This window comes from Pholcus phalangioides, unplaced genomic scaffold (assembly GCF_987345545.1).
Source record: "Pholcus phalangioides strain wild (caught in Gottingen) unplaced genomic scaffold, Ppha-v1.0 ptg000013l_1, whole genome shotgun sequence".
NCBI classification, from domain to species: domain Eukaryota; kingdom Metazoa; phylum Arthropoda; class Arachnida; order Araneae; family Pholcidae; genus Pholcus; species Pholcus phalangioides.
The window spans coordinates 7399437-7859553 of record NW_028301606.1 but is presented as its reverse complement, the minus strand read 5'-3'; the positions used below and the strand labels follow the sequence as shown (position 1 = coordinate 7859553).

Genomic DNA, 460117 nt, shown 5'->3' with positions numbered 1-460117 from the left:
AAGTAACATAAAATATCAACGAAACAAACAAAGACGAATATCACCACACAATATGAACAAAGATACAAATATTAGATGCAGAAATAAATTATATAACCCGAAAATTGCTGACCAATAATTACATCTTAGCGTTAGGAGATCTTGTGACGAAGATCTCCTATCTCCTTACAGCTTGTGAGGCAGGCTTGTTCCTCACAAGATGGAGCATAAAGCTAAGGGTTGCTTAAATCTTCCATCTTTATTATATTATCTATCACACTATATATTCCAGCTGCCTTTGGCGCTGATAATGGTTTGATATTTTAACTTGTAAATTGGTTCTAATTCACTCAAAACGTGGTTATATTTCTACTCATACGTGTATATATATATATACAGTATATATATCTCACTCAACTTGGTTATATTTCTAATATGTACATACATATATGTGTGTGTGTATTATATCTTTCAAGATTGCATCAATAAAGGGTGTTGTAGTGTTACCCTAGTGCAGGTGGAGATAGCCATTGACACTGGCTCGTAGGAACATTCTTTTTAGCGCACGTTGCTTTTATATACACGTTGCCGACATAACACACATACAACATACACTAAATGTTGTGGGTGGAATATTAGCAACACGTTCCTCATATTGAAACTCCTTCCAGAGAGAGACTAAGAGAGGAAAAATTGCATGCCTATAAGTGGTGGTTTATTTATTCCATACTGTGTTGACATCAGGGCTAAATGACAATTTTTTTAATGTTCCAACAGCCATCTTTTGCAAAACGCAACACTATGCTATGGTAAAGTTTCTGAGTGTTTTCGAGACGCATGGAATTTTTGCAAGCGTATATAGTGCAATATTTCAATCTAACATACTTACAGAGCGTTCGTGAGATTTTACGTTTCTGCTCTATGGTGAGTATGATCGCAAGATTTTTTTCAAGTTAGGGCTATTTTCGTAGCAATAACGTCATCAAGAGAGCGTGCAAATTTCGGAAATAGGAATCTGGTAGTGAAAAGGCTAAAAAAAAGGAAAGGCAAAAACAATATCTTAACACACAAAGTGGTGCATTTGTAAAATTTCGGCAGCCTGCAATTCAGCTAATTTCATTTCTGGTAGAGAGAAAAGAGAAGTGGATGATATTTTACAAGAAATGAAGCCTCAGCCATCAAAAATATGACTGAGAGTACGCATATTTTTTGGGAGTAGAATCTTTTGACCATAGGCGGAGATAGGCATAAAGTCTGGGGGGAGGCAGGATGATGATGATATCACTTCATATATACGCATGTACATTAGATCTGTAGCCCCCGCCCCATGCACCCCGTATCTCCGCCCACATGCTTTCGACGTCAAAATGCTTCGCGAGTTATTAACAGATGATATTCATTCTGTTTTAGAGTTCATGAACAAGATCCAAAATCCTTTTCCGAATGCTTTCATAGCATTTAGGATACTGCTTACTGTTCCAGTAACAGTGGCAAGTGTGCGGAAAGAAGTTTCCACGCTTAAAATTAATAAAATCTTATTTAAGATACGCAATCAATCAAGAAAGACAGTCATCTTTAGCGACATTATCAATCGAGAGAAACAGACGTAGTGGATAAAATAAATGTTGATGTAATAGAAGACTTTTATTTTGTGTCAAATCAGACAATTAAGTTGTGAAGTTTCGTTGAAGAGCATTTAAAAATAAGCAGTAGTGAGTTGTATTAAATATTAATTAGTAAATTATTTTTATTAAAATTAGAAAATTAAATATATTTTTTATTCATTTATTTGCTATACTGCTTTTTACTTACTCATGTATCAACATTTTTACACAAATTTTTTAATACTGAATAAAATTTTTTGGAGGGGGAAGAGGGAACCGACAGCATCTAATTTCCCTCTTTAGGCTCGGTTGACAAAAAATTCTTGTAGTGCTCACAGGGCCCGCATCTGGTAAGGGTGGCCATGACTTAGACTTGCGACATTTCATAAATAAAAATTGCAGCAAAGTAGCGGAACACCCGATTTGTATATGAGTGTGGACGTACCCGAAGAGTTCCGCTCCCGAAACACAGACTCCCTTTTTTTAATGCATTTTCTATCAGCTGAATCTTTCATTTTACGTAAAATGGTTCAAAATTTTCAGAAAGAGAAGTGGAGATAGCTTACATGAGGAAAAAAGATTCCGTATTGGACTTTAGTTAATCGGGCTCAAGTGATAGTAATTCCGATGTGATGATTGGTGCAAAAATTCAGCTCACGCACGATGTGACTGTGTTAGGTTAGCTTATGCATCAACAAAATGTTCATTAGGTCTGGATTATCCAATAAAATTTCTACAAATGTTCATTTATAAAACTTTAAAAATGCAGTCAATAAGTTTTTTTATCAAACTTTTTTTCACAATATAATACCGGCCTAACACATTTTACCAGACAAGTGACTAGGCTTAGCACTCCAGCTTTTAAACATTTCGTTTATGGGGCCATTCAAGTATTACGTAAGCAGATTTTCAGCCACTTTTGCCCCCCCCCCCCCGTCAGCAGCTTAGAATATTTCATATCTGCAAAAAGGGGTGGTTGATGACGTAAGCAACCTTCGAAAACCCCCTTCCCCTCCCTTGTCATCAAAAGTCAGCAAATCCGAACCCCCCCCCCTCGATGCTGACGTAATACTTTAATGACCCCTATGGGAAAAGAGTGATCAATTACCGTACACACACAAAGTTTCGTATTTACCGAGTAGCACCATTTTCATTTTCAAACATTGGCGGGTGCTGATGAACTCATCCTAGATCCAGTAAAACACACAGAAAAGTAAAAGCCAGTGTGTGTGTGTGTGTGTGTGTGTGTTGGACTTTTAACGAGAAAGCATTGCTTTTTACTTGCAGCCACAAAGAAAAAATATCAGATTTGGTTAATTTTAATTTTCTAATGTTTTCATTTAAAAAAGACCAGAAACCGGGAAATAAAATCCTTTAGTCAGCTAGAAATTCAGAGAAAAGATAAATTTTGCAAATGGCGTACCTGAATTAAACTCAAAAAACACAACACAAGTAGTAACTTTAAATTGAAATAGGAAACTCGAGGCGAATTCCTGATATCTGAATTATCCAAAACTTCGAATTAACTCAGTTCACCTGTATATACGAGAAAAATACAAAAATCAGATTTTCATTCACGGTACCAAGAAATGGAACAAACAATAAAATCACAGTAATTGGCCAACTTCAATTTCTTCGCATTTGAATTCAACCGATGTTGTGCAGGTTTGTAAGATTTTAGTGCTACATATACACAGAAATTGTGGAAATTAACTCTTTATGTTTCTAAGTTGAAGATTTTTTCAGAACGAGTGAAATGATAACGGAAAGGCTATCACAATTTCCAAAATTGGTCTTTCTTGCTCCGGAAACCGAGATAAAGATAAAAAAAATGGTATATTTTTCCGAATAAATGAATAACAATATTCGATTCACGCTTCAATTCCAATTAGGATTATAGAACTTTCCTTGTTTACGGTACTTATGATATGCATTGAATTTCACTTTTGTGTAATCTTGTGCACTTTTGTGTAATCTGCAAGGAAATATTTACTTAAGAAAGTAATCATTTAAGAAGTAGAAAAAAAAGTGGAATGCACAGCTTTTTTTCCCCTTAGGAAAAGGAATGATCATGTTTTACCAGGGCCATAGTGTACCTTCTCGGAGTCCCGGGGCAAACTTTGTTCTTGGGAGCCCTTGAAAGGGTTATGCTCAGAAAAAAGATGCTTGGGGGGGGGGACCTCCCATTCGGATCGGAGCCCCGGTTGCTCCAGCCTAGTTAAGGGCCTTGTTCTTTATCAACATCAATTCTTTTATCAAACTTTTTCGCCGTAAAGAATAAATCTTTAAGTTCGGCTACAAGACCGTCGCCGTCGGAATATTCGATCGAATATCAATTCTCATTTTGAACGGTTATTCTTTTGCGATCCTATGTCGAGATGGACTTGACAAAGTACCGCATCAGGAAACAACGATACTTCATTTTTATAACGGGCCCCTTACGATGATAGAAGGCCCCCGTGAATTCGGCTTCTCAGCAGAACTCATAAGTTATACAAAAATTACAAAAGAACAAACATCCAAGAGCTTTCTTCATTGCGGGGGTGGCACTGTGAAGTACGAACTGCCGAAAAAACCTTTGGACCGCTAAGGGTTATTATTTTCAAAGAGACGTACAGCAGCCAAACTCGGTTGTAACGACATCAAAGATTCCGTGAAATCTTGTCGTTATAACCGAGAGTGACGTTTGCACGACATTTAAGGTGTGAAAAATATAATCAGATGAAATCGAATATTATGCTCAAGGTTTAAATTTAACTTCGATTAGGGAGCGACCAGATTTGATCGAGCAAAATGTGGGAAATAGGAATCATCAACACGCACATTCCCGCATTTACCGATTCGTTGGGGGGGTTCCGCGGGGGGGGGGTGCATGTGTGGTGTAGCAGTAGTAGGTAGGGGCTCGGGGATCCATGATGTTCTTAAGTCAGCCACCTCGTTGGGCAATTTGCCTGTTGTGGCGTTGTATTTGTATTTGTATATTTGAATCAGTGACATCAATACTCGCCAAAAATGTTGCGAATAAGCCAGTTATTGCTTATAAACAGCCCTTGACAGGAAATAAGGAAAAACAGCAAGTCTGTAGTGAATTAAAATGCGTTCACATGTGTTGAACATGGTACATATGTGGGATGAGTATTTGTATTTGCTGTACATAAAGCATTCATACATACATGGTGCATAGGTAACAGCACGCATTGCATTACACTGGAGAACCGTTAATCATAGATGCATACTTGCAATTAAGAAAAGTATCCAAATACCATGTAGAACTCAGATTCGTCGTTCATGTAGCAAGGGACTGTATAGTTATTAAAATAAAAAAACGTTAACTTTCTATACGGACACTCCGTGCTCAAGAACTCAATTACAAAATTGCTGTCCTGTCTCGCCTGAAGCCAACAAAAAAAATTCACGTTTCTAAGTGCAATATTCGCCGAGATATGTATTCGAATTCGAAAAACGGAGGACAGTTGCGAAAAACAGCATTAAATGCGGTAAAACGTTTTATTGAGGTTAATGATCGGCTGAAGTTGATTTTCTGCGGTTCCTAACTTCAAGCAGTGGCGGATTACCGCACAGGCGCATGAGGCGCGCGCCTGGGGCCTCGGCAGAGCGGGGGGCCTCCAAATAGTTGTATGCTTCATCCTACATATGAATTTACATGCGCATCAACAAATCTCTTGAACTAAGTACAGTATCTGCTCTCCCTTTCTTTTTTTTAACCGCAATTTTTTTTTTTTTTTTAATGTATACTGTACGTATAAGAGTTATGGAAGAAAAACGGGAACTGAAAGAAAAGAACAATTTACAAGACGCAGCTCTCAAGGGCCAGTTCTTCCCCGACAAAGAAAGAAGAGACATTGTAAAGCGATCATTCAGGGAGGGTCATTTTCAAACAGTATTTCCCTAAGGGCACAAGCAGGAGGAGGGGTGAGAACAGTAGGTCCTAATGTCTGCCCGAAATGAAAATTGGAGTGAAGGCATAAACAGATGTCTCATTCCACAGTATTAAATGCTTTTATGGGCGCCAATAATACGACAGCTTTGGTGTAAGCTTTTGTATACAGTATAATGGATGGCAAGATGGCTATCGGTAAGCGGCGACATCGACAGGAAGAGACACTCGTACTAATTAAAATGAATGTAGTAGAGCTCTTATTGTGATTTTGTCTCCCACTTGTTTGAATGAAATACTATAAGCTGGTTCAAACAACATATAAATTTGCAATCTATGACTGGAACCATAGGACCATATGACAAAAAAAAAGTGGGGTTTGAAATGAATGCTGAATGACATGCATTCTGAATCACGTGATTTTTCTGTTTCTCTTTTAACACTCCCTCCCCGGCTGAAAAAAATCAAGGGGGTTTCTTTTCCTTCTTTCTAAAAAAAAGAGCTACATTTTTGGATTGATCAAGGAGGCTTGGGTAGACAACATCTTTGTGTCAGACCGAAAAGTGTTTATTGTTAATGTAATTGTAATGAAAAAAAATTTCATGCCGATCCTCAAGATTTCCTTTAGGATTTAGATGGCAGAATCTCCAAAAATAACGGTGAGCAAAACTAAAAATATATAAATTATCTGATAAATTTTTATTTGAGCATTTCAACTACAGTAGTCTCTCGAGAATTCGGTCGTGCTCTAATCCAGCACGTCCAGTAGTCCAGGATATTTAGGTGGTGTGGTGTCACTTTTCTCCTGATGCCCTAACCCCTTAACACGTTCTAATATTTCTTAATTGCCGATCAAGTCCTGACTATGTCTTTGCACGAAATTTCATATATTATTTCAATGGGTTTCTTCAAAGTTAATCCAGCAATTTCGGTAAAATCTGGCACACCGTGGTCTAATACGTACCGGATTAGCGAGAGTCTACTGCAGGGGTCTTCAACCTTTGAGGCATAGCAGGCCATATTGAAACATTTTATAAAGTACGCGGGCCACAATGTTATACTGTGGCATTTTTCGTTATTAAACGAAACGGGGGGGGGGGCATAATATAGAAGATTTTTATTCACTCTGAATACAAATAATACAAAGGCAAAGGCCACAACAGGCAGAGTGCCCAACGAGGTGGCTGAAAGAGAAAATAATAATAATATAATAATAGTAAAAATAAAATAGAATAAACAAATAAAAAATAATAATTTCTAAAAAAAATTTTTTAAATAATTTCTTTCATTGACAATAATTGTAATTCATTCTGAACTAATTTCTTCCATTAAAAATATAATTCTTATATTTACTCTGATATAATTTCTTCCCTCTATTCCCTCTATTGAAGAAATGTTTTTCTATTAAATATTATCAGTATCTTTATATCAAATCAAATATATTATATTTGAGATATTATCAAATCTTTATTAATCAGTAATATTAAATTACTAAAACTATGACAGATCTCCATTTTTGCCGTGTGGCTGAAGGCACCAGGACGGACATCTTAGATTACTAAAAATCTGATGCAGAATTTTACTGTGACTTTTTTTTTTTAATGGGAGTGTGATTATTTTTCATCTAGTACCAGAGAATATCATTATATTTCCTTATCTTATTTTTGTGTTTATGGTTTTGGTGATGCAAAAATAAAAAAGAAGTTATGATTTTCATAATATTGTTCATTTTAGTGAACCATCTCGTTCTTATTAGGGCCAAAAGGGTGCAGTGGTGGATAAACGCAAATTTGTGGGTGGGGGCCGTGGTTGTGACCATGTGTTCAATTTTTCAGGACGGTTCTGATTTTTTTTGGAAAAAATTCTGAATTTTCCCCCTTTTTTAAGCAAATTTATTTTCTTGGTTTGTTATTCAGTCAAAAACGTAGAAAACATTTTTTTTTCCATTTAATTTTTCTGCTCTCGGGGGGGGAAGGGGGGGGGTTGACAGCCCCTACCTTTAATCTGCCCCTGATAGGGGGGCCTCCAGATCAGGTTGCGCCTGGGGCCTCCCAAAATCATGATCCGCCACTGACTTCAAGGCGCGAATGCGAGAGCCGACCTCCCCGTTAAGAAGTCTCGCCGCAGAGAGCAACAGTCCTATACCGGTATAATTATTCATTAATTACACTTCACTATGATTCTAGAAAAAACTCAGTTAAAAAAATTGATTGCAGGTGGCAGCACTACACATAACAAGCATTACACAGAAACAAACTTCACGGAAGGTTCACTATACGTACACGCATATTCCAACATGTACCAATTCGTTAGAAATTCCACAGAGGAACATGGACGAGATGCATGTCTGGTTTAGTAGTAGCTGGTAACACTGGATTAACATTATAACAAGCATTACACAGAAACAAACTTCACGTTAGGTCCACAACACTACATTCCAACATGTACCAATTCATTAGTAGTTCCGCAGAGGAATATGGATGAAGTGAACGAGTGGTTTAGTAGTAGTATACAGGGAAAACACGGGCAGCGCCTGTGTATTTTTGCTAGTAAAAACTAAAGTTTGTTTTTCAATTTCCTTTCCCCCCCCCCTCCCTGTTGCCATAAAATTCACTGAATTTGAATACAACAGCAAAGAAAATAATAAAAAGATAAATAAAAAAATGACAATAATTGAAGAAAATATTAAAAAACACACTAACACATTGAAACTATATAACACCAAATTACGTTTATTATTTTATAATATTTTTTAAGACTATTACATAAACATTTTATAGTGAATAAAAACTAGTGAAAAAAAATTATACATATGTGAATTGCCATAAATGCATTTTAAATACATATTCAAACAACTACAGACATCAAAACACTGGATAAATGAGATAAATAGAGATAAATACAAAAAGGAAGGATAACTAGAATCACATCATTCATCACAATAGTTAATTTAAAAAATTCTTTCACAGAATCTGGCGCCAACCACTCAAATATCATCTTGCACAAATTTCGATATTGAAAAAAAAAAAATTATGTGCATATTTAAAATTGTCAAACTGTGCATTTGGCACTTCTACTTAAATGATATACACTCTGCTAGTAATAGAATATGTATCACTGTTATAATCACTTCACTTTTTCGATATGAGTATAAATTGATCGCGATTCGAGTTTAATACCATGTTTTGATACAAAAATCTGATAGAAGGAACCAAAACAAAAAGGAATAGTTAACTGGAAAAAAAGTTGTATCCATTCTATTATAATAATAAATAAACTGTTTTTAAACAGCTGTTTTCAAATCCACTGTCAATCAAATAACATGAAATTTTATTCGAAAATATTTTTCAACAGAACTGAATTCACAAAAAAATCATAAATTTTTTTTTCTTCCCGTCTTAATCCAGATATTGATATCCTCCTTGACCTTCGGTAATTTTTGATTGACTAATGACAGCTTGTCTGTTGAAAAATGTTTTTTTACTTATGTTTTTTTTTGAGCGATTTATCACCAGAATTTTCAAATTTTTTTCTTCAGGAAACGATATCACATGAACACATGAACTACAGTCAAATCCCGTTATAACAAAACTCTCATTGGAACAAAAACTTTTCTAGTCCTGAAATAAGTTTATGTTGGAACAATGTATTGCGAATTCTAATAAATCTGTTATAACGAACTCAAAAACAAGTTTCCAAAAATCAACAAAAGAGTATGTATAGAACGTTCTAAAAATGATTCCTTAAAATCAGTTTCACAGAATTAACTAGCTGAACTGTTGGGGAAGAAGTTTGTCTATGGCTTGTGGGGGTGCATGAACAAGAAATAAAGTCTGCGGTAAGTGAGTGCTACGCTATAGGAATGTTTTATATTTCTTCTGTTTCAAAATGAGTGGCTTTGAAAGGAAGTTTTCAATTAAAGAAAAACTTAAAAAATCATTTCTGAAGTTGATGCTGGAGTAAATAAATACAATGTGGCATTAAAATCTGTCATATCTATAATATCATCTATATAATCTTTCAATATTTTTTAAAAATCTGACTAACTTGGAATTTCAAATTAGCAGTTATAGGATCCCATGGAAAAAAAGACTAGATTTTCTCTCAAATTTTCAAGATGTGGATGTAGCTGCATTCACAGGACATTTGTTGAAGACATTTTCGAAAAGCGTACATGGTTTCAGGACACTCACTCCCAGTGTGGCAGTTACCAGCCCACTCATATGAGAAAAGACTGAAATTTGCATGTACTTTTGGATGTGAAATCTTTCTAGCATATATTTCAAACATTGCACATGTTTGATCATGCATATACTTTAGAACAGTGGTTCTCAACCTTTGGAATTCTTTAAATTTAACTTTTCTTTTTTGCTATCCAGAACACACATAAGTAATTTTTCTCTTAGAATCAAATTTCTATTAGAATCAAATTCTGCTACAACAAAAAATTTTCAAATGAATATTAAAATTCGTAAAATATAAAATTCCTTTATAATAAAGCGATTTCTTCAGTCTCTTGGAGTTCGTCATAACAGGATTTGACTGTAAAAGCTATTTAGTACAATCAAAATTAGAAACATAACATTGATGAAAATGTGACATTTTTTCTTGGTAGAAAAGATTATGATCGGCAAAACTGTTCGATAATTTTTTTTTCCAATAGAACCCTATTATGCTGTCGGCATTGGGGGACACAGTTTCATTTGATAATTTTTGTTGTATCACTGTCATGTTATGGTCACAAGACCTAATTAAATCGGAAGCTACAGTTTATATCTGATTGCAAACAACTTTTCTTCTATGCCTTTGACTGAAAGATTGATAAGCTCATCATTCTGTGCTAATTAACCTCATGAAGTAACAATGAGCTGTACAAAAATCTATGAATTCCTTCTTGAAATTTTCGTAACCATATTCACTGTAGGATCACTGGCCTCCAATCTCCCCACAGTGGTGATATCCTGAAATGTGTACTCCTTGTTCATGTAGCCTGCTTGTAATGCATTCGCGAAGGCTCAATTACACAGCATGTCGGTGTGAATTCATCCCCTGAATTCTTCACTTAAGTCATGGCCTGGATATCTTGCAGGGTGGGCTTGATAGCATTTCCAAGCAAAATTTCTCTAAATTATAAGTATATTTATATCTAATTATAAGTATATTTTTGATGTAATCATTTAGTTCTGCATGCAAATGGTACCTGTTTGTTAATAACAATATCAAGCCTCTGGAAATAGCAGTCATTCAGACGAATTCCTTATTCGGGAAGTACAGTAAACATTCATACGACCCTAAATCGTTCTGCTAAAAATTTATATAATATTGGGTGGCTGTTACATAGAAAGAAAAGCATATAGGATAGTCGTTATATGAAAACATTTGGTATCGTTATAATGGAATGGTCACTGTGACATGGTCATTATAACGAGCATCAACTGTATTTGCCTGTCAAACAAAAGTTGTCATTTTGGGTACTTACAAGTACTAAACAATTTGTATTATCATTTACTTTAAACCATTGACAGCGTCATTTATTTCAGAAAAAAGCACCAAAAATGGAAATTTTTTTTCATTGTTGTTGTGCATTATATCAAAAAAACCTCAATTCAGGCTTAATGGAAAAGAAAACACTATTTTTTTGTCATGAATATAATCTCAAAAGCATAAGTTTTCCTGTGGCCCGAACTGGATTCGGGCATCACTGTCAAGGGGTTAGGTATAAAAAAACTGACCCAATAAATACTCGCTTAAAGTACCAAAGAATGTTTAGGTGTCCTGAGTTTTATACCAGGTTGATACTTGTCAGAAACTTTCCTGAAGCAGAGGTACAATAAAAACTGTGACAACATGACCACAGAAAGATTGCTATTGCAGGGAGTCTCACACCAAGGGATTAGAGCACCAATCTCTCTATAATTATAAAAAAAGGCTGCCATTTGGAATCGGCAATAAATTGTAGGTCTCAGTCTAATTAGCCCTTGTGTGCAGAAAATTAGTGGTGGTGTAACAAAAAGGATTAATGATCAATTTAAGTATAAATATAAAAAATATTATTACAAATTAATATTATTATTTTGTAATTCAATACACAGATTGTGTACAGCAAAGAATGTATGAAATGTATTTGTCTTGCTGATGATTTTAACTGAGACAAATTTTTGGGGCAGGGCTTATATATTGCAAGCATTCTAAAAAAAATCAAGCAAGAACTTATTTTTGGGGAAACACTATAAAACACATTGAGAACAAATAAGTTCTTTTAATTTAATAAAACATTAGAGAGGTGTTGTGATGCCCGTAGTATATCCAGTCCTGCGCTATAACGGGTTCCAAAGTTTATTGCATAATACTTTATAGTTTATATACCTTATTTGAGGCAATATATGTAATTGGTAGAAAACATCGATTTTCTTACTCAAATTTTCTTATTAATTTTATATAACAAATATTTTCAATTTTATAAAATATAAAATAATTTGTGAGTCGATATTGTTAATGAAATTTTTCATGTATCGTACAAGGGTTAATGCTGTATCGACTGTGCATCCTCATAGTCAATGACTATCAGCGAAATACAGGTCAGTTACAGCATGAGATGAGAGTTACAAGACAAGACCTCTACCGTCCAAGAATTATTAATTCATCAGATTGAAAGCAATTTCAAACCAACAAATTTCATTCACCATTCTCGCCAATGACAACAAAGGGTTTGTTATCACGTCTCTAAGCATTTTTACAACTAAATCTAATAGACCATACAATAAATTACTACCACTGATCTACAATTAGATATGAATAAAATACATAATCAAATATAAAACTGCAAATAACAGCAGACTAGCATATTCATACACATATAATTACAATGCAAATATATATCTATGAAGTAACCATATACGCGCATTCATTTCAGTCATATCATCATAACAGGAATACTCACAAAACACAATGAAAAGGTGATCACAAATATACATATAAATACACAAATATTGGTCAATTAAGTAACTCGACAAAAGCTTTGAATGATATAAAACAAATAAAAAACCGCACTGGATAATATTCTCAAATAGCAAATATGTAATAGGAAATGAATATTGGCTGCTGCAGTGATATAACTTGAGTTTTTTAAATGCACTGCTTTACTAATAGAAAAAAAACTGAAAGACTAAATTATACTTTGCACAATTGCTTTAAAAAAAAGTGACAAATAAAAAATTTGAATACAAAAAAAAGCACGTTAAATCCTATTGGCGGAATGCTGAGAAATGGAAACAAAAGACTCTCTCTCTCTCTCTCTCTCTCTCTCTTCTTCCCCACAGATGTTCTTCTCCACCTAAATAGATAATGAATATATTAATAAAATTAGGTTTCCCAAAATTTCACATCAACATACCAACTCTTTGCGTTAGGATGTCATAGATAAGACAACATCTAAAACTTGGTAAAACCCAATCCTCCTATGTGTTAAAATACGACCATACTACAGCTTCCTGCTTAAACAGAAACAGTTGCAAACAGCAAGGTGAACCCATGAAATTCTAGCTGGTGGTGGTTATAGTGCACCGCTCGTGAGAGCATCTGTCTGCATGATTAGTTGGCATAATGGAGACACTGGCATAAAAGAATGACAAACATTCATGAAATGAATAGGATTCCCCTTACTTTACTTTACTTACCTCAACTCAAAAAGCTCATTCGAGAAATTTTAAGAATATTTCCCAAATGGATAAACAGACATTCGACAGCATCTTGAACAAAATTGAATACCGGATAAAAAAAAAGATGGTGTAACTTTTATCAAAATAAAATTCTTCCTGAAGAGCAGAAGATAATAACAAACTCACCTGGTGTACTAAGCTGTGAATAGTTCAAGTGGGAAAAAGAATTAATAATTCATTCTGGTTAAAACAGTTTGATCAGGTAACCAGGTGCACTATGACAGCTCCAATGAGTTTTTGCTGATTTTTTCCCTCCCGCTTATCCGCCGCGATTGAACCCAACAAATATTGCCCAAAAACTTATTTCCCTGAATAGAAAACAGATTTGACAGGTTATTATACAGATCATCACTGGTTGTGATAACCTAGCGAAACACCTACAAAACTGTGGCTATGCAGATTCACCTTTTTGAGAGGAAGACGAAACTCCACTTCACTATGTACGACGATGCCCCAACTTCTCTATCCTGAGAAGGAACTACTTTGGTGATCATCAGGTGACACTAAGTGAAGTAGTAAATGCATCCAGAGCATTAACAACTTGATAAATTTTCTTAATTATACTAAACACCTGAACTCATGTTGAGTATCAATTCTCTGCTCTAACTTGAACTGTTATGTATTATTTTCCAATAACTTCATGTTCAGTTCTCGGCCATATCCCTAGGAGACCTCCTCTGCTCCTTTTCTTTAAAAAGGGTATCACAGACAGGAGTAGCATCCTCATTTATTTAGATATGGCCTTTATCTGTTTCAGTTATACTATTAATATCCCATATAGGGGAAATTAATATATATACAGGGGTTCAGTAAAATGGTCATTCTCAACTTTTTGGCTGTTGGTTTTGCTGTTGCAAAACCTCTGGGAAATCTCCACAGTATGCTCTTACTTTGCTCTAACATGATTCACAATTCATGTTATACTACTTGGTGTCAGAGCATTGGGCAAAATTGCCTAAGCTCTTCCACAGAATGATGATAATGAGATTCCCACAGCGAAAAAGTGAGAATCTGTGAACTATGGACGTACCCTTAGAATATTGGCAAACTTTCACTGCGGTAATTTGAAATCTTACAAGTCATCATTCCTACCAGTAACTTAGGAATAAAAAATTTGATATTTTTCCTGTTAGCTTCAGAGCTCAACTTAAAAGCATACACCCATAAGTTGAAAAAATTCGTCTCAGAGGGAGTTACAAATATTGGAATATGCACATGAAACTCATACTCATTTTTGTTGCAAAAGAGTAAAATAGTTTAACCGAGGGGTGCAGTAGTCGTGCCCCTGCCTCCCAAGCTGACCATAAATTATTTAAAAAAATTTAATATTTCTATGAAAACGTTAAAATATAAAAGGAAAATACATTTTATATAGCATTTTAACCAATTTCTGTTAATTTCTATGCTTTTTGAAGTGTGATGATTCTGAATTTCTCTGAAAGAAAATTTTTGTACCACCTCCAAAGGTGGATCCTGTGAAAGCCCCAGCAGGGGGTGCACAACTTTCTCAGTCTAGAGGACAAATATGTGAGACAGCTATCACTTGTCATGGTGCATGGATTGATGCCTTTTTGTTAGAAAGACCTTTTGTGGGCCAGATGGAACCTCTTGACAGCCTGCATTTTGCTGGAGGGCCGAAAGTTGTGTACCCTAATCCAATATAACCTATACTCCGCTATTTGACTTTAACATTCAATGACATTTACATTCAATAGTACTAGATTGACCATAAAAGAACACAGGACATTGCCAATTGTCACCAAAAGATGCTTACTGTGAATGAATAGCTAATTTATTGGAAAAATTGGCAATGGGCAACGAATAAAAGGTAACTCCAAATCACAGTGAATTGCATTTTTCATGAAGGAAACATTGAACATAATGACAAATATGTCAGATGGATATTTACGTAAATAAATATAAAAGGAATGTTCGAAAAACAGTGTTGAGATTTTTCATTAACAAAAGTACAACTGTAGAGATTTTTACCTTTTGCAAAAACAAGACATCTTGCAAGCCAATGCAGATGAGTGCTAAGTCGTCAATCATCACCAACCAGTAGGTTGAATTACCTGTCAATTACTACTTTCTAATCAAATCATGCCAACAAAAAAAATCTCCATATATTGTGCCCAAAACGAAAGATAGACTTAACAGGACATATGGTCAAGGAATATATAAGTCATCTCACCGAATTCGGATGTTGACTGTGTGCAGTGGATTTTGTCTCCCCCTCCTACAAATTAGATTTTTTTGTGATTTCGCACAATGGCCACAATTTACATCTTGCTTGTAAGGTCATTTCTGGGGTAAAAACAAAGAAACTGCCTACTTTTTAGGGTAAATTCTTTGGGAATATTTTTTTTTCATCAAAAAAGTATTTTTTTCAATCATGGTTGAAATTCGAGAGATAAAATAAATTTTCAGGAGTCTGCAAGATGGAGTAGAAATTCGGGAGCCAACAGAAAAATCTGGGAGACTTGGCAGTGATGAGAAATGAAAATTATCTTCATTCATGATTTCAGTCAAGATTGCAAATTCAAAAAAGTCAAGACAGCTAAAAGAAGAAGAATAAAATATGGATGTTGTGGTCACCCTAAATATAATGCCAAAATCATTGTAGGAAAAGGATTCTGCGAAACAAAAATGGCAGCATTATTAACTACTTAATTAAGTAGTTTTTAATTTAATCCACAAAGCAAGAACTAATAACATAATTTTTTTTAAATATGTATATGTATGGACCACACTAAAAATAATCCACTTCGCTGGCTTCTCTTATGTGAAAGGTATTTATTGAGATGTACCTACAGTTAATGCTTGTTTTTACAAACCTTGTGTGGACCTGAAAAATCAGTTTGTAAAGGGGGATGATTTTAAACAAATAGTGTAAATTGAGACCAGAGAAAATTAGTTCATTAAATCGAGTGTCAACTGTATACAGTGGGTCCCTCTCATAGCATTTTTTTAGCAACTGTCACAAAAAAATGTTGTAAGCAGGAAAATGCATTAAAAGAGATATCTTAATGAGTATTAGTAAGAATTGGGACCATGAAAACAAGCCGTACTAAGCAGCAAAACATTCTATAAGTGGGAACATTATTATAAATAAGAGATTTATTCAGGGCAGTAGGGCAACAGCATGTTGCCTCCACGTTTCTGGTAATAAAAAATAAAAAAAACTAATTTTTGTTAAAATTCCAATAATAAAACAAGGTTGCTGCATTTTGACAAAGAAAATGGTAGAAAAATACATACAAGTACAACATACACTAACCGTCATGTTGTCGGTGGGTGGAATATTACCAACACGTTCCTCTTATTGAAGCTCTGGGAAAACTCTCTTCTCAGGGAAGAGACTAAGAGAGGAAAAATTGCATGCCTATAAGTGGTGGAGGTTTATTTATTGCATACGGTGTTGACATCCGGGCTAAATGAATTTTTTTTTTTTAAAAGGCTTAAAAAAAGGAAAAGCAAGAAACAATATCTTAACACACAACGTGGAGCATTTGAAAAATTTCTGCGGCCTGCAATTCAGCTATCTGGTAAAGAGAAAAGAGAAGTGGATGATATTTCACAAAAAATTGAGCCTCAGCCAAGAATTTTTGCCATCAACAATATAACTGATAGTACGCATATTTTTTTTTGGGCGTAGAATCCTTCGACATCAAAGGGGTTCGCGAGTTATTAACAGATGATATTCAATGCATTTTAAAGTTCATGAACACGATCCAAAATCCTTTTCTTAATGCTTCCATAGCATACTGCTTACTGTTTCAGTAACAGTGGCAAGTGCGGAAAGAAGTTTTTCATGCTTAAAATTAATAAAATCTTATTTAAGATATGCAATCAATCAAGAAAGACTGTCATCTTTAGCGGCATTATCAGTCGAAACAGACGTAGTGGATAAAATAAATGTTGATGATATGATAGAGGACTTCGCAGGTGTGAAAGCAAGAAAAATGAATTTTTTATAAGGTGAGTCTATTCAGGCAATTAAGCTGTGAAGTTTTGTTGAAAAAAATTTGAAAATAAGCAATAGTGAGTCATATTATTAAATATTAATTAGTAAATTATTTTTATTAAAATTAAAAAACTAAATATATTAATTTTTTTTGCTTTTTACTAACTCATGTTTCAACATTTTTACACAATTTTTTTATTACTGAGTAAGATTCTTTTCTTTGGAGGGGGGGGGGGGGGAAAGGGAACCGACATCATCAAATTTTCTTCTTTGGGTTTGGTTCACAAAAAATGTTTGTGGTGCTCGCAGGGCCTCGCGATTATTTTTGCACTGGGCCCTGCATCTGGTAAGGGCGGCCCTGGATCTACTGTATACATTCTTGTTAATCTTAGATCAATAACAGTGAACATGCCATGTAAAAAAACACAATTTCATAAACTTAGAAATTATCCAACACACACTCTTTGATAATTGAAATATGTGTACAAGCGAATGATTTACCGTCATATAACTATTTCTTTTTGCTTGCTTCAATGGCCCTGTCATTTGTATCGATAGCACCAACATTAATGCAGGCAATTGCCATCTGGAGTAAGCTGACCACAGTCTTCAGAAAGCATATGGGAAAAGAGATGTACACTAACAGGCGGATCATGCCCATGCCACCAAAAACTGAAATAAACAAATGAAGCCATGTATCCATCCTAGAAAACATTTTCTGATTAACGTGATAACTGATTAGCATAAAAACATAACAATATAACATTGTCTGAGATGAAATTTTTTACGTCATCTTTAAGTCTTTTTTTTTTTTTCTTTTCAAAACAAGTCAAACTGTGACAACATGACCACAGAAAGATTGCAGGGAGTCTCACACCAAGGGATTAGAGCACCAATCTCTCTATAATTATAAAAAAAGGCTGCCATTTGGAATCGGCAATAAATTGTAGGTCTCAGTCTAATTAGCCCTTGTGTGCAGAAAATTAGTGGTGGTGTAACAAAAAGGATTAATGATCAATTTAAGTATAAATATAAAAAATATTATTACAAATTAATATTATTACTTTGTAATTCAATACACACATTGTGTACAGCAAAGAATGTATGAAATTTATTTGTCTGGCTGATGATTTTAACTGAGACGAATGTTTGGGGCAGGGCTTATACATTGCAAGCATTCTAAAAAAAATCAAGCAAGAGCTTATTTTTGGGGAAACACTATAAAACACATTGAGAACAAATAAGTTCTTTTAATTCAATAAAACATTAGAGAGGTGTTGTGATGCCGGTAGTATATCCAGTCCTGCACTATAACGGGTTTCAAAGTTCTTACACTTCTGGACCACCTTGTAATTTTTGCTGTGCTCACTCATACATAATCAAAAAGCTAAAACATTAAGCAAAAATGTTTAGGTAAAGGTAACGGGGGGAAAAAATGGAATAGAGTGTAACTTTGAATTAGCTGCATCAGCTAAAAATGTACTTTTAAAACTGTATAAGCTGTATTTATTCAAGAAATTATGGTAATTTTTGTCCCTATCACTAATTACGGTGAAATATGTATGAAATAAAATATCAAGAGACTAAAGTAATATTTTGTATTAGAGAGATTTCTATTTTACGAAGGTGCAGATCAAAACACTAATGATTCAACAGGCTATATTTTTTGATTCTGCTGAAGACAGGTTCCCATCTCATACAGTGTCTGCCTTAAACAGGTTTCACTGTACTTGCAAACAATCAATATTGATAAAATTCCTATTAACCATAAAACCTAAAAAAAAAAGAAGCTGCACAACAATTTTTTTCCAATAATATTCAGCTTTGCAGTCAACTAAAAGTCAGAGCTGGACAAATCGAAGAAATATTTAGGCACCAGGCCAATTTCTTTGGAGCCAAGCATTGGAATTTTTCTCAAGAAAAACAGTCTTAAAATATGTTAATAATGTTTTCTTTTACTTTCCCTATGTTAAAAGATGAAGCGTAATGATATCAGAAAATTTTGTGTCACCCTCAGACTCCAATTTAACAACCACATTTAGAGGATTTCAGGCATCAATACTGATTTTCTAATCACCATGGTGACCTGACGCCTGGGATTTGTCCCACCCTGCTAAAAAAATGGACATAAATAAAATACATACTGATTGGTCCCTCAGTGAAATGAAGTAAATACAGCATGCTGTAAAACAGTTCATTCCCAGCACACATGATGAACAGCACTGGCTGCAGAAGAGAAAAACAGGAAAAAACAATCTCATGAGAAAATATATATCTCAATGAAAAAAAAAACTAGTGCAGTACAGTGATATCTTGGTTAACTAATTAAAGTTAACCCATGGGTTATAATCCCATTCATTAGCAGCAGAAATGTGATTTCTGTTCTACGTGCTTCTTCTAAACTGAGCAAAACTCCAATTATTGCCATTGGCCAGTTTACTACCGTTTTATCCATAGGCAGAGAAAGACTTGAAAGTCTAGGGGGGGGGGGGTCCACAATGATGATGATGTCAATTCACATATATGCATATAAAGTAGATCCGTCAGCTCTGCCATTGATGCTAGGGGTGGCTGAATGCCCCCCATATCTCTGCGCATGGTTTTATTCTACTTTCAGGAGTAAGTGAGTTGTGTCAGAAGTTTGTGTGTGTCTGGACCTAAAAGCCTGTGTGTGTGGTGTATTCAGAGTAATGTGTGCAGATATTGCCATCATCTACATTTCAAATTGTGAGTGAAATATAATAACTGAACAGTTGTACTGTTGTATGTCCGTTCTGGGTACAGTCAAGTGTCCATACTTGGGACAATTTAAAATTTTCTGTTTTAATATGTTGGTAGCCTAGACGATTGTTGTCTTGCTCTTTGTTCGTTCATTTCAGTCAATGCAAAACATTAAAATTTTTTGAGTTTGTTCAAATTTTTTCTCATAGTTAAAGTTTTCTACTTCCTACGTTCATTTTTCATTTTTTGAATTTGTGTTATGATAATATATTTTTTTTATCAGAGAACTTATTCTGTGATTTTGTCATAAAGGTTGTGACACTATTTTTGGTGAATAAAATTATTTCTGAACTGTTTTTAGTCTGGTGTTGTCTCAGGACATTTTTTTTTTAAATTTAGCTGACCCCAAGTTAACCCTTTAACCGGTTTGCCCGTATAGTGTACGGGCTACCCAAACTTGTCCCTATCTGGTTTGCCCGTACAGCGTACGGGCATCAATATTTTCTCCTTTCATTTTCTGGTTTGCCCGTATTTTTAATTCTTGTAAAGATTATTTAGTATCAATATTTTGCAACAGATGGCACAACTTGTCCATGAAACTAAAATGTTTTTCATCCGGGTTTTTCCGAAAATATATATTTACATGTGCAGGTGCCAGGCCATTCAATAAAAAGCGTTTTTCTCTACGGAAGCAAGTTTTGTTCTAGTGTGTATGCAGCACTTTTTTTTGTGAATTGTTATATAAACTGTTGTAATATTTTTGGATATTATGGATGAAGCGAACGAAGAAGATACTTTCCTGTTAGATGATTCTAATACAGATTCAGAACTTTCTTCCAATGATCTGGATTATTCGTCTGATGACTCATCTGATGACACGTGTAGTGAGCTCAGCTATGAAGAAGAATTGAAATCTGCCAGAACTTTTACCAAGGTAAATGTGAAAAATCCACCTCCTCCTTGTCCTCGTTTCAAATTTACAGGTATTCCTTCTGTGCATGTGCAACTTGATGACAATTCTAATGTTCTTTCATTTTACGAAACATTCATAGATTCTGCTCTCATAAATACAATCGTGGAAGAGACAAATAAATATGCTAAACAGTGCATCGAATCGGGTGTCAAAAGAAAGTTCTCAAAGAGTAAATTTTGGGAAGAAACAACTCTGGAAGAGCTGCATGTGTTTTTCGCTCTAAATATACTTCAAGGAATTGTAAAGAAACCTGGAATTGATCAATATTGGAGCAAAAGGCATTCAACTTGCACACCTTTTTTCGCTCAAATAATGTCTCATCGTCGATTCCTTCTTTTGCAACGATATTTGCATTTTTCTGATAATGCAGCATTTGACCCACAAAATCATGAATGCCCTAAACTAGTAAAATTTTGGCCAGTTCTGAAACATCTCAATAAGAAATTTAGCGAAGCGGTGACACCAGAGCGAGATGTAACAATAGACGAGAGCCTTATGCTATTCAAAGGGCGACTAGGATGGAAACAATTTATTCCCCTCAAAAGAGCAAGATTTGGAGTAAAATGTTTTATGCTGTGCGAATCAATTTCTGGTTATGTGTGGTCAATAATAATATACACAGGTAAAGACACAATTCTGAAACCTGAGTATTCTCAACTCTGCGTTTCATCTCAAGTTGTCTTGACAATGCTGGAGCCCTTGCTTCATAAAGGATACTGTCTTACGATAGACAATTATTATTCTTCGCCAGAATTAGCAGACAAATTGGTTTCATGCCGAACAGACACATACGGCACACTAAACCTCAAGAGAAAAGAAGTCCCAAGGGAAATGCAGGAAAGAAAATTGAAAAAAGGGGAAATTATAGCTTTTCAGAGAGGAAAAGTTACTGTGATGAAGTGGATGGATAAAAAAAACGTTTCATTACTTTCCACAATTCATAATACTGAAATGGAACAAATTCAAGTCCGCTCTGAGACAAAAGAGAAACCAAAAATCGTTATGGACTATAATAATACAATGGGAGGAGTAGATCGCATGGATCAAAATTTGAAAAATTTTGAAATTATCAAAAAAAGGGGGAAAAAATATTACAGAAAGATTTTTTTCCACCTTTTGGACATTGCTATATGGAACTCGTATGTAGTCTATTGTAAGAAAGGAGGGAAAAACACACAACTAGAGTTTAGACTTGAACTCATTGACAGCATTATTGAAAAATATCATTCAGGAATCAATTTCAGGCGTGGACGACCAGGTTCTGAGCCTAATCCTCTGAGACTGACAGAGAGGCATTTTATAGAAATCATTGCTCCCACAGATAAGAAACTGAGGCCTGCAAGACAATGTGCAGTTTGCTGTTCGAAAAGAAATGAAAATGGGAAGAGAATCCGCAAAGAAACACGATATTTCTGCCCTGATTGTGACGTAGGACTTTGCCTTTCACCATGCTTCAAATTGTACCACACAAAAAAAGACTTCTGAACAGTTTGGAAAAGTGTAAACTTCAAAATGTATAGTAAGTCAGAGAGAAATTTTGTAACATATGTAAAATATTCCTCATACCATGAAGAATGTACTTTCAAAAAGCAAACATTTAGGGGTTTTTGCATTTCAAAATCATGAAATAAAAGATGGTATAAAAGTAATAAAATTGAAAATAAAAAAGAAATTCTCCCATTTTCTTATTCTATTAAGTATTGTGTTTAATTATATGCAGTAAAAAAATATGACTTTTTGGTGAACATTTCTGGTTAAAAAATTGACCGGTTAAAGGGTTAAAACTAAGGCACTTAAACATGAAACCAACACATAAAACTATACTGTCCCAAGTTAGGGTACCCATGCCTAACTTGAGGCAAACACATTTCATTTTTTTTTAAGATATTAAATTTGCACCTAAAATTTTCAAATTATCAGTACAAGCAGCCTAGACACCCTCCAGAGAATATGTGGGTATTTATTTTTTTTTCAATTTTAAACGTTTCATTGAGAGGTTGATTTTTCAGTGCAAAGTTCAAAATGATATTAAGTATGGACACTTGGCTGTACTTGACAAAATTGGTAAGTTTTACAAAACACTAAGAACTATAAAAAAGAACATAGAAACTGACCAAAGATTGAGATGAACAACTTCACAATTGGATAAAGAAGAATTTACAGAGAGATGAGAAACTGGACATTTTTTACAGTATGAATGCACCTTAGTTGGGTTCATAGACATTGTTTCCCCCCACCCAATGTGAAGTGGTCAGCTCATTTCTCTGCTTCAATGTCCTGGAACAAAGTATGAAAAAATCATGTTTTTTTTTAATTCCAAAAAAAATCAGTTTTTTATTGAAATCAGATTTTTTTAAAATTTACATTAACTGACTGCTTATTAATTAAAACAAATCTTGTTAATTACACAAAAAATTATATTTTTTCACCTAATCTTTTAAAATTTAATACAGCATTAATGAATAAACTGACAAACGAACAATAAACAAACAAACTACAAACAAGAAATATGAATTGCCACGTGACCTAGATGTATTGCCAAAGTAGGTTTTAAAACCTCAACAAAAAATTTATTTTTCTATCAATATTATTTTAGTATTGATAATTGAGGAGCTTATTTTCAAAAGGGAAACATTTCCAATTCTGCTAAATTTACAGTAGAAGTAAAAAAACTTATTTTGGAAGAATATGTTTGATTTAAAAAGTAGAAAATAGCCCAACATGTAGTATGTAGGAATGGGTAGAATAATATTTAAATACTATGTTCCTTGATCAACATTTAAAGGAGCCATTTGCATTTGAATTTTGGAAATGTTCCATTTTGGAAGAAAACTAGTGGAAATGTTATCTTTTGATTAAAATTGAAGATAGTGAAGTCTGAAAAATTGGAAATTCCTACATCACATGTTAATTCCAGAAGATTTTTACTAGCCCAGGAAGGTAACCTTACTGCCCTCTTGTCATTACCATAAGAAACACGATCATTCTACAGTGGAACCCTCAGTAACGGACACTCCCATTATTGGACACCTCCACAGATGGACGCAATTTTGAATCACATAGACCAAACTAGATGTATTTTACTATTCATTAACAGACACCCCTTGTTAGTGGGCAAAGTTTTGGTTTCCCATGGGTTTCTTTTATCGAGAGGTCCATTATCAAGACAAGAAAAAGTCTGAAGTGTATGAGAAAGGTGGATAAGTTCCCTTTTGATAGAAGCGACTAACTTTACATAGTAATTTCTATCAAAAATATTCCCATTTGAATAACCCTGGTTACATAATCTGATAAAGATATTATGTCCGAAAAATTCATAAGACGTTAAAAAGGGCATTTTGAAAAAAAGTGGAAATATGCTGCCTTTTGAAAATAAACTTCTCAATTGTTGTTACGTATTTTTATTCTACTATTACATGTTCATGCTTTAAGAGCTTGATGTAATTATAATTGTGAAGGCCTGCGGTAATGAGGAAGTAGGACATTTTTTTCTTGGTATATATTCACTCATTTTAAATGAAATGAATCAAAAGATTTCTGTAAGAAAAATGGAGGTATATCTTGAAAATGATTCCAAGGTGGATATAAATTTAGAGCCCAATTGATAGTGATTCATAAGATGCTTTTACATATCGTCACCTTATAATGAAAAAAGAAAAACCTTGTACATCAATGTTTTGCTAAAATGACGTTTTGATGGTTTTAGATTGAGAACATATCTCATCTATTGCCGCTTTTGAAAAGGAAAAAAAAGCTGCAACAACCTTCTCTCTATAGAGAAAAAAAATTAACCCCTTTTGTGTGTTATTCAATAGGATGTCCCATCTCCTCTTTTTGCTCTTTCTGTAAAGTTGGGAATTTTCGATATACCAAGTTTTCATTATAAGGTGACGATGTACATACTCAGGTTTTTTTCAAGGGGTAATATATAGATAAATATGCCTGATTTAACTCAGCTAGAAAAAAGCAGAACTTCAAATAATTAAGATTACCTTAGACGTGTAATAAATCTTCATGATAGGATTTTCAGCAGCATCAATAAGCTTATGACTTGTCTTTCCTCGCATCATGGACCTCAAATCATAAAAAAAATTCACAGTTAAAATCACAAACTAAAAAGCAAAAGTATGACTGCTGTTCGTACACTAGGCAGTCAGTGCTCAATGAAAGAAAAAATGTATGCAATTGGGTATAAACCATCCAATCAGCTCCTTCCATGCGTATATACAAGTACAACGCCACAACAGGCAAAATGCCCAACGAGGTGGCTGAGAAAAGGATGCCCATAATAAATATGGATGTCATATATTTCAAAAATACAGCAACCCAATTAAAAACAGAATCACAAAAATTATAAACAATACATACACATGATAGAATGCCCATAAAGAATATTATGGTTGTCTAATTCTAAGTATGGATAGGTTCTCGATTTACCCCAACATGTTTATTGTATTTCTTTTTAAACGTGTCAATTGTGTTACAATTTACTATCTCCGGGGGTAAGCTATTTCATTTATTAACAACCCTATCAGAGAAAAATTCCCTGCGACACCATAATCTCGCATTGTCCCTTACCAATCGATACTGGTGTTCCCTTGTAAAAGCAGTCGATTGGCGGTGTACTAAAAGTTCATGGTCCATCCTATCCATCCCTTTGAAAATTTCGAACACTTCGATCATATCTCTCCGACACCTACGCTCATCCAATGTAAACATATTTAAAAAATGAAGTCTCTCTTCATAACTCAATCCCTGTGTGCCAATAAGGACACACATAGCTCTTCCCTGCACTCCTTCAACCAAGTCTATGTCCCTCTGTAGGTATAGTCCCCAAAACCTTACAGCATCCAGGACGAACTAAGCCTCAAAAAAGCGGAAGAATGACTTTAGGAGAACGCGAAGAGACCTTTTTGAAAATCAACAATCAATCGTATAACAATGGTGGTGCCACAAAGAATATTCAAATCGGAAAATGAAGTGCAAAACTTTTTTTTTATTATTGCAAAACAGCACATGAATACATGAATACAAATAATATACAAAATAAATAAATAAATTTATTTATTTTTATTTTAAGAAGTAAATTTTGGTTGAATAAAATCATGCTCAGAGAAATACGTAAAACAGTAAAACCTCTCTTTTGCAGACACTTGGAGAGACAAAAAAAATATAATATATTATCTAGCCATAAAAGAGGGGTGCCCATTAACAGGAGTTTCACTATACATACATAACTTACATAACATACTTTATGAATGCACAAGATTAATACTCACACCTGTTGATGCATCCAATGGCTGGCAATGTCGATAGTCATGCTCAACTGGAACAGTATCATCCACTGGGGATAGAAATAGGACAATATCACTAACAAGCACATTGTGGCACACCTATCAGTCAGCTGGTCAAGCATTGCTCCGAATTTGGTACCTGTAAGAAAAAAATACATATCTACTGAAAAACGGATAAAATATATAAAAATACAACTATATTAAACATTATTTCATATTATAAACTCATCTTCATTTCATATGATTGGTTCAATTTCAGTCAAATCACAGTACTGTCATAACCTACAATCTGATATCATTTTCCTGGTTTTTTTCTAAAGCACATTTGACAGGGTGGCCATAATAAACTTCTACCGATACTTTTAAACCTTCGCCTATGTGTTCAACTGCTTAAATAAATGGAAGCCTTCCTCATTAACTACAGCCAGTTGTCTCATTCAAGGGCCAGAACTCCCCATTTCTTCATGTTAAGTCTGGCATGCCCCAGGGTTCGGTCCTCTCGCAATTACTTTTTATTTATATTATAATGATCTACCTAACTCCATTAACTGCAGTATCAGCCTCTTCGCAGACGATTGTCTCATATACTAATGTGCGATGAGTGATATTTCAGTTGGCATTCAGTGAGAGATAGAAACAATGATAAACTCAGGAGCAGTTTCTGAAGTTCAAATTTAAGTTCTGGTGACGTTGACACAGAGCTGGCCACTTCGGTTTGAAGCTTGAGTTTCTAGAGTTTGAACTGCATCTCCAACTTGCAGATTTTGATTTCGTCTTGACGTTTAGACTCTGAAACTCTTTCATAAAATCCTCATAATAATCATCGTTGTTTACAGTGGCAGATTTTAACTGAGCAACTGTCATGTCGGTTGACAAAGTTAACCCTAGCTCTTGAGCTAATACGATGAGATTGTGCATTTTACCTTTAGCTAAGTAAGCCATACTTCAAATATATATACAGTAAAACCTCGTTAAGTCGTCATTTTTCTTCAGGCCTTTCCACCTCTCATAGACAACAATGTTATTAAACCCTCGTTTACTCGTCGCTAATTTTGGTTAAGTCGTCAGTATGAAAAAGTTTGAGAAAGAGGAACAGACTATTTTTATGGCTCCCATTAAAAAAAAGAGCTTGTTAACAACATTGCCATATGCTTAAAAGTCCCCATAAAGTCCTATATATCCAAACGGAGCAGTTTAAGTAATGAAAGTTACGGTGGGGAAGTTCATTTGCCGACTAATGTTTTTGGAACGTTAAGGACTGTTCAAGCTTGATCTCATTTCTGCATGGGCTCTACTGGATAAACCGTGAGACGCCCAAGCTCTGTCGCCAGAAGCAACGTAAGCACTTCGCCCCCCCCCCCGGGGGGGGGGGGAGCCAGGGCATCTACGGCAAAACCAAAGTTTATTCATATGTCAATGATTACACATAGTGCAAGGCAATAAAAAATTATGTAAATCAAAGAATCAAATTAATCAAGTCAAAGTGCAATGGCAGTAATAAATACAGTAATCATAGAAAGTATGGGCTCTACTAATTTAGGGGTTGAAATTTAAACAAAATATCTTTGTTGAAAAAAATTAAGACATTCTTTCCCAAGTTGAGGTCTTCTGTTTACTTTTCCCTGCCCAGGGCCCCCCTACCAAGTCAAAAGTGTTCAAGGTTACTTTGTAGTTGCATCATGAACTATTGATGAAGAATCCAAACACAAACTGAATTTGATGTCTATGTAAAATTAATGTGCAACAAAGAGTTCTATTATGCAGAAAAGCTACTTCTAGCTTTAGACTAACAGTTGCTCTGTTAGTCTAAATTAAAAATTACTAGTATAAATCAAAGTATACAATACAATTTACCACAATAATTTAAGTAATAAGAGATAAAAAATTTAAAAAATTGTGCTATTATTTTTTTCTTTTGTGATCTATACATTTTATTAATATTATTTTGATTCATACTTTAATAAATGTCATATTACTTTAAATTTATACGATTTTCACAATATTGCATATTGAAAATGACGTCACTCCGCTTAAGCCATCATAATTTTTCGATAACTTGGGGTGACGACTTATCCAGGTTTTACTGTATATACATATATATAAATCAAAGTTTTAATAACAATAAAAAAAATTATGCTTTTCAGGCGTACAAAGTGGCATTAAAAAAAAGCATCCAAAGTACATTTTTACAATCTAAACAAAACACTCGTGATCGAACAAGAGAAACACTCGTGATCGAACAAAAAAAACACTTGTAATCAAACAAAATGAAACACTTTCCACTTAGGAAAATGCTTTAGCAAATGAAATACTAAATACTTAAGGAATGAAACATTTTAAAAATTTACAAATATTTTCAAACTCAATGAAACACTTTTGCGATTGTCGAAACATTTTCACACTTCACAAAACATTTTTGAGATTTACGAAACACTTCTTGATTTAGGAAACCTCTTCAAGTTTCATGAAAACACTTCTGCAATTTATGAAACCACATCCGCAATTCACGAAACTGCTTCCACGAAGCTCAGATGTTAACACTGCATATTCACATTAAACTGTGATAAAAAAGGCCTCATGATCTACTCAGGTTGAATGTTGACAATTTTTTTCACTGGATGTGATGAATTATTTTCAGGGTGAAAAAAACATGGGTGAAGAAACTTTCACGCGCCAATTTGTAGATGCATTCAGGTTGAGCGTCGATGATACTTTTCAGGTTGAGAAAAAAAGTCATCTTTTACATTGGGCACCTATTTGTAGCTTCGTACGGTTGAATCTACTAAATTTATTTACAAAGGACTAGAAATTTACATCATGGGGGTAAAATCCTACCTACAACAAAAACATGCACCATGAGGATGACATCGTAACAACTTTCTCATTCGAACAACTCTGGAACACTACTGCCACAAGAGCGGATCTTTGGTGCACCACCTACATTCACGGAGACCAGTGCTGTCTTAATGCATGGCCCGGGGGCCTCAAGAGAAAAGGGGCCTCACAAAAATGAAATGTGGTTGGAATTTCCGAGAATTCACCACGTAGGGCCTCAGAAAAATCATTTGGCCTGGGGCCCATGATGCTCTCAAGATGGCCCTGATGGAGACGGAAAGTCTTGATTGTTACACCATACAATTTCTGCTTTGGCAGAATCATTAATTGCAATCTACTACATTCACATTATTTGACATTATATTGATGATTCCTTCCTCAATTAAAATCAATTTAACAAATTTTGTTGATAATTTTTGTGGAAAAGTTGGACAAAAACTAGAAAGTAGGACATTTTACCAAAAAATGGGATGAGTGGGAGTCCTGTAGAATACTAATGATTGATGAATGGATATCTACTCATTTCGTACATCCTGTAGGCCTACGCATTTTTACAAAAGTGCCTAGTGCTTCTTTCACATTCTATGATTTTCTTTTGCATTTTGCAAAAAATGTGACCGTAACTCCAACCTTGACGCATGGCTTTCAACGATGGGCAGTTATGATAAATTTTCAGAAACAGTTTATAATGCAGTGATGATAACGTCATACCCCTGACAATTCCAGGCTTTCCCAGTTTTCCCTGACATGTATGAACTTTGTACAGTGTAACTTTGACATTGTGAAGTATTTCCAGAAACCGATAAAGGTTTAAAAATTATGCAAGGGGGATTTCAAAATAAAAATATAGGCGAAACGTAAAGCAAGCAACGATTTCACAAATATAATATTCATGCTTGCTATATCCTCTACTGCAGTGGTTCTCAACCTTTGGAGGCTCGCAGACTGTGTGGTTGATTTTATTTATTTATTTTTTTTTTTGTGAGTAGAAGAACATAAATGAGGAAAAATGAAACAGTGAATCAGTTGCAGCCCGGTTTGACTGATGGAAAAGCCCAGCAGTGGAGAAACATTGCTCTAGTGTAGGGGACTTTAATGTATGGCCCTCAGAGTCTTTCATTGTGGTTCTTTCGATCATTTTCAGAAAATTTTTAAAAATATTGAAAAACAGTTTATTTATTTATTTATACAATATTGTTTGGCCAAGGCCTACACAAGAGGATGCGGAATTATAAACGGCAAAAGTGTCGATTGATGGTACGAGAAAATTCAGAAATCGCAGTGCAATCTACAATATTTGATGGTAGGTTGTTCCAGTCGATAATAGTTCTTGGGAAAAAGCTAAATTTGTGACAATCTGAAGAGGCAAAGATGGGCTGTAATTTTTTGGAATGATTGAGTCTAACAGAGAAATGTGAAGGTTGGATTAGAATATTGGATGTCAATATTAAAAACCCCATGGAGGAGTTTGTAAAGAAAAGTTAAACGAGAGATAAGTCGAAGAGAGGAGAGCGGTTGGATATTGAGTTGTCGCTTGAGTTCCGTTATAGAGACATGTGAAGACCAACAGTTGAAAATGAAACGAGTGGACTTATTTTGGATGGATTCTAATTTGTCCATGTTGGTTTGGGTGTGGGGGTCCCAGGCTTCACAGGCATAGGAGAGGGCAGGGAGAATATATGTTTGGTAGCACAAGTGACGAACATGACGAGTGGAGTATTTTAGGTTACGGCGAAGGAAAAACAGTTTTTGGAGACATTTATTAAAGATATAATCAACGTGAAGGTTCCAGCGGAGATCGGAAGAGATTATAATGCCCAGGTATTTATATTGGGAAATCTCAGAGATCAAAGAGTCGTTTATAGAATAGGGGAATTCGTGAGGAATTCTTTTACGGGTCACTTTCATAAAAACAGTTTTTGAGAAATTGAGGGGTAATTCCCAGGTTGAGCACCATTTGGAAATAATATTAAGGTTGTGTTGGAGAGATTCTTGGTCAGAAAGATTGGACACTGTTTTATAGATGACACAGTCATCAGCGAAGAGTCTAATGCGGCAGTTTATGGAGTCGGGTAGATCATTTATTTAAATTAAAAAAAATAATTTCAGAATTGAAAAAAGGAAATAGCTATAGAATGAAAAAAGGAAATAATTCTTGAATCATAGGCGGGGGTAGACTTGAATGTCTGGGGGGGGGGACAACTATGATTGCTGGGGAAAGGAGGGCATGATGATAATGATGATGTCAGTTCATATGTACGCATATACAAAGGATCAGTCCTCCCATATTTCCTCCACCTATGTCTAGAATTAGAATACATAAAAGGAATAATTTCTTAGAATAAGAAATGAAAGAAATAATTCCGTAACAAACTGATGAAAACTTAGAACTAATGAAAGAAATAATTTTAAAATATTTGACAGAAATAATTTCATAATTAGTCAAAAAATAACTTGGTGGCCCGCAGGCTTTGTGGGAAGTTTCAATTTGGCCCACCATGTTTGAAAGGTTGAAGAACCCTGCTCTAGTGCATTTACATCCCATTTCCAGTCTATGCAAATTGCGGCAAAAATGATTGCAAGTATAGGTTCTGCCATCTTTTAGAAATTTACCTTTTTATTTCCTAGATTTGATAGAGTAAGACTTATATTTTTCACACCAATCGTGCAACTCACTTTGATTCAACCATCTTGCCGCATAACCATCAAAAGCATCAAGAAAACCACTCAGCAAATAACAGGAAGATCCAATCACGTAATCAAACGGCATGTAGTAAAATGCTATAAATGCAAGGGCTATCCTCACATAACCTGGAAATAAAAAATTAATGTTAATTACATGCTTAAAAATGAACTAAAATCAATCCTAATAGCAAAATTGAATGCTTGTAATATTTTTCCACTTTGATAGCCCTGCGATTTGAAGTTTGTACGTTTGTGATTTTTTTTAAAATTTTGAACTCAAAGTAGTTATTATATGCAATGAGACAATTTGAAGCATCATGAATGCCCATTACTGGAATTAAATAAGCACTTTATAATCTGGCCTGTCAAGTAATCTAAGCCCTTTAGATGGGCTTTGATCAAGCATAAAAGTTATAAGATAAATATTAATATACCACTTAAATATTTAAGTGTGGTGTATATATGTGGTGTTAAGGTTTTAAGGTGTATATATCGTATAAATAGTCATTAGCCGTGAACAATGTTATACAAATACAAATACAACGCCACAACAGGCAAAATGCCCAACGAGGTGGCTGAGAAAAAGATGCCCATAAAAATATGGATGTCATATATTTAAAAAATACAGCAACCCAATTAAAAATGCAATTAACAAAAATTATAAACAATATATACACGTGATAAATATCATACAATGCCCATATAGAATACTTATGGTTGTCTTATTCTAAGTATGGATAGCTTCTCGATTTACCCCAACATGTTTATCGTATTTCTTTTTAAACGTGTCAATTGTGTTACAATTTACTATCTCCGGGGGTAAGCTATTCCATTTATTAACAACCCTATTAGAGAAAAATTCCCTGCGACACCATAACCTTGCATTGTTCCTCACCAATCGATACTGGTGTCCCCTTGTAAAAGCAGTTGATTGGCGGTGTACTAAAAGTTCATGGTCCATCCTATACATCCCATTGAAAATTTTGAACACTTCGATCATATCTCTCTGACACCTGCATTCATCCAATGTAAACATATTCAAAAAATGAAGTCTCTCTTCATAACTCAAGCCCTGTGTGCCAATAAGGACACGCGTAGCTCTTCTCTGCACCCCTTCAACCAAGTCTATGTCCCTCTGTAGGTATGGTCTCCAAAACCTTACAGCATACTCCAGTCCAGGACGAACTAAGCCTCGAAAAAGCAGAAGAATGACTTCAGGAGAACGCGAAGAGACTTTTTTGAAAATGAGACCAAGCATTCTATTCGATTTTTTGACCACCGCTGAACAATATTCAGAAAACCTAAGCTGCTCGTCAATGAGAATTCCCAAATCGGTGACCCTAGTTGCATCCGGGATAGTGACACCATTCTACTCATAAGAGAACCGTGGGTTGTTCGAACCAATATGAGCGACCATGCACTTATCAACGCTAAACGTCATGCTCCATTCATTTGCCCATGCCGCAATCCTGTTTAAGTTGGTCTGGAGCAACTCCCTATCGCTTTCATTCCCGATTACCCCCATTAGCTTCACATCATCTGCGAATTTAGCCTTGTCATCTTTGCACAAGCCAGTTGTCTAAAACCTTGTATGAATAGCAACTTCATCACCATGCAGATCGCCATCTAGTGGCCAATGCCAGTATACAGTCAAACCTCATTAATAAGTCACTCTTGAGAGACCAAAATATAACCTCATAAGAGGAATGACTCGTTAAATGGAGTAAGGTTTGGCTGAGATGATTCCTGCCTTCCTACTGATGAATTCATGCAGAAAAAAAGCCAAATTTTAGTTATTCAAATGAGTTTGGTCATGAAAACTGATTACTCAAGTTTACTCATGTTTATTTGTGGCATAATTATGCATTTGAATAACACAAAATATTACCTTTTTTGATTTTTAAAAATTCACAAATTTTCCACATGTTCATGGAAGCCAAAGTATTTATTGTCGTCTTATATGGCAGCTTTTGGAACATCATAAATGAAAATAAAATATTACTTTTATGGGTTCAAAAAAAATTATTATTTCTCACAAAAAAAAACAAAAAAAAAAAACACTGGAGAGTTTTGTTTGTGTGAACGTTGAAGAAGCGATCTTTTTTTCCAAAGAAATTTGAAATCTCTGTCAGTTGTGCTTCCCAGTCCTGATACAAATTTTCTTAATACGTCAATTTTTCATATTCCTCCACTACATAATGCTGCTTTTTCTTTAAAGGTGAACAAACTTTATTTAAATTCGGAGAACATTCTGACAGTAGGGTGAACATAGGGTTACAGATGCTTGACAATCATCCAGCTAAGATTTGATTAAAACATCAAAAAGGCAACAAAAATATTGAGTGGCTTAAACTTGAAATCAACAGGTAAATCAATCAACTTGAAATCAAATCAATCACAACTGTACAATTATTCACACACACAATCATTACACTTTGTAATTACATTATACTATTTTAATCATTACACTGTCTTGGCAATTGCTATCACTTTTCTCTCATCCCTCTCTGTGGTACTACGAGGGTGACCACATTGAGGCAAAATTTCCTACATAGCCAGTCCTCCGATATTTCATACAAATGCAGCACACCGTACTTTGAGCACAGCTGAAGATTCTTGCAACCTCCCATTTAGGAAACGTCATCTTTGAGCATGGAAACTATCCGTTTTTAAAATCATTAGCAACTTATCTTCTGGAAGCCATCTCTTATACCTTGAGAAAAAATTGTGATGATAAAAACCCCACTTTTTATACACTGTCTGGTAACTTTGCACTTGCGCGAACAGTTTAATTTGCATAATTCTAGTCAACACAGTGGACGGCTTGAAACAGTAATCGATCACTTTTTTCCTCAAAACTGAGGTGATCCATCATTTTTTTCTCGGGGTGTTACAAGTTTATCATGGTTAAATTGTAATAAATTTATGATTTTTGTCATTTATTCTGAATGATAGATTTTAACAAAAATTTCCACTCGAAAAAATTATTTTTAATTTTTTTTGCGTTTTAAACATAGCATTGCTAGTGTTTTCGTGGGTGAACGAACACTTTCTGCCAGGGCAGTAACATAGCCAGGTTTTGGTCCATGGGGGAGCGAAATTGTGGAAGGCACCATTTTTTTGTTCGTGCTTAAGGCGCAAACTTAAAATTATGCATTAGTGGGGGTGGGGGGGGGGGTGGGGAAGAACTTTAAATTTCCTAATATAAAAAAAAATTTATTTTGTTTTCAGTTGATGTCATTTTTAAAATCAAATTACCTTTCAATTGATTAATGTATTTTAATTTTTTAATTAATTAAAAAAAAATGCAAATTCTATTTTATGTTTTGTGTACTTATACAAATGCAAACACCAAAAACAAGTGGGAAGTCACCCTAAAAGGTAGCTTGAAAAAAGTTTAAATTAAAATATAAAAAGTGATAGGGGAATAAAATAAAAAGGGAAATTTTTTTTTTTTCTCTCTCTCTCTAAAATTATTCCAAGATATGAAAGTGCAGAGAAATCTTCATGCTTCCATTTAATCACTTTTATCATGTTACACTCTTATCGTAAGCACGTGTATGCATGTGTATTGCACGTACACTACTTCTACTCAATTGTGCATGTACTTCCAAGACATTTCTCTTATGGAATTTCTAACTAATTAATGCATGCCGGAAAGTTCTTTCTTATATTATGCATGGCCATAAGATATATATATGATGTCATAGTTATGCATGGTTTCAGTTCGAGAAGTTTTGCCACCTGTCTTCCATATTAGAAGTAAAACTGGCAGATGCCTGAAGTTTCATGTTATGCAAATACCATGGTGAAAGTCTGCCTGCTTTCTGCGGGAAGGCTTTACAAACGAAAGACCAGTTAGCACATTCGAACCTAGAAATGGGGGGGGGGGGGAAAGACTCGCTTCAGTCAACCGCCACTGTGCCACTAGTGGGGTTCAAACCGGGATGAATCCATCATGATGCCCACACGATCGCAGTGTTTATCACATACTACTAGATTGAAGACGCACAAGCGGAGGGTGGCCTGAATCCAAAAAAAGTTTAGGAACCACAGCTTCAAACGAATTAGTGTGCGCCAGAAATTGTCGTATGTGTCCGTAATCTATTTAAGTATCTCTGAGGCATGTTTGTAATGCCACTGCTCATCTTCTGAATCCAAGTAAAAGTGGCAGGTGTAGGAATCGATTGAAATATTTCTTATGTTTCATTATCTACCGGCTTCCTTTGGAGATACTATTTAAAGGGGAGTTCAGCTTGAAGTTGAACAACTTAAAAAGGCATTGTGCATAATACAGTATATGTATCGTAGGGGGGGGGAAGCAATCGCTCCCTCTGCTCCCCCCCCCCCGCCTACACCACTGGTGATGTGTTATTTGGATGATCCATTAACGAGGTTTGACCGTATATAAGCTATTAGCCAAGTTAGACTGTCCACTGTACGGTCTTGTTCAGCATATATACATTGAATCATGCGTATAATGTTCCCACTTAGAATGTTTTTCTGCTTGATACAACTTATTTTTGTGGTCCCGACTTATACTAATAGCTTGTCAAGCTTTCCTGTTTAAAGTGTTTTCCCCTTTCAGTACTTCTTATGACAGAAATGTCCCGAAATTTTTCCCATTTTAAAATGTCCTCTCTGTTACGGTCATTCGGGAAATATATTTTCATTCCAGATTAAATCCGATATTTTTTTGAGCTCACTGAAAGGTTCACTTTTAATGCTCGATCAATAATTTTGGATTTGACTTTTGCAAGATGACTATTGAATTGAAATGATTAATGAATATTCACGTCGTGTCTTTGGTGCCAGTTTTTTCTCTGTTGGATGTCTACTCTGTTACGTCATCATCATAAATAGTTAAGATATTTCTTTTATCTATATCAACATCAAGTGATAGTAGATAGAGATATGCTTCAAAATATAAAAAAAAATTCATCAATCATTTAAATCTATAATGAAAAAATAATAATTTGAACTAATTTGTTTGCTCTGTTACGTCTCCCGAAAACTCAAGAAACGCAACAGAATCGAAACTATGATTTAAAGTAAATTTTTCATAGTTAAGAGGTTTTGAAGGGTTAAGTTAAATTTAATAAGTTATCTGTTCATTTTGAACCCTTTAAAACATTCTCCATGATGTTATTTTTTCAGTAAAATATGAAAGTAAAGTAGTACAGATCCTTAAAATCACGTCCACACACAGATCCAGGGAGATGTGTCATAAGGTGCATTTTAGTATGATTGAAGGTCGTTATATGGCAATACATTCTGTATTTTACGGGACAGAACTATTACCTCCCTATTTTTTTTAAGGTCCAATCCCCCCCTCCCCCCCGCAAGTCTACTCTGGATCACTAATGTGAGAGTCATAAGCACAAGATTTATACCAACATCAAATTACTATTCAATTTCAACAAAAAAAGTTGAAATAAAAGAAAAATAATCCTGATGATATAATATACAGTTGAGAAAGTCCAGTGTCCACTTTGACCAGATTTTAATAATTTTACCAGACGAAAATTCAAACTGTGAGGAGGGGGGGAGGGAAATGTGTATTTTTTGAATTTGGTCATGGGGTGGACGTTTTTCAAAGGTTATAGAGAGGTTTATGGGTCACCTATCACCTTTTGTATATAATTTTTGAGAAAATAAAAGTGTATTTACGTGGCCTATTTAGAATATTTGAAATATCTTTCTCTCAGTTGAACATTTCTGTACATTCTGTTACAATAGTGTATCATTACAATAGTCCATTCTGTTGCAGGAAGCATTTTTGCAGTTCACAGGCAAAAAAATTTAAGAACACTTCAAACTAAGATGTTAAATTATAAATTATCAACCCATTGTCTGTCAAAAATAAAGTTTTGATTTTAAGTACTTAAATATATGTAAGAAATTAACTTTTCCACGTGCTTCGAAAAAATCATGGAAAACCATCAAAACAGGAAAAAAAAGTAAATTTCTTTAAAACTCTTTTTTTTTTTCCAGCATATGTATAAGAAATAGGCTGATTTCGTTATTTTAAGAGATAAAAACTGCAAAAGTAATAATAAGAGTAGCCAGTATACGATTTAACAAACGAACGATTAAGAATTAGTAGAACAATTAGTAAAGCAAACGCAGATCAACAAAATGACACCGGGCCTGACAAACCAGAAGAATATTTTGGCGCCAGCCCAATTTCTTAGGAGCCAAGCATGTAATTCCACTTTAGGCGGCAATACCAATTTTCTAGTTGCCATGGCGACCTGGGATATGTTACTGACATAACATGAAAATTCAAGCATTTTCACTTCAAAATATATAAGACATGGCAGCACCAGTAAGAATACAAACAAGCACAATTCTGACAACATAAATATGGTAGCGGCCAAGCATATATGCACGCATGACACCAGGGCCGTAGTAAGAGCATCATAGGGTCCCGGGCCAAGTGATTTTTCTGAGGCCCTACCTGGTAAATCCTAAAAATAACCCCCGAGCCATGTCAATGCGTTAAGACAGCACTGCATAACACATTGTGACATGCAAAGCTTGATTCGTTAGAAATTCCACAGAGGAATGTGTACGAGGTGCATGTCGGTTAAATAAATAATAGTAGTTGCTCCTGATGTCTCAACCTTAATGGGAACGGCAAATTTAAGCGGAAAAAGCAACAAAACAGTTATAAAATCATCAGCTTTTACTAGGGGGGGGGGGGCAACGAAATGGTATTTTCCTTCGCAGCTGACAAAAATGACCCTGACTTTTTTAATTACAGCCTGCATGAAGCTCCACCAATGATCCAGCACCGAGGGGCACATATGACCGAGTCATAATTCTTATGAAGAGAAAACTATCGCAGAGATAGGTGCTAAATCATGAAAAAACCTCGAACGCTTCGTGATTTTAGTTGCAAAAATGTTGATCAATTTTATCAAGGAATAATTAATTTGGTTAAGTAATTATTAGTTCTTAACCTATGGATCCCAGAGTCTTCCGAGACCTCCCCAGCATGACCCAACCCACACGGGCAAAGGGCTTATATCCCAGAAGGGACAGAGCCCGGGTGTTGTCTGGCCTGAGAGGGTCTTCTGAGATGTCTCCTTCAAATCCACTAACAGTCAGGGCTCTTGAGCTGTGGGTCACGATTCCAAGCCCGATTCGCAGGTTTTTCTTCCGAACAAGCCCGAACCCGGGGAGGGGGGGGGGGGGTAGGAGGACGATCGCCCCATCCCAAGAGCCGAATATACGGGAAAATTTGTCTGTCCCGTTAAATACGGGACGATCAAACTAAATAGCACAATTTCCCCCTCCCGTCACATTAACCTGGATTTCGCGCCCGCTTCTGACATGGTTCGTTCAAATCCACCTCTAACAGTCAGGGCGCTCTTGAGCTATGGGTCACGAGCCCCCAAACTTGATTGGAAGGGGCCTCCGATATGGGTCGCACAACTGCACTCAGTCCCGTTATAAACGCACTTACTGGTTTCTAACATCGATAAACAAACAGCTCTATTGGTCGCTGGCTCTCGGTGTTGATTTTGGGTCGCGGCTGAGAAGGGTCAAGAACCCCTGGTTATTTATTCACAAGCATGCATCGAAACCTCACAAGTGCAAGTAATGAAATAAATTAGATACCTATAAGATTAGGAACGAAAAGAAATATATTCTCCTCCATTATGGTGTGGATATATGTATATATTTTACAAAAGAAGTGAATCCACGTGGATTTCAATCCGAATAATGATTAATCAGCGTATGGTTATCAGTCATTTAAAATAAAAAAAAACGCTGAGAACTGATCCAGGGATTCCCCGCGATTACAACAGCGCATAAAGCAAGAGAATGTAAACAAGAGTCAGACTTGACTTGACTAACTTGATTTTCGAGATCCTTGAAATTTCATCATTCCCTCTCAAAAGTACATGTGCTGCTATCTATGAAACAGCATCCTAACTTACAAAGTCTGATGATGACCGTCAGACTTTGTAGTTTGCGTGTTGTTTCCTAGATAGCAGCACAATTCTGAATATTTCAGGAGACTACCTTTAGGTATGGTTACCATATTCAAAAACAGGAAAGGAGGACACATGGCCGTGCGTCCTTGATGACGTAATTTCCCTCAATTTGCACAAAAGATGGCGCTACTTTTCTGCCAAAAAAAAAAAGAAACCCATCACTACAATGGGACCGCTATATGTTCCGGAAATGTGATAGAACCGGTTATTATGCATAATCACCGGCTATTACGCATATTTACCAACCATTTTTATGAGTTTAATAAATTTTACTTTCACATTATTGGTGACTATGTGTAATATCCAGCTCGTATTGATAAATATGATAAATCGCCAATAAATTATCTAAATTTACCCGAAATTTTGCTCAAATTTCAGTTTAGGATTCGATCAGTGATGAAGCTTATATTTGAAAATGTTGATAAATGGGATGAAAGCTAACATTACAATGCTGATAATAATTTATACTTTTTTATTCTCATAACACTTATTTTCATTTCATTTAGTTTTTAATGATGAAATATTGCGTAGTGCTAGATCCCATCAAGTGCTGGAGAAACTGATAAGTAGTTGAATTTAAGTGGCATTTCCGCATGATTTCTTCTATACTTATAATACTTCATATACACTGAAATATACACTTCATCATCACACTAAAAGATTCACCTGTATACGATTTACGACCTTCTGCCATGTTTTAGTGCCGGGCTTGCACTTCGAATTCCGTTTTTCGATCAGCAGAAATTGCAGCTTTCATTGTTTTATCGTCTCAACTTTGTCTTTCAGCTCCAATTCATCACATGAACTCTCGACACAAACTCGGCTCCTCAATAAGAGTTCAGAAGTTCCTATCAACATCCATTCTAATCGTTCTCTTTCGTACCACCACGCCCCCCCCCTCACCAAGGCCGTCTTAAAAGCATCATGGGCCCCCGGGCAAAGTAGTTTTTCTGAGGCCCTATCAGGTAGATTCTAGAAATTTTTTATCAGATCTCATTTTTGTGAGGCCTCTTTTCTCTTGAGCCCCCGGGCTGTGCCCGGGTGGGCCCATGCGTTGAGATGGCACTGCCTCCCCACTATATAGCGCCAAAAATCCAACTTTGAGCAACTGCGAGATATTTTTTTGGTCCCAAACAATTTACTATTCTTCAAACGTTTTTCCCAGTTACGAACTGGGAGCTACTCATTTTACGCCTGTACGAGTTCGTAAAGCGAGTATCAACTAGAGTAGAATCTGAATCTGAGATTCAAAAATTATAAAGCAAGTAAACGTAGTAGGTTGTCTGCCGTAAAATATCCAACTGTTGGGTTTCAGTTATTTCATATCCTCCATACCAACGGAAAGAAATGCTCAAATTCTTCGGCGAATTGAAAACATAATCGATGTTCAAAAAAATATTCAAAAAGATGAGAAAATAAATACTATATCTTGAATAAAAGTATTGAGCCCTCAAAACTACTAAGCTTTTGGGCATGTGCCCCGTTTGCGATTGCAAGAAAAGGGCACTGATGTTATCAATTCTTTGCCCCCAGAATTGAACGTACAGTATCAGTGCCCCACTACAATCTCTAATAAAACAGCTGAGGGGGCATTGGCACCAGATCCCGTTTCCTACTCGTACAGCAATCGATGATGTGTGTGTGCTGCGTCCGTCGTCTTCCTGTTTTCAAGCTACTCATTTGTTTGGCTAGAAATCAACATTTCAAATGGTTTTCTATCGATCACAGTTTACGCGACTTTATTTTAATAATTTTCTCCTTTGAATATACAAATATTACGTTGTTATTATTATTATTATTTTGGACAGAACACGTAGCAAAATACATAAGACAGATAACAAGACAAAAATGCACAAAAAATAAACAAAAATGGGTATGTACTTTGTGATCTTCAAGGGACTCCTCGTCCTTCCAGAAGGTCAATAATTTATAATAAAAAATTTCCATTTCCGTTGAAGCAACCTCTCATAACATTCTATTTACATGTACAGTACAATCGCTTATCCACCATAACTCGAAAACGGTTTGAGATAGGACAGGGTTGGTGGGGTGTTTCATGATCCACTTGGGGTCGTCTATCACCCCCTTTCTTTTGGCAGAATAGGTCGGATTCACCCTGTATTTATACACGTATGCAGACACAATAAATTTTATAATGTCACAAAAAATATGTCATTAAAAATTACAAATTAATACAATTACATACTGTTCATGGATATGATGTCTTCACTCTTTGATGATTAATAGATATACAAATTATTGTTAAATATAAATATTTTTGAAAAATATGCATGTGCATTGTGAAATGAAAAATGTTCTTTTTAATCCAAATGTTTTTTAAATGAATTCCTTTAAATAGGCAAATTCATTTCCCTATATAAAAAAAAGGGGTAAACTAAATTGTTCTAGTTATATGATTATTCTTCTGGAAGTAGTGTCACGTGCACAGTAAATGCAAAGAGTTATGATAATGTCGTATGAATAATCCGCTTATGCGTATTGCACTACGTTGTGGGGGGGGGGGGAATCCTATAATCTGCTACTAGTGAGGAGCAGGCGGGTCTCGTGCCCCGAGCGCTGGACCAGAGGAGGGTGCAAATTTTATTCTCAAACCTATCCTTCAACTTTACAAGGGGGCGCCAAAATGCGCACTTGCCCCGGGTGACTAAACATCTAGTTGCGGCCCTGTCCACATGTACAAATTTTGTTCACTAATTATGAAATATTGAAAAATAGAAGGAGTTTTCGGTCAGGATTTTTTTTTTTTTTTTGTAACGTACTTAAACATGTGTAACGTGTGCATGAACACATGATAGTTTTACATACATGCACTATGTTAGGTTCCGTAAAAACACAATTCCAGCACAGCCAGAGGAGGATATACGATTTTGCTGCTTCTGGGCTATATGGATTTTGTCACCTTTCTCCATGGGCGGAGATACGAGGGGGCGGGGGGGGGCAATGCCACCCCCTCATCGTCAAAGGTGGAGTCGATTGATCTAATGCATATATGTATATATGAAGTGACATCATCATCATGCCCCCCCCCCCCTCAGCAATAATGACCACACATTCCGCGAATTCGCCGCCCTGTGCTATACGCGTACGCAACGTAGTTTCCCCCCTCCTGTAAATATGCTTGTGTCTCTAAGTCACTATTTTCGCTACTCACATGGTTGCGTACACTTTTGGTCACTTCAATGCTCACACACACTCTCTAGGTGATTTTGGTTATTCACATGCGTGTACACACTCTGGGTCACTCTTTTGGTCATCATCGTTCTTGTACACGCTGAGGGTCACGCGCTTTTGATCCTTCGCTGACCTGGTCCCTTGCTATCTAGGTCACTCTTTTCGTGACTCCCCCGCACGCGCACACACGCACTAAGTCACTCTTCAGGTCAATCACATGAATGCAAATGCTTCACGTGCCTCTCTTGGCAGGTCCCATGTTCACACACTCTTTATGTCACTCACTGACCTAGTCCCTCGCTTTCTTGGTAACTTTTTTGATCGTTTATATGCTTCACACGCTCTAGGCCACTCTTTCCTCATTCACATACTTGCACACTCTTTTGTTCACTCACATCATGTGAGTCACATGATTACAAACTCCCTAGGTCACTTGTTTGGTCACTCACTGATCTCGTTTCGTGCTCTTTGGGCAAAAACGGATTTATGGTAAACTATACCAATTTTGGCCTCCCATTCTTCTATTCTACTCATTTTCTTGGACGTTCATTTTTCTAATTTGCCACCTTTCGAACTTTCCATCCTGGGCTATAGCTCGTTAAGGGGCCTCCCCCCCACCTAAATATGTCACTGTATTTGAGAGAGAGAGATAATAATGCATAACTTTTTTCATTGTCTTCATTTTTTTTCATTTATGATTTTTAAACATTTTGAGCATGGATTTGTTTCAAAAAATATATTTTTGTGAGAGTTCTCTGAAATCGAGGGTCTTGGTAACAATCGGTTCATTCTAACAGCTAAAGCCATTGGTAGCGGTAACATTTCAAAATTCTCTTCTCAGCTAGTTGATTACCATCGATAAGTTTTCGTCTCAGCCCGTCCAATCGAATTCTTCAGGCTTCAACTAACTTTCGGATCACAGTTTCAACTGATCATGTCGGACAGCGAAGAAGACAACATCAGATTCAACACCAGCCTGACTGCGGTGTTGAAGAACCTAGTGAGTAAGTGCGAGACCTTGCAGTTGGCGGCGAAGGCGTTCACCAGCTTCTGGTTGAAGTTCTCAAAATGAACGCTCGGAGGCTCCTCGCGACCATAATCGAGAACTTCAACCAGAAGCTGGTGAACGCCTTCGCCGCCAACTGCAAGGTCTCGCACTTACTCACTAGGTCACTCAGTCTATCACTACTACTTCTAAACCACACATGTACCTCGTCCATATTCCTCTGCGGAACCTCTAACGAATTGGTACATGGGGGAATGTGTGTGTACGTGTAGTGAAACCTGACGTAAAGTTTGTCTCTGTGTAATGCTGCCATCTGCCACCAGTTTTTCTAACTATGAGTGAAGTGTAATGATTGAATAATTAATCGTTGTAGGCTCTCTGTGGCGAGACTTTTTAATGGGGAGATCGGCTCGCATTTGTGCCTCGAATTTGGGAACCACAGGAAACCAACTTCAGCCGACCACCACTATGGCGACGATGGGGTTCGAACCCGGATCCTCGCGATGCGAGTCCGTCATTATCACCACTCGACCACCACAGCGGCTCAGTCTATCACTTTATCGCTCACTCACTAGGTCTCCCACTCACACCCAGGTCATTCATTTTGTCCCTCGTTCACTCACTAGTTTGGTCACTCACTAACTCTAACCACTCTGTTACTCACTCACTGACTACTGCAACATTTACTGACTGACTCACTCGGTCATTTCTTACTCGATGACTCGTGTCGAACCGTTGTCGGTGGAATTTCCCAGCGGTGAATCTTCCGTCGATGAATTGTTTGTCGGTGTATTTTCTTAGCTGTGAATTTTCCGTAAACAGTTTTATTTGCAGCTGAAAGATAAGGCACAAAAGAATGGTCTGATTTCTGACGCAGTCACGTGACCGCATGCTCCATCGGCTGGAACAACGCTATTCCTCTCGTTTGTGTCATTTTTTCTCGTAGTACATTTTATAGCCGTATAGAATGACTGGCCGGAATAGGATAGCCGTGTTTTTCGGTTACCCGTGACCACTTTCCACAAAGTTAGCCCGGATAATCGAGGCTCTACTGTAGTTGAATTATTATCTGTCTATAGCAAGGGTGCTCAACCTTTAAGAGAATGCGGGATACTTCATTTGAAAACGTGCTGTGGACTACTTAATAATATAATTGGAAACAGAACTGCACTTCGGGTCACTTAAGTGATCTGGCAATGTTCATCTTACAAGAAAAGGGCCCCCAATGTATCGTCTTCAAAAAATTATGAAAAAATTCAAGTACTTTCATCTCATCCAGAAACACATAAAATCAAGAAAAAAAAAATATCGGCGGAATGAAATTATTAAATCCGGAAAAAAGTATTAAATGTGATAACAGTTGGCTACTCATTGCTTCTTGCGCTTCTTGGCGATATCTATAAAGGAAAAAAACAGCTTTTCACTTCCTTTTCCTTTCTTTCCTCCAGAGAGAAAGAGAGAGAGATTCTGGGTTCTCGAAACTAGTTTAATTTCTTTCACTTTGTTGGTCCGTAATATAGCCACTACAATAGGCCTATCCAGTCCGTACATAATCATGCGTTTATTTGAATGAAGTCACTCTAGGTTGCAGAATTTTTGCAGAATTAATATTTAATTGTTTTATTTTTGAGTGATCTATAACAATTCCGATTGATGATTCTTTTTATATTTTTGTGCATATTTAAATGAGTAGAATCAGTGGTAATTTCTTCAAAACTTTTTGAAAATGTTTGTCAGTCACTTTTACAAAATTAGGTTTGAGGTCGCTGAAAAAAAGCGTAAGTTATAAGAAGTAACTAAATTCTGGATTTATTTTCTTCTTCAACCTCATAAGTGTGTGAAAAGAAGGAATATGTTGGAGGCATTGTCTTTTCTGTGGAAAATCCATGCAGAACTTTCCGTTGACCGAAATCCCCATGTAGGAAATGTTTTTTCCTTAGAAAGTTGTGGCTCTACGTATTTTGCATCCATGGCATGGAAAACTGAGGAGCTTATTTTCAAAAGGGAACATTTCCACTTTTTTTCCCGTAATGCACTTTTAAACGGTTTACGAATCTTTGGGATAAGTTCTGTCAGATTACTTTACCGTGATTATTCAAACGGGAATATTTTTGGTAGAAATTGCAATGTGAAGTTTATCAAAAAGGGAACATATCCACTTTTTTTCGTGCACTTCGGTATTTGTCATGTCTCGGTAACTGATACCCATGGGATCGGAAAGTTTGTCCGCTAACGAGGAGTGTCCGTTAATAAACAGTAAGATACATTGAGTCCTGTTGATGTAATTCAAAATTGTGTCCGTCAGTGGGGGTGTCCACTAACGGGAGTGTACGTTATAGGAGGTTCCGCTGTAGACTGATCGTGTTTCTTATGTTAATGAAGAAAGAGCAGTAAGGTGCCCTGTTAAAACCCTCTGAAATCAACAGATGACGTAGAAATTTTCAATTTTTCACACTTGATCAGCTCCAATTTCAATCAAAAACTAGCATTTTCACTAATTTTCTTTCAAAACGGAACATTTCCAAAATTCAAATGTAGATCCCTTGAATGTTGATCAAGAAGCATAGTGTTTAAATATTCTTCTAATATTCCTACATGCTACCTGTTGGGCTATTTTCCACTTTTGTGAATCAAACATATTCTGGTGGAATACGGTTTTTTTTTACCTCTACTGTAAATTTATCAAAAGTGAAAATGCTCTCGTTTGAAAATAAGCTCCTCAGCTTATATTCAGTTGAATTTTACGCATATCACGAAAACCTTGCAAAGCGAGGACCTGATGAAGTTCGCAGCCTTTATCGGATGAAAATTCAACAGATGACCCTTCGGTGAAAGAGCTACATGTCTTCAGCGACACATGTGGCTGCTCGAATCGGAATAATACTTTGGTTTGGTTCGTTTTCTGCTAGGTTTAGCATCAACTGGTTCGCTCTCAGAAAATACACCAGTACTTTTTCCCGTTCGTGGCCATTCGTTCTAGCATTGCAGTGTGACAGGAACTTTGACACAACAAAAATAAAAGTAAATAAGGAGGGACAAGGGCGTAGCGAGGGGGGGGGGCGGGACTTGGGGGTCTGGTCCCCCCCCCCCCCCGAAATGTGGGAAAATGACCGAACGAAATTTCTGTTTCTGGCTACGCCCCTGAGGAGGGACACCTGAGGAATACAATGAGGTGATCAGAACAGCGGAAAATGTCGGTTACTCTGTGACAAACATTTTGCCCGCAAAACCAGTGGCGTATTTACTGGGGGGGGCGGTGCTAACAGGCTATTGTCAGCCCGTCGTTCGTGCTGACTTTTACTTAATTATCTAAGTATTTAATCAATTATTAAGTCTCAAGATTCGATCGTATAGTTGTTTACATACATTGCGTTGTGTTATAGACATATAAAAACAAATTATCGTAACCCAGTTATTAGACGCACGAAGGCAAGTTAAAGTATAAAAAAATTTATTGAATTTATAAATATTAATTACAATCATTAACATTAAGAAAGATGTATCCTATATCAATTTACGAATAATATATATATTACCACACTCGACAGGTGAGTCAAGGGATTGCCTTATGCATCTGAGAACATGTAACATCCTTAATAAATTTCGCCCCTTTCTAAATAATCAGAATGCCTACGTGCACCTGTCACCTTCATATCAATACCTAAGGCGACCCCCCATGTTACAAGCAGAGCACAAGAGCTCTAATTGGCGATGCCGCTTTGTATTTATATTTCCTCTCTTACATCCATTTCTAAAAGCGAGCAATATCCTTCCTATTCATTAATTTCACCATTTCATTATTCTCGCTCTCCCCAACTTCTCCGCACCTACGCCTCAGGAATTGAATCTCATTCCGTAACAGCTCCTATTCACGTATTTTAGAAAAACACCTTTCTCCTGTCACCAAGCCTTGAGCATGCCAGGTGACGGTTATACACCCGTGTGAAAGTCGTACCGACAGTTTGCTTAAGGGTAACCTATACATGACGATTCGATCTCTTTCTAATATCCTCATTCTTCAATACCCTCTCTCTTTTCAAGTTGCGTTCAAATTGCATCTTCTTTTCAGTGAAGGTCCCGAATCTATTGACATCCACTATTCAGGTATTCTTCATCCTACATTCTATTTCATAGCTTCATACCTTGCCAGATGAATTGCGCTTCATCGGCAGTTGGCCTAAAGCACGTTCTTCCTTTCTTGCATAATCTTATATCACTCGTGGCCGCCCTGCACGTGTTCTTTACAACTACCCAAAGCCAAGTTACCAAACACAAAGTCTCAATACCACACCTGTTACCTAGTCACCTTCCAAATAGTCTTTTAAATACAAAATAATCCTTAAACAATTAACCATTTAAATAAATTAACAATTTTAACTAATTACCTTTATATTCAAATAATTAACGAATAATTATGAGCGGAACGGCCCCGCTCATACTATAGCCTAGGGTGGCAAGTCTAGAGGAGGGGAAAATTGCGAAGAAAATTAGTAGAATCGGAGAAGGTTCTCTAGGTCGAAGAGGTTTGATACGTCTCAGCAAATACAGTGCACATAAGAAAAAACTATCTAGAAAATGAGAATTGAATAATGTAAAATTCTCCATGAAATATCTTACAATATAAATGCTTTTTTCGCCCTCTCATATTAGCAAAATAATTGATAATGTTATCAAAATCTAATTTTTGAGTTATATATATATATATATACTTATATCTCAGCTTCAATACCCAATAAAGCTAAAGATGACAGTTTTATTTGTGAAAGACTTGAACGAACTGATGATTTGATTATTTTTAATAATAAAAATGATCTTTCTCTAGAACAGTTTGATATTGGTGATGAAGATCAAAGTGATGATTCAATGATGTCTCAACATTTTGGAAACGTCTCTTTTAAACCTCTATCATTATTTAACATTTTTGTGGCATTGTGTCACCAACTTGCTTGAACCTAGGATGAAAATTATTGCAGTTCGTGTGAAAAAGTATTTATAAGATCAAATGCGTAAAGTTTTGCATTGCAAATTGGCAGAATCTTCATGAAGATTTGGGAATTTCATGTTGATCAAACATGCAAACTTTCTTGTCATCGTTTCATAACATTTTATGGTTAAAAAGATGTCAAATTGAGGAATCGAACAGAAGATTGTGACACTTTGAAACATATCGAGTTAAACCTGCAACACGTGCATTGTACACACCGTGTATAGTCTATTGCTGATTGGTATAATATTAAAATTGATATGTAATGGGTAATGCTCATAATGGGCACTTTGGAAATTAGATTATGTGATTTAGAGAAATTCTTTTATTTTCCAAAATATTACCAAATAAAATTAATAAAAATTTGACTAAAACATATACTACTACGTATAAAAATTTTGGGGACCCCCTTAAAACATGGAGCTCTGGGCAAATGCCCATGTTTCCCAATCGGAAATCGGGACCAGCTGACGATTAAATTATTACCACGATAACCTGAATATCTGAACACTGCATACTGACTTTCTATACTAATGAGACGGCTGTGGTTATCTCAAACAACGCATTCGTACACCACATAAATTTTCACTCAGTTATTTATGAACGGTGTGAAATCTCATCAAAGGGATTGCGTGTTGAGGGAATTGCGAGGGATTGCGTGTTTGAAGTGTTTTAATCCGTCAGTTGTATTTGCATTTAAACCTTTACAATCATCTAATTATATCCTAGTTCAACATCTCTTGAAGGATTAATTTTTATCTATAAAGTATACCGAAGTAAGTTTGGATGCAAATGCAATGCAATGACGTCAACTTGTGATAAGGGATCATAAATAATAGTAAAAAATTACATCATCTAAGTTTTTCTCTCCCCTTGACCTTATGAACACGTATTGTCAGCATTTCAATACCAGAATTCCCTTTAAAATTGCCCAACACACATTACATGAACTGCCTCGACTGTTGAAGTTTCAGATGTGCTCTGGGTAAAGAATAAGGATTTTGCATACACTTCCATATTAGCTGATTGGCCATGGAGGTGAGTTTTGTCCCTTTGATATAGGAGTTTTTATTAGTCATGTTTAGGGTGGCCAGATGTCCCGGTTTTTCCTTGCGCAATCAAAGATCTTATGAAATAGAACTATCGCATTCGGGATTTTCAAACTGTAAGCGTGCTTTTTTAATTTAGAGCGGTCTTGTGTAATTATAGTGACTAACCAAAACCCCTCCATCAAAACGGGCGCTACATACGTTGGAGTAGTGTCAATTTATTTATAATCACCCTGTATATAAGAGATTTTTGTCTCCGAATTAATTCTCAGGATGCTCGGACCAGTGCCACAAATTACTGTTAGTGCTCGAGCATCACCAGCTCTGACACCACTAAACGTAGATGTTGCTCAAATTTTTCAAAACACGTGAAGTTTTTGAATCTTATGATTGAGTTGACGAGTACTATTTAAAATTGTGCGCGTTCAATCCTTTATTTGGCAGTGTTGCTCACGCATAACACGAGTTTCTTAAATAAAGGCATTGCATATTTTGAGCTCGTTTCCGCATTGATGCTTCTAAGCGACTCCTAAACATTCATTTTTTACTTGTGAGCTTTTCATGAAGTTTCTATAATTACTAGCAGAATGGCTCAAAGGTGCCTGCTATTTTTTGATAAGCCAAGCAAGAACGATTTTTGACGATTGTATTTCGGAGAGAAATACCATGTGTGGAGAAGATATATTCTTGTGCGTCCTTTCAACAAGTCGGCAAACAATAAAAATCCGATTTTTAAAATATTCAAATCTACGTAAATCATATAAATACAGTGTGTTCCCTGAAGTGTAACATCCCTTTTATTTTTAAATATTCTCAATAATTTTTTTTTTGTCATGTAATAGCATTCAGGGTACCTCAATTTGCCTAAATGATCTCCTACCTTTTAATATGGTAAAAAACTTTCTTATGTAGAAATATTATTGGAAATATTGTTTATCCAGTCATTTATTTCAAATTTTTACCACATATATTGATTGTCATCTTATGCTAGTACAAAATTTTACATATCTTTAATACTCAATTTTTTACGAATTTTCAAAAAAGACATTAAAAACAGCTTGCGTGCATGATGAATCAAAAAATGTAATTGATTGTAATCAATGAAATTGAATAAAAAATGATTCAAAATAAAGAAAACTGTTCAGTTCATAAAATGATAATCTTATTCAAAATTAAATTCTAAATTTTAAAAATTAAAAAAAAATTTTTTTAATGATCTCAAACCTTTTTCCCTCATTTTATGAGCTGAACGATTTCCTTTATTTTGAATCAATTTTTATTCAATTTCATTAATGTCATGTTATTTCATCATCATGCGCGCAAACTGTTTTTAATGCTCTTTTTTTTAAATTTGTGAAAAATTAAGTATTAGAGATATGTAAAATTTCATACTAGCATAGGACAGCCTACACAATCAAATATATGTGGTAAAAATTTGAAATGAAGCAAAGTATTAAATAATATTTTTAATAATATTTCTACGTAAGAGAACTTTTTACCATGTTAAAATATTATACCGTTAAAAGGTAAAAAGAGACCCCCTCCCCCTTAATAACCTTCCTTAAAATTTTTTTCCTCTGGAATATTCCAATGCTTACCAATTACAGAGTTAATGAAAGTAATGAATTCAAATCCATTAAAAATTTGAAGATATCTTAAGTTGTTTTTGAGAAAAAGTCAAATATCACGAAATACATTGAAGTTCCAAGTAACAAGGAGATTAAAATACGCAAATTATTTATTAACTTCTTATTGATGAATTAAAGAAGTTATATTTAGGGAAAACTAGGTTATAACTCAATATGAAATCATCGCAGGCAAGGAAGGAAGAAAACACTTGAAGAGTAAATAATATTTACGATGATCACTATGTATATGTATTTTCTAATATGAAACTTGTTTTTCTCTATGGCGGAGATGATGATTGATCTCTTATTTTTTAAAGCTAAAGAAGATTTCGGCACTGTTGCTAAGTCACCCTATTTTTTCGAGATGTTTCTGAAAAGATAAGAAATAAAAAGAAAAGAAGAAAAAATGGGGAGATGTGATACACGGATAATAACCAACGAATGAAATTCTGACGGAATTACATCATACTCAAGAGCGAGGTGGGATGCACGTGTAAGATAACGGGACAGAATTGATAACAAAAATATTAAGACGATGACGATACTGATAATACCTCTTCAGCTGATGTCAAGAGCGTAAGATGTTGAGCTCCAGTTACGATTTTATGTGTTATCGAGGTTTTCTCTGTGATAAGATATATATTTTTTAATATTACGAGATTAATATCGTTCAGAAAAATAAAATAAAAAAAACCACAAAAATCCTCTCCCTCTTGTTAAAGAGTTTATCGATAACGTGGGTTGTCAGTTGATAACAGTCGGATTCCCGAATCGTGTTATCTTGTCCCAGCTGCAAGAATGAAACACGCGCGGTGATTATCAAATAACACTCTTGATTGGCTGGGAACTTACTCTCACGTAAATACACTGAATAATGACGTCATTAGGTGAAACAGGAGATGTTTTCGACTATTTCAGAGATATCAAAATTGCCTACTGGATCGCTGATTCTCTAAAAATATACAACCGTTAAAATAATCAAACTACTGTATATGATATCTCATTTGAAATTTTAGACCTGTTCTGCGTCGTTGTTTTCTTGTGAAAGAAGATACGGTTTATTTTTATGTGCCTAAAAATCAAACAATGATTCCTTTCCCTCATAAACATATCCCTAATAGGAAAAATAGACCGGATAGTCGATAGAATAGACTTTGCATTTCAGCCCCGTGAAATATAATTTGATCAAAACAGAACCATACACTCTAGTAAACATTTCTAAAGCACTTTGATCGACGTATCATTGTTGTCTCGCCATCCATCACCGGACCTATAAATACAGTCTCGACGCCGCTTATTAGAATCATGGGATGATGTTATCATTTGAGTACTGTTATCACTTTTGCAAGGAACCGGAAGGACCAATACCATTAACAAGGGGGAAAATTCGTTAAAAGGTATCGGGACTTCGGATAATGCTAGGTATCAAACTTTTTTTCGTGGAAAGTTTTTTTGCGCATTCCAAGAGGAACAAGATTTTAACCAAACTTAATTTTTTCCTGTAAGTTATCGTTATCAGGCTACAAGATTATGTGAGAGGCTAGAACATAGTTTCCCAAACTTTTTTGTGCCATCACCCCATTCTTCAGAAATTTTTTTCTCTAATCGCCCCCGAGAGACACAAGTGAACCCATGTGAAATGTTATATTTGTAGCTTCTATCGCCCCCTGGACCATTCCCTCACCCACCAGGGGGCGATATTGCCCACTTTGGGAAACACTGGGCTAGAAGGTGTTCTCTCCACCCTCCCTTGTTGACACATATTTCTATTACTGCCGTAATTAGTCCGTAGTATTAGCTGTGACCCATATATATGTTGAGGTGCTTTTGTCATTTCCTTCCTAAAGTGAAGGCAAATGTATGACGGAAAAAAATTCCTATTCCTTCAGTTCTTGTTCAGTTTCTTTCAGTTGACAATATTCAAATTTCTTTTCCAGAGAGACTTTCCCAAGGGATCTTATAATGAGACTGCATATGACAAAATGCAATGTTTTTTAATGTATCTATGGTGATGCTAGTGCTGGTGGATGTGTCTGGTTATTATTTCGGACATACAGTCATGACTCCTTTACTTTTTTAGTTATTTAATAGAAGAGAGAGAGACTTTTACGACATGTTCGATCGACAGTTGGAGCCAGACTGAACTCCAATACAAGAACACACTAGATAATGCCTAGCTAGTGAGTGGCATAAAAAATATAATAAAAATATAAAAATTGTACAAGACAAGTAGCGCCACATATCCAATACGTTTCACAGATCCCTTGAGAAAGTTTCTCGGGAAAAGAAAACACAAGCTGTTTCCTCAACTGAACTACCTTTCCAAAAATTAATTTAATTGGCCAACGACTGGTAACACGGATGAATATTAAATCCTCTGCATGAAGAATGTTATGCGTTAGCTGTGTACTTTTGCGCGGTCGTCATAGCGCCATCTATCTTCTATAAGGTGAAATAGTGCACGTGGTCGGAAAAGATTTAGACATGAACCGAGCCAGTAAATAACTCTCAAAACCTTTTCAACAAAGGACTCTCAACTTGGCAACTTGGTTTAGTATACCATTCAGCTGATGCATTATTTTTAAAAATGATTATTTGAATTAGAGTAAAATAAAGCTGAAACTAATTATACAGCACAAAAATATAGCACTGTTGGAGAAGTTGTTGTTGCACTCTTATCTTTATTTTTTGATTGAATTGTCTTGACAAAATTTCTGGGGAAAAAAATTAGTGGCATTTTCTTTTTGGCAATAATTTTGTTTATTTTATTGAAGAGCATTGTCGTGAAATGACGTTAGGTGTTAATTAATCGTAAGGTTTGACATCAAACACCAAGTTCATTAGTGGCCGTTTTCTAAAAGCTTTTGCATGATTAAGGGATTTTGCATGCTCGATCGATATAATTTTCGAACGTTTTCCACAAAACCGACGAAAATCTAGAATTGTTCGTCTCGAGGCAAGAACAGGCTTATGAAACTTGATTTCTTGCCGAGTCTTAAGAAAAATCCAGGTCACCAGTTCCATTAAATGCGACTTTTTTCTCTTTTTCTCGCTCAAAATATATTACACACCCTTATTTGCCCTCTATAATTTTGGTAACCTCACACAGTTATATATTGAACCTATTTTCATACTTTCTCTTTCGTACAAAGTTCTAATTGCGTATAGAAAACCTATAAGAGTGTACAGGATTTAAAAGAAGATAAAGTATATCTTTAATCAGCAACAACTTCAGTAACTGACGCAGTTTATGGCTCAGAAAAATTGAGTTGCACTCGATTGATTGCACTAGTGATTGTCAAAATAACGAAACTGCGGAATAAACATGGGTAGCATTGGTAAACTCATAATTTCTACTTCCTTGGAAGTAAGTGTCATTTCCTTGTTTCATTTAAAAACATTCGTTATTTTGAGGAGTATTATTTGAAAAAGTTGTTATTCAGAGCTTTGTTTAGAGCCACTTTCATTTAAATCATTTCGAACTTTATTTAAAACCATTGTTATTCGGAGCTTTGTTAGAATCATCGTTTTTTGAGAGTTTCATAGTTTTATTAAAATCACAATCCGTTTAAGAACTATCTACTTTGAGTTTTGCTACTGGGAGTGTTATCAGAAATTTTGTTGAAAACTATCGAGTAAAAATATCTCGTAATCTGTGTTCTGTCGAAAACCTTTGTTACCTAGAGTATTGTTTAGAACTATCACATTATCTTGATTTTTTTTTTTCAAAAACCATCGTTTTTCTTAAAACATTTTGGAAAACTATCTTTTTTCCATAGTATTGTTGAAAACCATCGTTTTCCAGAGCATTGTTTAAAACCATCATTTTCCAGAGCATTGTTTAACACCATCGTTTCCTAGAGCATTCTTTAAAACAATTGTATCCCAGAACATTTTTAAAACCCGCTTTTTAAAAATGCTTAAAAATTTGTTTGACTAAACCGGTTAAATGCCTTAAACTATGTTCCTATACATAACATATAAGATAAGTGACCGTATTTAAAAATATTTGAATCCATATTGAATCGATATTTCGATCAAATTGTTCGGCATGAGGAAACACAAGTCGATTCAACGAAAACTAGTGATGATTTCTGAAACTACTTGATTTAAAAAAAATACAAGATTCAATTTAAGAAATGTTGTTCCCCTTATGCCAGAGACATAAATGTGCAAATTTTTACTTTTGGGTTTGTCAGCTAGTTGGATCACTTATTTTGCTAATTTTGCCAAAAAGCGCAAATGTGTATTCCCTATTTAAACACATTTTGCAAAACATTTGGAGAGAACCATTTCCATAGAGTAACATGGGAAGAGTAAACATTCAAAAGTCATTTTCCACGTTCTAGAAATTTGCACATTCATGTTTTTGGCAAAGTGGGGCAATACTAAATGGCTTCAAGCGGGCGGCCTTTATTTGTTAATCTATTTCGATATTTATTTATTTATTTACATCCATTCAGTGGATAGATGCGTGAAATGAATAGAACATGTTTTTATAGCAACAATTAATAATACATAATTATCAACACTACGTTTGCTATGAGTGACTAGCATTTGAAAATACTCGATTAAAATTCGATTAATCGATTTAATTTTTTTTGATTAACCAGTTAAAAATTTTAATCGATTCCCAGCCCTATTTAAAACCCATCGCGTTATCCTTAGCTTTGTTAAAAATCTTTATTATGGGAAACTCTGTTGAAAACCATCGTTTCCCAGTGCATTGTTTAAACTCTTTCAGTAATCGCTTTAACTTTGTCATCGATTCCTAGAACAATATTTTCCATCTTGGGGTACGTGAGTACTTTGTAAGGGGTCCACAAGATCATTTTAATTTACTACCATTGCAATTAATGTCACATTTTGTGCTATGAAGTTGTAATTTATTCAATTTTTATAATATGCTAATTATAAAAAAATTCACTTTACATTTTATCGGAGGATGGTGTCGAAATTAGTCTTCTGACGCTGCAGGGAGGGGGGGGGGGTCCGCGGAGCATTGACCTTCACTGTGTGATATCAAAAAGGTTGAGAAACAATGGCCTAGAAGCATTCTTTAAAACTATCGTTTCCCAGAACATTGTTTGAAACCATTAGCCCAGTGAATCATTTAAAACTTGTTATTGTTAACTGATGGGCGGGATACATACAATATGTCACACATTTATAGGAAGGATTATTTGGTCACTACACATTCTTTTGAGATGCAAACACTTTTCAACAGCAAAAAGACCGTCATTTAGCAACAATAGACATTCCTATGCTACAACAAAGGTTCAGGCTACGGATTTTGCGTTTGTTATACAAATATTGAAGTGAGGGATTTATATTTGAAATAAGTCTCTATTTCAATATTTGTACATTTTAGCTCCAAAAACCCATTGTATTGAGTTTTATTTTCCTCAAAACGTATGTTTCGTATACAACGTACGTTTAAACGTATATCTTTTTATCAGCCACCTCGTTGGGCATTTTGCCTGTTGTGGCGTTGTATTTGTATTTGTATTAACCCTTTATCTACTAACGGTACTTTCGGTGTGCGAGGTTAGATAATTTGTCATGTAACCAACTAATTGTTTGAAACCAATATTTTTCATATTCTTTTGTCTTTAATTAGAACTATAATGACCTACCAAACAATTTACGTAATACAGTATTCTATTTTGTAAATTGTATTTATTATTTATCATTATATTCATATATTTTTTATGTTTATCATAATTTTCTTCTTATTCATCTTTTCATAACGTCATAAATAAAGGGTTAATACACTGAAGAAAAGTAATATCATAGAAAAAGTACAAGTGCCGGAAAAGAAATAATTCGAAGCTCCATCTCCCAAAAATACTGCCTGTACAAGTATCACCTTTTTACATCGATAGTGTTTATCCACTACCAGGAAATAATCGATTAAAGCTATTCGAGCGAATCCTTCTCGTAGTTCGTGATCGAATCACTTTTTATTTCGTACATTGCATCGTAAAAAAACTGAACTACATCGGTTTCAGTTTCGTTCAGTGGCAACCAAAAGCAAAATAATACAGTATTCGAGAAGAAGAAAAAAAAGACACTATTCTCTCTCGTAAAGTATTTTCTATATCTTGTGATGAAGTGTAATGGGAATCTTTGTTACTTTTATGTTGCCTAGCACCTGACCATTCAAAGTGAATGAAGAAAGTCACTCACACACACACACATTTCGCGATATATTGGATGAAGTATACTAACCTACGAGTGCTTAGAAAATTTTTATCAGTGGATGGTTGCTGTGTAATCAAATATTTTCACCCGATGATAGCATTCCCGTCCCAAAAGTGTCTGTAATCAATCGATTGAGCGGATTATTCCGGTATGATTTGCTTCCATATCGGCTCGTATCAGCCATTTACTTCACCGGAATGTTACAACAAAAAAATAGAAAAAAAAACCGGAATGATGCAAATAAGTATGAAGATAATGATAAGACTGTCATGTTATCTCTTAGAAAAAAAAATGACGGAAACTCTCTCACGATAGTCTAGCCGGTTTTTGAAGTGCATCGTGTTTCCACGTCTGAATCAATAATTATGGGCTGTGTGGATGTTATCATTAATCATAATCTTAAATATTTTATGAATATTGATTTTCTATAATTTTTTTGGACGTTTTCTGATTCTGGTTTCATTATCTTGGTTGATATCGAGTCATTGACTTGAGGGCTGTAACTATACAGTCGATTGAAACTTTGAAAACTTGCAAGGACTAGGATTATAATAGTCCTGTACGGCATTTTGTCTTGAATGTATTGGAATGAGGGGATGCTAGTCGGCCAGTGCCGTCTTAACGCATGAGCCCTACCGGGCACGGCCTCATGAAAATGAGATTTGATAAAAACATACGAAAAAAAAATATCAGGTAGAGGGCCTCAGAAAAATCATTTTGCCTCGGGGGGAAGGGCTCTTAAAACGGCCGTTAAAAACGGCAAACCCGTTAAAACAGAGTCTAATCCCATGAAATTAATCTGGAAAACGATGATTTTAAACAATGTTCTGGTCATTTGATCATTTTTGTCGCACCACGGTCATTTTCTGCACACGAGGGCTAATTAGACCGGGACCTACAATTTATCGCCGATTCCGAACGGCAGGCTTGTTTTTGTTTTTTTCATACTCATCGAGAGGTTGGTGCGCTAACCTCTCGATGGGGGACTCCCTGCGGTAGCAATTTTTTGCTGCGGTCAAGTCGCCGTTTTTTTGTTGTACCCCTGTGTCAGGAAAGTTTTCTGACAAGGACGAACCGGGTATCGAACTCGCGACACCTCTAAACATCCTTTGGTACTTTAGGCGAGCATCTTATCGACCGGGCTACCGCGCCCAACAATGTTCTGGAAAACGATGATTTTAAGCAATGCACGGAAAAACGATGTTTTTTTAAGCAATGCACAGAAAAACGATGTTTTTTAAGCAATGCACAGAAAAACGATGGTTTTTAAGCAATGCACAGAAAAACGATGTTTTTTAAGCAATGCACAGAAAAACGATGTTTTTTTAAGCAATGCACAGAAAAACGATGGTTTTTAAGCAATACACAGAAAAACGATGGTTTTAAACAATGTTTTAAGAAGGTTTTTTCAAGCAATGTCTAAAAACTGTGGTTTTCTAAAATGCATTTAACAATAGCGGTTTTAAAAATGCTCTGGGATACAATAATTTTAAAGAATGCTCTGGGATACAATAATTTTAAAGAATGCTCTGGGATACAATAATTTTAAAGAATGCTCTGGGATACAATAATTTTAAAGAATGCACTGGTTTTCAAGAATGCTCTAGGAAACAATAGTTTCAAAGAAAATGCTCTAGGAAACGATGGTTTTAAACAATGCTCTAGAAAATGAAGGTTTTAAACATTGCTCTGGAAAATGACGGTTTTCTAAAATGCATTTACCAATAGTGGGTTTTAAAAATTCTCTGGGATACAATGGTTTTCAAGAATACTCTAGGAAACGATAGTTTTAAAGAATGCTCTAGGAAACCATAGTTTTAAAGAATGCTCTAAAAAAATGATTGTTTTCAAGGAAAATGCTCTAGGAAACCATAGTTTTAAAGAATGCTCTAAAAAAATTATTGTTTTCAAGGAAAATGCTCTAGGAAACTATGAGTTCTCTCATTCAGAATGCTCTGTAACTGTGCCGCTGGTCACTTAATTAATCTGGAAATGAGCCGCTGGTCCCTCAAGTGATCTGGAAACATTCCACGAGCTATTTAAGCGATGTGGAACTGCACCGCCGGTCACTTAGATGATGTGGAACTGTACCTTGGGTCACTAAAGTGATGTGGATATGCACTGCGGGACATTTAAGTGACGTGGAACTGCACCGCGGGTCACTTCAGTGAGGTGGACTTGTACCACGGGCAATTTAAGTGATGTAGAACTGCACCGCGGGTCACTTAAATGATGTAGAACTGCACCGCGGGCCACTCAAGTTATGCAGATCTTACCGCTGTCTATTTAAGTGATGTGGATCTGCAACACGGGTCACTTAAGGGATCTGGTAATATGCTGCTTAGTTCATTTTCGCAAAATTAGGTTTGGGGTCTCGAGCCGCTTCGGACGACTCCGAGAGCCACATTTTGCCCGCGGACCATTGATTGAGTCCTTAAGACTAACGTTTGAGGAATCAGCTGTCGGACAACGATAACAGTGGACATTCAGACATCCTGTATATCCCCTAGAACTCAATAAAAATTGTAATACGTAGTACTTATGAAGCATAAAAATTAAGTGCACATCTATCAAGATCTAATCACTAAAAAGATACAGAGTAATATGACACAGCCATTTTTTATTCCGCGAATTATTAACCCAGATGAGAAAATTTCCCGTGGGAAAATGATGTTTCATAATACTTGAATTAATCGTATATAAACAGTCAGGACGAGGGAATGGCAGGGGGTTGTCTCTTCCTTAAAAATCTTATTTTTCTTATTTTACGAAGCTGTCCTCTTTATCGAAGCTCCAAAATCTTGAGTAAAATGAAGAATAATTAATAGCACAATATTATGGCACAGGCCGTTTTTTCTCTCAAGTTTTCCTCAAGATCAGAGCGGTTATCATTTTTTGTACATACTGTATAGGTATGTATTTAATGTGCATGCGTGAGTTGGTTGTTAATTATTCCGTACAACAGACATGAAAAAAAATTCTTTCCTCCTTCCTTCCGAATTATTGCAAGGAAAATATAATCTAATAAGTGTTTATCATGGCAGTCATTTTCCAAAAATAAGGAAAAAATACAACAAACTCAGTTGTACTGAGTTTCGCAATGACTTGAAGCGTTAAGAATCAGTGATGTGTTAGATGTTTACAAAAAATCTTCAAAATACACCACATTTCCGAGTCTTGATGTTCAAGTAGGCGTGGTAGCCCAGGTCGGTAAGATACTTCGCTTAAAGCAACACCTTCTAAAGCACCTTCTGCTTTAGAAGGTGTTACGTAAAGGATGTTTAGAGGTGTCGCGAGTTCGATACCAGGTTCGTCCTTGTCAGAAACTTTCCTGACACAGGGGTACAACAGAAACGGTGACATGACCATAGAAAAGATTATTACCGCAAGGAGTCCCACATCGAGGGGTTTGTGCACCAACCAGTGAGTTTAAAAAATAAAACAGGCTGCTTTTCGGAATCGGCAATAAATTGTAGGCCCCAGTCTAATTAGCCCGCCCTCGTGTGCAGAAAATGAGCGTGGTGCTACAGAAATGATCAAATGATGATGGCGTATCAACGTTGTTTCGTAAGTGAAATCGCTCTATTAAAATGCTCCACCACTCTCAGTTTTTCACACAATCGACCCTTCAGAGTGTGACGATCCAATGTGTGACCTAAAAACCTCTCGCAATCTCAGTGCGGTGACAACCCGAATATTCCGAGTTTCTGGAATCTCGCAATAGTGTGGCATTATTGGCATAACTCTAGATTCTAGAATGTAATCGATCGATATATTTTTGCCCGCATGTCTTTGAATGTGCGCAGAGGCGTATTTATGATTTTGCCGCCTGTGGGCTATACAAATTTTGCCGTCCCTGCTCCGTGACCCTCTTGGCCCCCCGCCCCTGTAAATACACCTCTGTCTCTTGGACACTCAAATGCTCACACGCTGTTTTGGTCACTTTAGATGCTGACACTTTTTCAGTCATTTCACATGTTCGCACACTTTCTTGGTCACTCTTCTGGTGTCTCACTGTCTTTGTCCCTCGTTCTCTAGGTCACTCTATTGGTTATTCTCATGCTTTCACAACGTTTTGGTGTCTCACTAACTTGGTCCCTTGATCTGTAAGTCAACTCCCATGCTTTTACACGCCCTCGCTCCTATTTTTGTCACTCACTGACATAGTACCTCGCTCTTTAAATCACTCTTTTGATTATTTACACACTGTTTTGGTCCCTAACTGACCTGATCTCCTCGATCTCCAGGAAACTCTCATGCTCAGACATTCTTTAGGTCGCTCTTTTGGTCGGTAACTGACCTCGTCCTAATTTGTTGCTTCCGAATTCGGAAGACAGGTGGCAGTATTACTCGAACTTTTTTTTTTCGATTTCGGCAGTTTTTCTCGATTTTTCTTTTATAGTATTTTTATTCCACCCGGGTTCGAACCCCACCGTCGCCAAAATGGTGGTCAGCTGAATTTGGTTTTCTGTGGTTCTCAACTTCGAGGCGCGAATGTGAGCCGATCTTGTCTCTAAAAAGTCTCAACAGGCCTACAACGGTACGATTATCCAATCATTACTCTTCACTCATAGTTATAAAAACTGATGGCAGATGGCAGCACTGCACATAACAAGCATTACACAGTAACAAATGTAATGTTAACACATTAACTTCACGTTAAGTTCACAATACTTACGAGCACATCCCAACATATACCAATTCGTTAGAAATTCCTCAGAGGAATGTGGACGAGATCCATGTGTGGTTTAGTAGCAGTAGTACTTCTCGAACACGTAACACGCATTACTCAACAATCATCTTTACCGTGTTTATAAATGAACTGGCACTACTCAGACGTATGTAGTGCCCATTCTAATGTGCATTTTCCAAGTGTCACAAAAGACCTTGTGTATCAAACTTTGGTGACACAGTGGTGGTCGGCTAAAGTAGATTTTCTTGGGTTTTCCAGCGCAAAAGGCGATAATGCAAGACGGTCTCCCATTAGTAAAAGTCTGTCTGGCAAAAGAGTAGGCAGACCTATAACACGATGATTACGTAACACGATAACCCAGGGATCTAATATTTTCACTTAAAAATATGATAGGCAGATGGCAGCACCACTACAGCACCCATAACTCTGACAACGCAAATACGTTAGAGCAACACATATATACACATACCGGCTTGTACCAATTCGTTATTAATTCCTCAGGAGTATGTTCACGAGGTGCATGTATGGTTAAGTAGCAGTTATTCATTTTGGCACAGGAGTTGATCTCGTAGCCTGCTTTTCGTTCATCTCCCACTGAATTCGAACTAAATTTATGTATTTCGGACCTCCAGAGTTTCAACGCCCACACTCCATATAATTACCCTTGTTTTTTTTTTCTTTCTTTCTAAAGAAAGAACGGAAATAATCGTGATCTTTTACGAAACCCGAGAATTTTATTGATTGACACCGTTTAGTGTGTTAAAGTGGCATTTCGCACACTACCGCTTCGAGTTGTTCTCGACTGTGTTTGCTCTGTAGTTATCGAGTCAGTCTCTTGCGTCCATCTCTGTTTCTAATGGGCACTACACCAGACCCGTCTGTGAAGAGCTAACAAACAAGAAAGAAAGCAAAAATCCCGTTGGCATTAATAACAGGGTGGAATGTATGGAACAGCCGATCGATTCGGCTGCTTTTATGTAAGTATGTATGTATGTATGTATGCGCCTCCTCTTCACGTTTCATCTTACGTTTGGCATCGCTTCCGTGCCGTTTTTCTGCATGAATCACCCGTCTCATCATAGATGATTGTGCCTATTAGGATAACTAACACTAACTAACTAACTAGTCATCTGGGTATATTTACCATCAGAGCGGAAGGCGATGAAGTTTACGCCACGTGACAGATGGCCGGTCAAATTAGGACCACCCTTGAGAGTGTACGACTTTAATTCGCAGTAATCCAATCCAGAGGCCACAATATTTTTGTGGCCCACTTGAGCCAACACGACACTAAAGATAGTGTGTATTTCCAGTGCAGTATCGCTTGAGCCCGATTTTATAAACTTTGGTGGGGAGGGAAGTTGATAACCAAATAAAAAAAAGTAGGGCTGCACAATATTACATAATACTGGCGTGCGGTGCGTGTATCTAACGTACTTGTGATGTCAGAGTTACACTTGTTTAATTTTCAAAAAAGTGCTGCCATCTGTCTGAAAAATTTCGGAATTAAAAACTCTGCAAAATATTGCCTGTACCTATTACGAGTGATTTCAAAACGTGTTGTCCTGATTGCTCATACAGGGCCGGTTCCTTGCATAGGCAAACGGGCATATATATGCCCATGGCCCACAAGTTATTACAGCCCCAAAACTGTCTGCCTTTTGAATTTTAAACACGAGCACACATGCCCCAATGCCCTACTGCAAAGTATGCCTCTACCTCAAAGAAAACCGTATACAAGGAGGCTGAAAAATTCATATTTTCCCTGAGCCCGATCCACGAGAAACAGGCCCTTCCCACAAATCAAATCTATACAGTAACAGCTGTCTCATCCCTTTGAAGCTACTCTTGCCGCGCCTTGGATCCAGTGGGTGTGGTCTCGAACCAGATGCGTGACGTCACTGCTCTAATACTTTTTAACTAAGATGCCTTCATATACGGGGTGCCTTCATTATATAAAGGGGCTCTATTTTTAACTGAAGTGCGACCTTGAAATACCACGGTAGCCAATGGCAATTAACCTGTTCCGTCAAGGCGATGACGTCAGCCGGCACCGACTCCGGAGTGCCATGAGACAGCCCACATATACTTTAATTGTGGTCCGTCGAATTTTTTCTGATATTTTACTGATCTTAGAGTTCAGAAAGTTTGTGAAACGTTCGCCTAAAGTAGGGGGGTCTTCAACCTATCAGGTACGGTGGGCCAGCCGCTGTGGTGGTCGAATGGTCATAGTGATGGACTCACATTGCGAGGACCCGGATTCAACCCCCACCATCGACACAGTAGTGGTCAGCTGAAGTTGGTTTTCTGTGGTTCCCAACTTCGAGGAGTGAATGCGAGCCGATCTCTTCGTTGAAAAGTCTCACCTCAGAAAGCAACAGGCCCACAGCGGTAAAACTTCAATTATTACACTTCACTCAAAGTTAGAAAAATTGATGGCAGGTGGCAACGCTACACATAATGATCATTACAAAGAGGCAAACTTTACGTTAGGTTCACAACACGGAGCCAACATGTCATTCCAGCATGTGCCAATTCGTCAGAAGTTCCGCATAGGAATATGGACTAAGTGCTAGGGCCGTCTTAAGAGCATCATGAGCCCTCGGGCGAAGTGATTTTTCCGAGGCCCTACATATAGCAAACATTCAAAAAATTCAACTGCTTCTCATTTTTCTGAGGCCCCTCTTCTTTCGAGGCCCGGGTGGGCCCATGCGTAAGACGGCACTGCGAGGTGCATGTCTGGTTTAGCAGTAGTAAACATGGTGGGCCACACTGAAACTTCCACGAAGCCTGCGGTCCACCAACTCATGTAATTTAGTGACATCCTAATAGAAGGATCCAATGGGGCTCATGAATTGAACGGAGACAAGAATAATTGAAGAATTTCATTTGTTCTGAAATTGATTCTTACATTAATTATCCATTTCGATTGGTTCTGAAATAGTTTTTTTCACTAATTCTGAAAAAAGTTTTAGTTTAAATGCTGATTAAATTAATTAATTCTGAGATTAATTTTAATCTGAAATCACTTTAAATCAATCGATCAATTTATGTTTCGGTAATTCTGAAATCTTCTTTCTCAATATATCTTAGAATCATTTCATTGAATAATTACGCAATTATTATTTTACTGATTGCTAATAGAAATGATTTCTATTAGCAAATTATTTCTCTCATTAATTTATATCTTATTTTTTTCACTAATTCTGCAATTATTTGTTTCACAAATTCTAAAATTATTACTTTTTCCAGTATTTCTCAATTTTCATCCATATAGATTCTGGAATTATTTCTTCCGTTAATTCTAGAATATTAATCACTTTTTTTTTTCAATATTTTTAACCATTTTCTGAAATGATCGGCGGGCCACGACAAAAAAGCTTCGATGACCAAATGTGGCACCCGGCAGAGCCTTCTTAAGAGAATCATGAACCCGGGGCCAAGTGAATTTTCTGTGGCCCTACCCTGCATATTCTCGAAAATATCAACCAGTTCTCATTTTTGTGAATTCCCCCGGGCCGTGACCGGGTGGGTCCATGCGTTAAAATGGCACTTTTCCCCGGGCCATACGTTGAAGACCCTCCCTGGCCTAAAGTACAGTCGATTCCTGTTTCAATTAATACCGTTATAGTGAAAATCTCGTTTTAACGAAAACTTCTAATCCCTCAGATAAGCTTATATAGGAACAGTGTAAAAATCTAGAATTCTTTTATAACGAAATTTCATTATTACCAAGTGATTTCTACGGTCTCTTGGAGTTCGTTATAACGGGATTCGACTGTATATTCGTATAAAATGAAAAAAAAAACAACCATGCACAACATATCACACCGGTGTTCGTCTGAACGAGTTCAAGTTCGGAAAAAGACCTCATCAATATTCACCATCTGGTAGAATTTAATTGGTCGAAACTTACTTTTGACCTTGGCAATGGCTTCTATTCCAATACACACTTCTTTTTCAACCAAGGCCTTGGATGAATTTTTTTATTTTATTTTACTTTCAAGATAAACGCGCTTGTATCTGCATCTAACTTTTTCAGTACAGTAAAGATAATCGTATAGATAATTTATGATTATCACAAAATTTTCAAACAACCATCAGAAACTAGGTCAGATATTGCCCCAAAGTAATTCGTCTGAGAAAATAAATTTTGATAACCTTCAATTATCATTTCCTATTCAAAAGCTTGTTTTGTTTTTGTTTCTTCCTAATTTGTTTTTTTTTTTTTTAATTATTTATTTTGTAGTTTTCTGATCGCTATACTTCTGTTTTACCCTGAGCAGTCCCTTGGTAATGATAAATTATGCGCCATGTGATTGCTATGCAGAATGCAGATTCTAATTGCCTAATGAATCCTGTCCTCCAATTGACTGCTGCATATTGCAATTACGTGCAAAAAGTTACAATAGCAAGTTTGGTAAGTCCACTTGTCATCCTGTTGTCACCGTGACCATGATGACAATATCAATGATGGATGAATTATTGAACACGCCATTTAATTTCGCTATAAATAAGGATCACCAGAGTCAGCCTTGGCGGTTGGGAGGGGGGGGGGAGTAATTCTACCTCCTGCCTTATATAAAAAAAGAAGACAAGCGGAGCACACCTTCGATCCTGTGCAGTCGAATCCCATTTTAACGAACACCGTTATAGCAAAAATATCGTTTTAATGAAAACTTTTCCAATTTCCAGATACGTTTACATAGGAACAATACAAAAACCTTAAATTTCTTTATAATGAAATTTCGCTATAACGAAGTGATTTCTCTGGTCTCTTGGAGTTTGTTACAACGGGATTCGACCAGAGTTCATATTATCTGCCACATAACCAATAAGTCAGTGTCGTCTACATTTACATTTCACGTGTGTCATGTCTACATTATTAAGATATTAAGACGTCATCAACAAAATCGAGACAATATTTTGAAGTCATTTCAATGAATGACTAATTCTGAGAGAACTTTTTCCCTTCAGCCCTTTTTTTAATTTCTGAATTACTGAATAAGTCTAATCCCGTTATAACGAACTCTAAAAGACCGGATAAATCACTTCGTTATAACGAAATTTCGTTATAAAGGAATTTGAGGTTGTTTGCATTCTTCCTATGTAAACGTATTTGAGGAATTAGAAAAGTGTTCGTTAAAACGAGATTTTCGTTATGACGATATTCGTCAAAACGGGATTCGACTGTATTTTTTTTTTAATTTGCTTAATTTTGAAATCCTGCCCTTGCTATTTTTTGCTGAATTTCTTCCCTTTTTCTGAACCTTCTCCCCTCTTTTTTAATATTTCTTCCTTTCCTGCCTCTTTTCAGTGTTTCTGCTCACCTACTTGCCTCCTTTGAATTTCTGCCCATCTGTCCATCTACTTGACTACGTACTTTGAATTTCTATTCATCTACTTGCCCAATGTCCCCTATAGATAAGATCTTATCTATAGGGATATAGATAAGATCTTATATATATACATATATATATACATATATATATATAGGGGGTGCTTACTTGCCTCCTCCCAATTTCTATCTCCTTCGCCCTTTCTATATTTCTGCTCATCTACTTGCCTCCCTCCCCAGAGAATTTCTGTCCTTCTACAGTCGAATCCCGTTTTAACGAATATACAAATACAAATACAACGCCACAACAGGCAAATTGCCCAACGAGGTGGCTGACTTAAGAACATCATGGATCCCCGAGCCATTTTTTGGAGGCCCTACCTACTACTGCTACACCACACACTGCACCCCCCCCCCGCGGAACCCCCCCCCCCCAACGAACATCATGGATCCCCGAGCCATTTTTTGGAGGCCCTACCTACTACTGCTACACCACACACTGCACCCCCCCCCGCGGAACCCCCCCCCCAACGAACCCCCAACGAATAGGTACATGCGGGAATGTGCGTGTACGTGTAGTTCAACCTGACGTAAAGTTTGTTTCTGTGTAATGCTTGTTATGTGTAGTACTGTCATCTGCCCCCAGTTTTTCTAACTATGAGTGAAGTGTTATGGTTGAATGATTTACCGTTGTAGGACTGTTGCTCTCTGTGGCGAGACTTTTTAACGAGGAGATCGGCTCGCATTTGCGCCTTGAAGTTGGGAACCACAGAAAACCAACTTCAGCCGACCACCACTGTGGGGTTCGAACCCGGATCCTCGCATCACGAGTCCGGCACTATAACCACTCGACCACCACAGCGGCACTTTTCTAACGAACACTTTTCTAATCCTTCAGATAAGTTTACATAAGAACAATGCAAAAACATGGAATTTCTTTACTTCGTTAAAATGAAATTTCGTTATACTTTCTCCGGTCTCTTGGAGTTCGCTGTAACTGAATTCGACTGTATTTGCCTTTTCTGAAGCAATCTCGTTTCTGCGTTTCCTCACTCTTTTCTGAGTTTCCTGTGCACCCTCACTATTTTCTGAGTTTCCTGTGTTTCATCACGCTATTCTGAATTTCTGCTCTCCTGTTCTTTTCGGCTTCCGACGTTCCTGGCAGTCACGTTTTGTCTAATATCGTCCATTTTTAATACAGTAGTTAGCCAAAGGGAAATACTATAAATATGTAGAGAGAGTTTTTCTAGAAGAGTTTTTAAAGCAGATAAGAGATGACCTCTATACCTACTGAGCGAGGTTGCTCAACACCCTATGCCTATATGTGTGAGCCTGTACCAAGATGGGGTTTTCCACTATTTTTAATCGAGGGTTTCATTCAGACCACAACGCTACAAATCAAGCCTTTGGTAATGATAATGAAAATAATTAATATTGGAAGAAGGAATAATGAGCCTCTGATAACAAGTTCTACGTTCAAATTTTTCACCTTGCAATTTACTTTGCCCTTTAAAAAGGGGACATCAAAACTGATTTTATAAAAATTACGGAAGATCATGCTCGTACTAATCTTACGAATTGTAATGGTACATGTGACGATATTTTTTCGTGGCATATTTACCTATACTGTTGTGGCATACGTATAATTATTCAATTATAATTTTTTTCAATCAGGCATTACTTGTGTAATATGATTACTACAGATGGACGTTATTCCGTTCAGTCGCGACCTTTTCGGTCCCAAGGCCATAAAAGGACATTATTGCGTAGATATTACAGATTTTTTTTTCCCCTTCCCCGAGGACAAAATTGTGTTCGCACATGAAAAAGTAATAACGTATATATAAGAGCGTTCCACACACATCCTAAAAAACTTTCCCCTTGAACGACATGTCCTTCAAGATGACGCATTGCTCTCGCTCTCTCTCTGAAAAATAATATCTGCATGGCCGATCAGCTGATCGATCTCGAAAACTCTCTTTTTTTATTCTCAATGATCGTGAGTGACCAGAAACAATCACGATTGTTGTTGATACCAATGTTTCACAATGCTTCCGGATTTTTTTCAACAATACTTCTGATGTTTTTCCAACAATACTTCTGATGTTTTTCCAACAATGCTTCTGATGTTTTTTCAACAATGCATCTGATGGTTTTTCAACAATGCTTCTAATGCTTTTCCAACAATGCATCTGATGTTTTTCTAACAAAATGGAATTAAAAATAGATAAAATCCAGTATATCAAGTGCCAAAACACATAATAAAAACATTATATAAAAAGAGCTCATATATTTATTTTTCATTTTTTACACAATCGGCTTAGTTATAATGAAAACACAAACCGTATAACTTTTGATTTCGTTAGAAGTACAGATCATGAAAAATTTTGATGAATGCATTGCAAGCAGATATAAAAACAATAATGTACTGTACTAGTATAATATATTCTATTAAGTTCCACAATATGTACAGTCGAATCCCGTTTTAACGAATACCGTTATAGTGAAATTCTCGTTTTAACGAACACTTTCCTAATCCTTCAGATAAAGTTACATAAGAACAATGCAGAAACATGGAATTTATGACGAAATTTCATTTTAACGAAGTAATTTCTCCGGTCTCTTGGAGTTTGTTATAACGGAATTTGATTGTAATAGCTTTGCTCAAACATATTCAATAAATATGTCCTTTAGGCCTGTGGAAGGACTTCACAGTCCCTTGAGGTCACACAATGTTTGTTTATATTATATATGTGTGCATTTGTGTGTATCATATGTTTGAGAATTTGTGTATTATATGGTCGTATTTGTCTCCTAGCTATAATATCTGAAGTTGCCCGGTTTTCTTCAATTACTGGGAGGATTTAAAAAGTGACAAACTATTATAAAGAAATAAATTATTATACGTAATACTGGCACGATTATATATATATAAAGAAGTGACAAACAATTGTAAAAGCATATACATACATGTGTGAAACATATTGTTAGGGAACCACGGTAACCAAAGTAAGCATTCCAAAAGTCATTGCTGAGGCCCAAGGACTATTGTTGCCCGACAGTTTTTGGCTCATTTCTAGCATTTGCCCAGCTCTGACGAAATTTTAAAGCAGCCTATCGTTCAAGTTAGGTGCTGTTTAGTATATATGAAAAATTTAGCGGCGATCGGTCTAAAATTGTAGAATTGTATAGAGAACACATACACACAAAAAAATCAATTATATATATATACTAGCTATAATACCCGGCGCTGCCCGGGTTTTCTTCAATGAGGCTGTTAGAAACACGTGATATCTCCCTCTTTCTTTGAGGGACATGCAAACCGTGTCTAAGTTAACCAATATGGCGACGTCCTGCGCGACTCATGAAAGAAATAAATCTAAATTTAAAGAAACGTAGAAATGAATAGTCCCCCCCTTTTTTTTATGGGTGTTAGGTATTTCAATTCCCTCCCCCTGAACTTCAAGTTATCTATTTCTGCCTGTTTGAGCTTCCAAAAATGCTTGATTAAAGCTGTGGAATTTTTTCGATCCACTTTTTACGGGCTCATAACTAATTTTAAAAACATCCTAAACTATATGAATTTATGCAAATAAATATCAAAAGACAATACGGAGAACTTAATTTTCATGCTTGAGAAGATATAAATAAAAAGTTGAAATCAATGTTATTACATGGATATCCAACTCAAAAGTAGATCCGGCAAATTATTCATATTTTTAATTTTCTGGGCTTCGTATATCTCTAAGCGAACTCAATATTTCAAAAATCGAGAATTCAATTTAATTTTTAAAATTATTGATGTGGCAGGAAACCCCCCCCCCCCACTAAATTTCCGTATTTATGCAGTTAAATCGGCAATTTTAATAGTGATTTCTATGAGGATCACCCTTTTCCTCACCCTCAAAGCGATGATGGTGATGATTATGACGTCTATTCAAAAAGCCTCATTACTGAGAGTATTGAAAATGTGGCACACCATTATAAAGGCATAAACTATTATACATAACTGGCAGCATTAAAGAAGTGACAAACCATTGTAAAGACATAAACGCGTCTGAAACTCATCGCTAGGGAACCACGGTAACCAAAGTAAACGTTCGGAAAGTGATTGTTGAGGCCCAAAAACCATTGTTGCCGGACAGTTTTTCGCCCATTTGGGGCATTGCCCTGGTCTGACGAAATTTTAAAGTAGCCTATCGTTCAAGTCGGGTCCCATTTGGTATATATGCAAAATTTGGCGACGATCGATCTAAAATTGTAGATTTGTATAGAGAACATACACACACACAGACACACAGAAAATCAATTTTATATATATAGATATATATATAGATATAGATATGTTTGTATTTGTGTAGTAAAAAAACAATGCTGCTGATATTTTTCCTACAATGCTTTCGGATTTTTCTCACTCAACAAGGTTCAGGATTTGTTCTCAACAATACTTTCTGATTTTTCCCCAGCAATGATTACAAATTGAACCCCCCCCCCTCCCCCCAGTGATCCCGGAATGTTTCGTTTTTTTTTTAACCGAACAGATTTGTTCCCAACAATGCTTTCGGAAAATAATTCTAACCACTTTTTAACAATGTTTTCAGATTTTTTTCAACAATTTTCCCTTATTTTTTTCAACAATGCTTCCAGATTTTTCTACAATGCTCCCAGAATTTCCCTACAATGCTTCCAGAATTTTCTCCAACATTGCTTCTGGATTTTTTTCAACAGTATATCCAGATTTTGCAGTGGTGTTCCTGGAACTTTTTTTTTTAATTCTTCCTAATTTTTTTCCAACAATGTTTCCAAAAAATTGTTCCTTTCTTCAACAAATCTTCCGGATTTTTTTAACAATGCTACTGAAATTTTTTAAAAAGTGCTTCAAAAATGTTTTCAATAATGCTTCCAGAGGTTTTTTCAGCAATGATCACAGAATTTTTTTGAACGATGCTTAAAAAATTTCCCAACAAGCTTCCGAATTTTTTTAACAATTCCCAACAATGCTTTCGAATTTCTTCGACAATTCCTGTGGATTTCTTCAACAATTCCTGTGGATTTCTTCAACAATTCCTGTGGATTTTTTTTCAACAATGCTTCCGGATTTTTTTTCAACAATGCTTCCGGATTTTTTTAAACAAAGCTTATACGGAATTTTCAATGGCCCTGAAATTTTTCCAAAATACTCGTAACTGTTTTCACTAATAATCACGGAATTATTTTAAACAATAATAACGGATTTTTTTTTCAACAATGCTTACAGATTTTCAAGCTCCCTTCAATCAGGCCTGCAGTGAAATTTTAATTAATGAATAAAAATTTGAGAGTATCGAGAGAGACAGAATGAGTACGACCTTAAAATATTCAGGTCATCGTCCTCTTCCCCCCCTCTCTTTATCCGCTCGAGATTTTTCGGAATAATTCCGCAGTGGGTTTTATCTGGAAGCGCCTTCGAAAGAAAATCGATTTCAACGCTGGAATTGGTGGTGATGGTAGTAATAGTTATGTCCGCAGTGTGTTGTGAATACTTCACTGAAATTTTCCGATTCCGGGCAACTGCAGAGCTAACCGGATCACGGTGGGTTATCTGTTATCTTAACCGGCAGTCTAAACTCCGATATACATATATTGTCATAATCGCGAGTCCGCCATTACCAAACGCAAGGCCTAGTCGACACCTACTATGTAGATAACAAAATTCTCAGGTAGATAATATGTAATTTTTAGATATGAAAATTCTCTAGCAAGTATTAGCCTCGTGCGGAAATATTATGGGGGGACACCTTCAGTGGGGTGAATAATTTTCAATAATTAGTATTACACAGTATTCAGAGAGAATATTCGTAAACATTTTTATAGTTGAAGGCACCGCCACCTTTCCTTATTGCGTAACAAAATTTTATTGTAATATTATTTATTATTCATTTCTACAGCGTATTCTACGTATGTTGCGTATGTAGCCCCCCCCTCCCCCAAGCGGTACCAACAACAACACAGATTACAATGCATAATCACCTGGTGTGTTGTTAAAAATATAACTGTATCCCAGTGCATGGCCCCAACAAGGGTGGGGCTGACAGGGCTGTACCCCTGAGACCCGGGACAGTTACCATTATTTTTTGTTTTTTCATGCTATAAACTCACTATAGAGGGGCCCGTGAAAAGTCTGGCTTGGGGGGCCCCCGCCAAAGATCAAAGCCTGGGGGTCCTGCTCGAGGATGTGGGGGGCATGTCAGTGTCTCTCCGAGACCGTCCATCCCTTTGGGAAAGAGCACAAACCACCCCAAGATGGTCTCTCTGGGCGGTCATGTCGGTCTGTCTGTATCCCAGTGTAGTGGCGTAACAACCGGGAGTGCTGTGAGTGCTCGAGAATCAACAGTATTTTGCAACATAGTCTACAGTAGTGGTTCTCAACCTGGAGAAATATGACCTCCTTTGCGGTCCTCAGATATTATAAGGGGGGGCTACGAGTAAAAGTCAGATGAAGGGTGAGCCACGACAAGTAGTGAAGGGGCCACAGAGAGCTGTGAAGAAAAAATAAAGCTTTGAAGTAAAATATGGTGGGGGGGGGGGGAATGTGGTTACTTTTTCAGGATCCAGCAGAGATGTCCATGGAGCCAGGGCCCTTCTCAACCTATGGGAATGACGTCATATCCATAGGGAGCCTACGTGATTAAGACGCCTTCATATTAAGGAGTGTATTAAGGAGTTCTATACGTGATGAGATCTTTTACTATGGCTTTCAAATGTAAGTTAAAATATTAATGTGTAAGCTGTTACACTTCCAGCCAAGTATGTTCCCCAGAACATTACTATTCCCGGGGACCCATGACGTTGAGAAATCTATGCGTAAAATCCTCACAAGAACAAAGTTCACTGAAATCTAGCACAAGGTGGGCGTAGACAGTGTAAGGCTATATGTCAAGAGGTTCGATTAATTATCTAGGTTCGTTCGATTGCCCTGTATTTTGCACAGATCTATTTTTCCCATATAATTCGTCTCTCGGGAGAGATAATCCTCATTTTCTGGATCCGTGCCTGGACCAGGGTTCCAGAGAGAGAGAGATCTTATATATATTTAAACATTTTTTTTTCATTTTATATATAAATTTCACCACCATCATATTAAATGATTATATAAATTTAGTTTGGATTAAATTCAATCGATGATTAGAAAGGGATCTCGCTCTTGGATGAGGGTAGGGGAGCCCTGGATAAGAAGAAAATATATCCCAAAGGGGGCCATGGGCTGAAAAGAGATTGAGAAATACTGGGCTATAAAGAGCACCCTCAAAATCAAGTCAAAAATCAAAATACCCTACCGAAAATAAAACCGAGCACCCACGACGATGCCCCTATCCGAGTGCATAGCATTCAATTACGATGGAAAAAATACACACTGGCGTAAGCAACGGGTAGCCTTAATAAGAGATTTTAGTCTTTTTTCAGGTTTTTGATCATTTGATCATTTTTGTCTCACCACGGTCATTTTCTGCACACGAGGGCTAATTAGACCGGGACCTACAATTTATTACCGATTCCGAACGATAGGCTTGTTTTCTAAACTCGTCGAGAGGTTGGTGCGCTAACCCCTCGATGGGGGACTCCCTGAGGTAGCAATTTTTTCTGCGGTCATGTCGCCGTTTTTTTGTTGTACCCCTTTTTCTAAGTTTTCTGACAAGGACGAACCGGGTATCGAACTCGCAACACCTCTAAACATCCTTTGGTACTTTAGGCGAGTATCTTATCGACCTGGGCTACCGCGCCTCTTCAGGTTTATGACGGGGGGGGGGGCCCTAAAGCCAACACTTTTAACGTGCCCCCCCTCCCCCCGCATTGATTTCCTAGCTAATGTCCTGCAAAATATAAAAAATTAAAGATTGATCCACCGTGCCTCTACACTTGAGGCCCCTCCAGAAACCTTACCCTTGTAGGGGTCAGATATAGTGGAAGGCCACAAAATTGTTTTCGCACCAGGCCAAAAAAAAAAAATTGCTTAGCCCGGTGCTACGTAAGTACCGTATTAGAAACTAAGATATATATTCTTGGAATCCCTTAAGAGCTTCACGGGAATATATTTTTCATTCCTTGGAAATTCACTCTCCTTCATTTCCGAGGAAGGTAGCTGGAGAGGAAAAGAAGACTTTTGAAAATGGAATGTTCCGCCAGAAGATGAGTCCGGACTGACACTCACATACACACACGCGCGCATACACGTGCTCTTCCCTTAAATTTAACTAATGGTCCGTTGCCAGAAACGGGACATCACAGTTGCCAGGACAAAAAAAGAAGAAAAAGAAAAGGAGGTGACGCAGAACATGGGACTGGAAAAAAAAAGTAAAATGACGCAACTCTTTTATCTCTATCGGTTTTTTTTTTCTTTCCCACTGCTTAGTTTCTGGAAAACTCTGGGAACAGATCAATAGCGAGCTCACCAGTGTGAGCTTTTACCTCGAGCCATTCCGATGTCTGCTGATTCCCTTGAAGCTTTCCGGTGAATCCACTGTTCTCACTTTTCGACGATTAACATCCCAGGGGACTTCACACACTGGAGAGAGAGGCCCCTGGGCGAAGATTTTTCACGGCCTTTCTCTCCTAGTAAATTCAGACTTTATAAAAAATTATAACATTCATGCCTGGACCATAGGCGTAAAGTTATTGGAAATATTGGAAGAGCTCAGAATTATTGGCGGTGGGGGGGGGGGGGCCTCAAACCTAATATATTTCCCATTAGTTAATGGAGATGGGCCGTATACAAGTTTATGCCTATGGACTGGTCCCGTTCCATGTCAGGGCCATTCAGCTAAAATGACAGAGTCGTAGCCCGAAATTTCAATCAGAGGGTGCAACTGGTATTTTGGGGCAGGAAGGCCAAACTCATGGCTAGTAAACATGTGATTCATATAAGTTAAATTGGTCATTTTCTACAATTTTGACAGGATGGACCAGCAGGCCATGCTGGCTACATACGGCCGTGGATTAATGATACGTATTTTTTATTTTTTTTAATGATGTAATCAAATCATTCTTAAACATCTTTAAACTGAGTGGGGTCGGGAGGGGGGAGGGAATGTGAAATGTGTGTGTGTTCAGGCAAATAAGAAGTATTGGCATGACACACGCAGACCCCCCCCCCTCCCGACTAGAATAAGGGTCAGCTCCATCATTGACGCTGGGGCACCTCTTAACAGCATCATAGCCCAGTATCGTCTTAACGCATGAGCCCACCAAGAACGGCCTGGGAACCCTCAATTGTGGAGGTGGGGTCTTAAATTTTTGAGAATGAGCTTTCAAATCGATAGACAGACATTTCTAGAATGTTTGGGGGGGGGGGGGGAGCTCAGATAAACCGTTCAGTCCGGGGGAGGGGCCCTTACTGCTCTTAAGAAGGCCCTGCATATCCCCTTTTTCCAGGGCTCCTCTTACCTGACTGCAAGTACTTGTTTACCACTATTCACGCTTTTCGTCTGGAAAATATTGTAACGAGATCTCATATTATCATGAAGTTCTTTTTCTTCACTTGATGCTCCAGGCCGGGTCGCAAATGGGTCTATCCGTAAGATGATACTGCATGGCTTCACGTCCTGCAGTTGGGCCCTTAGTTTTGAATCTTTGCCCCCCCCCCCTTCCCAAGCTAGATTTTTCACACCCCCTTCAGTTGGCGCCTTCTGCGGCCTCGTAGTTCGCAGGATTCAAGATGCACACAGCCTTCCTAACCGCAGTCACTACCCCTGAACATTGAAGTTCGTTTTAAAAGGGGATTTTCTCGAACTAAATATCTGTTCTTTCGTTTTTTAAAAAAGGTTTTCACAAAAAAAAATCAAATTTAATGAAACGGGCGCCGATTTCACAGGGGCGCCTAAAAAAAGTCTTCAATTCTCTCAAAAGAGGAAAAAAAAAAATCACGTCCTTGTGCCTAAGGTGGCGCCGCTGTTGCCTCCAGCGAAGGGCGAGGGGAAATGTGGCTAGGTTTTCACTACCTCTTATTATTTAGAAAGAGAGAGGACCTTTCAAAATCAAGTCCATTGTGTGTATCCATCCAAATAGACTTTTATCACATCGATCAAATCAATCAATCAATCTATCAACTATCATGATAATTCTATAATTTCCAATATCCAACCGGAATTTTCGTCGAGAATTCTGGCAACAACCGCTCTATTATTGTTATTATTGTCAAACACCTGCTGGAAATGCATTTAAAAGGGACTTTCCTAAATCAACAACAATAACACCGTAAATGAGGCTTTTGAACTCAGCAATAGTACGGTTTGGATTTACGCCAGCCGGTTTTCCCACGCCATCGTTCAAAAATTTGGTAAGATTGGATGATAATTATTTTTCCTTGATAATAATTATCGAATAATAATAATCGATATCTCGGATTTGCTATCCCAAAGATGAAATCATGGAGGAGCACAGATAAGAAATGGTTATCTCTTCGAGTTTCGAAATTAAATCCTTCTACAACACGCAAACTAGGATGGGGTGATCTCAGCGGCGGCCAGTGGTTCGATGATAGGAGGAGACTAGCAAAAAAAAAAGAGAAAGAAAGAAATTGATTTTTCTTTTCTTTCCCACCCATTATGTGAGTGTAGGGTAGAGGTAGTTCCGTTCCGCTGCGGCTATATATATAAAAGTGGACGTTTCGGTTGCTAAGGTTCTCTTTTATTACATTTATAAGCGCCGGGCCGCACACACGACGGGCACGAGAAGCTCCGTTTTTTTTTTCGTCTTTGGGTTGGTTTTAGTTTTACCGTGTTATGGAAGTGATCATGGCTCCACAAGTACGTTCATTTTATATTCATTTTTTTCATTCAATTGTTACGTTTATATTGTTGATTGATTTTTTCTTTTTCTGCATCAACACGTGGTATTGTCGGATTGATCGCGGGTTGGGTCCTCGGAGCGAGATGTTGCAAGGGGCGCCCTTTGCAGTGTTGTAACTGCCACCTATATATCCCTTGGAGTTCTTACCAATTGGCGTGGAATTGTTAGAAGTATTGGGGTTGTGGGAGGGGCCCATGTGCCATATATTTCTATGGGGGGAGGAAATGGTGGTGAAAGTTGGATACAAGCAGGGCTGCAATTAGGGGGGAAGCAGGTGGGTCTCATGCCCTGGACTAGAAGGGGGGGGGGTGCAAATTTCACAAGCCTTACCTTAAACATTATAAGTAGGGGGGGGGCATGGCCCCCACATCCTGTAGCGGGGCCCCTAGGCTGGGATCTTTTGCGGGTCCCTTCTGTAGTTAATTTATAGCGTGAAAAAGTAAAAAAATGATGATAACCATCCCGGGCCCCAGGGCTACAGCCCTGTCAGCCCACCCTATGTGGGGGCCATGAGGGGGGCGTTAAAATGTGCACTTGCTTCAGGTGATCAAGTATCTAGTTGCGGTCCTGGATACAAGTTTATTCCTATGGTTCTTCCTTAGTTCGGATTTGATTACTATAGAGGTCCCCCTGTGCTCCTGAGGTCCCCTTGGCCCATAAGGATGGCACTGACTTTGGGTGATTGTCGATTGTGATGAATATTGTTGTGGAATTTTTCCAGCAACAATGGTTTCTCGACTAACAATGGCTTTTCGGTTTTTGTTACTGTGATCGTCCAACAGGGCCGTCTTAAGAGCATCGGGGGCCCCCGGGCCAAGTGGTTTCTCTGAGGCCCTAACTGGTAAATTCTAGAAATTTTTTACCGGATCTTATTTTTGTGAGGCCCCTTTTCTCTTGAGGCCCCCGGGCCGTGCCCGGGTGGGCCCCATGCGTTAAGACGGCACTGTCGTCCAATAATGTATTTTTTCCAACAATATAAGTTTGAGAGTGTAATGTAAGTTTGAGAGTTTTGAGAGTAATAAGAGTCTGTTAACCAATAATGAGTGTTCTCACCGTCATTGCTCAATAATGTGTATAGATAGGGTTTTTTTTGCACCAACAGTGAGCTTTGAAGTATTATATGTGTTTTCTTTAACAATGTGTGTGATAATGAGTCTGGTGGATAATAATGACCTTTAAAATGCTATTACCATGACTCTCCCAGGTTAGTCTTTCAAGTGGTCGACTGGTGCAGTGGTAAGATGCTCGTCTTCCACTATGAAGGTTTCCATCAAGGTCCACAGATTCAAATCTGGGCAAAAACATCAGCAAGTTTTTTACCTACCGAACCTGGGGCGACCACAGATAGGTGGTACCTTTATTTCCCACCCAACACCATTGGTTGGAAATTGTCATACGGTGATATATGACCGGTATTAGGTAAAGTAGGGTAGAGTATTTCAAATAGGAGTGACTTTCAAGGTATTACCACCATAGAGTTGTTCAATGGTGTACTTTTTTATTTTATTTCTGTAATGAATTTGTTGACAATTAATGACTTACAAAATATTGCTACCTGACTTTTTTGAAAAAATGAAAGTTATGGTTCAGTAATTTAATTCCTTCTCTATAATTTGATCATTTCATCATTTTCACATGGTGTGTCTGAGTCCGATTAATAGCAGGTTGGGCAATAATGTGAAGGTAGCTCTTGGATGGCTGGAATTGATATTGCTCTAAAAAAAATTGTGTTTATGTGACCCTGTTTGCTCTTAAGGCTCCGTGACCAGTGTCTGTATCTCGCATGGACAAACAGGGCCCACAGATTTTGGGGCTCATCAAAACTGGCTGCATTCTGTATTTTAAAAACATTGGTTCACACCCCCCCCCCTCCTGCATATGCCTATCACTATCTATAGCAAAAGGCCTTTGTGTGCATCTTGTAACGTCACTGAAGGTCATCTCACATATAGCCATTGGATATAGCAAGCGCCATCTAGACCCTTTTTGATAGTAAATCCAATGGCTATAGGTGAGATGACCTTCCTCAGTGATGCCATGAGCTTCACGCAGAGGCATTCTGTTATAGATGGCATTAGTATGCCTCTGCCTCAAAGGACATTATATATAAGGGGCCTTAACTTGACCCCCGCCTATTCGTATTGATATGTGATTTTGGATGATTGTCTACTTTAGTTTTTTTTTTTTTTTGTCTTGAATGATTTAACTAGAAATAATACTCTTGCAACAATGGTTTCTTTGACTAACAATGGCTCTCATGATGACATTACTGTGGTTGTCCAATAATATTTTTTATCTAAAAATGTCTGTAGAGAGTTTGTTGTCCAGCAATGACTTGTAGAGTGTTATCATCATTGCTCGACAATGTATTTTTCCAATGATGGGTGTAGTGAGTTTTTTTCACCAACAGTGACTTTGAAACATTGTTACTGTTTGGCAATCATAATGTTAGTTACCAAGAATGTATTTTTTCTAATTCTGTGTGTGCAAAAAGTCTGACTATCAACAATAGCTTTTAAACTAGTATTTCCTTAACTATGAATGACATGTGAAATGTTACCATTGTTTTCTAACAATGTGTTTTTTTTAAAGCCGGCAGGGAGTTTGGTTGACAAATAATAATGCATAGAGTGGTGCCCAACCATTAATTTTTCTAACAATGTGTACCCATAGGCGCCAGAACCTAGGGACTGGGGGCCATTTGAGCCGTCCCGTCCCCAATAAATTTTGTAGGGGGGGGGTGTCGAGTCTTCCAATTTCTGGAAAAGCATTGCAATACACCCACCCTCTCCTGCGTGTGTGCCTCAGTCCCCTATGTACAGAATGACCAGCAACTTTCAGATCCCCCAATGTTTTCTTCATGTCAGCACCTTTTTGATTTGAATGAGTTAATGAATTTCTTGACCAACAGTGACTTCCGAAATAATGTTACCATGGTTGCCTACATGGTTTGTTTTCTGCAATGAGTATTCTGACTGATAATGACATTTAGAATGGTGATTGTCCTCAGCAATGTCTGGAACAATTCTGTCGACTAAGAATGGTTTGACACATCATTACCAGGTCATAGCTATTAGGCATTGTTTTCAGAGGGGGGGGGGAAGGTGCAAACAAAACAAATAGTGCAGTAAAATTAACCATGTCACTGTATATGTAACGTTAAATGTTATAAATGTGGTGGTTTTATATAATTACCAGTTTTTATACATAATTGCAAAGCAGAGTTCATTAAATTTTCCCAAATTAATCGCTTTTACTGGTGATTATGCATAGTATTCAAGTGTCATTGGTAAACACTATCGTGTATTGTCATTATATTGGGGTACGATCGTAAAATTTTGTTGTCATTATATCGGAGTCTGACTGTATTCATCATACATACTAGACTCATTTAGAATTTTTTTTTCATTTTTGGGATATTATGCATAATCACAGATAAAAGCAATGGGTTTCAAGCATTTATCAAATTTACCAACAACGCTGGTTGTTATGCATATTTGCTGGTAAAAAGTGATACATTTATCAAACTTACCAAGCTGATTGATAAGTAGGCATAATACCTGGTTAGTTATGTATAATAACTGATTTATCATAACATTTAAGCCTATATCAGTTATTTTCTCACATTTTGGGGGAAACATATATGAAGAATATTGTCAGGTAATTTGACATTGTTTTGGCACCTGATTAGTGTTAAATTGTAGTGCACCACTGTATTTGTACTGTCAATAGTATAAATCAAAATCATTTGTTGATGCATCTCAATAGCCCGTTTAGCTACTTTGTTGAAGGAGTTGGACATTTTGGCACTGGTTTCAACTTTTCATAACTTCACTGAGAAGGAATTTCTCATGGTTCAGAAAAAAAAAAAAAGGATTTTGTTATTCCTGTGCAACAATACTCAACAGATCAGGGAAAATTAGAATTGAATTTCAAAGTTTTCAGGTTTTTTTGGCTGACGTGAAGTATAGTTTTGTCTTTCGATGTTTTTGTTCACGCGAGTGCAAAAGTGTTAATTTCATTCGCCACTCATGCAAACGAAACATCGAAAGATAAAAACTATACTTCACATTGCCCATAAAAGCCAAAAACTTTGAAATTGAATTCTAATTTACACGATGGCCATGAAACTCTTTTTGTTTCAGATCAGGGAAAATTGTTATAAAACAGGATTTATTGTTTTGGTGGAATATGCTATGCGGTGCACGCTGCTTAATGTGATCACATTGGGGGATTCGAGGGTTTCTAATGACAATAAACAATTAATTACTATATCGGAAAAAAAATCCTGGTTGTAAGTATTATAACGATGTGTCTCTCGTTTGGTCAAACTCGACGACAGTTTTTCTACCCCATTTGAATAGAAAAATCGTGAACAATGTTCGAAACTGGTTCTGATCCCACTCAAAAGGTCTTCTATAAGCAGGATATTCACCACTTGGTAAAAAAAGTGCTGGTGTAGATTTGAGATTACATTATTTGAAATAAACTATGTCATTTCATCCCATCGCGCCTGTTCCATTTTCATTTGATCCATCCTTATAGATGAGGTTGGATTTTCCAGTTGAGCAAAAAATATTACAAATATGTTACTGTCAAAGCCTAAAATTGGCTGATTCGCGATGGGGCCGGCGACTTCACAAATTGACAAATTTCGTTAAATATTGGCCCAGCCAGTTTGCAAAGTGGCCGGTGATCCTTGGCCAAAGTCTGATAACAAAGGGCATGATTCGAGATCATCGTCAAGTTGCCATATTTTTCTGTGATTTTTACGTCCACGTTTGTTCTGGCAACCCATCAAACCACAATCACGATGCGAAAAACATTTTTTCTCTCCAAAATTTAGAAAAAGAAACTACATGTTTATTTAATTAAGTTTTCTCTCAAGTTTCACTTTTTTTTCTTCTCGTCACATGTAGCTAATCTGGTGATTCCTGAGGGGCAATTTGATTTTGGGGGAAGGGGTGCAATATGAGAATCAGTTCTTTTTCTCTTGTGGAAGTTTGCACAACCCGCTATCATTTTTGCATATCAGTTGAAATTTGAACTTTTTAAATAATTTCTTTATCGCTTCTTTCTTTTAATTTTTCAGTGTTTTCTTTGGAAGTGGTTTAACCAAGGGTTGCTTAACTTTTTGTGTTCCAGGGACTCCCTGTGCCAATAAAAAGAAGAAAAATGAAAGCCATGGACTCCTTTAAAAAATAATATTCTGTATGTAGCAATGTAAAAACAATGAGTTGATTGTTATCTCGTCCAAGCTCATCGACCCCTCACCCGAAGTATCTCCGAGGACCCGTGGTTAGGAACCACTGCTTTTAACTGAGTAAATCACTTTTTGGTTCCCGCAACGTGAATAGGACAAATTTTTGGATAATTTGAATAACAAAGATTACTGGTTAGAGGGAAGGGCAAAATCCCTGGATTGTAAAATTTAAGGATGTAAACTTTGTCATGGAGCTATGAATTTTCATGGGGGGGGGGGTGTACTTCTCCTGACAAAAGTCTAAGTTACGGCCCTGATGAAAGAGACTTCAGGATTTGAGAAAGGCTTTGGTGGGGCATGGCCTAAAAACGGTTGGGAAAAACAGAGCTAATCCAATGCAGCTGCAATATATAAACATGTATTTCACTTTGGCTATTAAAAAAATGGATTTGACTCCTACTAAGCCATTTTTACATCAGTACATCAAACTTTGGTGTAGGGATCTCTGGCCACTTCGCAAAATGGCCAGCAAAGTCCAAATCATTTCTTCAATTCAGACTTCGGCCAAAACTTGTGCCTAATTCGTGAAGTGGCCACCCCGTTATGAATTGATTGCACTTCAGACTTTAGCAGTAACTTATGTAACTGTATATCAAACCAATTCCATGTATCCTTTAAAATCAGAACTGTGCATGCAGAAATCTCAATTTTTGTACTTAATATTTGGAATATCTATATAAATGTGACAAAATTATTTTTCTTATAGAGAATGTTTGTAAAACACACGTACGAAGGCTACGTTCCTATGAGTGTGGCAGCCTATGAAGAAAAACAAGCTCGAGCTCTCTGGAGGGTTGCAGACGCGGTGTGCTTTGACGTTGACTCTACTGTATGTGCAGATGAGGCAATCGATGAGCTGGCAAAATTTGCAGGAAAGGAAAAGGAAGTGTCAGAAATGTATGTATAAAAAAAGGATGTTACTTTACCTCTTATGTTTCATTTCAGCGAAGTATTTCTAATTAAAAGAATCGGGGCACTAGTCAAAAGTTTTGCTGTATTTTAGTCATTTGCACCAAAACTTTTTCTCTGGTCATACATGGTACCAACTACACTGGACTATGAGATAATGCTAAGCTCAATAATCTCAGACTGCTGGTCATCGAATTTGGTACTATTGCCACCTTCAAGGCCAGTTTTTGCCTGTTGCTTTTCAGTAAGACAAGTTATCAAAAAAGAGTCAGTGGGATGCTGTGGCATGATTGGACAATTGGCAACTAATTTTGTGTATACAATATAGGTGTGTCTACACAGGGCTGCCCTTATCAGACGTAGGGCCCGGTGCCAAATAGCGGGACAGAGGCATCTTAATAATTTTGGGGTCCTGTTAGTTGCGATTTTATGTATTCGCCTAATTTTAAACTATTAAAGTAATTTTGCACCAAATATTCATGATTTGCTTCTCTTTATTAGTACAATTGAAGATTTGCTTCTCTTTATTAGTACAATTGAAGATTTGCTTCTCTTTATTAGTACAATTGAAGATTTGCTTCTCTTTATTAGTGCAATTGAAGATTTGCTTCTCTTTATTAGTGCAATTGAAGATATGCAGTGTTATTGATTTTGTAGCTTTTACGGATTATCCTTTTATTATTTAAAATATCGGGCAAATTCCTTTTTTCACCTTCCTTTCTTCCCAGAAATTCGGTGATTTAATACTTTCTCTGAATTTACCCTTTTAAGTAAAGGGTAAATTCAGAGAAAGTAGTTTTTTTAATGCATAGCATACATATTTTACATTGATATATTTTATGATTATTGTTTTGGTTGAAATTATTAGGACGCAAAAAGCTATGCGTGGTGGCATGACTTTTCGTGAAGCACTGTCCAGAAGGCTCGAGTTGATACAGCCAACGTGGGAAATGATGAAACAATACATTGATACTCGCAAGCCTAGGTTAACGCCAGGCATTAGGTGTGTATATATTTGATTCGTATTTATTTAAGCAACATAGTTTTTATTGTTCACTACAGCAGTCTCTCAGTATTCACAGGGGTTGCGTTTACCACGAATTTGAAAAATCCACAAATAATGCAAACCACAAGCTTTGTTTTTTAGGCATCTCGTTTATATCTACTTTGGACTGCTGAAGTAGAAATGGGCATCCAGTGATTCTCTGCTGTGTTTTCTGAAAGAACATTATGAACATTAATGCCTGTTAGCTGTTTCTTCTCCATTCCAGTAAATTTGTAAGAATATAGTGACAAGGCTTCCTTTGAAAGGATGACGTCACTCTGCCATACATACGAAGGTTTTTTAACAACTGGCTGTTGCGTAGATGAATTTTGGAAAGGGAGAAAATTCAACTGCCTTTACAGGGAATCGAACCACGTTCTTTCACTTTCTTTGTGAACACCCTAGTCCACTAGACTGAGAAATTCGTTCCCTTTGTAATCTCCTTGGAGCTCATGTGCACTGAAAGGGACCATACGTGACGGAATTCATCGATGACGTAATAATGGGAAACACTGAAGCTAAAAAATTTCAATATTTTGAATTTTTCTTACAAGTTCTTAACTTCCCAAGGAATATCTAAACAAGTCTCCTAGAAACATTTCCAGAAGCATCAAAAAAATGTTTTAGGAGGATTTTTTTAAAACGTTTGACACGTACAATTTATATCTTGTTCTGATACTAGAATTAACACTGAGAGAAAAGTGCTTTCTAGAAAACTGCAAATGCTGAGTGCCAACTGTATTTATTTTACAATACATTCTCTCCTGTGTGATGATCAAAATAATGCATTATGACAACTAGAGTGGTTATCATCGTCTTTTCTTGTATAACTTATATCCTGCAGTATTTCTCTCGAGAAAGAAAACATTCACTAAAACAAAAAGTTTGAAGTTTGGTGAATAGCCCACATTTGCGATAGAGTATATTTTGTTTCTTCGAATCAGAAGCAGGATATATGATTGAAAAATAGGAATGAAATAATGGCGAGATGAAAACAATATCCATTGCTGTTCTCATGTTATGCTTGGATCCATCCTCAGCAGAGATCATAGCATAATGTTTGTGATCTTCTTGGCTGTTTTTTGAGTGCCATTTGATTATATGTTGAGTTCGAGCTGCATCTCACTCGTGTGGATCAGTGAGGTTACAGTTAGACTAATAATCTGGATAGATGGGCCAACTTTTGAAGTCCAGAAATCCGGAGATTCTCGCAGGTGGTGGGGGAGGAGAAAATGGCTCCAGCCGCCATAGCCCCATTGAAAAAATTTAATTCATTTTTGTGAAAAAATTTAAAAATCAATTGATTGAAGAAAAGTGTGCCTCTTCTTTCCCCCCCCCCCCGGTAGGTCCTGCGTACTTCCCTAAGTAGAATATAGTTATGCAAAACACATTTGCCGCTCAATTTTGTTATCTGGAATCTCTCCAGTTTTATTTTCAATACAACCATATTGCTGAAGCTTTTTCCATGCAGTCGGCACAGCACATCAACTGTTCAGAGCTCTCATAGAATAACACAGGTAGCGTCGTCTTAATGCATAGGCCCACACAGGCATGGTCCAGGACCTCAAGTGCATAAGGGGTCTTAAGATTTGGTGCTATGATTTTGGAGAGAAAGCATAGGAGCAGCATAAAAGCATAAAATTAGCTGAAAGTACCTGCTAATGATTATAAGCAGGAGTATTTACTTTGAAAGTATTAGTACTTTCAGCTAATTAGGGCCCCAGAATATCACTTTGTTCAGGGGGCCGTGGTACTGGTAAGATGGCCTTGACCACATTCACTGTAACCTACGGCAATCGTGGTTACTGATGTAAAGCAGAATCCAGACTGACCATGCGGCAAACTAAACACATTCCGATGTGGAAGTGAGACCGAGTACAGCACAGATGATTCTGATGGCTTTACAGAACTAATGAAACAGGGGTGAGGGAAATTTACATATATGCTAAATCTAGCGTTCTCATGAGCGAGAAATTCACATGAGCTGGACTGAACTAGTTTTCCAAAATGCTGCCTATAAAAAAATTTAAAAAATCAGTTAGCCTACTCTTCATTCTGCAAAGCTTATGCCAAAAATGACACACGTACACTTAACCCTTGTAATTTTTCTGCTAAAATCTAAAGAAAATCTCATTTTTGGTAAAAATCGGGAAAAATTTCTGAAAATCCTGGGGAGTGGAAGGATCGATAGAAATTCTGGAGAGTTGGCAGGTTGGGAAAGTGCAATTATTTCAATTTCAGTCGAGTGTTATAGAGGGTGGGAAAACAAGCCAGTCAATGCAAAGGGTTTCTTCCTTATTATTAGAATTTAGATTCATGTCACAGAATTTAGATGTTTATGAATTTTTAAAGATTTGTCTATTTGGATTCATGTTAATTTCCTTGGGAGGTTTATATCGTAGTAAAAAAGTCTGATCAGCAGATTCTGCTCGGTTGGCGAAATGATTTTTTCTCTCAATGTTTGTCATTATGCATTGTTGCACCTTTTTATCATTTCCTGTATGCAGTTTTTAACACCTGCGATTTTATCTTTTCAATCAGAGATTTGGTTTCGATATTACACCAGAAAGAAGTGCCTGTTTACCTAGTGTCCGGTGGATTCGATACTATCATACAGCCAGTTGCGAAAGAACTTGGAATTCCTTATCAGCATATTTTTGCTAACAGAATAAAATATTATTTCGATGGTAAGCATATCTTTTTATTGTTATTATGCATTTAATATTGACATTAGATTTCTAAATTGATGTTGAAAATGTGTTTAATCCAATTGCCAGAAGAAATGGCTACAAAACATGATTTTTCTTTAATGTATGCAAACTATGTTTGATAAAGTGTTGGTAAAGGACGAAGAAATATAAATGACCATCTTGCGTATGAATGCATAACTGGAAACATGATAAACCAGGGGTAATTGTTGCCCTCCTGCCTTTTCTGAATAGCCAGAGAGCAAAGAAAGGGCATTGGAAACTCCTGAGAGGAATGTTACTAGGTTCATATTTGGTTTAGACGTGCTAGTCTATGTTGTTAAATTTCATGGTTGTAAACTTTGAACATGTGTTCTTACATTATTTTGTGTATTTAACATGCACATGAAGCTATTAAATTAGGTCTTACATCTCATTCTAATATTTTCAGACCATGTTTCTTTATGAACATGTTTCATTCACATGTTTTTACCACCCCCTTAAAATTTGCTAATGTAATTTTGAGACATCTTGTGTAAGTATCTGACATTTCTGATAAAAAACAAAAAAGCACCTTCTTTATAAGTGATAAATCATACTTGACTTCATCATACAAAATATTTAAAATTCTTAAATATAAATTTTTTTTTCTAGGTACATATGCAGGTTTTGATGAGAATGAACCAACGTGCGACCAAGATGGCAAAGCTCAGGTAGCCGCTTATTTGAAACATAGGTGTGGTTATCAGAGGCTTGTGATGATAGGAGATGGTGTTACAGATCTCGTGGCATGTCCACCTGCAGTAAGTGACTTTATTTTAGCAGTTTTCATTTTCTCTCAACATTTCCATTGTAAATGAATATACAATGGTGCCTCACACTTGGACACTGATCCATCGCCCAAGTGTAATTATCCACTGATAATTACAAAATCACTGGATCGCAAGATAATACAGGGTGCTTCACCTCAAAGCAGAATATAACTAAAATTGCTATCATGCCTCAAAAAAATCAGCGATTCTGTAGAGCAATTTTAGGAAGAATTTTTTAAAAAGGGGGGGGGGAAGGAACTGTATTTTTATGTAGAAATATTTTTGGTTAGCTGAGGGCTAGTTGCAGAAGAATATAAAACATTCTGCTCTGAAGTGATTCATAATGCAATATACAATTTCCAAATGCTGTGAAACAATAAGTTAACAGTAACAGGTTAATGGCTACAACTATGATTTGTTAGGTAGATATACTCATAAAGTTTGTGTCCCACTATTGAGGGAAGTAATGTAAGTAGGTCATAGCACGTGTGTCTCATGACTAGCCAGTTAAGAGTGAGTTCAGTACATTTCAATGTCAAGGAATGACCCGAAATTTGCTCTTTTCTGGATATGTTAGTCTCTGGTTGATGCCATGGTTGCAGGACTCCAGTAGAAACTTTAATTTTTCAATTGGATTGAAAAGGTCGCTTCACAGCAGTTACTGATTCTGTTTTGCTTGATTCAAGTATACGAAACACCTTCTCCACTGCAGCCATAGACGTTTTAGCTGACTAGCAAGGCTGTCTTAATGCATGGACCCACCCAGACACATGGAATGATTTTCAAGAGAAAGCTTAGAAATTTATAAGCAGGTACTTTCAGTTAATTTGGAGGTTCCCAGAATATATTTGCCTGGTGCTGTGAAGACAACCCTGCTGACTAGTCATGTGGCAAATGCACTTCAGCCTATGACACTTTTCTCAGTGGGGGAGGGAACAAAAACTTGAATGCATCTACCCATCCTTCCCCCCCCCCGCCCCGCAGAGACCGCCCTAGGTTGGGTCTTTTGTGGGGGGCAGGTCAGACAGTTCACTGGCATCTTTATAGTATGAAGAAAAAAAAATGGTCCAGGGCCCCATGCTAGAGCAGTCACCTCCATTCTTGTGGTGGGGGGGCAGGCATACATCCACATAGCACAGGTTTCTTCAACCTTTCAGCCATCACTGGCCAGATTGAAATCACCAGAGAACCTGTGGACCAACAACTCACACTGAGGTATTTATAATTGTAAGAAGATTGCACACACAGATTTACAAAGTTTTACTCGGGTAATTTACAGCAACATATTCATAAAAGAAGCCAATGAAGCCTTGAGTTGTATTGGAGCAAAAATGATAGACTAATTTATTTTGATATAAGTTTTTATTAATTAACAATCAGAGGCGGATGAAAGTCTGTCAAGACCCTGAGGGCAAAGAAAACATCGGGCTCCTTAAATTGAAAAAAAGTGTGAAGTTTTCGGGACCCTTTTTATATATAGAAGCTAGGCCCCGGGCAAGTGCCCAGTGCACCTGCTGTTAAATCCGCCTCTGTTAACAATTTTGATTAGTTCTGAAATCACTTTCTTCACAGATTCTGGGAAAGTTTCTGTTGAATTAAGTTGATTGTGATTTAATTTTAATTTGAAATCGCTTTAAATGGTTCTTTAATTATTTATTTCAATAATTCTGAAATTATTTCCTTCTCAACATAGCATGAGCAAAATCATTTCTTTTCAATAATTATGCAATTAGCCATTTACTAGTGAAGAAATAATTTCTATCACAAATTACAAAATTATTTCTCTTATTGATTTGTAAATTATTTTTCCATTAATTCTAAAATTATTTCTTTCATTAGTTCTGAAATGACTCGTCTTTTTTCAATGTTTTCAACCATTTTTTAAATAGTTGAGTGGGCCACTTCAAACAGCTCCAAGGGTCAAATGTGACCTGCAGGCCATGTGTTGAAGACCCATGACCTAGCGGATCACAGTTGTGGTTTACGCCTTCAATTGCTACTGTTTTACAGCATTTGGATAACTGTATACTTCATTATGAATCACCCTATATTTTCTATGTAAGTCTTCATGGCAATTTCATGCTTTCACAAAATGTCTAGTAATTTGAGCTTGAGAAACTGCCAAATTGTGGGACATCAAATTGAGAGTCACCATTTACCAGCTTTCGGCATGTTAAAAATATACATGACTGAATATAGTTTCGTACATACTTGAAATCTATATGCACAGTTCCTTGACTTTCCACTAATCAGTCATGAACTGGATCTTTTTTGAATAAAAACGTAAAAATATTTCATTGCATTTAAAATCATTTTCTTTCTTTTCTTCCCTCAAAATTTCTAGGACTTATTTATTGGTTTCGGCGGAAATCAGATCAGAGAAAGGGTCAAGAAAGAAGCCAAATGGTTTGTCATGAGCTTCGACGAGTTAACTGAAGAACTACTGACAAAGTATTAATTAGTCAAAGTCACACGAGTCGGTGTGCACGTCGAAACATTGCCGAACTGCAGAGTGAAGCACCACACAACACATCTGTGATTGCTTGTCATTTCATTGGCAGCCTATTTATTAGACTAAAATACTTTTCATGCTTTTAGTTCAACACTGACTCAGGTGTACGATACATTTATTTTCGTTTCCTATACACATGTTGAGGTGAAAGCTAATTTATTCGGTGCTATATCTCCATTTTTTTTCGATTTTTATTTCTTTCTCTCGTACTTCAAAAGTGGTTTTAGTGTTGTTGTAGTAGCCATAGAGTTAGCGGTATCGAACTTCTTTTTTTTTTCATGTCGTGAAAGAAAAACCTGACAAGTCATGGTGCTACTAAGAATGTTTGTCCACGCATCTATTGCTAACACATGGGATTTTTAAAAAGTACGGTAATGACAGCTAAAGTGAGTGTTGTAGAATTCTTCCTTGTTCATCGGAGTAATTTGCTGTGTGTATAATAATCTATACTTTGGTGGATTCAAATCCACTTTTCGCATATGTTTCTCATAGAAATAACTGTATCGTAAGGGATTGAAATAAAATGGCAGTATTTAGCTTGTTCATAAGCTGAATTCGCTGCAGTATGTACATAGGTTATTACAGGACAGGAAGCTATTTCACGAATATTGATTTTGGGTGTTGATTAGGACACCCTCATTAGAAGAAATAAAGGCTCTGCGATTTTCAGTCAGACATTGGGTTACTTTAATTCCAATTTGGTTTTTCGCGCTTACAATTAATTCCCATACTGTGTTCTTTTTTAATAGCATATTGTTAACGTAGCATTTAAAATATGGACGAACATTTTGAAAAACATCCTATTTATATAGGCATGAGGATAAAATGTCTTGGTCACATTTTTCTTATCTACTATGTGTTCATTAGAGGCATTTGACATAGACATTTGATCTGAGGCTTTCAAACTTCTATACGTTCATTTGATACGTATCAAGATAATCATGGCTAGTATTGTTTTAAGCAGCTGTAAAAAGATAAGATTTGAAACAGCTAAAAGTAAAATCGACACACAATAAGAACATCATATCTCTAACGTGAAGAGAATATCGCCTAGCCATTACATGTATTACAACAATAGTCAATTATTTGAATGAGAATTTTTAGCCAACAGTCGCCTTGAAGTAGTCTTATTTTTCATGCCAATTCCCATATTACTCTGAGTGTGATTTTTTTTACCTATTCTCAGATAAATGTTATAATTTCTGTTATAGAAGGGACACTGGTATTTCCCGATTCAGTAGGTGTTTATTTTTTAGGGCAACCGTGGATAATTTTGAATCATTTACTTAATGAAGTTCTTTATCGCTTGCATAAAAGGCTACTATTCGAGCTGTTGTCATTACTTGCTATCAAGCATTGTAGATTTATTGTAGAAAATAGAAATTGTTTTTGTTTTATCAAGTATTATTTTATTCCAATTTCTATTGTGTAATTGAACTTATCGTAATTTCCTGCACATAATCTGCCGATGTGAATTTTGTTACTTCGGGAGGGGCATATACCATAGGGGTAAAGTTTCAGATAAGATACGGCAGTATAAAGTCTGCTCTAAGGAATCCCTATGTTGTCTTAACATATAATTCATGGATTATAGGCAGGAAAATACGGTATGGAATTTATTAAGTCTTCGAGTCATAATAGTATTCGCAACAACTCTCAAATAACGTCTTGGATAGTTGAGTTTCCACTAGATAACTCCTATTCCAATCCTGCCAAAGAATAAAGCTTTAGCAACCTTTTTTTTTACAGTAAATCTTAATCCTGTTCCAGCTTTCAGTATGTTAATTCATGAATGGATCGAAACATTCATTTGTGAAAAAACTATGTGAGAGATTCGTTTGATCTCTAAGCATATAAAGGTGGGCAACAAAGTTCTTGGCAGAAATTTATTGGTTGTAAAAAAAATGATGCAGCAAGAAATATCTTTTCAGAAAGTCTCCATTGTTATGTATAGCATTCAGCCATCTGTTTCAATTTTTAGAAAGCTTGTTTAAAAAAAATCGAGAGTCGAGAAAACTGATGACCACATTTTTTTGGCCTCTTCAGAAGTATTCGGTTTGCATTTGTTCAAGTGATTCTGTAGAGACAGGAATAGGTGGAAGTCAGTGAAGGCAAAGTCGGGAGATTATGGAGGATGGTATGGGAAGTTCCCAACCAAATTCCTGAATCTTTGACTTCATGGCTTTTGCTGTGTGCTGCCTAGCATTATCTTGAAGGCAAAGAACGTCCTTGTAGTTCACAAGCGATGCCCTTTCTCTGTTTCAAAATTTCATGAACATGGTCCAAATAGCTACAATACACTTCGACACTGATTGTCCGTCCACTGGGAAGAAAATCATGGAAGATAATTCCACATTGATCTCACCAGACAGACAGACAAGACGTTCTTGTGGGTTAGTGCTATCTAGACTTTTTTGCCCTCTCACTGGTAAAACAAGCTGGATGGTCGAGGGGAGAATGTCCATAGTAGACCCACTTCTCTCATCGCAGGTGATTATGTGATCGAGAAATAGATCATTTTCCTCCCTTTCCAGCAATGATTGGCAAATCTGAATGTGCTTATTCATCATTGAGTCAACTGCAAACTACTAACAAAATTTTGCATACACTTTAACATTTCCAAAAATGAATATGCAAATTAGACTGTAAATGCAACTACCGCTACTCGACTGGCACCGCCTATCATTTCTGACAAAAACTTTGTTCCCCACCTTATATGATTAAGATTAATTTGCTCCATAGAATCAAACACAAATAAAATAAATGTATCTTTGTAGAGTATGAGATTTTTTGGAATGAAGAGAGTGAAATTTTTTGCAACCTCTTGTGAGTCTGTCACTACAAGAATAATGTTGAGATGATAAAAAATTGAAAAACATGTAGCATTTTTTTAAATTAATTTCTGCAACAACTTTTGACCCAGAGTGGCTAATTTATATGACCACCTTTGAATTTCATAACCCATATGATGCAATATACAGCAAAGTGTATTCAGAAATCATTTTAGAAAAACTGATTAAGATGCGTTGGTAATATGCTGCGCTGTTGCCTTTTCCTGTACATTTTCGATTCCACCCGACTATTCAATGGTTGCTGAAGCCCATACAATGGCCTTGGAGACCTAGTTTTAGGCTAGACCTTTCAAGATTGACAATCCTCAGTCTTGAGCACTTTAAACAACAGTTGCTCTTGAAAGATTGCAATGCAAACGAATGCAGCGGTTTCTTACACTCGCTTAGAATTCCTACAATCGTATTCGAATCGCTTTGCTTACTTATATCTCTACAAATAAATCACTTGTACTACTTTTGCTAGCATTGAGCTTTCCTTTCTTATACTAGCCTTGCCCTGCAGGAGGAGGGGGGGGGTGTAACAGAGTGCCTCTGTAGCTAATTTGCTTTAAAATATCAGTTGGTTGTAATAAATTGACCCAATATACAATAGTCAGAAAATTAAAGCTATGTGCATAATTTGAATTAGAATTTATAACCAGTACTATGATAAATGTTAGCTTTGGTTTCCCCCCCCCCCCCTTTTAGGTTTTTATTAAGGTTCTACGAAAGTGACAACTTTTTTCGGTTTTAGAACTATTGCACGAGTGTTTCACATGAATTACCATTCAACCTTATCCTACGATAGAAAGGTCGTTTTTTTAAAGGGAACATAATCATCATTATGTTTGTTATGGTTTATTTATGCTGTATCATCAAATGAAAAAAATTACTCAAATGTGATATGGACAATTTTTATTAACAATCAGTTTCTAGACCTTTGCTCTTTATACGAGCATATTTTAAATTGGTTTCCTTTTCTCAAATAACTATATAGAATACACAAAAAAAGGATCGCATGTATATGAAGAGTCACAATATTTTTGTAAATCTCCGCAATAATAATAAAAAAGGAAAATTGTATATAAAAGAGTGCCATGTGTATGACATGAATTTGTACATAAGTTTCTTACTTGGGAAAGTTAATTATTTTTGCACAGAGTTCATCTTACAATAGTCATGAGCGCTGGTTCAGAGTTATTTTGTAGCGAATTTCAGATTTTTCTTTTTATTCACTGCTGATAGAATAAAATGCTGCTTGACTGTTTTCTGTTTTATACAGTTGTCGTTCATTATAACTTACTCAAGTCACGCTCAGCTTAAGTTTTGAATAGACTAGATCAATTTGCTCCAGTGAATATAGACACTATGGCTGTACAATTTTTTTTTGACTCGTGGGTAAGAACAAGGATTCTTCATGTGATGTACGTGCAGTCTATGGAGCTTTTTTTGCTGTGGCATGTTAACTATTTAAAACAAAAATAGCCATTTGAAGCACTTCAACCCTTAGGCTGTAGAAATAGAGAAAAGCTCTTAGTGCCACAGAGTAAAATAAAAATTACCTTTTCTTCAGTTGTCTCTTGTGAAAGATAGATGACACTCTCAAACTAAGAGACTTCATAGATCTAGCTGTAGATCTCGAAACTGATGTCTGTTTTACATTTACATGATTTTGATTCTGGCCAGTTCTTGATCTGTGTGGTTTTTTTTTTAGTGATGGCACCAGGTGCCAGAATCTGGCAACCAGATGGTCAATTAATTATGTAATGTGTGAATTATGAGCAGAAATCATTCCGAAGGGTTCATGGTATATGAAGGCATATATATAGTATATAGGCCACCCTTACCAGATGCAGGCAGGCTCAAAATAACCTAATTTTATATATTTTCAGGGCATCTTAAAATTCACATATTATTACAGAATGTAATAATGTTGAATAATTTTCCATTAAAAAATGTAAATACACAATTAAATGGAAATGTCAAATTAAGGAATATTTAGAACCCATAAAAAATTGTAAATTCAAGATGGAATTCCAAAAATAATGAAAAAATTAAAGACCTAATGAAAGAAAAATGACCTTAAGAAAATTCAGAATTGGTGAATTAGAAATAAAAATAATTGTGAAATAAATAATCCCGGCAACTATGAAAATTCAGAATCAATGAAAGAAATTATTCTAAATTCAAGAAGTGAAATCCCTCAATAGTTCAGGGCTTCCCTATCTCATTTGGAGCACTTTGTCTTTTTTTGGCCTACAACTAGAACCAAAACTGCATGTAGTAACCCCTACCAAGAATCTGTTTTCGTGCATTCCTCTATGGTTTTGGGTGAACAAAGGTGTTGCTTTCGCCACAGGACTACAATAATACAATTACTACACAAACTTGATCATAGTCATCACTTCACTCATAGTCAGAAAAATTGAAGGCAGATGGCAACACTGCACATAACAAGTATTACACAAACAGACCACGTTAGAGAAGAGATGGCTTTTTCTTCAGCCCAAGATAATCAAGTAAATTATTATTTTCCGGATATTATGCTGAGGCGAACTCTGAAAGAAAAGCCATCTATCTCTAAACTGTCCCACCCGGGGGACATTCCTGAAGGTAAAGGAGGCTACTAATGTCTACTTCAGTGCATGAAATAAGGAAGACGGTCATGTCTCCAGTGACGTAGATGGTGGCATGCTTGCCTGGTATGCAAGAGGGCCTGGGTTTGTGTCCTGGCGGAGACACAATTTTTCTTTCCGAGTTTGCCTCAACATAATATTTGGAAAATAACTATTTCCTTGAGACCACGTTAAGTTCATAATACATACATGCATAGCTTCCAGCATGGCCCAACTCTTCGATCACCTGCTAAAATATTTTCATTGAGACAGAGCAGCAGGTCATGATCTGGGTAGAAGGTGAACAAAGGTTGAATTTGGTGCCCTGGATACCCGATTTTTTGTTAAAACAATAAAAAGAGAAAAAAACTAAAGCATATATATATTTGTAATGCCATCTATACGTGATTTCTAAAACTTATGTTAAAGAGAAAAAATTCAGATCATGAGGATAATAGAGCATGCTCCTATGCTGATCATCCCTGGATGATGGGAACACTCTGAGGGTTAAAAGGCTATTAACCCTCTCCCCTTATTGATCAGACATCTCGTAAATCATTGTAACCACATAAATGGAAGAAATACACTCGAGCTGTTTCTCCATTCCTTCGAGACTCTTCATCTATAACCTTGTAAAAGACAATTTTTTTCCCTACACCTCAGCATTATAGATGTTACTGCCAAAGCCGGAAGTGCAGCAAATTCACAACGGGGCCGGCCACTTTGTGAATTGACCAAAGTCTTTTTTTTAACCGAGCACAACTCAGGTCTATTGCCATGGGCAATTTACTACCTAGTGAGTTGTGCCGGAAGTGTAACTGTGTATATAGTGTTGTGTTTGACTTTTCAGTGCTGCCATGTATACTGCAGAAGTGAAGTGAGTGATGTGTTATGATTGAATTACATTCGTACTGTTTGTAGGTCTGGTGCTCTCTGTGGCAAGACTTTTTGAAGGGGAGATCGGCATGCATTCATGCCTTGAAGTTGGGAACCACAGAAAACCAACTTCAGCCGACAAAGTCTAAATCGCAGGAAATGATTCAGACTTTGCCAGTTCATAAAGTGGCTGGAGATCCCTGGCCAAAACTCAATGTGCTGATATAAGACTGCCCAGTAGGAGCCAAATCCTTTTTAAATCGCTAACATGTGATACGTATCTATACACTATCTACCAATAAGTATTTGGACACCTGTGATAGAAAAGAAAAACTAACTTTATTCAAAATCAATAGTTGGTAGAGCCTCCACGAGAGGCAATTACAGCGTGAACCCTCCGGGGCATACTTTCCACAAGTCCTTGTGTGACGGCTAGTGGTATTTTCTTCCACTCGGCTTGGAGAAGACGTGTCAGTTCCTTCACCGATTTTGGACGGGTAGGGCACCCCTTAATTCGGCGATCCAACTCGTCCCAGAGGTTCTCGATAGGGTTCAGGTCTGGGCAGGCCAGTCCATTCGATGAACCCCACTGGCACCATACCAAGCCTTGGTTAACCTCGCAGTATGACAGCTGGCATTGTCATCCTGGAAGTAACAGGGGTCCACCCCGTAAAACTGCCACAACGTAGGAAGCACATTGTCATCCAAAATAGTGCAGTAGGCATCGGCGTTGAGCTTACCATGAATGGGGACCAAGGGTCCCAGTCCATACCAGGAGAAACACCCCCAGACCATAATTCCACCTCCGCCGAACTCGACTGTTGGCACAATGTATTCTGGTGCGTTCTCCAGGCAGACCCAGACCCTGCCATCCGAACGGTAGAGGGTGAACCTTGATTCGTCGCTCCAAAGAACCTGTTTCCTCTGATCTACGGTCCAATTTCGATGTGCTTTGCACCACATTAACCGAGCAACGCGGTTGGACTTTCTGATCAAAGGCTTATGGGCAGCAGCATGACCATGAAAACCAATCAGATGTGCTTCCTTACGGATGGTATTCATTGAAACAATACTCCCGGATGCCTGTTGAAACTCCTCGCGGATGAGGGCCATCGGTTGGGTGCGGTTCTTCCGAATTTCTTTGGACAGCACCCGTCGGTCTCTATCTCCCAGTTTCGTTGGTCTGCCGACTCAGGGCAAATTCTAACAATCACAGCTCACCTTCCACTTCTTAATCACATAGGCCACTGTCGATTTTGGGTACTTCAGCTCGCTAGATATGTCCCTTAAGGATCGGTCATTTTTATGATACCAGATAATTATACCTTTCTCGAAATCAGAGAGCTCCGAACTGCGCGGCATCTTGCATGCGACTAATGCTGATGTTGTTTCCTACACGATATATACTGGCGGAGGGCGTGACGTATCTCAGGACCGAAGATATCGTCATTTGCATAGGTGTCCAAATACTTATTGGTAGATAGTGTATATAGCAGCTGTATTGGATTAGCTCAACGTGATGGGAGAAAAAACTAAAAATAATTACAAACATATTTTTCTGCAAAATTTTTGTGAAAAAAAATTACAGTATTGTGTCTGTGGTTTGCCATAACTAACGTGGACTAATAATTATCATGAAAAAATATGCTAACTTGACGATGATCCTAAAAACGAAATTGGCCAATTCACGAATTGCCAAATTTCTGGCTTTGGCTGCAACATATACATATTTTCATCTTTTCTTTCTAGCTAGGGGGGTTTGATGATTAATATATATATATATATATATATATATATAGTATAGCATAGGGAGAAGGTAGCTGAGAGAAAGAATGAAAAGCCCTAGTTTTTCCCATGTGTAAATAATACAACTTTTCTCTCTGCTAGTTCCACTGCAGGTTGTCCAAATTTGTTGTCAAAAACTTGTAAAGGGATTAACACTAGAACCGCGGAGTGGGTCAATTTGACCCAAATCAAACTTTGTTTTCATTTATCTCGAAAACTTACAAGCAGATGTTAAAAAAATTTCGTGACTTTTCATGATATCATATGAATATTAATTCACGAAAATTTTATTATCTTCCCAATTCGTGTTCCAGAGTTATAATCACTTATACCTAAAACCGTGGTTTGGGTCATTTTGACCCAACGTACTATTCTATAAGAAAAAAGAGGTGTATAATTTTCTTGGAAGTGGTTACCCTATCTAAAAAGTATTTGTAAATGAAGATAGTGAAGAATAAAGGTCTTTCAAGGCCAATTCATTGTCAGAGCAGATTATCTTTTTTTCAATGGAGGAATGGCAAGTAGAGCTAAATATTTTTCTTTTCCTTTGTAAACTTGAATACCTGGAATTCTGATGAGACTCAATAAAGGTTTTGGGGGAGTAAAAGTTTAACTCTAGAAAAAACATGTAGTTGAAATTTCTGTAGGCAAACGATGTCACAGAAAAAGAATAAAATTCTGGCCTGCGCCAAATACGTTTTGAATGGATTTCCAAATCTTGGGAAGTATCAGCGTCCAATGAACCTCTCTCTTGCAGAGCACATAGTGATGTAACTGATCAAGCCATTTCAGAACAAGGACAGAAATGCCTCAACTGACACCTTTTTTCACTACACTGAAGCTGACTCAAATGCTAAAAGCCAAAAAATACGAGCTTAGTAGAGACGGTGAGACGAAATCGAAGAGAAATATTATCTGATGCAATAAAGATAGTGAAACTACAGTTGTATAGAACAATGATGCCACAATGACAATTTATCAAGGAAAGAACGATATAAGTTTTCATTACTCAGCATGCTTCATCTGGCAGTCGATATTGGCAGTAGTAGCCCAAAAAAGCTTCCACACACACACACACAAACTATTTCACACTACAATTCAGCAAAGTATAACGATCGTAGTTGTAGCGATCAAATGCCCAGAAAATATTCTGTGAAGGTGGCATCACAGACGTTTACTACAACATCCTGAATCTCACTGTAAAACATTTCTGTATTTTGTAAAGAGCAGTACAGAAGGCCAGAACTATTTTTCGAAAGCAGTTCCCCTCAAATCTTATTGAAGAACTGCGTTCATCATACGTATTGCCCTTGCGTAAAAGGAAATGTTAGTGCGCTCTTGATCATGTAACTGTTCGTGAGCGATCAAAATAATAATAGTAATAAATAAAAATAAACGATCTGATGTGTCAGGTGACATAAAAATGTGGAAACAAAACTGTTAACTTTTGCATGGGATGTGCAACTTCAACATGCAATGAATGTGCAAGAATAATTTAAAAAAAAATTTCCTGAACTGCTCATCATAAATTCCACTTATCAGTAAGAAATCAATACTTATTTGACAGAATCATATTATAGACTTTCTCATATTCAATTTGACACGCTTATTTTACATCTTCGTCCTATTATGAGATTACTGAAAAATGTTTTTGGACTGAATATAGTAAATGTAATTCAGTAAAAAAAATATTTAGTATACATCATTTTTTAGCTAATTCTGAAGCCCATTATATATTCATAAACAAATATAATTTCCCATTATGAATACTCAATTAAACAACATTGAATAAGAGTAAGGAAAAACCCAGGAACAAAAATAAATTCCTGTTTTTTTGCTATGAAAAATTGTTTTTTCACAGTTTGGGTCAATTTGACCCAGGCCGCAGTTCTAGGTATGCCGAAAGTGCCACGGTTCTAGTGTTAAATAAGAGAAATAAATTCAACAAAGCCTATGGGTCGTGCAGTATTACTTTCAATTTTCATAAGTAATGGTGTGCATTTGATATACACAGAGTAGCCAAAAATTATAATTTTGTATTATATCAATTATTTCTGATCAACTTGAAATGTGTTTTAAAATTTGCAGGTGGTTTTATTGGATACTATTCTAATATAATGAACCCATCACATATTGTGATCTTTTTTGTAAATGCTGTTCCAAGAAAACTCAGTTCCAGTTTTGAGGTTAGCTACACAAAGCAGCACTGGATTTTGAATTATTAATTTAAAAATATAATTTGCAGTCCCTAATCCAGCCAAACAGAAATAACTCTTGTGGGTACAAGCTTCAGAGGAAGTGTTGTGATAACAGTTATTTCTGCTGGGCTGGCCTAGGGACTCAGCAACACTACTACTGTAGATCCATGGGACTGGTCCCAACAATTCCTTACCGGATTCCCCGAGGACTCTGTGCAGGCAAAGTACCAGATATCTATCCCATACATTTTTTAGATTTAGCTTTCTTCTAATTTATTAAAAAAAGGGGGAGATTATAAAAGTTCTTACCCCTTTTTTAAATAAAATTCCGACATGGTCCCATCCCTTCACGAGAGCAATAGCTAAAATTGTCAAGAGAAGAGCCTGGGCTGTGAGTGGTTTGAAAGGGTAAAACGTGTGGATCTCTTAGGGACAATTTTAGGTTATGGTGTCAGAGGATTAATTTTCTTTTTTAATAAGGTTGTGAATAAATGGAATAGGTCATCATGAACTCTAGCCAAAGTTCGCATGTTTAAAAAAAAAAAAAAATGTATATTCATATACCACCAAATTGAAAAGCTATCCATTTTTAATTGAGAAATATTAATTGAGCATACCTTTTTTCTCAGCTTCTTTTGGGTTGCAGAAATGGGCTTCCCCAGCCACTGCGTTCGGTAATTTGCCTGTTGAGGTAATCATATTTGAAGAGAACCCCTCAATTTCAAATTTTAAAAAAAATTACTCATTTAACTAAAGCTTAGCTACCACCCCACTTGGGTGCTGTACCCCTTTGACTGGTCGAGTATCCCACACATTGAAATGCTGGTGGCGCAACAAATTAAATACATTGTAAATTTAATAAGATAGTCACTTCTCTTTAAAGAGAAAGTTTGCACAAAGAAGCAAATTTATACAAAATAAGTGGAAAAAGTTTATTCAGAATTAATTGGAAATCACTGTACATAAGAAACCAAGAGTTTTCTTTAATTCCTCCACACACACACAAAAAAAGTAATGCAATCCTTACCGAGAGTTAGTCTTCATATTACAACCATACATGTAAATTATCACAAAAGACTATGCTTGTCATTGAAAAACTTCAATTGGACATAAACACATATATTTCCATATTTACATACTCCTTTTATATTTCCTCACCTATAATTAGGGAATTATCAAGCATCGACATATTAACCACAAGTATAGTTTGTATCTAAAAAAAAAACTATCAATAATAATAACTAAGTTATAAAAATGTTATGGAATAATACATGATCCCTTCCTCTCCATTAAAATGCACATGTCCACACGTGTGGTCATTTTTTTTCTCAAACAAAACTTCCCTGAGGAAAATAAAATTCTTATTCCAAGATGACACATTATATGATGAGACAATGCTATGGCTGTCAGGCATTAATCGAAATCAACCATTTCCTTTTCATCAAACATAAGATGCAGCCATTTATAATTTTCAATTAATTTACACAGTAGAATCTGAATTTAAATTTCCAAGAGCTCACTCAACTGCTGCACCCACACAGCCTCCTTAAATGCAGGCAATAATAAAGGAACAAATGACTGCATTTCGGCCCAACTGTGCACTTGTAAAACAGAAATCATGAAGATTTAACACCTTCCTAGAGAAAAACATCAAGAGTGCTCAAATCAGGTAAAGCCCCTCCCCCAGGGCTTGACAAATCTATTGTTCGGGCATGTATTTGTTTCGGCCAGATGCAGGCATGTAAAAAATCCAAAAAATTGAGGAAAATTTCGACAGTTCAAACAAATGAGAAATGCACAAATATAATATAAATTTTCCAAAAAGTATTTTCATTAACAGATGGCTACCCATGTTTTGAATGTGTATGGAAAATTTTATTAGGCAACACTATAAAAGTTGTATAAATGTTCTTTTATAAAACCTGATTAAAACTCAGTTACATTGGTCAAAGTTAGTGTAATATCAGCCTTAGGCTGGGATTGCATTATGAAAGCTTGATAAAAGTTATTTTGTAACACTTGCAAACTGCAAGCAATAAGCGCATCAGTTGCATTTGATTGAATGTAGCCAATAGGCTTATTGGTGGTTTTTTTTTTTCTAGTTTTGTAAAAAAAACCTTTCATCAAACTTTATAGCGTAATTTTTGTCTTAGATTAGGTGGCCATCACTGATCAAAACTCAGTGAAAAAATTGCCCGAAATCAGTGCATATGGTAAATTTCTTATTACTACATTTTTTTTTTTAATGCAGCACAACGCTCTTATTTTTCTACATTATCTGCATATTTACATCAATGGATAGTAGCACATTCATTTTAAATGTATGGGAAAAATTTTCTCAAAAGGGAAAACTAGCAATCTTTTTCGGGCATGTAAAATATTGATTTGGGCATGTATTTTTTCAAGTTACATGCCCGGTCAAACATGTAAATATTTTTAGATTTGTCGAGCCCTGGTACACCCACCAGCAGAAGCTGATATCTAGAGCTATCTTAGCACATAGGCTCACCCAAGCACACTCCAGGTGGTCTCAAGAACAAAACGGGCCTTGTAGAAATGAGATTTGTATATGCCCATCCATATTTTTTATGGGCATCTTTTTCAGCCACCTCATCTGACATTTTACCTGTTGTAGCCTTTAGTCATCATGCCGTATCATCATGAACGTATATTCTCTTGTAAAAATTATTTCTCACCATCCGAAGACATTTTTTCTAGTTAAAGAAAAACCAACATCATGATCTTATGGATAAAAGAATAGAAAATATAGACAGTTAATGTCAGATGCATGTTCTTTAAAATAATGTTTCTCAAAGTATGTCTCATGGCTCCTGTGGGGGGGGGGGGGGGGGGTGTGAAGTGGCAAGCTGGAGATCAAATCACCAAATCACCAAAAAGGGAGCACTGCTTTAATGGGTCCCAACAACATTATCAATTATTGCAATGCATCACAGTTAGTACTGAATTTTCTGTGAATTTTTCAAATCATAAACAAAATTTTTTTAAAAAGGAAGAAACATCTGCACAAGTGGTTCTAAACCTTTTTTTGACTCGTAGAGCCCATAACTTTTTTTTTTATTCATCAATTTACGACTCGTCTTTTCCCTTGAGAGGCCGCGGAGCTCCATAGATGCTCCACAGCTCACCCATTGAGAACTCTGATCTAAACAAATTCAACCAATTAAAGAAGAGTTGAAACTGTTACAAGAAACTTTACAATCAGCACAACACACACTCCCACTAACTTAATCATATCATTAACACATCCGATTTTCTTAATATAAAACTGTTGTAAGTCCACTCATTTTCATGGGATACAAGCAACTGAATGAATGATCCTTAAATCAACAGTAAATTGACAAGCCCAACATCAATTACTAACATATTCGAATGGCATGAAGCATTAATTATGTTCACACCATTGAACTCTGCCAAAGTATACATCCATCAAAAATTTTTGTGGGGCAAATATGTTATTCCAGTCCCAGTATAATAATAATGAGATATGAAATTTGAGTCACTTTTCTCAATGTTAGCCAGCCAGGGCCTTTCTTTAGAACAGTTTCCTCAAACTTTTTGTTCCATATCACTTTCTGCAGAATTTTTTTTCTCATTGGCTCATCTCAAGTTCACACATAGGATTCTATATTATACCTGCTAACTTCTACTTTCTTTGACCATTCCATCACCCCTGAGGTATATTGCCTACTTTGAGAAGCACTGCTTTAGACTATAGAGGCTTGCCTAGCCAAAACAAATTTCTATTCACTATACCATTCTCCAACGATCACTTGATGATGTGGTATGCGATATGATCTGACTGACAAATCGTTTCTCATAATTAAAAAATAACTAAATTAAGAAAAATTAATATGAAATTCAATAACAAAATTATTAAGTTCTCTCCCTAAATATAAACAATGATTTTTCTCAGAATTATTCATGAGTATATGATATAATAATACGAAACTGAAGAAAGCGATACCTTCAACAAGATATTAATAATGAAAAAAAGTTATTTAGGAAAACAAGCAAAAAATGGAATACATGTACAAGATGAATAATGATAATGAATCAGAAAATAATAACAAAGACAAAAATATAGAGTTGCCAAAATATCAAAACGAAAGTTTCATCTTGAAATTTTTAGTGTTTAAATTCAACAGTTATTTGTTTGATGCCAACTTAATTACCTATGCGCACATGTATATAATCAGCTATTTCTTATAATTAATCTTGAGAAAAAAAAGTACCAGCAAATTAAAAGAAATTTTATGATCAACAAACTAATACTTATATAATATATGAATAATAATGAAACCAAGTTGTTTTTTAATGTAGCATCTTCTCACACAAGACTAACCCTAATGTGCCACAAGTAGACACATTAGGATGCATAGCTTCATATTCCATTCACTTCCATGAAACTGTTATCATTATAAATGATTAAAACAAGCACTAAAACCTTCGATACAAAAAAATATACAACTGACAAAAGATACAAGAACTGGAAAAATTACAGCACAAAATCTACACAAAATTACACACAAGTTTTTTTTTTTGTTCTACTTTTATGAAACAAACAAAGAAAATATTTCCCATATGCAACACAATCACATGCTACATGTTTTGATAAGCAGCAATAAGAATGTGCAAACAAAGTGGTTTTGTTTCCCTATTTCCACCTTAATTGTTCATACCTGTCTAAACAAAAAAAAAGGAAGAATATACCGTTTCCGCCAATACAAATTGCACAAAATATCTACATATGTACATAAACTACACAGGATTGCAGATCAGACAATATTACCTTGAAGATCACTAACGTTTTAAAGCTCAGTAAATTGTCAACAGAAAGGTACATTAAATTAAGATGATCGATCACAGTAATATTAATAAAGACAAACCAGGAAAAAGAAATTACACGTTAAAAAAATGATACCAATCAAAACATTGTGAAACGTTTGAAAAATAAAACAAAACAAATGATTTCTTTATTTTGGGGGGTTTCTCAGTCTCATTGTGTAGGGAGAAGCAGCCTTATTCTGTTGTTGCTGCTGCTGCTGCCTTGCTGCCTGAATTGCAGCCTGCACAACTTGTGCAGTGGCAGAGGCAGGTGATAAAGCAGCGGGCATCGTTATAGGTGATGCTGCCTGTGAATTTGTTGGTGTGACATTTTGCATAACGACATGTGTTGGTTGTTGAAGAGTGGCGGAATCTGCAGGCAATGTTGTGATGCTACCTCCCTGACTCGCAGAAGCTTGAACAGGAACGGCTTGGGCTATATTGATCGTCGTTTGGCCAAGTGGCAACTGTTGGATACGAGCCTGGGTGGATTGAATAGACTGCTGTGTCACCAGAGAACTATGAGATGGCTGAACCTGTATCTGAACCTGCTGCTGCCCTTGTGCCTGGGAAGCTGCGGCACGAACAGCAAGGGTAACAGCATGGTGAGGAGGGAGACCTGAAGCTGATGACGCCGCCACTTGTTGCAGCAAAGCAGCCGTTTGCTGCTGGCCTACAACTACTGTTGATGCACCCTTCAACATACTAGTAGTAGTCAGTGTGCTAGACGGTAAAGAGGTTATCTGTGACTTGACAGTACCAGCAATGCTAGGCTCAGCACGTAACCCTGGTTGCGCCTGTAAAGTTGCCGATAAAGTTGGAGTAGCTGAGACAACCTAAAAAGTAAAGAAAAAATATATAATTTGGAACATAATTAGTAATATAATTTTTTAGCAAAATAAAATAAAGGTTTGCATTGCTATTTAAAAAGTAAAACTCACCTGTATGGCTTGCTTGATAGCTTGAGCTGAAGTTGTACTGACGTTTGCATTAGTAGAGGAGACTGGTATGATTCGAGTGCCTGGAGCAGCAGTTGCTGCTGTTAGTGTCTGCAAAGTAGCTACAGTTGTTGCAATCGTGACAGAAGTTGGATGGGCAGCCAGTGAAACAGTAGTACCAGACTTCATCGAAGCAGCCGCTGCTGCAGCAGCAGAAAGAACAGCATGTTGGGACAAGAGCTGGCTCTGGGTAATAGTAGTTACACCAGATTGGGTAGTCGATGTCTAAGGCAACAAAAATAAAAATGATCAATAATTGTACATGTTTGAGAAGAAATGTAAAATCCTCGAGAATAACCTTTACGAGAATATTCTCCAGTTACTTATAGTAGTACTTCCACAGAATATTCTCAAAAATATTTATAATGATATATATTATAATTGAGAATTCTCGAAAATAGAAAATACAGTAAAACCTCTATAAGTCGTCACCTCAAGTTATCGAAAGATTATGACGGCTTAAGCGGAGTGACAACTTAAGAGGAGTTCTGTCAGTTTTAATGTGCAATGTTATGAAAATCGTATAAATTTAAAATAATATGACATTTATTAAAGTATGAATCAAAACAACAATATTAATAAAATTTATACAGATTGCGAAAGAAAAAATAATAGCACTTTATCTTTTTTATCTCTTATTACTTAAATTATTGTAGTGTAATGTACTGTACACTTCGATTTATACTAGTAATTTTTAATTTATAGACTAACAGAGAGCAACTGTTTGAATAAGTAGCTTTTCTTCATAACAGAATTCTCTATTGCACATTAATTTTACATATACATCAAATTTAATTTTAGTGTTTGAATTCTTCATCAGTAAGTAGTTCATGATGCAACTACAAAGTAATCTCAAGCTAACACTTTTGACTTGGTGGAGGAGCCCTGGGCAGGGAGAAGTAAACAGAAGACCTAAACTTGGGAAAGAATGTCTAATTTTTTTCAACAAAGATATTTCGTTTAAATTTCAAGCCCTAAATTAGTCAAGTCCATGCTTTCTATGATTATTTATTATCTGTGTCCATTGCACTTTCACTTGATTAATTTGATTCTTTGATTTACGTAATTTTTGATTTCTTTTATGTAATCTTTGACATATCAATAAATTTTGATTTTGCCGGAGATGCCCTGGGGGGGGGGGGGCAAAGTGCTTACGTTGCTTCTTGTGACAGAGCTTGGGTGTCTCATGTTTTGTCCAATTTCTCCAATGGCAAGGTGGGAAGTGACTAAGTCCATTTCGGAGCAGCTTTGGAGCAGCAAATTCGGGATTTAGAGCAGCAAAATATGGGATTCGGAGCAGATATTTATAAATTAGAACAGTGAAATTAACAAGAATATTTTCGTTAACCCTCAACCCTTTTCAAAATAAAACTGCACTGTCTTTTGTTATCAAACATCTTTTCGTCAGCTTGATTTTTGTGTTTTAGGCTTTTGACACCTTGTTTAAAAGAGCGGCTATCATAAAATTTTTTGCACCCGTCTATTTAAGATGATTTTTGCTTACTGTGGGCACTATTTGCTGCCTTGAACAGCAGCACTTCAAATGAGCTAAAATTTTTTTATAAGTTTTTAATTTTTTTATACTTGGAAAGAATTTGTTGCCAAATGGGAGAGAATTTCAATACAATCAACTCGATGTTTGGCGATTCAGCACTCATTATCTGGCGAGATTGGCGATCTGACACTCGCTATTTGGCGAGATTGACGATTTAACTCTTGTTATTCGGCAACATTAGCGATTTAACGCTCGTTATTCGGCAAAGTTTCTAAACTAACATTCGTAATTCGGCGGACATGCGCTTTTTACTCCCGGAATGAATTTTTTTTTCACGAAACATCCGGATTTAACACCATGACAATCGACTACAGTAATTTCTGCTGCTTCCAGTGACGACTTTTTTTTTAAACGGAAACACTCGAATTTGCACTTTAAAGCTGAAAGGCATTGCAAGCCATCTTCAGTTCCACGATCACGGACAATATCGGGGTTTCGCGATGGAAAGCCCGATCAGGGGCCAATAGTTTAAGTATCTTATATATAAATGTGAAAGTATGTATGTATGTATGTATGTATGCATGCTCTTTATACAAATCTACAGTTTTAGACCGATCGTCGCCAGATTTTGCATATATACCAAACAGGTCCGGGATTGAACCGTAGGCTACTTTAAAAGTTCGTCAGAGCTGGGCAAATGCCCGAAATGGGCGAAAAACTGTGTGGCAACAATAGTTTTAGGGGCCTCAACAATCACTTTCGGAACGTTTACTTTGGTTACCGTGGTTCCCAACAATGCGTTTCAGACGTGTATATATGCCTTTACAATGGTTTGTCAAATCTTTAATTCTGCCATTATAACAGTTTATTCATTTATAACGGTTTGTCACATTTCCAATCCTCCCAGTAATTGAAGAAAACCCGGGAAGCGCCGGGTATTTTTGCTTGCCTGTATACAGGGTGTCCTGTAAGTGCTAATGCGGCCTTTATCTCATCAACCGCCCATCGTAGAGGTATAGTTTCAATTGAAAAAATGCTTAAAAGGCGTTTGAATAATATTCGCTGCCCAAGCTGGACGTATGACGTCGCTAACAACAGAGAACAACAACTACGACGATAAAACAGGGAATAAAAATGTTCTACGCCAGCTGATGAACTCAATGCTTGCCTCAAATCATCAGCACTCTACTTCACCAAACACCAACTCTGGCCATATCGCTACATTGCAATTTACTGCCATTAGTGAGATGGGTTGGAAGTGAAGGTTCTGTCTATCGGTGGTCGCCTCGAGTTTGTTAGGACATCAACACTCTGGCACGAAGCTAAAAAATTATCATTATCCACCAACATGCGAGTTCAACTGCAAAATGACTCAGCACTGCTATCATTTTCACATCAGTTGATCAAACTTGGCAATGGAAGAATTCCCGTAGATCCAAGCACTGGACTGATAACGTTCCCAAATGGATTTTGCCAGTTATTATATATATAAACTCAGTTCAAGAACTTGCAGACAAAGTCTTCCCAAACATTCAACAAAATCACCGAAACCATGAGTGTCTTTGTGAGAGTGCGATCCTGGCACCGAAAAATGATCAACGGCAAACCAACAAGATCAACGGAAAAATCCTAAAAATTATTCCGGGAGACTCCACATCTTACAAATCGGTTGACACTGTCACAGACACAGCGCAGTCAGTATTAAATTAACCTGCAGAATTTCTGAACTCTTTGGATATTCCGGGTGTGCCACCACACAATTTGACCCTCAAAGTCGGAGCACCTGTAATGCTTTTAAGAAATTTGGAGACACCGATACTCTGCTATGGCAACAGACTCTGCGTGAAGAAATTGCACAATTGCATCATTGAAGCAACGATTCTAACTGGATGTTACAAATAAAAAGAAGTATTCATTCCACGTATCCCAATTATCACCGAAGAAATGCCATTCACTTTCAAGCGATTACAGTTCCCGATTCGTTTAGCTTTTGCCATGACAATCACCAAAGCGCAAGCCCAGTCGTTAGCAGTGGCGGGTATCAACTTACTTGAGCCCTGTTTTTCACACGGACACCTTTTCGTCACCTGTTCGCGTGTTGGTAATAGCAAAAATTTGTACATCTACACACCAGATGGAAAAAGAAAAAATATTGTGTACCCACAAGCAATTGCCTGAAGATTTTAATTAAAATATTTAAATATAAAAGTAATTTTCTCTTACTTGATGCAGAAATTTTTTTGATTAAGAAGTAATTAATAAGCTATACATATATAAATTTTTTACGGGGCGGGCAACGTCGCCGGGTATCAGCTAGTAGTGGAATAAAACACGCTCTTCTCTCTCATAAAGAAACGTTTCGTGGCTAGCAGGAACAAAATTTTTTTGGCGTCCTTTCCGAAATTCCGGGCATAATGAAGCAAAATTCGCTATTTGGCGCAGAAAAATGCGAAAATACGCTATTGGAGCAGGATGGCGCAAGATATTAGTTTTGGCGCAGTGCGCCGCAATTGGTGCAGAGTTCCCACCCCTGCAATGGAGATCAGGCAGAAATGAGGTCTAGCTTGAACAGTTCCCAACGTTCCAAAAACCATAGTCGGCAAATGAACTTCCCCACCGTAACTTTCGTTACTTAAACTGTTCCGTTTGGGTATATAGGATTTTATGGTGACTTTTAAGCATATGGCAATGCTGTTAACAAGCTGTTTTTTTAATGGGAGCCATAAAAATAGTCTGTTCCTCTTTTTCAAACTTTTTCATAGTGACGACTTAATCGAAATTAGCGACGAGTAAATGAGGGTTTAATAACATTGTGGTCTATGAGAGCTGGAAGGGTCTGAAGAAAAATGACGACTTAACCAGAATGACGACTAAACAAGGTTTTACTGTATTTATAATGATACATATTATAATTGAGAATTTTCTCTGTCCCCATCTCTCTCCCCAAGAAGACAAGAAAAATTGAAGTTTTTAGCCCACACTATTAAACTTTAAAAGCAAGAAAATTAAAACAACATGACTGAATTGCACAACTTGCAAAGAAATATGAGTAATACAACATTTAAGTGTATGTACATCAAAGAATATAACAGTTCTGTATTTTAGAATGAAAGTGATTATAAGAATAGCTGCCTTTGTCCATCAACTTTGGTCTAATTTTTTGCTTTGAGCTTATTTTTGAAAATTTAAAGATAAAATTTTTTTTTAAATTAGATAAAGGATTTCAAAATCCTAAAAACAAAAAGTTTTGAAACCTCTCACTATGATTGAGAATATTCTCAAATTAAAAGTTGTGATTATGCCAAAAATTGTTTTGTTTTAAATGCTTCAAGAAATGAAAACTGAATTATATTTCATAAGATAAACAAAATTGTTAATTTTTTTTTTTTCATTATTCAAAAGGAAAATGAATATTCTCGATTATTCTATAATTTTTACATATAATCCAGAATATTCTTCACTCACATCTCTATGTTTGAGTAAAGAAATCTAATAACAAAGTAAAAAAAAATTCCATACCACTGGGATGCTTTGGGGCAGAACCTGCTTCATTGCTTGCTGCAGCTGATGAACAGTCATAGCAGTTTGCAAGCTCTTTGCTTGTTGGCCAGCAGCAGCCTGAGCACCTTGAATAACTTGTATGGTGTTCAATGGACTAGATAATGCAGATGCTCCTAAACCCCCACTTTTACCTTGAACCTGTGAGGGAGAAAAAAAAGACATTTTTTTCATCGTGTACAGAGAACATAGATGAACAACATAATAAACATGCTATAAATTGTAACTGGTAAAAATTTTCTGACCTTTGTTAGCTGTGACAAATTGGTAACCTTTGAACCTTTTCTTGCTTGTAGTAACAATTGCTGTTGCAGCTGTAACTGCCTGAGTTGCTGATTAGTGATTGTTGCCGTTGTTCCCTTAGTCTGCCCACCTACAGATTTTGTCTGTGAAAAGAAGAAAAAAATAAATAGTTATAGTAAGAATAAAAAAGCTTACCACTATGAAGCAGTTACATTATATTCCCACTTCTGGGAAATTACAGAAAATAATTTAAAATTATTTTCAATAACTTACAGGAAGTATCAGAGAACAAAGTCAAAATATCATTCAGGTAAAGAGAGTAGGGATCAAAATACTCAGAAAATAAAATATAAAATAATTAGTTGGATATATCTATGCAATAACATTGATTTCAACTTTATAGTTATATCTTCTCAAGTTTCTCAAGTATGAAAGTTAATGTCCCCTTATTACCTTTTAATATTCAGCTGCATCAACTCATATAGCTCAAGTATTTTTTAAAAATTAATAATGGCTCATAAATTACACTGAAACAATTCTGCAGCGATTGAGATTATTGGACAGGCAGATAGATAACTTAAACTTTAAAAAAATCCAGAATATTTAATGGAAAAATCAATGAAAAAAAAAATCGATTTCATATTTCTACATTTCTTTTTTATATTTCAATTTATATTTGTTCTTTCAATCTTTTATGAGCTGCTGAGAAAGTTACCATGTTGGTTGGGATCACCACGTTTGGGCAGCTGGCTGTGTTAATTGATAATGGATATCTGACTCCACTCTAATATTATAAGGCATGTCAATAGTCACAACATGAATTTATTTGCAGAAATTCACAATACGCGAAACGACAATGACACATAATCACTGGCTCACAACAACTATTTTTCTTCTTTCAGTCCCAGACCTGCCAACCTTGAAAACACAAAAGTCCTGCAAACATACTGTAATTTCCGTGCATAATCCGCGGAGTGGAAGTCAAATAAAGAAGAATTAAATGTAAAATTTGCAAAATATGTGTATACATGTATTTTTATAAGGTAACAGACTATGCATGGATGCAACATTTAGAAGCAGCAACATTTTCTCTGAAAATCACAAACACTCCTCAAATTTCTCAAGATTTCATTAAAGGGGGGAATAAAATTTATTCATGTAGATTACAGGACATTTTTTGTTCTCAAAGCAGCAAAATGCCAATGTGAAACTTATTGCAGTAAAATATGCACTTTTGCATGTTTGAAATATTCATGGGTATAAAATATTTATTATAGAACGTTTATTACATTAAATATGATCAGAAATACCAACTTTTGGAATCCAGAAATACTGATATTTTCCCCACGTACAAGTCTTGCTTAGCCCCTGAGTAGAATATAATCATCTTGGATGCTATTATTGATGGATAATCTTGGGCATACAAAGTCATTGATGTCATGACATCCTGAAAGCTCAGGGAAAATCTAAAAAAATTTAGATCTGAACGAAATCGAAAAAAAAAAACTTTCTTCCATATCTGATTTACTGCTAAAATCCAGAGCTGGAAAAAAGGCAAAATATCCAGAGTCTACGGGCCCAAATCCGGAGAGTTGGCAGGTTTGCAGCCCTGGTGTCGCTTGGCACACATAATCAACATAGCTGCTTTTGATGCCAAAAAAAGCATTGGCAAAACTCCGCCACACCTTGGATATGGTTTGCATGTCCCTCAAAGAAAGAGGGAAATAGCACATGATTCAAAAAACATCATATGCCACTGAGTAGCATATTAATAACCTACTACTTTTTTTTCCGAGGTTAGAATAGAAATATTTTAAACAATTTGCAACAATTATTTCACAAAGATACACAGGTGGCAAAAAGATGCCACAGATGCCAACTTTAGAGAATGAGAATTAGGGAGACATTTGCACGGATCCAAATTCCATACAAAAATAAATACAGACCTGCCAACCTTCAAAAGGTAAAAATCCTACAATGTACTTTAAAATCTGACAAGTATTCTTTTGCATGTAAAAATCCTTATATTTGTCAATATCCATATATTTGTCATTTTATTGCGATAATAAGAACCTACACACAGACGTATACTTTTGGAATCCAGAAATTCTGTGAATCACCCGAGGGCCCCGTGGACCCAATAAAAAAAGTTGTGATAATTTAAAAAAAATTAAAAATTTTATCAATTAAGAAAAAGCGTCCCTCCCCCAGGCAGATCCTGGGTAACTTCTGAGCAGAATATAATCATCTTGAATGCTATCAAAGATGAATAATCATCTTGGGAACATGAAAAAAACAGTTGTATATTTTCTTTTTGAAGACATCTGATCAAAGAAAACAAAAAAAAAAAATCTTCAAAATATAAGGCCGCTGACAAAAAAAGTTCCAATAGTATCACATAGTTACAATCAATCTTTCTGTTATTGTGTTTACCGCATGGTTGTTAATAGAATACAATAAAATTATAAAGGGATGTCGGCAGCCAAGACCATCCCCTGATAAATGCCAAGCAAACAAAGTCATGTAACTGTTTGCTTAAATGTGGTCACCAAGATATTTTTGATGGCTACTCGAACCAAGAAATTTTTTTGATGACTTAACCGAAGTGGCGTCTTCAATGAAGTAGGTAGGTTCCGTAAATTACGGCTGCCCTCTATAGGTGTTTTTCCAAAAATATACCATAGTCATTGATGTCATGGCATCATGAAAGCTAAGAGAAAATATAAATTTCTACCTAAAATAAATTGAAAAATATTTCCAAATCTAATTTTCTGCTAAAATCTGGAGAGCCGGAGGAAAGGCAAAAAATCCAGAGAGTTGGCAGGTCTGTAAATATAAAATTTGATGAACAATGTAGGGAGTTTTGTTTAACAAGAGTAAAACTACAGGGTTTTCCCCTTTTGCAAAAATGCGACATCGTGCAAGCCATTGCCAATCATCTCCAACCAGCAAGCTGAACTACCTGTCATACTACATTCTAATCAAATCGTGCAAACAAAAAAAATCTCCATCGAGCTCGAAATGGGACAGATGGTTAAACCATACACTAAGTCACCTTGCCAATTTTTAATGCCTAAAGGCCGAACTGATACTAACTGTTTGGTGAATTTTATCTTTTCCCTTCCCAAAAACTAAATATTTTTTGTGATTTGACACAATGGCAATCATTTACATCATGCTTGTGACATAAATTTGGGGATTAAAATCGTCTTTTTTTTTCTGCATAAATTCTTTGAAAATAATTTTTTCCCTGCAAAAGTAGGAATTTTTTACAATCATGGTCAAAATTAAAGAGATAAAATTGAGTCGGGGAGATGAAGTAGAAATTTGGGAGACTTGAGATGAGAATAGAAAAATATTGAAAATTTTCTTTAAAAGCATTAAAAAAGCATTACTAATATTCCCTTCCACATTCCTTAATATTTTATTGTTGGAGAATTTCATTCGCATCTGCATATTAAACTGAAGAGCCAAAAAAAACTGGTACAGGCATGCGTATGCAAATAAAGAGATATAGAACCAATCAGAGTACGGCGCTGGGGTCGGCAACGCCTACATAACACAGCAAGTGTCTGGCATAGTTGTTAGATCGGTTACTGCTGCTACAATGGCAGGTTATCGAGATTTAAGTGAGTTTGAACATGGTGTTATAGTCGGCACACGAGGAATGGGCATAGCATCTTCGAGGTAGCGATGAAATTTGGATTTCCATGTACGACCATTTCACAAGTGCACCGTGAATATCGGGAATCCGGTAAAAAATTAAATCTACGACATCGCTGCGGCCGGAAAAAGATCATGCAAGAACGGGACCAATGAGAATCATTAAACGTGACAGACGTGAAACCCTTCCGCAACTTGCTGCAGATTTCAGTGCTGGGCCATCAACAAGTGTCAGCGTGCGAACCCTTCAACGAAACATAATCGATATGGGCTTTCGGAGCCGAAGGCCCACTCGTGTACCCTTGATGACTGCACGACACAAAGGTTTACGCTTCGCCTGGGCCCGACAACACAGACATTGGACTGTTAAGGACTGGAAACACGTTGCCTGGTCTGACGAGTCTCGGTTCCAATTGCTTCGAGCTGATGGACGTGTATGGGTATGGAGACAACCTCATGAATCCATGGACCCTATATGTCAACAGGGGACTGTTCAAGCTGGTGGAGGTTCTGTGATGGTATGTGTGCAGTTGGCGTGATATGGGACCCCTGATACGTCTAGATACGACTCTGACAGGAGACAGCTACATAAGCATCCTGTCTGATCACCTGCACCCATTCATGTCCATTGTGCCTTCCGACGGACTTGGACAATTTCAGTGGGACAATGCGACACCCCACACGTCCAGAATTGTTACAAAGTGGCTCCAGGAACACTCTTCTGACTTTAGACACTTCCGCTGGCCACCTAAATCTCCAGACATGAACATTATTGAACATATCTGGGATGCCTTGCAGTGTGCTAGTCGCCACGTACCAATTTGGTCGTTTCGTACAGTAACGAATGGTGGAAGACGTATTCACGTCAGCCTTGCAGTGAGCATCCTGTCTGATCACCTGCACTTATTCATGTCCACTGTGCCTTCTGACGGACTTGGACAATTTCAGTGGGACAATGCGACACCCCACACGTCCAGAATTGCTACAAAGTGGCTCCAGGAAGTGTGCTGTTCAGAAGAGATCTCCACCCCCCCTCTTACTCCTACGGATTTATGGACAGCCCTGCAGGATTCATGGTGTCAATTACCTCCAGCACTACTTCAGACATTAGTCAAGTCCATGCCACGTAGTGTTGCGCCACTTCTGCGGGCTCGCGTGGCCCCTACACGATATTAGGCAGGTGTACCAGTTTTTTTTGGCTCTTTAATGTATATGCAGAAAATCATGCAAGTAAATGGATTTACCATCACTTGTGGAAGAGTAATGTTGACTCCTCCTGCTGATACAGCAGATACAGGAATAGCAACAGATGATGCACCCCCAAGAGATGGTGCAGACACTGTTTTAACGAGTGTAGCCATTGATGTTTGCAGAGCACTTGTAGCAACAGCAGTCTGTTGTTGCTGTTGTTGTTGCTGCTGCTGTTGAACTTGTTGTAACTGAGCTTGAGCAAGAATCTGCGCAGTAGTAAGCTATTGAAAGGTAGATGAAAACAGAGAAAAAATGACCTAATTATTGGTTTTCACCTAATTCTGATGAAATATGATTTAGATACATAAGAAAGCAATTAGAACATTGTTTACCACTTTATTAACCTTCATTTTTAGCAAAAATAAGTATTTTTAAAACTTAAATTTTAAATCCAATGTAACATTAATTAAACATTCCTCAAAATAACAAGAGAAAACACGTTCTAGTGAGGGATTCTGCCTGTTACCTGAGCATGCTTCTGTTGTTGAATTTGCTGTTGTCGCTTCACGATTTGGGCCATCTCAGCCTCCGTCACAGTGCGACTAACAGCCGGTTTCATGGATGCAGCCTGCTGCTGAGCTATCCTTTGCTGAGCTGCAGCTACGACAGGAATCGTAGCTCCACTTGTAGCAACAGTTCCAGCAACAACTTTTCCAGTGACTCCTGCCTGTTGTGAAACTTGTTGTTGCTGAGCTTGAAGTCGTTTCAGTTGTTGTTGTTTCAGTGTCTGCTCCTAAATAAACAAAAAAAGGGGGGGGGGAAATCAGTCATTTTCTCAGGAGGAGTTTAAGAAAAACAATTATGTCATTAAAATTGTTTTAATAACAATAAGTAATAAAATCAAGTGTTAAGAGAATTGGGTCCCATCCCTATGGGCTCTGCACTACTACTATTAAAAAAATTCTACCAAAGATAATTTGATAAAATAAAAAGTGATTAAAGAAAACTGAAAAGATAATATTATCAGCGCCACACACAGATCTTTACTTACCCTTTGTCTAAGAAGAGCAGTCTGCCTGAATGATTGTATCTGAGCAAGCTGAGTCAAGTTGCGATGCGTAACTTGTGGATTGAGTTGGGTTAATGCTAGAAAACAAATGCAAAGCAAATAAATTTCTTCTAAACATTCTATGAAATGCTCCAAATGTAAATGTCTAATGGTTCTAAGAATTAATGCTTCACCTTAAGAATGAACGGGCATAAATAAACTTACGTGTTGTGCCAGTTGTAGTTGCAAGAGCAGATGCAGTTAACCTTTGATTAGATGTTTGCACATGAACAGCAGTGAGTCCAGCAACAGAAACAACTGCTGGTGCAACTGACGCACTAGTTGTGACAGCTCCAGTTGTGAGGCCTCTGACTTGACCAGCAGCAGCTGCTGCAACCATTTCCTGAACCGTCATTGTAGTGGTGCCACCTCCAGTCGTACTGACGTTAACTCTCTGACTCGCTCGCAAATTTGAAGAAGCCAATGCTGCTATTGCTGCATTCTGTCATTCAGAAAAAAAATTAATTATACAACCACACTTGATGAAACAAATTTGTTATAATGAGAATAACACATATACTCCTACACACATTTGGAAACATCACATATTTACATGCACACATGCATTATATATTCAAAGAAAAAAACTACAATCATATACCAAAACGTCCCACAATTGGGCAATGAAGTTTAGTAGTAACCACCAAAGTGATAAAAATATTTTTTGAGAGATGCATATTTATTATAAATGAAAAATAAACATAGATATGAATTCAATTAATGAAAATTAAATACAAAAAATATGTGTGGGGAATAAAACACCATCTGATTTAGTTTAAAGGCTTTGTGGAATAAAGAAAGTCTCATAAATGCCCAAGTAATTTGCCTAATATTTGTCCCATTAGAAAATGAATTCAACCAAAGGGTATAATAAAAACAATTTAATCGTTGATTGGATGTGAAATACGTTTTTTACATATACTTATCCGTAAATATTTGAAAGATTCTATTCCAATTTCATAATGTAAAATAAAATAAGCCTTTCATGACAGACTTTTCATTAGTGAATTTTAAATTTTTTTTGGTTTTCAGTTGCAGAACGTTCCTGCTTTATCTATATCATACTCTATTCCTCCGCATTAGCTGACATGCCAGGAAACATACCAGCATGCTGAAAAATTCTTAAATATCTTTATTCCAAAAAATCCATCGAATTGTTTAAATGCATATTGTAATCCTTATTAAACCTTGATTTTCCTGGTATGCAGAGAATGAACCAAACCCCAACATTCAAAAAGCTGGTATTCCTTGAGTTGAACGGCACGCTGGCTAATGCAGGAAAAATTGTCTTTTTAGATCATATCCATCTAATTTTGGAGATTGGAAACCAATAACGAAAATGATTAGAAACTCAGGGCAGCAGATTCTCTGAAGTATTTATCCCCTAAACCAGTGGTTCTCAAACTTTTGACACCCACACCTTCCTTGTCCAATTCATGGTTCACTTGCAGCTCCCAGGAGTAATTTGGTGAATATTTTGTTGTACAAGAGAACCATTCAAAGCATAAATAGGCACACAAATGGATATCTGATTTATCGCAATGCCCCTAACAGCAGTGACACACACTCCGAGAAACACTGACCTAAACCATAAAATTTAATATTCTCAAGACAATTTAGCTAACTACCCAAACAAAATCAAATTCTTAATTATAATCTCAATGCTCAGGAGTTGGGTGCTCAATGGGTTTGTTAGCATCTTCTCTTTAATAATTTACAACTGAATAATTAATTTGACACTAAAAGAAACATGCATGATCTATACCACAAAGAAGATTCACATAACATTCATACATAAACACAAACTAAAATGAAGAAAAAAAGCACAGAAACAACTTTTTTGCATAAGCTTCACATTCCAACATAACTTCTTTAATCAGATCAATATGCACTCTATTGTGCAACAGAACAAAGAGTAAGAAAAAAAAAATAAACAGAAGAATAAAAGCTTCTAACTGACAACATCTACTCCACAAGTCCACATAAATTTGATGTTTTGACATGCACTGGACTTCATGGTAATACCTGCAACTGTTGGGCTTGAGCAAAGCTTGCAATTACAGTCTGTTGCTGTTGAATAACATTGGCAGTGCCTGTAACAGCAACAGTCACAGGCTGTTGTTGCTGTTGTGACTGGGATTGTTGGCCATGATGCCTTGACACAATTTGCTGTTGTTCAGCAACCTGAACCACTGTAGTCGTGGTAGAGGCCTGAGAGGGGTTACACATACAATCAATTGTAAATCAAGTGGTCTGATATTTTCCACCAGACAAAAGAGTTCAAAATTCACCATCACTAGTAGACCAAAAATGAATCAGATCTGGTTGAACTACAGTATACTAAAATTGAATATTTACAGTGTAAAAGCTTTTTAAGGTAATAAATACATTTAACATTGTAATGCATTCAATGCAATTTTTTTCATATGAACTTGAAGATGCGTTTTTATGTTCACCAGTATTATTTTCAAGTAGAATACATTAATACTAATCACATGAAAATATGCTCCAGAAGTAATTGCCAGAACAGCTGATAATATACATGTTTTGTTATCAATGTTTTGAAATCAAATTATATATCTAACTTTCAATAAGTGGCAATATGAAACAATAGATTATATAGTGTTTCCCTTGAAGAAACTTCATAATAAGGTTTGAGGCACCAAGAAGTGCCTACTGGCTTCTATATTAAACTTGGTACAATGTTTGAGAAATATGGTAGATTGTGGTTAGCACAGTTATATGTCAAGGCAATTATTACATGCATGGATTTGAATATGAAATTACTAAAATACATAAACTGATCCATATGGTCTAAAAAAAATTATCCCACAAAAAATTAGAAAAACATGGAGGGGTTGGTTATGAAAAAAAGAAGAAATACGTTTAGATAAGCTGTAACATGGAAAACGTAGGTAAGGAAAAATTCCTGGTCATGTTAATAAAAAACTTCAGCTGCAAAAAAGTTTGCAAACTTTTTAAACTTCAACCTATATCATTAAATAACTCTTTGTTCTGCTCCTATTTCTGAATTGCTGTCAACACCCCTCATTGCTTATCTCCCCCCCCCCCCCAGTAAGAAATGGCTGAACTCTGCCTACATTTTTCTCCTATTTTAATTGTCCTTTAAACGACATAATAGGTCTCAGATAAGCAAAATTCAATGTCTGAATGTTTTTTAAGATAAACTGGTCATTCAATATATAAGGCTAGGATTAGTTGAAATGATGAGTTTCATAGCAACTTCAAAAAGTATGTAATGTATATATTTAATATAATCCTTTATTTTTCTTTTCACCTATGTTTCAAAGAAACGAAGTAGAATCGTGATAAAAAATGCAAGTCTCCTCTCACAAGCACGACACATCAAGCAAGTTTTCGCATACGTTTTAGTACAGGCAGAAGTGGTAGTGCAAAATATTAAAGCCTCTTGGAAAATTGAAAACTTTGTGATAAGATTCAACTGCTTATGACAATAACATAGTAAGTTGAGCCCATATTAAAAAAAAACAAGGGGGAGGGGATAAAACAAAATATTTTCAACTATGATACACACAGGTTGAAAAAAAAAGGTAAACAGAGAGAAAAGATGTCTTACACTTTGAGACTTGGGCTTTTCTCTCGCAATACGCTCAGCTCTAATTGCAGCCACTTGAACTGGAGTTAGCGGTTGATCATAGTTAATTCCAGCATCAACCAAGATTGAAGCATGTTTTGCATTCTTTACAGTGGGTGTGAGCCATGGTTTTGCAACAGGGGCCCTGCGTTTTGCAACTGTGGTCAGACAATCAAATCGCACATTGCAAAGAGATGTGAATGAACTATTGTTATCTTGCAGGTATAGTTGGCTGGTTCGCATTGGTCTGTTGTTCTTTGTCTATAAACAAAATAAATTAATGCATAAAATTCAGCATTTATCACAAAGTAACCAAAATGATAATGCTTCTGTTAGAGATGGAAACCAACATATCAATTACCTTATAAATTCCTTTAGTTTTCTTCTGTTTTTTTGGATTTGTGTCATATAGGATTTTTCCTTCTTCTCTAGGAACAATAACACTCTCATATCGGTTTCTGCATTGCTTTGCTGATCTATAGACACGACTTACTGTATTTACAACATCAGCGCAAAGATCCCAATTCGGTATGTGACCTGGCTGAACTACAGTTAAAGTTAACGGCAAGCCTTGTAAATCCTGTATAACCTGTAAAATACGTTGAAAAAATATTTTTCTATAACTATACAAATTAAATATAGCTGATTCATTTACCTGAAAAATAGGACATTGGGAAATAAACCAAATAATGGTAATATGATCAGTGCAGCAGAAAAAAATTCCAAAACTAGTCAAAGAAAAATTTGTGTAGCACCAAATACAATGATATAAGTTGAGAAAATTATTTTCACTGATAATACCCCTCTCTCACCAGCAGGAAGAGGTAAAAGAGTGCATTTTCTTTACTCTTTCTTATCTATGTATCTTCTTGATGTGGCTTGGGGGAAAAAATTTCCATTCAAAGAATTGAAAAGATTTGCTCAAAGTGCATCTAATTAAAAATAAAATTACTTTTAGGATAAGACAATACAAATGAGGTTTGACCAAAGTAGAAGTATTACTGTATTTGATATCTTTGAAATTAAAATAAAATTCAAGGAGTTCCAGAATAAATCAAAAGCATTTATTTGTACAAACTTCCAGAAATAATAATTTTACCAGAATTTGAAAAAGCTAAAAAAATTGTTAAAAATTAGAACCTAAGAGTTTTAAAGTGAAGTTTCAGATCAATTAACTGGATATAATTGCAATCTCAGTGCATATTCAAGGGAAAAAAAAAAAAGAAATAATGGCCAAATTGAATCATAAAAAACTCTTGGAACAATCAAAACAAGCAATAAGTACAATAAAAATGATTGTGCTTATGATTCTAACAATCTTTGGTCATAATCTGAGTAATTGGCAGATTTTACAAGTGCTCAGAGTATTTTGCGCTCATAAATTTATTCATATATGTGGGAAAAAAGTACAGGAATGTGTGTTTAGTGATTTATGCAACATTTGCATTTATTTCTAAAATATATAATTTTTTCGCACACTAGGAAAAGTCTGCATGAAGGGCAGACAACACATTTATACAATAAGATTGAGAAAATCACAAAGAAAAAGGAAGAAATATTTTTTAAAAAATTGTTTCTGCCCACATTTTATACTGAAACTCCACATATCAAGGAAATGGTTTAAAGATTCTCAATCTCTTGAAAGTTGAAGATTCATTCTATTTGAATATTTATACCTACACCAACACCATTGAAGAAAGGATGAGACATAAAATATTAGCTACCTGTAGCAATGCCCAATCTTCATGAACAAGCCATTCTGGATTGTCTTGTTGAGACTCAAAAGCTGGTTTGTTGACAACAATACCTGCAGAGGTTGCAGCTTGTTTTAAACCTAGACTTGGAAGAGTTTTATGAAGACCAACTCCACCAATCAGCCCCCTAACTCTCTGGAGTTTAGCCTCTCGTCTCATCTTAAGAATAGCTGCTGTCGGACGATCAAATAATGATCGTGGTATAGTGATGTCATCTTTGCGAACTTTCTGTTTGCGTGTTGTAACGATTGGCACTGAAAATAAGATTACCAAAAAAAACACATTTCAAATTTTTATTCATCTTGCATGATAATAATTTTTCAAGCAAAAAAAAGTTATGCAAATGTTGTTTAAAATAGGTAAAATAATCAACCTCATATTTCTATACACCAGAGAAACAAATTTCTATTGGCTATCCACTCCCTCCCTTTTACCTAGCCAACATAATAACCTATATGTGAAATCCTAAAAATTTTAACATTTGTGACTTTAGTAGTTCGTTTTTAATAACTGAAAACTTTTATTTTTAGTCATTTTGAGTACCAACTTCTGAAAAAGCTTGATATTCAGAACAGCACTACTAGTGAAGAAACTTCTGAATTTCGTGAGGAAAAAAACACAAAACTTTTGAAATCACAAGAAGCTAATCAAAACATCAAATGTACGGTAGATTCTTGATAATTTGAGGTAAATGGGACAAAGAAATAGCTCTGCAAAAAGGGATCAAAACTCCAAAAGTAACACATCATAAGAAAATTTTCAACTTTTTCTGTGATTTTTAGTCCAACAGCTCAATAAGAGTGTAGAAAAAGTTGAGCTAAAATAAAATAGTATTTTAAAGCCTTGGACTCAGACACGTGAAATGTGTGTCATACTGTTATTACAATTTTCCAAATTAGAAGTAGGGGGCAAGAACTCCTGCACACATGTTAAAAATTAATAATAAATCAACCAATTGATAGAAAAGGTGCAGTTTGCACTAAAGTACTATCATGGCCTAAAACAGTATACCCCTTGCTGGGCACACTGTTCCAGGGGCGATAGAAGCTACAGGTATAGCTTGAGTTAGGAGGGGGGCAATGAGGGAAAAAAATTGCAGAAGAAGGGGATGATAGAACAAAAAGTTTGGAAAACTATGGCCTAAAATTTTCTGATAAATTTAATAAAAAAAGTTCAAAATTCTATACAATGAAAAACTCGCCATAATACATAAAATGCAACACAAACAGTGCATAATTAATGTTTAAGACAGTTGTTTGTGTTACATAAAGCTATCATGTTTCAATTTGAGCACCCTCTTTAGCTTGAGCTACATTTAAGCACGTGAAAGGATGCTCATGTTGATATTCATTAGTTTTATGCATCAAATTGTCATAAACATTAATCATGCTCAATATTTTTTCTTATAAAAGAAATTGTGTTCTTTTGTCTTTTCCAAAAACTCATACAGGGATTGGGAATTTTTTGGGTGAAAAAACCCCACTATTTAAAGCATACAATCATGATTAACCCCTTAACTGCCACAGGAGTCTGTGTGTTAACTAAGACGGGCATATTTATATATCTATACTACTTGTGATAAAAAAAGGGTGGCATTAGGGGAGCAGATTGTATAAGATTTCATCTGCAGTTCAAGGGTTAAGTAAAATGGTATTTTTTTTTGACAATTTTCATCTCATTGACACAGACATATGAAACTTATGCAGACAATTTAGTAATCATGCATGCATGGATATATGAATTAAATTCATAACTTAAATTCTACAATAACTTACAGGAAGTGCCGGGAACTGCTGGGTCTAACTTAATTCTTTTCACTTCTTTTTTAACTGTCACTGGTGGCAAATGAGATTCTGGCATTGGAGTCTGTTCATATAATAAGCCCATGTTATAGTCTATGTATAGATCATTGTCATCCTGGGGTGGTGTAGGGGGAGCCCACATCTGAAACAAAAATAGATAAATGATTTGGAATAAGCCTACTATAACACATTCTTTTAGAAAAACTAATTAGAATAAATTAATTGTGATACATTTTTTTCTAATCACTTTAATCAGCAATGCAGTGACATCTCACTTCTTTAGGCGTCTTGTTTCGGCAATATTAATCTAAGATTTTGTAAATAACGCTTCTGAATCAAATGTGTTTTGATGTGTTTAGGTACCCCCTACCTTGTTAAATATTAAATGCAGAAGTTAAAAACCATTCTTATTAGAGATACATTATTTTCACCATTCATATTGAACTTGTACAATTAAAATTTTTGCTTATTTGACGCAAGACCGATTTCCAGAAGCACTTTGAAATATCTGGATGGCTTTACTGTGTTTTATTTAAAAAATTCCACCATTTCATCTAGTTTTTCATTTGTTGTGGGCTGCTATATTTTTATTACTACCTCAACAGGCTTGATTTCCTATTAAGAAAACAAGGCTAACAACTATGATATAATCATTCATGGATGGTTCTAATATAAATATTGATGCAATCACTAGCAAATTTGCAAGCTGAATTTCACATAATTTATTTGCACAGATATATCAAATTAACATTTTAAATATAATATAGATCAGAGGATAAACAAGCTCTGGTTTGTGTGACCATCCGGTCCAGCAAACAAATTAAAAAATGCCCCCCCCTTTTTTAAATCCTTCACTTTTTGGTCTGGCCATGTGCAAAGCAAGCAGGAGAAAAAGTTTACCACAGGCACGTGCGGTTACATTGGGGGAAGGGGGGGGGGTATGCGAAGAGTCTTTATGCTTATAGCCACATTACTGGATGTGCATGTACCTCTGACTCACCTCAATATCTAGGTCTAATAACTTCATTTGATACATAAAAATAAAGGAAACAGGAAACCAAAACTTACAGGCATCTCTTCAAGACCATTCATAGAAATGAAAACCTACAACAGAAAAAGGAAAAACTATTACTTACACAGAGAAACAAACATTCAAGATAGATGATAAATAAATTTCTCAAATCACACAATACACAATTTTAAACTAAAATTAATCAATAATACTTAAAACATTAACTTCTTAAACATGTAGAAATATTCCATTGTGATAGTCTACATTCAAAATCATGGCACAAAAGGTTCCCTTAGCCATAAAAAAAATCAACCACATTTTTGTGTGTGTGTTTTCATTAAGACAAGCAATTAAGAACAGCTATGCATGGAGAAACTACCAGTTTGAATACGAAAGTAATTTTTTTTGCAATTTTAATACTATGAAACCTTGATATACAGATAGTCTGCGGATGAGAAGAAATACTGTTGTAGATCAATTTATCATTGTAGCAAGGTTTCACTATATTGAAACAATAGAAATTTTCACAAAGCTACTCTGACAGTAAATAAATCTGGTTAATCTCAGGTAATTTAAAATCAAATCTATAATTATTTTCTGATCCTTTTGCTTAAAGCAGTAATCAAATCAAGGCTAGTTTTCAGTGGTTTTCCATTGTTCTGGAATGTTAGTAAGCAGGATTCTCATTGAAAAGGATTGCTCCAGCCATTTGCAAGAGCAAAACATACCCCCCACAAAAAAAAGCTGATACTTAACAAGCATTACTGTTCTTGAAAACAGATAGTGGTAAACACTCAACTGAAATCATGCCTCAGGTCCAGGGGTTCTCAACCTTTGCAGCAGAATTTACAAGACATCTTGATGATTTGTATTTTGGTAATTACAAGATATCTTATACAAATACACCACCACAACAGGCAAAATGCTCAACGAGGTGGCTGAGAAAAAGATGCCCATAAAAATATGGATGTCATATAATTAATAAATACAGCAACCCAATTAAAAACACCATCACAGAAATTATAAACAATATATACACATGATAAAATACAACTATTATACAATGCCCATGAAGAATACTTATAGTTGTCTTATTCTAAGTATGGATAGCTTCTCGATTTACCCCAACATGTTTATCGTATTTCTTTTTAAACGTGTCAATTGTGTTACAATTCACTACCTCCGGGGGTTAGCTATTCCATTTATTAACAACCCTATTAGAGAAAAATTCCCTCACCAATCGATACTGGTGTCCCCTTGTAAAAGCAGTCGATTGGCGGTGTACTAATAATTCCTGGTCCATCATATCCATCCCGCTGAAAATTTTGAACACTCAATCATATCTCCTTGACACCTGCGTTCATCTAATGCAAACATATTAAAAAATGAAGTCTCTCCTTACAACTCAAGCCCCCGTGCGCCAACAAGGACGTGTGTCTGCCCCCCCCCTCCTCAACCAAGTCAATGTCCCTCCACAGGCATGGTCTCCAAAACCCCACAGCACACTCCTGTCCAGGACGAAATAAACCTCGAAAAAGTGGAAGAATGGGAAGAGCCCCCCCCCCCCCGAAAATGAGACCAAGCATTCCATTCAATCCCCCGACCACAGCTGAACAATGTTCAGAAAACCCAAGCCACCCGCCAACGAGAACTACCAAATCGGTGACCCCCAGTCGCATCCAGGACAGTGACACCACTCAACTCGCAAGAGAACCAACTCGTATGAGAAGTCGGGTCCTATTTGGTATGTATGCAAAATTTGGCGACGATCTGTCTAAAATTATTGATTTGTATCAAGAAAAAACATACACACACATAATAAAGTTGTCACGTGTCCCCCAATGCCAACAAAAAAAAATCTTATGCTCATAACAACCCTCTTACTTTGACAATAAGCCACAATTGCAAAAGCTTCATGAATTATACTTCTACTAAGAACATGTTTTCTGACTCCCCCAACCTGTCAGATCAACTACCTGGTTGGAGGAAAAAAAGAGGGTACAATCAGCTTTTGTTAAAATTAATTGGATTGACATAGGGGGTCCATGGACTTCATCTTATTGGCACAAAGAAGCCTCCTGCTCTAGTTCTATGTTTTACAACCAATTTGTATTTCGAAAAGGGTCATTTGCAACTTTATTTTTTCTACAATAGACCAGGACTTAACAACTCCCAGGCCTCAGATCGCCATGGTGACTTAAAAATTAAGATTGGGGACTAAATTTTTGATGCATGATTATCATTGAAAAAAGTCTGAGGGCAGCACAAGGTTTTTTTTTAAATTTATATTAGCATGTCTCTCAACTTGGAAATGGGGTCATCAATCCCTGAAAAAGTTGAAATATAAGTATATTAATTTGTTATGAAAAAAAAAATTCTTAACTCCCAAAAAATTAGGATGGAGCCTAAATTTTTTCATGAATTGTAAATCCACGCAACAGACCCTCTTTATACTGCTCATTAGGATATTCCAGGTATATTATTAGAACTGCAGTTAAAAATTCAACCATGAGATGAAGCCATGTGTTTTAGGTTCCACTTTTTCCAACTTGCGCTTCAAAAAATTGGGGGGGGGGGTTTAATACCATAACAAAACCCTTGTTGGGAAATTGTGCTATAGCACAAATTTTCTTTCAGCAAAATATATAAACAGCTAGATAGTCACAAGGAAAGGAAAATAATATTTTCAATACAGTATTTATCTGTTAATTTTTATGGCTTTACAATTTTAACAGCTTTCATGTGATGTGATAGTGTTCAAAAGGGATAGGATTACACAATTCATATTACATTGTGCTGTAAATATATATTTTTTCCTCAATGCACAGGAGGAGAAACAACGCATACTCAAGTGATCAAAATAATATTATTTTGAATAAAAACTCTTTGCCTTCAACCCATTAACGCTAATTGGTAAGAAAATTTGCCATTCAAAATTTTAAGTTTTTTCTTTGCCAATACGTGGTTCCACTCAGTATTTTTTCCTCTTTCAAAAAATCAAAGTCGTTTTTAATGGGATCAGAAATTTGTGTATAATTTGATAATAGATTATATTGATATTGTATAATTTGATGTGAATAATTTGTATTTAAACCAATAAAGACAAGACTGCTGTCACTAGAGAATGAATCTAAAAAAGTCAACTCCATGGACTTGGTAAGATAGTTGTCCTCAATTATAGAAAATTGACAATGAACATGTAAACATTCCATTTGTTGGAATTTAATAAATTGGACATTTTGTCCAGAAAAACAGTTTTTTTTTAATTTATACAGTATATGACTAGCTGTGGGGTGGGGGGGGGAGAGGAAATGACTTGAGCAATGTTTTTTCACCTGCACCCTAATTTAGAGGACAACAGTCCAGAATTGTTTTATGTATGTACACGTTTTCTATCCCTAACTATATTTACTAGTGTCATTGATTTGCATGTTATGTGTTCAGCTTGAAATTCTTCCATTTATCTTCAAAATTAAAAGTGATTTGGCAGGTGCTTGAATTTTCATAATTAATGTGCTATGAATCTGCATGTTCGCTATGGAGAGACTTTTTGAAGGGGAAGACTGGCTCCCATTCACACCTCAAAATGGAAAAACCACAGAAGACCAACTTTGGTCAACTATTACTGGGCCTGCCTGTAGAAAACAATACCCCACACAACAACAAAGAGTCAACCAGTTTATCACTGCAACTCTCAGTATACCAAAGTGTTTCAAAATTGGGAGATGCTATAAAATATTCAAAATTTTCAAAGGTTTTGGCAAATATGTAAAGTTGAAAATCCCTGCTTTATAACACTGAATTAGTGTAGTAACCTATTACCTAACCTATACTTGAATTAGTAACCTATATACTGTATTCAACCCTAGTCCATGATTTAAAGTTAATTTACTTTTGTTTTACCTTTGAATAGAACTTTCTGTACCAGAACCAAATATTCAATGACGATGAGAAATTGTTTATGCATATATCTATCTATATAAAATTGATTTTCTACTTGTATGTTCCCTATAAAGATCTAAAATTTTTGTTCTGTCGTCGCCAAATTGTACACACACAGTCAAATCCCATTTTAACGAATACCATTATAGCAAAAATCTTGCTTTAACGAAAACTTTTCTAATCCTCCAGATAAGTTTACATAGAAACAATGGTAAAACTTGGAATTCCTTCATAACGAAGTGATTTCTCCAGTCTTCTTGAAGTTTGATAAAACGGAATTTGACTGTATACCAAACGGGACCCGACTTCAACGATAGGCTACTTTAAAAGTTCGTCAGAGCTAGGCAAACATCCCAAATGGGCTAAAAACTGTCAGGCAACAATGGTTTCCGAGCTTCAACAATAACTTTTGGAATGTTTATTTTGGTTTCCATGGTTCCCTAGCAATTCGTTTCAGACATTCATATGCCTTTGCAATGGTCTGTGATTTCTTTAATGCTACCCGTAATATGTATAATAATTTATTCCTTTGTAATGGTTGTCACAATTTCAATCCTCCCAGTAATTGAAAAAAATCCAGGCAGCACTGAGAATTGTAACTAGTATATACAGTCAAACCTGGTTAGTGTGCGTCACTCCGCTTACCGGGTCACTTTTTGGAAGTCCCAATTGTCCTCAGGCAGGAATTGGTACAGCTATGGCTTACTCCGTTTAACAAGTCACTCCGCTTACTAAGTCATATTTTTGCTCTCCCAAGAGTGACTCATTAACGAAGTTTGACTGTATATATACATATATAAACAACATAAAGCATATACTGTCAATTAACTGAGTCCCACTCAAACAAATGCAAGGGACAAATATAACCCTCTAATGATGCAATAACCAAGAATGACTCAAAAGAAATTTCAGAGCAGCAGAAGCATAAAAGAAAAGTTCCAAAAAAAAGCATCCATTAAAATCTACTTTCATAAGACAGCATTAAGCTAGGCCAAGATGAATAATGCAATGGCAAAAAATACTTCAATCAGAATCCAATATTAATATGTTCCAAATGCATCAGAAACTGAATTGAATCACACACAGGTCTATCTCGTGTCAGAAACATTAAGATCGGTTTACGAACTGCACCTGACGAGTGCGAATAAAGAGGCTAGTAGAGGGGAAAAATAAAATTTTTCTTCAAACTGATGAGAGATGGATCTTTTTCAGTTGAGATAGGCTGTGACTGATGTGTGTGAATGGACTTTATATAATCTTCAGTCAAAAAATTAGTAAAATTTGCAATTCTCAATTAGATTAAAAGAAATTTATGAAGTGAAAATATAAGGGAACGAAAATCAGCTGAAACATCAATGATATAGATTTTTGGCCCTCCTAAAAGTCATGAAAATGTTTTTACTGTTAAATTTGATTTTTGCTAAAATAAAATAATTATCACCAGAGCCTGGATCATATGCATTTGCATATTTTGGCCTTTTTTTTTTAACATTAATGCATATAAATGCATAAAATAAAAGAATTTTCAGAATAACTGCATATTTTAAAAAGTTTATTCAAGTGTAATCACATTTTTATAATTTTTCAAATAAATATTGCTAATAATACAGTAAAACCTCTCTTTTGCAGTCACTGGAAAACCAAAAAAATTTGTTCGTAAAAGAGGGGTGACTGTTGAGCAGGGATATGAAATACATACTTCTAATATACAAGGGGAAAATATTTGGCCATAAAAGAAGGGTGACCGCATCTCAGAGGTGTCCGTTAAGAGAGGGAAGGTTTAATGTATTTTTATAACACCAGCTTTTTCTGCCGCAGGTGGAATTTAGTGACTTTATAGAGATGTTCGTATTTTCCAAACATCAAGTGTTCTATTTTTAAGGTTATTTCTAGAAATATGTCAAAAGCATTCAATTTTTTCAGAAATAGTGTCGAAATTCTTTTGTTACTGGTATTTCATTGCTGAGCAGCTACAACAAACTAGAAATTAAAAATGCCTAAGTAAAAAATATGTAGGAAGTTTTTGCATATGCAAGTATATTTTTTGTAAATGAATATGCACTAGAAAATAGAAATATTCATTTTAAAAGCATATTTCTTTTTTTTTGCATGGTAACTTTTTAAGTGCATATTTTGGCATTTTAAGTGCATATTTTGAGAGCATATTTCGCCACTTTTTTAGTGCATATAATCCGGGCTCCAACTATCACTGATATATCTCCCAAAATTTTCATTTCATTCAAACTTTTTTTAAGCATAACAGTGAGGCACAAATTTTATCACTCAAATTTTGATAAGTTAAATGTGCAGTGGCCAACAAAAAACTTTTGAGTTATCATTAGTTCGACTTAGACCTCCTCACACAGGGATACTAAAGTCTGGCAACTGATGAGACACCGTATCCAGCAGATCAATGTGTATACTTTTATAGAGATCCTTATACGAGGATATTGGCGTATTGGCAACAAAATGTCCAACATGACCAAGTCTTTTGGTGACTGGCATGCTAGTCGAAATGAACATTTGTGTGTGTAGCCATGACTCCATAGTATTTCTTTGCGTTTTTGTCGGTCTAGTTTGTATGATGGAATGACCAAGCATCAGATTTGTGGTATTTTTATAAGAAATGCTCCCTGATGCAGCCTCCCCACCCCCATAATTTCACTTCGATTGGAATGCATGTAATAATATAGATATAGGTGTCACACACACGTGTACATGGGAGGATGTATAGTGAGAACTCCATTTCCACCTCAAAGATAGTCATTTTTTTTCGTCTCAATACAGTAACAACATGGTCTGCTCTCGAAATACAGCTCCTCTTCTCCTAGAACTTACCACTACTTACAGAACTCACTAAAAAATAGATATTAACAATATGTGTGTGTGAATTTGACTTATCTTACAGATTAACAATTACTCATGACTCACAAGTAATTGGCTCATTTATTAATTCTTGGTCTCTTTTCTAATTCTGTAGAATGCATACACACACACACACAAAGGAATCTGATTCCAGTTCACCGTAACGAATAATCTATGTTATTTTCAATTGTATGGATGTAACCAGCCACCCCTCCAAGGGTGCGAGCTGACAAAACTCCCAGGACAATTATGATAATTTTTTGTTTTGTTTTTTCATGCTATAAATTTACTGTAGAAGGGCCTGTGAAGTCCCCCTACCTTGATTCATAATGTAAAGGAAGATAAGGAGATGAACTAAACACTACATTATTTAACTCATTTTCTTGGGCTCTGACATTTTTTAGTAGCGCCATGCAAGAGAGAACGAGCAACTCGACTCATTCAAGTTGAGGGTACTCGAGTTGGATTTCAGTATTCCAGTGCAGACCCTTATCAGAAATTTCAAGAGTGGAAAAAAGAAAAAGACGATAAAATAACTTCGCTATTTAAGAATTGTTAATTTTGTATTAGTAAAACATGCCAAACTATAGGGGATAAAAAAAAATCAAAAAGATAAGTTATTTAATCGTATTTCATTATTGAAAATATTTAGAAATAAAATAGACGTACACATTGTATTATGGAAATGAATGCATATAAATTATGATACTTGTATAAAAGAAACAAATTATAAAGAATTATAAATTCATAATGTATTAGGGAAAAGGACACATTTATGATTAGTGCTAGGATTTTAATGCTCTAAAAACTTCTAAAATATGCTCTATAAAAAATGCATTTTATACTCTTAAAAGATGGAATAAGCCCTATAAAACTTGTTTCATTCTTATCTCAAATAACAATATTTTTAACAAAATAATATGACAATTAAAAGTGTGGATGCAGTCTAAACTGTTTTGAACCATTAATTAATGTATCAACAAAAATTCTTCATTTTACTATAATTTCATTCAGCCAAAATTTCCCTTTCGATTAAGTTTTTCCCTACAAATTCAGAATTAATGTGCTGCCATCAATAGGTGAAAATAACAATAATAAGTAAAGTATTTAGCTTTAGAAAAGCATCACACAAAATTAAAATAATTATTTTTATTTGATAAAAACTCAAAATTTCCCACAAATGCTAAAAAATTACCCATTTACCAATTTTAGACAATTTTTCCCACAAGTTACCATGACCGACACCGATTCAGATGATTAATCTATTTACAGCCACATACCAGTGTCCTTGAAGGGCTAGCATTTTTATGCTCCAAAAATTTAATGTCATTGCTGATTGGTTGAAAATCCTGAATTTAAGGATTTTTTACCAATCAGAAACAATGTTCCATTTTTAATGCATAAAAATCCTAGCCCTAGGAGCTCTCGTGAGAGACAGGAACCACAAAAACCAGTCTGAAGTAAAATTCGAATAGCGAGGAAAAAAAATTTTTTTTTAATGAAAATATGCTTTATTCCATAAAAATAACGAAATTTGCAAAAAAAAATAAAAAAAATATGCAAAGACAGAAAACTTAACCCAATTTATGAAGCTTGTATATAATACAGTAAATGTGATAGCTCTGGTTATTATTTTTTATGCATAATTACCAACCATTTTGGTAAATTTTACAAATTCATCAAATTTAGCGGTGATTATGTATAATATAAATCGCTAGCTCATATTGATAAATATGATAGTCAATAACTTAAATTTACCAATAACGAAAATTTTGCTCAAACTTCAGTTTAGGGCAATGATTCCCAAAGTGGGCATTAATGCCCCCAGGGAACGATGAAAAGTTCCGGGGGCGGTATAAGCTACGGATTTAACATAGGATAATATGGGTTAGATTTCGTTGGGGGATGATGGGAGAAAAAATTTCTGAAGGGGGTGATGGGACCAAAAAGGTTAGGAAACTAAGGTCTAGGGCAGTGGTCGGCAAACCACGGCTCACGAGCCACATGCAGCTCTTTGGCCCCTTGAGTGTGGCTCTTCCAGAAAGTACCAAGTGCGGGCACACAAAAATTCCAGGTTTTTGAAAAATCATGTTTAGACACACATTTTGGCCATTTTGTTCTCACTCCCTTCCCCTCCAAGTGAGTCTTCATTCCTTAAAACAGTCGTTGGACACTCATCCAAAAGAGAAGAGTGTCCTCTCAAACATCGCATGGCATCAATGAAGAGAGATCATAGAAGACTATGTTCCTGAACCACCACCACTCATGACGGCTCTCCTCTCTCCATCCAACATCGGTCAACACTGCTAGAAGCGATCCACCAGGGGCCGCACATCTAAAGACGATGCTCCTGGATCACCACCTTACCACCTCTCATGACTCTACTGAGGCCTCCTCTCTCCATCCAACATTGAATGGACACCTCTGAAGATGACGCTCCTGGGCCTCCACTTCTCATGACGACTCTCCTGTGGCCACCTCTCTGCATCCAACATCGGTCATCGCTGCTGAAGCAATTCACCAGGGGAGACCAGCCGATGTTTCTGGGGCTTCTGCCCCACAAGATTGGCTTGGGCACGCCTTGGGCTTTCTTTCATTGACGACGTCCTTCGGCTAACATCTCGTCGGATGAGCTTACAGTGAACCCGTTTTCCGCACATTTTCCAGAGAAGGGAGTCAGATATCCATAAGACAACAAGTGAAATAATAACTTAATAAAAGTAATAAGTAAAGTTTATTAAGTTAGTTTTAGGGAGCGTTGTGGAGTGAAAGAAGATGTAGTGTCGAGGATTGAAAAGGTATGTTGAGATGGTTTGGATATATAGAGAGGATGAACAAAAGGCAATAGACGAAACAAGTATACAAAGACGAGTGGGGATGGGGTCGACCTCAGCAAACGTACCTCAATCAGATCGAGGACATTTTTAGCAAAGGTGAGCTTAATTAAGTTGATAACAATGTACCTACCTATATAGTTTAAGTTTCAAAAATTTGGCTCTCAAAAGAAGTTTCAATCGTTGTGCTGTTGATATTTGCCTCTGTTGACTAATGAGTTTGCCGATCACTGGTCTAGGGTAATAACTCCATCAGTGATGTTGATCATGTTTAACAAAAGAAAGCTAACATTACTAAGCTGATAACAATTTATAAGTTTTATCCTAACTTATTTTCATTTAATTTTTATTCGCAAATTACAGGCAGTGTACCCATCCCATAGCCTACAGAAAAAACTGATAAGTGGTTGAAATTTGAGTGATATTTTCCTATTATTTCTTCCATATATATCATACTTATGTATAACCATTGATAAAAATGATAAATGTAGGAAAATTCAAACTTAAAGGTGATTGGTAATTATGCATACTTTACCGATTTATCACATTTAACATAATATATATATCAAACAAATTATAAAGAGTGTATAAAAAAGTAAAGCTTATATTCTGTCATAATTTTAAATAATGTCAAGATTTAATTACTGTAAAAAAACAGTAATTTTTGTGTGACTGCCTATCTTTTGTCATTCTTTCCAGAGAAAGTCATTGTTTTTTGCAAACCAACACATAAATCTGCAAAAGTATTGCAAAATGCTGAATTCTTTGGCTAAATTCTATTGCAAAATGCAGGAACATTACAAAAAAAAAATAAAAAAAAAATCACGGAAATTAAGAGAACGTTGCTTAAAGAAACAGTACTAAACAAGCTATTTTTTAAATTTCCCTTGTTCCGAGAGAAATTTAAAAACTTTGTTTAAAACTTTTTTACTTCAACTTAAAGGGAAAAATCTTCGAATTGAGGGAAAATGTTAACACTAAAATATTCTGACTCCAACAGATGTTTAACTTATAGCAAATTGACCATATTCAACATTTTTCTTATTGGAAGTTACATAAAACTTTTTAATTTCCCCCAAATAATCACTGGTGGTGGGGGGGGGGGGGGAAAAGACACACAGAACAATTTTTAAATTGTATTTTTATATATATGTATATATAATTCCAATTTCAAAAGTAACAATTTTTATTCTTTCCGAAAACTTTTGGCAAAACACTCCCTACAACTAAAAATTGCCTCGGCTAATTAAAAAATCACTACCTGGGGTTCCTAAAGAAAGTTTCAGGGTTTCTGCATTATCAAAAGCTGTAAAATGATTCATAGATGCTCTCTATATATGAGAAATATTCATGTTTGGGTTCAGCAGAAAAGTCTCGTAAGGATGGTTAAGTTTTGACATGAACTAAAACGTTGAAAACCCTTGCTAAAGCAAAAATGCAATACCTATATTGCATAGCTGCTAACATTGGAGAATGAGAATTAGGAAGATTTACGTATGAACCCAAACTCCATACAAAAACCGCTTACAGATAAATATAAAATGGATTTTAAAAATAAAAGACATTTTAATCAATGGAAGTTATATTTTAAGAATTTTTTCCCTTTAAAAAATGACATTAATTTATAACCATGGCCAATCACCTGTCATTACTACACTCAAACATTAATCATGGCACCAAAAAAATCATCATTGAGCCAAAAATATCATCATTGAACAAATGGGTTAGACGGTTCATATGGTTATTCAGAATGCAAGTCATCTTGTCAAATCCACTGTGGAGAGGCCACACTGACACGCTGTTTGGTGAATTTAGTTTTTTCTTGTTAAAATTAAACATTTCTTTGAGATTTAACACAATGGTGACAGTTTATTTTATGCATGCAGCCCGATTTTAGGGGAAAGACAAAGGGAACTGACTTTTTTGGGGAAAAATTCTTTCTCAGCAAAGTAGATTTTTTTTTTAAAATTACGGTCAAAATTCAGGAGATTTCAACCATGAATTTTTTGGGAGTCTGGAAAAACAAATAAAAATTTGGAAGCCTCCTAAAAAAATCTTACAGACTTGGCAGCTATGATATTGGTTGTATTATATTAGTATTAAAATGCAAGCATCGCAAAATGCATTCTTGAATATACCTCCATAATGGTATATGAAAATTAATTCCTAGTCACTGAAGACAAACTCTTGCGTCATTAGTGTGCCATTTTAGTTGTTGAAAATTGATTCACTAGTCACTGAAGACAAACTCTTGCGTCATTAGTGTGCCATTTTAGTTGTAATGTTACCAGAATTATCACATGCCATATACTTTTTTCTTTACATATAGCTCCTTGGAAGACATGGACATTGTAAATGATGGGAAATATTCTATCAATTTGAATTAATCGCACTGACAAGATGTACCTGTGCAGTAAATTTCTATTGTATCGAAATCTTGTTGGCACACACGGCTTGAGCTATGAAGAAAGATGATTTCTTAAATAAATTAATGTTTAAATTAAAAGAATGCAAGGTGTAGGGAGGGGAAGAGGTAAGATCAAAATGTTTAAAATTTTCAACGGGAAGGATAAGATGGACCACGAGTTGTTAATACACTGTCAATCAAGAACTTCAACAAGGGAACACCAGTATTGTTTTGTAAGAGACACTTCCAGATTGTGGCATCCCCGGGAGTTTTACTCTAATAGGGTTGTTAATAAATAGAAGAAAATTTACGTCCCAGGGTCATGAATTCTAACATTATCGATACGTTTAAACAGTAGTACGATAAACATATTAGTATTAAATCAAGAGCTATCCATACTTAGAATAAGACAACCATAATCTCAAAAAAAAAAAAAACCCTTTTTTTTTTCACGATATATTCTTTTATATTGGGTTGCTGTGATTTAGTTATATATATGAAATCTATTTCTTACGGGCATCCTTTTTCAGCCACCTTGTTAGCCAATTTGCCTGTTAAGGCATTTGTATTAGTGCAACTAGTATACTGTCAACTATTTCACAAATTGCTTGAAAACACTCGTTTTTTTCATGAGATATAAAAAGGTGTGACATTGTGGTGAATGGGAGTTTTTGTGATCTACATTTTTTCAAAATTATACCACACTCACATTAACTGTGAGTGTCAACACTAATGTCAAATGTTTAAGAATTTTATTCCAGAATTACAGACAAGACCACCACTAGTACCATTTTGATTTCAACAAACTTCTATATATTTTTCCAAATATCCCATTTCTGGCTTCAGCCATTAGACTCCAACATTCCCAACTACACTGCTCAAAACAATTAGGGAAGCACATGGTTTTAACAAAGATTCCAAGAAACAGGAAATGTTAGACGTCAACCAGGGAAGGTCGGCCACGCGCCACTACAGCAACTGATGACCGGTTAACAGCCCGTCGAAACAGAACAGAGAATGCTATGCAGCTGCAAAGATGGTTGCTCTTGGCAACAGGACGAAGGGTGTCCAGCCAAACAGTACGTAATCGGCTTCATGAGGGAGGGCTCTACGCACGTAGGCCAATGGTCTGCATTCCGTTGACCCCACGCCACTGTGCGGCCCGAAGAAGATGGGCTGCTGAACATAGAGATTGGGAGCAACATGATTGGAGCCAAGTGCTGTTTACAGACGAGTCCCGATTCAGTCTGGAGTGTGACACCCGACGTGTTCTGATATGGAGGGACAGGGGCACTCGAAATAACCCCGCATTCGTTCGTGAAAGGTCACAATACAGACGAGCTGGTTGGATGGTATGGGGTGGAATCAGCATAGGCGGACGTACGGACCTGCATATCATTCGGAATGGCACTTTGATGGCCCGAAGGTATGCAGACGAGATACTGCGACCTCATGTCATCCCTTATGCTGGAGCCATTGGAGATTCCTTTGTTTTCCAGGATGATAATGCCCGACCGCATAGAGCTCGTCTGGTGGAGAACATGCTTGAAGCTAAAACAATACAGCGTATGGAATGGCCAGCGTGCTCTCCTGACCTGAATCCATCAGCTTGGTCCATCCATCATCTTGGTCGTGCACGACACATCGCTGCACGACCAAGGCTGCCTGTTACTGTCAAAGACTTGCAGATTGCACTTCTTGAGGAGTGGAACAGTATTCCCCAAAGTCTGATCGATAACCTCATCGCATCCATGGCAAACAGGTGTGCAGCAGTCTTAGCTGTTCGAGGAGACCACACGCCCTATTAAAACTCATGCATCATGTCTAAACAGTACTTTTTGTTATCGTTTACATGTAACCAAATTGTTGCCCTAAATCATCTTTTCATGTTTTTTCCATATTTTCAAAGAATTAAAGCTTAATTCCAAATTTTTTTACGTCTTTTTTCTGTATTGCGCATTGATACGCCTGTACTATCCATTGTATGCCAATAAGTGGCTGTCTCGCACGGTTTTCTTCACTTTTTTGCTTGCTCCCCTAATTGTTTTGAGCAGTGTAGATTAAACAGACCCTGATAACTTTCTCTAGAAAGATCAAGGAAAAATATCTATATTATTTGTAGATGATTGACAAACTGAGGACTTTTATCAGATAAAAATGCACTCTTTTGTAGAATTGAGCCCCATTCATGAAATCTTTTCCACGTTGCCTCAAATAGAAATAAGAGGGTATTATCAAGAGAGGTACACCACCTGATGTTTGTAACAGCATATTATATGAAATGTCCATGAGTGTAGTTTTAATTCTATAACCATATAAAGTTACTACTTTACCGCACACCAACTCTGGTTATACATCGCCATACAGCAATTTCCAACCTATGAGGTTGGGTGGGGAATGAAGGCACCATCTATCCGTGGTCACCCCAGGCTCAGTAGGTAAATAACTTTCTTCTGATATTCTATACCCAGATTTGAACCCGTGAACCTTGACAGTAACTTGCATAGTAGAAGAATGAAGAAAATTTTCAGGGTAATACTGTCAATTATAAAGATCTTGCAAATTTTTAAAATAGTTATATGAGGAAAATAATGATGGCCGTTGTATTTCAAGGCACAAAGCAAGTAATTTAAATCAATTTAAATTCATGATGGGCAAAATCTAACTCGATTTAAATATTCAGTGGAGACCATAAACCATTAAACGTATTTCCATTATGAACAAGATAAATGTAAATTTTTAAAATCAGTCCTACTTGTATATACAAGTGTGCACTGCAGTAACCTCCCAAATTAAATATATACTATATCTAAGAGAGGGTCTAGCTTCTAATATGCTTTGGATAGATATTGGCCGTACAATATGAATTATCCATACATGTAAAAGTACCACCACATAACATTAAGAATGTCATTCCCTCTTACGGATTAGAAATATGTTTGTTTCTCACAGAGATGAATGATCAATATTCATGTTCAACGACCCACCCGCGTATAATGCAACTCCTCTTGGTTCCAAATGTGTATTTTTTTCATACCAAAGAGTATCTTTTGTAAAAAAAAATATTTTTAACATACTTAAAAGCTCTTGCTCTAGAAGAAAATACGTCTCATTTCTCTTGGCAGATTGTAACATTGGTTTCAGAGGCACTTCATGCAGAGAGGTTTTGGTGCCAATAGAAAAGGAAAGGGGGGAAAAAAATAAGTTTACTTAAAAAGACTAAAATTAAATTTTCAAGTTTTTTTTTTTTAATAAATAGTTATAGCCACTAGTCTACCAAAAGAAATGACCGCATTTTGAGCAAGAGTTGTTAAACTGAGCAATTTTGATTTCCACGGATTGACACCAAAACACCAATGAAACGAAACTACCAAGAAAAATGAGACAACTTAATTCATAATTCATTTTATTTGCAAGCAATGCTTTTTTCTCTTTTTTGTTTTGTTCACTATGGAAATTAATTTATGTTCAATGCCATAAAACTTCAAACATTAACGGATCAATGCGACTGAACTACACAAATATACAAAATAAATCATAGCATGTAAGTATGTACAAGAAACCATTGGTTCCAATTACTTATTTTGTACACATTGATCTGGTATGACACTTATTCATTCAACACTTGAAAATGCAAGAGAATTAACAATAACTTTTCTCCCTTTTACCTCTTTCCAGCTCTTAAGCTATCACAGGATTTTATATCATACACGATTCATATATATATACATATTTACAAAGATAAGTTACATAAAGGGAAAAGTAATGCGCATTTAATCAGTTTAACTGCAATTGAATTTCCTCAGTTAATTCTTCATCACTCAATTTTTCTTGTTTAATGATCATGTCAGAAGAGTCTAATGAATTTTCTAAGGAATTTCTAGAAGAATTTAACCGAGAGTCTAATGATTTATGACTTGATAAATATGTTTCAAATTCACTATCGCTCCTGCTTCTTTCTTCTGCCTCTATGGCAGAAGCTCTTCTAGTTCTAATCACTAAATTAGGATTGGCAAATGGTTTACAATCTGTAGTACTATGAGAATTCACATATTTTACCTCCATTTTATTGCAAACAGATTTAGATTGTGAAGTATTAATATTGTGTAGTTCCAGCCTACTTTTTTTTGAGGGGCCATTTGCATTGTTGTAATCAAGTTCACTAGTCCTTTTAATCACCCTCCTAATATTGAATTTTCGGGACAAGTTATGGGAATTCATATTTGTTTGTGAGTCATTAGACTCATTATCAGATGAAACTTCTTTCTTTTCTTTTTCGGTAAGGCGTAGGCTGCGACGTTTTGGCTTACTATGAATACGGCCACTTTTCTTGGCCAAGCGTTTTTTTGCAGTTGTATTATTGGACCTAACCTGATTCATCATTGTCTCTCTTGAGTAACAAAGCAGAGGATCATCGTTGGCTAGAAGATTTTCCTGTTTTGAACGCCTCTCATGCTCTTCTTGTAGTGCTTTCAAACGACCAAGTTCCCAATCTTTTTTCTTTGCCTCAATTTCTTCCTGGATAAGTAAAGCAAATTTCATTTTAATTTATTGACACTATCATCACAAAACACAAGTTAATAATAATAGTGAAAAAATATGTGAATGCACATTAAATTTCATATTAACGTATTGCAGGCCAGCAAAACTTTGATTATTTTGTTGTATGGTAGAGGTTTGATAATAGGTGAAAAAGTGTGTGAATGGTATTTGTTGGGAGATTTTTTTACACTATAAATTTACTATAGAGAGGCCTGGAAAAAATTCTGGCTAAGGGGTCTTTAGTAGACCCCAGTCTAAAAATCAAGACGACCCCCCCCCCTCCCCCGAAACTGAAAATATATTAGACGGCTTTGTTTTCAGCCCAAGATGTCTAGTAAACAGATATTTTGTGGGTGAGGTAAGCTCGGAAAGAAAAGTTATCTGGTCTACACTGGAACTCGAACCCAGGCTAGATGGTGGCATGCTTGTCCGGTTTGCAAGAAAGCTTAAGTTTGATTCTTTTGTAATAAAATAAGTGTCTAAACTTTTTGAACAAAGTATGTAGCTGATTTTTGATTCATTTTCTTACATAACTGAGAGGTTGGAGCTCTAACAACTTAGTGTGGAGACCTAGCAGCCATGTCGTTTGTGTGGTTGTCATAGCACTAACACTCACTGTCTACCTCTCTCCCAGTCATTCAAAATGTTACTCTTGAAGCTTATGATAGATTGCAAACATTTCTTTTTCCATAGTGTGTTTTTCATGAATAAAATTAGTCATGATTTCTGATTTGTGGTTTAAAATTCTGAACTGTTAAAAATTTTAAATAATTAGTTTGTAGTTTAATAAGGACATTTTTTATTGCAGATTCATGATCATGAATTGCAAATCACTACATAAGGTTGAAATTAAAATTATTCAGATTTATTGATGGATTACCTCAGCCTGTTTTAGCTGTTCTAAGGATACAGGTTCTTGCAATGATTCACAAAATCGCACAGCATATCTCTCGATTGGTTTCAACTGAAATGATTTAAAATGAATAGGAATGAATGAATACAAAAGTAGTTCAAAATAAATGCATATATAACAAATTTTTAAAAATAAAACAGTCAACAATAATGGGAAGGGGGGTTATCAAGCTTTTTCTAAAATTAGTCTTAATCATACTGTTAGTCATGCATTCAATTTTTAAAGAATATTTACGATCTATATATGAAAGAAGCCACAAAAAAATACCTGATCCATTAGCCGATCTAGTTCTTCTTCTGCAGGAGTCTTCTCTTCATTGTCTCTACTATCATTATCAAAAGGAATGGACTCATCAAATTCTGCCAACTCTGCTGCTGCCTCATCTTTAGCAGTTTTAGCAGCAGCTAAGTCAAGTTCTTCTTCTGCCATCCCAAGTGCCTATGAAAAAAAATTTATTTTGATATATATTTAAATATTATATTCACAGGGGGCCTCAAGTTATGAGCAGGGGAAGTGACTAAGTCCATTTCGGAGCAGCTTTGGAGCAGCAAAATTCAGGATTTGGAGCAGTTGTGGAGCAGCAAATTCGGGATTTGGAGCAATTTTGGAGCAGCAAAATATGGGATTCGGAGCAGATATTTATAAATTGGAGCAGTGAAATTAACAAGAATATTTTTGTTAACCCTCAACCCTTTTCAAAATAAAACTGCACTGTCTTTTGTTATCAAACATCTTTTCGTCAGCTTAATTTTTGTTTTTGGTGTTTTAGGCTTTTGACACCTTGTTTGAAAGAGCGGCTGTCATAAAATGTTTTGCACCAGTCTATTTAAGATGATTTTTGCTTACTGAGGGCACTATTTGCTGCCTTGAACAGCGGCACTTCAAATGAGCTAAAAAATTTTTATAAGTTTTTAATTTTTTTATACTTGGAAAGAAATTGTTGCAAAATGGGAGAGAATTTCGGAAGAATCAACTCGATGTTTGGCGATTCAGCACTCATTATCTGGCAAGATTGGCGATCTGACACTCGTTATTTGGCGAGATTGGCTATTTAACTCTCGTTATTTGGCGATATTGCCGATTTAACTTTCGTTGTTTGGCGATATTGGCGATTTAACGCTCGTTATTCGGCAACATTGGCGATTTAACGCTCGTTATTCGGCAAAGTTTCTAAACTAACATTCGTAATTCGGTGGACATGCACTTTTTACTCCCGGAATAAAAATGTTTTGCACGATACATCGAGATTTAACACATGACAATCGACTACAGTAATTTCTGCTGCTTCCAGTGACGACTTTTTTTTTAAAACGGAAACACTCGAATTTGCACTTTAAAGCTGAAAGGCATTGCAAACCATCTTCAGTTAAACGATCACGGACAATAGCGGGGTTTCGCGATGGAAAGCCCGATCAGGGGCCGATAGTCTAAGGCGATAGTTTAAGTATAGTGGAATAAAACATGCTCTTTCTCGTAAAGAAACGTTTCGTGGCTAGCAGGAACAAAAATTTTTTGGCGTCCTTTCCGAAATTCCGGGCATACTGAAGCAAAATTCGCTATTTGGCGCAGAAAAATGCTAAAATACGCTATTGGAGCAGGATGGCGCAAGATATTAGTTTTGGCGCAGTGCGGCGCAATTGGCGCAGAGTTCCCACCCCTGTATGAGAGTAAAAAAACACCCGTTCTGGCACCAGATTTTTTTGCTCTTTGTCAAGCCGTAACATGCGTACATGGAGAAGATTATTGCCCAGAATGTCCAGATCATTCAAATTGCTGAAGATCAAAAGCTTCACTAAAAAATGACTCAAAAGCTTTCTGAGAAAGGAATAGACCTGGAAAGTGTGTTGTTATTTAGAGGCAGAAATAAATTAATCACGTTCGAATGAAGGCAATTTTCATAATTGTGTGAAAAACAGGTCACAAAGTGCTATGTTTGACCATTTGATCATTTTTGTCGCACCACTGTCATTTTCTGCACACGAGGGCTAATTAGACCGGGGCCTACAATTTATTACCGATTCCAAATGGCAGGCTTATTTTTTATAATCATCGAGAGGTTGGTGCGCTAACCCCTCGATGGGGGACACCCTGCGGTAGCAATTTTTTCTGCGGTCATGTCGCCGTTTTTTTGTTGTACCCGTGTCAGAAAAGTTTTCTGACAAGGACGAACCGGGTATCGAACTCGCAACACCTCTAAACATCCTATGGTACTTTAGGTGAGTATCTCATCAACCGGGCTACACCGTTCTAAGCTGCTGTGTTAGTACATACATCTACATCAACTAAATTGTTCATTAGCAGAAGTAGAAATACCATGAAAAAAACCTTCGTTAAAAGAAAAAAGGCTTACCTGCTCAAGCTGTGCTTCAGAAAATTGTTCCGGTGTATCAATTGGTGCATCAGGCGATTGTTGCATATTTTCGACCAATGCATCATTAAGAAAATTAACTGCCACCTTGACAGATTCTTCTTGGCCATCTAGCCCGAAAATTTCATGAAGGGTGTTCTGAAATTAAAAGAAAAATTTCTAGTATAATTACTGTATTTTATATGAATAAGTGCAGGTGTATTTTTAAAAGCTAGGTCAGAGCATTCAGTGCCTACTACAACTATTCCTACTGGACCAAAATTATCACTACTAATTCTATAACAAGTTTCCACAAGTCATGAAGAATTCTGTGGAAAGAACAAGTTGGTGTTTTTTATGTGTATGTATCAAGTATTATGTCTTAAACCCTGCTTGCAAACAATATTAGTGGGTTACATCATTCATTAATTACCACAGACAAATCAATATGAAAAGACTCACCCGCTTGAAAAATGCCGTAGTAAAATTACCGCCCTCTATAGCCAGGTTGCCTAACAGACGTTTTTGATTTGCTTTTTTCAAAATGTTTTCTTCCACAGTTCGTTCACTAATAAGTCTGAAAAATAAATTCGAATAAAATTCTTTCATTTGTTTATACTTCAAAATTCAGTCATTTTATTAACTGTATAACTATATCAAACGCTAGATGAAGTAAAACATAATAAATGCACAAAACATACCTGTATATATGAACATCTCTTGTCTGACCAATTCTATGGCATCTGTCTTGTGCCTGAGCATCCATAGTTGGATTCCAGTCACTATCATAGAAGATTACAGTATCTGCACCAGTCAGATTTACACCAATACCACCAGAACGAGTAGACAAAATAAAGCAAAATATCTTTTTGTCTGCATTAAATCGTTCCATTAATGCCTAAAAAATATAATAAAGGTGCCTTCTGAATTATAACACACTGACGGATTTTTTATTTTCCCAATCCCAAAATTTTGTGCTACCATATATTTTATGATTTACTACAATTTGTACAATGTTATTGAGGCCAACCTGTCTTTGTTCCACTTTCGTTGTTCCATCTAATCGAAGATATGTATGACCGTGATAACATAAAAACTGCTCCAGTATATCCAGCATACGCGTCATTTGAGTAAAGATGAGCACCCTGTGGCTTCCAGCCTTCAAATTATGTAGTAGTCTGGCAAGATTTTGTAGCTTACCTATGGATCAAAGAAAATTTTAAAACCCCAATGCCAAACTCAAGAAATTATAATTTTCCCATGATTCTCCACAGTAATCACTGTTTTCTGCTCTAAAAATAATGATGATAGTACTATATTCCTCAGAGAAATTAATCTATAAACAAGGTGTTTCAAAATGAATCATCCAATTTAAAAAAAAATCAACTATTCAGCTTTTAATCTGTTTTGATCAAATAATATATAGGTAGGAAGAGGGAAAGCGAGTGTTTTATGCAGTTGCCGACAGGTAGCGCTAACACTCTTCCTTCGGCTGCCGTTTCAGTGATTGTCAAGATTGGCTTTTTCCACAGTTAGAAACCAATTCGGATGACTTCATTTTGTAAAGATGAGTAAAGGAGCCCAAGCTCCACCACACTAGAGCTGGGGCATTCAAGAATTTTTGAACAATCACATTCCTAAACAATGGGTCGACCCAAGGGGACCTGATGATTCAGTTAAACATCACTGGCCTCCAAGATCGCCAGACTTCAGTGTGTGATTTCTCCTTGTGGGGATTTATAAAAAACTATGTTTACGTGCATCCCCTTCCAGCTACATTAACCGAACTGAAGATGCACATAACAGCAGCCGTGAAAGCAGTGGATGCAAACATGCACTCAAAAGTTTGGGACAAATTTGACTACCGTATAGACATGCCATGCATCCCAAGGTGGACATATTGAGCACCTTTAATTTGGTGTCTACGTTCAATATTTTTTGTAATATACACATTTCGAATCAAGTGATTCTTTTTGAAACACCCCGTGTGAGTGCATATATATAATTCGTTTTCTGTGTGTGCATGCTCTCTATAAAAGTCTACAATTTTAGACCAATCGTCAACAAATTTTACATGTATACAAAAAAAGACCCTGATCGAACGATAGACTACTTTAAAAGTTAGTCAGAACAGAGCAAATGCCCAAAATGGGCAAAAAACAGTCAATCAACAATGGTTTATTCCAATTGACTTAAGGATTGTTTACTCTGGTTCCCTAACAATATGTTTCAGACATGCGTATGACTTTACAATGGTTTGTCAGTTCTTTAATGCTGCCAGTATTATGTATAATAGTTTATGCCTTTATAATGGTTTGTCACTTCAATCCTCCCAGTAATTGGAGATAACCCAGGCAGTGCCGGGTATTATAGCCAGTGAAGAATAAAAGTAATATATCATGGTTCGTACTCTTCCAACGAAAAAAAATTCAAGGACTATTCAAGCACTTTTCAAGGAAAAACTTAAAAATTCAAGGACTTTTTTTACAAAAGCATATTTTTAACATGAATAGGCGCATATTTAATTTTGATTAAAACTTTCAGAGATTACATTTCTACCTACTTTATTTCACATCATCTGTAATGAATAAAGGAGGCCACATACACATATATATCATACAAAACATATGACACATTGAATAACACAGTTCGTGCCTGTCAATTTCCTCATTGAAACGTTGTTTAGTCTCTAAATACTGCAATTAATTTCCTTTTAAAGACCTCTTCTAAAGATAGAAAAAGATTAAATTATTTCTTTCATTAATATTGAATTTATTTATTTCATTAATGCTGGAATAATTTCTTTCAACAATTCTGGAATAATTTTTCATAACTTTTGGAATAATTGCTTTCATCAATTCTGGATTTGTTTCTTTTGCTAATGCTGAATTCTTTTATTGATTCTAAAATTATTTCATTAATTCTGGAATTATTGCTTTATTAATTTTGGAATTATATTTCATTAATTCTGTAATTCTTTCATTAATTCTGTAATTCTTTCATTAATTCTGTAATTCTTTCATTAATTCTGTAATTCTTTCATTAATTCTGTAATTCTTTCATTAATTCTGTAATTCTTCCTTTCATTAATTCTGTAATTTTTTCTTTCATTAATTCTGGAACTATCTCTTTCATTAATTTTGGAATCATATCATCGATACTGAAATTATTTCTTTCATTTATTGTTTTAAACTCCTTTAAACAACTATGGATGCCATTAGAAAATAACGGAGATGCGCCGACATTCAACGCGTCACGTGATCTTCCAAGTAATTATATAGACCACTGACATCATACCAGCGCCGGTACTAGAACGCGGGAGGGGGGGGGGGCAACTGCCCCGGGTGGCAATTTTTAGGTGAACACCGTTATAAAATGATCGAATTCCGAATTGGTGGGGGCGGCAAGACAATAGAAATATCCTAGTTATGGCCCTGCATCATACTCCCTCCAGTAATATAAGCTCAATAGATTTCAGCGCCGATTCACCCATTGAAGTACAGCTTGCATTTGGCGACATTTTTGTCCGGCACACTCAGCAACCAATCTTGATAGAAGGGATTTTTCAACCACACAAGTAATTAAAAGTACACACACTTGTTACTCATTTTTTGTTTTCTTTCTTTAAAGAACCTCATACAACCTTAGACAGCATGGGCGGAGATACGGGGGGGGGATGTGAAGTTGACTGATCTAATGTATATATGCATATATGAATTGACATCATCATCGTGTCCCCCCCCCCCCAGACTTCCAAGTCAATCGCCGCCTATAGTTGACAGTAATCAGAGGAAGCTTCGCTCACTTACGGACCGAAAGGCTGAAATTATTTCGGCAAAAATTATGACACTTTTTTATTAAGATATCCAGAAAATCCTCCAGAAAAAAATACCTAGTACAAAAGTTTAATGACTTCCAACGACTCCAAATACGTCTACATACGATCACAGGATACATGCTACCATAAAGCCGGGTTTTCCTAGAAGTGGGTTGTTGCAATACCTTCTAGAGCAGAAGGACTTGTACTCTAGAAATAGGTATTGGTTGGTTGTTGGGGGCCAGAGCGTGCCGACTGAGCTGAAGAAAAAAAACAACGATCGGAAGTTCATTTTGAACTCTAGCTTTTATTCCATAAAAGTTGCAAGGAAAAAAACAAGATCATTTACGATCATAAAAGAAATAAATAAATAAAACGGCCGACAAATAACAACCGGCAATCTCGGAGAAAAAAAAACAATCCCGACATAGACGCGGAAAAAAACCAGCCTACAGTACAAAGCCGAGCTCCCGTGAGCGTGAGCATGCCGCCAGCGATTTACATATTGCGTCGGGCCGAGCGGTTCCACGTGCACAGAGAATAAAAAGAGAAAAAACATTCCAACATAGGTTTTTGGCACCGCATAAACCGAACTGTATCATTTCGCGTCAACAGAAACGTTTTACATAATCACACTACGCGTTTGTGTATTCCTACCGTGGCGCATCAGCTCACGGCCCTGCTATCAGCTACTCTGTCATCTGCATGCTCCGGTTTGAAGGGAAGCATCGAGCTTGATGAAGGGAAGTGAAAGAAAACAAAAATGAAGAGAAGATCGGTAAAACGAGTGGCGCACAACGCATTTGACTCCTCCAGAAACAGTCGGCCAATCACGCCCGACGTAAAACACTGCCGTGTGAGGCTTGTTGCGCTCTCTAGGAAAACAGTCGAACTTGTTTTCTTATTATTGGTGAGTGGACGGCGTGTCACGCTGGGCGATTCACTTTGCACGCGGCACAAAAAACCTCTCCTACGAAACCCCGGCTTTATAATAATGGGGAAAAACGTGCTTTAAATCCAATTATCCAGGGTTATTGGCTACTAAGGCTTTTCCCCTGTGCTTTGCACTTTTTTAAGGACGTCACTTACGAAGTAAAAAAAAAAAAGTGGCGAAAACTATTTCGGAAAACACAAATTTTTCAAGGACTCTCACAGAATTCTTAAAAAAAAATTCTTTTTCAAGGACTCTTATTTATTTTCAAGGACTCTTATTTATTTTCAAGGACTTTCAAGGCCTTGAAAATGAACTTTTTTTTTTCAAGGACTTTTCAAGGTTTTCAAGGACCGTACGAACCATGTATATACACACATTTTTCAATCTTGTATAAAAGCTACTACTACTTAACTGTACATGCAACTCGTAGACATTCCTCTACAGAATATCTAACAAATTGGCACATGCTGGAATGTGTGTGTGCGCATGTTGTGAACCTAACGTGAAGTTATTTTCTGTTTAATGCTTGATATGTGTAGTGTTACCATCAATTTTCCTAACCATGAGTAAAGTGTAATGATTGAATAATTGTATCGTTGTAGACTTGCTCTGTGGTGAGACTTTTAATGGGGGAAATTGGATGCATTTGTGCCTCCCCTCGAAGTTGGGAATATATATACAGTAAAACATCAAATAACTGTCATTTGTTCAACTGTCAGTTTTTGTTAACCATCGTCTAAAAAAAATTTAAAATACGGAAAAAGTAACCCCAGGTTTTAAGGTCCAAAAAGAGTGGAACACTGCTATGGTCTGTGCAAATACAACTGGCAGTCATGGATTGCCCCTGCTTGTAATTGGTAAATCCCAAAAAAAACAGCTTTCAAAAATTTAAATATGAATTCATTGCCTGTGAACTATTATGCCCAAAAAAAGTGCTTGGATGGACTGAAGTTTTTCCAGAATGATTCCACCTTTTCATGTCTCAAAATAGAGCTCATATGGCCGAAAAGCAGTTGCCTCCGGAAGAACTGCCGTTAATAAACAATGACCCGATACACCCTTCTTGTGCACACATGCCTCTTTCTCCTAGCGAATACAACTCCACTTACCCAGACTATGGAGCAGGGCATAATTGAAAATATGAAGCGACATTATAGAAAAGCTTTTATTGAAGGCTTACTTTCATCTGATTATGTTATGACTGTCAAAGAATTTTGGAAGTGATACAACATCCACTATTCGATATTTTCAATCTCGCAACTATTGAGCTGGCCTAGCATTGAAGTTTATATTGATCGTTTGTGTGTGAAATTAAACACAGTATGTACATATTATTCACTTTTAAAGGATTTTGTTTTCGTTCCAAGCCCGCAGTGGAACCATTACTGTACATATGTATTAAGAGATTTTAAGAGATTTCTGTTATCCGTTTACTCGGTTATCCGTCACAGCCCTGGTAAGGATGGTGACGGTTAATCGAAGTTTTACTGTATATAAACATATGGGGAATATATATATTTATTCATTTATATATATATATAATTTGGAAACTTTTAAATTGTTATTTTTAAGCCTTTAAATTTTTTATATTGCACACAGTACTTTGAAATAATTTTCTTGTTTTAAAAATACTAGCCATACCTGATGGCTGTGTTTCTTCTAAGCAGTATGTGTGCAAGCATGGCAGTACAAAGTGAAAATTCTAAAAAAAATGCCTTAATACACCATTAATGAATGTAGTACATTGCCATACTGCACACGGAAAAACAAAAGTCCACACAGATAAAGGAACAAAAGATAATTATAATCTCCAGAGAGTTTTGATAGTAAAATATATGATGCTGCCTTTAAAACTCAATGGGTGAAGACATTGAGATAAAATACCAGAAAAGACGACTGAAAATGTATTTCAGAAAAAAAAGAATACATGACAATGTATATATTTATTCAAGATTGTTCTCAGATGTGCATCATCTACTGATGAAAATAAAAAATAGATAGTGCAAACTTGCACAACACACTTTTGAGTTTATCTCAAGTTAAAATGTGAAGGACTCTTATGGTTTTCATGCAAGAATAATGTCAATAAAAATATTTGGTAAATGACCTTAAGAAGTAGAGACCACCATGAACCATTTATTTTACCCATTAAGCAGTTTTTAAAATTTTCCTCATCCACATAATAACAACTGCCAAATTTAAAATTGTGCAACCTTCATGAATTGCCACCTGTTTTCGAAAATTCCTCAAACAAGAAAATTTGCTCCGCCCATTGCTTTTATTTCCCTCATTATGATACAAAAACACTGTATGTGGCTTTCCAGGAAGAGGAAATAATTTTTTTTTGGAAAAAAATCTTTTTGTATTATTTATACTGAGCATATATTTCTTTACTGTTCTGAAAGAAAGGGGAGAAAAACAGTCTCTCTTTTTCTTATCTAACCTTGAACAACAGCTGACTCCGCCCACTGACAGTTGACTGATTGGAGGAAGAATCAAAAACATTTTTTAGTGTAAGAACAACTTCAAGGCAGTTTTAGAAACCGAGGTATTTTAGGGTGGCTGAAATAAAGCATATCAAGTAATATATAATTGCTGTAATTATCACAATATTTTTTTTTTAGGTAAAACAGCACCAGTACTTTTAAATGTCAAAATCAATGACACTCTACAAATTAAACATTAAAAAATAAAGTTTTGAAATTAGCATCATAATCTTAATAACCTAACATAATCTTACAAAAATCTTATTATCTAACAAGTGGATAAAACACAGAAAATTATGCTAGAGTAGTTCAAATGATACCTAAATTCATTTGAAAAACACAGACAATAAGAAAAAATTGTCTCCTGTTTTCAGTAACTACAATGTCAATTCATATCTATATCAGGGTTCCCAGCAAAATCTGCTTGATCATTTCCCTGACTTTCCCTGACTCTCCCTGACCAAATTCAAAAATTTCCCTGACCAAATGCGCGTACACTGACACATGCATATATAATTCTAAACCATCTAATATCACTAAATCAGTGATTCCCAACGTGGGCGTTAACGCCCCCTTGGGGGTGATGGAATGTTTCGGGGCGCGGTAGAAGCTACAGGTATAACATAGGATCCTATGGGTTGGATTGCGTTGTAGGCGATGGGAGAAAAAAATTTCTGAAGGGAGGCGAGATGGGACAAAAAAGGTTAGGAAACTATGCTCTAAATTATAGTCGACCCCCTCCCCTGTATTTGTGGGGGGTTACATTCTAAGGGTGGGGAAAATATGGGAAATTGCAAATAACTGAAACCATAGATTTTCTGTTTATTGAACATCACGAGAAGAGCAGGGTAACGCAAAATTATAAGGGAATGTAAACGGGGGTGCAGCGATTGATTGTTGGTGATGTTTTCTGAAAGAACATTGTAATTTCTGTTTGCCATTTCTTCTTCATATCATCAAGTATGTTGGAGTATGTTGACAAGACTTCCTCTACCAATTTTTCTACATGTGAAGAACGTACCATAGAGGGATCTATATCATGAAAATCATCTGGTGGTGAGCCAAAGCAGCAACTGACTTACTTTCGCCAATCATAGTCAATATATCTAATTTTTTTTGTAAACTCTTTTTTTTTGTATTTTCGGGGCATTATCAGTAGCACTAGACAAATGAGCTATCCTAAACAGGCACAACTCACATTTTGTAATTAAAACATGTAAATGACGATTGCTCAGGAAAAAATCCAATGAACGAAAAAAACGACAAATACGGGAACCGTGAATACGGGGTGGGGCGACTGTATAGCATTTCACGGTAATATACCATTGAAAAGCACATTACAGACAGATGCTAATATTTTGCCACCAACACCACTCCTTACAAAATCAAACTGTGTATATGATCTTGCACACAACACTAGTTTCCTTGGAAATTTCACAGAGATAATTGAATTCAAATCATTCTTCAACATATAAAGGTTAAGGGCCCTTTCACACGGAGCGGATGTGGACGCAGGTCTGGAAGAAGTTTTAACAATGCTTATATACAGAGCATTTCAGACAATGTGGAATGCGCTCGCACCTTTGAAGTGTTCATGTGGGTCCGGATGGCATCCGCATGTGTCAAAACCTACGTGCGGGCTCCGCATCCGCACATACAAGTTTCGTACATTAGGTTATTTGGAGCTATTCACACGACGCGGGTCGAATTAGTCCACATCTTTGGCTACTTTTTCGAGATGATTTTGCATGGAATTTTTTTAATTATTTGACATAAATATAAAAACACCATATGAAGGTCCCTGTGCATCAATAGGATGTACCCACATATATACATCTATCCCTCCGTTTCCTTAAATAAAGGAGATATAGCAACTTTAACTGCCTTTTGTCCATACTTTACAATTTTATATAATAAAACCTGCCAACAACGAACATTGACGGGACCAAAATTATAAGACGTTCTGTAATTCATTATGAATATAATTGACTGAATACTTTAATAACTTTTAAATTTAATTACAAATTTTTAATTCTTTCTTTTTAAATTTTTAAAATTATTTTAAAAATATAAATATTTAAATTTGTTTAAAATATTTTTTTATTTTTAAAACTAAATACTTTTATTAAACAACATTATCCATGTACGGCATCCACTCAGGGCTGGATTAACACGTTTGAAAGCCCTAAGCACTTGAATAGTTTTGGGGGGAGTGTCCACCCCCCAATACCTACATATATACTTTACATGATATTGAGTCTATAAACTTTAAAAAAAAAAAAATTGAAATTTTGTATTTCAGAAGTGACTAATCTAAGGATGGGATTTCACTCTAAAAGGTTTATGAAAGTTATTTTATAAAACTTGAAAAAAAGCAACCAATAAATTTATCGGTTACATTCGAGAAAATGCAACCGATCAGCTTATTGGTTGCATTTGTAAAATAATTATGAAATTTTTATAGTGTAATCCGGGCTTAACACAGAATTGTGATGTGAATATTTCTAAGCACAGACATTTTGAAAGTCTCCACCCCTCCCCCCTTTTTCTACTTGCAAAGTCTTTGATATCTCCTGATTTTGTTTTTTGGAACATCATTGGATGTGTTTTTGGAATTTTTTTTCATATTTTCCAAAAAGACAGATCTTAGATTTTTTTTCTCGAAACCTTTTGTGTGTGAAAATATTTTGAGATATATTCTTCCATTGACTAATTGTGACGATCAAACTGAAAAGGTGTCTTTATGTTACAATTAAACTATTAAGATTATTTTATGGGGCTCTAGATTAAACCACCAAAGAATATCTCTAGGCTGCCTATGAGCACTGAATCAGGGGTGAAGGAGAAAAATAATTACAAAAATCGGGAAAAAAAAGTTTTTATGCACAAAGATTTTTTAGAACTTCAGTGCTCGTGTGAAAGGGCATGTGGATCTAGGATCTGGATCCACGTCCGCTCAGTGAGAAATGGGCCTAAAGGTTCTCTACCCACAGGCAGGAAAAAAAAACAAGAAAATAAAATGTTTTTTCAGAAGAAATAGAAAAGAAGTTAAGAGCTGGTATTGGCTTTGCTTTCAACAATGGAAAGGAGGGTCTCTCCACTTTAGATCCCTTCATCTATTTACTCAGAGGGCAGATTGTTTCTTGGCCAGCATTGTAAAATCCCACACTTCAACTGATAAGACATCTCTCAGTAGGGGATCTGGAGGAAAATGCTGATAAGGATTTTTTCCCTCTCCCTGGGGATCTGAAAAATAATCTTCCATGGAAAAAAGTGAAGGTAAACCATTTGAATGTAGATTTATCCTCTGATTTTTTCCCCTTTAAATTTTCCCTGAGTTTTCCCAAGTATTTAGAATTTTCCCTGAATTTTGACAAATATTTCATATTTTCCCTGACTTTCCCTGACCGTTTTCCGATTCCCTGACTTTCCCTGATTCTCCCTGACTTTCCAGGTTGCTGGGAACCCTGTATATTCTATTAAAATTCATGTACGACAAGTTCTCAAAATAGAGTATATATTATTACATTGTAATTTAAGGATTTTTTTAATTTCATATGGGAGAAAAATTTAATCAGTTATAATTATTGGATTTTTAAGCAAGAATTTTTTTTAAATGTCATTTTTTACGGCAGTCATTCCAAAGAAAATAAATATCCTTGCACCAAAGTATAACAAGATTCCAGTAAGGTTTTTCAAAGCTTCTTCAGCATATCATCACCAACTTTAACAGAAAAATATGATATGAAAATCTTTATGAAACCTTTATAAATTACAAAAAAAAAATTATATATATATATATATGCATGCTTATACCATTGAAAAAAAAATTCAATAGAAATAGTATGTGAGTGTATTTGTTGCAATATAGTTGTTCAGTTCCAAAATAATTATCTTGGATCTTATCTTCATCATTATTGAAATTGAATTTTTTTTCCCCTTACCACAATCATATTCTATGAGGCGGAGCTCTGGAAATTGTGTAACTGTGTTTCTTCTTATCGGATGAAGGAATAAACAAGGATCTGACAGTTCACTGTTTAATACTTGGATTCTTCTCTTTTCCGAATAAAGTTTAGAGGGATGAGGATGAGAAACATGAAGATCTATAGGAGGTGCCATAGCAGCTGGAGTCACAAACACAAACCTTCAATCAGAAAGAACAGCATTATAGATATCAAACAGTTCTTCAAATAAAAGAAAATACAAGAAAAGTTTTATTTCCTAGATTCAACTAGGCTTTTATAACGAAACGATGAATCTCTACTAATTGTACAAAGTACAATTCATGGGATACTAAGCGAAGAGCAATTTTGAAAAGAAAAGTTGCATTCCTCTCTCTGTGGAGAATCGAACCACCAACTTCACACTGTCTAGTGCTCTACCATTAAGCTAAAGAGAACAGGCATTTCCTCTAACCTCAGAACAATGTCTTTAATTAAGCTAAGTAGGACTGTGCAGTAGGCAGCCTCCTAACTCAACAACAACTAGTAACAATATTAGCTTCCCCCACCCAGATTGCAAAGTAGAGAAAAAAAATTTTTGGCAGATTTTATACTGTTTTTTAATTTTCTCATAGTTTTTTAAATGTGTCTCACAAAATATACCTTTGGTATCATTAAAGAAACTACTGTTTTCATGTCAATACACTTTAGGATTCTGAAGTGTTATTATATATCCATAGATTGAAACAATTTTTCTTTTATGGCAGGGGTTTTTTCCAATATGCAGACGTGACACTTTTTGGAATCCAGAGATTCTCTGGGGATCTCTGGTCTCAATGTTTTTGCAAAAATAATGAATTTTTATGAAAAAATTTTAAAAATCAATTGAGGAAAAGTGTCCCCCCACCCCCCACCAAGGAAGGTCATAGGTTGCCCCTAAGCATAATATAATAATGCAATACAGTGCTTTTCAAGAGGATATGCAAACAACTTTTAATATGAAACCATATGAACAGAGACCATCAGAATTCATGAACTTTCTGACATGAGACCTGGCTCCACTTGTCAGGACTACTGGTTCCTTGTTTTACCATGCTGAGCCTCGTCGCCAAATTGTGATGTTACCCACTCTCATCAAGGTCGGTGAAGTTATGGCCTACGTGATCAGAGTATCATCCTTCTCCTAAAATCGCTTCATCAGTGTGTGTTGTCTCTCCGGACTGTTGCCGTTGGTATGTGATTAGTATTTTTAATGTTTATGTTAATATTATGGCTAGGATTTTTATGACATAAAAACTGGCAGAATATGATACATAAAAAATGCATTTATGCCCTAACAAAACTTAAATATACTGTAAATACCTAAAAATATGCCTTTATAAATAGACTGGACATACTTCCTTCAGGAAATTACGAGAAACTGCCAATCATTGTCCAAAAATAATGCCAAAGGCACAAAAAGGAAATTGCCAATTGTTGCTAATATCACAAAAGGATGCCAAGGGTAAGTAAAATTGTCAATTATTTCTAATATTGTAGAAAAATTGACAGATGTGGGAAAAGAAGCTAGTGAAGAGAATATGGGGGAGAAAAAAATCACTTCATCGTTTTGCTGAAATATACAAAATAATGGTCTATAATATAAAAATCATGAAATATGCCTTAAAATTATTGAAAATCATGATAAAGCGCATTAAAACCCCTGAAATCAATGAAAAATACCTTAAAATTATTTAGCGAAATATGTCAAAAAATAAGAGAAAAATATATGCAGTCATAAAAATCCAAGCCCTATTATTTATTTAATCATAATCTGAATGACTTTGTTAAAAATTGATAATAAATTAATTTCGTTAAATTAAAAATCTATTATTTATTAATCTCTATGGAATTTATTTGTCTATCTTATTGTGTACCTTTGCATCGCTTCTCCGTATTGGAACCTGGGTCATATGCAGGATTATTGCAGTTGCTGTACGATGAAGTTGACGAAATGCACAAGTTGTCAACGAGAGTTATTTTTTACAGATGAACCAGTTTCTTAATTAAAAAAAACTGCCCGCCTGTTATTTGCTGCATGATTTCCATAATCTGCGATCGCCTGGCAGCTCAGTTCATTTTTCATCTCCCAAAGCGAATGCCAAAAATGACACAAGTGCAGTTAATGCTCTTGATTTTTCCCGATAGAATTGATAGGAAAATACAGTTTTTGGCTAAAATCGGGAGAAATTTACGTTCATTTCAGAGAGTGTCTCGAGCAGAGTGCGTCGTCATGTTCTGGTGAAGTGACAGTAACTAGGTTGAATGTAGCGACCTAGGGGTTCTTACTCCTATCAATCCTAGCACAAGGGACATGGAGCACTAGCCTTCACTTCAAGACATCGACTCCTCATCGAGACCTGGGCTTGTGAAGCTCACGTGGGGAAAGCGGATCTCGACTGAAACAACGGAGCGAGCTGATGTTGATACAGAACCTCCTCACACGGGCCACCATGATGTTGATACAGAACCTCCTCACACGGGCCACCATGATGTTGATACAGAACCTCCGCCACATGGGACAGAGCGGGCGCTGCCTCAATTACCTGGGACATAAGCCGGTGATGTCCACACAATTGAAGGAGTCACTGACGCATGAATATAATGAACTCAGACTAACAGATTGGTGAGATAGAGATAATTTGATGTGCAATATTTGTATAAGTTAAAACTCTAAAAAAAAGGTTATATTAATGTTTTAACCCTTTTTAACTGGTTAAAGTTCTAAGAAGTGTAAAAGATTTAATGTTGTAATAAACTTTATTAGTGGAAAGAAAATTGTTTGTTTCATTGTTGTCAGTGGCAAGAGCAAAATTATATTGGGAAGGATAAAAATAGAATCCGGGATGTAACGATGGCCAGTACATTACAGACACTGCACCATTAAAAGAAAATTTATCGTTTTTTTGCAGAAAATTTAGACATTTTGAAGTTACGGGTACCTCTGAAAACACTTAACCAAGTTTTTTTTTAAACCACTAGAGCATTTTAAAGTAGTTATGTTGGTATCATTGAAGAAAACTTGATTGGTTTTATGTCCTATTTGGTCGCTTAAGGATAGTATTTAGACAGGTTTGTGTGTGTGATAGTTGACTTTTTTTTAAATTTGGGAAATAAATTTTTAGAATACTCATTACGAGAAAATCTGTTGGATTACACACATCATATTTTGGTCTTTTCAGGTTTTGGAAGGTAAAATCTGAGGATCTTGTCAAAAACCTGAACCTTAATCAAAATACCAAAATATGACATATAAAAAGCAGTAGCTTCTCTTTCATAATAACAGAGTAAAACTATCCTACTAAAAAAAATATCATTTGCAAGGTACAAAGTACAAAAAAATGTCTAAATCTAAAACCTCAAAGTGACAAAACATGGAATGAAAACTCAGAAGCTTTTCTTTTTCGATACTAATACAGTTGGTGCTCATTATGACCCCACATTATAAAGACCATTCCATTACAACGACTGGTAGGATAAGTCCCAAATGTTTTCCTTTCGATATAACAACCCTCCCAATATAACATCTATTTTTGACGGGACGAACGGAAGGGGGAGGCTTATATCAAGCATTGACTACTTCAAAGAAACCACATTTGTTAGGCTTTTTTGTGAAATTGGTGGTTTGAAATTGACAAAATTTATTTGGTAAATTAATGTTAGTCGTATAACTTTTTAAATACGCTGTTATCTAACAGGGCTGGACAAATTCCAGGTGCCAGGTCGTCATGTCAACTAAAAAATCTGTATTGGCACCTAAAATTATCTATGTATAGTTAGTAAATTACAGACAGGCTGACCCCAAAGCAGAATAAGTTGCAGAACAATCAGTGCTACTGCAGAACAATCTAGAAGAATTTTAAGAAAAATATAGAAAACACTATTAATAGAGGAATTTTTACTAAAGAACATTTCCAGTCTGCCAAGGGTTCGTTATAGAACAATGCAAAACATTCTGCTTTGGGGCAGGCTAAGAGCAACACAAAATGTTTGAAATTTATAGCAGCAAATATCTGCCGATGTAAAAGAATCACTCTGAAAAAGTCAAAAGAAACATTATTTGGACCTTTCTCTACGGGTAAAATTTTTTGGCACCTAGATTTTTTTATGATTTGTCCAGCCATGTTATCAATAATTTAATAATCATTTTTCATGTATGACTTTTAAAGCAGATTTTGAACAGTGCAGTAAAAACCATGGTGAAGTGAAACCTGTCTAAGACAAGACACTGTATGAGATGGAAACCTGTATAAAATGGAATCAAAATATAGTTCTGTTCAATGATTGGTGCTTTGATTTGCATCTTTACGAAACAAAATTCTGTCTAAAACCTAATATTATTTCAGTCTCTTGATGCTCTATTTCCTACAGGTTTCACTGTATTTTTACTATAGTATTCACCGAGTACTATCCAAAACTTTGCCAACCCTGAACCTCAAATATCATAAATATGTTAGGGGCACACATGTATACGGTTTCTGACATGCACTAGTTCATTAAGAATGACTCAAAGGAAAGTTTGAGAGATACATGTGTGAATCTCACCTACTCTTTGTTACTGAAAGTGATCGCATAACCATTTCAGACCTCTTATGCCCCAAGGGGCCATTCAAGTATTACGTCACCATCTATGGGGGTTCCAATTTGCTGACAAAGGGGGAAGGGGGGTTTGGATAATGCTTATGTCATCAACCACCCTTAATGAAAATATGAAATATTCTTGATGGCATCTTACTAGGTGTGCCAAAAACAAGAAAAACTTCTCAATAGTTTGTGGGCAGTTGAAGTAACATTCCTCCCTATTGATGAGTGCCCTACAGTGCCACTTGAATGATCTCTAAATGTTTTGATCCAAGTGATCTGGAAATGTGTCCAGGCCACTTAAGTGCTCTGGAACTGTGCAACATATCACTCAAGTGATTAGGGTTTAAGCTACGGTCGCATTTTTCACAAAATGCAAAAGAAAATCGTAGAATGCGAAACCATCAATCATTACATTAGCATTGCACCATTTTGCTAAAGCCTTCCCCCCCCCCCATTTTCGCTTTTTTGTGAAAGAAATTTTTTATCCAGCTTAAACCCTGCAAGTGATCCATAATTATATGCAACGGATCACTTAAATAATCTGAGAATGGGTCGCGGGTAACCTGAGTGATGTAGAACCGCACTGGTAGCCACTTAAGTGCTCTAAAACTACATCACATGTTACTCAAGGGATCTCTAAATGTGTCACGGGCAGCTACTCTGGAATTAAACCACAGGACACTTAAGCGATCTGTAAATGTGCCTCTTAGCTCATTTTTACAAAATTAGGTTTTGAGGAGGGCAAGTCGCATCAGATAACCCCCAGGGCCATAGTTGGTCTGTGGGCCAAGGGTGTTTATGCGATTTATCATTATATGGCTTAGAGGGTGGGTCACAAAGAGGGGGCTAAGCCCCCCCCCCTCATATGCACGTCTCTGATCCCACCAATATGCTTTAGGATTCAGCTGGACAGAGATGACAAAATTTTGCTGACAAAAGGGGGGGGGATCAAAAATGACGCAAAAATTTGCTTACGTAATACTTGAACGGCCCCCAAATGTATGGCTCGTTTTAATCAAAGTAAATTTTTTCTTTTCTTTTAACCTCAGGGAAAACCAGACTCAAATTTGTGTCAGAAATATGGGGAATATGAAATTTGGGGGGATTTTTTTTTATCAGAGGGCAGCACCTAAAGTTACAGACTTTAAAATGCTTTCCAGGAGAAATTGCTTCCCGGAAAAGTGATTTAATAAATAAAATTTAAGAATAAAATGCTGGAATAAATTGTATGTGAATATTAATATACCCTGCATTATCTTGATTGAAAAAATATGAACGAAGTAAATTATTTCTTCGCACACAAAAATTTTTGGAAAGACAGATTTGCCGACATTATGTATACTTTCAATGTATTATTTTTTTTTTTCGTTTTGAGTATTCAAAATGCATAAACATTTTCAAAATTTAAAAAAATTCATGCTCAAGTCTGAACAGGAAAAATAAGTAGCATGAAGTTCACAATAATAATTGACGAAGGAAAAAAAAGTCCACACTATTAACATTCACGAAACTTAATAATATGAACAAACCTTTTAATGATTTCATTCAAGCTCTCGAGGATCTTTTCTGGTGTCTGAACTATTTCCAGCAGATGCCTGGTGTGCTGGCCAAAACTACAGGGTTTTTCTGCAACATAGGCAGCATTCAAACAGTTCACATGTCCTGCTCGTCTCCAATGAGACTCACCCCTAGACAGATTCTTCATGTCATTGACCATCATTACTGACTGAACTAAGTCTCTTCCATATATAGGACAGGCATCACACCTGAAGGGATTGAACTTGTATATCAGTCTCATTCTTTCTCGTTTTTCTTCTATTCTCTTAGCAGAAACAGACTCCTATCAAGAACGTATACAATTGAAAAGTATGAATATGAGAAAATAAAAATTTGCAAACAGCCCTATGAATAAATAAGGTTAGTGATATTTATAGTACCTTTTTTTTTTTCTTAAATTTAAACAAGGCCACTTGTCTCAGCCTTCTTTTTTTGCCACTTGATCTCATATACATGTAGTATCAAAGGTAATAAGTAGAAAATATGCAAAGAAACATAAATCATATCAATAATAGACCTTCGTAGCCATGGCATTGTATTTTTGTCACCTTAGCCAGCTAGGGTTCCTTGGAGGATGCACAAAACACATTGTAGTTCGCTTGAGAAGTGTAAAAAGACGAACTTCTTAGATAACGAGATAAACTTATCAAAAAATTGACCAGTCATCTTTTTAAATTATACAAGTGAGGACATCAAAAATATTGACACCGTCAGAGAAATCGCTAAATGTGGCTAACTAATAACCCTCAATGCAAAATACAGTACTAAAAAATATAGAGTGATTCAAAATGTATTTCACAGGAGAAAAAATTAACATGGAAAATAAGTGAAATGAATATTTAGTCACATTCATTTTTCTACAATTTAAAATTATGCAAAATATCTACATCTTTTATTCTAGTAAAGATTAAGAATCAAAGTAAACTTTATCCATAAAAAAAACCCCAGGAAAACAGGACAATTTTGTAATGAAATGTTGGTAAGAGCAAAAATATAGGAGAATATAGTAGTGTCCGGTATGCGGTTGATGCTAATTAGGAGTGCATCAGAGTGCCAAACTTCTTCAAAACTTTTTTTTCAGATATCAAATACACAACAAAACAATGAAAAATTTTCTGGAAAATCAGTATATGGCCTCATAAGCGAACTCATCGCATGGGCTTCAGAAAGAAATAACAGACCAGGGTCTAACAGCCTGGCAAGTCCTTAATCTCAATCAAGTAGTAAACAAGGTTCATTAACATGTTTATTGTACTTCTTTTTAAACGTGTCAATTGTGTTACAATTTACTATCTCCGGGGGTAAGCTATTTCATTTATTAACAACCCTATTAGAGAAAAATTCCCTGCGACACCATAACCTTGCATTGTAATCCCATCGACACCCTGATCGAGTTTATCGATAAAATGTGAAAAAAGTATGGGGCCAAGGACACTTCCTTGGGAACTCCACTTGTGAAGTCTGTCCAACCAGAGAATTCCCCGTTCACCATAACTCGTTGCGACCTATCTCTTAACCATGATTCTATCCAATTCAGCAAGTTGCCCCCAATTCCAATCTCGTGTAAACGCTTCAAGAATTTACCATGTTGGACACGATCGAATGCATTCTAGAAATCAAGGTAAACATCATCTATATTTTTGCCATTACCCAAAACCTTCGTCACGTGATCATAGAAGCAAAGTTAGTTAGTTAGTTACACATGACTTTTCCTTCCTATGGATGCAACTGCCCGTCTGAATACTTATTTGCAGACAGAATTTTTCAAATGAAGGAAATATATAAGGCTTTTCAAGTGAAAACAGAATTTTTCTTGATTGTGCAGCACAAGTAAAAAGCGTGTTTGTAATTTTACATGTAAAAACTTTATACTTCGAATATTTTATAACAGGGTACACACTTAGGCACTTCAATGAAGCAATTTCTTCATATTTTCCACAGTGCAATGAATAAAGCCCTTAGTTGGATATTGTGCTTTAAAATTATAAGTTCAACTGTATTCAAATTTGCAACAGAGATGTATTTGCAAATATCAAGTCAAAGGAAACAAAGGAAAAAATAATGAGTGGAAAATTAAACCTAAAACTTACCATATAAAAAGGACCATGTTCTTTTTTCTCCAGAACACGAGACGTAGCTGATACATCAATTTTAGGTTTCGCTGGTGATCTTGCCGAGGAATTGACCAGCGGGCGCGTTTTGACGGTAGGAACTATTTGTGCTGTAGAAAGAAGAATCAACATCAAATTAATTCATATATATAAAAGGCATCTGCTAATATAATAGCAGGAAGAAAAAAGATCCTTCTTACCAGTTGCTGAAGAATTTACATTCAGAGGAGCCACTCTACCAATCGGCTTATTAGAAGTCTGTTGAACAGCTGTGGCTAAGCTAGAAACTGAATTTACACTAGGTGACCTAGTAAATGCAGAAATGACTGGAGGAATCGCAGATGTTTGTGGTTGCCTTTGCATTTGTGGCAAAACTAGAGAAAGTAAAATTTGTTTATGGGTAATCACATTTTTGAAATTGTGATGAATAAAGAAACACAAAATATGGCATTCATAAACTAAAACTTTTTGTACATTGTAATTACATTCAGTTAATTTAATGTGGTTACCCATTAGGAAATTCATGTTTGTTTTTTTTTTTAAATTCTTCAATCAGTGTCCTCCCTCTTGACAATGATGGCACCTATGTGTCTCAATAAATGCAGTTAGTCCGAAAGACAGTTTCGATCAAAGAACTTTTCTTTCTTCACTTTGTTCCTCCGCTGTACATTGAACCTTAGTGTTTTAGAACTTACCAACGTTCTATCTTTTCTGTGATTATCTTAAGTGAATTTTAAGGGCAGATAAAAAGCCAACTTCTTACTTTGTGTGAGAAAGCTGCCTTTTATTCATCAATTATAGAATCTTCAGAAACAAAAATATTTTTTCTGGTTTTCTTCTCCCCCCCCCCAAATGCAAACAATAACTACAATTTTTTTTAAAGAATAAGGGATTTTTCATTCTGAAGGAAAACGAGGAACGGAATGTAACTAATTTTTTAATCAGATTATCTGTTACTATAAGCCTACTTATTTTTTTTCTGAAGGAAAATATGAATCAATGTGCTCAAATAGGTATATTACTTCTTTAAATATGAAAATATGGTAATAAACAAAAGTGGATCTATAATCTGGAATCACCTAGGTCCAGAGTCAAAATTTGGAAGGTCCTACTGTAAATAAAATTCAATATCCCATATTCGACTGAAAACAAGGGAAAAAAATTCAGCACATTTGTTCCACTAGTTATTGCAAAAGATTTACAAGTTGGTTTCATAGTATCAAATGGCAAAGCAACATTTTACTCAAGTCAAAATATTAAGCATCAAATTTGCATGTCACACTAAATTGAATAGAGCATTTGTAACTAAAATACACAATACAAAAAAAAAAAAAAAAAATCAAAAAATTAAAATTGTAGTACAATAGTATGTACCGAATAGTAATTATACATGGGATGAATCTTTCAATCGCCCTGTATTATCAAAATAGAAGCCATCTATATCGATATACTCGTTTCTTTTAACAGGATGGGATAGCACCTAGATAATTGTTCAAGGGTGATATTGCAGGAAGATTGAAGTTAATGATGAACAGCATTTAATCACTTTCATCAAAGCAATGATTGCAGAGAATTAATGTAAATCAAGTACCTAATGGCACATAACCATGCACACTTTATCATGCATTTATGACAACATAGCATTCTTTATGAAGTCTGGAATGTTGCACTTAGTAGATATGTTCTGAAAATAGTAGTTCACATACTTCCTCTACTGAAGATACATAGTAAGAACACTACGGACAGAACTTAGTTCAGCAAATATCCATACTTGCAGATGGCATGATCCCCCCGTCAACACTTCTACCTTGATAATACGGATGCATGAAACTTATTTTCAAGTACCCAATATATTAATAAAAGAAATAATGAGAAATGGCTATCAATTTGGAGGTCTACGTCTAAGTATCAAACAAATCTATTTACCAGTTGCAATATTTTGGGATGTAACTGAAACATTTGGCACTGAATTAGAAATGGAATTTTGGACAGCAGGACTATATGCTACTGCAGTCGACACTGATGATACATCAGCAGATGTTGAAGAAACATTAGCAGGAACAGAAGGTGTTATTATCAGGTGCTGACCACTGGAAGTTTGAACTAAACGCCCAACACCAAGAGGCATCCTAGCTCCAGGAGACAGCTGAACTGCAAATGGTTGAGATGCAACCATTGGAGTCAGTTGTGCAATTGGAGGCCCTGTCAAGATATAATTTTTTTTTTAACATGAACTCCATAGAGAAGGGATATATCAAAGGAAATTCAACAAATATAACATTTGCAAGATTACTGTAAATATGGCACTGATCATGCATTTGAGTGGTGTGTGCATACACACAAAAAATTCACTACTGTCCAAAAAAAGTGGAATGATATTTAATAATACACAAAATGAATTTCATGAGAGAGAATGATAGAGACACTATAGTACTCTTCCCACATAAAATACTAATAAGTATGAAATTGAAAAGCTAAATTCAATTCCAATCTACTATTTATACCTTGACTGAATGCTAAAAATTTCCAAGTGTGGGCTTATACAGTTTGCTTCAATATTTGATTACAATTAAAATTCATGAATTATAATTTCATAACATTTTTTTCTAGCAGATAAAATCCGCTTTTTCCTCTTTTTTTTAGAGACTTTATTCACTACGAAGACACTAATGAACCACAAAAAATCCCCCTTCTTCAAATTCTTTTAATGAAATAAAAGAAATCATTAACTAAAGCTTAACATCATAACATAAAATCAATGATGATTATTAAATAAACAAAGTACCTTGAGATGGCTGTTGAACTACTTGCAAGGTATATTCAGGAGTAGTTTGTCCTACCACTTGCTGTCCGGCTGTTATTGTAGGCACTGGATTCCCCATTCTCTGTCGGACAGCAGATGCTGGGTGCTGTTGATTTGCAACTGCCATATACCTCTGATTGCTTGGAATAGCTGTGTTTGGTGTCATGATGCCACGCGAGATAGCATGACTTGCTTGAGCATGGGAAGGTGAAGTAAACTGCCTTAAATAATGAGAGTTCAGCCCTCCTCCTCCAAGGTTCTGGTGATAACGTGAATAGGGGAAAGAAAAATCATTAGAATTGAAAACTGATTGAAGTAAATTACTGCTTCATTTCGTCTTTCTATTATAAAGTGACAAAGTAATATCATGAAAAAAAATTTCAGAATATTTCTATATTACGATAGATTTTGATATGATAATGTGGGATATTTCATAGAAAGAATTATATGGAAAATCATATGCAAAAAATTAAACTCTTTAGAAGCATTGGACTAAATAAAACGAGTTGTTCAAAATCTCATTCATCTGTGTAGGTCCAACTTAGTAGATTTCAGCTGATTTTTTTATACACTAATGCCATTGGAATCCACAATAACTATCTTTAAAATCTGGACATTTTTGTTTTTACTTAGTTAAACTTTAGAGGAATGTATACTCTAGAAATACAAAGCATGCAGCTACAAAATGCAAATGCTTTCAACAAGTGATTTCACGAGAACAAATAGTATGTTTCCACTCGCATGCATTCTTCACATGACTGGACTCATCCTTTGATACACAAGGCCATTTGTAGCCATCTAGGGCAGGATTTTCAATTAGTGAAATCAAGGAACGCCCCCCCCCCATGCCACACCCGCTTGTTACACTTTCACACATGGGCCAACTTTCAGAATCAAATCAGGAGATTCTCTGAGGAATTAGCTCTGATAAAATAATAAAAAAAGAGCCCCCTCCTCAAGTCCTCCATATGCCTCTGAGTAGAATATATAGTAATGTAAAACATATTTTACCTCTCGTCTTGAGAAAACTTTTGATATGAACAGAGACCATCAGAATTCATCAACTTTCAGATAAGAGGCAACTGTGTGTATTTTGTTTTCAACTTTAATGTTATTTGCAAAGTCTAATTTTATTTTCAATACAACTGTATCATAACAGCTTTCATGTCATGTGGTCAGCATACAACAGTGACCACTTAGAGCTCTCATAGATCACCGTAGCTGCCATAATCTACGACAACTGCAGTAGCTTTCACTAATGTAATGCAGAATCCAGACTGGGCGTATGTTGTCACGCCAACCAAAAATTTGGGGAGTTGGCAGGTCTGCTTTCACAATAAATATATGGTGTTATTTGAGATCAAATCTTCTAGGGCGCTTTCTATAGAATAGGCATTATTTCTCTTATGTTTGTATGTCCAAAAGTGGATGCTGTTCGTAAATCAATGTTTAGAGGTTAGCCTCAATGTTTATCCAACGAGAGGCATTCTGTTCCATGAAAATGAAACTGTTATAGGAGATTTCACTGTACATCAATTTCTCTTTGAGAGAGCTTGTCAGCCATTTCATATTGAATGAATGATTAAGCAAAAAGAAAAACAACTTTTAAAAAAGGGATCCTAGAGTTGGGTGTTATCAGTGCTCACGTTCGTTCAGTGCTAGATTCTTAGCATAAACATTAACGGCCTGGACATTCTTATGTCCAAGCTCTTTAACTGCTCTAGGGAGCCGTGAATAAGCTTTGATTAGGAGAAGAAGCACCATGGGTGGAAAAGGTTTAAGAACCCCTTTCTTAATATGTTGTTATTGTGTGTGCAATCTCCTACAAAGATGTAGGCTATTAAGAGAGGTCTACTGCAACATAACATTCATTAAGGAATTAGATTATATAAATTTTTACCATGCAGCAAACCAACCTGCATTCCAGAGACAGTAATTTTGATTTTCCCTGCGGGCAGTGTCATTGGATCAGCAGAATTATCTATAACCTCAATCATATGAGGCTGCAGTTGAAAACTTTTCATGCGATGAGAACCAAATGCAGTGATATACAATTCAGTATCAGCTAATAGAAAATTCATCGATTGCAAATCAATGTGCTGAAAGAAAATACACATATTTAAAAAAATATATACAATAATTTTACACTCATGTTATTCAACTTGCAAAAAGAATATATGCTCCTCGCCCTACATTAAACACAATGAAGTAAACCACTTTGCTGTTTTTCATTTTGCATGAGGCACCAGGAAAGTTTTAGAATTTGAAAATTAACGAAAATGAAAATAAGTTTTAGTTTCGACAAAAATGACAGCTTTTTAAAACATAATGAAAACAGATGATTTTTGCTATGATCTATTGTTTTTTGGCAGTGAAATTTAAGACCAGAAGATGTTGGGTGTGGACAAAACTGAAGTATTGTGCAAATTTTTGGCTATAACGTCTCATTTGGATCAAGTGCAGATAATTATTTGGCAGGAATGTCTCATCTTAGAAAACCGGTTTTTACATCATTTGCAGATGATAGAGGTAACTTCAACAACTGATTGAAATTTTCAACTGAGAATTCATTACCGACTGGGAAATGACTTCTTGACCCCTTTCACAATTCACTGAAAATAACATTGCTGCTGTGTAGAAAATACTAAACAACAATAGGTATTTGACATACAGGGACTGTAACTACGATTTTTGCCGCCCTCACAATTTTAAAATTCATAAATTTTGTAACAGTGTTTAGTGTTTTGCTCCCACCTAAAACTCACCCCCCCCCCACCCCGTTTATGGCTCTGAAGGAAGGTGGAGTTGTTTTCATAAGCTATACACAGAGTAAAGCCTCTGTTTCGCAGACACCAGCAGGGACAAAAAATTCACCATAAAAGAAAGGGGCGACCATTAATCATCGTTTTGAAATGCATACTTTTATCATATAAGGAAAAATATTTTATTTGGCTGTAAAAGAGGAGTGGCTGCATCTGAAAGGTGTCCGTTAAGAGGGGTTTTACTGTACTATTCTGCAAGACCATCTCCATGTGAAAAAGTTTGTTATGAGTGCTTCATCTTATCTCAGAATAAAAACAGCAATGCAGAAAAAAATGAAGGGAAAAAAATTCTGAAGAGTTTCAAAAATAGTATCTCACAAAATGATTAACTGACGAATCGAAAATTCATTTTGTGAGTACCCAGATCAAAATTAATTTAAAAAATTCCACATTTACTCAATATTTACAAGATGAGAATACTCAAGTACGAGAACTATTTCCTTTATATAGTTACCAGTAAAACATAAAATTATAGAATCTATAACAAAATTTAATCATCGTGGTAATTATTACAGAGCAAAGAACAAACAAAGCAAGCATGTAATTAAGCTTTTCATATACGGTATGTTTATAAATTTATTTTAATTTGGTGTATGGTATTCGTACTCAAACTGGGAGTATGTTTTCCAACATAGCCCTAAACTTGTACTCCTAACCCCACCAATATTTGCCATTTCCTAATACAGGTCTTGACGAATCCTGAATGTCAAGTAGCCATGGAGACTAAAAAATTGGTATTGGGCCAGGGTTGTCAAATTTGCTTCCCGGGTAGATACCCATTTTCCCCCGGGCTGGGGTTTTTAGGCTAAAAAACAAAAATTAATTGCATTACTTCCAATTTTTAGGCTAAAAACCCAGTTTTTTTGGGGGAAATTGTTTGTTTTCAAAGAAAATGTCTTGCTTTCAGGTTAAAATTTTATTTTGAAGTTAGTTTACGCATTCCAAAAATTGCTGCATATCCTTCTTTTATGTAAGCATTTAGATAAGAGATTCACATATATGTTACAAAAAACTGCAAACACTCCTTATCATGGTGCACTACTTATTTTGCTGTATTGCTGTTGGTGGTGCATTGCTCATTGTGTTGCATTGCCAATAGTGGTGCATTATGTTTTGTGCTGTATTTCTCATTGTGATGCACTGCATATAGTGGTGCATTAATTATTGTGCTGCATTGCCAATCGTGGTGTATCACCTATGTATTGTGACGAATCGAGTATTATGCTGTATTTATGATGGCAGTGTATTGCTTAACGAAATCAGAGTGAGAATGGGCAATTGAATGACTATTTTGCAAGCATTAGCAGTGCCTGAGGAATATTTTGCTTTATAATTGAAGATGTGATGAGTAGTTAGGTCCATTGGAAGAGTTGGGAGGGGAGGTTGGATGCCAAAGATGTTAGGTCCCAGGTCCTAGTATAAATAAATTGAAACCTCTGTGACGAATTAAACCAATGTATGTAAACTAATTTTCATTCAAAAAATATTCACGTTTCCATTAATTTTTTTATACATGTACATCAGACTTCCATAACTGAAATATCAAGAGACAAAAATAACATTAGCTCATAATGAAAAAAAATAAAACTTTGTGGGATTCTTGAATTGAACATTGACAACGAACACCTTCAAGTGAAATGGAAAAAAAGGTATAGTTTTTCTCAGAAAATAAGACCTAACTAGAAAATATAAGCCTTAGCTTGATTTTTCAAGATGCTGATAATATAAGCCTGACCCTGAAAATTGGCCTGTTAAAATCATCAGCCAAATGAAGGTATTCAGTAGATCTGTTGCTATACATGACAGATTGTCTTGCATAAAGTGATATTAATATACAATAATGTTATTGGCATTTGTATTTAATGATAATTCAAGTTATTCTGTAGTTTTAAGTCCCCAAAAATGGCTAAGTTGGACAAGTGAAAACACCTCCAGAGTAATGAATCCTCAGAATGACTGCTATCTCGTTTTCTTAACTAGATCATCTTAATTATTACTGCTCCTTTAAAAATATTTCAAATTTAATTTAATAAAGCACGGGATATTCTTGTAAGGAATTCAAGGAAAAGAGAAGCATGCGACTTTAGCTCCTGAAAGTTTGGGTTTGATTTTTTAAAAAAACAGAACATTATGGTTACATAGCTAAAAATTTATTTTTGACGGATCAGGACACTCTTGGATACATTTTCTTTGCAGTTTGAAAAATTTGGAGAAAAAAATTCAGTTACCATCCTGATTTCTCAGAATTTTCATTATCCAAATTCATTCATTTTACCACAATCAATCTTCTTGCTACAGTTCTGCATACAACTCAAGGTGCAGATACACTTATGCAGAAGTGGGTATGTTCGTGTGCGAACAATTATTCCCTTATTTGTATGGTCAATTTTATTAATTAATTCCATAGAGTTTAACATCCAAAAAAATTTATATTTAAACATGATATAAGATGTACACATAAAGGATGTACATATATTTTTAAGTTACATATTTTGAAGTTGTGGAAAAGGAAATTTATGGAACAGATGCAATATGGTCTGCCACAACTTTGACTACTTTTTTCTCGCGATAACTCGCCAAGACCGTCATAATGGGGCTCTGGGTTGCCATATTTTTTAACATCTTTTCAGTTTTCGCTGGGTGATACTAGATGGCGCTGACTTTGCCGAACAGGATTTTTCTTTTGTTCACTGCGTTTTTAAAAAATTCAAAACAGCCGTTGTTCCATTTCCAGCGCGTCTCTCTCTTGGATTATTATTCCTCCCTTCTGTAGCTCAAGTCATTTGGATTATTATCTGGTCAGGTTGTATCATACCGTTTGATTAATTTGTTTTATTTCTTATTCATCCATTGCCATGCCTTCTGTCTTATCGGTTTATTATTGAAAATGAACCTACAGAATTTTTCATGCCCGAACCCGTTTATTATTTAAAAAAAGGGTCCCAGTTTTAGTTTTAATGCATGGATCTGTTTATTATTAAAAAAATGGTTTAGATGTAATTTTTTTTTACTGATATTTTTTTCTATATTTATGCTTGGTGATTTCTATTATGTTTTGCACAAAGAAAATTTTTTTTCTCGGCGTCCGTAGTATCTGCCGGCCTTGGCGACTCGCCGCCAAGGCCGGCAGACATGTTCAGCGCCAAGTGGCGACGGACCATACGACAGCTGTTCCAAATTTATAACAGGAAAGTTATTGACAAGGATATACAGTAACACTTCCATTCACGAGATACTTGAGGTTTAAGTTATATCGAGAGACGAAGACATTCTCAGGGAGTTCGATTTTAACCTTCATAACAAAGGGTTGTCAGTTTCACACATTAGCGTAGAGTTGTTCTGTATTAATGTAGAATAAAGGAAGTTTCCATATTCTCCACTCTGTATACACCACACCAACCGCCAGAAATTCATATTTTCTCCCATTTTGCCCAAAAAACCCACCCGGGTTGTAAGTGAACAATTATTCCCTTATTGTATGGTCAATTTCATTAATCAAATGCATAGTTTAACATGCACCAAAAATTTATATTTAGGCATAATGTAAGATGTACACATAAAGGATGTACATGCATGTTTAAGTTACATAGTTTAAGGTTGTGGAAAAAGGAAATTCAATTTTCCCCCAAAAAACCCGGGATTTCTCCCTAAAAAACATGGGGTTTTTTTTTAGAAAAACCCACCCGGGCTGGGTTTTCTTTAAAATTTTGGCAGCACTTTAAAATTTTGGCAGTAAATAAAATAGTGTTTTTATATACATATATGCAGTGGCATACACAAGATCACTTTTTACTTCAAAAAACCGTGTTATCTAAGCACAGAAGAAGGGGGTGTCCCCCTTCCACAAGCTACAAAATGCATAGATTTCCTCTAAAAGAAATAATTATTTCAATTTTTAAATAAAAAAATTAAGAACTTCTTGATATTTATATTTTTACACATTTTTACAATATCAACAAATGAAAAGCTAACATATGGTATTGCAGATTTTACGTGTATAGGGACTTTTACCATAGAACATTCGCAGTCAGCCGAGGGATGGTCACAGAACAGTGCTAAATATTCTGCTTTGGGGCCCACAGCAAGAAGTTACAAGGGTTAAGGTGCATTCTGTCAAAATGGGTCTTCAGCAGCTGCTTTGCTGGTATTGCAATGTGCATCTTCATAGAAGTTCTATCCACACACTGATGCTGTGGAAATGCCGAAATGATGTGGTTGCACAAAATAGATTATACTGCTGGCCAAGTACAACATCATCTACTTGCACATTTCACACTTTTTTCTTTTGCAAAAGAAACTTCCGTTGCTTCAGGAGTATCCATGCAAATTTTCAAGTCATTCTGATCAGTACTTATTGTATAGTTTTGGAATCAAATCTTAAATTATAATCACCCCGTATATAGCTGATTATTTTTCATGAATCTGTTACTACTATACAGTAGAACCTTGATTAACTGGGCTTAACAGTGTGTGTGAAAGTATAAAAAAACAACTATTGAATATTAAGACTGGGAGATATACAGTAGGAGATGTGCTACTTCTTATGGGAAAGAAAATGAAAATGTATGTGAGGTAATGTAACTACTAGTACACTAGTCTTTGTCCTTTAAGGACAGCTGGTGTCTTTATTGGATTATAGGACCACCTGCCCCTAGCATGATGGTGTCACTACTGTGGCTGCTTCTTTGTGAAGGGAAAAAGAAATCCTGTGAGATGATGCACCACTACATTTAGATGTGAGATGATGCACCACTACATTTAGATGTGAGATGATGCACCACTACATTTAGATGTGAGATGATGCACCACTACATTTAGATGTGAGATGATGCACCACTACATTTAGATGTGAGATGATGCACCACTACATTTAGATGTGAGATGACGCACCACTACATTTAGATGTGTGATGCAATCCTTAATCATGAATTTGCTTAAGATAGAGCATTAAAATGTAGCCAAAGGTTAGAAAATGTGGTAAGAATGGGAAATTTTGGCTTATGTATGTAACTTTAAATAACTTAGATACTTTATATGAAAAATATATATATATTCAGGCTATGAGACTTTTTGAAAAAACCACTTATACCGTCACAGGGGTGGGAAGTGAGTAAGTCCATTTCGGAGCAGCATTGGAGCAGCAAAATCCGGGATTTGGAGCAGTTTTGGAGCAGCAAATTCAGGATTTGGAGCAGCAAATTCGGGATTTGGAGCAGCAAAATATGGGATTCGGAGCAGATATTTATAAATTGGAGCAGTGAAATTAACAAGAATATTTTCGTTAACCCTCAACCCTTTTCAAAATAAAATTGCACTGTCATTTGTTATGAAACATCTTTTCGTCAGCTTGATTTTTGTTTTTGGTGTTTTAGGCTTTTGACACCTTGTTTGAAAGAGCGGCTGTCATAAAATTTTTTGCACCCGTCTATTTAAGATGATTTTTGCTTACTGAGGGCACTATTTGCTGACTTGAACAGCAGCACTTCAAATGAGATAAAAAGAATTTCGCTCTTCTCGTAAAGAAACGTTTCGTGGCTAGCAGGAACAAAAATTTTTTGGCGTCCTTTCTCCAAAATTCCGGGCATACTGAAGCAAAATTCGCTATTTGGCGCAGAAAAATGTGAAAATAAGCTATTGGAGCAGGATGGCGCAAGATATTAGTTTTGGCGCAGTGCGGCGCAATTGGCGCAGAGTTCCCACCCCTGCATCAGAATGTACCCCAAGAATATAAAATGTGGTAAAAATAAAAAATTTTGGCTAATAATGAACCAATATGATATTTTTCTATGAAAAAAATTGATATTTAGGCAACTTTTATTTGATTTTTTGAAAAAAACCAACATGGATTTTTTGAAAAAGCACTTGGTTTAAACCAAACAACCCTGCCACTGGCCTAGAATTTATTATTTATTGAGCTCCCCCAGTAGTCCGAGTTCTATTCAGGACTGTCTCAACATCATGGGACCCCTAGGAAAAGTGATGCTATGGTAGTCCCATACTTAGCTGGAAATAAACAGCCTGCATATTTCCTACTTATTTTCAAAATTTATTGTACTATACAAAATATTATAAAGTGGGATCACTTATGGGCATTACCCCTCACGAGAGTGGGATTGACAGAGCTGCAGTCTGAGGCCTGATATGGTTTTCATCATTTTTTTTGTTTTTCACACTATAAATTTAATATAGAGGAGGGGGCCTGTGAAAAATCTAGCCAAAAACCTAGCCGGGGCCTGCGGAAAAACCCCCATCCTAGGGAACCTGTTGCAAAATGTAGGCGGTGAGGCCCGGGAAGGGTCCTTGCCCTAAGACGGCCATGGTTTTATGGGTGGTGTTGTTGGATTCTGCAATTGTATAGTCACTAATATAAAAGCTTTCATTTCACCACACCTTAATTTTTCTAAGTTTTCTTCAGCCCTCCAAACCACCTGTTGGGGCCCCTTTCTTCATTTTCTTCCGTGACCCCCTTGAAATATCTCAGTACCCCTAGGGGGACATATGGCCCCCGGTTGAGAACCACTGGTCTAGACCATGGTCACGGTTGGTTTCAAAGGAACTAAAAGATATTTCATGTTACTGTTGTGTTTATGTGTTGCCATTTATCTTCCAAATCTTATATATAAATGCAGGGTTCCCAGCAAAATCCGCTTGATCATTTCCTTGACTTTCCCTGACCAAATGCACGTACACTGACACACGCATATATAATTTTAAACCATCTAATATCACTAAATCAGTGATTCCCAATGTGGGCGTTAACGCCCCCCTGGGGGCGATGGAATGTTCCAGGGGGCGGTAGAAGCTACAGGTATAACATAGGATCCTATGGGTTAGATTGCGTTGTAGGCGATGGGAGAAAAAAATTTCTGAAGGGGGGCGAGATGGGACAAAAAAGGTTAGGAAACTATGCTCTAAATTATAGTCGAACCCCTCCCCCGTATTTGTGGGGGTTACATTCTGAGGGTGGGGAAAATATGGGAAATTACAAATAACTGAAACCATAGATTTTTTGTTTATCTTGTTTATTGAACATCACGAGAAGAGCAGGGTAACGCAAAATTATAAGGGAATGTAAACGAGGGTGCAGCGACTGATTGTTGGTGATGTTTTCTGAAAGAACATTGTAATTTCTGTTTGCCGTTTCTTCTTCATATCATCAAGTATGTTGGAGTATGTTGACAAGACTTTCTCTACCAATTTTCTACATGTGAAGAACGTACCATAGAGGGATCTATATCATGAAAATCATCTGGTGGTGAGCCAAAGCAGCAACTGACTTACTTTCGCCAAGCATAGTCAATATATATAATTTTTTTTGTAAACTTTTTTTTTTTGTATTTTCCGAGCATTATTAGTAGCACTAGACAAATGAGCCATCCTAAACAGGCACAACTCAAATTTTTTAATTAAAACATGTAAATAACGATTGCTGAGGAAAAAATCCAATGAAGGAAAAAACGACAAATACGGGAACCGCGAATACGGGGTGGGGCGACTGTATAGCATTTCACAGTAATATACCATTGAAAAGCACTTTACAGACAGATGCTAATATTTTGCCACCAACACCACTCTTTACAAAGTCAAACTGTGTATATGATCTTGCACACAACACTAGTTTCCTTGGAAATTTCACAGAGATAATTGAAATCAAATCATTCTTCAACATATAAAGGTTAAGGGCCCTTTCACACGGAGCGGATGTGGACACAGGTCCAGAAGAAGTTTTAACAACTGGTATATACAGAGCATTTCAGACAATGTGGAATGCGCCCGCACCTTTGAGGTGTTCATGTGGGTCCGGATGGCATCCGCATGTGTCAAAACCTACGTGCGGGCTCCGCATCCGCACATACAAGTTTCGTACATTAGGTTATTTGGAGCTATTCACACGAATGCGGGTCGAATTAGTCCACATCTTTGGCTACTTTTTCAAGATGATTTTGGATGGAATTTTTTTTAATTATTTGACATAAATATAAAAAAAACCATATGAAGGTCCCTGTGTATCAATAGGATGTACCCACATACATGTCTATCCTTCCGTTTCCTTCTGAGATAAAGGAGATATAACAACTTTAACTGCCTTTTGTCCATACTTTACAATTTTATATAATAAAACCTGCCAACAACAAACACTGACGGGACCAAAATTATAAGCTGCTCTGTAATTCATTACAAATATATTTGACTGAATACTTTAATAACTTTTAAATTTAATTACAAATTTTATAATTTTTTCTTTTTAAATTTTTAAAATTATTTTAAAAATATAAATATTTAAAATTGTTTAAAATATATAAATATTTAAAATTGTTTAAAATATTTTTTTATTTTCAAAACTAAATACTTTTATTAAACAACATTATCCATGTACGGCGTTCACTCAGGGCTGGATTAACACGTTTGAAAGCCCTAAGCACTTGAATAGTTTTGGAGTCCCCCCCCCCCCCCAATACCTACATATATACTTTACATGATATTGAGTCTATAAACTTAAAAAAAAAAATTGAAATTTGATATTTCAGAAATGACTAATCTAAGGATGGGATTTCACTCTAAAAGGTTTATGAAAGTTATTTTATAAAACTTGAAAGAAAGCAACCAATAAATTTATCGGTTACATTCGGGAAAATGCAACCGATCAGCTTGTGGGTTGCATTTGTAAAAAAATTATAAAACTTTTATAGTGTAATCCAGGCTTAACACAGAATTGTGATGTGAATATTTCTAAGCACAGTCTGCACCCCTCCCCCCTTTTTCTACTTGCAAAGTCTTTGATATCTCCTAATTTTTTTTTTTTTTTTTGGATCATCATTGGATGTGTTTTTGGAATTTTTTTTTCATATTTTCAAAAAAGACAGATCTTAGATTTTTTTTTTTTTCAAAACCTTTTGTGTGTGAAAATATTTTGAGATATATTCTCCCATTGACTAATTGTGACGATCAAACTGAAAAGGCATCTTTATGTTACGATTAAACTAGATTCAACCACCAAAGAATAGCTCTAGGCTGCCTATGAGCACTGAATCAGGGGTGAAGGAGAAAAATAATTACAAAAATTGGGGAAAAAAGTTTTTATTCACAAATTTCAAACTAAAGATTTTTTAGAACTTTAGTGCTCGTGTGAAAGGGCATGTGGATCTGGGATCTGGATCCACGTCCGCTCAGTGTGAAATGGGCCTAAAGGTTCTCAACCCACAGGCAGGAAAAAAAACAAGAAAATAAAATGTTTTTTCAGAAGAAATAGAAAAGAAGTTAAGAGCTGGTATTGGCTTTGCTTTCAACAATGGAAAGGAGGGTCTCTCCACTTTAGATCCCTTCATCTATTTACTCAGAGGGCAGATTGTCTCTTGGCCAACATTGTAAAATCCCACCCTTCAACTGATAAGACATCTCTCAGTAAGGGATCTGGAGGAAAATGCTGATAAGGATTTTTTTCCTCTCCCCGGGGATCTGAAAAATAATCTTCCATGGAAAAAAGTGAAGGTAAACCAATTGAATGTAGATTTCCTCTGATATTTTCCCCTTCAAATTTTCCCAAGTATTTAAAATTTTCCCTGACTTTTGACAAATATTTCATAGTTTCCCTGACTTTCCCTGACTGTTTTCCGATTCCCTGACTTTTCCTGATTCTCCCTGACTTTCCAGGTTGCTGGGAACCCTGAAATGTGAAAGTATGTATGTTCTTTATACAAATCTACAGTTTTAGACCGATCATCGCCAGATTTTGCATATATACCAAACAGGACCGGGATTGAACCGTAGGCTACTTTAAAAGTTCGTCAGAGCTGGGCAAATGCCCAAAACAGGCGAAAGACTGTCGGCCAACAATGGTTTTGAAACCTCAACAATTACTTTCGGAACGTTTACTTTGGTTACTGTGGTTTCCAACAATACGTTTCAGACTTGTATATATGCCTTTACAATGGTTTGTCTCCCTTTTAATTCTGTTATTATAACAGTTTAGTCCTTTATAACGGTTTGTCACATTTCCAATCCTCCCAGTAATTGAAGAAAACCCGGAAAGCGCTGGGTATTTCTGATAGCCTATATACAGGGTGTCCTGTAAGTGCTAATGCAGCCTTTATCTCATCAATCGCCCATCGTAGAGGTATAGTTTCAGTTTAAAAAATGCTTAAAAGGCGTTTGAATAATATTCGCTGCACAAGCTGGACATATGACGTCACTAACAACAAAGAACAACAACTACGATGACAAAACTCATAATAAAAATGTTCAACGCCAGCTGATGAACTCAATGCTCAGGCACGAACTCAATACTCAGTTCAAGAACTTGCATAGTCTTCCCAAACATTCAACAAAATCACCCAAACCATGAGTGGCTTTGTGAGATAGCGATTCTGGCACCGAAAAATGACAGTGTGAACAAGATCAACGAAAAAATCCTAAAAATTATTCCGGGAGACTCCACATCTTAGAAATCGGTTGACACTGTCACAGACTCAGTGCAGACAGTTCTGTATCCTGCAGAATTTCTGAACTCTGGATATTTTGGGTGCCACTACACAACTTGATTCTCAAAGTTGGAGCACCTATAATGCTTTTAAGAAATTTACAGACACCGAGACTCTGCAATGGCACCAGACTCGGCGTGAAGAAATTGCACAATTACATTATTGAAGCAACGATTCTAATTGGATGTGCCAAAGGAGAAGACATCTTTATTCCACGTATCCCAATTATCACTGAAGAAATTCTATTCACTTTCAAGCATTTCAGTTCACGATTCGTTTAGCTTTTGCCATGGCAATCAACAAAGCGCAAGGCCAGTAATTACCAGTGGCAGTTATCAACCTACTTGAGCCCTGATTTTCACACGGACAGCTTTACATCATGTGTTGGTAATCCCAAAAATTTAGCATCTACACACCAGATGGAAAAACAAAAACTATTGTGTATCCACAAACGATTGCCTGAAGTTGTTAATTAAAATATTAAAAAATAAAAGTAATTTTTTTTTACTTGATGCAGAAATTTTTTTGATTAAGAAATAATTAATAAGCTATACATACATAAATTTTTTATGGATCGGGCAACATCGCCGGGTATCAGCTGGTCAAAAATAAAAATGAAAAAATGTAAGCTAATGAAGTAAGTGAAAATAAAGCCCAGGATAAGAGTTTAATGACTTAACTGCCTATGTTATCTCTCCCCCTATGAATAGGAGACCCCAGGCCATAATACTCATGGCATATACCAATGTTTCTTAACCTTTTTCAGTCCATGGCACTTTTTGGACATGGACATTTCCCACATGGGACCCGTGGATTAAGACGAACCTCGTTTTATGGACAGCTTTGCTTTATTCTGAAAGTAGTAACATTTTCTTGCTTCACACACACATATTTCACTTGAAAGCTCTAATTCTTTATGGGCTCCCTTCACCACTTGTCGTGGATCTTCTTTTTTTATTTTATTTTTACCCCTGTGGTTCCCTTAACATATCCCAGCACAACAAGGGGGCCACATGGCCCCAGGTTGAGAACCACTGGCATCTACAACTCGGATAATTTTACTCATGTGGCTTATAAGCCAGACAGGCACCAAAATGATGTCTTGCACAGGTGAGAATTTTGTCTCAAGCTTTCCATGATCCTTCACATTATATATTGCACAGGGGATATTATATATATTTTTTTAATAAAGGGATCTGTGAAAAATTGTGTGACCTGGGTGTGAATAGAAAATAACGCCTTAGGCAAACCACATTCCCAGATGTGGAAGACCCTATACAGAGGTGGGAAGTGACGAAGTCCATCTCGGAGCAGTTTTGGATCAGCAAATTCACGATTCGGCACAGTTTTGGAGCAGCAAATTCAGGATTCTGAACAGTTTTGGAACAGCAAATTATAGGATTCAGAGCAGTTATTTATAAATTCAAACACAAAATTAACAAAAATATTTTCATTAACCCTCACCCCTTTTCAAAATACAACAACTGCACTGTCTTTTGTTACCAAACATTTTTTCATCAGCTTGTTCTTTGTTTTTGGTGTTTCAGGCTTTTGACCCGTCATAAAATTTTTCGCACCAGTCTATTTAAGATGATGGAAAATATAATACATGGAGCAATAACAAATAAGTGAAAAATAGGGAGTGAAAACAGATGTAAGAATTGATCAGATTGAATTTTTGCATGAAAAGGAATCAAAGAAGTCTACTTTTTTTGGAAAAAATAGCTGGAAACAGCGATTGAATGGTCTTTGTTTTTTTGTTGTTGTCCTGTGGATGAGCTGCAATTCGCATAGTTTGACCCCATTTTATACGTTCTCGGAAGCCTAGGCACCGAATCCTAGGGAGGGGGCTCTCAAGCTAATTCCATTTGCGGCTCCAAGAAATTAAATCATGGGGAGGACAAATAACATCATCGAAGCACCAGCTTCTATTGTGAAATAACTTTTAAGTTTTTCAAGGCAAAATTTTGTTTTGGGTGCAAGATGGTGCAGCATTGTAGAATTTCAATGTTTTTGTAACAGAATGTAGCAAACAAGGAGAAATTGTCAAAATTGTAGCAGAATATAGAATTCCTGAAGGTGTGATTTGATCGAGCACTTTGTTCCACGTGGAGCGCATGGTATTACACGATCTATCATCCGCCTAAACATCGATCTGCATCAGAAGAAAACAGTCCAAATGGAATACACACAAATAAGCCAATTTCTTTACAGACTGCATAATTTTTTCATATGCTGGTAAAATAAAATAAAAAATTAGAGAGAAAGAGCCAAAACCATCATGTGAAAGTGCAAACATGCTGTAAACACGTTTTCCGATTCCAAGAGCCATCACACCATTTACCTGTGCAAGGGATGAACCCAGTAGATAGTGGTAGGCTACACTGCAAGCAATTTTTGGAAACACTCATTTTCATACTCTGATGAGAACAGGCGCAGATTCATCACAATGGGGGATCTATTATGTGTAGGTTCGTCTGATTGTCCTGTATTTTACGGCCAATTTTTTCTATATTATTCGGTTCTTGGGAGGGGGGCCACGGCTGCTGTCAAAATCAGAAAACTTGCCTACACTTTCAAAACCTACATCACACACCGAAATTGGCACAAATGCGCATGAGATTCAGCACACTTTGTAGCAAGAGAACTGTTTTGGCACAGCTCTTGCATTCTATGTACAAATTGCTATAAATGAGTGTCAAATGAGAAGTATCTGAAAAATGAGGATGTTTATTAAATTTAACATAAACAGCAATTTAAAAAGTTTAGATTGACAATCAAGAAATTAACTTTTAAACTATTAGCTGAAAAAATTCATAAAAATTCTGCATGACTCACCCGAAATGGATCATAATCCAATGCTCCCCATACACAGGATGCAGTGTAGTATTTTATATTTGGCAATATGAATGGAGAGACCGTAGGTCTAGGATCAAACATATTGGGATGATTACAAACTTTTCGAAGTTGCATTAGGATGTTGATTACACTCATAAAATTTCCAGTAGCCAAAGTTTCTTTAGTTCTGAAACAGACAATAATTTAGAAAAATTTGTAATGCACTTATAAAATTTTCACTGCATGAGTCAAATTGTATTAAAAATACAGGTTTTGAAAAAAACATGAATCATTTCATTCTCTCATCATTCATCTCCCTCTATCTTTTGCTATGTTTTCATCCCCCCCCCCCATTTCTTATGCCTAAGGAAACATTAATTTATTTTTTGTAAAAGAAAATGAATATATAGTTAAACCTGATAAAAATGAAACCAAACTGATGAAGGAAACACAAAATTATCTTAACATTTCAACTTGACGAGGCAGAATAAAGGATTTACATAGTGATTTATGTTAGGCAGTTTCATAATAACCAGGTTTAACTGTATATAGTCAAATCCCGCTTTAACGAATACCGTTATAGTGAAAATCTCGTTTTAACAAACACTTTTCCAATCCCCCAAATAAGTTTACATAGGAACAATGCTAGGTAACCTGTTCCTAGCATTGTAACCTGTTCCTAGCATTTCATTATAATTCCTTTATAACGAAATTTCGTTTTAACAGTGATTCCACAGGTCTTTTGCCATTCGTTATAACGTGATTCGACTGTATAAGAATGGTATAACATTATAAAGGAGATGATATATATATATAGGAGTCCTCAAACAGATACGTCAGATACCATTTAACAAGTCTCTGATCAAGCAGTTTCCTCATTTTAGAAGTCTTTTTTTTTTTTTTATTCAGAGTCTACATTTTTCCCATACTGAAGGCATTTCAAGTTAATTACGCTTATTTTGTTATCACAATGGCACTCTATTAAAACATGAAACTGTAATAACATACTTATAAGAAGCAAATAACAGAAGAGAAATGCAGACTTACTTTGTCTGGGCCATGAAATCGTCATAAAGATATCTTTGTCTTTTAGACAGACGACACATGATTATGTGTTCATATTTTTTTGGCAATTGTTTCTCCACTTCACTTTTCAAGCGACGCAATAAAAATGGTCTGAGCACCTGAAATATCAAAAATTATTTTTTCAATATAATATATATGACATTTGAAGTACAAGAACTGTTTAGCGAAAATCTGTGCATGAAGATATTCTAAAATACCTACACACCAAAAAGACACCATTACATATCAAATGGCCTTTGTTTTATCTAAAAATTCTTCACAAGCAAAAATTGTTCTTTTTGTAGAAGCATAGCAACTTTTATACAGGACATGTGATTTTGATACAAGTTTTAGACAGCCCAGCCACTTCTACCATGGACTACTCTACTCATCAATACTAGTATACTTATATCTGGATGTACATCGATTTGAGAGTGGGTATTCATTCTGTAGACAAATTAAAAACTATCTTTTGTTAATCTTTGATCGGGCACATCCAGGGCTCGTCGATATACAGGGTGTTCAGTTAATGGACTGAAAAAGTCAGTGTTGTTAGTAGACATCAAGAGGAACAAAAATTGCAATGGAACATGGTGTCGCCAACCACAGTGAGAGGGCGAAAAACTTATGCGGTCTCTAAATCCAGAGGAGATGAAAGGTGGATGCCAGTTGATCGCTGAATGTGTTTGAGGGTTCGCTCACCATATCTGATGTGAGTAGCATCGTGGAACGCATGCACTGGAGTAGGATCACGTGCTGCAGAAGACGTAAATTAGCGCTATTGCAGTAGTACGCGTGTAGTAGTTTTAAGTGGCTGTTTTAATGAGTACCGCGAAGGCTGACTACATGAATGAGAAATATACTGATATACATCTGATTTATGGTCGAGCAGATGGCAATGGGAACATGATGGTGCCCTGCACAGATTTCTCACGAGGTAAATAATCACCTTGATGTTATATAACCAAGGAGGTGGATTAGATGTGCGGGACCTGTTACTTGGCCTAGACATTTGCGGGATTTCAATCTGCGTCACTTTTTCCTATGGGGTCACCTTAAATCACTCGTTTATGCGACGCCTGTAGACACAATGGAGAATCGCGTAGAGTGGATTGTCATCAGTGCGGCAGACGTCAAGAGCATGCCTGGTATCTTCAAGTGCGTCCAAGAATCGTTTTTATGTCGTTGTAGACTGTACAATGACGTAAGCGGCCGCCACTTCCAACAACTCTTGTAATAATTAATCAAATAAATCTTTTTATAGTTATTGTACTTTTTGTCATTCCAGCATGACGTCGATACCCGCATGCGTTTTTCACGATTTTGTTCTTCTCAACATGGTTTGCGACACCATGTTCCATTCAATATTTTTGTTCCTCTTGATACACATTCGATACTTATTTTCAAAACATCATGATATCTAGTATTTTCAATATTTTCAGTTGAAAATACATATTAAATGTATTAATATATATAATTGTATGATATTTTCATGATTTAAATATCAATGAATTTACATGTGAATTCTTCGAATTTTTCAATCAGAAATTGGTTAATCAGTAAATAAATGGATTTGTTCACAAACAGATGTATTCAGTCTGGAATGGTTTGATATTTTCAGTCTCACATTTTCATTTGAGAAAAGTTTGACACACTCATTAAACCATTCTCAACCGAAAATATCAAACCACTCTCAAATGAAAATATCAAACCATGATGAACATGAACAATTTATGACTACAACTTAATGACACCAATTTTTCAATGCGCATACATAGCGAATATCAATTTTTATGCACCAAAGTCTAGATATGAGTGCTGTTTTACCTGGTTGGTCTGTTGCTAAGTATTATGCATTAATGAACAGTGGATGGATCGTATGATACCTCGGGTTAATATCAGAATGTAATGTGTGTTTGTGTATCTGTGTTTGCCTTTATGTGTTAAATAAATTTTAGTTCAAATGAAAATACCATACCATAGCTGCCAACTTTTGAAAATGAAAATTCGGGAGATTTTCGCGCAAACCCGTATTTTATGCTAAAACCACTCCCAAAGAAATACAATAGGGATTTTTCCAAATAAAATAGGGATTTTCCAAACATAAAAGTTAAAGCGTAAGGAATAAAATCCCTACACAAAAACTGAAGTCAAATTGAATAGGGATTTTACACACATGGAAGTTAAACCCTTGGGAATAAAATTACTACGCAAAAAAAAAGTGAAATTGGAGGCCAAAACTTCAATGATGTAAAAATAAATATTGTGTTCAATCAGAAACGCTGTGAGCAAACATTCTGCGCAAATGACCCCAAAATCATCGGAAGATGAAGGAAAACACCGTCAATTTTTGAAGAACACTGACTTTTTGTGACACTTTCTATATGTTTTTTTTTTTATTTCACGAGTGATGATGGCAGTCTTTCCACCATGACCGATGTTTGTGTCCGTAACACAACTTGTACAAAAAGAAAAAGTCGGCCCTCTTCTAGAACGTTTGATGAAAGGAAATTCATCGGGGAATAAGTATCTTTAAAATTGATTGAATATGTTTTTGCTAATCAGTATTCATGCTTTGTTATATCGCACATACGTAACTTCAACAAAAGAAATTTGACCATATGTGCGTGACTATAATCTTCAATTATTATCCAGGACTATTGGCTGCTAAGCCATTTCCCTGCACGATAAGACAAAACTTTCTTGTCACCATCAGAGGGTTTGAAAAACTTCCTTAAAAAAGGAATTTCCCCATTTACGACGTGTGACGTCATTTTGAAAGGGAAAAAAAAAAGAGGCTTCATGCCCCACAAGAAATTCCTTAGGGATTGTTTTCATAAGCAGGGATTTTTTTTTAATGAAGTAGGGAATTTTAAGGAACAATTAGGGATTTTTGTGATTTTCGTAAAAATTTGGGAGATTTAAGAAATTTTCGGGAGGTCGAGGGATGAAGCTAAAATTCGGGAGACTTGGTAGCTATGCCATACCCAGACGTGCCAACTTTTGGAATCCAGAAATCCCTCCCCCCCCCGGCACCCAAACTCGATAAAAAAAACATTTTTTTTAATTAACAAAGAAAAAGTTCCATTCCCCCCCCCCCCACCCCAAGGCAGGGTCTGCATTGCCCCCAAGCAGGATACAGAAATCACATCTATATATACTGTAGCAGAATGCAGTTGGCATCTGAAATTTTAGCAGTTTGGCACAGATGTTCCACCTATGAAATTTTGCAATTGAAAATTAAAAGGAAATATAAAAGTTACTTGAAAATACAAATATAACCTTGTTTGAGTGAAGAGTTTAGTTGGCCTTGACCCATTTGTACAAACTGTACTCATTTGAATACAGCTTAACAAAAATATGTATGTGTTGCAAATTTTTTCGGAAAAAAATGTTCAGGACACAAATGGATTAATTAAGCCAAAGCAAAAAATTTCATTTTTAATCTTACAAATGAGTGGCACCCGAATGTGTTAAGATTTATATTGTGACTAACCAAAGGTTTAAAAAAAAACTATTATCATAATACACAATAAGACCTGGCAATGCCCTTGCTATTCAAGCAAATAGCTTTGTTGAAGGTTAATATTAAAAATCACACACACAGTGGCTAGAAACAACTCTTACAGAAGTCATTCATGTGTGCTTCTTCAGAAAATACAGTAGTTCTTATTACAGCCAGGAAAATGCACAAGAATGTGTATGCACAAGAATGCACTATTATCAAGGGAAATGACAAATAATTGAGTTTGAATTCCTAATGAAAAGTTTGACACAATTAATGTAGTCACAGGAAAGAGATAGCTAAATCGATATGATTTCACTGACCTGGGGGTCTTTGTCAGTACCAGCCTGACACTTTCCTATTATAGGTTACTCGGTTAACAGAATAATAGCATCTAATTAATTCAACTGAGATGCTAAGGTCAAGGTTACCTCTCCATAACACTTTGTATGAAAAATTATTTAACACATTCATCTATTTAAACATAATTCAAAGATTGTTTTACAGAATGGCATTAATGTCACGTTTTTAGCAAAAGGGAAGAAAAAATTGTAAGCACTTTCCTCACTGAACACTGGCATCTGCAAGACAAACCAATAAATTTTGATAAAGACGTATGACATTCATCACTCATCTTCTGACTGAAAATATCATTCTATTCTTGTTGACAGTCAGTAACAAATCAATAATCAGCAAATCAAAAATATTTGGAAAAATGCAAATGAAAATAATGTAGCATGAAAATAATACTGTAGCATGAAAATAATACTGTAGCATGAAAATCACCGGCGGTAGATAGGCTAAAAGTGAGGACAACCAATAAGGACAGAGAAGCAGCATAAAATAAAGCATTTTATTGTGTTTCACAAATTTTCCACATGACCTTGTGGAGGACTAATCCGGCTGGGATCTCAGCCGAAGAAACGGTGTGACGAATGAAACGAACATTAATACTCTGGTGCACGGCAAAGTCCTTCTTACCTTTTCCTTGCCTAGCTCCGGGGATTTTCGTGCTACAGGTGCCATTCCAACGCTATTTAGTGTTTTTCAGTATGGAGATTGCATTCCATTACAAAAAACTTGGTGTTGCCATTTGATATTTTCGAAATTTTCTCACTGTAACCGTAACTGTTAGAGTGACACTATTGTTTTCCATATCATTCTTGAGTGCATACCTCAAAATACCTTATGCCAAAATTTCATTCAGTTTCTGTGAATGGTATGATAGTTAGGGGCCCATATGTCGTGATAGTTTTTTTATAATAATATATATATATATATTGTTACGAAGGGTAGAATTTGAAAAGGCTTGGTTAACGCATGCAAGGTTCGCGTGGCATGCGACTGTGATAATAGAAGAACGAGATTCAAAATGAACTCGGAAAGTAGAACGCGAAGGGAGAAGACGTTCGGAAGGCTGCTCTAGTTTAGCAGTAGTTTTAGCAGCTCATGTAAATAAAAGCGAGTATTTGTTCTCGAATCCTCGTTCGTATGATTGTCTACCCATGTTCAAGTCCTCGGCGAAGAACCCTGGAGAGATCCGCGCGACGGGACGGGTCTGGTGAGAAGAGGTTCGACGAGTGACCCGGCGGAGCGACGTAACAAAACTGGTGTCAGAAGAGCGACGCTGCAAGGACTTGAATGGTCAAGACAAGAGTATGGAGAAGAACGAGATGGGAGAACAGTTCAAGCAGCTGATGGATATGATGGCCCAGATGAAAGTTAGCATGGAGTCCAATATCGCCGCCGTCAACACATCAATCGCTGCTGTCAAGGAGGATATCGTCAATGGTGTGAGGCAAGCCATCGTCGCTGCTTGTGAAGGAAGCGCCTTAAGTCGTGTGTACCATGGCTCACAGCGGCATGGTGGGGCGCGTAGACTGTGCAAGCAAATCGAGTTTCCATGCCAGATGGCCATCGACCCTGGAGCGAACGTCAGACTCGTTTGGAGAGACCTGGATCGAAGATTCCAGCAGCGACTTCTGTACACGCCACCGTCGTTGACCCTACAGACAGTCACGGGAGAGAAGGTGACTGTGCGTGGAAAGTTGGAAGTCTCATCGAGGTTGGTGTCGGTCACCTATCGTCATGCCGTCTTCGCAGCCGACATCCAGGACACGGGCATCCTCGGACTGGACTTCCTGAAGAAGCATGGACTGTCTTTGGACATTCGGAGTGACCAGTTGTCTAAAATGAAAGAACAAAACGTCGTCCTACTTGGAGATTGTCACGACGAAGTGCTTCAGCGGAAAGTGATGGCTGTTTCAGAAGCAGGAATCCCCGACGGGAGCATGGACGATGGTGGAATCGGAGCCGTTCTCTTGAGAAGGCCGGGTAGCCGGAAGAGAAGGATCCAGCATCGTGAAGGAGCATCGCGGAGAGATGTCATTGCCATATCGAGGAAACCATGCCCACGGAACTGCCGTCATTGTCTCAAGGTAGAAAGGAAATACAGGTCTGCAGAACCTATTGTGAGGCAGCTACAGTCTCAGGACTTAAGTGACGATCCTTGGAGTGACGAGAACACTCGAAAGGCACAACTGGAAGATCCGGATGTACGAGTGGTCATACACTGGAAGGAATCCACTGGGAACAGACCAGGGTGGCAAGACGTCGTTTCTTCCAGTCCGACCACAAAGAGATATTGGGCACTCTGGGACTCCTTGGAGATGAGGAACGGCATGCTCTACCGCCGTTGGGAGTCAGAGGCTGGAAAGACTTTCAGACGGCAACTCATCATACCCGAAGGCCATGTGAAAGAAGTTTTGAAAGGGTCGCACGGAAGCGCGACTGATGGACATTGCGACATCACCAGAATGGTACGGAGGATTCGTGTGCGATACTATTGGGACAAGTTCAGGACCGATGTGGAGAAGTGGTGTGAGAACTGTGACACATGTGCCGCCCGAAAAAGACATCCGAAGTGGACTTGCTGCCGACTTCAACGCTACAACGTTGGTTCGCCATTCAAGAGAGTTGCCTTAGACATCTTAGGACCGTTACCTGAAACCCACGATGGTAACAAGTCTATACTTGTGGCGATGGACTGTTTCACCAATTGGACGGAAGCATTTCCTGTTCCCAATGAGGAGGCCGAGACTCTAGCACAAGTGTTGGTGCAGAATTGGGTGTCTCGATTCGGAGTCCCCATGATGATCTATTCCGATCAGGGACGAAACTTTACATCAGCGGTGTTCCTTGAGATGTGCAAACTTCTGGGACTGGAAAAGACGCGCTCTACTCCGCTCCATCCGGAATCCGATGGTGGAGAGATTCAACAGGACCCTTCTGAATCACCTCTCGTTGTTCGTGTCGAAATACGAAAAAGATTGGGACTCGAAGTTACTGCTGCTTTTGCTGACCTATAGGAGTGCCGTCAACGAGGGCAGTGGATTCTCACCGTCACAGATGATCATAGGATGGGATCTTCGGCTGTCAAGTGACCTGCTGTTTGGGCGACCGCAAGATGCTGCTCTTCGTATGGAAGAATACGTCGAGGAATTCCAGGAGCACCTTGAGGATGTGCATCGAATCGCCAGAGAAAGGATCGACATCGGCCCCGAGAAGATGAGAGTTTGCTACGATGCGAAGACCCCATCTCACGACTTCAAGGAGAGAGACCTTGTCTGGCTTTGGAATCCGAAACGCAGGAAAGAAGGATGTCCGAAACGACGGATAGAAAGGCGTCCGAAACGACAGGAAGGGTGGTGCCCGAAGCTCCGGAAAGGGGGGTGTCCAAAACGATGGAAAGGAGGATGTCAGAAACTCCACACTTCATGGAAAGGACATCACCGTGTCAGGAAGAAACGGTCTCCGAAACTTCAGACCTCATGGGAAGGATGCCGTCGTCTTAGGAAGAGACTAGACATCATCGTGATGTGGATTCAAAGGACACTGAAGTTCAAGGTTGTCTATGTCATCAGACTTACTTATTACCATAAGGACTACGGAGGACTCACCGATTTCAGGACTGCATTGCCCGGGACGTGCAACTTTCGAGGAGGGGGGCAATGTTACGAAGGGTAGAATTTGAAAAGGCTTGGTTAACGCATGCAAGGTTCGCGTGGCATGCGATTGTGATAATAGAAGAACGAGATTCAAAATGAACTCGGAAAGTAGAACGCGAAGGGAGAAGACGTTCGGAAGGCTGCTCTAGTTTAGCCGTAGTTTTAGCAGCTCATGTAAATAAAAGCGAGTATTTGTTCTCGAATCCTCGTTCGTATGATTGTCTACCCATGTTCAAGTCCTCGGCGAAGAACCCTGGAGAGATCCGCGCGACGGGACGGGTCTGGTGAGAAGAGGTTCGACGAGTGACCCGGCGGCACGACGTAACAATATATACTATATGTAAATCCCCTTGAACATAGTTATTTTGAGAATCAAATGAACTACGAGTGCATATAAAAACATAGTAACTCAAGGTGTAATTTATATACCGCAAAACTTTATACCTTGTGCAGCCTTTTGATGAGGCTCTCATTGTATTCATGATTTCCTTCAATCATTCCAGTAACTGGATTAACAAACCATTCCCTGAAATCCTTGTGTGACTGGAAGACATTTGGCATAAGAAAATGCATTAGAGACCAGAGCTCCATGAGATTGTTCTGTAATGGTGTTCCAGTTAGCAGAAGCCGGTGCGTGCTTTGAAAATTTAACAGCATTTGCCAGCGTTGCGATTTGAAGTTTTTTATATGCTGGGCCTGTATCAAAATTTTAAAAAAAAATTAAATAAGTTAAATTTAATTAATTTTACGTTTAATAAAAAACAGAAAAAATTACACCATTATACCAACATGCATGTTCACCAATTTTCCTCTAAATAAGAGAAATTTATACTTTGCGGAAGAACTTTTTTCTACAAATTTTCAAGTTCTGAGTCTGTTTATCGTCCCCCTTATGCGAGAGACATCAATGTGCCAATTCTTACTTTTTGGGTTTATCAGCTAGTTGGATTACATATTTTGCTAAGTTTAGAGATCGTGAGTTCAATAGATTAAATTCAAAGCTAGAATCAATTCCCTATTAAAACACATAACAAAACATTTTAGGAAAATAACATCCATAGAGTAACACGAGTAAAGTAAACATACAAATGTCATTTGCGAAGTTTTTGAAATTTGCACATTCATGTTTCCGGCATATAGGGGGACGATACATAAGATTTATCATTTTCCTTTACTTTTACTTTATTGACCTCCACTTAATAAGGTTTATATTATTTAACTGTAGGTTAAATAATAATGATCATCCAGTTCAGCTAAGCAAATTTTCAAGTCAGCTCAGATAGTGAAATTCTGATATATTGAACGTCTTTTCAGCTGTCTTAGATTTCATCATATAAAGGTGAAACTGTAGTAACATATTTCACCCAAAATTTAACTGCAAAATCAAAGGTGATAAAGAACCTACTGATTAAGAAGTGATTAAGCAAATAAATGTGTTTAAACTTTTTCCATACCTCATCTAAAATCAAGTACACCCATTTTTTACGACGAAATGATTGATGGTCTTGAACTACCAGCTTATAAGAAGTTATGCATACATGGAAAGCATTTGGCTTTGTCCAGCCCTGCAGAGAAATAGAATGAGTTCTATCTGAAAAAATCACTTAATTTTTTTTTTAAATGGCAAATCATCAAAGCGTAACAATAAAATTTTGAAATGAAAGCAATATTCACCATTCTTTTCTGCTTCCTTTCTTTTGGCGAACCATAATATGTTAAAATTTTAAAACCAGGACACCACTTCTTAAACTCCATCTCCCAATTCAGCATCACGCTGGTAGGTACTACAATAAGATGTGGGCCCCAATTACCTGTAAGCAAAATCGCTGATATGAACAAACATTTATAACGAACACAACACTGAATAACATAATTTTGGGTAGGCCAGCCTAACATAATTTACAGCACATTTATTAAATACTAGCTACAATACCCGGCGCTGCCCGGGTTTCCTTCAATGAGGCTTTTTGGATCATGCGATATCTCCCTCTTTCTTTGAGGGATATGCAAACCGTGTCTAAGTTAACCAATATGGCGACGTCCTGCGCGACTCATGAAAGAAATAAATCTACATTTAAAGAAACGTAGAAATGAATAGTCCCCCCCCCCCTTTTTTTTATGGGTGTTAGGTATTTCGATTCCCTCCCCCTGAACTTCAAGTTATCTATTTCTGCCTGTTTGAGCTTCCAAAAATGCTTAATTAAAGCTGTGGAATTTTTTCGATGCACTTTACAGGGCCCATAACTAATTTATGGCCCCCTTATTATTTATTAACTAACTATATGAATTTATGCAAATAAATATCAAAAGACAATACGGAGAACTTAATTTTCATGCTTGAGAAGATATAAATAAAAAGTTGAAATCAATGTTATTACATGGATATCAAACTCAAAAGTAGATCCGGCAAATTATTCATATTTTTAATTTTCTGGGCTTCGTATCTCCAAGTGAATTCCATATTTCAAAAATCGAGAATTCAATTTAATTTTTAAAATTATTGATGTGGCAGGGACCCCCCCCCCCCCCACTAAATTTCCGTATTTATGCAGTTAAATCGGCAATTTTAATACTGATTTCTATGAGGATCACCCTTTTCTTGACCCTCAAAGCGATGCTGATTATAACGTCTATTCAAAAAGCCTCATTACCGAGAGTATATTGAAAATGTGGCAAACCATTATAAAGGCATAAACTATTATACATAATTGGCAGCATTAAAGAAGTGACAAACCATTGTAAAGACATATACACGTCTGAAATGCATTGTTGGGAACCACGGTAACCAAAGTGAACGTTCGGAAAGTGATTGTTGAGGCCCAAAAACCATTGTTGCCGGACAGTTTTTTGCCCATTTGGGGCATTTGCCCTGGGCTGACGAAATTTTAAAGTAGCCTATCGTTCAAGTCGGGTCACATTTGGTATATATGCAAAATTTGGCGATGATCGATCTAAAATTGTAGATTTGTATAGAGAACATACACACACACAGACACACAGAAAATCAATTTTATATATATAGATGTACATAACCCTTTTAGACTTGAAGAGATGTGACAAAAAAGTTATAGCAGAAAATAATTTTTTTCCCTCCTGAAATGGATCCTTTTCAAAATGACAGAAGCAATGACAGACTACTTTTTTTCCCGTTCCAATTACAGAACACTGTAGCAGCTGTTTAAAATGACATAGCAACGGCATGTTGGTTTCTGCAAGAACTGACTTTAAGAATGTGTAACGGAAGCTATAAGGAATGTTATTCAGTAAAAAACTGATTTTGCAAAAAAATGTAATACAGACTGTTATTCAACTGGACACTATTTTCAAAATTTGTAGGCAGGGTACCTACTGGCTCTTAAACAATTTAACAAACAGACAAAAAATTGTTGACAAATAGGCGAAAAGGTAAACTGAATCCCCATGCTGTTTTCTTATATCAAATTCACTCAATAGTGAGTGCTAATTTGGTAATCTTTAATTTACTTATAAAATAAAGCACAGCCATGGCAACTTTTGGAATCCAGAAATCTGGAGATTCTCCCAAAAGGGGGTACCCCCCCCCCCTCCTGGGCACATATAGACTCAATGGAAAAAAATTAAAAAGTTCCATTGCCCCCCCCCCCCCAGCAGAATATAATTCCACATCAGTCTTCCCATGCAGAATATAGAAATCACATTTACATATACTGTTCATAAAACATAAGTTTCTTTTCGTGGATGCTATCAGTGATTGATAATCTTGGGTATATGAACTCTTAAAAGCTTTATATTTAGCTTAGTTTTATATTTTCTTCCTTAAGACATATTTAATCAGAAAAAAAACAATTAAAAAAACTTCAAAATACAAAGCTGCTGACGAAAAAACTAGTTACAGGTATAAAACAATTATTTTTCGCCAACCAAAGTCATTCCCCTGATAAATGTTTACACAGCGTTTATCAGCAATCAAAGCCTCGTCTTTTGCCAGTTGCTTAAATGCTGCCACAAAGACTTTTTTATGGCTGCTCAATGGGAATGATCACAGCTATTCTCTATGGGTGTTTTCCCTAACAACGACGGCAGTCATTGACATCATGACTATGTCAAAGCTCATGTAAAATCTAATTTTCTGTGAAAATCTGGAGAAATTTTAATAAATTCCGAGAGCAGGAGGAAGGATGCAAAATCTGGAGAGTTGGCAGGTCTGAAAGCTTTTCATCATGATTTCCAATTCAACTCATGGTTTTACCCTGAATTGGGAAAGCTGTTGAAAAAAAACTACAGCTGATCATAATTGTGTGGATTCAACTCAGGCAATTTCTCCAAGATAATGCACCCAACACAGAAGAATTTGATGAAGAATTTTCTGTGACTGGAAAATATTAACAAAAATAGAACACTTTTATTCTAATGCCTTCAATAAAACATTAAAAGAAAAAAAAAAGATATTTCTATACTCAGAAAAATAAATTAGCAAACTGCTCTTATTTACCTTTCTCACATGCAAGATTGGCAAGTAAAGCAATAGTTTGTATTGTCTTCCCAAGCCCCATCTCATCAGCCAAAATTCCATTCAGCTTTTTCTCGAACATTGCATTCAACCAGTCCAGTCCTATATGTTGATACTCCCGAAGCTGGTGCTTCAACAGAAAAGGAACTTTTGTGCACACCTAAAATGAAGAGTAACTAAATGACTTACTACTTCAAACTAATAAGTATTTGTATTTTTTTTTCTCTTTCAATAAACCTTTACAACACATGTTGATTGAAATATATCAAACATTAGATTTAGATGCCCGTCAAATTGAAAGACACCCAGGCCACATCGCCATATGGAAATTTTGGCTCATTTGACTCACGGACTGGATACCTCTGGCAATTTATTCATAAAAAGCATACATTACAAAATATACATTACAATCACAACTATAAAATCATAATCTAAGTATAAAATCAGTTGCAAGATCACAATCTAAGTATAAAATCAGTTGCAAGATCACTATCTAAGTATAAAATCAGTTGCAAGATCACAATCTAAGTATAAAATTAGTTGCAAGATCACAAAATCTACATATACAATCGGAAATCAAGCATATAATCCTATATTAAATCTTAATTCGAATATAAAATCCTGAATCGCATATTGAAATCAATAATAAATCAGAAAAAATTTATAATCGATTTCATCCTCAATTTAAATCGTTTGATTTCCATGGCAGATTTAGATGACCAGAAATCAACTATGAAATAAAATAGAAATATGCACTAGGCCAGTGGTTCTCAACCGGTACTGGGATACTTCAAGGAGGCCACAGAAGAAAATGGAGAAAGGGGCCATGACAGGTGACTTCGGGGGATGAGAAGAAAAATGAAGGTGTGAAGAAATAAAGCTTTTATATTAGTGACTATACATTACAGAATCAAACACAAAACCACCCATAAAACCAGGGCCGTCTTAGGGCATGGACCCACCCGGGCATCACCGCCTACATTTTGCAGCAGGTTCGCTAGGATGGGGTTTTTCACAGGACCCTCGTCTCTATTAAATCATAGTTCGTACTCTTCCAAAGAAAAAAAATTCAAGGACTTTTTTTTTACAAAAGCATATATTTCACATGAATAGGCGCATATTTAATTTTGATTAAAACTTTCTCAGAGATTACATTTCTACCCACTTTATTTCACATCATCTGTAATGAATAAAGGAGGTCACATACACATATATATCATACAAAACATATGACACATTGAATAACACAGTTCGTGCCTGTCAATTTCCTCATTGAAAAGTAGTTTAGCCTCTAAATATTGCAATTAATTTCCTTTTAAAGACTAAAAAAAAGAACTCTTCTAAAGATAGAAAAAGATTAAATTTTTTCTTTCATTAATTCTGGAACTCTCTCTTTCATCAATTTTGGAATCATATCATCAATACTGAAATTATTTTTTTCATTTATTGTTTTAAACTCCATTAAACAACTATGGATGCCATTAGAAAATAATGGAGATGCGCCGACATTCAACGCATCACGTGATCTTCCAAGTAATGATGTAGACCACTGACGTCATACTAGCACCGGTACTAGAATGCGGGGGGGGGGGGGGCAATTTTTAGGTGAACACCGTTATAAAATTATTGAATTCCAAATTGGTGGGGGCGGCAAGACAATACAAAAATCCTTAGTTATAGCCCTGCGTCATACTCCCTCCAGTAATATAAGCTCAATGGATTTCAGCGCCGATTCACCCATTGAAGTACAGCTTGCATTTGGCGACATTTTTGTCTGGCACACTCAGCAACCAATCTTGATAGAAGGGATTTTTCAGCCACACAAGTAATTAAAAGTACACACACTCGTTACTCATTTTTTGTTTTCTTTCTTTAAAGAACCTTATACAACCTTAGACAGCATGGGCAGAGATACGGGGGGGGGGGGGGGGGGGGATGCGAAGTTGACTGATCTAATGTATATATGCATATATGAATTGACATCCTCGTGTCCCCACCCCCCAGACTTCCAAGTCAATCTCCGCCTATGGTTGACAGTGATCAGAGGCAGAGATACGGGGGGGGGGGGATGCGAAGTTGACTGATCTAATGTATATATGCATATATGAATTGACATCCTCGTGTCCCCACCCCCCAGACTTCCAAGTCAATCTCCGCCTATGGTTGACAGTGATCAGAGGTAGCTTCACTCACTTACGGACCAAAAGGCTGAAATTATTTCGGCAAAAATTATGACACTTTTTTGTCAAGATATTGATTTCTCAAGTCCCCCAGAAAAAATACCTAGTACAAAAGTTTAATGACTTCCAACGACTCCAAATACGTCTACATACGATCACAGGATACATGCTACCATAAAGCCGGGTTTTCCTAGAAGTGGGTTGTTGCAATACCTTCTAGAGCAGAAGGACTTCTACTCTAGAAATAGGTATTGATTGGTTGTTGGGGGCCAGAGCGTGCCGACTGAGCTGAAGAAAAAAAACAATGATCGGAAGTTCATAAAAGTTGCAAGAAAAAAAAACAAGATCATTTACGATCATAAAAGAAATAAATAAAATGGACAACAAATAACAACCGGCAATCTCAGGGAGAAAAAAAACAATCCGACATAGACGCGGAAAAAAACCAGCCTACAGTACAAAGCTGAGCTCCCGCGAGGGTGAGAGCGTGCCGCCAGCGAACTTACATATTGCGTCGGGCCGAGCGGTTCCACGTGCACAGAGAATAAAAAGGGAAAAAACATTCCAACATAGGTTTTTGGCGCCGCATGAACCGAACTGGACCATTTCGCTTCGACAGAAACGTTTTACATAATCACACTACGCGTTTGTGTATTCCTACCATGGCGCATCAGTTCACGGCCCTGCGATCAGCTACTCTGTCATCTGCATGCTCCAGTTTGAAGGGAAGCGAACAAAAATGAAGAGTTTTCTCAGCCACCTCGTTGGCCATTTTGCCTGTTGTGGCGTTGTATTTGTATTTGTATAGAAGATCGGTAAAACGAGCGGCGCACACCGCATTTGACTCCTCCAGAAACAGTCGGCCAATCACGCCCTACGTAAAACACTGCAGTGTCAGGCTTAATGCGCTCTCTAGGAAAACAGTCGAACTTGTTTTCTTATTATTGGTGAGTGGACGGCGTGTCACGCTGAGAAATCCACTTTGCACGCGGCACAAAAAACCTGCTCCTACGAAAACCTTGGTTAATAATAATGGGGGAAAGCGTGCTTTAAATCCAATTATCCAGGGTTATTGGCTGCTAAGGCTTTTTCCCTGTGCTTTGCACTGTTTTAAGGACGTCACTTACGAAGTAAAAAAAAAAAAAGTGGCGAAAACTATTTCGGATGCAATACAAATTTTTCAAGGACTCTCACAGAATTCTTAAAAAAAAATTCTTTTTCAAGGACTCTTATTTATGTCTTTTATTTTAAATATTTTTAATATTATAAAAATTATATATTCTTATGTCTTTATTTTCAAGGACTTTCAAGGCCTTGAAAATAAGGCCTTTAAATCCAATTATCCAGGATTATTGGCTGCTAAGACTTTTTCCCTGTGCTTTGCACTTTTTTAAGGACGTCACTGACGGATTAAAAAAAAAGGGGGCGCAAACTATTTCGGAAAACACTGGGTTTTTTTTTTTTCAAGGACTCTCTCAGAATTCTTAAAAGAAATTTCTTTCAAGGACTTTTCAAGGTTTTCAAGGACCGTACGAACCATGTAAATTTATATGTGAAAAACAAAAATGATGAAAACCATATCAGTCCCCGGGCTACAGCTCTATCAGCCCCTCTCTTGTGAGGTGTCATGGCCTGGGGTCTCATGTCATATTTTGTATAGTACAATAAGTTTTAACAATAAGCAGGAAATATGTAGGCTGTTTATTTCCAGCTAAGTATGGGACTACCATAGCATCACTTTGCTTAAGGGGCTAATGATGTTTAGACGGCCCTGAATAGAACTCGGCCTAGCGGAGAGCTCAATAAATTCTAGGCCAGTGGTCTGGAGGCCAATCTTATTTGCAAAATTTTCGTTCAGAATGAATTCACTGAAAAAAATTGATTCAATACGTATAAAGGATCCTGCTTCTAGATGAGGGTCGAAGACTGGGAGCCAGGAGAAAAAATATGGTTCAAAGGGGGACACGGGTAAAAAAAGGTTAAGAAACACTGCACTAAGCTAAATAGAAATATGCACTAAGTTTCACCTTTGTTGTAGACAGTGTATTGCCTTTAGGCTGGAAACTTTCAGCGGTTGCAGCAATGTCTGTGATTTCTCTAGATGGGCTTTTGTCTGAGTTTTTGAACTGTGAAGAAAGATTGAAAACTTAGAAATAAATATGAATCACACAAATATAAAAAAGGGCACTGAATAATGTTTCAGTACTGTTAAAGATATTTCTTGTATGAATAAGCTGACCCTATCAGACTTTTCCTCATGTTGTTCCACTGATGTTTCAGACTTCACTTCCATTACCATTTCTTCCAGTGATTTCAGACCTGATAAGATATAAAAATTAATAAGAATTAAACATATCATATATAAAAACCAAGCAAGACATTCAAATACACTGGTGAAATAAATTAAGAGAATTTGCATATTTTATCGAATTTCATGAAAAGAACTGAACTGAATGCAAAACCACTGCTTCTAAACAAAAACACAAATCTTGTACGCAAAATACGTAAGCGTACAAGTGTGTGTAGGCGGAGCCAGTGGAGAAACAGGCTTTATAAGCGAGTGTAAGTTAAGACGCATTTCGTTTGCAAGCACATCTCGGCGAATTTCTTGGTGTTATTTTGTAGCAATCAATTAATTTGGTTAAATTCCATGGAATTTCCATAAGTTAACTGTTTCCAGGAAACAGTTCCAGGATACCGGATCCATCGAGAGAAAGCCTGGGCAAGGTCGTCAAAGAGCCACGACGACAACAGAAGATCGCCATTTGTTGATTATAGTGAGGAGTAACAGGAGTGCTACAGCTTCTCAGCTCTCTTGTGACTTGTATGTCGCCACAGGAACCCGTGTATCAAGGGTGACTGTTTCCAAAAGACTTCATGAGACAAGGTTGTTTGCAAGAAGACCTGCTGTTTCCGTCCCACTCACTTCTACGGACAGGAGAATCTGTTTATTATAATGCAGAGAGCATAGAGATTGGAGTATGGATCAATGGGCGACCGTTCTTTTCACTGATGAGTCCCGGTTCAGCCTAAGCACAGATTCTCGCCGTACGTTCATGTGGAAAGAACCAGGGACCCGCTACCTACCCTCCAATGTCTACGAAACTGACCATTATGGCGGAGGAGGTTTAAGGTCTGGGCAGGCATCATGTTGGATGGCCGCACATCTCTCCATGTCTTTGAAAGAGGCACTGTGACTGGTGTGAGGTATAGGGATGAGGTCTTGGAGCCCTATGTTCACCTCTTCAGGGGTGCAGTTGGCCCTGAGTTCATTTTAATGGACGATAATGCGAGGCCACATAGAGCTCTTCTGCTTGATGATTTTCTAGAGAGTGAGGATATTCGCCGGGTGGATTGGCCAGCCAGATCTCCAGACCTTAACCCTACAGAGCATGTCTGGGACGCTCTGGGGAGGGCAATTGCAACTCGCAAGCCACCTCCGGGAACCATCCAGGGAATGAAAACAGCGTTGCTGAACGAGTGGGACCAATTGCCACAGGAAATGATAAACTGCCTTTTTCAAATAAGAAATCACGCTGAGAGACCTGTATATCTGTAAGAGGGGACCATACCCCCTATTAACAAATTTTTTTGTTTATTCTGCAACCGCTGTTTCATACCTTCCGACACCAACGAGTGTTACGCATGATCATGCGTGTGTATTACAATGGTTGAAATCAAGATGCCCATAATAAGTCTGACCTCGAAAATTGACCTATGTCAATGAAGGTATTCTGTAGATCTGTTGCTATACATGACATTGTCTTGTATAAAGTGATATTAATATACAATCAATGAGTGAACACCAGGGCTTCTGCCACCGGACTTATCCCGTTGCAGAGATCTCTTCCAGCCCAGTTTCGTGGCAGAGTCTGGAACAAAGTAAATGCACCTAACAGTATGAGTGTGTAGCTGATGTTGTGTGATATTTCAGTGCTGCCATCTATACTTCGAATTGTGAATAAGTGTAATGATTTAATATTTGTAACGTTGTAGGCCTGTCACTCTCTGTGGCGAGACTTTTTAACGGGGAGATCGGCTCGCATTCGCGCTTTGAAGTTGGGAACCACAGAAAACCAACTTCAGCCGACCACCACTGTGGCGCCGGTGGGGTTTGAATCCAGATCCTCGCGATGCAAGTCCCTCACTATGACTACTCGACCACCACAGCGGCGATATTAATATACAATAATGTTATTGACATTTGTATTTAATGATAATTCAAGTTATTCTGCAGTTTTAAGTTCCCAAAAATGGTTAATTCGGACAAGTGGAAAACACCTCCAGAGTAATGAATCCTCAGAATGACTGCTATCTCCTCCTCTTAACCAGATCATTTTTTAATTATCACTGCTCCTTTAGTTTAACGCGCACCAAAAATGTATATTTAGACATAATGTAAGATGTACACATAAAGGATGCACATGCATGTTTAAATTAGATATTATGAGGTTGTAGAATTCAATTTTTTCCATTTTGCGCAAAACACTCGCCCGGACTGGGATTTTTTGAAATAAAAACCCAGGTTTTTTTACAACCCTCATAACAGGTTTCAGATTTTTGTTTCCAGTCATGTTTGCATCAAGCAGAACTGCTATCCTATCTTTGCTTGTCCTAAGACCTGAGCACTTTTCGGTTTGAAATGTCAACATCTTGTTGGGCAACAAGTGGGAAAACAAACCAGTTTCATCTAAATTAAACACATGATGTGGATCACGATTGTCTAGAACATTTTTGAGAAGAGTCTCTTTCCATTTATCTATGGCAGACATATCAGCAGACGCAGGCTCACCGTTTTGAAGGATAGTGCATCTTTCCTTTAAACGCTCTACTCATCCATTGCTGGCATGAAAATTTTCAACAATGAGTTCACAAGCAATTTCCAATTATTTTTCATTAAGCAAATTTTCTGAAACTGAAACATTGTTCGCCTTAGCTTGCTTGAACCATTCAAGTAGGCATGATTCCATATATTTCAAGGTTGAATCTCGAAATCACTTGCGCTTTGTAACCCCATCATGCGCTGCCGAAAGAATCAATTCCTTAGATGCCATGCTACTGTTCAAACTCGTACTGTGTATTCCCGTCATCTTCATGGTTCGTACTCTTCCAACGAAAAAAAATTCAAGGACTATTCAAGCACTTTTCAAGGTAAAACTTAAAAATTCAAGGACTCTTTTTACAAACACATGTTTTTCACATGAATAATAAGTTCATATTTCATTTTGACAAACTTTCAAAGATTGCATTTCTACATACTTTATTTCACATCATCCGTAATGTATGTATATCATACAGTGAATTCATTGCATACTTATGCATCTTCATTTCAATACATTTGCATGCAATACATTTCTCAGATTGATTTATAGGCCAGTGCATATTATCTACAGCCCCCCCCCTCCTCCCAGATTGTTTATATTGATTTGTATGAATGATGGTTTTTATACATTGTAGTGTCCATATAATTTCTGGATTCACAACTTCACATATTTTTCAATGAAACGTTTATTTTGTTTTCAAGTGTCACTTTCAGGCTTGATGGAATCATTCATGGCAGGAAGTTTCTTGAGTAATAAATTCAAAGACGAAGCCATCTTTTCACCAAATTGCAATGCTTTTTCACTTTTCACACAGGATTTCAGCATTAAGCTTTTATTACTGGAGGGAGCATGGAGCTGCAGTGACGGCAGCAAGGAAAAAAAAAATGACACATTGAATAACACAGTTCGTGCCTGTCAATTTCTTCATTTTTTTCATCAATTCTGGAATTACCTGCTTTATTAACTCTACAATTATTTCTTTCATTACTTCTGGAATAATAATTTTCATCAATTCTGGATTTGTTTATTTCGCTAATGCTGAAATTTTTTCTTTCATTAATGCCGAATAGTTTTATTAATTCTGAAATTATCTTTCATTAATTCTGGAATAATCTTTCATTTATTCTAGAATTATTGCTTTATTAATTTTGGAATCATATCATTGATAGTGAAATTATTTCTTTCATTTATTGCTTTAAACAACTATGGATGCCATAAAAGAAATTACGGAGATCGCGCCGACATTTAACGTGTCATGTGATTTTCCAAGGAATAATGTAGACAGGGCTAATGAGAAAGAGCCTTTCTCGTTAGACCAGTATAAACCTCTGACGTCATACCAGTGCAGAAACTAGAGGGCGGGGGGCAACTGTTGCGGGTGGCAATTTTTAGGTGAACGCCGTTATAAAATTATCGAAATCCGAATTGATGGGGGCAGCAAGACAATACAAAAATCCTAGTTATGGTCCGGCGTCATACTCCCTCCAGTAATATAAGCTCAATGGATTTCAGCGCCGATTCACCCATTGAAGCGATATTGATCATTTTGAAGCACAGCTTGTATTTGGCGGCATTTTTATCTGGCACACTCAGCAACCAATCTTGATAGCAGGGATTTTTCAGGCACAAGTTATTAAACGTGCATACACTTGCCACTCATTTTTTTTTCTTTCTTTAAAGAACCTTGTACAAGCACTTCACATCACTCCTTAATTTTAAAAAAATCAATATTTTGTTGACACTAAACAGAGGGTACCTTCGCTCACTTTCAGACTGAAAGGCTGAAATAATTTCGGAAAAAATTATGAAACTTTTTTTTTTTAAGATATTGTTTTCTCAAGTCCTCCAGAAAAAATACCTAGTACAAACATTTAATGACTTCCAACGTCTACATACGATCACAGGATACATGCTACCATGAAACCGGACTTTTCTAGAAGTGGGTTGTTGGGAGCCAAAGCGTGCCAACTTAGTTGAAGAGAAAAACAACGATCGAAAGTTCATTTTGAACTGTAGCTTTTATTCCATAAAAGTTGCAAGGAAAAAAAGCATTATTCACGATCATAAAAAATAAGTAAATAAAACCGCCGACAAATAACAACCAGCAATCTCAGGGAGAAAGAAAACAATCCGACATACATGCAGAAAAAACTAGCCTACAATATAAAGCTGAACTCACGTGAGGGTAAGTCAATACCTTCTAGATAGCATAGTAGTATCTAGGAAGCATTGGGTGAGTGCACACCGCAGGCAATTTACATATTGTGTTGGGCCAAGCACAGAGAATACAAAGGGCAAAACATAGGTTTTTGGTGCCGTATGAACTGAACTGGACCATTTCGTGTCGACAGAAACGAGTTGCATAATCACACTACACGTTTGTGTTTTCCTACCATGGCGCATCAGCTACTCTGTCGTCTGCATACTCCAGTTTGAAGGGAAGCATTGAGCTCGATGAAGGGAAGTAAAAGAAAACAACAAAAATGAAGAGAAGATCGGTAAAACACGTGGCGCACAACACATTAGAATTCTCCAGAAGCAGTCGGCCAATCAAGCCCGACTTAAAACATTGGTGTTGTGCTCTCTAGGAAAACAGTCAAAGTTATCTTATTATTGATGATTGTGTGGTGTGTCACATTGGGCGATTCACTTTGCACGCGGCACAGACAACCTGCTCCCAAGTAAACCTGGCTTAAGAATAATGGGTAAAAAACGTGCTTTAAATCCAATTATCCAGGATTATTGGCTGCTAAGACTTTTTCCCTGTGCTTTGCACTTTTTTAAGGACGTCACTGACGGATTAAAAAAAAAGGGGGCGCAAACTATTTCGGAAAACACTGGGTTTTTTTTTTTTTCAAGGACTCTCTCAGAATTCTTAAAAGAAATTTCTTTCAAGGACTTTTCAAAGTTTCAAGAACCGTACAAACCATGATGTTTGTGAATACAACTTTTGTCATTGCTGATTTTTCGTATTCAACCACTATAGCTGTTTTGTTTTTAATGGTTAACAAACTTTTTTCTTTTTTTTAATTTTTCAAGAACATTCTGACAGTATGATGAGAGTGGACAGTATTCTAGTGAATGAATACTAGAAAACTACACACTTCGTGATTTTTTTTTTTTTTCTGTGTTAACATCAGGGTTACAGATGCTCGACAATCATCCAGCAAAGATTTGCTTCAAACGTCAAAAAGCAGCCAAAAATATTGAATTCGCCTGATAAACTGAACATTTTTTTCCTCTAAAAAACAAAGACAAAAAACTGATTTTCTGCTATGACACTTGCTTTTCCAGTAAAAGCTGCCCAAAAACCACACCTCTCAGGAGTTTAATAACATTAGAACCCCATAGGGAACAATTTGGATTTCCAAAAAGTCACTCAGTAAAGGGAGTGAATTGTTACATAGATGACGTACTAACAATGTTTGACTGTATATATTCTGGGTATACTTCCTTCATGGGGTTCAAACTTGACCCACGTTTTTTGAAACGCTAGTCAATGATCTGTTTCACTCTTGTGACATTTCCATTTAAAAGATAAATTTCCTATTATAGTAACCTTTAATGGAACACATATTATTAGGAAGTGCTCGTGAATTTTGTGTAACTGATATTTTTCATGGTTTTTCTAGCGATTTTTTTTTTTTTTTTTTTTTTTTTTTTTTTTGTATATCTCAATTTTGCCTTTTTCTCATGTTTTTGACTTCCATAGCTTGTTTCGCAAAAAATGTCAGGGGAAATGGATAGTACAATAATGAATATCTTTGTCTTATCATCAGAAAAGTATTTGCTTTTGGGACAATGTGGGCTTTCTCCTTGAGAAAGACTTCACTGTTTCATTTACTCTTTCAGTTTGTTCTGTTTCGTTTGTCTGTGTTCTAATTTTTCACTTGTGTATATTCGGGCCACTTTTATGAGACTTTTTGAAGGGGAAAAACACATACCATTTAAAGATAAACCATCAGAATGTACTTCAAGAATAGAAAATATGATAAAAATGAAATTTTTTGACTAACAATGAACCAATATAATATTTTTTAAGGAAAAAAAAATTATATTTAGGCCACTTTTATTTGGTTTTTATAAAAAAAAAACCATTTGGTTAAAACCAGCATTGGTTTGAACCAAACAACCCTGAGAGAGTAAAAAAAAAGGAATAAAATAGCAAATACCATCATCATCTTCAGACATGTCTTCAAGCCCAGATATTTCACAATCGCTACCAAAAGCATCCTCATATTTTTTGAAAAGTTCCTCTATTGGCACTTCACCTGTTCAAATCAGATGATTTTTGAGACAGACAATTTAATCAAAATCTCAATCAGAAACTCAGATTTGTGTGAATGAATATATGTATATATATGAATGTTTCTTGACATACAGCAATGGGAGCTACTAATTTGTATTTATTTACACAAAGAAGTTTTTGATAAAACTGAAGGAAAAAATAATGTATAGCTAACAAACTTTTTTAAATCCAAAAATTAAACACATTTTGATCAATTGCAAACTCAGAACAATCTTCACATATCTTAATAACTTACTTTCTTCTTGGAGTTTTTTTATTTCACAAGAATAATCAACGTCTTTTTCTTTTTCTTCTTGCTCTAATAGTGTCTCTTCGTCATCTGGTTCATCAGCTTCACTGCTAGGAACTTTAAATTCCTCATCATCTTCATCCTCTTTTTTCATTCCATTATCCAAATCCTGATTTTCACATTTTAAATATATACAAGTATTATTATAAACAATCTGAATGCTTTACCTCAGAGAGTTAGAATTGTTAAAAGAAAATGCATTTGATTTTTGAATAATACATGTGTGAATCTATATAAAATTAATTTCTTTATCTGTATGTTCTTTATACAAATCTACAACTTTAGACTGATCGTCGCCAAATTTGACATATATACCAAACAAGGCCCGACGTGAACGATAGACTACTTTAACACTAGAACAGCGGAGTGGGTCAATTTGACCCAAATCAAACTTCGTTTTCATTTATCTCGAAAACTTAGGCACAGATGTTAAAAACATTTCGTGACTTTTCATGATATCACATGAATATTAACTCACGAAAATTTTATTATCTTTACATTTCGTGTTCCAGGGCTATAAGCATTTATACCTAGAACTGCGGTTTGGGTCATTTTGACCCAACATAATATTCTATAGGAAAAAAGAGGTGTAGAATTTTTGTGGAAGTGGTTACCCTTTCTAAAAATATTTATAAATGAAGATAGTGAAGAATAAAGGTCTTTTTAAAGTCAATTCATTGTCAAAGCAAATTTTTTTTTTTTTCAATGAAGGGAATGGCACACAAGTGGAGCTAAATAATTTTTTTTCCTATGTAAACTTGAATACCTGAAATTCTGACAGGACTCAAGAAAGATTTCGAGAGGGTAAAATCTTAACTATAAAAAGACATGTAGTTGAAATTTCTGTAGGCAAAATGACGTCATGGAAAAAGAATAAAATTTTGGCTTGCAACCAAATGTTTTGCTCGAATTTTCAAACCTTGGGAAGTATCAGCGTCCAACGAATCTCTTTCAGAGCACATAATGATGCAACTGATCAAGCCATTTGAGAACAAGGGCACAAATGCCTCAACCGACACCTTTTTTCACTACACTGAAGCTGGCTCCAATGCTAAAAGCCAAAAAATATGAGCTTAGTAAAGATGGTAAGACGAAATTGAAGAGCAATATTATCTGACGCAATAAAGATAGTGAAACTGCAGTTTGGATCATAGATGCCACAATGACAATTTATCAAGGAAAGAACGATATAAGTTTTTCATTACTCAGCACACTTCATCTGGCAGTCGATATTGGCAGTAGTAGCCCCAAAAAGCTTCCACACATACACAATTACAGAAATTATTTCACACTATAATTCAACAAAGTGTAACGATTGTAGTTGTAGCGATCAAATGCTCAAAAAATGTTCGGTGAAGGTGGCATCACAGACATTTTTTACAACATCCTGGATCTCACTATAAAAATATTCCTGTATTTTGAACCAAGCTAAGAGGGGGGGGGGGGGGAGGAGGAAATCTGAGAAAAAAAAAACATCTTAAAAATCATTACCCTTTCATCAGTTTCGTCACTAGAACTCTCTTCACTCTCGGAATCATTTGAACAGCTGTCCAGAAGAGGTGCTGGTTTCTCCAATATTTCTTTGGGTAAAGTCTCAAGCAAATCTTCAAGCGGAAGCATGCTCTCCTCTTGCAATAATTTAATTTCTTCTTCTTCATCTTCTACAGCTCCTTCTTTGTCAATTGTTTCTTCATTGTCTTCATCACTGTCTTCAGGGCGGAAATCATCTATGTGAAATAGAAGAGATTTCTGTGAATAAAACGTCTGAAAACAAAAAGAGTACACAGAAACTCACTGGATAAAACCTAATGGTGCACAACAATAACTGTGCAGAACACCAGCTATCAAATTTTTTGTTAAAAAACAATTCTGCATGCAGCTCCCAAAGCTTAGCACCGAAACAGCTAATTTGAAAATTTTTGTTCTTCCACCAAAATTTGCACATCTCACACTTTGAAAACCTCTGTTGTGTAACATAGCTAATCACCAATCACTTTGAATGCAACACAAACTACATGTAACTTTTTAGAACAGCACAAAAAATAAGATTGGCAAATTTTCTCTTATTACTTAATGTAAAAACTTTACATGCATCCTGAACTAGTCACCCCAACTGTCATTCAACCATTTATGTAATATCACAGTCATTTATGTACATTAGCGCTTATTAGACCAGGATATATAATTAGTGTTTCCATATAATGTTCTACAATTTTTATTTCATCCATGTCTCTCATGAAGAAGTTGCACTAATCACTCAGTGTGGTGGACTTCCTATGGTAGCAATCTGGTCATCCTGGTGCCATTTCTGATGTGCCTTTAATTAGGGAAGATTCAGATATGCACTAGCAGGGTTCATACAAAATTTTCAAAATGAAAAATAAGGAGTTTTTAAGGAGTTTCAAGCTGTTTTTAAGGAGTCATGGCAAACTGCCTAACTTACAAGTTTTACAGCAAAAAAAAGGGTGGGGCACATATGCAAATTTATTTTTAATTTGCAAACAAACTTTCCCTCTTCTCAAAAATATAGACGTAGAAGTGGTTCAAAAATTACAAGTTTTGATTTGTTACTATAAATAATATATAATATAAATACAACGCCACAACAGGCCCAATGAGTTGGTTGAGAAAAAGTTGCCCATAACAAATATGGATGTCATCCAGCATCATAAGAATTCATAAACTAATCAATCCACATACATGCTTTCTGTTGTCACTAAAGTGTTCTAAAACCTTCAAGTATTAATCAAAAATATAACTCATAACAGCATCACATAAATTATAAAAATTCTGAAAGTGATATTCATTCCCCCTCCAATTATTCAAAAAACCACAGCCGACAAAGATTTTTCTTACAAAATTATTTATAATTGCAGCAACTCTAGGCACACACTTTCAGCACAACTTCCTAGATAGTAAATTGCCCATAGATGGTAATAGACCTGAGTTGTGCTTGGTTTGAAAGAAAGAAAGCCCCCCTCCCCACGAGCCACTTGAGGCAGGCCACATTTAGGCCTTGTGTTGAACACATGTATGCTTTAAAATAAGTATTACGTCAGGAAATTATAAGCAATTTTTAACTCACCCCTCTTGTCAGAAAAAGTCAGCAAAACTCTCACCCTCCCCCTGTCAGCGCTCTGACCCCTTCCTCCTAACGCTTATTGGTGGAATCTGAATCTGGATTGGGGGCTTCCCCCCCAGATGATCAAAAATTTATTTTTTGAACCCGAAATTGCTCAAGAAATTCATTGCGACCCTACTTCTCTAAGCCCTTGGTAACCCTTGATCCGCGGTAAACATTCGGCCTGTGCGGACCAAATGTGGCCCTGGCATTATGATGTGGCCTGTCCCTAAATCTATTTTTGTAACAATGAACCAAGTGACACATTTACAGATCGCTTAAGTGACTCGCGGCACAATTCCAGACCATTTAAACGATCTGTGGCACATTAAGCGATCCCTTGAGTGACATGTGACAAAGCTTTAGAGCATTGGTCCTGCCACCAGTGCGGTTCTACATCACTCAAGTTACCCGCGGCACATTCCCAGATTAAGTGATCTGCGGCATAATCACGGATCACTTATATGACGCGCGGCACAGCTCCAGAGCATTTGGATCCGCTAAGTATTTGAAGATCACTAGAGTGGCTCTGTACGGGACTCAATAGAGAGAATGTTAGTTCAGGTGCCCACAAACTAGTGAAAAATTTTTCTCGTTTTTCGCGCACAGAGTAAGACGCCATTAAGAATATTTCATATTTTTTATAAAGGGTGGTTGATGACGTACGAATCATCCACCCCCCCCCCCTCCACGTCATCAAGTCGGCAAATCGAAAATCCCCCATCCATACTGACGTAATAACTTGAATGACTGCTAACATAAAGATACCCGAAAGTTATTTTCTGAAGGTTAAAAAAAGTGGGTTCAGCTGTAGCGGCTGATCGACTTGTCCTCCCCTCTCCTGTAAAACCAGACGTGGCTCGGGCTGTCACTTTTAAAAACCGGGATTTACTAGCAGGTTTTCTATGCCGTGCGCAACGTGAATCACCCAGCGCGACATGCAGTCTATTCATCACTATGAAAAGCAGTACGACTGTTTTCCTACAGAGCGCAATACGGCTCACGGCAGCGCTTTACGTCGGGCGTGATTGGCAGACTGCTTCTGGAGGAGTTGAGCATCGTGTGCCGCGCGTTTCACAGCGATCTTCCCTTCATTTTCGTGTTGTGTCTCTTCTCTTTAAACCGGAGCATGCAGCTGATAAAGTATATGACGCCAGGGTCATATACTATATAGCCGTCCTGAGCCGGTGCACCACGCGGGGAAAACGCAAATGTGTAATGTCATTATGTAACTCATTTCTGCCGTCACGAAATGATCCAGTTAGGTTCACGCGGAGCAAACAGCCTACTCTTAGGAGAACTTGGCTTCAGGGATGAACGCTCGTTACGGGATCCCAGGAGAGATAAACCCATTGTCTCTCATAGAATCTCTTGTGTGTGAATAGAGCCTGTTCCTCTTTTTTTTTTGCCTTTTTATTTATGGCAACCAATCTGCGAAACAGATTCGCTTTCCCCACTTATTGCGGCTTCAGTTTTAGCACTTTAAGGCGCGGCGGCGTCATCCCTTACTCCAGTGAAACTGAAATTTTTTCCTTTCTTCTTTTTCAGTAGCGAGTTGTAATGTGAATAAAACAAATAAAACACGTCAAAAAAACTGCAGAAAGCAGTGACATTTTCAGTTTCTCAGAATTTTCGTAGTGAGATATTGGCTGTAAGCAAATGGGAAGAAGGTATAAAATAGGAATAGTAGGAGAGAATTGCGGTTAAAAAAAAGTAAAAGTAGGAAAATAGTAGGAAAAATAGGAAAGCTGCGAGGTCTGCACTCAGCATACTGCATAATATAGGAGGTTCGAGACATCGTTTTGCCGCATAAGTAAAAACTTAAAAAAACTTTCTCACCACTGGGCATGGGGGAATTTTCGGCTACTGGTTCAGCAGAGTGATGTCGTTCTACGGACCATCAAGTTCCAACGCTGACCAGTTTGTGACATAGGCAGGAAAACACGTCAAAACTAGCGATTCGGTAAAAAATCGTATTTTTAGAAGCAAAAGCGTATAATCGTATTAATTTACTAAATACGACAAAATCGTAACGGTTGGCAGGTATGCACAACCATTGGATATTCCAATCCCATCTCCTGCTTTCACATTTCCTATTACAAAGGGAGAGAGTGTTTTTTTTTCTTCTCTTTTCTTCCTCTTTATATTCGGGGGAAAGCTTCCTCTTATTTTTTTAGGCAATGCTATTCATCACCATGGGGAATCGAATGCCTATTCTAAGAAAGATCATCCCTTCAGAGAAAAAAATGACTTTTTCAGGCGTGGCTGCAAAAAGTAAGGAGTTATAAGGACCCTTCCAGAGGGAAATGAAAAGTTACGAGTTTTTAAGGAGTTTGTAAGGATGTGCGAACCCTGACTAGTAAGCATCAAACTCATGACTAATGTTCTCCCCCTCAGCTATACATGCACACAGCCACAAATGCAAAAAAACTAAATTCAAGGGAGACATGTATATCATATTGTTTTACCTTGCACACAAAAAATCCAGACAAGCCGAACACTGCAACTATTGCTATTCTTTCTTTTTTTTTTTGTAATTAAAATAGGCCCTTAAAAACGAAAACCAAGCAACCAATTACGTGTTTGATACTGAAAAATAATAAAAATTCCTTTTTTTGGGGGGGGGGGGGGGGAGGGGGGAGATCAACCACTTTTTCATCATAAATTTGAGATATGCAGATGGCACCACCTATTTTGAACTAGACGGCATACAGATTTTCAGTACAACCTCTCTTGACCAAAATAGGGGGGAGGGGGAACCCTTCAATCGTCGAAGACGTGTTGACGCGTCATGAAAATTCCTTCGAAAACGGGCAAGGACGCGTTGACGCGACCAAAAAATTCTCTCGAAAACGGGCGAGGACGCGTCAACGCGTCCTGGTCAGGCCAGTGCTTTCCCCTAGTTGCTTTGTCTGAGACTTGTCACCCATGCTGTTTGACGAGCTCCTCCCTCTGCTTTCAGTAATGCTGATCTCATTGTAGGATGCTCTTCACTGGCACATAATACAGCAAGCAGACATGAATAAAGGACAGTGTGTTCTGTATTATGTACTATAATAGAGAACACACATAAGAACTTGAATAGCGAAATCTCTGTGCGGGTGTGTGTGGTTATAACTGTGCGTTTAAGAAAACTCTTTTTTTTTTTCTTGTGTGAAGAACACTTTTTCTTAATATTCCCAAAGAACTTCGGAAACATCGTAATATAATTGATTGCACTTGTTAAATACAGCAATAGTTCTGACAAGTTCAAAATTTTAAACTTTTAAAATTAACTTTCTTTAGAAATTAAATATCAAGATTTCTTTCTCTAAAAATTATCATTTCTTGAATAATTGTAATAATATTTTTTGTAATACTTCTTTGATAATATTTCTTAAACGATTCTTGAGAGTTCGAGAATCATTCAAAAATTGAATAAGTAGGTTAATTCAGTCAGGGCTGCAGCCATAAATTCGGCCAGCCCAACAACATCCATTTTGGCACACCTCTGGTCCGTCACACCTTACTTGTTTCATCTTCCCCCCAGGTCCGTAATTAGCATTTCTTTCCGGGAGGTGCACTATAATGATCAATTAGCAAACAAAATGTTTTTTGCATTTACGTTGTGGGAAAAAATATATTTTCTTTTTCAATTTTTAACCTTAAAAATAGTCTCCCTTTTCAACCCCCCCCCCTCGCCCGTTTTACCGGGTGTGTTGAATATTATGACTTTTTAACAGAAAAATGGCTGGTATCATAAAACCCTTGAGATTTAATTTCTAAATCACTGCAAATTTTTCATCTTTATATACTGTAGCCTCCCAGAAATCTATGTAGTTTCATTACATATGGTGTTCTGATCGAAAAAAACAACTCTTCCTTGATTTTTATTTAACATATTCTACTATCTCAGCATTAATACCGTGATTAAGTTTGAATATATCAGAACATGCAACTTTTCATAGAAGATCACGCAACTCGTGGTAGCGTAAGTTGGGGTATTACTGTATCAAAACAATTATAGGATTTACAATTGCATTATAATTTATATTATGATGAGGTAATAAATATAACGGGGGGGGGGGGAATGTTGCAGCTTGTTATAAAAAATATAATAATAGTAATGTATGTTCTCTCTCAAGGAGGAAGTTCAAAGAGGGCCCCGGTCGCCCCAGCCTAGTTACCCATCTGCACGATAAGTTATCTTAGTGTAAACCGCACCTTTTTGATTTGTTATTAATTTGATATTTATTCTTTGGAAGTGCAGTCTTTGTGTGACGTCATTTTATACACGATAGGATAATGGAGAACAAAAGAAGTTTCAAAAACAACCATATTTCCGTAATTTTTCACGATTTCCACAGTAGTTTCATATTTTGTGGTAGAAATCCGTAGAAACTACGTAAATTCCATAGTAGTAGTTGGCAAGTATGCTTATAATTAGGGCTAGGATTTTCAGGACATGAAAACTGATAAAAAATGCTCTATAAAAAATAGCTATGCCCCGAAAGACCGAAAATTTGCCTTATGAAGTAAAAATTGATACAAAAATTTACCTTTTCTATTTACAGTAACATTAATTTTAGCAAAATAATATGAGAATGAGGAATATTGAGATGCAATTAATTAATATTACACAACACTGTATATAAAACGACATTTCATGTACAGTGCTGAAAGAAAATTTCGGATTCCAAGAATAATAGGAATTCTTTTTAAATTGGATAAGGTTTTTTACATCCGTATTTGTATATGACTAGCCGTGTATTGAGAGAGAAAGAAAAAGAAAATGTCAGATAGGTGTGTACCTCTGTAGTAGATAAACTCTTTCACAAAAACCTTTGTAAATAACACCCCCCCCCCCACACAAGTACATACTGAATTCTTCTATTCATTGACTTATCCATAAGTGTCTATACAACATGTATTGAAAAGTAAATGGAATTTTCTTATCAGTTGGTGCGTGTGTTTGTTGTCAGCAGCGAAGAGTAAAAACATTCTTTCATTATTATTATAGACGCATTTTACAATATATTTTAATCTATATATATAAAATTGATTTTCTGTGTGTCTGTGTGTGTATGTTCTCTATACAAATCTACAATTTTAGATTGATCGTCGCCAAATTTTGCATATATACCAAATGGGACCCGACTTGAACGATAGGCTACTTTAAAATTTCGTCAGACCAGGGCAAATGCCCCAAATGGGCAAAAAACTGTCCGGCAACAATGGTTTTTGGGCCTCATCAATCCCCTACCGAACGTTTACTTTGGTTACCGTGGTTCCCTAGCGATGCGTTTCAGACGTGTTTATGTCTTTACAATGGTTTGTCACATTTTCAATACTCTCAGTAATGAGGCTTTTTGAATAGACGTCATAATCATCACCATCATCGCTTTGAGGGTCAGGAAAAGGGTGATCCTCATAGAAATCACTATTGAAATTGCCGATTTAACTGCATAAATACGGAAATTTAGTGGGAGTGGGGGGTTCCCTGCCACATCAATAATTTTAAAAATTAAATTGAATTCTCGATTTTTGAAATATGGAATTCACTTGGAGATACGAAGCCCAAAAAATTAAAAATATGAATAATTTGCCGGATCTACTTTTGAGTTGGATATCCATGTAATAACATTGATTTCAACTTTTTATTTATATCTTCTCAAGCATGAAAATTAAGTTCTCCGTATTGTCTTTTGATATTTATTTGCATAAATTCATATAGTTTAGGATGTTTTTAAAATTAGTTATGGGCCCCATAAAGTGCATCGAAAAAATTCCACAGCTTTAATTAAGCATTTTTGGAAGCTGAAACAGGCAGAGATGGATAACTTGAAGTTCAGGGGGAGGGAATCGAAATACCTAGCACCCATGAAAAAAAGGGGGGGAGGGGACTATTCATTACTACGTTTCTTTAAATTTAGATTTATTTCTTTCATGAGTCGCGCAGCACGTCGCCATATTGGTTAACTTAGACACGGTTTGCATGTCCCTCAAAGAAAGAGGGAGATATTGCATGATCCAAAAAGCATCATTGAAGGAAACGCGGGCAGCGCCGGGTATTGTAGCTAGTGTGCTATAAAATTTTATATATATAATTAAAACAAATAAAATAAGCAGGATTCTAAATATTTTGTGCTTCACGGTTCCTTTGTGATAATAAAGTAAAGGTGACGATGCAATACCGTGAATGATATACAGAGGCCACCAGAACAGTATAAGGCCAATGGCGGGTCTTAGGGCAGTGTGACCTGTGCAATGGCACAGGGCACCAAATAATAAGAGGTGTCGAAACAAGTTGCAATATTTGATATACATCAAATATTTCAACACTGTACATTAGGCGCCGCTCAAGTATTACGTCATCATCGATGGGGGGGGGGGGGTCCGATTTGCTGACTTTTGATGAGAGGGGGGGGGGGGTTTGGATAATGCTTACATCATCAACCACCCTTTATGAAAATATGAAATATTTTTAATGGCATCTTACTCGGTGCCCAAAAACGAGAAAAACCTTTCGATAGTTTGTGGGCAATTGAAGTAACATCCCTCCTATTGATAAGTGCCCTACAGAGCCACTTTAGTGATCTCTAAATGTTTCGCGGATCCAAGTGATCTGGAAATGTGTCCGGGCCGCTTAAGTTCTCTGGAAATGTGTTCGGGCCGCTTAAGTGCTCTGGAACTACGTCACATGTCACTCAAGGGATCTCTAAATGTGTCACGGGTCGCTTAAGTGTTCTGAAAATATGCCACGGGCTGCTTAAATGTTCTGAAAATTGTACCACGGAACACTTAAGCGATCTGTAAATGTGCCGTTTAGTTCATTTTTACAAAATTAGGTTTGAAGAGGGCAGACCGCATCAAGTAACCCCCGGGATTATATTTGGTCCACCGGCCAAGGAACTTTGTGATTTATCATTATATGACTTAGAGGGCGGGGCACGATGAATTTATTAAAGATAAATTTTTCGTTCATAGCCTTCAAATAACATTGAAATTAACAGAAAGTGATTATAATAACATATAAAGGTATTTTCTTCCGAAATTTAAATTAAAAAAAAAATTTTTTTTTTTTGCATTAAAAAAATAAATTTTTGATCGTGGAAAAGGGGCACGAGAGAAACCCCCTATGCCCCCCCCCATGTACGTCTCTGATCCCAGAAATATGCGTTAGGATTCAGAGGGGCAGAGCTGATGACAAAATTTTGCTGACAAGGGGGGGGGGGGGGAGGGGGTCAGCGTTTTGCTTACTTTTGCTGACAAGGGGGGTAGGGGGTCAAAAATGGCTGAAAATTTGCTTACGTAATACTTGAACGGCCCCTTAGAGAGAGAGAGTAAAAAATAACTTTCTTAGGTATTTAAAAAAAATTACCATATAAAATAATGTATACATGTAAAATGACCGAGAGATGGAGAAAAAAATTGAAAGTTTGAATACATTCGATTTTTAGAAAAAGAATCTATAAGCAGTACACCTATATACATGTTACTGCCAAATTCCGAATTGCGACCGATTTGAGACGGGCCGGCCAATTCGCGAATGGGCCAAGAGTTTTGGCCAAAATCCGTCTGAATTTCAGAAATGATTCGGGCTTAGACCGGCTATTTCGCAAAGTGGCTGGAAATCCCTGGCCAATGCTTGATGTGCTGATGTCAGGAACAGGAAATCGTTGAGATCGACATTCACAATTGATCTTGAACATCCATGGAACATTTTGCCCAATTCATATAGTCGATACGTAATTTTCGATTTGATTTTCAATTTAATTTTAAATACAGTACAGAGTATACTACTGCCCCTATATTGGTTTTTATTCTTATTTTACCCGTCAACAGAACTGCAAATTATTTCTTTCATTTAATTTTTGTTCGTCCGAAAAATTATTTTCTTATTCATTTTTGGTCGGGCCACATATTATATCTGCCATTTTTGTTTTCTTTTAGCAAACACAGTATAAAATCGAACTGAGAAAAACGAGACGATACATTTTTAATTGGGTTGCTTTATTTTTGAAATAGATGACATCCATATTTGTTATGGGCATCTTTTTCTCAGCCACCTCGCTGGGCATTTTGCCTGTTGTGGTGTTGTATTTGTATATTCTCACTAATAGACATGTATTGTCCTCATTTACAAACCTACTTTTGATAAGAAAAGAAATATCTTCCCCCTCTTTTTTTTCAAACTATTCACCAATACGTACTCATTTCTATGCTCGCGTCCCCCCTTCCCCTAAATACTTTCATCCGTATTGAACCATCACTCCCAAAATAACCAACCCACCCTCTTCTTTGGGAGGGTTGAATGAGCTCTTGATTCTTGAGTCCTGATAACAGGTAACTTTTGACAATGGCAAAGATAATCCGACACTTTTTTTTCCATACACGCCTTTTAGCGTGAATTCTTCACGTATCTAAACTTTGTACCAAAAATGGGTAAATGGTAATCCCAGCATTGTTCTGTACTAAAGATATTTTGCTCCACAGGTGGAAACGTATATTGGTTTTCTTTGTTAATTTCGGTAATATGCATGGAAGCATCAGATTCGTTTCATTGATTCATTTTCCACCAAATCCTTTCTATTCATTGAATATTAATTCAGTTGGCTCCCATACATCAAGATGTGTTTTGTGTCTTTCTTCTAGAACGTTTTCACTGAGTCACAATTTTTTTTCGATGGCTAACGAATGTATGCCTGGACGAACAATTCGTTGTCAGGGCAGATAAGCGAGATGACTACCTCTCGTGGGCACGACCTCCCCCACCCCTAATCCCACACACACAAACAATGGATGCGTACTCATATAGCATTCTCCGAAGGTTCATCGCGACTCACAGCGGCATAGTGGCGAGCTCAAGATATAGATTTGTGTGCTTATTTACACACTTTGAGGTGGTTCTTCAAAAATCAAAGTACTGTATCAACTAAATTAGTAATGAACATTTTTTTTGTCACTCGCAATTCCCTTGCCCCACTCATGGTTCATCGGTGGCACCCCGGGATATTTTAGTAGGTAATGTGCATTCATAACAGAATCACTTCGAAGCATTAATAGGGTGATATTTATCGATACTTCCATCTTGTCGCGACACACACTTTGAGGAGCACTGCCACAAAGGCCTTTCCATATCATATATAATATTGATTTTTTTGTTTCTGTTTATGGATTTGAATTTTTCCATACAAATGAAAAATATATATATGTTTCATTTCATTATCGAAAATAATGATTTGAATGGGAAAAAGAATCATTTACTATATATTATAATCTTGATTTAAACTTCAGTAAAATGTATTGTAATTTCTTGTAAATATTCAATTCTCTAGAAAGATGACCAGAAAGAAAAAAAAGTTTTCGTATAAACACCGCAACCGACACACAAAAGCTTCGTATCAGCCTACTGAGATAGAAAAATTGAATAATACTCAATTATGAAGAATCAATTTAACTTCTGAATGCACCCCCCCCCCAATCCTGAAGCAGGGCCCTAGGCGCGATCGCCTTAAGGGCATCGTGGGCCGTCTACGTGTTTACTTTCGAAAACTTTAACCTTATTTTATTTTTGCCCCCCTCCCGTCTGCACTCCAGGCCTCTGGGCCGTGACTGGTTGGGCTCGTGGTTCAAGACATCATGCCCTGCGCTCGGGGCCCCTTTCAAAGTGAATTTACGGCATGGAAAAAAATGTTGAGAATCATAAGGGACCCCAAGGTTGGACACTAATCCATATTCTGGGGTGTAAAAATTTTCATAAAAGTTCATTAGAATCATCGAAGCTATAGTACTTAAAAAAATTGTCAAATAGGCCGTGAGACCTAGAATTGGCCGCTGATTGGAGCTAAAAATTGACTAAAATTTAAATGTGACACCTCTCTATTACGGAAAATTATAGTTATTCTTTATACTTTTTTGTATACGAATTCGTATCAGATGTATCCATAGTGATACGTCATTTAATTATTTTTAATCGAATGTATGTGAATATCCAAGTATAGCAGATTTTGATATTGCTGTAATTTTTATAATCACTATAAATGGGAATCATTTTGTGTGAAGTCAAAGAAACAGATGGAAAGAAGAATTTTCACTGACGGAAAACTTATTCCCTCAATTTCATGGACTTTTTACACTCAGTAAGGCTATTATCGTCAACTTACAAAAGACCTATTCATACCTCTGGCTTTATTGTTGCGGTGGGAGGAATCCTATCAGTGAAAATCCGGCACCCTACTGTTGACAACTGGGGGAAGGCATCGTCTTACCTCAAGAGACCCTGCCGTTTTTCAAAGGATTTTGGTAAAATCGTGTGCCCGATTCAGAAGATTTTCTTTGAATATGCGTAACGGTCGAAGGGTTAAGCCCATTTTGGATAGATAGAGAATATTCAGAATATGAGTAAATATTCTAGTAAGCTTTAAAAAAAGCTGAAATAAAGACTTCGAAACTGATAAACAGCTAAAAATTTATAAGTAAAAAGGAATTTTTTTACACATAATTTAACATAAATCAAATTAATTACTTCACAAATTATTTGCACTTTACCCTTGGTCACTGATCTCACATACACCCAACCAGCTTACACATAACGTTCAATGTGCACATGTAAAAAATAATTTGTTTTTCTGGATAAGAGAGATTTTCTACAATATTGGAGGTTTTTACAGGTTTCCTACAATATTGGACTGAAAGATTTCACTATCAGATAATTTTTTCCCAAACCATAAAATAACCAAATATTTTCTAAAAAATCAGATTCATCAGTATTATTTCTCCCAAAAGCTGCATGTAATACTACAATACTAATTTTAAAAAAAACCATCAAGATTTATATTTGATCAGGACAGCAAATATTCTCTCTTTTATACAAAACCATGAATGATAGTATTCTTACACATTGAACAGATGAATTTTGAGATGAAAATTTTTGATTATCTAGCATACCTAAAGAACTACAGATTCAGAGCGATTCTTAAATCTAAAATATTTGGACTCTAAGAATAGACTGAAGTGGCAGACTAGAACCTTGTTTCTATACGTCTTAAGGTCCTATCTGTTTTATCAACTTCATTCAAACAGGTTGAGCTTCAAGGTTTTTTTTCTACACAGCAATCTTGATTTCATATTCATTCTCGTAGCCAGACTATAACTTGTGAATTGAACAGGCGAACACAATTTGAAGAGTTGAATTGAGATATGGATAGAACTGCAGAGTATTTTTTATTCCTCAAACAAGTATGCAAAGTTGAGACACTTAGTCAGCCGTGGCAACCCCGAATTTTGGGGTGCAACAGTGTAGTTAAAGTGTGGATTTGCCCCCTAGTCTAAAACTCTGAGTACTATACACTGCTTATCCCCCCCCCTCCTGGTATTGAGTAGTGACTTTTAAGCATGCAAAAAAATGTTGCGAAATATTTTAAAATGTCAAAAAATCTCGGTATCCATAGTTCCCACACAATCCGCGTGCTGTGTTTTCTTGACGGCTTCAAGTTAACCAAACATTTTGTATTCATCCAGGTGCGCAATGGTGTTGTCCGCCTATCAAGCTCGGACCAAATAGTAACCTTCAAACTCATGCTCAAGCTGAAACATCACAACTCTATATAATGGAATCCAAAAAAGTAGCTGATTTCAATGCTTTCTAAAAAAGGAAACTCTCGGAAAGGGAGTGTCATGGTAATCTTCAATAATTCTATTCCCCTTACTGAAATCCCTTTAAATTCTGAACTAGAAATCGTTAGAGCTGAATGGCACCAACCTAACTGTTTCCCACTGGCCTTATTTTCTACTTATCGCCAGCTTCTGATTTTCACTTATTTGTTCTACTTGAATCAATCCTTGAAAGTTTAATACACATCCCCCTTCTTATCTCTGGAGACTGGAACCTCCCAGGAATCAACTGGAAAAATACGAAATCACTGTCTGGCAACCACCGAATCAAGAGACTATAAGCTTAATCTGGTTCAAACCATTATAGTACCAACAAGAACTACTATTCACTTTAGCTCCACCTCAATCTTATCGCAACCTCTAACTGAATCCAAATTCTTGATACCCACACCTTTTGAACGTCGTTCTCATCACAATATCCCATTCATTGATTTCTCTCTTCAAAACTCTATCCCTTCCCACAAACTAGCTTTCGAATGTAATTTTAACAAAGCCAATTACCATTTAATACAATCTATTATTCATTCCGATTACAATGATTTTCTATCAATATCCCTTCCAATGATATACGTATCCTATGGACAACTTTCAAACTTATTTCTCACAAATGCATAGCTACAGTCCCAACAAAAATAGTTTCAGCTAAGTTTCTTAACAGTCCTTGGATTAAGAGACATCATTCACCTAAAAAGGAAAATCCATCATGCCGCCTCCAAATATAAATCCAACAAATCCATTGCACTCAAATCCTCAATTTCTACTTCCACTCTGAGTCTCAAGAACCTCATCTCCACCCAAAAGTCCAAGTACCTATCCCATTTTTCACCAAATTACCTAAAAACAAATCATACCTAAAAACAAATCATACCAAATTGGAATCAGTTGGCCCCACTTCTCTCAAAATATCAAATAAAGATGGCTTTTTTCCTTCAGATATTGCTACGGAATTCAATTTGGCTTTCTGCTTAGTTTTCTCTCTCTTTCTCTCAGTTTTTTTATCCCACTCTGCCACAATGCTCATTCGTCGATTCTGTCTGTAACTCAAACCCAGTCTTTTTCACTAAAGATGGTATTTTGAAGTTATGGACCTATTGTTCATCTTTCGCCTCCTCTGGACTCAGAGCCTGCATGCGCTTTTTTTTATTTTCCCCCTCTCAACATGGTTTGGAACACCATGTTCCATTGCAATTATTTTTTCAATGCCTACTAACAACCCTCTGAGTTTGTCGGCCCATTAACAGAACACCCTGCATATGAGATCCATATTTGTGATGAACATCCTTTTCTCAGCCACCTCGTTAGACATTTAGTCTACTGTGGACTTGTATTTGTATTATGTAACAGAGATGCCAATGGACTTTAATTTACCTGAGTCCCGGGACCCATGTTATTTGCAAAATCTGGGTCCTTTTTGAGTGAAAATGGGTCCCTCTGAAAAAAAAAAATTTATCTTGAAAAAAATTATGCCCCCCCCCCCATAATTCACTGGTATCCCTATGAATTTTCTTCCAACATGCCCCAGGTCTTTGATCACCTGCTTATATTTCTTCATTGAGACTGAGCGGTGGGTCATGTTCTGGGTAAGAAAAGAAGGTATCTGTGAATCAAGTAATTCATTTCTAAAAACATGTTCTATCCAAAAGTTCATTTACTTTCATTGTCTACTAGTAGGAAACACTTGCAAAGAAGCTCATTAGCACTGAGAATTTAACCTATGGAATTCTGCACATGTAATAAATTTAAAACAAATATACAGTTGATCCCGCTTATAATGTTTCTCCTGTTTAGTATGTTTTTCCACTTAGTAGAACTTATTTACGTGGTCCTAAGAATAAGTAATTCTCAGAGAGATTTCCTGTTTAAAGTGTTTTCCTATTCACAATGTTTTTTATGACAATTTTTGAAAAACGTTATACGCAGGATCCACTTTAATTAACAGTTGAAGGCACACATTAATATATTTACTAATAATCAATGTATAAATTCCCTTCTGATTGATTTTACATTTTGTTAAAATATCTTAGCATTTTCAGTATCTTCTGATCAAATTTAAACCAAATAAGATTCTCTCTCTCAGACACTAATCTTCTCATTCCCTATCCACACTTTGGTTTTCCTGGTAAAATGATTTTATTTTCCTTCCCTGATGGTCCATCATTCTGATCTGTTGCCATTTAACTGCCACATATTTTCACACCTGAATATGGAAGCTGCATCAGATTTGTGTTGGAGAAACTTTAAGTATATTTGTGTGTGTGCCCAGCATTTGGTGTGTTTTGTGTTCAGTAGGTGGGGTGCCATCTATCTAGCGCCGCAACTAGATACTTTCTCAAACAGCGCAAGTACACATTTTGGCACACCCATATAATGTAGAAGCAGTTATAAAGGATGAATTTGGTGCCCCCCCCCCTTCTAGTCCAGAGCCCAGGACACGAGGCCCACCTGTCCCTCCCCTCCCAGCTGCGGCCCTGCATCTATCCTCCAAACTGGTAATGCGTGTATTTGAAGTTCAATGTATGCATATTTGTGTTGTAGGTCTGTGTGATCGCCGTAGCAACCAGAAATTTATTTCAAAGGAATAGCCAACTCAAAATTTTAAATCTTTAGAAAATCACGTTTTTAGCTGATTACCATTGCACAATCGCAAGTTCCAAACACGGATTTTTGCCAAAAGCAAAATTTGGGGGAGGTTATAAGGGGCCTCTTCCTTTCCCCCCCCCCCACCCGGAAATCAAAAATTAAAAATATTTTTGTAGAGAATAAAAAAATATTGGAATAAAATTATTTCTTTTACACTATCTGTGAAGAATTAGATCCTTGTGCCCCTCCAAAAGCAGATTCTGCTTACACACCCATGATTTTAACAATACAAAACGGTGACTACTGCATAGCAGCTAGATGACAAAACTGTATATTCAAGGTCGTGTTTTTACAGATTGTTTTTTTCCACGATATCGGGAAGGTTTTACAACATGGTTCGTACTCTTCCAACGAAAAAAAAATTCAAGGACTATTCAAGCACTTTTCAAGGTAAAACTTAAAAATTCAAGGACTTATTTACAAACTCATATTTTTCACATGAATAGGCACATATTTAATTTTGATTAAAACGTTCAGAGATTACATTTCTATCTACTTTATTTCACATCATCCGTACACATTGAATAACACAGTTCGTGCCAGTCAATTTCCTCATTGAAACGTCTCTAAATATTGCAATAAATTTTCTTTCAAAGACTAAAAAAAAGAACTCTTCTAAAGATAGAAAAAGATTAAATCATTTATTTCATTAATGCTGAAAAAATTTCTTTTGTTAATGCTGAAATAATTTCTTTCATCAATTCTGGAATAATTTGTTTCCTTACTTTTGGAATAATTTGTTTCATTACATTTTGGAATAATTGCTTTCATTAATTCTGGAATTCTCTTTCATCAATGCTGAAATTGTCTTTCATCAATGCTGAAATTGTCTTTCATCAATGCTGAAATTGTCTTTCATCAATGCTGAAATTGTCTTTCATCAATGCTGAAATTGTCTTTCATGAATTTTGAATTTTGGAATTATCTCTCATCAATTTTGGAAACTCATCATTGATACTGAAATTATTTCTTTCATTTATTGTTTTAAACTCCATTAAACAACTATGCACGCCATTACAAAATAACGGAGATGCGCCGACATTCAACGCGTCACGTGATCGTCCAAGTAATGATGTAGACCACTGACGCCATACCAGCGCCGGTACTAGAACGCGGGGGGGGGGGGGGGCAACTGCCTCGGGTGGCAATTTTTAGGTGGACACCGTTATAAAATTATCGAATTCCGAATTGGTGGGGGGCGGCAAGACAATACAAAAATCCTAGTTATGGCCCTGCGTCATACTTTCTCCAGTAATATAAACTCAGTGGATTTCAGCACCGATTCACCCATTGAAGCACAGCTTTCATTTGGCGGCATTTTTGTCCGGCACACTCAGCAACCAATCTTGATAGAAGGGATTTTTCAGCCACAAGTAATTAAAAGTACACACACTTGCTACTCATTTTTTTTCTTTTTTTAAAGAACCTTGTACAAGTGCTTCACATCACTCCTAAATAAATATTTTGTTGACAGCTTGGCCGGAGATACGGGGAAGGGGGGGGGGCAACGTGAAATGTGAAGTTGACTGATCTAATGTATATATGCATATATGAATTGCCATCATCATCGTGCCCCCCCCCCAAGACTTCCAAGTAAATCTCCGCCTATGGTTGACAGTGATCAGAGGTAGCTTCGCTCACTTACGGACCGAAAGGCTGAAATTATTTCGGCAAAAATTATGGACACTTTTTTGTCAAGATATTGATTTCTCAAGTCCTCCAGAAAAAATACCTAGTACAAAAGTTTAATGACTTCCAACGACTCCAAATACATCTACATACGATCACAGGATACATGCTACCATAAAGCCGGGTTTTCCTAGAAGTGGGTTGTTGCAATACCTTCTAGAGCAGAAGGACTTCTACTCTAGAAGGAGGTATCGGTTGTTGGGGGCCAGAGCGTGCCGACCTAGCTGAAGAAAAAAAACAATGATCGGAAGTTCATTTTGAGAACTCTAGCTTTTATTCCATAAAAGTTGCAAGGGAAAAAAAAAAGATCATTTACGACCATAAAAAATAAATAAATAAAACGGCCGACAAATAACAACCAGCAATCTCAGGGAGAAAAAAAAACAATCTCGATATATACACGCGGAAAAAAACTACAGCCTACACTATAAAGCCGAGCTCCCGTAAGGGTGAGAGCATGCCGCCAGCGATTTACATACTGCGTGAGGCCGAGCGGTTCCACGTGCAAAAAAGGGAAAAAACATTCCAATATAGGTTTTTGGAGCAGTATGAACCAAACTGGATCATTTCGCGTCGACGGAAACGTGTTACATAATTACACTAGTGTTTGTGTATTCCTACCGTGGCGCATCAGCTCACGGCCCTCGCATCAGCTACTCTGTCATCTGCATGCTCCGGTTTGAAGGGAAGCATAGAGTTCGATGAAGGGAAGTGAAAGAAAACAATGCAGAGAAGATCGGTAAAACGAGTGGCGCACAACGCATTTGACTCCTCCAGAAGCAGTCGGCCAATCACGCCCGACGTAAAACACTGCTGTGAGGCTTGTTGCGCTCTCTAGGAAAACAGTCGAACTTGTTTTCTTATTATTGGTGAGTGGACGGCATGTCACGCTGGGCGATTCACTTTGCACGCGGCACAGAAAACCTGTTCCTACGAAAACCCGGCTTAAGAATAATGGGGAAAAACTTGCTTTAAATCCAATTATCCAGCGTTATTGGCTGCTAAGGCCTTTTCCCTGCGCTTTGCACTTTTTTAAGGACGTGCCTTACGGAGTAAAAAAAAAAGTGGCAAAAACTATTTCGGAAAGCACAAATTTTTCAAGGACTCTCATGGATTTTCTAGGCCTTGAAAATGAAGTTTTTTTTTTGAAGGGCTTTTCAAGGTTTTCAAGGACCGAACGAACCATGTACAATTTGAATGGGCGTTCCAATCCTCTACGATTTTAAAAAAAACGCATTCACAACATTGTAGGAACAAGACAAATTTACGCCGTATAGATGTGGTCTTCCAATACCTGCCGATAGCCACGAAAGTAACGTAATTTCCCATATATAACTGGAAGGGAGAAAATCTGCAGGGTAATAAAAAATCAGAACTTTGAAACTTCTGTACACGGCCCATCATTCAGGGAAGCAACCAAATATCTCTCATCTTATTTTTCAACAACCTGCCTGTATATCAATACAAGTCTACAAAGTAGTAAAACCAGCTTTTCAAGGTCGCGCGATCATGATATATATGGAAAGAAAAGTCAGGGAGGGATTGGTTGTTGGTTTTTTTTTTTTCTCTCTACCTTTTTCTTTCTTAGAACTAAAAAAGTGTGTGAACAAAATTTTTGCACATCCTTTTCCGAAATTCTGGGTATTTGACATGTTATAACGCATCAATGGCATCTCTGATGAGTAAAGGATGCATATAGGTAACGGGGCATACAGTATTTCACTGGCGAACTGTTGATCCCACATGCATAATTCCAATTAGAAAAAATATTCAAATAACATGTAGTAGTCAGATATAACATTTATTTTGCAAAGGGGTTGTAGTTATTAAAATAAAAATGTTAACTTTTTATAGTACACACTGCACTCAAGAACCCAATTACAAAGTTGTCGCCCTGTCTCGCCTGATGCCAACACAAAACAATTCCCAGTTTTCAAGTGCAATATTCACTGAAACATTTGAATTTCAAAAATGGAGGAAAATTGAGAAAAAACAGTGTTAATATAGGTAAAATGGTTTATTCGTATTGCCTCTAGAATCAACAGTTTGCCATTAAAATAAATACTATGTATCCTGTATATACTCTTTAATGTTTACTGTATTTTCCTCTTTAAAAGTTTACAGCTATTTATGATTTTTTTTTATAGTGCATATGCTGCTACCTCTTCCGCATATCAACTGTATTATACTTCATACCTTGTCAGTGGACTGTCAAGTGAAAATGAAGCAACTAATTACAAGAGCTCAAAGAAGCAAAATCAAAACTCATTTTATGATAAAACACAAGATTTTCAAAAACACTTAAAAAACAATTAAAACACTTTGTCAAAACAAGTCGTCCAAAATCCACAAAAAAATTGATATATATGAACAAGGGTAAATTGTAAAAATAAATGGTAAAAGAAAAATAATTGTTACATTTTTTGTACTGTGGTCAGTCACTTTTGGTAGGTTACATTCTAGGTAGTTAAAATTCCTGTCATTCTAGTGTTAATAAAATAAGAAAAAGATAACCAAGTAAATACTCACCATCGTCATAAGATCTTTTTGAGATAGAAATTTTAGTTTCTGTAGCTGGAGATGAAGCTCTACTAGTACCATTGCTCTCCATGATTGTTCTATTGAGTCCCTGAGTTAACCATGAAGAATATTTCTCTGTCTGATCGACAATAAAATTCAGATGGGAATCAAGCACTTTTTTCTTTTTTGCATCAAGCCATGTTTGTTGTTTGTATTCTACCAACTTGAAAAAAAGAGAAAAAACTTGTCAAGAAAAATTATATTATAACCATAATTAATTTGATAAAATTGCAATTGAATGTCATTTTTGAATTTAATGAATCGGGAGATATTCTACATAACTACATTCCCATTAATTTCACCTAATTGAGTTCAATTACAGTAAAATTTTGGATTACAAGCATTTTGCCAATTTGATGAACTAGCAATATCTTGCGATAAAATTAGTATGTATACGGAGGCTTTTAAATTAGGGCTTCAAAAAAAAATTATTTTTTTTTGTGATTTTGTTTTTACACTCATATAAATACAAATTTTGTCATCATATACTTTTGGTCTAATTTGATAAAAGAAATATCATTTGATCATTTTTGTCACATCAATGTTATTTTCTGCACACGAGACTAATTAGACTGGGACTCACAATTTATTGCCGAATCCGAACAGTACCCCCCTTTTTTTAATACTCATCGAGAGGTTCGTACACTAAACCCTAGAAGAGTGACTCCCTGTCGTAGCAATCTTTTTTGTGGTCATATCGCAATTTCTGACAAGGACGAACCGGGTATCGAACTCGCGACACCTCTATAAACATCCTTTGGTACTTCAGGCAAGTATCTTATCTACCTGGGTTACTGCACCCAAAAGACATATCTATTTGAAATTTTACAGCAGTTGATGTGACAATTTAGAGGTTCTTTTCTACATTCATTGCTCAACATGTTACAAATTCAAGTTTTTATAGAAACATACATCATTTTCATTTTCCCTCACATTTTTCTACAATTCTTTCCCTCTTATTTCTGAGTACAAAAAATATCACATCTCATCGATTCCCATCGGTCTACAAATATTCATGCGATATTAAAAACTAAATTGAACTCAAATAAAATTTTCTTTATCTAAAATTTATAATATTTCATTAATTTCTAGCACTAAGATTATTATCTGAAATGAAATTCAAAAATAAGAGGGCACTTAAAAAACATACTTTTTCAATGTTTGTCCAAAAACTTCTTATTTCTTTTGCCATAGCTGATGCTATGCGTCGTACTCGCATATGCACTTCTTTTTCTGCTTTTTCTACTCTCATTTCTTTTTCTTGGAAATATTTCACTATCATTCTGGAACACTACACAAAATAAAAATATTACTTCATATTTTGTAATATGTACATGTCAATTTTTTTAAAAATCAAAAACCAATTTGATTAGTTTTTACACTAACCGACAGACATAGAAAATCACATTTTATCTGATTAAAGATATAAAATGAATTACAGAACTAAGCTTGAACCAAATTTGCACAAGAACTGATCAGTATAAAAATGTATGAATAAATTCAAGATTAGAGAGAGTGATGAATCCTTGAATGTTGGATACAGAGGATTTTGCCAAATCTAGCCCCCCCCCCCCAATGATATGTGTCAGAACCTCTTTAAGTACATTTATTAATCCCTTTTCTTTAGTAATTGAAAGTCATATTTGAACTTGGTGTATTTTTCTTTTCGAATTTCAATACAGGCACATACAAAAAAAGCAATGAACAAAACCTATCTAGGGATCCATACTGGTAGGCAAAATACACTGAAAGAACATAATCATTATCAGTATATTAAATGAAGAGAAAGAAAAAATTTTATAACTCAAACAGGGTGACTACCAAATATCAAAAGCAAAATTTGGTGACTTTTCTGTGACATTTCCTCATTCGACAGAATGAACCATGCTGGACTTTTTCTTATATTAGTGGTTTCAAACTGTGAGTAGCGACTACCTGAGGGGGGTTTGGGGTTAATAAAATAGGGGGTTTAAGTGAAAGGGAAAAGCGAGTGAATTTACAAAATAAAAACACTTGATAAGAAATCAATAATTTTAATCCTTCGGAACTTTACGCAGAGCATGATGATGTCAATGCATATACACACATAAATACATAGCAACATTGGCATGAAGCCTCTCAGTGCTGAATATTGAGCTTCACCACCATTGGGAGAACCCATCCAACCATGATAAAAAAAAAATCAATTTTTAAAATTTTTCAAAACTTATAAATTTAAAGCTTTAAATACAACACCCCATAGGAACTGGACCCTAAGGACTCAAGCTACATAAGCCGCCCCCACGAGAGCATATGAGGCTACAGGCTGTTTCTCAAATGAGGAGAGGAAGACATGCTCTTCTGCCTATGCCAATAATTTTTTTTAACTATAGCGGGTTTGTCCCTAACGTCCTCCCCCCCCCCATGTCTCCAACCAATTTTGCGATGTCACCTAAGCCCTCAGTAGACCATGAATATCCAATGCAATCGATCACAGCATATGCCCTTGCAAATCGTATGTAGACATTCTGCAACCCTATATCCCCATGTTTATGTCATATAGGAGTATCTACGACGAAACTTTCCAAAACAAACTCCAACAGCGTGCCTGTGCAAGTTCAAAACGCATCCTGTGAATGCAAAACTACTAAACGCATTATTGATCGATAATATTAAGCCGTGTGCACAACAGTTGAGTTGCGCAGCGATGCATAGGAATAGTAGGGTCAAAACAGAGCAAAAGATCCAAACAAGGTTGAACAAATCGAGAAGTAAGTAATTGAGAGAGCAGTTTGTTGGATCAGTTCAACGCCACGATAGGCGTAAGTGTGAAATCAGCAGTTTGCCATCAGAATCAACACACATCAGAATAAAACGCTGTCTAAATAGAATGTGCAGGAATGAGAGCCTTTCCAATTCTGACAGTCAATGCCACATTCACCAGCGAAGGGAAGCACAGTAGGGGGGCTGACAGGATTTCAACCCAGGAACCTGAATAATTCACAATTCCCCCCCCCCCCACACTCAATTCACAATGGAGGAGCACGAAAAATTTCACGACTGAAGATCAGCTTAGGGCCTACTGCAGGATGCAGTTCTCAACCTGTGGAATCTTGTGGCATTGTCAATTTCTTTTTCTTGTTTTGAAGGCCCAGCTATACACACCATTAATAGGAAATAAATAAGTAAAAATGAAATAATAAACCACTCACAGCCCAATTTGACCGATGTCAGGGCCCAGCGGCTGAGAAACACTGCACTAGACTGGGGCCTTCATGATGTTCATTTTTCCACAACAGTCCAGACTAGACTAACCTAGGGGGTTCTTTTGAAGGACGAATTTCACATATTCACTTGTTATTTGCTCTATCATCATGCTTTGCGTCGGTCTAAGCTCACAAGATAGTCACAATATTCCAATGGTTCTCTTTTGCCAGCTGCCTCCCTTGTGTAATTCATGGTTCATCGGCGGCTCCCCAAAAAGTTTGGCAGATATATATTTTCCCATATAAAAGAACCATTTCAAAGCATAAATAGGTGCACAAATTTTCAGCTCGCCACCACGCACACTTTTAGAAACACTGTGGCATTCCTTTAAATTCTGCCTAAATGTTGTGTCACAACACAATTAACGGCGAAGGACATGGGGGTAGGTCATGTACTTTCTAAGGAAAACCAATATTGTTCCTGAAGACTCTCAACTGTTCTGCCAGTCACCCCCCCCCCCCAGGAATAATCATGCAATCCTGAGAACACTGCTTAAAGGAATATTCACAGATGTTGAAAGGTCCCAACAAGCAAAGAAAGAAAAATCTTTTTTTTTGTTCATGCACACAAGCTAAATACCTTTTTTACCCCATCCCATATAATGTCTGCCTCCATGTAAAGTGACTACGCATTGACATCCTTCTTTTCTGTTGCTACTCACACACCCATCCATCCCTCCAGAGCAAAAAACAAAAAACAAAAAAAAAAAAAAGTGCAAAAGAAACCTGAGAGAGAGAGAAAATATTGAATGCTACAGCTTCTCCAGAACATAGATTTTAAAGAAAAAAGTACCAAAAAAAAACCACCTCTGGAGAATAAAAAAAATCAGTGACCTTCACTCAAATTGTGACTTTTTTAGAACTTCGTGACTTTCCTGTGATTGTAGACAGACACCCTGTCAAAGAAGCTGTCTGAAATGAATTCGCTTGACTGAAAATAATATCCACCAATTCTAACATAATGAGAGTTGAAATCAACTGTTTCATTAACACAACCCAAACGGAACAAATCTTGCATATAGAAACGTCCTCTCCACTTGTCAATACAAGATTCATCGAAAGACTGGTTATTTGTGGAGATGAAGATTACAAGGAAGAAAATTTTTGTATGAACAAATCTTATCAGCATTTTTCTTTGCCTTATTTCACCTGCCACAAAAATGAAGATCTGGTAATCCGTGTGATTTAACTTTATATACATATTATTAAGTGGAAAGAATGCCAGTTTAATAAATTTTAAAGGTAGAATTACTTATTAGGTACAAGTTGAAGAGCCAAACATACCACTGAGATCAATTTTTTTTCAGATCAAGTTTTAAAATTACTATATTTTTTATACTTCTTATTTATTTAATTTTATTCATCTATGTACCATGGGCGGAGATATGCGGGCGCGTCAAAGGTAGGGTCGACTGATCTAATATATAAATGTATATATGAATTGACATCATCATGCCCCTAGCAATAATGACCGTGACCCCCCGCCCAACTTTTAAGTCTATCTATGCCTATGCTATGTAATGAAAAAAAACTAATATTTCATAAATAATATTCAGAAATCCATGAATTCTTGGGTGAATCCATGAATTCTAGTCCCCTGTTGACTGCTCGATAAGAGTGCACCAGTATCGATTGATAAGGGACAATGTTTATTATGGTTGTGGTATATCACAGGGAATTTTTCTCTAATAGAGTTGTGAATAAATGGAATAGAATTTGAAATTTCCCGGGGGCAAACTAACTCGATTGATGTTTCAAAAGAAATATGATAAAAATATTGCGATAAATCGATCAGCTATCCATACTTAGTTTAGACAACCGTAATTTTTTTATGGGCAGTGTATCATATTTTATCATAATTAGTGGTTTTCTTATTGGGTTGCTGTATTTTTGATATAAATTAGATACATTTAACATCCATTTTTTTTTTTCCAGCCATCTCGTAAGGCATTTTGCCTGCTATGGTATTTCAGGGTTCCCAGCAAAATCTGCTTGATCATTTCCCTGACCAAAAGCATGTACATTGCCACGCACATATATAACTTTAAACCATCCGATATCACTCTAAATTATAGTCATCGTCCCCAAAATTTTTCTACATGTAAAGAATATTTCCATGATATAGATCCCTTTATGGTACAATCTATTGCTGATTTGAACTTGCAAAGCCCTCCCCGTGTGAAACCATGGTGAACTTGTCTTTTACATCTTTATTTTGATCTTCGTCTGGTACCGCTTGTTTCATGAGCAATCAGCTGCATGAATTCCTCCTCGGTCAATGCCTCTGAATTACTATTAACATGGTTTGTACTCTTCCAACGAAAAAAAATTCAAGGACTATTCAAGCACTTTTCAAGGTAAAACTTAAAAATTCAAGGACTTTTTTTTACAAACGCATATTTTTCACATGAATAGGCGCATATTTAATTTTGATTAAAATTTTCAGAGATTACATTTCTACATACTTTGTTTCATATCATCCATAATGAATAAAGTAGACCACATACACATATATATCATACGAAACATATGACACATCGAATAACACAGCTCGTGCCTGTCAATTTACTCATTGAAACGTTTAGTCTCTAAATATTGCAATTAATTTTCTTTAAAAGACTAAAAAAAACTCTTCTAAAGATAGAAAAAAATTAAATTATTTCTTTCATTAACTCTAAATTTACTTATTTCATTAATGCTGAAAAAATTTCTTTCGTTAATGCAGAAAAAATTTATTTCGTTAGTGCTGGAATAATTGCTTTCATTACTTTTCGAATAATTGCTTTCATCAATTCTGGATTTGTTTCTTTCGCTAATGCTGAAATTCTTTTTCATTAATACTGAATTCTTTTATTGATTCTAAAATTATTTAATTAATTCTGGAATTATTGCTTTATTAATTTTAGAATTATTTAATTAATTCTGGAATTATTGCTTTATTAATTTTAGAATTATTGCTTTATTAATTTTAGAATTATTGCTTCATTAATTTTGGAATTATTGCTTCATTAATTTTGGAATTATTGCTTTATTAATTTTGGAATTATCTCTTATCAATGCTGAAATTGTCTTTCATTAATTCTGGAATTCTCATTAATTTTGGAATTATCTTTCATTAATTCTGGAATTCTCATTAATTTTGGAATAATCTTTCATTAATTCTAGAACTATCTCTTTCATTAATTCTAGAACTATCTCTTTCATTAATTTTGGAATTATCTCTCATTAAATTTGGAAACTCATTATTGATACTGAAATTATTTCTTTCATTTATTGTTTTAAACTCCTTTAAACAACTATGGATGCCATTAGAAAATAACGGAGATGCGCCGACATTCAACGCGTCACGTGATCTTCCAAGGAATGATGTAGACCACTGACGTCATACCAGCGCCGGTACTAGAGAGAGCGCGGGGGGGGGGGGGGGTGGCAACTGCCCCGGGTGCCAATTTTTACATGCAACACCGATATAAAATTATCGAATTCGAATTGGTGGGGGGCAGCAGTGCCATCTTGACACATGGGCCCACCCGGGCACCTCAGAAAAATAAGTAGTTGAATTATTCGAAAATTTGCTAGGTAGGGCCTCGGAAAAATCATTTGGCCCGGGGGCCCCACGATGCTCTTAAGACAGCCCTGGGAGGCGGCAAGTCAATACAAAAATCCTAGTTATGGCCCTGCGTCATACTTTCTCCAGTAATATGAACTCAATGGATTTCAGCGCCGATTCACCCATTGAAGCACAGCTTTCATTTGGCGGCATTTTTGTCCGGCACACTCAGCAACCAATCTTGATAGAAGGGATTTTTCAGCCACAAGTAATTAAAAGTACATACACCGGCTAGTCATTTTTTGTTTTCTTTCTTTAAAGAACTTTGTACAAGCGTTTCACATCACTCCTAAATAAATATTTTGTTGACAGCATGGGTAGAGATACGGGGGGGGGGGGGGGCAGCGTGAAAGGTGAAGTTGACTGATCTAATGCATATATGAATTGACATCATCATCATCATCATCGTGCCCCCGTTATTACAATAGATTCTAGAGCAGAAGGACTTCTTTCTACTTTAGGAGGAGGTATTGGTTGTTGGGGGCCAGAGCGTGCCGACTGAGCTGAAGAAAAAAAACCACCATTGAAAGTTCATTTTGAACTCTAGCTTTTATTCCATAATATTGCGTCGGGCCGAGCAGTTCCACGTGCACAGAGAATAAAAAGGGAAACAACATTCCAACATAGGTTTTTTGTGGCGCATGAACCGAACTGGATCATTTCGCGTTGACAGAAACGTGTTACATAATCACACTACGCGTTTGTGTATTTCTACTGTGGCGCATCTGCAAGGCAAAAAAACACGATAATTCACGATCATAAAAAAAATAAATTTTTTTTTATTAAATAAATTAAGTTTTATTCAATGGCGCTTATCAATATGTGCCTGCTGATTTCTTTGGGGCTTGCTTCGCAGTCGCTTGGTCGGAATTATGAGACGACATTTTAGAACTAGATTTAATTCCTTCAAATACAAAACATGCAAGCAACATACATGTGCGACATGCTACCACGAAGTTTAGAACTTAACTGTTGCCATCTTACAAACAGTAGTAATGAGAATAATCGATAAAAAGGAAAGAAACAAAATAAAACGAACCCCCGATTGTCCATTCAGTATCAAAAGAACTTTGAATGTCATGTCTTCACTCTCAAGGTACTTCCTGACTTTTGGAACGAAACATTTAAACCAATCTAGGAAAAGTGTCTTCATAGTCCAAGCTTTTCTATTATTCATCCAAAATACTGTGCAGGGGCTTTGACTTATCCTTTCTCCTCAATGCGCACAGATTTGTAGATTTGAAAATGACGGTGGGCTTTACAATGTACCCATACCCATTTGCACAAACATAGTAAGTTAACCTTAACTTGCCTTAAACCAGGAGCTTCTCTTCTTAGTTGATAAATGTTCTCGTGAGTCATTTCTTCCAAAGTGCAGTTTCGTCAGCGTTGAACACCTGCTGAGGTGAATATCCCTTCTCTTCAATAATTTTCTGCAGTCTTTGGAAATTTTCTAGCTTTTCTTTCCGTAATGGTGAGCCACCACAGCAATTGTCTTACTTTCACCAAGCATAGCCAATATATTCAATTTTTCTTGTAAAGTTTTCACTTTATTTTGTCTTTTCGGAGCATTATCAGTAACACTAGACAAATGAGCCATCCCAAACACGCACAACTCAAAACATGTGAATGGCGATTGCTGAAAAAATCCAATGAAGGAGAAAAGACTGTGAATACAGGTGGGGGAGAAGCTGTCCCCCTCCCATCATTTCATGGTAATATACCCTTGAAAATTACATTACAGACAGAATGCTAATATTTTGCCACCACCACCCTTTACAAAATCAAATTGTGTATAAAAGGTTAAAGACAAAGCCTCTTGAAAATTAAGCGTATCCACTCAATGTTAAAAAAAGGCAGCGGAATTGATAATAGCACCATCTGAAGTTTGACGTGTGAAACTTGCCGATTGATGGTGTGGCTCCCCCTTTGCTTTTTTGATCGTGTTATTCCGATTTCAACCTTAACTTATTTTTCAAAGTAATTCTACGAAACCTAAAATCGTAATTACCACGAAAGCGTACAATTTTTACTTCTTTATAGGAGACGTATTTGTGCATAAAATATAAATCATTCAGTAAACATAATAATGTTATTGTCAGTTCAACACCGAAATCTATACATGCGAACACCGAAATCTATACATGCGAACACCCATCTTCATGTTCATTTTACACCCATCAAATCTGCAATAAAACTTTGGAGAACTTTAGTTCCTTTAGTTTAGGCCCTCAGAAGGACCGTTTTTATCATTTTAAAGATGAACAATTTGCCAAAATAACCATGATCAATAGCTAACCAACCTAATCCAGAGTCTTCACATGAATAAGTAAACAAAATGCCCCTGCTGGATGCCAGTTTATCAATAGGACTGTTTACGCTTACTCTTAATACAGCTTTGGTTAAAGGTTCTCTACCCACAGGTAGGAAAAAAAAAAATGAAAAGGATAAAATGTTTATTCAGAAAAGATAGAAAATAAGTTAAGAGCTGGTAATGGCTGTATCTTAAAAAATGGAAAGGATGGGTCTCTCCACTTTAGATCTCTTCATCCATTTACTCACAGGGCAGATTGTTCCTTAGCCAACATTGTTTTCCAGTTATATATATATATACTAGCTATAATACCTGGCGCTGCCCGGGTTTTCTTCAATGAACCTTTTTTGCATCAAGTGATATCTCCCTCCCTTTTCCTTGAGGGACATACAAACCGTGTGCAAGTTAACCAATATAGCGACTTCGCGATTCATGAAATAATAAAATCTATATCGATTTACAGAAACGTAGAAATGAATATATATTTTTCCTTTTTTAAGGGGCGCTAGGTATTTCGATAAACCTCCACCCCCTGAACTTCAAGTTACCCATCTGACTATTTCAGCTTTCAAAAAATGCCTAATTAAAGCTGTGGAGTTTTTTCGATCCTCTTTTTACGGGCTCATAATTAATTTTAAAATATCCTAACCTACATGAATTCATGAAAATAAATATCAAAAGACAATACAGAGACATTAATTTTCATGCTTAAGGATATAAATAAAAAGTTGAAATCAATGTTATTGCATGGATATCCAAATCAAAAGTAGGTCTGGCTAATCACTTCATATTTAATCTCCTGGGCTTCGTATATCTCTAAGCGAACTCTATATTTCAAAAATCGGGGATTAAATACAACTTTTAAAATTATTGATGGGGCGGAAAACCCCACCAAATTTCCGCATTTCTACAGTAAAATCGGCAATTTTAACAATGATTTCTATGGGAATCATCCTTTGCCTGACCCTCAAACTGATGCTGATGATGATTATGACATCTATTCGAAAAGCCTCATTACTGGGAGGATTGAAAAAGTGGCAAACCATTATAAAGGCATAAACTATTATACATATACTAACAGAATTAAAGAAGTGACAAACCGTTGTAAAGACATATACACGTCTGAAACGCATTGCTAGGGAACCACGGTAACCAAAGTAAACGTTCCGAAAGTGATTGTTGAGGCCCAAAAACCATTGTTGCCCGACAGTTTTTCACCCATTTGGGACACTTGCCCTGATCTGACGAAATTTTAAAGTAGCCTATCATTCAAGTCGGGTCCCATTTGGTATATATGCGAAATTTGGCTACGATCGATCTAAAATTGTAGATTTGTATAGAGAACATACATACACACACACAGAAAATCAATTTTATATATATAGATGTAAAATCCCACCCTTCAACTGATAAGGCATTTCTCTCAGTAAGGGATCTGGAGGAAAATGCTGATAAGGATTTTATCTCTCCCTGGGATCTGAAAAATAATCTTCCATGGAAAAAAGTGAAGGTAAACCACTTGAATGTCAATTTAGCCTCTTTGATACCCCCCCCCTTCAAATTTTCCCTGACTTTTCCAAAGTATTTAGAATTCCCCTCCCCCCTAACTTTTGACAAATATGCAGGGGTGGGAAGTGATTAAGTCCATTTCGGAGCAGCTTTGGAGCAGCAAAATTCAGGATTCGGAGCAGCAAAATTCAGGATTTGGAGCAGTTGTGGAGCAGCAAATTCAGGATTTGGAGCAGTTTTGGAACAGCAAATTCAGGATTTGGAGCAATTTTGGAGCAGCAAAATATGGGATTCTGAGCAGATATTTATAAATTGGAGCAGTGAAATTAACAAGAATATTTTTGTTAACCCTCAACCCTTTTCAAAATAAAACTGCACTGTCTTTTGTTATGAAACATCTTTTCCTCAGCTTGATTTTTGTTTTTGGTGTTTTAGGCTTTTAACACCTTGTTTGAAAGAGCGGCTGTCATAAAATTTTTTGCACCCGTCTATTTAAGATGATTTTTGCTTACTAAGGTTTACTATTTGCTGCCTTGAACAGCACTTCAAATGAGCTAAAAAATTTTTACAAGTTTTTAATTTTTTTATACTTGGAAAGAAATTGTTGCAAAATGGGAGAGAATTTCGAAAGAATCAACTCGATGTTTGGCGATCTGACACTCGTTATTTGACGAGATTCACGATCTGACACTCGTTATTTGACGAGATTGACGATTTAACGCGCATTATTCGGCACCATTGGCGATTTAACGCTCGTTATTCTGCAACATTGGCAATTTAACGCTCGTTATTCGGCAACATTGGCAATTTAACGCTTGTTATTCGACAAAGTTTCTAAACTAACATTCGTAATTCGGCGGACATGTGCTTTTTACTCCCGGAATGACAATTTTTTTCAAGAAACATTGGGATTTCACACAATGGCAATCGACTACAGTAATTTCTGCTGCCTCCAGTGACGACTTTTTTTTTCAAACGGAAACACTCGAATTTGCACTTTAAAGCTGAAAGGCATTGCAAACCATCTTCAGTTCCACGATCACGGACAATATCGGGGTTTCGCAATGGAAAGCCTGATCAGGGGCCGATAGTTTAAGTATAGTGGAATAAAACACGCTCTTCTCGTAAGGAAATGTTTCGTGGCTAGCAGGAACAAAAAATTTTTGGCGTCCTTTCCGAAATTCTGAGCATACTGAAGTGAAATTCGCTATTTGGTGCAGAAAAATGTGAAAATACGCTATTGGAGCAGGATGGCGCAAGGTATTAGTTTTGGCGCAAAGTTCCCACCCCTGAATATATCATGTTGTCCCCAACTGTTTTTGGATCCCCTGAGTTTCAAGGTCACTGGGAACCCTGAATTTGTATTTGTTAATGTATGTTGTGATAGTTTGTAGACATAATATGGACAAATTTGCTTATAAGACTGTATTAAAGAACTTACTTTTTTTGCTGCAGCCTTCTTCCATTTCCTTTCCTGTGCAAAATCAGTTGCTAACCAAACCATTTCTTCCAATAAGTAATCCCAATGTGCCTTGCTTCGAGGTGTTTCTTGAACCTTCGGAAGTCTTTTCAATGACCACAGACCTTCTTTTCGCAATTCCCCAATTCTTTGCATAACATAGGCTTCCTAACAAATCCAAGATAGGAGAGAATTAACATGATAAATCTGCCAAATACAACATGTAACATATCAATCTTCTTCGTTCATTTAATTTAAAAATCAAAACACAATTATAACTGTCAATATGAATTGTATCATCAAAAATTTGTCAAAGAGAACTATGAAAATTAATCGCATTACAAGGGTGCACAACCTCTGGCCCAACAAAGGTGTTGCACAACACAATAAATACCTAGGCTGACCATACTTCCTTCATAAAAATGAAAAATTGGAACCTGTGCAGAGTATCTCATAAATGATCACAAAAAAAAGATGTCAAAGGTAAGTAAAGGTGTCAATTACAGCCAAAAAAATGAGGAGACGCAAGTCAAGTTGCCAACTATTGCTAAAATTGCTGAAAAATCGGCTGGAAAATGATGGAAAACAGAGCTTTTACAAATCGCAATGGGCCCTAAAGCAGAATATGCCAAAAAACTATCAATGCACGTTTTCAATTTGGATTTAGGAAGAGTGTAAGGATACTAGGAACTTTGACAACTAGTTTGTAATTCGTATTTGCACAGAAGTCGCGTTTTTTGTCGTTCATTGATTTGAACCAGGGTCGTCAGGATCAGTGTCATATTTTATTCACTGGACTGCATAGCACGTCTTAAAACTTAATTCATTAAGTATGTAAGGATATTTGGAATATTCGAGACTAGTTTGAGTTCCGTATTTGTACAGAAGTAGAGTGATGGGTGATTCCAGTTCGTCAGGATAACAGTGAGATATTTTAACTACTGGAATACACAGCACGTTTTCAAACTGGATTTAGGAAGAGTGTAACAACCGCAGAAAAAATTCTAAAGAATGAACAGAAAAGGAAATGTTCACTACAGAACATTTACAGTCAGCTGAGGGCTATTTGCAGAACAATGCAAAACATTTTGCTTTGAAAGCAATGGGTACAAATGTAATCACAACAAAAATGTATATCACTCACAAATATGAGAGATGAATATATTCATGAGTCATAATTATCATAATATAATTCATAAATCATGAAAATCTCAATTTCAAAAGTTCAAGAAAGCCTTGTTGAAAGAAAACATTTTATAAAAAAAAGTTCAAAATTATGTACATTCAAAATTATGAAAATGTCCTGTAAAATATATCATATGGTCACTGCATATACAGGTTTCTGGCCCACAAACTGAAAAAGTTGCGCACCCTTGCTTTGTAACTAATTATCTATAAAATTAAATTTTCATCAGAATGCCTAGGTTTTCATAAATACTATTGAATACAGTGGATGCTCCTTATGGTGGAAAGTAAAATGCACTGGATAATAGTTGTAGAAAACATTAGGAACACTTATCATCCTGGTAAGTGACAGAATGGTTGTTCCATTTGTTTGTCAATGTGCATCAATAGTGATGGTAACCTTGTCAAGCAAAATTCCTCTTTTGACAAAATTTACCCCCTCCCCACATATTCCAAAATTATGCTGCCATCCACCGTTGAAAATATATAGTCAAGTATTTTTACACAAGAAAAAAAAAATATATATATATATTAATGCTAAGAAATTTCCCTCGTAGACAGATTTTGGCCAATATTTCCCACAAATACGGGAAATTTCCCAAGTTAACATCACTGACTGCACTGAACATATGAAAATTTTAATGCATATATAGAATACCTGTTTTGCTCTTTCAACAATCTCTTCCTGAGAGCCAATTGAAGAATCATAGACAGCCGAAAGAGAATTGTGCTTTACAGCAAACCTTGGTGTTACTAATGGTTGCTTTATTGCTTTTGTTACAGTAGTGGAAGCAACTGGCGTAGAGCTGCTGACAACTTTCATACCAGCTAAACCCTGAGGAGTGGGAGGAGCACGTGATGGTGATGAACGGGAGTGACTAGATGCTGTGGTATTCTGATTTGATTTGCTTGGTGAAACTTGACTTTTCGCTGAAACAAATATTGTTCAGAACGTTTCACATAATCATACTTGAATCCTCCATTTTACGAGGATTAATCTGGATAGCAGTCAAAACAAAGCCATGAAAACCAAAATAAAAGAGAAGTCACTAAACTGTTCCAAATAAATGTTTTATTAGTGTCAATATATTCTTGTTTTATAATGCAATCTGGATGATGATTTAAGTTCATCCACATGCATATGGAATCATTTCTTACAGAAATGACATTAAACTTATACATTATCCTTAAAAAAAAAGTCAGAAAAAAATTCAAACTTTCTTTTCTTTTTCTGAAAAGAAATATATTTTTTCATTGTGGTATAAAGTTGGTATTCTGTCCGTCAGGCAAAATATAACTGCTGAATGTGCTATGACGTAGAATCAAATAAACTTTTAATGTTGTCCTGGAACAGCCATTTATAATGATTTCATAATCATAACCATTTCATCAATTCATTTTCAAAGTTCTAGATCCCAAACCAGAATGTGCCAAAATCTGCGATGTACGTCGCAGAACAATTTGGAAGAATTTTAAGAAAAAGTGCAAAAAAATACTATTACATGCATGGGGATTTCTGCCGCAGAACATTTCCCGTCAGCTGAGGGCTCGTCGCAGAACAGTGCTAAACATTCTGCTTTGGGGATTCTAGATAAGATTACAACTGGCCATATAAAATATTAATTACTATTCCACCATAGTCACCACATTTGCTTTTTATATTAGAAAGATACATTATTCAAAGTAGCGGTTGAAGAGAATTTTCATCTCTAAATTTCATTGTAGTGTCAACATTTGAGATGTCTCGCTGAGAAATGTCTATCAATTAACATATTTACTAAGTATAGAAATATGTCTGCCAGTAAATTGCTATTATCAAGCATTTATTATGTTTTAAATTTTTCAATAATTAATTTCCATCACACAAAAAAATCAGATGTTGTATAAGATATTATAAACCAGTTTACTCTTAATTTATTATTAAATTTCTACAAGCTTGAGCTGGGTATCCTAGCATGACCCAACTGAACAAGATATCAGGATTAAATCCCTAATGTGACAGAGCCCAGGCCTTGTCTGCTTTATAAAGGGTATTACATTAAATGCTTTGTTATAAATTCTAACGGGGCTTAACGTTAAGTTCAGCTCAGTTTATTTAATGTTTTAATGGGGGGGGGGGGAAATGATTTTTTTTTTTTTTTTTTTTTTTTTTATGGGGAAAATGATGGAAGAAAAATTGTGGAACCAAAACATGAGTCACCCACTTTTAACCAGAACTAACGTCTGGCTATGACGTTATTGTCATTGTAGTAGAGGTAAATTAATTGGCCAGGTGGCTGTAATGCTTTTTTTAAATGCGTTTTTGGTTTACTCCATGAGATATTTTGGTATAAAAACATAGGCTTGATGAATTCCAGGCAATGGTTAACTAAAAAAGTAAAAAAAAAACTGGCACCTAAAATTTTACAAGCCATTATCAAATTCAAATATTTATAACAATTTTTTTTAGAAATAATGTCAGCATGTCTGCCAATATGGAAAAGTCAGTCCCAGTCCCGCAACCATTTACTATGGACCATAAAATTTTGATGTTTTAATATGATTGAACAAACTGTCAGTCCTAACTAGCACTCAGCGGCTAATCTTTGCATAGGTGTATGAATGCTCCTTGAGCTTCCTAAGATAACTAAGAGGACTAATAAATTATTTTGGAATCCATAACTTGGCAAGCTCTTCTATAAGGTATAATTTACAATTTCATTGTTAGTAAGTTTTGAGTATCAGTGATATGGGCATCAATATCCAGTTAGTCTAGAAAAGTAAGACTAGATAAGTCTCAAAGTGCACCTAAGATGTAAGTTCACTCATCCTGATCTATGTTTGCTATAGTTTTGCTTTGCAAATTCAGTGCTCTTGCTCTCCCTCATTTTTTTTACCCCCCCCCCTGCATACACAACCCAGTTCCAGCTGACTGCAGCTTTGGCTATACAAAATCAAGGAGATGCAACACAACCTTTTTTGTTGAATCCAGTTGCCATTCATATAGTGTTTCTTGGCATGAAATATTTTTGACAGCCATACACATGGATTGAAAATTGCAACAAACCACTCACAGACTATGCGGACAATGCATAGCGAGTGCATGTAGACACACCTTTAGTAAGTAACTAACCAGACTTTGTAAACCAGAGGATCCTTCTGGGTGAATTTGTTCAAAATGTAAATGAACCCTCTATTCTATTGTAATACTGTAGATAGATTTGACGTATCCTATTTATTTTATTTTTGTTTCTTCGGGTGATTTATCATGTCACATATAGTTATCATAGCTTTTGTGATTTGATTAGACATGTCTATCCAAAATTTTAGGGTTCACATAAAAATTATGTAATAATTTTCACAGTTTCATTATCTCAAACTTCCAGGTTATACAGTGATACCTTGGGTAATAAATGCTCGGCATAGATTTTTTCTGCCTCAGCTAGCAAATACAGATTCAGCTAACAAAGTTGTTACTGATATAGATCCACACAATAACATATCATGGCCATGAAAGCTGAGATTTCGCACCAATCGTCAGCATTATTGTAACTAGATCCCAAATAAATTGAGTCAGCCTCTGAATCACTTTTCAGACATCTATCTCTTTTTTCAAAATCTTTTTTTTTTAAGCTTTTGAACTCTTCATGTGAAATGAAAGATTAAACAAAAAAAAAAGAACCTGGAAAATGATCCATTTTCAGCGCAAGACTAAGTATCAAACTGAATGGTCTGGACATTCTAGTGGGGTCATATTTTCTGTTTGCTTGTACGAGACACAGAAATGAGCTGACCATATCACATACGAAGACATCTATGAACGCAACTTGGTTGCGCAAAATAAAAATGTCTTCAATATCTGATCTTGTTTTATTTCATTTATCTAAATTATGAAACTTCATTTCAGCCTTAGCAAATTGTTTTTTCCATGCTTCTCATGTTTTACAGAACTTCCCCAAATTTTGGACAGTTCCCGGAACAAATTAAACTACTCTACATAAAAACAAAGAAACCTATGGGCTAATCTTACATCAACTAAAAGATTTTGATTTACAAATGTGGTTCTGGAAAGAATTATCTTCACTAACTAAGGTATCACTGTAATACGAACATGTGTAATTTTTCATGATGTCTCTGCAATAATGGAAGTTCCTCACAATTCCAGGTTTTTACTACCCTTACCTATACCCGTTTGACAACTGCTAAATTTCAGATATATATAATTGTCATGAATTAAGAAGCAAAAAAAGGCTTAAAACTAATGAATGTGCAAAACAAAAAGAAGCAGTAACATAAAAAGACAAAAACAAACACAGCTTTATTATTAAATAATTCTGGCAAGACATTAAAAAAAAAGAAAAATATGTTCAGACCAAGTTTGACTATCTTTTGCTTGTGCAAGAGGAAATAAAGAAATAAAAGTTCCTACATATAGAAAAAAGGAACTTCTTAATAGTTGCAATCAATAGTTATTCTATTATGAGAGGAAATAACAGTACCTGGGGTGCTTTTTTGTTGTCGCAGAAATGGAGGTACAACTGGCGAAAGTCCTCCTGGGGTTGCAAGAATTTCTTGAAGTTTCTTTAATTCTTGTTCACTATCCCCCGTGTATAAGTTTGACTTCAGGTGTTCTTCGAGTGCTGGAGGTGGATTTTTCATAACTTTGAAGTAATCAAGGTAGCATTTATTTTTTAGACACCACATCTCCGTATGCCTATTATAATAACATCTACGCAATAAATCGTTTTTCTTTGAGAGTGCAAGTAGTATTTTTTGTCTCTTTTGTAAAATCTCTTCAGACACGGGAATCTTTTCCATTTTAATCTTTTTAGGTCTACTTGCTGGAGCAGTGGTCTTGACTTTCGGGTCGCATCCTGCCACATCATCTGGTACCCTGTACAAAACTTTGTTGGCTTTTCGAAGACAAACTATTAATTCAGATACTATACTACTATTTACAGAGGAATTATCACTAGGTGATTGGGGTGTTGCCCTGGGTCGCTTGGGTGCAGTCCTAGGACTGGCAGGTGATGGATGCATACCTGAAGTAACAGTACGCTTTGGTTCACTCTTTTGTGGCGAGCTGGAAGGAGCAGAGGAACATGTAGTAACACTAGCAAGACTGTAAGAATGTACGCTTGTGATGTTATCACATGGCACTGGGCCTGCAATACTGACAGATGCCTGCTGCTGCTTTAACGCATTTACTGTTTCAGGTCCAAGAACAGCTAAAGGAGCATCACTCGAAACAACTACTCTTTGGGGTAATGCTGTAGTTACAGTTGGAATAGTTTGCATTGAACATGTAACAACTACTGATGATGGAGCAGAAACAGACGTCTCAGCCAACAATAACTGTGTCAAGTCACCTGTGACATTGATTCCACGTGAAAGCATTTCTGATGCAGAACCAGATCTTTGAACACCCGGTAATCCCAAAACTGCAGCCAAGCTCTGGAAAGATGCCGAAGAGATATTGTGGACTGTAGTGCTACCTCCTTGTTGGCCTATTTAAATAGAAACATCATACCATGAGGCTGTAGACCTGCATATGCAAAAAAAAACCTAGCCCATATGAACAGGATCACATTCTCTTCTTAAATGTGGCAATTTTAAAACATCTTGTAATAATTTTAAGAAATAAAATTGAATTCCTATTTAAATCATAAAACAATAATTCTTTGTATTAAAAACTTATGTTTCAGTACTTAGCCTTTTCTTACATTGATGGAACTTGCTACAATAAAATTTTCATAAAATTATCCACATTATTAAATGTAGCCGAGGTGAACTCATTCAAGCTGAAAATATGTCAGAATTCACATATTTTTTGGAATAAGTACCACAGTGGAAAAAAAAAAAAAAACCCTGTTAAGAATTAAAATTTTATGAACACATATATGTTGTATTGGCTTATACATAGTGCCTTTCCACAATGAAATTTAACTTTTAAGTAGACAACTTCATTTTTTCAATTTAAAAAATATTTGTTGAATGATCAGCACTATTTATGGATGTTTAAATGGGAAATCGATGAAGAAATGTTTTTTAGTCAATTTGTCTGTGTGAATCTGTTTTTTCAGAGCAAACACTAACATTATGCACCACATGAGCATCGTATGCCAAAAAGTTAAATTTCCAAAGCAAAGAATAACAGTGCTGAAAATGGTTCAACGTTTCGATTCTCAATTCTGTTTGGGCGTTCAGTAAAAATTTAGAATTTTGGATCGATCTCTGATAAATTTTACATACGCTATATACCAAGCAGGATTTTGAAAGTTTTTCAGAGTTAGACATATGTTTGAAATGATCAAATGACTATACAGCAACAATAGTTTGTCAGCTTAATGACTGTCGGAATGTTTACTTTGGTTGTCGTGAAGAATATGTTTTGCGCATTTACAAACATTTGTTCCCGCTTTAATGTGCAACAATATTTGCATACCTGGTATGTTTTCTTGTTTTGCTCCTAGGCTATGGGGAGAGAGAAACCCCAGGCAGCACAGAGTATTATTGCTGTTACTGTTATATAGTTGTTGGTATGAAAACTGATTAAGGAAGTATATATTTTTTATGTCTGAAGTGTAATGAACATAAAATCAATTTCAGCTTAATTGTAATAAAATATTAAAAAATAATTCAATCTCATTAAAAATCTGTGAAGATTTGATGCAAAGGAAAAACCAGGACAAATAAACACCATAAAAGTATTTTTTAGAACAGTGCATCAGGAAAAAACTAGACTATTCCAGAAAACCAGAAATTCTGAACGCCTTATGAATAGCCAAAAAAAATATTAAAAGCTCAAAGCAGGGAGTGACAAATCGAAAAAATATTTAGGCACAAGCGCGAATTCTTAGGAGCCAAGCAAGGTATTGTGCTTAAGAAAAACGTTCCTAAATAATATTTACTTTTCCCATGTTAAAAGATGCAGCGTAATGAAATCAGAATATTTTGTGTCACCCTTAGACTCTAATTTAACAACCACATTTGAACATTTTAGGCATCAATACTGATTTCTAGTCGCCCTGGGATTTATTCAACCCTGGCTCAGAGCAAACTTTTTTTATTAACACACAGTCCTAACACATCAATAACAGAACGACAAGTTGCTACAAATTGTGTCTTTCATATGAAAATGAAATTAAAATAAATTATACATATATATCACACCATTTATAAGTATCCCTGTTACAGTCTGCTAGCATAGTAATCATCACTCATATTCTTGTATAAGAGGTTTTTCCCTATTAATCTTAAACGTTCAGATTACGGTGTAGGTAGATAGTAGTTTCTTGAAGTTCTCTTGAAATTTATTGTTGTGTTTCACTTGACAATCGCAATTAACAAGGCAATTATCAAAATCCTTCAGAAATCAGATACAATCATTTTGTCACAACTTAATAGATTATTAAATAACGTATATATAGCATCAGACCAGCCTTTTAAAGAACCAAACAAAAGTTCACAAATTTCATATTTCCAGGTGAAATTTTGTTAATAAATGTATCTTTTAAACTGATATTTTTAAACAACTGCCAAAAAATAAAAGTTTCTTTTTTTTCACAAGGTTCATTTAATAATTGCTTGACAAGTAATCCACACATTTCCAATGTACATAGCACTTCAAATAATTCACCACTGCAACTATTAAAGCAAATCTCTCAATCTAAGTTTTTTTATTTTCATTGCAGGAAGAGTTCTGAACTTTTTTTCTCACATTAAACAAACAAGTCAATGCATTCCAAAATATTCGTCAACTTTTAGCTGGAACAAATATGCTTCAATTAATAACAAATCCCTTGAAGTTGGGAGGGTATTATTACTATTTCGCATTTCACTGGGAAAATACCCATCTAGATAGGTCAATCATAGATCTCGAATAAGTTACAATGATGCACTCAAAATAGTCGAACAAATTCTTTCTCTAAAACATAGTTTCCAAACCTTTTTTGTCCCATCGCTGCCTTCTTCAGAAAGTTTTTCTCCCCATCACCCCCAACACAATCTAATCCATAGGACCCTACGTTATACCCATAGCTTCTAACGCCACCCCCCCCGAACATTCTATCGCCCATGTTGGGAATCACTGCTCTAAAGCATGGTGTTGTGAACTAACTTGATTCAAGCAGAATAGTTTAGGTCATGAGCAATGGATTATGTTTATTATTTATTACATGAGCTTTAGTGAAACAAAGTTATGGGAAAAGGCCATAAATAGCTGGACATTGAAATGAATATGAAAGCAGTAAAATATAAAAAAAATTCCACTCTAAACTGTTTACCTGCCTAAAACTAGTTTCTACCAATAGATGAGTATGAATATGCCGTAACCAAATGTTTACAAACATCTAAAACTAATTTTAACCCTGTTCACATGTGCAAATATTGCGGTAGTCTTGAAGCGGGTTTTAAACCCGCTTTTTCTATTTCCCATGTGAATGGGGCTTTTGAGGTCTCTGCAAGTATTTTTTTTTAGCTAAGTGGACTTTTTTAAAGTGTTGTTTAATGCCTCCCACAGTGAGGCCACACACATTCCAGCATGTACCCATTTGTAAAAATTCCACAGAGTATACGGGATGCATGTATGATTAAATAACAGTTTACTTTAGAGGATAAACTCATTTCACAGTTTCGTGCCTACCAACCAGGGTTCAAATGCTATTGCTGTCAAGCTGCAAGAAAGTTGGTAAACTGTTTGGCTGACAGAAGGATTTAAATTACTTATATGCAAAAACATTGACAACTAAAAAATAAACCAACATTAGATATATAACCAAGCAGGGTTATGCCCCAGTTAGGCAACCAAAATTTGGGTACATTTTCCAGACCCTTCACAAACAACACACACACTAATGTTTTTAGGACTGCTTTACTTTCCACAAAATTAACAACCATTCGGCAAAAATAAAGGAAATTTCCACAAAATATCACCACCAAAAAAAAAGTCTGGACAGACCCCGGCTCGTTCAATAAGATGAATTAGGTTTTAATTAAAGTCAGAAAACTTCAACTTAAGAAAACTATCTCAAACTTAGTTATCAGCAGGGCTAGACAAACTAAACAATTGATACTTGAACCTAAAATTTTCTTTGTGCAGTTATTAAATCTCAGGACGAGAGCAACACAAAATGTTTGGAATTTATAGCAGCATATCTGACAACGTGAAAGAGGGTCAACATGCCCTGGAAAATCAAAAGAAGCATTATTTTGACCCTTTTTTCAGGTAAAAGAATTTTTGGTACTAAAAATATTTTTTTGGAGCCTAGATTTTTTTGCGTTTTCTCCAGCCCTGGCTGTCCCGGGACACAAAATGATATATTAATTACTTCTATGGCAGCAGACCAGGGATTTTTTTAAGGGAACATATATATTTTAAGGCTTGACAAGCACCAAATCGCCATAGTGACTGTAAAATGATTATTATATATATAGAAAAAACTGAAGCGCTAAAGAAAATTTTAGACGTCAATCTCATTTGAATGGCTAAATTGGAGGCTATGAATAACACATAATTTTTTTTATTTCATGAGATTATCTTTTAACATAAGATAATGATATAGGAAAGTAAAAGTCGAAAAAACATTTTAGGGCCATTTTTCTTGGGATTAAAATCATTCTTGCCTCTCAAGAAATTTCCTAATTTTTTAGGATTTGTCAAGCCCCGTGAGATATATATTCACATGAATATATCACAAACATGTACTAATTAAAAAATATAATTAGCATAGCTTGAAAAATACCAATAATAGCTGGAGGTGGCAAAGACTGTAAAGCACTTCCAACTGTCTTTGGAAGAGTAATATTCCTGAACTGAGGAGGAGATGCATGGTTTTTGACAGATGCTCTGGGGCTGGTTGTGGCCGGCACAACTCCGCCAACAGGAACCCCACTTGGTGAAGCAGTTCGCAGCCTCTTGGCTGGAGGCTGAGTTGGTGACTGTAACAGCACATTTTGCGCACATGAAACTACAGGCGATGTCTGGATTTGGTCTTCGTATTTGGATTCTGGAATTTCCAATATCTTGTCTTTGTTGCCATCTTCAGGGCCTTGGGGCATGACCTAATATCCGAGTTAAAGTGCTGGAAAATTACAAAGATTTGAGATTTACGCTTATGATCATATTAAAAAATAAATAAAATAATTTAAAGTAAAAAAAACCAAAATATCAATCATTTGAAAAATAAAAACAAATGCAATCTGCACTTGCCAAAAGTACAATGTTACATTTATTTTTTAATATTTATTTTTCAAGCTCTTTGAAAAAAACTGTATAAATTCATGGGGGAAGGATTCTATCCTTCAGCTCATGTTTTCTTGTTATGAACAAGAAAGAAAGAAAATCTTTTAATCATATCCTTTATGAATGATAACGCAGGTCATGTGGAAAGGACAACATTTTCTCAATCTGTCAAACTTTAGTGTATATACGTAACACCATTCATAGGCATATGCACAATTTTCTTAAGGGGGGAGGGGGTTTCAGATTTTTCTTCCTTCTGGGGGGTTTTACTTTTTTTCCCTGCAAAATAACACTATAATCTTGTCTCAAGGGTTGGTTGTTTTTTCTAATTTTGTAAAAGATCTTTTACAAAACTTTTATAGTGTAATCCCGACCTGTTTAAAACTGTCATAACGTCATTTTTGGGGGAAAAAAATTATGTAAGAAGTTCTCATTATAAGGGGACGATATCACAGAAACAGGTATTCGTTTGCTATATAGCCCCCCCCCCCCCGCTCCTATTCCAGAGGAAATGTAATACTTGCCATGTCCCATAGTAAAATGTTGCTTCATGAGGCACCCGATTTCACACATGTAATATTATATTACAGTGAAACCTGTCTAAGACACTGTATGAGACGAAAACCTGAATTAAACAGAATCAAAATATAGTCTGTTCAGTGATTATTGCATACAAAAATCTCTCTGAAATGGATTATTTCCATATGTTAACGTTCCGTACATGTTTCACTCTATTTTATTTTTATTAAATTAGTGGGAACTCCCTGGAGATGTGCGTCATAGTGCCTGCCCATATATAATTTGCTACAAACGATGGCCAGCAACGTTTGATAAATCAAAAAAGAATTAAGGTACCAGTAATATATTTTAGGAGCCAACATTACAATATGAAACTAGATGTAGCATTGCAACCACGTAAACGTGTCTTCATTTTTTTTTTTTAATTCTGCTCTGAGAAAACTGTGGGCATTACATTATGGAGCATGATTTTAAAGGGCTAGCTTAGAGGTCTTCAACCTTTTTCTATTCACGAATACTACCTGTACCGATCATAAAGGGAAGAGCACCCTCAAGACAAGTTTGACAGGCAAATGCATGAAATCAGGATTATTTCAGTCCTTGAATGCAATTTATACAAGGTGTTCAAACGGAACTTAGATCAAGTGCTCGCGAGCACCAAATCAGACCGGAGCATCAAGCACTCTGGGTGTATCAGAGAGCACCACGGTGCACGCGAATAACTGGTTGAAGATGCCTGGGCTAGCTCATGAACAGGTACCACCATTTGGCGAAGAGATTGTCCTTTAGGAAAGCCGTGGCCAGGAGTTGAATGAAGACGAACCGATCTATCTCCATTGCACACAACAGTTTATAAACAGTATCTCGTCTGAGGATGAAAGAAGTCCCTCACTTTGAAATGGGATTAGAGATGTATAGATTGTGAAACTGTAAAACTTTGTAGAAAAGAACCCACCAAATAAAGCTGTAGCAAAACAAGTTACGAATCTGTCAGACAATGAAATTTTTCATTTCCGAAAAATCCTAAAAAGGAGGCAAGAGAGCATTTGTCAAGTTCTTTTCAGTCATGTAAAAGAAGTTCACGCACAACAAGTCTGTAAAACATTCTAAATGTGTGTGTGATAATCCCCCAAACCCTAATCATTTAGAGTGTGTTAACTTATTGAAATTTTATTTATAAAGTTATTAATATTTTATATTGAATTATTCATTATATTGTGTTGTATCATTTATTATTCTTTGTATTAGTAATTTTCCAAATAAATGAATAATTGCAAAACTAATTATCCAAGTTTTCATTATTTCCTATGAGAGAAGCTCGATTTAAATAACAAGTGATTTCAATAACTAGCACACATTGGCAAAACAAATTAAGCTCGTTAAATGAGTTCCGCTATACCGTCATAAAATGAAGTCAACAAGTCTAAGAAATGTCTGGGAAAAATGCTCAATTCACAAAAAATTTGTCAGCCATCCAATTTGTTTTTAATTTATCAAGCCATGTTATCCAACGATGTCATTTTCACACTTCAATAAATCAGCACTGGAAATCGCTAGCGCATTGGCGTCTTAGTTTTCTCAGCATTTTCTTTGACACACTCAGGAACGAAGATATCGCATATCGGAAAGAATAATGTCACAACTCAGAGATCCTCATATTTGAGTTAATTCCATATTCAAAATAACGTTTCCCTAGAAGTCAGTAATACAGTCTAATATGGTTATAATAAACTCCAAGAGACCAGAGAAATCACTTTGTAATAATGAAATTTTGTTATGAAGGAGAATTCCAGAATTTCGTACTGTTCTTATGTGAACTTATCTCAGAGATTAGAGAAGTTTTTTTTAAACAAGAGTTTTGCTATAACTGTATTCGTTAAAACAAGACTCAACAGTATTGGCATTCAAGTAGCTGCAAAACTTGCTGCAAACAGAAAAAAATAACTTAAACTAGACAGCCTTTTTGTATTGAAAAACACGAAGTTAATTTTCATTATTCTACAATTTCAGGTTCTACGAGTTGTTACTCTTGTTTGTATGCGATATGTGCTTAACTGATGTGTAATCCGATTCAATATTACAGCATTTAATCACTGCAATATATGTAGTCAGAGATAGACATGTAATCTTTTATGGTTATGTGTTTTCCGACTAGCCCTGCAAATAAACTGTTGTAGTAAAACCTGCTCAAATCATTCATTATAAGAATTGAAGCATGATAACCCTCCAATAAACACACAAAGATTAGTTTGTAATTGTATTCAAGTACTTCACATTTAATAGAAATGTGAATGATAATAGCTGGAATTCATGTGAAGGAGAGGGTGAGTCACATGCCTGACATCAAGTCCACTTCAAACCAATACTGATCATCAATGTCCATTCATCAGTAACATGATAATGTTCAACATGATTATCAACACTGTTCCCATGGCAACCGAGCTTCAACAGTGGCGGTAAAACAGTAGTATGCATACACACAGTCCACGAGATCCTGCACGGCACTTCAAAGATTACAAAAAAAGTTTTTTTTAATTTCTTTCATCAATAAATTCCTTCTCGACGTACCGCATATGAAAGAGAAAAAAGAAATTCCGATGAATTCGAATGTCAACGAGTGGTTTTTGAGCGGATTTCGGGCCCACCGAATGTTACCGGCGAATCCGTATAGTCAACATCACGTGTTAATCAACAATGAGAAGAAAGCTTGCTGCGACCCTCTCAACAAAGATTGCGCAGACGCCATATTTACTTATAATTCAAACCTTCATCCTTACCAGTTTCCAATCACTTCTGCGTAGCCGCAGTTCATACCATCCGAATATTTTATTTGTTTATTTCGTTTGTTTACACATCACTCGACATCAATCCGTTTGTATTAAAAGTTAAAATTCATACAAATAGCAGCAATTACACATTATAAGTTTCATACAAAGCCATACCCTACTTGTACTTTCGTTTAGGAGAAATGGCTGCTCGACCGTTGAATCATGGGAAACGCTATTGCGCGTGACTGAATTACGGAGCTCTCTGATTGGTCGGTTCGTTTCACGTTTGTTTGGTTTTTTTTCTTATTTTATTTATTTGTGATTTTCCGTTTCGCGCTGTGGTCAAAGTCGTCCGTGTTTCTGTCGGATTTTTGCCATGATGGAACTGCATGGCGATTTGGCTTGTGGGGAGATTGTTAAAGAAATTTTCAAAAGCCGGAAAAACTCCAACCTAATATTAAAACTTGAAGAAAGTTTATTGGCAAGTATCAATGCAGTTCTTGATTTAGTTTTTTTTAAATATTTCATCTGTGCAATGTTTAAATAATTAAAGTAATTGATGCACCGCCTTTCAATGATAAAAATTTCATTGAGCCATGTTTATATTGTTAACGCAGAGCGCGGATCCAGAGGGGCGATGGCCCTCCCAAGAGCGAGTAATACGGGAAAAATTAGTCTGCCGTAAAATATAGGGCGTTCCTTTGCTTCATTCGTAGCTGAAGCTATCTTCTTCGGCGCAGTCTCAACTGAAGATGTCTGCATCACCTTCATTCGCTGCTAAAGATATTTGTTTGCCTCAGCTCAATTCACATCTGAAAATATCTGCCCCGGCTTCATTCACTGCTGAAAATGCCGGTCTCTGCTCCATTCGCAGTTGAAGATGTCTGCCTTTGTTCCATTCAAAGCTAAAGGTGCCTTCCTCAGCTTCATTCACAGCTGAGGATGTCTGTCTCCACTTCATTGAAGTTCCAATGGAACTGAAGATGTACAACTTGGACAGGTTTCACTGTCTAAAGCAAGTTTGTTGCACTTCCGGTGTTAAAATGTTCTTAAAAAAATCTTGAAACTATGTTAGTAAATTACATGGAAAATTTGTACTGTAACTGTTCTCTTGAACTATCACTTTCACATTTGGTAAGGGCGACCCCCAAAGCAGAATGTTTTGGATTGTTCTGCAGTTCCCATAATAGTGTTTTCTACATTTTTCTTATAATTCTTCCCGATTGTTCTGCAATAGTACTGATTGTTCTGTGACGTACGTCGCAGACTTCGGCATATTCTGTTTTGGGGAGGGCGACCCTGTTATTTTTTGATTGTTGGCATGGTCAATAAGTGAAATGCAGCGTCATAGAGTGATCTCTCGCCGGTGCAAGGGAACAAGAAAAAAAGACGCATGAGTGAGAGGCATACAAATGAATAGCATTAATATGCAATATTTTTTGACAGTGCAGAAAATTGTCTTATAACTAGAACTGTATAAGTGAGAGATCATTGTATATAAATTTAGGTTATTAATGATTGTATAGAGCGATACCTAGAGTTACACATATATCCCTAGTTCTCCCAATCACTTCTTTTTTTTTTATTTGTGCCCTTGAACCACAGGTACCACCGTACTTTTAGGTTAAATCAGTGATAACAGTATGAGTTATTGTGACTACAAGACAGCTTTAGAAAAATCTCTTGAGCGATGGTCGAAAACGTTTTTAACGTAACTAATAAAGTTACACCTGTTACAGGCATGTATAGATAAGATTAGTCTGTGTACTCGGTGACACTGGGGAGCTTTTCTCTCTAACCTTTCTCCCTTATATTCAAATTGATATATTTGTGCAACAGTTCTATTAGAGCGTATTAGATATATATTAGTAGCCTTTTTTTTTTGTCACAGAGTCCATAAAAGGTGTGTTCGAGCTGCCACAGTGGTGGTCAGCTGAAGTTTGTTTTCTGTGGTTTGCAACTTTGAGGTGCAAATACAAGTCGATCTTCCCTTCAAAAAGTCTTACCACAGAGAGCAACAGTGGTGCAATTATTTAGTCATTACACTTCATGCGAAGTTAGAAAAGTTGATGGCAGATATTATAAAAAATAAAACCTGTGGAATTTTAGCTATGTATTTTTTTTAATATACTTTTATATATTATCCACAGTCAGAAGATGAAAGCACTGTTATCTCAAGTATTGAATCAGCTGTACAATTATTTTCACATTTCCTGAGAAATAAAGATTTATCAAGTACTGTAAAGCAGAATGATATTGGTAAGTAGGTGATTCTGTTGGTGTTTACGTGTCTGAGAGCAGGGCCTGTTCCTCATAAGTTCAGATCTTGGGCAAGCATGACTTTTTGGGGCTCTTTATATACATGTTTTAGCCCTGTTAATATGGGAAATGAAAAATATTGTTTTCTTCACTACGGAGTTCGGAAAAATTGCAAATTATTAAGGGAAAGGAGTATGCACTGCAAAAATCATATAGAAGACTGTGTATTTCCTCCTGTTTCCCTATGAGGGGGAAAAAGGCGTCAAATGGATGCCCAATGTTACCTCAATATTGCACATGTAAAACGGGGCTTTTAGGGCAAGGGTGAAGGGGCACGGAGGGTCCCATACCCCCTCCCTCCCCAGGGCAATTAAAAATATTTGTTTTTATTAGTGAAATATATTGTTGACCCTAGGTATGGGTCTTGGTTGCTATTTGCAAAACAGGTCCTTCCTGGGGGGGGGGGGAATGTGCTATAGTAAATGTTCGTATAGTTTTCCCATATACTGTATCTGCCAAAATTAAATTGGGTAAAAACATTATTTTGAAATTGTGTAGGTGTAGCATGAAGAGTACAATCATTTTTTAGGCTAAAATCTTGAAGAGTGGTTGACATACACTGGCTTTCTTGTTATGACCTAGCATTAGTTGAATTATATAGAGGGTTTCAAAACTCCACATAAAGGTAGTTAAGAATGGGGGGGTACTTATGAACATCAAATGACTCGTATTCACTTCACAGAAAACAACAAGTACACTGATAAAACGATACACTTCCCATTGTTTATTAAAATAATTTTTCTCTTAATGAATTTGAAACTAACTAAGCAAAAAATATGCTTTCAGTGAAAAAGACAATCGACAATAAAAATATGATAGTGTTGTACGATGGAGATTATTGCACTTGTATCCTTCAAAGCATTATTAATTAAACTAGTAATACTAAATTACTCAGCCCTTGTAAACAGACTTTAAGAAGTAATTGGCTGTAAACCATTACTGGCTAGTCCACAACCCACAACTTCTGTGATCGTCATTCATTGGTTGATTAGTTTGCATTCAAGATGGTATGATATATTGTAAAACTAGGAAGCAGAAAATTTTTAGTCTTAGAGTTTAGTGATATGTTGAACCATTTTGAAAAACTAAAGTTATTTTTATTCACCTAATCTCTCTTGATTAAAGGTAGTTCAATGTCTTCAGAATCCTCTGCTGAAGAAAAGTATAAAACATGGCTTCAAGAGAGGTTTAGGGATTTCAAATGTCATATAGTATTGTTGATGGTGCATGAGAATCAGGATGTTCAGGTAATTACTTTGTTTTTAATCCCCACATTTATTTGTTTCCTAATTTAAGAAAAAAATTGACTTTTTTCTCCTCATGCTGAAAATATGTCTATTACTTTTATGAAATCTAGAAATCAGCTCTAGAAGCATTGATGACATTTTTAAAGACAGAAGGGGAAAATGCATCTGGAATAATTAGGCCTGGTATTCCCTTTTCCCACTATCCCATTAATTTTCTTAGAGTGAGTATTTTTCATTTCTTTGGTGTTTTATGTAAATGCTATAAATTTCGGGCACTGGTAAAAAAAAAAGTATCACATACAAGTACACATTTGCTAATTTGGTACAAATTTGGTAATTTCATTGCTTGTTATGAAGTTAGAAACCCCAGGTCATCATTTGGTGACAGAACAACTTGATAATATTAGTATGTTGTAGTTGGTATTAGTTATGTTGGAATGTGGTGGAACTGCACCAAGGATCCCTTCAGTAATCTGAAAATGTGCTCTGAGTCACTTAAGTAATCTGGAAATATGCCGTTGGCCACTTAAGTGATGTGGAACTGCACCGCTGTTCACTTATGTGATCTGGTACAACGTCCCTTATGGGAGTTGCTTGCCCGGTTCAAAATATCCAGTAATAAAGCGGCAAACGACAAGTGGAAAATGATCGCAAATAAACTTTTGCATGAAATATTATTTATTCAATTAATTATAGGGTTAGTCAATTTTAACAATAGATTAGTATAACGTGGAGCCCTCTATTTGACGTTAACAGTAAAGATACTGGCTCACCAATTGATGATCATCAACAGTCAACTTGTATAGTGATCGGACATCCGATGTTGTTAGCCTTTCCCCGTAAATATCAGAGAAGTTTTCTCGGTTGAGAGCCGGAACACCTTGATCAGTTCCAGGGGGCCTCTCGGTTGAGGGCCGGACCACCTTGCTCAGCTCCGGGGGGCCTCTCGGTTGAGGGCTGAACCACCTTGATCAGCTTCAGGGGGCCCTCTCGGTTGAGGGCCGGACCACCTTGATCAGCTTCAGGGGGCCCTCTCGGTTGAGGGCCGGACCACCTTGATCAGCTTCAGGGGGCCTCTCGGTTGAGGGCCAGACCACCTTGATCAGCAATGAAGAACTTTGACTGTGAAGATTATTTAATATTTTTGATTCCGGACCTGCCGGAAAACTGATTCAAACAATGTAAATTATTGCATTTTAACAAGTCAGCTTAAGGCCAATGGATACGGTAGCAAGACGGTGAACCATCCTACTAGAGGGCTTCAGTTGAATAGAACAAGATTAGATGAACGCGGGATCAGACCTGTTACAACGTACGGCCGGTATTTAAGGAAAAACATCCGACCGCACGTGTCTGATCAAGCCAATCGGCTTCAAGGTCACCTCATTTGCATGCGATCGCAGGCGAACATCACGATCGGCCTTGATCGTCGCCATACGATCACAGCTGCAGACTAGTAACATTTATGACAACAGATAACGTGATGGCGACTACGGACTTTTACGCCGGGGGGATCATCGGCACGTTACAGTAATGTGCTGCTTAATTCCTATTTGCAAAATCAGGTTTGAAGTCATGGGGCCACAGCATAATTCCAAGGCCCACAGGTTGAGCATGTATGATGTACAGTCTATCAAATGTGTGTGGAGTGACAGCCTTAAAACATAGTAAATATTTGCCTATGAATTGTTTTAATTTTTTGTAGATTAGTTTGTTGTACATAAACATTTTTTGAATGGTTTATTTCTTCATTTTATCATCAGGACATTGTCTCTTCCCTTCTTTCTCCTGACATGAACATGATACCTGTGATAAATATTTTTGAACAATACTTGAAGTATGATGATATGAAACTTCAAGTAATGAGGATGGTCTCAAGGATATTAACGACCAATACCCAGAAGGTAATCATTTTTTTTCTACTTACAATTTTTTGCAAAACTGCTGTATTTGCATGAGGAATGTCTAAAAAGTGAAAGTAATAATGAATTACATTCAGAGAGACATACTGGGGGAAGTGGGTGAGTGTGCTTTATCCCAGATGGCCTATAGCTATATAATTTGGGGATTATAGCAAAACTTGAAAGAGTCGAGATAATGGAATGGGTAGAGCATAAGAAAAAACAAATCCATTTCTGGTTACCAGGGTTGATCATTTTGCTGGCAAAAATGTATTTCCGTCGAGTCAATGGCAAAACCTGGTAAAAACCATTAAAAATGGTTTAATGAGACAAAGTATTGGACTCAATGTGTATTATGTGTAACTAAGACTTGAAATCATTACAACAATCAACTTTATACACTTATATTCTGGTAGAAAATACATTTACACATAAATAATTGGAGATACAGTCGATGCTCATTATAATACACTAGCTATAATACCCGGCGCTGCCCGGGTTTTCTTCAATGAGGCTGTTTGGATCACGTGATATCTCCCTCTTTCTTTGAGGGACATGCAAACTGTGTCTAAGTTAACCAATATGGCGACTTCCTGCGCAACTTCATGAAATAAACAAATCTAGATTTCAAGAAACGTAGAAATGAATATATATATGTTTTCTCCCTTTTTAAGGGTTGCTCAGTATTTCGATCCCCCCCCCCCCCTCGAACTTCAAGTTATCCATCTGCCTGTTTCAGCTTTCAAAAATGCTTAATTGAAGCTGTGAAATTCCTTCGATGTACTTTACGGGCCCATAATTAATTTTAAAACATCCTAATTTATGCAGTTGAATATCAAAAGACAATACGGAGACATTAATTTTCATGCTTGAGAAGATATAAATAAAAAGTTGAAATCAATGTTATTGCATGAATGTCCAACTCAAAAGTAGATCCAGCTAATTACTTAATCTTTAATCTCCCGGGCTTCGTATATCTCTAATCAAACTCAATATTTCAGAAATCTAGAATTCAATACAATTTTTAAAATTATTGATGTGACAGAAAACTCCACAAAATTTCAGCATTTCTACAGTAAAATCAGTCATTTTACCACTGATTTCTATGAGGATCACCCTTTTCTTGACCCTCAAAGCGATGATGATTATGACGTCTATTCAAAAAAATCTGGTTACTGGCAGGATTGAAAATGTATTAAACCATTATAAAGGCATAAACTGTTATGCATATACTAACAGAATTAAAGAAGTGACAAACCATTGTAAAGGCATATACACGTCTGAAACGCATTGCTAGGGAACCACGGTAACCAAAGTAAACGTTCGGAAAGTGATTGTTGAGGCCCGAAATCCATTGTTGCCCTACAGTTTTTTGCCCATTTGGGGCACTTACCCTGCTCTGACAAAAATTTAAAGTAGCCTATCGTTTAAGTCGGGTCCCATTTGGTATATATGTAAAATTTGGCGACGATCCATCAAAAATTGTAGATTTGTATAGAGAACATACATACACACAGACAGATAGAAAATCAATTTTATATATATAGATTATAGCGATCATTCCATTACAATGACCTGTAGGAAGAATCGTTTATGTTTAACTACAGATGTAGGGTCATTATAACAATATATAATTCTCTTGCATTAGTTTTTTTTTAATTATCTAGATATGAATGTGGGAAGTATTGATTTGTTTTATGCTTGTCAAAAACTTATTTTTGTCTGGACATTTTTATACTCTAGTTTTTCCAGCTATGGCAAAAACTTACCAACTTTAAAATTATATTAACTTACCAATTTTAAAAAATATTGATTATTAAACCAAAATTTGAGTTCACAACTATGTAGTTTGCATAATAAATAAAAGAATCTATTTTTGGCCGGACAGTTTTTACTATGGTTATTTCCACCTATGGCAAAAACTTACCAACTCTGATACAATGAAATCTTGATATTATGATATTCTGTGGATCAAGAAAAATAAAGTGCTTTAGAGGGATTCATTGTTATATCAAGCATTGTTGTAATGAGGTTTCACTGTATGATAATACCCAGACTTGCAGAGTTGCATGATTTTTTTGTGAAAAATGTACATTTCTGAAATTCAAGTATAATCACTGGATTGTTGCAGAGATAGTGGAAATCATTAAATGATAATCACGTAAAATATTGTATTATTCGATGAGAATAGTATATTTAATGAAACTGCACCAATTTTTGAGAGTTTATGATATGTAGAGATGAAAGCTTTGCTTGGATTTTAAAATGGCATCCCCCCCCCCCAAGGCTTGTTTGGTATTTTTCACACAGAAGGTAACAATTTTATACCTGAAGTCCAATACCAAGTTTAAAAAATATTTGTTTAATGTATTGCTCTTTAATAACAATGCACCTTGTCTGCAACTTTCAATAAACTTCAACTTATATGACTGAAATTTGTTTCCGTGCCTCGAATTGGTCGAGGTGCTTTCAAACATTCAAAGCACTTAACACACAACTTTCATTTGCTCTGATTTCAGAGTGCAAATATAGACTTTAATGCAGTCTTTTTTACCAGACTGGATTGCAGTCACAACATAAGTTAAATTTATGAAGCCCCATAGGAAAGTACCATAGCATTATAGTCAGAGTAAGAAAGAAAAAGACAGGTGTTCTTTCTAAAATTTGGCCCCAATTAACTAATATCTGTACGTATTTCTATAGAAAACTCACTTACACGGTTGTTGCTGTTCTCACTTCAGGGTATTACTGTGCTGTCTATTTTAGAAAGAAATAGACAGTTTTACTTTGGACGAAATTTCCTATTTTCATTACAAACCACAATTGTGTGAATGGAAGAGTATTAGATGTTTTAAACACTTTTGTAAAACATAATTTGTGCTCATTCTGTGATAAAATTAATAAGCATACATATGATATTAACATAATTCTTAAACCAGAGTTTTTTTAGAATTAAATTTAAAAGTTTTTGGCCAATGTGAAGTAGTTTTTGTCTTTCGATGTTTTGTTCGCACAAGTGGTGAACATTTTCAAGAATTAACGTAACAGTGGGCAAAAGGCTACTACTTGCACCTTCTCCCTGCTTGAGTTGCACTGCCTCATTGTTTGGTCTGTTGAGCCAGTCAGTTTTCCCCATTGGCCAAAGTTGTTCCTAAGGACTCTGGATAATGCTTGGGTTTCAAACTCATCATTTTTGAAATAGGAAACCAAGCACTATTTATTTTCATCCTCTCTTCCTTTCTGTTGAAGCAGTTCTTGTTCTTTTGAATTTCAATTTTTTTGTTAGAGAAGCGATCAAAATTCAAATGTACAAGAACTGCTTCAACAGAAAGGAAGAGAGGATGAAAATCATCAGTGCTTGGTTTCCCATTTTAAATATGAAGAGATTGTAACCCAAGCATTATCCAGAGCCCTAAGGAACAACTTCGGCCAATGGGAAAAACAGACTGGCTCAACAGACCAATCCTGACGAGGCAGTGTGACTCAAGCAGGGAGAAGGCATAAGTAGTAGCCTTTTTCCTGCCGTTACTTTAATTCTTGAAAATATTCGCCACTTGTTCGAACAAAATGTTGAAAGACAAAAACTGTACTTCATGTCGGCCAAAAAACCAGAAAACTTTAAAATTTAATTCTAATTTACGTTATGGCCATGAAAGCCTTTTTGTTTCAAACATTTTTTTTTTTTAAATGATTTATTTTTTTATAAATAAATTGGGGGGGGGGGGGGTAACAATTTGTGGTGATTGGGGAAAATTGTCAGGACATTTTTTATTGCAGTTTTCTTCCATCAATGGCAAAAACTCAACACAAAAATTTATTAATTTTCATAATAAAGTTTGTGTTAAATCAATTTTTGCTACCCTGCTGGTTACAATATATGTATCAGAGGTATGATGTCATCAACGGTAGTGCCTTGTGTGCAGATATGCAGTGATGTTGTAACAAATAGCTTTTAATGTTTTTAAAAACTTCTCTTTCATTAATGTTTTTAAAACTGTTTTTTTAAACAAAATTTATAAACACACCATTGGCTTTAAAATTAAGTTTTCAAAACATTGCTGCTGCATTGCTCTTTATGATCAAATGATAGGAATTCCTTTTTATGATAAATTTCTAGTGTGAAGTTATGTATGATTTCTTGCTTGCAGGAAAATTTCTTGTTTTTTCAAAACGCATTCATCTTATTAACAAAAATTGACATGTCAATATACTTTGGAGAACAGAGTGAAAATTTGAAAGGCTTCAACATCTTCATCAGGAATCGAAGTATAATTGGTGTTTCTATCATATTTTTCTTGTACATTTATTTATGTATGTTGTAGTATTTATTATCCGTGACCTCTCAGGAGCTGTCAATAAAAGCTTACAAACGGATGTTATTTTCTTAGATTTCTCAAAAGCATATGATAAAGTCCCCCATTACAAATTACTTCGTAAACTTTCTGTACTTGGCTTAAACATTCAATTGCTAAATTGGATGGAAGCCTTTCTAAAATACCCTAAACAATATGTTTGTTTCAAAGACCACAACTCCCCATAGGCCATCGTAAATTCTGGGACCCCTCAGGGATCAGTAATTTCCCCACTTTTATTTTTAACTAGCTATAATACCCGGCACTGCCTGGGCTTTCTTCAGTTACTGGGAGGATTGAAAAAGTGAGGAAACCATTATAAAGGCATATATATAAACTATTATATATATATATACTGACAAGATTAAAGAAGTGACAAACCATTGTGAAGGTGCGACGTTCCAGCATAACTACCCAGGATTCTGGTCTGGCGAAATCGGTGCAATCGATACACAAGGGAGAGAGACAAATGATTTCAAAGAAATTTCTAGTTTTTAACAAAAGTAAATTTATTAATTCTTTAACAATTAAATAGGTTACGAATAACAGAATTATTTCTCAATTTTCATACCGTACACCAATGCAAGTCTGTAGTCTCATCAATCTAGTCCGACTGCAGGAGTTGGACGATCATTATCAGGTCACACAAGCCGTGACGTCATCGACCTTGAATGGAAGGTCACGATCCGAGACGAGGCCTCGCGGGGCGGGAAGAGCTGCATAAACGGCCGAGATGACAATCGGAAGCAATGATCGATGCGGAACCATACGGCGAATGGATGAACGATGACATGAACCGGGACGACAGCGATTGACTAGAGATGTGGCATGATGGGTCCGGAACCAGCCGGCGATGTATAAGCACCAGTGAGACAAACTATTTCATTCTTCAGATGACTCGCCCAAAGGCGACCACCTTCACCTAAAGTGATGTATTTTGAGTTGAAAGGCGAGGATGAATGCAAGCTAATGCGAAGTGGCTCCGGGTATTTATGCCTATAAAAGGAAATACGGAACAATCCAACTCCTGGGACCAACCATCTCAGAAAAATACACATCAGAGCACAACCAATAGGAAATTACATCTAATTTACATAAATAAATGACAATAGGCTTTTTATAGGAACTTTTACAAAATAAGAATGGCAACAATAATAATTAAAAATGGCGATGTGATCAGGATCGCACATTTTTCCGGACTATGAGCAATGAAAATATCACAGACTAATTAAATCAACCATGCACGGTTATAAAAGGTAAGAAAACATAACAATTCTATTAAATATTATACAATTACAACTATATAAACATGTTTCAAATTTAAGTGATAGAGGCAGGTTTGGCAAATTCCCCAATGGTTCCTAACTATTGTTACAAAGGCTATGCATGTCTGAAACTCATTGCTAGGGAACCATGATAACCAAAGTAAATATTCTGAAAGTGATTGTTGAGGCTCAGGAGCCATTGCTGTCTGACAGTTTTTTGCCCAGCTTTGAGAAACTTTTAAAGTAGCCTATATCGTTCAAGTCGGGTCCCCTTTGGTATACATGCGAAATTTGACGAAGATCGGTCTAAAATTGAGGATTTGTATAGAGAACATACACACACACAGAGAGAGAAAATTAATTTTATATATTTATATTTATCAACAACCTCCCGGAAAACCACAACTGTACCAATAGACTTTTTGCTGATAATTGTGTAATCTACCGCACCATAAATCACAAGTCAGACCAAGAGCTTCTCCAACGCAATCGCAATTCCATCTCCGAATGGTGCTCCTCATGGCAAATGCTTCTCCAACGCAATCGCAATTCCATCTCCGAATGGTGCTCCTCATGGCAAATGCTTCTCAACCAATCTAAAACGGTACTCATGAGAATTTCACGTAAACTTTCACCTCTCAAATTTTCATACTCTATTAATAACTCCTCTATATCCCAGATTTCTCAATATAATTACCTTGGTGTAATTATTTCAGCAGACCTTTGCTGGAAAAACATATTGATTATATCTACCAAAAATGTCTCAATAAACACTTCTTCCTTCGCCGCAACCTTAAATACTCTACTCGTGATGTTATATTTCTCTGTTGTCAAACCTATACTTTTCCAGTTCTCTCCTATGCCTCTGAAATTTGGAGTCCCTACACTGCTAGTAATATCGAGAAGCTGGAACAAATACAAAATAAATCCACCCGCTTATCTACAGCAGTTGGTCTTCCTTTGTGTCATTTTTTGAAGTAAAACCCAAACTTAATCTTCTCCCTCTAAGTACTTAACGTCTTTTTTCGCGATTAACCATGGTTTTTAAAATTCTCTTTTAAATTTTGATACCTCCAGTATTATCACCAAGCCAACATATATCTCTAGCATACTTTACCATCCATATAAGGCTGAGAACATAGAAAAGCGGCGAGTGGGGAAAAGATCTGAGCAGCGAAATCAAACACACTGATTCCAGTGCGCCTGCGTATAGTGGCACGTACCGCCGCAGAGCGGAAATTCCGCGACAAGCGATAACAGCAGTGAATTCAAGATGTTTTGTTTCCGCTGCTCTACTCGCTTGTGTGTAGCTTCAAGATGGCCGTCGAAGGGCTTGTTTTCGCTGTTAAAAAGCGGTAGTGAGGTCAAAAATGTCACCAGAATTGTTGATGTTAAGTTCTCGACGTACTTCAAAATGGTGTGGATGATCAAATAAAAACCAAGTACAGAATATAATTTTTGTATATTTCCCGTCAATTTTTCCGTGGGTATGTGCTTAACCAAATCGAAAATGACTTATATTTTGAGTTTTTAATATTTATATTTTGAGTTTTAAGCTAATTTATCATGCCCCATGTGTGGGTAAATGTATTTGAGTAGTCTGAATTAAAAATCATATATATTTCTGTGGAATTATATATATTGGCAAGTTTTATTTGTTTGTTTATTTTCTGTGTACCGTCAATTTTTTTTGTACTGGAAGCGTACCGAATGTTTTTTATGCTGGATTTTTGGGTGTCAATAATTACATTCCTTGTGTAAAAAATTAAATGAAACCAACAAATATAGCTTTATTTCTACAAATAAAGCTACTCGAGCCGGGAAGGGGGATTTTCCACTTCTACCCTCCTGCCTATGCTAATAATACTAATTTAAACAGTGGGGGGGGGGGCGGCTTTGATAAACTTGATATTTTTCTCAATTTTTTACTGATAAATTTATTAGAAAATATTGATCTTTTGAGAAGTGATCGCACTCAAGTGCCGCGATAAGAGATATGTAGGGAGGAAAGCGACCAAAATATGAGGAATATTTCTGTAGTTATATTTAAAAATAGTGATATTCACACAACACTATTATTTCTAAAGTGTTGTCTGAGCAATGATTTTTATAATTATGAAATTTTTAAGCATTCTTTAATTTTTAAAAACCAAGCTGATTGAGAGTTTTTATTTGATACTCTCTGCTGTATCAAACGCCCCCACTATATGTACTATGTTCCTTCCTCTCAGCTATATTCTCATCTCGCTTCTCTTCCTTCTCCTTCGTCGCTGTGCTCGCCACTTCCACTCTGTTCTTAGCCTAAGATAAACCCTATCTCTACTTCCACAGACTGCTTTAAACTTAGCTTGTTTCTGCACACCATAGCTGACTGGAACTTTCTCCCGTCCTCTGTTGTTGATTCCCCCATAGAATTTTTATTTTTGAAAAATGTAAAACTTTTTCTGTCATCAACCGCATTCTCATGTATAGGACTTGGCCAACATTATTGAATAAATAAATAGTACGTTGTTGTATGTTCTCTAAAAATAATTTTCAAAAATTAAAGAAAGCATTTATTTAATGAATCTGAAAAAAAATATCTTAATATAGCAAGCACTGTTTAATGTGATTGCATTGGGACAAGGGAATTCAAATTACTAACAATAACTTATGTTTTTATGGAGTTTGATGCCAATGTCATGGATAAGAAAATTATAGATATCCATGACATTGGCACCTTATATCTGTGAGCTACCATTTGAGAACTTTTATGTAACCGGTTTAAAATAAATGGCCCTACAAAGGTTAATGGAAAAATAACAATAAATAAAAAGTTATAAGATAGAAGTAATAAAAATTATATTTCACAGGATAATGAACAATCCTATGTAAACTTATTCCTTTTAGCAAACTTTTGTAAGCTATTATTTTTTTTACCATTACATACATGGTTTAACATAAAGCATGAATGTACTTACAGAAGGGTCAGTTTCATTGAAGACAAAAGATTTGGTAAAAGCCTTCTCTCAGGTCTGGATCAAGTTTTTGAAATTTGAGGTATGCATGTACATTTAATTATGTAATTCATTGTGCAATTTTTTTATATTTAATTATGCAATTGATTTTGCAATTTTATCCTAAAAAATAAAATGAGTTGAATTATGTTTGATCGAATTCGAGGTGACTTCTTTTGAAATTGTCATTAACAGATTTGTAATTGTGCTCTTAATCTCAATTACTGTGTAGGTTCCTTAAAAGTGTTTGCCTACTGCTCTAATAAGTACCCTCACATAGTAAAATATACAATAATGAGTAATTCTACCTAGTTTTTATTTGTCTGTATTCAATCAGTTTTCCATCAACAAATTATTTCTCATTTGAAAAACAATAATTGAGATAAGTTTCTGTGGGCTCAGCAGAATATATTCACAAAAAGGTTTTTTTAATAAAAATTACAATTTTCATACTTATAGTGTTGCAGCCATAAGTGTAAAGTTATTGAAATATTGTTAGAAGCTCAAAATCTTAATTTTTCCATGGGTATAATGTATCTATATGATATAGAGTGGAAACTCAAGTCTTTTTTAGCTCAAATAACTCATTAACTGTTAGTTATAGAAGCACACCTTCAATTAGAAAAGTGCCAGAATAATGTGCCTATTTCAGATATGTCATTTCTTTTAAAAAACCTATACACTACACAGAGTGATTCTAAATTCATGGGACGAACTTTAAGTGGTGATATGACTCCTAAACAACCATTTTTTGTCATAGAATGTACAGTCAAATCGCAATAGCAAAGGCAGTAGAGGGTGCTTTTAGAGTGTGCTTTTATTCCAAGAAACACTGAAATCATTCTAATTCCAAAATTTGTTTTTTGTGAAAAGACCATGCGTGCATATCGTTAAATTTACAAGAACAAATTTTAATGCAAAATATTTTCTGCAGATTTTATGTTAAAGAAACATCAGAATTTCTCAATTTGTCTTATATACTGTTACATATTATCTGCTGCTTTTTTTTTTCTTTTCTGTTTTCACTGAGATGCAGGAATATAAATAAATGGTTTTTTTAGATAATTTTTTATAAAATGTTTTTGAAAGTGTAGATATATAGGTGCAAATAAAAAAATTCAATATTTTTCTCCTTCAAAACTATATTCTCCATAAACTATATGTGCAATATTTTGTGTTCTTTCCTCCCCTTTCATTTATTATATTTTATCATTATTATTATTTGTTATAATTATGCTGAATTTTCTGTAAATATCTACTTATGATAGCGAGCATGAGCCAAGTCAGCTTCTTGGCAATTTTCCCCTGCCCCTCTTATATATACCTCTTGTATAATATTGTTGTTTTTTTTTAAAAAAGAATAAAATATATTTGCCGCTGTGGTGGTTATAGTGACGGACTTGCGATGCGAGGATCCGGGTTCGAACCCCACAGTGGTGGTCGGCTGAAGTTGGTTTTCTGTGGTTCCCAACTTCAAGGCGCAAATGTGAGCCGATCTCCCCGTTAAAAAGTCTCGCCACAGAGAGCAACAGTTCTACAACGATAAATCATTCAATCATAACACTTCACTCATAGTTAGAAAAACTGGTGGCAGATGGCAGCACTACACATAACAAGCATTACAGAGAAACAAAAAACTTCACGTCAGGTTTCACTACACGTACACGCACATTCCTGCATGTACCGATTCGTTGGGGGTTCCGCGGGGGGGGGGGGGTCAGGGGTGCAAGAGCTGCGCCAATTGCGCCAAACTGCGCCGAAACGGTTCTCTTGCTACATGGTGCGCCAAGGCGCCGAATCCCTGCGCATTTGCGCCAATTCTTGTTTCTGGTACCGCTAATGCACTGTAGTGCGTCAAATACCGGGAATTTAGGAAAAAGAAGAATGAAAATTTTGTTCACGGGACGCGTTCTTTCCGAGACACGGAAAAAAATACGGAGGGAGAGACTTTAATTTTTTTTCCACTTCCCACCATCTACCACAATCGCGTTATATCGTGACCTTGGAAAGTAGTTCTACTACCTTGAAGTATAAAGTGCTATACTGTTATTGGTTAACCGCCGGGCTATCAAAGTCCCTGAATGAATATGCCGAATTTTCCGATTTCGGAGACCGTTTTTTCTCCTGCGGGTTATATACTGAAAATTACGGTAATTTCGCGGCTGCCAACCTGCGTTCAAAGACCGCATACATCGAAATGAGGATTGGTTTACTCGTTTAAATTACCGACATTTTTCGAAGATCATTGGAAAAAAATGGGATCTGTTAAAACTCCAGCTAAAATATTCATAGTTTTGTCATCTAGTCACTATGCGGTCGTGTGATTATCGTCGGCAGTTGCCGATCGTGGCAATTTCATATTGCGAAAATCCGGATTTGGTGAACACAGGGGAGGCTCGAGGAAAACAATTTCTACCCATGCGGAATTTGTTTTTGGCGCTACTGACGGCGTTGTTTTTTTTTTTTTTTTAAACAAAGCTTTTTTCACCCTTTCCATTCCATTTGGCACCCCTCCTAGGGCGGCGCCCAATATGGCGGCACGGTCCGCCACTGCATTGGTGGGGGAGGGGCATGCTTTTAACAATAGTCAAAGGAAGGAGTTTGTACTAGGAGCATGTGCTCATTTTACATAACTTCTGTGAGATACCTTTTTTTTATATTAATGTCTTACCTTCGCAAAACATGTTGGAGAGAATGAAACGTTTACACTTCCCCTCGTGCATTGCTGGGATGGTACATTACTCCCTCACGTATTGCTGGGATGTTGCTCAACTTTGTATCACCAACAAAACTATTAATTATGTGTGATGAATGGGTTGCACTACAATGCAAATAATTACAAGAAGTGAAATCAGTTCAGAGAATAGATAGATGTTGGGCAGACATATTCAAACTTTATAACCTTGAAAGCAGCCCAAAGTTCAAAATTTTGCCAGTTTTGGTGAAGGCTTTTTTATCTTTAGCACATGGTAACACAGACAGTGAAAGAGAGTTCATTGTTAACAAATAAATAAAAGTCTGTTCGAGCATTGAAAAATCTGTCCATCCAATGCTTTAATGGAATAAGACATATAAAATCTTATGTTCAAGGGCGTTAAAAATTTTTTAAAAATTGTCATTGAGATGCTGAACTCGTTCTGAAAACGACTCGCGATGTGCATAGAAAATATTGTAATAGGCTTCAGGCTTAGAAAACAGCAGGAAAAATAAAAACATTTCTAATCTATTAACATGCTATTAGGTTGAAAAATTGTTTAAGTAAATAAGGTATTTATATTTTTCTCGTTTTTTGCATTTTGCTTTTAAATTTGATAATTCCTTTAAATTTTGTGAGAAGCTAATTTTTTTTCACGGAAACCCTTATTATATTCTGCACACACTATTTTTATATATCAGGATGAATAAGATTTTGGTGTTCAAGCAGCAGAAATTCTTGTTGCCTAGGTTTTTAGTATGCATGTTGCTTAATTTGAAAAGAGTCTCATAATTTTTATTCGTCATTTCAGTAATGCATGTTTTAGTAGTGACAGATAAGATAATTCAGAAAAAATTTAAATAGATTTTAATTTGTGAAGGACATTTATTTAGAATTATTTGTTTCAACCATTTTTGGCAAAACTTTTGGCATTTCACAGAAAAATTACTCCTTATATTGCAGATATAGTTCGTTTTTAGTTCTGCTCCATTTTCAAAATTTCTGCTCCAAAAATGAACTTTGCTGCTCCGAAATAGATGAGGGGCGCTTGCACCCCTGGGGGGTGCATGTGTGGTGTAGCAGTAGTAGGTAGGGCTCAGGGATCCATGATGTTCTTAAGTCAGCCACCTCGTTGGGCAATTTGCCTGTTGTGGCGTTGTATTCGTATTTGTATAATTGATTGGAAAATGTAGCCTGATTTAAATTTATATTTTCTTTCTTTCAAAAAATGTGTAACAAAAATATTAAATTTTTTCCTATTATAACCCCCCAATATTACTTACTTACTTGGAAAATGGTGTATATGCTGTATAAAAAAATGTGGTCCAAAAAGTAAAATACAGTATTTGGTATATCTTGGACTGACTTATTTTATCATATAACTTATAAAAAAAATTTTAACTTTTTACTAGTTACCTCCTGCTGTGTATAAAAAAGTACTCGTATATCTGCCGAAGAAAGTTTTGCCATATCTCAGTGATCCTCTTATTCTAACTGATTTTTTGACAGATTCTTACAACCACGGTGAGTAATTTCATAATTATTGAATTTAAAAATGTTATTTAGCTGCTTAAATTCAGAGTATTCAGTTTAAATTTCGTCATTTTAAGAAAATCTTATTGCACTCTATTTTTTATTCTCTAAGTTTCTAGATAGTGCAAATAATCGCTATGTGGGTGTTCATCCCATGCTAAGAGTTCAACCACAGCATTTGATCCCCTAGTTTTCTAAGATTCCCATTTGTAAAGTGAGAATGTATTTTGTTTTTTTTCGCAGCTATAAAATGTTGCCATAGGAATCAGTTACCCATTAGTGTATCCAGTGATATGAACATCCTGATGGGCTCAAATCCTGAGGTCCCAGGTTCAGTCGATTCCGGTAGGTTAAGTAGTGGTGGTTGGCTGAAGTTGGTTTTCTGTAGTTTCCCACCTTCAAGGCCCAAATTCTTCACTTATGAAGAATTACTCCAAGCATTGTTAGTAAGTGTTGGGAGGCTGTTTCAAAAATTTGATTTATTTTCAGAGACACTCTAAAAAACCTAAGACCATCCACTTCCAGCGGAATACAAACCACAACTGTGAAAAATGTCTAACTAAAGCTCAACATACATAAATTCTTTTCGAAATGTCTTCTGCTATATCAACTGTTTTTCTCTGTTATAACAGAATTTGTTATTTTTAAAGGAATATATATCATTTACTGAGTTTAAAATATTTCAGGTGGTGTGGTCAGCTTGTTAGCTTTAAATGGAATTTTCTACCTTATGCAAAATCTGAATCTGTAAGTCTTTCAAGTGCTATATTTATTTTGTTACTAAATCTTTTTTTTTCACTCGTCTTCCTCGATCTAATTGAAATAACTGCTTTAATATTGCATTTCACACATGTTATATTAAAAGTGTTGGGAGATAAAGTAAGAATATACACTGAAACTTTCATAAAACTATACTGTGTGGACCAAAAAAATATATTGTTGCGAAGCAGCAATAGTTCTGTCAAATATAAAAAAAAACCTTAAAATTTTTAAAAATGATAATTATTATAAATATTTTTAAATAATAAAAATAAATATGTAACTTTAAATAAATTAAAAAATAGGCCTACGGGGCTCTGTGAGTCAAAATATGTTGAGAACCACTGTTGTAGAGAGATTATATCTAGAGGTAGCAGCTTAACATTTCCAAACAAGACATGAAAATATATTGTTGTGGAGGGATTTATTGTTATATCGATTTTCATTGCAGTGAGGTTTCACTTCAGGCATAATTAAGGACTTTATCTAGCTTCTGATATTGAAGTTTTAACAGTGATTCTAATAGACGAGAATTATTAGAATACACTCAATTATATGAATGATACGACATTCCCAGAAATAAATGTGTAAATATAATTAGTTTTTTGTCTTGAAAAATTGATTTCTAATGAGAGGAACTATTCAATTATATACATATAGAAAAATGTACATTATGTTGCAAAATTAATTTTTATCAAAACAATGAATATTTGACAAATTAATAAACGAAAACATATGTGTGTGTATATATACGAGGTGATTATAAAAAAACTATCCCGACATATGGGCCCCTAACTATCATACCATTCACAGAAACTGAATGAAATTTTGGCATAAGGTATTTTGAGGTATGCGCTCAAGAATGATATGGAAAACAACAGTGTCACTCTAACAGTTACAGTTACAGCGAGAAAATTTGGAAAATATCAAATGGCAACACCAAGTTTTTTGTATTGGAATGTGATCTCCATTGTGAAAAACCCTAAATAGCGTTGGAATGGCACCTGTAGCACGAAAATCCCTGGAGCTAGGCAAGGAAAAAGTAAAAAGGACTTTGTCGTGCACCAGAGCATTAATGTTTGTTTCATTCGTCTGAGATCCCAGCCGGATTAGTCCTCCACAAGGTCATGTGGAAAATTTGTGAAACACAATAAAATGCTTTATTTTATGCTGCTTCTCTGTCCTTATTGGTTGTCCTCACTTTTAGCCTATCTACCGCCGGTGATTTTCATGCTACAGTTGCCGTTCGAATGCTATTTAGGATTTTTCAGAATGGAGATCACATTCCAATACAAAAAACTTGGTGTTGCCATTTGATATTTTCGAAATTTTCTCACTGTAACCGTAACTGTTAGAGTGACACTGTTGTTTTCCATATCATTCTTGAGCGCATACATCAAAATACCTTATGCCAAAATTTCATTCAGTTTCTGTGAATGGTATGATAGTTAGGGGCCCATATGTCGGGATAGTTTTTTTATAATCACCCTGTATATATATATATATATTTATTTATTTTTTTTTTGCCAAATGTTACATGAAAAGTGAGTATATACGAAGAATGATTTGTGTTATTGGGAATTTTATATATAATATTAACCTTTTTATTATCAATGATTAGTGTATGAACATCATGATGGAGAGAAGCTGAAAACAAAAAATGGTTACTCAGTCCAAATATATAGATAAATGTTTGCCCTTTTCTGAATTTCTTCAGCTTTTAATTATCTATTAAGAAAGAAAATTTTTTGCTTTGAAATCTGATGCTTCACTATGCTGCATATAGTGAAACCTTGCTACAAAACGATACCCGATATAACGATAACTATCTCTACAACCTTTTTTTACAAATCTTATTCAGAATTGCCATTAATCTATGTGTCCTCTTAATATAACGATGTAGCGATAAAGGCAACTGGTATCAGGAATATAGGTGGCGCCTCAGATTCACTCTCATGGGCAGAGTAGTCCAGAGTGTTCGATGTAAAAAGTTATTGTCATGGATAGCATCCATGCCGTGATGTTGTATTGTAGGCGCTGTTATTTCTCTGATGTAATTGGTGTTTTGCTTAAATAAATTGTGTTCCAAACAGCATGTGGCTACAAATGATGATAATATGATAAATCCCTCAAAAACAGTATTTCTGAGTAAATTTTAAAGTTATATAACAATATTTTTTTTTACTCAAGATTTTCAAGCACTTAGTCTTGCTCCTCCAAGGTCATCTAGTAACATTTATACTCCTCCCCCTTGAAGTATTGATGAGATTGCAGCAATTGGTAATTTTTGTATTTGAGACAAAGTTTGCAGTAAACACTTTTTTTTTTTTTAGGGTGACACACCTATAGCTGGAATTTATTAATAAATTATAATTTTGTGCAGCGAATGAATGCTCAAAGCACATTTTCTGAAAACACTAATAATGTTGTCAGTCATGAGCATTCTGTTAGTGAAGCATTCTACCAACTTTTAGCTTGATAGATCCAGGGTTGAATATCAATTGGAACATCAATGTCATGGTCCTTTTGATAAAAGCAGGAGTCGTTGTATAAATTCAAATTGTCTGTAAAATGTGTATTCATGTGTATAAAATGGCAGGGTATGAAACAAAGAAAATGTAATTGTGTGTTTTTATGTATTTCAGTTTCACTGATTATTTTTTGAATTACATTTAATTTTAGAGAGTATCCAAATTTTTTCAATAAGTTGTATGCATTGTTTACACTTGAGATCTTGTCCAGCAAATTTCGGGCTCGTTTCTTCTTTCTGGCTGATCTATTTTTGTCATCCACGTAAGTTTTTTTTTCTTACCACACAGTTCATCATATCTTTGTATTGGTATCAATGAATCATGTATTATCGAATATTTAGGACAGATTCTGCTTTTATTTGAACTGTTTTGACTTTTTTGTAGTCATTTGCCTGCATATCTTGTCGCCGCATTTGTAAAGAAATTGTCAAGGCTGACATTATGCACTTCACCTGATGTCATTCTTATTATTCTGTCATTCATTCAAAACCTTCTAATTAGGCATCCTAGTCTTCAAACACTCATTCATGCACCATGTAAAGAAGGTAAGTTCACCCGAAATCCTTATAGAGCCTTTTTTTACATGTTTTTTATATCATTGTACAGTTTTAGCTGTGTAAGTTCTTTGAAAGTCTGTGTAAAGCTGGAAAAAAAACTAAGAAAAAAAGTCTTATAAAAATGGTCTTATCTTGATTTAACCTTTTAATTGGTTTTAATAATTATAAAAAAAAAAAAAAAAAATTATTATGTGAGAACACTTGGATTTTTTTTCCTGAAAGTGCAAGATGCCTAATTTAATTTGCAAAACAAAAATTCCGTTTTCAGCACTAATGCCATCAATTTATTTTTTTTTTGTTTTTACTTTTAATGTTTCTATGGACATGGACAAGTCCAGAAAACATATAAGATTTTTTTTTCATGAATTTAATGGTTTATATCTCTAAACTAAAGAATCAGAAAAGTGGAATACTTGACAAAAGTTAAGAAAATCAATTCAATTCTTAATTCAGCCAGTACGTGTTAATCAATTGAATAGAACAGACTGTTTCATTCATTAAGTTAAAGGAAAAACTAAATATACGGCTGTAGATACAAGGACGTGCAAAAACGATTTACTTAATTAGGTTTCTACTATATATAATTATGTTATGGTAAATTCGGTCATTATGCATTATAACTGAATTTATGTTTACACACATACATGATTTGTTGCTGCTTATAGTCCCCAGATCTAGGTAATAACTTTGATTATTAGCTTTTTTTTTATCTTAGTTTCCAACATCATTCTGTGTCCAATTAATAATGCTTTGCAGCATGGATAAACTAAAAACTAACTCCAGTCCATGAATCCATACTAGTCCATTCAAGAACCTGCATTTTCATATCGCCCATCATTTTAAGAAAATTATATGCTTATACAGTAAAAATCCCATGAAATATTAATCATTTAGATAATGATTTTACTCTCTATTCCTGATGTACTTTTCATAGAGTTGTATATAATTCTATGCATGTATATTATATCTATAGCAGGAACTTCATAACGATACATTTCTCCGGCCCCTTGAGTATCATTATTATAAAAATTATGTAAATAGTAATTATTTAGAATTTCCTATGTCATTTTTCACCTGTAAATAATCAGTAGCATATTTTTTTTTTCGTAAACCTCTCAAAATACTTCCAAATTGATATTTTGAGATAGCTCCAATTCGGTGATGTGATAATGTCAAATCAGAAATGTAAAGATGTCACTCGAATTGTTGAGATCATTCTAAATCTTTTTTGCGTTTATAAGTTGCGATGTTTTATTATTTGCCTATCACATTCTTTAGGTCACATTGCATCAAGATCTGTACTTGTAAATAGCTGTTCTGTGAATAAATCTGACTCCTGCATTTTGTTTTATCCTCTGCTCATTTCAAGGACTCATGTGAGAGAAATTATCCGAAACATTATATTAAGTGTTTCACTGTAGGTCTTCATTTTTTAAATTAATGCTAGAAGGAATAGAATCGGGCAAAATTCTAATATCAATTAGCATTCCTATACACCTAACAAAACTGACCAGCTCATACTAGGCCCTTGCCAAATAATTTAGTTCTGCTAAAAAAAATTGGGCACCCATGAATTATGCCACCTATTTACAAGATTTGTGTTAACTAGGCTTAAGAACGTATAAAAGTTATACGTTATACTCCTGATGATAAAATAGAGTGCAAATTCTATATCTCTCTCTCTGTAAAAATATAATCTGTAGGACTTAATTACAACATTAATTTTTATTGTGTAATTTTTTGATATGAATGCCTTATAATTTTATTTATCTCATTTAAATTAAAGTTACTACAGATCCCTATGATATCGAAGAACCAGATCCTGTAAAGTCTCGTGCACTTGAAAGTTCTTTGTGGGAAGTTAAAGTAAGAATTTTCTAGTTTTTTGATAAACTGCTTGCAAATAGTTAAAAAATAATTTTATGTTGTACATTAGTTTTGTTTCTCAAGAGTTCATGAATGTTTATTGCCATAAAGAAATCTTCTACTACTTGATATTTAAATGTCCACTATTGAAGTTACTGTGCATGACTGAAACAAATTGTTCAGGAATTTGAAAAAAAATATTGCAACTGTGAAGAATAAAATAAGTCTCTATGACAATGAAATAGGCCACGAAGCAGAATATGCTAAAATGTGCAACATACATCGCAGAACAATTAGTGCTACTGTACAACAATCTACTTTACTGCACACCATATATTGCCATATGACAATTTCCAACCAGTGGGGTTGGATGGGAAATCAAGGTTCCATCCATCAGTTGTCACCCTAGGCTCGGTAGGTAAAGAACTTGCTTCTTTGCTTCTAACGTTCTATGCCCAGATTTGGACTTTGACAGTAACTTTCATAGTGGGAAACTAACATGTTATCATTGCACCACTCAGGCACTACTACTATTAAACCATACATGTACCTCATCCATATTCCTCTGTGGAACCTCTAACGATTGGTACATGCGGGAATGTGCGTGTACGTGTAGTGAAACCTGACGTGAAGTTTGTTTCTGTATAATGCTTGTTATGTGTAGTGCTGCCATCTGCCACCAGTTTTTCTAACTATGAGTGAAGTGTAATGATTGAGTAATGAATCGTTGTAGGCCTGTTGCTCTCTGTGGCGAGACTTTTTAATGGGGAGATAGGCTCGCATTTGTGCCTCGAAGTTGGGAACCATGGGAAACCAACTTCAGACAACCGCCTCTACGGCATCTGTAGGGTTCGAACCTGGATCCTCGTGATGCGAGTCCATCACTATGACCACTCGACCACCACAGCAGCACCACTCAGGCACTGCAGAACAATCGGGAAGAATTTTGAGAAAAAGCTTAGACAACATTATTATAGGAATTTTTACCACATGGATTGTTCCAGAACAATGCAAAACATTGTTTTGGAAGAAACGAGTGTAAAAAAGCTTTGTTGTCTCATTCTAAAAATGATTTTTTCTGAATTTGACACTTTCGAACAAGGTTTTTGGAAACCCTTTTGAAGTGGGGGGGGGGGGTTGTGTGCTTTTTCACACACATTATAAATGGCATATATTATTTAAAAAAAAAATCAAATAGATTTAATGGTACCTTTTACAAAAAAAAAAGTAAGATTGAACACATTAATATTAATGAGTAAGTTATTAGAATGAATCAGTTGAAACAGTTTCATACTTGTGTTTCATTCTCTCATTAAATTTTCAGTACAGTTTTAATTGAAATTGTATCTTGAAAGTTTGATTTATTATTATTTTCAAAAGAAAAAAAAAGTAATCCTGATTAGAATTTCCTATTGCATAACAGTAATAGGATTCATAAACTTTTTCTAATTAAAACTAGTTTCATCTGAAGTTAATCCTTTCCTGGCATAGTCGGAGCAGAGCTCTGGCATATGTGGGCTGTGCCATTCTGGTTCATACCGTGTCTAAATCAAGCATTTAAAAAAGCTAGTATGTACTAAATTAACAAATTTTATCTTACACTATGACAATTAAAATTTTTATAAGCGACATGAAGGTTACAGACAGACCAGCTCAGTAAATACCCCCCCCCCCAATTACTACAATAATATCCAGCTGTATTTATGTCATCTCATCCTTAAAATTTTTTTTTTTTGGAATTTGACCCTTTTGAAACCCTTTTTGAAAGGGTTTTTGTGTTGCATTCAGAAAGAGAAATGTTTCCCCCAAGAGAAAAGGTCTAATATAAGAAAAAACACAAATAGATAGGGGGGAAAAGGAAATCTGCACATTTTTCTGACCCTTTTCTCCTCCTGAAGAGGGCTTTACCATTGGAAAAAATTGTCCTTGACTTGTATCTTTTTTCAACTCTTGAACGAATTATTGACATAACTGTGGGTCTCATTCTACTACAAAAAGTCTTCATTAAAAGATTTTCCGTTCTACCAATTGCTGCTGTAAATATCAAGACCCAGTGCTATAATCATTATCCCAATTTGCAGTATTTCTCTAACAAATTGGGAAAAGGGTGTTTTCGTCTGTAGATACCAAAAGAGGAAAAATCTAAAAAATAATTAGCTGTTGCAAGTGTTGATTAGATACAGAAAATGGTCAAATTTAAGTGCTTTCATTCTTTGACTGTTATGTGAGAAAAAATATTTCGAATCCTTACATATTATTTTTGGCATTAGAAGTTTCTTTCTTATTTTTACTCCCTCTTGAAATTTTCTTGTAAATTCTGCCTATAAATCATTCATCGTAATAGTTTTTCATATCATCCAGCTAACTTCAGTAGTTAATGAACTCATAAATTTCCCTGAATTCACTTATGATTGCATAACCCATTTCTTGGTATGTTGTGTTCACAAATATTGTTTGTAATTTATGATCAATAAATACATACTTTTTTGATGTTTAATGCAAAAATATTTCACAATGTGTTTTTTTAACTATGCAGTGAGCATGATATGCCAATTGTTTCAGTCCAGAGGATGGATAGAAGAGTCCTTTCCACTCCCCAATATCAATCAAAAATTTCAAATATTTTTAAACATTTTTTGTTTCAGCCACCTCGTTGGGCAATTTGCCTGTTGTGGCGTTGTATTTGTATTGTATTTGTATTTGTATATAAATAGTATATTCTGTTGAAATGCTTTTTGAAAGTTAGTAACTCAAAATTTATTTAAGAGAGATTCCCCATGATCCTTTTTGCTCCCCCTCCAAAAAAGGTGTTCATCCTGCATACACTTCTCTTGTCTGAAGAAATCTTTCTGCAGTACAAACATGAATTCACTTATACATTGAATCAATTGTGATTAATCATGGCTTTTGTTTTATTTGCTTATTTGCTTATTTTACTTTTTTGTTTGCCAGTCACTTCAATCTCACTGGAATCCAGATGTTTCGAAAAAGGCTAAATTTATAGATTCAGAATTGAAGCAGATTGAGTGTGATTTCTCTGATCAGTTGGAAGTAACTGTCATTGAAGTAAGTTTCAACCTACTTTTTTTTAGAGTATGTCACTTTACAAAGTTTTTGAAAATAAGAAAATATAGAAGATAATTTATATAAGATAAGAATTGTGTATGTGTGTGTCATGTTAGATAACAAAAATGATCAATGATTTTTTCAAAGAAAATACAACCATGTCCTTAAATCAAGCTGACAGTCACTGCTGTTTGTGGAGAAATGTTTACGAGATGCATGTACAGTTAAATTATAAAAGCAATCTTAGCTGTGAGGAAGCATTACTGTCTTTGCAACAGAAAATGTTCACTTTGCTGGTATTAATATTAGCAAAAAATTGTTCATTTTAACTTGGGGGCCGTTCAAGTATTACGTAAGCAAATTTTTAGTTATTTTTGACCACCACCCCCCCCCCTCCTTGTCAGCAAAATTTCGTCATCAGTACTGCCCCTCTGAATCCTATCGTATATTGGTGGGATAAGAGATGTACACGGGGGGGGGGGGTTATAGGAGGGTTCCTGCCTCCACCCACGATCAAAATTTTTTTTTTGAGATTTCGGAAGAAAATACCTTTAAATGTTATTTGAAAGCTATGAACTCAAAATTTATCTTTAATAACTTCATTGCGATGCACCCTCTAAGCCATATAATGATAAATCGCATAAAGGCCCTTTGCCCGCGGAACAAATATGGCCCGGGGGGTTATCTGATGCTGCCTGCCCTCTTTAAACCTAATTTTATAAAAATGAACTAAGCGGCACATTTACGGATCGCTTAAGTGTCCCGTGGTACAATTCCAGAACATTTAAGCAGCCTGTAGCACATTTTCAGATCACTTAAATGACCCGGGACACTGTTCCAGAACACTTAAGCGGCCCACAAGCGATCCGTAACAAATTCAGAGATCCCTTAAGTGACATAGTTTTAGAGCACTTAAGTGGCTCTCCCCAGTGCAGTTCTACGTCACTCAAATTACCCGCGGCACATTCTCAGATTATTTAAGTGATGTGTGGCACAGTTCCAGAGCTCTTAAGCGGCCGGACACATTTCCAGATCACTTGGATCCGCGAAAAATTTAGAGATCACTAAAGTGGCTCTGTGTAGGGCACTTATCAATAGGGGGATGTTACTTCAAGTGCCCATAAATTACCGGAGGGTTTTTCTCGTTTTTGGCGCGCCGAGTAAGATGCCATTAAAAATATTTAATATTTTCATAAAGGGTGGTTGATGATGTAAGCAATATCCAAACCTTCCTCCCCCCTTGTCATTAAATCGAACCCCCCCCCCCCCCATCGATGATGACGTAATACTTGAACGGCCCCTTGTGAGCAGGCTTATGTAAGTGGAATTTGCAAATAACAAACCATTAGACCAAACTATGGAGAAGCATCTGTGGTTTCCTGGGAGCCATGCGAGAACTTTTGGATTTTCAAAACTATTCAATGATGACTTTTTTTGATACCATGAAAAAAAAGTTTTCAGCAAGTCTCCAAACATACCCAATAGCTCTTGTAATTCTGAGCATATGGAGTCATTTGCATTTTAAAAAAATTTGATTTTCACATTTACATCTTTTATTCCAATGACATGTTTTGTAATGAAAGTTTTATTTATTCACTAGATGGCTGAAAATGAACTGTCTCGGAAGCATGGTGTAATTCCAACCTCTTATGACAAACCTACCACTTTCTTTAGTAGGAAGGAAGATACTATGAATTCTATATGGACTTTGTAACTTTTTTTTTTTTAATTTAGAATTAAAATTTTTTTTACTGAAAGAATTCATTTTGTTTTTAAATCAGTTATGCTATGGTTCAAGTATAATAATCCCAACAACCTGGAATGTTGGGAAAATGTTCTGTGTGAAGGGAAATTAACAAATTCAAAATTTTGAGTGTTAAGATTTTAAATTTTATGAATATCTTTCTTCGTTTTAGTCTGAGAAAGTCAGTGAAATTTTTGAGTTTTGATCAGGAAGTGAAGCAAATTCTGCTGGACACCAAACATGAACAGTGTTCAATAAAATACATGCATGGCTGTTAGCCATGGTCTTTCTTTTAAACCGAGCACACAACTCAAGTCTATCACCATCTATGGGAAATTTACCACCTAGTGAGTTGTGGTGGAAATATAAATGTGTGTACCTAATAGTCTGAGTGCATATCTAGTGATATCTGATTTTTCAGTACTGCCATCTAATATTCCAGAAGTGAAGTGTAATGATTGAATTACATTGTAGGTCTGTGGCTAGACTTTTTAAAGGGAGATCGGCTTGCATGGGAACCACAGAAAACCAACTTCAGCCGACTGTTGCTACGGTGAGGTTTGAACCTGGGAACTTGTAATGCAAGTCCTTCACTATGACTACCATAGTGGCCAAAGCCATGGTCTGGAAAATCTGTGATCAGCACCTTCAAAGGTTTAAAAACATGTAAGAGTCTAACGAATGAGACAAGTGTTGTATACCTGATCTCACCAAGTTCTTATATATTTCAATTCTAACCTTCGTAAATTTAACAAAATCCACAAAAAGTTGTACATTTTTTATAAAAGAACTTCAATATTTTCATTGGTATTGTATCTATTATAACAACTTGTCATTTCTTGATCCTCTGTTTCATTATTTGTATCTGACGTTTCCTCTTTTTTTTTCAAATTCTTTTTATTCTTTTTTCTTTGGTTTCTTCTAATATTTTTTTCTCTTGAAGAAAAAGTTTCATCTGAAATCCCTTCCAAAATCAATCTTTCAAAGTAAGCATAAATGTCATTCAGATGAGAGTTTCGACCCATCAGTTCAGAACCGAAATTTCTTGGACATGACCTAGTTAGAAAGTCCCTCGTTAAATTATAAATGAATGTTCCACAAAAGCATTCTTCTATCGTTGTCTGGATGAAAGGTTTTCCAAGCAGCACATTCAAATACAATGTGTATTGTACGCATGTTTGAAGTTGGCTGAATGCATGTACTGTTTTAGCATTGAAACGATGAGCATTATTATGATGAGGCTTCTGAAAATATTTTTTCATACGTGATACAAAAAGTTGATACTGTTCAGTTTTAACATCCCCAAGAGCCCTGAAAATATCACATTTAGGGCTGCTGTTAGATTTGCTACCTATAATGAAATTCATTATCACACTATATAAAAATTCTTTCTCTGGCTTGGGCTGACAGTTTTTCAACCAAAAGCGCACACTTCCAATCAGCAACTGAAATTCAGGAGGAAGGGAGAGGAAATATTCTAATTTTTCTTCTAATACATTTGCTATGCAAGCTCTGCTACTTTCGATACTAAGCTGACCAAGAGAATCAAATTGAGGTAAACCCTTTTCATGTGGAAAGTTTACTTCAATACGTTTTTTGTGTAGATTGTTGTTATTACGATCATATTCATCCACTGTGAAGTATTTATCTACAAATTCACTGGAGTCTGATTCATATGAAATTAAAATGCTATAAATGGCTTGTCGAATGTGATGGGAGCAATCGTAACTGCTGCCAAACTTTGGTTCTTCAATTTGACTAATTAGAAAAGCTTTCCGCAGTCCCAGAACATTCACTATAAATGGGCTGAATTCACCTATCCTGAACTTCTCAACAAACCACATGGGAAGATTTTTTCCACCGAATGTGACTAAGTTACTTTCGAAGCAGTTTTTTGAAAATTCTGTGGAATTGTAGGCATCTATGTAGACAATCAACTGGCTGGAATTAGCAGTATACCCATGTACTGTCCTTTTAATTATCTCCCGCATTTGTTCACGCTTCACAGCTTTCATATATTGCAAGACTTGCTCGACAGCATCTTGTAAGGATACATATTTTAACCATGCTAATAATCCTATCATCTTCTTATGCCTCTGACTCACCTTAAGTTTTGGTTTGAATTTTGGAAGCTTAATATTTGCAAAGAAATTATCAAAAATGTTTATTTCAACATAATCATTTCCCATCAATGTCGCAAACAATGGTAACACAGTTTTATCAATACCAGGAAAATGTGCCAGAAACCTGTCAATATAAAATATTTTGCAACTGAGGAATTTGAGAGGCTTCTCTTCATTAAGACTTTCTTCACAGACTGTGATACTTAAAGAATCACTTCTTATATATCCATTTTTGATGTTGTAAATATAAAAGTCACTATCTTGACTTATCACTGGGCAGCAATAATGATTAGCAACAGCAGTTATGTGTTCATCAGCTTCATAGTCACACTGCACATATACAATTTTCATAGCTTTCATCACGCTTTTCATAACTTCAATAGCCAAAATTGGTAATACTTTGCCAGTGCAGGTACCATGTTTTGCAATGTGCTGCACATATGTTAGTCTTTGTTTAGTTCGACGAAGAACAGTTGCCATTTTCTTCTCAGATATGTCATACGCTCCATCAAATATCACAATTGGCTTTATATTACACTCTAAGAAACTTCTAAAGTATTTCTGAGCCACATTAGCAAACCTGCGAATAAGAAAATTAAAAAATTTAGAACCACTAACCTTGTATCACATGATTGATATTATGTCAAATCACAGATACATATTAGTGCTACATACTTGTCAGCCTATTATTTTAAGATACAAATTATATTTCATGTCATTATCATGGGGATGAGATACAGTCAAATTCTATAATAACAAGCTCCAAGAAACTGAAGAAATTCTTTCATTATAAAAGACTTTGATTTTACAAATTTTAACATTCATTAAAAAGAATTCATTATAGCAGAATTTGAAAAAATTACTTAAGTTCTAGAATCTAAATAATAAAAAGAATGAAGTTAAAATAACTCAAAGCAATCAACTCAAATCAACTAGGCATTGAGGGACAAAAACCTTGTCCATTTGTTTGGACAAGGTTTGATTACTTTTCATATTTGAGGCAAATAATACATAATTTTTTTTTGTACACGTATTGTGGAAGCTGAAGAAACAAATTCCCCTAAAGTATATGCATATAATGCTTGAAAGAGTTAGCATCCAAAATCACATGCAAATTCCCAAGTCTTTTCATACCAGTAGGCTGGTATGGTAAGCTATATTTTGAACCATTGCAAAGGTTCATTGTAACCCTATGAACAAAAGTTGTTTCCTCCTCCCTCGTTCTTTTTTATGTATAGTCCTGTTATAGTAATTTTTTCTTCTCGCATATTATGTACCTTCCCAGTGGGGGCCAAAGTGAAGTCTAATGCACTAATATTTTTCCCTTTCTATTTCTAACATGCAAATAGGGAAAGAACGTTTTTTTAATTTTATCTCCAATACTTCAAATATAGATCATCTAAATTTGTTGCCAAAAACCTATACCTCCTGAAGAGATTAAAATGAAGTCTTTGGACCCTCGTGACAATAAAATGAAGGGCACTGACTCCTTCACAAAATATTTAGTATGTAGTAATGTATAAACAATGAGTTAAATTAGAAAGATAGGGTCGTGCCTCGACTGGTGGTATATCTACAAAATACTGTGGCACAGCTCTGGAGCGACCTGCAACACATTTACAGATCCCTTAATTGACCTGTGGCACAGTTACAGATCGCTTAAGTGACCTGCAGTACTGTTCTAGATCACTTAATTTAGTGGTCTGTGACACTTTTTCAAATCAGTGAAGTGACCCCACACTCTCCTAAAGATTAAACACCCCTGCTTTAACATCTCCTTCAACATTATGGGGGGTGTCACCAAAATGAGTGCTTGCCCCGGCTAGTCAAATATACATTTGCGGCCTTGTGTTCAAGGATACCGAAGGAGGGGGAACCCTCGTTTTAGACAGCTGCAAAATTAGGTCAAACCCCATTGTAGCGCCAATTCCGCTTAGCACCAAAAAAGTTTCAGTGAACGAACCTTCCATACTTAGGGATTACACCCGTTAATTCGTGATTCAATGTAACACTACACTTGTTACAGCGCCAGAAACCTGCTATACAAATTGTTGCATTACATCAGGGTTCGATTGTACTTAAGTCCGTCCCTACTGGGATCTCTCCGAAGGTTCCCCCCCCCCCAGACCCTCAAGGGGTCTGAGGACTGTGCCCTGCACATCCTGGAGCAGGGTCCCCAAGGCAGACACTTCACGGGCACTTCTCTAGTGCATTTATAGAATGAAAAAAAAATAGTAATTGTCTCGGGCTGGAGTCCTGCCAGCCCCACCCTTGTGGGAACCATGCCGTGGACCCCTGAACTAATGCATTAGGGGCCGTTCAAGTATTACGTCATCATCGATGAGGAAGGGAGGGGGTTTCCGATTTGCTGACTGTTGATGACAAGGGGGGGTGGGGGTCAACTAAAGATTTGCTTACGTAATACTTGAACGGCCCCTTATTTGCTGCATTGTAAATTACTACCCACTTACTTGTCATAATCACCACCGTACGTACAATCGATTCCATTGCTAAAATACAAAACGTGGAGTAAATTGTTTCCATCTATGACCACCGTGGTACTGTGAAGTTGATATTCCTCTGATAACTCCGGATTTTGATCGAAAAATGAGCTGAGACCACGCACACCCATTGTTTACATCCTACGGGACAAAATTCGGACGGCTTTGACCAGGCATCGCTCGTGCGTGACTGATAAAAATTTCACATATCCCATTTTTATTGAGATAACGAAAAATAAAAATTATTTGATTCAATTTCATAAAAAATTAATAATCAAAATATGCTTCATTATTTTTGATGGTGTGAAATTTATCAAATATCGGATGATAGATTCATCTCCCGAAGCTCATAAAAGAAATTGTTGTTGTTGTTGTTGAACGCGTTAAAGATGGCCGCTTTCAAGAGCATATATGAAATACCTGAAGATTTCCCAGACGATTACAACTACATGTTGTCGAAAGGAGAAATACGCGTCAAAGAAATAACCAATGAAGATTCGGCAATGGTGAGAATTTTTGTTGTTGAAAGTGTAATAACATGTTGAAGAAATACCTTCCGAGCACAACATGTAGAAAATGTTGATCCGTTCAAAATACAAAACAAAATTATATTTGATTTAAAATATGGAGAAATTTAATTTCGTATTTTAATCGGAACACAAGAAATTGATTCAAAATCAATTTTGAGTGATATACGTTAGATAAATTCCCAATATTCGGTATGTCGCCGTTTGGCAACAATTTTTTTTATCACCAGACCTGATTTGGCGCTTTTGCTAATGTTACCAGAGGAATGATCGGAACACCCAGTGATGTTAAAAAATGTACCAGAGAAGATGGTATTGGCCACATATTATTGTTTTGGAGTAGCCGAAAACGTGGCTGTAAAAAAAGTATAGCGTATATTGTAAATTAACCAAAAATTTAGATGATCTTCCATGGATGTTAAATAAAATTAAATTTAGTATAGATTTCTTCAATATATATCTTTCTTGAGATAATTATACTAGCTAGAACAAGGTGAAGTGTAGATACGTAGTGAATGAACTGACTGGCTGATGTGAAGATGAATTCTAGAAGAAAGTTCAACTCCTCTGTGGGAAATCGAATCCTTGTTCGCCTGGTGAGTGCGCTAGACCATTATACTACAAAGGTAACAAACCTCTTTCCGCAGAGCCTTATGTGTGCTCAATGGAATTTCATATGGACAGTCAGACGTAACTCTAGCCTAAGCTCACAATTGCTGACACTGTAACAAGAGGGCGGCTTATCCAAAAAGTCAGTCACTGTCAGCTATTCACATGAAGATTCATCTTTCGATAAGTTGTCATCTGGTAGCATCGTTAGCAATTGCCGCTCTGGTGGTAGAGTGGTAATAGTGGTGGACTTGCATTGCAAGGACCCTGGTTTGAACCCCAGACAGTATTGGTCAGCAGAAGTTGGTGTTATGTGGTTCCCAACTTCAAAGCCCAAATGCAAGCCAATCTCCCCATTAAAAAGTCTTGCTACAGAGAGCAACAAGCTTACAACGATAATACTGTTGTAGGCCTGTCAAGGAAGATTATTGAAACCTTCGTGTGAATAGCGGAGAGTGACATCTTCGGACGTGGTGAACGTTGTAGGAGTGTTTGTGAACATATTGTGTAATACTAATCTAGTGTATACTGGTATACTGGGCCTGGTTTCCTCTTAAGCAAGAGTTCGCCCCCCCCCCCTCCCCATTGTCTTTGGGAACCCAAAATTCAAACATTTTTGAACTGAGTTACAATAAACCTCCTGATTCATATTTTTCCCAGGGTCCCTTCATGTCAAAGTCAGGGCACTGATTGTATACTATGTAATGCTAACAATATTTGTAATACAGTGAAAAAATTGTCTATATAAATAAATATACCCTCTATACGATAATTGCCTATATAGCAGGGTTTAAGCTACGGTCACATTTTTAGAAAAATGTAAAAGAAAATCATAGAATATGAAAGAAGTAGTAGCCACTTTCGTAAAAATGTGTACAGTGGGTACCAAACGAGTAGACATCCATCCATTAATCATTACATTGTAGCATTTTGCTAAAGCTTTTCCCCCATTTTTGCGAAAGGAATTTTTTATTCATCTTAAACCCTGCTATATAGTAATATCATGCAAGTCGGTTTCCCATTTTAAAAAGTCTCTCCGCAGAAAGTAAGAAACCTTCAACATGATCTTTATAAGGGTTGCTCAAGTGAAAAAGACTGGTGTTTAAAAAATTACAGATGCTTTATTGGGAAATTCACATTACAGCAATCGAGAAGCATAGTAATGAGGCTTTGAGAGAGCCTTCAGGTAATTGCTCCCATTGTTCAGGAAAATGTCCCATCATGGTACAAGTTTTTCTTTACCTTCCGTGAAGGATGAAGGCTGTTGATGGAACCACTCTTCCAAAGCATCACACGTTGCTTGATTGTATGTGAAGTGCTGACCTCTCAATGGACCAAATATGTAGCGATCGCAAGGCGATAGATCCAGACCATAAGGTGTGTGAGCCAGCATTTCCGAGCAGAAATCACTCAGAGTGTTCTCTGTTGCTTTAGCAGTGTTCGCCTTGTGTTATCCTGAAGAAAAATCACACCTCGTGACAATATTCTTGACTTCTTTTTTTTTCAATGGCCCTTCCAAGGTTCTGTAAAGTGCTATAATTATGTTGAGCACTTATTGTAACTGTGAAGGCATCTACTCTAACATCAATGGAGCTTGGATATCAAAGAACAGGCTCAACACAACATTTCCAGCCACAGTAGATGATTAGGTTTTCTTTGGCCTCAGTGAATGTCTCAATTCTTGACTCGATTAAGGGCATCTGTTCAGGGCGAGGGAGATCCGCGGTACTGTTGGCCATTTCGAAACTTGTCACACCACTTGAAGAATGATGTGCCAAGCCTCAAACTTGTGCAGTGCTGCGTTTGAGGCACGCTTCTCCATACACGACTTGCATTTGCTGGAAAATTTCACTTGCTGTTACATCTTCTTTGCACAAAAATTGAATAACTCCATACTGTACTTGCTTTGACGTATCCATTGCACACCTCTGCTGCTGCAAGTGGCTGCTGTGTTTAGTGAAGTTATGTCTAGAAATTCACATGTTCTGCGCAGTTTCATCACATCGCTAGCTTGCCTATGCTTCCCATCTTGTAGCCGCATAACAAATACTCCTGAGTTACAAGCTTTGTCTATGCTTCATTTGAACGACCCTTATTGATGTTTGACCTTTATTATAATTATCTTATTTCACTTTAAAATATGGAAGACAGGTGACAGCACCAGTATAACACAAAACAAGCATAACTCTGACAACATAAATATGTTAGGGTCATGCATCATTAAGTATATTTTTCTAGTCTTCTTTAAAACAAAGAAAAGCCATTCACATTAGACTAATTTCTGGCTTTGACTCTTCTATAGAGATGATTTCCATGAATGATTGGTAGGATTTAAGACTGACTTGGCTACCCTAAAACTCTTTTCTTATGTCCTATATAATATCCAACAATTTTTCTAATGCTTTTACAGCCATTTTCATGGCACATGGGGCTTGACAAATGCCAGGTCCCCATGTCCACCCAAAAATTGTCATTAGTGTGTAAAATTTTATATGTATGATTATTAAATCAGATTGCAGAGACACACACACACAGTAAAATTCTAAGAACTTGGTCATTATATTTTATATTAAATATATTTGATGACACCTTGCTTTGAACTTAAATAAAATTGTATATGACATATCTGATTTTATAATTCTTTTTCGTTTTTCAAGAAATGGCTGCATGCCTACGAAACAAAGTCTCATACTTCCTGGAGTGTTAGTAGGACATATCCGACTTCAGGCCAGAGAGTGATATTCAAAAAGGAATGGAAGTGTCATCATAACGTGCAACAAAGGAAAACAGATGGTTCAAGAAGAACAAGCAAAAATTTAAATTGTCCAGCTGTGATTAGAGTAACTGTGCATAGGTATGAAAAAAAAGATTATGTGCATAGCATATTATATTATATAAAATCTTCATTTCTCATAGGCATTATATGAACAATGCCTATGAAATGAAGGATGTGCATTATAACATAATTTATTGTTGCAGTATTTAAAATACATAACAGAACTGGAGAAAAATGTTGCATTGATTGCCTATGGCCAAATTTACATTGGGAAATAAAAAAAAGCTTGTACAATACAAGCAGCAAGAGAGATCTTCGCTAAAAACTCATTTACTCTGCATCATGTAATGTGTAACAACTTTACTTCATTTTCCATTTAATAGGTTATAAGAAAATATATATTAACCTGACCCTACCCCATATATCGACCAGAAAAAGATGGTACAATTTTTTAACACTCTTTTATTACAGATTTGTAAATTTTCCCTCATTTCTTGATTTATTAAATATTAAGTGATTGATTTCAGTTTCATTCTCTGTCACAGAGGTTCCTGAACTCTCTGCTCTGTTGCCCCCCCCCCCCTTCTCAGAAATATTTTTTGTTCTCGTCTCTTATAGCATTTACCACCCTTTTGGACCACCTCATCGCCCTGGGGCGAGGGTGGGGGGGACATTATCCACTTTGGGAAAGTCCATCAGCTAATAACTTGGAATAAAGGAAATAATACAAATTTTCAGTAATTGAATTAGAAGATGTGCATTTATTCTGTATAGCATATTTTGAAATATGTTAAGATTGTCTTCTTATAACCAAAGAAACTTGATTATCATCTTTTCTATTTTATTAAAGGCTTACTCGAACTTTCAAAAAGAATGAGGAATGTGTTTATCCTTGCACCATTCTGGTGAATCTTAATCACAATCACCTCACCAACCCAGATGCTGCTCAACGATACAGGAAGATGGGAGAAAAAACTGAAGAAGCTCTAATATCACTATTCAAGAAAGGGCACGATGCTGCATCTGCAAGAGAAGCACTTAGGATTGAATTATACCTAGAAGATCCAGATGGTTATTTCGAGAAAATCGATGATGGACAATATGTTCCAAGTTTATCCACTGTACAGTATCTATATAATAAAACATTTAATGGTCTATATGACGCGAGGGAGAATGAACCCATGGTAGATGATGTTATGCTGGCATCTCCTATCATCGAGCATGAAGAAATTGAAATAGAAGAAACAGAAGAAATCCCATCTCCAGAGTCTATAATAGAAATAATTCCCAGTAGTGATGATGATCCACTGTGTCTTACATCAGAAGATGTCAGTGGAATTCAAAAGGTTTTTGATAGAATTCTTTCGTGTGCGACCGGCAATCCTTCCATTTTTGTGCCTGCGGTAAGAAACATGCTAGATAATTATGAGAATTTCTGTAGAACAGATGATAGTCTGGAAGCTGCATTGTATAATTTTGGCAGATACGCTGGACAGCCAATACCTCACCAAGTCAGTGATTGCAATATTAGTGCCAACCAAAGTGTGAAAATTGTGAAAGAAGAAAAACATGATCAGTTTTCGAACCATCAGAGCAAAGAGAAAAAGATAGAATACTATAGTATCACCAAGTTTAGGAAAATTGCTCCAAAGCCAGTGGCTACGTTTGATCTCACACAACTTCTGGTGGAGCAATGAATTCAATGCTCAAGATTTTGTTGTGACTTTGTAAAATTCTTTAGTCAAAACAATAAGTACACACATATTGTGCAGATTATTGAAGGCTAGTGACAACAAGATTTCATTTATATATTGCATCGGTTTGAGTTCACTCATTTTATTTTCCCTGATTTGTGATATAATTAAGGATGTTTCATTTACAATCGATATACCAAATGTTTCTTGTTTAATTATGTTTCTGATGTATTCACAAAAGCCTCTGTACACAGCCCTTTCGAAGCAAGCATTATGTAGGTATTTTCTTGGTAATGTCTTAAAGTAATTTCTTGCCTGTAGCTTTCTATCATCCACACTGGCAAATGTCACTAATTTTAGCTGTAAAATTTATCCTATAACTTCATGGTGGCATTTGAACCGCAAAATGAATTCTCCAGTTCACGAACACAGAATGGATGGATTTCATAAATGGTGCTTACATTATTTCAATCCAAATGCATCTTTTTACAAGGTAAGATCTACATTAGATCTTTCATAAGCTTTCCCGTAGTGACTCAAGAGGTTTTGGTGCATATTTTTTTTTTACCATTTAAGTCTACAGATTATAGGCAGACATTACAATATTTAAGCATGCAACAAAAATCGTTTTTGCTGGGACGCATAAATGAAATCTTTTTTTGTGATAAAAGTTTCTATTTTGTGCTTTTCAGAATCCTCCAAACCAGTTTGCATGTGCTAACAAGAATTTTATATATGTAGTTGCTTGTACTGCCATTATATGCATTACGTGGTTCAGTATGATCATAATTGCAAATAGATCTATTTGTTATTCGGTTGTGGAAATCTAATGAGTGGTTTGATGTGATCTTTTATCTGGGATGTTAGATGTAATGATGAATCTCCCATTTTTAGGCTGGAATTATACTATAAAAATTTAATAAAAGATCTTTTACAAAACTTGAATAAAAAACAACTAATAAGCGTACATTTGAACAAATGTAACCAATAGGTTTATTGGTTAGTTTTTTTGTTTTGCAAAAGATCTTTTATCAAACTTTTATAGTGCAATCCCAGCCTTACCTAGTCATGAGCAATATACCATCTAAGCTGAATGTAACCATATATGGCTAAAAATGTGTACATACAGAGACTTTTAATTGTGCAGAAGAAATTCACTATTTTGTATTATATTGGTAGTTTTGGTTATTTTTTTTCATTCTGTGCTGAATGGCACTAGGTCTTCAAAGGAAAAAAAATCAAGTTATAGGGTGTGTTGGTTATGAGTAGAGCCCAGAAGTTTAGGCACCAAAAAAAATTTATATTTAATAGAAAAAAGGAAAAGTAACTGAAAGCTAGGATGTTGGGGTTTTTAAAACCTGGCTAAAAAATTGGCTGCACTCACTAAATCTACTGTTTCAACAATAGATTATAATCAATGCATTATTTACTATGTTGATCTTATTATGCCAAAAAAAAGTAAGTGATCCTTCACTGTTAGGTCTGAGTTCAATTTAATTGAATACTTAATATGTAATTAGATGACATATATATACAATAGTGCTAGCTTAAATTAAGAATAATTTTATAAAAACTAAAATTTTTGTATGGAATTATTAACAAAACATGCTCATAAGAACAATATATTTTTTACAAAATTTTCAAATATTGAGGTGTATTTGCTCATTTGCATCAATTTGGGGGAAAAAATCTAAAATTCTGATGATTTTTGCAAATCTATAATAACTTGCTGTAGTTGTCTGCGATGCATTTATTTAAAGTGCAAAGAAATAAAATCAAAATAACATGAGCTCCAGGGCTGTCAACTTCCAGCTGCCCTGTTGATGCAGTCATCGGTCAGCTCTTCATTTACAAAGGGGCAATGTGGGAGAAAGACATGTTATGAAAAGCATGTAGATAAACTTCTAATTTATTTTCAGCTTTTCTTATATATCGGTTGCTTTTGTTGAAAAATCTTACATTCAACTTGATGCGAATTTGACGGTATGTTGATTATCTGAAAGCTATGCATAGCTGAGATGAAAAGTCTTGGTCACTTTTATGCCAAACACCAATTTTCCTATCTCTTGGGCACTTATGCCTGTAAGTGTTTAAATAAGGCCGTGGGTGATAATAATAAATATTAAGAGTTGAAGAGAGATTTTGAAAAGGAAAATTCTTCTGTAGTTCTCAGTGCTAAAAATATTCAATTCCTACAGAATACTGCCTCTAAAATCCATGGATAAACAAAAAAATGTCAAAATAGACATTTATGACAGAAAAATTCAAAAGGCATTTTTACAAAGGAAGTGAGCGTGCATGCAGAAATGGGCAAAAAAAAATTTATGGCATTTTGCCTGAACTTCCAGGCTCTAGTTATGAGTTAATGCTTGATATCAGAAGAAAACCCATCAGTTACTATACACCACACTACTTCATAAACTGATTTTTTGCTCCAATATTTAAATTTACAAGCAATCACCAACAGGCATTTACGGCAATAGAGTGCAGTGGAACCTTGATTATTCGAATACATCCGGACCGAAGGGTGTTTTTAAAATTGATTTCAAAACTAATTCAATAATGTAAAGAAATAAATTGAATTTAAGATGAATTTGTCAAATGGAAAAAAAAGATGACAGCTAAATCTACTTCCATTCACACGTTTGTTTCTTGTCAATCGTTTATAACTACATACACTGTACCCGGATCTGCAATAGATAGATTGTACAATAGAGCGAAGTTATCAAGTTGGGAGAAACGAGGATTCAAGTTTGAAGAAAATACCAACTGTTGAGCATCATTGACCATAGAAAACTGAAAATGAGTTAGGTAGACAGGTGTTCGGATAAACGAGGTTCTACTGGTTTTTTTTTCTGATTAATCCAATTTTATGGTTGCATATAAATATAAAGCATAATAAGAGTTTATTGAGTGCACAATTTATTTATTTTTTCTATTTTTTACACACGGCCTCAATTGAAGATTTTTAAGCCATTTTGGCATTTCTGACATATGCTCTTGAATAAACTTTATTAGTTGCCATTTCTTGATCTATGTTTCATGATCTATGGCTCTCCTAGAAATATGTTTGTTTTTTCAAATGTGCACAATCAGACAAAAAAACAGTATAAAAAACACAGTGAATGTCAAAATACAAAAAAATGTCGTGCAGAGAAAAAAACTTTTAATTTTCAAAATCCACCCTTATATGTAGCATAAGCACATATATATAGGCTATTGGAATGGGAGGAAGAATAACTGAAGGTATATTGTTGAGAAATTTTATAACTGTATAAATGTGAAGAAAGGTATCAGACCAAAGGAAAGGGAGCTGGAAGAAAAATTAATCAGAATTTATACAAGTAGCACCTGTGTGCTGAAAGAAGAGGGCTATAAGATGTATGCAAAAGGGAAATTCCCAGGTGTGTGTGGATGGGATTCCAATAGACATTGTCAAAAGAGGCAGGAGAAGAATTTGCCATTATGCTAGCTTGCTTTGTTCACTAAATCGGATGTGCCAGAAGATTGAAATAACACAATCATAGTTCTTTAGAAAAAGGGGATATCAAGAATTATTGACTAATCAGTCTCTTATCAGTAATTTATAAAATATTCACCAAAGTGCTGACGTATGGGATTGAATCCAAATTGTACGAAGCTCAACCAAAAGAACAAGCAGGTTTTCGAAGTGGATTTAGTACAATGAATCACATGCAAACAATCAGAGAACTGAGAGAAACAATGAGTACAAATTACCATTGTGTATGGCCTTCATTGATTTTGCCAAAGCTGACTCTGTCTTCACATCTGCTTGTGTTAAAGCTCTAGATGTAGTTGGGGTAGAGAAGACATACATCTCAATATCATCAAGAAAATAAATGACAAAGCAACTGCAACCATTCGTTTGGATAAAGGAAAAACAAAACTTCATTTAAGCTTGGAAAAGGAGTCGGGCAGGGTGATACTATCTCACCAAAGCTCTTTAATACTGTTTTAAAAGTATTCAGAAAACTGGATTGGGATGAGAAAGGAATTGGAATAAATGGATAATTTCTCAACCATTTGCGTTTTGTCGATGACATTGTTAGTATCAGTAGTAATTCAGACGAACTAGAGGAAATGATGGTGAAAGCAAGTATTCAGGTGGGTTTGAAAATGATTATGCAAAAGACTAAAGTTACGTTCAACTCTTTTGCTCTGAAGACGATCTTCCTCAACAACACAGAGATGGAAGAAGTAGAAAGATAAGTATACTTAGGACAAGAAATTACCATGGACAAAAGATTCATTAATGCAGCAAATAGAAAAATTGGGATCGAATGGAGCACTTTTGGCAAAACTGTAATTTTGAATAGCCACATGCCATTATGCATAAAAAGAAAAGTGTTTAACCAGTGGTTCCTAACCCATCTAAAAGTATTTACCAGCACTGGAGCTGAAACATGGACACTCACAAGCAAGAAAATACAAAGGCTACAGACAACAGAAAGGAGCATGAAAAGATGTATGCTAGGGATCACAAGAGACAAAACGAATCACTTGGATAAGAAGCCTCACAAAGATACATGATATCATGTAAAGAATTAAACATTTAAAATGGAAATGAGCTGGACATAGGCATACCTATTGCAAGAAGACAGGACAACCGATGGACCACACATATTCCGGATTGGTACCCCCCTAGTGTTAAACGTCCAAGAAGGCATCCAAACGCAAGAGGGATAGACGAGATTCGAAAGTGGATGGAGTCAATTGGATGGAAGCTTCAGACAGAGTAAAATGTGAAAACGTAGAGATCATCATCCAGCAGTGGATAGAAAAGGAACTGGGATAGAGGAAGGGTGATAGTCGACCTCTGCTCACCCATCTATGGCATCAATACCTTATTTGTTTTAGTAAATGGGGGTTGGGGGCGCTCTTTCTTCGCATCTGCCTATGATATGCAGAGCATAATTTTACCAAACCTATTTTTTTTTGCATTTGTAAAACAGTAAGACAAGTGAGCTTGTTGGCATAGGGTAGAGGTTACAATGGGCGCTGTGGTGAGACTCGCATCGTGAGGACTTGGGTTCGAATCCCACTATCACGACAGTGGTGGTCGGCTGAAGTTAGTCTTCAGTGATTCCCAACTTCAAGGTACAAATGTGAGCCGATCTATTTATTAAAAAAGTTTTACCACAAAGAGCAACAGGCCTACAACGATACAATTTTTCAATCATTACACTTTACTCACAGTTGGGAAAACTGATGGCGGATGAAGGCACTATACATACTGAGCATTACACAGAAACAAACTCCACGTTATGTTCACTACACGTATATCCCAACATGTACCAATTCATTCAACATTCTGCAGAGGAATGTGGACTAGGTGCATGTGTGGTTTAGTAGAGATTATAATGAATGATATCTTTATCTGGAGATTCCCAAATTCTTACTTTTGTGGAACTCTTGGCAATGTGAATAGAATTTTTGGTAATTAATCTTGAGACACTGCACATTTGAATGGTCATGACACACTGGTTGGGGGAATCACAGTGCACCGTTTTAGAATTACTCTTTTTACCTTTTCATCCTTGTACTGTTTTATTCAAAATATGTATATACCAGCAGGGACATAAGCAGGATCAACCTTCGGAGGGCATACAAATTTATCACCCTTCAAAAAGCATTTAAAATAACAAATTGGTTTATATAGCATATAAAAAGTTATTTTCTGTAGGTATTTTGATTTTTCACCGAAATATTAACTTTTGGTCTGCTTGTGGGGCACGTACCCCTAATACCCCTCCCCCTGCGTACACCTGTACTGTAGTACGCAAGAAATATCAGCGATAGTTTGGGAGGGAGAGCATGGCCCCCACAAAGAGGGGGGGGCTCGGAGGTCGTAGTTTTTAAAAGGTGCACTAATTTCTTTGCTGTTTAATTGCTCCATGCGCATTCGCACTCAAATGTGTACTTGCCCAGGCTGATGAAGTATCTATAGTTGAGCCCCATAAGCGGAGAAGTCTTGGGGGGCACGGTAGAAGCAATGCAAAAACTTGGAATTCGGTTATAATGAAATTTCGTTATAACGAAGTGATTTCGCCGGTCTCTTGAAGTCATTGGCGTACGCAAAGATTATAGTGTTATTTTGAAGAAAAAACGTAACCCCCCCCCCCCCACCTTGCGAAGAAAAAAAAATTGAACTTTCCCCCACCCCGCGAGAAAATTCTGGGAACGCCTATGCTTGGAGTTCGTTACAACGGGATTCAACTGTAGAAGCAATTTTCTAGTTTCGTCTCCTTGGCCTTTAAAGCGGCAATTAGACATCCCTAAACTCTCTTCACAATGCCATGTATTTTTTTAACGAAGTAGGTTTTCTGCTGTTTTTCAACAGATGCAAGCTATTAGTGGTATAAAGAAAAAAGGTTTTTTTTTCAATATCTAGCCTAGTCAGTGCTAAAATAAGAGGTTTTTATGGAGGCGAGATATCTCGTCAAACAGCTTAAAGGGTTGAGTTGTGTATCAGAATCATGGCCCCCAGGCCAGGATTTTTCGCGGGGGCTTCTACCCCCCCCCCCCCCCTCCCCGAAAAATTTTGTGCACCTCCCTTGAGAAAAGATTATGGTGTATTTTTTCAGTAAAAAAAAAAAGAAACCCCTTTAGGGAAGAAAAAAATGTTGAATGCCCTCCCTACCCCCCCCCCATGAGAAAATCCTGCATACGATACGGCATTTGTATATGCAGCAAAACATCGCTACAATGACAATCGATAATAAATACATCTACAATGATATTTTTTTCAAATCTTGTTTGGAATTGCTTGGCTTAATGTTAAACTCTCAGTACAACGACATCATCTACTATGATAAACGCCTCTATAACCCGATATTCTTAGGAGGATTTTGAAATCGCTACCACAATATTTTGCACTAAATGATCACCGAAAGCTAACGTTATTTGTATTGCTGCACTATGTGTACGACACACAAAAGCACTATGCGGTAAGCTTCTGTACAGGGACAGTACACATCTAGTGAATTTTATAAATAAACTAATCAATTACAATTTTTTGTAACGAATAAATACATAAAAGCGTATTTTCCGATAATATTAACAATGCCGATATAGAAAAAATGACAATAGCATAAATTTGATCACACGTGAGGATAATGTTACCTCTTTAATCCCTCTACCACAATATTTTTTTTTTGGTCCGTAGAATATTGTTATACCGAGGTTTCTCTGTCTATTTAAACTAAATAATAAAATATAATTGTGTGTGTGTGATAAATATTATCACATTTCGAGATATGATTATGTGATTTGTATATAATTTTACGCAATGCAATAGAGCTCCCTTATGGGCCAGTTGAAAGAACGAATTGTTTAGGTGATATGGTTTTCCCATAGAAACTTGTGATTGCCATTTTCACGAGGGTGGGGGGTTACGTTCTTTTTTCCTGCAATAATTTTATAATTTTCCCTATAATCTCGGCTCTGGGGGGGGGGGGGGTTAGAACCCTAAACCCCCTTTCGCATGTATCGTGATCCATGGTCGGCAGGGCCGCAATTGTGGGGGGGGGGACAAGCGGGTATCTCTTGCCCAGGACCAGAAGAGTGCGCAAAATTCACCTTTTATAGCCTCTTCAAAATTACAGGGGGGGGGGGGTGTCAAAATATGTGCTTACCTCAGCTGATCAAGCATTTAGTTGCGGCCCTGATGGCTAGAGTTCAATGTCAAAGTCTCTCGATTAACGATAATACCTCTATTATGGTATTTTTCTTCGTCCGCAGAATATTGTTATATCGAGATTTCGCTGCAGTTTTATCATGCATAATACTAGCTACAATACCCGGCGCTGCCCGTGTTTTCTTCATTTATTGGGAGGATTGGAAAAGTGACAAACCATTACAAAGGAATAAATATATAATGCTGGCAGGATTAAAGAAGTGACAAGCCATTGTAAAGGCACGTGTAAAACGCATTACTAGGGAACCACGGTAATCAGAGTAAACATTCCGAAAGTGATTGTTGAGGCCCAGAAACCATTGTTGTCCGACGATTTTTCGTCCATTTCGGGTATCTGCCCTTCTCTGACGAACTTTTGAAGTAGCCTGTCGTTCAATCCGGGCTCTGTTTGGTATATATCCAAATTTTGGCGACGATCGATCTAAAATTGTGGATTTGTATAGAGAACATACATACAAACAGAAAATCAATTACATATAGATATATATGCACAGTATCAAATTTATCCTTAGTTTCTCTCAGATAAGATATCCACACCGCATCTCTATAGTTTCGTTGTTCACCAAGCAAGCAAGTATACTCATACTACACCAAATGAAACTACTGTGGAATCTCTACACATGACGAACCAGTTTGAAACGTATTTTACACAAAACAAAATTTCTATCCAAACGTTTAACTTCAATTTAGAACATCAAAGATTATTCCTATAACGCACGGGTTCTCAAACTGTGCGCCTCCAACCTTCGTCATGATGTGAGGTTTTCGAAAATATTCTTTGTTAAACAGTTCTGGAGAGCCGGTGGAGCTCGCGGATAAGCATTGAATAGGGGAAAAGAGCGCCTCAGGTGGAAAAAGTTTGAGACGCCCTGCTCTAACGTGAAGTTATTCCATGCAATGATTTTTTTGATAAAACGAAGCGATTCCGTTATGCCAGGCATGCAAAAAGAATAATTAAATTTAGTGAATTAAACAGTTAAAGTAATAATACTGTAAACTATTTTCATTGGCCTTGGAAGCACCGGCCTGAAAAATTGTGTGTGTGAACTGAAATAATTCAAATATTTATGTTCACTTCATCTATTCAACTGAGCAACTTTACAATTCTGTTACAGTCGTTTATACGACGTTCAAGAGGCCGAGTAAAAACGTTTCATAAAACGTTTTATGTATCAGTCGAAGTGAATATAACAGTCTTTTTAAAAAATTATCCCCCCCCCCCATACATATAAAATGTTATAAAATTTTATGTGTTTAATTGCATTCCAATTCTGTTCTAAAAAATATTTCATACTTGAGAGGAAATTAAATCACATTTCAAATCATTTAAAGAAATAAAATTTGGCACAACATAACCTTTGGGACACGACATTGGGTACAAAATTGCAACAAAATCTCGATTTGCAAAAATTTCCTCATCTTGGACTTTTTTTTTGGCAGTAGATGATTTTCAATCAGGAGCTTGCTCTTTGGTTGTTTCTCTACTTTATAATCGTTTCAAAAAGTTGAAACAAACATATTCAACTGGTTTGCAACTTTTTCCAGGGGGGAAAACACGTGTACTCAATGTATGTATATATATATATATTTGTATATATACCATTTTTAGTGTATTTTCAAAAGCCAGGGGGGGGGGCCGTTGCGCCCCCCCCCCCTAAATGACGGGCCTGTTTGCAAGATGAACTTTCGTTATCAATTTAAAATTCTTGTTGAATTCTTCCAAAATTTCCAGTGTTTTTAGAGAGAGCGTTTTTTGTTTTTCCGACATTACGAACGACGAATTTGACACAGTTAGCAGGCAGTGCCGTCTGAACGCATGGACCCACCCGAGCCCGGCCCGGGGGCCTCAAGAGAAGGGGGGGCCCTCACAAAAAATGGGAAGTAATTGAAATTTTCGAGAATTCTCTAGGTTGGGCCTCAGAAAAATCAATTGGCCCGGAGGCCCATGATGCTCTTAAGACGGCCCTGTCAGCAAGCAAAGCACCACATCGAAAGAAAGTTCTACAGGAAATGATCGAAAGAACTTGCTGTGCATGTGTACCTATTTTCGGCAGACCTGTACTCCCCAAATGCTTACAGCAGACTTTCTCACCCTCTCGGGATAACGTTGAAAACATAGGGAGAGAAAAGAATTGTGAAAGGCCATATGGTCGTCAAAACAATTGAAACCCATTTCTTCGGGACTCTCCACATCTGCGTATTCTCAGAAAGAGACAATAAACAAATCACCTAACTGCCCACTCTAAATGGTCATCAGCCATCTCACTGGCACTTTTCGTATACGTCAGCCCTAAAATTTATGTCTTTTGCGGTGACAATATGCTAGAACTGTTGCAGCAACGCTTTTTCACTGCATACAAAAATTTTGTGCGCATTTGATGGATATAAATTACGTTTTTCTTTTTTCAAAAGTTTCCGAGTTTTAGTCGAAATGAAAACATCGAATAATTGAGGTTTTACGTTAAATAAATGAATTAAATATTTTAACATTAAAATGTATTTGTTGTATTGTTGTTTAAAATGTATTGTTACCAATTGCTACCCAAGTTAAACGTCGTATAAACATGAAAGTTGTACAACTGAGCGACGTATGAACGAGGTTACTCTGTAATTTGTAGATATGCCCTATTACAAATACAAATACAAATACAACGCCACAACAGGCAAAATGCCCAACGAGGTGGCTGATAAAAAGATGCCCATAAAAATATGGTTGTCATATGTTTCAAAAATACAGCAACCCAATTAAAAATGCAATTAACACAGATTACAAACAATATACACATGATAAAATATTATACAATGCCCATAAAGAATACTTATGGTTGTCTTATTCTAAGAATGGATAGCTTCTCGATTTACCCCAACATGTTTATCGTATTTCTTTTTAAACGTGTCAATTGTGTTACAATTTACTACCTCCGGGGGTAAGCTATTCCATTTATTAACAACCCTATTGGAGAAAAATTCCCTGCGACACCATAACCTTGCATTGTCCCTCACCAATCGATACTGGTGTCCCCTTGTAAAAGCAGTCGATTGGCGGTGTACTAAAAGTTCATGGTCCATCCTATCCATCCCATTGAAAATTTTGAACACTTCGATCATATCTCCTCGACACCTGCGCTCATCCAATGTAAACAAATGTAAACAAAACAATGTAAACAAAATAATCGTTTTTAAACTTTATGAAACACAATTCAACAAACATCGCAACTGGCCTCGATGCAGGGCCAAACTCTTCTGACATAGATTTATTATAGTTAACTCTTAATGCTCAAAATAAAAATTTAACAAAAATTCAAATTTTTAGCTTTGCTTACCTTTCTTTTGGGCTAGAACCGTAGGATTCATCCACGTGGGAAAAAAAAATTAATCCTTTATGTACGCAAACTCGTTCAACTATTTTACTAAAAGATTTCGAACAACTGTGTTTTTGCAGACGCGAACCGTAAATATTTTTCTGTTCAACAATATCGTCTGTGAATAGAAGTTTCGAGGGGAGATGTGTCCTCACTCAAGACAGTACAGCGAATAAAAAAGGCCGATGCGGAATGTAGCCTTTTTTTTTCAGAAGCAAGGAAAAAACCCCTTGATTTGTTCGGACTGGGAGAGGGACGGAGTTACTAGAGGGACCGTGAGCGAAATCACGTGATTCAGTACATTACAGCCATTCCGTACAATACTTTTTGCGGGAAAACGCTTTAAACGAGAAATCTCGATGAGTATCAGTAATAAGAGTTGGCACCGGAGAGTCGCAGGACCCAAGGAGGAAAAAAGTAATGCGGGATCCACTGTATACAAAAGCTTGCAGCAAAGCTGTCTCAGTATCGTAACCGCCCACGAGAGTGGGGCTGACCAACACCTCCTATAACTACAGCTATAGATGGCGTTGGGCTGGCGGAGCTTCAGGCCTGGGGCCTGGACCATTCTTGTCTTTTTTCCACACTATAGTTCACTATAGAGGGGGTCCGCTGAAGAGCACAGCCTACGGGCCCCTGTTCCATATTGTTGGGGGGGGAGGGGGTTCTGTGGTGTCCTTATAAGAAATGACTAAAAGAACTAAACTGATAAGAACATACAACGCCACCTAGTGTTGTGTAAGGGGAACTAGTGAGTTCCACCTCGGGCATCAAGTAGACAAGATGTCTAAATGTTCTGCTCCTTCCGCTTTATAAATTCTTCCTATCTATATGTATGTAATCTATCTAAGTCTAACGTAATAATAAATACTCATCAAAATAAATACCCATGTGTTATCCACTCGGCTCACAAAAGTGTTAAAGAAAACACAACAGGTTCATGTGCTTTATCGGCACCCAGAGGCAATTTCACTGTCAAATACGACGTCTGTTTACTCCAATTTTCATTCTATGGAGACATTATGGCCTTCTAGGAACTGAAACAGCAGGGGTCGCGCGGTAGCCCTGTAGGTCCCTACACACGCTCGACGACTAGATAAGGATTATTCTAGTGGCCTCCCTTATTCTAGTGGCTATAGCCCTGAGGACACACAAAATGCTGGTGTCCTTGACGTCTCAGTAGCCATGACCATCACAATGTCTTTTCTTCTTCCTTCCTAGGAGAACGACTTCCATGAGAGCCGGGGGGGGGGGGGTCCTTGTACAATGTTCTTTTCTTTGTTTCCGGGGTTTTTTTTCTTTTCGTTTACTTGTACATGTGTATAGTTTAAAAAAATTTCAATGAGATCTAAGGTACCGTCCTTAGGGTTCAAGATATCCGTCCATGCGAGTACAGATTGATATTAAAGAGTCCTGTCTATTTTCCTATGGGACATATCTGAAAGAAAAAAAATCAAAAAGATCTTTCCACGGGGCCCCCCTGACTCCCGGGCCCCAGGGCTGGAGCCCTGTCAGCACCCCCCCCCCCCCATGTGGGGGCCATGATCAGAATTGTAGTTTTTGTTCAGCAGATGCTGCCATCTATGTATCTTGCAAATTAGGGGTTGGCTCAGGGCCGTCTCTATTCTACCGGTAGAATAAATGGAGGAAATGGAATACATCCTCCATGGGTAGAATAGAATTTATACGGTAGAATAGAGACGGCCCTGGTTGGCTCCAATTGAAATTCTTTGAAGGGCGGTGGGACAGATCAACCAACGCAGAGGTGGACTTACCAGCGAGCGTACCGGGCCTCGAAAATCCCAACTTTACATTTTTTTTCAGTTTAAAGGGCCCCCAACATTTTTTTTTTTTTTTGCTCCCTGGACCTCAATCGACCTTAATCACGACCACCTAAATTACACATTTAGTATCTAGGTGGTCGTGCCTTAATCCGTTTCTGAACCCACACCACACTAGAGATATCTGCAGTGAGGTCTTAACGCATGGGTTTCTACCATAGTGTAGAATAGAGACGGCCCTGAATGGGCCCTCCCGAGCCTCAAGCGAGGAGGAGCCTCACAAAAATGAGGTATAGTCGAAATTTTTGAGGAGCACACATGTAAATTTGACCTTAGAGGAGAAATAATAGGATACATTACTGAGGGCCTACAGGCCTCTGAAAAGTCCGGGGGCATATGGTGCTCTTAAGGCCCTGGATATCTATAGTATGGTTTTGGACTGATGGTGTCACGTATATACATGGTTTGGAAAAATGTATGCCTTTCAAAGGGTTAAAATAAGCGGAAAACGAAATATTTTTAATGAAAAATGGCCCCTAAAGCTGCTTTTGTCTGGCCCCCAAATACGTTTTTGCTGCATCTACTTTGCAATTGGCAGTGGCCCTTCATTTTTCACTCAAATTTTTTTGGATATTTTAGCAACAAATTTTTTGCCCCTCATTAGCGCATTTTCGGCTACAATCGAGAATGTCCAGTACTTTAATATTCATATTTTTCCCATGACGAAATATAGTCAGATCATCTTTACGTCCTTAAACGGTGGCAAATAGCAGAAAATAATCCTGGCAGCTATAGTTCTGTATAATTTATGGCGTGACGTATCTTGAGATACACTAAATGAACAACAGCGAATCAAATGCGATGTAGCGTTTACAAGTACTAGAGTTTGCAATCAAAAGCGATTCGTGATTGGTTATTTTATAGATAGTTGCTGCTCACTCTCCGCATGCGGCATTTATCCCGTTATGTTGTTGTGTCATGTTTGCCTTGGTTTTTTGAGAAACCTATTTTTAGGAGCTAATGCGAAGAATCTACATTAAAAGTATGTTTGTATGTTGAAGAGACTGTTAAACGTAAAATGTGATCAATAGTTTGTTCATAGTTTTTTTTTGGCGTATAATTAATTTATTTAAACTTAATTTGACTAAATTAATATTTGCACTCTGTATAAACTATATCTACTATCTAAAGAATTGTTTCTTTCTAGAAGGGTAATATTTTATTCTTTAAAGATGCTGAATATTGCTTGAAACATGTTTATTAAAAACTTTTCAAGGGATAGATTAAAACCGACATCATCAGGACAGATGTGGTTCCAATTTGACAATCACTTTGATATGCTATTGCATAAATCTTCACCTTGGATGTTATTGAAATTTACCCTCAAGAAAATTAAAACCCATATACTTTCATATGAATAGTGAAATACCATGTTAAGATCTTGTCAAGATATTTTTATTAAAAAATAAATGTTATTATATCCTATTGAAAAAGTTTTTTTCCCCCACTTCCAGGCCATGTCTTCCATTAAGATTGTGATCACCGAATGATGGCAAATATTGCTTTAGCACACAAATAAACTAAATACAGATGGGAGTGATAACTATACTTCACTTCAATGATTGCTACAATGTCGAAGGCCAGAAGCAAGAGCCGATCGGTGGAGCTTCACGTTTCTGTACGGCTCTCAAAAGTTTTGGAAACCTTGATCCATTGATTCTATTCAGTGGTGATATATTTGCTCCATCTATCAGTAAGTTAGATGATTGTATGAAAAATTTATTGTTTCTTATTCCCTCATTATATCAAGAGTTGATATGTGTATATAACTGTAATAATGTTAATGATTATGTTATGCGAGTGACTTCAAGCATAGACCTTCATTAGAATGTCACAATCGAAAACCCTAAATCAACCACCAATTGGAAATTAGCAAATCTAGTCTGTTGGAAAGTACAGTTCTTTTTACAATAGAAACACATACTTGACAATAATTTCTTTTCTAAAATTATTTTAAATTGAAATTTCCATGCAATAAAAAGTCTAAAATGGCCCGACGAAGAGTCACCAAGGCCGTCAGACGCTAAGGACGGTGAAAAAAAAAAATCATCAGCATGCAAAACAATAGAAATCACCAAGCATAAAAATAGAGAAAAATATGAGTTAAAAAAAATTACACCTAGACCATTTTTTCAATAATAAACAGATCGGGGCATAAGGAATTCCGGGCATGTTGAATAAATAAATATTATATACAAATACAACGCCACAACAGGCAAAATGCCCAACGAGGTGGCTGATAAAAAGATGCCTATAAAAATATGGATGTCATATATTTCAAAAATATAGCAACCCAATTAAAAATGCAATTAACAAAAATTGTAAAATTATATGCATTAAAACTAAAACCCGGACCCTTTTTTTAATAATAAATGGATCCAGGCATGAAAAATTCTGTAGGCTCATTTTAAATAATAAACTGATAAGACAGAAGGCATGGCAATGGATGAATAAATAACAAATACAACGAAATAATAAAACAGTATGATACAACCTGAGCAGTAGATAATAATCCAAATGACGCAAGCTACAGAAGGAAGGAATAATAATCCAAGAGACGCGCTGGAAATAGAACAACGGCTGTTTTGAATTTTTGAAAAAACGCGGTGAACAAAAGAAAAATCCTGTTTGGCGAAGCCATGGTATCACCCAGCGAAAACTGGAAAGATGTTTAAAAACACGGCAACCCAGAGCCCCATTATGACGGTCTTGGCGAGTTATCACGAGGAAAAAGTCGCCAAAGTCGTGGCGGACCATACTGCATTTGTTCCTGATAGTGGTTATATGAAAATGTTTGGGACTCATCCTACCAGTCGTTGTAATAGAATTGTCGCTACAATGTGGGGTTGTCATTATAATGAGCATCTACTCTATTTATACAAAAAGAAACAAGGTGTTTGAAAACTGTTCATAATTTTACAGTTGACATTTTCAGCATTGCGAAATGTGATAAACTTTTCATAGTATTTTGTCCACATTTAATTACATGTAAAATTAAGGATTTTTATTCCCTTTGTTTTTGACTTTATGCAGTCCTTTGAAAATGGGAGTGCTATTAAATATGTCACTGATCATTGATCATTTTTGTCACATCACAGTCATTCTGCACATACGGACTAATTAGATCCGGACCTTCAATTTATTGCCGATTCCAAACAGCATTTTTTATATTCACCGAGAGGTTGGTACACTAATCCCCCAATGTGGGACTCCCTGTGGTAGCAATATTTTTCAGTGATCATGTCACCGTTGTGGTCATACCCCTGCATCAGGAAATTTTCCAACAAGGACGAGCCAGGTATTGAATTCGCGACAATTCTAACATCCTTTGATACTGTAGATGCTTATCTTATTGACCTGGGCCTTTATGAGTGTTCCGGACTCTACCACAAAGCTGGGCTGAAAGAGGGATCTTGGCAATGGGATAAGTCTGGTGGCAGAGTTCTGGCATTTATTCATTCATTGTAGTTTTTTATGAGTAAAGTATTAGGTTTAAAGTTAGTTATGGTTGTATCCAGTTAAAGTTAGCCAGTTTATTGCTTACATACTACAAAATCATTTCCATCTGGAGCCTTCAGTGAATTTCGGCATCCTATGAAATCAGTTTGTAGCTGCACCAAAACAAAACTGAGGAACGGCTTTGAGATAAAAAGCAATTTTTGCCAAAACAGAATAAAGCGATTTTGGAGAATTCTCATTTATTTTTCTTTGAAACAGAATCACCCTCTTTCTAAGGGGCAAATCTCATTGTTGGAGAACTGTACGCTTGCATGTTCCTTATATTTTTCTTTTTATGCTAAGAAAATTTTAGTTCAAAACTTATTGAGAAAGAAAAACCTTCATTTTGTATCATAATTAGTTTAATGATTTGAAAGCTAAATTACATTTTATTTTCAATTTTGCAGTGAGCACATTCACAAAAGGTGAACAGATGATACCAGTTCTGAATTCTTTTGGAGTCCACTGTGCAGTATTTGGTAACCATGACTTTGGTATGTTATCATATTATGTATCTTCTTGAACTGGTCTCATACAGTCGACTCTTGACTATCCGGCCCAGTTTAAAAACAATAATGCATTAATGGATTGCAATATCACCTTTCCACATCTGTGTAATCATTTATCAATTAGCAATAAAATAAGTTTAAATAATTTTTGTAAGAACTTAGACTATGTTTTGGTTTTACATTTATGTTTTCTTCATTTTGAAAGTGTATGTATTTGCAGAGTGAAGCTGTGCTTCCCAGCATTTTTGATGCAGTGGATTTCCCCCTTTAGTGAAGGTCAAGCCACCCCGTACTTCCTATGGCGAAAATAAATTTCCACACTGCCTTTCCCATGATATCCAAAACATTGTTTTTTATAATTTGCATATCATAAAAATTTCAAGTTGCAATTTCACGACACTAAATATGAAATAATAACTTCATGCAATAATAATAAATGAAAATGATCTCAGAGGGGTCTGTTGAAAAACACTGCACATGTACAGTGTATACAATATTTTGTTTCCTGCAATTAAGTTAGACATTATAAAGTTCATCTTGAAGAAATATGTGCAATATTTTTATTCTTAGACTTTCTGTATTAAGTTTTTAAGACAGAACAGTTCAGAAGTGCATAACAAACATTTATTAAATACTCACTTGTGTGTACTTCGAGGTGAGAAAATATGAATAAGAGCGGGTTTTTTGGTATAAATTTTTTTTTTTATGGTATGGGTAGGCATAGGAAGTGAGTATTATATTTATTGAACTTTGGCCTACCCGGCTTTTCTGTTATCTGGCCCGCACTTCCGTCACATTAGGATAGATAGTCCTGAGTCTACTGTATATGTTTATATTAACCCCTTACCTCTTTTAACATAATGTTATGTTTGTATCAGTGTGTATGTAATGCATATTTCCAATAGTGCTATTAGCATCAACTTAGTCAAAGTGTCAGGGCACTTGTGTATTAAATTATATATTTTTCTTGTGAATTTCATTCTCATTTGTATTCGTAAGTTTAATATTCTCTCCCAAGCATAGGTGCTTGAACTTGAACTACCAGACAGATACCCACCAAGCATAGGTGCTAGTATCAGTAAAACTTGATATGAATAATCTTATTTTTGCTATTTCATTTCTTGTTTGTATTAATATAGTAAAATCCCTCTTAGCGACACCCCTCAGATGCAGTCATTCCCCCCCCCTTTTGTGACCAAATAATAATTTCCCCTTGCATAATAAAAGTATGCATTTCAAACCCCCCCCCCCCCCCGATTAACGGTTACCCTCTTTTTACAGACAAATTTTTTGTCTCACCTGTGACAGCAAAAGAGAGAGGTTTTACTGTATATACATTCAGGCATGATAAAAACTCCTGAAAAGTGACAATACACAGTGAAATAATCATCCCATCACTTTGATCAGCATTAGCTCTTCTGCTGTTAAGCAAAAAGTTACATCAAAAAAGTTTTTATTAACATTATCTGTTTTTTTTCTTCCAGATTTTGGTGTTGATATCCTTTCTGATTTTGCTCAAAGGACATCGTTTCCTTGGCTCATAAGCAATGTTATTGACAATGAAACTGGAAAACCATTGGCTGATGGGTTGGTGACATATGTCATGGAAAAGAATGGGAAAAAGGTGAGAAAATTCAAAATTTAAGCATCTGTTAATATCTACATTTAAGCATCGTATCTGTCATTACAATTATAAGTATTAGCTTAATAGCTTTCTTGCACTTATATACTACACATATTACATTTCATCCTTTTTTTTTCAGTTTGGATTGATAGGGCTTGTAGAAGAAGAATGGCTGGCTACATTGTCGACCATAGATGTTGAAGAACTCACTTATACAGATTTTGTGGTGGAAGGAAGAAAGCTGGCTATGCACTTGAAAGAGAAGGTTTGGAATTTTGACCCAAAAATTCATGATTATATACTACTACTACTACATGACACATATAGAAAGCTGGAAAAATCATTGAAAAAATAAATCTATTTTAAATTGTACTACTCATACTGGGCGTTATTGAAGATGTGCAAAGCCTTAAAAATCATATTTAAAATAAATGTATTGAAGTAACATTACTTTCCAAATATATAACTACCTTCTGTGTGATTCAAACTATGTATAATAAGGAAAAAAAAAATTAGATTGCAAACTTCAAGGTAAAAAAAATTCAAACAAAACATTTTAACAAATTAGTGAAATCACAGCCATACATGCTCTGCAACAAACAAAAAGTTGTCCTTAATTGGGACATCTACCAGCAAATTTAAAATATAAAATGAAAAGAATATGACCTTACCTTATGTTCAGAGGGGATTCTGAATTTTTATCTTTGAACTGGCTGCAGTAATGAATGTGTAAAGGATCCTTTTCACATATGCAAAGCTATGCATTTATTTAAGGATTAAACTGCAAGAAATATAAAGAAATCTTATCATTGAATTCTTAAAAAAAAATTTTCCCCATGATCTTTTAAGGAGAAACCTTAAGAATCTTTTAACCTCCTCTTTTAAGGAGAAATAATAATCTCCCTTGTATAAAAAAAGGATGCATTTGAAACTCCTGATTAACGGTCATCCTTCTTTTAACGGACAATTTTTTTGGCTGCTGTACTACACAGTAGCACTCTGTTATACCCACTTTAAAATCAAATACAGTGAATACTCATTACTGTATACCTCTGTTTTATACATAAATCTCATAAGTATGAACAATTGTTTTTTACTTATCTTTTTCTATAGAACATCATTTTTTTTTTTGAATTGCTGAATATGTACATCTTGTTGGCTACTACAGACAAAATTTCTGCAAAAAGGATGATTTTTCATCAGAGAAACGTTGGCCTTTTTTATTGAAGGACTAGCTGATACTCGGCTACGTTGCCCGCCCTGTAAAAAATTTACATATATATAGCTTATTAATTATTTCTTAATCAAAATATTTCTGCATTAAGTAAGAAAAAATTACTTTTATTTTTAAATATTTTAATTAAAAACTTCAGGCAATCGCTTGTGGATACACAATATTTTTGTTTGTCCATCTGGTGTGTAGATGTACAAATTTTTAGGATTACGAATATGCGAACAGGCAACATAAAGCTGTCCATGTGAAAAAAAGGGCTCAAGTAGGTTGATACCTGCCACTACTAATAACTGGCCTTGCTTGCGCTTTGTTGATTGTCATGGCAAAAGCTAAACGAATCGGGAACTGTAATCGTTTGAAAGTGAATGGCATTTCTTCAGTGATAATTGGGGTACGTGGAATGAAGACGTCTTCTCCTCCAGCACATTCAGTTAGAATCGTTGCTTCAATGATGTAATTGTGCAATTTCTTCACGCTGAGTCTGTTGCCATTGCAGAGTATCGGTATCTCCAAATTTCTTAAAATCATTATAGGTGCTCCGACTTTGAGGGTGAAGTTGTGCGGTGGCACACCCGGAATATCCAAAGAGTTCAGAAATTCTGCAGGATACGGAACTGTCTGCGCTGTGTCTGTGACAGTGTCAACCGATTTGTAAGATGTGGAGTCTCCCGGAATAATTTTTAGGATTTTTCCGTTGATCTTGTTCACACTGTCATTTTTCGATGCCAGAATCACTTTCTCACAAAGCCACTCATGGTTTTGGTGATTTTGTTGAATGTTTGGGAAGACTTTGTCTGAAAGTTCTTGAACTGAGTTTATATATATAAGAACTGGAAAAATCCATTTGGGAACGTTATCAGTCCAGTGCTTGGGTCTACAGGAATTCTTCCATTGCCAAGTTTGATCAACTGATGTGAAAATGATAGCAGTGCTGAGTCATTTTGCAGTTGAACTCACATGTTGGTGGATAATGATAATTTTTTAGCTTCATGCCAGAGTGTTGATGATTTGAGGCAGGCATTGAGTTCATCAGTTGATGTTGAACATTTTTATTCCCAGTTTTGTCGTTGTAGTTGTTGTTCTCTGTTGTTAGCGACGTCATACGTCCAACTTGTGTAGCGAATATTATTCAAATATCTTTTAAGCATTTTTTGAATTGAAACTATACCTATAAAATGAGCGGTTGATGAGATAAAGGCCGCATTATCACTTATAGGACACCCTGTATATAGGCTAACAGAAATACCTGGCGCTTCCCGGGTTTTCTTCAATTACTGGGAGGATTGGAAAAGTTACAAACCGTTATGAAAGAATAAACTGTTATAAAGCAGAATTAAAGGTGTGACAAACCATTGTAAAGGCATATATTCACGTATGAAACGCATTGTTGGAAACCACGGTAACCAAAGTAAACGTTCCGAAAGTAATTGTCGAGGCCCCAATACTATTGCTTCCCAACAGTTTTTTGCCCATTTCAGGCATTTGCCCAGCTCTGACGAAGTTTTAAAGTAGCCTACGGTTCAATCCCGGACCTGTTTGGTATATATGCAACATCTGGCGACGATCGGTCTAAAACTGTAGATTTGTATAAAGAACATACATACATACATACTTTCACATTTATATATAAGATGGCCTTATTTATTTGAAGAACTATGTGGTATTGTTTTACATACAATCAGTGATTCACTAGGTTTTTACTCTTAATGATGAAATGTGGAGAAAATGTAGCATTTTTTATTGATTAAAAAAAAAAAATTATTTTGGCTATCAATAGCATATCCAATGCGATAAATTAACACAAAAGTTATTTAAATGACTTATAAAAATTTTAACAAACATTTTCACCTTCACACTCTGTGGAACCCTTTTTATAAGTTTTTCTCAACCTATGATCTGCGACGATTTCACAGGTGGTCGGGAGGCAGACTTGGTAATTTAATTTTAATCATACTAATTCTATCCGTACTAATTTAATTTTAAGTACAGTAATAAATCTTCATTCATAGGGTAACCATGTTTCAATGGGAAAAATACGGGAAATGGCAATACTAAATACGGAATACAATTGTAGCCAAAAAATGCAATTTTTGATGAATTTGCCAATTATTGCTGGAATTGCTTAAGGATGGAGAAGTAGAGAGCTGTTGAAAAATAGCAGTGCAAAAAAAAATTGTTCCAAAAGAATATATTTAATCATATATTCTTATATTTAATTTTTAGACTTGAATGACCATATTCCATTCAGAAAAATATGGGAAATTGGAAGCTTAAATTCGGTAAAGTTTGCAACATTGGTCAACAGACCTGCCAACTCTCCCGATTTAGGCGGGAGACTCCGGATTTTTCATCCTTCCTCCCGCTCTCCGGATTTTGGCAGAAAATTAGCCAAAAAATAACCCATTAATTATCTATCGCGAGCTTTCACATTGTCGTGGCGTTAATGATTACCGTCATCGTTAGAGAAAACAGCCATAGTCATTTCCATCGAGAGAGCAGCCTTAAAAAAAATTTCTGTGACCACATTTACGCAACTGGCAAAGACACGACTTCGTTTTCGTAGCGTTTATCGGCAATCATTTATCAGGGGCATGACCTTAGTTGCCGAAATTCCTGTATAATCATTATTGTATTTCATTAACAGCCGTGCTGTAAGCACGTTTTTTCATCGGCAGCTTTGTAATTTGAATTTTTTGTAATTTTTTCTTCCAATTAAACGTCTTCAGAAAGAAAATATAAAACTTTAAGCTGTAATAGAGCTTTTAAGAGTTCATATACCCAAGATAGAATCACTGATAGCATCCATGAAAGGAAACACTTATATTTTATGAACAGTATGTAGATGTGATTTCTCTATTCTACATGGAAAGACTGACAATCATATTCTGCTCAGGGGCAATGCTGAACCTGCCTTGGGGGGGGGGGGGGAGGAATGTAACTTTTTCTTAATTGATTAAAAAAATAATTTTTTTTTCGAAAATTTTTTTTTTGAATTTTTTTTGATAAGAGTCTATGAGTGTTGGGGGTGGGGGGGTCCCCCCTCGGGAGAATCTCCGGATTTCTGGATTTTAAAAGTTGGCATGTCTGGGTCAGTAATTTCCACCAAAAAACATTCCCATAAATCGGAAAAAATCAACAAGCACTGCTTAAAATGATCAATTGGAGGGTAATGAATAATTACTGGAAATCGCTATGAATTAAAATGTAGTTTCTGGAAAAACTTAGAACATGACAAATATGTTTATAGTCCGTTTCAGGTTAACTTTGCAGTGAAGGGGAAGCTACGAGGGAACCGCATCACTCGTTGCTATGGGAACGAAAGCCTCTTAACCAATGTATCGATGCGCGGCCTCGGTAAGGTATGGCCGATTCTCGCCAATCTCACTGAGAAAAATATTTTTTACGTGTAACGTAATTGCACAGTTAAATTAGTAATAATTATAGAATTAAAAGAAAACCATTGCCGATACTTTCAGAAATTAAAGTGAGGTTTTTGAAATCATTTGTTTTGTTTTTTGATTAGAAAGTGTTTTAAAATTTAGAAAAAATAATTATCTTCTATCAGCGTGTCACTTACTCTTCATTGATGGGCCGTAAGTAACATTAAAAATTTCAAAGAAGTCATATATTTTTCTGCAATATTTCCCTTCCCTCAGCTGAAATTTATTTACAAAAAAAAAATCTAAACAATATTATGAAAGTAACTTGTAATTTTAAAATACTGTATATTAACCATGGCTCTCAAAAACTTTTAAGGGATTTTTAATTTTTTCTTCAATTTATATGGAAAAAATTAATGTTAAATAAATTAAGAAGAAGCAGGCTAACTCTGTTTTCACGTGTAAATGCAGGAATAGCACGAAATAATAATAATGATACGGAAAAGTTTAGAATTTTTTTACTCACTTTTCTTGCCGAAATTTCCGTCACTCGACCTTCCCCGAACGGTATACGTCGATGCCACTTGTTTTCCCGACAGCTTTAGTCTTTTGTTACGGTTGATGTGCTGCTCATGGTTATTACGGATTATTCTTATGGAGTTTTGTTTACAGCGAGTATTCAAAAACCAAAAATATAGTATTCAGGAATGGAAGAGCAGAGAACTTTAGCGTGGCTATCTCTGGTGAAAATTAAGACACAGCTGTCACATAACAGATGAAAGCCCAAACCACTGTGGACCCCCCCCCCCCCCACTCATTTATTGTATCTGAAGAGACGCTAAAGGCAAGGGGCATGAGGAGAAACAGGTGGGTGGAAGATGGCGTCCGTTCGTGTGAGTGGAAGTCGCGACTCTGTCAACACTCTCCGTGATCGGAAACTAAAACTATCCCATAAACATGGCAAAAAATAAATAATTAAAAAAAGGAGGACCTATAACCAAAACTTCTGCACCCATAGAGGGCCTCTCACAAGTCACAATAGTATCTGCACTCTCGTGGAAGAGAAACACTTCTTGTAATCTATGAGTGAATATCTGAACTCACTGAAGCCTATTTTTAGGAGAAAATAAAACTGATTGAATATTCGTTTTTATGTAAGCCTACAACTGCATGTAAAACTGAATGAAAAATTGTATCGTTGTGGAAAATTCAACCAAATAACGAAAAAAAAAATGTATATATACAGTATATAATTGTGTAACGGAAAAAAACACGACAGTGATATTGGCGGGGAAAATTTCTAGGATATCGCGCCAGAGTGTCGTTGCCGTTGCACAGATTTTTAATAATGGTAACCAATATTTTTTATAATTTAAAAATTTTAAACAAGTAAACATCAGTTCAAAACGATTTTTTTTCAGTATTTTTTTCAAAATCATAGAAAAAATTGAAATATTCTGTATAAAGGTTCATCTTAAACCTCTGATATATGAGAACTATATTTTGCGGCGAAGGAATACACTCTCTACCTTTCTCTTCACTGCAAAGTTAACCTGAAACAGACTATAGTTATATTATTGTCATAATTATCATGATATAATTTATAAGTGATGGAAATTATCTTCATTCACAATTTCAGTTAAGATTGCAAATTCAAATTATGGTTCGTAGAAAAAATTGGACAAATGCATAAAAAAGTGAGAATGACCAAAATTACAGGATTAAAACTTCCAGACATTCCTGGATAATGATTTATGGATCCCTTGATTCATAGGACATATGGTCACGTCGTCACTCATGCTGTAAGTTGATGGTCTGCTGAATTGATTTGAAATTTTACTGGTTCTTGGGTTCAGAAGGGATGAGAAACACTGTTTTATAACATTAAAAAATATTTTTGGTGCATTGCACATATAAATCATCTCTTGGATGTCTTTAGTTTTCATTGTGTAATGCTGTATATTTGTCAATTTATGACACCTATTATTTTATGAAATCCACTTTTGTGCATCCCTTAATACCATTCCTAGGTTAGAACACATTGGAGTTTAGTGGGGGGGGGGGGGGGGGGTTAAGACATGCTGTTCCACATGTAAATTTCATCTATGCAAATTGCAAATCTCTTCCCCCCCCCCCCCAAATGTAAATTCTATCTTCACAAGACTGATTTTCTAATTGGTGTGAGGAGTTAAATAGTTATTCAACTTCAACCTCAGACTTTAATTATAATCTACTCAAACTGATAATCCCAGATAATTAAAAATTGATAATAATATAATTACTCAGTAAACTAAATTATGTTCTAATAAATGTTCATCTTCTCATTGCTCATCTGTTTTCATAGGACAAAGTTGATTATGTTATCGCTCTCACGCACATGAGGTTTCCCAATGATTCAAGGCTTGCTGAAAATGTAGATGAGATTGATCTTATATTAGGTGGACATGATCATGTTTATGAAGTGAGACAGGTAACAAAGAGTTCATAATTTATGATATGTATAGCATTTTTGGTTCATAGGATGTTATCTTCTGGTGTTATGCTAGTTTCCTTGAGTCACATAAAAATGGAATTGTTTTTGAATATTTATACTTAATCTGTTTGTTTTAGGTCAATGGGAAGTATATCATCAAAAGTGGAACTGATTTTCGACAATTCTCTAAAATATGTTTAGATTTCAGTAAAAACAAAGTGTCTGTCACCGTAGAAGAAATTGATGTTACTTCTGTATATTCTGAAGATAAGAATCTTAAAGAAGAACTTTCTAAATATCAAGGTGAATTATTTTCTCTATCATGTTTATGCTTTATTTTCTATTCAGTGATTGTGTAACATTTTAATGAAAATTTTCAGTGCTTTCAAAAATGTTCCTCAACAAATGGCGAAATCACTCCCAGACTTACGAACATACATTTATTGCATACATACATTTGACTAACAGATTTTTCTGAGTTGTGAACCAAGTTTGGATTTATACTGTTTCTGATAGGAAATCAACATCCTCTTATTTGGTTGTATTTCAGTTCAAGGTTGATGTTTGGAACAGAACCAATTTGCAAGTCGAGGTGTGGCTGTACTTCATTTCCATATTTATGTTTCTTATTTGTACGAACCAAAAGATTATGACACGTACACTGTTCACACAAAGAGTTCCCGGACTGAAGCTGTAAAAAAAATTTCAGAAGTCCTGTCAGTTTGTAAAATAGACAGCCACTTCATATATTGACCTGAAGTATTTTGTGAATGTGTAGCTTGACATTGGTCATAACATATGTACAGATAGGTCTGCTTATAACAAGGAGCTCGTTATCAGCTGAAGTGCTCTTTAAATCTGGTCACTCACTAAATCTGTTGTTTTCAATTTTAAAAAAAAGACATTTTTAATATGAAGTGCTTATAGCAAAAGTTTAGTGGTTCTCCTTACGTTTATTTTTCTCCTATGTTTTATAAGTTTTCATAGTTATTTATTAATTTTCCCATCTAAATCAATATTAGATCCAAACTACTGTGAAAATCATGTCAATTTATCCAGACCCTAGCTAAAAGCAGTTTTGACTGTATATTATAAAAATTCTTATCTCTTACTGACAGTCTTCAATATAGGACTTTGTTTGCTCATGCAAATGCTTTGAAGAACTCGGTTTCAGAAAAACTGTTCAAGATTATGGTTAGATTTCTATAGCAGAGCCAAATCTTTACTTCTTCATGTCTGCTTTTATTTCTGGAAACAAAAAAAAATATGTCTGGTTGACAGGTCCAGTTATAATAGGGTGTGTAGTGAGAATGTCACTGCCACCTGATGCTTGCTAGAAAGAGACAAAGTAAAAGATGTCTGTGGTTGAGAATTATCCATAGTTTGAAATTAAAATTTTCTCTACGTTATTAAGTAACACTGTTATAATCAGCTGCGGCTTCAGTATCCTCAATTCATCAGAGACAAAGGTTGTGAAGCTTTCATTATGGTATGAATAATTTTGATATCGTTTTGCACCATTCAACAATATTTTATGCCAATATATATCTTAACATGCTTCAAATCCTGCTTTTGTGCTCTTTCTAAACTTTGGATAATTTCAGTAATAGTTTTCAAATCTGCTACTTCGGCAAATTTTCTGGTTTTTTATATATATTTTTATGTTTTTCATATAAAAGTTCATGACAAAGGCTAAACATTATCCTATTTTCATGTTTATGTTGAACAGGTATTGTAGAGGGCAAAATGGATGAAGTGTTAGGAGAGTTTTCAGTGGATTTGGATGGAAGATTTTCCAGCATCAGAACATCAGAAACAAATCTTGGTGAGGTTCTGTCTCATTTTTTATTCCATGAAAGAAACATCTGGATTTTCATTTTTTCATTTAAACATCTGGATTATTTTTTATTAAATCACGTAATCCCACTTTATTGACTTTCATTTTCTGTATTATTTGAAAGATACTGTCTCTTTTGAAACTGTCTCTTTCACCTTTTCGGAAGTAAATTTTAGGCTCTTTCAACTTCTAATCTTGTGTTGTTTTGTATTGAAAAAATAACTTGTTTGTAGCATGACCTTACAAATATGTTGCAGGTAATTTTATATGTGATGTGATGTTATCTGCTACACATTCCGATGTTGCCTTATTGAATTCTGGTACTCTGAGGTCTGACAGAATTCATCCCAAGGGACCATTTACGATGCGAGATTTGGTTATGATCTTGCCCATGATGGATTCTCTTATGGTTATCAGCGTTACAGGTTAGAATGCAGACTTATTATTAAAAGATATAATTTTTTTAATGTTACAGTTGATGTTTGCATAATTGAAAATTACATATTTTCACATTTACCAATAAAAGCATCAAGTATCTTGGATAATATTTCATTCTTTTTAAATCTTGTTTATTATGTAGCTCAGTTTTCATACATTTTGTGACACTAAATCAATCAGTAATTGTACTTGTAAAGTCAATTCATGCATCTTCCCAACCTAGCTTTTGCTGTAGCTATATGTTTGCACTCTAGAAGCAAGGGGAGATGTAAAGCTTAGGATAAAATGTCTGTGTTAGAGCCTGTTAATATTTTAAACTTTAAAATATTTTTAATTAAATAGTTTTATTTTTTAATGAAAAATATTTTTGCTTCTCGTTAATGTATAGATTTTTTGAACCTCATTAAAACAAAGTCCAAGAAACACCAAAAATATTTCCTATCAACTAAAAAAAATGGATTTATTATAAAATATTTTATTGCATCCAACATAAAAAGTGTAAAATTCGCATAAGATGAAAATTTGTATTAAGCAAGTTTTTAATGAGGTTCGATTGTAGCCAATATATGACTGCTACTCTGTATATGTACTTTGTAAGCTTCCCTCTGGGAAGTTCAAAATGAAAGTGCTGATGTGTGTGTATGTCATTAACAATATTTATGAATATCTGAGGTGTGAGTGTTATGTGTTTGTGGTGCTGCTATCTACCTTCCAAATTGGAATGAACTTGGCGTTGTATGAATATTATTATTGTGGGGGGGGGGGAAATATATATATATATAATTTTTGGTCTGCGGGGGTTTGCTTGCTACCTGTTGAACTTTAAAACCTTTAAACTACTTCCCATCTTGAATGGATGATGAGCATACGCTCCTGAATAGCTCATCTCTGATTTGCGATACAGGGAAAAGAAGTGAAATAATTTTTTCTTGCACATGCAGAAAGGTATGTTTTGATTACTTGTGTAGCAATATTGGAACAAGCAAAGATGCTGATAATTTCCTTGAATTTTTCACTTGCAATTTTCCATGTGTCAGAATATCGAGCCTATAAAAATGGAATGCCTTTACCATTTTGGATCCCAATGGGGAAAAAAATCTATTTAGAAACTTGATTGTGCAATTTGGTTGTTTAAAAAATTTTTCAAACATTTTGGATTATTTTCCTTTGCATTTTCTACATTAAAATAAAAAGTTGTTTCTCAGACCTTGGTTGTTACATGCAAATGAAGATAAGCATGTGTCCTGTCGAAAATTGTTTTAACATTTTGGTACTATAGGTGTTCATATAATGTTATGAACGCCTATAATTATAATTATTGCCTTTTCATTTATTCAGGGGAACAGCTTTATAAAGCTTTAGAAAATGGAGTCAGTCAATATCCTAAGCTTGAAGGAAGATTTCCCCAAGTTTCTGGTATACGATTTGCATTTGATCCAAATAAACCAGCTGGTCAAAGAATTAACTCTGATTTTGTTAGAATTGGAGATGAGTATTTGGATTTGAATCAGGTAAATATATAAAATTTTAATTCGGAAAATGCTATTTACTAGACTTGAGGTTGGGTAATTTCAAGGAATCTCTGACCATTAATGAATAGCAGTCATATACTATTCATGAAGGAATTACTACTGCTAAATTAAAATAGAATTCTAGTGTGACAAACGTAAAGATGTGTTATCGCAAAAGTGTTAATAATTTTTTAATACATCATGCGTTAATTATCTCTGCATTTTCCTCTTCAAACGATATAAATTATATTAATATCCAACTTACCAGATTCATTGGTTCTTGAAAGCTACTTGTATTATGAAAAATCTTGTACTTCAAATCAATTTTAAAATTTTTAATTTGTACTGTTTGTAGCATTACCGTCTTGTAACAAAAGCATACTTGGGTCAAGGAAGAGATGGCTATGACATTTTCAAACAAGCTAAAGTTTTGGTAAGCATTTTTTTATGCATTTTAATTAAAGATACCTCTTGAGATATTACTTAAACTAGTGGTTTTGCATTTTTTAAAATATGGTCGATAACAACTTGTACCCACATTGTATTAATTAGTTTTAATATGAAATCAGTTAGAAAATGCAGTTTAATCTCCATACAACAAAGTCGCTTTGTTCATTCAAAAATCTGTTTTGTAGAACTAATGTAGAATAACATAATGAAAATATTCGCATTCTGGTAAAGATTCCATTGTACAGAAAAATTAATCATATAGAAGTTGGTTGTGCAGAAAATTTTAAAGATTTGAGTTTCAGGATAAAACCCTTCTTTAATTACTTATAACTTCATTTTAATTGTTTCTGAAAGTGTCATAATATTTTCTTTCAGTGTCATAATGTTCTTTCTTCATTTGTTTTTGAATTTGTTCTTATGAAATTGTTGTATGTATATCTTAGCTGACAGAAGAAGAAAGCCCAGAGCTCTGCACGATAATTCAAAATCATTTTCATGCAATAAAAATTCTAACTGGTGCTGCCCACAAGTCCACCAAACACAGACAAAGTCTACTCTGCTTATCCAGAAGGTCAGTTATATTTGCCATGTCTGCAATTATCCGTAAAAAATATATATATATGTGCAGTGAAATGCCTATACAACAATACTCAAGGGACTGGATAAATGTGTCTATCAAAGAGTTATTATTATAGACGGTGTTCTGTTTGCGTCTGCAAAATAATAGAATTCCGGGTATAAATGAAACAAAAATTTACTCTATTGAACTCTGAATTGAACAGATAAAAAAGCTGCCATACTTCTGGAAATGGTGTAAACAAAAACACTACTCGGACATCCTTAGTGGTGAGGACCAAACATTTGCACGAGAAAATTAACAAGAAAAGGTAAAAAAATTGGAATGCAAACGCCACCTGGTTGCGTGCTACCGAACTATAAACAGATGGAATATATTAACACACTACGAAAAGTACAAGACCAGAGAGTAATACCATTATAGAAGGTATTGTTATATAGCAGTGTGTCAAACCGACACCTGAAGCAGAAGGCCTGACCCCGAGATTCGTGACGTCGTCGAGATCCGTCCTACAAAACCCATCTTCCCTGTAAGATCGTTTTCCAGCACCACGCACTAACGCTGATGTGTTGTATTTGACCCACGTTGCTGTATTTTTTCTCAATGTTATATAAGAGGCCAAATTATTAAAGACTTGAGCACTCGAATAGACAAGTTTATACTTATAATTCATTATTTCGAAGTAGCAATTAGGGCCAGTGTTTTAATAAAAACTTAATATTTGAAAAAATTATCTTCTGACCTCAAAACTTCCCTAAGACATAGCTGCCAAGTCTCCCGAACTTTCCGGGAATCTCCCGAATTTTAGGTTCATCCCTTGACCTCCCGAAAAGTTCTTAAATCTCCCGAATTTTTACGAAAATCACAAAAAAAATCCCTAATTGTCCCTAAAAGTTCTGTACTTCATTTAAAGAAGCCCCCGCTTATGAAAACAATCCCTAAGGAATTTCTTGTGGGGCATGAAGCCTCTTTTTTTCTCCTTTCGAAATGACGTCAAACGTCGTAAATGGGGAAATTCCCTATTTTACAAACCCTCTGATTTTTGAATTTTCTTTCATCAAACGTTCCAGAAAAGAGCCGACTATTCCTTTTTGTACAAGTTGTGTTACGGACATAAACATCGGTCATGGAAAGACTGCCATCATCACTCATGTGAAATGAAAAAAAAACAAAACATCAAGCAAATGTCACAAAACGTCAGTGTTCTTCAAAAATTGATGCTTTTTTTCCCCCTTCATCTTCCGATGATTTTGGGGTCATTCGTGCAGAATGTTTGTTCACAGCGTTTCTAATTGAACACAATATTTTTTTTTTTAGATCACCATTTTGAAGTTTGGTCTCCAATTTCACTTGTTTCTGCATAGGGATTTTACTCCCTATTCTTCAACTTTTATGTGCGGGAAATCCCTATTTTCTTTGGAAAAATCTCTTTTGTATATATGAGGGAGTGGTTTTAGCATAAAATACGGGTTCGCGTGAAAATCTCCAGAATTTTCATTTTCAAAAGTTGGCAGCTATGCCAAGAGCATTATGAGCATTTTTCAGAACTTAATTTCTGTTGATTTTAAACAAAAAAATATCCATTGAATACCAAAAGAAAATAGAGACCAATTCAACTATATAATATCCTTTATTTTTCATCACACATACAATATATTTCAGTCATTTATAAAAAAAATAAATATGTAAAAGGAATTTTTCATGAAATAAATATAATAAATAACTTGAGACTTATAAGTTCTTGATGAGAATATTCTGTTATTTATAATATAGTTACATATAATATCCTTGAGAACATTCTCTGTAAGGACTACTTTCATAAATTACTGGGGAATATTCATATAGAAAATAATTATTTTGAAGTTATTAATAGTGCTTGCAGAGAATATTCTTCAGTTACCAAAATCTTTCCAGAGAGTATCAAGAATATACGTAATAACATGTATTATAATAAATAATCTTGATAAATAACTTGAGAATAATAATTATTTTTGATAAAATATTCTCTAGTAATTTATAATAGTAGTCCTTTGAGAGAATATTCTCCGTTGCCGTCTCTCTTCCCGTGAAGAAGATGGGAATGTTGAAGTTTGCAGACCACAAATATTAATGTTTTGAAGCAAGAAAATGAAACCAACAGGGCTGAATTGCACAACTTTTAAAAGAACTGTGAGTGATACAGAATTTAAGCATATGTGCATTGAAGAAAACAACAGTTCTGTATCTTCTTAGAATGAAAGTGGTTGTATAAGAATAGCTTCCTTTACAATCAACTTTTGGTTTATTTCAAAATAATTTTTTAAGGTTTTAATCTAAAGGTTTCTGAAATCTTTATATAACCAAAATTTTAAAACCTCTCATGATCTGAGAATATTCTCGAACTAAAAGTTGTCATTGGGGGTTGATTATACCAAAAATTGTTTGTTGTAAATGTTTCAGGCAATGAAAACTGATTTATATTTCACAATATAAACAAAATTAGTAAAAAAATTTAATTTAAAAGAAAAATCAATTATGATTATTCTCCAATTTTTACATCCAGGAGAATATTCTCACCTCATATCTGTAGATTCAAGTAATAAAAATAAAAAATAGTGGTTTTTTTTTTGAAAATGTCACCACTTTCCTTTTTGCATGAAATTTATTGACTATCATTTTTCTTTAAAAGTGTATTTTTATTCAACGGTTCTTTAGAAATACGTTAGAAAAAACTCCACAGAATTACCCCTCCCACATATTAAAACTTACCTCAAAGAAATATTGTTAGTATCCGTCCATATTTCCTAAACCTGGCTTTTGAATAAGTATTTGTATATATTTTCCAGTTAAAACATGGAAAACCCAATTCATCAACACAGTATTTTGTAATTTCTAAAGAACCCAAAGTTGTTGATCATAACGCATTGCAAGTCTACTTCGAAAATGTACCTTTTGTACCAATCACTGACAAATGTAGATTAATTTTGAGAATTATATTATGAAGCAATGCGTGATCTATGTTCAAGAAGAGCAAAACATGAACCTCACAAAATTTATAGGCGGGGCGGAATTCTATTTATGAAAAAACATAATTGTTTAATACAGCCAGCTTTTCTGATATTTTTAATCAGATGCACTATCAGGGAAAAAATGATCTGGCCCTGTATATTGAAGGGCGAGGATGAACATGGAAATTTATTTGGGAACTAATAGACAAACCCACTATTTAGTAATGCAATTAATTATCAGTTGCAATGGCTACAACAATAAAGCCAATAACATCCAAACGTGGATCAGTTTTGAGAATTACATTATGAAACAATGAGCCATATATGTTCAAGACAGGTAAAATATGTATCTGACCAAATTTATAGACATGGGGAAAAATTCTATTTAATACTATATGATTATACACTACTCCCACGTTGGTATCAACAATATAATAATCACTTGAATATTTTAAGTTGTGTTATGTGTCGAGAAATTTGTTAATCTTATTGGTTATTATTCTATAAATATTTCAATGCATTCAATTTTGAGAGAAAATTCATGAAATTTTAAAAACTGTACAATATTACTTGAATATTTCTTGATATAAAACTTAATCGTTAAACTTAATAACGTTATAAATGAGACACATATTTTACACTTACCTTTGAAATTATTTTAGTTCTACATTACATTATAATCCCAATAGAAGATGTGTTCACTGAAAATTTCTGGCAGCAAGCGGGGTTGGCACTACAACAGGGGGTGCTATAACGGGGTTCAACTGTACTTTCAAAATATGCAGGAACATTATCACTCACATTTACTGTGAATAAATGTCCCACAACACACACTCTGTCTATGTCCCCCACAAACATCTCGACTTGGTTGGTTGCAATATGGCAAGAGGCAAGTCCCGTGGATGACATATCATTCCAGGTTTTCTTGGGATAGATTATTTGTTTCGTCATTGATCAGTAGTTACAATCAATGCAAGCTCCAGTCCTCACTCTTCTTGGGTGTTCAGCAAATTCACACGATTCTGGTCTGATCCCATGATACTGTCCAAGTCATACACACCTATTGACATGAAATGAAAGCATCATTAGACGTTAGAATTTTTTCAAAATTTGTGAATGTATTTGGTTGAAGTTATAACATTAAAAAAAATATAGAATTTTCATTAGTTTGACCCTAGCAGATCTTACCAAGGGGCCCAGTTTCAGGAAGAGAGGGGGGGGGGGGCCATGAAATAAAATATTTCCTTTCATGTAATTATTTGAAGTTCCATCAAAGGCTCCAATGAGAAATATTAGAGTGGGATCCACTAAAAATTCTATCATAGTAGCCCGGCTCCTGGATGTGAAGAGGAGAGGGGGGAGAATGAAATATATTTATTCTAAATTATATTATTCTAAATTCCTTCCAACTGTTTATTCGTTAAAAAATTTTCACCTTGAAGGATAACATTAAAAAATGATTCAAATAGCACAGCCAGGGTTCGTACGGTGATTAAAAATTCCTTAAAAAGTCATTAATTTTCATTTCCTTTTTAAGGGCCCTTAAAAAAAATCCTTCCAGCTTTTTTAAAAAAAAGTAGACTTTCCCGCGCTCTCAATTTTGTCCGCGAAAATCGGATTGTGGTAACTGCAGCTCCTTATCCAAATTATCGGCTCCTCATCCGGCTTTTCATCGTGAAATCCTGATCATATCCCTGATCGTACAACTGAAGATGGTTTACTCTAATCCAGTGTTTCTCAACAACCGACCGCGGTTTCCGTCTTCAAAAAAAGAAAAAGTCGCCACTGCAAGCAGCAGAAATTACTATGGTCGATCATCATTGCGTCAAATTCTGATGTTTCGTGGGGGAAAAAATTCATTTCATGAATAAGAGCTAGTCCGCCGAATTATGAGTTAATTTGTAAATGTCGCCAAATAACGAGTGTTAAATCGCCAATGTCGCCAAATAATGAGTGCTAAATCGCCAAACATCGTGTTGAATGTCCTGAAATTTGCTCTCATTTTGCAACAATTTCTTTCTGAGTACAACTGAAAAACAAGAAGGAAAATTGAAAAACTTAATTTTAAAGAATTTGCGTACGTGTTGATCCACTTTGAGCGAGAGATGAATAAAGAGTTGCTGTAAATATAATTTTTCAAGAAAAATCTTTGTCAGCTGTGGATTTTATTTTGAATAATTGGGGGAAGGGAATGAATATCACTTTTAGAATTTTTGTAATTTATGTGATGTTGTGGTAAGAGTTATATTTTTGACCGAAATTTTAAAGTTTTAGAATACTTTGGTGACAACAGAAAAGTATGTATGTAGATTGATTATTTTATGAATTCTTATGATGCTGGGTAACAAATCAAAAATTGTAGTTTTTGAACCATTTCTATGTCTATATTTTTGAGAAGAGGGAAAATTTGGCAAATAAAAAATAAATTTGCATATGTGCCCGGCCCCCTTCTTATTGCTGTAAAAGTTATGAAGTTTGCCATGACTCCTTAAAAAGTCCTTAATTTTTATTTAGGAAATTTTGTATGAACCCTTCATACTTCATATGAATTCTTCATAATTTTTATGTAAAAAAATTATCCGAACATTTTTTAAAATTAAAACAAAAACAGTATTTTTTTTATATTATTGTGATGTCATGGGCCACCAACAGTTCCTTTGGTGGGCGCATGAAGCCCGTGGGTTTTGTGCCAGAGGTTGGTACCTTGCTGTTTATTAAAATTACAAATTTTGTATGTATCTCATTTCATTTTTCAGGCATAGTGCTGTGAGGTTGATAGAAGAAGGCGTGAAACCTGTTTTCGCCAGACGTGTCAGTATGGAATCGTTTCAGGTCCATAACTATTATCCGTTGTCTGTGGATAAAGTAGAACGAGAGCAGTGCAAGTTGAGCCCGTTGATTGATGGTCGCATACTCTTACTGACAGACGAAGTAAGTATTTTTGACCAAATAAATATGCGGAAGTACCTACATGATTATTTTTCATTTCATATAATCCCATTTGCATTTACAAGTGCAATATCTGTGAAATTTTATTGTCTCCTTATCACCAAAACTAGAATTGTTTTTGGAAGTAAAGAAAAATACTTGGAGGGTATATAATTATACTATGTCCAACTAATTTAAACACGCTCAAATACTGTAGTTTTTATATTTTCTTCGTCATGTATCTCTGAAGTTCATATAGTGCTGTTACATAAAAAACCAGTTTTCATTATCAATGAATGGTAATACCGACCGAATGTGAAATGAGCACATGTCAGATTTATAAAGTGAGGTGTGTATTTAAAGCTGTGATGCAAATGGGGGCATTCATGTAATTTAAAAGTGCATGAATTGGATGTTTTTCGCATTTGTAGTATTTTGATTTTATGAACTAATTGTTCAAACCTAAACAAATAAAACAAATGTGTCGACTACATTTTGTTTTCAACACATTAAGATTTGCTTTGTAGATATCTTGATTTGTTCAAAAACTTGTCCCTATATTTGCTTCGTCAGCTTATACACTGGTCAATTTTTTAAGAGAAAACTTCCAATCGTACACACCCTTGCCCCCATCCTGTATCGAGGGTGTTAAAATTTTTATTCCTGAGTTGAATGTGACCAGCAAAGTCAGTGCCATCCGGCATGTGGAATCAGAGGGAGCAATATCTCAACAGCATCATTCCCTTCTGGAGCAATGCACTGAGGCGCCCGACAAGTTGGACTCAATTGCTGGTAATGACTATGCAAAATCAACTGAAGTTTTCAACTGTATTGAACAAGAGGCCCCTCAGGCAGTGACTGGGTGAGCTCACCTATTAAAACACTGCTGCGGGGAAAAGTGTTCCTGAAAAATATTCATCCTGATAAGAGAAGAGGACATCAGTTTGTTTCTTGCAAACACCTCTATATATTCAGCAGACAAAAGGTAGTATATCTTTTATCTTGACCCGCACAGTGGCCGTTGGCAGGGTAGAAAATGTCATTGCTAACTGGTAAAGTGTCAGCCAAATAATTGTGAAGAGGAGAAATATTTTGAGGATTTAGATTATTTTTCACTGTTAACTTTTATATGCTATAAATGTATATTTTTCTCTAAACTGTTGTTATTTTATGGGGTCAGCTTATAAGCAACCAAACTTATGCATGGTAGTCAGCTATAAACATATTTTTTGTCCCTCTTCAGGTTAAAACTCGGCTAAATCAAGAAAAAGAAGAATTCTATAACTGTCCATGTCCTTGTGATGCCATTGATGAATTAGAAGAACTAAGTCTTAGCAGTGATAAGTGCTGACGAATCAGCTGCTTAACTTCATTTCCTTTGTCTTTTCGTGGCCTTTATATAGTTCATGTTTTGAATGATTACAAACTTCCTATATTAATATATGTACATATATTTTCATTTTTGACAGAAAAAAAAATTATTCATTGAATTATATTTATCAAATTTAATACACTTTTTATATAGGAAATTTTGCCATGTAACTGCAATCATAACACTTAGAATACAAAGGCTATTTACTAAATTGCTGTGATGTTTTTTCAAGAAAGCAGTGTTGCTTTAAGTGGGGGGGGGGGGGAACTAGTGACTGTGTGCAGTAGCCTTACTTTTATAGTTTTCTGAAGTAAGAGTAAGAAATATTTGCACATATATGAATGTTCAGAAGCTGCGATATATGTACTCAGTGAAAAAAATATTTATGCTTATGTTAAGTTTGCTGTTTTTGTTGTTCAGTATTTTTGAAGAGATTGGTTACAGCATATTTAAACTAGTCACTGTTATCCTATCAACAAATTATGAAATAGCAAATATTTTACCCTCTCATCTTTTTTCTCAAAGCAGCATTGTAGAATTTATCACATGAAAAGAAAAAAATTCTAGTCATTTCGATGAAAATTAGTTTGTACTTTTTATTTAGCAAATATTAAGGATCGGACTACTATTCCATGAATTTTCACACACCATTAATCTTTGGGAACTAAATATGTTCTGTCTTGCAATATGATGATCGTAAAATTATTTATTTCCTGCATAAAACCCAGTTCAAGATCATGTAAGATCCTACACGCCAACTGCTAGAGTTGGGAGAAAATGTTGTAAAAGATTAACTCATTGACAACAGCCTTTTGCCTCTTGAGAACTTTTCTTCTAACATACCATGTTTTGTTTTCAAGAAATGATGCTAGTAATACTTTTCCTAATAAAAAAAGAAATGTAGTGTTAAAGTATGTTAAGTTACCCATCACCTGGTCATAAACATGTATTTGTGAGGTCAATCACTCTGATAGAGGGTATGAAGTCTATAGCTGTCTTGTAGATTTTCTGTTTGATCACCATTTGGTCACTGTGTCTGAACATATTGGGCTCTATTTGTGATTAACCTTCAAATTTTTTCATGAGTGTTTATAATAAGTTGGTTGTCACGGGGATGTAATTCTGTTTTAATCATTAAAAGAATTCTGTTCAGTTACAAATTTTAATCCGTCAGTTCAAGAGAAATAGGGAAAAGCATGCATTCCTTAAAGCTTCAAATATACCCACCACCAGTTCCGATTTTCAACACCAAAATGACTGGATATAAAAAGCAAAACACATAATTACATGTATTTTTGAATGAGTATTAAGTACAATCTTTTGTAATTTAGTGTAAAATGTGAACAAAATGTGTTGGGAAGTTATTTTTTATTTTTTGCAAAATAGTGCCTTAATATACTCTAGTCAAAACACAAATATAGATGCTAGTAGGATGTTGTGATTAAAGAAGTGGGTTTAGACGTTTCTAGTTGAGTTTTTAGTGCATTATTTACAAGATTGAAAATTTTCTACTGCCATGCTAGTGATGCAAAAAAGTGAGCCTTACATTTAGGATATTTTTTAATGACCAATATTACATGTACGAATGTAGTTGTCATTATTTTTTATAATGTTATTATTGTGTCAAACTAGGATTGCATTAAGGGATATGAGAATTTTTTTTTTTTTTTTTTTTGAAGTTGTCCATGAACAGAATGTGCCATGAGACATTATTTTTATCTCACTAAAAATTATAGCTACAATAATGCAACTATTATTTATATATTCTCTGATTTGTCTTATATTGTTGAAAAGTACAAGGGGAAGTATGAAATTATCTGCACTTTTTTTTAATTTATTCGCACAAGTGTAGGCACTTTCAAACTTTTCCTATTCATACATGGTAGAATACTGCCCCTGTGTTGTGCTATTTCTCCAACAACTTTCAGCCTCCAGGCATAACTTATAACCATAGAAATTACATAATTACTCTTTGTTCCTCCTCCTCACTAGTGCACTTCTGGAAGAATGGTCATGTATATATCGAGGAAGCAATAAAAATCATACTATCGAGGTCAAATCTTAATAATGTGACAACAATGGGTGCAGTCTGTTAAACACAGAAGGCAGTGTGACAAACCTAAAGAAAAGTCACGGCAAAAGTGTAGATAATTTTTTACTTTCCTGTATACTTTAATATTTTTGAATGCTGCTTTTCAATTCTGATTCAATTTTATTCATTATGGACTTGCATCGCTATAAATCAATATATGTTCATTGATGTACAAAAGTGTTTTTGCTAAGGAAATTTTATCAACTCTATGTTCTTATTCAAGTCGTCTTGTTTATGAAATTATATGTAATGTGTGTGTGTATTTCAGTATTTCATCCTGGTTTTTTTGTGTCCTGTATTTGATGAACATGGTTTCAGATACTTTTAATGTGCTCTTAATTGAGGTGTTAGTATAGAGGGTAGAAGAAAAAAATCAAAGGTTCCTAGTCGCCATGGAAACTAAAAAAAATTGTTCATCTGCTCAAAAAAAAATATTTTTATTTATAAGTGCTGAATTTTTGGTCTGAGAACAATGCAATATTATCATACCAACAGCTGAAGGGGATAAACTTGTACCTAATTTTTAATTAATTATTTTTTTCCAGTCCTGATTACTGTTGTCTTATAAAAAAATTATAATGCATTAAAATATTTCGATTTCTGGTGAAACAAAAATATTACTGGGTGGGTAGAGAAAATCTGGGAAAAGTTAAAATAATTTATGTAGTATAAAGGAAAATGTAGAAAAATATGTGTTTCAAAATGTTGTTAGCAAAGTTATTTTCTGTAAATTTTTTTAGAGAAAAGGTTACAAAAATCACCATTAGGTGGCTTAGCCACCCCAAAAAACACAATACTGTTACTATATATATACACCTTGCAAACATTGCTCTTCAGAATTTTTAATAAATTGGTGCATGCTGGAAAATTTTGTGTGCATATATATCTGGTCCTAATTCGCTTTCTGTAAAACCTAAGTTTGCTATAAAAAGTTTTGTTGGGCACAAACATTTGAAGTAGTAATATTTGCCATCATAAGCAGAGCCAAGATCATTTTCACTGTCAGATGTATACAATGAAACCTCTCAATAAGGGACACCCCTGGATACAGACTTTTTGCCTCTTAAATAGAGGTGTCCCTACTTATTCAGCGATGAATTGGTTCCTATCCAAATTGACATGGATCAGGAATAATCTCAATACAGAATGATCTGGACCCTTTAATAGAGGTGCCCTTTAAATAGAGGTTCAAATGTATTTATCAGTTATCTTTCTTATGCCAATGCCACCTACAGACAGTTTTTGTAACTTTTTTTTCCTTGGTTGAAAGAAAAAGATTTCCCCTGTGCTAACAATACAGATTCCAACTAATGCTCCATTATAATACTTTTTTTAAAATGAATTTTTAAAGTTTGTAGGACTTTCTGCCCACTCCTATATGTTCAGCTCATTTGACTAGTTTTATCGCACCACTGTCATTTTCTGCACACAAGGACCTTGACCTACAATTTATTGCTGATCCCGAATGGCAGCCTTTTTTCATACTCATTGAGAGGTTAGTATGTTAACCCCTCGATGTGGGTAAAAATGGTGTAAAGTAGCCCACTGTTATGGTACAGTAGAGTCTTGATAATCCAAAGTAAACGAGACACAGACTACCCTGAATTATCAGAGATACAATGGAAAACTGCTGGAGCAATCTTTTTCTGTGGTACCCATAGGTCAGGAAAGTTTCTGACAAGGACTAATTGGATATCAATCTCGAGACACCTCTAAACATTCTTTGGTACTTCAGGCGAATATCTTAAGGACCTGGGCGTTGACCTTTTAAGACCGGACACACCTACCTATGGACCTGGGCTACAGTGCCCTATATGTTCAGCCTTATTACTATTGCAATAAACTGTACAAATAACGATTTGCAATCAGAAAGCCTTGGCTTTAAATCAATCTTATTTTAGATTGCGAAGATTTCACTTCTGTAATGTGTAATGGAGCTGATCATTTATGAGGTATGAATTTTCAATTGGATTTGTGAATCAAAAGTTGCTAAAATACTTTCAGGTTCTGTTTTCATGATTGAAAAGCCCATGAACCCTGTATTTAATTACTTTATGAACCGATAAAGTTAGGAAAGTGTGGTTTGGTGCACATGCTTGAACTTTCCCTGCCTGCAGAAGCTGTCACTGGCAGACCTCCGCTGAGTGAGAAAGTAAGTGAGCAGCATGTTGCATTTTTGTTTTTGACAAAATGGTAAGAAAAACTTGAGCAACGCTGCTGCATTAATCGTGATGGTGCTGCCAATTGTGATGCAGAACATCTTGGTTGTAATTTTTGGTGATGGTTGTGTCATGTGGTGCGTACTCGTGATGAATCACACCACTGAAGTTGAAGAAGACGGTCAAAGTCATGCTGACCGTCTTCATTTCATCTTGTGAAGACCAAATTGTCAGTCAAAATGGAATGAACAGATCCAAATGCTAATGCTTGCCTTGTCTGTAAGTTCTCTGATCATGATTTGATGATTCTGCATCACCAGTCTTCACTTGGTCAATGAGAATCTCATTCTGGATGTTGAGGGCCTACCAGAGCGTGTTTCACTCACCATTGATGTTCACCATCTTTGAAGCAGTTGTACCATTCCTTTATTGGTGTGGTGCACATTTCTTCATCTTTGAAGGTCTGTTGAATCTTAGGATTGTTTCCACTCAGGTATCACCAAGCTTTACGCAAAATTTAATGCTGTGGCATTGTTCAAGTTTTTTCCTGAAATTTTGTCAAAAACAACAATTCCACAGCACTCACACTTCCTCACAATGTTATTTGAAAATATAATGTTATTTACATATACATTCTCTCCAAAATGTTAAGGTTTTTTTTTTATTAAGCAGTGAGAAATAACACAATCGAAAAAAATTATCTAAAATTTGGAGTATTTTTATTCCTCACTCGAATTCAGAGGAAAAAAATTTTGATGCGTGAATCAAGTGTCTTGATGCATATTGGTGAACACTGCTTCCTCATTCGTCAGCCAGTGACTGGCAGCTTCTGTAGGCAGGAAAAAATTTAAGCATTTAAGCATGCACATTAGGATCACCTACATATGTGCACAAAACCATGCCTCCCTAACTATTCATTGGTTTACATACAAAACATTATGGTTGGATACTTTTTGAACAAACCTCGCATATTTGCTAAAAAAATCCACTTCTGGTTTAGGGGATGTGTTTTAATACGCAAGAACCTTGTCTATAGGTTGAGGTTTCCCTTGGGACAGTCACATTATTATACTGACCTTCGGCATTTAAATTACTGTAAAAGTCCTGGGAACAGTTTATCAAAGTTAAGTTTACTGAAGTGAGCAGGTGAAAGTCCAAAATAGGAATGTTCATGAGCATTTTTCAAACTTTTTTGTTACCTGTTTGTCTTGTTAAATCCAATTTATAGGCTTTTATCGTAACCTATATACCCATGAGCTATCAAAATTTTACATTTCTAATATTCCTTAAATTTCCTTTTTGTCAATAGGTGCATTATACATCTACGTAATAATTTGCTCAAAATATTTGTTGAAGCAATATTCTTCTTTAAAGAAAGTATAAAATGAAATGCTCAATTTTTTCCATTCACATTTGCCGTTAGAAATACGTTTTAGGCTTGTAGCTTTGTTAGGATGTAAATAGGAAAATAAATCACTGACATGTCCCGGTGTGAAGCTGTCCCAATCTTACAAATTGTACGAGTGTATAAAACGTATTTGGGAAATGACTAAAAAAGATTTCTCTCTATTGCTGGCATTACACTATGGAAGTTTTAGGAAAGTTCTTTTGTAAAACGAAAAATGCAATGAATAAGCAATAAGCGTATCCAATTGCATTTGCTCGAATATAACAAATGGCTGCATTTTTCAAGTTTTGTGGAAGATTTTTTATCAAACGTTTATAGTGTAATTCCGGCGTATGTATTATTCCAATGCAGTAGTTCTTTAACGGGGGTGGTGAGCTAGCAAATACTCTACGGCAGTGGTTCCCTTGGAAATGCTTAAATTCTTGTTTACCCCTAGAAAGTTGTGTGAATCAAATGCATAGCCTTGAAATAATGTAGATTTACTTAATCCCTAGGCTTGTATACCCTTAGAATAGAATTGTGTGGGAGCAACCCTTATTACCCACAGGAACTCATGAAAGGCATGTTGAAATGCTTCCTTACTTTTTTTACCCATATATACCTTTTGAAATGCATAGGAGAATGTTGTATCCCTAGAAATACATATGAAATACGTTTCACATAGTGTACTGAACATAATATGTGCTTTGTTATTTTTTCTATAACTTTAATAATTTTTTCTCATTTTATAATAATGTGATCTTCATGTATTTCCAAGAGATCTGTCTAGGGATTTGTTGGTGCTAGTAGACATCCATGCCCGAATCAGGATACAAACCCAGATTTGCACAGTTGAAGGCGAGTGTGTGCTCTCTAGACTGCTATGCTCAATTTATTATGTTGATTATTTTCGATGTATCCCTGAATGGCCGTCACATAACCCTAGGGGTGCAAGTACCACAGGTTGGGAGCCATTTCTTAATAATATACAGATTATCTGAAGGGGATGGAAGGTGTAAGTTTTCTACAAGGCAGGGACCCGTAAAAAGGTTTAAGAATGAACATTTTAATTTTCATATTTGCGTCTGAGTTCTTGCTTTAAATGATTTATATATGTTATAGTTAAACCCCCAAAGAATTTTTCTGATAAAACCTAGGTTTTACTCAGGTGAGTTGGTAAAAGCCTGGAATACACATGTAAACGTTTTCATTATGGAATTTTTCACAAAAGTTAAAGCCTGTTTTAAATTATTAGTAGTGGCATTCTATAGGACAGTGATATCATGAACTTATCTCAGGATGATGTCACTCTCTGCTATTACTATCAAGATATATATAAGGGATCAACAGCTGACTGATGTGAAGCTGAATCCAAGAAATAAAATTCAACTGGGAATCGAAAACAGGCCCTCTCACTGTCCAGGTGAGTGCCCTAGACCAGTGTTTCTTAACCTTTTTTTGCCCATGGCTTCCCTTTGAACCATATTTTTTCTCGTGGCTCCCCCTGTCTTACCCAGTCTTCGACCCTCATCTAGAAGCAAGATCCTTTATACGTATTGAATTGATTTTTCAGTGAATTTATACTGAACGAAAATTTTGCAAATAAGATTGGCCTTCAGACCACTGGCCTAGAATTTATTGAGCTCTCCGCTAGGCCGAGTTCTATTCAGGGCCGTCTCAACATCATGAGCCCCCTAGGCAAAGTGATGCTATGGTAGTCCCATACTTAGCTGGAAATAAACAGCCTACATATTTCTTGCTTATTTTTAAAATTTATTGTACTATACAAAATATGACATGAGACCCCCCGGCCATGACACCTCATAAGAGGGGGGACTGATAGAGCTGTAGCCCGGGGCCTGATATGGTTTTCATCACATTTTTGTTTTCACAAATAAATTTAAGAGACGAGGGGTCTGTGAAAAACCCCATCCTAGCGAATCTGCTGCAAAATGTATGCGGTGAGGCCAGGGTGGCCTAAGGCGGCCCTGGTTTTATGGGTGGTTTTGTTTGATTCTGTAATGTATAGTCACTTATATAAAAGTTTTATTTGTTCACACCTTAATTTTTCTTCTCAGCCCGCCCAAACCACCTGTCATGGCCCCTTTCTCCATTTTCTTCCGTGGCTCCCTCGAAGTATCCCAGTACCACTGCCCTAGACTACAAAGGCAACAAATCTTCTTTCCTTAAAGCTCGCGGGAGCTAAATGGGACCATACATCTACTGGCAGTGTAAGCAATGTGAGCTTTGATCTGAGTTAGGGCTGGTTGTCTATGTATGGACCCGTTTAGCACACATGAGCTCTAAGGAAAGAAAATTCATTGCCTTTATAGTATAGTGAGTGGTCTAAACCCCAATGATGTACAGTGGTGGTCCACCAAAGTTGGTTTTGTGCGGTTTTGCAACTTTGAGTCGTGAATGCGAGCCAGTCTCCCATTTAAAAAGTCTCTCCACAGAGAGCAGGCAGACCTACAACACAATATTAACATAACATGAAAATTCAAGCATTCACCATTTTAACTTCAAAATATGGAAGATCGATTGCACGCACCAGCGGGAACACAATTCTAACAATACATAAATACATTTGGGCCACACATATATTCAGAACACACATTCCGACATGCACCACTTCATTAAGAGATTCCATAGAGGAATGTGTACAAGGTGCATATAGGGTTAGGTAGTAGTCTAGTGCACTCACCCGGAATGTGAGTAGACGTTGGTTCAATTTCCACAAGGGCAGTTGAATTTTCTTTCCTGGATTTATCTTTGTGTCATGAACTTATTAGTTAAAGCCGCTTATCAATTACTTAATAATTAAAAAATGAATCAATTAACCATCACCACCTTATTAGTTTCCGATGCTCATTAATAAATTAATATAATTATTTAGTAGGTCTTCGTTAAAAACAGGCTTTCACTGTTTGTGGTAAATTAATGAATTAAATTTACTCCAAACAGTATATAAACTTTAAATCAACTACTTAACCTTTCATGATAATTATTACTTATCAGGAATTTAATAAGTTCATGATGACTAATGAATTCATTAAAAACAGGCTTGGTAAAAGTCTGAAATGAAAACCAAAATACAAGTGTTTTTCAGACTTTTACTGTCACATATAAATTCGAATTTTTGTCACGTATCCTTTTTTTTCAAGTGCAGGAAGTATGATTTTTTTCTTTGTTTCGATGTAATATTTTGTGAAGCCATGCGAATATTGTATGCGACCTTTTTTGTGCCAATTTAACTTGTGTTTTTCATCCATTACTTTTTCTTAGAAAAATGTACTTTGAAAAAGATTTATTTTTGTGTTACTTTTTGTTTTTAATGGTAGGTGAAACAAGCTGTGATTTTTTTTTCCAAATGATAGTCGTTCTGCTTAGCTATGGACCAAAAGTTGGGAAAAAGGTATTATAATATATTTAGAGAAATACCTCATTATTTTTGCTAGCGCATTAGTTCACCGAGAAACAGCTTTTGAAACTTATTTGGTCCATTTAATCTTCTTATATACACTTACATGATTAGTCAACCTGTTGTTGCCATATATATACATTATTATATCTACTTATATTTATTCTTGGATTGTTTTGTTTTTGAATAAAATTTCAATCAAATTCTTCGTTTTATGCTTATTGGAAGTAGTCATATCTTAGCTAAGAAACATCTTGGCTTACAAATTTTTTGGCTAACAAAATTGTTTTCCAGATTTTTCTGCTTTGGCTGATGAATACTTTTGTTGATATGGCTGTATGTGCTAACAAACATAAAACAGCCAAGTCATGAAGTGAATTTTAGTGCCAATCATCATCCGAATTGCTGTCATTCCAGTCTGATTAACTCATGTCCACCTCTGAATTTTTTTCCAGATGTATTTTTACTTCTTTTTCTGTTTCATGTAAAATGAAAGATTCAGCTAATAGAAAATAAATTTAAAGAAAATTAGCATATATATTTTCTGGCCACTGTGGTAGTTGAGTGGTCATAGTTACAGATTGGCATTGCGGGGACCTAGGTTCAAATCCCACCAGTGCCACAGTAGCAGTTGGCTGAAGTTGGTTTTCTGCAGTTCTCAACTTTGAAGTGTGAATGTGAGCCAATCTCCCCATTAAAAAGTCTCACCACAGCAAGCAATGGTCGAAATGTTCAATCATTACACTTCATTCATAGTTTGAAAAATAGATAGCAGCAGTATAACAAGCATTACACAGAAACAAAACTTATGTAAAATGTAAGGTTCAGGAATACACGCATTCCAACAAGTACCAATTCGTTAAAGGTTCCCTAGGGAAATATGGATGAGGTACATATGTGGTGTAGTAGTATTTTGTCAGAGCACAAATCCCCCCCCCCAAAAAAAAAACCGTTCTTTCAGTGCAAGACTCGTAGCACAAAACTGAACAGTGAATATTTTAGAAGCTTATCTTTTTCCTCAAACAAAAATGAGCAAATCGAAACAAATGGATGGGAGGACACCTTCGGCTGGGTTGCTTCAACACTAGCCCTTTAGTAAGCTAATAGTGTTTACCTTGTCCCAACTCAGTATCAGACGCTGCGCCACCATTCCCCCAGACGAGAGGCTGACTCACTTTCCCCTAGATGGCCTGGGAGGGTGCCTTTCTTGATGACCTGCAAGGTTCATTTCGATGTCACAAGTGTTATTTGCTGCACCCCGGGCCTTACAGATGTTACATGGCCCGGACACGACCATTACATCAAAGTTAAAAATTAAAATACAAACCCTCTCTTAGTTTCTACCATGCATCCTCAACACAGTTCTCTCATATATAGGGCAAGCGTATGTGGTAGCACGATGATGCACCTTCTTCCTACACTCCTTACAATTCAGGCAGCTTGCCTCTCCCTGACAGTCACCCGTCTTCTGTATCCCTCTACGCCACACTTCACACATTTCTCCGGTCCTTTACAGTGTGCGGTATGATGACCAGCCGCTGTGGTGGTCGAGTGGTCATAATGACAGACTCGCATCGCGAAGATCCGGGTTCGAACCCCACCGTCGCCATAGTGGTGGTTGGCTGAAGTTGGTTTCCTGTGGTTCCCAACTTTGAGGCGCAAATGCGAGCCGATCTCCCCATTAAAAAGTCTCGCCACGGAGAGCAACAGGTCTACAACGATTAATTACTCAATCATTACACTTCACTCATAGTTAGAAAAACTGGTGGCAGATGGCAACACTACACATAACAAGCATTATACAGAAACAAACTTCACGTCAGGTTTCACTATACGTACACGCACATTTCCGCATGTACCAATTCGTTAGAGGTTCCGCAGAGAAACATGGACGAGGTACATGTGTAGTTTAGTAGTAGTGGTATGATGACCATAGCACAAATACTGAAAGCACTGGTATGACATAGGTTAGCGAAGACAGTGAGAGATCATGCTAAGTGCATGTATCCCTCTCTTGACCAAGAGCGTGTATCCTCTCAACTGCCAACCTCGATATTTTACGTTGAGGATAGCTGGAACAACGAAACCACTTTACCTTGGGAACCTCCCAAACCTCAGAGACAACGTAAAGTCAAAATTGACAGGTCTAGGCAAACGAACAGTCTTTCGATAGAAATTGAAAAGGTGGACGCCTGGCCACAACTGCATTCGAATAAACAACTGAAGAATAGCACTGCGCTTCCAGCAGAAAAAGTGTTGTCACCTTCGTCCCTCGGATTAAAGAGAACGTGGGCAGAAGTTGTAAAAATGGGGGACAGTGGCCAAAAGTGGTCCAAATATCAAATATTATCGGGCAGGCGGCTTGCACCTGAAAGGACTAAGGGCGTGGACATCTCCTCGCTACACTTGTCAAACCCAGTGGAATCAGATGTACAAGCCGAGGTAATTTCATCGCATGACGTGAACGAAAAGAGACAATCTAACCCACTCTCCTGGGCTGAACGATGTGAAGACTATGACCGAACTATAAAAGGGACTGATACCGTAACAACAACACATAGCCGTAAGCAACTGAGAGAAGAACTTCAGGGCAGTAAAAATAGTCGGCATGGCAAAAACACTTACGCAACAGAAACCCACCAGGCTCGTCACCAGCGAATGAGCTACCTAACCAACACTAGCAGCGGTGCGGCGAAATTAGACTCTTTCAAGGTATATAGACGTAGTCAGGTACAACACGCAGAAGAGCAGTTGGCTCAGCCGTCAAGTAGGAAGGCCACAAACCCTCCCAATTTTGATGCTGAAAGAAATGTCAGGAGGTCTGATTATGATCCTCATGGGCGTGACTGTTATCCACCACACCGACGGAAACACATTACGTCTGACCATTATACTTCCGACTATAGGGACAGTACACTGGGTACAGCGAGAGAACACTTTCGACAAGACCAACGACGAAGAAAATACCATCTCTCACAAGGAGTAGTACGTGAGGAAAGGCGGGTATATGTTGACACACGTGAACTCGGACGCCATCGCCATCGAAACTGGCAAAATATACGAGGCGTATCGACGAGACGAATGCAGATGACCGGGTATACTCAACCGATCAACACTCATATGGACAGAACGGGCAGATGTGTTGACTGTGTGCTCATGAACATGGCGCAAGACCTCCGCTTTAACACGGACCACAGGTCGAGGAGCAGAGAATGTCCCAGTTTTCTCCTCACAATAGGTCTGCAGTCGACTCGCCAGTTATTTAATCAGCGACGCAGAGATTGGTAAGGCGTGATGGTCGAAAAGAAAGGTGTAACAGTAAGTTACTAACTATGGGCCTGAATCTAGGCAGTGAATTAACACGAAACTGATGACGTCACATTCGGCAAAAAACAACCAAGTAAGACACGGACTTCGTCTCCTCCAATTAAATGCAGACAAAGCTAAAATCTGTATCGAACATATGGAGGCTTTCGTAAGAGCACAGTCAGTAGATGTGGTTCTACTTCAAGAACCATGGCAAAATAGAGGTCTTTTACGTGGTATTCCACAATCATGGCAGTCGTGGACGGCGCAACTATGCAAAAGTGCTATATTGGTCCCATCGACTCATATTAGACCGGCCACGTACAAGATCGGCCGCCACCTGGTAGCTGTTCAGATAAGTCTGCCGGGACGTGAACTTATAATTGCTAGTGTATACATTTCTCCGTACGAAGAAGTAGACGAAGCCATAGAGGAGATGGATGATCTTTGCGAGTCAGCACCAGGTATCGACATTATCTTCTGTGCGGACGCAAATTGTCATTCTTCGTGGTGGGGCTATCGAGAGACGGATCCAAGAGGGCGCGCGATGCAGGAATTTCTCACCAGCAGGAACTTGTTTCTGTTTAATTCTAGACGGACAAGACCTACCTACGAATTTTATGACGCAAAAGGATGGCCGATCTTACTTTTACAACGTCAGAAAATATTTACAGGCGTTCCGATTGGTCAGTAGGTACGGAAGATTCGTATAGTGCGCACAAATATATCCATCTACAACTCAATATTACGCCTAGATATCAAAAACCTACGAAGTATAGAACTACCGCAAGACGATTAGCAAAGATCAGGCCTGCTACAGAGCAGATCTTCATGGACCTCCAAGAACAACTTCATATGGTTTTGGACGAGGATCAGGTTAATGCATGCTTTGACGCCTCAATGCAGCGGCTGAAAGAACGATGTATCCAGGTGTTGGGCTATGCACAACCGCGTCTTACCGCTTCTTTGAAATGGTGGACTGATGAGTTAGCAGCTTCACGCAGGCAACTTCGTAAACTAGAGCGTCGTTTCATTAAGGCCAAGGGTGATGATAGAGTACAGGCGAGGATGGAGTTTAGAAAATTCAGAGCAGGGCATATTAAGGCCGTAAACAAGGCAAAAACGACTAGTTGGATTGCCTTTTGCACAGAGGAAAGCCGCCCATTTGGACAAGCATACAAATCTATGTTCAAAACGAAGCGTCTACCACCACAGGTAATGATGTCCAACGGTCCACATACTGGTGCCACGATGCTGGAAGCGGCCCAAGCACAATTGGAGGAGATTTTTCCGAACCTCCCGGATACTATAAATTTGACTCCATACACGCCATCTATGATTATGACGGACCCACCATTCACTCATACGGAGATCAATCAAATAGTCAGAAGACTGAACAATAAACGAGCTCCGGGTATTGATAACATAAATATTCCTCTTTTGAAAACCCTAGTCGCAGCCCATGGTCATGTTATCTCAGATATCTTCAATAGTTTAGTCAAGTTGTCGGTGTTCCCAAAGTGTTTCAAACGTGGTAAGGTCTTGCTTTTCCTGAAGAAAGATAGGGATCCAGGGGTGCTGCAGTCGTATCGCCCCATCTGTTTACTCTCTACAATGGGTAAAGTCCTAGAAAAATTGGTGGTGCAACGGATCACCTACTATCTAGAGAAGGCAGATTGGCTTAGCCCAAGACAGTTCGGATTTCGTACAGGTGGCTCGGCAGAAAAAGCAATAGCATCACTGATGGAAGAGATCACGACTAGACATCGACGAGGTCAAGTAACGGCCATAGTATCCATAGACATTCGCGGTGCTTTTGATTCGGTCCGCCATGAGATAATAATCAATACTGTACGAAAATTACCAATTCCTTACAATCTCATTTGTATAGTGGAGAACATGCTAAAAGATCGAACGGTTGTGATGCCAACTGATGGAGGAGACGCGGAAAAGCATCAGGCCATGGGCTGTCCTCAAGGCTCATGCAGCGGTCCGCTACTATGGTCTATCGTGCTTGACTCACTGCTGAAAAAGAATTGGGGACCGGATGTCTATGTCCAAGCTTTCGCCGATGATCTGGTGTTTGTGATCTCGGCGAGAACTCCCAACGACATTGGCAGCACTGCGGATGCCGCGTTTGACGAACTGTCAAAATGGCTAGAAGATAATCGTCTCAGCATGGAGGTGACTAAAACTAAATTACTATGGCCACACCCCAAGAAAAAACGTCCCTGCATAAGAATCAATGGTGTTCGACTGCAAATATCTAAATGCATGAAATATCTTGGAGTGCATATTGACCATCAGTTCAAATTCACGACGCATGTGGCGAAACAAATTGATAAGGCTCAAGACACCATGCAAAAATTGAGACGCATAGCAGGTCCAAAGTGGGGTATACGCCAAAAATTTAGGAACATTTTGTACAGATCGGTTGTACAACGGCAAATTTCATACGCAAGCGCCATCTGGTATCACAACCCGACACAGAGACTCCGTAAATTACTAGATGTTGCCCAACGCCCGTTCTTATTGTATGTAACTGGTGCATACAGAACTACGGCCAATGATGTTCTGTATACTGCTACGGGAAACCCTCCGCTCAGCCTATATGTTGAATATGACGCTCGTCGATCTACAATCCTGCATTTGGGTAAGGAGGTCTGGATGGACGGAATTCTTATAACACCTGATGCCTACGAAGGGAACAATAGGAGTTGGCTTCATCATCCCAGTGTGGACTTGTTCCAGAATCAAGTTCCGCTGCCTGGTACGGAACAATGCTCATCGGATGAAGCTATTAGTATATTCACGGACGGCTCAAAAACAGAGACATCCACGGCCTGTGCATACGTAGTTATGAATGCAGAAGGATCTGTTGAAGAGGCTTGGAGTCGACGGTTGCGTCAAGGGAACAGTATCTTTCAGGCGGAGGTTCTGGCCATACTAGCTGCAGTAGAATGGGCGATTAAGCTGAATCAGCAGACGACGATATATACTGACAGCGTGTCTAGTATTAATGCGATTCGTGATCAGCGCACTCCACATGAAAATACTCGGCGAATACGCAAGCATTTATACGACCATCCGTCTATCAGTATCAAATGGGTCAAAGGCCATGCAGGAATAGCTGGGAATGAAATTGCGGACAGATTGGCCAAAGATGCTCTTAATCTCCCAACGGAAGAACAACTCTTGCTACCACGCAGTCACATCAAACACGTGCTAAAAAGTGACCTGTTACAAAAGTGGCAACAGCTATGGGACAAGAATGCACATAAAGATGCCTATAAGATACAGAAACACGTCCGTTGGAATAGTTCCATTTGGTCTAGAGAGAAAGTGATCATGATAACTGAGCACGGCCCATTACCGACGTATCTTGAACGTTTCAAGAAGTCGGACAACGCCATGTGTGCTTGTGGTGAGATTGGATCTTTATGGCATTACCTGACATCTTGCCCATATACAAAAAAATTTCATTTTGGTGCTATTCCCGAAAACGGTCGACTGTGTTTCAAAAAAAGAGTTTTGAAGAGCCCTATGGGCCTTGCTCGGGTGCGGTGGATTATATTGTTCCTCGATAGCAACTTACATCGCATACATACTAAGAAGACTGGAAGTGCGCGTCTGAGCGGTGGGAGCGATGACGAGTTCAAACCGGCAAGAGCCCCAGCGATTGATCTTAAGAGGAAATATGATCTTCGACCACGTCGGCGTCAACAAAAGTAACCGAGAAATGAAAAACAGAAGCAAGTTCACCTGCAAGGAGACGAATCAAGTCATCGATGGCAAGGACGAATTAAGTGTTATTTACTCGGCTATATAGTGAATTGTGCTGATCTCAGTTCACCCGGTGACGATTCGGGAAACGACTGGCGGCTTAGACGATGATGATCTGCGGCTAATTCACAGTGATTCGAAATTTTATATACCAAGATTATCGGCAATCATTCGATCAATTGACGATTACTGGATTCTTATGGGATGGACGGCTATACACCAGCATCTTATAATCCCGTTTATAATTTTGATTGCCCATTGGCGTTGATTGTTTAGATTTTATTTATTTGTTATATGACTTCAGAAGTTGACGATCAATTTTTATGTAAATTATTTTATTTTGCTGCCTTCGTCTGAGGTGGTCATGTTACGTTGTTTTTAATAAAACTTTCCTGATACACCCATCCTTCGGGAACGCTTCGATATCTCTCTGAGATGGGAAGCGGGGTGTATCCGGTCTTCAAAGGTCCTCTCTCCGCAGCTCCAAGATTGAGCATCTTCTCCTGTCCTCCCTAGCACCGAACCATCTAACAAAAGTTACTGTGTTTCTTGCACCATTCTGTTCCACCATGCCTTCCACAAGATTGGCTTTATCTGTTTCAACAGTGTATATAACGAGTTTGGGTGTAGTTATTTGGCTCTTCCCTGGAGCCTAGGGTTGTTCACTATCTCAGATTCTAGCTTACCATCGTCAGCCTCTGTCACTTCCAAGATCACACCTTTGTTGGTGTTCCTTGCCATTCCACTCGCACACCTGGACTTACGTCCTGTTCCAGTTCCTGCATCGTGTCTCCTTATCCTTCTTCTGAAGGATAAGTTTTGCAACTTTGTGGTTCTTCCTAGTCTTCCCCTCGATGACTCAAGGTTCTTCACCTTCAGATCTAGCAACCTGATTGCGTCTAACATTGCCCAGGCCGCATCCTTGATGGTCTTTCCCAGTGCCTTCTCTCTCCTATTTCGCTCTCAAGGGTCACATCTCAAGATGTGACCCTTGAGAGATGGTGGAGATGTCGTGGATTGTCGTGGAGATGTCAGAGGATGAAGGGTTACATCCTCTAACGCTTCAAGCAGCTCAGGATATTAAAAATAATAGAGGAATATTGATTTTTAGTGTACACAGAGTGTCAACAAGCATAGAAGATTGCTGTGTAATGAGCGCTGCGTTCCCCTGTGGCTACTTCTTTGGTCGTGCCGCTCTCTCTCACATTCTCACATATTGTCTTGTTGAATATTTTCCTCAGATCCACTGGAAGGTTTTTGACTGAGAATCCTGCTTCCACTCTGGTGCTTTCCAGCATAGAGACTCTTTCCATTAGCTTTTTGTTCTCCTCTCTTGTGCTGTTCCACTGCCATGTTTAACTTTTCCACAAGCTGTTGCATCTTCTATTGCACTCTCTACCTCTTTCTTTTCAGCTCGTCCTCGCAGGATCTTGAACTCTCGTTCTGCAAATGTGACTCTCAGTGCATCCATCTTTTTGATGTAGATGCCAGTGATCTTTTCTCATTCTGCTGCAAACCGGCTTCCCCACCCTTATCTTGATGGGTCTCATTGCTCATTTGCTTATCATACCCGTTTCGCCTCATCCATTTCCTGCGCAACCTGTAGCACTTCTGACAGCTTGCTATGCAAGTCCTCCCTTGAATTCTTGTGACATGCCCCCATAGCGACAATGTCTTGCTTAATGCCTTTTATCCTTCTCTTGTTGTTCTCCATCTTTGGTGGTGTTGTTCTTACTAGCTTGCACTCTTGTTCTTATGTGCCAGCTGGTGCCCCGTTCGTGCCACCCGATGAGCACCACTTGGAGGTGGGGGTTAGGTAGTGTGACTTTTCACGTTATTGTATCCTAATCTTGTGGGAAAAAAAATTAATTCCCCCAGCTGCATAGACTCTGGGTCGTTGTATGGCTGAGGCTGTTCTTTCGCTTACTTTAGCCTTTTATTGTCACACTTGTTGGCACTTGCTTGTCTCAACCCTTTGGTAAACTAAAGGTTGTGTTCAGGGTTTAAGCTGTGGTCGCATTTTTCGCAAAATGCATAAGAAAATCCTAGAATGTGAAAGAAGTGGTAGCCACTTTAGCAAAAATATGCACAGGAGGTGCGGAACGAGTGGACATCCATCAATCATTACATTAGCATTTTTCTAAAGCGCCCCCCCCCCCAAATGTAATTTCCCATATGTTTCTATATGGGAAATCATTCAATATGTTCAGGTATGGCCCAAAAAATTTGAAGATAAGTTTTATAAAGCACTGTAAAAAACACAAACTGGCAAAAGGCTGAAATTAGCAGCTTCACAATTGGTTGAAGGAAGTCTTTTATTTTGAAACCATGTACATGATCCAGTCAGTTTTGTACAAAATCACATTAGCAGGGGTTTCCACTAACATGAAACTTCTTGTGGAACTGTTGATAATAATCAGGCTGTTTCGTGGAACCCTTGATAAGATATTGAGACTGTTCCATTCACACTGGAGCATTCTCAGACTCTAAATGTTCATTTTCTGTAAAATTATTCAACAAGGAAAAAATGATGCCTTTCTTAGTTACTTTTGTCCATAACCAATAAAAAGGTAAAAATAAAATTTTATATGCAAAAATATGCCTTTTAGAAAATATTGAAAATAACTACACAGTACGATAATATGACATGTAAGAAACATCATTGAATTGGAACTCCTGCTGTCACCTGTCAAATAAAAAACAACTGTTGTAATTCCTCAATTAAAATTGGTGACTGGTTTTTGATTAATGTACTGCATAAATAAAAAAAAATGCATAGTATGATATTGATAAATATTTTATGAGCAATATTATTAGTTAAACTACTGAGTTTGGTGAGAAACATTATCGGCTGTTTGTTTAGTGTAAAATAATAAAAGTAAAACCCGCAAAGTGGAATCAGCACTCCTTTGGCTTTTTGTAATTATTGTCAAAGAGTATTCAGACAAGAAAAACTTACTCCTTTACAAGTTTCTTACTTGTATTATTTTACACAAAACAGATATAACTTAAAAATTTCATGGCGAACTTGATAATTAAATTTATTTTATTACTGAAAAACAATTTGTTAATGTCACAGCATATTTTTTTTAATGTGGTACATTAACCAAAAACCAGTCACTAATTTTAATTGAAGAATTACAAAAGTTGTTTTTTATTTGATAGGTGACAGCAAAAGTTCTAGTTCAATGATGGTATTTTACATGTAATATAATGTACTCTGCACTAATTCCAATATTTTGTAGAAGGCATATTTTTGCTGATAAAATTTTATTTTTACCCTTTATTGGTTATGGACGAAAGTATCTAAGAAAGGTGTCATTTTTTCATGGTGAATAAGTTCGCAAATTCACAAAATATGGACGTTTAGAGTATGAGAATGCTTCCATGTACATAGTTTTTTGCTGAGCAAAAAAAAATCCCCCATATTACATAAATCAGAATGTTATTTTGTCATTCCCTACAGATACCAAAATTCTGTGCATGGAGAAACAGGTTTCTGCAGATCAAATAAAAGACAATGTGCCCCATCAGGAGAAAAACAAGTTAGAGGGCACATTCATAGTGTTGGAATAAAATTTTTCTTTTTCTCCAGAGCATCTGAATGATCATCATCCCTCCCCTATACTGGCCCCCTAGACAGAGATTTTTGGCCGGACCTCCTCTTTTTTGAATTTAGTGTAAAAAATATATACATAAGATTTGTCACAGGTTCTCATGCTACAGTCCTTCAAGCCCTTGGAGAGGTCATAGTGCTCACTTAAACCACTGACGATAGATGCTTGATTTGCTACTAAGGAGATATTTACCTACAACACTGATAAACACCCTATGATTCAATGATTAGCATCGTGATAATTTCAGTTAAAAGTATGGCAGAGTTCCATACAGAAGCTTTTCTTCTGGTGATGGTTATAATCAAAGCTCTTGATTGGTGAATATGCTTCCCAATAGTCTGACAAGGCTCCAACCTTGAGTTCAACCAGCCACAGCATGGAGGATCCACATTCCCCAGTAGAGCCCCCAGGTCAGACTCTTCTTGGAGTGAACAAAAAATGAGAAAACTCCAGCCCCAACCCCTTGTGGGAGCCATGCGGTGACCTCAGTTGAATAGGGGTTTCCATAATAAGATCTGGCACAATGATTAATAACAATAAATATGTATATTAAGAGGAGGTGACAAAGCCTTCTTTCATTTTGGCTTTGGCATGGCAGCAGCTTTGATGTTGACATGGCAGTAGAGAGGGACACCTTTACATAAAGAACACTATTAAAAAAATTAACTAAAATTTTAAGTAGTATTTTCACTCCTCAATGAAATTCAGAGTAATAAAATTGAATTTTGATGCATGAATCACATGTCTAGATGCGTATTGGCGAACACTGGTTTTGTAAGAAACTTATGTTTGAAACCCCTGATCTATATATAATAGATCAGACAAACGTGGATGAAGCAACGTGATGTTGGATGAATCCAACTCATCAAAGCTTGCAAACTTTTAGTAACAAATTGACAATGCAATCAGAATTTTAAGAAAATGATTGTCATATTTGTAAAGGTTATTCGTAATTCCCTGGCTTTCTACAACAGTTTTTGTACAAATGAAGAATGTAGCTTTTCATTCGAATCTGAACTATTTCATTAAAAACGTTATCAACTGTGATCTTGAGCCTTTCAGGAAAAAAAGATACACACTCACCAAAACCAGTCGATCAATTAAGAACACAGTCAGAATTATTAATTAAATTCATGCGCGTGGTGTAACTTAAAACACTAATGAAATATATGTCTTACAAATTGAGATAAATTTCTGTTCAAAAAACTTAAAATTATTTTCCAGATTAAAAACTTTTATGAATACATTGAAACTGGCATTATGTTCTTAACTGTGTGTTTAAACCATCAACAAAAAAATTATGATAATTGACATAATTAGTAATTAGTTTTTAAAAATTGAAATAATTAGACCAGTAAATCATCATGACAGCAAATGCTGTTGTAGCAAGATGAATGGTTGAGATAAACATAAATATACACACAGGGATGTTTAAAAGTGAAAACCATGCAAATTTTTCAAATCTTTCAAAAAAACACACACAAAAATATTAAAGAAACACATAAAACTATTAATAAATATATAAGTAGAATTTTATTTTTTTGCTCTTATTTACATTTGGCCAAAAGAAAATACATTTTTTCTAAATTTGAAAACAACTAGATATAATCGGTAAAGTCATCAATGACATTTGTATGATTACCGGTCTGGATTTTTGTATTATCTTTTGACTTTTGCTCTTCTTGCACTTTGGCTCTTAGCCTTTTAATGGTTCGTAATCTGGCAAGCCAGTTTGATACATGAGCGGAATGTTGTGTTGGATCTAAGATCAAGGACGCAAGCTGAAAAAAAAAACCAAATAAATAATAATAATTTAAAACAAACATTGCTTTCTAAATGCAATTGAATATTCTATTACTCTTCTTAGATCTTGCTGCCACAAATGTTGTGGTTGCTTTTTCTCGCAAAATATATACATTTTAAGCTCCCGACTTGAAAGATTATATGTGTTTTGATTTAGAAATATGGTGAATATGAACTCTGGGGGCTTCCATCACAGGGCAGCACTTAAAGTTGAACTTTCAGGGGTTTTTTAAGATGGCATGATGTGAATATAAACATACCCTGCATCATTTTCGCTGAAAAAAATTTGAAGTGAATTGTTTTACTTATGAATCTCAAAAATTAAAAAAAATAAATATTTGCAGACATTTATGTTTTTAATGTATTTTTTGCATAAAAAATACAAAAACATCTTGAAAATTCCCAAAAATGAATGATCGAGTCTGAAAGGGTTAATATATGATAAGCATCTTTATTTTTTTAGAAAGCATCTCTCAGTTAATCCGAAGAACAAAAAAATGATGCTTGCATAAGCCAATATTTATAAAATTTGTGAAAGAACAACAAAAATGAGAGGAAATCAACAATTAACATTATGAAGTTCATGAAAGAAAAAAAACTCAACTAAAATATAACAGAAAATACATCATCTATCAATTGCGTATGAAATGGGTTCAGGAAGGGGAAGTCATGTGTAACTAACCTCCTTTGCTTCTATGATCACGAGACTAAGGCTATGGGTGAGAGCAATAATGTAGATGTTGTTTACCTTGATTTCCGGAAGGCATTCGATCGGATCCACCATGGTAAACTCTTGAAGCGTTTATACGAGATTAGGATTGGGGGCAACTTGCTGGATTGGATAGAATCATGGTTAAAAGATAGGTTGCAACAAGTTATGGTAAACGGGGAATTCTCTGGTTGGACAGGTGTCACAAGTGGAGTTCCTCAAGGAAGTGTCCTTGGCCCCATACCTTTTTCACTTTTTGTCGATAAACTTGATCAGGGTATCGATGGGATTGTTAGCAAATTCGCAGATGACGTGAAGCTAATGGTGATAATCGAGAATCAAAGCGATAGGGAGTTGCTGCAGACTAACTTAAACAGGATTGAAGCATTGGCAAATGAATGGAGCATGACGATTAGCGTTGATAAGTGCATGGCCACTCATTTTGGTTCGAACAACCCACAGTTCTCTTATGAGTTGAATGGTGTCTCTATCCCAGATACAAGTAGGGTCATTGATTTGGGAATTCTCATTGACGAGAGGCTTAGGTTTTCTGAACATTGTTCAGCAGTGGTCAAAAATGTTTGGTCTAATTTTCAAAAAAGTCTCTTCGCGTTCTCCTAAAGTCATTCTTCTGCTTTTTTGAGGCTTAGTTCGTCCAGGACTGCAGTAAGGTTTTGGAGACCATACCTACAGAGGGACATAGACTTGATTGAAGGGGCGCAGAGAAGAGCTTCGCGTGTCCTTATTGGCACACGGGCTTGAGTTATGAAGTGACTTCATTTTTTTTAATATGTTTACATTAGATGAACGCAGGTGTTGAGGAGATATGATCAAAGTGTTTAAAATTTTCAACGGGATGGATAGAATGGACCATGAACTCTTAGTACATCACCAATCGACTGCTTTTACAAGGGCATTATCGATTGGTAAGGGACAATGCAAGGTTATGGTGTCGCAGGGAATTTTCCTCTAATAGGGTTGTTAATAAATGGAATAGCTTACCCCTGGAGGTAGTAAATTGTAACACAATTGACACGTTTAAAAAGAAATACGATAAACATGTTGGAGTAAATCAAGAAGCTATCCATACTTAGAATAAGACAACCATAATACTCTTTATGAGCATTGTATAATATTTTATCATGTGTATATATTGTTTATAATTTTTGTGATTGTGCTTTTAATTGGGTTGCTGTATTTTTGAAATATATGACATCCATATTTGTTATGGGCATCTTTTTCTCAGCCACTTCGTTGGGCGTTGTGTTTGTATTTGAGATTATATTGCAATATTTTAACAATATAGAAATGTTTGTTTCTAATGTGCATATTATTAGCTTCTACTGATGGCTGCAACAAAAACCAATGAAGTTGGATCTCACTCGATAATAACAAAAAATAAATAAAATAAAAAATCATTACAATAACTAAAGAATAGAGTCCAGCTACTAATTTTTATCAGCTTTCAACACACTCAGTCACCTCCATCATACCAACCACTACTAATACCCAAATGAACGTTCTTAAAACTGTTTCTCTGTCTTCTAGCACTTATATCTTGAAATCTGTTGCATATCTTTCCACTTTTTAAAATCTGCTCTAAATTTCTAAAATATGATGAAGAAATCTTTAGATTACACACAAGCCATGTCTTTTACATGAAAAATGAAAAACCTAGAACTTCGCCAGCAATATGAATTCAGGCTAGAAACCTGTTTACATGGCACTAAAACGTCTGACAGTTTTTCCCTGTTGAAAGGATCATGGGTGGCATAAGGAGGAACGAGCATCTATACATGCACTAAAAGAGAAGGATAACATTTTAGTACATTCTTTTTTTTTCCCCACGAGACAATAAAGAACTGTCAAATGGGTTCAATTCCAAAAATAAACTGCTTTTAAACAAACTTTTAATATAAATATATATTATTTAATAATTAAAGCTTTTAAATAAACTCCACAAACTTGCAGATGTAAATGGAGCTTTATTGGATCAAGGATGGGTCTCTTATTCTTCTATGAGACTCAACTTCTCTAGTGTGATACAATATAGCCAGAAGGTATTTCTTCATGAAATAGAAAAATCTCTTGCAAATAAAAATGTTTTTTGCACATTAAATAATTTAATTAAATTTGTTAGAAATAGTGTTGTATGTGCTGGTGTTCATATTTTTCGTATGTTACAGTTTCAAGACCTCAGACCAGCTTGTTATGAGAACTGATCTCCCTTTCAAAAAGTACCCCATCCCACAGAGAGCAATCAGGCATACAACATTGAAAATTCATGAATAATACCACTAAAATCTGCTCGCAGAGTTGTTTGCTTCTGAACTCAGAAGACAAACTGCAACCCTTCCAAAAACACATAAAGAACATTCCTAAGAAACAAACTTCATATTAGATACAGAACACATGTATATGATGCAAAAGAATAGGAGGGGGGTGAAAACTCACGTTAGCATGCAGAGCCATTTGGCGGACAAAGATAGGTAAGCTCTCATCAGAAACAATATACGGCTCTGTATGTCCAAAAGTTTCTAATAGTTCTGGAAAAGCAGAGAGGAAGATAAATAATGCACATATAGTCATAGTCTGACATGCATCAGTACTTTATTTCAACACTAACTAAGTTAAATTTTTCTACTGACATATTAGTGAAGCAATTAGGCAACTAAGTTTCATAATCCCAATGACCATAATCTGCATCTATTGTATTCAGAAAAAGACAGACAACATCACTACTTGCCAAAAAAAGATGCTAAGTGTGGGAAGAATTATTTATTATGACTGAAATTACCAAAAAATTGCCTTTGGACAAGAAATAAAAGGCTAGCGAAAATCTGCCATGAATTAAAATGTACTTCACAAAGAAAAAAAAAGTTAACTGTAACAAATATGTAATATAGCTATCTGTATATCTTCTGGTACGATTTCAGGTAAAATAATTCAAGCACAGGGGGAAAAACGGGAATGCCTCATAAAAGGCGAATCAAATGGTGATCCCATTTTTTTACTTATTCGTCTCAGATGTGACTCTCACAGATTTCCCTTTGAAGAACATGACATCAAAACCTTTGCTCAAATCGAAATAGAAAATTTCGGACGAGAACAACATAAACGCGGTGACGTATATGTTGAGATATTACTAGATTTTTGTATTAAGGCTCAGAGAATTGATACATTTAGTTTCTGACTTTTTAAATTCTTGTTTTTTTTCAAATGACATGTTCCTTTATAAAGATGGAAATGTTTGCCAACAAAAGAATCTGTGTGATGTTCAGATTTTTTTAAACACTTTTTTTTTCTCGCCATCATCATATGAGGGGATGGGGAAGGGGGGTTGAAGTCAAAATAGTGTAAGTCGAGTAATTTTCATTTTAAAAAAAAGAGGGTTTTGCTAGAATTGTTTCATAGAGTCCCACATTGAAAATTTTGTAATTTCACAATCTAGTGGCAAACTATCAAAGCCGAGACATTTTTCATAGTTCATTTTTTTCTTTCAAAAGTTTAGCATTTCTGGACTTGAATCAAGAGTTTTGAAAATTTTAACTTGCAACCATTCTGACTTTAACCCCCCCCCCCCCATATAATGCTATCTCAATGTGAAACTCTGCCATCATTAGTTTGAAAATCTTAGAATAGTTAGTTTTTAACCCACTGTCCACAGACCAAATGTGGCCTTTTGAGCTTTTTCTCCATGGCCTGCCAACCATTTTAAGAAATTAACTACTTCACATTGAAAAAAGATTAAATTTCCTTTTTAATAATTAAAGCCCTTCTGGGGCACTGAGATATGTACTACACTATAACTTTGGAGCCAGGAGGCAACCAGATCACATTCCGTTATGGCAATATTGGCCATTGCCTTTATAGACATGGGGTACCTCTTGAATAAAAGGTGTTCCAGAGTTACCCCCTTATAGACACGGGGTACCTCTGGAACACCTTTTATTCAATAAATATTCAAATATAAAAAATAAATCATAAAAATTACGTATGATGGAGATCAATCAAAATATTAACACTTGTATAATGGTTCATTAAAATCATGTTAATTGGTGTGCTGAACATCCATGACAGCAGAGTCATGTCATGCTGATCAAATTGCTAATTTTTAATCTAATAGCATTTATAACCGAGATGCTTTTGATACATTAAGAGCACAATCATAACATTCACTAACAAAAACTTTTGGGCACCTTTGTTTTCATGTATTTTGGGGGAGAAACTTCAATATCCAAAAGGTATACATAATTACAGAAATGCTGAAAAACACCTTAATGAAAGAAAGTATTCTAACAATTTTTTTCAAAATATTTGATACAATTTCTGAAAGTAACAATTTCAGAATTGATTTCAGTATTGTTCAATGAAATTAATTCATAATTGATGAAAGAAATGACTTAATAAGAGGAATAATAATTCACGAAAGCCATTTTAGAATTATGTAGTGGAAGGGGAGGAATTCAGAATCGGGAAAAGAAATAATTTCGGAATTATTGAAAATTCATGCTCAATGAAAGAAATTTTAAAAAAAATTCTTCAACAATTTAAGGCCCTTGTTTTACTTGGGGCCTGTTGGGCCATTCATTACGTTGCCCCTGTACATCAAGTCCTCATGAATCTGTGTATACACCATCTTACAATTCTAAATATCATAGTGTGACTTGGTGTGGTGGCCTGCAAACGTTATTTTAAAACGCGAATTTTAATTTGACTCGCTTTGTTTGAAAGGGTGAAGAACCAAGTTAGAGAATGTGATCAGAAAATAGATACTCAAAGCTGAGAAGATTCATATAAAATCCAAAAGGATGATCCATGATGCAAGCGTTTAGATTATTTTATGTCTGTAAGACTCAGTTTAGCAAGGCAGTTAATTTAATTGTGTGGAAATTTTAGCATCATCGAAAAACCCTTGATCATTAAAACACTATACTTACTTTCAGTTTTGACTTTTATACTCACAACATTGCTATTGTAATCTTCTGGTTGAATTATCACACAAGCAGTAGTAAACTGACTCTGCAACCAATTAAATATTGATTAAAATAGAATAAAGAAAAGTAAAAATTATAATGAAAATCTCAATGGAAACATTTCTAAGTAAACTAGCAATTTTTTTTATTGCAGTTGTTTTTAAACTTTTGTGATGCAGCTTCTCTTAGCTTTCAAAATATGCACATGCATCACCATACACTGAGTGATTTAAAAAATTCTGAAGTTTTTGTGGTTTTACCAAGAAACTTTGATGCCTTTCTAGGAAAAGGAGCCTCACAGTTTGAAAACTATCAGTGTAGTTAAACTCAAAGTGCCAAGTTCAACTTCCTATATTTTTCTGCAATTTTTTCCATGCACAAAATCTAGAAATAGAGCAGTTTTCTTTCTGCACTGTATCTAGGGATTAAGTTCAAGTCTATATTTACTCCAAAAGATCTTCTATACTTCTTTTAATCACGAACTTTACCACATATCAGTAACATGCATACCATACTAGGTCACTTTCACTTCAATATCATTGAAGTTATGTAAAGAAAAAACAAAATTTTTTTTCATTTAAATCAATAATTTTCTTAAAAATATGAAGTGATTTAAATCAGCGTACCCTGACACTAAATACATGTACAATTGCCGTTTGATATCACAAACCAATACGTTTTTATGAACTAGTCTACTGATTCCTAATATTACACCATTTCTTTGAACGTCTTTTCAATATTTTACAAACTTTACATTTTTCGACCTAATTGTTCAAATGCACTTAAATCCGTTAAAATGTGTCGACTGTGATGGATATTAATTTACAGAATTATGCTCAGGCAACACTTCCCTAGTGTGATGTCAAATCACAATAGAAGGAAATACAAAATCTTCTAATGCACTTCGACTCTCAATGGGTGTCGAAATGCATTAGGAGTTTTTGTATTTCCTTCTATTTGGCTTATTGATTTATGGAGTATGTTTGGTTTGACTGTTTTTCTGTTGGATTGGATTTTGGTTTTATTGCCACAAGGTCAAATTGCACAAAAACAAAACTGTTTTCAGTTCAATAATGGAGCTTTCACAAGAGCATTAGCTAAAAAATATTAAAGACCAATGAGTGTAACCCTTTTAAGCGGTTTTTAAGATTGCCCTGATTGGCATTATAATAGCCACCGTGAAAATCACTGAATCTTCTGTAAAATGCCACACCTCAAGAAGAATATTTTTTCGCGATATTATACAGCTGATAAGTGCTTCCCCCTCCCATACTATAAGGAAATAGGCTATCTAAATGTATCTGCGTTAAAGTATGGGTGGCTGCAGACACCCATGCTTTTGAAGTGTTTTTGTTTTTATCATTCCTGTTTCCAGCTAACAACTCCATTGATAGTGGCATTAGGAGTTAGCAAATAGGAATAGTAATGATCCATGGAGTTGAAACTTTTACTGTCACGGTTGTTAGGATTAACTCGATTGATAATGGAGTTGACCCTCGACGTCATGAGATGGTCCTGGCGGCCATGACCATTCATGTTTTGGTGAGAGTTGTTTCCTCCATTTTCGTATGACACTACCTAAAACCAAAGCATGGGATTGGTTCTCTTTCAGTTGTCTGCCAAGTTTTGCCATGGTTCCCCCATATAAAGAAAGTGTGCCATTGTGTTGACACTTATTTCTGTTTACATTTAGTTACAGTGATTTTACGAGCTGAGCCGTTTCTAACGTGAGTGCATATTAACATTAGGCCTATTTCCTGAATTTTAAAACATTCAAGAAGACTAACGAGACCAAGACATGGCCCAATGCTTCACAACACAGAAAATAGTAGAAAAAACGAATAATAGAAATAATCTTTTCCTATTATTTGAAATTTTCCTATTATTTGAAATATTCCTATACTACTGAACAAAAGCTGCCTCCTCCCACTGGCAGTTCATTTAACAGGTTATCATGTTATCAAAAGAAAACTCACAACTGTATCTGGGCTAGGCATTGCTGAAATAAGAGGGTTTTAAAGAAACGAGATATCTCAGAGTTTCTGAAATGAAAGGAATCAAATTAGGCAAGATATCTCTTCTTTGAAGCAGTAAGGCTTAAATCTGGTTCATTGTAATCACAGAAACCTTGGATGTTTGTTAATTGCACACATTTCTACATTCTTCAGTATCGCAAACAAGTGTTTTTCACAGTTTTGTTGATTTTCATGAAGGCAGAACAAGTCTGGAAAAGCAAGAATAAAATAAGGGACCTTCCCCCACTGTGATCTCTTAAAATGTTTACAGCGCAAAAACAAGGGTGTGGGAAGAGTCTTGAGTAACTTATGAAAGCACAGTAAATACTTTGGACATTGGATCACCAAAAAATTAACCTCTTCACACCTGAGCCAAAACTGACTATTGCAAAAAAAAAAAAATTTCGATGGATGTGTGTTTATTGTATGTCACAATCCCCTTTAAAAAAAGATTAACTAATTTGGGTCAATATCTTTACTAGTACCATTTCAGTTAGGTACAAATATGTGTATGTCTGGTCTTAAGTTGAAAAAAAGAATCATTAAAATCATTTAAACTGTTAAAAATGAGTGAAGATGTTAATACCATTTTTTACTCTATTTTTTTTCATGAGATCATGAGCTAATTGGTGCTAGCCCATTGAGAAATGAGAAAAAAAAGTGCCAAGGGTGGATCATTGCAAATTAATGAAGGGGGATGTTGATAGCTGTGATTCGAAATTTACACTGGTGTAAGAAATTAAGAGAATTTGCAGACTTGGTCGGTTATCTCTAAAACTACTGTACCGATTTTAATGAAATTTGATATGTACATACCTTGATACAATACAAAACAAATAACCATTCAATAATTGTAATACACACGCATGATCGTGCGTAACACTCATTGGAGTTGGAAGGTATGGAACAGCGGTTGCAGAATAAACAAAAAAATGGGTTAATAGGGGGTATGGTCCCCTCTTACAGATATACAGGTCTTGCAGCGTGATTTCATACTTGAAATAAGGCAGTTTATCATTTCCTGTGGCAATTGGTCCCACTCATTCAGCAATGCTATTTTCATTCCCTGGATGGTTCCCGGAGGGGGGTTGCGAGTTGCAATTGCCCTCCCCAGAGCGTCCCAGACATACTCTATAGGGTTAAGGTCTGGAGATCTGGCTGGCCAATCCATCCGGCGAATATCCTCACTCTCTAGAAAATCGTCAAGCAGAAGAGCTCTATGTGGCCTCCCGTTATCGTCCATTAAAATGAATTCAGGGCCAGCTGCAGCCCTGAAAAGGCGAACATAGGGTTCCAAGACCTCATCCCTATACCTCCCACCAGTCACAGTGCCATTTTCAAAGACATGGAGAGGTGTGCGGCCATCCAACAGGATGCCTGCCCAGACCATTAAACCTCCTCCGCCATAATGGTCGATTTTACGGACATTGGAGGGTAGGTAGCAGGTCCCTGGTTCTCTCCATATGAACGTATGGCGAGAATCGGTGCTTAGACTGAACCGGGACTCATCAGTGAAGAGAACAGTCGCCCATTGATCCATACTTCAATCTCTATGCTCTCTGCACCATGATAAACGGATTCTCCTGTCCGTAGAAGTGAGCGGGACGCAAACAGCAGGTCTTTTTGCAAACAACCCTCTCTCATAAAGTCTTTTGGAAACAGTCACCCTTGATACACGGGTTCCTGTGGCTACATACAAGTCACAAGAAAGCTGAGAAGCTGTAGCACTCCTGTTACGCCTCGCTTTAATCGACAAATGGCGATCTTCTCTGGCCGTCATGGGTCTTGGATGACCTTGCCCAGGCTTTCTCACGATGGATCCAGTATCCTGGAATTGTTTCCATAAGTTACACACAACGCTGGGCGTTAAATTGAACTCTCTACAAATCTGGACTTGAGATTGGCCTAATTCTAGCCTCCCCACAATTCGCCACCTCATTCCATCATCTAAACGTTGGTGGCTACTCATTTTTACTGTTACAATTTAAAATGAACCGATTGCTGCAAAATAACACCAAGAAATTTGCCGAGGTGTGCTAGCGAACGAAATGCGTCTTAACTTACGCGCGCTTATAAAGCCTGTTTCTCTACTGGCTCCGCCTACACACACGTGTACGCTTACGTATTTGACGTACAAGATTTGCATTTTTGTCTAGAAACAGTGGTTTTACATTCAGTTCTTTTCATGAAATTCGATAAAATATGCAAATTCTCTTAATTTATTTCACCAGTGTATCTGGGACATCATCACGGTGATGAAACCTTTCTCTCAATAACATCAACTTGCAAAAAAAGGCATATATAGTCATGCACATACAAACAGGGGAATAATTTTAAGCTTTAAAAATCAGTTATAGCCTAGTAATATTAAAGCATCAAAATAATAAGTTACAAATGCAAGTATACTTTGATAGTTCCTATATCATAGTCTTCGCCACTCTCATTGTAAACAATCATTACAAAATTATTGCCGATGTGCGTCTTCTTATTGTTCCTTTGAGGCTCAGTTTTTTTGTTGGGCATAAAAGTAGCAACATGAAATGCAACTGCAAGAAAAAAAAATCTAATGTCATTGATTTTAATGGCACTGATTTTAAATCTACATAACAATGTCTGAAAAAGCCAAACATACCTCTCATTACATCATCATGCCAAACTAGAGCAAAGTTTCCATCTCCCCCATTAAGATCTAAGCCACCAACATAAGTCAACTGATGATCAACTTCACTAAGAAGTACCAGGTTACCCAGACCTCTCAGAAACTCGACATAACGCACTGAACCATACAAATTACTCAGAATGGCAATCTCGTCATTGGCCTAAAATTAAAAAAAAAATGTTTAAAGATATGAACTCACAAAACGTGTCCAATTTTTTATTATTATTAAATAAATTTTCATGCGATCAACAGACTTTTTTTTTGGGTAGTCTTTTGAGCACAGATCTCATTATCTCAGGTGACCCAGAACCTATTACCACTGGTCAAGCTACACTCTACTATAGTTTACATTACAACACTATAAAGTACGAACAATGAAAATGAAATCTGGAAAGAAAATTCACATGCTTCAACAGGGAATCAAACCACCAACCTCTCAGAGTCCAGGCAAGTGTTCTTTCATTAAGTTACAGCCGACTGAAATTTTCTTTCCTTAAAAGCATATATAAATGCTAAATGAAACTGTGCATGGGCAGCCTCCTAGCTCAAGTAATAGCTCTTAACGAAAATGGCCTCCATAAAGTGACACATAGAGAGAAATGATGTCACCCTCCAACTGTTTATAAAAAGTACAAAATACTGGATACCAAGCAGAGATGAAGATGGAGTTCGGAAAGATTGGTTGTTTGACTATCCGTAAAGGCATGTGAATTTTCGTCTTGAACTTCATCTTCACTTCGTATTGTTTTCATATTTTAATAAACAGAACCACACAGGCTGCCCCCCTGCGTGGTCCCGTTTATCATTCATATATGCACTAAAAGAAGAAAATGCCAGTCTTCTCTGTAGCTTCTAAAACCCATGCTAATCTTCTCTGTATCGTTCCAATTTTAGTATATGTACTGCCGAAGCAAGTACAAGAAAATGCCAGTTCTCTGTAACCCTAAATTTTCTCTAAAACCCTAAAAATTTTCTATGTTATTATTTTTTTCTTTTCCACACAAAATAAAGTGTTCCAGACTGCCATGAAGCTTGGCTGGAAGAGATCTCGACAACAGGATAAGATCTAGTGGCAAAGTTCTGCCATTCATCCATTCAGCTTCTAAAATGCCTAAAAGGACAGAACCTGGGCCTTGTCTTGGTCTGACAGTTGTCTATAGCTTAATGATAGAGCACTCACCCAGATGGTGAGGGGTTGTTGGTTCAATTCTCTGCAGAGGCATGTGAATTTTCTTTGAGCTTCATCTCCATTTGGTATAGTCTCTCGTGCTTTGTATGAACAGCAGAGAGAGACATCACATTTCTCTCAGTTAATCAACAGCAATTCAGCAACATTACTAATTTAACTAATGATATCAGTCTTCGTTTTTAGAAATTTACTTGGGTCAAACTAAAATTTCTTATATCATATTTGTAAGCATATAAGACATGTTTTTTCTTTAAAAGCCGGTCTAAAATAATAGGGGAGAGGAATGCATTTTACACTGATATCAAAGTATTGATAGAATTTTTGAAAAGCGTATAAAAAGAAGAACGTAATATCCTTTGCAAAATACTTCAATTTCCGAATATTAAAATTGTGATATAATTAGTTTTTTGTAGATTTTTTCTCCTTCATGGATATTTATCAAGATGCATCAGAAAAAAAAACAGTTATGGAAACTTACTTGTCCAGCTCCCACATACACGACTCCTATTTTGTGCGTATCATATGGATGAATATGGTCTAACACTTTTAACGTCCTTATGTTTTGCTGAAATAAGACAGAGAGAGAGAAATGAAGTTGATGAATAATCTTGGATAGAGATATAAAAAATAAAAAATAATAGTTGATTTATCATTTCATTACCAGGAAATAAAATGCTAATCACATCTTCATCTCACCTCTGTTTGGCGTAAAAGCATAGGCCTGTGAGATGGAGAGCCATTGTAACTGCAATGATACAGCTGCAGGAAAACAAAACTAAACAGAAACATAAAAAAAATTCAAAAAAAAAAAAATCTATATACAGTTGAATCCCGTTTTAACGAATACCATTATAGCAAAAATCTTGTTTTAAAGAACACTTTTCTAATCCCCCCCCCCCCCAGATAGGTTTGCATAAGAACAATGCAAAAACCTGGAATTCCCTTATAACAAAATTTTGTTATAACAAAGTGATTTCCCCGGTCTCTTGGAGTTCGTTATAACGGGATTCGACTGTATTAATAAAAAGCTAACAAAACGTAATGAATGGAGCTAATAGATAATCACCAAGAGGGAAGGCATCACTACTTAAAGTGTGTTAAGAAGATGTTCCAAGATTCCAGCATTGTCCCGCATGGTGGGGAAAGGTAATAAAATGTCTTTGTCGCACACAAACCCTAAAATGTTTAAGGCAACTACGAGACAATCCCTTAATTTTTTTCTTCCCACCAAATGTATTTGTTTGAAAATTTCTGAAGGAGTCTGGTACTTTATCACACCGGTTTTTGAGTTGCCTGAAGCATTTTGCAGTTTGTGTTGAACAGAGGCATTTTATTATTTTTCTCTACCCTAAGTGATGATGCTGGAATCGTGGAATCACTTCATCCATGAACATGCTATATTAAAATTAGTTATCAAATGTGAACAAATTCATTTTGATAACTTACCTAGGACTCATGCCACTACGATGCATTTCTTTATGTGCTTGTGAGCGGGAAACACCACTAGCAACTGAACGAATTGGACTCATCACAGATATGGTATGAACTCTATCTCTAAAACCACTATTTACAGCTGAACCACTTCCTGAAAAATTAAATTTTAAAAAGAAACATTTTTCAATACAGAAGCATCTTCTTATTATGTGTTCTATATGCATTGTCCATGAGATACACATTTGGTTATTAATAGCAACTCCATATAACAAAGTTAATTTGTACAATCAAGATACAGTAAAACCCCTCTTTTTGCGAACACCTGTGGATAAAAAAAGGTCCATAAAAGAGGAGTGACTGCATCACAGATGGTTCCTGTTGAAACTGTAAAATGCAGTGTTAATAACTGAAATGGTTTTTTTGCTTGCAAATGAACAAAATTCTGACAATATAAAGATGCATATAACATGAAAGTACATAATTATTGTACAGATGCACAATTAAAATTACAAAAGAAATACTGAACAAAGTTTATATACTGAATCAATCAACATGTTTGGTGGGTATTCAAACTCCCTCTCAAACATTGGCCACATACAGCTTGCGAGCCAGCTGTTGGCCACCATTGGTATATATCATAGGCTGAATATTGCTAGATAATTTTTTTGCCAATTTTTTTAGTCCATTCTTTGCACACTTGTGGCTCATCAATGACATTAGCAGATTCACCGCAGAATTTTTCTAAATGCAATTCTGTGATGCATACCAAAATGATCCAACCAACCATTTGAAGCTTTGAAGTGTAGATGAGTCAGTTCTTCTGCTGCTTCTTAAGCTTTTGCTTGTAGAATCGGGTCGGAAGAGTGAAACTCTTGTTTCTTGCTGAAAAAAACCAATAGTACACAACTGTGTCTGTGACAAGTCCTTATCTGTCTTCAGAAATTAATTTTTCCTAGCTTGATTTCTGTTTTTTAACCATTCTTCTTGCCACTGTGGTGGTCAAGTAGTAATAGTGATGGACTCGCATCGCTAGGACCTTGGTTTGGATCCTACTGTTGACACAGAAGTAAACAGCTGAAGTTGGTTTTCTGTGGTTCCCAACTTCGTGATACAAATGTGAGCCGATATCCCTGTTAAAAAATTTTGCCATAGAGAGCAACAGGTCTACAACGTTACAATTATTCAATCATTACACTTCACTCACACATAGTTAGAAAAATTGATGGTAGCACTACATATAACTAGTATTATGCTGAAATAAACTTCATGGTAGGTTCACAATACGTACACCCACATTTGCTGTACATGAAAAAATATGTTTGTTCACTTCAAGCATTGTGGTCAGAATGAAGCTGAGAGCCTGCGTGTAAGACTAATGCAGCACCTTGATTGGACGCTTGCAAAATGGAGCCATCTGAATGGCCTATTCAAATTTTTTCAGAATATCCGCTCTTCATTTAAGCCATGGCAGCACAATCAGTGGTGTTGATTCATTGTCGTTTACTAATATATTTTTTAACTCCTCAACATATATGTGCCATCGTAAAAATCTAAATCAGTAGAGGACTTTGTGAAAAAATCTAACTTCCTGAAATTTAAATCTATGGCCCTCTTGCCAACAGTGAGCAGCAGTGGTCAATTTGTCACATTCGTGATTCTTAACACAGCAAACGTGCTCATTTAATCTTGCTTTTATGGGTCTTCTTGTCTGTCCTATATCACCATGAAGGCAATTACCGCATGGAATGTAATATATGCCCCCAACTGTTTATTCTGTGGTATAGGATCTTTGGGGGGAAGGCTTGATACCTAAGTTTTCAGTAGGCACATCTATGGTTGTTAGGTTAAACTTTTGAGAATCAGTTTAATTTTTAGTGAGAGTATTTGATCGTAGAGTATTACTACACTTTCTTTGAGTGAGACATCCATGCTTGGAACACCCAACTTTAACGCGCATTCACACCTCGAAGCTGGGAACCAATGTTAAAGTCTATGAGATGGAGAGATAATGCAAGTTTGTGCACTTTAGGTAGGCTATAGATACATGGCGTTTGATGCAATTATACTCTTTTTTGTATGATCGGGAAGAGAGACACATAAACACTTGTTTTAACAACTGCTTTCAATTTTTTTAAGTGGGAATCGGATGGATCTTTAATTCTTTAAAAGGATCCGAGTATATGATGTCATTAACTCAGAGTATTGTTCATTGGCATTATCACAACTTTCCCCCCTTTATCTGCTCTAGAAATCACGATATTCTTGTCATTTTGGTAGTTGTTTCATGCTTCCATGTTTGTAAAGTGAATAGCCTACTGAGACCTCAAGTCCTTTGTATTGTTCTTCCGCTCATTATCTACCAAAATGTTGGATATAAGATGTCTTTCTGCTTAAGTAGAATTCTATTTCGTGAAACTGACTTCTCTAGAGGGGCAATGAAATTAATTGGGTTGAATTTAGGTTTGTCATAGAAATTAATTCTCAGTTCTAAGGCTTTAGTTTGCATTCCTGTCAGTTGGTAGTCAGTTAAATTAACCATTTTAGATTTATTCACTGATGGGGGGGGGGGGAACAGACAAGGAAACCATATTAAATGTAAATTTAGAAAATTTCTTGTTGAGGGTGTCCAGATGGCATTTGCACTCTTTCACAGTATGCCAGTATGAATTTTGTTCTAAGGTAGGGGAAAATGGCAAAGCATGATGGAATCCCTCGCACTGAGATGATTCTAAATGGGACAAATACAAACGTTCCACAATGGAGGCTAGTGTACTCCTGAGATCTTGTATGAGGCAACAAAGTATATGTTTACTACGATTAAAGCCTTTACTTACATGCAGGTTCTTTCTAACAAGCAGGATAGATTAAAATATTTTAGGGTGATCCCGACAACTTACATTTCAGCAGGTGCTCACTCTTCCTTTTTAGTTGCAAAAAGATGTTAAAAGTATTCATCACAATAGACCCATTGTCCTCTAAAACATGGAAGAGTAGATTCCATTCACAAACTTGAGTTTCGATTACATTAACCTCTTTTGTGGGCCATTTTTTTTTTTTGAATTTTTCAATGTTTTAGTGATTTATATATTGCTTTGAGAATACTAAGGAATTAAACAATTTTATTTTAATTGAATATATGACTCATATAATGTCAAGCCCAAACTATTATAGTGTGATATGCAGTTCTCAAAGTAGTATTTAAGAGGTAGGTGGGAAGTATACTTCCCATGGCCTTAGAAAGGGTTGATTCGCTTTAAAAATTATTGAACATTTCAAGCCACAAAATAAATTTAAATTTCATTTTTTACACATAGTAAAAAAAAATAAAAAATGTATCTGACACCTATATTGAGTTTTCTTCTTACCTGACTTAGAGTGTTTTGGCATATTGGCACTAGATGATCTCTCTAATTTTGGCTCGCGGTTTGCACTAGATTGAACAACAGATTGACTACACTCTGACGAATCATTGTAAGACTTGTCACTTCTTTTTGGTCTGCCCTTGATTTCTTGAACTTCTTCTTTTTCTTCAAGATAAAACATTTCAAATGTTTCTGGATCAAGTTCTTTGAGTTCTTCTGCAGTTGATGACACTTTCAAAATTCGCCTCCTTTCAGCATTTATCCGACCTCCAAAATTTGCCCATCCTTGATTCATATCGGGACTAGAATTACTTCGACGAAGATTTACTTTTGATTTTGGGCATGTTAAAGCTTCTGAAACTGCCCTAGAGCTCACTTCATTTTCTGGGGACAAAAAATGAAAAAGAATATGCATGAATAAAGTGTGTAAAGAATAGATGAATTTGTTATGAGTTGAAAAGCTAAAATTGTAGATACAAAAAAAAAATCAATTCTATCTCACTAACCACAAATGGAAATCTCTTTCAAACCATGCACAACTTTTTAATTCTCCAATAAATTAGGGGGAAAAAAAAAACAATTCAGGACAATAAAAACCCCTGAAAACTAGGGCTGGGAACCGATTAGAATTTGTAGCTCATTAATCAAAAATTTTTGGTTAATCACCTAATTAATTGAATTTTAATAAAATATTTTTCATAACTATACAATATTAATTAGTGCTATAAAAATATTTTTTTATTTCACACACCTATCCACCTAGATGTAAACAAATATAGGAACAGACTGTGGCTGCCAGCTTGAAGCAAATTAATATGCTGTACATATTTTGTCAAAACCTGGAATTTCTTCACTTGGATGTTGTCTTTTTTTTCTTTTTAATTGGTTGGTTTAGGTTAGTCACTGATTTAAAACTATTTTTGATCATGCTATTGCTTGTTTTCCTAGAAATTCCTCCCAGGTACTTCTGAGAAGAAAAGCCGATGTTTCCAAGAATATGAAAAACTACTTTTCATATAGTGGAGACAATCAATTTTGGTCTTGTATTCTAAAACTTTTATCAAACTCAATTTAAACTGAAATCATCTCATTTCATAGAAGAGACGCATTTCCTGGACTTAGATGATATAGATCTCTCGAGAATGCATGAAGATCATATATTTATTTTTAAAAAAATTCCCCATGTTGGAAAATTTGATAAAAATATTGATTCAAATAGCCTTTGACACTTTGACACTTATCCAAAATTTTACATATAGGTACATAATTTGACATCTAACTGGTTTCGTTAAAAAAATCAAGGTAAACTCCAATGCTTTTATGCAAATTTTAATCAGTTTGATCAATTCGATTGACTCAACTAAAATTCTTAATTGTGATTAAAAATTGACCAATTAATCAAACCAGCTCCACTGACAACTAAACTAGAAAAGCATAAAAAGAAAATACATACCCTCATTAGCCACTACAAAATCCTCATTAGTTTCAGAACCATCTAAAAGAGGAACACTTGATTCTGCTTTCTTTGTAGCCCCTTGGTTTCCAGATTTATGCGGTAACAACAAAGATGTGATGGCAGGAAGAGGAACACTCTAGAAAAGTCATATTTAATTTAAAATATCATTTCACATGCAAGTGCTACTGGCAAAGTAGCAAAATCTAGCATTCCATAGAATGTTTAGTTTTAGTTATGACCGTTTTTTGAAAATTTTATAAGTGGGATCCACTGTAATATTATATAAATGATAATTTATTATGAAAATGCTATTTTTTATGTACATTAACATGTGTAAAGTTATAGCACTTGCATCACACATTGTCTCTGATCTAATAACAACTTGCTCATATTTCATACTTAGTATAGTTAAGCATCATGCAGAATTTAATATTTTAACAGTAACATATACAAAGGGGGTCTGTCTACTCTTATAGTTGTCCAATAGAAAATTTCTACATCACATTCATCAGAGAGGAAACTTCCAATTAAAAAAAAAGATGTTTTGAACATTGTCACCCATATTCTTAAAAAATGTTTAAAACAAATCATTTCTCAAAATGTAATGAAATTTAATTATTTTATATGGTTTCCTTGGGGCCTATATAATTTATATTTAAAAAGGGAGAAAAGTTTTATTAACGAAAATTATATTTAACGAAACGAACCTTGTGCTTAGACATGCAACCAAAAAAAATAAAACTATTTCTATGAAAAAGAGCCGATCAAGTAAGCATAATAGTAGTTATACATTTTAATCATAGTGAAAAAATTAAATAATTTTTTTTTCTGAGAAATGGAAGGAAATACACAAAAATATTAAAAAAAATAATTTTGAATAAACAAAATTGGTTAAAATTTACAATAATAATTTATAATTTATAATAATATAATAATCATAAATCCATTGTAAGTGAAATGTCAGGAGCATTCTAACACTAAAAGTAAGTTTGTGAAAATTTCTTTCACACACAATGGATTTATGCAATATTTTTAAATTATTCTCATAGGAAACAAAATATGATTGTATTAAGCATAGCAATAGGATAAACTTGGGGGGGGGGGGGGGAGAGTAATGTATGTAATAATTATTCATTATTTCTTACATTTTTTTTCATACAATATTTCTTGATTTCTTGAAATTAGACAAACTTTTTACATGAACCAAAACCCAGGAAAATCTTAGATTTCTTAGATTTAGATTCTTAGATTTAGTTCTTTAGATTCTTAGATTTCTACAAAAACTGATTCAGTTTTGTAAATATAACCTGGCTTTATTCATACTCACAGGCGTTGATGTTGGTAAAAATAAATGATTCTGCATCCTTAGCATAAATGAAGAAGTGCCAGTTGGCCTTCTGATGTGGATCTCGGCCCAACCAGAGCACCAACAGCTGCACAGCTGATAACTGCCAGATTTCTTTTCATTCTCTAAATGAAAAAAAAACCACATATTAATATAATAAATATAATTTTTAACCTGATTCAATAAAACCAAGATCACAAATTATTAAAGAAATATGATGCCCCCAACTTAATTTCATACTACTACTTGAGCATACATGCACCTCATAAAATTCTTCTGGGGAATTTCAAACAATTGATGCATGCCAAAAAGTAATGAAAAGTTCATTGGAAAAAAAGTTACAAAATGAAATGATTGCAGATGTGTCATTTTGACACATCCTTTAATTCTAGTGTCAAGTATGATCTATTCTTAGAAAAAGTTCACATGGCAATTATAATTTGCACATACCATCAGAGCTACCTTCTTCATTCACCGGTGTCTCTAGAATACTTTTCGAGGAAATTGATGCTGCACTAAAGATATAAGTCAAAGTAAAAAAAATTCTGAATTTGCTCACAAAAAATGGGCTATTCTATTCAAACTATTTTAGAATGACTCTGGTATCAAATATATAGGAAATAAGGAAGATAAGTCAATGAACTCATGGCAGAAAAAGTACTAATAGTTATCAGCCTACTTGACCCTTTCTGACCTGAATTTTTTTTTGGACAAATGGGAAAACTTTTTCCATTAAAATATTTAATTTTTAGATCCAATAAACATGAATATCAAACATTTTCCCCAAAAAATACATTTCATTGTTGAAGTTCTAAAATGATTCAGATTGGAATCACTTGATATCTTGGAGGAAAATATATTAGACTTATATCATTTTAAATTCAAAAATATAATTTATGTGCATCCTTCTCCAATCATATGAGAAACAAAAATCAATATTGGTAAGATATTCAAATACACAATAAATACCTGCTACGATTTTTGCTTCAAGTTTCACAGCAGTCAGAAATCAGAATGCCTCATGCACATAAACAAAGAGAGTGAAGTTGAGCTCAAACAGCGAATTACCCAAAAACAGGTGTAATCTATTCGCAAAAAATGAAGCTGCAATATTGCAATGCTAATTGGTATCATTCTGCACAAAGAATGGACTGGGAAAGCCAAATGGTTAGTGCATATGATTGAAATGACCAGGGTAGAAGGGTTAAACACTGAAATCACGATTATTAAAAATGTTTTCCCTCCATGTACTGATGTACATTTGTCCAGTACTTAGTGAAAGTGATAACAAAAACTGAATAATGACATTATTCATAATTCTGATAAGTGACTTCTACTGTATATTGTGAACACTAAAATAACTTGCTAAATAAGATTAAAAAAAAAAAATTAAAAGAAAACAGAATTTAAACAATAAATGAATTTGGAAATACTTACTGAGGGACGTGTTCACTAGAGCTTTTCACCTGCTTATGCAAAAGAATGTCATCCTTTGTGATCTGTGAATACTGCAGTTGAGAGGATAGAGTAGAGCTGCGTTGATGAAAAGCTGATTTATGGCGACGCCTTCCTTTCGAAACTGCTGCAGGAGGTGCTGTAACCTCTATGTCTTCAGGCACTTCAGGTGTAGGTGAGAAAGCACATTCACTGTCATCTAAAAATTAAATTTGGAAAATAATTATAAGACAGATGATTAATGCATAATGATGGAAAATGTATGCACATAATAGATGACATTTCATGATACCAAGTCCAATATAAAAAAAAAATCATGTTCAATTAAGATCTCTTTTAATAAAGAATCAAGTATATTTGATTTAAATAAACTTCTGATACAAAAAACACTGCTTTCTAATGCATGTTGTATTACACAGACATTTCACACGTACCCTAAGAATTTTAAATTCACTACTTCTTAAGACCTTCTAAATCATTCAAAGATCTTTTAAGTAGTTTCTTTCAAATACTGTTGATGCATTGTTCAGTTGTTTCATATCATTATGGTGCTGAGAAAAATTCTTATAAAAAAATCACAATTTGAAAATGAATGATAATGTTTAATAATTAATATACAAATCTTATTCATGCTAAGAAATAAAATTTTATTATGGAGTATAGAGATATAAAAGTGTATTTTATTTAAGAAAATACCTGACTCAGTGAAATCACAAATTTCTCTGCATGCAGAATAACATCTTTCACAGAGTCCTCTTTTGAATGCTTTGGTCCCACATCCACTAGTTGTTACTGTGACAATTTTGTTGTCAATTATCCATATACCCTTTTGGCCCTTTTCTAACAAGAATTCAGCAACTTCTGACCTAGTAAAATTGTGTAACAAAACATAACATTGAAGCAAATCTTTAATTTATTTTAATGGTATAAATTTAAAGGCTCTAAAAATCTAGATTTGACATAGCAATAAATATAAAAAATAAATTAAAGTAAATTTGATTATATGATAACACATGTAGTCCTAAAAGCAACAAGATGTAACAGCCACATCACATTGGATGGTTCTATTCCTTTAGGTGAAGTGATTGTGCATCAACAATTGCTGACTGAGCTTTTACACTTGGCTTTTTTTTTTCAGAAAAAAAATCATCAGATGTGACATGACTAGACATGATATAGCCGTCTCATCTCATGTTTATAAGACTCTACCTGCAAGTAGGTACATTACTAGGGCTGGACAAATCGAATGCCCAAGGCATGTAAAAGTTTTGACAGGGCACATATTATTTTACGTCTGCCTTGCAAATTTTTGGGGATTTGTCCAGTCTCATTCCTTACGCATATATACACACTTATTTTGTGCTTAATATAATGCCTATTGGGAGGGCTACTAGGATGCTTTCTTTTTATAACTAAATCAAATCTTTTAAAAATTAGTCTAAAGTTTTGATCTCACTGAAAATAGCAGTATTCAAGAGAAAACATAGCATTTTGTTCACTCTTATTCAGACAGCTAATAAATCAAGATGCAATATCCCATCATTAAAGTCATTGTACAAATGTTAGGGTATTAAAATGAATCATTCATATGATTGGTCCCATGTGCTGAAGTTGTGTTGGCACATTATATCTATATTTGTTCTAGCCAACAATGAGACAAATGAAATGATGCATGTTGGCTGCTGACAAGCTCTGAGAACAGGTATCTGTAACATTTCACACACAGCATGGCCACATTTGACATTTTAATGAAGCTTGCTGGACTTCAAAACTATTACACATGTTAATCAAAGTGCTAGGTGGCTATATGCACTGAAGGCCTTGTCTTAGATGAAAACCACAATACCCAGCATTTTGAATTGAAAAAAAATTCATTATGGGAAAAAATATGAATATTTTTTTCATTATCACTGTAACAAAAAAAATTATAAAAATAGTATATAATATAGTAAGGGGAAAAATATAAATTTTTTCATTTTCACAGATAATGAATTTTTTTTTTATAAAAATGGTTGCAGTAATGCATTTTCTTAGCACATCAGCTGCTTTTAAAAATGTAGAGTACTACACCTATCAACAATATATGTAAATATTCTGACAAACGAAGCTGTCATTGAAAAAACAACAAAAAAATATTTTTTTCAGTGCATTTCTGTTAAAATTGCAATTTTTCAAACATTCTGTTATTTTTTTATATTCATCTTGTTCACCCATATAATTATGCACAAATTAGATTTTTGCAAAAGGAAATTTAAAATAATGACCTTTTGGGAGCATTCGAGCACATTCCAAAAGTAAATCGAGCCATAAGGTCCTGTCCTATTTCAAAAAGTTCTGTGTGAAGGTCTACCAGTGCCTTAGTTGTAGAGCTAAAATAAAAAGTAAAAGGGTAAAAACAGTTAATAAACTTTTATTTCGAAAACTTCCAATGCTAAACAATGTAAATGACATTTAATGATGTTAGTATACAAAAATAAAAAAAAGGAACAATGCATAATAAAAAAACACCACTAGGAAAAAAAATGCATACTTCTCAGTAAAATCTGTGTCAGTAGTCCAATGATAACAAAAAGGAGCATTCCTCAGGGAACAACTTTGGGACCTCTAATTTTCACAATATTCATCAATGACTTTTGTAATCTCAATTTAAATGGCAAAATAATCCCATTCACCGATAATACAGTATTTTTATATTTATCAACAGACAGCCACTTACTGTCTAACACAGTTAATCATGATTTAATTAGAGTTTGTGAATGGCTTTTGGCAAATGACCTTCAAATCAACATGTCTAAAGCAAAATATATGAATTTCTCTTTGCAGGATGATTCCGTTTCCACCTTGTTTTCCATAACTCTGCCTTCCCAACTCATACTGTATTTGCTCACCATTAGTGCAAACATCCACCATCAAAAATACCTTAGTGTCCACATTGACAAAAATTTTAAATGGAAATCATATTAACTTTATTTTCAGTCAAAACTTTGTTTCAGTCTCTACAAATTTTATCACATAAAGACAAAGTAAACCTTTCTTTCCCACTATCATTTTACTACTTGTTTTTTCACTCACATTTATTATATGGCCTTGCTATCTGGGGCAGCATTAGTACGATTCACCCTATTGTGCAAATACAAAAGAAAATAATTAGATCTATTACTAGCTATTACACTACCCCTATACATGAACTTTTTCATCATTTAAATATACTTCCCCTGAGATATTGGTTCTTTTATAAATCTTTAATTCTTCTTAAAAAAAAAAGCAGATTTACCTACCATTAGATACATTGAGATCATCAGTCAGGTTCAGCAATACCCTACAAATTCTTCTGATACCAAAACAGTAAAGAAAAATCATTTGACTCATATCATCCCAAAACTTTATAACAATCTACCAAACAACATTCTTAATTTTATATATCTTCCTTTGTTAAAAAAAAAAATGGCTCAAGAATTACCTATTCACCATAAACATCGAAGATCGCTTTGGAAATCCCAGTATATAGATAAGTGTGTGTGTGCATCTATATAGACATAATTTTCAAGCTATTTGTTATGTTTGTGGTTATATTATTGTTAGACAGATGGTGCACATGTCATTGTATCGTATTACGGCTATTGGACGTTTAGGCAGTTCGCACCGCGTTGTTGTTACGATAGCATCTTTGTAATCGTGCATCCGTTATCATGTATTTGTGTATGTCTGTAACCGAATTATTGTAACTAACTGTACCATTAAACAAAATAGAAAACACTGGCGACCGAGGATTAAAAAAAAACCGGAACCATATCTGTTTATGAGATGAATACACAACCTCAACCAGTTGGCACCGCACCGTTCCAGTTTCATTTTGAACAGTTTGATGAATCCGTCGAAGATTGGAATAGCTACGAGGAGCGACTGGAATCATATTTCGCCGTTCACAATGTACCCGAAGAGAAGAAAGCATCGGCTTTGCTGAGCATCATCGGGCCACGCACCTACAGGATCCTAAAGAACCTGGCCACTCCAGATCTCCCATCTACAAAGTCCTACCACGAGATCGTCACCCTGTTATGAGGACATCTGAATCTGACTCCGAACGAGATGACGGAACGCTACAAGTTTTACAAGAGGAATCAACTTCAAGGTGAGTCAATAGCGGATTACCCAATCGAATTACAGAAACTTTCGCGGAATTATAACTTTGGACCGAATCTATCTGTGATGTTATGTGATACGTTCGTTATGGGTTTGAGTTCCGAAAATATCCAAAAGAAACTTCTGACTGTCGAAAATTCGATTACGATACTGCGAAATCTACAGCTCTCGGTTTAGAAACTGCATTGAAGGATGTCCAAGAAATGCATAATCAACTGTCGCAGCTCGGCGTGAAGAAAATCAGCGAAGTGTCTCGAATGGCACCTATGGGAAAACGATACCAGAGCAACGCGAACTCGGAATCTAAACATAAAGTGAAACCAGCGGGATAAACTCGTGCGTTGTTCGAGCACTTTTCACATGGCTCATCAGTGTAAATTCAAGGACAGCATTTGTACATTTTGTAAAAAGAAAGGACACCTACAGAAAGTGTTAGATCGAAAACTAATGTGAATCAGCTGAACCTGGAATCTGACGTGTTTCCTGTCAATATTCTACAGGCTAATAGAAACAAGAAGTTGATGTTTGATGTACACCTTGAGGGAAAGAAACTTTCCATGGAGTTGGATACCGGTGCCGCAGTATCATGCATGAATGTACAGGAATTCAAGAAAATATGTCCAAATGTAAAAATTCTGAAAACGAGCCTGGTTCTAAAGAACTTTGATCAATCGTTGGTGCATCCAGTGGGTCAAGCTACCGTGCAAGTACGTTATGAAAAGCAAACTACTACTCAGAACCTGTACTTGGTGAATCAACCAGTAAATGCAATTTTCGGAAGGGAATGGCTACAAACCTTGAAAATCAACTGGCCTGAGATGAAACATCTCACCCAAGAAGGTTCGAGATCTTCAAAGCTTGAGACCTTGCTTCAAAAATATTCTGAAATTTTCACCCCGGGTCTCGGTTGGTTGGAGAAATTACAGTGTCGCATCGAATTGAAAGCAGGAACCAAGCCGAAATTCATGAAAGCGAGACCAATCCCTTTCTCACTGAAAGAACGTGTCGAGAAAGAGCTGGACAGATTAGTCTCTGAAGACGTACTTGAACCTGTGAACCATAGTGAGTGGGCGACCCCCATCGTTCCAGTGGTGAAACGTGATGGAAACATTTGCATATGTGGCGATTACAAAGCTACCCTGAATCCGGTTCTAAAGGTTGATCAACATCTGTTGAAGAAAATAGATGACATCTTTGCGGAGCTTACGGGAGGAAAAGCATTTTCCAAGATTGATCTCGCCGAAGTTTACCTACAGATGACAGTGCAACCAAGAGATAGACACCTACTGACTATCAATACACACAGAGGGTTATTCCGATACAAGAGGATGAACTACGGGATAGCGTCAGCACCTGCTATTTGGCAGAGGAGTATCAAACAAGTTCTGGCTGGAATCCCTGGCATTCATGTATATTTGGACGATATCAAAGTTACCGGAGTCTCTGATGCTGAACACTTTGAAAGATTGAATGCTGTGTTCGAGCGCCTGAAACAATATGGTTTGAAGGTGAACAAAAAGAAAAGTGAGTTTTTCAGGGAATCAATTTATTATAGCGGATATAAAATCTATAAGAAGGGTCCATGGAAAACCTCAGAAAAAGTGAATGCTGTATTAAATGCACCAGTACCTAAGAATGTGTCCGAACTGAGAAGTTTCTTGGGATTAGTTCAGTATTATGGGAAATTTTGTCCAAATTTGTCAACAATGATTACACCTTTCAATAATTTGCTACGCAAGGATAGTGAGTACATATGGAATCAAAAATGTCAAAATGCATATGTGCTCTTGAAACAAGAGATAGCTTCCGATGGAATTTTAGCTCATTATGACCCTAAATTGCCTCTCGTGTTACAGACCGATGCTTCATCAGTTGGCATTGACGCCGTACTCAGTCATTACATGCCGGATGGTTCAGAAAGACCCATAAAGTTTGCATCACGTGCACTTTCAAGGACTGAAATGAAATATTCTCAGATTGACAGAGAAGCGTTGAGTATAGTGTGGGGTGTAAAAAAATTCTACCATTATTTGTTTAGGAGACATTTCTTTCTAGTAACGGACCATCGGCCCTTAGTGTCAATATTCTCTCCACACAAAGTTTACCTGTACTCTTGGCTACACGGATGTTGCATTACGCTATGTTTTTACAAGCATTTAATTATACGATTCAGTATCAAAACACCAAGGATCATGGGAATGCTGATGCCTTTTCGCCATAGATATTACTGTTTTCTTCCCCTTCCCCTTTTTTTGTTTCTTTGTGTATAATTTTTTTTTCTTGTTAGCTTTTTATTTTAATGGATGTATTATACACATAAATTATATACTCGATTCAACTATTGAAAATGACCGTACTCTTATGAAATTGGTGTGTCTACTAGTATACAAGGGATCCTATAGGATCCCTAGATGGATTTTTTTTTTGTAACAATAATAATGAAATTGAAATCCCCTGTAATGACATTTTATCATTTGACAATGCATAATGTTTTCAGATGCTCTAAAATTTATTTTGAGATATAAGAGATAAATCCCAGATCTGGTATATTTTTTAAACTAGTTAGTCACAGTTGAATTTCATTTGAAGAAATTCTTTTTTGCTATATATACATGGTTTAACAAATGAGATCTATTTTGTCTCTAGTATTTTAGAAAGCTGCAAAAAAGTTATTAATTATGAAGAGAGCTCAAAAGCATTTATAATTTACTCCTATATTACATCTGGAAAATGAAGGGGGGGGGGAGTAACATATGATAAAAATTAATTTCCATAAACCTCAAATATTTTTACGAAACAAAATATGCATAAACATATTTATCATACTTTGAATTACTTGAAGAAACTTTCGAATCTGTCATAGAACCATCTCTATTACTGTTCTGGCTTCCAGAATTTTTGTCATATGGTACAGACATATTACTGCGAAGACACTATGAGAAACAAATTCTTTAAAGTTTCATCAATATAATGATTGAAAAAACAACAAACTTGAAGACTTCAATTTTGCTATAAATAGATCAATACAGAAAAAATAAAATTATACATCATTTCTGAATTTCTTTTAAGCATCCAATCTATCTTAATGTTAAAACTACCCATTTAATCTATTTCTTTAATGCTTTGATCAATTTGAAAAAGTAGAAGGGGAGGAAGAGAAGAAACTACAATTTTAGTATAAAAAAATATGGACTGATCTGAAAAACAATACAATGTATGCTAGACTTTGTTTTGACTAATTTTTCAAATAACCCCTCAAAACAAAGTTTTCAAAATTCTCCAGACATCCATTTTGATGCAAAATGTGGGTGGACAATTTTTTTTTTATTTTAGTGCTTAGTTCAAACAGCTGTGCTATCACACACCTGAGCAAAGTGAAACAACTGAACAAAACAAAGAGGCTAGTCCTGAGAAGGAACCCCAGATTGGATGGTCATGTTTTAATAAAATATCAAGGCAATTCTTTTTATAAAAATGGCAAACATTTGTGTGTCAAAAGCGTGCACCAATATTTTATTTGATCTTTTCTGTTGGATTGTTGTTTCACTCAGTTTAAAAAAAATTACACATATTAATGATTGGAAAAACTGATCTAAATCTGTAGAAATATTATCTGTGCTGCTTGAAACAAACAAAAAGGCTTCTACAATGACCAGTGAGCTATTGAAAAATGACATGTTTGTATAAAAAATTCTGGAATTAGTAAAGTTTCAATATTTATTGGATTGTCCATATTAATATTGCTCAGCAAAAAGGCATTGAAATTGCGTACTACTTGATACAACTTCATTTGTTCAAACAATAATCAAGTTTCAATTCAAAATCTAAAATATTTTTATTACCATTTAAGTGCATGTAAAATGTTGAAAACATGAATTTCAATAAACAAATAATGAATCTTGATGCCAAAAAAAAAAAAAAAAAAAAAAATTAATAAAGAGTGTGAACAAGTTTTGTAATGGATGATCAAAAATTGGTTTCATAAGTAGGCATTAAGCATGGTCAAGAACATCGTACAATGATATACATTTACATCAAAAAGAATGTTTTATTTCCACCAAATGACATGTACTATAATATATGCACTAATATTATTTCCAAAAAGAAGTACCACCCGATTTTCGTCAGAACATATATATAGTTGAATCTCCACAAAAAAAAGTCTCTTCATCTCATAGAAAAATGTTACACAAAAATAATTTAATTAATAATAAAAATGTATTATTAGTGTGTTAACAAAAATGGAAACAGTAAAAATTTCAATACATCAAAATATTTACTAAATATTTGTTTAATATCTAGAGACTTACATATACAATTGTAGCGACATCTAGTTGAATATTCACCCACAGTGGCAAAATGACGACGTCACACTTTACATTTTTCCCTTAAAAAAGGATTGTTACCTAGCAATGCAAGTTACAAAGAAAATAGAATGTTTTTTGGAGTAGATGGCAAGAGACCATGTGTGCGAGAGGTCCTACATTTCTCTGTGTCTGTGCCTAATAAATTATGTTGTTTATTTATTTATTGAAACCTTCTGATTGCCATTATATTTCATGATGGTGTTCAACACCCGGTTTTACAGATAGGTGCGTATAACAATGTAAGCTTTCTCACAAAAAGTGGCATACAATGCCAGAATACAATGCTTTAGCTATTTTCTAATGTAAGCACCACCAACATTGATACATTTTACATATTCTGCTGGAATTGAAAAAAAAAACTTTCCTCCTAAAACTCGTAAACTCTTTGACTCTACAGATTTTTGACAGTCTGTTTGATTACTGAATTGTTTCCAAAGTGAGGTCCACAAAGTGCTGATCATTAATATATCAACCTATTGATAGGACATGGTGTGATCAGCACATACACTCTGTAAACAATTATGAATATCTGACACCTCTATGGATTTTTCCCAAACTTCACGTGACAGGCCATAAAACACAGCAGTGCACACATCTCCACTGAGCATGGACTCCCTTGTCCTCTGTTTATCTCTCTTATCAAGTATTCTTTGTGCAAGTTCTTTGACTTCTACTCTCGATCCTCCTATCATGCATTCAGAAGAGTCAGAAAATATTGAGCATTTGTTTTTGACCCAAAATTATGACATTCCCTTTTCATCTATCTTTACACAAAATTTATATTAGGAACATTCTTTGCAGATCCTTAATGTGTGCATAATGCTGTTTGTAGAATAAAATATATTTAATATCTTTCTATTATAATACATGGATAAATTTTGCTATAAAGAGCATGATGCTATAAATTTTAGAATCATGAAAAAAAACCAGACAATAGAAAGCCATGAATAAGGAAAAATGTCAGTTTTCAAAGATCTTCTACTCAGATATTGCTAACTGATTTAGGTAACAAATATTTGTTCAAAGTTACCCTGAACACCAAGTCTAACATAATTAAATTTTTATTATAATCAAAAGCTTCACAACTTATGCATGAGAAAAGACAATGAGCTACGTACATTAGTTATGTATACTGCGAATTCTTTTCTGAACGGAATTCTGCATTTAAGAAACCACATGGCTATCACATGGTGAGAAAGAGCAACCGTGTATTGGTTGAACCTAACAATGGTAAAGAAAAAAAAAGAAGAAAATATGTATTTTTTTTCATTATAATGATGTATTATTGTACAGCTCCAAATTCAGATGATGTAACACCTTGATTGCAATGAAATATATGTTAATATATGTTCATGACTAAAAACTACAATCAGCTTAACTTTTATAGAGTAATTTTATCAAATTTTCTTTCCACAATCTAATAAGTGAAATTACTCACTTAAATGGATTGGTATACGGAAGAGCAACAGCAAATATACTTCTATACTGGTCTTCAACAAAGCTAACGTAAAGTTGTGGCAATCGAATTAAATCTAAAGAAAACCAAATATATTCAGAAAAATACCAGATGAAAACATTTTTTTGAAAAAGAGACATGATAATAAAGAGACATGACATCCTTATTTTTATGGGCATCTTTTTATCAGCCACCTCGTTGGGCATTTTGTCTGTTGTGGCGTTGTATTTGTATAATTTTACTTTATAAAATACCATATTTACTCAAATTCAGCATGCCCCTAAATCTAATACACACTTTATTTCTCAGTTCAAAATACAGATATTTTTTCTCTATATACAAATATAAGGCCACAACAGGAAAAATGCCAAACGAAGTAGCTGATAAAAAAAAAAAAGAAATCATGCACAAGAAAAATTCATATACTCAAAACAGAATCCTTGTAAATAGGTTTCCCTGCATCGATTTTAGAGGGAAAAGTGTTCATTAGATCCCAATAAATCATGTCAAATTTATTACTATCATTATGCAAGCAAGCACAAAAAATATGAGAAAAATATAGAAAAAAAATTTTACCAAGAAGTCAAGTAAAAAAAATGACTCATTCTGGTAAATGCTATTATTCGGGATCTAATGAACACTTTTCCTTCCAAAATTGATGCGTGAAACCTATTTACCTAGATGCTTTCTTGGGTAAATGACTTTTTAATATGGACAACAAAATATTGAACAGATAAAATTGAATATACAGTACTGGGGATATATATAGTATAGGAACAAAAATCATGAGATATGAGAGATATCTTTTTTCAAAGCTGCATCTGGCAACAGTATTCCCAATGCCTTATTCAAAAACATTTCCAAAAAATCTTCAAAACAACAGTTTCCCCATTCTTTACGTATGTCCAGGGTTTTTTGACTACATTTTGGACTTTTTAATTTATTTTTTGACATTTTTTTGTAATCTCTAAAATATTCCCTGTAATTTTTGTATTCTACAACTTTGTATATATTCTTCTCATGCTTCATTTTGCTTATAATCTGAAGCTATGTATATATATCTGTAGTATTTTTATTTCTTCAACGTATATATTTTTTTCATTGTCATTTTTTTGTCCAACATGTTTTTTGAGAAGGCAGGTATTGGGGAACAAGGGTTGGCATTTTTAATGCAATCAGGCATAGCTACCTTTCAGAAACGTCTACTCTTTTCGAACCTAGCATAGGGTTCCCCCTGATGACGACCCACTGCATAGGTTCGATTTCACTGTCCTAAAATTCCATCTTGTGTATTTATTTTTTTCTCTTCAAGTAATAACTTTTTTAGTATATATATAAATTCATGGCACAGAGGAGTGCGATTTAAAAACAGTTTTACATGATGCCTTAAAGAAAATAAATAAATAAAATAATATATATATGAACACACACATATATTTTGGAGTGAAAAGAAAAAACAAGATGCTGCATGTAAATAAATTCAACTGTTATGTTATTTAAGAATTACATGAACAACAAAAAATCATTAAACAAGTTTTCTATGCCATCCAGAAAGAATACGTATTGCTTGACACATTTCTTAAGCATAAAATATCATTGTAGCATTTTGGAATAAGATAAATAAAATGTTTCTTCAAAAATGTTTTATGAGGTAATGAAAGTGAACAAATATTATTTAGTCTATTTGAAGATCAAGATGTATTTAAAGGTAATGAGAATTGACCTTTGGTATAAAAGAATGGATTTGTAGAAATATAATTGGCATAATATAAGTATTCCGAGATGTTGATGAAGTTGTATTGATGGTGTAGTAAAATCATATTTGTAATAATTCTAATTATTCGCTTTTGTAGGCTGATTATAGGGAAAAGGGTTGAAAGATAGTTAGAACCCCAAACAAGCCATCCATTAGGAGTGAGTGAAACAAGGAGTAATAAAAAGTTAGTAAAAAAGACTGATTCAAGTAAGGTTTGAGATAGTAAAATTTATATGACTCTTCCATTTAAGATTGTGATTAATGTGTATGCCAAGGTATTTAATTGTAGTAACTTGTCCAAGCATGAACAATTACAATCGGAACTAATAGTACAATCAATGTTATGGGAAATTAAATTAGGGTTAAAATGAATGCTATTTGAGAAGAGAAAATTTATAAACTTAGTTTTTGATGCGTCTATCGTAGGTTGTCAGAAAGAAACAACTTTCGAACTCTAATTAAATTAGTATCTGGAAATCATCAGCTGAGTAAAGTAATACTGTATCATTGGCGGACGTTATTACATTGTCATTTATGTTTAAGTTGCATAAATAATTTATGAACATTAAAAATACTAATGGTCCCATGTTAAAGCCCAGAGGAATGACTTTCACTATTTTCAATGGGGTGCTAAGGCTATTGTGAATTTTGACTGCTTGCGTTTTATGGGTTACATAAGAAGCAATTAGATTGAAAGCATTATCTGATTCTATAATTTGAAACTTTATATAATGATTCATACTATCAAAAGCATTTCTTATGTCAAGAAATATTGCTATGGTTTTTATATTTATCAATATTTTCAGCAATAAATTTAGTAAATGTTACAAGAGCAGTTTCTGTATATTTTTAATAGGAAAGAATCCAAACTGATTGTTAGAGAAGAAATTCAAATGTGACAAAAAAGAAAAAGATCTATTTTTGATAATTGTTTTAAATACTTTGAGATAGAAGGTAAAACTGGCATTGGCCTGAATTTATTAAAATCATTCAGATCTCTAGATTTATAAATAGAGTGAGTGAAATGGTTATGACAGCTGATTTTAGACTTTGGTAATTCACCACTAGCAATACATGTTATTAAATCTGAGAGTATTCAAAACATTATATGGAAGAATTTTCGAGACCTTGGTGTTGATTGTTTCCGCAAAGGATCCAGAAGCGGACAATTTTTTAATAATTGTCAAGACTTCATCAGCTATATATCATATATATATATATATATATATATATATATATATATATATATATATATATATATATATATATATATATATAAAAAGAAACAAAGAAAAAATTACAAATCTGCAGAGCTTACTTGATAGAAACTCTAGAACAGGAACAGCAACATTAACAGTAGCAGACAGTTGAGATAAATTCATAAGAACATCTGGCATCATCTTAACAAGCATGTTTCTCATTTCAAGTGAGCAAAGTGTGAGCCCTTCAATGCAAATTTTTGCACTTCTAGACTTCAAACCAGATTTCAGGCACTTGATTAGAATTCGCTAAAATTTTTAAACGAATTAGAATAAATTCACACACAAATATTGTGTATCAAACATATTTTGATTTTGAAAAGAAAACTGCCAAACTTTTTTTAAACGTAGTATTTTCTACAAGAAATGGAACATTTATACAAATACTTTACATACTCGTGTATAAGCTGAGTTTTTGTTAAAAAAAAATTAATTAATTGGGGGAGGCAGCAGCTCACACACAGGTTTAACTTTTAGGAGAAATTATCAACCCCCACCAAATCATAAAGTCACACGGCGTCTGCACGGCTAGCTTGAAGATCTGTGACGTCTTTAGCATCACTAATAAGTAAAGTGATTTTTGTAGCTACAGCTGACCAGTAGAGGGTTCTGTGTAGCTATAGACAGACATACATGACCGCAGAGAGAGACCATCTTAGGATGGTTTATGCACTTTTCCAAAGGGATGGTTCATCTCGGAGAGCCTGACAATGTCAGACTCAATTGAACCAGAATCAATGTAGCTACAGACAGAGCCACAATTAGTTGTTTAGGGCAAGCATTGCATTTCGGCACCCCCTTGTACTATTGAAAGAAAGGTTGCAGGGTGAAATTTGCATCCCTTCTGGTGTGACATCTGGGCACTAAACCCAACTCTAGTTGCAGCAGATAGTGAGGTGAAACCCAAGTGGTAATTTTTTCCCAGAGTCGGTAAAAGTCGTGATCACTCAAGAGGTAGCCATTAATCCATTCAAAACATTGTCACCTTATGAAGTAACTGCCAGCAAATACAAGACAACGAAAAATGATAATTTGCATATAATGCTTCTCTCAAACTCTCAGAAAGGTTGAACAATTTTTCTTTGTAGCTTTTATTGCATGAAAATATATGAATTTTTCCCCTCTAAAATGCGATGATTTTTGGAGTGGGTGGGGGGGGGGGTCAGCTTATACACAGTTCTCAATTTATCATGGTTTTGGTGGTCCTGAAGCAGAAGGGGTTGGCTTATACATGAGTACATACGGTGTGTTGTTCTTTTATAACATCGCACAAAAAGATTTCAGATGCTCATATAAGAACCTCAAATCCAAAGTAGAGTTGGCCATCAGACCATGAATTTTTCTGTCCCCTTTCTTAAATTAAATTCATAGTAGGAGTTGTAATTTAAAAAATTACCATCACATTTCCTGTGACATGTATAAAATAAAGATAAATTGAGATATACCTGATAGTGCCCTTCTAACTGAGAGTGATATGCAGTGAGACATGTTATCACAGGGAATACCTGAGCTCTGAACTCAGTACGTGTTAAGCGAGCTGGAACATTGTATAGTTTTTCTGGATAGCTATCACTCTGTTCATTTATCTGTAAAGAAAAATGCAAAAAGTCAATAAACCTAATAAAATTTTCATAAAAATATACAAATCAACTTTGATTTTTTAAAAACATGGCTTCAATTAAAGTAATTTAACTTTATTTAAAAGGATTTGAATGAACTTTGAAAATTGTGTAAATTTACGAAACCATGTGCAGCTAATAGTGAAAAAGAAAAAAAACAATGTTAAAACTTGCAAAAATTGTTGAAAATAAAATGCACAATTTTTGTTGATTTTTTGCAAGCATTATAACATTTGGCTATTAATAATTCAAGACTTGCAATACTTTGAATCATAGATTTGATTCTGTTGTGTGTTTGTTTCATCCAATATTTTCTAGGGGGCAACAATTTGAGTTGGAGAAATGTCAACATGACACTAGAACTCACAATGACCCCTAAAGGGTACAGCCAATCTTATCCATTGAACAACAGCTGCAAAAATCTCAGCAGCCATTTCGTTTAATGTTATAAACAAATATTTTTTTTTTTGGTGCAAAGGCAGCATAACTTTTTTTTTCCAAACTGATGCAAAAGAATTTCAACTGATAATTCCCTTTTTTGTTATCTGACTTACCAGAGACCACAAGGCAAGGCATAAAGAATTCATATTACAAGCTCCCGTTATTAATAATGCTTTGTTTTGAAGCAATTTCAATAGACCTGTAAACATCATTTCCAGCAATGGCCAGTCTCTCTCCTGAGAAAAAAGAAATTAGTGAATAAATATTATATGCCTTATGACAATTGATACAGAGATTTCTGACGTTTCTGATAGAAAAAATATAGAAAAAATTAAAATTGATATTGGTCACTAATAGTAGTAACAGGTTTCATCAATAAGTGAATTATGTTTATGAAAATAGGAAAAAAAACTTTGGATGAAAAAAAAATCACCTCTTTTAATGCTTTTATGATTATCTGGAACATGTCTTCAAAACACAGACACATTGGAAAGAAATCAAACACAGATGTTCCAGAAGATACTGTTGGACTTAATGGAACAGCTGAGTCAGATTCAGAAAGTACTTCCCTGATTGTGTTAAAAAAAAAGAAGATTTAATTATGTGATTAAGCATGTAACACTTCATTTAAGTAATAACCTAATATCAATTTAGCATACGAGACCTAATGTTAAAACATTATTAAGCATGCTTTTCAGTCAGGCAATTTTCAACAAAATTTCTTTCTAACATGAAAAAAAAAAAAACAATCAAAAGCATATAAAGCAAGTGAATCTATATTTTTCATGCAAGATGTTTTGGTGAAAAACATTATTTACCTATTAATAACACAGGAGACATACATGCTATATTCCACTTTCTCATCCACCATTAAACCAACTTGCAACTTAGAATTTGTTCTAATCTTGAGGAAGAAATCCATTATCTATACAAAAAAAAAAAAAGACATCACTATTGCCTCTTAGGATGGGCTAAAAAATTTTGTAATCAGATTTAGTTTTTTATTGTATTCTTCCATCTTTCTGTTAACTCTATTCATTTCATTTGCAATGAGTTGCTGAAAATTATTTATTGAAAAGAATTTTCTTGATTAGTATATTGACTCAGTCAAAAGTTAGAAAAAAAAGTGAGTGGTTTCAGATCACAAAGATTTGGGAAATTTCATTAGTCAAATAATAACACTGAGAAAGATTTCACTTTCAGAGTCAGAGTGTTGTTTTAGGATTTGAACATAGCAGGTTCTGAATATGATGCAAATGACCTTCTGACCATTTGCAATCCATACTTTTCACTAGGGTTGGCAAGTTTTTGCCACAGAGGAAAAAAAACGTACTAGTAAAAATAGTTTTTGCCGATGGCAAAAAATTGAAAAAATTTGAACTTTTATTTTTAAGGAGCAAGTTCAGAGAACCTTAACTTATTTAAAAGGTGAAACATTTAAAGGTAGTTTTTTTTTATCTCTGGAATCAGCTGTTTTTCTTTTAATGAGGCAAAAGCATTTGAGATAAATATCAATAAAAACCATTTCTGCCAAGCAGGTAGCACTTATCCAAACGTCCCCTTGGTCAAACACAGAAGGAACTAAAAACCCAGACTCTGTTACCAGCTGCTTATATTTTCATCTTAATTTTGAAACATTCTACTGACAACCTTTTGAAAACCGCTAATATAATCTAAGCACAGACTAAATTTAAAAAATTATATTAATTGAAATTTTTTACATAAATTAAAAATTTACTGCTTATATTTTATTGTGTGGCGTATCTATCCCTTTCTCTGAAAAGTGTTATGTCAGGATGAATTTCTTGGATAAGTAAAACAAGAAACCAAAAATCGAATCCTACTGCATAATTACACAAGTTCACTAACTGAAGAATGTACCAAGAAAAGAAACGTATTGAGCTAATGAAAGAGGCAAAAGGGGCAAAGAACATCTAAATAGGAAAAATAAGAAAATGCATAACAAATTTTGTGATGCATTACTAGTTCACAGTAAATAATGGTTGACATTTTCTTAATTAGATATAAAATTGGTAACAAGTGTTGAAAAATAAATTAATTCCATACATAATATTAAAATACAATATATCGTTAAATTTGATTGTCAGTGTACCGTGACAAAATCTTTTTTCAAAACTACCGCTTTTTTAATATTTATTTAAATAAATTGCATAATTAAAATTCACTAGCAATCATTTGAAATTACCAATAATTTTATTTTCAATTAAAAACACCAATTTTATTTATAATTATGATGAATTTTAAGATTTGATATTCGGCCAAAATCACTTCATCCCATCCCTAAATGTAAGAGATGTAGAAAGAAGGACTAGTTTTCTGAAGGGAGTTGCATGACAGAAGTCAGAGTATAGGAAATTTCTGCTTGTTTCATTAGTTTTGATATGGGTCAGTAAATTTAGTACTTGTTGCATTAAAAAATATTGATTGCTATGATTGACTAAGCTCGCAGTATTTTAATTTTTGACTTTTTGTTGAAACTTTTTTTGAAAATGTTTTTATTAAGGAATCTTTTAAATTAAAAGAAAACATTACAATAGCTTGCTACATTAGCAAACATCAGATAATATTAGAACTATTTTCAAGGATTATAAAAAGTGCTGACAAAATCTTGGCAAAATGTAGGAAATTTGGCTGTATGCAACGTATCAAAGCTGCCAGGATGAAAGCACATAATACACTACTGGCCACCGTAAATGCAACACCCTGAAGGAAGCATGCAAATAATATGAAATTTACAACATGCATTAGCGGAGGTGAGATATGCAAATGATTAGAATTTCAGCGCAGACGCACATAACGCGCGCCTGTGGCGCCACTTCAAAGCGCTATTTAAGGCTTGGAGATTTCGAAGATTTGAAGTACGGCAATTGTGTTTTTCTTGTGGTTTTTTCAAAAAAACGATCAATTATGCCTCGTAGAAAACAGCGATCATCTTTTGATCAAGTATCCGAGTTTGACAGAGGAAGGATAGTGGCCTACCGAGATTGTGGATTATCTTTCAGGGAAATCGGTAGTCGTGTTGGACGAAACCAAATAACTGTAATGCGGATATGTGATCGTTGGATACAGGAGGGTACGACGGACCGATGTGTTCGATCACATCCACCTCAGTGTAAAACAGGCAAACAGTGCACCACTTCACGTGATAACAGGCGTATTGTGCGTATGGCAGTGACGGATCGCTCAGCCACACCACAGCACAGCACATTAAGTCTGTACTGCATCATCCAGTGTCTGCGCGTACCATTTGACGCCGTTTATAGCAGAGTGGTCTGTCCGCAAGACGTCCATTGTTTCGTCTACCCTTGACGCAGAACCACAGACGTCTCCGCCGCCAATGCTGCGATGAAAGAAGGATGTGGACGGCACAATGGAATGAAATTGTCTTTACTGACGAGTCACGCTTCTGTCTGCAACACCACGATGGTCGGATTCGAGTCTGGAGACACCGTGGAGAGAGGATGCTGAACAGCTGCGTTATGCACTGCCACACTGGTCCTGCACCGGGTATTATGGTATGGGGCGGTATTGGATATCACTCTCGCACTCCTCTAGTACGCATTGCCGGTACTTTAAAAAGGCAGCGCTACATCTCCGAGGTGTTGGAGCCAGTTGTCCTTCCTTACCTTCAGGGCTTGCCCACAGCCATATTTCAACAGGATAATGCGCGACCACACGTGGCACGCATTGTCCAAAGGTTCTTCGTCAATCGCCACATTGAATTGCTTCCCTGGCCAGCTCGCTCTCCGGATCTTTCGCCGATAGAAAACATGTGGTCCATGGTTGCTCAACGATTGACCCAGATTACATCCCCAGCTGCCTGGTCTGCTGTACCCCAAGAACACATCCAAAGTCTCTTTGAATCAATGCCGAGGCGTGTGGCTGCGGTGATCTCCAACAATGGCGGCTACTCTGGCTACTGATTTTGGCAGGAACCACACTTCACAGAAGTCTATAAATTTAATCATTTGATGCTTGGTCAACATGTTATCTACAAAATAAATATTGTTGCAATATCTCTTGTCTTTCTTGGTGTTGCAATTTGGGTGGCCAGCAGTGTAGTTAAGCACAACTATAAACCTTGTTATTCTGTTGTTTTTGTAGAATTATAATCTTTTCCCCTACTTTTCCATTTGGTAATCATGACAACCAAAAACCCACCACCTCATATAAGAAATGTTATATGGTTATGTATGGTCTAATGTTATAACTTTGAATATGTCGCACAAGTATATATATTTATAATACATTCATTAAAAACACACATTCTTAATGCTTTTTGCTCAAATACACACCACTTACATGAAAAGCTCCTGAAAGTGATATATCTCTTCACTAATATTAATAGAAATATGTGAAAAAATAGTGGAAACTGTATCCATCAGCATTGTATTTCTAACAATTGATAATTACATAACATACAACGGTTTTTAACAGCTGGCTGATGCGAAGCCAGCAAAATATATTTTGGAAAGAAAGCAAATTCAACTGTCACAGCAGGGAATCGAACGTACATCCTTTCACTTTCCCGGTCAACGCCCTAGAGCCTAGACCACTACACTACAGAGGCAACAAACATCTCAATCTTCCATTGGAGCTCGTGTGCACTGAACGGGACTGTACATGGACTGTCGGACCTAACTCAGGCCAAAGCTCACAATTGCTGACACCAGATGGCAACTTATCCGAGGATGATGTCACTCTCCGCTATCCATACAAAGGTTTTTAACAGCTGGCTGATGTGAAGATATATTTTGGAAAGAGAGACAATTCAACTGCCCATGCGGGGAATCATGGAAAACCATTCCCCGAAGGGGCAGTTGAATTTTCTCTTTCCAAAACATATCTTCCCATCAGCCAGCTGTTAAAAACTTTTGTATGGATAGTGGAGAGTGGCATAATCCTTGAATTACATAACATGAATAGTGTAATGTCTATTTTTTTTATTTTTGCCTGATTTAAAAATGATAATAAAAATATAAATAGGAAGTTTACCAGTCTTCGTATTCTCACGTCTCCTTCCTGAAATGAAAGGTGTTCATATTTTGCCTGAATATGGTTGACGAGCATATTGTATATTCTGACTGAATGGCTGGCAGGAAGAGTATGAAGTTTTTTCTGCAAGAAAAAAAACTTCACAATTTTTTCATCTAAAAAGGAACACATAAGTAACTAATTTCAATGTGTATAATGCTCATCATACATTCAAAGAATGTATTCTTACCTTTATAATATTTAAGATAAAAAAATTATAATCATTACTTATCAGGAAAACATTACATAGTTTTAGTAGAAATTATTCTTCTGAGATCTTCCTTATCAATAAAGTCTATTCCAGTTAACCAGATGAAACAAAATTATCAATTTCAAAGGAAAATATGAATGCATATTAGATTATGTTATACATTCATCATTCTATCAGTTCATTTTTTTTTCATGACTTTTTTTTTTTAAATCAAAAATTATTCATGTGTGCATCCCCTATAACCAATTTCATAAAGTCCACCTGTTTAAATTGGCAGGAACATGCTACTTATATTTGTTGATGCAAACTAAGTACCACAAAATATTCAGATTACAATACAGGTACAAAAAGATATCCTTAAAAAAATGTCAGGTAAATTTAAAGTGTATTAAATTGATTTTTTCACTTCAAAGACAATGAAATCACTAACTCTGAATATTCTCACTAAACCTGATATAGCAGATTCTATATCAACACAGGAACTTTTCATTACTACCCCAGCAGACATGGCATTAGATTTTCTTTTCATGACCTGCAGAAAAAAAAATGCATTATCAGAAGAGAAAAGAAAATATGCATATATACCTAATATTGCTAGTTTAGATATATATTCAACATCAATATTTTTTATGGGTATCTTTCCTCAGCCAACTTGTTGGGCATTTTGTCTGTTGTAGACTTTGTATTTGATGCTTTCAACCACTATCAGTTACATCTAAAAATGGTAGTTTTTAAATGTATTCGTTCTCAAGTCTCAAAAAAAAATTTAGTAATGGAAAGACTATTGATACATTTAGCTCTAATTTTAAAATGATTAAAATTTTTTTTTTCTGAAATCAGACGTATCCCTCATCCAATTATTATTATACATACTTTTGTATAAGCTATAAAAGTAATAATTTTACAATAAGATAGTTAAAAACTATTTTAATCTTTCCTACTGTATCTGATTGGTTATTAAATTATTCCTTATACATTATTGAAAAATTATTTACATCTAATATATATATTTAATAAATTCCTTTTCCCATACAATGATTTATAACTTAACTCAATTTCAATATACAGTAGTGCCACTGTGTCAACGGCTGATTGGTTCTAAGTGTATTTGCAGATACTAGAAAACATGGACAGTAAAGAACAGATTTTTGGACCTAAACATGTGACAAAGCATGGATGTATAAAATCTGCCCAAGTGACCAATCTGTCCCATTCAATGATTTTATATGACTTACTAATAAATTTATGAAATATTTTCATAATAAATTAAAGAAATAGGATGAGGTAAACTACTGACATCGATTGAGGGTCTGATTTCTGCACTAATTAAAGCATGCTGTATTAATGTTTCATAATTATTTGAATCAATTATGAATTACAAACAATTTAGAATGTTGTTCTAGTATTTTTGGTCCTCAAAAAAGTAATTCCATTTTTTTATAACCTGCAAAAGTGATGCACGAAATATGGTCCACAAGCTGAAAAATTTGATAACTCAATATTCTAAATGATTATGCGGAAGGAAAAAAAAATGCTTTCATTGAGTAAAATATGCGATTCTGTCATATATATGCACTCATGTCCATAAATAACGGATAATGCCAGCTCCGGCAAATAAAGGTTCAGAAACAAAACAAACGTTACTTATTCATAAAGCCCATTTATTAAACAAAAGATAAAGAACAAAAACGATGGCGTATGTATGATACCATTCATAAAAACTATGATTTTTGCTCCCTGGAGCAATTGTAAAAAATATCTCCTTTACAAAAACTTACTATTACATGGTTGGTATGATGGTTAATACATTGTATATCTCCCATGCGATGAAATAGTCTGTACAACGCCTAGGCATGCTGATTATCAAATTATCGATCTGATCTTGGGGAAGATCACTCCACTCAGCAAGCAATGCTCTCCGAAGTTCCGGTACACATGTAGGAGGTGGTTGACAGGCTGCAACTCGTCGGCCAAGCATGTCCCACACATGATCTATCGGATTCAAGTCAGGTGAGAATGCTGGCCATTCCATACGGGTTATATCCTCAGATTCAAGGCATTCGTTTACGATGTTTGCTCGGTGAGGATGCCGTTGTCATCCATAAACACAAATTCTGAGCCCATGGCACCCCTAAACAAATGTACATGTTGTTCCAGAATGATGTCCCGATAAATTTGGGCTTTCATGGTTCCGGTTTGAACATGCAGATCTGTTCTGGAACCCAGTATAATTCCACCCCAAACAAGCTATGCTGCACCACCCTAACGGTGTCGTTCAATGATGTTGTCTTGTTCGTAACGGGTAAATGGCGTTCTCCATATGAAAGTCCGACGTGAATCAGACTGCAAGCTAAACCTGGACTCGTCAGAAAACATCACACAAGCCCACCATGACGATGTCCACATTGCATGTTCTTTACTCCAGGCTAATCGCTGCCGACAGTGAGTTGCCGTGAGCAGAACACATCAGACAGGCCTGCGAGCATATAGACCAATATCTCCCAAACGTCTGCATACGGTTTGCCTTGAAACTGTGGTACCCGTGGCTGCAGATAGCTGACGATACAGGTCAGATGCTGTGCTCCGTCTGCTTCTTTTGGCAGTTCCTGCAAATACCGGTCTTCATTCGGCGTTGTAACTCGGGGGCGACCTGTACTGTAATGTCTACTGACATTTCCGTTATCTTGGAGTCGTTGCCAAAGCCTAGAGATGACACTTTGGGCAATTCCAAGTTCCTCGGATACTTCCATCTGAGTACGCCCACATTCCAGGCGGCCAATAATTCTACCACGTAAAAAATCATCCACATGCGTCCTCTGTGTCATAACTATTCGCTTATGGCACTGAGCGCCTTACAGAACTCTTGTGAACAATTTGACTTCTTTGCCACCATTCCTTATATACCCCCCTCTTACACTCTTGTCATTGCGACGTACTATCGGCATCATCTGGTGGCTTCCTGAAATTTGCATATCATTCTTGCAGATGTGTGTGATAATTCTACAGGTGAAATTTTTACTTTAGATTTCGATTTCCGTATGGTTCTGAATTATCCTTAATTTATGGACATGAGTGTAGTATATAAATTTTCAAATTCTGAACAAATTGTACAAGACATGTTTATCCACACAACTATATTTTTTAATTCAGGAGGATGTGAGAAGACTTTACAACCAGGCTTACGTATTTTGTGCTTGAAACACACTCATGTGCATCATTTTTTTAAACAAAAAATCACTCAAATCATGGGTACAGAATCTACGAATACGAAGGCCAACTATATTTCCAATATTATTTACATCATTTTCAGTTGAGCTACTAAAGTAGAAACCATCTCAAAATAGAAACTTAAATACTGAGAATCACTCAAATTTAACACAACTGAGTTTTCATAATAATTCATACTGAGCTAGAAAACAAATTGCCTATATGAACAAAAAGAATAATTAGCTAAAAATTTTAACACAAACAAATGTCAAATAATCTATGTTGCTGTATAGTAAAAAAAAAAAAATTACCTTTTCAACAATGTCCAGGATATCAAAATATCGTTTTGATACACAGTTCTCAGCAACCTCTAACAGGAATTCAACTATTGCTTTCCTAACACAATCATCTTGCACCATGTCGATCTGAGACAAATAGTATAATAGGGTTTGATCCAGGCTATCAGCCTAAAAAGAAAATAAATATGTCATCACTGGCAAAACAGTCTGAACAGGGGAAAAAAAAGTATGTCAGTTATAAATAGTAAGAAGAACTATGGAAGATTTTATGTGTCTCTCAATGAAATCTTTGTTTCTCACAATCCCAAGCGCGACTGTTTTAGGAAGAAAAATAGTTTTGGCCAAAGAATAATTTTCAATTTTATAATTCTAGGATAAACTTTATTGTGAACTGCAGTATTTGCTGGTATGGAACACAGATGCCAGCACCATCAAGAACACTAAAACACACACGCACACAACTTCTAACGTAAATACATTAGGGCCATGCATATACATACTCATGCAACACATTCCGACATGTACCAATTCGTTAGATATTCTGCAGAGGAATGTGTATGGGGTCCACGTTTGGTTAAGTATTTGCTGGTCTATAAGACATTGTTTTTTCTTGAAAAATATATTCGAAAAACAGAAGTGAATCTTATGGGCTAGTTCCAAGTAAAATGCTTAAGAATATAAAATGTAAAAAAAAAAATGTGTCTTTATACAGTGGCAAATACAATTCTTACATCAACTAATGAATGAATTGCACGGCAATGAATGTATGACTAAAAATAATAAAGATTTAATTGAAAAAAACCTGAGACATGTTTCCAAGACAAATCTATAATTTTTTCCTACTGCAGGTCTGTACGCTTTAGCTCTTTCAATGGAGAGTTAACTTCAGAACACAGTAGTAGAAACAAAATATGTAGTTGTTGTGGAGAAATGTGTTACTATTTTTTCAAGTAAAAATCAGTTTCTTTCATTTACATTAAGGTTTGCTTTTTGGCACATGTTTAAAACTTTATCATTATTTTGAAAAAGCCAATTATGTTGGAGAATATTATACATTTTTCAAGTTTTCTGTCATTGAAATAACAGACTACTTTGAACATTTTTAGATGTGTATTTATACAAGCAACTTTTAAAGATACATAAAATTTAAAAAATAGCTCAAATAAATACTCATAAGGCTAATGCTCATATTTTTTACTTGTTGCAGTCAAACTAGTTTAGTATGAGTGCAGAACCATTAATGGTACTTTATACAAATTGCAATACAAACTTGACTAGTCTTAAACTTTCGAAGTACTCAAATAAAAAGTTCATTTGATACAAGGAAATTTTTCAGACTTAGTTTGAGTAAAGCTTCTGCATAAAAAAATCCCCATCAAGGAGAATTTCAAATAATGACATGAGGAAAACAAGACATATGAGAAAGAATATTATTGACCACAAATAATATTTTATAAAACATGAAAAAAAGGAGAGGAAAAGTGCTAAAAAATACCATATTCACATATCTTTCAAGACCAATATAAATGAGTACACGAGTTCATTCAAACAATTATAATTTATCGAAAAAATACTTTATGGATGTACGGGATGTCCGGTTTAACCTTTTTATGTAGGTCTATATTATTCATTACCATCATGTACCATTCATTACCATTATGTACCTACATTTATTTCCAATATACCAGTATATACAGAAGTTCACTCAAGCAATTATAATTTATAGAGGAAAGAGACTTCACAGATATAATATAAAGTGTGTATGTGTATTTTCGAGCAGTTCCTAAACTTTTACAAAAAGTTGGGAAGATAAGAAAATTATGTCAAGGAAAAGCAAACACTCACAAAGTTTTGGTAAAAAATGACCCGATGACCATGTCACATGATAGCCTGCATCACACATTGATTTTAGGATAGTTTCTTTTGACTTCAAAAATTTTACGGGGATTTCCTAAGCCTCAAATTCCACAATTGCACTCATTAACCTTATTGGACACATAGAATGCTGTCTGATCTGGAGAGGCAATCCAGTTCACCATTGATAGATGAGAGCTAACATCTCCACAGAATGATTTTTACTTTCTCCTGTGGTGACATTTTTTTTGTTTGGTCAAAAATGCCAGTGTAAGCAGTGATGTTTTCAAAAAATTTATCAAATTCTCACAGTTGGGCAACCAAATTTTTCTAATATTTCACCCTTGGTGAGTGGTTCTCAAACTTTTGTCACTCGTAGCTCTCTTGCCTAATTCATGTTTCATCTGCAGTTCCCCAGAATCATTTTGTAGATATTTTCACCATTAAAAGAACCACTTTAAAGCATAAATAGGCACAAAAATTAATATCTTCAGCTTACCGCAACACCCCCGACAACAGTTGGTGATGCCCCTAAGAGCTGCGACACATACTTTGAGGTGTCCGAGGTGACATTTTTGATTTTTAATCGGTTTTAAATTAAGGACATTTGATCTGGACATCCATCATCAGCGCTCTCCCACTCAAGAAAATGGTAAAACGTAGGGACCGGGGGGGGGGGGGTACTGCCCCCTAACCTCATAGCATAATAAAAAACTCAGAAATTTTTTTAATTAAAAAAAATCATAGCGCTATTTCAGGACACCCATGAAACTGACTGTAGCCAAAGCAAAATGACAGAAATGGCTTGGTAACAAAAACGATTTTTGGCCGAAAATTATGAAGACATGAAAGTTTAAGAATGATGCACTTTTGAGACCACTTTCAAAAGCATAGTGTGAAATATTTAAATTACAGGTTACAATGCAAATAAGTCAATATGAGCCAGATGGTTTTACTGCATTGTATACCCTTTTTTTTAAAATACCCTTGTTTATATTTTACTGTTCAATACCAGTGTCATTGTTTTTGACAAATGAAGCATTTTGATTTCTAGCTCTTTGCTGAGCATTGTAAATATTGTTTATGCTTCTGCATGCCCTAAAAATACAGAAGACAATTGAATGCTACTGGCTAGCATCAGAGTCAACAAACCTAGAATAGGCCTATGTATTCAACTGCTTTGTTATGCAAACAGTTGTTTCACCTATACACAAAATGTGCACCATAATTTTTAATGATGGATGTTAGTCACTGCCCAAGACCATGAAGTAGTAAATACAAAATTGTTTTTTCTATTCAGACAGAAGATTTTAATGACTAGTCTACTTGTTGAAACTAAGTAAAAGAAAAATTAATACTTAAATGACTGCATATTATTTTCTGTAGGCTAAGACCAGCGATTTTCTCGTTTGGAAATGAAAAACAAAAGCATATAGGAAATTAAAAATCGAGAAATCTCATTGTTGTTCTTCTATGTCTCAGCATTAAAATATGAGAAATCTCTTGAGCAGTCGTTTAAGTGTTAATAAACTAAATGGTCCATATACACCTCCCGAAAAATCCTGAAAAGTTATAAAATGTTTGCTTTGGCAAAATCATTATAATTGCAATCTACTACATTTGTATTATTTGCAATATATTGATGATTCCCTACTTAATTAAAATCAATTACATGAATTTTGTTGATAGGATTTGGTAAAAAAGTAGGACAAAAACTAGAAAGTAAGGCAAAACTTAAAAAGTAGGACAAGTGGGAGCCCTGCATTAGTATTATTATTTAATTTCAAATTTAGATTTTACACTCAGAAAAGCAAAAAATTATAGTCTGAAGAATGAATCCAAATGTGTGAAAGCTTCTTTCACACAAATCCATGAAGAAGGGTGGATGGCAATTAAATGTAAGTGATGAGCTATTTAATGAATGTTTTGTTTACCTAAGATATATTTAAATTCATGGTGCAATCGATTGATATTTAGTGCTTTTATATTCCTATTATGGGGAAAATTTATTTTTTATTCCTATCATTTATCCTCAAAATTGAGTTTATAATCATTAATGTACAAGACCTTTGTAAAATTCAACAGCAAATATCCTTACAATTTATATTTTCATAAATTTTTATGGTAAGGACTTTCAAAGAAAAATCACAAAAAAAAAGTTTTTGGGATCAACTAAAACAAATTGTTTTAACAGGCTGTGCACCAGTCATAAAATAAAAAATATTTAAACACATTCTGGTTATAGATATTGCTTCCTCATCATTCTAATGGAATAATTTAATGGATATCCCCACCCCCCAATAAAATGATGAGGGAAGTGACATTAGAAAGATAACCTTAAAAATTTGTGTGCGGCAGCATTCTTTTAAATTGAAACTCAAGGCCCAAATGCATTAAATAATCTTCAAATTGTTATCTATCTATACATTATTCTGCTATTTAGAAAATATGTTATTCCATTGATTCTGATTTTACATCAGGTATAATGAATTTTTTATTGGTGGGTATTCTGACTAAGAAAGCATTCAGACCAGTGGCCACCATTTCTTTATTACACCTTAAAATCTTGCAAACCCATAATCGCACGAGCTTTTAATCAATGGGAATGTATGTCAACATGGATCTCAAATAAATTCAATTTTAAATCTGCAACTGTACCATTTTACTAGCTTTTCAAAGGACATCAAGAAAAATTATTGCAGACTCCTAAATGAAAATGGTACGACAAAAAAAAAAAAAAAAAAAAATACCTGCTATATGTTTACAGTGGATGAACGCAGGTGTCGAGGAGATATGATCGAAGTGTTCAAAATTTTCAATGAGATGGATAGAATGGACCACGAGCTTTTAGTACACCGCCAATTGACTGCTTTTACAAGAAGACACCAGTATCGATTGGTAAGGGACAATGCAAGGTTATGGTGTCGCAGGGAATTTTTCTCAAATAGGGTTGTCAATAAATGGAATAGCTTACCCCTGGAGGTAGTAAATTTGAGAAGTAACACAATTGACACGTTTAACCAGTCAAGTGGTTACGACGGCGTTTGCCGTCGCTGCCATACGTAATGTCGGTGCCTATGACGGCATTTGCCGACGCGCAGACTTTTTTCGGTCTTTTTCACCAGTCAAGTGGTTAAGACGGCATTTGCCGTCGCTGATATGCGTAATGGTGTTGCCTACGACGGCATTTGCCGACACGCAGACTTTTTGGTCTTTTTCACAGAGATATGACGGAATAATTTGTCATACATGTGCTGCCATCTCTGCACAGCCATCTTTCTACTTTATTATCTCATCACTAGATGGAGGTGACAATTATATTTCAAAATCTGAGATTATTATTACTATTATCTTTGTCATGTTTTGCAAAGCTGCATCCCCATCGCTTTTGTTTCAATTTCCAACTCCCTTGCGAAGATGCATCTGTTTTATTACTCACATATCTTTTAGCAAAGGTTCAACCACTATGGTTTCACATAAATCCATCAACAGCATTTCTTTTAGTCACAGGACATTATGACTGCCCCTCCCCACTTTTGGGGAGTCATATAATGTCTCGACACATTCGAGCCATAAAAAAACATGCTATAAAAAAAAATGTTAATATTTCAAACTTCCAAGAAAAGGAAAAAAGAGGGAAAAAGCGTGCGCGTCTTCAAAAAAAAGTGGGCACTGCGGGTAACGCTCGGAGAAATTAATTGGACAGTTGACTGGTTAAAAAGAAGTATGATAAACATGTTGGGGTAAATCGAGAAGCTATTCATACTTAGAATAAGACACCCATAAGTATTCTTTATGGGCATTGTATTATATTTTATCATGTGTATATATTGTTTATAATGTTTTTAATTACATTTTTAATTGGGTTGCTTTATCTTTGAAATATATGACATCCATATTTGTTATGGGCATCTTTTTCTCAGCCACTTCGTTGGGCATTTTGCCTGTTGTGGTGTTGTATTTGTATAAAATTACTTCAGGTGATAGAAAAAACTAAATCAACCAAAAAAAGAAGCAATTCTCTCTACAAAATTATACCTCAATATTTTCAGCTCTATCCTCTTTTGTGCAGCTTATCAGTCACAACATACACACAAAAAATATCTTAAATCACTTACATCACAGAAATGTCCACATGTAATTCTGATATTATGCAAGATTTGTACAACAGTCAACTGAATGGATGATCTCTGTTCATTTCTGTGAAATGCAAATCAAATTATTAAAAGGATTTATAGCTGAAATACAGAAAACATTTGAGTTTTCTGGTTCCCAAAAATTTACCATTCATACGTACTTAAAATACTTTTCAAGTAGATGAGTAATAACTTGGATAAAATCTTCTCTGGATGGATGCAAATGCAAGGTTCTGTGTTGAATCAACTGTATAACTAGCTCATCCTAGAAACAAAAGTAAAAATTTAAGTAGAAAAATTTAAGATACAAACATAATATTTAATACAAACATGAAAAAAACAACAAAAAACCTTAAGACAATGATGGGCAAACTCTTTTAGGAGCAGACCAGAAAAACAAAGAAAAAATTTTGGCAGGCCAGACACTCAAAATTGGAATTTTTATGCTCAGAAATGAAGAGGTGGAATGTAGTATATACTTTGGAGACTGCCATGGTTTCATTGCAAATGAGACACAATGGTTTATCCTTTATAACTGGGAAAAATAAATATTATTTTAAAAACTTTATGCATATTTATTGCATATATGTTGCATTTCCTTGCATATGCAAGCGTTTTCAAATCAATTTCTATTTAAATTTTCACAAATATATTTTTCATATGCAAAAAAGGAACACAATCCTTGAATGAATTTTCTTAAAAAACATTAAAATTGTAAATTTCTCTCCTGTATTTTGAAATCTGATAGAACATTTACGTGGGCCATATTTGGCCTGCAGGGGCTGTAGTTTGCCCATTACTACTTTAGAACATTCTACATTCCCCCTTTTTTAATCAGTAATTAAATTTTGAAAAATTTAGTTTAAAAACATATTGTAATCACAAATTCACTTGCCTAAGTTACTTACATTCAATTTGTCTGAAAAACTCTCTATGATACTGAACAACTTTTTTGAACATAGAGGTATCTTGTTTTTTGCAGCTACAGAAACCAGATCATGCACAGTTGCTGCAAAAGGATCTTTCTTAGGACCCACTTGTTGCAGCTAGTAGAAGTAAAATATCAATGACAAATAAAGTTTGTGTGTGTTTCATATTAATAAAAAAAATGTAATAAAGTTTAGAAAATTATTTTCATAATAAATTTTTTCATGAAAAAATATTTTTATCCTTTTTCATTTAATGAGGTATTCAAAATAATTATTGAAATTAATACTTACACTTAAAAATTTACTGGGAATTACTCAAACTTTGATAACACTTCTGATAAGATGCAACTTTACTATATGACCAATAAATAAATAATAAATGACAAAGCATTTAAATCAGTCAGCTAAAATGACTTTTCATTTTAGATGTCTGATTTGACAAAAAAAAATTTAATTTTGGTGAAGATTTTATAAATTACTGATAAGAGGCTGATTGGTCGATAATTCTTGATATCCTCTTTTTCACCCTTTTTGTAAAGAACCATCATTGCATTATTCCACTATTTAGGGAGATCTGATTTTGTGAGACAATTTGTGAACAAAGCAGCTAGTTTAGCTAACTGAAGTCTTAGATTATTCTGTGACATAAAATAATATGAGCAAGTTAATTTTGAGAAATAAAGGAGAAAACACTTATGGGAATTTTCACTGCAGAACATTTTCAGTCAGTTGATTCCTCGTTGCAGAACAATACAAAACAATCTGCTTTGGGATGCAGCATTGGGAAACAATTTTTTTTAGAATGGAAATTTCTTTGAAACTTCAATTTTACACAAATTTGAAAGTTATCCTATATAAAACTTTTACCTCAGGATATTTGAGAAGACGCTCAATAATATTCAGAATGATGCTCCATGTCATGCTTTGAAGAAGCTCATGATTCTTTTTGACAAGTCTCAGCAATGACAAAGCAACTTCATATGCGATCACATTGTTATCATATTCCAAAGCCTGGAATTGTAAATCAAGAAACTTGAAGGTTTATCAATAAAATATTTAATTTTTAATCAAAAGTAAAACACGACCCAGTTATATAAAACTATGCAAGATTATTCCTGGACTAAGTTCTTGGGAACTACTACCGATGGAAATGAAAATTTAAATATGCATAAAAATTTTATTCTTTTAACACATAATGGGTGTAGTCTTCAAAAGAAAGAATCCCCCCCCCCCACACGACCTCACCTCATCGATCTAGGGTCCCAGTAAAGGAGTAGCCTGGCACCTCTCTACAGGATGCTAAGAAGATATAATGATTGTGACAAGCAACTATTGAATAAGTATCAAGCTAGTCTAGAAAAGGACAATGCACACTATGCAAGACCTACCTTTTAGGAGAAGAATACACATTAGTGAAAGTTGGAAGAAGGGGAGGGGTCAAGGGACTCTATTTCTATGCTTGGAGAATTTTCAGCATTTTATACAAATACAAATACAACGCCACAACAGGCAAAATGCCCAACGAAGTGGCTGATAAAAAGATGCCCATAAAAATGCAGAACAATACATAATACAAACAACAATAAAGATGTGTTGATTACAGCATCACTAACAATATTCAAAATTTGTACATTTTTTTTTTCAATTTTGGATTGCCTTGGGGGATGCATTGACTCCCTATGCCCTACCCTGCATGCCTCTACTTTAGACCAAAGAAATCTTATTGTAAATTTTGAGATACCTCTTCCCCTTAAAAGACAACACCAATTTTGTGTCAATAACATGCGTCAGAATTTCAGACATTTACTTGCTATTTCTGTTGGTTATAGTGTCTAAGAAGAAAAAAAAAAGAGTTAAAAATTGATACTGTATTTATTTGAACCAGTATGATATGAAGTCTTAACCTAGTGTTCTCATATGAATAAATACATATTTTGTTATATGAACAGTGAATAAGGCTTCATAAATTGTATTGATGAAAATACCACCTTTTTTTTGCTCCTTTTATTACCCTTAATCAACAAATGAATCATATATACTTCTATAGATTATGATAGGTAGCCAATAACACAACTTCAAGATTGCTTACACTTAAAAAAGAAGGAAGTACAGCAGTAGGCGGATGCTTCAATGATTCGACTCGATCCAATCCCCAAAGGGCCATGCTGATAAAAGATACAGCCCCTCGTACAACACCAGGCATTTTTTGATTCTCCCTTAAAATATTAAAGTAGGTTTCTTCAGTGAATGAAACAAAAGAGGAAATTCATTCCTCAACACAAGGGTGGAAAGATCGAACAGCAATATATAAACTGGTTTTTTTCATTCAAATACAGTGGAGCCCTATAATACAGGGTGCCTCAAATATAGTTTGGGCCTTTAATGTCCCAGCACCCATGATATAACAGAGTTCTACTGTATTTTTTTAAATTGAAACATAAAAAGGTTTTTACCTGTCTTGAAGAAATAAACAAAGAGTGAAGATGGTTGTATGACCAATGCTGGTTCCAAGGAGATTACGCATCAACTGTGAAAGTTTATATTGGTTTAGAATAATTCTGAACTACAAACAAAAAATATATAAGTACAGTGGAGTCCCCATGAAATGGTTCCTTCCACACACACATTTTGTTCCATTGAAAAATTCTTTGCATAGAAACATCATTAGAGAAATAATTTTTGTGTCCAAGTAAAAATTTGTCAGATAGAAGCTCATTATATAGAGACTCTACTGTATTTTGAAAACAAGCATATTATTTTGTATAGTCCAGATATAGCATTTAATATTTTTTGAAATTGCATTGAAAACTATTAAATATCACAGTACGAGTACAGACTGGACAGAATGAGAAAAGAAAGGATAAGGCAATGACTGATCTGAAATAATGCTTATAAATATGTTTTTTTTATAACTACAGTCATCAATTTCTATCACATACGCAAAGGAAAATGTTCAGTAACTTTATCTTGACTTATTTGGTGACACCAAGGATTTAACACTTGCTATTTGGTAACATCATTGCTGATTTCACACTTATTAGTTGGTGATGTTGGAGACTCTTAATATTATTATTCACAGGAATAGCTCTTTTGCTCACAAAATTAAACATTTTGTCGAGATTTGGTGCAATAGAAACCTTGTTTCTTCTGCTGGCTGTGGTGACTTTTTTTTAATGAAAATCTAATGACATTCGTGTTTTAAAGTCAGGAAACCAGAGAAACCTACCATCAGCCAACTACCACTGCACAATCGCAGGTATCTCTATCAGGCTTTCATAATTTTTAACCTGATGGAGGAGGCATGATTTTTCAGCGATAAGATAAAGCGCAGGAACGTACCAGGAAAAATCAGAAATTGATTCATAAAAAAATTATGACCTACTTTCTTACTTTATGGCTTTTTCTTGAATTTCCTGACCTTTCTCTTATTTCATGAGCTTATCGGGACTTCTTGCCTTTTCGATGATGGTAACAACTATGGCCATGACACTTAAATTACTCGAGGACAATACAAAACATGCCCAGTGTAGACAAACTTTGAGACATGAAACTAATAAACTTATTTTGTCCAAAAATTAATGGTTCAAAGAGAATATAATATGGCAGAGCTCAAGACTTACTTTCCAGCTCTGCTGAGCAAATTTTTCAACATTGATTGTCAAACATAATGCAAATATAAAGTTGGAAAGAACTTTCATAGGAAGATGGCTATAACATAAGACTGCATCCATCAACTCGAGACACCACTGAAAATAGTTCATAAAAATGTTCTACATCAATTTCAATTTTTTTTAAAATTATTCCAATAATTTTAAAATTACACTCAAAGCCATTAAGTTTAGAGACAAAAAGATTAAATAGCATATTTCCAAATCACCTTGATCTCTTCTTCAACAAGCGTTTTCCCTATATGACAGCAAGTTCGCCTGAGAGATGAGAAAAAAAAAAAAATCAAACCATCAGTTATGTAAAGACTTTTCAAGACAAAACTGAAAATATATGTACCCAAAATTTCATCATAACGATTGTCTAATATAAGAATAATTTTTTAACAAACACAGTTAATGTAAATCTTTTCATTCTTAATAAACAAAAAAATATATATATATATACATATAGTGAAATTAAAATTAGGGAAACTCTTAAATAATGATGCTCAAGAGAGTGGGGGAAAAGACCATTAGACCATTATGCAGACCTATAATCTATCGTTACATGTGGAATATTTCAACACTGTGCGAAAAGTGCGGGACCAGAGAGTAATATTGTTATTCACACATTTACCATTATAGAGGCTATTGTTATATGGATCATTCCCAAAAAAAAGTGTACATTCTACATTTTTGAAATGAAAAAAACAAAATTGAATTTTCAAAATAAAATTTATTTCAAATAATAGCCAATGACGAAGTTAATATTTCATAAATATTTTTCATTTTTATTTTGTAATAATATTTTATTTTTTGTGTTTTATGACTGAAAATCATGGATTTTGTCCACTGTTCCAAAAATAAATATCGCTCAAAAAAATTATTATTTCTGCTGTTTTTAAAAAATTATTATTTCTGCTGTTTTTTATCTCTTAAAATAATGAAATAAGCTTATTTCTTACACATATGCTAAAAAAAAAGCAGTTCAAAATTCTGTTGACTTTTTTTCTGTCGGTTTGATGGTTTTTCATGATTTTTTCAAAATAGCAGATGGGAAAAGTTTATTTTTTACATATATTTAGGTACTTAAAATCAAAACTTTTTATTTTTGACAGACAATGGGTTGGTAATTTATAATTTAACATCTTAGTTTGGAGTGTTCTGAAATTTTTCTGCCTGTGACCGTAAAAATGCTTCCTGCAACAGAGTGAACACCATTGTAACAGAATGTACAGAAATGTTTAACTGAGAGAAAGATATTTCAAATATTCTAAATAGGCTATGCCATTAAACTTTGATTTTCCTAAAAAATATGTACAAAATGTGATAGGTGACCCAGAGACTCCTCTTACAACCTTTGAAAAGCGTCCATTCCATGCCAAATTATAAAAACACGCACCCCATGCGTTGTAGTTTGAATTTTGGTCTGGTAAAATTATTAAAATCTGGTCAAAGTGGACACTGGACATGCTCTAGTGTATATTATATCATCAGGATCATTTTTATTTTATTTCGAAGTTTTTGTTGAAATTGAATAGTAATTTGATGTTGGTATAAATCTAACGTTTATGCCTCTCACATTAGTGATCCAAAGAGGACTGGGGGGAATCGGGCCTGGAAAAAAAATAGGAAGATAATGGTTCTGTCCCATAAAATACAGAACGTATGGTCATATAACAACCTTCACTCATACTAAAATGCCCCTTATGACACATCCCCCTGGATCTGCACCTGGCAGTGATTTTAACGATCTGTACTACTTTACTTTCATATTTTACTGAAAAAATAACATCATGGAGAATGTGGTAAAAGGTTTAAATTGAATATAGACACCTTATTAAACTCAATTTAAACTTCCGAAACCTTTTAACTAAGAAAAATTTACTGTAAATCATAGTTTCTATTCTGTTGCGTTGCTTGAGTTTTTCGAAGATGTAACAGAGTGGACAAATTAGTCTAAATTATTATTTTTTCATTATAAATTTAAATGATTGATGAAAATTTTTTTGTTTTGAAGCATATCTATGTACTATCACTTGATGTTGATATAGATGAAAGAAATATCTTAATTATTTATGATAATGATGTAACAGAGTGGACATCCTACAGAGAAAAATCTGATACTAAAGACATAACGTGAATATTAAGTCATTTTGCAAAAGTCAAATCCAAAATTATTCATCAAGAATTAAAAGTGAACTTTTCAATGAGCTCAAAAGTGATATCAGATTTGATCTGGAATAAAAATATATTTCCTAAATTATTACAGTAACAGAATGGACATTTTAAAATGGGAAAAATTTCGGGACACTAACAAAAAATAGTTTTCAAGAAAATTTTTTTTTCAAAATTTTATTGTTAGTTTTGTTCATCTATGGCACATATATAAAATGGGATTCAAAGTTTTTTGAAAAAAATTCAAGATTTGCATCGTCTCTTTAACACTTTTTTCAAGTTGGGACGGCCAGATTTTGAGGTTTTAATACAATCACTTAAAACAAAAAATATATACCAACTGAAACGATTTAAGGAATGCTATCTGACAGAGACTTAAATTAAGCACTAGAAAAAAAATTAAAATTACTACCAGTGGTCTGAAATTTAAAAAAAAAATTACAAAGTCTCAGAAATGGTTTGTACACTTTTTGGAGAATGACCCATATACCACTACCCATTACCAAATGCTCCTCATCTAAATGTCAATCAACCCCTTGGATCAACGGCAACATTATCCATCTGAAAAGAATTTGGTGTGATCTCGCTAAATTCAAATTCAACGACTCTCCTACTCTCAGAAACAAAATCTGTCTCCACTTGTAACCTGAAAGACCTTATTTTTCACCATAAATCCAATTACCCGTCCAACTCCTTGCCTACCTATATTAAAGCAAATCCCTCGAAATTCTGGAATTTCCTCCATTCCCAAATCAGCCGGCACCTCCTCACTTAAAACTTCCAACGCGGACCTAACTTCTCCCCTTGATATCGCCTCCGAATTTAATCGGGTCTTCTCTTGTTTTTTCCTTCAATCCCCCCCCCCCCCCACCTAAAAAAAATTTTCATATTCACTTCAAAACTCCAGTCCCGTCTTTTTCTAAAGCTGGTCTCATGAATCTTCTAAAAAAACTAAAACCCCACTCTACTGGTCCCGATGGGATCCCAAATCATATCCTCAAATTCTGCAAAAATTAAATTTCTAACTATCTCCTCATTATTTTCACGTCTCACTGTATACACCTAACCTACCCTCTGACTGGTAAATTAATAAGATAATTCCCATCCATAAAAAAGGTTCACTGTCCCACTTCCTTAACTTTAGACGTATTGCAATCACCACCTCTTGCTGCAAGCTCTTTGAACACATAGTTGTCAAGGAAATCAGTACCCACCTTGACTTAACTTTTTTTCCTTAACCAACATGGATTTAGGTCATCGTTATCTGTATCTACCCGGTTAATACTTTTTATACATGACTTAACAAACACCATTGACAAAAACCTTCAATCCGATATCATTTTCCTAGATTTTTTAAAGCATTTGACAGGGTGCTCCATAATAAACTTCTACTAAAACTTTCAAAACTTAGTCTAAATATTCAACTGCTTAAATAGGTGGAGGCCTTCCTCATTAACCACAGTCAGTTTGTCTCATTCAAGTCCCCATTCCTCCATGTCAAGTCTGGCACGACCCAGGGTTCAGTCCTCTCGCCATTACTATTTCTAATTTATATAAATGATCTACCAGACTCCATAAATTCCTGTATCAAACTCTTCGCAGATGATTGTGTCATTTACAAAACAGTGTCCAATACATCCGACCAAGAATCTCTCCAACACAACCTTAACATTCTTTCCGAATGACACTCAACCTGGGAATTGCCCCTCAACTCCTCAAAAAAAGATTTATGAAAGTTACAAGCAAAAGAATTCCCCACGATTTCCCTTACACGATAAACAATTCCTTGATCTCTGAGGTTTCTTATTATAAATACCTTTTTTGGACATTATAATATCTTCCAATCTTTGCTGGAATCATCACGTTGATTATATTTTTAGTAAATGCCTCCAAAAACTTTTTTTCCTTTGTTGTAGCCTGAAAATCTCCACCCGCCATGTCCGTCACCTGTACTAGCTGACATATCCTTCCTGCTCTCTCTCCTATGCCTGTGAAACCTGGGACCCCCATACCCAAACCAACATAGACAAATTAGAATCTATCCACAATAAGTCCACTCACTTCATTTTTAACTGTTGGTCTTTATCTATCTCCATATTGAAGCTCAAGCGTCACCTCAATATCCAACTGCTCTTCTCTCTTAGACTTATCTCTCGTTTAACTTTTCTTTCGAAAATCCTCCATGGGTTTTTTAATATCGACACTTCCAACATTCTAATTAAACCCTCACATTTCGGTTAGACTCAAACATTCTAAAAAATTACAGCCCATCTTTGCTTCTTCAGATTGTCTCAAATTTAGCTTCTTCCGAAGAACTATTATTGACTGGAACAACCTACCGCCCAATATTGTAGATTGTACTATGATTTCCCAATTTTCCTGTATCATCAATCATCATTTTTGTCATACATAACTTTCGCATCCTCTTGAATAGGCCTTGGCCAAAGAATATTAAATACATAAATAAATACATAATATAGGATTTTCACTGTATTAGAATGACAGACTTCTCATAAAGTAAATTAAACATAAAAATGTATAGAAAAATTGACTTTACTGTATCAAGCTTATTATTATTGTTTCATCCAAGTATGCCGCATTGTATTTTATGGTGTTGATGACAAGGGGAAGAAATTGAATTGCTTTTCCAGTGCTAAGCATGTATGGAAACCAACCACATAAAAAAGGACCTATAAACAGAATGATAAAGACACAATTTTCACAATATTGTAGAAAAACAGATGATGTCTCCTCTAACATAATCTATGAGTCACAAAAACCCAAAAATTTTGCACCTCATGATTTTTCAATAAACAAAGATATTCCATTACAAACAGCAAAATCCTGAACGCATCTCCACTGTATATTTCTATAAAGCAATCTAGAATTCTTTTTTTAATCGCAGTGAAGTCATTTATATTTTTCAATATATACCTGGTTAATTAACTTTACAAATCAAACAAGAACAAAATTTTAATTTCATATTTATAAAGCACAGTTTAACTTTATTATGACACTACAAATAGAATCAAATCATGTTTATATTGAGGTGGTTAACCCTTTTATTAAAAAGTTTTAATTGCATGTGCAACCTTGTTACATCAATACTCAATATAACAAATAAATCCCCTTACAACAATATTTTTTCTTGGTACGCAGAGTATCGTTATATCAAGGTTTTCATTACTTTAGTAACATTAGTTTTATCACTCTAACAGCTAGGTCAGTTTCCTTATTTATATCTGAAATGCATGACGGAAATTTAAAATTAAAAGTGAAATCCTACCCACGACTGCTCATCAATCAATACTACAATCTATCTGAAAAATAGTTCTCATCTAATATGCATTTGAAATTTGATTGTAATGAATAAAATCAATTGTTACACATGAATAAAAAAAATAAAAGCAAACCAACTTTCACACATATATAATTACCAATCTCTTCTTCAAAGTATTCTATATTTTTTCCATTATCAGAGAGAGCATTCAGTAATTCAAGCCTAAAATATTAAAAATTAAGTTAAAGAAACACGCAAAAAAAAAGAAAAAAAGAAACAAAATATCAATGCTATGAGCATTTTTTTTCACATTAAGGAAATAAGCTGTTAAATAAACCTTGGAAGAGAGTCCTCAGAAATTTTGTGCCTTTGAATAAGCCTGAAAAATGCACTTCTCATAATTTTCATTCTTTGCCACTGTGGTAAAAAAAAAAAGGGAACAAATAAATTAGTTTGGACAAAATTTAAATACACAGATGCATTTGCAAATATAATTATTTTATATCTTAACAACACTAATTTGCAAATGCCAATAAACTTGAGGATAACAAACAGTTTGTCACGCTTACATTTAAGTAAATTTGAACTACTTTTGTCGAAATATCAACACAATTTGATTGGATTATGGTTTTCCATGTACATCTGTAATGTTCTAACATGCTCCACTATCCAAGATTCAGAAAAGCTGGCCATATTTTTTTGTTCATAACTTTCATAGGTTTAAGTTGGGTAGAGTATGTATGAGTTTTAATATTTTTTTACTCACATTGGAAAAAAATATACATTAACAGGGTTGGTTGATGAGCAATTTTAAACAGTTAAATTGAGATTTGTCTCATTTTAATGTCATTTGAAATTCATACGAGTATATCTATTGCCCTCTCCACCTTGATTCAAGGAATAAAACGTCAGCCTCGTCAGGTTCATTAAACCTGGGTTCAACTTTCTATATCATTGTTTGAATTGGACTGAAATTGTGTGTAAGGACACAAGATCCAAAAATGTTCATCAGTTGGTAAGCGAGAGCAAATTGCACAAAAATATGATTTAAAAAATGGTCATACAATTTTTTTTTTTTTGCAAGCAAATGATACAAATTATTTGTTTAAAAGTCATCAATTTTTAACAATTCTTTGCATTTTTAAGAGACCTTTGACAACAGCAATTCAGTACTATGCGTAATTGACAATAGGTGTGTTTGTAAGTGAAAATAGCTTAAAGAAATAGGGAAATTACCAACCTGGCCTTGAATCAAACAGCAATAGAAGTGAAGCACTATATGCCTTGTTTCTGCTGTATGCTGTGGTAGCAACATATCTTCAGTCTTTGTGTAAAGTATTTCCACTGCATTCTTTAGGTAGGGGAAAAATATTAGATTCAAATTAATACAAACCTACATATCAAAATAAGATATTGATAACTTTTTCCCCCAAGCTAAGAAGATTATGGGAGTGATTAGATTATTAATACATTAAAACCTCATTTGCGCGTTCCGGTGGTACAAAAAATTCTGTCCGAAAAAAAAGGTGACAGTTAATAAGGGGTTTGAAAGCATACTTTTATTATACACTGGGAAATTAATATTTGGCTGTAAAATAGGGATGACCGCATCTGAGGGGATATATCATGTTAAGAGGGATTTTACTGTATTCACATTCATTCTTCCACTCAGAGAAAGGAAAAAAAACAACACAAACCTCTTGCAGGCATTTTGAAGCAACGATTTCACAGAGATCCCTGAGGGCTTTCAATCGATGATTAACAGAATTTCCAGGAGATATGTCCTAGAAAGGGATTATTTCACTATAGCTGTTACAGATAATTATCTAAATTGCATAGAAATTCAAAATTAAGCAGTAAACTGTAACAGGTAAACAAGTATAAAAATTCAACTCTGCAAACATTATTTATTAACTTTCAAACATGAAATAATTTCTTTTTTTCCAGAAATCTTTCAAATCAATGAGACAAATTAATTTTAGTAATTGATCTACAAAAAAGGTGATATTGTTTCAGAGTTTTCATTTCAATTATTTCCATTACAGTGATACATTTTCTCTACAATACCTCATAATGGATTAACATAAATAATAAACACATCTCTAAAGTAAATCCAAGTTTGGTAAAAAGATTGCGGAAAACAAATCTAAAATTAAAAGGAAAAAAAGGTTAAGAAAATACATATTTTTTAGGGAAAAAAAAAGATAAAAATTTACCTTGATTAAATCTGGATCCAGTTTACATGGCTCAGTGTTTAGATGGTCAAAATTGATCGGTGTGACCTCTTTTATGCCAAAGAACTGTTTGAATTTTTCTTGCAATGATTTTTCTCGTTTGGCCATTTCTTTCTTCCTGAAAGATATGTATAAATTATTTAAACCTCATCATAGGGTAAATTCTTAATTTTTTTTCAGTGTAATGAAATAAAAGCCATAATTTCTTCTTTCTTCAATGTGAATGCTTACAGTGAGGGGAAAAAAATAGCTCTATATTTTATTACACCAGGTGCTGATGCAGAATGTTTTGCAATGAGCCCACAGCTGACTGAAAATGTTCTGCGGTAGAAATTCATTTTGAACATTTTCCATGCAAAAAAACTCTTTTCTTAACATTCTTTGTGAGATTGTTCTGCGATGTATGTAGCAGATTTTGACATTCTGCTTTGGGAACACCAGCTACAATTGATTGATACATGAATATATTTATCAACCAATTCATTTGTAAAAATATTTTAGAATAGCCAACAAAATATTCCATAGATTGCTTAGTTTATTGAACATTCAAATATTCAATATCACACATGGATTAACAGCATTTGATTAAAATAATTTACACATGCAGAATAAATTTAAAAAATGAAACAAAATTTGAAGTATTGAAGAAAACTTCATTTACTAATACGGTGGATCCCGTTTAAGAATTCCTTGCCAGCTGTAATCAACGAGTAGGGGGTAACTCCCATTCGTAATCCAGTAGTCGTAATCAACTACTTTATTTAGCTTTTGTATTAAATTTTTAAATTGTTCTGATATCATTTTTATAACACGGCACAAAGTAACAAGGGGTAATTATAATAAAAAAACTCGTCTCGGGCCAAAGGGCTAGAACTCTATCAGTCTTAAGAAAATGCAGGGTAATTATAATTAAAGTTCCAGTGTGTGTAGAGGAGTAAACTACTCTGAGTAGTTTCATCGAAAACTGCTTATTCAAGTGCAGCTCAATTTTTAGAATATCTTAACGAGACAACAGGAGAGAGATTTACGAAATAAAAAAAATAGTTCAATTTTTGACCACCAGGTGAAAGTGGAGCTTTTTCATTGCATTTTAAATTTTCCCGTGGTCCATATAGAGCACATACCAAGTTTCTCTCAATAGAATATGCCTACCAGAACTGGTGCTTCTTGGGTCTGAGCAGTTTCAGTATACTGAAACTTGGATGTGCATTGGAAACTTGTACTATTAGGAAACTTGGTATGTGCTCTATATGGAAAATAGGAAAAATTCTAAATGCAATGAAAAAGCTCCCCTTTCACCTGGTGGTCAAAAATTGAACTATTTTTTTTATTTCATAAATCTCTCTCCCGTTGTCTCATTAAGATATCCTAAAATTTGGCTGCATTCAGATAAGCAGTTTTTGAGAAAAACTACTCAAGAGTATGGGAACTTTAATTATAATCACCCTGTAGATTCTAGTATCGCGCAAACCAGGGCTTTACAAATCCAGAAAAAATCTCAGTGCCAACTACAATTCTTTTTACTTTTGTGAGCCAAGAGAATTTTCGCTTAAGCTAGTAATTGCACATTGAAAATTATAGGCACCTATTTCTTAGTCGCCATGGTGACCTGGTGCAAATAAACTATTGTAGTGGAATTGAATTTGATATTTTAGTTTCATTTGAAGCTATTATTAGCTTCGCCACCTGAAAGAAATCTTCCAAACCCTTGATAAAAATGTGGAAATTCTTTTGTGATATGTTAACCATGTTTTTTTTTCAAATAAATTTCAAATGACAGATTATCAAAGTCCCTTATAATCAATTAGAAAAAGCTATAACATAATCTCCTTTTTTTCCCCTGGCCATTTTTTATAACAATGTTTTTCCTCCTAGTGATGTGTTTAAACAATACCATCCACAGATAATACCAATTTCAATAGTCTTTTGTTTCCTTGAAGGATGGGGATTTGAATTTTTTTTCTGTCATCATGTCAAGGTGAAGCCATTTTTTCTTGTCTTGAGAGGGGTGTATAGATTACCTATATACGTATTTACATGATGTACCAATGTATTTTATATTGCTTGGCCGAGGTATATACAGGAGTGAAATTTGATACAAGTGTTATTTTTCTGTATAATATATAATCTGTAAGTTTTCTGAAGAGGTTCTTGAGAACGCTCGCAGCTGTGGTGGTCGAGTGGTTATAGTGACGGACTCGCGATGCGAGGATCCGGGTTCGAACCCCACAGTGGTGGTCGGCTGAAGTTGGTTTTCTGTGGTTCCCAACTTCAAGGCGCAAATGCGAGCCGATCTCCCCGTTAAAAAGTCTCGCCACAGAGAGCAACAGTCCTACAACGATAAATCATTCAATCATAACACTTCACTCATAGTTAGAAAAACTGGTGGCAGATGGCAGCACTACACATAACAAGCATTATACAGAAACAAACTTCACGTCAGGTTTTACTACACGTACACGCACGTGCGGTGTAGCAGTAGTAGGTAGGGCTCGGGGATCTATGATGTTGTTAAGTCAGCCATCTCGTTGGGCAATCTGCCTGTTGTGGCGTTGTATTTGTATAAAAAAAGGTAGTCGTCAATAGGAAATTCCTTAACTGAACGTTTCCCCAACACCAGTGGTTGGCATCATCAAGAGATGTAAATTGATGCAAAATTCAAAGATTTCTTTTTTAGCTGGAAAAATCAAAGACTTTTCAACAGCTAACTGAAAATTATTGCAGCATGTGCTTATTTTTTCCCCAGCCTGTGAGGCGCTGCTTTTTCTGTGTGGTTATATTGAATATTATTACACTCACATTTTTCTATGGGCATCATCTTTCAGCAGCCTTATTGGGCATTTTTGTCTATTGTGGCATTTGTATTGAATAGCAATTTCCTGCGAGCATCATCCCTGAATAAGCATCAGAATACACCGCGATCATTGGTCAGTCAGTTGTTGAAAAGTCTTGGATTTCCAGCTAAATACAAATGTTCGAATTTACTATGAAGTTATGCCTTCTGATGATGCAAAGTGTTGGTATTGGGGGAGCAAAGTAAAATTACCTTTTACCCAGAGAACTTCTCTTCCAATTGATAACAGCCACTAAAACCTTGTCAAATACGTAATTTCCCCCAAAGTAGGTTTTTTTCATTGTTTGTGTTTGATTTTTTTTTACATGCCAACCGTTTTCTTGCATCTGGCGTTTTAATTCTATTTTCTCACCAAAACAACATGTAAGCAAAAACGGGATAAAACTACTGCTGTTCCATTGATTTTAAACTATATGGTTTATCCAGGGCTTGAGAAATCCTATGTATCAGGTTCCCTATGGCTACTAAAAAAAATTTATATAGGTGCCTAAAATTTTCTGTGTGTGATTTCTAGCTCAGGCAACAGAAATGACATTCTCTCTTAAAATATTTGGTTGGCATCCAGACTTTTTTCTTAATTTGTCAAGCTATGGGTTTATCCTCAGCTCTGACAACCATGGTCAAAGCCATCTTAACACACGGACCCGAGTACTTATTTCGGTGCATGTGGGACCTCTGATTGATGACAATTCATAACAATACACAAATTGCAGGGGTGCAAGCGCCCCTCATCTATTTCGGAGCAGCAAATTTCATTTTTGGAGCAGAAATTTTGAAAATGGAGCAGAACTAAAAACGAACTATATCTGCAATATAAGTAATTTTTCTGTGAAATGCCAAAAGTTTTGCCAAAAATGGTTGAAACAAATAATTCTAAATAAATTTCCTTCACAAATTAAAATCCATTAAAATTTTTTCTGAATTATCTTATCTCTGTCACTACTAAAACATGAAAACATGCATTACTGAAATGACAAAAATAAAAATTATTAGACTCTTTTCAAATTAAGCAACATGCCCACTAAAAACCTAGGCAGCAAGAATTTCTGCTGCTTGAACACCAAAATCTTATTCATCCTGATATAGCAAAAAAGTGCGTGCAGAATATAATAAGGGTTTCTGTGAAAAAAAAAGTTGGCTTCTCACAGAATTTAAAGGAATTATTAAATTTAAAAGCAAAATGCAAAAAACGAGAAAAATATAAATACCTTATTTACTTAAACAATTTCTCAACCTAATAGCATGTTAATAGATTACTAATCACGAGTCGCTTTCAGAAGTTCAGCATCTGAATGACAATTTTTTTCAAATTTTTCATGGCCTTGAACATAAGATTTTATATGTCTTATTCAATTAAAGCATTGGATGGACAAATTTTTCAATGTTCGTACAGACTTTTATTTATTTGTTAACAATGAACTCCCTTTCACTGTCTGCATTACCATGTGCTAAAAATAAAAAAGCCTTCACTAAAACTGGCAAAATTTTGAACTTTGGGCTGCTTTCAAGATTACAAAGGTTGAATATGTCTGCCCAATATCTATCCATCTATTCTCTGAACTGATTTCACTTCTTGTAATTCTTTGCATTGTAGTGCACATATAATTAATAGTTTTGTTGGTGCTACAATGTTAAGCAACATCCCAGCAATACGTGAGGGAGTAATGTGCCATCCCAGCAATGCACGAGAGGAAGTGCGAAAAACAAGAAAGGGTGCAAACGTTTCATTCTCTCCAACAACATGTTTTGGAAAGGTAGGACATTAATATAAAAAAAGGTATCTCACAGAAGTTATGTAAAATGAGCATACTCCTAGTACAAACTCTTTCCTTTCACTGTTGTTAAGAGCATGCCCCCCCCCCCAATGTTGTGATGGACCGTGCAGCCATATTGGACGCCGCTCTGGGAGAGGTGCCAAATGGAGTTGAAATGGTGAAAAAAGCTTTGTTGACCAAAAAAAAAGTTGTCAATAGCACCAAAAAGATTCCGCATGGGTAAAAATGTTTTTTCTCGAGCCGCTCCTGTTCACCAAATCCGGATTTTCGCAATGTGAAATTGTCACGAATGGCAACCGCCGACGATAACCACATGACCGCATAGTGGCTAGATGACAAAACTATGAATATTTTAGCTGGAGTTTTTACAGATCCCATTTTTTCCCAACGATCTTCGAAAAATGTTGCTAATTTAAACAAGTAAACAAATCCTCTTTTCGATGTATGCCATCTTTGAACGCAGGTTGGCAGCCGCGAAATTACTGTTATTTTCAGTATATAACCCGCAGGAGAAAAACCGGTCTCCGAAATTGGAAAATTCTGCATATTCATTCAGGGACTTTGATAGCCCGCCGGTTAACCAATAACAATATAGGACTTTATACTTCAAGGTAGTAGAACTACTTTCCAAGGTCACGAGATAACAAGATTGTCGTTTAGATGGTTGGAAAGTTAAAAAAAATTGAAGTTTCACCCTCTGCATCTTTTTCCGTGTCTCGAAAAGAACGCGTTCCGTGAACAAAATTTTCATGCTTCTTTTTCCTAAATTCCGAATATTTGATGCACTACAGTGCATTAGCGGTACCTCCGCAAACCCCAAACAAGAATTGGCGCAAATGTGTAGGGATTCGGCGTGCCATGTAGCAAGAGAACAGTTTCGGCGCAGCTCTTGCACCCCTGAAATTGTGTCAGACTTAGAGGGAGGCCTTACTACTACTACTTAACATGCACCTAATACACATTCATCTGCGGAAATTCCAAAGAATTGGTACATGCCGAATGTGCCTGTACGTGTCGTGAACCTAATGTGAAGTTTGTTTCTGCGTAATGCTTGTTATGTGTAGTGCTGCCATCATTTTTTCTCATTATGAGTGAAGTGCTATGATTGAATTATCGTACCGTTGCAGGCCTGTTGCTCTCTGTGACAAGACTTTTTATGGGAGAGATTGGCTCCCATTCATACCACAAACTTGGGAAAACTACAGAAAAAAACCCAACTTCAGCTGAACCACTATGGCGATGTAGAGTAGGCCTTATTGCATTGCTCAGCCTGTGGACCAAGGTCATGATTGCAGTACCACCTTTATGCATGGCCCTGGGAAGTTCAGTTCCATTGGAAGACCTCGTGATAGATATATACAGTAAAACCTCGTTATCACTCCTGTCGGCTGATCACTTCAGGCTCGTCTAGCTTTCATAGATAACAATGTTATTAAACTCTCGTTTACCTATCACTAATTTTGGTCAACTCGTCACTATGAAAAAAGTTTGAGAGAGAGGAACAGATTAATTTTATGGCTCCCCTTAAAACAATAGCTTGTAAACAGCAATTGCCATATGCTTAAAAGTCATCATAAAAGCCTTATATACCAAAACGGAACAGTTCAAGTAACGAAAGTTACACTGGAGAAGTCGATTTGACGACTAAAGTTTTTGAAACGTTAGAGGACTGTTCGAGCCGTAACTGATTTCTATGCATGGGCCCCATTAATTTAGGGCTTCAAATTTAAACACAATATTTTCGATGAAAAACCAGACCTTTCGTAAAAAGTTGAGATCTTCTAATGTGTGGTTGTCCAGAACAGCTTTGGTATAAGGGACACGATAAATTGACAACTTTTTTCCGGCGATAAGTTGCCATCATTGGCGCACTCTGGTTCGGTGTTGTTCTGAAAAATTCTGCCAGGCGGCGTTAGTTGTTGTAGCACGTCTTTTCAAACAGCCGTACAGTCATTTTGTTGTTTGTGCTTGTTCCGAGTGTTTGGATTACATTTTTGTCGCTGGTCAGGTTGTATTGTTCCTTTTTTTTCTCCTTTATTTAAACAGTGCCCGTATTTCATTTATACCCTGATCGCTTTATTATTTAAACAATGCCCGGGTCTGATCGATTTATTATTTAAACAACGGCCCAGGCTTTATTTAAACCCAGATTGATATATTATTTAAACAACGGTTCGGGCTTCATTTAAACAATGCCCAGGTTTTATTTAAACTCTGATCGATTTATTATTTAAACAACGGTCCGGGTTTTATTTAAACCCTGATCAAATTATTATTTAAACAATGCCCGGGTTCCATTTAAACCCTGATTGATTTAATTTTAGCCAGTTTTATTTTTTAAACAATCCAGAGCTTATTTTTTTGTTTATAAAATTTGTTTTTATTGTTTTCTATGCTGGCGATTTTTTTTTCTGGCGGCTTTTTCTCGGATCGTCGGACATATTTGGCGTCGGAAAAAAAGTCGCCAACCTGTCCCTTATACCAAAGCTGTTCCGCCGGGGGCAAAAGGGGTCTCCGACATGAGTTTCACGGAGACGAATGATACTCTTGAGATGGCCAAGCATTATCGAAATGTTTTGCAAATACACTGACATTAAAAGTTTAACATGTAATTAAGAACGCATTTGTTTACAGACCCACTCGAAACAATAACAATTTGATTTTGATCATCACTTATGAACAAATTTAAAGAAAAAAAAAATTTATGTATATTTACCGAGTTATTTATCTGGAGTCAAATGAATAACTGCTTCTTCTTGCAGGTTCAAAAACATGATGCGTGTGTGTCAATCCATGTTTCTTGAAGGAATGGATAATGTTAACTGAGCGACCGAAACATTACATTCCCGTAGCGATTATTGCGTTCAAAAATAACGAGCACCCGAACTCGCAATTAATACACACTCAAAAAACCCCCAACAAAAAAAAAACTTAATTTGACACCATATGACTGAGAAGGTAACAGTTGTTTTCTTCCCCTGGAGGCTCGACGCGATCCGCTCCGTAGACTCTGGTCTTGCCGCCGAAACACTTTCCAAAAACACTGAGCTGTTTAAACACTTAGGGGTCATTAAAGTATTACGTCAGCATCGGGGGAGGGGGTTTCGGATTTGCTGACTTTTGATGACAAGGAGGGGGGTTTGAAAATTGCTCACGTCATCAACCATCCTTTTTGAAGATATGAAATATTCTAAGCTGCTGACAAGGGGGGGGGGGGGGTAAAAATGGCTAAAAATCTGCTTACGTAATACTTGAATGGCCACTTATAGCGCAGTGTCCAAAAATGATATTCAAAGATTTCTCTAATGATAAAGAAAATTCTCGTGGGATATTTCCAACTTACGAACTGCTGGAGAATTAGGAGTTATTTCAGTCATGCGCCCCCCCCCCACAAGGGGTGGGCTGACAAGACTCCAGCCCTGGGGCCCGGGACGATTTTTTCACAATTTTTTTGCTTTTTCACGCTATAAATTCATCATAAAGGGGTTCATGAAAGTCTGGTCGGGGGGGGGGGGGCCCCGCAAAAGATCCCAGTGCCGTCTTAACGCATGGGCAAATTCGGGCACTGCCCGGGGCCTTAGAAAAATGAGAACTAGTCCAATTTTTCAAAAATTTTCCAGGTAGGGCCTCAGAAAAATCCCTTGGCTCTGGGATGGTCATGATGCTCTTAAGACTGCCCTGCATGGCTTCCACATCCTGGAGCGGGGCCCGTAGGCTGAAACCTTCACGGGAGGGGCCCCCCTCTATATTGCGTGAAAAAAAAAGATGGCAACCGTCTCGGGCCCTGTTATCCCCACCCACTGGGGGGAGGCAATGCGTAGGTCCACAAATTTTTCATTATACGGACTGTGTGTAGAAACGTTTCGTGGGTTGCACGTCGCGTACAGAGGCAGATTTAACGCCGGGCACGCGCGCTTGGCCCTGTAAAATCCTAGCTTTAGTGGGAATACATTTTCTTCTGCGCCCGGGGCTCAACCGACCCTAATCAGCCTCTAGTCGTGCACCTTCATTTCGAGCTGCCTTTAGCGGCAGGGCTATCCTGGTATCACCGTGGGCCCCTGGGCAAAGATATGTTCTTGGTGTGGGGAGCGTACTTGGGTGATTACATGCCTACACCCAAAAACCGATTTATCGAATTGCCATAATTTTTTCGATCTAATTTAATGTGCTTGCCACCCCCCCCCCCTCTGTAGATATGTGCTACCTACCAAGGTCGTAACGAGAGGGGGATTTAGGGTCTGCCCATTCTCTGAAGTATGTGAAAATGACTGAAAAAAGGGGGGTAAGATAGCCAAATCTTGTATCACTTTGGTTTCCCTCAGAATGAAATTTCTGGCTACGAGCATGCTACCTATACATACTTTCTAAAAAGCCATAGAGATAGATATTATCATGAAGCCGCTATAGGCACTTGAGGGCTCCCCAGGAAGTGCCCGGATGGGCCCATGTGTTGAGACTGCTCTGTTTGGCTGTATCTACACAGGTTCAACCTGGAAGATACCCAGTGTTTCAAAGGGGACCCTGGCAACTCATGACAGCAGTGTTACGCGAAAATATAATTTTGAGGAGCAATTTCACTCCTCTCCAAAATTTTAAGGGATATTTTTTTTATCAGTGAGGAATAACATAAAGCCATTAAAAAATTACCTTCTAGGTATTAAAAAAAATACCTAGAACTTTAAGGAGCATTTTCCCTCCTCAATGAAATTTGGGGGAGTAAAATTGAATTTTGATGTGTGAATCACGCATCTAAGATGTGTACTTGCAAACACTGGATGCCGCACTGAAAAATTAAACACTAGGTACACACTTAGACTCTTGGATACTCACACTTCTGCTACAACTCACTCAGTAGTAAATTGCCCATGGAGATAAACTAGAGTTGTGCTGAAGTTTGAAAGGAAGAAAAAGTTATTTCAGGCCAAAAGGACTTTCCTAAGTGCTGTGTAATGGAACTTTTATCATGCAAACTTATGAGAACTGTAGATAACTCATTATAATTCATTTTACAGCACAATAAAAACAATATAATAAATCACAAACTTTATTTCCCATTAAAAAATAATAATTAAAGCTGCCTCATGTAGAATTTGTAACCAGCTAAATAACATTGCTTAAAATGTCTCATAAATCATAAAAAACAACTTTAAATATAGTTTTTGTGGAAGACATACAGCAGGAAAATGAAAAAATTCATAAAGCGATTCTTTTTGTTTTTCCAGGCTGCTACTTCATTTTCAAGGGGAGAGTCTTTCATAAACCCAATCATCCTTTCCAACATGTGTGAATTTCTCATCCACAATCTCATCTGGTCTTTTGTGGCGGAATCGAATCCTGTCGTGTAGCCTATCAGTCTGTCCTTGCCAGAATTCAATCACTTTTGGAATGACTTTGTATCCGCCCCTTCACATAGATAAAAGAAAAATCATACCGTTACAACCAGGATATGTGTATGCAAAAATATCATCTAAAAAAATTACTGTATTTCCTTGCATTAGCCAGCATGCCGCCAAACTTGAGGGACCCCAAACTTTTTAATTTTAGGGTTCGGTCTATTCCCGGCATGCTGGGAAAAGCAAGGTATAATAAAAGTCACGGTATGCATTCAGCCAATTCAATGGATTTTTAAAATAAAGATATTTAATAATTTTTTGGAATCTGTGATTCAAATTTCCCAGCATGCCAGCTAATGTTGGAGAATATGTTAAATTTAAGTGTAAAACAGTAAACTTAGCGCCTTCCTTGATCTAGTGCACAGGGCACCAGACCCTATGCCCTTCCTTGGTTGCGATCCTGGCTAGAACACTCTTTTGGTCACTCCCATACTTATATATTCTTCCACTCACTCTTTTGGTTGTCCACTGACCTCATCCCTTTTATGACCACTGACGTTTGCACACAGTTTTGGTCACTCCCAAGCTTGCAGAATCTATATCTTTTGGACACACACTGACCTAGTTCCTTGCTCTCTAGGACACACTATATTTTGGTCGCTATACTTGCACACTGTCTAGATCACTTGTGTGATTGCTCACCACCTTGGTGCCTCTTTTGGACAATCACAGGCTTATACACTCCATAGGTCACTCTTTTAGCTGCTCAGTGACCTAGACCAGTGGTCGGCAAACTCATTAGTCAACAGAGCCAAATATCAACAGCACAACGATTGAAATTTCTTTTGAGAGCTAAATTTTTCTAAACTTAAACTATACAGGTAGGTACATTGTTATTAACATAATCAGGGTACTCCTAAGCTGGCCTTTGCTAAAAACTTCCTCGATCTGATTGAGATATGTTCACTGAGGCTGACCCTTTCCCATCCATACTCGTCTTGCATATGACCGATGTTGGATGCAGATGAAGAGAGGTGGCCACGGGAGTCATCATGAGAGGTGGTGGTCAGGAGCGTCATCTTCTATGATCTGGCCGGGTAGAAGTTAACGTTCCTTTGGTATGGAAAACATTGCATGCCCCCATGTTCCGAGAGGAGATTCGTCTTTTGCGTCTACCTGCCCCCCAGTACCTTAAGAAAAAAACCTTATTTTCAACAACTTATTCAGAACTTCCTAATTTCGACCCACCTGATTGGTCGCGGAAGTGTCACATGACAGCAGCATCAGGCTTTCGGTAAAAGCCCGCGAAAAAGATGACTCACTAGGGAGGGCAAGAACAAAATAGCCAAAATGCATCTCTCTAAACATGATTTTTCAAAAATCTGGAGTTTTTGTGAGCTTGCACGTGGTATTTTGGGGAAGAGCCACACTCTAGGAGCCAAAGAGCATGTGGCTCGCGAGCCGCAGTTCGCAGACCTCTGATCTAGACCAATGAGCTCTGAATGGGGCAGATTTATGGTTTTTACCATTCTTCTCCCATGCTACTTTAATTTTCTCAACCACTGCAATCAAATTTGCTACCCCTCTGAACTTGCCGCACACTAAGCCCCCCCCCCCCGTAAATACGCCTCTGATTGAATAGGATCGAAACAATCTTTAGTCAGAGAATTTAGATGAAATGATTACACTTTTATGTTTCAGTAATATTTATGACAAGTATTCATAAGCAAAATAATTTCTCTCAAGTTACTCAATAGATGGCAGAAGAAAGATGAGAAATATGATTTTTGAGAGGCAGTGTTTCCCAAACACGCCATGCTTAGTGGTGGTGTGTTTGTAGTGCACATCATGAATCAAATTTCCATTTTTTATAAGAATTTATAACTTGTTAGTGATGAAACTGAAGTCTAAAACTTTCCTTTTAATTGAAAAAAAAAATCCAGACAGTCAATATCTTACCAATAACTTGGTTTTGGAATTTTTTTTGAAGTGTCTTCATATAATTTTTCCAGTTGAGACCGCTTCTCCAACAGTGTCTATGATACCATGAAAGAGAAACAAAAACAAATAATCGAGATGACTATAAAACTAAAAATTTCACAGAAAAGGTGTGCATATAAATATTACAGCAGTCTGTCTCAGTAACAATATTTAAGCAGACTACTTATATGATATTATGCTTTATCTCTAAATTATGAATATATAAAGAGACTTTATCGTCCTATTGACAGATAGTGTTTATGCAATGATAGATAGCTGCATAGCATACCATATAAATTAAATTTTTTCCTCAATCCTTACTGTAAAAAGGAAGAAAACTTACCAGAAACTAAGGCTGGGAATCAATTAAAATTTTCAATGGGTTAATCAAAAATGTTTAATCGATTAATCAAATTTTTATCGAATATTTTTGTGACCAAATAATATCAATAGATGCTACAAAAATATATTTTATCATTTCACTCACCTATTTGGTGGATGTAAACAAATATAGGAATAGGTTAAAAAATTAAGGCTGCCTACTTCAAACAATTTAATATACTGAACATAATTGCCTAAACCCGTAATTTCTTCACTTTGATCTCGTTTTTTAAAATTGGTTATTTTTGGTTATTATTCACCGATTTCGAAACTACTTTCGATTATACTGTTGCTTGTTTTCCTAGAAATTCCTCTCGATTGGCACTTGTGAAGAGATGAGCTGATGCTTCCAAGAATACGAAAAACTACTGTTCATAGTGGAGACAATAAATTTTGGCCACATATTTTAAAACTCCTTTGATATACAACTTTCACAGTAATACCTACAATCCTGTCAAACTCAATTTGAAACTGAAATCATCAGTTTTTATTGAATCTAAATTGATCAAATAGATTCAAATATTTTCAAAAATATGGTCACTTATCCAAAATGTTCTGTATAGAACATGATTTGTTTGACATCTAATCAGTTTTTTTAAAAAAATGAGTTAATTCACAAACTTTTATTAAAAATTTAAATTGAATTGATCAAGTTGATTAACTCAATTAAAATTCTTAACTGCAATTAACAACTGATTGATCATCCAACCCGCTTAATCAGACCAACCCTAATAAAAACTATTTAAAAATAAATCAAACTATAAAAATGACTCGATTTTAATTCATAGAAAAATTCACCAACAAAAAATAGAATTAATAGTTACATATTTAATCACACAGGGTTCACAGCAAAATCTGCTTGCTCATTTCCCAGACCAAAACCCTTGAAGAGACAATCCTAATCTTACAAATTTTTTTCAAGCTTCTGATTTTCTCAATTTACAGAACTTTTTCCTGACTTTTATCAAATACTTGCATATTTACCTGACTTTTATGAAATACAGTCAAACTCGGTTATAACGTCATCAAAGATTCCAAGAATTTTTGTCGTTATAACTGAAGTGTTGTTACAACCAAGGATAGTTTTCAAGAACTTCTTTTGGCAAAAAATGTAATCAGGCACAATCAAATGCTGTGCAAGAAGCTGTTATTTCATTACGATAAGGGGTGACTATATTTGAGAGGAAACGGACAATCAGGATCATAAAAATGAGATATCACCAAATATGGTTAATGTATAACCCTTGGCAAGAAATACAATACTAAAAAGCATGCAGCATTTGAGTATATTTCACTGGGAAAAAAAATTATCATGACGAATAAGCGAGATGTGAATATTTAGTCATATTCATTTTTACACAATTTATTAATAATACCTTCATCTCTGATTCTAGTAAAGATTAATAATTAAAGTAAATACCTAAAAAAGGACATTCTTTAATGGAAAAAGTCGGAAAAGGTAAAATTACAGGAAGATAAAGTAGTAGTAATTAGGAGCACATCAGAGCGGCAAACTTTTTGAAAATCCTTTTTTTTTTCCTTAGGTATTGAAAACATCATAAAATGACAAAAAATGTGGTGTCACATCTGAGTTAGTGGAATTTTCATCGATGTTACAAGTTATGCTCATTAACATCATACTCTATGGGGATCACAACAATCAATGTCAACATGTACTATTCAACATCAGCCTGCAGTAAGAGAATTTTTTTAAAGTATCAATCGCTGCAATTACCATTGACACTAGCCCAGACAGCCAATTATTGATGTTGTAACTGAGGTGTTACAATCGAGGCCATTATAACTGCATTTGACTCTATGTGCTATAGGTGGAGATAGACTTGGAAGTCTGGGGGAATGATGATGATGATGTAAATTCATATATACATTAGATCAGTCAACTCCACCTTTGATGCTGGAGGGGGGGGGGCATACTATGTGCATATTGTTGGTATTAAGAGCACACAAGCGCATGCAAATAAATTGAACTCCTCAGATGGCGTCATATTTATTTTATGTTTATATATATCTTGTTTATCCAAAGCCAGGAGGTTGTTATGATAAATATTCCTGAATTTTAATCATTGATGAATGATTCTTTAACCTTTCCTTTCTTTAACCATGACTCACATATTTCCCTGAATTTTGCCAAATATTTTATATATTTCTTCTCACTTTTCAGGTCACTGAGAACCCTGTCATACTTATTGCATTAAAGCAAATACCAGAGAAGAAAAATAACTCAAGTTTGTTCAGTACATATGAGAATCCAACTTTGATAGAACTTGAATTGAAAACTAACGCTTTTGATCAGCATTGCTAAAAAACCTAAAAAAATACACCTATATTGAAATAAACAATACATTTCTGCTTTCCACCACGGAACTCTGGTTGCTGACAATGGCTGATATCTGACTAGATCTTGGACGCACTTGAAAATATTCAACAGATTCAGCTTCATCCACTTTCTCCACTGTTCCTTCAATACGGATCTATTTAACATATTAAATTTAAAAAAAAGTTGCAGAAAAAGAGAAACAAAAAGATTCATTTCAGTTAATTCTTGCTGCTTATTACAATATACATAAATGACTGCGGAGTTTTTATTTACATCCCCCAAGATTAGCATATATTCATTTACACAATTGGTGGCCATTCAAAATGCAATACCAAAGAAGAAGCATCAGATAGACATGAAATTTAGACTGATCTTATTACAGCATGAAGAACCCTAGCTCTCTTAACATGATGACAAAATGCTAGATGAAAACTCTTCTTTTCCGGTGAGATGACCTTTACTCACTATTTGTCACTGGCCAACAGAGAGATTTGATTCTATGTTAGACTTTTGTTGACTTAGCAAAAATGTTAAATTGGGAAATTAATTCTTTCTAAATGAGAATTTCTGTGATGAATAAATACCTTTTATGTAAAAAGCTGATTTCTTGTCATCTTTCTTTGTTGTCTGCAATGATTGAGGTATTAGAATACTGGGATTGCACAGATTTAGTGTAAAAAAAGGGGCGAAAAGAAAAAAGAAGTGGGAATTTTAATAAGACATGTCACTGTAATTGATTCTACACCACAGACTTATGCAATTACAATGGTGCATTGAACAAGGCCAAAAAAAAAAGCACAAAATTTTATTTTAAGATGAAACTATTTTTCCTGTAACATTATGATAGTTTTATTCAAATCTGGTGGCACCGCAGCAACAGATTACACGACTCTTACATTATGTAACGTCATAGACTTTAATCATGTGATGGACTGGTTTGGAGTGATATGAAATTTTACTTCCATACTTGTTTAGTAAGACTTGGTGGCACACTCAATAGCCACTACTACATCACAGACATTTTAGAAATTGTTATCCTTCTTTATCTTCAAAGCTTGCCTATGAGCAAGTTTTAACACGACAGTATAAGACTGTCTGTGGCACCCAACGTTCAGCAATTCATCAGTGCCTATAAGATTGCATTTTTGCCCTGATATCGCCCCCCCCCCCCCATCAAACACATCTACTTTACCACACACCAACTCTGGCCAAATCACTATAAGCAAACTAACTGCAATTGATGAGTTAGGTTAGAAATGAAAACACCATCAAGCTTGTTAGAAAAAATATCTTATCTATTATTGTTTCCCCCAGATTGAACTTGGGACTTGACAGAAAGCTTCCTGTGGTACATGAGCATCTTACCACCACATCACTTGGGCAAATATGCATCTTGTCAGAAGTGAGATCAAACACGTCTGGTCCATGATTGGCAAACGAATGGTCGAACAATCATCAGCTGCAGTTACACCAGACAAACTTCTAAAACAAGTATACAAGCAGTATGGATTGACATATCCCAAGTACACATCCGAAGTCTTTTTCCTTCAATGCAGCGGGGCGTCGCATCAATTATTGCCAGCTAAATAAAATATTGATTTCTATGTGTTCCGCAAGTGGAATGGAACCATAATTACAATCATTTCACTGTTATACATTATATTCAACTAAAATATGGCTTTGATATCTCTTGTCCTTAATGTTGTTGTATTTTGGATGGCCAGTAGTGTAGATGAAGGGGGGAAGTTTTAAAACTCTTTAAACTGCAAAAATAGTCAAACTCTATCTCTCCATAAGCATAAGATAAAAAATTTCTCTTTTTTTTCAGAATCAAAAATCATTAAGAAGTGATTGTAATTACATATAGCCAATTCTTTTAAATCAATACTTTTTTAATATTAATTATGAAATACAAAATGAATAATCTCAGATACTGCACATAACTTTCACCTCCAACAGTTTTTTCAGAAAGAAAATAAATTACCTGACGGCTCAAAATATCCCAATAGAACAACAAAGACGCTTGTGGGTTCTCTGCCTGAAAATAATTTAATAACTTTAGCAGGGGAATATAGGAAAAAATTTACAAAAATTAGGAATGGCAATCAACTCAAATGGTTATCAGGATAAATACATACCAATTCTTTTCCTTTCCGGCTTTCATAGTTTGTGAAAAAATAAAATCCATCCTTGCTGTATTTTTTCAACAGCAAGTATCGAGCAGAGGGCATACCAGATCTATGATTAGGAAAAAAACTACAGTTGGATCCACTTATATTGAAGTCGGGAAAAAACAGTGAAAATATTCATTACAAGCGAACTTCGTTATATTCGTACTGGTTTTGAAATGATGTGCTCAAGCGAGATAAGCACAATTTACATACGTGACAAGCATTTTTCAATACTCTAAGTATACTTAAAATAAATAAAGATGAAACTAGTATATTTAGAAAGTTTAAATTTTAAGAAAATTATTTTTATGTCAAATTTAATTTAAACATTACATAATTCAATGAAAATATTTCTCAATCATTTTTTTTTTGCAGTTTCTTTTCAATTGATATGATTGTGTAATTTATTCATCAAAGTTACTAACTTAATTTGATTATACAAAAATATTTATAATCATTTTTTCCAAATTTACTGTTCTCATTATTATTTCCCTCAAGCGGCTGCGGAGCCCCTGGGAATTCCCCCGGAGCCCCGGTTGAGAACCACTGGTGTAAGGTAAATGTTTTGCACTAAAATAATTTTTCTTACGTGCAAATGAGATGTTAATGCAAAATGTAATATCTTTTTTAGCAAGGGCCAGGTCACTATTGCATATTTTCGTCTGAACTTCAACCATTCAAAAAAAAGTGTGTCCACATCAATATGAGTTCCTTTTCTGAATCTCTTCTTGAACCATTCAAGTACTTTTTCTTCAATTCCTCTTTGTTCCAAATCGTTGAAAACGAACTATACTGAATCTTGATTTTTTCCGATACCTCACCTTTCTTTCAATTTTTGGCTATCAACCAGCTATATAGCTTTAATTTTCAAAGCAGTAGTGAGTGTTTTGCCCTTGCACATTCTCAAAATTAACTCATACACAATAACTCCACCATAAGCAGCATTCAAATCTAGACAAAGATGGCAAATGTTTGCAAAAGTTGTTTTGAAGGTTAGATTCTTGGGAACAAAAAAAAGTAACCTTAATCTTTCCTTAATAAAACTTTTTCTGCAAGCAAAATAGGGTTTAACTTTGGGGAGGCACAGTAGGCTCTTTACCTAGAGCTACTTCATGTAAAGGCTTCTTATATATCTTTACCTTCTCTAAGGATTTAACAGAGAAAGAGTAAAACAAAGCAGAGAGAAGAGGATTTTACCATTTGTACAATACTCAAAAACACTCAAATAGATTTTCTACCAAGGAAAAAAAGCTCATTGCAGAAAAGTAAATTTACAGATAAGATTTAGATAAGATAACAAAGTAATACAAGATATACGGAAGACTGAATGTTGTGAAGATATTTATTATTTGAGATGTTAATTTTTTTTTTTAAGGAAGGAAAAACTCATCTCTGCCTCTACCGGGAGTCGAATTCGGGTCCCTCAATTGCCGGACGAGAGTGCTCTGACCACTAAGCTACAGAGGAGATAGAGATTTTCCTTCGCTAGAGCATATATATGTGCCGAACGGAACCGTGCAATGGACGGTGAACCGATCAGCCTATAGCTCATGGATGAATATACGATCTAGCGAAGGAAAATCTCTATCTCCCCTGTAGCTTAGTGGTCAGAGCACTTGTCCGGCAATCGAGGGACCCGGGTTCGACTCCCGGTTGAGGCAGAGATGAGTTTTTCCTTCCTTAAAAAATTAACATCTCAAATAATAAATATCTTCACAACATCCAGTCTTCCGTATATCTTGTATTAACAAGTGAAGAAGAGCGACATTCATGTCATAACAAAGTAATGCCTGGTGATTTGTAGTTCAAAACCAGCTGAAAATTCATTATAGGAGAACTTTGCTGAAATTGGTTATTGTTATAAGCAACCAAAATAACATCGACATGCAATACAAAGTTCACATGACATGGAAAAACTTTGTTATAGGTATCTATGTTTGTTATAAGCAGGTCAGACAGTACTAAATTTTCACATACCTAGAATAATAGAGATCTATACAGAGAGAGAAAGAAGTTTTAGTTTAAATACAATGAATGAGCTGCAAATGCTAAAAATTACGTTTACCACATTTTTGAAGCAATAAAAGATCAAATGAATATAGCATAAAGTTACACGAAATACAGTAAACCATTTTACATATTTTCTGACAGGTATGCCAGTGCAAGCATACCTGCCAAGTAAATCTATATGGGTCATTCCCAAAAAAAGTGTGCAAACCGTTTCCGAGACTTGGTAATTTTTTTTACAAAATTTCAGAGCACTCTGGTAGTAATTTAAATTTTTTTCTAGTATTTTTCATTTAATTCTCTGTCAGATGGCATTTCTTAATTTGCTTCAGATGATATCTAATTTTAAAAAAAATCATTGTTTATAGCAAAACGAAAATTTTTTTTTTTAAATTTGAACCACATTTTATATACATGCCATAAATGAACAAAATGGACAATAAAATTTTAATAAATTTTTTTTTTTCTTATGAAAAACTATTTTTCTGTTCATGTCCCAAACTTTTTCCCATTTTAAAATGTCCACTCTGTTACGGTCATTTGGAAAATATATTTTTATTCCAGATTAAATTTGATATCACTTTTGAGCTCATTAAAAGGTTTACTTTTAATGATTACTTTTGCAAAATGACTTAATATTCACGTTATGTCTTTAATACCAGATTTTTCTCTGTCGGATGTCCACTCTGTTACGTCATTTATCATAAATAATTAATTTTCTTTTCATCTGAATCATCAGTGATAGTACATGGGGGATATATTTCAAAATAAAAAAAATGTTTTCATCAATCACTTAAATTTATAATGAAAAAAAATTAATATTAATTAAATTGGGTTAATTTGTCTGCTCTGTTACATCTTCCAAAAACTCAAGCAACGTAACAGAATGAAAACTATGATTTAAAGTGAATTTTTCTTAGTTAAAAGGTTTTGAAGGTTTAAATTGATCTATTCAATTTAAACCCTTTACCACATTCTCCACAATGCTATTTTTTCATTAAAATATGAAAGTAAAGTAATACAGATCGTTAAAATCACTGCCAGGCACAGATTCAGGGGGATGTGCCATAAGGGACATTTTAGTGAGTGAAGGTTGTTATATGACAATACATTCTGTATTTTATGGGACAGAACCATTATCTTCCTATTTTTTTTCCAGGCCCGATTCCCCCCAGTCCACTTTGGATCACTAATGTGAGAGGCATAAATGTTAGATTTATACCAACATCAAATTACTATTCAATTTCAACAAAAACTTCGAAATAAAAGAAAAATGATCCTGATGATATAATATAATACACTAGAGCAAGTCCAGGGTCTCCTTTGACCAGATTTTAATAATTTTACCAGACCAAAATTTCAACTATGAGGGATGGGGTGCGTGTTTTTATAATTTGGTCATGGGGTGGACGTTTTTTAAAGGTTATAAGAGGCGTTTCTGGGTCACCTATAACATTGTGTATATAATTTTTGGAAAAATGAAAATGTATTTGCATGGCCTATTTCGAATATTTGAGATATCTTTCTCTTAGTTAAACATCCCTGTGCATTCTGTTACAATGATGTCCACTCTGTTACGGGAAGAATTTTTGCAGTTCACAGACAACAAAAAAATTAGTAACACTTCAAACTAAGATTTATTTATTTATTCAATATTGATTGGCCGAGACCTATACAAGGGAATACGGTGATGAAGTTAGACAGAGATGATTGATGTCACAAAGAAAATCAAGAATTGTTTCCCAATCAATGATGTTTTGGGGGAGGTTGTTCCAGTCAATTATTGTTCGAGGAAAGAAACTAAAATTGAAACAATCTGTAAATGCAAAGATGGGTTTCAATTTTTATGAATGGTTAATTCTTTTTGAAAAGTATGAAGCTGGAGTAGGAAGGTTTGAGGTGTCGATATGAAAATGACCGTGGAGAATTTTAAAAATGAAGGATAATCGAGAGATATATCTACGGGTACAAAGCGGTTGCATATTGAGGTGGTGCTTGAGCTCAGTGACGGAGGCAGAGGATGACCGACAGTTAAGAATGAAGTGGGTGGATCTATTTTGAATAGATTCTAATTTGTCTATATTGGAGAGAGTATAGGGGTCCCAGATTTCACAGGCATATGAGAGTAGAGGAAGGATGTAGGTTTGGAAGCAGAGATGTCTAAGGTGACGGGTGGAGTTTTTGAGGTTCCGACAAAGAAAAAAAGATGTTAAATTATGAATTACTAGCCCATTGTCTGTCAGAAATAAAAAATTTTGATTTTAAGTACCTAAATATATGTAAAAAATAAACTTTTCCCATGTGCTATTTTGAAAAAATCATGAAAAACCATAAAAACAACAGAGAAAAAAGTCAAAAAAAATTTTAATTGCCCTTTTTTTAGCATATGTGTAAGAAATAAGCTGATTTCATTATTTTAAGAGATAAAAACAGCAGAAATAATAATTTTTTAGGGCGATATTTTGTTTTCGTAACAGAGTGTAATAGTCATAAAATCCAAAAAATAAAATATTATTACAAAATAAAAGTGAAAAAATATTTAATATTTATGAAATATTAAACTTCAAGTCATTGGCTATAATTTGAGATCAATTTCATTTTTAAAAATTCAATTTTGAATTTTTCATTTCAAAAATGTAGAATGTACACTTTTTTTGGGAATGGCCCGTATATTGGAACGGGTGGAGTGGCTTTAATATATTTACGTTTTATAATATTTTGGATATTACATACATTGCTTTAAAAAGACAGAGCCTTTTCTGGTGTCCTTATTCATAGAGCACTCTTAAATGATTCAGACCACCACTAATATTTTTTATGGGCATTCTATAATATTTTATCATGTATATTATAGTTTTTAGTTTTTATAATTGCATTTTTAATTGGATTGCGTATTAGCCTATTTCAGGAAACATTGATCTAAGACTCTAACTTAACTGCACGTAAAGCTCTCCTTAGCTGCGGTGCCCTAATAATAAGATTGTTGCATCATAAAGCATTTTACTGTACCAAATTTTTAAAGTCAATTTGTGAGAACAGGGTTCTCACTGTACTGCACTTAATAATTTCCCTGATCAAAAACTGATGAATAAAGAAATATGATTCGAAATCTTGACCTTCTGAATTTCTTCTTTTTTTCAAGGTTTTGATTACCCCCCTTCACAGAATATTTTCTCTATATCCAATATTTTACATTTTCCCTCACCATTTTTAGTTTCCCAGTGACTTGAGAAGTCAGGTCACTGGAAAAACTGGAAAAGTACCTTCAATAACCCAAAACTCTGATAATAGGGGTCCTGCTGTATCATCCTTTTCTGAAAAATAAAGCAGAAAAATGTGATAAACTAAGCTTTCACATATGGCTTCTCCTTCTAGGAAAGAGCAGAAGGTTACATGCAGTTTAGATCCCCTTCAGAAAGTCGCCAACTCTGGCGCTTCAGCTGGGAGATTTTGCGGGCCCTTAGGCCAGTATAGTAAACTTATAGTATTTTAAAAAAAATCTTGCACCCTGGGTTGAAGCTCTGTCAGCCTCACCCTAGTGGGAACCATGCATGTCTTAGCGAAGCTCAATCAATTGTGATTGGGGATTATAACTAGGTATTAGATCATCAACATACTTGTCAGCCGTTGCAAGAGCCATCGCATTAGCTTCTTTGATTCCATCACTATTACAGGCAATATCAAACCATTGCTTGAACAACTCTAAGGGATCTCCAGGAACATAGTCTTCGGTGAAAGCTTCTTTGCTGGTCTTATATGGCTGACGCATTCCTGTTGAAGAGGAAAAAGGTCTTCAAACATGACATTCACAAATAAATAATATCTTGATATTACAGCTATAAGGAGATCTATTCAGTCATTTCAGGATTGCTTCATCCAATTCCACACTAATTCACTGTACATGCACTTTATGCCATAAATGCCGGAACCTTGGGACTGAGACCATTTGAGCCCTTCCCCAATAATTTCTGAAAAAACAATGCAATGCATTTTCGCTCTCCTGCGTACACACTTGAGTTTCATTATAAAATGACCAGCAACTTTCAGACCTCAATGTCTTCGTGTCTGCACCTCTGCCTCGCACAGATTCCCTAGCAAAATTTCTAATGAATTAGTATATACCAGAATGTGCATTCTGAGTGTATGTGCGGTCCCTAACGTATTTACATTGTGAGAGTGTGTGGTGCTTGTTTCGTGTTCTTGCTGGTGCAGCTGTCTCCCATATTTTGAAATGAAGACAGTAAATACTTAAATAGTCATGTCATGCAAGTTTCGTGTGGTAGGACTGCTTGCTTTCTCCGGAGACACTTTTTCAAATTGAAGACCGGCTTGTATTTTTGCACCTCAAAGTTAAAAAACTAACTTCAGCCGACCACTACTGCGCCATCAACGTAGAGCCAGTGATAGGCATCAGGCAACCTAAATAGCATGTTTATAGGGAGTGGTATTTTTTATGGCAGATGTGATAGAAACAACCAAACTCCCCCCCCCCTTCCTGACACAAGTTTGCAAAGCACCTGCATGTTGATGATGACAAATGGGTGAATTCTCTACCTCTTTCTCCCTCCTCAATTTGTCTTTAGACATGTCGAAAGTCTGAATCAAAATTTACTTTTGGTTAAAATGAATGGGACACAGGGCTGTCTTAAGAATGACATGGGCCAATGATTTTTCTGAGGTCCTATCTGGCAAATTCACTTGCTTACTCCAAAACGTTTTAATTTAAACCAGATCTCATCTTTGTGAGGCCCCTGGGCCGTGCTTGGGTGGGCCCAGGCATTAAGGTGGCACTACTGGAAGAATAAAATAACCAGAAAAAAAATTGCAGAAGGAAAACAAAGTTTGTAAAATAGAGCAGATTTTAAAATGAGCTCTTTGGCATGCTGTTCGGGACAGAAGACCAGTTTGTATAAAAAAATAGTGTGTTGGTAAATTGAAGGTTCGTAAAATTTAGCATTGACTTACTTTTGAATATCTAATATAGGTGTAAAGTTATTGGAGATATTGGGAGGGTCCAAATCCAATATTTCTATAGGCACTATGGAGATGGTGGTAAATATTGTGGGGTGGGGGAAACTCTGGTTCTATGGGCCTGATTTCAACACAGGCAAGTGGGGAATTTGCCAAGGGCTAGAGGCTGACATGCATACATTATTAGGGAAGGGACTGCAGGGAGGCTCTTTAGCTGTGCAACTGGCCGCTGTGGTGGTTGAATGATGGACTCGCATCGCGATGATCTGGGTTCGAACCCCACCATCACCCCAGTGGTGGTCCGCTTGTTGGTTTCCTGTCCTGCGCAAATGGGAGCCAATCTCCCCATTGAAAAGTCTCGCAACAGGCCTACAACGATACAATAATTCAATCATTAGTTAGATCACTTCACTCATAGTTAGAAAAAACTGGTGGCAGATGGCAGCACTACACAGAAACAAACTTCACATCAGGTTTCACTATACGTACATGCACATTCCAACATGTACCGATTCGTTAGAGGTTCCGCAGAGCAATATGGACGAGGTACATGTATGGTTTAGTAGTAGCTATGCAACTGCATGGAAGGGGGCCCAATTCTGAGTTGAAAATGCCAAGAAAAGCTTCGTCCACCAAAGAAAAATGTTTGCGCTGGACAACAAAAATAGGTCCCACAAGGGTAAAGATTGTTTTTCTCAAGCTGAAAGTATAGCCAGTCCTCCCATTTATACAGGCTTTAGCCTGTTTTACAGGGGGGGGGGGCTGCAGGTTCAGGTGTCTATGCCAAGGGTCCTATGATTTCAAGGGTCCAAAAATTAGAACTTCATATACTCAAAGATTAACTGAATATCTTGTTGTGAAGGTCTTCTGAATGCTTACTTTTACCCAGACTCAATAAAATCGAAATCACCTTCCCCTGCACCTATGATAGCCCTTAAAATTTTCAACCTTGTGGGGTGCTAAATAAGTGGCCCTTCTCACGGTTTCCACCCCCAAAAGGATTTTTTTTACAACATAAATTTACTAGAGAAGTTGGGGGGGGGGGGTCAACTTGATAGATAATTGCAAAATGATTTTGTTGTTGAATATAGAAGATTCGAAATGTGGTGAAACATTTACCGCCAAGATCGACATCGAGATCACTCATCTTGGAAAAAACTCGCCCTGGATCAGAACAATTAGATCGCCTCCTCGGGAAGCCGCAAGCTCTCTCGAAAATCTGTTTACAAATCGCATTCATCATCATCATTACCATCCATTGATGTCATATTCGACCGACATTAGCGACATCTGTCGCGCGAGTATGAAAAAACAAACTTTTCTTTTAAATTATCTCTGGTAGATGGCAATCTGTTTCACACACGAAATCAAAAAAAATATTGACAAAACAATAAAATTTATTATTTTTTTTAATAAAATTTTCAGAAATTATGATTTAATACGAAACTTTATCAATTGATATGAAAAAAAAACCATGAAATCATCAGAATTAAATTTGACGAATTCATCGGTTATTACAGCTGATTTTAAATAAGAGCCGTAGTCGTCACTCCCATGTGGTCTAGTGGTTAGGATTCCTGGCTTTCACCCAGGCGGCCCGGGTTCGATTCCCGGCATGGGAAGTAAGGTTCCATGGTGTAATGGTTAGCACTCTGGACTTTGAATCCAGCGATCCGAGTTCAAATCTCGGTGGAACCTGAATTTTTTTTTTTTTTCAAATTTAAAATAATTTTTTTATTCCATATAAATTTTAATATTTATATTGTGGTAATTTTTTTTCTCTCTGTTCAAAATTGCAATTAGTATTGGTTTGATCCCGAAACTACAGTAGATTCTCGCTAATCCGGCACATATCAGACCAGGGTGTGCCGGATTATAGAAATCGCCGGATTACTGGACTTTAGTGGAAAAGGCCCATTTGAATAACACACATAGATACCACTCATTAGAGAATCACGTATAATATTATCATTCGGGTATTGTCACGACTAGCGCCCGGAAGTTCAGGCAAAATGCCATGTGTATGCCTTTTTTTTGCCTATTTTCAAACGCTTTTGGTAAAAATGACTTTTTTGAAATTTTCGTGCCATATATTGTATGTGCCTATTTTAGCATAGTCTTAAGTTTATTAGTGAATTTCAGAGGTCATAATCGGTAAAACTTGGATACTTTAATCATTGAGAACTTCAAAAGAATTGCCCTTTTTAAAATTTCCCAACTCTCAGTATTAATTATCATCATAAAGCGCTCCCTCACTTCCAGCCCCATTTGGACTCAAATAGGATCATCTTGGATCTGCGAAATTGGTGGTGCCATGCATGAACTTTGCTTTGACCGGATGGCGTTAGATGTGAACAGGGCCGTCTTAAGAGTGTCATGGGCCCCCGGGCCAATATATTTTTCTGTGGTCCTACCTAGAAAATTCTCGAAAATTTCAATTAGTTCCTATCTTGTGAGGACCCTCTTCTCTTGAGGTCCCGGGCCGTGCTCAGGTGGGTCCATGCGTTGAAACGGCACTGGATGTGAATGATTTTGTTTCAGATGAACGCAGCCCGTGTTTTTAGAAAAGCAAAGGAAAATTGGAAATTGTTTCTCCACATGTTTCACATGATATGTCTCGCTTAACCATTGCTGTCAGCAATTGCTCATTCAGCTATACACAAACAACTGCGTTGTTTGTGTATAGCTGACCAATGACCGTCCCAAAAGATTATGAATTGATCCCACATCCTGGAGCAGGGCCCCTAGGATGGGATCTTTGGCAGGCCCTTAGACCAGACTTTTCACGGGCCCCTTTATAATGAATTTGTGGCGTTAAAAAACAAAAAAATTATGAGAATCGTCCCGGGCCTCAGGGCTGGAGCCCTGTCAGCCTCCCCCCGTGGGGGCCATGGTAGGAGCAGACGGGGCTCTAGGGCCCCATGTTGTTTTGATTTTATTTTTTGCACCATAAATGTACTGCAAACAACCATGACTATTTATTAAACGTATGTATCTAGTATTTGATTAAATTGACAAGAGTCATCCTCAGATGTGTGTGACAGATGCGACCACACAGGGTCCCGCGTTTAAGGAGTCCCGCATACATGGTAATATAAAAACAGAGTTACTTTTTTTTTTACAAAAATAGGACAAGGTAGCCATGTTTCAACTATAGAAATGATAATGGTTACTCCAAGTATAATGCAACAAATAAACGAGAATTGTTCGCAACTCGAAGGAGCCCCACAGATCACTTTCTCTATGGGCTCCGCGTCTGGTAATGGTGGTCCTGGAATTGGCTTAATCCTGAGTGTCTACTAACATTTTATTTTAGGCTTGAAATCAATTTAACTTGGATAACAATGCAGCTATTAAATATAAACTACAATTGAAACAATAGATGGATTAAGTGCGATCAATTTTTCAGCTATAATTTTTGGACCCTTATTACCTTTGTTTTTTGTTATTTTTCTTCCTCCCAAAAATTACAAATGCCTTTTTTAGTGCCTATTTTAGGCATTTTCAGTGCCTTTTTGCCTGCCTATTTCGACCATTTTCAGTGCCTAAACTTGTAAGTACGAAACAGACCACTATAATAACATGATATTGGTCTTGATTGATATTTGATATTTATAGTTAATAGGATTACGGTTTATGTTATCAATTTTTTTTTTTTTTCTGTCAAAAGTTTTTATTGCGTATTTTGACGTTGAGGTTGAACCAGACCTTCTTTCTCGATAAATTATCATTTCATTGTCGGTAATTATTTCCATCCCCGGTTCACAATGCCCTAATTGGGCAATAGTAACACCGCTATATCCATGTACGTGTGAAGTTTCAATTAATTATCTAATGGCCCACCCTTGGTCAGTTTTTTTTAGTAGACCAGATTCTCACAGTTACTCGGCCGAAAGACTTTCTCCGGTTTGATTTCAGCTTAAAGCAAAAAAAAGTCTTGTTTTAGAACAATACTGTATGGAGCAAGAAAACGGTGCAATCGAACATATTTTGCAACCAGTTTGTGTAGAAAAGAAAAACCGGAAGTCCCGTTTTCATACGTCTTGTTCGTATGGAAAACTGGAAGCATGGTCATCGTATTTGCTTTTGGATTTCTTTCGCATATAGTTACCTATTGGTTATTGTAATCAGAAACCTCGAATCCCGGTGGGATCGCATTAAGCTACGAGCACTGTAGAAATTTCTGGGCAGCGACATCAGTGACGTTTTCCTCTTCTGGGCTTGAAGATAAAACGCCGGATTACGAGAATCCACTACAGAGCGTCCACCCATTCAACTTGTAATGTACCGACTTGGGTGCGGTAGCCCAAGTCGATAAGATACTCGCCTAAAGTACCAAAGGATGTTTAGAGGTGTCGCGAGTTCGATACCCGGTTCGTCCTTGTCAGAAAACTTTCCTGACACAGGGGCACAACAAAAACGGCGACATGACCGCGGAAAAATTGCTACCGCAGGGAGTCCCCATCAAGGGGTTAGAGCACCAAGCTCTCGATGAGTATAAAAAACAAGCCTGCCGTTCGGAATCGGCAATAAATTGTAGGTCCCGGGGGGGGGGGGGGTTTGTCTAAAATTAGCCCTCGTGTGCAGAAAATGACCGCGGTACGACAAAAATGATCAACTTGTAATTCATTATTTTACTGGTTTGTGAAGAACACTCAATTGAATGCTATATTAAATAAAGATAAAAGAAAACTAATAAGGTGTTGTCTCTCTCTCTCTCTCTCTCTTTACCGTCTCTACCTATTAGGGATTTTTCACTTTTTGTGTTCCATGCACCAGGGCCGTGGTGTGCCTTTTCGGAACCCCGGGGCAGACTTTTCCTTGTGGGCCCTTCTAGAAAGGGTTGTTATTATGCCTTAGATCAATCGACTCCACCGTTGACGCTGGGGGGGGGGGGGAATGCTCCCTCCCCCTCATCTCCGCCCACGCTTACACAATATGGGGAATTTTTTTCATCGCTGCTAAAATACTCAGCATAAAATACAAAAGCCTTCTCAGGCGCTTAATGTCCATATTTTGTAAACTTATTCACCATGAAAAAATAGTGCCTTTCTTAGGCACTTCGTTCCATAATCAATAAACGGGTAAAAAATAAAATTTCATCAACAAAATTCTGCCTTCTGTAAAATATTAAAAAGAATTATACAGTACAGTATTACATTATGTGTCAGAAAGACATCGATGAACTAGAACTCCCGCCACCACCTATCAAATAAAACTGTAACAATTATTTTATTGAAATTGGCAACCGGATTTTGATTAACGCGATATATGAAAAACCAATATGATATAATTTTAATTAATATTTTATAAGCAATAATATTTGTTAAGTTATCAAATTTGCTTTGAAATTTATTATATAATTTTTTTTTCATCTATTGCAATGATAAAAATCCACTCGCAAATTTCAATGAAAGAATTGTAACAATTTTATTTGATAGGTGGCGGGAGGGGTATAGCCACTAGAATAAGGGCTATCCTTATCTAGTCGCCTTAGGGAGTTCATTGATGTCTTTTTCATAAATGTAAGTGTACAGGGTGATTCTAAATTCATGGGACAAACTTTATGAGATGATATGAGACACCTTAAACAAGCATATTTGATCATAGAATGTGGGGTCGAGGGTGTTTTGCGAGAATGCACAACCGCACTTCACCAAAAACAAATATATTTTCCCGACGGATTTGCTGCGATATGTGCCATCAACCATCCGAGGGTGCATATGCACCTTTGGATTAGATTGAAGTTTGTTTTTTATTGATGGAAAGGACTATCAAAATGTTATGCTGTGCCAAACAATGATCAAGCGGTACAATGACTAGTGGTAGAATTTGCGTTACACAAGATGCAATATACTTATCATATTACAATACCCTGCAACCTGGTCACGAGTTTTGGCGTACGCAAGATCGACTTTTGGAGACGAGCACATTGGGTTCGGGAAGCACAAGGAATCTTTCCCAGAGAAATTTTGAGCCTGACCTTCAAAAAGCATTTTAAATTAACAGAAATGGATAAAGATGATATACAGTATAAAGGTATTTTCTTTCGATATTTTTTAATTTTTTACTAAAATATTTGAAAATATTTTTATTTTTTGATCGTCTGGAAAATCTCTGGTGACATCTTAAATCATCAACATTTCCACCCCCCAAGGGGTTCGTGGTCAACACTTTGGGAACCACTGTATCAAAGGTAGCAGAGATAAAGAAAGAAAACTCTTCTCAGAGAGTCGTAGTTTACAGACGGAGAAATATATTATTCGCCTCAGGTGGCACAATTTCTAGGACCGGCCCCCGGTGCCAATCAATAAGTGAAAATAAGATGAAGTCCACGGACCCCTTCACAAAATAATATTCAGCTTACAACAATATAAAAACAATGGGTATTTTCGGTAACTTTGTCGGGCATTCGCATACTTTCACACACTCTAGGTTACTCTTTTGATCATTCAAGTGCTCGCACACTCTCTAGGTCACTCGCTTTGTCTGGGCAGAGGCGGATTTATGGCAGTCTGTGAGAATAGTGTGGCCCTTCTCCCATTATAATAATTTTCTTTGCAACTAAATCCTCAAATTCGTCGCCTCTCGGAACTTGTCGCCATAGGCCCAATTAACACCCCGTAAATACGCCACTGGTTCTGTCATCTGTAGGCAGAGCCACAATTAGATACTTGGTCAATCGAAGCAAGCAATTACCTCCTAGATACATCGTGTATCTCTAGGAGTTAATGGTAAAGCACGCATTTTTGAGCCCCGTGTAGAAGGAGCAGTTGAAGGGTAAATTCAGCCCCCGGGACACCCACACCTACCTGCTCTCCCCTAGTTTCGGTCCTGTTTGTAGGAATTCATATAGCGGCGTCGGAGCCGGGGGTGCTGTGGGTGCTCCAGCACCCACGGTAATTCGTGACATGGATCCGAGCACCCCCAGAAGTGATACAGAAATTAAAAATTTCCGATATAAAACTAAAGACGAGCACCCACAGTTTTGAAACACTTCCGGCGCCCCTGAATTCATATGAATTATTCTAAGAGGTTTTCCCCTTTTTTGATCTTTGAAAAAACGGGAATTTTCAACATTTTTAGAGTAATATAAACGAGGACTCTAATTACATTTTTGAACGCATGAACCCTATCCGAGACCTCGGATGTATAGGAGGGTTTTATAATTATTTGAGATCCGGGAGTATGATTTTCGAGAGAAAGTATGTAAACTGGTAGGCAGAAAAAAGGCACCGGAACCTAGAGGCTGAGACCATTTGAACCCCCCAATAAATTTTGTGAGTATAATAATTATAACCTCTCCAATAATTTCTGAAAAAACAATGTAATGCACCCTCTCTCATCTGCGTACGCGCTCAAGTCCCGCATATACAATGTTTTCTTCACGTCGGCGCCTCTGGTAGGTAGTAAACTTCTACCATTATAGGAACCACTGAAAATCACTTACCCGGGATGCTGATCTTAAGCATGATGATCTTAAGATGGCTACCCTAATGCTACATGAAATTTTGAAACACCTTGTATAAATAAGTCAGTGGTATTAAAACGTACAAAGCGCAAAAACCAATGCCCTTTTAAGTTGAAACATGTTAGAAATATGTATTTAAAGATCAATTTCATTCGCCATATTTTCAGTTGGACTCGTCATTAATCATTGATTATGACTTTTTTATGATGAATTTAATTTATTTTTATATAAATGATAAACTTGCTTCTTAAAAAAAAAAAATTGCTTCCCATGCCGGGAATCGAACCCGGGCCGCCTGGGTGAAAGCCAGGAATCCTAACCACTAGACCACATGGGATGACTTTACTTGCTTAATGTAATAAAGCCTGTAAGGCTCTATTACATTGAGCGAGTACTAGCTACTGGCCTACGATTTCACTCGCTACTGAACTCGCTCTGTGCAATAATACACTCGCCGCTCGCTTCGCTAGAGCGAGTTATTAAATCAGGAAAAAGTGTGAAGTAGGTATTTTGCGGTTCTCTTAAGTAGTCGGGCCCCGGGCGTGCCAACCACCACCACCGTTGAATCGGGGCCCTCTGCTTATAGCATACTAAAATATAAGACGATGCACAAACATACATACAGATGGGTACGCTTTAGGCGAGAGCATCAATTTTTCTTGTACGACGTTTGTGTTGAACAAATGTTTTCTTTTTCTTTCAGAATCTCTAACTGTCTTAGACCGATTGTTGTATTTGTCGTTGGTGATTAGGGTGATCATACGTTCCGTATTTCCCGGGACAGTTCAGTTTTTCTTTGTTTTTCTGGCCGTCGTGAATTTTTGGCTATAATGTCCCGGCTTTTCCCGTTTTTTACGCGAAGCCTACTTGAGTTTTTATCAATTTTATCAATGAAGTTAAAGATTGAAATTACTTTTCAACTCATAAATTATATTATGATAATTACAACCATAAATAAGAATATTACTCTCCCACATTTGTCTTGGTGCACGTTTTACTTCTTGGAATTCATTTTAATCCACTGTAATTTGCAGTAATTCTTTATTTCCCACCATTGTGAGTTTTCCGTAATTTCAGCAATATTTGGTGATAATCATCAGCGATGTCCAGTATTTTCCCGTATTTGGAAAATCCCAATTTCTTGTATTTCTTTCGAGAAAATATGGTAGCCTATTGGTGATAGATATTTCTCATCACTCCTGCACATTTTGTGATAAGGCGCGCATGTATCTTTGGATGCTCAAAATTCTCCTCCCCCCACAAAATCGGTGCTAAGGAGCCCGAAATTATTCTGACACCAGGCCCCACGTCTGTTGAGGGCGGCCCTGTTCATTTTAATAGCCATTATTAACCCTTTAATTGGCAAGCATTGAAATATCCAGATGAAAAAAAATTTTAAGGGTTATATCAAAGACACATGGGGTGTCCTGAATGCTATTCCAATACAAAAAATATATATATATTGTCAATATTCAAAAAATTATGGAATATTGCATTTCAGAGAGCACACTGTATTCATATGATTTATGTAGATTTGAATAACGTAAAAATGACATTTATTGTTTGCCAACTTACTTTTGTATCTTATTGGTGCAGAATGCAGAGAGAGCAATATATGTCTCCTCCACCCATGACATTTCCCTCTAAAATGCAAGGGTAAGAAAAATCGTTCTGCTGGTAATTACAAAAACTTCATCGAATAAAAAAAAATCGAATGTTTACGAGCTGCTCAGAAGTAGGGTTACCAGATTCGAAAACTGAGAAAGGAGGATACCTGAAGAACCCTTGGTAACGTCACTTTTCCCAGCTTACACACCATCTGGCGCCACTATACTGCCAATTCCCAACACACACACACAACCCTGATCCTGAATTGTCTCTTCCTTTACTTGTAATGAATTTTCCCAACTGTCTAGTCAGAAAAAGAGGACAAAGGAGCGCATTTTTCAAAACGAAGGAGGACGCTTGAAATGACATCAAAAAGGAGGAGCACATGTCCTCCTATAGGGAACGTCTAGTAACCTTAGTCTATGGCCATGGCCCCCACAAGGGGTGGGCTGACAAGGCTCCAGCTCTGGGACCCGGAAGGATTTTAATCATTTTTTTGTTTTTTCACGCTATAAATTCATCATAAAGGGGGCTCCCGTGAAAGTCTGGTATGGGGGCCCGTAAAAGATCCCAGCCTAGGGGCCCTGCTTCAGGATGTGGGGGGCCATGTCTATGGCACAGTTTCCCAAACTTCTTGTTCCATCGCCCCCTTCGACAGAATTGTTTCCCCATCACCCCCCCCCCCCAACTCAAGTGAACCCATAGGATCCTATGTTAAATCTGAAGTTTCCCTGGACCATTGCATCGCCCACCAAGGGGCAATATTGCCCACTTTGGGAAACACTGGTCTATGCGAAAAGCCATTGGTGATTTTGAGGTTATTTCAACAATAATTTGCAATTTTGGGGTTGTTTCAACAATAGTTTGCAATTTAGCTTATCTTTGGCATTTTTTTTCATGACTATTGACGTTTTGGCACATTACTTTTGCATTTTTCTTGGAAAATATGGTGATCCGATGAGTACATATCAAAACTACTAAAATTGCGCTGCTCCACGCTTGTGGTGCTGCCATCTTATGTTCACAACTCAAACTAAATCATGTCAAAATTCGAAATGTTTCATCATTTCTCGATATCATTTTTGTTTTCGATCGAAAGAACTTTTCAGGCAAAAAAAACCCCATTTCTTTATTAATATAAGTCTCAATTTATTAACAAATACACTGTGAGGGAAAAAAGAGTCCCGAGACAAACACAAACAATCCGCTTGATGAGTAAAGTTTAATGCAGATGTCAATTGCAAAAAAATTAGATTTCGGGACATTTCATGCAAAAATGTGTTCCACAACCAGGGCCATCTTAATTAAGAGCATCATGGGCTCCCGGGCCAATTGGTTTTTCCGAGGCCCTATTTGGAAAATTCTCGAAAATTTCAATTACTCCTTATTTTTGTGAGGCCCCCCTCTTCTCTTGAGGCCCACTGGCCGTGCCCGGTCGGGCTCATGCGTTAAGACGGCACTGGTTCCAACTACTTATAAATATGAAAGAACAGTTATATACGTTTCTATATGCAATCACTTACCGTTATTTCTTGCGTATAAAATGCGGATTATGCGGTAAAAGAAATTATACTAATTTCTCAGTGATGAGCCCATTATATGCGTATTTATCTGCAGCTCCTCCTCCTCCCTCCTTTTTTTCTACTGCGAGGTTGGAATAGAAATAAATATTCGAGAAACACTAATTGGTGGGAAATAATTTTGGAAATGTTTGTAGAGATGCCATATATGAATGCAAGTAGAAAAATCGACAATTTTTCTCTACAGAAAGATGAATGGAAATTATCACAAGCGAATTATACACCGCCGCGGATTATTATTATGGAGCAATAATAGAGCGAGGGGAAAAAAAAGGGGGGGGGGCGTTAGGAAATTACGGTATATTAAAAATGACTTCCTATCAATTAACATGCTTACTGTCGAAAATTTTAACCCGATCTCATTATCATGAGGGCACGCTTGAGAATACTTGAGCGTGCCCGGTCGGGCCTATGGGTGCATAAGGCGACTACTTTAGGCTGGGATCTTTCGTAGACCCCAAGCCAAATTTTTTTATAAGAATTGTCCCGGGCCCCCAGACTAACGTTTAGTCAGCTCCATCCTCATGGTGGGGGGGGGGGATGCATGGATGCTATACTTTTTTTTTTTCTCTAAGGTGTTACCCATTCTGAGTACATACTGATCTTTGAGGGTTGTCTCTAAACGCATGGGCCTGGATGCTTCGTGTCCGTGGGGGGGGGGGGGGGGGGAGAGGGAGAGCCTCCACAACCAGGAAATAGACTTGAAAGTCTGGGAGAGAGGCACGATGATGATTGCTAGGGGGAGGCATGATGATGATGCCAATTCATATATACGCATATACATTGGGATCAGTCCGCCTTTGACGTGGGAGCAATGCCCCCTTCCGTATCTCTGCCCATGTCTACAACAAAGAGATCTGACCCTGATTTCCCTAGGTGGGGGGTGCCCAATAACATCACTATACTCAGAGGCCCATGACGTTATTCAGGTAGCCCTGCTTACAGAGAGAGGTAGGTCAACAAGAAAACTTATTAATTTCTAACATGTTGTGTGTAATGTACCAGGGCTGCCCTTGTACATCACAAGCCATGTTTCAGCATCTTTTGCCAAGTAGTGATATCTTGCATTGACCATGATCATAGGCGTAATTTTATTGGAAATATTGAGATGGGGCTCGAAAATATTGAGGGAGGGAGGAAGAGGGGACCTCAAACCCAATATCTCTATAGGTATTATGGAAATGGTGGCAAATATTTGGGGGGTCTTCGGGTCTATGGGCCTTATACAAGTTTAAGCCTATGCATTTGAAATTAACTGCAAATATTTCAGATTATACGAACTTGTGAACAGTAAAAGTGTTTTTTTAGACTCCATCTCAAAACAAGTCCAACATATTCAGAATTTTTCCAAGATATAGTTTTCATGATTATTAAAAAAATAATTACTTAATTAAAAAAAATCAATTATCAACAAAAATGAAGCCAGTCAATATTCATCAGGTGATAGGAGGATTTCCATTTATATACGATCAAAAACGAGTGGCACGAATGCCGATTATTTCTTCGAAAACACTCACCAGTGTTGAGTCAGTTTTTGTGTTGATTTTCCAAAAGGATTATTTAATTACAATCATGTTAATTCATGCAAATAAAACCATCGCTTGGCAGCGGTGGGATTCGAACCCACGCCTCAGAGAGACTGGTGCCTAAAACCAGCGCCTTAGACCGCTCGGCCACGCTACCGATGCCGAATTCTTTCTCCGTAGCATTGAGTTAGCGACAGCCAAATACGCTACTGAAATCGAGGATATTCGCTTTGTGGTTCAATAGGGAGGTCTCTTTTCACGTCACGGCCAAATTCCGCAACAACCGGAAAACCAATTCAGTGACGTGACACACACAGCAACCGCCTCCCCTGTTGTCATTTCCTTCTCTCAGCTGGCATAATCGCTCGGAGCAACCATTTGGTGGCGCCACCTATCGGGTGCCGATCGCTTCTGTCCCGATGTGTGTGTGATCGATGTATTAATCTTTTAAAAAAAAAAAATTACTGCCACATATAACACACGTATACATTTTATTTCATAAGTAACTGTATGTGCGAAGGCCGTCGTGAACTGTCCTGAGAGTTTTGCGTAGGAAATTTTGATTTATGAATGAATTCTGGGGCTGCCCTTGCTGCAAAATACTGTGGGTGCTCGAGCACCTGGAGGAGGATTAATTCAGGTTTTTCCGCCTGTAGGTTACACGGTGCGGCCTAAGCAAGGGCCAAAGGCATGGCCCCCCACAAGGGGGAGGCTGACAGGGCTCCAGCCCTGGGGCCCGGGACGATTCTCATAATTTTTTTGTTTTTTCACGCCATAAATTCACTATAAAGGGACCCGCCAAAGATCCCATCCTAGGGGCCCTGTTTCAGGATGTGGGGGCCATGGCCAAAGGGTTATGGCCTCTCCCCCCACATCCTGGAGGGGCTGAGCCATAGCTCGCATATTAACCCTAGCAGCGTTGGAACCAGGGGTGCTCGCAAAAATATAGTTACGAGCACCTCTTTCCCAACGACGCTACTGGATTCTATAGCAGTTTCCCGTTTAGCAAATTTCGTCTTCTAATGACACTAATACATTGGAAAATTTGATCGTAAATTTTATATTATCCAACGTTCTAATAGAATGTAGTTTCGATCAATTATAAAATTATGGCGAAATTTAAATTGCACGAAGATGAATATTACAACGACTGAAAGCGGGTAGAAAATTTATCATTAAAAAATTAAAATACCGTCGACGCTCGTTATAACCACCCCACGTTATAGCGGCCATTCCACTATAACGAACGGTAGGATAAGTCCCAAATGTTTTCATAGAACGACTATCATACATGTTTTACTTCCGATGTAACGAACCTACCAATATAACGTCCACTTTCGGCGCGACGAAGGGGCTCGTTATATCGAGCGTCGACTGTATTTATATTCGTTTAGTGAATAATGAAAGAAAAGATAATGTACGTAATTGTTTGGTTCAAATGTTACTCAAATGTGTTTTTTTTCCATTTTCATGTAATGTCATATCCACGACAAAGTTTGTTTTGGATATTTACCCATTTGCTTTTCATTTTTGGCAAATATTCAAAGCTTCGCGTAACAAATTCAAAATCATTTTAAAAGGCAATTTTTCCTTGATGTTCCTCTTTCTTTGATCTGAAAATGCAGGTGCAGATTCAGGACGATATGGGGGGGGGGGGGAGGCGAATTGTGTAAGTTCTTTGAACGATCCCCTATTTTACGGGATAGACAAATCAAATTTTCCCATATTATTCGGCTCGTGGGAGGGGAGATATTTCCTACTTTATCTTCCCCCCCCCCCCCTCATCAATTGGATCCTTGCCTGAGCGAAGGAACACTTCTTCAGCTGCGAATGAAGTGGAGTCGGGCATCTTCAGCTGTGAATGCCACCGAGGCAGATATCTTCAGCTACTAATGGAGCAAAGGCAGATTCCTTCAGCTTCGAATGGAGCGGACTCAGCCAAAACTTGCTAAGTTGTTGGTGTGGAAGGCCGGGGGGGGGGGCGGGGGGTCCCTCTGGTGATTATTAGAGCCCGGATTATATGCAAATGCATATGTGCACATGCATTTAAATATGCGCTATAAGAAATGTAAAATATGCATTTTATAAAAACATCGTTTTTTTTTTGCATGAGGATTTTGTTGACGCGTATTTTCTCATTTTCGTGGTACGTATTTTGGAATATTTAAGTTTTCCAAGATTTTTTAGTGCATATTTCACGTTTTTAAGTGCATATTTTGCGTTTTTAAATGCATATTTCGCCATTTTCAAGTGCATAATTGCATATTTATAGAGCGTATTTCACAAGGGCGTAGGGGGGGGGGGGACTTGGGGGGTCTGCCCCCTCCCCCGGAAATGTGAGAAAATGACCGAAAAAAGGGAAAAAGATGGCAGAATCTATTGTTCTATCACTTTGGTTCTCCCCCTCCCCCGAAACAAAATTTCTGGCTACGTCCCTGATATTTCATCACTTTTTAGTTCATATAATCTGGGTTCTAGTGATTATGGTCCCAAAATGTTGTAAAAACAACGTAATTTAATACAAAAATTCATATAACGTGTACTCAAGATTCGAATTCTAATTATGGCACGACCTTAAACGTCATTTCTGAAAAAACATGACTCTTGAGGAAAATATTCCCGTGCTTGAAAAAAATATATTTTTTAAGAAAGAGCAAAAAGTGAATGAATTATTGCTATTTTTTGAGGTAAAAAAAAGAATCAATGAAAAAGTTGTGGTTGCTGATGAAAGCAGTAAATTGTATGGACATTGTATTTGAACCTATGAATAGCCACATGTAATAAATACAAACACGACTTCAATTTCTATTAAGTCAGTTTAATTTCGATTTAATTCCAGGAACCCCCCCCCCCCGACTTTTGGGGGCTCATTAGAGGAAAAATATATATCATTAATAATATCCATATATAAGAAACTCTCCAATTTTTGGCGAGAAGGCGTTTCTTATACACGTTTAAAATATGGTACTTTATTTTAAGATTGAGAGAGAGAGAGAGAGAAAGAGAAACGATCCAATATATATATATTGTGATGTTAAAATTCAGTGATAAACTCATTCATGCTTTGATATATAACTGCTAGATGGCAGCACCACGAACAAGAGCGCTCTGCGGAGTTTGATATGAATTAGGACAGGGGGCATACCCAGCGAGGGGGGGGGGGAAGGGGCCCAGAAAGAAATTAAAGTCTAGTAATTGACACAAAGCACAGACGTATTAATTTAGTATCGATGATTCATCCCCCCCCCCCTCCTATTTCAGATCCTGGGTACGCTCTTGACAGTGGAGAGCACAACTTACGACCCGCTAAGGGGTTCCACCCGGCCTGCGGAATGTGTTCCTGTCGAAAAACACGATAAATACTGCGGCTGACCAAATTTCGTTCACAGAAATGCGGGAAATCGTGTTCCATATGGAATATCTCCAATTATAACCAAAAAAGAATTTATGAAATGAAAGTTTGGTCACCAATTATACCCAAAAAAACTGCCCAAAGCTTAGTAAAGGTGCCAATTACAGCCAGAAAAACTTTCAAAGGCAAATAAAGTCATTAACCCGCAGCCAAAAAAAAATTGTCTACTCTTAGGCGGTTAGAGTACTTAAAGTTGCTAATTGCAGCCAAAAAATTGTCAAAGGTGCCAGTTATCACCGAAAGTTGCTGCGAGATCGTCAACGGAATTAGAGGCTGCTACAAGTCTCTATGGGTAAAAACGTAATTCACAAAAAAAAAAAAACCGTATATTTTTGACAAATGTGTAAGATGAATATACGGTATTTTACATGACTAAAATTAATTATGATAGAGGGATATAGATGGCTTTTTATCAGCCCGAAATATCAGGGAAACATTTATTTTATTTTCTGGATATTATGCCGAGTTCACCTCAGCATAATATCCAGAAAATAAATGTTTCCTTAATTATGATAGAGTTAACATAAAGTTTAAAAATCAGGAAAATAATCTTAATTCGTGATTTAAAAAAAATTCGATTTAGCCTCGTTGAAAAAAAAGCGGTAAAAACGGAACATTTTTTATAAAAAAAAGTTTGGACGGCAAAATTACCCGAATGCTCCATAAAATACAGGTGATATGATCACCCCAATATATGCCATACGTCACCCACAAGTTTCTGGCTCGCAAGCGGCAGAGAAGGCCTTCCGGGCCGTACTTGGCGGGGCCATGCGTTAAGGCAGTGTTTTCCAAAGTGGGTAATATCATCCCTCA

At 35.8% G+C, this 460117-nt stretch overlaps 9 protein-coding genes, 4 non-coding genes and 1 pseudogene across 21 annotated transcripts; 6 read left to right on the top strand and 8 right to left on the bottom strand.

Annotated features, from left to right (window-relative positions):
- Nucleotides 1-11445: 11445 nt before the first annotated feature.
- On the bottom strand, nt 11446-39533 carry Pis (phosphatidylinositol synthase). Its single transcript, XM_089240651.1, has 7 exons — nt 39298-39533; nt 31663-31797; nt 26137-26290; nt 24850-24931; nt 19308-19389; nt 17665-17835; nt 11446-12814 (listed from the first exon to the last, which is right to left on the bottom strand). The coding sequence occupies exons 1-6, from the start codon at nt 39335-39337 to the stop codon at nt 17675-17677; spliced, it is 654 nt and encodes a 217-aa protein (XP_089096777.1). The 5' UTR covers nt 39338-39533; the 3' UTR covers nt 11446-12814; nt 17665-17674.
- A 10262-nt stretch (nt 39534-49795) lies between these two features.
- Nucleotides 49796-95931, top strand: LOC149078536 (phosphoserine phosphatase-like). 4 transcript variants are annotated; one of them, XM_089240650.1, is made up of 6 exons: nt 49796-49897; nt 84565-84755; nt 85636-85770; nt 88354-88499; nt 89154-89302; nt 91656-95931. In XM_089240650.1, the coding sequence occupies exons 1-6, from the start codon at nt 49892-49894 to the stop codon at nt 91767-91769; spliced, it is 741 nt and encodes a 246-aa protein (XP_089096776.1). In that variant the 5' UTR covers nt 49796-49891; the 3' UTR covers nt 91770-95931. The 4 variants fall into 4 exon arrangements, with proteins under 4 accessions (XP_089096776.1, XP_089096774.1, XP_089096773.1 ...); XM_089240648.1 differs by lacking the exon at nt 49796-49897 and adding an exon at nt 54619-54903; XM_089240647.1 differs by lacking the exon at nt 49796-49897 and adding an exon at nt 77680-78083.
- Nucleotides 95932-106982: 11051 nt separating this feature from the next.
- Nucleotides 106983-259076, bottom strand: LOC149078535 (chromatin remodeling protein domino-like). Of its 4 annotated transcripts, none has more exons than XM_089240641.1 (46): nt 258869-259076; nt 255073-255411; nt 249829-250836; nt 246009-246280; nt 244148-244333; nt 233179-233319; nt 231978-232191; nt 211835-212070; nt 210290-210452; nt 209918-210016; nt 203162-203241; nt 202950-203048; nt 198725-198902; nt 195928-196064; nt 195708-195818; nt 194698-194949; nt 186724-186860; nt 185677-185863; nt 171455-171637; nt 169521-169797; nt 168662-168937; nt 166936-167109; nt 166715-166845; nt 164597-164907; nt 158445-158647; nt 148294-148463; nt 147965-148161; nt 147726-147840; nt 147267-147422; nt 145184-145354; nt 144884-144967; nt 143833-143979; nt 127470-127505; nt 126375-126543; nt 124570-124853; nt 123207-123434; nt 122828-123106; nt 121255-121440; nt 119395-119671; nt 119173-119267; nt 118648-118914; nt 118175-118402; nt 113270-113410; nt 112986-113165; nt 107915-108196; nt 106983-107809 (listed from the first exon to the last, which is right to left on the bottom strand). In XM_089240641.1, the coding sequence occupies exons 2-46, from the start codon at nt 255386-255388 to the stop codon at nt 107123-107125; spliced, it is 9750 nt and encodes a 3249-aa protein (XP_089096767.1). In that variant the 5' UTR covers nt 255389-255411; nt 258869-259076; the 3' UTR covers nt 106983-107122. The 4 variants fall into 4 exon arrangements, with proteins under 4 accessions (XP_089096767.1, XP_089096768.1, XP_089096769.1 ...); XM_089240642.1 differs by having other exon boundaries at nt 255073-255391; nt 258869-259067; XM_089240643.1 differs by lacking the exon at nt 121255-121440.
- A 113-nt stretch (nt 259077-259189) lies between these two features.
- On the top strand, nt 259190-287695 carry LOC149078534 (nucleolar complex protein 4 homolog). 2 transcript variants are annotated; one of them, XM_089240645.1, is made up of 14 exons: nt 259190-259344; nt 261014-261118; nt 262304-262425; nt 262536-262646; nt 264189-264329; nt 268475-268592; nt 272906-272982; nt 277047-277158; nt 277854-277914; nt 280609-280719; nt 280842-281002; nt 282801-282880; nt 285833-285946; nt 287547-287695. In XM_089240645.1, the coding sequence occupies exons 1-14, from the start codon at nt 259236-259238 to the stop codon at nt 287658-287660; spliced, it is 1536 nt and encodes a 511-aa protein (XP_089096771.1). In that variant the 5' UTR covers nt 259190-259235; the 3' UTR covers nt 287661-287695. The 2 variants fall into 2 exon arrangements, with proteins under 2 accessions (XP_089096771.1, XP_089096772.1); XM_089240646.1 differs by having other exon boundaries at nt 259197-259340; nt 261010-261118.
- A 681-nt stretch (nt 287696-288376) lies between these two features.
- LOC149078533 (single-strand DNA endonuclease ASTE1-like) lies at nt 288377-292475 on the bottom strand. Its single transcript, XM_089240640.1, has 2 exons — nt 292285-292475; nt 288377-290393 (listed from the first exon to the last, which is right to left on the bottom strand). Exons 1-2 carry the CDS (start codon nt 292443-292445, stop codon nt 288470-288472), a joined length of 2085 nt encoding a protein of 694 aa, XP_089096766.1. The 5' UTR covers nt 292446-292475; the 3' UTR covers nt 288377-288469.
- Nucleotides 292476-292679: 204 nt separating this feature from the next.
- On the top strand, nt 292680-299090 carry LOC149078532 (uncharacterized). Its single transcript, XM_089240639.1, has 3 exons — nt 292680-292820; nt 296108-296304; nt 297077-299090. Exons 1-3 carry the CDS (start codon nt 292704-292706, stop codon nt 297921-297923), a joined length of 1161 nt encoding a protein of 386 aa, XP_089096765.1. The 5' UTR covers nt 292680-292703; the 3' UTR covers nt 297924-299090.
- A 12650-nt stretch (nt 299091-311740) lies between these two features.
- LOC149078531 (uncharacterized) lies at nt 311741-338614 on the top strand. Of its 2 annotated transcripts, none has more exons than XM_089240637.1 (14): nt 311741-311822; nt 312295-312533; nt 314746-314832; nt 316332-316471; nt 316611-316736; nt 323430-323555; nt 323696-323861; nt 325288-325383; nt 325653-325820; nt 327172-327344; nt 327700-327777; nt 328238-328365; nt 334115-334289; nt 335530-338614. In XM_089240637.1, exons 2-14 carry the CDS (start codon nt 312371-312373, stop codon nt 335635-335637), a joined length of 1734 nt encoding a protein of 577 aa, XP_089096763.1. In that variant the 5' UTR covers nt 311741-311822; nt 312295-312370; the 3' UTR covers nt 335638-338614. The 2 variants fall into 2 exon arrangements, with proteins under 2 accessions (XP_089096763.1, XP_089096764.1); XM_089240638.1 differs by lacking the exon at nt 311741-311822 and adding an exon at nt 311850-311991 and having other exon boundaries at nt 335530-335865.
- An 18319-nt stretch (nt 338615-356933) lies between these two features.
- gig (TSC complex subunit tuberin) lies at nt 356934-427467 on the bottom strand. Its single transcript, XM_089240636.1, has 41 exons — nt 427243-427467; nt 419880-420015; nt 419361-419447; nt 418904-419014; nt 418001-418080; nt 417821-417885; nt 416941-417073; nt 412436-412484; nt 412179-412304; nt 411012-411085; nt 410648-410774; nt 409426-409569; nt 408538-408675; nt 407791-407894; nt 407612-407693; nt 401652-401807; nt 398564-398665; nt 397884-398006; nt 393686-393792; nt 393301-393436; nt 392981-393103; nt 392253-392393; nt 390867-391056; nt 387775-387868; nt 387455-387557; nt 384796-384902; nt 380091-380195; nt 378523-378692; nt 377809-378025; nt 376822-376886; nt 376354-376496; nt 375024-375162; nt 373574-373954; nt 370221-370359; nt 369471-369549; nt 369253-369339; nt 367559-367745; nt 367333-367472; nt 362876-362957; nt 360390-360481; nt 356934-357204 (listed from the first exon to the last, which is right to left on the bottom strand). Exons 2-41 carry the CDS (start codon nt 420003-420005, stop codon nt 357022-357024), a joined length of 5037 nt encoding a protein of 1678 aa, XP_089096762.1. The 5' UTR covers nt 420006-420015; nt 427243-427467; the 3' UTR covers nt 356934-357021.
- LOC149078530 (U6 spliceosomal RNA) lies at nt 368410-368503 on the bottom strand (annotated as a pseudogene).
- A 2087-nt stretch (nt 427468-429554) lies between the features above and the next one.
- LOC149078528 (pyridoxine/pyridoxamine 5'-phosphate oxidase-like) lies at nt 429555-444970 on the bottom strand. Its single transcript, XM_089240635.1, has 7 exons — nt 444827-444970; nt 442354-442507; nt 436697-436796; nt 436543-436596; nt 434584-434712; nt 431819-431895; nt 429555-429929 (listed from the first exon to the last, which is right to left on the bottom strand). Exons 1-7 carry the CDS (start codon nt 444960-444962, stop codon nt 429764-429766), a joined length of 816 nt encoding a protein of 271 aa, XP_089096761.1. The 5' UTR covers nt 444963-444970; the 3' UTR covers nt 429555-429763.
- A 287-nt stretch (nt 444971-445257) lies between these two features.
- Nucleotides 445258-445329, top strand: TRNAE-UUC (transfer RNA glutamic acid (anticodon UUC)). The gene has a single exon. It is a non-coding gene; the product is annotated as a tRNA-Glu (tRNA).
- A 4-nt stretch (nt 445330-445333) lies between these two features.
- TRNAQ-UUG (transfer RNA glutamine (anticodon UUG)) lies at nt 445334-445405 on the top strand. The gene has a single exon. It is a non-coding gene; the product is annotated as a tRNA-Gln (tRNA).
- Nucleotides 445406-451443: 6038 nt separating this feature from the next.
- Nucleotides 451444-451515, bottom strand: TRNAE-UUC (transfer RNA glutamic acid (anticodon UUC)). The gene has a single exon. It is a non-coding gene; the product is annotated as a tRNA-Glu (tRNA).
- Nucleotides 451516-455968: 4453 nt separating this feature from the next.
- On the bottom strand, nt 455969-456049 carry TRNAL-UAG (transfer RNA leucine (anticodon UAG)). Its single transcript has one exon. It is a non-coding gene; the product is annotated as a tRNA-Leu (tRNA).
- Nucleotides 456050-460117: the final 4068 nt, after the last annotated feature.

What these genes read in the sequence shown, in the direction of transcription:
- LOC149078531 (XM_089240637.1), top strand. Translation starts at nt 312,371, where the DNA reads ATGGGAGTGATAACTATACTTCACTTCAATGATTGCTACAATGTCGAA. An exon ending in ATTTGGTAACCATGACTTTG is followed by an intron (nt 314,833 to 316,331) that starts GTATGTTATCAT and finishes TTTTTCTTCCAG; the next exon opens with ATTTTGGTGTTGATATCCTT. An exon ending in AGAACTTTCTAAATATCAAG is followed by an intron (nt 323,862 to 325,287) that starts GTGAATTATTTT and finishes TATGTTGAACAG; the next exon opens with GTATTGTAGAGGGCAAAATG.
- LOC149078536 (XM_089240647.1), top strand. Translation starts at nt 78,006, where the DNA reads ATGAGGCTTTTGAACTCAGCAATAGTACGGTTTGGATTTACGCCAGCC. An exon ending in GAAAAGGAAGTGTCAGAAAT is followed by an intron (nt 84,756 to 85,635) that starts GTATGTATAAAA and finishes TGAAATTATTAG; the next exon opens with GACGCAAAAAGCTATGCGTG. An exon ending in AGGTTAACGCCAGGCATTAG is followed by an intron (nt 85,771 to 88,353) that starts GTGTGTATATAT and finishes CTTTTCAATCAG; the next exon opens with AGATTTGGTTTCGATATTAC.
- LOC149078532 (XM_089240639.1), top strand. Translation starts at nt 292,704, where the DNA reads ATGGCCGCTTTCAAGAGCATATATGAAATACCTGAAGATTTCCCAGAC. An exon ending in CCAATGAAGATTCGGCAATG is followed by an intron (nt 292,821 to 296,107) that starts GTGAGAATTTTT and finishes TCGTTTTTCAAG; the next exon opens with AAATGGCTGCATGCCTACGA. An exon ending in ATTAGAGTAACTGTGCATAG is followed by an intron (nt 296,305 to 297,076) that starts GTATGAAAAAAA and finishes ATTTTATTAAAG; the next exon opens with GCTTACTCGAACTTTCAAAA.
- gig (XM_089240636.1), bottom strand. Translation starts at nt 420,005, where the DNA reads ATGGCCAAACGAGAAAAATCATTGCAAGAAAAATTCAAACAGTTCTTT. An exon ending in ACGTGAGAATACGAAGACTG is followed by an intron (nt 393,793 to 397,883) that starts GTAAACTTCCTA and finishes TTTTTTGTATAG; the next exon opens with ATAATGGATTTCTTCCTCAA. An exon ending in TATAAAAGTCAAAACTGAAA is followed by an intron (nt 360,482 to 362,875) that starts GTAAGTATAGTG and finishes CTGCTTTTCCAG; the next exon opens with AACTATTAGAAACTTTTGGA.
- LOC149078535 (XM_089240641.1), bottom strand. Translation starts at nt 255,388, where the DNA reads ATGCCCCAAGGCCCTGAAGATGGCAACAAAGACAAGATATTGGAAATT. An exon ending in GCCACCTCCAGCTATTATTG is followed by an intron (nt 250,837 to 255,072) that starts GTATTTTTCAAG and finishes CTATTTAAATAG; the next exon opens with GCCAACAAGGAGGTAGCACT. An exon ending in TTACTGTCTCTGGAATGCAG is followed by an intron (nt 169,798 to 171,454) that starts GTTGGTTTGCTG and finishes CGTTATCACCAG; the next exon opens with AACCTTGGAGGAGGAGGGCT.
- Pis (XM_089240651.1), bottom strand. Translation starts at nt 39,337, where the DNA reads ATGGAGGAGAATATATTTCTTTTCGTTCCTAATCTTATAG. An exon ending in TTTCGTTCCTAATCTTATAG is followed by an intron (nt 31,798 to 39,297) that starts GTATCTAATTTA and finishes TTTTATTTCCAG; the next exon opens with GTTATGTGAGGATAGCCCTT. An exon ending in CATTGGATGCATCAACAGGT is followed by an intron (nt 24,932 to 26,136) that starts GTGAGTATTAAT and finishes TTATGATTTGAG; the next exon opens with GTCCATGATGCGAGGAAAGA.
- LOC149078533 (XM_089240640.1), bottom strand. Translation starts at nt 292,445, where the DNA reads ATGGGTGTGCGTGGTCTCAGCTCATTTTTCGATCAAAATCCGGAGTTA. An exon ending in TACGGTGGTGATTATGACAA is followed by an intron (nt 290,394 to 292,284) that starts GTAAGTGGGTAG and finishes TCTTATTCGCAG; the next exon opens with GTTTGCTAATGTGGCTCAGA.
- LOC149078528 (XM_089240635.1), bottom strand. Translation starts at nt 444,962, where the DNA reads ATGGTAATGATGATGATGAATGCGATTTGTAAACAGATTTTCGAGAGA. An exon ending in TCTCGATGTCGATCTTGGCG is followed by an intron (nt 442,508 to 444,826) that starts GTAAATGTTTCA and finishes CCTCTTCAACAG; the next exon opens with GAATGCGTCAGCCATATAAG. An exon ending in GCTCTTGCAACGGCTGACAA is followed by an intron (nt 436,797 to 442,353) that starts GTATGTTGATGA and finishes TCCTAATCATAG; the next exon opens with ATCTGGTATGCCCTCTGCTC.
- LOC149078534 (XM_089240645.1), top strand. Translation starts at nt 259,236, where the DNA reads ATGATGGAACTGCATGGCGATTTGGCTTGTGGGGAGATTGTTAAAGAA. An exon ending in CATCTTCATCAGGAATCGAA is followed by an intron (nt 268,593 to 272,905) that starts GTATAATTGGTG and finishes ATGTACTTACAG; the next exon opens with AAGGGTCAGTTTCATTGAAG. An exon ending in GACAGATTCTTACAACCACG is followed by an intron (nt 277,159 to 277,853) that starts GTGAGTAATTTC and finishes AAAATATTTCAG; the next exon opens with GTGGTGTGGTCAGCTTGTTA.